General features: G+C 37.7%; 25 protein-coding genes and 2 long non-coding RNA genes across 100 annotated transcripts in view; 9 read left to right on the forward strand and 18 right to left on the reverse strand.

Moving 5' to 3' along the window:
• The first annotated feature begins 1,436 nt into the window (after positions 1 to 1,436).
• LOC307125849 (leukocyte surface antigen CD53) lies at positions 1,437 to 6,835 on the forward strand. Its single transcript, XM_079816024.1, has 8 exons — positions 1,437 to 1,664; positions 2,271 to 2,348; positions 4,459 to 4,647; positions 4,747 to 4,821; positions 4,903 to 5,010; positions 5,550 to 5,645; positions 5,799 to 5,882; positions 6,059 to 6,835. The coding sequence occupies exons 2-8, from the start codon at positions 2,292 to 2,294 to the stop codon at positions 6,125 to 6,127; spliced, it is 678 nt and encodes a 225-aa protein (XP_079672150.1). The 5' UTR covers positions 1,437 to 1,664; positions 2,271 to 2,291; the 3' UTR covers positions 6,128 to 6,835.
• Positions 6,836 to 7,051: 216 nt separating this feature from the next.
• On the reverse strand, positions 7,052 to 19,881 carry araf (A-Raf proto-oncogene, serine/threonine kinase). 2 transcript variants are annotated; one of them, XM_079816022.1, is made up of 16 exons: positions 19,840 to 19,881; positions 16,950 to 17,161; positions 16,667 to 16,770; positions 16,468 to 16,570; positions 15,527 to 15,681; positions 15,345 to 15,443; positions 15,106 to 15,250; positions 14,593 to 14,617; positions 14,285 to 14,412; positions 14,004 to 14,206; positions 13,650 to 13,826; positions 11,918 to 11,964; positions 11,353 to 11,471; positions 11,083 to 11,214; positions 10,185 to 10,319; positions 7,052 to 10,072 (listed from the first exon to the last, which is right to left on the reverse strand). In XM_079816022.1, exons 2-16 carry the CDS (start codon positions 17,055 to 17,057, stop codon positions 9,938 to 9,940), a joined length of 1,815 nt encoding a protein of 604 aa, XP_079672148.1. In that variant the 5' UTR covers positions 17,058 to 17,161; positions 19,840 to 19,881; the 3' UTR covers positions 7,052 to 9,937. The 2 variants fall into 2 exon arrangements, with proteins under 2 accessions (XP_079672148.1, XP_079672149.1); XM_079816023.1 differs by lacking the exons at positions 7,052 to 10,072; positions 10,185 to 10,319 and adding an exon at positions 10,830 to 10,991.
• A 200-nt stretch (positions 19,882 to 20,081) lies between these two features.
• Positions 20,082 to 26,809, reverse strand: imp4 (IMP U3 small nucleolar ribonucleoprotein 4). Its single transcript, XM_079814685.1, has 9 exons — positions 26,735 to 26,809; positions 25,698 to 25,806; positions 25,527 to 25,610; positions 25,315 to 25,424; positions 24,316 to 24,448; positions 23,982 to 24,136; positions 20,835 to 20,929; positions 20,664 to 20,737; positions 20,082 to 20,559 (listed from the first exon to the last, which is right to left on the reverse strand). Exons 1-9 carry the CDS (start codon positions 26,735 to 26,737, stop codon positions 20,447 to 20,449), a joined length of 876 nt encoding a protein of 291 aa, XP_079670811.1. The 5' UTR covers positions 26,738 to 26,809; the 3' UTR covers positions 20,082 to 20,446.
• A 3,772-nt stretch (positions 26,810 to 30,581) lies between these two features.
• On the forward strand, positions 30,582 to 32,673 carry LOC307125911 (uncharacterized protein). Its single transcript, XM_079816144.1, has 6 exons — positions 30,582 to 30,716; positions 31,175 to 31,270; positions 31,360 to 31,650; positions 31,811 to 31,900; positions 32,012 to 32,031; positions 32,258 to 32,673. The coding sequence occupies exons 2-6, from the start codon at positions 31,231 to 31,233 to the stop codon at positions 32,264 to 32,266; spliced, it is 450 nt and encodes a 149-aa protein (XP_079672270.1). The 5' UTR covers positions 30,582 to 30,716; positions 31,175 to 31,230; the 3' UTR covers positions 32,267 to 32,673.
• A 228-nt stretch (positions 32,674 to 32,901) lies between these two features.
• Positions 32,902 to 48,263, reverse strand: rabl6b (RAB, member RAS oncogene family-like 6b). Of its 7 annotated transcripts, none has more exons than XM_079816146.1 (17): positions 48,101 to 48,263; positions 47,189 to 47,623; positions 46,782 to 46,916; positions 45,135 to 45,182; positions 44,465 to 44,494; positions 43,392 to 43,444; positions 43,182 to 43,276; positions 42,935 to 43,075; positions 42,460 to 42,565; positions 41,297 to 41,400; positions 39,691 to 40,073; positions 38,948 to 39,113; positions 38,095 to 38,283; positions 37,281 to 37,596; positions 36,941 to 37,124; positions 34,249 to 34,304; positions 32,902 to 34,166 (listed from the first exon to the last, which is right to left on the reverse strand). In XM_079816146.1, the coding sequence occupies exons 2-17, from the start codon at positions 47,319 to 47,321 to the stop codon at positions 33,975 to 33,977; spliced, it is 2,331 nt and encodes a 776-aa protein (XP_079672272.1). In that variant the 5' UTR covers positions 47,322 to 47,623; positions 48,101 to 48,263; the 3' UTR covers positions 32,902 to 33,974. The 7 variants fall into 7 exon arrangements, with proteins under 7 accessions (XP_079672272.1, XP_079672273.1, XP_079672271.1 ...); XM_079816147.1 differs by having other exon boundaries at positions 43,182 to 43,273; positions 47,189 to 47,626; positions 48,101 to 48,260; XM_079816145.1 differs by having other exon boundaries at positions 47,189 to 47,626; positions 48,101 to 48,255.
• Positions 48,264 to 48,361: 98 nt separating this feature from the next.
• tcn2 (transcobalamin II) lies at positions 48,362 to 56,555 on the reverse strand. Its single transcript, XM_079814805.1, has 10 exons — positions 56,222 to 56,555; positions 55,929 to 55,983; positions 53,549 to 53,732; positions 53,181 to 53,350; positions 51,969 to 52,121; positions 51,431 to 51,603; positions 51,173 to 51,347; positions 49,559 to 49,739; positions 49,315 to 49,433; positions 48,362 to 49,187 (listed from the first exon to the last, which is right to left on the reverse strand). Exons 1-10 carry the CDS (start codon positions 56,222 to 56,224, stop codon positions 49,126 to 49,128), a joined length of 1,275 nt encoding a protein of 424 aa, XP_079670931.1. The 5' UTR covers positions 56,225 to 56,555; the 3' UTR covers positions 48,362 to 49,125.
• Positions 56,308 to 60,382, forward strand: ccdc117 (coiled-coil domain containing 117). 6 transcript variants are annotated; one of them, XM_079814808.1, is made up of 6 exons: positions 56,308 to 56,517; positions 57,244 to 57,463; positions 57,568 to 57,618; positions 57,691 to 57,957; positions 58,120 to 58,266; positions 59,250 to 60,382. In XM_079814808.1, the coding sequence occupies exons 2-6, from the start codon at positions 57,321 to 57,323 to the stop codon at positions 59,497 to 59,499; spliced, it is 858 nt and encodes a 285-aa protein (XP_079670934.1). In that variant the 5' UTR covers positions 56,308 to 56,517; positions 57,244 to 57,320; the 3' UTR covers positions 59,500 to 60,382. The 6 variants fall into 6 exon arrangements, with proteins under 6 accessions (XP_079670934.1, XP_079670937.1, XP_079670932.1 ...); XM_079814811.1 differs by having other exon boundaries at positions 56,400 to 56,517; positions 57,571 to 57,618; XM_079814806.1 differs by lacking the exon at positions 56,308 to 56,517 and adding an exon at positions 56,559 to 56,716.
• A 3-nt stretch (positions 60,383 to 60,385) lies between these two features.
• LOC307125162 (uncharacterized protein) lies at positions 60,386 to 66,654 on the reverse strand. Its single transcript, XM_079814812.1, has 8 exons — positions 65,764 to 66,654; positions 64,616 to 64,848; positions 63,090 to 63,216; positions 62,924 to 63,007; positions 62,550 to 62,761; positions 61,783 to 61,858; positions 61,129 to 61,350; positions 60,386 to 60,896 (listed from the first exon to the last, which is right to left on the reverse strand). The coding sequence occupies exons 2-8, from the start codon at positions 64,663 to 64,665 to the stop codon at positions 60,831 to 60,833; spliced, it is 837 nt and encodes a 278-aa protein (XP_079670938.1). The 5' UTR covers positions 64,666 to 64,848; positions 65,764 to 66,654; the 3' UTR covers positions 60,386 to 60,830.
• An 8,863-nt stretch (positions 66,655 to 75,517) lies between these two features.
• On the forward strand, positions 75,518 to 80,298 carry rnf181 (ring finger protein 181). The gene is made up of 6 exons (XM_079816238.1): positions 75,518 to 75,601; positions 76,351 to 76,448; positions 77,433 to 77,566; positions 77,765 to 77,880; positions 78,531 to 78,605; positions 80,003 to 80,298. The coding sequence occupies exons 2-6, from the start codon at positions 76,363 to 76,365 to the stop codon at positions 80,060 to 80,062; spliced, it is 471 nt and encodes a 156-aa protein (XP_079672364.1). The 5' UTR covers positions 75,518 to 75,601; positions 76,351 to 76,362; the 3' UTR covers positions 80,063 to 80,298.
• Positions 80,299 to 82,423: 2,125 nt separating this feature from the next.
• Positions 82,424 to 94,584, reverse strand: tmem150aa (transmembrane protein 150Aa). Of its 2 annotated transcripts, none has more exons than XM_079816233.1 (8): positions 91,472 to 91,560; positions 89,701 to 89,945; positions 89,507 to 89,554; positions 89,339 to 89,425; positions 89,181 to 89,248; positions 85,983 to 86,110; positions 85,226 to 85,403; positions 82,424 to 83,613 (listed from the first exon to the last, which is right to left on the reverse strand). In XM_079816233.1, exons 2-8 carry the CDS (start codon positions 89,763 to 89,765, stop codon positions 83,315 to 83,317), a joined length of 873 nt encoding a protein of 290 aa, XP_079672359.1. In that variant the 5' UTR covers positions 89,766 to 89,945; positions 91,472 to 91,560; the 3' UTR covers positions 82,424 to 83,314. The 2 variants fall into 2 exon arrangements, with proteins under 2 accessions (XP_079672359.1, XP_079672358.1); XM_079816232.1 differs by lacking the exon at positions 91,472 to 91,560 and adding an exon at positions 94,453 to 94,584 and having other exon boundaries at positions 82,426 to 83,613.
• tango2 (transport and golgi organization 2 homolog) lies at positions 91,767 to 124,005 on the reverse strand. Of its 2 annotated transcripts, none has more exons than XM_079816235.1 (9): positions 123,881 to 124,005; positions 122,947 to 123,073; positions 110,676 to 110,764; positions 108,952 to 109,071; positions 104,952 to 105,066; positions 97,704 to 97,771; positions 97,397 to 97,544; positions 95,060 to 95,164; positions 91,767 to 94,894 (listed from the first exon to the last, which is right to left on the reverse strand). In XM_079816235.1, exons 2-9 carry the CDS (start codon positions 123,000 to 123,002, stop codon positions 94,774 to 94,776), a joined length of 822 nt encoding a protein of 273 aa, XP_079672361.1. In that variant the 5' UTR covers positions 123,003 to 123,073; positions 123,881 to 124,005; the 3' UTR covers positions 91,767 to 94,773. The 2 variants fall into 2 exon arrangements, with proteins under 2 accessions (XP_079672361.1, XP_079672360.1); XM_079816234.1 differs by having other exon boundaries at positions 92,349 to 94,894; positions 97,397 to 97,547.
• An 866-nt stretch (positions 124,006 to 124,871) lies between these two features.
• arvcfb (ARVCF delta catenin family member b) lies at positions 124,872 to 400,168 on the forward strand. 50 transcript variants are annotated; one of them, XM_079813790.1, is made up of 22 exons: positions 125,086 to 125,195; positions 236,868 to 236,980; positions 246,863 to 246,967; positions 248,920 to 249,153; positions 309,245 to 309,403; positions 310,343 to 310,363; positions 315,946 to 316,565; positions 335,827 to 336,329; positions 343,835 to 344,018; positions 351,414 to 351,531; positions 355,176 to 355,347; positions 357,551 to 357,568; positions 359,429 to 359,500; positions 384,360 to 384,487; positions 386,576 to 386,726; positions 387,385 to 387,577; positions 388,506 to 388,617; positions 389,214 to 389,301; positions 390,744 to 390,797; positions 391,409 to 391,500; positions 397,543 to 397,655; positions 399,445 to 400,168. In XM_079813790.1, the coding sequence occupies exons 4-21, from the start codon at positions 248,941 to 248,943 to the stop codon at positions 397,642 to 397,644; spliced, it is 3,000 nt and encodes a 999-aa protein (XP_079669916.1). In that variant the 5' UTR covers positions 125,086 to 125,195; positions 236,868 to 236,980; positions 246,863 to 246,967; positions 248,920 to 248,940; the 3' UTR covers positions 397,645 to 397,655; positions 399,445 to 400,168. The 50 variants fall into 50 exon arrangements, with proteins under 50 accessions (XP_079669951.1, XP_079669938.1, XP_079669918.1 ...); XM_079813812.1 differs by lacking the exon at positions 390,744 to 390,797 and having other exon boundaries at positions 124,881 to 125,195; XM_079813826.1 differs by lacking the exons at positions 246,863 to 246,967; positions 248,920 to 249,153 and adding an exon at positions 313,417 to 313,533.
• A 1,920-nt stretch (positions 400,169 to 402,088) lies between these two features.
• Positions 402,089 to 410,051, reverse strand: naaladl1 (N-acetylated alpha-linked acidic dipeptidase like 1; the record flags this gene model as incomplete). Of its 2 annotated transcripts, XM_079813837.1 has the most annotated exons (20): positions 402,089 to 402,536; positions 402,681 to 402,773; positions 403,381 to 403,468; positions 403,623 to 403,796; positions 403,908 to 403,989; positions 404,076 to 404,169; positions 404,253 to 404,341; positions 404,423 to 404,490; positions 404,576 to 404,639; positions 404,738 to 404,823; positions 405,536 to 405,655; positions 405,820 to 405,905; positions 406,077 to 406,181; positions 406,256 to 406,349; positions 406,619 to 406,808; positions 406,945 to 407,064; positions 408,044 to 408,165; positions 408,334 to 408,506; positions 408,628 to 408,790; positions 409,884 to 410,051. In XM_079813837.1, 18 exons carry the CDS (start codon positions 408,482 to 408,484, stop codon positions 402,359 to 402,361), a joined length of 2,004 nt encoding a protein of 667 aa, XP_079669963.1. In that variant the 3' UTR covers positions 402,089 to 402,358. The 2 variants fall into 2 exon arrangements, with proteins under 2 accessions (XP_079669963.1, XP_079669962.1); XM_079813836.1 differs by lacking the exon at positions 409,884 to 410,051 and having other exon boundaries at positions 408,628 to 408,824.
• erap1b (endoplasmic reticulum aminopeptidase 1b) lies at positions 409,560 to 424,423 on the forward strand. The gene is given in 20 exon segments (XM_079813835.1): positions 409,560 to 409,670; positions 411,379 to 411,893; positions 411,992 to 412,130; positions 412,283 to 412,417; positions 412,535 to 412,652; positions 412,655 to 412,722; positions 412,725 to 412,895; positions 413,016 to 413,129; positions 413,252 to 413,383; positions 413,458 to 413,589; positions 413,789 to 413,872; positions 414,572 to 414,729; positions 415,376 to 415,455; positions 416,482 to 416,665; positions 416,811 to 416,967; positions 418,118 to 418,302; positions 418,411 to 418,572; positions 421,776 to 421,916; positions 421,994 to 422,075; positions 422,171 to 424,423. Coding segments are annotated over 19 exon segments (2,907 nt in total). The 5' UTR covers positions 409,560 to 409,670; positions 411,379 to 411,399; the 3' UTR covers positions 422,342 to 424,423.
• On the reverse strand, positions 424,265 to 430,444 carry gtf2h2 (general transcription factor IIH, polypeptide 2). Its single transcript, XM_079813840.1, has 15 exons — positions 430,171 to 430,444; positions 429,734 to 429,811; positions 429,606 to 429,642; positions 429,429 to 429,515; positions 429,292 to 429,342; positions 429,158 to 429,212; positions 428,966 to 429,071; positions 428,112 to 428,202; positions 427,946 to 428,033; positions 427,752 to 427,859; positions 426,614 to 426,677; positions 425,925 to 426,028; positions 425,737 to 425,839; positions 425,621 to 425,660; positions 424,265 to 424,951 (listed from the first exon to the last, which is right to left on the reverse strand). The coding sequence occupies exons 1-15, from the start codon at positions 430,224 to 430,226 to the stop codon at positions 424,841 to 424,843; spliced, it is 1,179 nt and encodes a 392-aa protein (XP_079669966.1). The 5' UTR covers positions 430,227 to 430,444; the 3' UTR covers positions 424,265 to 424,840.
• A 146-nt stretch (positions 430,445 to 430,590) lies between these two features.
• oclnb (occludin b) lies at positions 430,591 to 451,062 on the reverse strand. 3 transcript variants are annotated; one of them, XM_079815015.1, is made up of 9 exons: positions 450,917 to 451,062; positions 436,096 to 436,174; positions 435,257 to 435,929; positions 434,893 to 435,060; positions 433,658 to 433,764; positions 433,074 to 433,172; positions 432,768 to 432,939; positions 431,634 to 431,675; positions 430,591 to 431,339 (listed from the first exon to the last, which is right to left on the reverse strand). In XM_079815015.1, the coding sequence occupies exons 2-9, from the start codon at positions 436,137 to 436,139 to the stop codon at positions 431,241 to 431,243; spliced, it is 1,404 nt and encodes a 467-aa protein (XP_079671141.1). In that variant the 5' UTR covers positions 436,140 to 436,174; positions 450,917 to 451,062; the 3' UTR covers positions 430,591 to 431,240. The 3 variants fall into 3 exon arrangements, with proteins under 3 accessions (XP_079671141.1, XP_079671143.1, XP_079671142.1); XM_079815017.1 differs by having other exon boundaries at positions 433,074 to 433,169; positions 450,917 to 451,025; XM_079815016.1 differs by lacking the exon at positions 450,917 to 451,062 and adding an exon at positions 439,942 to 440,115 and having other exon boundaries at positions 433,074 to 433,169.
• Positions 444,332 to 446,496, reverse strand: LOC307124924. Its single transcript, XR_013816313.1, has 2 exons — positions 446,390 to 446,496; positions 444,332 to 445,916 (listed from the first exon to the last, which is right to left on the reverse strand). It is a non-coding gene; the product is annotated as an uncharacterized lncRNA (long non-coding RNA).
• Positions 451,063 to 452,431: 1,369 nt separating the features above from the next.
• marveld2b (MARVEL domain containing 2b) lies at positions 452,432 to 456,934 on the reverse strand. Of its 2 annotated transcripts, none has more exons than XM_079813838.1 (8): positions 456,846 to 456,934; positions 456,457 to 456,527; positions 454,879 to 456,071; positions 454,718 to 454,747; positions 454,469 to 454,641; positions 454,100 to 454,271; positions 453,747 to 453,797; positions 452,432 to 453,410 (listed from the first exon to the last, which is right to left on the reverse strand). In XM_079813838.1, the coding sequence occupies exons 3-8, from the start codon at positions 456,043 to 456,045 to the stop codon at positions 453,291 to 453,293; spliced, it is 1,713 nt and encodes a 570-aa protein (XP_079669964.1). In that variant the 5' UTR covers positions 456,046 to 456,071; positions 456,457 to 456,527; positions 456,846 to 456,934; the 3' UTR covers positions 452,432 to 453,290. The 2 variants fall into 2 exon arrangements, with proteins under 2 accessions (XP_079669964.1, XP_079669965.1); XM_079813839.1 differs by having other exon boundaries at positions 452,434 to 453,410; positions 456,832 to 456,861.
• Positions 456,935 to 458,084: 1,150 nt separating this feature from the next.
• Positions 458,085 to 460,848, reverse strand: ak6 (adenylate kinase 6). Its single transcript, XM_079814977.1, has 5 exons — positions 460,066 to 460,848; positions 459,279 to 459,371; positions 459,123 to 459,181; positions 458,769 to 458,914; positions 458,085 to 458,466 (listed from the first exon to the last, which is right to left on the reverse strand). The coding sequence occupies exons 1-5, from the start codon at positions 460,100 to 460,102 to the stop codon at positions 458,277 to 458,279; spliced, it is 525 nt and encodes a 174-aa protein (XP_079671103.1). The 5' UTR covers positions 460,103 to 460,848; the 3' UTR covers positions 458,085 to 458,276.
• rad17 (RAD17 checkpoint clamp loader component) lies at positions 460,310 to 465,223 on the forward strand. The gene is given in 18 exon segments (XM_079814976.1): positions 460,310 to 460,426; positions 460,836 to 460,916; positions 461,093 to 461,341; positions 461,602 to 461,679; positions 461,775 to 461,937; positions 462,137 to 462,273; positions 462,489 to 462,541; positions 462,637 to 462,759; positions 462,879 to 462,948; positions 463,217 to 463,328; positions 463,441 to 463,632; positions 463,737 to 463,822; positions 463,913 to 464,059; positions 464,195 to 464,341; positions 464,451 to 464,571; positions 464,750 to 464,807; positions 464,890 to 464,946; positions 464,948 to 465,223. Coding segments are annotated over 17 exon segments (2,013 nt in total). The 5' UTR covers positions 460,310 to 460,426; positions 460,836 to 460,871; the 3' UTR covers positions 465,123 to 465,223.
• Positions 465,224 to 466,586: 1,363 nt separating this feature from the next.
• On the forward strand, positions 466,587 to 472,821 carry ccdc125 (coiled-coil domain containing 125). Its single transcript, XM_079814978.1, has 12 exons — positions 466,587 to 466,839; positions 467,109 to 467,403; positions 467,803 to 467,861; positions 468,045 to 468,131; positions 469,898 to 469,975; positions 470,080 to 470,165; positions 470,970 to 471,052; positions 471,129 to 471,241; positions 471,322 to 471,429; positions 471,582 to 471,735; positions 472,184 to 472,296; positions 472,507 to 472,821. The coding sequence occupies exons 2-12, from the start codon at positions 467,118 to 467,120 to the stop codon at positions 472,810 to 472,812; spliced, it is 1,473 nt and encodes a 490-aa protein (XP_079671104.1). The 5' UTR covers positions 466,587 to 466,839; positions 467,109 to 467,117; the 3' UTR covers positions 472,813 to 472,821.
• A 415-nt stretch (positions 472,822 to 473,236) lies between these two features.
• fam151b (family with sequence similarity 151 member B) lies at positions 473,237 to 476,978 on the forward strand. Of its 4 annotated transcripts, none has more exons than XM_079816319.1 (6): positions 473,237 to 473,428; positions 473,549 to 473,674; positions 473,793 to 473,952; positions 474,101 to 474,318; positions 474,968 to 475,103; positions 475,691 to 476,978. In XM_079816319.1, exons 1-6 carry the CDS (start codon positions 473,323 to 473,325, stop codon positions 475,839 to 475,841), a joined length of 897 nt encoding a protein of 298 aa, XP_079672445.1. In that variant the 5' UTR covers positions 473,237 to 473,322; the 3' UTR covers positions 475,842 to 476,978. The 4 variants fall into 4 exon arrangements, with proteins under 4 accessions (XP_079672445.1, XP_079672447.1, XP_079672448.1 ...); XM_079816321.1 differs by having other exon boundaries at positions 473,518 to 473,674; positions 475,691 to 476,941; XM_079816322.1 differs by having other exon boundaries at positions 473,518 to 473,674; positions 475,697 to 476,939.
• Positions 476,979 to 477,996: 1,018 nt separating this feature from the next.
• On the reverse strand, positions 477,997 to 480,612 carry ankrd34bb (ankyrin repeat domain 34Bb; the record flags this gene model as incomplete). The annotated part of the gene is made up of 2 exons (XM_079814410.1): positions 477,997 to 479,455; positions 480,410 to 480,612. 2 exons carry the CDS (start codon positions 480,610 to 480,612, stop codon positions 477,997 to 477,999), a joined length of 1,662 nt encoding a protein of 553 aa, XP_079670536.1.
• A 19,432-nt stretch (positions 480,613 to 500,044) lies between these two features.
• On the reverse strand, positions 500,045 to 506,641 carry dhfr (dihydrofolate reductase). The gene is made up of 6 exons (XM_079814232.1): positions 506,428 to 506,641; positions 505,563 to 505,612; positions 505,312 to 505,417; positions 505,087 to 505,213; positions 503,616 to 503,731; positions 500,045 to 500,293 (listed from the first exon to the last, which is right to left on the reverse strand). Exons 1-6 carry the CDS (start codon positions 506,517 to 506,519, stop codon positions 500,212 to 500,214), a joined length of 573 nt encoding a protein of 190 aa, XP_079670358.1. The 5' UTR covers positions 506,520 to 506,641; the 3' UTR covers positions 500,045 to 500,211.
• Positions 506,642 to 506,888: 247 nt separating this feature from the next.
• On the reverse strand, positions 506,889 to 511,035 carry LOC307125117 (uncharacterized protein). 4 transcript variants are annotated; one of them, XM_079814747.1, is made up of 5 exons: positions 510,648 to 511,035; positions 510,148 to 510,391; positions 509,900 to 510,066; positions 507,788 to 508,944; positions 506,889 to 507,676 (listed from the first exon to the last, which is right to left on the reverse strand). In XM_079814747.1, the coding sequence occupies exons 2-5, from the start codon at positions 510,371 to 510,373 to the stop codon at positions 507,286 to 507,288; spliced, it is 1,941 nt and encodes a 646-aa protein (XP_079670873.1). In that variant the 5' UTR covers positions 510,374 to 510,391; positions 510,648 to 511,035; the 3' UTR covers positions 506,889 to 507,285. The 4 variants fall into 4 exon arrangements, with proteins under 4 accessions (XP_079670873.1, XP_079670874.1, XP_079670875.1 ...); XM_079814748.1 differs by having other exon boundaries at positions 510,693 to 511,033; XM_079814749.1 differs by having other exon boundaries at positions 510,817 to 511,031.
• A 549-nt stretch (positions 511,036 to 511,584) lies between these two features.
• Positions 511,585 to 512,131, reverse strand: LOC307125063. Its single transcript, XR_013816328.1, has 3 exons — positions 512,032 to 512,131; positions 511,874 to 511,927; positions 511,585 to 511,788 (listed from the first exon to the last, which is right to left on the reverse strand). It is a non-coding gene; the product is annotated as an uncharacterized lncRNA (long non-coding RNA).
• Positions 512,132 to 524,642: 12,511 nt separating this feature from the next.
• bco2l (beta-carotene 15, 15-dioxygenase 2, like) overlaps positions 524,643 to 525,082 on the reverse strand; it is a gene marked incomplete at its 3' end in the record, with an annotated part of 3,357 nt that continues 2,917 nt past the window's right edge. Inside the window, exon 9 of the mRNA XM_079815275.1 lies at positions 524,643 to 524,686. Within this exon, the coding sequence (XP_079671401.1) occupies positions 524,643 to 524,686 (44 nt within the window). The remainder of the gene's footprint in view (positions 524,687 to 525,082) is intronic.

Raw genomic sequence — 525,082 nt, forward strand, 5'->3', positions numbered from 1 at the left:
GCTTTACATCTTGCCTCACATTCACCCATTCACACACCGACGGCGGTGGCAGCCATGCAAGGCGCCATCCAGCTCGACGAGAGCAGCTGGGGTTAGGTGTCTTGCTCATGGACACCTCGACACTTGGTCAGGTGGAACCGGGGATTGAACCACCAACCTTCCGTTTGTAGACAAATTACATGAACCACTGAGCCACTTCCGTCATGAGGTCATGACCTCTGGTTAGATATCGTATTGCCTTAATTAAGTATGTTCAGATCTATGGGGGCGAAATAATTCTAGAATGACCAAAGTAGGTACGGCCATCTAGAATATTAGTCATTCGCCTCTGTCTAATGACCAAGACTGACAAGTTTGTGATAAAGAAATCGTAATCCGGCTGGTGTGAGACTCGAAGTGTGATCCGGATGAACAGGTAGGCTATAATTTCAACAAAGGGTTAAACAGAATAATCAAATGTGTAGTTAAACTTTATATACAAATGACCAAATAACCAATTGGCATTCTAACCTAAATATGAGGTCATGATAAAATGGAGTGAGATAAAAGTAAATTGGAATTAAATTACTTTGGCCCACTGAAAAGACAGAACGCACAGAAACCTTCTCCCGCTTATCAGAAGCCGTCGTTGGGACGATTGAGCGGGCCTTACAATATGTCTGAGAACGATATTTTTTTAAGGGTTGCCACCTAAACCTGAGAAATTCAAGATTCTGACTACGACAGCCACACACACACAAAAAAAAATGAATGCATCTCATTGAAAACTGTTTTTTTTTTTTTTTTTCATTTCCCCTTCTCCAGTTTCTGTGCATTTATCTGTCCCTGTCTTTTGGTTACCAGTAAAAGAGGAAAACAGTATAAGGTCTGAACATGCAAATGACTCAATGTTGACACATGATGATATAATAATGAGACAATATGTAGAACTTTAAAAATCCCTAAGTGAATTTCCCCAGAGATATATTAAGAATCATTTGTTTTTGTCTTCTCATCAGTGTTTTTAGTGAGAAGACTCACTAAACTGGAGGTGACTGGTAAAACATTTTTAATGAAATAATGTAATAGGGGTTTCAATTTTAATGTAACACATAGACTCCACAAAGCAAAACATTCGGAAAGTTTCCGAAAAAAGTGTAAACACCAACACATGTGCTGGTCCACTGTTTAATCTACAATTGCACCTTTACTATTTGATATCCGTTAATACCCAAATGTTTCAAAATGACAAAAGTTCATGTCATGCTTATTTCTATGGTCCGCATTTGTATTTGTGACATTGTATTAGGTAAAGGGGCATTGTGTGGTTTCAGCATGAAGCATTGAAACATTGTGTGCACAAAAAAAGAACAGGTTCAGTTGTTTCTCATGCTTCTCTTCTCTGCAACAGATGTATTTTGGGTACATGCATATAAGGCATGTGGTATTGTGACCATGAATCATAAACTTTTTTTATATAGCACCTCTTTCTTTCTCTGTGTCATTGGTCTTCAACACCCCTGCACTGTCAGTTAGACACTGCGTCATTTAGAGAGGAAGTAAGACCTGCTGCACTCCCACTGCCAGCGACAGACTTTAAAAACAACACATTCACAAAGGGCACAGAGTCCAATTGTTTTAATTGAGGATTATTCTTTGGAGCATCTCTACCGAGTAAATTAGAGGTAAGAATATGAAATCTATCAAATGTTCTTGGTATTTATTTTCATTCTATATTGTGTAAGTAATACTTATTTTTGTTACTATACTCACATTGCTGCTTATGAGAAATTGAGTCTTTTTAATAATGTCTTTCATAACATAAATATGTTTTCATTATTTTTGAGGGGTTAATTGTATATATGTGTCCAAATATACAGGTAGTGAATTTCTGAATTCTTGTTTACCTAAAAATGGGTTTGAAAGAATAATACTTTTTTTCCCAGTTCATATTTTTCTGTCCTGTCCGTGTGCATCTACATTTATCTGTGTTGTTTTCACTATAGTTTTGAAAATAATTAAACTATAGTTGGTTCGGTGGAGGAAGTTACACAGGAAATGCATCATCGACAGTAAGATTCAATACGGGGCTCCATTTAGTAGTTGCATGTGTTTGATATTCTTCCACTATGTCAGCTCCACCCTAATTCTCGGAACAGGAAATGCATTTTCTGACTTTACTGAGTCAGTGAATTTTATGTTGTGGATGCAGGCAGTTTGGGAAAGAACAAAAGGTCTTCATGTAAGATGATAGTTTAACCTCAGGTCCGGTGTGTTTGATGACCTTGCAGAATTGAGCAACGCAGTGGAAGATGTCGTGCCTGAAGTGCCTGAAGTACACCATGTGTCTGGTGAACTTCATCTTTTTTGTACGTATCTATTTTCAGACTGTCACATCATGATATATCTAATTGCTTTTAACACAAAAAAGTTCATCTCAGGCCATTCGAAACCATGGGTTAACACGTTTCTGGGTTAGGCGTATTTTCCTTGTTTCAAACTTTAGCATACATTAAAAGATGACCTATATACACTTCAAAAACAAGTTACGTGTGGAAAGTGTGGGCTAGACTGAAAAATTCTTGTTGATTTTGAATGCCAAAAAAGAAACAATCTTTTTAACTCAACGTGGTTGGCAGTTTATGACATTTTCACAGTTTTAAATGAAATAGCACAAGATGAAATGGAATGTTAATTCAAAAAAATTGAAACACTAAGAGTTTTTCACTATACTTTTCAGATAGTTAATGTGTTTCAAGTTTCAGACAATTTGCCAAAAATATAATTTACCCAGTCAGTTATACATGATGGCATCCTTAAAAAGTCAAAGGTCAGATGTAGAAAAAAAAGAACTGAAAATAATTTTTGTCTTAAATATATGTAAAACATAAAGTGATTTCTTTTTTTCTAGTTGTGATTTCATAATTAGTCCCATAGAGGGTTAAAATGAAAATAATGTAATTGATTACTCACACCCGTAAGACCTCCGTTCATCTTTCTGAACACAAATTAAGATATTTTTGTTGAAATCCGACGGTGAGGCCTGCATAGCCAGCAATGACATTTCCTCTATCAAGATCCATTAATGTACTAAAATATATTTAAATCAGTTCATGTGAGTACGGTGGTTCAATATTAATATTACAAAGCGACGAGAATATATTTGGTGCGCCAAAAAAAGTAAATAACTTATATAGTGATGGCCGATTTCAAAACACTGCTTCATGAAGCTTCAGAGCGTTATGAATCAGTGTGTTGAATCATTATTCGGATCGCGTGTCAAACCAAACTGCTGAAATCACGTGACTTTGGCGATCCAAACCGCTGATTCGATTCGCTGATTCATAACGCTCGAAGCTTCATGAAGCAGTGTTTTGAAATCGGCCATCACTATAATATAAGTCGTTATTTAGTTTTTTCGGCGCACCAAAAATATTCTCGTCACTTTATAATATTAATATTGAACCACTGTACTCACATGAACTGATTTAAATGTTTTTAGTACATTAATGGAAGGAAATTTCATTGTTGGCTATGCAGGCCTCACCATCAGATTTAAACAAAAATATCTTAAAGGGTTAGTTCACCCAAAAATGAAAATTCTGTCATTAATTACTTACCCTCATGTCGTTGGACACCCGTAAGACCTCTGTTCATCTTCGGAACAAAAATGAAGATATTTTAGTTGAAATCCGATGGCTCAGAAAGGCCTCCATTGGCACAATGCACTGTACACTCTCAAGACCCTTAAAAGGTACTAAAGACGTCGTTACAAAGTCCATCTCACTACAGTGGTTCTAAAATAACTTTATGAAGCGACGAGAATAGTTTTTGTGCGCAAAAAAACCCAGAAATAACGACTTATATAGTGATGACCGATTTCAAAACACTGCATCATGAAGCTTCGAAGCGTTATGAATCAGCGAGTCGATTCAGCGGTTTGGATCGCCAAAGTCACGTGATTTCAGCAGTTTGCCGGTTTGACACGCGATCCGAATCATGATTCGACTCACTGATTCATAACGCTTTGAAGCTTCATGATGCAGTGTTTTGAAATCGGTCATCACTATATAAGTCTTTATTTAGGTTTTTTTTGCGCACAAAAACTATTCTCGTCACTTCATGAAGTTATTGTAGAACCACTGTAGTGAGATGGACTTTGTAACGACGTCTTTAGTACCTTTTAAGGGTCTTGAGAATGAAGCGTGCATTGTGCCAATGGAGGCCTTTCTGAGCCATCGGATTTCAACTAAAATATCTTCATTTGTGTTCCGAAGATGAACGGAGGTCTTATGGGTGTCCAACGACATGAGGGTAAGTAATTACTGACAGAATTTTCATTTTTGGGTGAACTAACCCTTTAATTTGTGTTCCGAAGATGAACGGAGGTCTTACGGGTGTGGAACGGCATGAGGGTGAGTAATAAATTACATTATTGTCATTTTTGGGTGAACTAATCCTTTAACATTATCATTACAGATCTGTGGAGCAGTTATCTTTGGACTAGGCATCCACTTGATGACATCCAGCAGGTTCTCTTCCATACTCCCTAGCCTTCAGGCTATGAACATAGCAAACACTCTTTTCATCATTGGGATCATTATCACCTGCGTCTCCTTCCTGGGCTTTCTCGGAGCCCTAAAAGAAAATCGCTGTCTACTAATATCTGTGAGTCTCATCTATAACTTACACTTGCATACTCTCTGATGTCCATTCAGTTTTACTTTTTACATTCTTTTAATAAAACTCAACATCTGTTTGGTTTAGTTCTTCATACTGTTGTTCATTCTAATGCTGGTCGAACTTTCTGTTGCCTGCGTGCTTCTCGTTTATGAGGCCAAGGTAAGAAAAAGATTTGTAGCTATATGGAAGCAGAGCATATGTGAGGAAAAGATGTTTCAGATTCTGCTTTTTTACTCACAGATTGAGAATTTAATGACTGACGATCTTCAAAAAGGTTTAAGAAACTCCATAGACAACAGAAAAAACGTAACCACACTTGTAGATGACTGGGACACAGTGCAAACGACAGTAAGTGCACATTTACTGTAGATGGATAAAGACTAAACCAAGCATCATCATTACTACTGCTCAGTGTTGGACATGAACTGGACTAACACTAAAACCTCAAAATCATTACTAAATAGAAATGTTAACTGAATTAAAATGTTTATAAAAAACGAATCCCAAAGCACCATTTCTCACTTTTATTTAGTTTAACTTGGTTAAGAAAGTCAAAATTAAATTGATAATATTTCAAAATAAAGAAATAATTTAAAAAAATTACATTTACCAAACTTTCAAATTAAAATGGAAATGACAAAAATACAAACTAATTCAAAATATATAATTAAACTATAACAGTATCTAAATGATACTGAAATGGGGGGAGAAATCATAGACTTACATTAATGGGGGAATAGAAAACACATTTACACGATACTTACACAATAAAATATCACAATATTTTAAAGAACTGTCAGTTTTTTAAAGGCAAACCCCACACATATATTAAACACATACATTTTTTTGTTCATTTTAAATTCCTTTTTCCTCTAATAAATCAACAGTTTCAGTGCTGTGGAATCAATAACTCTTCGGAATGGGGGAAACAAATACCAAAGTCATGCAACACCCCTGGAAATGGAACACACTACTGGCCTAAAGTAATACTGCACTCACATCCATCTCTATATCTGCGATATGTCAAAACAATATTAATGTAACATGGAGATAAACCTGATGTGGAGATGCACATCAACAACCTACACATCTCATTGAGTCTTATAGCAGCATATGTATTGTCTTGTTGCATTTAGGGTTGTTTCAGCAAGCTGAAGGACACGTTTGAAAACAACCTCTTGAACATAGGGATTAGCGTCATTGTTGTCTGCATTATTGAGGTACGAGTTTCCATATTTGCTTTATCATAGTCACCTCAGTGTGGGGATTTTCATTTTAAATGTTGTTTAGCAGCTATTATTTTACAATTGATGCAGATCAGCACTAAAATGTACCATGATAAATATTTAATAAGTATTTTTGTCACTTGACTACACATATCAATCTCTTTTTGTAGGTCTTGGGTATGTGTTTCTCCATGACCCTGTTCTGCCACATAAGTCGATCCGGGTTAGGATACAAATGATCAAAAACATTTCCAGAAATCTTTGACAGTTTGTGCACTGCCCTACAAATGCCCGAAGACAGCCGGTAAAAGACAAGATGGCTCGCAGTTTTTGTACAGATGCTTGTTTTATGGAATGTGCACAACATTCTGTCCTCTTCTAAGAAACTGTGACATAATTATTGCAACTGCATTATTATTATGATTATCTTTTACATCAACAGTTAGTAGAGAAGTTAAACCATAACCCGGTTCTTTAAAAAAGCTCTCAGCAGTATTATTTTTTTCACAGCTTAAATGGAAACTTCTAGGGGGTTTCACCCACTTTTGCATTTGAATGTCAACTCATAATGATGGTGTAAGGGAGATTTTCCATATTGAATCATCTTTAAACAAAGATACAACTGTATATAAGTACTGTTTCTCATTCATCTCATATAACATTAATGTTGAGTTTGTGCTAGTATGTTCTTGTAATTAACTTGTTACTTAGACTATAATTGTTGTTGCATACTGCACAATGCAAAACATTTAATTCTGATCGCTTCCTTTTTAGCAATGACTAAACCACTTGATTTCCCAGAATACACACTGCGTGGAAACCACGCGTGCTCACTCTTGTAATTTATCAATAATATTAGATGTGATGCTGATTTACAGCATAATTTTGTTTATTCTCTTTGTTTGTCTTTAGACCAATGTAGATTAAAATAAAACTGAATGGAAATGCTTTCTCTCCTTTTTGAAACAAAGACAAACTATCATGCTTGTGGTTGATAGAGGAAGTACCACCAATAGCAAATCAACACTTCCTCCTGCAGAACACTATTGCACATTTACAAGAGTTGTAAATATGCTTTTGGTTATGAAATTGCTTATAAAGTTCATTAAATATGAAATGCGTGTTGTCAACGTCAGTTGAAAAAAACTCCATAAAACAAAACATCAGAATTCAATGGTTTTATTTTTAGAACAAAATCCTCTCCACAATATTTAAAACCCAAAAAACTAATAAAAAAAGACTAAGATTTCCTTTACATGTTTTAAAATAATTTTGTTCTTTTTGAACCATCACACAAAAAAATAGAAACAAATACAATTTACTCTTAAAAAAAAGAAAAAAAAGTAACTGTACACAGCAGAACCATTTTTCGCAAACACCCCGTAGACCTCTTCAACTATACACACATTATTGCAGTTCACCTAAAATATGCAAAACTATTTCCTTTAAACAAAAATTGATCTTCTGTTATATTTTCTGTTCTGAAAAATGGTGGCTTGTACGCTAATCTAAGGTTTCACCATTTTGCATTCGTGCCCTTGTGCAAAAGCAGAAACTGGATCTGATACTGATTATCTTATTTTGGGCTTAATGGTGTAAACTATAAAAGTGTTCTTTGAACAACTGAGGTGCTTAGAAAGATCAAGATGGGGGAAATGTATTTGTCCCACATGTGGCAATGCTGCAAATATCCAAAGTTGGTAGAAGTTACCGTTTTAATTATCTAGGACCACTTATAGCATCTCATAAAACGAGTAAGGCTGGAATTTGGTGGGGTTCTAATTCTATTGAGGTTTCCAGGCTGTAGTTTTAAAGCCATATCATTTGTTTATAGCTTTAAATCTATTACAAATTTCAATAGATCTAGCTGTGCATCTAAATCTGTACAAATATAAACCGATAGTCTTGTTTTCTCAACAGTTATGAATAGAGAAGAGCATACATGTATAGTGCCATCTACAAATACTTGATTACTCAATTACCTCCTTTAGTACTGAACAATATTATTACCACTGGTTTCTTAGGAAAAGTCTACACTCGGAGAGTACCACATCATCATTCTACAAGAGGCCAGAAACACACACAACACACCCTGTTTTCTAGATTGTGTTGAGAAATTGTGTATAGCCCGGTTTGTCTGAGACTACAACATATTCATTTCCCATTTCCAATAGTCATTGAGGGGATGTGAAACTATCTTTCATGAGAAAGAAAAAAAGAGATACAGAAACGCTCAATAAATCTTCCATAGGCATCATATTTGGAATGAGTACAGCTCAATGGGGGACCCAGCCCCGTTCAAATATTGCTAGATAAGAACCAAAGCTCTGCCTTTAGTACAAGTGTCAGTTATGAAACAATAAGTTACATATATTAAGACTCCATTAAAAGATGGAAATGTAGATCACATAAGGCCCCATCATTGTAGGTTTCAGTCAGTCCTATTGAAACCAGCTGAATGGGAGGAAAATGAACTTTAATATTGCTATTAAACAGCATGACTGTTTCGAAAAGACATGCTTTTGAGTTTAGTGAATAAAATTAACCAAAAGAAAACAGCATCCACTCATCCCATGCTGCCACAACTTTGATTTGAAAGAAATGCTAACAATGTCTGTTCTTCTTGCTCTTACCGGAGCCCTACGAGAAGAGGGCACTGTGGAAACGAAAGAGCATCCTAAGTTTGATCATCTCACTCAACACTGATCAGCTGGTCAGATTTAGAGTCGATTAACAAGAGGTCAGCAGCGGGCCTGAAGTTAGCAGCCTAATTCAAATTTCAAAAACTGCTCACGGACATCAACTGTATCTCCATTTAAAGCTGCTTTGTGATTGCAAAATAAAGACTGTGTTCACACAGAAACTCAAGAGAAAGTGACTGTATACAAACTGTATCCAACAGCCCAGTCAACAAAGGCATTCGGTTAATAAAGCCGTGTGTGAAGTAAGACTGGGATTAAGTGTCAGTGCTATTTTATGCTTATGGTCATCATGTGCAATTTTAGTTTAGTTTGTGAATGGTTAAGATGCAATGTTTCAAAACAAACAATCATTCATTTATAAATCCAGAAAGCAAATGTACTCATTTCAAAGCAACAGAAGAAAAAGAAAAAAAAAGATCCCTATCCCCAGCATTCCTTTGAGCATACCAACAGGATTAGTTTCTTTTTCTTGAAATGTCCTTATGCTACACAATTTAAAGCTGACCAACATACAGAAGAAGCCCAAAGGTAAAGCCGAATAAAAGATTTTTTTAAATATCACAAATGCACAGCACAATTGTTAAGGTCACAAGTCACATGTACATCCAACCTAATCTGACACCAGAGTTTAAGCAATATTTTCCATGAGATTTCCCATCTGAAAAATAACGGAATTAAAAGATGCCAAACAATTACAATAGGATTATGACCATCAACTGACATGATTGTTATAATAATCTAAAAGCCTGCAAACCGATGTGTGAGCAGAGAGTGTCTGTGACTGATGTAGATGAATGGAGCCATCACAGTGTGCTATCGCTGGGCAATGAAGTTCAAGCAAGGAGAACAGGCAGAAAAAGAAAAAAAAGAAACTCTCCATGCTGGTTTGCCTGTTCTGCGGAAAAAAATTAAATGCTACTTTCATCTCAAAGTAAAAAAAGGTCATGTGTAAGCCACCATAACACATTTTGAAATATACCTCAAAAAAGGAGGTTATATTAAGATTGTGCCGATACATTGCCGATATGATGCTTGGATTTCAAAATCCAATAAGTGTAGTAAGAGAGCACATTTATTTCCTGCTTCAGTTTTACAAAGCAGCTGGTCCAGATAGAATGTGACATTCTCTACAGGCAGCTTTACGGAGGAGCAGCCCGAACCAAAAAAGACAATAACGGGAGCGTGAATAAGTTGATAAACTTGATGTGTGTGTTTGACTATATGTAGGACCAATGAAATAATTAGGGTGCTCTCAGGAATGTGTGGAATAATGCGAGGAACTCAGGATTCCATGCAGGGAATGATGCTGCACGGCATCCGGGAGAAGAGCGAATCATCTCGAGAGTCTCACAGGAAGCGCGTGGTGTGAAGGAAAAGCGGGTTCAGGTCCTCGGCATGTACAGCACGGTGTAGAGAGGGCTCAGAGGCACTCCGCTCGATTTTTGGCAACAGATCCTGGACCTGCTCGATCCCTACCAAGATCTGAGGAACAGCAGGGATGAAACATGAGAGGATGTTGCTTTATTTGACATAACAGTGTTGGAAATATTACACCCACAGTGTGATGGAAAAAAGAGCTCTGGTTTACTCTCACCTGTGGGAAAAGAGGCCGCTCATCCCGTTTGAATTTCAGACAGTCGATGATGAGCCTCTTCATTGATTTAGGGCAGTTACTGTATAATTTACTGAGGTCTGGAGACAAGTACCCACGACCCACCATGAAAATAATCTATTGGAAGAGAAATCAAGCACTGTTTTTCATAGTTTTAAATCACAAAAACTTCTGTGTTCCACAGAAGAAAGTCATTATGAGTAAATTATGACAGAATTGTCATTTTGGGCTAAACAATTTTCAGAAGCTATGTTTCCATCCACCTATGTTTATGCAAATTTTGGGATATTGCATAAAACAAATAAGCGCTGGATGGGAAAGACAAGATGTGGATAAAAAAAACACATTTATCGAATAAATCCCATTTATTTAGAATGCATCCTGATTCTTTTTTTTTTTGTGCACAACAAAAACAAATAATGTGACTGCCTCAACAAATGATGTAATTGGATAACTGGACTAACCAGTGGATCAATTTCATCTCAAATGTTGGTTTGGTCATTCTGAAATGCCCGAGTTAAAGTTTGTCATCAAAATATTCGGGTATATTACCTCCTAGAACTCTCACACGATTACCGCAAGTAACTTACGATGTCTGACAAAAATAGCCACAGCGAATTCCAGCAACTTCCATTTTTATTACAGATATTATGTTTTTCTCTAGAACACATGGGATTGAAACAGTGCTTTTTGTTTTATGCTATATTCCAATTTTGCACATAAATTTCACAACTCTGGATGGAAACTATTTTCTGTCTGAACGGAAGGTTTCTGGGTTGTAAATTCAACCTAAAAAGAACAAATGTATTAACCTCAAATTCTGAAACCATACACAAACTCCTACTACATAACTGCAAAGTGATGGTGCCATATGTCTGACCTGATCGCGGTTGTTAATATTTGAATAAGGCAAAGTCCCAGACATCAGTTCATAGAGCACCACTCCATATCCATATACATCTGACTGGAAGGTGTATGGGTTAGTGTCTTGCATTCTGATCACCTCAGGGGCCTGAAAAACAACAGTTTAACGACAAGCTGTAAAATTTATTTCACAACAATAAATACAGGATTAAACTACTTACTTCAGATAAGCTGCAAGCTACCAGGTATTAAATTAATTTACGATTCTGGATGAGACAATTCTTACCATCCACAGGATGGAGCCACTGGGCTGTTCGACCTGCTGAGAGCCACTCCAGCGAGACTTTACTGTGGCCAGCCCAAAGTCACCGATCTTTACCGTCCAGCCTTCGTGCAGGAAGATATCTGACACATGAGCTCAGGCGTATTATGCAGAACACAGAATGAGTTTTTAATTATTAGGACAAGACAACATCACTAGGGAGAATGCATCAGCATTATTATTCCATTAAATCATCAACCTTAGCCTACATAGAGCTGTTTTACAGTTTTGTTTGGATATTTTTGGCTATATATCATTAAGTACCCACAAGCCTATATTAATTTGAGCAGAAATATGTTAAAACATCCATTAGTAGATATGGGGATATATTGTAACAGTGGGGAGTAAACTCTAATGCCTAAAATAATTTTGGTAAGACAATTCAATTCTTTATTTACAAGTATATCATGACAGACAGCAGCTTGGCAATCTACTAGGACATGACGAAATGCAAAAGCGATGCCATCTACTGGCAGATTTCTCTCACAATACAGGCAAGAACGCTGCTAATACATTATAGAAAGGATACTATTAGATTTCAAGTCCCGATGAATGATATTCTTGGCGTGAAGATAACTGTCAAGGAAAGAAAAGTACCAAATTATGTACAAAATTAGGAGTTCAATTTAACTAATAATTACGTTTCCACACTCCATCTATGCTCTGTAAAGTCAAGCATCACTAATAACAGACAGTACAATCGTATAACAATTGTGGAATTAAGAAGACATTTTAGATGTTTTCCAGTTCAAATAAAAAATAACATCTCACTATTCAGGGTGTATGTAGTGATCATGCTTAACCACACTAGTTAACATTATAATAATGATATATTATCGGTTGGTCTGAGTGTGTGGAGGACCTATAACTATGTCTGTAAGTGAATTATCCCTTTTAAGTAACATATACTATCATTCAAAAGTCTGGGGTTGGTAAGATTTTTATAAAAATGTTTATAAAAGTATCTTATGCTCACCCAGGCTAAATGTATTTTAATCAAAAATACAGTGAAAACAGTCATATTTTGAAATAGTGTTACAATTTAAAGGGGGGGGGGGTGAAATGCTTTTTCATGCATACTGAGCTTTTTACACGGTTAAAGACTTGGATACCCATCCTAAACATGGACAAAGTTTTAAAAAAAAGTTGGACGTTTGATGGAGTATTTCTGTGCCAAAAATACTCCTTCCAGTTTCTCATAAGTTTCGGAGAGTTTTTTTCGAGTATGGGTATATGTGACGTCAGTGGGGCGGAATGTCCTTGTTCGGGCCGTACGGGTTGTCATGGCAAGACAATCATGTTTTTCCGGAGCAGCAACGGAGTTGTGCAAGTGTTTGTTTGTTCCCTGAATTTCAGCGACGATGGTTTATAAACAAGGTACAGTACAACTCCGGATTTGTAGCTCGCCTAATGCTGAAAGATGGAGCAATCCCAGCAATTAAGGTTCACGGACGTGTGTTGGTAGCAGGCGGTGAGTAAAACGGCTTCAAATGTCTATGTGTTGTTAGCTATCGATTCCATTGTTTTTCTATGTAAACATGCATAGCTCAACGCAATAGCTGCGCGCGCTCGTCATTCTTTAACTACGCCCGAACGATACGCCCCCAGCCGCTAGGCTTTTTTCCGCAAAGACTCGGTACAGCGTATCTTTCTTTTATGAATATAATAAAACTTAAGACTTTTCGAGATATGAAAGATGCAATACTACTCTATAGGTACTCAAGATTGACATGAGATTGACTGAAAATGAGTGTTTCACCCCCCAGTGTAATATAAAAAGTCATATAAAATAAATGTTCTATTTCAATATCTATTTTATGTGTTTTTAATATTTCTGTGTTGGCAAAGCTGAATTTTCAGCATCATTACTCCAGTCTTCAGTGTCCCATGATCCTTCAGAAATCATTCTAATATGGTGCTCAAGAAAAAAATATTTTAATTATCAATGTTGAAAACAGTTGTGCTGCTTTATACTTTTGTGGAATCAGGATTCTTTGGTTGAAAGGAACAATATTTCATTTAAAATAAATGCCGTCACATTATAAATATATTTACTGTCACTTTTGATCTATTTAATGCATCCTAGATGAATAAAAGTACTCTCTCATTAAAAAAACCTTACTGACCCCAAACTTTTAAACAGTATTGCACATTAACATTTTATAAAGTCTTTTTTTTATAAACACCATATTGGCACAGCTACATATAGGATAGGGGCTAACCTGTTAATATGGGGAGGAAAAAAAAACTGAAATTCTTACTCCATGCCCTGTGCAGTCTGGCGAGCAACATCGATACGGCGCATGGTGTCAAACTTGGTCTCAGTAACATGCAGGTGGCGGTACAGGCTGCTGCCTTCACACCACTGCGTGATAATGGCAAAATTTGGCTTCGTCATGAAGCCCATGAACAGCAGAATGTTGACGTGGCGTGTTTTTCTGAGGAGCAAGAAATTCTAATTAGTCATATCGAACAGAAAGACGATCTTGATTTTTTGAGCTGAAGATACATTTGTTAGTGAAGCAGAAAATTACAGTACAGTACCATCACTGCTGATTATTAAAGATCACTAACAGGCTTTGATACATTCATATATGATCATACAGATGGCTCACCGTAAAACCTGCATCTCATTTTTAAAGGCCTGGAGCTGCTCCGGTGTGGGCTCTGTCACTTTAAGAATCTTGATAGCCACGTCTCCATGCCACTTGCCTTTATAGACGGTCCCAAAAGACCCTGCTCCAATCCTCTTTAACATGTTCACCTCCCGTGAGTGCACCTCCCAGTAGTAACTGGAGTCTCTGTAACCTCCCCGGTGCTAAAAATCCACCAACAAAAAAACAGATTGCAATGAATCCGAATCATTTGTGTTTCCCATCAAATACAACACACTCACCACTTTCTTTTTATCATCAGATGAGGATTGCTTTCGCTCCTTGGGCTCGGAAGGGGATTTGTGGGGTTTTCTTCCTGGTGACCCTAGGTGGGGTGGGCTAGTGGAAGGCTTGGGAGAGGACTCTTGCCCTGTGGACAACACTACAATATGAGGGCCAGTTCACACATACACAAAAAGGAGTAGATAGATAGATGTAATTTAAATCAGTGATGGACAAAAATGTATGGAGTGTAATGCTTTAAAAAGAAATGTGCTCATGTGACTCTGGGCTGTCAAATGGAAAAAAGAAAGAAAAAAAAACTACTCACCCATTGTGCTGATTTTGAATTGCTCCTGAATGAGAGTGGGGGGGAAAAATGAATAAATACATGCAATGGAGGAGAGATGATAAAGGAGGCATGCAGAACCTCCAAAGTCATATTTTCTGAAGTAAAATTTCTTAATATTTGGTATCTAGCCAAGCTAATACTCTAGTACAGGGGCAGTTCACCCAAAATGCATTTACTCACTCTCTTGTAATTTCAAACCTGCATGACTAACCTTTCTTCCGTACAACACACAAGGAGAAGTGTAGCAGTATCGTCTACACTGCTCTTTCCCATACAAACTATTTTGATGGTGTTTTTTTGCCATTGTTGTGCTTTTTAGTTTGTTCAATTTATTAAGAGCAGTGTGAACATTTGGGTTTGACAGAAGAAAGAACATTGTAGAGTGATGAGGGTGACTTCATTTGTGGATGAACTGTTCCTTTAGAACAAAAAAATGAGGCAACATAAGGAGATGCATGTGGACTTGAGTGAGCCTTCAGTCCGATCTCTAACCTCCATAAGGACAGCAGCGCCAGGCTCCAGCGTGCTAACCATGTGGACGTTGGGGGTTGAGGTGGAGCGATGCCTCTGAAGAGACTGACCATCCTCTCCTCGCATGATCAAATGGAAGCTTGACCCTGAAGACAGCAGTTCCCTTCTAAAAAGGGTAAAACATAATGAGGACATGTCAGTGCTACATTTCCATTGGGGATGAAGGGACACATTTATTTATAGGTGAAGTTAAAAGGTACCCAAGAGAATCTGAAGTTACGGGCATGTCGCTCGATGATATGGAATTGGTGGCCGGATATATCAATATCGGAGGACAGTCTTCTGTATTAGGAACACACCTGACAGCAACAGAACACCAGAGTGACAAAAATGTATGACAAGCTCTCATAAACAATTTAGGACACTTTCACGTGGAACATACCGTTTTGTCATGGTGTCCATGTCCACACATACAGTAGGGACTTTACTGCTGCAGTGCTGGTGAAATTTATACCCACATGTCTGACACCTGAAGCCGTTGAACAAGAACTTGTGGCAGAAGTCACAGTATGCTAACTTAAAGAATGTTTTACGTACCTGTGAAAACAAGATTTACGGGGGATGCTGACTGGCTGATTGGAAGTTTAATGTTCATTTATTTACAACTGTTCAGAAGTTTTGGGTCAGTACATTGTACTTATTTTTTGTTTAATTAATACTTTTATTCAGGTAGGATTCATTTACCAAAAGAACATTAAGCAGCACAACTGTTTTCAACATTGATAATAATAAGAAATGTTTCTTGAACACCAAATCAGCATATTAGAATGATTTCTGAAGGATCATGTGACTGAAGACTGGAGTGGAACAGCTGCAGAAAATTCAGCTTTTCCATCACAGAAATAGAAACATGAAAAACTCTTACCGACCCCAAACTTTTAAACAGTAGTTTACTGTTACTGTGTTCATTGTTAATACATGTTTGTTCATAATACATACAACGTGACGCATATGTATTATACTTTAACATAAATGTTAATCTCAAATGTGAAATTAATTGCTAAATCTAATTCTATTAGAATGTGTCAGAGCTGTGGTTTTATATGGTTTTATGTGGTATGGCATTATAAAGTGTAACGTGCTATCATTTTAATCAAAGCTTCAGTAGTTTGAATTTAAACCAAGAATTGCTGCAAGATCTGTGTCCAAGTAATCTGTATTTGCTCATCATAATCATCCCACATACACTTACCACAGAGATTATTTTATGCATCAATCTCAAATATTTTCCAAGACATGCACAGTACCAAAACCAATTTATAAGGGCCGAAAAATGAGAACCTCGCCCTGCTGACTTTGAGTTTGTTGCGCAAGTACACTTACGAAGTTGTGCATGGTAAGGGGAACATCATCCAGCACTTCTACCAGAAGCTCTTCCCCTACGAGGGGTGTGATGTCAGTGTCCCATTCTGTAAGTCTCTTCCGGCTGGCAAAAGAAGAACAAAGTTAGACAACAACTGAATATAAACTTCAGCAAGGAGAGACATGGTGTCATTTTAAAGCTAATTTCTTAGTCACCTACCCTTCAAGGAGGCGAAAGACAGCACAGCAATCCTGGCTTAGGCCTCTGACTTTCAGGGCTTTATCTAGACTATCATAGACAGTTTGTCCAGACCGAACATTTACCTGAACACATGATCACATTGTGCTATTAACGTATTACCACAAACACACAACCTTTAATTACCAATCTATACACATGACATTTATACATAAGCAGGTCATGTTAGTCATTTCAAATCTTTATGAAGAACAATAAAATGACATTTAAAAAAAAAAACAGACTCCAGTGAATGAACCCTCACCACTGTCCGCTGTTTGTTAGGGAGGTAGACACGGATGGTGCCCCCACCTCGGGGCGTGTCATCCGGGCTGGTTTCCCCCGAGGAGGAACAGGAGGAGGTGTTGGACATGGTGTCTCCAATGGGCAGTGAGGGACTAGCAGCACTGACACTCAGTCAGCCGCGAGAAAGGTTTACACACCAGGGCAAAGCAGGAGAAAGCCCTCATCTGGAGCCTGGGATGGACAACAGTGTGTTAGCGTCATATATATAAATAAAAACCTCCCTTACACCTATGTTGACATAAAAACAAATCAATTGAACAGTTATAGTAATATGAATGATGACAAGAAAATGTATCACTGCAAGTCTTAGCACAGACAGCTGGAAAAAATCCTTTCTGCTATCTTTTGACCAAATTTCTTTAAAATGTTCCTTATGGTTCCAGAACACTAAAGTATATTATATCTTACAAACACACATGGATAGTGAGGGCATGAGTGTGATGAGTTTGGCATATTCAAAGTAATGTAACAAATCAAAATGTTTAATTTGAAATGTATGGTTTTGCTAACATGACTCTTTTTTATCTCTTCGTATAAAAAAGTGGAATTTACAATGATTTTATTAGTGATGTACTAAAATTCCAGCAACAATAGAACACAAAAAAAAAGGCTTTTGGTGGCCAAGTCCCTTTGTCATAAATACTTCCATGCTAAATAGTAGACAAACAACAGTATGTGAGCCGAGTAGTATGTCCGATTTCATTGTATTCATAATAAATTAGGTAAAAAGTACCAGATTGATATACTAGTTCTGGTGAGATTCTGAAGTGCGCATCTAAAGGACACTTCACTATCCCATGAGACCATGGGAGAGGACAGTGAAGTGACGCAACTGATGCCGTAGATCACATGACAATGACAACATGGCGAATGTAGTATATCTGTATTACATTAATTCTACACACATTCAGACTATATAAAACATACTTCAACGGTGGAGCATTACGTTTCAAACCAAATTTTGTACCTACTATAAATTACACAATTTTGTACACTTCACAGTGACGAAAATTATGCTAAAGTAGCAATGTGTCAAATTTGCCTTTGCTGATGCCTTCATAAAAAGTAAATAGAAGTGCAAGCTGAATGCCATGGACATAACATCCAAACAAGCAGGATTCTTATGAAACTACTAAAAGGATTAGTTACTCACGCTGATGTCGCTTCAAACCCTTAAGACTTTCTTTCATCTTCGGAACACAATGAAGATCTTTTTGATGAGATCTGAGCGCCTTTTCTCTGTCCAATTACAGCTACGCAACTGACACTTCAAAACGTTCATAAAGAGATCGTAAAAGTGGTTAAGTACGATGAACAGAAGGAATTTAGGCTTTTATTCACATATAAACATAAATCAATGCACACATCAGTAGTGGTGAACAGAAGCTCAAGCATTTTCGCTTGACAGACGAGAACCAATAAGGTTCATTCTCGTGGACTACGTTTTGACCACTCGTTTTACGATCAGAATGGAGGGACAGAAATAGCTCAGATTTCATCAAAAATATCTTTATTTGTGTTCTGAAGATGAACGAAAGTCTTATGGTTTTGGATGGAACGACATGAGTAATTAATGACAATTTTAATTTTTGGACAGGATAACCTGGTGACAACACACTCTAAACTGGTAGACAATTGATTTTTCCAATGCAAAATTCAGCACAAAAACACTGCAGGCATATCCTTTTGAAATTACATCGAGTAAAGAAACTCGGTCATGTCAGTGGAGCTTAAGTGCCTAATACATTTTTGGACTTGTTTTAACACTGGTCTTTCCATGTAATAAAACCAATCTGAAACAGATGTAGAAGGAAATGCCCCAAATAAAGGAATTCAATGTTGTTTAAACTGCTTTTAACATTTTGGTCTATAATTAAAGACTATCATTTAAGTCTTAAGGCTATCAAACTCTGAAATGAAGCCATTTAATCCAGACACGTAGGAACAAGAAGTACTTCAGACTGAACGTTTATGTTAATTTATGCAGTATACAGTCTTCCCAACCTTAAACCACAAGTATTATGTATAGTGGAAAAATACCACTGCAGTTGTGCGAAACTTGACAAAATACTTCTGTCTTGTGCTGTGTAGTTATACTACAAATACAAATAACAAATACATTTCTTACATCCCCCAGATTCCAGTTTGAATGCAGTTTATACCAGCCAGAAAGCAAATGGCACACACACACACACACACACACACACATTGTTTCATTAACGCCCACAACCTTGAGGCTGCATTAATTACTGAAAAGATTCAATACCACTATCTAAACCATTATAAAGGCAAATTAACAAACAAGTAACACCCCAGCAGTTCATGCTAGTCTGCAGTATAAAGGCAAGAGGTTATAGAGAATGATAAAGATGTTTTACACAAACACCTCCCCTCCTGAAAGTATAACCACAGAAATGTGCATTAGCCTGCTGCAGTGAAGATGAGCTGGCTGGGTTTAGTTAGGAGTGATGTGCCTGATCATTTGCTCAGCTCTCTTACTACAACAGGCCATGCACTTAGTTTGTTCAATTTATCAAGATATTCTTCAGTAGTATGACATACGTATAAAAGCATTTAACCCAATATAGACCCTTAAGTCGTGTCAGGTGCCTTTTAGTGCCGAAAGAGGGAAGGCAGTTTTCATGAGGCGGAAAGGGATTAGACGACTAGCTGCTAGCTAGCTAGTTTTGCTAATGGTGTTTCAAAGTTCAAAAATTACTATTAATCTTAAAATTTCAGACACGGCGCTATGAATTACAGCGACTTACACCTGCGAATAATATTTCTGCAAACGACGCAGCCCGTTAGCACGAGTCCCTTTGCATTTTTGCTCCAGAGTAAATACTCACCTGAGACAGCCATCTTGAATTCTCTCAGTCTCAAGTCGGATCAGCAAAGAATTTCAGGGAAAGCGGAACAGCGAAATCTCGCGCTCTGATTGGTCTAGATCTGTGAATCGCGGCGCTGATTGGTCGTCTATTGTGGTACTTTGTAGCAAGGGAATGAGAAAGTGGCGTGTGCTGTTGGTAACGAATGTAAAGTTTTCCCAGGCATTAAAGAAACCTACATAACTGTTACATACGCTCTCAGTGTATTATTCAAAATGCTTTTATGTTCGTTAAAACCAAAAACTGTTTCAAGCAAACCTTTTAAATTACTCAGTACAAGCCACTTTTAGGGAATAATGAAGATATTAAGGAACAATGAAAGCACAATACAAAGCCTACAAATGTAAAGACCATTTTTAATGTCCAGGTGACTTCGGTACAAAATATTTAATTTGAGGAAGTGTCAACAAGCAGACTGTATTATCATAATATTGAAAGCAATTGCTCTATCCTTTAAATGTCACAATTAAATGGGAAGAAAGACAACTATGTAGGTGGAATTAAAATGAAAATGTCCATGCTGAGCATTGCTGACAGAACAAGCCAGGTTTCTGAAGAGTACATTTGGCTATTCCACACTCAAGAATTTCCTCTTTTTGGCAGTGCGCACGTAAGAGTGGTGTCGCCATTCAACATCTGCGGTATTCTCGTTCTCTAGTGTGCCAAGCTTGATCATGTACACTGAAAGATAAAATACAAGATATGAATGAAGAGCAGAGTCCAAAATTAGTGCCCATTCTGCATTAATATCAATTAATCTAAAACCAAAAAACAGAGTTGCTTACATTTCATTTCAAATCTGGGTCCAACCTCTGACAACTCAACATTCTTATGGTCGGTTTTCTTGTAGGTGTGGTGCCTGCAATATACAAAGTAATTTCAAAGTCATCAAAACTAAACTTCTTAAACTGATTTTGCTCAAAACCTTTACTAAAGCAGTTAGCACCACCACTAACCTGAAAGAGATGAAATCATCTGTATTTGCGAACGTGATAACACGTCTACTATCCTCTTTGGGTACAGGAAACAGATACTTAAGGATGTTGGACACCTACAGAGAAAAACATTTTTTGCTTTAAGTCCATTACTAAACAAAGTAATTATTCAGATCAGTCAGAGATTATAAAGCTTTTCTGATATTTAAATAATCCTCAGTAAAGCATAGTCTCTTTCTCTATATAATTACATATGACAAGACAATGATAATGTTGATTATTTTAAAACAGGAACTTGAGTGTCAAATACTATACACTACTGTTCAAAAGTTGAGGTCGGTAAGATTTTTAATGTAAGACACCAAGTCACCAAAACTGCATTTATTTGATCACAAATACAGCAAAAAAGAAACGTGAAATATTATTACAATTTAAAACGGTTTTATATTTTAAAAGTGCCCTATTATGCTTTTTTACATTTTCAACTTTCGTTAGATGTAATGTTGATGTTTAAGCATGAAAAATGTCTGCAAAATTACAAAGCAAAAAGGATGTGACTCTCTATACCAGTAAGCACTGCTTCTGAACTTCCTGAAATGCCTTGATTATAGGCTGCGTCCGAAAACGCACACTTCCCTATTTTATAGTAGACGAAAAAGTGGCGAAGTAGTACTTTTCAGTCGGCCGAAACTTTACTTTATAAAGTTTTAAATATGGATATTTTTCTTACACAAACGCATCGATTCGCTTCAGAAGGCCTTTATTAAAGGGTTAGTTCACCCAAAAATGAAAAATTCTGTCATTAATTACTTACCCTCATGTCGTTCGACACCCGTAAGACCTCCGTTCATCTTCGGAACAGAAACGAAGATATTTTAGTTGAAATCTGATGGCTCTGGATCTGATGGCTGTACATAGTGATGACGATTTCAAAACAAGGCATCATGAAGCTTCGAAGCGTTATGAATCAGCGAGCCGATTCATGATTCGGATCGCGTGTCAAACCGCCAAACTGCTGAAATTTGGCGATTCAAACCGCTGAATCGACTCGCTGATTCATAACGCTTCGAAGCTTCATGATGCCTTGTTTTGAAATCGTCATCACTATTTAAGTCGTTATTTAGGGTTTTTTTGCGCACAAAAACTATTATCGCCGATTCATAAAGTTATTTTAGAACCACTGTAGTGAGATGGACTTTGTAACGACGTCTTTAGTACCTTTTAAGGGTCTTGAGAGTGAACCGTGCCATTGTGCCAATGGAGGCCTTTCAGAGTCATCAGATTTCAACTAAAATATCTTCATTTCTGTTCCGAAGATGAACGGAGGTCTTACGGGTGTCGAACGACATGAGGGTAAGTAATTAATGACAGAATTTAAATTTTTGGGTGAACTAACCCTTTAACACCCCGGAGCCGCGTGGAGCACGTTATTTGACGGACAGATGCACTTTTTATGGACTTCAAAAACAGAGCCACTATTAATGCAATTCTAATGCTTGGATTAGCCTGGCATTTTGTAATATAACTCTTTTTTTTATTCGTCGAATAGAATTTTATTCGTCTGAAAGAAGAATGTCATATACACCTAGGATGACTTGAGGGTGAGTAAATTATGGGCTAATTTTCATTTTTGGGTGAACTATCCCTTTAATGCTAACGAAAAGCAATAAAAGTTTTTCAGGAAGAGTGTTTTTAGCTTGTTTATTTTCATATAAAAATATGGCATCCAGTTGCTTCAAACAATGGTATAAAGCTCTTCAAAACATCATTCTATGTAAATTGTGATAATCGGAACTAATCATCACAATTACAATTTTAAGGGAATAATCAACAGTTATGTTTTTTGTCATAACCGTGCAGCCCTACTTGCAGTTATGGTGACATTTCTTGCAGGGGTCGACCAATCACAACACATTGGTCCAGCCAACCAATCAGAGCAAATTACGCATTACTTATTTACACTGTTAAAAGAGTTGGATTCTCATGCTAAACAGTGTCAACATTAAAAAAAAATTGTTAGAAGTATGACCCCCCCCCCCCCCGAGTATGGCTCTGTATGATGTCATAAAGGGCGGAATTCCTTGTATGTGCACTTCTCCCGGAAGAAAGCGTGTACACATCAACCGTCGGCAGCACTGTCATTTTGTTTTTAGACCACAAAATCTACAATGTCACTAAAGAACTGTGTTTTTGGTTGTGAGGGAAAGATAACCTTGTTCCGCTTCCCAAAGAATCCAGCGTTAAGAAAACTGGCATTGGATGTTGGATGCTGTTTGTTTTTCCGGAGCAGCAACAGAGTTCTGCAAGTGTGTTTGTTTGCGATGAGTGAAACTGCATAAAATGTCTGTTTTGTAGGCAATCGGCGAGTAAGTGCATATAATGTAAACACGAATGTATAGTGAATCGAAAGTTATCCAGGGATAATGCCATGATGTATTTTGTGTGTGTGTGTCATAGGTGTGTGTGCTTGTGACTCTTTAGCTCCGCCCACTGCACGCCTCCATGAGTTCGGCTGTCTTTGGAAAGTATCAGTACAGCGTATCTGGGTTTTTTTTTTTTATCAGATAAAAATAAAATACTCTTCAGAGTTATGAAGGATGCAGTACTACTCTATACACACTCAAGATTAACATGAGATTGGAAGAAACTGTGTGTGTTATGTAGGTACCCTTTAACATTCAAGCTTGAAAACCTATTTTAGTAGACCCCAAAAACAAAATCAAGACTTTGAAAAGGGAGGACTTTGAAATAGGTCCTCTTTAATACATTTTAAAATTCAGTTTATATCTGTGATGGCAAAGCTGAATTTTCACTCCAGTCTTCAGTGTCACATGATCCTTCAGAAATCATTTTAATATGCTTATTTCCTGCTCAAGAAACATTTCTTATCATTATAAATGTTGAAAATAGTTGTGCTGCTTAATATTTTTGTGGAAACCGTAATACATTTTTTAGAATATAGAATACAGTTTAAAAGAACAGCATTTATTTGAAAAATAAATATTTTTCAAACACTATAAATGTCTTTACTGTCATTTATCAATTGTATGCATATTTACTGAATAAAAGTATTATTATTGTTTAAAACCCCAAACATTTGAATGATAGTGTAGGTGAGAAACTGACTTTATTATTGTTTCTAAGGACATTATTTCCTTTATATCTCACCCTTCGGCCAAGACGTGACGTGAAGTTGTGGAAGATGAGGTGAGGGTAGGCCTCGGACATGGTGCCAATGTCTGGTACATCATGTCTCATTACCACATTATACAATGTGAAGTAGGCTGTCGGCCCAAAAGGAAGGTGACAAACCACCAAACCATCTAAAGAAGAAAGAGACATAAATAAAATAAAAATACCTAGAGTGAAAATTGCCCATTAAACTGGATATGAAAGTAGAGAGACTGGCTTTCACTCTACATCAAATGCTGACACACTTTGGACACACACTCAAATATGCATATCCAAAATAGACACGCATGAAAACTGTAAAAGTTCATACCTGGCTGGCCTCTGGTCTCGTGCACTATGACAAGGTCACTGACATTATTAGCTTTGCACGCATGTACTAATGTTTTAACTTCATGGTTTCCTCTGTTCATACGCTGGGCCCCAGGAAACATCAGCTTCATTTCCTGCAAAACAAAAATGTAAATAAACCACAAACACTGCTCATGGTTGAAGATGAAGACGGTTTCCCTTACGTTACCATGCACATGATGAACATACAAAACATCACATTAGAGTAGACAAAGTAAAACTTCTGCATGGCAACAAGCATTCATAATAGTGCTGGGTAAAAAAATATTGATTTCTCAATTTAAATCAATTCTCATTTTAATGAACAGATATCGATTCTTAAATCCCCAAAATCGATTAGTCATCCTGTTTTCAGTTGATGAATGAACGTAACTTTGTGGAGTCCCTCTCATCCAATAAATCACAATAATCTTTGTGCTTTGTTACTTTTGATAAAATACAAAGTCTCAGATTTCAAATTACGTCCATTTTATTACGAAATTTAAAAGATATATATATACCGTTTTGACACTGTTTAATGTGGTGTGACAGATCAGTAGAGCAGCTCAGCTCAAAAGAGCACATTAACTGATCATCTCCTCCGCTACAATACCAGTTACAACGCGAAATAAACACGAATGAACGTCTGAAGGTATGTTAAAAGATAGAGTACAAAGCACTGAAATCTTTATCTCGTCACGTTATCGATCAGTGTTTCGCGGAAAGACGTCAATAAAACAGCTTGTGAGCTTTAGTCACATTTACCTCAGAAAAACTATTCAGTGTCCATAAACTCATTAGTCAGCTAGAAAAAAATTACTCAAGAGAGGAGCATTTTGATAAATATATGCAGCACATTACATAGCCTGAATTTAATCGAAATTATAATCGAGTCGAAAGCTTGTAAATGGAAATCTAATCGTGAAATTTGTGTCCAGCCCTAATTCATAATGTCAAATGTAAATAATAAGATTTAACAAACTTTGGCAAACATTTTGAGTCTGGAGCTGGGGTCTCTGGATGTTGTGACCATAATTTTGGGGTCTTCCACTCCTGCCCACTTGTACTCATCATCCATATGAGAGCTAACACCTATATAATAAAAAAAAAATTATGTATATGGCAGCAGACAAAAATATATATATGGCAGCAGACAAAACAGCATTCTGATATAAGTGACAGAATAAAACTCACCTTCTCCACCCTCATCATCAAACTCCACAAGTTTCTGTAATTCTAATGCTTCTTTCCGAACTTCAGTGGGTAAAAGACGATTTTCTGCAAAAGATAAGAATAGAACAAATATTACAACCTCCAAATATATCAGATAATTTGACTGAATTGGTTATCTATCTGAAGTCTCACCATCTAAAGCAGATTTCAGCTTCTGTTTTTTCTCTTCAATAGTGCGCAGTCTGTCCTCCTGGGCCTTCCTGTACAGGTACTCCTTTCTCAGTCTCACCTCTCGGCGCAGCTACATCACAAAATACAGTTCAGAAACAATATGAACTGTAGGAAATGCACTGATCAAAAGTTAGGGGTCTGTAAGAGTTATGTTTTTAAAGAAGTCTTATATGTTCACCTAACTGTAATATTGTGAAATTTTACAAATTAAAACTGTAGTTTATATATATATAAAATGTAATTCATTGCTGTGATGGCAAAGCTGAAGTTTTAGCAGCCATTAACCACAGTCTTCAATTTCACATAATCCTTCAGAAATCGTTCTAATATGCTTATTTGCTGCTCAAGAAACATTCATATCAGTGTTGAAAACAGATGTGCTCCTTAATATTTTGTGGAAACTGTGATACAATTTCGAAAAAAATGGAAAGATCAACATTTATTTAAAATAGAAATCTTTTGTAACATTATAAATGTATTTACAGTCACTTTCAATCAATTTAATGCATCCTTGTTGTGAAGTAAAAAAGAAAAGAAAAAAAACTTACAGACCCCCATATTTGACTTGCACAAGAGAAGTAGTTGTAAGCACCGTAATTACTAAGAAATGCCAAGTAATGAACAAACCTTAGAGTCGAAATCAAAGACAGTGTATTTTAATTATTTTAAGACACTCACTCATCATCACAACCTCTTCAGAGAACATTCAATTCACAAAACATTTGGAGAAACTGCTTAAAATACTAACACACTATTGTAGAGTTTTGCAAGTGATTTTTCTATTTTCATACTGGGCGGGTAAATAATCACACTGTTAATGTGTGTTCATCTATCCATCGCACTTCATTATGGAGTTTGATCACACTACAACAACACAGGAAAGAAATGACTAGTTCGATAAACTACTGTTCTTTATATCGCGTTAAAAGATTTACAAGCAAACGTCAAATACGTCTAACAATTTGAGAATATTATATGTACAAATATATTGTACTTACCATTTTGAACAACTACACGTGACAATTCAGCCTTACGGTCTACTACCATCACGACTTCCTGTTGGACAATCCGCACATCCAATCATTGGCACCGAACAAGAGTGACACTGTCTTTCAAAATAAAAGTTCACATATGTGCATCCGGCGGTCAGAGTGCGGCACAGCACGGGGTCTGGGTCTGTAATTAATCGTTAGGAAAAGTAATTTGCTAATAATAAAATATGATTTAATAGAGTATACAATACAGTTCAAATGTTAAAAGAAATGTATACTTTTATTCAGCAAGGATACATCAAATCGTACAAATCGACAATAATTGTAGTAATAATGTTACAAAATATTTATACTTTCTATTCATCAAAGAATCCTTAAAAATCGTATCACTGTTTCCACAAAAATATTATAGGCAGCACAACTGTTTTCAACATTGATAATAAGGAATGTTTCCACAGAAATATTATAGACCCCTAAGACCCAGGAAAACAAAGCCTTTTGAATCTAGTATTTTTTTTATTTACGTCATTACATTGTTTAGTCATTACATTGTTTAGTCATTACATTGTTTAGTCATTACATTACTTTAGAGCATAATAAACAAATGGGAATTATTATTATTATTATTTCTTTGAAAAATTATATTTGTATATAGCTTTGTCCTCATAAGTGGACACTGGGACATGACATGAAATTACATGTAGGCCCTATAGGCAAAAAAAATAAAATAAAAATATCGTTCACCAATCAATTTTCAGGTTTACATTTTTTTTTTAAACAAACTTTGTTTATTAAAGATGATTCTCAACTGTTATTTGTTAAATTATACTTTATGCAATATGTGGGTAAAATGGCAATACATGCGTTTTCCCATTCAATGCAATCTATACACTGTATCTAATTTGCATATATAGTAGACTGTACCTAGTGCATGACACATACTAATGTGTTCTTGGAGCAACATGTAATGAAACAAGAAGTGTAATAATGGTTGGTAACCATACCAAGTGTAGTAATAGTTGGCAACATTTTCATAATAATATCTCATATTTTATAAGAACGTTGATGTGTAATTTCTTTATTCTTTATGTCCCCAAAATGCCTAATAAACATGATTTAAGTCCCGGTGTCCTCTAAACTGAGGAAATCAATGCCCTGTTTTGTAACAGAAAGTCATATTTTGATTAGAAACCCCATAACATTTTCCTCAGATGTTGATTCATGACAAACAATTTGAAAAGTAGTCAGATTTAAATGATAATTACAAAATATTATCATTTTCCATAAGAGTGTGTTCCCTGTAGTTAGTTTCCTTGGTTGGTAATTAGTTCTACACACCTGTTCCATTTTATCTAGATTCTCCCCATGTATTTTGGTTCTGAGTCAGCTAATTTCTCCTGCAATCTCCTGATATTGTGGATTTAATAAAGATTGTGTTTGTGGCCTACTCCTTTAGTTATGTGCATTATAGCCACTTCCGCCGGTTTCACACTGCACGCGTTAGCAGGGCGTAAGCATCGCAGGAGCGGAGCGTATGGAGTGCGGGAGCCGCGCGCACCCTTTGTGCTTTCACACTGGCAGCGTTTGTCGCGCGCAGCTGAACTGCGGCTTGTATATTGCAAATACAGACGAATATCGTCCATTGTCCAGAGGTGGACAGTAACTAAGTACATTTACTTGAGTACTTTACTTAAGTACACTTTTTGAGTATCTGTACTTTCCTTGAGTAGTATTGTTTCTGGAAACTTATGACTTTTACTTCACTACATTTGAAAGACAAATATCGTACTTTTTACTCCACTACATTTTTATCAAGGCCCTCGAAGTAGAAAGTCGTAGCTGCTTTGAAAGTCAGTGGATGATTTGTTTTCTTCTTTAAAACGGGATTTGTTTTTTTTTTGCAGACAGCCTATCAGTAATCACTCTTGTAGGATCACATGAAGTTCAATGATTTCCAAGTATTTTTTGAACACCAATCAATTGATGGCAAAATAGAAGGCGGCAGTTCCCAGACGCAGTGCGCGCAACCATAGTCATACTTAAAAGTTAAAATTCAGAAGAGCAGACGTGGATAAGTCTGAAAAAGTGTGACGACACGAAAGTGCACACAGAAAGCTGCCTCTCAGACGCCAGACCACAAGTACTGAATTTTAGTCTATTGAATCTACTAAAATCTTATTATAGTCAATTAAAACTAGACTAAAACAATTCAGATGCCTAAAATGTTGTAGTCAAAAGACTGACTAAAACGAAATCAAAATTTGCTGTGGTATGAAGTATGGTTGGTCAAATGATTTTTATTGATTTACCCGCCAAGTTGCCATAGCTTTGTGGATACAGCGCTAACGCATAGCTAACGTTCCACAATAATGTTAGTTAGCATGCAAAAACGACATAGTTGGGCTAATAATGTTAACTGAACTCCTTTCAGAAATATGTTTTTACATAATCCTGTCAAATAAACACAATGTAGAAACCTTTCTTTTCTAGTATGATTTTGACTTTGATAAGAGCTTTGTAACTTTTAAACAAGTATTTAAATGAGTTCAAGGTATGCTGGCATGTCAGATGGAGCATGACTGGCTTAAATCATGATGGAACAGTGGATTCATACAACAATGCAACGATAATAAAATAATCGTTTACTTTTACTTTTGATACTTAAGTACTTTTAAAAGCAAGTACTTCTGTACTTTTACTTAAAGGTGAACTGTGTAGGATTTTTGCAGTAAAATATCCAGAAACCACTAGGCCAGTGTTATATATTTTGTTCAGTTGAGTACTTAGAATATCCCAAATGTTTCCAACTATTTGTAAATCGTGAGAAATTGCTATTTTAACCGAGGAACCGGGACGTGTGAGCTATGCGTGTGAGGGAGACGCCTGTCGATTGCGTCATATCTGCGTCACCCTCGGTTTCCGGTTTTATTCAGTGAAACACTTTACTCTCACTGCAGTGTGAACAAGTGTCATAGCAGCCGCCGAGCGACCATCATAACTTCCTTTTCAACACACCCAGATATTTCTAATACGATAAACAGAGTTGCGATACCTCATACTCATGATTGGAAGAGAGGAAGTGGCGATTATGCCATAATAACAGTCCCGCTCTTCAATCGCTCCTGCGGCCTTGCTCAGCTCCACAACACTCGGTCCTGCTCTGCTTCACTACAGTAATATTTATAATCGCATACATGAACATGATTTCTGCCCGAGTCCTATCTGACTCTTTTCCACCGGCTGTGAGGTGAAGACCACATGTCCCAAGATTCTGCGCTCAAACGTGGCGTCATCAAACTACGCCTTTGTTTTGAACAGGCGACCTCTAGACGGAAAAGTTACATAGTGTAGCTTTAAGTAAAAATCTATCTTTACAACTTTCACTTGTAATGGAGTATAATTTAACCAATAGTACTTTTACTTTTACTCAAGTAATGGAGTTGTGTACTTTGTCCACCTCTGCCATTGTCACCTTTCCCGGTGTTCTCCCCCGACCCCTGTCTGTCTCGTGCATTGATTTATGATGGGCAGCATGCTTTCTCCATTATCTAATATATATATATACATGATAAGTACATGATAAAAGTAACCTTTAAAGTTAAGATAAGCCTCTAGTTTTAATCATTTAAACGGACCTTTCAAGTTTGGGCATAAACTTCTGGCAGTGTTGTGTTTTCGTGTATTTTATAAAAAATTTCACAGGGCTGGATGTCATATGGTGATTGTGAAAAACACGGTACACTTCACTACATGTTTTCATGGTGGAATGTGTTATTTTGCATGTTAATCAGGTCAATTTTAATCAAAACAATATACTGTGGCTTTAAATCAGCGTGAGCAGCGCGGCAAAAATAGACTCGGCGCCGAAACGATCTCGGCACTGCTGCTCCTGCTACGCTCTGCCGCGCCGCCTCTGCGTGCAGTGTGAATGCTCTAATCTGTTTATATGGGCGTCGAAAAAAATACGCCCTGCCTACGCCCTGTTAAGGTAAGGTAACGCCTGCAGTCTGAAACCGGCGTGACACTGAAGACTGCTGAAAATTCGGATTTGCAATTGTATTTTAAAACAGTGCAATAGAAAACGGTTTAAATTGTTTTTACTGTATTTTTGATCAAATAAATGCAGCCGGGGTGAGCTTTAGAAGCATAAAATATATGTGTAAACTTTTAAACAGTAGTGTAGCCTACATTTGAAAATAACTGAAAATGGATAGAAACAATGAAGAAGAAACAAACAAAAAAAACATGTTTCATATATAATTAATAAATAGTGCAATACCCCATGTGCTAAAGACAGCAAGTTTACAATAGATTGTGAAACATTTTAAGAAATTGTTCATGAAATTATTCACTTATGACTACTGTCTGTGTTAAGAGAAGTAAAAGACATGTTCCTTCTAAATGTGTTTGTGGCGAGTTATTTCCTGTATGTGTTTCCTCTTCTAGAACCTTTAAAGACCAGTACATCCACAGACTTATACCACAGTCTGTTTTCAGCCATCATGAATCTAATAACAGCATTTCTGCTAATGATCCTAATAGGTAAGGTCAATACACGCAAACTTAGAGTAGCCTAAATTAATACAAACTACCATCTCACAGAGGAAAAACATACATCTTTTTCTCCACAGGACACAGCACATCTGATTATCTACACTCAATCACCTGCCCCTATGAGAATAGGAATATATCTCAGAACAGAAGGGTGTGGTGCAAAAGAGATGTCCAGGATGAAAACTGCTGTACGGGCTTCTCATTCCGGCCAGGCATCAGTGTTTTGGAGGACGGCAATTTACAAGTGCAAGATGATGGAAAGGCCTTCACCGTCTCCGTACAGACACTCGCACAAGGGAATGGAGTCTACTGGTGTGGGTTCATGACTGAAGACAAGGTCATTGTTAAACTGGCCGAGGATTACTTTGGTAAGATGGAAATGCTCTCTATTTCTCTTTAGATGGTTTCCTCAGCACTATGTGTTAAGCAATACTTTCAGCATATTTAAATTTTCTTTATTTGAAATATTTTTAATTCCTAATATTAAACACATCATGCAAAGATAAAGTGTATTAATCTACGTTACAGCTGAATTTAACTTTGTTTGGTCCATTCTCCGCTGGATTTTATTTATTTTGCTTCCTTTGGTGGCCATCTCGACTCACATTTATTTAAACAGTGAGTGCTCACACAATCCACCTTAGTTTATCATCACATTATACTGAAAAACACTTGAGCTTTGAAGAAGTCTAACCTCTTTGTTTACATGTTCGGTTTTGCTGACCATAGGGAAACATGGCGATGCAAAGGTAAGAGCGCACTGTATAAAAATATCCAGCACCTTCAACTTTTAAAAACCTAAAACCTGTTGCTGCCTTAGATTTTTGAATATAATCAAATTAGCTGTACAAGTAAATTATATTAAACTGACTGAACTTAGAAAAGAAAAGTTGAAATTGGTTATTGTAAAAAATATGTTGTCTTGACTTTTTGATTTTAATTAAATATTTTTAACTGAAACCTTTCATTTTGCAGACAACATAAGTAATGAAGTCTGACGCCAAAGAAAGGAGGAATGAGGAAGTCACATTTACTGAAGAATAAAGAAAATATGGTTGAACGTCAGCCAAGCCGTCGGCTGTAAATGTACATTTTCTAGTGTTTTTTAAAAGTTCAAAATAGCAGCATGACTACATTTAACACTCAATATTTAAAATAAAAATAGGTTATAATTGTGTTCTGCTTGTTATGTAAATGAACATACAATGTAATGCTTATAAAAAACATTATTGCTATTGCATTTGTCATTCATGTAAAAGTTAAACTGCTCCGTTTGGAAAATTGTTTTTTTTTTTTTAAATGTGTATGTTTTACTGTTTTTAATAATATGCCAGCACATATGAATGTGTTTTCTTAATATACTGTAAAATAAACAAATGTCATTTGCCACATTGTGTACTAATGTAACCTATAAAGCATCAATAAACAATGTATAACACAATTTTGATGTAAGAATACATATATAATAAACATTGCGGAAGCTAAAGTGTATCTGCGAGTTGACCAAAGTCCGCCGTCTTTGCTAACTTACTTTGATTATTAGTACAAGTAAACAACTTAAAAACAAGTGACAATTACGAAATAGCCACGCTGAAAAAAAAAGGAAAAACTGACCCAGTAACATTGCAAAAATATTTTTGTATTTTTGTATTGAATTCAGTTTTCAAGCAACAGCACAGTTTCATTCAATCATGATTCCATTGAAAATTAGGCAAAAAAACTAAACAAAAAAACCTTAGATGACAAATACATTATAGTTCTTTCTTGTAATTTACCGTCATAAAACAATAAGGTAGAGAAAAAAATGGAGTGCAAAAATTCAAAATGGTATAATTACAGACAAATTAGAAAAAAGTAAAAGTAAAACACAAGTTTGCATAATGACACAGTAGATAGATCTCATTGTTTTATCCAAGCACACTCATTATTGGTCTATTTGAGCTCTTTAAAGTTAAGTGTTGCATTTCACAATAGTTTCCTTTAAGGCATTCCCTGATTTAAAAAGTGTGAGAATAGTCATGTTTGATGTCGTAACTACTCCGCTATCATAATGATCATTTATTGACCAAATTCCTTTCCATTCCTAAAATATTTTTTTCTTGATATATTTTGGGAAAACAAATAATGAAGTACAGTATATTCATTTCAAACACTAAACACACGGCAAAACTACACAAGCCAAGCTCTCAGAACATCTATTGAGCATAAATACCAATTCATCCACATACACAAGGCAACTAATAAAGCAATAAAATAAATGATAAACATACATTGGTTCACATATGTGATGATGAAAATATTGCAACCATATAAAAGCGGGTATGTAAACATTCAGAAAGCACAATGTTATGAGTGAGTGAAAATAGTCCATTTCAATCTGAAAAACAAAGTACAAAGGTCAAATTGCATGCAATTTTGCATGGCTTCTCCACTTATTGCAGTTTGAGCCCAAAGAGTATGAACTACGCCAGCCCTTCCAACCTCTTCAGGCATGGAAGGTGGATTGGGAAGTGTTTGTGGCAAGTGGAAAACCAGCGTTAAACGTTTCTTAACCTGTCAGTAAGATGTGTTGGTCTGCTAAAGAAAGCTTGTTTTGTGGTTTTTGTTGAGAACTCTTTCAAGCTTGTACCAATACCAATGCACAAACATTGCTTTAGCAGAGAGAGAGAGAGAGAGAGAGAGTGTGTGTGTGTTACAGTTCCTCATAGTCGCCTTCCTCTCTTTTTGCCAAGCCGCCTTCTCCGGCCAGAAAAGCTTCAAGATCATCAGGTTTCTTGCTTCGTGACTTTCTCTTTCTCTTCTCTTTTTCGTCTGCTGTCCCAGCGGCCTCATCTCTCTCCTTTTTCTTGTGCTTGTGTTTCTTCTTGCTGCTTTTGTCATCATCCTACGTGAAATACGAAATAGTTATAAAAAAAAAAACAGTATATAATTTCATTTATGAAAGGTTATAATTGAATATAACTCACCTCTTTACTCCTTTTTTTCTTTTTCTTTTTCTCCTTGGAATGTTTGCTTTCTTTTTCTATGAGAATAAAAATAGAAAAACATTTATAGATGGCTGTTCATTTGCATATATTCGCAAATACAGGGAGTGCAGAATTATTAGGCACGTTGATTTTCTGATCATATTTTTTTTCCAGGCACATTTGACCAATTCCAAACCACAGTAATCCTAATAACTACTATTGATTTAGTATTTAATAATGTATAAGTGATATATAATTGTTCATGAAGGCTGGAAATGAAAATCACCTTATATTCAGGTGTGCAGAATTATTAGGCATGTTTTCTTTTACAGATAAATTGAGCCAAAAAAGAGATTTAACTCAGACTGAAAAGTCAAAAAGTATTAAATGCCCATGAGAAGGATGCAATACTAATGCAATACTAGACATTGCAGTTAAGGTATGACCATTGGACAGTGAAATGCTCGTTGGGTCAGCAGGGTCAGACAAAAACAGGTGGTGAAGAAAAGACACCTGTTAAGTGCAAAAGAATTAAGAATTAAGGTGAAGAATTAAGGGTGAAACCATCAGGAACCCTTTAGTCTCCAGCGCCACCATTTTCCAAAGCTGTTCATCTTCCAGAATCTGGCAGTACGTTTTGGGAGTTAATTTTAGTCCATCCTGAAGTCCATTTTGCAGAGATGGACTAAAAATGAACTCCCAAAACGTACTGCCAGATTCTGGAAGATGAATTCTTCAAACAGTGGTACTAGAGGATGTGGTGCTGCTCCTTCAAGAGTCACTCTCAACCTATCTGTCCATAAAGCCTATAAAAAAACCTTCTTCATGTATTTTACAACACTTCAGCTTGTGATTCTTATCTAGTGGGGGTCATTTTTTAGGATTCTTTACCTAACTGAAGTCTCTGAGATCCTGACACCTTGCACTTCTGGAGACTCCAGGTAGGTTGCAGCTCTGGAAAATGGTGGCGCTGGAGACTAAAGGGTTCCTGATGGTTTCACCCTTAATTCTTCACCTTAATTCTTAATTATTTTGCAGTTAACAGGTGTCTTTTCTTCACCACATGTTTTTGTCAGATCCTGCTGACCCAACGAGCATTTCACTGTCCAATGGTCATGCCTTAACTGCAATGTCTAGTATTGCATTAGTATTGCATCCTTCTCATGAGCCTTTAATACTTTTTGACTTTTCAGTCTGAGTTAAATCTCTTTTTTGGCTCAATTTATCTGTAAAAGAAAACATGCCTAATAATTCTGCACACCTGAATATAAGGTGATTTTCATTTCCAGCCTTCATGAACAATTATATATCACTTATACATTATTAAATACTAAATCAATAGTAGTTATTAGGATTACTGTGGTTTGGAATTGGTCAAATGTGCCTGGAAAAAAAATATGATCAGAAAATCAACGTGCCTAATAATTCTGCACTCCCTGTATACACTTTTCAAAAGTTTGGGTTAGGTATTTATTTGATCAACAATACAGTACAAACAGTAATATTGTTAAATATTGTTACAATTTAAAGAGTTTTGTATTTGACTTAAAATATAATTTATTAAAATAATTTATCAGAAATCATTCTAATATGCTGATTTGATGTTCAAGAAACATTTATTCTTCTTCTTATTATTATCACTGTTGAAAGCTGCTGTGCTGCTTAATATTTTTGTGAGAACTGTGATGAATTAAAAAGAAAAATTCAAAAGAATGACATTATAAATTCAAATAAATGGCATTCTTTTGAAAAAAAAAATCCTTTACTGTCACTTTTGAAAAAAAAAAAAAAAAAAGAATTTATTTATTTATTTATTATATATATATATATATATATATATATATATATATATATATATATATATATATATATATATATATATATATATATATATATATATATATATATATATATATATATATATAACAATTATTTATTTAAACACAATGAAAAACATAAGTCATTATTTCATTTGAACAGTTGTTTACATTACACAATTGTTGAAATGAAATTACAAATTTGCTAGGAAAACTGAGATTGACTGATACATGCTGTCTATCGCTATTATAATTTATTTTAGGGGTGTAACAATATATCGTGTCACAATATATCACAATAAAAAAAAATCAACAATATGTATCGTGTGAGAAAAAATTCAAGTTTACAGAGTTTTATTGTCAGTACTACATAACTACTTTATATAATCTTGAATATAATATATAAAAAGTAATGTAATGTATAAAAAATTATAATAAATAATAATAATTATAAAATAATGTATAATAATGCAATGGGGGAATATTTGTGGGTCCTGATAATGCCAAATGTTTTTTGTTACCAGTAAAAAGTGGCCTACACTATTTTAAATATATCTAGCCAGTGACAGAATTCAAACATATTCGTTTAAAATAATTCTGTATTTTCAGCTTCAGAATCATGAATATTTTTATGCTGATGTCATCATTGTCCTGTGCATTTGGTTACCAGCACCAATTTCCACCCCCAATTTATAATTTTAATCAACAGTACATTTTTTGTTAACCTTTTACCATACGTCTTTAAATATCGCAATAATATCGTATCGTGAGTTCAGTATCGTGATATGTATCGAATCGTGACATAAGGGTATCGTTACACCCCTACTTTATATATAAAGTCTGTTTCCTATCACAAAACTATTCCAGTGACTTGCCATCTTGCTCATCGCTGCTGTCTTTGCTTTTGATCGACTTCTCCTCAATTCCCAGGCCAAAGAGGTCACCGTCATTCTTGCTTTTGAAGGAGAGTGCAGTAGGTTTCATGGGCTCAGGGATTTTAGCCGTGTTGATATCCTCATCAGATATATCAGGGATATCATCTCTAGCTGGGAAAGAGTCCTAGAACAAGCAACAGAAGTCTTTTCTGGTTATTCAAACCCTAAATTTGTAAATTATCCAGAAAAGTCACCAAAACATGAACTACAATGCCCATCACCATCATCATCATCATCATCATCATCATCATCATCATCATCATCATCATGATTTCAGTACCTTAATCACTTTCTGTATGACTTCTTCCTCACTCTCAAAGTCAGGGTCATCCATGACAAATGAAAGCATCTGTTTGGCCACAGGCACGTCTGGGTCTGTGTCAGAGGACTCTGCCTGAGCTGATCTCTCTTTATGTTTTATGACCTGTGCTTGAGGGTCAGCCAGGGCTGCTGCGCCCGACGCTGTCTGCAGAAGTTGAGTAGTGTGTACTGGAGTGGGACTGAGAATGGAAGTCTCTATGCTCTGGGTCTGGATCACTGGCTCTTTGTGGATAGGCTTTGGTCTGTCCTCCAGTGTTAATGAATCCAGAGTCACCCTGAATAACCATATTATTGGTAATATTATTAACAACTAACATGAAAACCAGTTGCTTCAGGTAACAAACTTATTGCCCACAACACACCAGCTATTATTTACTAGTTCATCAACATCTCACTTATCAATGTATCTTAAATCTAGTCTATCATTAAAGGCCCGCTCACATCAGTAATGACAATAAACTATAAAGAGAACTATATAAGCAACCACACCAATGTAAAATAATGTTCTGTTTATTATGAGCATGCGTTGCAGTGGTGTCGTCTGCCGCTTCAAATGCTTGAGCTCTTTAAAGCAGGATGGATTCTGATTGGCGGTTTTTATCATTCACCAGCTGGAAAAATATAATTCTGAAAGTGATTCCAATGATATAGATAATGTTTTAATTGTGGTTCCCTATTCTCATAGAAAAGATTATTATCATTTTATAGTTATTGTTATAGTTCTCGTCCTTGGTGTGAACGTGCCTTAATGAAAGGCAGGAATTCAAACTTACAGGTGAGGTTCAGGGTCCAGCTCTTTATCCTGAGTTACAGCAGGTTTTGGACCCTCCTCATCACTGGAGAGAGTGATATCCAAGCCTTTACTGACAATAGAAGCTCTGGGTTCAAGTTCTGCATCATCAGGGTCCAAATCATCCTGGAACTCAGCAACCATGGGGTTCCCTTCTCTTCCTTCCCCATCACTAAAATAAACATGTTACAAGAATGGATGCAAAACTTCAGATTTTTGAACAGACGAAACCACTAGCTCAGTTCATTTACAAGTAAAAGCACACTTCCATGCAAAAGTTTGGGGTCAGTACGTTTTTTTTTGTTAAGAAAATAATTTTATTTAGCAAGGATGCACTAAATTTATCAAAAGTTACAGTAAAGACATTTATAATGTTAGAATAGATTTCAAAAAAGTATGTTCCATTAAATCAAAGCATCCTGAAAAACTGTATCATGGTTTCCCCAAAAATATTAAGTAGAACAAATGTTTTCAGAATTGATAAAAATAAATGTTTCTTGAGCACCAAATCAGTATATTAGAATGATTTCTGAAGGATCATGTGACACTAAAGACTGGAGTAATGGCTGCTGAAAATTCAGCTTTGTCATCACAGAAATTCATTACATTTTTAAGTACATTAAAATAGAAAACAGTTATTTTAAATTCTAATAATATTGTACAATAAAAAAAATTTAATCAAATGAATGCAGCGTTTGTGAGCAAAAACAAAACATTTTAAAAATAGTACAGATACCAAACTTTTGATCAGTAGCGTACATTGATTAAATTAAATACATTTTCTAACAAAATAGCATATCACATCATTTTTTCTTTGTTATTTGCCCTTGGTGTACCTGTCACTATCTGCAGTACCCGCAGCAGAGGGCTGGGTGTTCATAACCGGTCTTGTGTTAGAATGCAGACCGTCTTCCAAGAAGCTTTTGTCTAGTCCCTCGTCTGGCACAAAATCATCCACGCTCTGAACTGTAGGCAGAGTCGCTGCAGATACTGGATCTGGCTCTGTGGAAATCCAAGAAGTGTGAGGTCACATGATCTGGGGCAAAAACATCTTACATTAAAAATATATAAACAGCAGCAATTACAATGAGTTCCAAACAAGAACAATCAATGGTAAATGACAAAAAAAAATTGTGATACATTGATATGCGCTTTACTAAATAACTACTGCTTGATATCCAAGCTCATTTAGGTGGGCTGCAAGAGCTAATAAAACCCTCTCCATAGCTCAGGAATGCACAAGGTCTTGTGATTTTCTATTGATCCACAACACATCCTTATGATCTGCACGAGTCCTAATCCTCTCCATTTTTCACGGCTTTGTGGGTCTCGCTCGAGGAAAGCTCTCTCTGAGAGAGGATGTGTGTGTGTATGTGTGTGTGTGAATGAATTCCTCTCAGCCTTCAAATCCCTTTTGCAGTTCATAGCATTAGGGCAGTTCTTTAACAATGAGTCACTGAGACACTGCACATTTGAAAAGAAAGGCATAAAAGCTGTTTATAGTGCCATTAAAAGCTCAGTGTTTGTGAGTTTTTTCTTATACGATAAACACACGCAGCTAGCTATGCTAAAAACTCACCCTGGGCGACTGCTGAAGGTTCCTGGGCAGGAGAGGAGCCAAAGAGCCTGGAGATGAAGCTGCGTTTCTGGGTTTGAGGAGCAGAGGCAGGAGCCTGAGCTGGAGCAGAGACTGTCGGGCCAGGGTGAGCAGGAGAAGGGGAGGGAGAGGTCACAGACGCTTGGGTTGAGGAGAGAGGGGGAGGAGGGGACGGAGAGGGAGATGGAGACTTCAGGATCTGGGAGGGAATGGGAGGCTGCTGGGGGCTACATGGGCTGGAGCTGCTAGTGGAGCATCCACTCTGAGGAACGACAGGAGACTGCGTGCCTGAGGAAGGACTTTGTCCGTTAGCAGGGCCGGGAGAGTTGTAGCCTTTACTACGAGAGTCTTTCATTTCCAGGAAACTGAAAGTTATAACAGACACCTACTGTATCATAATAGTCAGATGGAACTCACTGCAGTTCACAAACCAATTTTTTTAATGTTTTTGAAGTCTATTATGTTCAGCAAGGCAGCATACAATTTTACAGTTTAAAAAAACTGTTTTCTATTTGAACAGATTTTAAAGGGGTACTTCAGCGCTGGGAAGATGAATGTGTATTTAAACTGGGTCATTTATGTAGTAGAAATGTGAAATTATTTTTTAATTTGGTGCCTTCTAGACTGAGAAAAGACAGAAAATGTATTTGTATTTTTGTCTCATGTGGATGAAAGACAACAACTTCCAGAATGCACTTGCTTCATACTAATACAATCATTTCGTTCAGTTAGAGAATAGACTCTACAATAAAAAACTGAACGTGTCTTTTCAATAAAGTGTGAGTGAGCCGAACGAAAGTCACGGCACAGACGCAGCTGGAGTCAGATTTCATTCATCACGAGAGAAAGAGCTGAGCAGAGCTGAGGTAAGTGCGGGCCGCGGCATTCATTCACAACGCGTGTCCAGTCTGGCGCGTTATCAGATCATGCCTATGGAAGCTTAACTTTCATAGGAATTCACTGAAAAGTTGAAACACTCACTTTGCTCCGCACCGCTCAGTTATGAATGCCGAGCCGAGCGGCCGGGTGCATTTACATTCTGTGAGTGAGATCCCTCCCCTGTGGGCGGGTTAATAACATGCGGAACTAGCTCCTATAGTCTCTAGGCTCTGGCCAAAAAATCCTCAGATGACGCAAAATGATGATATTTGCGTCATCGTAGGATTTTTTCCAGAAATAAAATGCATAATTCTCTCGTCTCAGGGGGATGTGAGGGGGAAAAGTACCATAATTTGAATATACTACCGGGTTTCTACTGATACAAAGCTTAATGCTAATCACTGAAGTAACCCTTTAAAATAGAAAACTAGATTTTAAAATGCAATTTGTTCCGGTGATGGAAAAGCTGAATTTTCAGCATCCATTACTCTAAACTTTAGTGTGACATGATCTTTCAAAAATCCTCCTAATATGCTGATTTGCTGCTCAAGAAACATTTCTTACTATAATCAATGTTGAAAACATTTAAAGGATACTTTGGAATGGTTGTGTAGTTGCTGATATTTAAATCAGAATACTGTTTTGACTGTCCAGTAGATGAAATTAAACTATAGGAAGTTTGTGTGTGTGTGGCGTTTTTAGTTCTTACATATCATAGTTCTGGTCTTCTGTCTCCTGCTGAACTGTTAGCTCCTCTAGCGTGGCATCGATGTCCAGCTGATTGGTCTCGAGCTGTCGTAACAGGGTCTCTCTCTGTGCAAGTTAAAATATAAATGTTTCCTTTACTACGGTTTCATTTAAAGCTGTAACACCTAGTGTAATGGGAAAAGTAACTGTGATAAGGGCAAACATGCAGAGAAAGATTTCTGATCTAATTTCTGCCAGGCACATGACACAGCTTATGTATGCTGCGTTCCAGGCAGGTTTTTGAGCCCACAAGTTACGACTTAAAACCATGACTCACGACTTTCTAGCGTTCCAGGCAAAGTCACGCCAAACTGCCTGAGCGCAAGGAATTGTGCTAGCTAGATGTAAACAAAGCATGGCGGACTGTATGGAGCTTGTGCTCATTTACAAACATTTATATCGCCAAAGGTGCTTACTCCTTGCTTATTTGAGGGAAGCGGAGGAGAAAAAACGGCGCATAAGGCAAGAGAAGCTGTTATACCTTTTATTTTATATTATTCGTGTATGACTTTCATAAAAACCGCATCCGTAGGGGCTGCCATTGTTGTTTCGCGGGCTTAGTGACGTCAAAGCGCGTAACTGTACGAGTTCACGGGTGGAAAGTCACGGGGTTTGACTGCCGTTCCAGTGCACTTTTGTGGATAGAAGGTTGGAAAAACTCTGGTTATGGGTTGCCAGGAACACGGCATTAGCCTAATATTAACTATTACAAATAACCATTACCTTTGTCTGGTAGCTGGTTGCGTTTTTATTTGATTAAACCTTTAGGTAACCTTAGCAGTAACCTTAGGTAACTCCGTCCTTCGGATGAGACGTTAAACCGAGGTCCTGACTCCCAGGATGCCAAATTTGCCCATTGGCCCCTGTCCATCATGGCCTCCTAATCATCCCCATATATATACGATTGGTATCATAACTCTGTCTCCTCTCCACCAATCAGCTGGTGTGTGGTGGGCGTACTAGCGCAATATAGCTGCCGTCGCATCATCCAGGTGGATGCTGCACATTGGTGGTGGTTGAGGGGATTCCCCCCTTCTATGTAAAGCGCTTTGAGTGCCTAGAAAAGCGCTATATAAATGTAACAAATTATAGCAATATTCTAGCCTAGAACATTAACCTGCTTACCTGAAGCTGCAAGAATGGAATGTTGAAAAATCGGTGCAAATATTTCAAACCAAAACCGTTTTTCATGGAAGATTCTGCATAGTGGATGTAAGATGAGCCAAGAGGTCTACAAAATCATGAAGATATCAAACATCAATAAAGCCCACTGAGAATAATACAAGTTATTAAACACTCAAAAAACTCATTAGTGAACAAATTCCATGATTTCCAATCCTAAACACAAACAAATCAATATGAAACAGCATTCACAGCCCATTTTACCTCTATATCACAACTCTCCATGTTATTGGGTAAAAAAAATAAAGTATATGAATGGATTGTAAAAACTAAAGTAGCAAAGATTACTTTGAAAAAAAAAAAGAGCACAGACATTTTGATTTTAAACTGATAAACTGTTTGTAATAAGATCAAGAATGTAAATTAAGACAGTAAAAAGTGTCAATTTACATGTTCATGCTGACTGTAATGATCTAACCTGTTAAGACCAGCGATGAAGTCACGGATGTCATCGGGCAAAATGACTCTGTGTTCTCCCATGTCCCGGTAATTCCCCAACACACACACTGGCACATGAGTGGGTACCTTGGGCAACTCCCGCAGAATGTAATTATAAGTCCTATTGGTGCAAACAAAGCACACGTTTTGCATTCCAAAGCAGAGCTGTGAGTTTTGCATGATGGAGAAGTAGTCTCTGGAGATGCTGATAGTCTTTGTTCACCTACCACTGCTTAGTGATGTCAAACATCAGGACCACACCATTGCAGTTCTTATACACGTCCAAAAACTCAGCATCCAAGGCCAGTTCACTCTCCGTCTGCTAACAGCAAAGAGACATTTCCAGCTAAACATTGAAACTCCCCACTATTAGACGGTGAAGGGCATTTTGAACTGCTATTACACCTGATTTTGATAGAATACTACTATAGATTTACCTCTTGAGGTTCATTTTCCAACTTCAAGTTTTCACCTCTCTTTTTCCCCTTTCCTGTAGAATGTCAGAGGTAGACTATTGTAACTCTGCTGTTCAAAAGTTTGGGGTCAGTAAGTCTTTTTTTTTTTTAAAGAAAAAGTAATACTTTTATTCAGCAAGGTGCATTAAATTGATCTAAAATTACAGTAAAGACATGTATAATGTTACAAAAGATTGCTATTTCAATAAATGCTATTCTTTTGAACTCTAAAAAGAAGAATCTAGAATCAAGTTTTCCACAAAAATATTAAGCAGCATAACTGTTTTCAACATTGATGAAAAGAAATGTTTCTTAAGCACCAAAACGGCATATTAGAATGATTTCTGAAGGATCATGTGACACTGAAGACTGGAGTACCGATGCTGTAAATTCAGCGTTGTCATCAAAGGAATAAATTACATTTCAAAATATATTGAAATAGAAAACAGTTATTTTAATATTACCATTTTTACTGTATTTCTGATCAAATGCAGCCTTGGTGAGCATACAAGACTTCTTTCAAAAACAAATCTTTCCGACCCCTAAATTGTAGTGTAGTAGATCAAATTGAAATATGTCAAATTAGTAAACAACTTCCATTAACGTCAAGAGCATCAAAAACAGATAACAAAATGCGGCTTTTTCCTTTTTCACAAAGGAAGTGACATTAGTGGTATTAGCAAGAATTGGTTTTCTGCGGTATTATTACTGCACACTGCATATCATGGTCGGTTTTTTACCCTTCTAATCAAGAAGTGTATGATAAGGCCCTTTCACACCTACCTTGTTTGGTCCAGATGTAAAGTTATTTAGCGCTCATGCATAATTGCAATGTGAAAGCAAACCAAAATTAATCAAATATATAAAATGTATAAAAACATGACCTTTGGTACGGACCTTGGTGCGGACTTTCAGGTGTGAAAAAGCCCCTAGACTAGAATACATTCTGCCACAATGCAGTCAGTGAAAAGTCAGTTTGCACTTGGATAACAGAACAAACAGATCAAGCACAGGCAAGTCACAGCCTAATGTCTACAATCTATGGAGTTTCTCACCTACACCTTCAGGAAGGGGGATTTTTTGGCCTGGTTGGACAGCAAGTAAGAAAAATACCATTAATATAAATGACTGGGGATGAAGGAGGGCTGGGTGAAATGGCTTCACGTATGACCATCAGAATGAGATGGAGGATGTTAGTTAAACAATGACATGCAGTACCTGTACACTAAACTTTAAAAGGCATAAACAAGAAAATGCTTAACGGTTGAAATACATTACGTGATTTTTAAAATCTCAACAGATTTTCTAAAACTAGTCATTTCACACTTGCAGACTTTGTAAATGGTTACAGAGAAAACCTCCCTCTGAACACAACAAACTCACACAGAAACACGTGCCTCGTTGCTAGAAGGAAGACATAAAAATGAAAACAGTGTGGCTCAAAATATCAAACATGCTTGAAGTTGATATCCTTCAAATGGATGGAATTATATACAGAGTCTATGCCCATCACACTATGTGATTTTCTGTGAAATCTGTGAAATTTGAATGCACAATATCTGCTGGTTAACTAGCTTTGACTCATACAGACTGCGAATCAGGCCCAAACTATAAACTACACTGTAGTGTATTCCAGCCTTATGATAAATATGACAGTAGCATCTACAAAGTCACCTGATCAGAATGCTAAGAGAAATGACTTGAAATAGGCTGATGGCAACTCACCTTTATCCACCACATCCCAAACCTCCACCTTCACCACATCATCAGTAGCTGAGAAGAAATGACAAGCATTTTAATTTGAAACTTCCTTTCATTTATTTTTCGATTAGGGGTGTAACAATACCCTCATGTCACGATACTGAACTTACGATACAATATTATGCTTTACTCCACTACATATGGTAAAGATTTCAATTTTTTTTTTTACTGTTGATCAAAATGCTAAATTTGGTATTACATTGGGGGTGGAAATGAACAGGCTTGGAATTGGTGCTGGTAACCCAATGCACAGGACTATGGTGACACCAGAAGAAAAATATTCATGATTCTGAAGCTGAAAATGCTGAATTAATTTAGAAAAATGTGTTTGCACTCTGTCACTGACTAAATATATTTAAAATAATGTAGGTCACTTTTTACTGGTAACAAAAGACATTCGGTATTATCAGGACCTACAAATATTCCCCCATGGTATTATTATACATTATATTCAACATTATATAGAGCAGTTTAATGTAGTACTGACACTAAAACTCTAAACTTGAATTTTTTCTCACAGTTATTTTCATTTTGGGTGACCTATACACAATACAGATTGTCACTATCAATGATACATATTGTTGCAGTTTTGTATTGTGATATATATTGTGTATATTGTTACACCCCTTTGATTTTACTTTCAATTTTACTTTGACAAATTACTTTAAAAAACTTTTTTATTTGGCTTTCAGGTTCCCAATAACAGAAATCTGTACATAAGCAAAAAATAAATACAATATTTTTTATAAAATATATAATTTTTTATAAAAAATAAATACAATATTTTTTATAAAATAAATATTTTTTTATATCAAATAAATAATTATAAAAATACAGATTATTTGTGGTGCTGAAACCTTGACTAACATTGTAAGATTGCTTCAGGAAAACAATACCACAAAGTGATATAATATACAATTATATATAATAATGTTCTTTTCAGAAAGAACAGGGAATAGAAAGTATGTTTTTTGGCAATGAGCACAGCACTTCAAGTAAAATGTTGGATACAAGTAGAGCCATGCCCGTTATCAAAGAAAGGAGGTCTCACTGTAAATTACCACTAACAGGTTCCACCATGTAAAGTTGAAGTGAAAGCTTTTGACAGACGGATGTACATAAATAGGGAAAACAAACTCTAGAAATCACTAGATATCTAACGTTTAATACAGGTCATTTAAAGCCATCAATCTAATCTACTTATCCACAAGCTGCAAGACTGCATATTTACCTTGAAGTAAATCTATTTTGCATTATTAAGATGCACAAATGGAAAGAAATAAAAATTATTAGATAATTAGTTCATGTCTTTCAAACAAAAGTGCAAAAGCAACTTCTTACACACTTTTAAAAATAAAGGGGGTTTTCGCAGTGATGCCATAGAAGAGCCATTTTTGTTAACCTTAAATAAAACATTTTGAAGAACACTGTTTTTACTATAAAGAAACCCTTTTGCGCAATGGACATTAAAAGTTCTTCATGGAACCATCAATTCCAACTGAGATTTTTTTAAGAGTGTAAGTATAAAGATATCATAAAAATATAAGGTGTAAAAAATATCAAGACAAGATGACAGAAGCTTTGATTTCCAGAAAAAAACATAAAGCTTACTTTTATAACTCCAGTGGATACTAGTGACCTGGATCTCCTGAGTGGGAAGGTACTCTTCCTGGAACTTCTTACCCTGCAGCCGGTGCCACAGGGTGCTTTTTCCTGTGTTTCTATCTCCTCGAATGACAATCTTCACTGAAAGCCCACACATAACATGTTAGAGCTTGTGATAACAACATTATCCCTAGCACACAGCGCCCAGGGGCTCCAGCAACACAGACGTGATTTGTTGTGACATGCTGTATGTGTTACAATTTAGTCCAACAGTATGCGGATACATTGAAAATTTCAATTTTGTTTTTCTCCATTTAAACCTGGAACGTTTTTCAAGCATAGAATCAACAAAACAATCAAAGAAATTCTAATGATTGTCATTAATTATACATTTCAGCAGGCATTTGACTTACTGTTGTACTGAACTCCTTTAGCAAATTTTCTCTGCAGACTCTGGTTCATGGACTGTAGGCCAGCAGGGATGTTCTTGTCCTTTACCTGACCAGCCGGCTCAGAGCCGACAAGCTTCTTTAGAGCAGAGAACATCTTGACCAAACTATGCCTCTAGATGCGTATTATAAATATAAAATATTCTTGTCTCAAACTGGCCTCTATGACGCCCCCAGTTTGTCTGTCTGTGGGTGGACAGTTTTCATGCAATGCTCATAAAGCATTTCTACATTAGTTTGAGAGGTGAATGAGCCCTGCTTTGGCACAGCATAACATCTAAGAATAAATTCAGATCTTCATCTCTGGATCCATTTCCATTGAATGACACGGGTATTGCAGTTCAGCATCACAAGATCCTCATTCAATCAACAGTTGAATCTGATCAGCTTCTGCTGCTGCTACTACAATGTACAGAAACAAAACAACAACAGTGAGCTGAGTTGAATGAAGCTGCAAAGCATTATATCAAGACCTGGATAAAAAGCTTTTTTCATGGATTGATATGTTGCAGTGCAGTGCACTGCAGTAACTCTAATTTGCAGTGAAGCCTTAGTTTGTGTCTCAAAACCTAGTAGCCCGCCTGACTAAACAACATTTTGGGACACCATAAGTGTGTGGAATATGATGTCCAAAAATGCTTTCTAGGTAGGCAGCTCGCTAAGTTAAGACACAACCCGAGACTGCGATTTCTACCACAATAGAAATGACCGTGATGTTTATAAAGGAGTGTAGCAATAAAAAACATTAAACGCAAATTGCATAGAAACTAACGTATTGTAAAGGGCTGTTATGTCCGATTTTTGACAGCTGCCTAGCCTGCTAACGCGGAACTATTTAACAGATTTGTACCAGATTTGTGATGCTCTTGTACTTACAGTGGTATTGTCGTCTATACTAGAGCAACTGAATGATTAGATCCAACTTTCAATATCTTAAATTTCTGACCCACTGTGCAGTGTGATCATTCTATAACCTGTACAGCTTATGAATAATGAAATCATTGAAATGCTGTTCTGTGTTTGTGAAGAACGCTGCGGTAGGGTTAGCTACGGTCACGGTAATTACATTTCAAAATAAAAGTCTCAACATTAGCACGTTAGCTGAGAATTTAGCTAAAAACATGTCATGACTTATTTCACCCAAAAATCATATTTATCTTTTAGAAGAAAAAGAAAAAAACATGCTTTTGTAATAACATTATTTTACCCATTACAGTGTGAAAAAAATTATAAATATATATTTTCAATGATACATTATATAAGTATTTGTCGCTCTGTTTATATTATATTAATCAATCATTCACAAGAAAAAAGAAAATGACAAAACAGGTGTTATAAAACGGTTTTAGATAGTACAAAATGTCCTAGTGGTCTTAGGCTTCTTTTTTTTGATTTGGGGTTAAATGGCAACCATGAGATTCCCACTTTCATTTATTAAATTCATTCTATGAAGCAAATATTATTTTACACAACATTTTTTTAAGTTAAAAAGAAACATTATCAACTACATGCAACCATGTGCTACAATAAACATTTTATCTCCACTGTGTGAGATACGGTCCTCTCAACACCTTAATGCAACCACACATTTTTTAAATAATTGTAATATTTTTTTTAATATTTGTTCACCTAAAATGGTAGCAGCTGCAGATTCATACAAATATATGTTAGATTTCAAAAGATATTTGTGTGTTACATTTCTAAGTAAAATACATACTACATTGATATGTTCTGATTGTTGTTTTCATGACCCTTTAAACATTAAGACAAAGTGAGGCAACAATCAAACAGATATCTGTTTATAACAAGAAAATCAAATCAAATCAAAGACAATCATAACAATAGAATTCATAAACGTATTATGGTTTCTTCCCATTCATCCCTTGCATCCAGCGGTGGACTCAGTACCCAGTGTTCTTAATGGTGATGCTTTGAGCTGAGTCAATCTTATAGTCTTTGATACCTGTGGAGAAAAGCACAGCATTAGAGTTAAATGTTAGTATACAAAAGGGATTGAAATGATAAAACAGTCATTTTTATAGACATGTGCATTGTTACGCCTAATTTTGTGTAAACTATTTGTTTCTCACCCTGCGTCAGAGAGGTGCCACCTGAGGAGATGTGCCAGTATCTACGATCAGTCTGACGTGCTTGTTCTTCATTGACCGCACTGAGGAAGGGTCCCCACAAACTGTCCTCTGTGCTAAAGCTGTGATGCAGAGAGCAAAAGGGTTGTTCGTAAACAAAATCCATAAAAATGAGTAATACGGTAAAAAAGCAAACAAATATTTGCCTAAATTGTTTTGACAATATATTTGAAATAAAGCATCTCACGTGAAACCAGTCTGTTTGCCTTGGAGAAGGTTGAGGGCTTCAAATAGCGAGGAGCCACGGAGCACATTGATGGAAAACACTGATGATGCACCATTTGATTTAATAACCTCCACCTGTAGAGACACTTGCACGTGACTTGGAAGAACTTCCGAAACGGAATCCGCATCAATAGTAAGGGTGTCTAAATCAGGAACATCGGACCAGGAGGGCACGGAAAATAAAAAGGAGAGGGGAAAAAACACAAAAGTTAAATTAAAATGCTGTACTAAAAATATTAAATAGATATTTTGTATAGAATATATAGCATTGAAATATTCTAAAATACTTTGTTTAATATGAAAATGAAACACTAATTTTGTGATAAAAAATGACTTATTTTTGTATATAAATTTAAACTTTATTTTCCTTTTTTCCATAAGTAAAAAAACCCTCTGAAACGTAAGCAAGAGGAGGACAGATGGTCACCAGCCAAGCTAAATAAAGCCAAGCTGCTTGAATTTAGAATTTTTGTTTTGGAGTGGCATAAAGTCGCCCAACAGCAATGTGACTGACCAAGCTGTGATTGGAAATCATGGTTACTCCACCAAATATTGATTCCTGAACTCTTCCTAAGTTAAAACATTAGTATTCGTACACATACAAGATAAATACAATTTAAAATGATAAATAGACTCCATTTTTCCCCTAACTGCAGGCATTTTTGAACCCTTCTCTGAAATAGGTACTTTAACACAGTGTCTGTGGTCATGTAACAGACTGCAAAGGTATTGGTTTTTGGTGCTGGGGGAAATGGAAAAGATCTTTAATATTCCGTTGGATTTTGACCCAGTCTCACTGGTGTTGTGAGTGTTGGGTATACCTAATGGACGCATTGCTTCATCTGCTAATAAGATATTGTATAATATTCTATCCTTTGCTGGCAGAAAAAATATTTTACTTAATTGGATCAATAAAAAAAAAAACCTCCATCTCTTAAAGGTTGGCATAAGATTATTTTTGAGTTGATTCCACTGGAGCGTCTTACCTATGTAATAAAAAACATCCCAGTTTTATAAAGTCTGGACCCCATATCTGGACTATTTGGAAACTCGTCTTTGCCCTATTATATTATGAGGAATACTGTAATTGACAATTGACATTGAACCTTTTTTGTCTTATTCATCTTTTTGAAACGTGTTTTAATCTGCTTTCATTATGGTGTAGTCCTGTTTCATATACAAATCTGAGCTATTTTTGTTCCTTTTTGTTTTGAGTTTTGGTGATGTCTTGTATGAGTATTATAATAAAAATTCAATAAACATAACTATAGAAAAAAACATTAGAATTGGTTTGTTTTCTTTGCATTACTCAAGGTCTAAATGCATGGCATCTTTTTTTGCTTTTTTGACCAGTTGTCATTTTCTGCAAATAAATGCTCTAAATGACAATATTTCTTATTTGAAATTTGAAAGAAATGCTTTGATAAATCAAAAATGTATTTTTTATTTTTTTTTGCAGTGGTCTCTTAATTTTTTCCAGAGGTGTATATATACTGTATATATTTGGAAATATTTGCCTGCAAGCACAATTCTGCCGATTGATACTTCATTGAGCTTGCATGTCTGATGTACATACCATCCTCATTGCGGCATTCTTTGTTCTTCAGATCAAGATAAGATTGTTGGTGCAGGGCAGGCAGGACTTGGGAAGCTGCCATAGGGTTATGGTATGTTCCTTTCTTAACATCTGCCCTTAAAGCGTCCATAGCAGAAGCATATTCCTCCATCTGACTGCCCATAGCCAACAAGGCCTGTGAGACGGAGAACCATGAGAACCTGCCACTCAAAAAAGGCTTTTTTTATTAAGGCAAATATTTCATATCATTATTCTTACCTGCACTGCCAATCCCGTGCTGAACTCATTGCCCATGTGCCCGTCAGCTCTCTTAGAGTCAAGAAGCCTCTTCTTAATGGAGGCAAGAGCCCTGTCCAGCTCCGCAGTATCTTTAACAGCAGTTCCCTCGTTTTTCAGACACTGCAAGGCCATGCCTGCCATCGCATGAGAGTCTGAAGGGTGATTGGAATAGTTAGAGACCTTAGCACATGTGAATATATTTCCTTAAATCTAACCAAAAGGAAAATAAATAATAGTGTCCAATAAATTATGCAGTTTGTTCCATATTTATGCATGACGTTCCAAAGTCAGATGACTTCCTTTCTTCTGTGAAACACAAAGGAAGAGATTCTGACTGTTTTGGAACATAGTTCTACAGGACCCTTTCATGGTATTTTGTATCCTTTTTTGTGTAACACAGAAGAAAGAAAGTCATACAGGTTTGGATTGACATGAGGGTGGGTAAGAATGTTCATTTTTGGGTGAACTATCCCTTTAAATGAACCTTATTAATGACTACTGGGCCAAAAAAACTCACCGACACATAAGGACTCTCCGTGTTTTATCTGTCCATGTTCCACAGCATGGATGAGCTTGTGGCTGACATGTGTGCTGACTCTAACACTGCTCACACATAGAGCCAGAATGCCCAGAGAGTACTGGTAGTAGTTGGTCTTTGGACGGTGACTGACTGCAGAAACGAACTCATGTTAAAATTAGAATTAGAACACAATTACATATGCATTATTGTTCAAAAGTTCGAGGTCAGTAAGATTATTTATACATGTAATTGTCAGTAAAGATCTTAAGACTTATATTTTAAATAAATGCTGTTCTGTTGTTCTTTTTATTCATCAAAAAATCCTGAAAAAAGTATCATGGTTTCTTACAAAAATATTACACAGCACAACTGTTTTCAACTTAGTTCTCAATAAGAAGAAATGCTTTTTCAGCAGCAAATCAGCATATTAAAATTATTTCTGAAGAATCATGTGACACTGAAGGAATAAATTACATTTTAAAATATATTAAAATAGAAAACATTTATTAAAAATTGTAATATTTCACAATATTGCGGTATGTTGTTATTTTAGATCAAATAAATGCAGGCTTGGTGAGCATAAGAGACTTCTTTCAAAAACATAAAAAAAAAAAAACCTTGGAAAGGAGTCTGTCTGCATCCTGCAGTACTACAAATGCCCCTACAAGTAACGCCTACTAAAAAAAAGTAAATTTATTTTTTGTTTTATGTATGAAATGTTGGTATGGCTAACTTATATTGCTTTCAAATCTTATGAAGTATGAAATAACAGCTATTAGTAAAAACTAAATAAAAACTATTTATTTCTACAAAATGGAAATCCTACCCCAACCCTAAACCTTACCCTAAAAATTATTTACTGTAGAGTTTCATAATTAAAATACTTTAAAAACTGAGGAAAAACAAACAGGATGACTTACGTCCTCTGCGGGTCTATGCAAGAGCTGTATGCCTTATCACTAGGAGGCGATAGTCACGCCTAACAAAGCAAAGAAAGCGAAATAGAAGAAGTACTATTGATGACATCAGTGATTCCAGAAGGGAGGGGCTCTGATGGCTTCTCCCTAATTGGCTGTTTTATTGTAGGGGGCATAACTTGTAGTAGGGGTGTGGTTTGTAGTACTGCAGGACGCAGTCGGACACACTTGAAAAAAAATCTTACAGCCCCCAAACTTTTGATGGTAGTGTATCACAAAAAATTGCTCTTACATGCAATGTTCTGTTGCTCTTCCGCCATTTCTTTCTTAAGCTGAGTGAGGACGGGCTCCCTCATCTCATTATGATTGAGATATACGCTCTGCAGATCATGACAGGAAGACTTCAAAGCCAAGATGTACAGGGCAAGACGGCCAACCACCAACTCACCATTTCTGAGAGATCTACAGGCAGATATTTGGAATAGTAATGACGCAATTAGAACAAAAATATGCTGAAATGGAACAATATCATTTTTTTCCACTACTCTCACACAACACTATCACTACACTGACAATCCTTCCTGAAGCAACTTAATATTATTTAGGATTATACACACGAAAATCACAAGTAATCAAAATTTGCGTAAATATGCTCCATACTTCTCAATATCATCATGAAACTCCGTCTTGAGGTGGTTGAGATGTTCGCTCTCTTTAGCTAGGTTGTGGTGTGTTGAGAGCCGCAGGGCGATGTGCACACTGGGATTGGATTGGTTATCTCGTGTTTCCACAGAGCGGAGCAGCTGCTGATTGAGGGACGTGAGAAGAGCCTTGTGATCTGGTGCTGAACAGTGATACAGAGAACATACATAGTAAGACATTAATTAAATGCAGTAATATGCACTGATATCAATGTTCTATAATTATAAAACAACAGACTATGATAAACTTTGACTTAATCACAGTGTCCTCATTCACCACTGTTGCTAATTGAAAGTGCCAGTTAGGTTAGTTAGATTATGTCCACTGCTGTCGCAGCAATATACTGTGTCAGAGTGACATTTTACTCACACAACCCATAAAAATAGCTATGTCTTAGAATTGTTACAGTTACAAAAGAGAGGGCAAAGAACAGAGTAAGATGATTCCAGGTATTCTGAGCAGAGCTTCTGCAAAAAGGACAAACAGAAATCAAATTGGATAGTGCAGTTATAGGTTACTGGAGGACATTATAGGTTGGGTTATTATGGAGAATACTAAATGTTAAAAAAACGGAACCTACACTAACAAAAAACACACACAAAAATACTATTCTTGATGACATATAGCATATAGTAGTCTATAGCATTCTTTAAAAATACCTGATTAGGATATGAATATTGTAATTATTTAGTATATATTAAATTACCATGTAATTACCATCTATGGCCATCATTTGTGCTGTTTTACTGATACAGTAGTTTATGTAAAGGTATTACTGTAGAAATAGGACATGGGTAGGGGTGAATTCAGGGTGATTGGGACACATTTGTCCCAAATGTCCCAATCACCCTGAATTCACCATATTGCGCAATGACGCAATTTCTATTATTACACCATCACATGACTATCACAAGTCAACATTACATTGACAAAAATGTAGAAATAAATAAATTAAAAATATAGCTGCAAGCAGCGATGACAGGCTCCGGTGCCACCGCCACCCTAGTGGGTTTAAGGAAACTGTGCATGGTGGCTAATGCATTTAAAGCAGTTAAATATAAAAGGACCAGGTCAAAGTCTTTGAATAGGCCACGGTGCCACTATGACCACACACCACATCCATGAGATAATTTAAATAAACTGCATGTGACAGTATGTTATGGGTCATTTTCAAGTGATTGTGAATTTATTATTTGATTATAAAATTACATAAACCTATGTTGTTTTATATGTTGTTATTCTAAGTGATAGAAAATGATAAGGCCTAAGAGATTTCTTATCCTGTACTGCAGCAACTGCAGACAGCAATGAATGGGTTCATCCACACCAACCACAATACCCACCACCCAAACAAACACAATATCCACAACATCCACCACAGGAGATTGTGCCTTTTGGAGAGTATTTATATTTCCCTAAATTAAAAATTAATTAATATTTATATGTGCTTGAGAATGAGAGGCATGTCAAAATTAGAGTCATTTTATCCGTAAAATAGGCATACTCAAAATGTTTCAGCTAAAGAAGACTAAACATTGCTATGGTTTGTGAATTTATATTTATAGTGTGGCCCTTTGATGATAAAAAAAGGTTTATGTTGCCCTTATAATGTTAATAAAAAGCAACACACTAAGAATGATGCGTCTCTTAAATGTACAAGCCATTCTTTCTATCAGACAGAAGCGAAATCAGAGCTGGTCTTATTATTGGTGAAAATAATTTGCTTGTACATTCACTGTTTTCTGCACTGTTTCTTAAGGGTCAGTGTCTCTAATAATTCATATATGTAACATGAATGAAAAAAAAAAAAATTAATTCATAACACCTCTAGAGCCACCTCCTTATTTCTGTTTCCTGTCTAATCTCTCTCGTATGCCGTTGGTTCATTAATATTCAATGTATTGTTAGCATACTAAGCAGAAATATAAATTTAAAAAGTACTAGTTCACGATATCTTTGGTCTAAAAAGTTACAAGTAAACTAAAAAACTAGTTATATTTTTCCTTAAGTATAATTAAATGCTACACACTATTGAAATAAGTACTAATATCTTATACATAAGAACTAGTATCTAATTAACAAGTACTAGTATCTTTAAAAGGTACTAGTACCTAAAGAATAAGCACTAGTAATAATTAGTAGTAGTGAAAAGTAGTAGTACCTAATGGAATAGATACTGCCTAGTATCTAAAAAATAGGTTGTTTTTTTTTAGATACTAGGCAGTATCTATTCCCCTAAGCCTAAGGGGATCCAAAGGAGAACAATAGGGCATTCGCCATTTCAGGCAATATAAAGAATTGGAAAAGTAAATCATTAGTCGTACTAAGTCTTACTTACAACACGGTTTTCCAACAGCCAGTGCAAGCAGCCCACTCACAATGATAAGAGTAATCTGAGATTGAAAACAGTACAGACAACCGGTGAAATTTGAATTACCAGAAGTAAGCCATCAGACTGACATTAATCACAAAATGTGACGCTAATCCGCGAAACATATAAAAAATATATTTTGTTAACAGTATACTAATTTATTTTTATTTATTAACTTTTATTGAGTTTTGTGGTTAAGAAGTAGGCTACTGTATCATATTAACGAAAGATTAAATTTCTTTAGTCAAGGTGCTTCTTACCATTTTAAGGCAAAGTAAGGTGTCCTGCTGAATCCAGTTAAAATGAACTAACGTTACTGGGTCTTTTACTAAAATAGTATGACCGTGAGTAGAGGAGGAGTTTCTCCAATTAGTTACTCATCTAACGTTACAGTTTGTAGTTTTGCAACATCTTGTCGACCTGTGCTCTAAATGATCTGCAATCTCAATTTGTTGTCTTGAACTAGTCTAGTTGTCTAGTTCTCACTTCTTTGTTGTTTTTTTAAGTTTTTTTTTATGTGTACCAGCAAGGAAAATTCTTCTCTCTCTTACCAAACGTGAGTTTGTTTACGGTTATTTATGTTCACTTCCGGTTAAAGAACTACAAAACTAATGGACTACAAGTTCCATGCACCCTCGCATACATACTGTTCCAGAAAAGCGTCGTAAATCCAGGTTTTTGCAACTTCTAATGCAAACTGTCTTTAGACATTTTTTCATATTCCAAACATATTCCATTTTGTGAGCGTGTGAAAGGTAAGTGTTTGTGTTCCTAATGAAAGAACTGACGAGGTGTTGTTGTGTATGTTGTGGGGCGTAACGTTAGACCAGAAGATGTTGCAAGCTACAGGCAGCGATCAATTCAAGTTATTCTTACCCAGAATGTCACCACATTTCATGGGAAATTATCTTAGATAATTACAGATAAAACTGAAATAAATGTTTACTAATACAGAATACAAATGACTCGCATTTCAATGGTATGGCCTACGGTGTGAAGGAAAACATAAATGTACTAAGTTAGTGACTAGTTAGCTCACTAACTATGAATTTCTTTTTTTTTTAATTAAAGCAATTCATTATTCGACTTTGACTGGGTTAGCAGTGTACTTTCCATATAAATAGTAATGTGTGTGTGTGTGTGTACACATATAAATATCTTTATGGTAAAGGTAAAAGCTTTGAGTTTACCTACTATACCCATAGACTAGTATAACTCATACCATGTATAGAAGAACATCTGCAGAACCTGTTCTGAAGTTATTCATTTTTCTGTTTTCCAGATTCTTCATCTTCTATCCACTGCTTGACTGCAGTTATTTTATTCTAATGTCTTCAGCTTGTTCTTACCAGGAGGCCGATGCAGAGCACCAGGTCAGGAAGCAGGGAGCTGGAGTTCATGATGTTTTCCCCCCATGCACCCTTCAGTGAAGCTGTTTTTGTCACAATTAGTGGGCCAACCAGAGGCTCACACCATCTGACTGGTGGATCAATGCCAAATACGTAAGTAGCCTATTAATTGTCTTGTTGTGCTGTTATGCAGTCCTTGTTTATGCAATCAAATGAAGACAGCCACTCTTATTATATGTCTGCACGTTTAAACTTAGAAGCTGGGAACGAAGATGCATGAGGAAACAAAGGAGAAGGACAGATGATGAGTGAGTACATTTTTTACAAGTGATACTTGCTATATGTAGTGGTGGATTTTACATGATCTTTTTCCCCTACAGAAGCTGCAGCCCCAAACGGAGAAAACTGATGGGTGCAGGTGAGTATCCAAGTCCTAAACTGAGCCACAGATGGCCTGCGGACTCTACCACCTCTTCCTCTTCATCTGAGACCAGCCTGGTTCAACTGCAGACTGGACCCAGGACAGACGAGATGAGTCTGTCCCTCACTGTCGCACCCTCTCCCTCTCAACTACCCAGAGTACCCACAGAAGGCTCAGGTATGGAGGTAGAGGCCGCTCAGAGGAGACTGCAGGAGATAGAAGAAAGGTGAGACCGAAATAAAGAGGTCATTAGCTTGATTTCACACTGTACATGTGCACGTTGTATCTCTGCTTAAGTCATTGATCAGAAATTAGATGTATGAAGGTTAAAATACTCCATTTAAAGATTGCAGTTTTTATAGGCAGTCTCCCTGATTATGTGTTACAGGATAACTTTGGAAGATGATAGTGATGAAGAAGAGCTGGATGTAGAACCGGCTCAGCGCAGGCCAGTGCTGGTGATGTCCGACAGCTTAAGGGAGGGGCTGCAGCGTGGGATTGATGACATTCTACCCCATATGGTAGCACAATCAGTGTGGGTATATTATTTTCAGGTTTACATGCCTACCCCCCCCCCCCCCCCCCCTCTTTAATTCAAGTCAAGTCACCTTCATTTATATAGCGCTTTTTACAATGAACAGTGTTTCAAAGCAGCTTTACAGTGATAATAGGAAATGAATGGAAGAGAGATTGTTTTGGCTGTACATCAGCTCTAGAAAAAAGTTATTGTCCAGCTAAAGTAAGTATTTGATTGATTCATCAACTCATCCTTTAAATTTTAGTTGATAAAGAAATGTATACATTAGCTTAATTTCAAGCATCTAAGCATAATCCTTTACATTTAGAATATATATACATAGTTCAAAAGTTTGCAGTCATTTATAGTTTTTGTAGGCAAACTAAATTTATCAAAAGTGACCGTAAAGACATTTATAATGTTACAAAAAAACAATTTCAAATAAACGCTGTTTTTGAACGTACTATTAATCAAAGATTTCCAATAATGCATCACAGTTTCTACAAAAAATATTAAGCAGCACAACTGTTTTCAACATTGATGATAATAATAATAATAAATGTTCTGTTTTGCCATCACAGAAATAAATTATATTTTAAAATGTATTAAAATACAAAAAACAGGTATTTCAAAATATTAGTCTTAATGTATTTTTGAGTCTTCTTTCAAAAACAAAATCTTACGACCCCAAACTTTTGAACGGTAGAGTAAATTCAAATAATGATTTAAAAAAAAAAGATGTATAAAGGGTTAATTTTTGGTGTACTGAACACTCCTGAAAAATATCTTTTAAACCATCTAAATAAGACAAGGGACCTGTATTAAGAACAACTGAAACAAGTCAAAGTAGATTATATGATATTGTATGGATCATTTTTGGAAACAAACCCAAGCAGAAATGTTCTCAAACCAGCAGTAGAACATCAGTTTCTACCAACAGCACTGAGCTCATTGTACAGGAATCCAGCGCTTAGCACACTCTTCTTCACTCACCTCTGCAGGGGCCGCTCTTGTATGGAACTGGTGGTATGGCGCCCCCCAGAGGACCCTCTCACCCAGAGGCTGAAGGACTCTTTACAAAGACAGCAGCGCAAGCAGCTGGCAGTGAACAGACAGACTCCCACCCATGTACCATCTACCAGCAACCCCCCATCCCATCCCCAGTTTACAACAACCAATGAGCAGACTTTCAGCCCCCTGTTCAGCAGCCCTGCACTCCTCAACTCTGGAGAGGAAGACATGGAGTTATAAAAGGGAATTCCATGAGTACTTTATCTGACCCTTTGTGTGAAATAAGCTTTGAACTTCATCAGTGCAAATGAGGAATTACCATAAGGGACGGAAGCACTTCACAATGCTCACAAATGAATTTTTCTTGTGCCATGTATTTTGTTTCAACCTGCACTTTTTTTGTAGGTGGGACCATATTTGCACTAGATAAAATGAGAAGTTTCATATGTGAATGTGGTCAGTTTTCTGTTGATAGCTCTGCGCCTTGCACATTCAAACTCATTACTGGTTAACAATGCAAGACTATTTCAGTTTTGTTTTTATGTAGCTAGTATTATTGCAGTGTACTAGTATTCGGTGTACAGATTCAGAGCACTTGATTTGTTATATGTAATATTTTCTTTTTAGCAGACATCCAACTGGTCAAAACTTCTTTTAATTGTTTCTTCATGGTGTCCATTATTGTTTTTTCAAGATGCTGTTTTTATGGAAAGTAATGATTGATGAATTTTATGTAGGGAATTCTAGCTTGAGTGAGATTGCATGTGCTCTTGAACTGGATATACAGAGACAGCAGCTGGTTTAACCTTCTACAAAGACCGAAAAATAATTATTGGGTGAGATGCATGGGTATACATATTTAAATCATATTACCTGGCTCAGTTTATCTAGGTAAAGAACAAATGGCATTTATTAGTCTGGCTGTAATTCTTGAACAACAATGAAATAAGCTGTAAATCCATTTTGCATTTAGTTTAAACATTGGCCTAAATTATTGTTTAAACGTTTAATTTGACCTTTTTGTGATTGTATACATTTTGGCAGATGTCATACAATTCGTAAATATTGACCACATCAGACAAAGGCAGGCTTGGTTTTCAATAAAAATCAGTTTGGCATTATAATTCTCTGCTTGGGACATTTTATTTATGCAGTAAAAACATTCGTACAACATCATGAATTGTCACTGACAATTCAATCAATCACAATAATTAGTTCTATTAAATTCAGATACTGCAAAGTATACAATACACAAGTGCAACAGTTATTTGTAACAGTTGTAAATTCTGTTAGCTACATACTAGATTTATTCATTATTTCATAGCAAACTCAAGCAGAATTCTAAGTCCAAGAATTCTGTTCATTTAATATCAAAGTTCATCCTTTGATCTTTAACACATCTGAATTAAACATTCACCTACAATAAAGTGCTAAGTTCTGTCCATCTAGACCATGAACAGCGCTTATGAGCTCCACAAACGTGGTGCTAAGTTATTTTCTTAAACATGGTTTCCCTGTAAAATCAACTATTTAATGAACAAATTCTAGAATAAGAGAGCTGAAAGTAAATGTTAACTGGAAATGGTCTTTGCTGGTAGGTGCTCCTCTGTCTTATAGCTTTCCTGGGATGGAGCAATCTGTCAAGATAATGAGAAGCTTTTAAGCATGCTTTCGCATTCTTGAAAATGTATTGCACATAATAATAACAGAAATAATGAATTAATCTTAAACAGAACCATAAAAAAATAAAAGACAAAGGCACAGAAAATGTAAGTAAATATATAAATAAAAAATATAATAGTACATGAATGATACTAAAATACAACAGCAAAATACTTTAAACTATGATCATTTGAGATAAGTTGATACCATGTCCAAATAAGAGCCGCCCAAGTCCCTGGGATCCCTGTCCCACTTCACTGGGCTGGGGCATTGTGTCTGTCTCTCTGCTTGAATCTGCCGGATGCGGCTCTGGAGATGCTGCAGCAGTTTATATGAGGTCAGGTCTTGGGTGACTCTGGAGTTATGGAAATCTGTGCCACCCTGAAGACCAGTGGAGGCCAACTGGGATTCGTTGTATTCTCGGCATTGCTGCAGAGAGATGTACTTTCCATGTATTCTACTACAATCATGCTGTGAACATGCAAATGTGACTCCAAGTATGTTTTCGGTGTATATTTAATCAATATAACACAAGGGTGCTGTTGTTCCAAAATATGAGTAATCGTGCTGATATTCATACCAGCAGCCTGATAGCACCATTGCTTTTTAATTATTAAAACTATTAATAAAAATGATTAAAAATAGTTTTTGTTCATTGGGAAAAAAAACTGAAATAAAACAAAATACAAATGTTGGATGAAAAACGTCAATGAAAATGAGAAATGTTGCCGTTGAAAATTACTAAAACCTAAAAATAAAAATAAATGAAAGCTAAACTAATAATAAAAAAAGCTATTTAAAAATATTAATAAAAATACTATAATAGTATACAATTAATACCAAAACAATACTGGCATTTACCCCAGTCAGATGTCTCATCTCATTCTCCAGTCTCTCCAATCTCTTCTGCTGCTCTGCTCTGGGCTTTGGAACCTTCCTGTTTTATACAGTAAAGGTTAAGAAGGATAATCCAACTGGTTATGAATGTTATTTTTGTACGAGTTATGGTAGCCAATAATCTACAGTGGTGTCATTCATTTGTTCATGTATTTATTTAGGCGGTTCTAGCTATAGGCTCAATGAGACATGACTTAAGAAAAAAAACATGTTTTAACATGATTCAAACAAAAATATATATATATGTTTTTTGTTTGAATCCTGACCTATTTATCATTCAACTTACTTTATATGAAAGGTAGTTAACTAACTGCATGTTTGCATGACAATAATGTACTAAAAACTGAAAAAAATTTCCTTCGCATTTTTCACATATAGACAACACCATTGTCAAAACGCTCCACGCGGATACGCGAAAACGCTGTATTATGCATGGCAGGCCAGTAGTTGCCGATATCACTTACAAAGTAATACTGCGCGGCCTACACACTGAACACGTAATACGCATGCGCATGATTTCACCTATTACACAAATTCTTGTTATTGTGGTTTACACAGAGGCGATAACAATATCGTTTTCAAAAACTTGCACTTTGAAAATGTTTTCAAAAGTGTGCATTTCCATGCCCCCAAAATACTGTTGTTGTGTAAATGAATGACCAAAACGCATAAAAATCGTTCCATTTTCAGTGTTGAGTAAATGGCCCCTAAGGACCAAACGTATGACGCACCTCTCCAGTTCTGCGTTAAGCTCCAGCTCAAATTTGTGTGCGAGTCTTGTAGTGGTTTGGTCTTTCCACTGTCCCATGTTGTTCTGCACCTGTCTGAGCTCATCATCTTTAGCCCGCAGCTGCCTGCGCAGATGAACACACAGTCTGTCTGTATCATCATTGTTCATGCGCAGCTGGGCTCGAGATAGGCTGCTCATTTCCTCAATGTGCTCCTTAAGTTTACACACATCAGTGAACAAAACGAGACATAAACCATAAAGATTTTAATACATTTATAGCAATTTACTTATTTGCTCACAGTGTTCATTTTACATTCAGATGCTTTTGCGATTTATAATAAATCGTACATATTGTATGTGCGTGTGTCAGTATACCTGTATGAGTTTCTCTTTTAGAGTAGCCAGTGCTTGTTCTTTTTCCTCCATCAACTGCTCTTTTTGCAGACCTAGTTCTTGCTCCTGAAACACATAAGCAGCGTCTACTCACAGCCCATGAGTTGCTGTGAATTGATGAGTATTTTGTTTGTAACTTTTCTTTTACCTTTTCTCGGCTGAGTTGCAGTGCAGAACGTCTCTGTGAGTTGAGCTCAATAATTAGATCTTTAATAAGCTGTTGTAGGGCCTTTGTGAGGGACTGCAGGGTCTGGAGAGTTTCACTCACTGTAGGACTGAACCGGAACAAATTAAAATATGCATGTTCATAAAATACAATACAGTGTCACTAATAATATAAAATTAAAGGACTGCATATTTGAAATGCTATAAATAAAAAAAATTTTACTCTACACCGATCAGGCATAACATTTAGACCATTATGGTGAAGTGGGTGGGATATATTAGGCAGCAAGTGAACTTTTTGTCCTCAAAGTTGATGTGTTAGAAGCAGGAAAAATTGGCAAGCGTAAGGATTTGAGTGAGTTTGACAAGGGCCAAATTGTGATGGCTAGACGTGGGGTGGGGTGTGGGGTGTTCCCGGTCTGCAGTGGTCAGTATCTATCAAAAGTGGTCCAAGGAAGGAACAGTGGTAAACCGGCGACAGGGTCATGGGCGGCCAAGGCTCATTGATGCTGGTGGGGAGTGAAGGCTGGTCCGTGTGGTCCGATCAAACAGACTAGCTACTGTAGCTCAAATTGCTCAAGAAGTTAATGCTGGCTCTGATAGAAAAGTGTCAGAAAACACAGTGCATCACAGTTTGTTGCGTATGAGACTGCATAGCCGCAGACCAGTCAGGGTGCCCATGCTGGCCCCTGTCCACTGCCGAAATCGCCAACAGTGGGCACGTGAGCATCAGAACTGGACCACGGGGCAATGGAAGAAGGTTGCCTGATTTTCTTTTACATCACGTGGATGGCTGGGTGCGTCACTAACATGGGGAACACATGGCACCAGGATGCACTATGGGCAAAAGGCAAGCCGGCAGTGTGATGCTTTGGGCTATTTTCTACTGGGAAAACTTGGGTCCTGCCATCCATGTGAAGGTTACTTTGACGTGTGCCACCTACCTAAGAATTGCTTCAGACCATGTACACCCTTTCATGGAAACGGTATTCCCTGGTGGCTGTGGCCTCTTTCAGCAGGATAATGCGCACTGCCACAAAGCAAAAATGGTTCAGGAACGGTTTGAGGAGCACAACAACAAGTTGAGGTGTTGACTTGGCCTCCAAATTCCCCAAATCTCAATCCAGTCGAGCATCTGTGGGATGTGCTGAACAAACAAGTCCGATCCAAGGAGCCCCACCTCACAACTTAAAGTTCTTAAAGGAACTGCTGCTAACATCTTGGTGCCAGATACCACAGCACACATTCCGGGGTCTAGTGGAGTCCATGCCTCGACAGGTCAGGGCTGTTTTGGCAGCAAAAGGGGGACCATCACAATATTAGGAAGGTGGTCATAATGCTATGCCTGAAATCAGGATATGGCATAGGCTGGATTTGAAGGTGCATTTCCCAAATCAGGACCAATGCACAATGTGTGGGGCAGAAGTCACATTTTTAACACGTAACATAGCATATAATTGTGTGTGTATGAGCACCACAGGGTACTGTATATATCACAAGTGAGCGCACCTCTCTGACGAGTGCTTGTTTTCAACAGTCAAGCCATTGTGTTTAAGCATCTCCTGCAGGGAAACACACTCAGCGTGTATGTCCTGCGCCCAGCGTCTGCTCTGTTGCTCGTGTCTTGCTGTTCTTCTCTGGTATTTTTGGTCTTTCTCGATGACAGCTGTCCTCAGCTCCTGAAGCTCCCTTTCAGAGCGCTGCAAAGTTTTCTTCAGACATACCGCCTCCTTCTCTGCCTCCTGTAACAAGAAACCAGCAGAAAGTAAAGAGCTGAGGACAGCTTTGATACATTTGCACAAGTTACATATAACTCCAGAATGAAAAAAAACTTGAATTGATATTTTGCTTAAAAAATATTAAGACATATATTTATAACCACAGTGATTTTTGCATTGTGAAATTACTTGCATGGCAAAGCGCCTTGAAAGTAATACTATCTTTCCACAAATTCTCTGCAATTTCTCATTATTGAAATGTGTTTGAATGTTTTTCTTTAGATCGTTTTTGTAATTCCCATCTTATATACAGTCAAACCAAAATGTATTCTGACACCTTCAACATTTCTCACATTATCACAGTTTATTCGCTATAGTTTAGGAAATGGTAATAAAATATGACAATAACTGAAAATATGAGTTAAACTGTGTCAGAACAAATTAATCTTGATAAAGTCAGATAAAACTGATTGAAAGGTATGTAAACAATCAACCAATCAGCTGTCAGCTGTTAAATTTAAGTACACAATTAGATAATACCAATTTAGGTCAACCAATTACCAAGCAATGCTTCATTTTGTTCAGTTTGTGGTGTAAAAGGTCGCATTAGCAATTAAAGAAAAAACACTTAAGCAAAACATAAATTAAGCATAAATTAACTATAGTGTCCTGCACCCACTAGTAAAAATTATATCTGGTGTCTGAATAATGTTTGGTTTGACTGTATATATATATATATATATATATATATATATATATATATATATATATATATATATATATATATATATATATATATATATATATATATATAATATATATCAATATTATTATTATTATATATTTATCCATATGAATCTATTCAAATTTTGCATCCGTTTTCCTTCAGCATTTACTGTAAATGTAAAGAATAAAAAGACGACTTCTGATTCCACTCACTTTCTGAAGCTCAATCAATTTACTTTGTAAGGCCAGTGCGTTCCTTCTCTCTTTCTCCACTTCTGCTCTCCCTCTCTTCACTGCCTCCTCTATTTGCTGCTCCAGAGTCCCACGCTGCTCTTTCAGAGCCTTCTCTTGCTGTTCCTCCCACTTCCTTTCCTCTCGCTTCACAGCCTTTTGAATCTGTTAGTTCAGATGACAAGAGATGCACTGGTTGTTTTGTGAGAACAAGAATTTAAACAGCGGAGAACCACATCAAAGTTAATGCCAAACTTAATTTCCTTGATAAATATTAATCGTAGCGTCAGTTCTGGCAGGTCACATTAGTCAAGCTCGCATCAGCCGACTGTCAGCTGATCACGGCTACCTATAGGAATACGATGTCTATCACAGCATAGATATATAGGCTCCTTCAGTACTATAAGCAGCTATCGCCTTTTCTCTGGAGCTAATTACCCTCTTCCATCCCCAGCTCCTCCTCTCGTCCAGTCAGGATTTGGTATTCTGATTCCCCTGAATTATTTTGTACATTAAATATTGACATATATTGGCTATCTGCAATACATTATGTTGGTTCTGTTCTGTTTACCCTAGGTGGATTATTGCTGCTCTCCCTGCTCTTATCTATGCTAGGCTGCATGAATGCACAGGGAGTTCTCGCCCAGAACAGAACCATACCACCAATCCAAACTGTATGCTAATTGTCAATCATCTTTGACGATAGTCGTCCTGACAGAACTGTCATCAGCTCTTCAGAGCCACTGTAAAACAGGACAACCGGGAGGAAACCTTTTCCTGAGTTTGTCTTCTGAGTTCCTCTGCTTGCCTCCTCATCTTCTCTTCATGCTGCTCTAGAGCCTCTTTTAGCCTCTTTACCTCCTCATCTTTCATCTGAAAGAGAGAGAGGTGAATGTGTATGTAAGACTGAATTGCAGTGTTGTGAGATACAAAGGGCATACGCTATGACGGCTGACCTGGATACAGTTGTGTAAGGAGTCCAAGCTCTGTTTGTGGGTCTGAGCTTGTGCACTGAGAGCAGCTGACGCCTGCTGACGCATCTGGATTCACACATTCCAACCAAACAGATTCAGGATTTCACATTATGTCTGAATAATATGTGATAAGTCTCAGAGTGAGTACATAATCTTACCTTTTGAAGCTCCTCTTTGTGGCTTTTGGTTAACTGTAATGTCACTTGCTCAATTTCTTGCTCCTGAGAAGGAATTGATAATCATATATGTAATCAATAATACTTTACCCTACTGAAAAGACGAGCACATATCGTTCAGACTGCTTTATAGTGACTAGTGATAGTTTGATGCTAGTCTAGCTGGTGAACCAGCATATCCACCACATGTTTCATGAACATAGTCTTTCAGCTTACATCATTTCAGAGTAAATGTATAAATAGCAAATATATTGGATGTTGTCATATGATGTTAGATCGTTCAACACTGATATACACAGGTATTCAAAAGTTTGAAGTCGGTAAGATTTTTTGGTTACACTTTACAATAAGGTTCATTTGTTAACATTAGTTACATGAACTACATTAGTGAACATGAACTAATAATGAACTGCACTTATAAAGCATTTATTTATCTTTGTGAATGTTAATTTCAACATTTACTAATGCATTATTAAAATCTTGTTAACATTAGTTAATGCACTGTGAACTAACATGAACAAACAATGAACAGCTGGATTTTTATGAACTAACGTTAACAAAGATGAACTAATGCTGAACAGAGGTTTTGTGCACGGTTAGTTCATGTTAACTAATGCAACTAATGTTAACTAATACAACCTTATTGTAAAGTGTTACCGATTTTTTAAATGTTTTAAACAAAAATACAGTAAAAAAAAAAGTAATAATGTAATGGCTATTGTAATGTTTTTGTGAAAATTGTGTTTTTTTCCCAGTATTTTTTGATAAATAGAAAGTTCAAAAGAACTGCATTTATTTGAAATAGAAACCTATTGTAACAATGTGAAAGTCTTTACTGTCACTTTTGATCAATATAATGCATTTTACTGACCCCAAACTATTGAATGGTAGTGCTTGAAAATATATGAATATATCTTCCCTACCATATCCTTTTTTGTCCTGTTCTGTATTTCTGTCAGCTTTAAGCTGTGCTCCTCTCTCAGTGAACAGAGCTCCAGAAGAAGGGCTTCCTTCGCTTCTTCGGCCTGCTGCAAAAGCAGCTCCTTCTGGGCAACAATTCGCTCCAGCACTCCAAAGCGCTTCACTTGCTGCTCTAGATCTTCTTGTGTAGACTGCACACATATTATACAGTTACTGAAATTGATAGTGTTTGCAATCTATCTCTGTATCAGATACTGAAAACATGCTTATTGTAGATTAAGAAGAAGAAACAAGAGTGAGAACCTCTTTTATTTGTTCTTTTTCTCTGATCGTATCAACCAGCTGCTCTTCCAGCTCACTGCATTTCTGTTGGAGAGCCCTGCAGTCCTCCTCCCTCTGCTCCAGTTCCTGATTCACCTCATCCAGCCTCTGAACGATACAATGAGAAGGACATTATTGTGTACATATTGAGGGCTGTGTGAATATATTCACAAAATATTTTTTTTTCGAGTATTTAGCTGGCACTATCAAATTAAGCAACGCATTAATGCACTTTTTAGTTGGTCATTATGTTTCTAACAGATTATGCCCACTCATTGTGCTCTTATTTGCACTTGAGCATGAGAGTGTTAAGACAGAGATGTAAAAATATCAGCCCATCTCAAATGTATAAGAAATAAAATATATATAGTCAAATATAGTCAAAATATTTGTTTGAGCTATATCGCTACAGAGGACAAAAGTCTATACCTGGGTCCCATGTGGATAAATATAGAAATAGTGTAGTATATATATATGTGATCTAAAGTACCTCCTGCATAGAGTCTTGCGTGTGTCTAAAACGCCTCTGTTCTGAGAACAGGTCAGATTTGGCATTATCCAGTTGTCGGTCCATCTCCTCCCTTTCCAGAACAGACACACTGTGGCTTACACACTGACAGGGACAAACAAAATTAAAATAGTGCATATGTTATCTGGCTACTGCATGCACATACGTGCATACATACATGTATTTATTTAATTTATTTAAAATCACATTAAATAAAAAAAGAACTATGCAGATGTTTAAGGAAAACCTAACAGGCATTTTATACTAATAGGTATTTTATATACAAGAGCTGATGTGACTTTTTTGTTTCTTAACTAGTGACCTTTTGCTCCTGCAGAACCGTGACCTCCTCCAAACACAAGTTCCTCTGGGCCTGCAGTCTGTGTAACTCATACCTTTAAGATGTACATACAGTGCTTTAAAAAAATAGTTGTTACATATACATTCAAACCAAACTTTATTCAGACACATTCACATTATCACAGTTTATTCTCTATAATTTAGAAAATGGTAATAAAATATGACAAGAACTCAGTGTTAAAGACAGAGTTTAACAGAGTTAAACTGTGTCAGAAAAAATTCATCTTGATAATGTCAGATAACTTTGATAGAAAGGTATGTAATGGATTACAATCAACCAATCAGCTGTCAGCTGTTACATTTCAGTACACAATTAGATAATAGCAATTTAGGTCAACCAATGTCAATTTTACTGGTAGCCCACTGTATGAAGAATTTTTGGGTATAATATGTCACAGTTTACTTTATTTTGCTATCCTTGCTTACATAAATGAACTATAGTGTCCTGCACACACTAGTAAAAAATGATATCTGGTGTCTGAATAATTCTTGGTTTGACTATGTACTATGGAATTTAAAAACAAAAGAGTCAATTAAAGCAAATGGGATTAAGGTGTGAGTAGACCATACGTGATCTTCTGGGCCTGTGCTCTGCTGTCTCTCACACTGAGCTGTAGAGAAATCTGCTCTCTCTTAGCTTGATCAATTTCCTCTCTCAGATTCTCCAGAGTATGAAGTGTAGCCTGAGGAAATAACACCCCTTTTGGTTAATAAATAAGCTAAGTAACATTTGGATAATTATCATAGTAATTATATGGAAAAGAAATCGTATGGATAAGTAAAAGAATTACAGAGTGATCATATAATATGCATACTGTTTTTTGTTGTTGAAGCCCGGTAAGTGACATCCTCAGCTCTTTAAGTTGATCTCCATCTATTCTGCTCTTGTCCCGAGCCCTTTCTGTACTCTGAAAACAAAAAATACTACAAACCTCAGAAGAGTATTACAAATTGTCTCCTTCATAACTATTTGCAAAAATGATGTAAAACATAATTACACATGATAATGGTGCATTTCATTAACTTAACTGATTATTATAGTAGTTGTTTAGAGAATGCACTAAGGTCTCACAATTTGGGAGTCATTCCTTCTGCTCTGGTATGAACTCCTCCTCTTCACCTTCTTGCCAGATGAATGTCTCCTGCTTCTGTAGCAAAGCTTAGACACAGCACCTTCACTGCTCGTCTCCTCAACAGTTCTCTCATCATCAGAGCTACAACACATGGAGTAATAGTGAGAAACAGTCATTTATATTACCTATATAAATAGTATAGTCCAATCAGTAGTAGACAATTAACCCAATAATTTCTCCCAGAGATGTCTGAATTAGAAATATCTCCATAGATATCTATAATAAAGGCTAGATGTCTTGTGCGCGCTGCTGGCCAATGGAGGTCGACGTCTGCACATGGCGGCCATCTTGTCACAGGCAGCTCCCTCACTCGTAACATTGTTTTCATGGGTGCTTGCACTTTTTAAATAACCATAACTTGCTCAATTTTCTACCGATTTTCAAACTGTTTGGTTTGTTATAAACGTCAGAGATGTAGTTATGACAATGCATACTTATGAAAAATTATTCATAATTTGTTCAAGCATCCATAATTATAGCCACGTTAATAACGTTTACAAGAAACCAAACCATTTGTAAATCCGTCAAGATTTCAGTGAGATAAGAGTATTTGTGTTCATGCAGATCATTAGGTACCACAGAGCCCTGCCTGTGACAAGATGGCCGCTGGTGATGACGGTAGAGACTCCGCCATAAGACATCTAGCCTTTATTATAGATATCTATGCATATCTCTATATAAAAACTCCAATTAAAACAAAGATGGCAGTAATGTAGGCTTTTGCCCACAGGTCACTTAAGTTGCATTTCTGAGTGTCATATCATGAAGTAGCATGAATTAAACACCACGTTATCCAAAAAGCTCATCTCGTCTAATTGAACTGCAGTTGTTAAAATGTTGAGAAGTACCTGAAAGACTGAATATTGTTTTGGATGGTTTGTCCTGTACAGAATCCATTTTCTTTGCTCAGATGTAAGGCTATAGTGGCATGCATATGAACAGACAAATCCAGTTATGTTAATATGTTATGGATCAATTACAAATTCAAATATCTAAATAACTTCAAATTTGATTGATTGATAGATTGCATCACTGCGCATCAAAACAATGCGGTTTCACTGTGTAAAATATGAATAAGAGTGAATTCAAATAAAAACACCAGGTTGTAGCTACAAGGAATGTAAAGTAAGATAACATACCATATTTTGGATTATATTCCTGGTCAGAGTTTACTCTGTCAGCATGTTTTGCAAAGTTTGTGACTGTGACATACATACAAAGAAAAAAAGCATTATAGCACCAATAAAACTGCACATGCATTCAAAAAGAACACATGACATTTGACACGCGTAAGTTAATATGGTACCTGCTGTCCTTTTGCTGTGTGAAGACTTCAGGTGCTGTTGAACCTGTTCTGAGCACACTGTGTCTAGATCAGTATCTGTGGTGACCGAATCAAAACTCTGCATGGGCATTCCTGTCAGAGGACAAAAATGGGATATTAAAAGTTTTCTGTTAAAACAACTTCTTATTTAAATGTAGATCACAAGGAAGATATGCAAAAATCTAAAAAGAAATCGCATAGCACAGCTGTACCTGCCAGATGTTTTATTGGTGTTCTGGATGGATGCTGTGTTTGTTTTTTCGATCGTTCTGCAGTGCCACTGCTGTTAATGCGAGCATCTGGGGCTGGAGAAGAAATTAAAACTTATATTTAGCAAGGACACATTAAATTGATCAAACGTGACAGTAAAGACATATTCACTTTCGGCAGTGGACAGGGGTCAGCATGGGCACCATGACTGGTCTGCGGCTATGCAGCCCCATACGCAACAAACTGCGATGCACTGTGCATTCTGACACTTTTCTGTCAGAGCCAGCATTAACTTCTTGAGCAATTTGAGCTACTGTAGCTCTTCTGTTTGATCGGACCACACGGGCCAGCCTTCGCTCCCCACGTGCACCAATGAGCCATGGCCGCCCATGACCCTGTCAACGGTTTACCACTGTTCCTTCCTTGGACCACTTTTGATAGATACTGACCACTGCAGACCGGGAACACCCCACATGAGCTGCAGTTTTGGAGATGCTCTGACCCAGTCGTCTAGCCATCACAATTTGGCCCTTGTCAAACTTGCTCTAATACTCACGCTTGCCCATTTTTTGAGGACAAAATGTTCACTTGCTGCCTAATATATCCCACCCACTAACAGGTGCCGTGATGAAGAGATAATCAGTGTTATTCACTTCACCTTCATAATGTTATGCCTGATCTGTGTATTTTGTATGCATGTTGTGAAGTTGTGCCTGGAGTGTAAAACTAATATACACGTTGCATGTTTCAATTGTATCATTTGTCATGACGCAATGAAACATACTGAATTGTGCATTTTAGCCAAGTGGACATACCAAGCTTGCCCTCATTATTCCCAGACCTAGACTACAATTTAATAAATCACTATGTGGCAAGTATTAGCTATATTATTAGATAATAATAATTTGTTACATTTATACGTATAGCGCTTTTCTGGGTACTCAGAGCGCTTTACATATAGAAAGGGGGAATCTCCTCAACCACCACCAATGTGCAGCATCCACCTGGATGATAGCATTTGATGACAGCCATATTGCGCCAGAACTCCCACCACACACCAGCTTATTGGTGGAGAGGAGACAGAGTGATGAAGCCAATCAGCATATGGGGATTATTAGGAGGCCATGATGGACAGGGGCCAATGGGCAAATTTGCTTTTTCCGAAGGACATCCTGGGATTTTTAATGACCACTGAGTCAGGACCTCGGTTTAACGTCTCATGCGAAGGGCGGTGCTTGTTACAGTATAGTGTCCCCATCACTATACTGGGGTGTTAGGACCCACACAGACCACAGGGTGAGCACTCCCTGCTGGCCTCACTAACACCTCTTCCAGCAGCAACCTAGTTTTCCCAGGAGGTCTCCCCAGATAGAAGGCTCAACCCTGCTTAGCTTCAGTGGGAAACCAGTCTTGGGCTACAGGGTGATATGGCTGCTAGATGTTATTTTGTGGGCTTTAGTGAAAATGGCCAGATGGAAGGAGCTGTCCTCTGCAACCAAGGAGGATATTGTTGAAATGGCTAAATCTGGTCAATCTGGACACTTTAGATATTGCTCATGTGCAGGATGTGAATGGTCACAATGCCCACAGAATATTTCAAAGCACAGTGAGACCACTAGCATGCAGAATGTAAAGTGCTGTGGCTGGTCAAGGAAGACTAGGATGAAAATCACCTGAATGTGAGACCAACTCAAAACAGCTTCAAAAGCCCTGGATGACACCTCCATAAATTGAAGTTATATGTTTCAGTGCTTCATTTCTATCATTATGAGTGTTTACGTCTTCTTGCTTAGTCTGTGTACCTGAGGCTGGCAGGACCAGCATTTCCTCTCTGAAGCGTGTTGAGAAGTCCTCAGTGCAGACGCTGTCCATAGTGAATTCATCCTCCTCGTTTTCTATCCCAGCAACCTCAGCACTTCCCCCAAGAAGCCTCTCCAGCCTCCAACGACACTGCTCTACCCTGGACACTGAGCTCAAGCTGCCATCTCCCTCAGGACGCCACACATCTGGAACTGAGGCTCCAACCTTCATAATCTCCATTGTCTGATGTTCTATTTGGTCATCTTTGCCTCCTGATTTTAACAGGAAATGATAATGATAGATTTTATACTGCTCTCTTTCTTTTTCATATATATTGATATTTGTTTGTATTATTAAGCAGGTATAAAACATTTGTCACTATTTGTTTTCACAACAAAAAGTTTCAATTATATAGTAGTAGCCTGTATAGCAGTCGTAATGTTCATAATTGTGTTACTTTGGACAATGATTAGGGTATGATTTGATTATATATTCAAGTCCACATGGGATAAAAAAACATGTATGGACTACCTGACAGAGTCCAGTCAGGGTTGGATGGTGTTTTATCATTGGTAAGAACAGTGCTTCCCAAGCCTGTGTCTTTACTAACAGACTGACTCCGATCAAGATAGGCTGGAATTTAGAGAGCATTAGGGAAATAAATGCACATAAAAATAATACATAAATAAACAAGATAAATATATAAATATATATATATATATATATATATATATATATATATATATATATATATATATATATATATATATATATATATATATATATATATATATATATATATATATATATATACCTGAGAAAGGAAATTCATATCTCTTGTAGTTTCCACCACGGATTTGGCTTTGGCTGTGGATCTATTGGTGGAACACAAAATCAGGCCTGAATTTTACCAATACTATGACAAAATTAATACACCATGGTTATCAATATTTCATCAAACTATACGTGCTTGACCTGTAGATGACTCAGCTGTGCATCTATGGCGTCCAGTAGTACATCACAGTGGTCATGGGACAATGCCTCAGGTATAACAAGTCCATAAACATCAACCCCCTCATCCACATCTGAGAAGAAAAGAGGTATACAGCATGTTGTACTGCAGTAGATGCAGTGTATAAGCATGAAAGGGAATGCCAACTGTTCTGACCTGCAGAGAGCAGTTCATCAGTGTTTTCTCCAGATCCATCATTTTCCATGGTTGTTCTAAAAAAAGACTTATGCAATCACTTATGCATAAGATGTAAAACTAACATATCTCTTTGGAATCTAGAGCATTTGAGCTGGAATGGAGGCAGACAGTTTAAAGGGGGGAGTTGCTGGTTATGTGGTTGCCTGGGAAACGCAACAGAAAGGGTCCCCAACAAACACTAGGGCCTCTTACATACAAAGAACCTCATAAAGTCTAATAAAGAACCAACTTTTTAACATTTCACACTATCATGCAAAGCTGCTGCATACCTCATATGTGTGTGTTTTTGTGTTTAGTGTGTTTTTTTATTATTTATATTTATGCTAAGAAATAGCTAGGTTGATTTACAGTTGTATTTTAACAGAAAAATCCCAAATCGAAAAAACTTTTGTTGTTCGGGAAGAAAGATTACACACATACTACAATATGCACAATTATCCATAGCTCTCATTGAATTAAGTAATTAAAGTTTTTGGACTTACGTCTACGTATTTCCACTCTAGTTTCCTCTAGACACTGGCCTGTACAACAGAAATTGGTTGACATGAACACATCCATGCGCCGCTGCAGTGGCATGGCAACTACACACACCCACTAACTGCCTGTCGGAAACGAGATTTATTTTTTTGTTTAGTATTTTTTATTTATCAGCTTTATATATGTATTTCGATATTTTTAAAGTAAAAGAATGGACGTATATAATTACCAGACACATAAATAGACGTAATTCGTACATTTTAGCAGCACATAAAATAAAACAGCCTGGGGATTTTTTATCCACAATCTGGCAACCCCAGTCATCTCGCAAATATCGCGATAGAGTTGATATCTTCGCGCTGACAGTGCAGTGAAACAAGTTTCCATTCCTGATGATTACAAAACAGTAGGTCGAAATTAATTTATTATATTTTACCCGTTTAAACGAATAAGGCTATTACATACTTTTTGAGATTCAATGATGTCTTATCAATTAGATTGACTTTGAATTATTATGCTAACCAGCTAGTATTATTGTTATAAAGATGTCAGCAGCTTGTATCTTTAGAAGCACTAACGTTAGGATGTCTGAAATGATTAATGCTGCCTTCATGTGCTATCGGAATTTTCCTACTTCCCACTTCTGAAGTCGTTATTATGAGCTCATCGTATTCAAATTTTGACTTGAGAGGGCGTTCATGTACAATTTTTTAACTAGGAAACTAGTATTTACGGTGATTTCGATAGCACGTGAAGGCAGCATTAATCCAAGCAGTACTTTATGTCCATCCACCTAATATGTGTCTCTTTGTCTGTCAGTCTGAAGAGAGAGAGAGAGGCTATCCTATAATAATTTACCATGGCTGTTCTCGCATAGTAAACAGATTAAATGTAGTAACGTTATACGGTGTTCATTAAAATAATTATCATTACCAGAGATGGGTCAGTGTAACATTGGTTTCAAATATATAAACATTTGTTGTAAGAATAGTTATTCAAATATTCCACTGTCCAGTTCCTGGGCTACTGCTACTGTATATGAGAGTGAACTAGCAACCTCACTGTAAGCCTCACTCTGAAAATCCTGATCATTTAGGTAAGCACCACCCCATCGGTAAATATCATTCAAATGGTCTAACGTTATGTGTTTATCAGGTGAAGTAGAAAATGGCCTCGTATTTCGATGAGCATGACTGTGAGCCCACGAATCCAGAAGAACAGTACCGACAGAACGCCTTGCTGGAGCTTGCCAGGTAACTAGCACGACAGTGCCATCTAGAGGAGCAAAAAAACATCTAAAACATGTTTGGCTAACACGTTTAAACCTTTTACAGTCTATGGTATAAAAATTAGTATATAGACCAATATTTAGCTCGAACGGCTCGCCAATGGCCAATGTTATTGTTGTTTTAACAATTTTAGTAAATTTAAAGCTTTTTTTCGTCAAAGGATCCTGAAACAAATGTATCACAATCAGAGGCGGACAGTAGTGAAGTATTTTTATTCTGCTGAAGTAGCACATTTTTCAAGTGTTTTTCTTTGGAAAACTTTTACTTCACAACATTCCAAAGCATAATATTGTATTAGTATTAATATAATAATTTCATATTGAATATCATTTAATACTTAATTACATAAATAAAGTAGTAAAAATTACATAAATAAAGTAGTAAAAAATTGTACTTTCTTACTTTTACTCAAGTAAACGAAGTAAACGTTTTCCAAATAAAAACACTCATAAAGTACATATACTTGAAAAATGTACTTGAGTAGAAAGTAAAAATACTTCTGTACTGTCCACCTCTGATCACAATTTCCGCAAAAATATTAAGCAGCAACTGTTTTCAACTTTGAAATGTTTATTGAGCACCAAATCAGTACATTTGAATGATTTCTGAAGGATCGTGTGACGCTGAAGACTGGAGTAATGATGCTGAAAATGCAGCTTTGTCATCACAGGAATATATATAAAGAAAACAGTTTTTTTAAGTTGTAATAATATTTCACAATATATGTAGCCTTGGTGTGTAAATGTACCTTCTAAAACTATAAAAAACTTAAAGACCCCAAACTTTTGAACGGTACTGTAGGTAGGTAATGAATGGTGTACCCTTAATTAATAGTATTAGCACTAATAGTAGTTAGTTCGTATTAAACCAACCTTTATAGTTTTTGTCAGCTTTGTAGATGAGAATGTAATGATAGTGCTTACCATTTGAAACACTTTGCGGCTGTAGGTCTCTGATGCAGGGTCTTGACATAGACTCGGGTTCATTTGATTTGTCGGATTGGGACCAACGTCTCCCCCCTCCTGCAGCCAAAGCTGTGGTTCAGAGTCTTCCTGTGGTCATCATCTCCCCTGAACAAGCAGGTAACAGGCTACTCATTCATAATCATGTGCAAACTTCACATTAAAAGAAGACATTATTGCATGAAGGAACATTAGCATTGGCAGTAAAGATAATTGATAATAACTGTAGGTAAATGTTTCCTTGTGTTGTGGCATTGATTGAATTCAAGGGTCTTAAATCCTTGCTGTCATTCTTCAAGCGCTTTCTTCATTTGACAGACAAAGGACTGAAGTGTCCTGTGTGTTTATTGGAGTTTGAGGAGGAGGAGACTGTGAGAGAGATGCCCTGTAAACATCTATTCCACACAGGATGCATCCTGCCTTGGCTCAGTAAGGTACGTTTAGTGGTTCAATCTTCCATATGATCCAGAAGTAAATACACTACTGTTCAAAGGTTTGGGGCCAGAAAGATATACAAGTGACAGTAAAACTCTTACATTGTTACTAAAAACAATCTATCTATATTAATCAAATAATCCTGAAGAAAATGCATCACAGTTTCCTCAAAATATTATGGCTGATGAAATTTCAGCTTTGCCAGGAATTAAAGGGTTTGTTCACCCAAAAATGAAAATTACCCCATGATTTACTCACCCTCAAGCCATCCTAAGTGTATATGACATTCTTCTTTCAGACGAATACAATCGGAGTTATATTAAAAAATGTCCTGGCTACTCCAAGCTTTATAATGGCAGCCAACATTTGAAGCCCAAAGAAGTGCATTCATCCATTATAAACGTACTCCACATGGCTCCGGGGGTTTATAAAGGCCTATTTAAAACTTTATAAAGTAAAATATCTAGATTCCGCCAGACTGCCTTCCATATTCAATTTACGAAAACTTTTAATTGTTACAATATTTCACAATATTACAGTTTTTACTGTACAAATAAATGCAGCCTTGATGAGCATAAGATACTTTTTTCTAAACTTTTGAACCGTAATTTACATGGATAATGTTTAATGTTTCTATATAACATTACAGACCAATTCATGTCCCTTGTGTCGACTTGAACTACCCACTGACAATCCAGACTATGAGGAGTTCAAAAAAGATAAGGTAAGACTGTGCCTTATTTACTGACGGAACCTCGGTTTCCTGAAATGAGGGAACAAGACGTTACGTTCATGCTGTGTTTAGGGTTGGGTACCGAACTCGGTACTTTTAAGGGCACCGACCGAATTACGTCGGTACTACCGAGTACCGATTCACATTAAATCAATCGGTACCAAATTCCGGTACCTGAGAACGCATCTGGTGATATAGACTAGTGTCTGTGAATATTAAACCCGCACAAAGACTATTTAAATACGAATCCTGTGTCCCTGTGCAAATGGATGCCGTAGACGCACGGTTTACCACACACACACACACACACTCTCAGAATCTCGCGTGACGGTCGCATGTTTCCATCTCTGCCGTCTCATATGAGGACATGAACGCACAAACGTCATCTCCGGAGCAACTGAGTCACTTTATGAGCATTTTACCGTTTCGTTTGAGAAAAACTACCGTCATATCATAAACACACAGAAACTCAAAAGGTCTTCACGGCAACCCGTCAAATTAAAAGTTTGGTTTATCTTGACAAATACATCACTGTTGTACAGTAGAATTTAGATACGTCTCAATGTAATAATAATACTAACACAAATGTAATAATAATAAATTATCATAACTTTATTTTTTAAGTAATAAATTACATTTTTTCTCCATGTTTTAATTTGAACCGTATAAAGCTCAGTTGTGCAGCACTTTGTTTGACAAAATAAAAGTTTAAATTAAAAGATTAATTAAATTAACGTATTTTGTCTTCATTTGATTACCAGAAAATACACATCACATAATTTGTGGGAAATCTTTTCATAGAAATTAAATTAAAAAGAAAAAAATAATATGGTTGTTTTTATTAATTAAATTAAGTACCTAGTTGCCTACTATTTACTAGTAAATATTACAGTAAAGAAACATCACAGACAATGGCAAACCGACACCAGGGCAACTATGGCGTAATGTCAATAACACTTGACTTACACAAATGACTTACAGGTTATTTATAGTTAATTTTAACCGAATTTCGGGTACCGGTTACCGGTTAAAACCCCAACCCTAGCTGTGTTACTTATATTCATGTTTTTTTGTGACTGGCTTATTCAGGCGAAAGATGCTGTTCAGCGCCGTGTTATATAGCCATTGGCTTTTGCAAGGCATAATAGTGTGATTCAATCAGGCTTCAGTATTTCTAGAAGAAAGGTGTTTTCCCATAGCGTCATCAGATGATGCAACGTCTCATTCCCTCTTTTCAGGAAACCGAGGTTACGTCAGTAACCGGAGACGTTTTCTGTTTAAAGTCATGCACAGTTATTTCTGTAACTCATTTATTGTGTTTTTCTTTACAATGAATGAACACCTTAAGAATATACCCAAGCATTTAGTGCGTTTGTATGTTTTTAAAGGAACGGAGAAGACAAAGAGAACACAGATTAGAGGATCTACATGGAGCCATGTACACATGACCTCAGCATCTCAAAAACTTGATACAAATACAAATATATGAATTCAACTTTCAGTTTGTTGGAAGTGAGTTTACTGCGCAGGGACCAGGCTTTGAAATCATTTTGTTTGCTTGTACTTAAAGACTATTTTGTTATCCCTTTTAAGGTTGCGTTTGTATGGCTATGCACTGAAAACTGTTTGTATGAAACTCTAATGTAGCCTTATAAATCTGATTTTATTAAATGTTTTAAAGCAATGTTTATATTGTGAATTTGAATTAGTTTGCTCCATGATCTCATATGGATTCATTTTGCTCCCTGAAGAGATTTCTTACTGAATAAAGTGCTGAATAAATCTTTATTGTGCTGATCATAAGCAATGAAGGCCATAGTTAATGACAATGGTCATGACTTTATTAGTGGACTTTTACATTGTCCTCGTTCCAGTCAGTAAATGAAACCCTCCTTATATAATATGGTAGAACTCTACCTCATGGAAAATGTGTAAATTTTAGGTGTTTATGTAAAATGATGTAATGACTCAACCTTGCTGAGACAGACTTGTAATGACTTTACTAATGTCCAAGCAGGAAATTGTCTGAATTCATAAAAAGTCAAATTGTCTTTTCCACATTTTTAAAATAAAAAAATGAGCTTCTCTTAACATTGTGTATTATTAGTAAGTGTGTAGAAGAATTGATCTTTGAATGATCACAGACAGAGGTACAGATACACTTGTTTATTTTCCATCAGATGTTTTGGTAATTATTCAATATAAATCTCTTGTCAAAGAAAATCATTGAAATTATACATACATTTTACTTATTTACATAAGTAATTTATAAAATAAAAATATTGTTTGCATCGTTTCTATTTCAATTTTGGAGTGTGATCCTCAAGTCTCTGTTCTGTTCTCAACAGACGCATTGTGTTGATAAAAAATACTTTGATTACATCATTTAAAGGCATCAGAAAAATAACTTCTATCCAGAGAACAGCTGCAATTCATGAAACATCCAAGAAATAAACATCATCAACCAAAAACACATATTTCAATCATTTTCATGTAAGGAGATTCAGATAGTCCTGTTTTTAAAGTGTGGGATCCTCAATCCTATATATATAAGTGAAGGCTCTTACAAACATTGTCTCACAAGCACAGATACATTGCAAAAGTTGGCAACAAAATTAAATGAAAATATCTAACAATTTTCCCATGTGATTTTAAAGTATTTGTCCAAGTCTAAGAAACAATTCTTACACAACCGTTTGCTCTTAGGTGACCAATAAATGACTAACCTAGTATTCAGATAATATAATATGCTCTATATGCATTGACAAGTATTGCATGTAGTTTATACCAAATGAAAAAGGCAATGAGAAATGACATTAACATCGACTTTAGGTTTATAAGCTCATTTAAACATGCTTTACATTACTCAAGGTTTTATTCCCTTTTATTTTTGTTTAAATTACGTTTGACCCGTTATGTTACTGTACCTCTATATGCAGTTTGGTTTGAGTTGAGTGTATCGTGTAATGACCAAATAATAAATTGTGGAGGTAGCAATGAAAAAAAAAAACATCTTTCAAAATGATATTTAATGGATGGTTTCAGTTGTACAATGCAGCCCTGTGAATCTTCCCTTGCATGCGAAGAGCAAGAAACAATATTTCAAATAGCTCTCCAATAATAGAGGAGTCAACAGAGATAAACATGTATGACGCCTAGAGACCACGTCTAAATTTACAGTCTAATCATTGGCATGAAACGTATCTGTCCCATTGAAGGGCAGCAAACAAACAGAGACAATAAATGGCACATTTCTGTGTGAAATTTAAACGTTAAAGCACAATAAATCACAATACAGACCATTTGACTGACAGTCTGAATTGGAAACATCACACAAATACTACCGTAATGTTAAGGCCACCATAACCACTCGACCCTCAGAAAGTTCAAACATGGTTTCCTAGGTTCCAGCCTAGAGACCAGTCAATTTCATTCATATAAACGCTTCAAAGTGTGATAATATTGCAGTACTGTCATTTTCTCAGTGGCTATGTGTCCTGCTACACAAACACAATGAAAGTTAAAGGAATCAAAAGGCATATTTAGCTAAATAAAATGAATCCTTTGGCAACAGAGATAAACAAAAACTGATGAGCTGATAATGTAAAATATCACTTTTCACACCAGCTTGGTTAGTTATGTTATGGTGAAACGCAAAGCAATCAGGAAAGATATGCAAGCAAATTCACAATGTAAAACGCTGAATGGATGTGGCATTTTGAGTGGTTTTAATGACCCTTGACAGAGAAAAAATAAAGAAATTTTATTTTAAAAATATATATATATATATATAATATATAAAACGTACAGTCAATGCGAATATATTTATTCTACAACTTCTCAGGAAGGCAAGGTTAAAGCTGGTGTCACCTTACATAACTTCCTTCTGCTCGAAATGAAAAACAAAACACACCTCGTCAGAGAATAAACAGGACAAAAGCAACCCAGCATGACAAAACATCTATCTTACCCACTGCATCATTAAAAAGGCCACTATTACAAAAATGGGTGAATATGACTTAATTTAACAAATAAGATTATTTCAAATGCGTTTTTCTACTAATTCCAGAATAACAGGTACTCAAATGGCTATAGTTTGATCCATATCTTAGACATTCACGATTTCAAAAATGATAATACTCTGTTCCTGATAGTCTGCAATCCCAAATAAAAGTGAAAAGAACTTAAAACTACAAGTTCATTCAATGTGTAACGTGCAAATCATCCATTTGCAACAGTAAGGGTGGGCAAACAGTAGCTCTAAGAGAGATAACCCTGAAACATTTGTGCAAACGTGACAGTAAAAATTGACCCCATCACCCAGTTCAAGCAACAGCAAAGTAACATGACGAACCATTGGATCTGTGCTTACAATAACCTTAAAGTGGAGCTAAAATCCCCCTTCTGTCTTTCTCTTTAGAAAAATGCTCATTCTGTCCTTCTCATCCACAAACAACCTAACCGAAGTTTCTCACAAGGCAGAACAGGACAGGGGAAAAAAAAGACAAATCTATCAGACAAAACTCAAATCTGAAATGGTAATATACAACAGTCACGCATGTAAACCCGACAAAACCTGCCTCAATTCAAACTGGATGGTTCCTCGAAATCACTTTAATCTCAGCCCAAGCGTGGTCTTTACAACCGTGGTCTTTAGAGCACCGTCGTGAGGCATCCCATCTGCCAGTATGTGACTGCGTTTAAAGCATTGCGATGTTCTCATGAGTGCAGTTCAGATGAGTGGAGGTGCTGCTTCCTCCTGGAGATTTCAAACCCTTGCTGCTTCCCATGCCGCCTGCTTGGACGTCGTCTCCGATCATGACACCGGGCCCGTGCGAGAGGTTCCTTTGGAGGCCGGCCATCATGGTCTCAGTTGTAACCGTGCCAAACTCGTAGGTGAAAGTCCCATAGAACACGAGGATGATTACAGTAAAGACCCACTCGCAGATGGCCGCCGCATGTTGTAAAACAAAGCTCTCGTGGATGAAGAATATCCCACCTGAGAAGGACCATCAAGGATTCAAACGTTTCAAAAATGGCTGCTTATAATTGTGTGAGCTGAAGGCACAGCTGGTCTTTATGAAATTAACTTTAGTGAGGAAAGCCATGGATTATTTATGAAGAGACTGGTTAATTAGCTGCTCTCATAGTTACATTACCCAGCAACCCTTTAACCCCCACCCCCTTTCCTCCAGTTGGGGAAAAAACATAAATCATTTACGAACACAGCGGCGATAAAGCAGGAAGGCCCCGAGATTCCAGCTGGGCTCATCAGTCTCCATGCCGACATCTACACCGAAGCAATTAGATTACACCTCCACTATAATATCAGTCAGGGGCTTCATGATCATGACCAGAACCTCAGCAGGAAGACAAAACAGATAAAAGCTCAGTACTACTAGGGCTTTCCTTGCCCTGATTGCGCCGCAAACTATTTAAAACATCTGATGCTAAATGGTATAGTTCAAAAAATGGCATCATTTATTCACCCTCATGTATATCTTTCCCATGCAATTACAATGAATGAGAATCTTGCAAACTATAAAAGTATCATAAAAAGTAGTCCTTATAATTTGTAAACCATACAGCAAGTCTTCTGAGCTCTGTGAGTCAAAATTAAAGTCATGATGAAATTATGAGGGGGGGGGGGGGGGGGGGTATGAAAGCAAACTAGCAACTGTAAGAAAGGGGCGGGGTTTAATAAGCAGACGGAATGATTGGAAAAGTCCAGCATACGTGGCAAGAAGTCTGTCATTTCACCTGAAGATCGAATTATGATATTACAAATTACGAGGTGAATTCTTTTGAGTTGTATCTTTTCGATAGATATGCTGATCCAGTTTATAAAACTACACTCATTGTTTCACAGACAAAACGGACTGATCTGTTTCTCAAGTTCAACTCACTGACTTATTATCTGAAAATATTATCAATAAATAACTTCATACATCTGTTCCTCACACAAAGCTATTGTATGACTTTAGAACACTTGGAACATATTGCACAAATCATATAGACCACTTTTATGATAGCTTTATGATGCTTTTGTGTTCTTTTTGAAGCTTAAAGGGATAGTTCACCCAAAAATGAAAGTTGTCATCATTTACCCACCCTCATGTTGTTCCAAACCTTTCCTTCTTTCTTCTGCAGGACAAAAATATGATATTTTGAAGAATGTTGGTACCCAAACAGTTTTGGTTACCATTGACTTGCATTATATGTGATAAAAAATAAAATAAAAAAAACACTGAACCGTTTCTCAAAATATCTTCTTTTATGTTCTACAGAAGAAAGAAAGTCATAGAGATTAAGAATGACATGAGGGTGAGTAAATGATGACAGAATATACACTTTTGGTGAACTATTTGAGCCAACTATCCCCGGCATCCACTCATTGCATGGAATAGGCTAGAGCAACCAGTTCAACTCCTCAGAAGCATGTCAGTCATTCAGGTTTGGAATGACATGAGAATGAAGAAATGACAACAGCCTTCAAATTACACAGGTAATACGGTCTAAATAAACAAGTCAAATAAGCAATCAATGTCAAGACATATTGTGAACACACACTCATTCATCATTTTCCAGTCGCACTCAACAAGGAAGGATACTAAGAACCAGTGTGATGAGAGCACCAGAAGCCAGTGCTACACGCACGTAAGCCATCCAGTAGTCCAGAGAGGTGACAGCCACCCGGTAGGTCAGCAAGCACTGCAAACACACGAACAGAATGCCTGCTGGAAAGGCGGCACCCGCACCCACATAGTGAAGTGTTTTTGCATGGTCCACCTGGCCGAAAAGCAGTACAGCGTTATTCAAATAATAATAAAATCAAAGCATTGCAAGTAAAAGACCAGAAATGAAACTAGAAAACAGACATACTTGTGTGACATCTAACTTGGGGGACAGAAAAACACTGACATACATGTCTTCCTGCAACGAGCAACTTGCCTATTGCACACTCAGCATATGGATGGAAGTGTTGTTAAGGATGAGGGAGAGAAACGCCCTCTAAAATCCATTTTGAAGAATGAGACTGCTGCATGCATGCATGGATCAATACTAATCACTTTGAGAACATCAGCCTCTCTGAATCACTCTGATGCTGATCAATGCATCAGTCTGGTGCACTGAATTTACAGCCCATGAAAAGACAAAAGGTAAAGAGTCAGCCCTTCATATCTTCTCATAAAGCACTAACAGATGTCCAAAAGCATCTTACCATGCTTGGTATGTGAATGGTAACTGGGGCATGACAAAAAGTCATGGTTTAATAATGTCCTACTGTTACTCTGATATGAGATAAATGTGTCGGACAATCAGACAAACCTTCAACAAACAGTGTTTAGGCAGAATTCTGAGACTGACCTGGAAGTTGCCCACCATGACTAGGCCCACAGCATTGGTACATCCAGACACAAGTCCGCTTGTGTTGAGCCAACAATGGTTCCTGTGCTCGATGATCTGAGCGTACCGTAGCATACACACCAACACCACTTCACATAAAAAGAAAACAGAAGCACAAGCAAAGCAATCAGACCACTTCACACTTTTATTTGATTTTTCTTCCATAGCAGTGTTTCCCACACATCGGTTAATTTGTGGCAGTGCGCCACAGAATCAACACCGGCCGCCACATATTGCGCGTCGTTATTCATTAACTTTTTTTAAATCTCACGCCAAACCGCCAAACCTGCTTTTGATATGAAAGCTTTTATAATTGAATACGAAATTCAAACAATAAATAGCGTTTTGGCGCTAATGTTGCATTACAGTTAAAGCCAGAGGCGTTGAAAAATAGAGTTGCGACATGCTCTCATCTCCCGGCGGCGAGTACGTAGTCATAGCGGTCACGTACATATACAACCGTTTTACTATACAGGTATTTGCTATACCTGTATAGTAAAAGATGAAAATTATCTGTAAGTAAAAGTATAGATAATTTATTATTATGTCAACCATATTTACAGGATCAATTTATTATGGAGAGTGATGGAGATGCAACATTGTTAACATTAATGTTAATGTTTTTCTTTAGCCCTCATTGCTTATCAATTTTTCACAAACATTACTCATTCATTGGTGGTCAAATGTGACCATACACCTTAACTATTTTTCAATTAAATAAATATTCTGTATTTTATTTTAATAATATTTATTGAATATTTTGAGGATATCTTTTTGGTACTAAATAAGCCTAATGTTTGTGAAATAATTATGCTATTGTCCATTAATGACCATTTAAAATATTTGTATTTATTTATATTACAATTAGTGTAGTAATTAAGGTTAAAATAGAGAATTCCAATGCAAATAGGCAAATTAGAGTCATTTTGTGGCTGGAAAAATAATCATTTTCATTTGTAAAGCCATGGTTTATCTACTAGGTGCTTGTATGGTATCTAGTCTGGCAGATCATAACTTCTTACTTATTTTTAGGTTTTGCATTTGAATACATATTTAGACATGATCAAACACTAGATTTCTTTAAATGTGAAATTTTAAAGATTAATAACTTACATCCTAATATTTTTAATGATTCTTATATAAGCACACACAAGTGAATATTAATGAATGCAAGCTAATATAATTTAACCCAAGAAATGTTTAAAATAGTGCTAAAAAGACAAACTTATTTTTCCTTATATGTACAGTAGGATATATACATACTAATTGATACTGAATCAAGATCGAAATCGATATGTGTGCCAATCAACCAATCTGGTTCTAATCTTTGGGAAACACTGCATAGTGTAGAGCACTTGTAGAGCATAGTTGTTGTTTTTTTTCCTTTGCTCTGACAATATTTTCAGTATACAGTTTTTATACTATTAGGACATTTAAAATCTCATTGCATTAGAAATATCAAATCAAGTAGTAGCAACTCCGAACAAATGATGCTAGAACTTTTCTGATAGTCCACTACTTTTATTCAGCAATGAATTATTGAAGCAATAAATTGATCAAAAGAAGCCGTATTGCTAATGTTACAAAATAGTTCTATTTAAAATATATGCTGTTCTTTTGAGCTTTCTATTTATCAAAAAAAAAATCCTGAAAAATGTATTATGGTCTCCACAGAAATATTAAGCAGCACAACTGTTTTAAACATTGATATTAATAATAAGAAATGTCCCTTAAACACCAAACCAACATAATATAATGATTTCTTGAGGCTCGTGTTATGACTATAGAAAAGACAACGTGTTGAAGACTGTTTAAATCTACTAAAACAGAAAACAGCCATTTTAAATGATAATAATTTACTGCATTTTTAATCAAATAAACACAGCCTTGTTGAGACTTCTTTCACAACTTTAAAACGGTAGTGTGTGTTAGAACAGGGTATCTGCAGGTTTCACCCAAGTCAAATTTAAGACTTTTTAAGACCTTTTCAAGACTATTATGAATTAAATTTAAGACCTATATCACGCAATTAAAAAAAAAAAGTACAAAAGGAAATGCAGAATTACAAAATTACTTGCAAAGCAAATTAATTTATTCAAATTGAACTAAAGTGAGGAAGTACTAATACACTAGCACTTCCTCACTTCCTCAAAAGTTTGAGAACGGTAAGTTTTTTTAATGTTTTTACATTCTGCTCACCAATGCTGCATTTATGTTATTAAAAATACAAAAAAGCTGTAATATTGTGACAGTTCTGTTGTGACTGTTCTCTATATGAATATATAGTAAAGTGTAATTTATTCCTGTGATCAAATCATCATTACGCCAGTCTTCAGTGACACATGATCCTTCACTAATCATTCTCATATGAGGATCTGATGATCAACACACATTTATGATTATTATCAGTTGAACACAGTGGTGTAAAAAAATTTTTTTTAGGATTATTTGATGGATAGAAAGTTCTAAAGAACAGCATTTATCTGAAATAGAAAGTAAAAAAAAAAAAAAAAATCTGTTTGATGTGTCTTGTACTCTCTCTCTCTCTCTCTCTCTCTCTCTCTCTCTCTCTCTCTCTCTCTGCTTTGTGCTGCTAAATATTTAAAATAAATGTTACTTGATTTGATCTTTTGTTTTATAATACAAAGACATGTATACATTCTGAAGCATGACTTTAGTATCCAAATACTTTTTGGGAACAACTTTATTTATATTATGTTACTTTTTAGCTGTACTTGCCCACACAATTCTTATGGTTTTTAACTTCTATTTATTATAAGGGCTTGATATTTTATGCATTCTGATGTGGTGTGTAAAAGTGTGTAATAACACACCTCTGATTTCATATCACAACAACACAAATATAAGCCGATGACAGCCAACCTTCAACAAGATAAGGACAATCAAACCCCTAATCATATCAATATATCAACACACAACATAATGAATCGACCCCAGAAAACATTCATCAGTGACGATGCAATATTTATCATGTCCCCTCATGCAGGCATCCATCTTTGCGACACCTCTGGCATCGTGACTCAAAAAGCATCGAATGCAAGGTTGCTGAACGCTTCCCATCATGCTTTGTTCCCTGTTATTCGATAAGTTACTGCTGGTGTAGAATGTGTGGAAATATGAGAACAAAAACGGTCTTACCCATAAAAGCTCCCACATTACCAATGAGACTGAACAGACAGCTCTCGGGAGGGTAAGATCCACATTTACTGAATCAAAGGGAAGACAAAGACATTGTCAGGTCACACTGGAAATACACGCAGACTTGAAATAGAGGAAGAGCTCAAAATAAAGACTACCTGATGAGGGGGATGTCTTGAATGGTGCAGCATGTTTTCTGGAAGCCCAGCTTGGCCGTTTCCTCTGTGCAGGTCACATTGTACGACCTTTAAAATAATAGCATTGAAAATCAAATGATGTAAACATCACATTCTCTAAATAAACTGACTGAAATAAGCCCAACTCACCAGTTTTCGACAGGGCAAACATGGTGGTTCATTACAGCCATAGCATATCTGAGGACAGAGCAAAGCATCACTATATTGTTTGCAATTTAAATCTATATATTTGGGAGGTAAAGCTCTGATGTCAACTTTTAGAAACTATTTGATGTAACAAATAATAATGAACAGGTCAAGGGTGACAGCATATTGAAACTCACACTATCCATATCCCAGTGATAGAGAAGGCAGCCAGGCTGACAGGCAGTATGATCCAGGCAGTCATTGGTCTGACGGTGAGGCCAGTCTGTCCCAAGCATGAGGGGGAGGAACACAGTGGGCTGGCGGGGTGAGACAAGGGGGGGAGGACAAGGGGGCACTGACATGCAAGGACACACAGGGAGGGGACATGAGAGGAGGAGAGGGATGCCACGCTGCCCCTTCTTTCTGGCTGCCAAATCCAGGCCTGATCAGTGTTTTGGAAACAAAGGAGGTAAATGGAGGAGAGAGACTTAAGACAGGTTATCGCAAATTCTTTCATTAAAATAAACATTAACAGCCAACTTTAAAAGTCATGACAAAATTCCCAATTCATTTCACTTCTATGACGTGACATTTTGCAGAGCGAGATAGAATATTCAATAAGATACACAAGTAAATGGACAGGTTGACATCAGCCGTAAACAAAAGAACTTTCAAGGTGGAGCAAGTTATTATAATTGTATTAAATATTAACGTGCATTAAATCACATCTTATATTGTGAGTGCAACAGATAATCAAAAATGTGCGGGGCTTGGTTCAATCTGGTTGATTGGATGGATGGCAGATTGGATTGTAAAAAGGTTTAAGCAGACTAAATGATTGGAGAAGTCCAGCATATGTCACCAGAGAGATGTCTGTCGTTTCACTGGAAGATTAGGATGTCAGTTTGATTTAAAATGATGAGGTCAAATTAAAAAAGGAAAAGGAACATGCATGAATTAATCATGTACAATAAGATCGATAGCATGCATTTAGAAAATGGGGTGAATTTTCATTTCATCCTGACTTTTAGAAAGGAAAGAGAAATGATTTTGATGTTATGTTTACTTTAACTAAAGCAGCCAAGCTAATGTTCATGCACCAATTTTAGGGGATTTTAGAGCTTGTTTCCATTGGCAATTTGCCCTTTGATTTTGTAACAAAGAGCACTTCTAGTCCATATAAGTCATATCCTGCAGTCTGGGTGTCTATGCTGCAGTGAACTTCGCTATAAAAACTTAAGCTGTACTGGAATTCTGCACATGACTGCCACATGATGCTATCTGAAAACCTGGCTGGAAAGCAACACCGATAAGTGGCAGACCACTTAAGAGCTGTGGTATGATGACTACAATGCGGTCCAGACAGTCGGCCTACTAGGTTTTCAAGCATAATCAGAAAATCTAAACCTTACTTTAGGATATAGACTACAAGCATCAGCACACAAAAAAAATCTGTTACTGATGTTGACATCAACAACTCGTGCAGGTGAATATCCGGCTGACTTCATGTCACTCATTTGTGTTACCAACTAAAGTATCATTCAGGCGGCCTTCGTTGATCTCACGATATCTTGTAACGTTATACAATCAAACACAGTTTGCATCTCTTCTGGTTCGTTTCTAAATATAATGACCGCCTGTCTCAATTCTCAGGTAGCAATTCCGTGTTCAATAGCAATGAAGCTAACAACGGTTTGTGTATCGAAACCCAGTGCGCTGCCTTCTTAGATAGCATTTTCGTAAACCATTCGAACGCGACAGAGACAGAAAATGCTGTCTTGGTAGGCAGCTCACTCGGTTTTGAGACAGCCGTAGAGTCCAACAAAACCTTGGAACGATTGCTGACGCCAGAGAGGCAAATTCCTTACTGCTTGTAAGTGAGTTCAAGAGATGATACAGAGTCCTCCTGGAAATATTTGTGAGAAAAAAAATGTTTAACAAGCATATAAGACATTCATATTCACATACCTCAAGTCCTGCTACTCCCTGCTTCCAACCTCACTCAACTGTGGTTGTAGCTTTAAGATAAGGCACTGTTGCTAAACCTGTTCCTTGCGCCTCACTGTAATTGTAGTTATTTGTCGATTTGAAATGAATGCGCTACTAGCTGTAGCAAGTTTCAGATGACTACTTTACCCACAATGCCAAAGTACGGCGGCCGAGGGGCTCGAAAGAAACCGCCATAGACTGTATAAAACGGTCAAGACCATAATGGTAATACAGCGACGTTCAAAGGCACAACAGCGTAATGAAGAGGTTCATTAAAAAGACTTGCCTTGATTTTATTTGTTTTATGGTTACATAAAATACATACAATAAAATAATGTAAATTATATTGATATACCCGAATCATTTGAAATTTTGCAGCATTATCCACTTTTTTATTTTTATTTTATAAATACAATTTTAAAATGTATAACATTTTGAAATGCATTATAGGTGGTGATTCTTAGAGAAACCAATAATATAGTGTGTGGGCATAGCTACTGTCCTCTGACTAAAATATTATAGTATCACTATCCCCCAGTTTCACAGACAAGGCTTAAGCTAGTCCTAGACTAAAATGCATTTTTGAGTTGTGTTAACTGAAAGAAACTTGCACTGATGTATCTTAAAATATGTCAGTGCCATTGTTTTGTCTTAAGATACACACCGGAAATGTTTTTTTTAGGGCACATTTATAAAAGTTACTTAAATGTACTAATTGAACTAATGCCTAATCCTAGTTTAGACTAAGTCCTGTTTGTGAAACCGGGCCTACACCTTTTTAATAGCTTTTTTTAATAGCTCATTGGTTGCAATAATAATAAAAACATTAGCACACATTCAGGCAAGAGCAGACTATATATTAAAGGTGGATTGCACATTTTTATTCAGCATTTAAACATTTTAGTCATTGTATGTGTAGTATAATATTTATGTTAGAAACTTATCCAGTTTATTAGTCATATAGGTAATTGGCCAGAATGTGTTTATCGGCATTTAACGTGTTGGTTGATCCATGAATACTGTTTAAAATGAACTAAAATGTGAATTATTGGGTACATTGTCTGGAGTACATGCTATGTTCTATCACAGTGCTGTAGGGTGACAGACATTTTCCTTGTTATTAAAATGATACGTGTAACAGTGATAACATTCACGTCCTTCTTAGCTGTCACGTTGCTGTAAGAATTACCCTTGTCATTCTACTAAGCTGAACTCTGGTATGATGTATTTAATATGTTATATTGAGAATGCAATTATATAAGTCAAGAATAACTCAGCAAATATATTTCAAATATACTATTCCTTAAGATTTTATATTTTCTCTTTTCATATAAAAGTTTTTTTATAGTAACGTGTTATGATTGAATAAAACATTTGCATTTTTGTGTTTTATGTTTGTAATCTCAGTTACGGATTCAATGTTTATTGTGTCTGCCTATATGCAGCAAATCACATTTCTATATGCCCGAAGATATCATTAATATAGCCAAAAGAAAATTAATGATATGTATGACTTGTTCTTCCATTAAATTGTGTAATGGATTTTTATACACCTGATCACTACTGAGTCAGAAGTGCTTTTTTAATTTCTCAAAATTTACATTTCATTACACTCTTTGGAAATGCAGAATGGAAATAGACATTGAGAAGATTAAATCCAACTTATTTAATACCATGACCATGAATGAACTGACTTAACTTTAATGAAAACTGAAAATAGTAAGAATGCACAGGATGAAGGAGTCTGATCTAAAATAATTTATTTGAACATATTTGGGTTGTAAAAGTGTGTGTTCAGTGGCTTTCCTTCTTTGTTCTCATTCAATTATATGTGTTAAGGTAAAGGACATTTTCCTAGTCTAATTCATTCAAGATACCTTTCACTAATGAAATTAATTTGTTGGATTTTAATTTAGGATCAGCTTCGCCTGATTTAAAAAAAAATTTTTTATTTCCCTAGATGGCAGCAGACCACAATCAGTCACACCCCTATATTAGTTGACAGATGCAATAGATAATACAACAGGCTTGTTTTTAAGTTGTCCAGTAATTCACATATCTATTAAGAAACACTGTAAATGCTTTATTCTTGACATACATGAAGACAAGGGAAACTAACATAGGTCACTGCACTGAACAAAATACCTGAGCTCCCACACTTGATTTCAGTTACCTTGGTAGTAGCTAAAATGTTGTTGCTGTCAGTTCAGATAAGATAATTGTATCTAAAAACATATCTGTTTTTCACTGTCGTTAACTGAAAAGATAAAACACGCACAAGCTTAAAATATCAGGGACTAATTTTGAATCATTAATTGTAACTGAATGTTACTCTGTCTAATCTAGGGCCTGTTTCAAGGTAGCATATTATCATATTCAGACATGTGGACGTAACTGTCATTTAAAAGGTGAAATTTCAGGGACACCGCTGTCAACTAAAGATGTGACATCAAATGACATGTTCATTTCAGATTCCTGACAGCTGACATAACGATGGGTTGATATTAGAATTCAGATAACATTATGAAAGCAGCGATGGAGATATAAAACCATACAGACTTCAAACTGTGAACATTACAAAGTTAAATCAAAATTGGTTTAATTTAATATCAAACAAAAAAATTCAATTTGAAAATAATCTATATCTGTTTTAAACTAATGATTGAAAACTAATGACTGTTTAAAGTAAAAAAAAAAAAAGGAAGGAAAAAAATTTGGCCAGTAGCATTCAATGTGTTCCTGAGTGAAATGTATTACAGTGGATCCCTACCGCACCGAATAGCAAGCAAATGTTACATTGTGCAAGATTATGAAGACGATTTATTTTCTTGTGTTCATGATGATTGTGACTGACACAATTATTCTTTGGCAGTAGACATCTTGCTCCTCAAATTCTGTCAACAGCATTTCATGCCAATGATAATATATCTAGAGAGAATCACATGCACTCAAAATCACACCTTATGAGTGGATCCAGATGGAATATGCAGACCTTTGTGCTCTGATCTGAGGGGAAATCTGTGGATGGAGTTAAACATTGTAAACCATATGGAAATCTGTCCGTAGCTTCTGTGTGAGCCTTCTTGTGAGCCATCGATTATTGAGCTAAATTAGAAAGAAAAAAGGGAAAGTGCAATCAATCTTCCTCTCAGAACAGGGCTGTAGTAAAAATTAACCATGTTCATATGGGTCGAAACAATGGTGCTGCATGGCTTGAGCAGATAGTGGCTAGATAAAGGCACAGCGTGAGGGTCTTCTTCCCTTGGCCTGGCATCTGGCCCTCATTCCTGCAGTTTGAAGTGGAAGCTATTTGTGCTCCACTGGGTGATGTCACAGTTTAGCATGGTGCGCTCTGTAAAGCTCACGTTTCCCTCTCGGTCGATGAGGATAACTGTATTGGTCCTGTGATGGATAGACACAAATATGACCCCAGTTAAACATCAAAACTGGAGGGTAAAATAGATCAGGGTGACACTCAACCAGTTCATGCTGCATTTTCTATGGAGAGAGAGAGAGAGAGAGAGAGAGAAAGAGAGAGGGGTGATAATAAGAATAGCATGATGGGACCTTGTGCCATATCCCGGTGAGCGCACACACACTGCAGACAGGGCTCGGAGCATGGCCTTGCTGTAGCCCACACCTTGACTCTCCTGCGTGGGGTCCGGGGTGTTTCTGGAAAAGGTAGAGGTGAGATTCCTTTAATGTACAAAATCATTCTGGTGTTTTGATCAAGATCTGAGTAATTGAAGAATGCATATATATATATATATATATATATATATATATATATATATATATATATATATATATATATATATATATATATATATATATATATATATATATATATATATATATATATATATATATATATATATATAGAGAGAGAGAGAGAGAGAGAGAGAGAGAGAGAGAGAGAGAGAGAGAGAGAGAGAGAGAGAGAGAGAGAGAGAGAGAGAGAGAGAGAGAGACGGGTTTCTTGTATACAAACAATACTGGGTGCGCACGGGTGCAAAACCGCAATGTCGAGTAGTTCCTTGGCGACACATCATGAAGGCAGACTATGACATATATTCCTTTTTAATTCAAAATATTGACAGACTTGTTAACTATATCATGAATTATATGATATATTTCGATTTTCAATGTGGAAGTGAAGGTGTTGTATCATTTAAATACATTTATAATGATCATGTTAGTTGATAGTCTATAACGACGAGCGATGAGTTTCCACCGCTATTCAGAGGATCTGCTGTATTTACATCATGTAAATTCATAAATTTTTCTGAAATGCATAAAAGTAAGTGGCCAGTGAACTGGGAGAAGAATAGAGTAAACTTTGTTTCATACACAATGTGCAGGCTATCTGATATGAATAAAATCAAATTTACACTTGGCACAATGCACTCAGGTAAGTACCGTTCTCCTGGAAACCGCCAAACCCAGACTCGCCTATCGGATTGCCAGACAGAGACATGTGATTATAATTGTCAAATTATAATTGCAAGGATTATTATTGTAGCTTCCATAGACATCAGTGTATGGAACTGGAATTGAACCAATTATAGACTAGCTGTATTTTCTATAGGCTATAGTACTCGATTTTTAATGTCTGAAACCTAAAATAAACAGTATGTGGTTGAAAACACTGAATAGTTGTGATGTATGAAAAGGCAACAATGTCGTCGGTGAGAAAATATCACTGATCAACTGAATGATTTTTGGACTCAACACTAAATACGTGACAGAATAATACACTATAGGCTGTAGTTAGGGCAGTGCAGAAACTTGTGAACGATGCTCTTACAGCTGTGCTGTCATTTTATGTTCCGGGAAAACTAAAGTTATATGGTCAGTGTCGGTCACAGCGTCTTTTAATTGCCATTTTTGACCCGGCAATAATTCATTTACAAATTAAGCACTGTATGTAATGTAGCTACATAAAATATGCATTATAACATAAGGGCCTAATTGTGCCCTTAATGCATCTCTGTGCAGACACTTAATTTTCAATGAGAAGCTCTGAAATATCATTTAACGTCTCAATAATTTTAATAAGTTAAATAAAAGTGTTATTGTGAAACTACACCCTCTCATGTGATATTGCTATACATGTTCTGTACATTTAATATATATATTATAGGACCTCCGGGATCCCAATCTGCCCTATTAATGGCCTGGATTCATAATCTTCATTATTTAGCTAATATATATATATATATATATATATATGCTTTATATATATATCCGTAATAAGTGCTGCTTTCTGCCTCCTAGTTGTGTGCGTATCTCTGTGATGACGTTGTACAGAAACTCGTCTATACATATACACACACACACACACACATTTGTTCAAAAGTTTGGGGCAAACTTACATTTTTCATAAATAACCCTTACTGATGAATAATACATAATTATTATGAATGCAAATAGGTTCATATTGTCTAATGAGATGTCTCTGTTTCATTCTCATAAATGATCTAAAAGGTCATTGCTGATATGGGAAGGCTACCAGCCTGTCTTTGATAAGTGCTAAAATAAAAAGGAAATGCGTATTAAAACAGTGACAAACCACAATGCTTAACATGGACATAAGCCGTGGATTTATCCGATGTTGCATTTTAATATCTAATGTCATTATGATATGCTGTCTGCATTTACATTATAAAACCTGAGGAAATAAAAAAGGTTTCAAAAATCATGCTGCTGGTAACTTCAAAGATTCTATAAAGTAACTATCTCAAAATCTATTTGTTTTATGTCTCAAGTGCTTCTTGAGGATCAAAGAGGATGGATGTTGGTTTGATTGTTTAAGAAAGATAAAAGTAGATGGAAGATAAAGAGAAACGGAAGAAAAAAGCAAAAGAATACTTATTTTCATAATGAAGCAGCATGCACACTTACAGCTCCTCATTATTGAGGATATGGAGCAGTTCCTGAACTAAGCCATCAGAGGGCAGTGTTTTGCTCACTACACTGGTGAACAGCTGTTTGCCATGCTGCAGTTTTCTCCAAGGAGTTTCCAGAAGAGAGTTACTCAACCCATAGATTCCTGCTGAAACAAACACAATCATCCATCGCTTCCTGTGAGTTTTGAGACACCCACCTATCTGGTGCTGAATGAGTGAAAGTGGTCTGTAATGCAGACAGTAGGTGTACCACAGCAAACAGCAGTGCTTTATGCAAGTGCTAACCGAGGGACTGAACAAACCTGCTTTGAGATGAATGGGCTCCGAACTGCCCTTGTTTCCATAGTAACACAATGTGTCTTCATTGACCCTGTATCCAACAACAGTGGAGAAAAAATGTGTTAGTGCTCCCTGCTAAAAGACAATCAAACACATATTTACAGCAACATAATATACTTTATTTCCATGTATTGTTTTATATATATATATATATATGAGGTTATATGACCGACAGACAGACAGACTGGATAGATAGATAGATAGATAGATAGATAGATAGATAGATAGATAGATAGATAGATAGATAGATAGATAGATAGATAGATAGATAGATAGATAGATAGATAGATAGATAGATAGATAGATAGATAGATAGATAGATAGATAGATAGATAGATAGATAGATAGATAGATAGATAGATAGATAGATAGATAGATAGATATTTAGATATTATTGGCCCAGGAGACACAGGAGGATGGCTACGAAAAGAGAAATGGCCAATTTAGGGTTTTCGAAAGACCTTGAGAGGGAAGTATATTTACATCAATAATGCCGGTGGAACAGTTTGGCAGTGATGGCAAACCACGACGAAGAGAAAGACAGACAGAAAGGAAAGGACTTCAGAAGCCTCAGGACTCTGGAGACTAGAGCCTGTTGTATAAGTACTAGGGATAAAATAAGTATGCAGAATATGTATGCAGAATGCTGACTTTCAGTAAAACCACATCTGTTTTAGGAATCTTCAATTGAATGTTTATTAATGGCATTTTGCTGAGCTACTTTACTTTCTTTAGGAGGATTAAGTGCACAGAGGATATGCGATTACAAAATATATTTTCTCTCTGTATTCAGTTTTATTCATCTAATCTACAAAAATGTTTTTATATTATATACTTATAAAGTTAGTTCCAGTCATGGATGCTGATTGGTCAACATTCCAGCAATGCTAAAACACAACATAGTATATTGTACCTTATTGTTTAAATATACATAACTCCCCCATCATGTCATCGGGGTCTATAAAAAAACTAACACAACAAACAAAATAACTTTTAATACTTGCCCTATCTATCTCCACTAATGCATTCATTTCATTGAAAAACTCTAAACACTGGTGCATAACAGCCAAACAGCCTTCAAATGATGTATTAATGCAGCATAATAATTGCTAGAAAACCAACAATCAGCTCAAGTTACAAATAATTTTTGTACTGGAGACTTCGGTAAAGTCAGGACATATGCTGAATATTTTGACAAAATAAACTCAAATAGTGAACTTTTTGTTCAGTTTTAACCACTTTGCCAATGTGATTTTGCTTTGAGAATTGGATCAGACAGATCAAGTATCACACGGCTAAAAAACTTTCGGTCAACTAGTCAGCAGACAAAATTTTTCTGGTTACACACCCATGTTTCAAGAATCTAATTTTAACTACACCCATAACAGTAACATTATCCAACTACACCCATAAATGCCACACATAAAATAACCTCACGTCTTATAATATACAGAAAAAAAGTTTTAAGTTTAAAGATTTATCAGGTCAAATTATATCATGAATTTTTTTTATTTATTATACTTATATTTATTTTAATATTTTTTTCCTTATGTCCAGTTGTTAGAATGTTCGCATAGTGCACAGAAGTCGGCAACTTTCTGCAGAGTCAATAGCTACAGGCCTTCAGATTAGCTCAAGAACAGTGAGTAGAGAGCTTCATGGAATGGGTTTCCATGGCCGAGCAGCTGCATCCAAGCCTTCAATAACCAAGTGCAATGCAAAACTGCGGATGCAGTGGTGTAAAGCACGCCATCACTGAACTCTAGAGCAGTGGAGACGTGTTCTCTGGAGTGAAGAATCACATTTCTCTGTCTGGCAATCCAATAGGCGAGTCTGGGTTTGGCGGTTTCCAGGAGAACGGTACTTGCCTGACTGCATTGTGCCAAGTGTAAAGTTTGGTGGAGGGGGGATTATGGTGAGGGGGGGTTGTTTTTTTAGGGGTTGGGCTTGTTCCCTTAGTTCCAGTCAAAGGAACTCTTAATGCTTCAGCATACCAAGACATTTAGACAATTTCATGCTCCCAACTTTGTGGGAACAGTTTGGGAACAACATGACTGGGCACCAGAGCACAAGACAAGGTCCATAAAGACATGGATGAGCTAGTTTGGTGTGGATGAACTTGACTGGCCTGCACAGAGTCCTGACCTCAACCTGATAGAACAACTTTGGGATGAATTAAGCTAGGCGTACACAGTGCGATTTTTGCTGTCATACAAGCTCGCAGACAATTTTTTTCTCTCTGGAGAAATCGCGTGGACATCGTGGATGCTCATATGTTCGCGGCTCGCAGCATGTGATAGGAATTATGAGACGAGCCGAGCAGGTTACGAGCACCTCCCGACCTCACAATATTTTTTAAACATGTTTAAAAAATTCGGGGAGTCGGCCCGATTTTCACCAGCGTATGGCTGTCCCCTATTGCCAAATCATGCATAACCACGTCACAATGAGATCGATGAGTATTATTAGGCTATAGCTCAACCATACAGAGTGCATAGCATACACACACCGTATACCAGCTGCTTTGATGCGATTATCAAGTTAACTGACTCGTAGCGTGTGCAATATCTCACAACCTCCTGAGTGTCCGAATTCGCACAGTGTACGCCCCCCTTTAGAGCAGAGACTGCTGCGAGCCAGGCCTTCTCGTCCAACATCAGTGCCTGACCTCACAAATGTGCTTCTAGAAGAATGGGCAAAAATTCCCATAAACACACTCCTAAATCTAGTGGAAAGCATTTCCAGAAGAGTTGAAGTTGTTATAGCTGCAAAGGGTGAGCCAACTCCATATTGAACCCTATGGATTAAGAATGGGATGTCATTAAAGTTCATGTGTATGTAAAGGCAGGTGTCCCAATTTTTGTTTGGCAATATAGAGTATATACTCTTTAGTGCAGTAAAAAGTATGACATTATGCTTTAGAATGTAGTAAAGTCAAAATTTTCCAAAGAAAAACACTGATAAAGTACATATACTAAAAAATACTTCACAACTGCCCGCCTCTGATATATGGCTCCAATACAGTTTTTAACAGCTCCATCCTTTAAAGTAGCCTCTGTTTTGATCCTGTCAGAATGTAATTCAGGCTTTGCACAATCCACGCTGAAATGTGCCACTCAAACTGTGAAGTGAAATTGGACTAAAATGATTGGCGGGTATTACATCAGCCACTCTTTCCTAAAGTTGAGATCTTTCAGAAGGATACAGATAGCCAGGAAGAGCACAAAGTTTGGCAGACAGTACCTATTCTGCTTCCTCTGTATCCCTTTTCCTCTACCCTACCGTGATCGAAAAGGCATTGCTGACAAGCAAATGATGCAGGTCATATGTGGATCTGTACAAATGAACTAATCTGCCAGACACCAGAAAGATGCAGAAGTACAGAACGAGCCATTTTTGCAGTTCCGATTTAGTAAATGGTCTTTTCTCACTGGGAAGGACGTTCTGAAATGAACAAAATTAACACTTTAATATCCAAAGATCAAGGAAAATTTGATTCCTCATAATATGAGCACAAAAATCTACACAACCATTCAAAAGTTTGGGGTCTGTAAGATTTTTTAAATAGATTTTATAGATTTAATAAATATACTTTTATTCAGCAGGGATGCATTAAATTGATCAAAAGTGACATTAAATACTTTTACATTGTTACAAAAATAAGATACTTCTTAAAAAAAAAAAAAAAAACCGAATGAACAGTTTATGACCTTTAATTGCCAAAGATCAAAGGAAATTTGATTCCTCATGAGACTTGAAATAATCTATATACTCTATATGTGAAAGCTGTAAGCAACACTCTCTATCAAGTATCAAGTGGAGTTTGAATACCAAACCTGATAAAACAAGCAGGTAAATGTTTCAATGGGCTAAAATATCATATACAACATTAGGCTATTATCAGTGTTGTCAGTCACATCCCTGTAGAGGAACAAACAAAATCTCTTTATTATTTTGGAAATGCCATCTCTATTTACAGAAGACAGCTGTATTGATTTCAGCACAAAATGCCCATTGTCATTTCTCAGAGTTTATCTGGACATGTATCATTTTGTTCTTTGTGGCTGAGGAAAGAAAGGGAGAGTACAATAAGCTACATAATGATCTTGTTTATTAAAAGGGTAAACAAATGAATAACACTCCCCATGGCTATCGCTTTCTTCTCCATTACTGAGTTCGGGATTCGGAGTGGCGTTCCAATGTATTTTCCGTTTATAAATACAGGCTTGAAAAGACAGAGATGAATGGACAAATATTATCCCTCCAGCCCCTCAGATGACAGCACGGACTTAAGTAATACATCACTACATTAGCTGACAGCCTTTCAGCAAGCTAAAGGATGGGGTGATGATGTCTTGCCCCAAGTCTCTATCTCATAGCTAACTGCTATGATTAATGTATCTGGAAAAATTAAAAGAAATAAAGAGGACAGTTCTCCTTAAAGAAGGGTTCCTGCAGGTTTCAGTAAGTCAAATTTAAGACCTTTTTAAGACATTTTAAGACCATAAAGATTGAAATTTAAGACCTATATGACGCATTACCAAAATTATTTAAATCAAAGAAATAAAAAATAAAAAAATCATTTTATTTCAATGAATTCAGTCATTGAAAAAGCATTCATTTAACTTACAGATAAAGCAATGACATTAGTAACCCTCCACAGCCAACAAGGTGCCAAATGCCCAAAACTTTAGGCGCAAAATGAAAATAGGCTAAAACAAACTTGCCCTCACATAGAATAGATTACAAAACAGCATATTAATAGCCTAATAGAGATTGCACAGGCTACTCCAAACTAGGGATGCACGATTTGGGGAAGATATTTAATTGCGATTATTCTGGTTAAAATGCGTTTTTTTGTGTGGTTTTTTTACAAATGAAAAGTGTATGCATATAACATTTTATATATTAATGTTTATATATTAATGAGACTAATAATAATAATTATATTCGATAAATACAAATATTTAACAAAATTAGAAATATTACTATTACAATAACATTTTAATTATTAAAAAATAAAAAAAAGAGTATTTAAGAATAAATATAACAATATAATAATAATACTACTAATAATAACATTTATATTTTACAGAAATCTTATTTTCAAAAAAACTGCTGGGTTACCTGTTAATATGCAGACAGCTTATGACTAAAAATCATTAGAAAGGTCTAAAGATTTATTGTAAAAAAAAAAAAATAAAAAAAAAATCTGTGCTTTTTATCTATGATATCAAATTCTTAAAGTCTATGTATTTAATATGAAATATGAGCCTCTTATGCATCTACTGTGGGGGAAAAACTGTACATTGGAGAAAAACATATGGATTGTCATATACATTTATTTAGAGAGAAGTATTATTTTGCATTTGCTCCCAAGGGAAAGGCTCTCGGCGCATCCTGCTTAAAGGGGGGGTGAAATGCTGTTACATGCATACTGAGCTTTTTACACTGTAAAAGACTTGGATTCCCATGCTAAACATGGACAAAGTTTCCAAAAAAAAAGTTGGACGTTTTAAGGAGTATTTCTGTGCCAAAAATACTCCTCCCGGTTTCTAACAAGTTTTAGACAGTTTTTTTTGTCAAATGGGGCGGAATTTCCTTATACGGGTCCTAAGGGCACTTCTCCCGGAAGGGCGCACGCATCCGTAGACCAGAGCGAGAGAGCGAAAGCAGTATGCCCATCAAAGCGCTTTGCTCGGCTGCGCTGCAGTCACAGGACTTCACGACATCAACAGTGTCACCAAAGATGTGTGTTTGCAAGGCAAGACAACCCTGTACAGCTTCCCAAAGAACCCAGCGTTAATGGGACAGTGGATGGAGTTTGTTTTTCCGGAGCAGCAACGGAGTTGTACAAGTGTTTTGTTTGTTCCCTGAATTTCGGCTGCATTTTATAAACAAGGCCCAGTTCGACGCCGGTCCCAGCGATTAAGGTTTACGGTCGTGACTCGTGTTTTGGAAGCAGGTGGTGAGTAAAACTGCTTCAAATGTCTGTGCGTTGTTAGCTATCGACTCGTTCATTCAAATGCGCTAACTTTACTATTCCATTGTTTTTCTATGTAAACACACTAGTCTGACATGCAAAACCGTTACATACCACAGAGACGTCCTGCTGTAGTCGTCGTTGCTGCTTCTCCTGTTCAATTTCAGCCTCTAGATCTGAATTTGGATCATATATGTATGGCTAAATCTGATTGATCTCCATGGTTTATTTAGGATAAAGTTTTTTTTTTCCACGTTTAAGGATGTCACAACTTTCACACACTCTCAACGCAATTGCTGCCCGCGCTCGTGACTCTTTAGCTCCGCCCACACGATACGCCTCCAACCGCTCGTTTTTTTCTCAGACTCGGTACAGCGTATCTTTCTTTTATAAATATAATAAAACTAAAAGACTTTTCGGAGATATGAAGGATGCAATACTACTCTATAGGTACTCAAGATTTACATGAGATTGAAACTGAGTGTTGCACCCCCCCTTTAATACCGTCCAAGTCCGTCGGATTCCTTTCCATCAACTATGGAGGTGAAGAGTCAATTCCACGCTCATTCACGGCATCATCAAGCTACACCTTTGTTTTGAATAAGATACCTCTAGCGGCGAAACTTACATACTGTGCCTTTAAATGATAATGAGTGATGATAATGATAATGTCACAACTGAAAATATATTAGTAACATCATTAGATAAAAGGTAGGAGTTGATTAAATTGAAGACAAAAGAAAAAAAAACAATCGCAGAGTTCGCTGTTTTAAATACATACTACTATATCCAGCTAAATCTAAATTATTTCAATAACTGTCATTATTTTTTAACTTTAATATGTGGAATCATGAAACCTCATCTTCTTAAATTACCTCAAATTACTATGCTCTGAGAAAGTCATGCTGCTGGAAACACGCCATCTGTTCGGACTATATTCTAAATAGATTTCTTAAGCTTCGGTATATGGAGAGCAGGTGGTGGAACCAGAGCCTGCTGTCCCTTTCAAGGACTCCAGAGATTAGACAGTATCATCACTGTCATGTCATCCTCATAACAAATGATAAAGAAAGTGAGATCTTTAAAGAGAGGCACTTCAGAAAAACCAAACAAACCTTTAGGGAAATCGCTAACAGTAAACAATTTAATATTCAGTCAACATTTTCACCATTTAAGCAAGGGTATGTATATGAAAAGAACCAACCAAGATTTGCCTTCCACTCCTTACCTGAAGTCAGCAGTGAGGAGATTAAAGCCATTATATAAATGAGCTTCTGAAGACACTTTACGAAGGTACCCAAAACTGTCCAGGTTATCCATCAAATAGTTGGACACCAGGGAACCTGAGTAAAAATTATAAATGAAGACAAGCATGATAAATATACAAGCATGGATTGTGAAAGATAAGAAATCAGTTGAGAACTGCTTGTAAAGTTAATTTCATTTTGTGTGCATAAAATGTTTAAGGCAGATTTTGAGAACTAATTACTAAAATTCCTATTCCCTACGTTCACTCTCATCCTCCCGCCTATCCTCTATGGTTTCATCCTCACTTCCTCCGAATCAGTTCTCATCACTAGATACTAACAGTGCTACTGATGCTTTTTGTTACACTCTAACAGCTTGTTTAGACAACTTTTGCCCCCTGTCATCCAGGCCAAACCGCGCCACCCCCTCCGCCCCCTGGCTATCTGATGTTCTCCGCGAGCATCGTTCTAAACACGGATGAGAGGAAGTGGCACAAATCGAAAGATACCACTGACCTTAGTTTGTATCGGTCACTTCACTCTTCCTTCTCTGCAAACGTCTCCAATGCTAAAACAACATTCTACCACCAAAATTAACAATTCTTCTGATTCTAGCACAGTTTTCAAAACCTTTTCCTATCTTCTTTGTCCTCCTCCTCCCCCAACTCTAACAGCTAACGACTCTGCCACATTCGTCATAAATGAAACAACAACTATAACTAACCATCAGCGGCCAATTCTCCACTGCACACACTGACAAAAACATCTTAACAGCAAACATGTCACACCGCTCCCTTTTGCTCACGTTCTGTTGTCTCTCCTTTTTTAAACAGAGCTAACCTCCTGGACAAAAACCAGTCTGGCCATTCAACCGAGAGTTATTGGTTACTCAATCTCTGTAATTGAAGCTCTGAGACTGGAAAGTCGACTGGAAAGCAACTTCCAAATCATCAGCAGTCATCTTGTTGGATCTGTATGTTGCTTTTGACATGGTTAACCACCAGATCCTCATGACAATGGGCATTTCAGGAACCGTACTTCAGTGGTTCAAGTTTTACCTCTCAGGTAGGTCCTTCAGAGTGTCTTGGAGAGGTGAGGTGTCTAAGTCGCAACAACTAGCAACTGGGGTGCCTCAGTGCTCAGTGCTTGGACCACTTCTCTTCTCCTTCTTTAAGACATCTCTAAGATCTGTCATTCAGAAACACGGCTTCTCCTATCACTGCTACGCTGATGACACACAACTCTACCTCTCATTCCAGCCAGATCATCTGACGGTAGCTGCCCGCATCTCAGCCAGCCTGACAGACATTTCAGACTAGATGAAGGACCACCACCTTCAACTCAACCTTGCAAAGACAGAACTATTTGTGATCTCAGCCAACCCAACACTTCATCAAAACTTATCCACTCAGCTAGGTTCGCCATTCATAACTTCTTCCAGGACAGCCAGGAACCTCAGAGTTGTGATTGATGATCAGTTAAACTTTATAGACCACATTGCTAGAACAACCCTGCAGATTTGCCTTATTCTGTACAAAATTAGAAAGATCAGGCCCTTCCTATCGGAGAATGCTACACAGTCGTGGCCTAATGGTTAGAGAGTCGCACTTGTAACCCAAAGGTAGAGGGAGTAAATAACCAGCTCTCTCTTCCACCCTCAATACCATGACTGAGGTGAGACCCTTGAGCAAGGCACCGAACCCCCAACTGCTCCCAGGGAGCCGCAGCAATATGGCTGCCCTCTGCTCTGGGTGTGTGTCTTCATGGTGTGTGTGTGTTCACTACTGTGTGTGTGTGCACTTGGGTTAAACGCAGAGCACAAATTCCAAGTATGGGTCACCATACTTGGCTACACGTCACTTCCCTTTTTTTATTTTAACTCCTTGGCAGTGCTCTCTTGGCAGGCCTTCCTTCCAGCATGCACTGTCAAACTTCTGCAACTGATCCAGAATGCAGCAGCGAGAGTGGTCTTTAACGAGGCGAAGAGAGCGCACGTCTCACACCTCTCTTCATCAATTTGCACTGGTTGCCAATAGCCGCTCGCATCAAATTCAAGGCACTGATGTTTGCTTACAGAACAACTACTGGCTCTACACACCCAAACCTAAACTCACTTCACTACTGCCCTAACTCTGCAAGTGAACGGCACCTTGTGGTGCCATCCCAAAGAGGCACAAATAACTTCCGCAGACCTTTACCTGGACTGTTCCCTGCTGGTGGAATGACCTGCCTAACTCACCTGAGCAGCCGAGTCTTCAGTCACTTTCAAGACACTGCCTACACTTAACCTGTTAATAATACTAACACTTACTATTCTAATCTAATATATTTATTTTCTATTCTATTCATTTTTTTATAAAAAACAAACAAAGAAAAAACCTAACTGGGATTGTCACAGCACTTGCATATTGTTGCCCCATTGTTGATTTAATTGCTTCTATTGTTCTCCTCATTTGTAAGTTGCTTTGGATAAAAGCATCTGTTAAATGATTTAATGTAACATGTAAATTAATACAACTTGTTGAACAACATGTACTGAGCCATATTACTCCAGCTCTTACACACAGCTGTTGTATACAACCATCCAAATAACAGCTGGGTTGTATGCATTATATTTAGTGACATGGCTTGGGAACAGAGGGGTGTGTTTGACATGCTTTTGATGGCAGTCCTAGTGAGGTTTCAGCCTATAAAGAGGCCTTGAAGAAACTAAACAGACATTAGACTGATGACAGTGAGGAGTCTAGTTCAGCTAAGTAGAGATCTGCAGCGAACAGCTGCTTGCATCTCTGGCCTTACAACCCATTTGCATGTGTTTATGTTAACATATCAGCAATAATTAAGAATCACGCAATTTAAGCGACCCTACTTAATATTCAGATTAACTTCTGCAGCAATGTGGGTGATAAGACCTTCCAGTAAGAATGTTAACAAAGTATACAGGTAAAAACTATATCATTAGAATAAGGTTCATCTTGGTTCATTTTAATCTTAACTGATCTGAAGAAACATCTATAAAACATCAAAGTACTCTGGTGGCACGTGTGGATAGAACTTTCTTCTTTTAATTTCTTTTAGTTTCTTTGTACAATATTATAATTATTATTAGTGGTTCTTGCAAAGACGAGTATTGCTCTGTGATAGAAGTTTGTTCTAAACCTTTAATGAATGATACCTTAAATAACACAGTTTTAATTGAGCAGTGAAGTGTGCCATGACTTACATAGAAAGAAGAAACCACTTAGCAATGTCATAACAACTACCACAAATACCCTAATTACCACAAGCTAAAAACAACTGAGAAGGCTTTGGCAATGAATAGCAACACGTTGATAAGATGGACACAATTTGCAGTCCAAGTAATATCTAGAATGTTACAGAGATATTGTAGGACTACTATAGGAAATTGTGATGAGTGTGGCCATTTCTAGCATCGTGTGAGTTTTGCATAGGCAAGCACCACTCGCATTTTCTTGTGAAAAATGTAAAAATCTAGTTACTGTTATTATTTCTTTTGCTGATTTGAAAATCGAATTTATTTTTTATGTGTGGTAGATAGAACCCCTTTAGGCTGTTTTTACTTTCTCAGCACTTCCGTTCTTTGTTTCAGCTTTAAACTTGTATATTCTAAGCAAATAAATGTAACAAATGTTTTGGGAGGTGTGCATGTATAGAGGTGCTGGTTGCAAACTGGATCCTGTCATCATAAGACTCCCTGTTCAGAATGTCATAATGATATATTTTGCAACTTTTTTGAGAGACTTGATCTACTTGAGCTCTTTTTATATAAAAAATATAGAAAAATCATCTCTGGATACCTGCTTATTTGAAGAGAAAGTACATGGATGATGAAGGCTTTTAAAATGTGAATTATCTTACTTTTGAGAGTCATTTTTCAGAGTAATAGATTGTTTAAGTGTTCCTAGTCACTGCTCAGTAATAGCAGTACATTAATACAAATGGGTTAAAGATCTGCACTACCTCTCCCTTGGGCATCTGGATTTTGCCGTGCTTCCAGGTAATTGGTCAGGGCTGCCAGTTTTCCTCGTTTGCTAATTCCTAGCCATGAACCACCTTCCTTCCCCTCTTCCATGTCCAGGCCTAAAGACAGAAAACAAAAAGTCACATTGTTATTAATGTCAAAGTGACATTAAATCTTGTCTGCTTGCTATAATAATAAAGCCAGCAGGAGATCAGATTTAGATGTAACAAACAGCTCTGGAATGTTCAGTGAGAATGACCAAGACTGAAGGTACAGAATAATATTTTTCATCTTGATACTGAAAGAAAACAGAACTTTATAGGCCCAAGCACACTGATCCGTCTGTCTAGAACAGGCTAGTGCTTTGAAAAAAAAAGAGAAATTCTCAGAAATTCAACAGTGCTAGATGGCTATCATGGCTTCATACTAAATTACTCATAAATACCACAGACTGATTCATATTCGGTAACTATTAGCTTCAATTCATAGGACAACAACCTCAAAAGCCTTCTCAAAGGCTCAATCATTGCTCATCCACACCCCACACTTCACCCCTCCAGACAGATAAGGGCTTCTTCCTTAAGAGCAAAATTTACTACTACCACTGTCATAAAAGCACCCATCAATTAAAGGCCATCCAGTTCTGTCTAACCGTAAGATTGAAAGGGGGAACATGGACAGGAAAAAGCTCCATGATCTTCTGCAGCTATAGGGGAATGAATGATTTCTGTTCTGAGATGTATTGTTTTACAGACTGAGGGTCATCAGTCAATTGAACAATTCTTACTCCTTGAGGGTGGTCAGTTGAATCCTGACAATGGACACTTAATCAATGTGACATTAAGAGAGGAAAAGGTAATCATCCATGTTTGATTATGACTGAATTCCATCTACTAAGGCATGATGCAAGAGACTCAAGCAGTGGATGCCAGCAGCTTATCTTCTTTGTTTCTTCAATATTTCTCTCTATACCGAATGCTCTGACATATAACAATCACTCACTGGATGACACAGTTTAAACCAGCATGAAGTCGTTTGAGGAATTGAATTTTGCCATTTTCTGGTGGCATCAAATCTTTGAAATGTAAAACACATAGTAGTATAAAATCTAGATAGCCACAAGTAGAATTTTCTCATATTTTCTGAATTAAATAATAGTTAACCTTTAAATAAGGCTAGACAGTGCAAGATCTGCCTCATGAGTTCAAAAATCTCAAATAAAAACATCTAGATAAACTTGTAAACCACACCAATTGACTAGCTGGTTAGTTGAAAAATAATCAAAGTATTAAAGCTAAAATTAAATAGTAAAAAGATAAACAAGCCAGCAAAGCTATTTAATTATGACAAATACTCCGTGCCCCTAAATGGCACATAAAAAAACTCAAAACAATCTGTGCTTGGTAACGTAACATGCCAAAATTAATTTTCCAGAATAACATGATACATGGACTAAACCACACCAGGCAAACATCTCTCTATGTGAAAAAAGGACTGACTCTAAGCAAGAGACTCTTGAGGAAACTCTTGTTCATCCTAAAATGTAGGAACTCAAACACTTTTCTTAATTAGAGTTCCGTGCAACTTTGTTGGAATTGAAACCAACATCTGAATTCCTCAGTGACACAGCAAAGTCTACAAAGTCTCAAATATTGGTGAGATAAAGCTGGACTTTGGATATGAAATATTTCTCTAATATTTGAATAATAAGAATGATCTTTACCGCTGAGGATCTCACTGTTGCTTCCCCAGAAGTCTGCAGTCTTGGACGGTCTGTTGTAGACCTCATCTCTGTTAGCAGCCAGAATAAGCCTGCATAAAAAAAGATGAAGGTGACATCACATGATCTCTTTCACAGTATCCTCACTATACAATCATACTAATAACATATCATTTCTATAATAAAACAGACCACCTTTAGAATCAACCATATAGTCTCATAAATGTCATGCTGTGCTTTGTAGTGTGCTACTCATGGGTAATGGGCATTGTGTTAACCAATAAAGAGATGATTTTCAGTCAGACCTTCTGTTAGAGGGGGAGAGATGGAGGCTGGCACTGTTGAATGGGCTCAGAGGTCACATGTGCACCTAAATGTGTTTATCTCGTGCTGATCCCAGGAGAGCGCTGACTGCTGTGCCAGCTACACACCTAAGGCCCAGAGAAGGCTCAGCTGCGATGCTGAAAGCTGCTGTGTGTGGCTTTATTGTCCTTGCTCAGCCTCTCTGTAATTAATTTCCAGTGTAATGGAATATTAATTTATATCTTAGCGTATTGATGTCATTTGGGGTCTATGAGATGTCAGGAAGCTGTAAAATGTCAACCACGCATTCTGCATAAAATTAAAAAAAAAAAAAAAATTAAAAGAATATAAAGTAATAAATCAACAGGCAACTAGATGAAAGCACTGAAAGTTTATAGTAAACACTTTTCAGTAGTGGTCGATCGATATTGATTTTTTGATGCCAAATATTTTACAGAGCAGGGTAATATAAAGCCTATGGTAACACTTTCAAGGTTTCATTTAACATTAACTACATCAGTTAACATGAACCAACAATGACAGCATTTATTAATCTTAGTTAATGTTGATTTCAACATTTACTAATACATTATTCAAATTAAAAGTTGTCTTTGTTAATATTATTTAATGGACATGAACTAACAATGAACAGTTGTATTTTTATTAACTAACATTAATACATACTGTAACAAATGCATTGCTCATCATTAATGTTAATTAATGCATTAACTAATGGGATTTAATTTAAAGAAAGTAAATAGCACATGCTGCAATTAAATTAATATTTAATTTACATCATTTGAAAATGGAAAAAAAAAAAAGTACACTTGATAAAACCAGGATGACACAGCTATGCCATAGCGGGCCAACTGGATTGTCAACTGGACTGTCAAACAGATACAGTGTTTTATGACACTAATATTACAGCTCTAATGTAACTATAAATTCATAAACGTTTGCTGGTAAATGATGGCATATGATGCAGAACATATGATGCAACTGTTTGTAGCTTAAACACAATCTTAATGGTCAAGGCCATCACAAATCAAGTTATCCTACTAAATAACATTGTCTTGGTGATAAATCAGCAGAATGTGCAAAGACAATGCTGAATACACTACACAAAGCAAGGCATAAAAATGGAAGAACAAGATCAATGAATGTCAAACTTTCAGCGACTTTTCAAAACTCTCTTAACTCTGACTCTGTTCTGTCAAACTCACCTCATTGATTTATTAACCAAACACAGTTGGTTGAGTGAATGTAAACGGTCAGAACATAGAAAAACAAGAGTAAAAAGATCCATGCATTAAGCCTTGAAGTTAAAATGCTAATTTTTCAGTGTGTACAGAAATGTATTTTTCTGCCTTCTTGGCCATGCTTACAGCCAAGGTAAAACTTGCACTAACTGCTTAACAACAGCAAAGAGAGTCACACGTCCACTGCTCTTCCAGCCTGTGGGACCTGACGGGCTGACAGAGAAGAAAGAAACCAGAGAGACAAAAAGTGATGCAATATCCTGAGGGCTTTGCAGATTGATCTGCAATGGTTGATGCACCCCAGGAATATGTGCTCTGTACTGGAGACAGCTTGCAAAGCAGAAAAACTCCTCTCCATCTGAAAACAACTTACTGGCTTGACAATGTCAATTACGCCAGACCTTGGGCAAGGTTATCACCCTCTTTGTCAGCCCAAATGGAGAGATATTCATTCTCACTGAAACAGAAAAATGGCAAAAAGATGACTGGACAAAAGGAGAGCTGAAAATAAGTCAAGGGTAGATCAAGAGGCAGTTTTGGGAGTGCAGAAGGCAGTGATGTAGACAGACCAGCAAACTCTTTCTGTATGTGACAGATATGGAGAGTGACAAAAATTAGGGTTGTATTGGACGTTCAAATTCCTTCTGGATAAAATCAAGTCTCAACTCCCGTCCTAAATTTTTTTCTCACTAAATATCTTATTTCATTCTGTGTACATTTTCATTCTAATACATTACGATTTTTTTAAATGTTTTTGAAAGAAGTCTCTTTTGCTCACCAAGGCTACATTTATTTGTTCTAATATACAGTAAAAACATTAAAGGGATAGTTCACCCAAAAATGAAAATGTCATCATTTACTCACCCTCAAATTGTTCCAAATATGAAAGAAAGAAAAAAATGCTATGGAAGTCAATGGGGCCCAAATCATCAACTGTTTGGTAACTGACATTCTTCAAAACATTTTATTTTGTGTTCAGCAAAAGAAAGAAATGTATACAACTTGATGGTATATGATGACAGAATTTAAATTTTTGGGTGAAATATTCCTTTAATATTATGACATGCTATTACAACTTAAAACAACTTTTCTATTACACATTTTAAAATGTAATTTCCTTTGATGGTAAAGCAAATTTTTTTAGCATCATTACTCCAGTCTTAAGTGTCACATGATCCTTCAGAAATCATTCTAACAGACCCATTCGTAGCAGACGTCACAGTTACATCACTTGCAGCTGCGCATGCATAGTGGCTGCAGAAAAATAGCGTGGAGGAAAATATTTTTATATGCAAAAAATACAGTCTTCATTAAAGAATTCCTCCGTAAAACACTCTTTGAAGCTAAACGTAGACGTTTATGTTGCAAGTCACAGACGGGACTGATGAAACCTGCAATGATTAGTTTACTATTAAAGCATGGATTTGATGTAAACAGTAAATCTACATAATATTCACATATGCAGTTCATAGGGGACATACATAGCAGTTACAGCATGAAATAATATTGAAACCTATAACATTTTACATAGATAACTTTTAAACATTCTTGATTCTTTTTGTTGCATTTGCGGACTTTATAACTCGCAATTGTATCAATTTTTTTTATTATTTTATTCTGTGGCTTCCACACCCACAGATTGCTACTGCAGAACTGCCATTTTCTGCAACCAGGTAGGCTCCGCCCACAAAAAAAGATCATCGCTGTTTGCAAACACATAACAGGTCTATATGCTGATTTGGTGCCTAAGAAATATTTTTTTTTATTACCAATGCGGAAAACGTTGCTTAATATTTTTGGAAACTATGATGCAAGATTTTTTTCATGAATAGAAAGTTCAAAAACACAGCATTTGTTTAAAATTATTATTTTTTGTTAACAATGTACAAGTCTTTACTGTCACTTTATAAATAATTTGGTAAATTTAAATAAATAATAAATTTTTTTTTTTTTTTAAAACGTTCTGCCTCCAAACTTTTGAAAGGTAGTGTACTGCTCAAATTGTGGAAGTAAAATGGGTTGAGAACAGCAATTAATGCTGATTTTGGCCTTTTAACATTAAAATAACGACACACCACACCTATAAAAGTAAAGTAAAGGTCAAGTATAGTGTATTTCAAACTAATAATTTGATGTCATGAATTGCACTGCACTCACACTTTCCCTTCCTTAATCTTCCTTTACACACACACACACACACACACACACACACACACACACACACACACACACACACACACACACACACACACACACACACACACACACACACACACACACACACACACACACACACACACACACACACACACACACACACACACACACACACACACACACACACATACAGTCCATGTCCTTCTCAAGTTCAGTGTTTGGCCTATATTTCATGTCAGTTTGGAGGCAGCAGTTCATCACGATGATCACATGATCAACAAATAATCACATTTTTAACATCCACGTCATCAAGAAATAAGAAATGTGCACTATGGCACTGCTAAAATATCAAAGGTAGGAGCTTTAGATGATTCGAAACGGAATAAAGCATCTCAGCTGTAGGTTATACCAGGGGTTTTCAGACTGGAGGGTCCTCCAGAAGGTTCTAAGGGGTCCCCAGAAAATTTCAGAGAATAAAAAGACAAAGCAAAAATGGATAAAGTCTACCGAATATTCTAACGGTTTCATTTCTAAATGTTTCTCTCCTTTCTTGCCGTATACATTCCAGAATTGTATACGTTTGCTTTGTATCTTCCTAGTGAGTTTTTCTCACTATAATCCCCTTTATCTTGCTCACTGGGGTTGTAAGGCAGTTTTCTTAACACAGTATGTAAGCTGCTTGCATACATTTATTGTGAAAGTTACTTATACAAATAATTTTTTATTGAAAATATTCTTCTTCGGGTTTATACATCCAACATTAATTGCCAATTTAAGTTGAGAAACAATATGTTGTATTTATAATGTCACACTTACTATTTATCTAACAGTTTAAATGTTTTTTTGTATAAAAATAGATGGATTTTAGGAAGGGGTCCCTCATAAAGGTTCATCATATTTGGGGGTCCTTGGCATCATAAAGTTTGAAAACCCCTGGGTTATACTGTGTCTCTAATAGCTCAATACTAGCAGAAACAAAATTTACAAGTAGTTTTGAGTTTTATCCAAATGATTTCTAGCTTAAATTTGAGACTACGTTGTATTTCAGAGACTTTTAACATCTCTGACAGGTTACATCTGTTTCAAAGATAAAATATTAGAGCTAAGTCGATCCATTTTAGCAATATCAAAGTCATCATGGCCATATATAAGTAAACTGACAGACCTCTGGCCTATTTTCTCACAAAGGGATTTCAGAGCTGCTAGTTGTGAATGCAAGGTCAGAGGTTAACATGATGAAGATTAAATGGTTCCAAAAAGACGCGTTTATTCCCACCGACCGCCATCGATGGGAGGAAGGTTGGTTTTGAACTGTAATGAACTTTGCAATAATTTTACACTTCTTCTGGGTATTGAGGCAGAAACCCTCATTAATCTTAAAAGGCATTTCTGTTTTTAAACTGGACTAATGCAACTGACCTGAATGGGGTGAAGCCCTCCTGTCATAGAGCAAGAGGGCTAATGATAGAGTTTTTTAATGCCAAACAGGGCTCCAGACAGCAACTAAATGGTTGCATTTTGCAACCTTTTTTCCTGCTGGTGCGACTGAATTTGGTTGGAGGTCGCACTGGTGTGACCACCGCGGTGCCCAACTGATAAGAGCTGCCATTTCTGTTACATATGAGAAACATTGGACGGAAAAACGAAACGAAAGCGGAACGGATCCGCGATACTCGTTTGAGCTGTGCGGCGCGGACCGTTTATCAGCTCGGAGCAATAATAGACATCGCAGCGCGATCTCCATCACGCGACACCGTTACTAAACAGCGTTGGGAGATCCAGTGAGAAAGCATTTGAATTCACCACAGTATTAATAACATCGCTACAGCGGGACCTAGTGGGAAGCATTTGGTGCAGAATTCTGTTATAAAGATATCAGATCAAACAGCGCTGACGTGGAGACCAGGAGAAACATTTTGAAACATTCAGGGGTTTCAGTCCACAAATCATAAACATTCACCATGGATTTAATGTAGTAACACCCCATGGTATTGTGGAAGAAATGGTCAAATTACATTTTTACATTATTTATCTCAGGGTTCGTACAACCTTTTTGAGAGTGAAATTCAAGCACTTTTCAAGTGTTTCACACTTTTTACAGCACTTTTAAGCTCTAAATATTATCCAATTTTAATATTATTTTTAGTGTGATGATTTGTAAAACTAAAAGTTTAAAAGGTGCTGGCCACTTTATGGCAAAAAAACAACAACAAAAAAACCCACTATAACCAGTAGGTGGTGGCATAGGAGCACTTATTTGACTTATTCAACATTTCCACTCCTTAAAGCAGGCATAGGCAACTCCAGTCCTCGAGGGCCACTGTCCTGCAGAGTTTAGCTCCAACCCTAATCAAACACACCTGAACCAGCTAATCAGTGTCTCCTGGATCAGTGGTTCCCAACCACGTTCCTGGAGGACCCCCAACAGTGCACATTTTGGATGTGTCCTTTGTCTGACACACCCACATCAGGTCTTGGAGTAGCTACTAATGAGCTGATGACCTGAATCAGGTGTGTTTGATTGAGGAGACATGCAAAATGTGCACTGTTGGGGGTCCTCCAGGAACGTGGTTGGGAACCACTGTCCTGGATTACTAGAAGGCTACAGGCAGGTGAGTTTTATCAGGGTTGGAGCTAAACTCAGCAGGACAGTGGCCCTCGAGGACTGGAGTTGCCCACCCCTGCCTTAAAGGGTTAGTTCACCCAAAAATGAAAATTCTGTCATTAATTACTCACCCTCATGTCGTTGGACACCCGTCAGACCTCCGTTCATATTCGGAACACAAATGAAGATATTTTAGTTGAAAGCTGATGGCTGAGAAAGGCTTCAGACAGGCCTCCATTGGCATTCAGTACATTGACACTTCCAAGATCCATGAAAGGCACTTAAAACGTCGTTACAAAGTCCATCTCACAACAGTGGCTCTACAATAATTTTACGATGCGACGACAATAGTTTTTGTGCGCAAAAAAAAAATCAAAATAACACCTTTATCCAACTTGTTCTCGACTTCCGTGTTTGCCGCCCCGACGCATGCGCGAGAATATGACGCAAATCCGGCGTTCGGACACATGACCCAGAAGCGATTTGTTTACGAGCAGAGGAAGACGCGCGTGTCTAAGCTGTTGGATTCTACATTGATCGTGCTTTAGGTCTCGGCGTAGTGCTCAAAATGGGGCTTAAGTGTGTATTTCATGGATTCCCGAACGCTGGCGCTACGTCATCTTCTCGCGCATGCGTCGTGGAGGCACACACGGAAGTCGAGAACAAGTTGGATAAAGGTGTTATTTAGATTTTTTTTTGCGCACAAAAACTATTGTCGTCGCATCGTAAAATTATTGTAGAGCCACTGTGGTGAGATGGACTTTGTAACAACGTTTTAAGTGCCTTTCATGGATCTTGGAAGTGTCATTGTACTGAATGCCAATGGAGGCCTGTCTGAAGCCTTTCTCAGCCATCAGCTTTCAACTAAAATATCTTCATTTGTGTTCCGAATATGAACGGAGGTCTGACGGGTGTCCAACGACATGAGGGTGAGTAATTAATGACAGAATTTTCATTTTTGGGTGAACTAACCCTTTAACATGGAAAAAAGTAGCAAGTCACAAAGTTTAATGAAAAACTAAAACTTTTCTTCAAATGGTGACTGGATTACACAGAAAACAAGTAAAGAGTGTTCCTTTTAGTTCAGTATGATACTATAGAAGAACAATAGTACATTTAAAGCTACACTGTGTGATATTTTCCCCCATCTAGTGGTGAAAAGGTATATGACCATCCAGAGAATTTTAGTTTCTGTTCCTCTCAATTCTGATTTCGTTTTAACTCCTACGGTGGCCGATTTAGTCCAAGATTAACATGGCTTCCAGTTCGACCTCGTCCACATTCGACACGGTGCCATCGAGTGTTAAAACGCGAAAGGCGAAGCTTGAATTTACGGGTATGTCCCTCTTTGGTTAAGGTACTTTCAAGATGGAGGGGCAACATGGCGACCCGCATTCAAACCCCTTACCCGTATGTATTTTCAATGGCATATTATAAACTTACAAGAATACATTATTACTTGAAAGAAGTAAATATACATTAACGAGCACATATATTTTTGAAAGAACTAAGTGTTTTTAGCTAAGAATAAACTAAAAAAGTTACACAGTGTAGCTTCAATAAGAGTTTACAATTACCATTACAAATTTCCTTATTTCCTTAAATGAGGTTTTTGCACATAATTTTTTCAGCATAAGAATTCAAGCTCAGCACTTCACTGTTAAATTTCCAATAAACAAACATGTACTATTATTAGTAACTGCACTTATTAACTTATTAAACAATGCAAAACAATAGTAATTTTATGATTAAATTAACTTATGATAAATGCTACCATCTGTAGTGGCGCTGGTTCCACTGCTCTCAAATGTTAGTCTGGAGCCCTGTATTATCAAAGTATTTATTAGTAATACAGTGGAAATTAGTAGATTTGGTTAGCATGTTGATTTACGGTGTGCGCCCCTAAATTGTCTGGTTGTGCCCCTAAAATTTTCAGTCCGGGGCCACTGTGCTCCTAGTGAAAAAAGTTAGTCTGGAGCCCTGCCAAATTGTATCCTCTGTTGGTAAAATACCCTCAAGAGGTCAGTGCTAATGATATGACATTACAGTTGTAGCCTACAGTTTGTCAGTGTCAATAAGGTTCCAGTACCACCATCAACATCAAACTTGAAATTAGGGATAGGAATATGTAAAACTACATATTTTCAAATTAAGTAGTGGGTTGCCTGTGCAACCTGATGACCAATTGGTCATGAAAACCCTGCATAATTAATTAGCATGGTTTTGGCATTCTTGGCATTTAAGATGCATTCTTGGGTTCAAAAACACTGAAAGCGCAACAAAACAGACACAATGCAGTGTCTCAATATGCATTTTGGTCTATTAAGATGGATTATAAATTGACATGGCATCTTATAGATGCAGGTGGGACACTCAAAAAACAGTGTGAGATGTAACTTGTTGGCCAAAGATGTAAGGGTGAATGTGTATGGATGTACCAGAGGATGAAATTAAAGACTATCAGGAGAAGGTTTTACCTGCAAAAGAGCACTGTTGCTAAAAGTACTAAAAAGATCAAATAAACTACCATTCAAAAGATTGGGGTCAGTAAGATTTTATCATTTTTTCAAAGAGATTAATACTTTTATTAAGCAAGGATGATTTAAATAGATAAAAGTTAAAGTGAATATAGTTACAGTGCTACAAAAGATTTCTGTTTCAAATAAATGCTGTTCTTTTGAACCTTCTATTCATCAAAAAAAGAAGAAGAAAAAAACTATATTAGAATGATTTCTGAAGGATCATTTGACACTGGAAACTGGAGTAATGGCTGCTCAAAATTCAGCTTTGCCATCACAGGAATAAATTACATTTTAAAATATATATAAAAAAGAATACAGCTGTTTTAAAATGCAAATAACATTATTACAGTTTTTACTGTATTTTTTGATCAAGTAAATGCAGCCTTGTTGAGCATAAGAGACTTCATTCAGAATTTCTTTTTTTAAATCTTACCAACCCCAAACTTTTTCAATGGTAAATGTAAAAGGCTGTAAACACCGCAACGAATATAGCTTAACGGCAGCATTTTTCCGAGACGTTTTTTCGGCACGTATTGAGTGTTCACACCCAAGCGATTTTCACTGGCGATGCGCCGAAAATCGTCCCAGTGTGAACAGGCCTTTAGAATAAAAATCTACATAAATTAGTCAACCTTACTAACCGACTATATTCTAAACTGTTGGACAACTAGTCAATTAGTCAACTTAGACAGAAATTAACATGTTTTTACACAGGAATTTCTTACATAATTAAAAGGTTAATTAATAGGTTAAGGCTTCAATACAAAAAAAAAAATACTGAGATCCTGAGAACCAGGGCCGGCCCTGACCAATTTGCTGCCCTAGGCAAGATTTTACTTGGTGCTCCTTGTATCAAGGTTTAGCACTACATGTTTTCAGTCTAAGTTGCGGAAACACTGGTACTGTTTTAATGCATTGATGTTTTTTTTTTTTATTATTGTTGTTGTTTTATGATGTCCAGTCTACCCAGTCGTTATGTTCATGATATTATTATTATTATTTTTTTTTTTTAAAGGCTGATGATAGTTAAACTTTACAAAAATAGCACCTACGCCACATTACAGCTTAAACACAAATAACAAGTAATTGCATCTAGCATTCATGCACAAACTATTGAGAACTAGCAAAAGTGTTTGTTTTCCAGTAGATGGCAGCAAACTTCCACTAATATGCACATTCATGTTTTCACCATGAATTAAACTGAGAAATTAAATGTGAAATTTACATAAAATGTTGCTATTTTAAATAAACCTGTATATAAATATCATTACTATTTTCGGCAAATACATTTTAAAATGTCCATATGTCCCCTTAAAACTGCACAACTGTAGAGAAAAAACATTAGGCTATTAAAAAAGTGAATTACATGCGTTTAAAAAAACAGATATGATTTTTTTTGGGGACAAAATACACTGTCTGTGGCCACTGGAGAACCCAGAACAGCTGTTTGCACATAGTTTAAGGTAAAACTGGAATGAATTAGCGTACATTAGTATTTTACTACTATGCAATTAAATAAATTGTTCATTCATTACATCACTTTACCTTTGTCTTTACACTGCAAACAATACTCTTCTTATTTAGTAATTTTTTCTTGTGTCCAGTCCAAACATCAAAAAATGATTAAATCAATATGTATTTACTAGTAAAATGACATTAGATAATTTTTTCCTTGTTTTCTGGGGGAAAAAATCAAAATGAAGTCAGTTTTAGCTTAAAACTAGCACAATTATCTGCCAAATGGGGTGAGAAAAATTATCTTATTTCTGTTTGGGACAAAAACAAGAAACAAGATTTCAATCAGAAACAAGATTATTTTTCTCACCCCATTGGCAGATAATTTAGCTTGTTTTAAGCATAAACTCACTTAAGAAAAAATATCTAGTAAATGCACCTTGGTTTAAGAATTTTTAGATATTTAGACTAGAAACAAGACAAAAATACTAAATAAGAAGAGCATTTTTGCAGTGTTTCCCTTATCTTGCCTGCATCAGAGGGCTTCTGTTTTTTATGACACAACAATTCGGCCATCCGTCATAAATTATCAGGCAACTTTCACCGTGTCTACACCTGTAGCGAGCGGCCAAGCACCCTAAAATATGAAAGCAATCCTGTCTACATTAGATGCGGCGAGAGGCGACGCGACACAACAAATTCCCAACGTTAAACTGATCGCGCGTTATATTTCTGACGCACTTCAAGCTCGGCGGGGGAGATTGATGAGGCGGACCGGGAAGATGCGGGGGACTTAGTTAAGTTTTTTTTTGTAATTAAGTTCGCTTTATTTGGTAATATTTCAAATTAATATGAATAAAATAGAATCATACATTTTGGCGCCCCTATGGATGAGTGGCGCCCCTAGCATTTGCCTATTCCGCCTATGCCACGGGCCGGCCCTGCTGAGAACTAATTATTTGAAACTTTAGACAGCCTTAATATTACAAGTGACATTTCTGTTGTATAGGTATAACAATAAACAAAATGATGAAAATCACTGTAAATACCCCCTAGATCCGATGAAGTACCCTAGGGTATGCATACCCCTTTTTGAGAATCTGCTAAGTGGAACCAAGCAAGTTGCTAGGTTACAGAAGGTAAAACAAGCAGAAGTACATTCTATAAACATCTGGTTATTTTCCATGATACGGTTTACACATTTAGCCGATCTTAATTATAGTACATCTCTGTGCTGTTTTGTAAACAAGGTGATGCTACACTAAATCATAGGAACCAACCTTCAAGACACAGCATCATTGATTAGATTGTATGTCCTGGGTTGAGTCATCTGTGACGCTAAACCACTGTGACTGACTCAATATTAGATAATCAAATTACAGCTTGCTGGGCGATAATCCTGATTAGCGTAGCATGTTACAAACTGACAGTATTAACGGAGGTAATCTTTCTGTAGTGAAGGGGAATGAAGACATAGATTACTAGTACATGCAAATTGATACAGTACACACCATTTTACACATCACATAAATTAACATTATTTATGGCAAATGTCATAATAAAAGCTGTTTTTTGTATTATTTATTGTTGAGATCACATGACCAGCTGAATAATACCCCCTCTTTTCCTGGACACTTTTGCCTGTGGAATAAATTTCACATTTCCCTCTGAAAAATGAATCATAGCTCACTGTGAGCTTTTATACAATGTCATGGGTAACTGAAAACGTTTGCTCTGCATGATTCAGCAACCAATGGACGGTGTCAAGTGCACCGTTAAATAAGGGCCAACGATTTTACTTTGGTTTAGATGTATTTGAACACATTATACTATTATCAAAATTTATACAAATCTGTTTTTTTTTTTACCAAATCAAACAACACTGTGTTCCCACACGCATGTGCAAGAACTTTTCATATCCCTATTTGTATTTAATACATATAAAGTAAAGCTTCTGGGAACAGGTGCACTACCTGTAGGCATTTTTGGATGCAGGGCGAGGGTCAAACTTCAAGAAGATGATGCACATGAGGAGGTCACTGATGGCAGGAGTTTTCAATCACAGTGAGGTCAGAGGTCAGAGCTGGGACGTGCTAGGTGCTTGAGGAAGAGATGGAAGAGAGAGTGAGACAATAGATTTTGGACAAGAGACAAAAGCAGTGCTAGTAAGCCAGAGGAAAGCAATCAAAACTGATGGAGGGTATCAATCAAACATTACTCCAGCAACAATTCTCACGTAAATCTTACAAAACCTCAATCTAAAGATAAATCAAATTAAACTGGTATCGATTACACAGACAGTTCAGCTATAAATATAAATAAATAACACTACAAGACATATTGTGCTGAACAGCATATATATATATATATATATATATATATATATATATATATATATATATATATATATATATATATATATATATATATATATATATATATATATAAATTTTTGATGTGAAAGTAACGTTAATCATAATAGTACAACATAGTAGAATCACTGAACACATCTGTCTTATGTACATTGTATACATGAAAACAGTCATAAACAGTCACATCACGAATCGAATCTTCCACTTTCTGATATATTCTGACAGTTTGAGTTTAGAGTAAGTCACAATAAGCGTTTAAAGATATTATTATTAGGTGTATAAATGTATTACGCTAGACAGATAACTTTAAACTGATGTGTTTGTTTGTTCCACAGTGTGCTTTATTCATTGAGAATGATCCAGTAGGTTTAATGTCAGGCTTGTGTCAACTGAAAAAAGCAGATCTGACAGCAGGCTAGCAGTAGCATAACAAGCTTGCTAACTGGTCGGATAACTTGAAGACCGCGAACAATAACGAACAAACATTTGAATTTATTTTCTCTTTAGTTTATAACAGATATGATATGTCACTTACGAATCCATGTGTTGTCAATAATCACAATCATTCATTGTACCGGTAATGTGAAAGCTAACTTTGAGCACAGGCTAATTCTTTACTGTACAAAGGGGTAAACCAACCTCGCTTTGACTGACGTCTGCAGAGAATTTCGCCTGTGATTGGCTGAAACTGGACCTGCAAGCGAGGACTGGACCGCCCACAGCATCACAACTGCTCAGGGATCAGCTTTTATTTGGCCGTTAAAACATAATCCCCCAATAATCACATTTAGAGGTTGAAAGAAGCCCTAACCCTAACTGAACCCAGATCAGAATACTTTTGATTATAGCACTAGTTTTGAATAGTTTCTGGAATTCAGTGAATTCAATTTAGGCCTACTATATTAATTTGTTTATTAAATGTTCACATATTTATTATTCATTTAAATATTTAATATTTATTTAAAAATATTATGTTAAACGTATAAAATGTATATAGGCTACTTGAACAATAATGAACTAAGTTTGCATTGTTTTTGGTCATCGATTTGAATTCCAAAAAGCATTTATCAATATGTGATTAAATATATTCACCAATTAATAGGGACAACTTAAATATTTCCCCCCAAACCATACTGAAATCGAGATTTTATTAGGACATTTCAAATAGTAGGCTACTGATGCTAATGATATTAAAACTGCCTCTTTAGTGTGGTCACGTGGAACACCAAAACTGTCCAGCCCCTCATTGACATTATTGGAAGTTGAAATAAATAAATAAAAGAATAAATATTTTAGATTAGCCTATAGCAATTGACAAATAAATAATTTAAATTAATTAAATTGTGTGGAGATTATGTTTGGCCTATTTATTTATTTATTTTTTACAATATGCGCATTTTATTATTTTTCACTGACATTATTTATTTATATCCATTTATTTATTTTGCTGGTTTGGTTTGCAAAGCACGGATTTGTCTTTTTAAAAACGTTGCAATATAGAGTCTGTATCAGACAGATTTAGCTCTGTACTCAACGCACTTGTAGTAGTGTGCATTGCAAAGCCAGCCTCGGAAGAATCCAATAACACTGACAGGGTTTTTGTTGTCTAGATGGAAAGCACCGTGGCATTTTACACGTCCACTGTTTACATTTACGATGAGACATATCCTTTGAATAAAAACACGGCTTATTCGAAAAAGTAAGCAGTGGGTTTTCTCGCGGAGATGCGTGAAGCTAATCGTGGAATCATCCGCTGATACTGTTGACAAGTTGAACGAGTGTGTGTGTGTGTGTGTGTGCCGCCGCTGCTGCTGCTGTCCCTGCACAACTCACTCACACAGAGGAGACAGGTAAGATTACTCGTTCTTTTGCGCCGCTGTGTTCTTTATCTATGATCATTTAAACTCGACATTTAGAAACTTATTTCACAAACCCAATAGGTTATATGCGTAGCCTACTGCTCAATTCGCGTGTACGCGCATCTCAACTGATCGAGCGATTCGCTGAGGCTATTTACTGTCTATCAATTGAGAGCAGTTGTTCATATCTAATTACAGATAAATTACATAAACGTTTCGTTTTTTGTGCGTTTGTAGATATCTCATTATGAATTCATGGTAGTTTACTTTCAAGCATTTGATGTATCACTTGGCTACAATTGGTATTTGTCTTCGTTGTTTTGAGGCAGCGCGTCATCATGCTTGATAGTAACACGCGCGCTCGTGAAATGCTGTTTAATTTGATCGTGGTCGTTTTTTATTTTGATTATGATGCACGAGTTTATCAGTGTTCTTACAACCAGAGCATCAAATTAAGGGGAATTATTTGTAATTATGTGAACAAATGTATATAAAGTGTTTGTGGTTTGGTCATGAGAAATGCATTTCATGGCTTTGACATCTGTCAGAAAGGGCTCCTGGTGGCAATGCATATGGCGTGATTACAGTTGTAGCAAAGATACTTCTCTACTACAAGAGTTGTTCTGTTTTATAGAGTAGTAACGCTCTTTTATATAAATGCATTAAAATAGCCTAAATTATAAATAACACGGACTTGTCTGGGCAGGTGTTTTCATTGGGATCGCCCTGTCTTGTTGAAATGGCACGTTTAAATAGAACATTTCGCATCTTCTGGATGAATCCCAACAGATCCACATTACTGACATTAGCTACTTTCCCCCCTTACATTTTAAGGAATTTTCGCTTGTGACATTGTAACCCAGGACTGTAACCCTGTTTTTACGTAGACCTAATAATAGGGGTTTTCCACACTTATACTTTAGCCTGCATTAGTAAATAATCATGAGTAGTTAAGCTTCAAAATTTCACTGTACATTTGTAAACAGTAAAAGAACGTTCTTATTTGCATATTCATGAGGTCAGTATTGATTGGACGAACACAGCTTTTGCACGACGTGCGCGCGACCTGTTTTGGGTTTGATAGAAAGTGAAATGTTGACGTTTAGAATCAAACGTTTGGAAGTTTCTGCTACTGTACAAGATGTATGAATTTTAACGAGGTAAGTAATAATTAGTTTATGATTTGGTGGCTAATGTTACACAACTCACTGTAACCGGAATATGTGTATACCGTATTACCGTTGACACTGCAATTCGATGCTAACTCCTCATGGGATTCAAAACCCAGTGTTGAGGCATGTTGTGCACAACAAGAACGATACTATAACTAAAATTGCAACTTTAATGAGTATTAGCATCCACACCAACGAACAACGCCATGTTTATAATAAACGTGCGCGTGTATATTTTGTGTGAACACATTTGCAGCGCGCGCTTTAAACTCACGTGGATTTTGATTGGTTGGCAAATTTGCTGAAAATTGCTGTTATTCCATAGGCCTTTTAAAAGGATTAAATGCATTGTGAAATCAGCTGGAGTGAGATGTGATGTGCATTTGTCTAATGAAATAATATAAGTAACTGGTATTATCAATTATACGGTTATACTTTTATGATCAGTTTTTGTTTAAGGAGATGCTTTCATTTAATAATCAATGTGCAAATCAGACTAGTAGTGGGTGCGTGAGCAAGCCTCATAATTCATTAGCCTATCCCTTCATCCTTAAGTTAGGCTTGATGTGATTATGTATATAACTGTTCAACTTGACTTTCACTTGACTTGCTTGTTTTATTGGCAAGGCTTAGTGTCATATTGATAACATGTTAACACAATTCTGTGCTCTATTTAAGTTTTTATGTTCTTTAAAAACTCTTTTACCCCAGTTGAGATGTGGAGCTTGTTAAATTAGGCAGTGCTGTCATTCATGGCACACTGAGCAGCTTTGATTGTCAGGAGAATTTCAGATCTACGCAAAGAGCTACCCTTTGTTCCATTTTATAATTTAAATAAGTCGTACATGTTTTTGAAAACTTTGTTTTAATGTGATTCAAGGATGGATGGATGCTGTCAAAGTCATTTTGTTGCTTCTTGCATCAGGAGGAGAGACTTTGGTGCGTTTATAGAGATTCATTAAGCAACAAAAACAGTGTTGCAGGCCAGTGGGGAACATATGCTTGTGTTTTTTATTGGTCTTCAGCATTTTGCAGCTCACCGTGCTCAATGTGATGTTGCTTTAGTCAGATGGATGAGAGCTGACAGAGCTGAGCTTGTGTCTGCAAAAAAGGGCTCTCACAGAGAAGACAGGATGAGCCTCGGGGTGTGTTCCCATTGGCTGGTGGTAGCTTCCTGCGAAGTGGACTTCACAGGGTATTCGTCTATCTTAAGATTTCATATGAGTGTATATTCTCAGTCCGAAGAACCGCATAAAGTGTTTGGGGATTAAGTAATCCATACATTATATCACTTTATTGGAAGTGTGTTGGGAATTTTAACTATCAGTCATTTTAGACCTCCAGAAGGACATGAAATTTGGCCAAATGATAAAAAGTTGAAGGTCCAGTATTTTTAATAAGCTTAAATCTACTCTGTTGTGGTTTCTATGCAGTAGTTTAATGGTATAAATTGACTGTCAATGTCAAAAATGGTTGTGCTGCTTACAATATCTATACAATCTATATGAAATAATTGTATATTATTTTTTAATAAATATTAATATTGATGTGTAGTATGTTACAGACTCATATCTATATTTTATTTTGCCCTGGGTGGTCAGTTGCCTTTGGGGTGAAAATTATGAGAGGGATTATGTGAAGGAACTCTTCTAAAGAGTGTTTTTGATCAACTTTTCATATCTCACTTTTAGAATATAGAAATCATTGTGAAGTTTTAGAGTTTGAGCTACTTTGATGGGTAGTCTCTTTAAAGCTCTTTTTTCATGATTGTCTTGGCCTTGACTGTTCTTTGAAACAATAACTATGGAATGTAAGTTCCTCAGTGCCTCCTGCCTGGATCTCATTTCATATGTTAATGAAGTCACTTCATTATGTAAGCTTTTCTTTTACTGAATCTCATTTCAGACCTGGTTCTGCGCTACATTAAGGCTTTGTTCACAGTGTACACAAATCCATTTTGGTTTTCAAATCTGATCTTCAGGTCTAATGGTCCTTACGGTCATTTTAAATGATCTGATTTTTGCTTGTTCAGACAGTGTGGTTTATATCCGTGTGCCTGCATTGGTTGCTATAGTAATGATGTTAGCATCAGCGCTATGCCGAGAGTATGCAAAGGGAAAACAGAAAACTGCTCATGTTCATCATGACATCTCACCACAGTGCCGAACTCACTAGATGCATGAGAGAACATAAACGACGGAGGCATTTTGCAAACTCATGTGTTTACGGTGTCTATAACCACTGACTCGTCCACTCGTCCACTATTCACTACATAGTGAATGTTACACAGTGAGCAAAGAATGAAATCGATGAATGTGATTTCTAATCTGACACTTTTCTTTCTGCTTTTGTTGTATGGCAGCAAAAACGTATCTTCTTAATATTTATTTATATATATATATATATATGCTTATTATTTATGCTTATAAATATGATGCCTCTCTGAATAAATAATAGTGTTGGTTGTAGTCATATTAAACTGTGTTAATGGTTTCTAGCTGTTAATGTTAATCCAAACAGTCAGTACGTTTACATGGACAACAATACTCCGATATTAACCCGATTAAGACAATACTCTGATTAAGAAGCTACCATGTAAACAGCGATTTCTAATGACCTTAATCCGGTTAAAGTCATACTCGAAGTAAACGCAAATCGGCGTGAATGTGGAGTATGCCTATTTTAGTCGCATTATTGGAGAGCATTACAGACATGTACACACCTTAATCTAACTATTAACGTTGTGTAAGAGTTTTCGCCGCATTTTGTGACAGGACACATACACACCAGGCAAGTGCAGAGGGGAGGGCTTTGGGGGATCGAGTCGAGCCTGCCCTGCTCTTTTTTTAAAAGTAATCAAAAGCGACCCTCTAAAAACAATCCAAACAATCACGATTTTGAAAACTTTTTCATCATTAATCAAAGCTATTATTCGAAATGTAGGCTGTCAAGAAGGAGGCAAGAGGGGAAGTGTCTCTTCAAAAAAACTTAGAGACAATATATAATATTACAAAAATAAAAGGACGTAAATATTAAATTATAAATGACATTAAATATCACTATAAAGTAACAGTCCAACAGCGTCACCCGCAGGTAAAGATACAACGGGTTGCCTGAGCCCATTGAATTTTTATAGACCTGTCAAAGTCGCGCTATGATTGGACGTCGGACAGCGGAGCGTGGCATGGGGACGTAATGACGTGCCATTAATCAAGCTATACTCTTTAACATGTAAAACGGGAACATGAATGAAATATTCTAAAAGCAACTCATGTAAACACCTTAATCAGAATATTGTCTTATTCAGAATAAGGTCAATAATTAGATTACTGCTGTCCATGTAAACGTAGTGAGTGATGGAAAATGTGGCAAAATGTAAGCTAATCGTATAACAATTACTTCATTGTTGTACGTACATCGTGATCCGGGTATGATGACAGTGAATAGTTTTGTTGGTTTGTTTGACCACCTTTGAGCGAAACGGCCATAGGATGAAGAAGGGACAGTGAGAGGTTTCCCTGTGAGGGTGAATGACTCTTTATGGCCACACACCTGCTTGATAGCTCTGCTTGTCCCATCTCTCCCAGGCCATTTGGTATGCTGCAAAAATCAACGACTGGGCGATACTGACTCTCCTTGGCACAGTTTGTGGCACCTGCTCTGAATAATCCTTCCTGATAAATAGCCTTTTTTGGTGGCATTTCAGAGCAGAGACTCAATGTTTTGTTTGTCCTAAATATCATTAATCTAGGTTTATCAACTCATAAATCATGTAAAAGAGTTTGTACGCATTTCCAGGGAGCAGGGAATTAGTATGTAGAGCACACATTTCTTTTGTTTGTGCTGCTGTGGGACTGTTTGTTTGATTGAGAAGGTCTAACAAATGTCAGGCCCACTTCAGGTTGAGGAATGGTTCGGGCATAAATTCTGCTTCTTTGTCTTCAAATTGAGAGTTTTCATTGCTCACGCAATGGTCAAAGGTAGGCTGTTTAAAGATTTTATATCATCAGCATGACAATGCATCAGAAAATAAGCCTATAGTTTTCAAGCTTAGTTTTCTGTGAATGCTGTCAGTTCAACTGTGTAGATTTTTTTTTTTATTTGTTTAACAATATTCCTACAAATGTTAACCCCCATCGTGATATTTAGTATCTTAGTACATCAAGTTAATGCTTTATGGGGTTGATGTTTTATCCTAGTATTGTGTCTTAGTAATTCGTTGTAAAATGATTTGTATCCTCTGCTAAAAGGGCATTGGCTTCCTTCAGTCCTCTGCCAAAGTTGGTGTGAAAAAGACTGTCCCATTAGTTTCTTTACATTATTCTTTGTTTTTGTTGCAAATAATGAATTGTTAAAAAGGATGAACAAGTCTTTTTTTTTTTAATATTTGTTGTTTGTTAGGTCTGTGTAGTGCATATAGATATGATGGAGGAATTTTTTGTACATATAAAATTGACATTTTAGGTTATGAGGATTCACCTTACACAGGAATTTTATTATGAATTAGGCCGTTTGTCCACCAAACCTTTTTTTCCCGAGGCTAGAGTATTTTTCCAATTGTTTTCAAAGGGAGCGCTGCGTTTTTAAAACACCAGGAGCGTGACGAGGCGCTGATCACTTGGTGTTTTTTACTGGTCGCCGACAGTTGAAGAATATTCAACTCTGGGTAAAACGCAACGCTCATCCTCACTGTCACTTTTTACTCAGCCGTCCAATCACAGTGGAGGAGGGGCGGGACAAATACAACACAAACCAACTGCCACATTCTGCTTGTACAATGTCAACAGATGATAACAGCAAGCATAATAAATGTAACAAAATCATTTATAACAAGAGCCAGAGCAAATAGCCGACTTTACATTGTTTCTGCATTTTTATATAGAAACTGTACAGAAACAAAAAAAAAAACACATACAATGGACTTTGAGGTTTGTAACTCTGCAGATCTTATAAATGCACAAACAGCTACATAACACACTAAAGAGAAAGGAAAACAAGAAATTGCATCATATGACCCCTTTAAGCTATAAGATAATACAGAGAGATTCTTTAAAAATGCGTCAGGCATTGATATTTGATATTGCAAGTGGCTTCTTTTCTATTCAAAAGAATACTGTTGTGAATAGCATTGTCATTTTAGACTTCCCCAGCTTCACAGTTCTGCTCTTGCACAGCAAAGTCAGCATCCATCTGTCCTCACGTTCTCGTATGAATGATATTGGATAACATTTTAACTCCTGTGTTTGGGCTGCACCCAACTAATCCTCTTTTCCCAATCCCTTCTGCTCTGCACTGTGCTGGGACAAGGGCTTGATTTATGAAAATGTGATCTGGTGGAAATTTCCAGTCATTTCCCAATGCCCTTCTCATTTCCCAACACTTTCTCCCGTCACTTGCTCCACATCCTACTTGGCCGAGGAGACGCTTCCTGTCATACTTGACCCTGTTCCAGTGACACCATCCAAGCAGGCTGGTGGGACATGTCCTGCGGTGGATGTCATGGTGTGTGTGGATTAACCTTGGCTTGATTATGTCCAGGGATAAGAGCTGCTTAATTGTAATCACTGGAACATCCAGGCAGGTTAAACACTGCACTGTGTGCCTCAGGACAGGAAGTAAATAGCTGATGTTATAGTTCACCTGGCTATACCAGAGAGGACACCTGCAGAGTGGCGTATTTGTGCAAGTGCTGATATTTCAGGATAGGTGAAGTTTGGAATGATCTTTTAGTTCATAGGTCTATGCATAGGTTTTAGGTCTACATGATAATGATTAAACTGTTAATTTTGTTCCAAAATTATAATCATTACATTTGTCATTTTTAGAAATTTATTTTTACATTTCATCGGAATTATTGCATTTTCATATCGCACAAATCCAGTGAACATTAACTTGATTAATGTATTATTTTTCATATAAATGAATAAACACTCTTTACATCTCTCACGATAAACCAGTGAAATTCCTAATATTAACTCCAACAATTCCAAATTATTGGAATGTTTTTCTATTAAACCACAACAACAAATACTTTTTGTATAGTCTAGATTCATCCTCAGATTTATGAATCACTGAGGTTTCCTTGCAGAATTAGTTGACTGTGTTAAATGACTGTGTGAAAGAAATCAGACTGGTTGTATTACACTTACATTTGAGCAAAATACAGCAGTAGAGAAGAGAAGATTGCTAAACTCCAATGTACTTGTTTGCCTGTGTTTTCAGAACATCATTGCGTTTTTTTCCAATCTCGGGACATGTGGTCTTCACCTCACAGCCGGTGGAAAACAGTCAGGATAAGACTCGGGCAGAAATCATGTTCATGGATGCGATTATTAACATTACTGTAGTCTGAAGCAGAGCAGGACCGAGTGTTGTGGAGCTGAGCAAGGCCGCAGGAGCGATTGAAGAGCGGGACTGTTATTATGGCATAGTCGCTGGCGGGACTTTTATTATGACACGGTTGCCGGCGGTACGTCCTCTTTTCCAGTCATGAGTTTGAGGTAACGCAACTCTGTTTATCGTATTAGATATATCTGAGTGTGTTGAAAAGGAAGTTATGACTTTCGCTCGGCGGCTGCTATGACACTTGTTCACACTGCAGTGAGAGTAAAGTGTTTCACTGAATAAAACCGGAGACCGAGGGTGACGCAGATATGACGCAATCGACAGGCGACTCCCTCACACGCATAGCTCACACGTCCCGGTTCCTTGGTTAAAATAGCAATTTTCTCACGATTTACAAATAGTTGAAAACATTTGGGACATTCTAAGTACTCAACTGAACAAAATATATAACACTGGCCTAGTGGTTTCTGGATATTTTACTGCAAAAATCCTACATAGTTCACCTTTAAGAGAAAAAGGTTTGTTTGGATGATGTGAACGCAGGGGGAGGGGGCGAGCAATCGAACTCTGGTTCGGACCAGGCAATCGAACCAAGTGTGAAAGCACCATAAAAAGCTTGACTATATATATATAAAAAGCTATATATATATATATATATTTGCCTATGTTGCCTGCAAAACCTTTTATTTCAAGAACAAATGTTTGAACCCTTAAACCAAAGTTTGACGCAGCACCCATCTCTGAGTTGAGATAAATTGTCTTTTTTTTTTAATGATGTTTGTATGCGTTGTCTGTTGGAGGAAGGGCTGTGGGAAAAGAATGTCCTAATGATCCAGACTGCTTTGTTGGAGCATGACCCAGAGCCCCAGTGTGGCATGCCTGATCTCTGCCTTCCTGAAATGGATCTTCTCTGAGCTGAGATGAGTGGAGCCGCTGTCGGTGCTCCCAATGGTGTGCCATTTGTATATCTGGCCAATAATTAGTCAAATCTTGCTTTCGTGTTTTCAAGTTTTATCATTATTTATAGCTGATTTCTCCTCCTCCTTGAGTACCGAATGCATTATGATGTGAGAAATTACTTTTTGGAAAGGTTTGTTTAATTAGCAGTGCCCTGAAAACACTCTGCTCAACACTGCAAAGCCACGCTCCCTCCAACTCACCGCAGACGTGCCAGAATTGCTGGGGATTAGCTAAGACTGCATTTTGAATACATTTCAAACACCAGCTCTCCTAAAGAGGTCATTTCATAATATATTTATTTATTTTGTTAGTCAAGCTTTTTTTTCCACCAAAAACATCATCAATAAGTTTTTCCTTTCTCTTTCCGTCACTTTAAATGATTTTTTCCCCCGCTGCTGTGTCTTTAGGACTTCTTCACCTGTGAAATGAGATATAGTGTTTTGCTGTGCTTACTCATGGTCTGGAGGTTTGCAGTTGGGTCAAATATAGCTGGCGTCACAGGCTTTCTATGCAAAACCTCTGACAGGTTCATGAAATGATCCACACTAAAATGAGCCTAATAAGTCTGAAATGATCAGGGTCCTTGTTTAAATAAATAGACTTTACTGACATGAATATGCATTATATATTTCTACAGCCAGAAATGTGTGGGGGTCCATAACAAGTTGCAGGTTAAGCTTAGAGTGAGATGCACTAATTGACTGGCCAGAGACCCGAATCAGACGATTTTTCACATGTTCGGACCGGACCAGTGACCGGCCAGTAGTGTTGTCAAAAATATTGATATGTATTGATATGGAAATATCTGAAACGATACCAGTACTCCTTTCTACAGTATCTATAAACCGATACCAGCTGCGCCTTCATGCTCTCCTCCCCGACTGACAGCAAGTTGACACGCACCCGCCTCCTCTCATTCACTCCGGTTAAATAGTGTTGTTGTGATGGGTCTGAATTTTGCACAGGATTGCACATAATTCTACTCATTCCCGCAGATTTCACGCTCACATCTGAAACACGTACAGTAATAAAGCCGCCTCTGACATAAAAGTGCAAAAATTAGCTCCTTTTCCCAGCTTATTAATCAGGGGCGCTGCTTGCAATTTTGGGCCCTATGAAAGAAAATGATGTTGGGCCCTCTGTCACCAACCTAGCTATCCCAAATCTTTGTCTGCAATTTAATAATACTGACCAATTAAGCTCCGCTCGCTCAACCCAGAATGCCCCAATTGGCTGATGAAACATTGATTAAAATTAAGATACAATTTATCCAAAACAAAACTTAATGAAGTGGTCAATGAATCATGTCTGATCAACTCCATTCATCTAATGTGTCCTATCTCATGCTGTTCACTTTTCAGAATCGACATAGATAGACAGATCGACAACATAGACATAAAAAACCCACATTATAATATTTAAACATAAATATAAAAATAAATACCTTAATGGCTGCAACAATTATAGCACGTCATGTCGGAGTGGGATATGTAGTTTTACCGGTGAGTGTGAGCAGTTCATGAGTGGAGTGTTTTGCTGGATTTTGCCGGAAATGCGCCATCATTATTGTATATTTGTAAAGGCCTTTGCACACTGAGTCCGAAATTCGCATGCGAAATTTTTGCACGTCAAAAAATAAATTCGACCTCACGTTATGTCAATCACGCTTGCACACTGCCTCCGAAACGTTCGTCCGTCAAAAAAAAAAATCGGAACAGGTTCGATTTTCTGCGTTTTTCGCATCCGTTTTTCCCATCAGTGCTGATGCCCAACCTAGAACTGCTGGCAATGCTGGTGAATGAATCGCCAGTGCTCAGATACCTACATATACAAATATTATTGTATCAAAAATACTACAAATATTATTATATCACAGCTATAATTATAGCACACCAAGTCCCTGTAAACCGTGTGTGTGTGTGTGTGTGTGTGTGTGTGTGTGTGCGTCTCTGTTCAGGATAAATTGATTCATGGAAATTGGTGGTCTTCTTTTTAATATGTGGCTCAAGTATCGCTAGCAAAGCATCAAACGGAGCCACTGACATTCTAAAGTAAACTTTGGATCGGTCTGGATAATCCCGCAGCTCCTTGATAAGGAGGTGGAACTCTCCTTCCTCTCTACGCGATCGCAGGAGTGGATGATGGACCCAATATTTCCTCTTTTTCATTTTTTAAGAGAGAGGACAAAAAAATCATCCTCACTACTTGAAGACGGCATTTTGTGTTGTTTTGCGTTTTTTTCCGTAACGCATTCATTAATACACATTGGACTCAGTGTGCAAGGTCTGTGCGTGACGATTTTTTCGGATCACGAATACGAAAAAACTCATGCGAAAATTTCGGACTCAGTGTGCAAAGGCCTACTCTTTGGTAGATTATACATTTATAATACATTACTACTAGTACTGTTACTACTAATATAAAACCGATCTCTGGGGGCCCCAAAAGTGTGTGGGCCCTTAGAATCGTCCTAACTTTCCCCCCCTTAGCTACGCCCCTGTTATTAATGGTCAAATACACTCAAAAATAATGTCACAATGCCCATCTTGGTGAGTATTAACGTAAACACAGTCGTAAACAGTTCAGGAAGAATGTGTAACAGGAACAGTATTTTGGATCCATCCTTGCGTCAGCCGAATAAATGTGCCACTCTCTATGTTGTAAATGTTATTCAAACTACAAAAAGACAAACAATCACTTTCATTCAGTCTATTTCATTTGTATCTTTATTCTATTGTATTCATTTGCGCTATTGTTAGTAATTTGTTTATTTTTTCTTATTTTAGTACTGTTTACTTGTCTTTTTAAATTCAAATTACCATTTGAAATCAAGCTTGAGCTGTGTGTAAGTTATTGCAACAAAATTACCCCATTGTAAAAAATACATTAAGTTAGCAAATATTTGTAATGGTAATTGCTCAACATTTATATATGAAAAAAAGCTTAAAAGCTTTATCATATAAAGTGATCTCTTTCTCTTCAGAAGAAATTTTTGACTGCCTAGACTTTCAATAAATGGAGAAAAAAAGAAATAATATTAAAAATATCTATTTGAGAGTATATGCAGGGTTTTTTCCCCCTGTGGTATCGAATATCGATACTTTTCCAGGTATCGGATTGAAGTTAGAAATTCCAGTATCATGACAACACCACCGGCCAGTTAGTCACATCTTTACGATTCTGGGCCCGTCCGTTTTGTTGCAATAACATCAGCTGCGCATTCTCGTTCTCATTCTCTTCTCTTCGATGGTGAAGTGATACACACCTGCATCCTCTCATTCGCTCTGGTTTAGTGCTTGTATTGCACATAATTATACTAATTCCTGCAGGTTTCGCAATCACACTAAAAGCACGCACACTACTGATCTATATAAGCGGCTCACACATAAAGCCACCTCTCAAACAGCTTGTGAGTCACAATTACTTAAACGGCCTTACTAAATGCCCTTGGCGAGTATTCAGTTAAACACAGTCAGTTTTGGAACGTAAATAGTTGAGAAAGATAACGCGTGTTGTGTAACAGTGTTTTGGATCCGTGCATAAACTCTGAAAGTGACAGCAGCCTGATATACCTGCTACTGTCTGTCATTTTAAAGGGTTAGTTCATCCCAAAATGAAAATTATCCCATGATTTACTCACCCTAAAGTCCTCCTAAGTGTATATGACATTCTTCTTACAGACAAATAAAATTATATTAAATACTAGTTATAGTTATATTAAAAATGTCCTGGCTCTTCCAAGCTTTATAATGGCAGTTGACTGTTGGGTCATTTTTGAAGTCCATAAAAGTGCATACGTCAAATTAAATTGTCTAGCTTCCGGCGAATCGCCTTCCGTATTCAACTTACAGAACAAATGTAGCGCCTCTCACAGTTCAAAATGCTTATGCTATGTCTGACGAGCGTAACTGGTGTGCAATGTCGTCAGACTTTGGCTTCAGAAGGCCTTTATTAACCCCCCGGAGCTGTGTGGAGCAGTTTTACGATGGACAGATGTACTTTTATGGACTTCAAAAATGACCCAACATTCACTGCCATTGTAAAGCTTGGAAGAGCCAGGACATTTATGATATAAATCCGATTCGTTTAAAAGAAGAATGTCATATACACTTAGGATGACTTTAGGGTGAGTAAATCATGGGATGATTTTCATTTTTGGGTGAACTACTGGAGTTATGATCAGATTCATGCAGCTTTGGCGAGCAGAAAACACTCTTTCAAAAACATTTAAACATTTGAATTATTCCATTGAAATAAATGTCAGGATTTTTGCTTGCTGTTGCTTTTTTCCCCCTTGCATAGTTTTAACTGTAACATCTTATTGAAGCCCCCTTTTAAAAAAAAGTCCATAGTGAAGGACTGAACATTGCCTGTCTCACGTTATATCAGTATATGAGGAAAGTGATTTTTAATGAAAGGATGTTTACCATATCACTCCCCTGTTGGATTTGTGGCTTCCCATTGTATTTCAAGGACATGAAGAGCTCTTGATGGCCATTGAAGTCTTTTAGCAGGAGACAGGATTGCTGAGCTACATGCAGGTTTGCCTGAATGGTCTCATAAAGAAGCTGTCAGATAAATGCTTTTCTGCTAATGCTTAAGACTGGGCAGGAAATAAAAGGAAGCCTCTGTCAGAGGCTGGATGTGGCAGGATGAACTGCCAGCTTTCTTATCACTGTGTCTTTATGCATGTACCGGGTTCCTTGGCAAACTCTGAAGCCTGGTCCAGTGTGTGCTGAGGAGAGGGGGAAATGAAGAACGGTGGACCAGCTGGACATGAATACTAGTGGACGACTGGATTTTGAGGTGTCACATCTGTGATTGTGAATTTCCCACTACAGGACAGTGTGTGCTGACGGAGTAAACCTGGTAAGACTGTCTGGGACAGAGTAGAGATGGGCAGATTAATCTTGAAATATTGGTACTTAAGATAGTGATGTTTCATTAAGAGGTTTCTCAGATGAAAACAGTGATCCTAAGTGTGAATTCTTTTTTAATTATTAAGGAAATCATTTTCATGCACCATGAGTTTGTGATTATTATAATCTTTGAAGTAAAACATTCTTTATTCGCAAATGGCTGAGCAACTATTTCTCCTTCCGCTCATCTGAACACAAACAGAAAAAGCACAAGCCGTTACAGAACTTACGGAGAGAGTGGTGCCTGCCAGAGGTCATGACAGAGAAAAGAAACATTATCTGTCTAAATAGCGACCTAGCTAGGTTTTTTTTTTTTGCTTGGATATACAAGGATTTAATTAACACAGAAAATATATCAGAAAAAACGCTGACTCATGTAAGGAATAATTGACGAATGGCCGTTGAATTATTAGAAAATTAATGCACAGCCGAGGTGGTAATGCGGTCATGACGCAAAGCAGACTTTTTATAGTTTTTGTTTTATAGTGTATAGTGTCAATTATTCTGCTTATACTGCGGTTACCACACCTCAAAACATTGTTCAGATTATTTATTACAAGACATTTGTCAGGTTTTTCCTTTAAAACACTCTTGTGTGCAGGACTAATTTCTTACGCATGTAAACTCAAACAAAAAGGCTTGAGCCATTGATGGCAGACTAAGACCCCGATCAAACAGAACGCGTTTTTGCTGCGAGAGGCGCCTTTTTTTAATAGATTTCTGATGGCAGTGAGTGTTATGCGCGCTGCTTATGCGCCCCGGCGCCTCACGTTTTAACCGCCTGCTGCGCCTCGCGTTTTAACCGCCTGCTGCGTTTTAGAAGGAGCGCTCTGAGCGCCTGAAGTTAAAAAAAAATCAACTCTGAACGGAAAAGCGCCCGACGTCATCGCGTTTTTTTTTCTATTGTCCAATCGAATGAATGGAGAGGCAGGTCTTCCGTTGTGGCGACCGTTACCTTGATTAGACTGACAGGACAGCTGATTCGGGGGTTTCCTAGCAACATAAAAAAAAACCTGCATCGCACTGCTATTTTCTAAATGAAAAAACGTCAACCAAAAAAGGCAGTGCGCTTCACGTTTTCGAACCTGAAAAACGCGTTCTGCATGATCGGGGCCTAATGCAGTTACTAATGCAGTGAGTTAGAGAGAGAGAGCGAGAGAGAGAGAGCGTGAATTACCTCAGTCTGTGTGTCTCTTTCAACAGTGTTCGGCAGCAGCGTCTACTAATATGAAACTGTAAGAACAGCCCTTTCATTACCTCGTTAGTGAGAAGTGTATTATAGCTTTTAAGTTGCTAAACAATTTTACTGATAAAATCGTCAGAGCAGTGCTGACAACACGTTTCTGTGCGAGTGTGTGTCCGTAGTGTATGTGTGTGTGTGAGTTTGAGTGGGAGAGCAGAGAGAGCAGGAGAAAGAGAATGTGTTTTGTACATAATTAAACTTAATTTTGCGGGAAAAACATGGAAATAATTTGTCGTTTCTATCCTATTGATTACTTTATTGTTTACTGTTTGCTTGGTCAGTGTCGCTGTGGGTGTTGGTTCTTTTGCGGTTGTTTGCTGTCAAGACATTTGAAATATCTGAAATCATTTGGCGAAGTGATGTGGAACTGTAATGCGGTCAAGACCTGCCTTGAACTACTTTTGCCGTGCGTTTCCCTGACAACAATTGCACACCTTAGAACGTTCATATTCAATCATTCAACAGCCCTGTAGTATAAAATAATATACATAATCACAATATACACTACTGTTCAAAAGTTTTGAGTCATTAAGATTTTAGTTTTCGAAAGAATTGTCGCTTCTGCTCACCAAGGCTGCACTTTAAAAAAAAAAAATTAATCAGATATTCAGTAAAAGTAATTTAGTGAAATATCAGTACAATTTAAAATGACTTTTCTTTTTATATTTCAAGTTTAATTTATTCCTGTGATGGAATCCATTTTCAGTGTCCAGAAATCATTCTAATATGCTCATTTAATCTTGACCATATTTTACTGATCCCAAACTTTGAACGGTAGTGTAGGTAAGTTAAATGATAAAAAGGCATCCATATTAGAAAAAAGAGTTTCTGAAATGATTGGTCCTTCTTGTCTTAATTTGTCAAATTGTCTTGTTTTCTCGGAACTCAACTATAAATTCTAATTAGTGGTGGAAGTAGATCATAAAGTTGATGATCTGACTGAATTGTGGATGAAATGTGACATTTATGATATCTAAAAGGTTTTTGTGGTATTTGATTTAACTTTAGACTTCAGATGATGTTAAATTAATGTTCTATAATTGTTGTTAAGAAATGGAGAACCAAAAATTATAATTTGCAGGTTTAGATCTATTTAATGTCAATGGCTTTTTATGTTCAGTGAACATAATTATCCATTTTATCCACATAAATCATAAAAAAAACTGTTCATTTTAATACAGGAAATTGGTAGTTTGATATTGGCCTTGATGGTGCTTGATATCAGATTGAAAAGAGAGTTAGTGGTATCGCCCTTCACTAAAAGACAGATGCGCACATAGAACAGTAGAGACTCTGAGAGCGAGTTAGAGAGCTCATCTGTCATGCTGCCACAGGAAATAATTCTTGCATTCTGGGGTTGCGAGACTTTAAGCTTCTGTCAAGCTGACCATGTTCCCAATGTCGGATATTTTAGCCAAATCCTCTCTGGTTCATCTGCATACTGTTTCCCTCCTTTACAGCCAAACCAACTAAAAGTCGTTACTTCACCACTGATGAGATGCAATGTGGCTTTTACTGAGGCATGCTAAATTAGAATGGAAGAATGGGTATATGCGCATGTGTATGCAGGTTCAGACCATGAATCATAATATAGTCTGCCAGAAGCCTTTTAGGTGCACAGAAGCATATATATACAGGACACATCTAGGACATAGTTTATAGTCTTGTAAATGTGTCAGTTATTATGTAAGAACAAATATAAGATCATAAGTATGAGCACAATATCAAAGTGTATGTGAGTCTTATTTTAAAAAGCCTGTCATTATTTACTCTTTTACTCTTCTTCATGTTGTTCCAAAATTGTATGTTATATTTTTTTGTCCATGGGATAACATTTGGAAGAATCTTTCCACAGCTCTTTCATCATTTGCACTCCTTTGAAAAAATAAATAAATATGGGTTTAGAACGAAGTAAAGGTGAGTAAATAATGACCCAATTTTTTATGTTTGGCTGAACTGTTCCTTTAAGACAATTTGGATTGGTTAAGATCAATTCAGCACCATCGTTTGTAGCACGACTTGTGAATCCTGCATCTAGCTTTTGCATTATGTAAAAGTCAGCCCTGTGAACTCATTCTCCTGGCATTATTGAGAGAAATATTGTTTTACGGCCAGGCTAATATCTTCACTTTTCTGCTCTATGTATTCCAAAAGCCAGTAGCCAATTCACAAGTCTTAGGGCAGCATAGCTCAGTTTACTCCCAGAACGGGTAAAGGATTGTTTGGGAAAGCTTCCCAATTAGAAGCTTTCTAACTTAAACGCACAAAGCTGGGTAGAAAAGGGAGGGGAGGCTGAGAGGGAGGGACAATTATCAGAACAGTGAAGCAGTTGGAGCTGGAGAAAAACAAATAAGGACCAATAACAATGAAAGACATTTATAATACGTTTTCTGATTATAGAGAAAGGTATAATAGAGTGCATAAGTGCATCATTTATAGTGCTAATGTTGCCATAACAGCGAGAAGCTTTTTTCTGACTGAAAAAGTCACTGAGTCAGCATACTACAGAAGTTGCTTAGCATGACACCCCAGTGCGTAACTGCCGTGTTTGCTTTTCTAAAGTAACTGAAAATATGCCAGGAAAGCTTTCTTCTAAATGTACTTAATGGGAATGATTTGTCTTACTCTGTGCACGTATGTAAGGTATTTTTGAATCCGGTTGCGAAAGCAGTTGGTTTACATTGCAGTTATTCTTGTTTAATGGATTATTTAAGATCTCTTTCAATTGGATTGAAATGTTTATTGAAATTGAGCATTTTTCCCCCTGATTAAAGAGGCACTTCAGCACTGGGAAGATGAATGTGTATTTAAACTGGGTCATTTATGTAGTAGAAATGTGAAATTATTTTCGAATTAGGTGCCTTCTAGACTGAGAAAAGACAGAAAATGTATTTTTGTCACATGTGGATGAAAGACAACAACTCCCAGAATGCACTTGCTTCGCTGCCCTACGAGGCCACTACCAAAGCCACGGCTATTGGTTATCACTTGCCCACCGCGGCACCGCCCCCAATGTCGTTTTGATATTCATAATAATAAAATCATTTTGTTCAGTTAGAGAACAGACACTACAATTAAAAACTGAACGTGTCTTTTCAATAAAGTGTGAGTGAGCTGAACGAAAGTCACGGCACAGATGCAGCAGGAGTCAGATTTCATTCATCACGAGAGAAAGAGCTGAGCAGAGCTGAGGTAAGCGCGGCTGTCATTCTCGGCGCGTGTCCAGTCTGGCGCGTTATCAGATCACATATGGAAATTTAACTTACAGGAATTCATTAAAAAGTTGAAACACTCACTTTGCTCCGCACCGCTCCGTTATTAATGCCCGAGCCGAGCGGGCGTGCGCATTTACATTCTGTGAGTGAGATCCCTCCCCTGTGGGCGGGTTGAAAACATGCGGAACTAGCTCCTATAGTCTCTAGGCTCTGGCCAAAAAATCCTCAGATTAAGCAAAATGACGATATTTGCGTCATCATAGGATTTTTTCCAGAAATAAAATGCCTAATTCTCTTGTTTCAGGGGGATATGAGGGGGGAAAGTACCATAATTTGAATATACTACCGGGTTTCTACTGATACAAAGCTTAATTCTAAATCACTGAAGTTACCCTTTAAGATGGTTAAGATAATGCTTTTCATTCTTAGCTGTTAATTTAAAAATAAAGAATGGGGGGTCCGGTGGTTCTTTGAGTGTCTGGTCAAGTCTTGAGCTCGAGCCCTCCACCAAGAACAGCAAGCCAAATATATTTATTTCCTTTTCCAAGGCATTATTTTAGCCATCTCAATAGTAGAAATGCTTTCAGTGGATGTCTCTCTCTCTCTCTCTCAAATTATATTTAATAAATATCCACATTCTACTTTCATCTGTTGAATGAAATATTCCATCAGTCATCTTATTTACAGGGTTCCCACGCATCTTGAAAGTTCTTGACTTTCAGACACATGGATTCAAGGCCTGGAAAGTACTTGAAAACAAACATTGGTCCTTGAAAGTGTATGGAAGGATATCGCGGACAATTTTCAAAAGGAATTGCAAATTGTATTTGCAATTGTGTTTTCAATTTGTGGATGCATAAAATGTGACATAATCCAAACGCAATTGCAAATCGCGCATTTCCGTTTGCATTTTCGTTTGCATTTTCGTTTACGCACAACGACTGTCAAATTTCAAATGGAGAAGCAAAGTCTGTTTGCAATTGCATTTCCAATGTCTTACTAGTTATGACCCTGCCATTTTGAAATAGCTATAGAAAATCACCTATTTGCTCTTTCATTTCCTCCGTGTCCTGCCACAACCTGCACAAAACTCAAATGGAATCGCAATCCCCTTTGCACTTGCATTTTCGATGTCTAACACAGTCAACTGTCAATCAGGCTTGAGGGCGGGGTTTATATAGCCTGAAAGAAGTGGTGGAAAACAAAGCACTTTTTCATCATTATTCATTCCCATAAAGAAAATGGGGAATAATAAATTTGTCTATTTTGCAACAACAACAAAAAAGTCATAAAACTACTGTGTAGTTTTTTTGCACTTCAAACAAAGCCAAAAACCTGGAACTAAAATATTTATCACCTGCCAACCAAACAAGCAAGACTGCTCTGGTTGCAAGCAAATTGTCGAGAAGAAATGAAGATTAGGGATGCTTATATTGACCGTTTACCGAAATTTTGACAGATTAATATAGAACTTAAACGGTTTAAAATGAATTTTTTTATTTTTAAGTTTTATTTATTTTATTTTTATTTTTAATTATTTTTATGTTTTATTTTTTGCTGCATGGTTAAAGCAAAATATGCTATATACGGTGTGAAGATCAGATCAATATATAACATATAATCTTTAAAATAGGCCTATCCTTTTATTGAAACTGGTGCAAAGAGACATTTCGAAACATTTCACCTGCAGGTCCTTTCACTTTTGCCGCAGCGACCCTTGTTATAAATAAATGTGTTGTATTTATGATAATCCGCACAGATTTCAGTTGACGAAAATAAATAATAAAAGCGAAATAAGTCACAAGACAACTGAATCCTACTGACAGGATACTGTGCGCGCGCTCCGAGCGCAACACGGACAAGCATATTGTGCCTAAACGGCCAAAGAAACACAGAAATATAGGCTATCAAAATGCAAGTTGAGTATTCACATAAACACAGTAGATGTAGGCTAGGCTAAGCACTGTGTGCGTTCACCACACGAATGTATAACTCGACTTCACAGTGAAAGCCCTGCACAATTAATTCCATATTGCAACTTATTTATTGTTTGATGCATATTTGTTTGTTTTTTAGTTATACTACTGTTGAAATTTTATTGAATTTAAAAAAGTAATAATTTTATATAATTTTTTACTGTGGCTCTTATGGAAAAATTATGTAACCAAAAATGAAATTAAAAATGTATCTTTGGTGCAAAAAGGTTCCCGACCCCTGGCTTAAATGAACAGGTTGAGTAGAAAAAAAACTTTAGTTGGGGGCAGCCTTAGCCTACTTCTCATATCACTTCACATATTTTCAAGCCAGCATGTCACAAAGGGCATTCTGGGTTGAGCGAGCGAATAGACTGCTATTTTTAGGCTATTTGACGAAAAAATGTGTCTGACGGAAAAAAAGATCTTTCTTTAAAGATTAAAACGGATTCAGTTTGTTTTCGTTTTGTCATCTTAATGTAGGCTATTAATTATTTAGGCTAAGTGAGAAATATTTAGTGTTTATTTTATGCTTTTTATATATATTATTTTATTCTGTTTTTGTCAGAAACGCTGCAGGTGCGTGAATATGTGATAATGTGTGAATCCAGGTTCCGTTGTTGAGCTGTTCTGCATGCTGCTGTTTGCACGTTAAATAAACCAGTGAAAAAATTGTTTGTCTTTTTAACGGGTCACAGACACTCGCCAATTGTATTTTATTTAATATTATATTAGGCTATCAGTTAACAGTTAATATTCGGATAATGAGAGGTGGTTTTCGGTCAGGAAAATTCCCTGAATTGAGCAACCCTAATGAAGATACATCGGTAACCCCCACAACTAGCAGCATGTGTATGCCTGAAAATGTTTTAAATGTCAAAATAAAGATACAAATATAGTTAGGCCTAAACTAATATGAATACAAATGAAGGAAAAAAAATAATGTTGAATAAAATGCTATAATGAAGCAGAAAATCAGATCACCCTCCTACCAAACATATGCGATTGAATGTCACTAATGTAATTTTCTTTTCTTTTTTGATTGCTTGGATCTTGAGCACAGACTCATATGGACAACACACCACTCACATCATGTCAAGTTTCTATAGATTCTCTGATTTTAACACATCATGATAATACTGTGTCAGCTATATAATATCAGCAGATATTTGTCTGATACCGAATGCAGTCATGTCAGTTTTCTTATTTGCAGTTTTTTCTGGTTGCCAGGTGAACATACAGGGTTATAACTTGTAAGACATTGGAAATGCAATTGCAAACAGACTTTGCTTTTCCATTTGAAATTTGGCAGTAGTTTTGCGTTCGCGTAAACGAAAATGCAAACGGAAATGCGCGATTTGCAATTGCGTTTAGATTGTCACATTTGATGCGTCCACAAATTGCAATTCCTTTTGAAAATTGTCCTCGATATCCTTCCATACAAGTGCTTGAATTAAGCATGAACTGCATTTTGTTAGTGTAGCATGGTGCTATTACAAAAATTGGCCTTCATGCACTGTAAAAAAAAAAATTAAGTTGGCCAAATTGAATTTCTGTGAATTGATGCAATTTAATTAACAGAAATTCAATTTGGCCAACTGAAAAATTTAGAACATTTTCAATTGGAGACCTGATTTTTTTTTTTACAGTGTGCGCTGCCAAAACCAGAACAAAACAGCATTATGGGAGGAAGCTATTTCAATATATTGCTGTTCCATAAACGCCATTTACTGTCAAAAGCCCTATTCGGATGGTAATTGTTTCTCGTGGGGCCGTAAGATATTTTCATCATTGACAGGGGCTAGTCAGTGATTTTATTGCCGTCCGAATCCAGAATGTCAGTGTTTTTCTCCCACCACCTGCGTAAAAATCCCCGGCCGAATTACCTACTGTTTTTAGACAAACACCAAGGACGTCTGGTAATTTAATTGCCGTCCGAATCCACATCTCTGAGTTTTCAAGATGAAATCACTTCAAAATTCACTGTTTATATCCTTTTTGACCACTGCAGGCCACCGTACGGTTGCGCTTTGCTGTAATTTGGATGCATTTTAAAGATCTAGACTTTCCTTACTGAAATGCTGGCAAGTATTACAAGAGCAACATTTCATCACCGCTCAAAAAATAAAAAGTAGAAAAGCACGTAATCATTTGAAATGGGCCGTTATTACGGCAGCAATTATATATGTTAAAAATAAAATATGTGCAGGTCTTAAAAGTCTTCAAATTGATTGATTGATTGATTGAATCTGGTGTTCATTAAAGACTGGGAACCCTGTGTTTATTGTATACATGATAAAAGAGTGCCTTCCTTTTATCTGCCATGATGAGATGATCTTTTTATTTATATGAGCTCGAACATGTGTGCTGGTAAAATCTGCCACCGCTTTCCTTAGGATCATTTACACAGATCTTATAGGAAGATAATCATTACAAGTGTGTGGTAATCTATATGGCTATCTTTCTTTCCCACTCATGAACGTCATCTTTTGATATTAAATAATCTCTGTCACCAGATGTTTTCTGTATCAGAATCAAAATCAGAATGAGCTTTATTGCCAAGTATGCTTACACAATTTGTCTTGGTGACAGAAGCTTCTAGTGCACGATCCATGATAGCGACAAGACGCAGATAATACAAATAAACACAATATATAAAATGGACATATGTATATAGACAAAAGACATGTATGTACAGATATGTTAAATACAAATGCAAGGTAATGTGAGGCATGTCTGATCCCTTCTTTCCATGGTTCATGGCATTAATTTGTAGACTGCAGCTATGTTTTTTTTTTCTGTCCTATATTCTGCCCCTGTCACCCCATCGGAGATGGTGTCACCGTTTGAATAAACCATGCTGCATAAACAGGGCAAGAGCGTAGCCTTTTGAACAAATATGCATCGAAAGCTCAGAGGAGCCGTCAGATAGGATGGGACTGTAACGGAACTCTCCAAGGCTGTCTGCGGCAGTGGAAAGCATTACACGCATCCCTTCCATATGCCCCTGGAGGAAGTCAACAAGCCTGAGGCTTTTATGAGCATAACCCGTGACATATCGGTGAATAATGTTACGGGGCCCATTCAGGCCAGCTGTGTGGCATACTGTAAGCCAGATGTATTGTAGTGAAGCTCTGATCAAACTACTGCTGTTTCCGTCCACATGTCTGCGCTGCAGAAGATGTGGAAATGACTGGAAGGTCTGACCCCCTCGTGTTCACCTTCACCTCACAGTCTTCTGTGATACAGTTTGTCTCATATGAGAGGGAAAGGTTGATTGGAAGTTTTGTGAAGGGTTGAAGCGATTTTGTGCGTTTAGGCTGTTTTCTCTTCAGCTATTACGGAGACTGCACTTCATATCTGTGGCAGAATAGAGGTAAATAACTTGGAATGGAGAAATTGTGGATAAACTCAGATGTATGAGTCTATTTTGCTGAATTTTAAACTTCAAGCTTAATGTATTTTCTGTGCTTAAGCTGTTAGTCACGTCCTTCCAAATGGTTTTTAAATGTCCCCTCTATTGTAACGCAGTTCAGTCTCATTTCAAAGCTCACAGATGACACAACGGTTCTAAACTTAAATGGTTTTCAGCCAGTTTCAGGCCTCCAATTTTTCCAAGTTTCTCTCAAGCAGTTTTCAAATAAACTTGATGAAGAGAAATTCAGGATTTCCTCAACTAATTTTGTCAGTGTTCTCTTATTTTTATATTCTCTCAATTATCTTTGCTAAAATCTCTGTCGATGACCTTTTGAAAGCCTCCGAGGGTAAGAAAAGAGTTGAATAAAAACTGTCTGGCATGATTTTCATATGAATACACTCTTGTTTGACCTTGTAGGGTGGCATTAATTCAACAGTCTCCCACTGCTGCGCTAATAATCCACTCCCATATGCTGCAAATCCCTCGCAGCTTCCACTACAAACAATTCTCCCAGCAGTCTTTAACGCTCGACTCCCCAGCCTCTGGTCCAGATGTTGCTTTTTAATATTCAGGAAGTGGATCAGAAAATAATTAAACTCTGCGACAAGTGATGCGACCCCAATTACCTCGTTCCGTTGTGGTCGTGACAACATGGGCAAGAAGAAGAGGAAGAACAACTGAGCTTTTGGTTTGAGGAATGAACATTTTTAACCCTTTACCTGTCACCCTTTTTGAGCATTTCGTGAAAATGCACTACCCAAACATAAATGGTTGTAATTCATGAACCCATTGGACTAAAGATTTATGGTTGGTCTCTTTTAAAAGAAGACACTTGGCAGATTATTGCTGAAGTGGAAAAATTATAGAATTAAATTATATAAAAGTTATTGAAATTTAAGTTTATGGTTATAAAAATATAATAAAATAAATATTATTTATTTTATTAAAAAATATATACAAATTAATATAGGTTTCAGCCTAAAAAAGACAGAAAGTCAAAGCCAAAATTCTAACCAAGTTGTGTTCAAAATTTTAGGTCAAAAACTCAAAAAATGAGTTCCCTTTCGAAAGGGAACTCTCGCTGCGTCTAGCTGACGCTATGGGGGGGAACGCCCTCGGCGTGACTGGTGTCTGAAGCTACTATCGAATCACGGCAAAGTCTTTGACCGACGTCAGCCCATGACGTCATCAACGTGCGACCCGGAAGTATAAAAGGGCGCCGTGCCAACACATACACATCTTTCTCGTCTTCAGGGACTGTCTGTTTGAACTGCTATACGAGTTAAGGTAAAACAAATTCAATTATTAATACACACGAGTGTGTATTTACTGCCTGGGATCAAGAGCATGCACAGTCAAGTTCATTTGAAGTTGTTTGTGTGAGTGTGAGCGGTTTTTCAATCTGAGATCGCTCCACTCTAGTCTGGCTTTTTTCCTGAGGGAAGAAAGTTTGGCATCTGGGACTGGATGATGCTGTCCCGCTCAAGCTGAGGCTGAGCGTTGGCATACATCATGGGTTCTCAGATGCAGCTCGCCGATCGTCGCGACGATCTGGCGGCTAACGAGACTAAACAGCAAGTGCTCTTAGGGATGGCTGGTGAGAGTGGTATGAATCCTCTCAGCCACCTTGGCCGTGTATGCTGAGCTGATGAATGTTATGGAACGTGCTACGGGCAGGCTGCTGCTGCCATGTTGGCGCGATAGAGGAGAGATCGCTCGTGGTAGATTGCACGATCGATTTCTCCTTGGCCATAAACCATCAGCTCAGATGAGCCTTCCATTCCTTCTTGATCTTCTTACAGAGATCGAGAGGGCATGGAGGAATCCATATTCTACCCAATGTTCATCAACATCAGCGTTTTAACTTCGCTGATGTCGAGGGGATAGGGGAATATGGATATGTGTTGAGGCTACCGACTGGCGAGGAAAGTTTGCGAACTTTTCTCGCGTTTCGTGGGCATCAACACTGAAGAGCTCAAACTCTGCCTTTCTAAATCACGATGTGCTTTAATGGCAGGGGCATACACGGCAGCGGGTCAGGCTGGTGCTGCTTTTCACACCATGGCGGTGTTTCAGGCGTACCAGGCGGACCTGCTGGAGGATCTCGACCAGGGGGCCGGGCTGTCCCCTGAGGCGGTTGCTGAGCTGCGCCGCACCACAGATCTGTCTCTCCGGGCCACCAAGCAGACTGCTGCTGCTATCGGCCGCTCTATGGCGGCTATGGTGGTTACGGAGAGGCATCTGTGGTTGGGCCTGGCTTATATCGGGGAGAGAGAAAAGGGGTTTTCTCTTCGATTCGCCGGTTTCGCCTACTGAACTTTTCGGCACCTCCGTGTAGGCGGTGGTTGGAAAGTTCAGGGAGGCGAAGGCGCGCTCAGCGGCATTTAAGAATAAAACATGCATACCGCTGAGATCCGCGCCCCCACCCAGGCAGGCGGGACCTGGTCCTTCACGGTCTGAGGACCGTAGGCAGGACCAGAGTGCTAGCGTCTCCTCTCGTGCCCCCCCCTCCTTGGAGGAGCAGGGTACAGAGGAGATGGGATTCCCGCTGGAAAAAGGATGTAAGGGAGGTGATCCAGGACAAACGTTCTCAACGAAGGCGTTGGTGATGGATCACTTCCCTTGAGGGCGATTACATCATAGCCCTCTCCTTTTTCCTTTTTTAATGACTTTTACCCAGGCGCTTCTTACATCAGGCCTGAGGCGGGCCTATGGTGAGTAGAACTATGTTCTGGTGGCCCGCCCGGACTTGCTCAGTGAGAACGCCCCTTTCAGGCATTCAAGGGCGGTAGAACATGGTGGTGAGAACCGCACAATGAGTCTTCGCTCAGCATGCCGCAGGTGAGAGTGGTCATTTTTGTGTGTTATACTAAAAATATGTATTTCTTACAGACCCTAGGTACATGTATATATGAGTTGGGTATTCATCAGAGAGAACTGTCTATTCCCCTGCTTAGTTAGGCTTTAACACAGCACCATTATCTGGGCTATGTTTGTGAGCGTGTGTTGGCTTTCCCTGGTTGGTCAAGATGGCGCCAGATAGGCCACCGCTTACGGTTATCAGAAGATGGGCCTCCTCTCATTTTGAGAGTAGTGTTTAGGCCGCCGCTCTTTTCTTTGAAATGTTTGCGGATTACTAGGCGGTAGCACACTTTTCTGATAGAATGTAGTGTTTGTCTACCGCCTAGGGTTACTATGTGTCTTCGGTTCCCTAAGCCACTGCAGGTTGGATTAGTTTGTCTCTGTTACGACTGAGCGCTACGGCGTCAGTTGGTATGTGGATGAAGGAGGCGCGTTGCTGAGGCACCGTCACCTTTTTTTTTGTTGTACTTAGATCGGAGGCCTCCTCTCATTGAGAGTCGTTGGTTTTAATAGCAGTCAGTTTGTTTGTCTGGCAGTTATTTCTCGTTTTTTGCGAAACTCGTACAGCTTGTAGGCTTCTACAAGCCTCCCTGGAACGGGTCCCCATAGTAATGGGTAGCTATCATGTGTTAGGCCTCAGCAGGCCTCCATGAAAACGAGCCGTAGGGTCTAATATTACTACAACCCACATTTTTCAATATGGCTGTCCCAGTTAGCAGGAAGGATTGCACCGTTCTCAAGAGTAAACGGTGACAGTGGTAGGCCTTATCAGGCCTCTAGTAAGGCAGGTGACAATGCTTAAGCATCAAGGTACTACTAGCCTAGCTGGCTATCAGGTTAAATAGGGGTAATACGCTCTCCTGAAGGTCGGCTGTCAATTGTAGGCCTCAGTAGGCCTCTTGAACAAGGCGCATTATCAGTTGGAAGGCCTCAAACAAGGCCTCACTGGAGGTATGTACCGATGTGCGCATCAGGACAGCTAGCCTGGAGGCTATCAGGTTGTAGGCCTCATCAGGCCTCCCCGAAGGCCCGCTGGTAGGTGTAAGGCCTTACTAGGCCTCCTTGAGGGTGAGCTCTCAGGTTGTGATCACTACCAGAAGCAGGTTGTAGGCCTCATCAGGCCTCCCTGAAAGGCCTGCTGTTAACACTAAGACCTTACTAGGCTTTCCTGAGGGTGAGTTCCCAGATTGTGGTCGCTCTCAGAGGCAGGTTGTAGGCCTCATCAGGCCTCCCTGAAAGCCTGCTGTTAATTCTAGGCCTTAATAGGCCTCCCTGACTCGAACAAGGTAGTAGGCCTCATCAGGCCTCCCTAAGGTGTTCCTGGGGTCCAGTCATCTGAAACAGTTAGCACGCATTGCAAACAGGTAGCAGGCCTCTCCAGGCCTCCCTAAAGGCTGCTTATCAGGTAGTAGGCCTTAATAGGCCTCCCTTGAGGGCGAGTTCCTTAATCAGGATGCTCGAAAAGCCTGCGTAGCTTGACTGTCGAGTCCCAGATGGTGGTCACTCGAACGAGGTAGTAGGCCCCATCAGGCCTCCCTAAGGTGTTCCTGGGACCCAGTCATTTAGCACGTATTGCAATCAGGTAGTAGGCCTCTCCAGGCCTCCCTAAAGGCTGGTTATCAGGTAGTAGGCCTTAATAGGCCTCCCTTGAGGACGGGTTCCTTAAACAGGATGCCCGACTAGCCTGCGTAGCTTGACTGTCAAGTAGTAGGCCTCCATTAGGCCTCCTTGAGAAAACAAGGGTAACCTCAGCAGGCGGTATTGCTGTCAGGTAGTAGGCCTCACTAAGGCCTCCCTGAGGACGGAGTCCCGAGCCTGGATGCTTGGGTTTCCAGCATGGCTTGCGGTTAGGTAGTAGGCCTCTATAGGCCTCCCTGGAATACCCGCTATCAAGTAGTAGGCCCACAGGGCCTCCTTGAAGTTGAAGTTCCTGAGCTAGGCACTTTGATTACCAGTTCTCTGTGAGAACTTGTGGTAGTTGGGCCTATAGCTGGAGGTTACTCGCCAGGCAGGCTCAGCTGCTCCCCTCAATGAGGGTCGTCTATGAGTGCTCAGCCGCCTGAGCCTGGTCAGACGGTCGTAGGCCTCTCATGAGGCCTCCCTGTTAGATCAGTCATTAGGCCCTTTCGGCCTCCCTACTGCTTTGAAACACAAGCACCTGGTAGATCCTTGATTTGAGCAGGCAGACTCCCCTCGATAGCAAGGGTTGAAAAGCACTACGCTGAGTGTTGCTCTCTTGGATAACCCGTCTCTGAGTTCCTGGCTAAGTAAGACTGCCTGTGTTTCAGTCCCTTAGCTTGGACGCCCTTTGGGCACCATCCAGAGGCTCTGTTTTGAACAGACAGGGTTGGCTAAACCGAAGTGTCCATAACACTTAGGGCACCAGGTCAGGCCTCCCTGGTGGCACTCGGGAGAACTTTTTCCCGAGTAGTGACTGGCTGGGGTTCCTTCGGGTCCCCTAGCCACATTCCCTTGAAGGGACCCCTTCATTGGAAGTAGTGGTCCCGGGCCTTGGAGCTGTCTGGATGGAACTCCACGCAGTGCGTTAGGGTTCCGTTTAGTTGTATAGCTTGGGCTATGACCGTAGGGAGTGCTGTCACTGTCAGCCCAGGACCTGAGGGGGAGTCGCTCAGGTTTTTCTATGAATTACTTGAGTTGACAGTTGTCACTGCCAATGGGCAGACACTCCCCTCAGCATGGCGGCGTTGGTATATCGTTCCCCATAGCGTCAGCTAGACGCAGCGAGAGTTCCCTTTCGAAAGGGAACGTCTAAGGTTACGTATGTAACCTCTGTTCCCTGAGAACAGGGAACGAGCGCTGCGTCGCGTTGCCATGCTTCAGGGCCTATCTGCCATACAGTCCCTTCAGACGAGAAGATGTGTATGTGTTGGCACGGCGCCCTTTTATACTTCCGGGTCGCACGTTGATGACGTCATGGGCTGACGTCGGTCAAAGACTTTGCCGTGATTCGATAGTAGCTTCAGACACCAGTCACGCCGAGGGCGTTCCCCCCCATAGCGTCAGCTAGACGCAGCGCTCGTTCCCTGTTCTCAGGGAACAGAGGTTACATACGTAACCTTAGACGTTTTCTGTAAGACTTTTAGCTGCATAACCTCCAAAAATCCACTAGGGGTTAGACACACCATATTGGTGATTCCTAAAGATTGATCTGGCAGATATTCTCTATATATAATATTATTTTCTGAATATTTTTGGCTAAATACTAGAATCAATGTTTATGTTATGAACTTTTAGCATGAAAATCAAAGTTTGAATGATTAAAAGTGTGGTTGTTGACTTTTTGTTACAAAGGTGAAAACTCCTGTAATGATACAGATTTTTTGATGCACACTCTTGTCACTCTTGTCATATATTAATCCATTACTCTTCCAAAATATATATTTTCTGCAAAATCATCAACAAATATGTATTCTTGAGCCTTAGACCTTTCCAATGATATATAGCTTGTCATGACTAGATTAGGATTTAATAGTAATATAGTGAAGTAAATGTTAAATGACAGTTAAGGGGTTAAGGATGTGTGGGAGGAAAAGGGTGAAGAAACTCATTGGTTCTTTCCTGTTTTAATTCTAGCCCTTGTCAGAATGGTGCTAGAAACTAGAGGCATCTAACCCGAAACGAATGAGTATCTGTCAGTCGGCGTGTTTTAGATCTGTGACACTTGATTTCTCAGTCTTGACGTGACATGACATAGCTTGTTACTGCTGCTGCTGCAATATGTGCAATGCTTTCGTGTGCACATCTCAGGGCTGTTGGCTTCAGTACTACTTACTTACTTACTTGCCCTAACCACGTGGGATGCGTCAATATTTGTGTCAAGTTATTTATTTTACTTGTCCTCACGCATCATGTTTTGAGTGTCAAGATATTTCTTTTACCTGTCCTCACTGAAAGCAAAATTCATGGTGAAACTGATGTAACCAATCCAGCTTTGAATTTGGACCAGTGATATGTCACACTCACAAGAGAAACCAAGCATCTGCCAAAATGACAAATTAAAGGGATAATTCATCCAAGAACGAAAATCCTGTACTTACCCCCTTGAAGCAACAAACCTGTATATCTTTCTTAGCTCAAACACAAAATTAGAAGTTTTAGCAGGTGGTTCGAGTTGCACTTTTGAGTACAGTTAAAAGTCGATGTTGACCACAGGCTGTCCAGCTCCACAAAAGAACCATAAAAACATAAAGTAGTCTTACATAGGAACAGGCTAAAATTTAAAGGGTTACTTCAGCGATTCAGTAGAAACCCGGTATATTCAAATTATCCTACTTTCCCCCCTCATGTCCCCCTGAGACAAGAGAATTACGCATTTTATTTCTGGAAAAAATCCTCCAATGATGCAAATATCGTAATTTTGCGTCATCTGAGGATTTTCTTCTTTTCATGGTGGGCTAGTGATAACCAATAGCCGTGGCTTTGGGAGTGGCCTCATTGGGCAGCGAAGCAAGTGCATTCTGCGAGTGGTTGTCTTTCATCCACATGATACAAAAATACATTTTCTGTCTTTTCTCAGCCTTTTCAGGCACCAAATTCAAAAATAATTTCACATTTCTACTACATAAATGACCCAGTTTAAATACACATTCATCTTCCCAGCGCTGAAGTACCCCTTTTGAGGTATTTACTGAAAATCTTGTGGTCACCATTCATTGTATGCAAAAAATCTACTTGGACATTCTGCTATCAATCTCCTTTTGTGTGTTCCATAGAAGAAAGAACAGAAGGGCAAATGACATTGATTCCTTTAAATCGTTTTTACATGGAAAGATATGCATTCAGTTGACGTTGCATTGCACCTAGTTTTTAATGTTGGGAATTGATTTGTTTAGTATAGTCTTCAACAGCAATACCAGCAGCCACTTCTCCAGTCTGCAAATGGCTATTCTCTTCCTTTACTTCCTCTGCACCATCCACACTTCTTCTCTCGCTTCTAAGCTGAGCTTACATGGATGCCCCTGGCATTTGCGACGTGTGCTCCAGCTCCAGCAGATGGTGAAGAGAGGGAGAAGCCGAGAGATTAAAAGGGGGTTTCTTCTGTACTTCCTCTCCTAGTGTTCTTTGATCCTCCACGTTTTTGTGGCATATTTGGGATTCTGCACTTAGATGGGTAGAGATTGATGCCTGCACTTATTCGTATCTCACTGGAGAGGCAGGTATCATCTGTAGCATCTGTTGTTCAGTACTCAGTTTTTTTTTTTTGCTGTTTATTTATTTGTTTATTTTGCTTCTGCCCTTGAAAGCTGTCAATCCACAACACAAGGTGAACATTTCCATAATTTGCCATTTCCATAATTTAGCTATTTTCTTCAATGATTGGAAAGTGTCCAGACCCTGAAGCAGCAAAGCAGTGCTAAACCATGATGTTCCGCCACCATGCTACACCTTTTTTTCTTTTTCCTCTAAACAAAATAAAAAATAAAAAAAATATTATCCACAGTTTATTATTTCAAAACGGTCCACAAAAAAATAAACAATTTTAAGCATCCTTTTCGTTCTCAGCGAAGTTTGACTGCATTTATTTCAGAGGCATTTTGGCTATAGACCACTGATATCAGAAAATCTCCAGCTTATCTTACATTTGCCACCATGGTATCAACATCACAGTCAAATCTAGATTTTACCGTTGAAAGAGACCAGTGAAGCTAACATTTTCAGTTTAACTCACTCAAAGGAAGTCTGCACAGGTTTTTTCAAGTTATATTATCTATCCACACATTATTTCCGAGGGGTAGCGGACCAGCATGGCCTCTGCTCAGTCTTGGTATTAGAGTGCCATGTGAAATGACTGTTCTCTGATGGCTGGTGTCTGGGGAGCCTCTTTTTGCTCTCATTAGAGCCCTGCAATTTATAGCATGGATGGCCCTGAATTTCATGCTTCAAAGTGGAGGAGAGTCTGTGGACGTTCTGTAAATTAGCCTTTATGACAGGGGGGAAACATGGACCTGTTAGTGAAATCTCTCTCATTTACCCTCTCTCTCATATGCTCTAGGCTATCTTCCTCTCCCTTTTATTTGCTTCCCTTCCGTTAACTGTTTTACTGTACTATATTGTGGAAAAAGAAAGACTACTTGATTTATTTAGTAGTGTAGGGAGCTAGGTGCAAATTACATAGTGATTTACACAAGGGTTTATTATTTCATAGGAATTTCATAATTATCTAAAGTCAACGACACATTTTCAGGTGTAAACTGTTAGGGTTTGTCGATTCGGGAAGAAAACGCATACTGATATACACTGAACTGATGCTTTCAGTAAAGATATCTGTGTATTTTGGCGGTAGTTGCTTCAGAAATCCTTGAGTCCTAAAGTGATTTTCTTCTGTTGCATTATGGGTCTTTTGTGTTTGTTCTAAGACACCTCCAGATTGATGATGTGCGTCTGTACCATGTAATTTCAGCCCACCGCTCACCAGATCTGAGGTCTTTTGTAAAGTCCATAAAAAAAATTATAGAATCAGTCTCCGTTATCATAAGTCGAATGTAAAGTTTGATGGTCCATCCGGCACTTTTCGTTAAAGGAAGCCGCCTTGCCTTTTAATTACCCGACATATTTTTCTCCCTGAGAGTTTTAATGGCATCAGAGTGTGTTAAATGGAATTTTCATTTAGACCGTGTTTAATAATAGGCAATCCTTTACAAAGGGTTGAAGCAATGCAAATTCATGAGTATTTGTGTATGCAGTCTGTAGGTTGATTATAAGCATGGAAATTAATGCATCTATGCAGTGCTGATCTTTGGAATAGCTTTAGATCAGAGCTCGTCTGGGCGGCACGGTTTCGACTGCTTAATACCTGTCTCATATCTCATTCTAAATACATTGGACTGCTTAAATTTGCTGTTTTATATAATTCAGTGATGTGTTTTATCATGGAGACACCGGCACCTCATGCATTATTTGGCCTTCAGTCTCGGCAGTAATACAGTATGCATATGCTAATAGGTTTCTATTCAGTGGGTTGTACTGATGTACTGAGGGGATAGAACCCTGAATGTGTGACCTTCTCCTCCTCCTGTGAATAGATGTGATGGATTCATAGTCAGATATAACCGCTCTCTCAAATGCTGAATATTTCAATCTTCTTAGTTCTCCTGAGACTCAGAAAACTGGCAAGACATTGACAGCCACAAAATGTGTGTGGTTGAGGCTGGTATTAAAATCATTCGGAAGAGCATTTCTAATGAGTTAATGGTTGAAATGGAGTAAAACAACATGGTGAGGCAAACCAAGTCAAAACATTAGGTTGCAGTTATAGGTAATGTTAGTAGAAATACAAAATAAAAATCACAAGAAGAATACTTATTTAAACAAAACAAAACATTAAGTACTAAATAATTCCAACTAATGGCATTTTGGAAAGTTGAGAATACTTAAGTTGTTTTCTTTAAGTAGAGTCTAATATGTCAGTTCACATGGTGCTGAAGGTTTGTTGTCTTTTTATCTTTGTTGGTTGAAAATTGAATTTGGCAACATTTGGATGAATAAATCAAAAAAATGAATGAATCAAATTGCTATATGGACTAGTGTGAGATTTATTAAACAGCAGAAAGATTGCTGTTAAGATATGAAGTCTGCTTGTTCTGCATGTCTCTATGTGAATGAGCGCAGCAGTTTCGTCTACTGCACATACTCAAGATTGTAACGCTCCTAGTGTTTTCAGCGTCTTGCTATATGAGGACACTCTACGTGAACTTGACCTTCAGAGATGCTCCAAGAGTCACTTCACCAGCATTTCACCATTTCATTTGATAAAACTATTGTCAAGTACACTCAGAAAGTCAAAGGTCTTCACTAAAGCACGTCAAAATAAATGATAAAATAATGAAATATATTACTATTGCACTGTGTAATGTACTTATCAAATTAATAACAGTAATGGATTTCACTTTTATCATCTGTTTTAATTTAAACAGTAAACCTCTGTTGTGCAGCACCAGAAAGTGAAAGGAATTGTTCAAGATTTGCATAAGATTAATTAAATAAAGAAAGTATAAAAAATTGTATGCATTTATTTAATTGCCACAATTTTAACTAATCAAAACCTAGATAAGTTAAGTAAAATGCGCCTGCATTGTTTTGCATTTTGTGACTTTCAGTCGAATAAAAGACTATTTTTTTTCCAGTCATATTTTGTCATTTGAATATTTCTTAAATTAAGTCAAGTCAAGGTGTCAAGTCAGGTGATGCTAATTAACACTCGCTCCACCGGCCTCGCTCCGATCCCATGGCTCCTGCCCTGCTTACCACAATCCTCATTAACTTATTTAACATTCAATACACATGCATGAAGTGTAAAACAAGAAGGGCATAACCTTATGAAAAAAAGTGAACATTGCAGTTGCAGCGGTTTCTTGCATTTCTTTGCAGTTGGCTTGTCAGTATTGTGGTATTACAATATTGCGGTTATCGTGACAGTACTAGTTGCTTTCCATTTCTTTTGCTGAACCTATTCAATTTCTCTGTCTATATTATAACCACACACACATACATACACATCCTGCAGCCTGATCCCTCTCATCACTTGTTATTATGAATGTAGGGATTCATGAGTATTTATTGCGGGTCACTTAGCTCACCTCTACCTGCAGCTCAGTGTAATTACATGGTGATGTGTAAACTACCTGTTTCTCATTTTTGTTCTAGAGGCAAGTAGTTGTAATGCATGAATAGATTTTTTTATTTTGCAGAAGATGAGAGAATTTAATCTTAATTATAGACCGTCATAAAGATAATGATTTATTTTATCTTTTTAGCTAAAATCAGCTCCTAGGCTTCAAATAAGTTGAGGTTGTGGCAACTGGATGTCTATTTTCTATTTTGTGCTGTCCTCATTGACTGCTGGGAAATGTTTTCATTCTGGTCTCTTCTTTACCTCACAATAAGTGTCCACTGATGCAGAAGAAATCCACTCAATGCCACCCAAAACACCAGAGGGCTGCCGCTTTGGGTATGTGTCTGTAAAACGTATAGCAAATTTGGTTGTGTTTAGTATTGTGGTTGATCGCTTTTAATATATGTTCAATACATCTCAATTTTACGTAATTCTTTTAAAGTTTTTGTTATTGTTGTAAAAACGTGAAGAAAGATCATATAAAATGAAGCCTTCTTTAGCTTTGGTTGTAGTTAAAGGAACTGTATGTAGGATTGTGGCCAAAACTGGTACTGCAATCACTTTCAAATTACTGTAGAACGGTGTATGCCCTCTCCCCCTACCCCCTGACTCGAGGTTGCCAGATAGGCTGCAGGATCCAGCAGGAGCGTAGGCTGCTACAAGGAGCTGCCAATGGCAAGTGATGAGTCCTACACAGCAAGTTTTTTTTTCTTCTTCTGTTAATTATGTTTATGCTTCATGAGAGATGTTTTGTGAAGTTATTATGTATCGCAAAAATGTACTAATGGCGATTAGCCAAATATAATCGTAAATATGAACGCTCGTATGTGACAGTACATTGTTAGAACAGTAAGTTAGCTGTTACTCTAACTTGTAACGGTAGATATCTGTCATTAACGTAAGTACAAGCACAAGCCTGAGTCACTATGTGTCATACAGGTCAACTTGCAGCATGTGTTGTCCACTATATATGCGAAGAACGAATGAGGAATCATTTTTACCGAGGTACTTTAGGCTACCGTCTCAAATACGTTTTCACATTGCCATAATGGGCGTGCTAATGTTGTTTTCCTCAGCGTCTCAGCATAATGACAGAGAAACGGGCTCTGATAATGCATTACTAATGTTAGCAATGACGACTCGCCGTTTTTATTTTCAAACAATTCCTTAAGGTTACCTTTTCAATTCAATGACCCACCTCCTCCATATGCGCTAACCTAACGTTACTTTGCACGAACATGCATAACTTTATTCGACTGTCATGAATATTTGAAATGTCCATTTACATTAAGTACAAGTTAGCCAAACATAGATGAACCTTACCTGTCCAGGAGAAAATTAGCAACGTTGGCGTCTGTCTTCAAATTCTTCTCCGTTTTCAGCCGTCAAAGGCATCTCCTATACAAATCCTTGTTTTATTTCGGACATTGTCGCAATGTTTTTCTGATTCATAACGAGGTCTTTTAGGTTTCGTAAAGTTAGACATTTTTTATCCTGTTTGTAGCTGCAGCTGTGGTAACTAGAGCAGAGCTGGCAACCCGGATGCCAAAACATTACTGACTTCGTGATTGGTAGATAGGTGGAGGGTGGCGCTTCAGGCCAAAACACATGTCAACATCAACATCAGTTGAGGGCTGCAACTTCACTTTTAAATGACAATATCCTGGCCGGACAACTGTTGTCAGTGATACAAGTATTTGAAATGAACATGATTTCGTAATGTCTAGTGACATATTAGGGCCATTTTATGATTAATTGAAATACATTTCTTACATACAGTTCCTTTAATATTTTATTTTTGTTTAACACATTTCGTTTTTTCAGAATAACTAGGTTAGGATTAAACGATAATTGGTGGGACCTCCTGCAGTGCCACCATGGACCCCTGTAGGGGTTATCAACCCCCTGTTGAGCATGCACATGATTACAGTTGGGTAAAATATAGACTTTATTTCTGAGTTTTCAAAGTATACATATGCTTTAATACACTGCTAATATGTAATGTGATTAAAGCACTAAATACATTGGAAACTCAATCGTTATCGGCAACAAACTTTGACCCTGTATAAATTTGTCTCCACTAGCAATTTTTTGGCTTCCATTTGCAAAAAATGCAGCATTTTTGACACGTTCACCACTTGCTTCACATCTCACAATCCCTGTGTAAGCTTGCCCATGTCTTATAGAGAATGAACTGGAAAGGCCTGCTCAGTGGAAATGTATGGTCACTTTTTTTTTATCTAGCAGTCATTAGTCCGGTTACCACATTATCTGAGTGTCCCCACATACATCCTCCTTCCAGATAAGATAATTCAAAGGGCACCCAATTACATCTGGATCCAAGGTTATTCCCTATTAAGATCTCTGCCTCTTTTACCTCGGGATTTTCAGGTTTTGCTCAAATTTCGCACAAGCCTCAGAGGTCATGCAATCTGGAGGGGAAAAGAGGTGATTACAGAAAAATTGACCCTTTGTTCTTTTTTGGACTTGGGGGGCCACAACAGCTCTGGGAAAAGATGGGAGGACGTTGCTCTTTTTGCAACAGAGCACTTTTCATCTTTATCTTCCTTTTTCCCCCTAGTGACAAAAACTGCTATTGAGTTTTATAGTGTCTGATTTGAAGTTTTGCACACTATAAATGCAAGTATGCAATTATTATTTGCGCTTGAGTTGATTTATATTCCATTTGGTCGGTCTGTTTCTTGGATAAGGAACAAGGTTTAGCAAGGCGCATTTGTGTGTATTCTTATCTGGCCACAGTGAAATGGATTTTATGGTACTCAAAGAACCTATGAAGTGTGTGTGACAGGGAGAAATGATACATTAATAAGCCAAGAATTCACCAGACGATCACCTCAGAGACTGTGCAGTAATAAACACATTGTAATGACAAATAAGACCCGAAGAGCAGAATAAGAACTATACCTTACATAAAAAAAATTGTATTGCTGCGTACATATCAAGGTTAAAATAATCATTAAGTTAATGTTCTTTAAATGTATTATTGTTCTCAAGTAACAGATGACCTGCACACTGAAAACAGGTCATATTTATTTATTTATTTATTTATTTTGTGTATGTGCACATGCACACTTCTAATTAGTTAGTTGGAATTTTTCGGATTTCTGGTTTTCTTTTGACCGAAAAAAAAAAAACTAATAACAGAAGTAGACGGCTCACACTCTGCACCGCATGCATATGCCTACACACGACACACATATGGTTAGCGTTATGTAGTTCATCACTGTCCAGTTCATTGCTGGTTCTGTTGCTTTATTTTAAAGGGGCTTTGGATATGGTTATACTAGTCAGGCTGGGAGACCAGATAACCAGTTAAGTCTGGTTTAATTATTATTATTATTTTTGTGCGGAATTATTGCACTGTGCCTCACAAAAAGCTCTTTTTTTTCTGCACTCAGTGCTCATAAATGCCCCACATTGAGATCATTGCAGGAGATTGTTGCAAAGCCCCCATTGATTCTTCTCTTTTCCCATGGCCCTATTGGCCTGTTAACATCCTACCTGTAAACAATAGTTTTTTTTTGATTCGTTGTTTTCAGAACATTACAGCACTCACCATATAAACACAGACCAATTGAAATCAATTCATTCTGTCTTAGCGCCTTTTTATGTAAAAGTGTCCACAAGGTTGTTGATATTTCCCAGAAATGTGTGACCAATTGCCACCACGTTAAGCATGATTGGAATCTATCATTGTTTGATGACATATTGTACTGTTGATTTTAATAAATAGCCAATATCCTGATGTCAAAATGGAAGGGCACAACAATGTGGTACACAAGACTAGTAGAACTGCCTGACACTAGTCACACCGACAGGAAAAAAGGTCACAAAATGTCTCGAGCCCTTTACCTATAATTTATAATTATCATTCCAAATCATCCTTAAAAGTAAATTGCAATTTTCAATATTTAGCAATGACTTATTTTGGCCGTCATAATAGACATTTACAGTATGGATTCGTCAGGGTTTTTTTTAGGGGTTAATTGGATAGTTGTCTGCTCTTTTGAGAATTTTATGATGGGGAGGTTTTGTTTTTGGTCATTTTGCCACTTTATTTGATTGTAATGTAAGAGAGAGGACTATAAATTATTGGGAAAGAAAGAGGAGTGGTATCGGGACATGACCGACTTGAAATAGCTTCTTAATGTCTGAAGAATTTGCACCGCTAAGCCATGGCTCCAGCTATGTTCAATATTTTTGGTCGAGTTTCAATTGCTACTGTTAATGCAAGCCTTGGAACGAATAAGGATGAATAAGATAAAGCCACATGTCAAGTTCATCTAATAAAAATCTCCTTATGTCCACATTTTGACTTTATAGCCTGTGCTCAAGCATGTAGCCTTTTACATAACATTTTAATCAGCTTACGTTTAGCGTTATCACTCCACTCTCACCCTCTCAGCTTTTAGAACCGGCTTCGGCACAGTTATTTAAACAGCTGAGTTTTTAAGAGAATCGTGGCTCTATTTAACAAGAGCATAAATAGCAAGGCTCTATATGTTAATGTCATGCATGCTGTTCCGGTCTTTGAGAGACTGCGGAAGCGGTCTCCATCTCTATGCTTCTTGCTCAGCTCTAATAGGCCACAGGCTCTTAGGTTATCACCACTCTGAAGGCCACAAATTAATACTTGTCATGGAATTGAGATCTGGCTCTTCATAGAGCACTGGACGCTTGTTAAATGCCCATCCACAAGCCTTTAGTTGTTCACAGCAAGTGTGTTAATCATCAAATAGAGCTGCTAAACGCGGACTGAGGATTTATTTTTTCAGTGGTCTGCTTTGGTCTTATAAAACTTCCTAGGTTTTGTCTGGAATTTATATTTGGATGATGGAATATAGAGTATTGGTCAAGAGTTTAATACATTAGACATAACATAAGAATGTCAGACAGTGATGAATCTGACCCTGTCTTAATATACACTGCTGTCAAAGTATCTCAAGCTTAACTTAAGTTACTGTAGCTAGTGTAATTAAACAAATCTGGACTTCTTGATATTCAGGTGGACAGGATAGGATAGAAATATTACTATCCTAGGATAGAGGGATATTATTTCTCATAATTGCAACTTTATATTGCATTGGCCTAATTGTGATACTTTGTATGTACTCACAATTGCAACTTTAATTCTAGTAAAGCAGCCAGGTCTTTATTTCTCACGATTGCACTCATTGGAAAAAAAGTACCTGCATGTGGTAACCTTTCTGAAATATGACATTACGTTGCTTCTTGCACGTTTTACGTTTTCATTGATTTATTATTTTTAAATGTCCAGTGATTGGTGCTAAAAGTGCGTTCAGTTTAATCTGAAAGAGATAAACATGATTCTTTTTATTACATTTGTTGTGGTGTGTATTGTGGCAGTCGGTGAGCTACTGAGCTGGAGTTCAGATGCTACTGAACAGCATATGGAGCTGATTATGTGATGCAAACATCAAAATGTATTAGTTTAGAAATCATTCAAGGATCATACAAGTGTTTTAGGTCATAAACATAGTATTGTGCAAGGAATCATGCGAAAATAATTCAGTATAGTAATTGGTTATCTGCCCCCTGTAATCATTTATGTGAAAAGGAATTGTACGCATAATATATTAAAATAAGCGGTTCGATAGATGAACTATATTGCCAAAAATATTGGGACACGCCTCCAAATCATTGAATTCAGGTGTTCCAATCACTTTCATGGCCACAGGTGTATAAAATCAAGCACCTGGGCATGCAGACGCTTCTACAAACATTTGTGAAAGAATGGGTCGCTCTCAGGAGCTCAGTGAATTCAAGCGTGGTACCGTGTGCAATAATTGTGAATTTCGTGGCCTCACTACAAAATATTCTATGGTCAACTGTTTAGTGGTATTATAACAAAGTGGAAGCAATTAGGAACAACAGCAACTCAGCCACAAAGTGGTAAGCCATATAAAATCACAGAGCGGGGTCAGCGCATGCTGAGGCACACAGTGCGCAGAAGTCGCCAACTTTCTGCAGAGTCGATAGCTACAGACCTCCAAACTTCATGTGACCTTCAGATTAGTTCAAGAACAGTGTGTAGAGCTTCATGGAACGCTCCATGGCCCCTTAGTTGCAGTGAAAGGAACTCTTAATGCTTCAGCATACCAAAACATTTTGGACAATTTCATGCTCTCAACTTTGTGGAAACATTTTGGGAATGACCCTTCCTATTCCAACATGACTGCACACCAGTGCACAAAGCAAGGTCCATAAAGACATGGATGAACGAGTTTGGCGTGGAGGAACTTGACTGGCATGCACAGAGTCCTGACCTCAACCCGATAGAACAACTTTGGGATGAATTAGAGTGGAGACTGTGAGCTAGGCCTTCTCGTCCAACATCAGTGCTTGACCTCACAAATGCGCTTCTAGAAGAATGGTCAAAAAAAAAAAAAAAAAACACTCCTAAACCTTGTGGAAAGACTTCCCAGAAGAGTTCCAACATGAAGAGCGCACCAGCCGTCACTTACATCCTGCCGCTCTCCTTGTTGTGTGTGTGTATATATATATATATATATATATATATATATATATATTAGTCACTGGTAGTTCCTATTGTGTTGGGTTAGACCCTACTCTGAAGTAGGAGCTAATTTAGTCCCCCAACAGGCGTTCTTATAACTAAAATCGTTCCCAGTTACTGCGGTACGAGCACGCCAAAAAACGTGTACTTCCGCCAATAGTTATAGGAACTATGAATATGTTCCTCTGTCACGAAAGCCACTTCTGTTTCACTCACCTCTCTTTGAAATCCTCACTAAATCACTTTCTTATTTCCTAGTATGTTTTGGCCTGCCCAATGTTGTTGAAATACATTCCATGTAATAACAGTGTATTAAAAAGCATTATCATCAGTCAGAGCTGGATTTAAATTCCACCTGGTCCTCTTAAATGTCAACAACGCTTTTGTGGCCTTTTCATCTGCCTAAGTCTTTTTATGCTTATTTTGTGGGCCAAATCTGCTGAGTGTGGAGTTTTTTGAAGTGTTCACCTAACTCCTGTTTTAGACAATGTTCCAAAGTGCAGAAAAACACAGATGCCTTCCTTTTGAAGCCGTGTGCTATGAAGAGAGCTGGTAGGCAGACTGGAACAACAGCCTTGACCAAGCGGACAGGTGGAGTGGCTCGCTGGAGTTTATTTGGATTAAGCATTTGGCACTGCAGTGGAGGCATTTTCATGGTACACAATCATTCATGGAGCTTTAATGTTTTTGTGTGAAGCGCTGAAGGCATGTGGACTGGGTGAGGTTGTAGTTCCCTTCACAAAACAGATACGTTAAGCTATTTCTGTCTCACTGTATTAGGAGGGAACATTTTTAAATAGGCCTTTGTTTTTGCTGTTCTGTTGTTTTTCATTGCAAAGTGTGTTTTCAACTGATACAGGCCACCTTTAAAAAAAATCTTTTTTTTCCATCATTAACACTATAGAATTAAAACATCAATTTAAAACTTTAACAAACATTAGGCTATTACATTCTATAATGCTTAGCAGATCATTAATGTACTAAATGTAAAAATATATTTTTTAAATGTATAGGATATTTATATATAAAAACAACAAAAATGAAAAATACAGTAAAAGTCATATTGTGAAATAATAATTAGTTTTTAAATATGTTCTATTTTAATATATTTTAAAATGAATTCCTGTGATAGCAAAGCAAAATACATTAATATTTTTGTGATTCAGTGATACATTTTTCCAGGATTCTTTGATAAATAGAAAAAATAAACATTTATTTTATAATTTTTTTTACTGTCACTATTGATCATTTGAATGCATCATTAAAAGTGTTAATTTCTTTGAAACAAAATCTTTTGAATGGTAGTGTATATCTGTCTGTGGACCCTCTGCAGGATGGATCATGGATCTCTGTTACAAAGTGAATTCGGTGCTCTGTGGCATTATAATAAACTCGAAATATTATTATAATAAACTTGAAATAAACTTCTAAAATGGTTTAGGCTTCTGTAACACTGTATATCTTTGATTTGTGCATCTTTGACATTTGCATGTTGTTTACCTCCCTAGCTTTTGTAAGGCAGAGACATTCAGCTGAGGAAAGTGAATAAGAGCAAAAAAAGACTGAAGGGCTGAACCCATAAGAGTTTCAAGAGAGAATTTTAGAAATGTGTATTATAGCTTAAAATCTCAAGAGCTATCGTTGTACTTTTGCAAGGCCAACATTTTTTAAGAATCTTTGTATTTTGTGAATTATACTTTTTTTTGTTTCGTAATTGTTCAAAAAAACTAAACCAAAAAACAGCGGCAGCGGAATTAAATAGTTTAAATTTTTGGTTGAAGGGGATGGCTCTCTTTTTGTCTGTTTGCTTTGCCGCCTGGCTGAATGGTTATCTTAGCATGGTGTTTTTTTAGACCTGTCTGCATGCCTTTGGCCTCCTGGATGTTTGTTAGTGATTTTTCTCACCTGTGTGTCCTCTCAGAATCTGTCTGTGACAGGAGGTGCTCTCCACTCAACAGATTTCGAGAGAGAGAAAAGAGAGATAGAGAGGATGAGAGGCCTCGTTTGACTTCCCTCCAAGCGTTGAGAGCTTCCACAGGACCATCCATCACTCAGTCGCTGTGCCAGCAACTGTGTGTCTTCCCTTCCCTCCTTAGCACCTGTTCTATGCTTTCTATAGAGGCATTTCCACAACCACAGTCCAATTTCAAGGATCAGTAGTATTTTGCCTTATATTATTTTATTGTTTTAAAAGCAGCACGAGTTTTGGTTTTTATCACAACATATTTTTATGTGTTATCCATTTTTTCCTAAACACAGAAGTCTCGCCCGACTCATAACAGAATTATCCTTTACATTTCTGGTCTCTGGTGTTTCTAATCAAATTAGCGTATTTTCCGAGCTGATAATATAACAAAAATCCTATGAAAATAGTAAAAAAAAATGACAAGAGAGCTCATATACCTTTTATGGGGAGTATTTTACATGCTTGTTTTGTCTTGTCAGGCTTTGGCATAAAATGCAAGTCATATGGCGCTGTATACGGACATTCTTTTCAGATTTGCTGGTGCTCAAAAACATACTGGAAGTCAACAACAGCACAGCTTAACCCTGCGTTTCTGTTCAGTTAATTCAGTTGCTCTTTTTACCCTATTCTAACAATGGGTTCCTATGAAGACCGGAACAGGACAGCATCCAAACGGAAGTTAGAATCCATCAGGGCAGCGCTCATCATTTGCTCTGGAAAAAGGTGGGAAAGTGCCCCAAAGAAAAAAACAACAACCGAGCTTAAATAGTCAAAAAAAGATAAATAGGTTAAAGATGTGCTCATTATTTTGTTTATGTTGTTTCGGTCAATCATCTTGGACATACTGACATCACTAGTAAATATTTATTTATCAAAATACTATCCTAAAAATAGTCAATCATTATTTGTAGTATAAAGTAATGTACTAAAAAATTATAATGATTTTCCCATTTTGTTTTATTAATGTTTGTGATGTGATGCTGTAATGTTTTAAGACTCACCCGATTTTTTGTAATGACATTTGGTAATTTGATGTTTTGTAATCATTGAAAAACAATGTTTATTTTGCCTCTTAGTAAGCTAGCATCAGTTTGTATTACATTTAATTTTTTATGGTTTATCTTTTAAAAACTTTCATCTACCCATTTGCACTTGCTTTCCTGCCAGACCCCATGTCCTTCTTTGAGGCTGTTTGGTTTCTACTCCTACAGTTCTGTTTCTTCAAAAAGAAGTGGCTGGAAGTGAAGTGGAGCTTTTCAGGAGCTGAGTAATTTTATTGGCAAAAGGCTTGTCAGTGAGCTGATATGCGTTCATAGCTATCGACCTGGTCCCGTGCTGGTGGGACCGGAGCTCCTGGGGCATGCTGGTGTCGTTTCTCCTTACAGGCACTCCAGAGAGGTTTATTTTTAAAGCCCTCCTGACAACCTCTAGCCTGACCAACCTGGGATGGCATGCAAAACATCTGACATACGTGCAGCAGTGGAATTCTCTGACTCAAACACACATGCAGGCGTACATACAACTCACAACTTCAACACACGCTCACTCTTACACTCCTATGTTGCTCTCGTTTTAGCCCTCACTTATTAGCTTATTAGTAAAGAAGCAGAGCTTTACAATTATTGGAGACCCCAAGCCATATCCTCCATAAAGAATACGAGCTGATGCCTTCAGGCAGGAGATATAGGATTCCAAATTGTAAGCTAAATAGGTATACATTTTCCCTAATGAACAAGAAGTGATGAATTGGGGGAGGTAATGCAATGGGCACCATGACATGTTTTAGTGTAATATTTAGTGTATTTCTTACTAATGTTTTTTTTATTTTTTATTTTTATTGTTGTTTGTATGCTTTATCTGCTCTCTTGATTGCCCAAGATAAATTTCTCCTAAGGGAGATAATAAAATGGAAATACTATACTAAATACTAAATACTAGCTCTCCCTTCATTCCCTTTATCTCCCTTCATTTTTCATCCAGTTAAAGACCCTGTGAAATCAGAATTTGGGCTTTTTGGTTGTTAGTTTCAAGTTCAAGTTTCAAATTTATTTCATTTTTATAAATCACACTTAAAAACAGCCACAAGTCTGACCAAAGTGCTGTACAAAACATCTATATACAAAATAGTCCATGTTTATTCCATAGCGTTCTCATAAAAGTTCATCAAATTTACCTTTATAAAAGATGCTAATATCTATAAAAAGATAGAATATCCACTAATATTCTACTCCCTTGGCACTGCTCACATGATCTGGTGTTTTATGCATCTCAGTTTACAGTGAATGCGGTGGAAATATATCTCTACATATTGAGATATCTCTACATGCTGTCAGTTTAACATGCATTTGGGAACGCATTGGGCAACAGCTACACATTTTTTTTCCACAAGCATAATTTTAACTTTTCTGTAGACAGATAACATTTCACTAGATTTGTAATGGGACACATTTGTAAACCTGTTTGCACAAAAAAATGCAGTTTTCCTCAAAAATAAAAGCTTATGGGTAATAAAAGTGAATAAATGAAGAAAAAAGTATTGTATTTTTTCTACTGTAGTGTAAAATAAAATAATTTACTCATTTTCTTCCACATTTATTTTAGTGCAGTTGTATTACAATAGTAATATATTACTATTTTTAAAGGGGTCATGAATTGAGGAATCAGCTTTCCCTTGAGCTTTTGATATATAAAAGATCATGGTAATATAAGAATATCCTGTACGTTTCAGATCTGAAAACTTGTTAGTCAAAGAAAAGCTTTTGTAGATACCAGGCCCAGCAAACAATCGATCTCAGAATGTGAGAGTGTAGTGAAGCACCGCCTCAACAGAAGAAGAACAATGCCTGATTCTTTTGCCCCGCCCACCGACTCGTGCCACTAACATAACAGCTAAGAGCAGCATAGAGCTAAACCGCATCAAATTTCTAAGCAGTAAACATACCACATAAGCTTTTCGGATTCTGATTTTTAAGCATTCGGATTCCAATATTATGGATGAACTTTATTTTTAATGAATATCCAGCTCACGTGGAAGACATTGCATGTATGTTCATTTAACAACGGAGTCGTTTGTAAACAAGAGACTGGATTTGCAGACAGGATGAGATGAGATTACATGAACGAATGAAGCAACACACTAATGTGAGTAAAAATGTTTTTTTTTTTATGTGTGATAGTATTGCATTGTTACAGATCGTTTGATATCTATGGATTATGTGTACGTGTCTAACAGAACATACTTTAGCACGCTGTCACAGGCTGGAGAATACTTTATTTGTGGTGTTCTTGGTTCATTACTGTCTTGATGTGCGTTGTTCACTCTCTTGACTCGATATTTGAAGCGCGTGCGTGTGTGTGTGTGTGTGTGGTTCGCAGTTATATTCATCGATCGGGCGGGCCAAGTAACGTTAATAAAAAAATATATAATTCCAATCAATTGCGGGTGGATGAGAGATTAATCATTGTGTTTGTTTGATAAAGACATTTTTGCCAGCCCTGGCTGTGGGCTGGGCGATTCATTCCGGTTGCCGTTTGCCACACGCTGTCACTGACAGGGGGAGCAGAAGCTCATTAAATATGCAAATCTTATCCAATCCTAGCCGTGGGCGTTTACTTCCAAGTCTTCAGTGCCCAGTCTTGAGAGAGCCTCAAAACCAGGTCAGAAAATAGCCTATTACTTATTCATTATGATGTTTTTGAATGAAAAAACCACGCAAAGGCAATAAGTTGACCTCAGACAACAGTATAAATTTTTTTTAAAAGCCAGTTCATGACCCCTTTAATATAAAAAGAGGTTTGAGTGGGTTGGAGCTTTTAATTTTGAAAAGTGCACCAGGTTGACGCAATTAACTTTAAAAAGTACAAACTTTTGCGTTACAAAAATCATGCCCTCTGACCCCCCCAGAGCGAGATTCACCCACCATAGTCTCAAAAAAATTAGGAAACCCTGTATATTCGTTTGAAATATGTCAGAATGTCAGGAAAAACTGGTCATCAAGCGATTTATTGCGGTCTTTGACACACACACTCACACTCGCAAACAGTCACCCTCTCACTCACTTTAGGCTCCAGGTCTGAGCTGCCAAATGGCTCCTGTCAAGGTGACAGACATTAGTGTGGCAAGCATAGCAGTGTGATAAAGGCTGCTAGTGAGTTCACGTTGCTTCCATGGGTCTGTGCCTGTGCTCCTGCAGTGGTCAGAGTGGCAGTGTATAAATGTCATTAAGAGCCTGTCTCTCAAGGGCTTTCAACCGCATTCCTGTGGTGTCAGCTCCATCCCGTCATTACACACTGTGTGTTGACCCCAGCCAAGCACGGTCATCATGTTGTTTGGCATGATAGCTTGTGATTGTTTGCATATACAGATTTTTTTGTACATAGTTTGCTGATTTTACTAAATATACGTTTTGCAATGATTGACGTATGTGTGAATTCACTCTTTTATAAAGCTTGTCAGTATACGAAAAAAACCCCTTAAAAATCTTGATGTGAAATTTTAATAATCGGTACTTTCTAGATTGTCCTCTTTCACAGACACCTCAGTGACTTATGATGTGCTGTAACTAGGGGTGCACCGATCCGATATTAGGATCGGATATCGGCCGCGATACTGACAAAATAGCTGGATCGGGGATCGGAAAAATTAACAGATCCACAAGCCGATCCAGGTGTTTTTTTCCGTCGCAGCAGAACCTACGTCATTCGTCAGCTTCACGTGTGTCGCATGCTAGAAGCAACATTGAGCGAGCCAGAGAGTCGGCTGTGTGGAGGAGATATTTCACGCTTGCCACGCCAACTAGTTCGTCGCTGTTTCGAGGGTATTACTGCAAAGTCAGGGTCTTTCCTGCATTGACATGTTTTTGACGGCCAAAGCCTAATTTGATGAGTTATTGTGATTTACGAGTGATGTAGAACAGATGCTGCGCTCGTGACTGAGTGACAGAGAGACCGATCTGAGAGCTCCTCCCCCGCGCGCGCTCTCTGGGTCTTCAAAATAATCAGTGTTCGCTCTCATATTTCACATATTAATCCAAATCAAAAGCTCGGAAGACCGAAACCATGTTGCACGTGACACATTCGGACAATTTTGTCCTTGAATTATCACTGGGTGTGAATTGCGCTCAAAAAACATTGACTCTTCTCTGACCAGCTGACATAAAGCATACTTTCAATAAGCGGGAGACAAATTATATCCAGTTATGAAGTGTTTTCTGTGTGTTGACATCTTTCGCGATGTTCTAACAGACGGGATTCGCACACAACGCGTCTGCTAATGTCCGATTCGTGACCTAATGACTCCTTTGAACCGAATCATTTTAACGACTGGCCAGAACAACTGATCTGTCCAACACTGAACTCATGAACTCAGTTTATTAATTTACTCAGAACGCAACTGAAATGAGAACACAAGTGCTTACCCATTTTAGCAAGAGTGGGTAGTAAGAATTATTTTTAATTATCAACAGTATTTCATCTTATTTCTGTTGACAATGTGTAGTAAAATAAATAGGCCTAGCCAATAATTTAATCTGGAGTGAGGTGAAACCAGAACAAAGTTGTTATTAGCTAGCTGAAAATTTTTATTAAATTGCATATGGCAGAAAATTAGACTATTTGTTAATTTGTAATGCTACTTTTTTAATATTGATATGATTATATACCAAAACAATTATCTGTAGTGTAAAAAATGTTTGGTAACTGTCAGATTACTATTGTATGTTTGACCAATACACTGTTTTTTGTTTCCACTGCTACATTTTATTTATTTAAAGAAGTTAGATTACATTCTATTTTAGATTTGAATGCACAATTGTTTTTTAAATAAATAAGAATTCAACACCTTACATACATCTGTTATTTTGTCTTAGTTATGTTTAGTTAGTAAAGTCTGGTGCCTTTAGTCTCTTCAAGGAAGGTATAAGGTGGAAGATATACAGTTTATTATTAATTCAACAATATATCGGATCGGTATCGGGTATCGACAGATACACAAAGCCCAGGCATCGGTATCGGTATCGGGACTGAAAAAGTCGGATCGGTGCACCCCTAGCTGTAACCCACTGAATACGATGTGCTGAGATGATTCTTTAACTTAGCTACAAGCTGCTCATAATTTAGAGTAGTAAGTTCTTAAAGGATTAGTTCACTTCAAAATGAAAATTTCCTGATAATTTATTCACTCCCATCTCATCCAAGATGTTTATGTCTTTCTTTCTTGAGTCGAAAAGAAAATACGTTTGTTGAGGAAAACATTCCAGGATTTTTCTTCACATAATGGTTTTCAGTTGCAACCAAAATGTTGAAGGTCCAAATCAATGCAGTTTCAAAGCGCTTCAGAGGCTCTGCACAATCCCAGACGAGGAATAGGGTCTTATCTAGCGAAACGATTTACAAATTAATATACTTTTTAACCTAAATTGCTCATATTGCGCTGCTCTGCGGCCGCCAGTAATTGCGTTGAGATGTCACACTAGACATAGGCGAAAGTACCGCCCCAACCAAACGTGCGAGGACTAATACAAACGCCCTTTACCAAAAAACACTTCATCTTCAACTTCAAAATCGCCTGATATCGTTGTTTTACCTTTTTTTGTTAAAGGCTGTTTTTATTAGTCTTCGCATGTACGCTTTGTAAATACGGGGGTGGTACTTCCGCCTACGTCTAGTGTGACGTTTTCGACGTGATTGCGCAATCACTGGCGGCCGCAGAGCAGCGTAAGATGAGCAATTTAGGTTCAAAAGTATATGCATTTAAAAAAAATTTTTTGAAAATGACCAATCGATTTGCTAGTTAAGAACATAGACTGTAAAAAAAATATGGACGTAGTGTCCGTGACGTCACCCATAGGATTCTGAAGAGCCGTTTTGAAGTGCAAAGTATGGACGAGCTGGCCATTGCCATTTTGTCAGCGCGTCATCGCGCGTCACTCCCGGATAACAGAAAATGGGCAAAGAGGCGGGACGTGGGTGGAGCTGAGGTAACGCGATGACTAGCAGACAGCAGATAAATGGCTATCCACCTGTCACTCAAAGTGGCCACACCCTTAATTATGCAGGACTTTAAAGCTTTATATAATGTAAACTAATGATTTATAAAAAAAAAACTCACCCCTCACAGTTGTCATGAAGGGCAAAATTAGCCCAAAACCACAATTTGTACCAGGCTGCAAACATGTGTTTTTCTGCTGTAAGGTTGTGCATTTTAACATGGGGCTCAATGAGATTCTGCTCCCTTCTGGAGCCTGTCCCTAGTGGCCAGTCGATAAATTGCAGTTTAAGTCACTTCCATATAGGCTTCAAGAGAAACTGTGGGAGGTTGCTGCTTGGTTAAGACCCTATTCCGCGTCTGGGATTGTGCAGTCTCTGAAGCCCAAAAAACGTAATTTCTTTTCGACTGAAGAAAGAAAGAAACATCTTGGATGAGATGGGGATGAGTAAAATAAAAGGAAATTTTCATTTTGAAGTGAACTTTAAACTACAATTTAGATACTTGAATGAGTGAATCAGTTCTCTTTGAACCGGTTCTTTTATATGAACTGATTCTTTTGGAGTGGTTGATTTTTATCAGAATGGTTGATTAAAAAAACCTTTTAAACATTAACATGGTTAATTATTGCTTGTTCGGATTTAATGCTGCATGTGACATTAAAATAGGGATTATGTGTTTTGTAATGCTACAACACTATTTTTCAGAGAAAAATGGCGTCTGATTGGAAAAACTATACTATTTTGAATATGCCTTAACTTCTGACAAATGTTGTTAGACTGGAATACACTACACAACTTTTTGCTCAGATTTTTTTTGCTTTTTGTTCAGATTTGTAGTCTGGACGAGTCAATGCTAGTTTGAGAAAGTCACAGCCAGTCTGCAGATTTTCAGATGTTGCAATTTCACAGAAAATTACGTGGTATAATAATGAGCACAGTCTCCAATATTTTTTATTTCATTTATTTTATTTTATTTATTTTATTATTGGTATTTTTTTAGCTTCAAGCTATGATTCCATCCAGTAGGAGGATATCAAACATGTATGATATTTTAAGCCGATTTTATACTGCATATTGTTTTCATTTGTTATGCATCTCCTAGCAATGAGGCCCATGTTTCTGTGTGAATTTGTTGTGTTCGGATCGACTTAAAGTCTGGTAATAATGTGTGATCTGCAGTTGTTTAGTGTATGATGCCCAGTTTATTTTTTCTGTAACCTTTTACAAATCGGCAAGTGTATGATGCCTAGGTAGTATGTTAAAAATATGTTCAGATTTTAAGTCATGTAGTGAATTCCAGTCTTTAGTTACTCTCCCAAACTGGCAACCATTTAAAATTCTCAAATCAAGACATTACAGGCATTAACTGTAACAAGCATTACAGACCTTCTCCCCTAATCTTCCTTTCATAGAGAATATTGCTCTAGCAAGGTATCCAGGTACAGTAGGAAGCCCTTTGGTTTTCTGGCCGTGGTATTAATAAATAATCTATGCGTGTAGTCTGTACTCTAATGTGGGATTTTACTCTGCCCTCACACCACGAGGGGAATTTACGGAGCTCTACCACATCTTGGTATGCAAATGAGTCTGGGCTTCTGCCAATTTGTGCTCTATTTTCCTCCCTCTCTTCCTTTCTCTTCCCCTCTCCAAAGAGAGGAGCGCAGCTGACAGCTCTGGCCACTCATCTGTTTAATCATTGGCACTGCATACATGCTGCTGAATAACGATGCTCGCTTCACGTCCGATCGTAACAGTGATTGAGAATTCGCTCTGTATTTGGAAAGAATAATGCTTGACAAATCAACACTACAAGAGAGAATCTCACAGCTGCATGGTGTTATCACACGCATCTTTTGTTTATTGACATGTTTCGAAAGCTGAAGACAGGCACATTTAATAAGCCTGAAGAAGTTTGTTTGATATACTGCTAATGATTAGAACTGAAAGATTGACATGTGTAATTTCTTAACTTCTAATTTTAAAAAGTACGCTTTTAATGTAACCTTTTAAGTACTTTTGTCAGTTCAAGAATAATTTATGCAATTTTATATAATTTATTTGAAAAATTAAAAACGCAGTTTCGTGTTTTAGTATTTTTATTTAGAAAGTAAGTATTAATAGGTAATGCAATACTTTTTAGAGTGAGTAAATAGTACAGTATCTAATTACACTGTTGAAGATGTCATTAGTAGCTAGTAATTATAGCCCCCCTGTAGTCAATAATTTAATTCCTTAAAACTCATCTTTGATCACCAAAATGACAAACTTGTTATTCATGCCTTAAAATAACTTGAATGCAACTCTACACCCTTGCTTCATTTATACACATGAATATGCAAATGATCCCCGCCTCCACCCACTCACTCACAAGCTCAGAGATCCACCCACTCAACTTTACTTTAGTAAATGCTGCACAAAGGCAAGTGGAAATACTGGTTTAATTTAACCATACATGTGTGAACTAGAAACTGATTCAGAAGAGTGAATTATTCAGGCTTGTTTTTACTAGGGATGCAACAATACAGTTAGTCCACGGTTCAATACATAGGTTTTTAACCACGGTGTTCGGTTCGGTTCTGATGGCTTCATTAGTTTTTTGCTATTCTATTCTTAGGCGACAGGAACAGCAAAAGGTTAAGGAGAAAAAAGACTATTTTTTATTGCAATACTCTTTCTTTATTTTACTTAAAAGCATTGAAAAACCTTACTTAAAGGAACACTCCACTTTTTTGGGACTTTAGCTTATTCACTGTATCCCCCAGAGTTAGATAAGTCCATACATACCATTCTCCTCTCCGTACATCCCATAACTCTGTCTGAAGCACCCACCGTTAGCCTAGCTTAGCACAAAGACTGGAGGTATATGGCTCCAGCTAGCCTACTGGTGACAAAATAACACCAACATTTTCATATTTACATGTACAAATAACAAGGTTACATGAGACACAGCTATATTATAAACGGATACACACTGGGGACTATATTCTCAGAAGGCGCAGCACTGCTCTACTTCTGCGGAGGGCGGAGTGATTTGCTCGCAGGACTGGAGACATCTGTTACGTCTGTCAACAAAACCAACGTGACTAGGAAGATAGTAGCGAACCTGACTGTTGATCATGGCTGACTTTGAGGAATTGTCAGAGGATTTTTACTTCGTATCAAACCAAAATCCAGAACCATATAGTTTTGAGCCAGAATACACAGACAAGGAGTTACAAACTTTGGAAGCTGATAGACAAGACGCCGAATTACCTCTGGCGTGTTCGTGACAACACAATACTAACATTACAGGGGATACATGGAGCACGGGAACAACTGCAATACAACTGCAATACAAATATTAAATGACCACCCTATTCATGTAATAGTGTCACTAACGGTACATTATGTATAGCTAATGACACTGTTACAGTAGGCTAGTCATCTAAAAACATAAAGGAAGTACTTAAACAATACATAAAAGCTCTAATCAAAGAATAATTTACACTAATGCCAAGTTCGCTGTTGAGATTTTTTTTAAAAGTTTGTAACATTAGGTGTTTGTCGGATAACGTTAAGTATTCAACGGTTCAATATTATATTGAGAATTTTGGCATCCCTAGTTTTTAAAATCGATATATATACAATAATGTATCAGATTAGCCTTTTGCTTGACTAGGTTATCAAACAGCTAATTATGTGTTGCTAATTTTACACAAACCATGTTTCTGTTCGCCATCTCATTCTGCCTTTTAAAAATCAGTATGATCCTCAGAAACACTTTGAACAAGAACTTCAGTGCAGAAAGGCATAGATCACCATAACATCGTAATATAGGCCTGTGAAGCGGTTCGGAATACTCTTGGTCAGGAAGGAAGAAGGCGGGGTCGGCGTGACTGGGACTTGCAACTTTATTAAACAGTCTTTCTCATAAACAAACATAAATCACGCACGAGGGCGCCTCAATCATCAATGGTTCACTCTTCTCTCTTTTAGTTGATCTCTCTTGTACAGCACAGTCACTCAGGTCTTGTTTGGCAGCTCACGTGGCAAGTCCCAGTCGGTCTCTCTCTCCCCACTCTCTCCCAGCAGCCGCTTATATGCGGTCTCTCCACGCCAATTACTGCAATCAGAGACAGGTGTTCGTCATTTGCACTTGACCTACTTACCGACCGCTCGGCTCCGCCCTCTCTCTCCCGCTACAGACCTCGCGGGACCACGCCCACCCCGCCACATACCCCCACCGCCCGTCTCAGGCCGGGGAGCCATCCGGCCTGCAGCCTCCCCCCCCCCCCCTCCTGGAGAGGAAGTCAGCCACAGCCATCTGAGCACCCGGCCTGTGGACCACCTTGAACTTAAAGGGTTGTAACGCCAGATACCAACGGGTGATCCGCGCGTTGGTATCTTTCATGCGGTGGAGCCACTGCAAGGGGGCGTGATCCGAACAGAGGGTGAACTCCCGCCCGAGGAGGTAATAGCGAAGGGTGAGAACGGCCCACCTGATGGCCAAACACTCCTTCTCTATGGTGCTGTACATCGTCTCTCTCTTAGAGAGCTTGCGACTGATGTACAGCACCGGCCGCTCTTCACCCTCCACCTCCTGGGACAGGACTGCGCCCAACCCCCTGTCCGAGGCGTCAGTCTGTAGGGAAAAAGGGAGAGAAAAGTTAGGAGCTTGTAGGAGCGGTCCACCACACAGAGCAGCCTTTATCTGGGTAAAAGCCTGCTGGCACCGCTCCGTCCACTGAACTGTATCTGGCACCTCCTTTTTAGTTAGATCAGTCAGCGGGCTGGCGAGCTCCGAATAATTAGGCACAAACCTCCTGTAATACCCCGCCAGCCCCAGGAACTGTCTAACCTCCTTTTTGGTCTTGGGTCTCGGACAGGTCGCAACGGCTGCGGTCTTATCAATTTGGGGACGCACCTGCCCATGACCCAAGTGGAAGCCCAGATATCTTACCTCCACCCGCCCAATCGCACACTTCTTTGGGTTGGCCGTGAGCCCCGCCCTTCTCAGCGTCTTCAGGACAGCTCGCAAGTGCTGCATATGACGCTGCCAGTCCGCACTATAGATGATGATATCATCTAGATAGGCAGCGGCATATGCAGCATGCGGCCGGAGAATTCTGTCCATCAGACGCTGGAAGGTCGCAGGAGCCCCGAACAAGCCGAAAGGAAGGGTGATAAATTGGTGTAATCCAAACGGCGTGGTGAAAGCTGTTTTTTCTTTGGATAGAGGAGACAAGGGGATCTGCCAATATCCCTTTGTAAGTCCAGTGTCGAATAAAAACGAGCAGTTCCTAGCCGATCAAGCAATTCGTCAACCCTTGGCATTGGATAAGCATCGAATTTTGACACCGCGTTTACCTTACGGTAGTCCACGCAGAACCGGACCGAGCCGTCAGGTTTAGGGACTAAAACAATCGGGCTCGCCCAGTCACTGTTGGATTCTTCTATTACCCCCATGTCTAGCATAGCTTCTAATTCTGCCTGAACGACTTTTTTCTTGTGTTCAGGTAAGCGATAAGGCCGGCTGCGAACAACCACGCCCGGCTCCGTCTCAACGTGGTGCTGAATGAGGTCGGTCCGGCCGGGTAGGGGCGAGAAGACGTCAGCAAATTCTGCTTGTAAACGACTTACGTCAGTGAGCTGCGAGGGTGAGAGGTGGTCTCCTCCCGAGGCCAGAGCGATAGATTGAGGCTTTTGGACCGCCTCCGGCCCGAGATCCTCCTCCCCGCTCACTACCGTCGCAAGCATCACTGACTCCGCCTCAGACCATTTTTTGAGGAGGTTGAGGTGATAGATTTGACGTGCCCCGTCCCTATCTGACCGCACGACCTCATAGTTGAGCTCGCCAACTCGCCGTGTGACCTCAAAGGGCCCTTGCCACTTCGCGAGTAATTTAGAACTCGACGTAGGGAGTAATACAAGGACTTTATCTCCCGGTGAAAATTGACGCAGTCTAGTGCCTCTGTTGTAGAGCTGTCGTTGTCTGTCCTGAGCCTGCAACAAATTCTCCATTGACAGCCGCCCCAAAGTGTGGAGTTTTGTTCTCAGGTCCAGGACATACTGAATTTCATTTTTACTCGCCGAAGGTCCGTCCTCCCAAGCCTCCCTAAGGACATCCAGCACCCCCCGAGGCTGGCGTCCATAGAGAAGCTCGAAGGGGGAAAACCCCGTGGAGGCTTGCGGGACCTCGCGAACAGCGAACAACAGAGGCTCTAGCCACCTATCCCAATTTTTGGCGTCCTCGTGAACGAACTTACGAATCATGGATTTCAATGTGCGATTAAATCGTTCCACCAGACCATCTGTTTGTGGGTGATAGACGCTGGTGCGAACCGATTTAATGCCCAATAATTCATACAGTTCGCGAATCGTTCGTGACATGAACGCCGTGCCCTGATCGGTGAGAATCTCTTTCGGGATTCCCACCCGGGAGATTAAGGAAAACAGTGCGCTCGCGACACTTTTCGCCGAAATAGTGCGGAGCGGAACTGCCTCCGGGTATCGTGTTGCATAGTCCACCAGAACCAATGCAAAGCGATGCCCACGTGCTGACCGTTCCAATGGCCCGATGAGGTCCATGCCAATTCGTTCGAAGGGGACCTGCATCAACGGGAGCGGGCACAATGGTGCTTTTGGGGTGGCCGGTGGATTCACCAACTGACATTCACGACAAGACGCACACCACCTGCGTACATTCTCGTGAATGCCCGGCCAGAAAAATCGGGCCATTAGACGGTTAAGTGTCGCCGCTGTTCCTAAATGCCCGGCCATAGGATTCGCGTGAGCCGCCTGGAAAAGCATTTCCCGACGGCTTTTAGGCACTAACAACTGGGTTGTATCTTGTTTTGTCTGAGCGTCTTGGGTCACTCGATACAACCTATCTTTTAAAACAGAAAAATAAGGATAAGAGAGCGGCTGGTCAGGATGGAGGAGATGGCCGTCGATGGAACGGACCTGAGTAAACGCATGTTTAAGCGTCTCATCCTGGGACTGCTCCAGGGGAAAATCATCGCGGTCTGTGAGGCTGGGTAGCTCGAGACCGCTCTGTTCCCCTGGAAGAGCACCCAGAGGTCCCGAATCCACCTCTCCCACCTGAGCAACCGTCTCTTTCCTTTTTTTACACTTTCCCCAAGAGGCATCCACACACAAGTGCCCCAATAGTTTATTAAATCCTGGCCAATTAGTACCCAAAATTAGTGGATGCCGGAGGTGCGGGTTAACTGCAACCTCAACACTATGCGTTTTACCCCGAAATTGAATATCCACGGGCAACAACGGATAGTCCACCACTTCCCCGTGCACACACCGTACCTTAACCACGCGGCCGTTAACCAACGCCTTAGGTTGAATCAAGCTTTGATGGATGGAGGTCTGGTTACACCCTGAATCCACCAGAGCTTGATAAGTACCCCCCTTGATACTCACGGGTATCTGGTACAGGCCAGCTTGATCGGGGGCAGCTTGCGGCGCGTCGGGGACCCGGATCAATGTCCCCACCTCCATCACCGGACACCGATCGATAAAATGTCCGGGATCCCCACAACGCCAACAAGCCGGCCCAGACTTCCCCGCCACTCTAGTGGCTTGCAGCGGTTCCCCAAATTGGCGCGGAGAGAGCGCCGACGCGGACGTGGTGGGGAACGGGTCGCTGGTGGCTCCCCCTCCTCTAGCTGATGGTCGTGGTACTGCCGGAACCTCCGCGGGCAGCCCTGTCCTCCACCTCGGTGCTGGCCTGGGCGGAAACCCGCTGCGCGACCTGGGAAGAGGGACAGGCTTGGAGAGAAGAGGGGGGGGAGGAGAAGAGAGAGAGAGAGAGAGAGAAGCCGAAGGAAGGGGCTCGCCGACCCCGTGGCACGCCACCATGTGGTCCTCCGCCAACTGGATGGCCTGGGACAGCGACGTCGGGCGGTGGCACTGGACCCACTGCGCGGTCTTCTGGGGAAGCCGCGCGACGAACTGCTCCAGCACCACACGGTCGATGATTCCCTCGACGTCGCCTCCGCCGGCCATCAGCCACTTGCGGCACGAGTCCCGGAGCTGGTGCGCGAAGGTGAAGGGTCGGCCGGACTCGCCGAGGGTCAGGCTTCGGAAGCGCTGCCGCTGTTGCTCTGGGCTCCGGCCGACCCGCTGCAGGATGGCGCGCTTCAGGTCTTCGTAGTCCAGGAGATTCTGGACTGGCAGTTGGTGTGCGGCTACCTGCGCTTCTCCTGACAACAGCGGCAGGAGCCGCATTGGCCAGTCCGTCCGGGGCCACCCCCGGGACTCGGCGGACCTCTCGAAGAGGTCGATGAACGCCTCCGGATCATCCTCGGGGCCCATCTTCGAGAGGTGGATGGTGGCGGCCGAGTCGGTTGTAGACGGGGGGGTGGCCGGAATCTCCCGGACCATCCAGCTCCGGAACAGCTCGCGGTCTTCATGCTGGGCAAGAATGAGGGCCTCAAAACGTTTGTCCTGCTCGGCCCTCACGGCCAGCAGATCTTCGTGGGTCTGTTGGTGAAGACCAGCGAGCGATGACACCAGGTCCGCAAGCGGCGTCTTTGGCGGGGTCTGCATGGCGGCGGCTCTCTTCTTCCTTCCCGGGTTTCGGCACCAGTGTGAAGCGGTTCGGAATACTCTTGGTCAGGAAGGAAGAAGGCGGGGTCGGCGTGACTGGGACTTGCAACTTTATTAAACAGTCTTTCTCATAAACAAACATAAATCACGCACGAGGGCGCCTCAATCATCAATGGTTCACTCTTCTCTCTTTTAGTTGATCTCTCTTGTACAGCACAGTCACTCAGGTCTTGTTTGGCAGCTCACGTGGCAAGTCCCAGTCGGTCTCTCTCTCCCCACTCTCTCCCAGCAGCCGCTTATATGCGGTCTCTCCACGCCAATTACTGCAATCAGAGACAGGTGTTCGTCATTTGCACTTGACCTACTTACCGACCGCTCGGCTCCGCCCTCTCTCTCCCGCTACAGACCTCGCGGGACCACGCCCACCCCGCCACAAGGCCTAGCCTACATCATATACATATTCACCTGCTATATTGCTGAATGTACCCAGTTTTTCCTTCTCCTGAGACTCCTCTGCTTCGCAGCTTAGTAATGATGATATGCATGAACATACGCATGTTGACGTGTTTGGTTAAAAGGTAGTTTGTGATGTAAGAAACGCCTGCGATTTTCAAACCGCACTTTTTTTTTCACTGCAGTTTTAAGGAGAAAATACTTGATGCGATGAGAATTACTTTTTTCAAAGAGTTCTCCCAGCTTTCATTGTTTGGAAAATACATATACACCATCAGATAAGCAAATTGTTGTGGCTTGCTAGACTTATAGTTGACTTTGCATATTAAACAGAGACAAGAACACATTTTAAGTTAAAAAAAGACTTGGTGGCTGGCTGGATTTTCAGTGGAAGCCATTCAGAGATTGTCCTACATCATCCCAAGATTCCCAACTGAACCACAGCAACCCAAAAAAAGGCCTTTTATTTACTTGTGGAATGCTTCTAATTGCAGTTCCATACTCATTTTTGAATGCGCGCAGTGTACCGAGGACTGTCTGTTAAACTCAGTCTATAACAGAAGGCGTTTCTATTTATTTCTCACCCTGTCTGTCTCTTTTTTTTGTCTTTTTTTGCTGCTGAATGTCGAAGGAATGTGGATCTCACAAAGAGCTGAAAGGGCAAAATAAATAGTGCTGCGGGTAGATCTGGGATGAACACATAGACAATGTTGTGTAGGCTCTTATTGTAAACACATTGATCATAATACTTTACAGTAAGAATGGCCTCATTACTTTGTAGATGCTGGCTAAAATGAAAGTGTGGTGAAGCGTGTACGGGTAACGGTAACTCAGCAAGAGCTGTTGAAGCCTGATGACAGCAATAAAGTGTAATCGATTTTTAGTTCTTTTTCTGTATGTATGCATGTGTTTGTTTTGAACAAGGCAAGATAAGAAGTTAATACTGTATACAAAGATTAACTGGGTTCTTTTTCAAGTTGGTAGAAAAATCTCAGAATTGGGAGCAACATTTATTCCTTCCTGGCATTTCGTTGTTTCACCCATAGGGGTCAGTTTCACTCTCTGTAAGCGAAGCAGGTTTGTCTTTGTTTATCAAGAATGCTGAATGGGCTGACAGTACTCTGGTCAGTGGTCTGTTTCTTTCAGCAGTGCCACAGATCTGATCCCCAAATAAATCAAAGTGTTTCCCTCTTGCTCCTGCTGTATTGTGGGAAGATGGATAGCAGGACCCTAATGATGTTTTACATCAGCTGGAGCTAATGGAGAAGATACTCCATCCATTTATTTTGAGATGTCTCTCTCTCTCTCTCTCTCTCTCTCTCTCTCTCTCTCTCTCTCTCTCTCTCTCTCTATCTCTCTCTCTCTCTCTCTCTCTCTGTGTGATTTGCTTTTCCATTCAAACCAGAGAGAAGGATTATGATCAGAAGTGTTTATATACGCACATTATTTTAATTAAAAGGGTGGTTAATTGCATTTTTAAAAATTATTTTATGTTTCCTGAGGTGCACTTATAATGTTAGTATGATTTTTACATAAAAATTGTCATAATTTAGAAATAAAAGGCCATTTTCTGAGGTGCACTTATAATGTTAGTATGATTTTTACATAAAAATTGTCATAATTTAGAAATAAAAGGCCATTTTCTACCTTGATTTTAGCCCTCTGTTTTTAATGCTCTTGTAGCAACAATGAGTTTCGGGGAATAATTAATTCAAATGGTATAACTATTCATGAGTCTATGAATATGATTTGCTTGTTGTACAGACAATATTACGTATAACGGAACCTTTAATCATTTAAAAGTAACCTTTATCCAAATTGATTTCTTCATCAATTATCAATCTTACAAACCTTAAGAAACATTGATCTGTTTGATCAGGACAGAGACAGAGACAGAGACAGACAGAGACAGCTTTGCAGTCCTTTCGCAAGAGCCCTCAAGAAATTCATATTCCCGTGAACGGGAATAATTCAGACAACCTTTTCCAAGCAGTTTGATTGTGAAATAGAATACTTGCATTACTACGGCTTCTCGTGTAAGTGTCTGAGTTCGAATCGTCAGGGAAGTTCGCTAAGGATTTGCGGGTCCAGGAGAATTTCTTTGAAGTTTAGGAAAGTCGCTCCAGAAGTCTGCCGGTTTCTTTCTCCGTGCGGGGAGGCCTTCTCTCAGGATTGGGAAGACCAGGGTTGGTCTTCCCCTTCATGGCGAAATGCCAAGAGGTCCGTTCCTTGTGGTGGCAAAAATGCAAAGTGTTGATGGTCACTGCTGTTCTTATGGAGGGGATGGCCGACGCCCAAAGAGTTCAACGCTCCAATCTCTTGCGGCTACACGATGACGCCTCGGATCGAATCCTTTGTTTAAGTATGATTTGATTAGAAAAGTCATGAGGGCTGTGAGGTGTTCAGACTTTGGCCTTCCTGCCAGACGACTGATTGAATCATTACTGTTACACTCTTTTGAAAGGGGCGTGTCTGCTGTGAGACTTCATTGTAAATGCCCACTGCTGTGATTGGCTAACATCTTTGCATATGAAATAAGTATTATATTTGGAACACTCTACATTTTTTACTATGTTTTTACTATTACAGCTCTCGAAATTTTACAAATTATTTTTAGATCTACTCCCCTTGAATGAAACGTTGCAGGAACGACACATCAATTACATAAATTAGTCGATTTGTGTGAAATGCGTAGATTCTTCACGCTGTTTATATTCCACAATGGCAGTGTGGGATTTTTTTTTATACAGAGACCAAATAAAATGGTACTCTGCACACACTGTAAAACAGAAATGGCATAGGCATACCACAGCAGCCCAACTTCTATTCAGGAGCATCTAAAGAAAACATCACAGACTTCATTTTAATGTAATGTCTATTTCAGGGGTGGCGAACTCCGGCCCTGGAGAGCGACAGTCCTGCAGAGTTTTGCTTCAACCCTAATCAAACACAGGAAGCTACAGGCAGGTGAGTTTTATCAGGGTTGGAGCTGAACTCTGCAGCACTGAGGCTCTCCAGGACTGGAGTTCACCACCCCATGTCTATTTAAATGTCCGAAACCTAAAATAAACATTATGTGGTTTAAAGACACTGAATAGTAGTGATATATAAAAAGCACTTTATTTACCAGTGACTCACTGAACGTTCTAATTGCACCGGTGTGATCGTACCCATCAAAGGGTAAAAATCAATCGTGTTTTGGGGGTGGAGGGGGGACAAATTGAAACTGAGGTGGCACAAATCAGATCTGAGGGCGCAATGACCCCCTCATGGCACCGGCCCTGGTCAAAAGATCCAGGAAATTTCGATTTTTCAATTCATTTTATTCCTTTAAGGTTTTTTATTATTTTTGAAAGAAGTCTCTTATGCTCAGCAAGGCAAGGCAAAGCTGCCTGTAAAAACTAATATTTTGAAATATTAATACATTTTAAAAGAACTGTTTTCTATTTTAATATATTTCAATTTATTTTATATTTTAATATATTTTTATTTTAATAATTGTAATTTTTTCCTGTGATTGCAAAGCTGAATTTTCAGCAGCTGTTACTCCAGTCTTCAGTGTCACATGATCCTTCAGAAATCATTCTAATGTACTGATTTGGTACTCGGTTATTATTAATTATTATTGGTGCTCAATTATTAATAATGTTTCTCATTATTATCAGTGTCGTTGTTGCTTAATATTTTTGAAAATGTAAAATTTAGAAAAAATAAAATTTTTGAAAATTCAGCTTTGCCATCACAAGAATAAATGACATTTTAAAATATATTAAAATAGAAAACAGTTCATTTAAATTTGTACTGTTTTTACTATATTTAAAAAAAAAATGCAGCCTTGTTGAGAATAAGAGAGCATCTTTCAAAACATAACTATTACAAACTGTGTATGTGTGTTTGTAAGCGAGTTTAGAATGAACGAATGACTGTCCTCTTTATCGGTCAGAGGGTGTATGTGAGTCTGATTGACCGTAATTACCTCATACTGCGCTCTGACACGTACTCCAGCTCATAATAAACAACAGTGTCACATTATTGCCCAACGTCCTCCAGTAATGACTCCAACTGCTGTGCTGGCCTGTTATTCTGCATGTACTTCCATTCACTGGCCGCTTTCAAAATCTCCATAAGATAATTATTGAGTTATCTGCTGCTCCAGCAAATCGGACTTGTCAACTTTTATTAATTGCTACAATATCACAAATTAATGCGCAATTGCCAGCCTTATGAAAGCCGGCAGGAGGAGATTTCTGCAGGCCGATCCAGATATTCAATGGCCTCTAACTTAAAGAGTTGTACTGCACTGCAGATTAATTATGCACAACGAACTGGATAAATGCAAAGTGGGGCAATCGACAGCGCCATTAAGGCCTACTCATTGCGGAGACGCTAAGCAAAGACAGATCTATGAGGCTGCTCTCTCTAATGGCAGGAGAGGAAGAGGAAAGAAACTCTTCAACTTCCTGGGTGTTTACTGCTTCCTCTCATTCTCTCATGTTGCTGGAAGCGGAGGAGGGACATTAAGGCATGATGTTCGTACAGGCACTCTTCCGCTAATCAGAGAACCAGTGTGTTGTGGCTCTAACAAGTGTTTTGAGTCGAAGTTGAAGGGAGAGAACCAGAAATCAAACATAAACAATAAGGAAATGATGTTCCTAGCTTCGTTTTGCTCTGTTTCTTTTCTGACTAGAACTGCTTTTATCAAAGCACGGTGCATTTCCTGCCTGTTTTGCCATCTTTCTCTCTTTGCATCTTCAGCTACCAGTGTTTCCAGACTGTATCTGTCACTGCTGAATAAAAGCAGAACTCATTAGCATTTCTTTCCTTGCTCAACTCTTATTATGTTGCAAGACGCTGTCTCAGGCCTCCACAAATGCAGATTTGACACGGTGCATTGTTTACATTGAGTTAGGAGACATCATTGCCACAGTCCAAATGAAGCTGTTTGGATGCATATCATTCGGGTTTGGATTGTTTTGTGTTAGCTCGCTGAGAGTGTGTGTGGCTGTTGTGGATTGTCTTTTAGGGACGGGTGCAGGATGCTTGTGGGTGGGGATGTCTGATTTCCCATGCTTGAGTTCATACATTACATTTACAAGTTCTACGTATATAATTTGTCAACAGGATTTTTAAACAAAGTATTTTCCCTTGGTGTCAATTGTAAGGTACTGTAAATACACTGCTGTACATAAAGGTGTGGTAAATATTTTCTTTAAAGAAATTCATGTTTTTATTAGGCAACGATGCATCAAATTGATCGAATGTGACAGTAAAGACAAAAAGTATATCTCCAAAAAAATGTACAATTTTTTTTAAACATATGTATTAAAGTTAGGGGTGTAACGGTTCGCGTATTCGTACCGAACGGTTCACGGGATGAGTTCCAAATGGAATCAGTATGCCCTATTTGATCATCCCTATGTGAGCAGGACACGCGTGTGCCGTATGTAGCAGTTTGGAATGCACTTGGCAAAGGGAGTGGCGTAATTTCCTCATTATCTTCAGCTGGGATGTTCCCGTGACAACGCAGCGCCGGCATAAATAAATATACAATTCATATTTTTAAGAGTTATATTACTTTTTATATACAGTATTACAAAGCATATTTTTATAAACATTTTAAAATAAAAAATGTTTATTTTTATTTGCAACAGTTAGGCTAAAAAAAAGAAAATGATGCAGATAAAACTGCGACATCTGCTGCAGTGTTGCCAAGTTCATACATGTCCGCAGGTTGAAGCGACCCCAATTGTGTGATATTTAGCACCGGGAATGCGTATTTCAGCAGGAAACCCTGCCAAAAAGACATATATTTTACCCCCCATAAGAGATTTTTACCAAAAAAACCCCACTGAAATGAGACTGGGCTTGTTTTGGGCTAGTTTTGAGTAGCGATTGGGCGGGTTTTGTTGTGAATATCTGGCAACCCTGATCTGCTGACGGACACTGTGCTGCGTTGTCACCGGAACATCCCAGCTGAAGATAATGAGGAATTTACGCCGCTCCCTTTGCCAAGTGCATTCCAAACTGCTACATACGGTACATGTGTGTCCTGCTCACATAGGGATGATCAAATAGGGAATACTGATTCCATTTGGAACTCACCCCGTGAACCGTTCGGTACGAATACACGAACCGTTACACCCCTAATTAAAGTATTCTAGGGCTGTAATGAAATCGCATTGTTAGCATGCACAATTGCTAAACCAAAGAAAGCACGATTTTTCACCAGCCCCCTCAGTGTACCGTGCAGAACAGAGTGGGTTTACAGCTATTACGTGAAAAAAAGCACAGAAACATATGCCTGCTGATATTTAGGAAACATGCTGAGTTCACATAATTGTTTCTTCGAAAAAATGCTACAGCCAGTTATTATACTTTAAAATGTGCGTTCTGTGTCGGAATTAGAAGGTATACGCAAATACGATATATCACGATAATGAACATGCACAATATTTTTGCGTGCACTTCAAAATACTGTGAATAATTGTTTATTAGGAATTATTCCGATTTTTAGAATGCATTTTAAGAATACTTTACCCATCAACCGTTTAAATGAACAACACATCAAAGAGGAATGCTCTTGATGTAAACAAACCCGTGCATGAGCAGCACATGGCGGAACGAGTGAAGGAGACGCGTTGAATGAAAAGGCGCATTCACACTCTGACAACAGAGGGCGCTGATGGAACAGCAGAAATGCAGCCGTTTCCCCGGTAATCCTTGTAAGCAAAACAGACTCACACTACTAAACAGTATTTAAATATTTCACACAGCCATTCAGATTTCTTTATTCGCTACGGTGCTCATCACATCACCAAATACTTAATACTGAAAGACTTAAGGCTATTCATTTTCAAACTGAAACATTTTTATATTTTAATCTGGACTACATGCCCCAGATATTGTTTGAATATATTCTGATTCTTTATTGTTCAGTCACACACTTTACAATAAGGCTCCATTATTTAACATTAGTTAATTCATTAGTTTACAAACTGACAGTGAAAAATACTTCTAAACCATTTATTAATCTTAGTTAAATGTAAATTTCATAATTAAATAACACATTAAAATCAAAAGTTGCAACTGTATTATTTAATGGACCTGAGCTAACACTAACTAACAGTTGCTTTTTTGAACTAATGTTATCAAAGAAGAATAACTTCTGTAAAAATGTAGCTATTCGCTCTTTGTTAAAGCTACACTGTGTAACTTTTTTTGTCTATTTTTAGCTAAAAACACTTAGTTCTTTCAAAAATATGTGCTCATTAATGTATATTTACTTCTTTCAAGTAATAAAGTATTCTCGTAAGTTTATAATATGCCATTGAAAATACATAAGGTAATGGGATCTAACGGTGGTCGCCATGTTGCCCCTCCATCTTGAAAGTACATTAGCCAAAGAGGGACATACCCGTAAATTCAAGCTTCGCCTTTCGCGTTCAAAATTCCCTCCCTCGCGCATGTGCGCGTCAACTTGTTCAGACTTGTCTGGTGCATGTGCAGAGAGTTTTCATCTCAGCAGCGTCCAGTAACAGAGTTATACGGAGTTTTCCTGGCTTGTTTATTCCTCAAAAGTCTGTTTTTCCTTGTGTGGTATTTCTGTGCGTTAATAACTCCGTAAGTAATAATATTTATTGTCATTGTAGATGTGTTTCAGAGTGTGTCATCGCGTAATTCAGTTGATGTCACCTCAGAAGTATTTTTGTGTCAACATACTATAGCGTAATGCTCACCTATTTGAATAATCATTCAGTTATTTTGTTATCAATAATGTTTATTCGTTTATAGAAAATATTTGCTTGTAATGTATGTTGATGGAAATATGTATCAGGTCTGATCGGCATATTAACAATTGTTATACAGAGCGCACTGCAGTGCTAAAGCTGCACACACTTTGATAACCCGACACCGCTTGTTAGCAGCAGCAGCGGCAGCTCCGCTCCTTTTAATGCAGCTGCATTTAGCGCCTATATATGGTACAATAAGCTCTGGTTCACGGTTACATTATACAAATGTAACTTATAAGTATAGTTATACAGTTCTTAACTGTGTATCTTCTGTCATGTCATTATCATGTATATTTATTTGTTATCTCACAGAAACCACATTTATGTACATATCCACGCAAACCTGTTTATGCCTGAATAAACATTGCTATCATCAAAGTTCACTCTGGATTAGCTGCAGTTCTTTCTAGCCGAATAATTAGGCCAGTTGAGTTCCAACCATCCCACTGCTCACAGAATATCCCACAGGCACCGTGTCGAATGTGGACGAGGTCGAACTGGAAGCCATGTTAATCTTGGACTAAATCGGCCACCGTAGGAGTTGAAACGAAATCGGAATTGAGAGGAACAGAAACTAAAAGTCACTGGATGGCCATATACCTTTTCACCGCTAGATGGGGGAAAATATCACACAGTGTAGCTTTAATGTTAATGCATTAACTAGTGAGACCTTATTGTAAAGTGTTACCTATTGCTCTTTATAATTCTTTTGCACTTTAATCTGTTTGAAATATTTGTTTACTTCATACATTTTTGTGTATTGCTTTATTGTATTTAAATGTTCGGTTCTTTTGCAACATATTTCAATATCGTGATAATACCGTATACTGTGATAAAAGCTTCAGCAATTAATCGCAACATGAAAATTTGATTCCGTCACATGCCTAGTCGAAATGTCTGTTTTTGTTTTGGTCTGTGCGATTTAAAGCATGTTGCCAATTTACCCAATAAATTGCCAATTTTGACAGCACAGCGTGCCAGTTGGCAGAAAACAGTGTATTTCTGCCATGGGAGCCAGCAAACAAACTGGGTCCGAGATCGCAGATTCTACTCGTCCTAAAATCTAAAAATCTCTATGAACCTGAAGCACATTAAAACGCGGATAAATCAACTCATCAACTTACAGTGTGTAAGTCTCATCTCCTTACATTGTCGCTCGCTCGTTCCTGTTGCGTGTCCTGAAACTGGCAACCCACATGAGCGTTGAGTCTAAGGAATAGGGGGCAAGGCGATAAATATTATACAGACAAGTATGTGTGTAAGAAAACAAAAATGCACCACTGTTTAAATATGGAAACACAACTTTTTTTCAACTCTGATGAGAATAAGCTCCAAATCAGCATATTAGACTGATTTCCGAAGGATCATGTGACTGAAGATTGGAGTAATGATGCTGAAAACACAGCTTTGCCATTGTGGTGGAAATTCACCTATAAGATTAAAGTCAGACTCAGGCCACTCAGTAGTAAAATTATCAAACCAAATGTATTTCTGAAAATGGAAATTCAGGGTAGTCTCTCTCTTAAACCAAAACATTCAGTCAAATCATATCAATTTTTCAGCAAACAAAGACTTTCAAAATTGATTGGATAAACAAAAGAGTAAATTATCATAAGGCCTATTACTTCCCTAAATACATATTCCGGTCCAACATCCCGTTATAATCTTCAACATCTCATAATAATCACTAACATCCCATAATACATGTGCCCACCTGATGTGCTAAATATTTTTAATTGGAAACATTTTATCTGACTCCCTAAACTTCTTCCCTGCCTTACTGACCTTGACTGTAGAAAGAGTCATTATTCCCAAGTTGTTCTCACAGAAATTGTAGATTAGGTTTGAAACATCAGAAGGAGAGAGAAACATAAAAAGGCAATATATCTGAATCTTTTGCCAAGTATGTGACAGAAAGAGTGGGCCAGTGCTCAGTAGTTATCTGAGGCCTTATTTTTGAGTGCCTCAGATAACTTACAACATCTCCATGCTTATCAATCAAAATGTATGGCATAACCTCTGTTGGGCAGCGACCAGCTTGAAACCTTCAGTTCATCCCCTTACATTCTTAAACAGTAAAAACTCTTTTGAAACAATTACTCGTCCTCCTTTCCTAACAACATATCTTAATAAGCAATCAAGGTAGAAAACATCTTTTTAATACATGAAATGGTCACATACTCATACACATACTGTATGTCTATATGTTATAAACAAATGACATTTTCTCATGATTAAAGGGGTGGTTCACTATTCTAACGTTAGCTAGCGTGTAATGTTGCTGCTTGAGCATAAACAACATTTGCAAAGTTACAACGTTCAAAGTTTAAAGCAAAGGGAGATATTTGCTTTTAAAGAAATCAGTTTCTAAGAACTACAGCAAACGGCCAGTAGGCGACTACACACATTCCTCCAGGGTTGGTGACATCAACAGGCTCAATATTTACATAAACCCCTCCTCCGAGAATATTAAATAAGGGGGGGTGAGGCCATTTTGTATCGCGCCGCTGTTGTGGTATAGTTAGGCTGGAGTGTTGTTGCCGCGATGCCGAGGAAACGCTGTTATTTTCATCCGGATTGCAGGTCTGGGGCACTTGCTCTGTTCAGCCTTCCTTGGGACGGGGGTGCGTTGCAGAGCGTTTAACATACAGCATGTTGCACGTGTGTTTGAGTCAGCGGGGAATCAGGCACGCGCAGGGCTCCCTGCAGCACATCTAACAGAGGAAAACATCCACTGTCTTCGCGATTTCAATGCCAGATTTGCACAACGTCAGCTGCGTGAAAAAAACACTGCCGGTGCGTGGATGCACGATGCGCGCGCTGCACATTTCACGGAGGACAACACAAACTTCCACAAACTTCGCGAGTTCAATACAGGATATGCACCACGGCTTGTCCTGAAAGCTCGATTTACAAACAGAAGCTGTTTACGGGCCACAACCTGTAAGTCTGATTTATTTTTCATCGATGTGTTTTCCTGTAATAGGTTGTAGCAAGGAAGTAAACAGATGACAACACTGTTCTGCAAACCAGTCTGTTAAATGCTCATTCATACTTAACGTTATCCGACGAACACCTATCGTTACAAACACTAACGTTAAAATCTCAACAGCGAACCTGGCATTAGTGTAAATGATTCTTTGATTAGAGCTTTTATGTATTGTTTATCTACAGGCATGCTAAACATGGTTCTGTGTGTGATTTGGCTAACTTACTAGTTAAAGCCAGTGCTTAGTGTTCGTTTTGGGTTAACGTTAGTTCTTGCGACAGATATTTGGCTATAATCGTTCTAAAAATACAAAAGTTAAAGTGCCATTCAGTAGCGATCATTATAGATCCGCAGTCTTTACTCTTGAGGACTGAACAGGTTCTGCTCAATCATCTTCACTCAAATGTTCTGGGTCTGATTCGGGCTCATATGGTTTTATTGACGCCGTTGTTTCTATGACCAAAGTACAGCCTCCGGTAAAGGTAAGGGGCGTGACGTTTCCGACAAACGTACACTAGGCGGTTAGCGAATCACAACACACTGGGCCAGCGAACCAATCAGAGCCCACTGCGTATTTTTGAGGGACTGGCTTCATACAACCCGGAAAGCATCAGACCGTTTTACAAGGAGGGACAGAGCAGTGTAGAATAAAGGTCAAATATATGACAAATAAGGCAATTTTTTTTAAAACGAAGCATGAACACGTTACAGTGCACCCCACAAACACAATCAAGCCTTCAAAAGAATGTGTTTTACCACCCCTTTAAAATTTAGGATTATGTACGTGAGGATTATGTAAGGAAATCTATGTAACTCATGTAAAATTAACGTAAAAGCAACAGCATTGATTGATTGAATACACATAAGAAAATAATATTTCTCTTGCACATCACAGAAATATGCATTTTAAAATGTATTGAAATAGAAAATTAAATTAAATGACACGTACTACAGCTCATAATAAAACAAGTGTCACATTATTGTTGATTAAATTAAATTAAATAGTATTACATTTGAATAATATTTGAAAAATTTTAATAAAAAGATTTATTTTTTGCTCAAATAAATAGACATAAGAGCATAGGAGCATTTTGAACATAATTATACAACATACAATTTCCCCTCAATTTCATCCATACAGAAATTAATTTTCAACAATAACTTAAAAACAACAGTGCTACCATGGGTCAGCAATTTACTTTGGTAGAAATCATAAATCAGTGTGATTCAACTTCATTAAAAAAACGTAAAAGTACTACGGAAGCAAGATCTACCAATAAGAGAAGTTGCTGTTTCCATGAGTTAGGAATCACATCAAAAGAGTGTGTGAAGACCCACTTCCATAAAACATTGTGAATGACGTAATCCAAGCAGCCTTTTTGTCTTTGCATTTGAATATTTGCAATAAACTTCAAATGATAGTATTTTATACTGCTAGGCAATGACTTTAGTTAAATAATTGATTTGATGTATGTCTTTTACAATTTCTCATGGGATGAGCAGTTCATTCCCTTATAGACAATGTCAACTGCACAGTCTTGTGCCTTTGTCTTTTTCTAGATTTTTAAATACCTTTTTTTTTTTAAATGCAGGAAGAGAAAATGAAAATTGGAAAGGAAAGTTGTGTGAACAAGAATGTTACCATAGCAACAGGAACCTTCTCAAATTCTTTCCTTTAGTATCAGAATGTGGATGATGCACTGATAAAACTTAAAGGGTTAGTTCACCTAGAAATGAAAAATTTTGTCATTAATTGCTCACCTTCATGTCGTTCCAAACCCGTAAGACCTTAGTTCATCTTCGGGAACACAAATAACGTACGGCAAAAGATATTCTCATCCCTTTTTAACATTTAAGGTTGAACCACTGTAGTCACTGTGGACTAAATAATGGACTATTTTAACAATCTCTTTACATCCTTTCTTGGCCTTTAAAGTGTTTGTTGTGTTGCTGTCTATGTGGGGTCAGAAAGCTCTCGGATTTCATCAAAAATATCTCAATTTGTGTTCTGAAGATGAACGAAGGTCTTGCGGGTTTGGAACGACACGAGGGTGAGTAATTAAAGGGGACATATTATGCCCCTTTTCACAAGATGTACTCTGGTGTCCCCAGAATGTGTCTGGGAAGTTTCAGCTCAAAATACATTTATTATAGCTTGTCAAATTTGCCCCAGTTGTGGAGTGCAGCATTACATGTTTGAACCGGAGTTAGACGCAGATGGAGAGACTCAGGAAGAACTTTTAGACTGCACCTGGACGTTTCTGAATGGTTAGTGGATACATTTATGTAACGTTAGTTGTTGTGGAGTTATGTTGTTTTAACTCCTCGACTAGCATGTACCGTAATGTTAATCTATAAATTGTTGTATAGGTGCTTGTGTGTGAACGTAACACGTCCGTCACCCGACTATACAATGCATTAATAAATGTGCGTTTATGAATTACGCAGATGGTGAACGTTTTTGGGATAAAACTAATGAGTCCACATAGCTTTAGTCTCTGTGAATACAGTCAGAGACTATGGTAACTTTAGCCATATTAACCGTACAGCATTCTAGAAAGCTCATTCAGAAAGGAAATGTGCAAACATTCACAAAATATGAAGTGCCATCCTTAGTAGGGAGAAATGTGGAACAGCTTCGTTATGAGAGATTGATAATGAATTATGGGGATTATAAAAAAAAGTATTGGGTAGATTTTTACCATTATAGTCTGGTTGTTTAACACACACTGTGGACACACATCTGTGTTCATGTAAAAGTGAATTTTGCATAATATGTCCTCTTTAATGACAGAATTTTCATTTTTGGGTGAACTAACCCCTTAATAACTGTCATTACTTAGCACTTTATTATGTCAAATGTGTATGCAAAAAAGCCAGTGTTTCGTGACAACTGTAATAGAAAACGTGAGACGTTCCCCAACAGATTGTGCCAAATATGACCAATTGCTTAAAAAAAAAGTGAAAATACCAACCAAAAAATATGATTTGTGCACGTGTCTGTGTGTGTGGGAAGGCCGGTGTTAAACCTTGGCTCATCACAATGTGAACAAACTACTGTTTTGGTTCTCAGTCTGCGCGACAGCCTACAGTATTGTAGTTTATCATCATTTGTTAAATTCAATATTTTTGTTCTATTTGATTTGTGGAGACTCCTTTGTTTACAAGAGATATGGAATGAAGAATAGAAGTGTTGCAGAGGGCTGGGTGAGAGTTCATGTGAGGTAAAGGACCGTGGCTGAGTCTCTTTCCAGTACTCATTAGGCATATCTGACTGTTGAATTCTGCGGTTGTGTCTTCGGTCATGCATCAGCTGGTCTCTGCAGATGCGAGAAACTAAGATCTACCAAAACACACACACACACACACACAAATATCTGGCATCTTTTGAAAAACTTGCACTCTGTTGGAATTTTTATTTCATCCTCCTTCAACCAGAATGCTGGACGTCTGAGGAGAAACATGCCAAATTTGATTATGAGCTGAATTTGAGCGTTACATTCTAAAAGTCTCTCCCAGGTCTCGTCAGTGGATAACGAATGCAAGCTGTTAAAGTCTGATGTTGAAGAGAGTGGAAGATGGAGAGGAAAACAGAAGGATAGAGCAAGTTCGATGTGGATCACTGCCAGAATTAAACAATTAACATTATAATTTGTTTTTGTAATGTTGAAAGGTAATATAATTAACCAGTGAAACTAATCTCTGTTCCCTGCCAGACTGAAACGCTTCTGTAAATGATAATAGCAGTTGGTCCAGTGGGCTCATGGGACGGGATAAATCTGCTCCCCCCTTTGCTCAGAACTGGCATCTATTCAGTCAGTCCTGTGTGTAGAGGGACCCATTGAAATACTTTCTGTAAGCCCATCTGTTTGTGTTTGAAGTTCTCAACACTGTTCTGTGACAAAGCACAAAGCTGCAGTTCTTGCCCTCTCACAGTGACCAGTGCGGTTTCACTGTGTATCACCACACCAGTCAGTCAAGATTAACCCACCTCACCCTTGCCATCAGCTCTGAGCTTTATTTAAACCCTTTAACCCTGCTCTGAGTTCCACACTTTCCTTTTGAGCACAGAAACAGTTCTCCGAACTTTGAACAGACAAAATACTGTTTTTTTTTCTCCTTCTTCAGTCAAGTCAAGTCAAGTCAACTTTATTTATATAGCGCTTTTAACAATGTAGATTGTTTCAAAGCAGCTTTACAGTGTTAAACAGGAAAATAATGCAGCATAATTTTATTCAGCTGTATAGCCATTCTGGAAAAAACGCTGATGTCATCAGTTCATTTCAATTATCATACAGTGACAGTGTGGGCTTTAGATCAATAATTCGATCAGTAATTTAGTTTAAATGGTTAATTTAGTTTATTAATTAGATTTATTTCAATGTTTAGTTGAAAAATTGAGTGTCCCCAACTGAGCACGCCAAGCCAGAGGCAACAGTGGCAAGGAAACCAAAACCCCATTAGGTGACCTAATGGAGAAAAATAAACCTTGGGAGAAACCAGGCTCAGTCGGGGTGCCAGTTCTCCTCTGGCCAATTAACAAACAGCGTATTATTATTATTATTCTGGCAGCTTTACAGCTCAGAGGTCATAATAGATCTGAATATTCGAGGGACCGGGGGCAACATGCTGGAGACGGGTTTATTGAGGATGATGTTGATTAAATAATTATTAAAGTGCAATATTCGAATGATCAGAGGCAACACGCTGGAGACGGGTTTATTGAGGATGACATATCGATTTAAGTATTATTTAATTGTAATATTCGAACAATCTGAGTCAACACGCAGGAGACGGGTTTATTGAGATGCCGTGTCGATGAGGCAGTTTCAGGGGGAGTCTAATCACGGTCTCTGCAGACACTTCGGGGTCCTGTGTTGGTCTTCTCTGGGCGCAGGTCCACCATCTGAACTGGATACGGCACCGATTCCGGCTGACTGCAGTAAACCTCGGGATAAAACAGAGAGACTATCATTAGCGTAGATGCCATTCTTCTGATGATGTCACGAGTACATCAGGTGTTATGGGAAGTATTCCCGGTTCCGGCTGACCTAGTTAATGCAGCCTAACAATCATTTCATTGAAAAAGTGTTTTATGTGTATGCCACAGTAAAGAGATGTGTTTTTAGTCTAGATTTAAACTGACAGAGTGTGTCTGCTTCCCGAACAATGTTAGGAAGACTGTTCCAGAGTTTCGGAGCTAAATAGGAAAAGGATCGACCGCCTGCAGTTGATTTGGATATTCTCGGTATTATCAACTGGCCAGAATTTTGAGACCGCAGTAGACGTGATGGAGTATAATATGTTAAGAGCTCGCTCAAGTATTGGGGAGCTAAACCATTTAGTGCTTTGTAAGTAAGATTTTAAAATGTATGCAATGTTTAATAGGCAGCCAGTGCAGTGTTGACAGAACTGGGCTAATATGGTCATACTTCCTGGTTCTAGTAAGAACTCGAGCTGCTGCGTTTTGGACCAGCTGGAGTTTATTTATTAAGCGAGCAGGGCAACCACCCAGTAGAGCATTACAATAATCTAGCCTTGAGGTCATGAACGCATGAACTAACTGTTCAGCATTTTGCATTGAGAGCATGCGCCGTAATTTAGATATATTTTTAAGATGGTAGAAAGCAGTTTTACAGATGCTAGAAACGTGGCTTTCAAACGAAAGATTGGTATCAAAGAGCACACCCAGGTTCCTCACTGACGACGAGGACTTGACAGAACAGCCATCAAGTGTTAGACAGTATTCTAGGCTACTACTTGTGGAGCTTTTTTGTCCAATAATTAAAAATTAAGTTTTTTCTGAATTGAGTTGCAGGAAATTACCAGTCATCCAATGTTTTATATCAGCTATGCATTCCGTTAATCTTGTGAATTGGTAAGTTTCTTCAGGGCGTGAAGAAATATAGAGTTGAGTATCGTCAGCATAACAATGAAAACTAACGCCATGCTTCCTAATGATATCTCCCAGTGGTAGCATGTACAGGGTGAAGAGTAGCGGTCCTAGCACTGAGCCTTGTGGTACTCCATACTGAACTTGCGATCGGTGTGACATATCTTCATTTACTACTACAAACTGATAACGGTCGCATAGGTATGATTTAAACCATGATAAAGCAATTCCACTAATACCTACATTATTTTCGAGTCTATTCAAAAGAATGTTGTGGTCGATAGTATCAAATGCAGCGCTAAGATCGAGTAACACTAATAGAGAGATACAGCCACGACCGGATGATAAGTAGGGGTGCACCGATCCGACTTTTTCAGTCCCGATACCGATACCGATGCCTGGGCTTTGTGTATCTGTCGATACCCGATACCGATCCGATATATTGTTGAATTAATAATAAACTGTATATCTTCCACCTTATACCTTCCTTGAAGAGACTAAAGGCACCAGACTTTACTAACTAAACATAACTAAGACAAAATAACAGATGTATGTAAGGTGTTGAATTCTTATTTATTTAAAAAACAATTGTGCATTCAAATCTAAAATAGAATGTAATCTAACTTCTTTAAATAAATAAAATGTAGCAGTGGAAACAAAAAACAGTGTATTGGTCAAACATACAATAGTAATCTGACAGTTACCAAACATTTTTTACACTACAGATAATTGTTTTGGTATATAATCATATCAATATTAAAAAAGTAGCATTACAAATTAACAAATAGTCTAATTTTCTGCCATATGCAATTTAATAAAAATTTTCAGCTAGCTAATAACAACTTTGTTCTGGTTTCACCTCACTCCAGATTAAATTATTGGCTAGGCCTATTTATTTTACTACACATTGTCAACAGAAATAAGATGAAATACTGTTGATAATTAAAAATAATTCTTACTACCCACTCTTGCTAAAATGGGTAAGCACTTGTGTTCTCATTTCAGTTGCGTTCTGAGTAAATTAATAAACTGAGTTCATGAGTTCAGTGTTGGACAGATCAGTTGTTCTGGCCAGTCGTTAAAATGATTCGGTTCAAAGGAGTCATTAGGTCACGAATCGGACATTAGCAGACGCGTTGTGTGCGAATCCCGTCTGTTAGAACATCGCGAAAGATGTCAACACACAGAAAACACTTCATAACTGGATATAATTTGTCTCCCGCTTATTGAAAGTATGCTTTATGTCAGCTGGTCAGAGAAGAGTCAATGTTTTTTGAGCGCAATTCACACCCAGTGATAATTCAAGGACAAAATTGTCCGAATGTGTCACGTGCAACATGGTTTCGGTCTTCCGAGCTTTTGATTTGGATTAATATGTGAAATATGAGAGCGAACACTGATTATTTTGAAGACCCAGAGAGCGCGCGCGGGGGAGGAGCTCTCAGATCGGTCTCTCTGTCACTCAGTCACGAGCGCAGCATCTGTTCTACATCACTCGTAAATCACAATAACTCATCAAATTAGGCTTTGGCCGTCAAAAACATGTCAATGCAGGAAAGACCCTGACTTTGCAGTAATACCCTCGAAACAGCGACGAACTAGTTGGCGTGGCAAGCGTGAAATATCTCCTCCACACAGCCGACTCTCTGGCTCGCTCAATGTTGCTTCTAGCATGCGACACACGTGAAGCTGACGAATGACGTAGGTTCTGCTGCGACGGAAAAAAACACCTGGATCGGCTTGTGGATCTGTTAATTTTTCCGATCCCCGATCCAGCTATTTTGTCAGTATCGCGGCCGATATCCGATCCTAATATCGGATCGGTGCACCCCTAATGATAAGAGTAAATAATTTGTAACTCTGATGAGAGCAGTCTCAGTGCTATGATACGGTCTAAATCCTGACTGGAAATCCTCACAGATACCATTTCTTTCTAAAAAGGAACATAATTGTGAAGACACTGCCTTTTCAAGTATTTTTGACAGGAAGGGTAGATTTGAGATTGGTCTATAATTGACTAATTCTGTAGGATCAAGTTGCGGTTTTTTAATAAGTGGTTTAATAATAGCCAACTTAAAAGTTTTCGGTATATATCCTAATGACAAAGATGAATTAATTATATTAAGAAGAGGATCTATGACCTCTGGTAGCATCTCTTTTAATAGCCTAGTCGGTATAGGGTCGAGCATACATGTTGTCGATTTTGATGATTTAACGAGTTTAGCCAATTCTTCTTCTCCTATAGCAGTGAATGAGTGTAATTTTTCCTCAGTGACACTACAATGCTCTGTCTGATGTGATACTGTAGTAGACGGCTGCATGGTTAAAAAATGTTTCCTAATATTATCAATCTTACATGTGAAGAAGTTCATAAAGTCATTACTGCTGTGCTGTTTACAATCATCAGAAGTAGAAGCTTTATTTTTGGTTAATTTAGCCACTGTATCGAATAAATACCTTGGGTTGTGTTTGTTTTCTTCCAAGAGAGTTGAGAAATAAGCAGATCTAGCAGTTTTTACGGCCTTTCTGTATGTGATCATGTGCTCTTTCCACGAATTACGAAATACCTCTAATTTTGTTTTCTTCCAGCTGCGCTCCATTTTTCTGGCTGCTGTTTTAAGGGCCCGGGTGTGCTCGTTGTACCACGGCGTTGGACTATTTTCTTTAATCTTCTTTAAGCGCAGAGGAGCAACTGTGTCTAAAGTACTGGAAAAGAGAGAGTCAATAGTTTCTGTTGCAACATCGAGTTCTTCTATACTATCTGGGATGCTGAGCAGATGATACTGATGAGGAAGATTATTTAAAAAGCAATCTTTAGTAGCGGCAGTGATTGTCCTGTCATTTTTGAAGCGAGGGGGCGGCTTTGAAACCTTAGCTAAATTAAGTATACATGATACTAAGTAATGATCTGAGATGTCATCGCTCTGCTGCAGAATTTCAACGGTATCAACATTTATTCCATGTGACAATATTAGGTCTGAAGTATGATTATGGCGATGAGTGGCTCCTGACACGTGTTGCCTAACTCCAATAGAGTTTAGTGTGTCTTTAAATGCTAAACCCATTACGTCTTTTCCGTTGTCTACATGGATATTAAAATCACCAACAATTAGTACTTTATCTACGGCCAGTACTAACTCTGATAGAAAATCAGCAAATTCTTTGATAAAGTCTGTATTATGCCCTGGTGGCCTGTATACAGTAGCTAACACAAATGTTGAACGGGTTTTATCATGTACACTACATAGCGTTACATAAAGCAAAACTTCGAGGGAATTATATTTGAAACTAGACTTCTGAGTAATACTGAAGATATTATTATATTATTATAAATTACAGCAACCCCTCCCCCTTTATCTTTCAGACGCGGCTCATGTTTATAACAATAATCTTGGGGGGTGGTCTCATTTAAGGTAATGTAGTCGTCAGGTTTTAGCCAGGTTTCTGTCAAACAGAGCACATCTAGATTATTATCTGTAATAATATCATTAACAATAAGCGCTTTTGGGGAAAGGGATCTAATATTCAGCAACTCAAGCTTTATCAATTGTTCATCTGTATTATATCTTTTGTTTATTTGTTGGACATCAATTACATTTTTACTGTTGAATGGTTTTGATGTTTTTTTGTATTTACTAATTCGGGGAACAGACACAGTCTCTATATGATAATATCTAGGTGAAAGAGTCTCTATGTGCTGGGATTTATCTGACTCCGGTAACGTGAGACACTTAGCAGACGGTCGGTTTAGCCAGTTTGTCTGCTTCCTGACCTGGGCCCTAGTGAGTCAAGGTTTAGCTCTGAGACTATGTGCCAAGCACATATTTTGCAGCCATTTAGATTGTCACCTTCACAAAAGCATGTATAAAATCCACGTACAGTTAGGTCACAAGTTGTATTTCCCAGGTTACACACGTCCGTGTTTTACATCAGAGACACTGCTGTGTCTTCCATCTACATGACAGTCTTGTGGGTGTGTCCAGTTCACATTTCACCCCAAAATGAAAGAAAAAATAAAAGGTTGAGAGCAGTTCCAACAGGGTCCCCGCAACATTGTTTTATTTAAAACAACATAAAGTCAGTTGGGGGTCACTTGCGCTGATCCTTTGACTCTTGAGTGGCAAAGTAACGTTAACATGTGAGGTGCTGGTATGCAAGAAAAAGTTTTTAAAAAACCCGCTAAGGATTGAAATATAGAAGTGACGGCCCAGTTCGAACACTGATGGGTGTTGGTGATTCTGCATCGATGCAGTAAGTAAGGAATAATTGACGACGGTCCGTTGAATTATTCGAAAAATAATGCACACCCGAGGTGGTAGCACACCTCAGGTGTGCATTATTTTTCAATAATTCAACGGCCCGGAGTGGCACACCTCAAAACATTGTTCTGATGATGTATTTCAAGACATTTGTCAGGTTTTATCCTTAAAACACTCTTGTGTGCAGGACTAATTTCTTACGCATAATTTCTTAAACCCAAGCCTCCATTGCGAATTCCAAAATGCCATTTTAGAGTTAGTAACGGAGGCTTGAGCCATTGATAGCAGACTAATGGAGTTATTAATGCAGTGAGTTATTAGAGAGAGAGAAAGAGAGAATGTGAATAACCTCAGCCTGTGCGTCTCTTTCGGCAGCAGCTTCTACTAATACGAAACTGTAAGAACAGCGCCTTTATGACCTCACTAGTGAGAAATGTCATACAGCTTTTAAGTTGCTAAACTATTTTACTGATAAAATTGCCATAGCAGTGCTGACAACACGTTTCTGTGCGAGTGTGTGTCCGTAGTGTATGTGTTTGTGTGTGTGTGTGTGTGTTTGAGTGGGACAGAGAGAGCGGGAGAAAGAGGGTATGTGCGTTTCGTACAATTAAACATAATTTTGTGACAAAAAACATGGAAATAATTTGTCGTTTTTATCCTATCGTTTACTATATTTCTTTGCTTGGTCAGTGTCGCTGTGGCTTTTGGTTCTTTTGCAGTTGTATGCTGTGTAGACATTTGAAATATCTGAAATCATTTGGCGAAGTGATATGGAACTGTAACGCAGTCAAGACCTGTCTGGAACTACTTTTGCCGTGCGTTTCCCTGAAAATAACTGCACCCCTTAGAACGTTCGTCTACCAATCAGATTAAAGCATTCAACAACCCCGTAGTATAATAGACCATAATCGATTATAGCCTAATGACGTTTCTTTGACATCATTAATCACATAAGCGCTTCTTGTGCTAGTGGAAAATAGGAGATGGAACACGAAAGCGAGTAAAAACAATTGCACCCACTACTTACATTTACAGCGTGTGTTCAAGTGTGTGTGTGCGCGAGGCTGCATGCATGTGCGTGCGTGCGAGTGTGTGAGTGTTATTGTAACTTAAGTGCACTACACTACTTGACAGTTTCATGTGCTTTTAGTATACGAGTGTTTGTTAGTTCTAAATGGTCCTGTTGTCTGCTGTGTTCAGACTTAAGTTGTGTTTGCTACATTCAGGTACTTTCTTAGAGCAGATCAAATAAATGTAAAATAAATTCATATATCTGACTGCTAGTATTCATTAACAAAAATTATTTGTGATATCGACTCGAAACGTTGACATGACAATCGTAATTGAATTGAATCGTGAGACCAGTGACGATTCACACCCCTACGGATCATGTTACAATGCAAAAAATCTATAATCTTTTAATTATAAGCTAAATATTTCTAAATAATAACATTTCAAATAGGATTATATAATTGAAATATATTATTTTAAATGATTGTTTCCATTTTGGGGTGAAATATATCTGACCGTGTTCTTGTAAGAATCACTCTACTCACCTCCAGTTGGAGGGGTTCATTTCACATGTGGGCCAATGAGGTTTTTGTCTGTCGGCTGGTGTCTGGTCTACACGCATGAACAGCTCCCAGTTGCTTACCAGACTGTAACAATGTTTGCCAGGGCTTCTGCCCCCTCTCTGCTCCATCTCTGTTAGTGGGCTGTCATTTTAACAATACTTGGTTGGACCCTCAGAGCAATTGACTTTAATTGATTGATGCCTCATAAATGTTGAACCCTCCCCCACTTCCTGAATCAGCTCCACCCAGCGGCCCAGATTTCTCAACGTCTTTTTCACCCTCCACATCATTTCTGTTCACATACCCATGTAAGGAAGTGTGGAGGAAGTCTCAGTTCTCCTCAGGCTTAACCTTTGAGCTAAGGAATATGTGTGTGTGTGTGTGTGTGTGTATCAATGCATCCCAGTGGAGAAGAATTCTTCAAGTCTGAATTTTCATTCAGTTTTGTTGCCCAAAAATAACACAAGAGACCACAGACTAGCAGAAGAATGTTGCTCTGTGTGTACGGTGCTTGAAACTTAAGCTTCCTCTCTAAACCTGGCTTCATATTTCTCTTTCTTGGCTTATGAAAACCTCTCATTTGATCTTTGAATAATGCAAAATTGCAAATAACTACATATAACACTAAAACCAAAAGATTTCTTTTTTGCTTTCTCAGCATTTTGGCTAAAATGGTCCGTCCTGGCGTGATCTTTTTCTCATCTCTAAAAATGAAACATAAATTGCATGCATTGAATAAAATTAAATGGCTCTGTTATCAAAATATCACTCTAAATGTTTCAAAAAAGCAGCAATTTTAGACATTTGAGATGGTATTGAGATTATATACAGTATATACAAGTGCCCTACTGTTGACTCGTATCCTTTATAATTCTCGCTGGCATTGCAAATGTCATCACATTTAAACAAAGGTGGCGTATTTATCTTTAACCGCAAATTAGATATTTTTCTGTCCGTGTTGCTTCCCAGAATGCAAGACACTTATTACTCTTCCATTTGACATTGGGGGAGATGTAAAGTCAGGAATTAAATGCTTTGGTCCGTCCAGCTCTAAAATGCTGTTTCTCTTTTAATCTGTACCACTGCAGACAGTGTTTGAGTTTAACAGATGTGCATGAACCACTCTCTGTTCACTTTGCATTACTGATCTGATGACCTGATAAGCTTGTTCGAGGTTAGCAGGACAGCAGAATGTCTGTCCTGTTGACACACATACTGTTGTACAGAGGAGCAGCTAACATGTCATGTCATACACTGCCTGACCTTCCAATATGCAACCCAAACTTAATTCTCACAGACTAACAGATCAACAGGAAGTTGACTCATCTGTTAATTACCCACATTCTACAATCTTTAGCTTGTACTAAATGAAGTATAGAAACTGGGCTAAATGTAATGATACTGTAACTCCGTGAATCCATTTAATCTCTGCAAGTGCAATTCAAATTCCTGTCTGCATGAATGTAACCGTGTCATCTGGCCTTTCTGGCTCTCCCCACTTCACATTTCTAAAAGGATATTTCTTGGGAACGAACACAAGAATTTCATATTAATAAATTAGATTTGTGAGATACTTGTCTGGGTATCCAAAGTACTCTCTCTAATGCGACTCTGATAAACCATTATTATATCTAAGGGATAATGTTAATTATTTTTAAATGTCTCACTTATTAAATTACTTCTTATCAAATAAATAAATAAATAAATAAATAGACATGGATTATTGGTTTGAAATTTGAATTTATTATGTGAGGAATAAAGAGATGACGCAGAGCGAGATTTAAAGCTAGGCTATTGGTTGCTAAGGACTGTGCTCATTTAGATAGTTTAGTGTTGAGGGCTGTATTGGGATCTTGCCGGAACCCATCGCAAATCTTGTGGGAGTGGGCGGTTTTACCTTTGCTGTGGGTGGGAATGGGCGTTCAAAAAATAAAGCGTGGGTGATTTGCCGCGCAACAAGAAAGGAGTCGACAAATAAAGTTCTCGCAGTCGATCAGTAACAGGGCCAAGTGATTAAAGGGATGGTTCGGCCAAAAAAGAAAATTCTGTCATCATTTACTCACCCTCAAGTTGTTCCAAACCTGTATGAGTTTCTTTGTTCTGCTGAACACCAAAGAAGATATTTTGAAGAATGTTTGTAACCAAGCAGAGAGAGGAACCATTGACTACCATATTATTTTTTTCCCTACTATGGTAGTCAATGGTTGCTCTATCTGCTTGGTTACAAACATTCTTCTAAATATCTTCTTTTGTGTTCAGCAGAACAAAGAAACTCATACAGGTTTGGAACAACTTGAGGGTTAGTAAATGATTACAGAATTTTCATTTTTGGTATATGTTAACTAGCTAGGCTACATAAGCACCTGTGGTATCTGTGAGGTTTTTATTTCCCATTTGTTTTATTTGCTTTATATTTAATTATATTTTTAAAAGCGAATTCATTTAAATAAAAACAAATTTGAGTTTAATACAAACATTTTTTTGATTGGTTTAATAAATAGAAACTCCAAAAAATGTGTTATCTGAATCACATTAATTATCTAAGTTGATTTGACAAAAGATAAAAAGTTGGGATAACAAATCATGAAAATAATTTTTTACAGTGCAAAGTTTACCTGGTGTGCGTGTGTGTGTGTGTGTGTGTGTGTGTGTTGTTACACATACTTTTAAATATGTTTTAGGCACAATTTCTGCTAGATGTGAATGTTTGCTGGTCGGATGCAAACATTGTGGGAGCGGGTGGTAATGGTAAAAAATTCAGCAGGAGGAGGATTAAGAAAAAAAGTCTCGCACAGGGCTCTAGTTTAGCGCTCATTATGCGTTTGCACATTGACGTTTTTGACCGCAGCATGCTGAAATGCAATCTGAATTAATTAATCCCAAAAATAATGATGTTTTTATTCTACCTGGATAGTGTGAATGCAGCTGTGTACTGGTCTTCAAACATCCCTTATAATGAGGCCATAAATTATCCACTGGAGTAACATCAAGACGTTATTGTGTTCTGTATCTCACATACACCATTAGTCCAAAACAAATAGATGGTCTGCTCAAGTAATGCAGGATAAATTAAATCCAGAGACATGGGGATATTAATTATGCTGGAATGGTTTTGTGAATACCCAGAGAGTGAATCAGAGTCTTAATCGTTTTATCTGTGTTTTTTTCAGGTATAACAGTGTAAATAAAGGTCCATTGTGGGACATTTTATATTGGTCTTTTTCCACATTTAAAGGTCAAAAGTTTCTCATTATCTTATAAACTTCATGATTTATAAGGGATCCTTAAATACAGTTTTAAAAGCATCAGAGCCGTACCTTATGAAGTTGGGTGAAAGAGTGCTAAGAGTGCGAAAATCTGGAAAGTAGATGTCGAATGTCAAAACAGACATTTATTGGATATTTCTCCCTGTTTTCCTTATAGGAATGAATAACGATGAAAACGGTGCTTTTCCACCACTTGAGGGTGTTGCCTACTTTCCGACTATATCAATAAACCCCGCCCTCTAGACTGATTGACAGTTGACTGTGTTAGACATCGGAAATGCAAGTGCAAAAGGGATTGCGATTCCATTTGAATTTTGTGAGGGTTGTGGCAGGACGTGGAGGAAGTGAAATAGCAAATTTAGTGATTTTTCTATTGCTATTCCAAAATGGCAGTGTCATAACTCGTTAGTCATTGTAAATGCAGTTTCAAACGGACTTTGCGTTTCCATTTGAAATTTGGCAGACAAGTTACTTGCACGGAAAAGAAAATCCAAAAGCAATTGTAAATTATGCATTTGTGTTTCCATTATGTCACAATGTATGTGTGCACAAATTGAAAATGCAATTGCAAATACAATTTTGCAATTCCTTTTGAATATTGTCTGGAATTAGCCTAGAAATCTAGACGCGGGGTAGTCTAGCAACTCTCTGTTGGCGTGCGAGCTGGAAAAACGAAACTCTGGTCAGGCCAATCATATCGTGTATAGAGTCGGTGGGCACGCTTAACATAATGACGGCAGAGTTGCCACGGTTCCGCGTGCTATTTGTAAACAAAGAAGCTGGCGAACAGCGGTCTTTCGAATCGGCTTTGGCCACGACTCTGGAAGACTTGGAGTTAAGCTTTTCTTTGAGAAAAGAACAAAGAACGGCACTGAAGTCATTCTTAAGAAAGGAAGATGTGTTCAGAGTTTTGCCGACCAGATACGGCGAAAGTTTAATCTATCAACTAGCTCCACTTCACCTTATTCGTTGCTCTGGTTGGTTGTAGCGCTATCCCATTGCGTGCAGAGGGAATTTGAAAGACAACCGTTTATCCCGCCCCTCGGATTGAGCCCTGCCAATGGTGAGTTCCCAGACCCAACATCTTGATGTGGGTCTGGCTTGCCAGGCTAGTCTGGAATATCATTCTATATTGTACACCGTAAAGTGTGTAAGTGTGCTATGGAATAATTAAGTCTTTTTATGTTTGTTTTTTTTTTTCCGTTGAAATGTTTAAAGGCTCGTTTAGCTGATCTGCTCCAACATTGTGAAAAATAGGACACATTTGTTTCAATTATGTAAATTTGTAGTTCTGCTATAATGTGTACCATTTTACAAGGTTAATATGATGCACTGTAATTTTAGATACATTTGTCTGTGGTCCTTGACATTGCCCTAGTTCTGAGTTTATGAGATGTAAAGGCCAGAGCGGAATAGTTTGCTTTCAGTAAACAAGTCTTAAATATACTTAAGTACCATAATGGAAAACCATTATAACATGGATGAACTTAATTAAGCCACTTATTCTTTATTTGAAATATGCTTTTGTACTTTAGCTTTTCATTTTGATGAGCATTGATGAATTGCTCTGTTTGGCAAGATGCTTGCTAATTATTTTGGCTTTGGATTTTGGAAATAATATCAGTGTTAACATTCAAACCGAAAACATGTTGTTGTCACTGCCCTTCTAATTTGAGGCTTTACATCTGGTTCTTGTTGATGTATAAGATTTTTTGTTGTTGTTGTAATTTATTAACACTGGAGTCATATTTCTGATATTTCTGTCCGGTCCTAATGTGTTTAGCTTGTCTCGATTTACAGTAGATGTCATTTTTGGGATTTGATGAAGTAGTTATGGAATTAATTTAGGAATCCAAAGTTGAGTTGCAATTAAGAACAACTATGTAAACTGTGGTTTGCAGTTTCATGTGCCAAATTATGTGTTAAGGTTCTTAATGATATCCATATAATGTATGAACCTTCCAAAGATTATTTGGTCTAAGATTGGGTATTTCTTATAAAATCATATTCATCAGGCTATAAAATGTAAAACCGTCTCACTGTATGAGCATGAAAGCAGCATGAAAATATACAGTATATTACAGTGTATATATACAGATAGCAAGCAAAGATCGCTGCCATTATAATCCCTGAAGCTGTCAATTACAATGCGAAGTACACAAAGCTGCACTCTTGTGAAAACTTCTCCAGTCTACGCTGTGCAATGAATATCTTGTTGACATCATGTTTATACTTTGTTGGTTATAATGAAAGGATTTGTGAGCATGCTGAACAAAAAACGGTGTTGAGCAGATTCTAACTCAGTGTTGACAACTATTTTCAAAGGAAAATGGCTAAAGCCTGCCCAAAAAGTTGGCGCCATGCGTCAATTAGCATATTCGTGACATCATCATGTCATACTTGCATTCTGGCAAATTCTGTTTTCTCTCATAATCTGTGTTCACATACTGTATTTTAATATATTACATCTGAATGTCCAATAAAGCTAATAAAGTTTAAAGTTTATTATTGTTTTTGAACTATGTACAGTCTCTAAATCATCTGAATACAGAGAGTTCGGAAATTGATGAACTAAAGCCCTGTGAAAGTGAGTAACATAAGTGAAAAGCACACAAGAAGAACCAAAGTCAAAACAGTCAAACTAAATTCTTTAAATATAAAAAAAAGATGGAGCAACAGGGATTTGCAACACTGTGCACATCATGTGCAGCTCACTTATTCATGTCGATGTCAGCTGCTGTGAGGTTAACGGAATGGGCTGCTGCTGCTCCTCTCAGCAACTCAAAACAGTAGATGCAGAGAGAGGTGTTACTGCAGCGGGAAAGCAAGCTCTCAGGACAGTACTGGCAAAATTTGGAAGGTCCAAAAAGTTGCTATATTTATCGCTAAAGGCCAATTCACACCGCACAGAAAAACCCCAACAAACATGTTTGTTGAGTTTTGTCAGATCAGTGTGTTACTCCTGCGTCTGTTAGCATTGGCCATTGTTTGTTTTCACCCGCCTGAACATATTCAATCAGCGTTTGTCGGTGTCTGTTGGGGTCAGTGTTGGGAGTAACGCGCTACAAAGTAACGTGTTACTGTAATTCCACGACTACTTTTAGCGGTTACGCGTATTTAAATAAAAAAAAATTATAATAATCAAAACGCAATTACAATTACTGAAATTTAAATGAGTTTGTTACTTGCGTTACTCTCTTTTGTGAAAAATGAACACCTGCAGACAAGAAGCTCAAATCTAGGCCCTAGCCCGGCCCGTGTCTGACAGCTTATCAAAATTCTCTTTTTTTTTTCAGTTTTTTTTTTTTATCCTCCCTATTACACATTGTTGCAGCCATTAAAATAGTTCTGTATTTAATGTCAAAGTAGCTATATTTTGTTTTGTTTCTTTATTAAGTTTGTTAAATTCAAGTTTTTATTTTTTAAAGTGACGACCAAGCGGACAGCGGCCAACAGTGAGTTAACCCAACGCTTTAGCCTCTCAAATCAACACTTGACTTGTCTTGCCTATAATAAAATCCATAGATATAAAACACTTCAAGCATCACAATGTTAGTTTAAACGTTTAGTCTATACTATCACGACCACCACCACTGCAGTAAAAAGGCATTTTTGATAGGTTGAGGTAGGCTGATCGTAGGCGCTCGCAAACGAAACGGGCTACACAATCTAAACAAATAAAAAAATAAAAATATGCAGGTTGTCCTACCTTACACCTCTCCGCAAAATGAATATAAATCCGATCTTCAATTCCCGCGCTATATGCACATTAACGGAGTTCACGTCAACGAAAGCAACAGATATGAGCTGCATTTTATTCATCAGCTCATTTCAATATCAAAGACCGCGATATGAGAGAGCGACCTAAGCACTGGTAAGATCATTTAGTCTCATTAGTTTTAACACTAGAACCGCCACGGGGTCAAATTTACCCATGGCTGTTTTTCAAATGGACATAACAGATTTCCAATAAAATATCCAAGTCTCCCAGTCACTTACTTTTACTAAAACTGTGTTATTTACAATCCCCTGCTGTTAAAAATTGTTTAGATAATTTAACCATTAAAATGGAATCCAGAAAAATCAAAATGTAAAACACAGAATTTGGGAAAAATAATAATAAAACAGACTTCATAGGGCCCTACAATGGCAACAAATTTAACCTGTACACTTACCATTTATTAAAATATAGTTCTACGCACATCTGTAATATATAAAGTATATTGTAAGGTCTCTGTTTAAATCTGTTGTAAATGCTGCTGTATTTCCAAGTATGTTTAAAAGGTATCTCCATATAATAGCTTTCACTTTATTTCTCTGTTGTTATGAGAGTATAGCTCTTTTTTTTCCTGGGTTCTTGTTTACTGGAAACTCTTTCGTCTGTTAGTTTGCGGTAAAGGACTACGGCTAACTCTCAGTGGTATGTACTTATTTACTTTGGCGCACTCATTTATTTTCTAATAGGCAGTGTTCTTAAGTCTCAGAGGCACATAGCTGAGATTCTGCCATATACTGCACTTATGAAACGGCAGGGTTTCAGTGGTGCCCATGCTGTTGTGAATATGAATGCATTGGAATGCAGGGCGAGCTGAGGGTTAGAGCAGCATGACTAATTCTGGGATCTCCTGTGAAGTGTGTGGCTGACTGGCTCGGGCTGTCCTTCACGCCTGGATGATGAGACTACATGCCTAGCGTCCTCCCAGCTTGCTGGGCTAGTCCGTAGAAACATGTCAATGAAAAAGCACATAGCTGGCAGTGAAATGCGACCAAGTCAAAAGTAAACATTGCTAGGCTGTTTCATACAGGCACTTAGTTCAAAAGAAAAATCCTGTTGGAGATTAATGAACGTGAGCAAGAAGTGGTTAAAGGGCACTTTCAAGATATGTGGTTTACAGTAAATTCAATTTCTTTCATGTCTACATTGATTTAGCATTGCTTATCAATTTCTGTTCCTCATTTTACTGCTCCGCTCGTTCTCCTCAGTGTCCCTGTCTAGGAAATGATCTGCCTCTATTGTCCTTTACTAACCATGTGCAACAAGAACAACTTCAGTATTTAAAACTGACAGCATAGGAGCTGTAATTAGGAACCGGATGAACAGAGGTGTTTGTTTTCAGGTTTATGGACTATTATCGCTGAACATTTGTCAAAAAAGCCTTGAAGGTGTTTTTAATGAAAATCCATTGTGCTGGTTTCCCAAGCTGTTTTATCAGTCAAAACAGGGCCAATGCACACAGATGAAATATTCAGAAATCCAGAGAGGCATCAGTTCTTATGCCAACCCAAACAACAGAATAATTATGCATTAAATGTGCATAGTTGGTGCGCATGTCCATCTTAATGGCTGTTGTAATAGTTTTATGACTTTCAAAGTGTCTTTTGTACGTACTTCCAATCTGTTATAGCTTTACAATTAACCATTGTGGCTTATGAGCTCCGGACGGTGACTCTGATATATCATATAATGTTCAGAAGGAGAATGCAGAAATGACCTTTCTAATAGTCATTTTCTTCAATCATTAAATCTCTTTAATGTTAACAATGTCCTCTTGTGAAAGTGCTTAACAATGGCACTGCTTCATTAGTGTAAAAGCAGGGAAATGTGGATTTATTAGCGTGTCTGGGTAAAGCAGCTTTGCTTTGTTTCCGATTAACAGGTTTGGAGAAATTCCTGTTGCCTTCTCAGAGTCCAAATGGGCTTTGTTCCAGTATGTTTCATTTTGGTATTGATATGCTAATGTTTTAATTGGCAGGGTGAGACAAAAATAGGATTGCCCTGTAAATACATTAAAATATGAAAATATTTCTGCAGGAAAATTGCTGATTACTTCATAGTGTGTTTTGTAAGTTGGAAGAGCTGTCCTTGGCATCCTTTTTCTACAGTTTTTCAGAGTTCTAGAGCGGTGGTGCCAGGGGGCCGGAACCCACTAGGGGGTCTTACAATTATTTACATTTTGATATTAACATAATAACTTAATAAAAAAAATGCTAGAAAACACTATTAAGATATCCAATATTAAACTGACTCCATAACTGACATTACAACTGATAGAAAGATGGGTCTTCAAATATTGCCATACACAAAAAAAATAAGAACAACTGTTTTAGAGCATTAGTTCAGCTAAATATTTGACATTCGTATTAATATTGTTATTGGTTATACTTTGGGTTAGATACTTACCTGGCAGCTTCAACACTAAGACATCTGTTTTTCTGTATATTTGTCTGCCCCCATCCAAGGTGAACCAAGCCAACAATGAGATCACTGAAGAAATATTTTAGGTCTTAATTCATTTCAGGAATGTGCACAAATCTTGATATTTATTATTCTTGCATAGCAACATTTTGTCTTACTAAGACTATTTTAGCATTTTGCAGTCGCCCTAAGATTTAAAATGTGTCTTTGTGTGTGTGTGTGTGTGTGTGTGTGTGTAGAGGAGAGAGTCTCCTGTTTATTTTAGAACTATGGATTAGTTATTTAGAACTACTTATTTTGGAACTATATGCAAGTGTTTGAGAATGTTAATTGGTATGTCAAGGCTGCTTTGAAGATAACACTGTCCAAACCCACAGCTGGCTTTTTTTTTTTTACGTTATTGGTCTCAATGACACAACCTCCATAAAAAGAAACCACATCATTATGTTCTCAAATCAGAACAATATGAAAGCACAGTGAGATCACAACTATTATTGATACAAAATGATGACACATCAGCGCCACACCTCAGAATCTGGCTCTTATCTTCTGTTTGGAAAGAGACAGCATAATCTTTCTCCAAACAATCGTAAGACTGATGTAAGTGGTTTCAGAGACATTTCCGCTATATATATAAATGTTTCCTCTCTATCAGTCAAACCATGTGGATGCTGTTGAATCATCAGAGTGCTAGCCAACATGCTGGAATTTTGGTAGCTCCTGAATGTGTTGCTAATTTTTTTATACTATATGGTATGCATCACACGCTTAATTCAATATTTCTACATCTATGATCACTACTCGTTTTTCACTGAAGATTCAATTATTTATTTATTTAGTTTTAAATGTGTAGATTTTTTATTTTTAAAAGGATTACTTATATTAAAGTAAATCTTAAATTATTTACTTTAAAATAAGTAATACTTTTAAAAATCAACATTTAAATGATTTTGATGTGAAATAATTTATATATACAGTATATATATATATATTTTTTTTATTAAAATTTTTTTTTTAATTGTTTTACTTAAGAAATATGACTTTTGTGCTTGTCATCATTTCCACACAAAAGTTAGTGACCAAGGAGACAACAGTGTGAGTGAAGAACATGCTTGAGATTAAATATTTCGAAATGATGTGATGCTTCACAAACTTGTGATTCAATTCAGTTCCAATTTCAATTTGATATCGATTAATTGGGGTAGGCTATGTGTCCAATTCAGTGCATGGCAAAAGGAAAAAAATATTTATCTCTGCTGTAAACCATACAGCGAACACCAGTTGGTACATTGCTATAATATTAAAGGTAACTGATTTGTATAGGCTACTTGCATTTAAATTACACACAAGGAAGGTTTATTTTAAATAATAATATTTTATAATGACATTTTGCTTCTACTTGTTTTTTGAAATATAAACATTTAAATGGTGTCATGATAAAAAACATAATAGGTTTATTTAACCATTGATATTGTAAGGATTTTGGTACTGTATCTTTCGACATATCGTCTGATGTTCATTCATGTTTATTTCAAGCTGTAACTAGTAAAGGGGAAGAAGCTAAAAGATTGATTTTGGGGATTTAAAGGGGTGATGAATTGAGAAATCAACTTTCCTTTGAGCCTTTGATATATAAAAGTTCATTGTGATATTAGAATATCCTGTAAGTTTCGGAGATGAAAACTTCCTTGTTAGTCAAAGAAAAGCTTTTATTGAAACCAGGCCCAGAAAATGAGAGATCTAAGAATATGTCGACCATTGACATCATAGAATGCAGAAGCACCGCCTCAAGCCCACCCACCGACTCGTGGAGTTAAACGGGTCGCGCTACCGAGCAATAAACATGCCGGTTCCAGCTCACGTGCGTAAGACATTACGCGTTTGTTCGCTTCATTTCACCGCGGAATCGATTGTAAACAAGATACAGGTCGAGACTGGATTTGCAGACATATTGAGATTAAAACAATGCTGTGCCTTCTATATTGGATCCGACAGGAATGATGCAACACACTTGGGAGTAAAACATGTTTTTTATATGTGTTAGTATTGCATTGTTACAGATCGTTTGATATCTATTGATTACATACCTTAGCACGCTGTCACAGGCTCCTTTATTTGAGGTGTTATTGGTTCAATCGTGATCAGACTCTGACTTGTAACATTATGGGCCAGGGCTCGCAAAGCCCAACGTCCCGGGCTTATGTGTTTTTCAGACGGGCTACCAAAACGTATCACCGGCCTGCCGACGGGCTATCTTGTGAAATAACATTCCTTTCTTGCGCGTGTGTGTGCGTGTGTGTGCGTGTGTGTGCGTGTGTGTGTGTGTGTGTGTGTGTGTACGGTTCGCGGTTATATTCACTGATCGGACCGGCCAAGTAAAACAAAAATAACATTCCAATCAATCGCGGGTGGATGAGAGATGAACCATTGTGTTTGTTTGATAAAGATGTTTTGCGAGGCCTGTGAGCATTTCCCCAGTCGCTTTCAAAACAATCCCCACATGTACTGAGGGGAGCTGAAGCTCTTTAAATATGCAAATCTTATCCAATCCTAGCCGTGGGCGTTTACTTCCATGTCTTCAGTGTGGCACGCCCATCAAAACCGAGCGTGTCTTCAGAGAGCCTCAAAACCAAGGCAGAAAATAGCCTATTACTTATTCATTATGATGTTTTTGAATGTAAAAACCACGCGAACGTCATAAGTTGACCTCAGACAACAGTATAAAAAAAAAAAAAGCCAGTTCATGACCCCTTTAAGAATCAAGAACCAATATTGGTTAATCAAAAGGGGAATAGATTAAAATCTATATTTTTAACCCAGCCCTAATAAAAGGCTAGCTAGTGTTGAAAACCAGCTTCGAGCAATATCAGAATTATATCTCTGAGCTGTAGCCTAAACCTTTGGAAAAGATCAATTTTAACCAAATTAGGCTGGTACATTTTTGGTGTTGAGTTATGGTACTGTAGTTAAATATTGCCCCATTGTAGTGGTGAATAGTTGTGATGTAGTGGTGCCTCATTCATTACTTTTTAAAAGTATCAGACATTCTCTTGGCAGAGACGGGTCACATTCATACCTCTTTCCCCCTTCAATCATTTTGTGAATGGTGTCTGTACAGATAGTAATTTCCCTGTTCACTGGGTTGTTTCTGGGGCTGTAATGCCATCTAGACCCCGTGGAGGACCACCCAGTCTGCAGGAAGAAAGGTGTCTGGGACCCATAGCTCACCACGCACTCATCCCTGACAATTCATTCTTGGCTGTGCCTCTTGTGTTCTGACCTTGACTCTATAGGATTCTTTTTCTGGCAGTTCTCCCCCTCTTTCTCTCTTTCGATCCCTCCTCTTTTCTGTCCTCCCCTCTCAGGAGCTCCATCTGATTGATCTGCCACCTTCAGCACCTTCTCTGTGAAAAGTGGGGTGTGTGAAATGGTGAACATGGAAAATAGTTGAGTGATTATTCTCAAGTTCTTGAGCTGTAGGGCACAGAGAGGAAAATTACACTCTTGGTTATATGAAAAGACCAAATTACAGGATTAAAAACACGTCTAGAGAGTCAGACGTTTTGAAGACTGTGCTATATTTCTTTTTGAATTCTATATGAAGGACATTCCTAGTGCTCAAATTCGTGTTTATTATATACAGTAGTCACGTCAAACTAGGGAATGATTGAGTTTCTCACTTACGTCTTCTCTCTAAATCTCCATCTTGTTCTTTGTTTTTCTGAGGCAATAATGTCATCATCTCTAACCAGAAATCCATAAATTACTTCACAAGGATAAGAGAAGTAGAACATTGGTATTCATTTTCATTGAGAGTTGGCAGCAGCCTTTGGTGATGCATCAACGTTTATTATAGTTTTGTTTAAGTTAATGCAAATGAGTAGGAACACAAGGCAGTGGCTACCAATAGGATTATATTAAAATATATATCACCATTGTGTATGGTAGGGATTCCCAAACTTTATTTTTGTCAGCTGAACTCCATGGGTGCGTCTCAATCAGCTCCCTAGTTCAGTAGTACTGATCAGGGAGTCGACCATTTTAAGGGCGGTCTCAATCGTCAAACATTCGCTCCCTAAAAAGTCCCACAATGCACCGTGAAAACCAGGGTGTGTCGATGCTCACGATGTTCCCCTTAACGGAAGTGCACGTATATGTAACAAGCAAAGTATTTATCATAATGTACTTTAAATAACATTTCAGAAATATATACACTCTGCTGTCGTTCATAAGTGATGTTGTACAATGAGGACGTTGTCACGTCGCCAGTCGTCATCAGTGTCCCAAATGTGGTGAGTCAGTGTCCTTTACTGTCCTTACCAGTGCCTGAATTCGTGAACACATTATACTGATTCACAAGCTGCGGGGCTGATTGAGACGCAGCCCATGTAACAAGTTCTTACTTTAGGTCCCACCTGAAGTTAATATTGCAATCATTTTACAACAAATTTGCCTATTCATGGCTCTCTGATGTCAGTTAATGGTCACATGCCGTAGGTAAAAAAAAAAAAAAAAATCTTATTTGTATCTTTTTAAAGCAGCACTAGGTAGGTTTTGCTCTCGGGGTCCCCCTACAGTTGGGAAACAGTATTGACCTCTACTACTGTCGTAAACTCTGTCATCATCCTACATCAGTATATATGTATATAAATAAATGTCTTCATCCCAGTTAATGTTACAGTGGCATATGTTTCAGCATGTCATATGAATATAATTTCATGGGTTTTATTTTTTTTCAAACGCCAAATGATCGCGATGCTCACGTTTACAAGCCAGCGTCATTATAGTAGCCTAGTCTATTGGTTCCTGTTTTACAGAATCTATATGATACTTCAATTCAATGTTTGAGTGGTAGGTAATAACCATATATTGTCAATATTATAATATCAAGCTACCATAGATTAATCTGCAAATTTGAAAAATCGATTTGCATTATAGTTTGAGGCAAGACAAATAAACAGACATGAATATCACAGACATGTTAGGTATCCTAAAATATGATTTTGTACATCTTATGTATTTACTTGCAAGAATGTAGCCCCTCCTCCTTCAGCTCACGCCAACGAGCAAACGCTGGCCCAATGTTGATCCTCGTCCTGCCTTTAATCCAATCACTTTCTCGTTTCCTCTTTTTGCTTTCCTCCGACAAAACCTTTGCTTTCTTATTTTTCTGTGCTGCTTCGGCCATGACTATAACATTAGGCAAACAAATGATAGTTGGGCTCGCACGTCCGAATTTAAGGAAGTGGTGGTGGAAGTGACGTATATGCCGTAAAGCAGTCTAATTTTGTAGTTCTTTTTGTTCTCGGGTTACTACCCGAAACCCGAAGTTTAAAAGTACGATTAAAAACGATACAGAGCCCCGTCAGGCTATGGCAGACGTGTCATTCAACCTATTTTAAGTCGATGTATCATCACAAGAGTCTTGAAAATATATTATAAAGGTTGAAAAGTTACCTAGTGCTGCTTTAAGTGTTTTACTTTGATTTATTATTTGTTTTAATTTTAAATTCTTTGATGCAAATAATTGGCTTTTCATAAAGTCGCACATCCCTTGAAGTTCCCTAATTTGGGAAATCCTTTTCTATCACCTGCAGGGGGTATTTTGCCAAGTAAGTCATGTTTTGTTGATCCTTGAACAACGTTTCTGTTCAAAACCATAGTCCTAACCCTATCCCTACCCATGCTCCTAAACCTAATTTTACCCATATCTTATCCCTAATATCAGAGGGAAATGATCGATGAAAAACAATGGTGTATTGAAGCCCCTAACTCTTGTTGTAAGCCTAAACTTGACATTAACTGAAAACCTGTCCTTCAAATCTGATTGCCTGTTATTGTTCCAGAATCAACAAGGATGTAATGTGGCCTTCACCTGCTATCGGAAATGTCCTACTTCCCACTTCTAAAAATTTTGACTTGAGAGGGCGTTCAAGACCAATTTTTTAACTAGGAAACTAGTATTAACGATAATACCGATAGCACGTGAAGGCAGCATTAATCCAGGAACATGTTCTACTTGGTAAAATCACGTGACATCAAGTCGAGGTATTGATCACCCTGTTCAGGTTTATTTTGCGAAGATGACCAGCTGACTGTACATTTATCTCCTATCCATTAATATCTTCTCATTTATACTTGTTCAGGGTGTGTAAACAGACTGTATGAGTATTATTTCTCTTTCAGTGTTACCCATGAAGTGTTTACTTAGTTGTGATTTGATATTGTATCATGTGTCTGTGCTCAGTTCCTGTATTGTAGTCATGAAATCCAGGAAACAATGACAATACAGAGCAATCAGGGTTTTGCTGTTTTCAGAGATGGCCCTCCAGGTTTATTATCTCAGGTAGCACATATCATTTCAAAAAGGATAATTAACAAATGTTTTGTAATGTTTGATTTAGCCAGCAGGTTTGTTCCAAACTCAAATAGAAATATCATCATGGTAGGATTTAATTACAACAGTATCTCCACAGGGGATTTGCAGTTGTTATTGTATACACACTTACAGACATAAACATACAGTGCAGTAAACTAGAGCAAGACACTTCCATAATTAACAAATGCAAATTTCTCTCATTCCCACATACTGTGCAGGTAAATGTGTGCATTTCCAGCTGGCATTGCCTGTGTTTGCATTAGACCAAAGAGGCTTTTGAGTATAGACCAGCGCAGAGCATACATTATGGCATTTTGTTTTTGATTTAGTTGGGTTTTGCATTTTAACATTAATTCATTTATTGTGCAAATATTCATTGACGCTCAAGAAAGCAACATACTATATTAAAAACCAATAGGATGTAAACTTTTGAATAGGATGATCAATGTAAACTGTTATTTTGTCTTGCCGGAAATATCTGAAAGGCTTACCGATTAATTCACTGACCTCATGTGCTGCGTCCCAATTCGCCTACTTATACTACGACCTAAAAGTATGTACTCTTTTTGTGAAGAAAAAGTAGCCTAGGCTACATACTTTTGAGTGTGTAGCAGAAGAGTATGCAAGCTTTGGGACATAGGCCTACTACTTTGTCATCTTTAACGGTTGCTTAGTTACGTGCATCCCGTCACTGTTTAAACTGCCCTGTCAATCATTGTCACAGTTAAAATCCTCCACATTCAATTTAATTTCCTACCGTATTGGAGAGAAATGTAGTGGCACATTGATCTGCCATTCACGAGTCTTCAATGCAGAGACTCTCCTCATGGCCAAACGCATCATTACAAAAGTTCACAATGCGGCTGCAGGTGAAATATAATGAGGATAACATTGAATAAATATCTTTTCGTCAGGTTAAAGCCCCTTAATCTAAACCTCTCTACTTAACCGTCGGACTCTCACAAGTCACAACCGTCATATTTGTAGTTTTTTAACGCTTTTTGTCCGCGTTTGTAGTTCTAATCGAATCCTCGTCCAACTCGCAATTGGTTGTGGGCAATATCAGCCGTTAGAGTGTGCGTCGAATAGTAGACCATCCGGGTATCTTTGGAATACTCTTTTCAACGTACTACGATTTGGGACATACTAATTCTATTTTCGAATACTATTTAGGACGGATAGTCTGCGGATTGGGACACAGCAATGGTTCCACACACCTGTTCCTGTTCAATTTGATTACACCTTGTCAGTAGGTACGTTTACATGGAGCACTGTAATCGGTTTAAAAGTCCAATCTGAATGAAAATGCTCCATATAAACACCTCAATCAGAATAAAAATGGCCAAACCGAATGGAATTGTAATCGTTTTGAGAGGGGTGGGATAAACCTTTTCATGAACTGATCAAACGAAAAATTCCACCTGATCCGATTACTTTGAGTGCACGTCTTTCTGTGACGTGATATATAGCGCGCGCGCCTCCACAACTGAAGAGCGGGCGCCGCGCTCACACCAGGCTAAAGTTGACAAGAGAGGAAAGTTAATTTTTCTGAGGTATTCAACTTTTTATTTCGTAACATGTTATGAACATGATGTTGAAATAATGACACAGACATAGCCTTGCTACACCATCTCATCTTGACAGTGTTTGTCCAAGTCTTCAACTGCGCCTTACAGAAGAATTAATTTTTCTGAGGTAATTCTTACACTTTACAACAAATAATGAATAGCTTTTATAAAACTGTATAAGTCCTGGTGGCTGTTGAGAGTTGCCATGGCAAAGGGGAACATTCAAGCTGCTGGAGAGGACGTGTCGACATTTTATTTCTCGTAATATAAAAAAAAAGTTAAACAACTGCTTCAAATTGGTTAAGTAACATTACCCAGTCTACTTTAATTACTTTTGTTAATATTTATACCTTTGTGATTATGGTATCTTTCCTTAATCATCTGAAATATCGATGCGTTTAGTAATGATGCGGAGCACGTCTTGAATGCTTTCATTCTTGTTTCACCGTACATCCTATGTTTTTATTAATAATTTGGGTGCATTATAGTTAATTTTGTGTTTTTCAAAATAAATTAATTGAATTAATTTTGATTCTGCATTCATCATTCACAGCTGTTGAAATAGCCATTGTATAGGACATAAATTAGTTTAAACTACCGCATGTCCGCCCACAGAAAAATAAAAAAATATAAAAATTACCAACACAGAACTATTGATCCACGATACTAATGTTACGAATCTGATGCGGCAGACAAACTGTGTGTGCATGTCACAAAATGATTCTGACTGAAAGTCAGCGTAAACACCAGATCGGTTTAGATAACGTCTCATGTAAACAGTCCAGCGAATCTTTCAATCGGAATGATTTTAATCGGAATGACAAAAAAGTGCGCATGTAAATGTGGCTTTTATTTCAGTTCCCTTGTTCGGTATTGTCAGTTAAACGTGACTGTGTTCATTGTTTCCTCCTCCAATCCTCCGTTTTGTCTACTCTCGTTGTGCGCTCTCAACCAGTGCATGACAGTCAGGGATTTAAAAACAAATATGTAGGCCTAGATGTAAATCAAAACAAACAAAACTAAAACCAAAATTAAACAGTGTATTTCTATCTATTACTTCAACCAATTAGTCCCATTGTGAATTGTAATGACTGTTTGTAATGAGTAATGCTCAGGTTTATCTAATTTTCCAATTAATATTATTAAACATTATAATAACATATATTATTTGTTGTCTCTATTCTACACAGTGTAATGTATAATTCATTGTGTTTGTTGTATTCTTTTTTTATGCTCAAATGGGTGGCGAAATGTCCTCAATTAATGTGTAAAAAACATCCTGATGCTCCAGAATAACCTCTACAAGACATTTAACAAGCAGCTTTTTCATAGGTTATTCTTGCGATTTCTTTTTGAAACTCTGTGCAATCTTTGTAAATAATAGCTACATTTTTTAAATGACCTTGTTCAGAAGTTTGCACACATTTGATTTGTAATACTTTTTGTCAATCCATGACTTTTCCTTTTGTAAAAGTTATTTAAAATAAACAGTTAAACTGCCCACTGTTCTTCAGATTGTTTTTTATTTTTCTAATGTTTTATGACATCTTTAGGATTCCTTTTATATTGTTAAAATTCTAACATTTTGCAGATTCCGCAAGGTCTTTGTAAACGTTTCACCGCAACGGAATATCCTATATTAGTTGATTTCATTGTACCAGGTCTAAGGTTCATATCATGTTTATTCCATTTCCTTATGCTGTAGCTGCCCATCCCCCAGGCCTTTTATCTGAGCGTAACCCCCCCCCCCCCCCCCCGAGACAGCAAAACAAGTGTGCTTGAGTGTGGTATGCACTGACCCAGATAACCACGTCCTACACTGGAGTGCGAATGATACTCTCCATGCCCCCAAAGCGGCTCGGTCAAACCGGGCTCTGAGCTGACACCGAACACATTGCTGAGGCCAATGGAGATAAAAGTACTGACGAGATGTTCTTATAATGGAGTCTGTAACAATGCACTTAGCTTTACTGAAAGCATCTGTGTCCTGCAAATTAGCAAATTAAATGACTCGGAATTGCTGATGGTGAGAATTGAGCTCTAGGTATGCTCATCTATAATGTACATTGCTTGAACTAATGGTATTTATGATTTCATTGAGGCACTTAATTTCTATTTCAATATGAGATGCTTAGCTGGATGAATAGATAAATGAGAGCGATAGAGAGCAATTGATGCTTATGTTTTAAGGCTAAAATATTAATGCCTGTTGGTTCAGTTCGCCTGCTATTTCAGGGTTATCACAAAGAATCACAAGAAATGAATTTAACTTTGTATATTTTTAAGTTGTTTGTATGATAGAAATTGTAATTGGTAACAATCTATTACACATTTTAGGTTATATACCTACTTTTTGATTTCTTCTTTGATTATTAATTACTTTAATTACTTGTATACAGCAACATGAAATGCATTAAACATTACATTAGGCCAGGATTTTCCAAACTGTTTTTTAAGGAACTGCAGGAGATTTTGTAAGTGTATATAAAGCTAATTAATTAAATCATGCAATTAAACATGTACATTTAAAACAGAAGTCATTTTGAAAATAAAATAATGAAAATAACCTAAACAGAAATAAAACACACAGGGCCTGTTTACACCTGGTCACTTCATGCGTTTTTACTGATTGGATAGCTATCCATTTTGCTAAATCTCTTCCATTTACACTTGACCACATACCTGTACGTGTCTCCGCAAAACCAATATAAATCCGATTCCCACGCTATATGAAAATTGCAGAGTTCACGTTAATGAAAGCAACAGATATGAGCTGCGATTTATTTATCATCAGCTAATTTCAAGATCAAAGACCGCAATAGGAGTGAAAGTGACATCAGCACTGGTAAGATCATTTAGTCTCACCCCTTTTAATGAAGGTGATTGTGTGTCGAGCTTCAGGATGCAAAGGCGAACTTTCAGTTTAATTTGTGGCAGTTGGCACGCCGACTTTCTGAAGAGATACTCAGCTACTCCTCTGCGACGGGTCATATCTGTGGCAATGCGTGTTGCAGTAGCGCTGTCATATGTGACTACGGGTTGCTTATAACACGCTCACGAATGTAAATTTACACTGATGCATTTCAGACCACCTCCTGAAGTTTACACATGAAGTGAACGGGTGTAAACAGGCCCAAAAAGAAGTGACCATGTGACCATTAACCAACATCAGAGAACTCTGAACATGCAAATATGCTTTTAAAATTATTGACTTAATTATCAACTTATTAACTTAAAATCTCAGGGGTAAATCAAGTACATATTCAAGTAGGTTCTGCTGACGAAATCCCTACATTTGGGAATCCCTGCATTTCATGTAAATACAAAATGACGATTTTTAATGTGTTTGAAAGACAACTATGTATACAATGGTATAATGTCTATATCTACTGCCTGCTCAGTGGTTGGCTTATTAAATCTGACTTCTTGAGTATCTGATGACGAGTCGGATACGTAAAATGAAGTGTATTATCCCTATCTTTCTCTCCATAAAGACCCTAACAACTTTCTACTATCCCAGACAAAATCCCTCATAGCCATTGCATGAGATAATCCTGATGCAATATTAATGTTCCTTACCTTCATTCTCTTTCAACTTTCCTTTTTCTGAGCTTTTGGCTTCAAAGCCTGTTGTCCCTCATCACAGTCACACAGAGTTGGTGGGGAAATACAGTTTGAAACTCTTGGTATAATTCCAAGGCCAGTGAACATTAATACTTTATCCGCCTAATTTAAGGCTTTGAAAGTGGAGTAGACCCACACTAGCATATTTTGATATAATGGTCTCTGCTAAAGCATTAATGCTCTATAGCTTTGTTATATCAGGTTTTTTCAGACCAGCAGTAGGCTATATATTATTGTTCTCTAAGTTCAGCAAGTATTTCAGTGAAGTCACATTGTTTTCCAGCCGTTCTCATATTTCTAGACCCATTTCTTACCAGCTTAGACCCTATGATATGGTGCAGCATGATGTAATTGTGTCGCAGCTCTCTGCAGATATGGTAAAATGGGTTTTATTAAAGACACCCTTTCTTTTGAAGACTTTTTTTTTTTGAAAGAGGAATTTCATTATTGCACTCTGCTCTTCAACATCTCAGGATAGAAAGGCAGAGCTCAAATAATTGAATGTGAAAGTATCCCTTGAATTGTGTTTGAGCCTCATATGAAGGGTATTTTTAATAAATGAAAAGAGTTTAGGCTTCAGTTGTGAAGATTGGAGAAAAAGGGCCTCAGCACGTTTATTCCTGTCATCTAGAAGCCCATAAACTACACAGCTCAAACTTGCCAGACTGTCTTATGTTGCCTAATTCAGGACATTTTGTAAATAGCCCTTTGAACCGGAAAACTGGTACTCAATGATTTTAGAATTCGATTTTGGAAAAGTCTTTAGTTTAGGTTTAATAATGGCCTTAAGAAGATTTCGAGAACCTTCCAAAATGACAGAAGCAAAGGGTGTAGCATGTAATACATGAGTGAGTATGTTTTCTACTTCACTGCAGTGAACACACATTTAATAGCATTTTCAGATTTTGTTAGTTACATTTGTCTGGATCTAATGTTTTTATGATTTAACAAAATTGAATCAAATTAATCTAATTGAATAAATTCATAATAAACAAACTTTACATTTTTAAGCATGATTTTACTTGATTTATTCATTCAAATTTGTGTTTGCATTTCATGATTTCATCTGCATTATTGTACAGGGTCCTATACCTAGAGCTATACTGTATGAGACCTGAACTAAAGTGTACGTCAAATAGTGTGCACTACAACTAATGTTCTGTAGAATTAAACTGAAATTAAAATGCAGTTAGTACTAGACCTCCATGATATTTAATATGTTAATGCAAGTGCACCTGTAATGTTTAAGTAGGCGAGTAATAACCTCTAGTGGTTAATTCTCATTAGTACCATGACAAAGACCCCTCAGGCTGCTTTTCAAACCTCTTTCCCTTATTGTTCCTTACAACATTTTCCCCTCCTTCTCTCTCTCTCTCTCTCTCTCTCTCTCTCTCTCTCTCTCTCTCTCTCTCTCTCTCTCTCTCTCTCTCTCTCTCTCTCTCTCTCTCTCTCTCTCTCTCTCTCTCTCTCTCTCTCTCTCTCTCTCTCTCTCTCTCTCTCTCTCTCTCTCTCTCTCTCTCTCTCTCTCTCGCTTTTATCACTTTAACAAGGTTCTGAATTGTTCAATTGTTGGTTTTTGATGAGAGAAGAGCAATCCCAGCTTTCTTCTAAAGGTTTTACATAATTGATCAGTACATGGTTTAGGGCGCTGGCCATTTTCTGATCCTTCTATGTTTTATTCAGCCCGGCGGCCTGTGAAAGCTGAAAAGTTCTAACGCCCCATCAGAGGAGTGGATCTTACTTATCCAGACCATGTATAACTATTAGACCTGAATTCACAATTAGTTTCTGTTGGTCTCCATCCATCCATCCGTCCGTCCATCCATTCATCCATCATTTGCTCTTTCGTTTCGTTTGTTTTATATCTATTGTTCTTTCTGTTGTTCTCTTTATCAGTAAAAGGTTGGCATTGCCCACAGATTTGCATGCTCACTCCACAAAAGGGACAATGACATTTTCAGCATTGTAAGGGATGCCTTTGGGCAATATTTTTGAGCCTGTTAGTGCAATTTTATCATTTGAATGCAACTGTGACTCAGTTGGCTCTTAGGACTCATGTGACTTTGTGTCTGCTAATATTTTTTTAAATGTTGTGGCTCCAGAAAGATTCATATTCTGAGATATTGCAGATCTGTGGGCTGCTGATTTTCTTATTCAAAGTTTGTTCCTGAAGGATGCTGTGTCTTGAAGGGCTTATGATGTAAAGTTCTGAAGTGTTTTTTTTTCCATTGCAGATGGGAGCATTATAAAGGTCAGACTGGTCTTGAGTGCTTGCCGCTTACAAATTTAGCCACTTTGGAAGATTATCACAACCCTGAGAGGTCTAATAATGATAGGTAGTCATTTCCAATAGCATTTCTCAATTAGCATCCTGGCCCTGATTGTGGGCAGCAGAGAATGAAAGGGCATTTCAACCCAATGTGTGTTTGGCTTTGCCTCCAATTAGAGCAGCAAGATGACTGGAATACTGTTATGTGGAAAGTGCAAATAGCTTGTTTTTTTCCGACCACTTTAATTCAATGTCATTTCAGACCCTGATGGTGTGAAATAGTATATGAGGTCACAACATCTCACCAGATATGTATTTTTCCTGGAAATGTTTGCCATTTTTAGTGAACAGTGACATGCTTTGCAGAAATGTTTCAGCGCTGAAGACGATGGTGACATTGATGATGATGATGATGGCGATGCGTAATACACGAGAATGAACCTCATTGGTTCTTGAGGTAGCTCAAACGTGCCGCGTAACACACAAGAATGAACCTCATTGGTTCTTGAGGTAGCTCAAACGTGCTGCGTAACACGAGAATGAACCTCATTGGTTCTTGAGAAAGCTCAAACATGCTGCGTAACACGATAATGAACCTCATTGGTTCTTGAGAAAGCTCAAACATGCTGCGTAACACGATAATGAACCTCATTGGTTCTTGAGGAAGCTCAAACGGGCTGCGTAACACGAGAATGAACCTCATTGGTTCTTGTGGAAGCTCAAACGTGCTGCGTAACACAAGAATGAACCTCATTGGTTCTTGTGGAAGCTCAAACATGCTGCGTAACACAAGAATGAACCTCATTGGTTCTTGAGAAAGCTCAAACGTGCTGCGTAACACGAGAAAGAACCTCATTGGTTCTTGAGAAAGCTCAAACGTGCTGCGTAACACGATAATGAACCTCATTGGTTCTTGAGGAAGCTCAAACGTGCCGCGTAACACAATAATTAACCTCATTGGTTCTTGTGGAAGCTCAAACGTGCTGCATAACACAAGAATGAACCTCATTGGTTCTTGAGAAAGCTCAAACGTGCTGCGTAACACGATAATGAACCTCATTGGTTCTTGAGGAAGCTCAAACGTGCCGCGTAACACAATAATTAACCTCATTGGGTCTTGAGAAAGCTCAAACGTGCTGCATAACACAAGAATGAACCTCATTGGTTCTTGAGAAAGCTCAAATGTGCTGTGTAACACAAGAATGAACCTCATTGGTTCTTGCTGAATCTCAAACGTACTGCGTAACACGAGAAAGAACCTCATTGGTTCTTGAGAAAGCTCAAACGTGCTGCGTAACACGATAATGAACCTCATTGGTTCTTGAGGAAGCTCAAACGTGCCGCGTAACACAATAATTAACCTCATTGGTTCTTGTGGAAGCTCAAACGTGCTGCATAACACAAGAATGAACCTCATTGGTTCTTGAGAAAGCTCAAACGTGCTGCGTAACACGATAATGAACCTCATTGGTTCTTGAGGAAGCTCAAACGTGCCGCGTAACACAATAATTAACCTCATTGGTTCTTGTGGAAGCTCAAACGTGCTGCATAACACAAGAATGAACCTCATTGGTTCTTGAGAAAGCTCAAATGTGCTGCGTAACACGATAATGAACCTCATTGGGTCTTGAGAAAGCTCAAACGTGCTGCGTAACACAAGAATGAACCTCATTGGTTCTAGAGAAAGCTCAAATGTGCTGTGTAACACAAGAATGAACCTCATTGGGTCTTGAGAAAGCTCAAATGTGCTGCGTAACACAAGAATGAACCTCATTGGTTCTTGAGAAAGCTCAAATGTGCTGTGTAACACAAGAATGAACCTCATTGGTTCTTGCTGAATCTCAAACGTACTGCGTAACACATGTGAATGAATCTCATTGATTCTCGCATGTCAAGCAAGCATGCTTGAGCTTCCGTCTTCCACAGTTGTTCATTGATGACTGTTTATATGTAAATAAAAGCCTAAAATCTGTTCAACATGTATAAAGCGATCGGGTCCCTTCCGAAAAGTTGGACTAAACAACTAAATTCATATGGAGTGGTTTAGTCAAGTTTTACGATCTCTTTATGAAATTTTTGAAGTGTCAAAGTGGTAGTTGTGTGGACTGTCAATAGAAGGAACAGAAAGCTCTCAGTTTTCATTATAAAATCTTCATTTGAAGATGAACGAAAGTCTTACTGGTTTGGAATGACATAAGGGCAAGGAAATGTTTCATTTTTTGGGTGAACTAACCGTTTAATTATTGGCATAAACTCAAAACCCAAGCTATGTTTTGAACAAAAGTAGCTATTGTTTATAGAGATACAAAACTAGCTATTGTTAAAAAGCCATAAAGATGTCAACAGTAACATTCTGTGTACCCTGAAAATTACTTTGCCTTTTTGTAGTTTTGAAGACTGGAAACAGGCATAAAAGGCAAAGTAATACTGCTAACAATCAATGAGTAATTGTTTTGTTAATAAACATAATTTGCCTTAAATAAATAATCTCTTAGACATCACTGACATGTATTCTAATAAGTTTCCTTCACATTTAGCATGATGGAGTGTGAGAGATACGCGGCTGCTGAAAGTTGACAATTGGATATTTGAAGAGTCTCACCAAGTGTAGAACTGCAAAAAGACAAAGCGACATAAAAGACAGCTTTTGAAGGGTGTGTGAAGGTTGCCAACTGCTATTGAGAGTTTATCATCATTAGAGTGCAGTTTTCTTTGACATTGGATGACAATTAGACTTGATGACTTGAAGCTATGTGTAAAAACGCATTAATAATGGCTATTTTGAATGTTTGACCCATTCAAATCTTTGCTTTTTAATAATTTTCTTTTATAGAGACAATAGCAAGAGGACAGGAATTGCATCAACACATAAAACAGGCTGTATTCAAACCTACATATCCTATGTGAGCACCATAGCTATGCCACAGCTCTAACAACATGACTTTTATAGACAGCCTAGTCTACATTTAACAAGGCATAAGTGTACCCATTTCAAACCTGTTCCCTCTTCTACAGAACTTCTTCAGCTGAGCTTGTTAAGATACATTCTACACTTTCTACAGATGTTTCCGGTCGGTCTGACCTTGCCACCTCAGACTAGAAGAGTTTTTTTTTTGCAGTAGTGATTCAGACTCCCCACAGTATAGAGTCTCTCTCTTTCGCTCCCTCCTCTAATTAAGATGCTCCTGTGGGCATGCTGCCTGCATTACTGTCTAAGCACTCTTCCCTCCCCTCACTCCTCGAAGAGGGAAGCTAGCATACATTGTCTGCTGTTCACACAGGTTATGCCTCAAAGAGAAAAATCGTTTCCTGAGCCAATCTCTTTGAAGACACTGCAATCAATTAGATCTTCCCTAGCAAGACTTCTACAAAAACTATTAGATCTATTACTGGGGGGGGGGGGGTTAGGTGATGGTGATGATGACCTCAATATGGTGATGATGGTTCTAGATATTTACTTGTCCAACACAAGGAATTTAAAGGGTAAAGGCCACTATTTACTCACTCCACTGTTATTCCAACCCTATTTACTATTAACTTCTAAGTGGAACGCTTTGAAGAAACTGTTTAACCCGCAAAACTCATTTCTAACTTGTTTTTAAGAAGTTGAGTGTTCATCTGAGTGATCCAAGACCCAAGGACTTTTGTCACACTTGAACCACGATTACACACACATTTTTTTTTTTTACTGGATTAAGGGAGTTTTATGCTTGAAATTTAAAAAAAGTAACTCATCCTTCCCTATACACCCTTAGGAATGCTTCAGTACACATAGAAAAACCTAAAAATGCTCAAAATTCTAACTAAAAATGCTAAAACTTTATAATGTCTACATGTGTATCTGAATGCATACTGAAGAGAAACTGACGTTAGGACCCAATGGAACAGCTCATTTGCTCCATTATAGAGCTATAAGTCATGAAATATCATGCTATATTATTTTCTTTCCACATGAGTTTGGCGGACATGTAAGATATTTTGAACTCAATTAAAAGGGAAATATTTTGGGTGAACTATAACTTTAATGTTTGTTTTTATTAATATGGAAATATTAAATTATTTTTAATGAAATGATACTCTAAATAAGAAACTAAAATGGCAGTAGGTGGCGGTAATTGATTAAGTCATTGTCAAGTAGGTTAAATGCGTTATATAAATTTAATGCATTATTTTTTTACTGAAACTAAATCATCTAATTAACGCGTTAAATCAACAGCCCTAATTTATTTATTTATTTATTATTGATAAAATCGAGTAATTCAAAGGTAAATAAAATAACAAAAAAATCTCCAAAACAATTGCATTAGAAAAAAATATCAAAATGAAATGAAATAAAATAAGCTTTCTGGACAAAAAAAAAAAAAAAGTATAATTTTAGGGCTTCGGGTCATTTTGACCCACGAGGGAAGGATGTAGTACACAGTAACATTTCATGATTATTGATAATTTCTTGAACATTTCTTGATCGTTTTGAATCGAACATGAAGTTGCAATTCAGGAAGCGATTCATTCAGTAACTCACTTCATTCATTAAATCGCGCCAGCTGATTCAGTTTTTTTTAAGAATTAGCTCATTAGTGTAAAAGTGATTTTTAGCACTGTGGATTCAATAGCAGTCTGGCTGTCCCACATTTTTTTGGATACTTAACAGATGTCTACTTCTCTGTTCCACATAAAAAATAACAACATACTGGTTTGGAACTACATGAGGATGAATGACCGAATTTTCATTTTTTGGTAAAACTATTCCATTAATTAAATATTCTCTGGTTTCTTCTTTACTTTGGCAATGCATTTCTTGCCCTTGAATCATTCAGCTCAGAAATATATTATGTTACATCATCTACTTGCTTGTTCTAATGAGAGAGGACTGTATTCCACAGCTGTTATTAGTTGAAACAACCCCCCCTAAGCTCATTACTTATGGTTTGGCTGCTAGTTTCACTTTTTTTGGGAGAGTGAATGGTATCAAATGGTATGCTGGGTACTTGGAAAAAATATCATGGCATTAACATGTTCATTTCCAAAAAGCCAAAATAGTAACATGGTACTTTTTCTTATTGTTTATATATGATTTAATACATGTATGCCTCAAGATCCATGTACTGTAAAATAAATCTATTTTAGATCATGAGAGTTAAAGCAAGCGTTGTCATTTACATCTTTGTTTATGTTCTTTGACGTGAACTAACTGCAGACATTTTAGCTGCACACTGACATGGATTTAACACAACACACAATTGCACAGAACACTGTAAGCTTAGTTTAGACAGAGAGAAAGAGGGGCCTGATAACAAATGTATTCCGACTTAGCTCACCTTTGATGTCAGTCCCACAAATCCAAGGTGCTTTGAGCACGTCTGTCCTTGAAGTCGAAGCAGAGAAGAGTCCCTTGTGGGAAAGATATTGTAATCCTTAGCAGAATAAGAATAAGAGTGTTGAAGAATTGTTTTGTGGAAAGAGTTTCTGAAATTACCCTTCAGTCTCTGCAGTGCTGCTCAAAGATCATAGGGAATAAGGACGATTTTCTTTATATCCCAAATTTTCACCTTTTAGAAATGGGTTTGCCTGGGTCAGTCTGCCTTTTACGATGCTGATGTTGACATTTACAGTCAAACCAAAAATTATTCATACACCAGATATCATTTTTGATATGTTTTTACTAGTGGGTGCAGTATATAGTTAATTTATGTAAGTGAGGATAGCAAAATAAAGTATACATTTTGACATATTATACCCAAAAATTCTTCATTCAGTGGACTACCAGTACAATTTATATAAATTATTCAGACACTTAGACCTGACCATGTTTTGCTTTTGTTTTTTCTTTAATTACTAATGCAAACTTTTACACCACAGACTGAACAAAATTAAGCATTGCTTGGTAATTGGTTGACCTAAATTGGTATTATCTAATTGTGTCCTTAAAGGTAACAGCTGAGAGCTGATTGGTTGATTGTAATTCGTTACATACCTTTCTATCAAAGTTATCTGACATTATCAAGATGAATTTGTTCTGACAGTTTAACTCATATTTTCAGTTCTTGTCATATTTTATTACCATTTTCTAAACTATAGCGAATAAACTGTGATAATGTGAGAAATGTTGAAGGTGTCTGAATAAATGTTGGACTGTAGATGATTTTGACTCCAGAAATCCAGTTGTTTATGCCTGTGCTTTGCCTGTGTAAACTGAACATGCTGCTGAAGTAGTGCTTTAAGTAGTGATTGAGACACGAAATGATAGGTAAACATTCAATCTTGGGTCACCTGCAAAAGCAGCACTGACGTGTCTTGGCTTACTCACTAAATTCCTTCATGAATAGAGGTTCTGCATTATGCAGATCTTAATTTCTGAAACGCTTATGAGTAAATACAATGATGTGGCGTTACTCTGTAATGAGGAGAAGAGAAACTATTTATAACTCTGAAGTAAACAATCCAAAGCCGTGCATCCCAGCTCTTCACATTCTCAGCTTGAACCCTGAGGGGGGGAGTGTGTGGTTGCACAGACTCACAGTTGTAATATGTAAATAAACCTGCTAATGATGCAGCGTGGATTGGCTCCATCGTATGTGTTTGATGCGTGTGTGTTGTCGTCTCTCTTGCAGCTGCTGTATCAGGCAGAGGTTCTTGGGAGGAGAGCTCCAGTTCCAGTCAGCCCTCTCTAACAGCCTTAACCCCCACGTCCACACAGACACCGACTGCCTGGCCGATATCAAAGGTACCTGTCAAAATGTCTGCTTTTCACTTTCTCCCCTTCATTACTGCACATCATTTCGCCAGTTGCACCACTTTGTCTGTTCCTTCATCATCATACTATATGAAAGGTGATGAAGGGTTTTCTTTAGCAGCTTTAGCCCTATTCGGACGGTAATTGTTTGTCGTGGGGTCGTAAGGTATTTTCATCATTGACAGAGGCTAGTCTGTTATTCTCCCACAACCCGCATGAGAATCCCTGGCCGAATTACCTATTGTTTTTTGACAAACACCAAGGTCGTGTGGTAATTTAATTGCCGTCCGAATCCACATCTCTGAGTTTTCAAGAATATATTACTTCAAAATTCACTGTTTATATCCTTTTTGACCAGTGCAGTGCACCGTGCGTTTGCGCTTCGCTGTAATTTGGATGCATTTTAAAAATACTGGCAAGTATTTACAAGAGCAATATATTTCATAATCGCTAAAAAAATAAAAAGAAGAAAAGCACATAAACATTTAAAATGGGTCGTTATTACTTATATTGTATGTTAAAATAACCAAGCAGCATTAAGTTTACCTCATGTAAATAAGAGGCTGTATTAACTTATTTCGGCTCATTTCCATGTGGAATAAAATTACATCCTTAATTTTGAGATAAAATACAAGATAGAAAACTACTTTAACTATAATGCGCATCTATATATCTTCCTATTTTTAAACAGATTTAAATAATCCAATAATAATTAGGATATTATTTTCCTATTATTAAATTAAATTTGCATTTTTTATTATTATACCAAGCATATGACATTTTATTTACAACATACAATCATGTTAGTGACCGCGTGAGCAGCGCGTTCCCATGTGTGCAGAATCACAAAACTCGCCGCTTCACCGTGAATAAATCGCCATCCGAATCACTGAGGTGGCATGCAAATTTATTTTTACAGACGTCCACGTGAGAAACAATTACTGTCCGAATAGGGCTTTTGACTGCAAAGTAATCATAATAGAGTTAAATGAATCAGTATATAATAATAATACATACAAATATGTTTGATGAAGCCATATCTTAAGGTATGTAAGGGTGGACATTGGTCTTTAAAATGAGGATGTATGTGTATGTTTGGAAAACATTTATTGGTTTCTTTCACTGTACATGTACGCTGATTTTGAATGGGCAGATATGAGCGGGTGTTATCAATTTAATCACTATGACGGGTGAGTGGCAGGATTGCACAGGGGATTGTGGGATTGACAGTGAAGTGTCAAAGTTTGAAAAGCTCAATTTTTTACAAATGACATTCAAAAATGACAGATAGCAGTCAGGCTATATGAGTAACAACCTGTGATGTCTATAATAGTTTCTAAATCTGCTGATTTGCGCTGAATTGCTATATATACTGTATAAGGGGTGTAACAATATATCGTGTCACAATATATAACAATACAAAAATGCAAAAATATGTATTGTGGATAGTGACAATCTTTATTGTTCACCCAGAATAAAAATGACTGTGTGAGGGGGAAAAAACAGTTTACAGAGTTTTAGTGTCCTACATTAAACTGCTATATATAATGTTGAATATAATGTATAATAATGTAGTGGGGGAATATTTGTGGGTCCTGATAACACCAAATGTGCTGTGTTTCCAGTAAAAAGTGGCCTACATTATTTCAAATATATCTAGTCAGTGAGAAAGAGTGCAAGCATATTCATCTAAAATAATTTATGTATTTTCAGCTTCAGAATCATGAATATTTTTTATTCTGGTGTCACCATTGTCCTGTGCATTGGGTTACCAGCACCAAGTCCAACCCTATTTTATATAAATATAAACGTAACTGGTGTGCAATGTCGTCAAATGTAGCGTAAGCATTTTGAACTGCGAGAAGCACAACACTTTTTCCATAAGTTGAATACGGAAGGCGATCTGGTGGAAGCTAGAGAATTTATTTTATAAAGTTTTAAATATAGGTATTTTTCTTACACAAATGCAACGCTTTGCTTCACAAGGCCTTTATTAACCCCTCGGAGCCGTTATATGATGGATGGATGCACTTTTATGGACTTCAAAAACTACAATTCACTGCCGTTATAATGCTTGGAAGAGCCAGGACTTATAATATAACTCTATAATATAATTTATTCGTTTGAAAGAAGAAAGTCATATACACCTAGGATGACTTGAGGGTCAGTAAATCATGGGCTAATTTTCATTTTTGGGTGAACTAACCCTTTAAATTTTTGTTTATTCTTGACAAAATAGACTCAAAGATGTCAAAGATACATAACTTGAAAACGTACTGTTTTCTCAAGTAAACTCCATCTTGATTCAACGATTCTAAGGGTGCTTTCATTCTGGCAGTTTAGTTCAAAACAGGGCACAGTTCACATGAAAAACTGATTAGGCTTGATTCAACTGTTAAAGTTTACTGTATATCAATTTGTATTAAGTCATAAAACACAGAATCCCCCAAAAATTAAATCTAAATCAGAATTTAGGGAAAATAAATTGGATTTCATAGAGCCCTAAATGAAAAGATAGCTACTCTGTGGAGTTTAATTGTGACAAACAAACAAACAAATCTACATGTTTGCATTCATTCTCAAGGTCAAGAAATATGCGGAAAGCATTTCCTTCCCCATTAATGGTAAATAAATATAGTGATGAATAGCGATATCGTATGATATGGAAAAACATATTGTGATTTATTGTGAATATTTCTGGCCATATCGCTCAGCCCTAGTAGGCGTAGTATGAATATTCCAATTCATAGTCAATCTGTTTTGTGTTCTTTGTTCTTATCTTCTTTAAACTTTAACTGTGCCTACTTTGCCATGGAGCTATAGATTCAGAAGCGAGGGTGCGCAGGCCTACTGTTTCGGACTGTATTCCGACACACTAGTCATTTGACATACTTCCTTTTGCATGCTATATAGCAGTTAGCATATAATCATACTCAAGGTCCCTTTATTAAAGAGATAGTTCACCTAAAAATAAAAATTATTACCCTCATGTTGTTCCAAACCTCTGAGACATTTGTTCGTCTTCGAACCACAAGTGAAGATATTATAATGGCACTGTAAATTAGAGTAATTTGAAATAAATCTCTTGCGCACTTAGTCCACAGTGAAGCCTAGAGAACTTCTGTAACAGTCTTTTAATAACGATTTTTCATTTCCTCTCAGAATGCCCCTTTTGACACCCTTTGTGCTTAAAAAGTATATTAGATTACCGAAAAGCACCAGCCCATCATTCATCATAAGTGCCGTGACATATAGTGCAGAACGGCTCAACCTTTGAGGTTTTTAATGTCCCTTTGTTTAAATCTGAGTGATTGAGCGTAATACATCCCTAATTTGGTATCTGACCTCAGGTGGAGAGGTGCAGATGAGTGTTAAAATGGGACCAGGTGCTCCTGAGTGCTTTCTTTGGTCTTCTTTACTCTTAGCAGGAGCTCCTGGTCTAGGATCAGTCTCCCTCTAGCCAATGCTCTGCCCAGCATGCTTTGAACGTGCAGAACTGATCGCTTAACAGCATCACATGGCGATTCTCATTACTCTACGGACCCTGCACACACACAGATGGGCCTCAGGTGGAGCTGGACTGGTTATTTATTTATGTTGGACCTCTTACCCCCCAGAGGAGAAATGAGAGGGTTTATCCTTTTGAAGAGGGGATTGGCTGGGGTTAATGAAATGAGACCATTCTCTAATTTGGGGGGCGTGTCTGTTCCCACCAGTTTACCGTCTAATCGTTGCTTGCTAAGACAGCATAACTCATTCCTTTTTTTTGCTACAGACTGATGATTACATGATAAATGTGCAGCTTCTAAGCATTTTGGACTTATGATGTTTGTTCAGAAATCATCAGGCCAACTCCAAAATTGTGTGGGCGAGGTTTGGATGCTAAAAATCTGGTTCATAATACATGGGCCTTCCTATATACCTTTCTCAGTGTTTTATAAGCTTGTATTGTTTCAGGTTTTTTGGGTTAAGGTGTAGCAGCTCTGTGCACTGTAAACACAATTGTCTTAATGTTTTCTCACCTTCACAGAAGCGAAGTTAATGTTTCCTGTGTTGGCTATGTACCGTAGGTGTTCCCCAACCCCTGATGAATTTGTTGTTGAAGATTTTTCTAGCCGAGGCTTTTAAATGTGCTGCTGCTTCATCTCATCTCTGGAACCACGCAGAAAGCTCCGACTGCGTTTGTAAATTTATTAAACGGCTATTTTTAGCACTGGGGTTTATGCTGCAATGTATTTATCCCTGAGGAAAAACACTGTGCCAGCACAAGCACAGTTCATGTGCTTATTCGTCTCCAGGAATAAAAACCAGTTCGGCCCATTAGTAATTGCTACTAAATTCTATATGTATTGTGTGCTGTTTGTATTATCAAAAAAAATTTTTTGCATAACCTACTACAAATTTGTCAGTTATCAGGCACTTTTAAACCAAAAGTTACTTATTATGTACAGACGTCCAAAAAGTCGATTGTTCACCTAAAAATTAAAATTTTGTCATTATTGACCCTTATGTTAATTCGAACCTTTATGACTTTCTTGCTCCTGAGGAACAAAAAATTAGATTAAATAAATATATATATATTCTGCAATGAATGTAAATCGGTTTCAGATGTTGTTTTGACCCCAGCGTTCTTCAAAGTATCTTTTGTGTTCTGCAGAAGAAAGAAAGTCATACAGGTTTAGAGTGCAGTAAATGACAGAATTTCATATTTTTGTGTACTATCTTTTTAAGTTCAACTGCCTTTTTGGCAAAACGGCACATTCATCTTTGTTAATCTGTTGTACAATCATTAGTTAACTATATTGGATGGCAATATAGTTAACCGGTAACTATATTTCCATCAGTGCAGTAAAGCTCTCTGTTAGGTTAATGCAGCATACTGATGGATATTCTTGTAGGAAATGTTCTTTTTTTCCCTCTCCAGACTAATAGCAAAACCAACTTGAAACCAGACGTGGAATGCTTCACTACTTTGAAATATTTTAAGCATAGTTCAACGGCCGGTGGTCGTGAGAAGTGCAGTGGGCATGTCTGACATGCTTGTCATTCTCCTGCTGTTTTTCAGAGAGGCAGAGACCTATTTCCCATCAGCCTCTGTACTCCCTGAAATAGGGAGTATCGGAGAGGCAGCTTCTGTAATCCTAAAGCAGGGGTTCATCATCATAAACGTCTCATCATCAGATCTCAGTTAATCCCATGATGAGAGCACTGTGCCCTTCTGTGCACTGTGAAGATTTTGATAGCTAGTCTTAAATGAATGTTTGGGCAACATCTGATTTACTTTCTCTGTGTAAATTTTATGATGTTATAGCAATAAAGCAATTAAAAACATATAAATCTTGAGTAGTAAAGTTCTCAAACGGTGTATACATTGTCAAAATTAATTAGCAGTGTTTGCTAAGGCAAGTCACTAATGCTATTGTCGAGAGCTGCATGATTATGGATAAATTGAGAATCACATTTTTTTTGTTTAAAATAGAGATCTCGATTCTTCCACGATTCTGCATAAACAAAATAGCATGTTTACTAAAGTTTCTGACAAAATGTTAATTGGTGCAATATAATTAAAAAATATTTAATTAATTGGTAACACTTTACAATACGGTTTCATTAGCTAACATTAGTTAACTACTTTAGTGAACATGAATTAAGAATGAACAATACTTCTGAAGCATGAATTAATCTAAATTAATGTTAGATCCAACATTTACTAATACTTTATTCAAATCAAAAGTTGTATTTATTAACATTAGTTAATGCACTGTGAACTAACGTGAACAATCGATGAACGACTGTATTTTTATTAACTAACATTAATAAAGATGAATAAATACTGTAACAAATATTTTGTTCATTGCTAGTTCATGTTAGTTTATACATTACAGGGTTTTTCCTGGGTCAAAAATGGTCTTCGGTGGTGGTTGACACACACACACACACACACACACACACACACACACACACACACACACACACACACACACACACCCTACCCACGTGATCTGCAAGTGCAATACTGACAATAAATTTAAAAAATGCTAGTAATTTTGATCATCTTATTTTGATATCTCACATTATGTATGATCTCTTTCATCGATGTTTGTTTCCTTTGTTCCTAATTTTTTACACTATTTACAGATAATTGTTTTGGTATATAATCATATCAATATTAAAAAGTAGCATTAAAAATGAACAAATAGCTTAATTTTCTGCCAAATACAATTTAATAAAATTATCAGCTTGCTAACAACAACTTTGTTCTGGTTTCACCTCACTCCAGTCTAAATTATTTTAGGCTATTTATTTTACTTCACATTGTCAACAGAAACAAGCTGAAATACTGTGGATAATTAAAAATAATTCTTACTATCCAGTATTCACTCTTGCTAAATGGGGAAAGCACACTTGTGTTCTCATTTCAGATGTGTTCTGAGTAAATTATTAAACTGATTCGTTAGTTCAGTGTTGGACAGATCCGTTCTTTTAACCAGTCATTCAAATGATTCGGTTAAAATTAGTTATTAGGTCGCGAATCGGACATTAGCAGGCGCGTTGTGTGCGAATCCCGTCTGTTAGAACATTGCGAAAGATATCAACACACAGAAAACACTTCATAACTGGATATGATTTGTTTCCCGTTTATTGAAAGTATTCTTAATGTCAGCTGGTCAGAGAAGAGTCAACGTTTTGTTGAGCGCAATTCACACCCAGCGGTAATTCCAGGAAAAAATTGTCCGAATGTGCTACGTGCAACATGGATTCGGTCTTCCGACCTTTTGATTTGGTTTAATATGTGAAATATGAGAGAGCTAACACAGTGATTATTTTGAAGACCCAGAGAGTGCACGTGGGGGATCGGAGCTCTCTGATGGTTCTCTCTGTCACTAAGTTATATGCGCCCTGTCACAAGCGCAGGAGTCATCTATTCTATAAATCACAATAACTCCTCAAATAGGCTTTGGCGGGACAAAAATTGTTTTGGCGGCCGCCAAAAAATGTTCAGTGCAGGAAAGACCCTCCATTAACTAATGTAAACTAATGAAAACTTATTGTAAACTGTTACCAATTCATTTGAATAAATTACTTTCTTTTAAAAAAAAGGGTTGAATGAATAATTCAATGACTCATAAAGACTTTACTTGGTTTTTGAGCAAATCTCTTGAATGAAAGATTCAATGACAAATACATTTTTAACAGTCATTTGTCAACAGTCACTGATGTAACAATGTAATTGATCTTTAATCTTTATTTGAAGCATGAAGGTTTGAAGGGGATTTACTTTATTTTGCTACTGTAGAGTAGACATCAGCGTTTCGGTCTGTAAATAATCCTCTACCTTTTGTGCTACAAACATGAATGATACGAACACTGATTGTTAAAGGTCCCATGGCATGGCATTTTTCTATTATTTTATAATGTTTCCTGAGCTGTACTTATATTGTTAGTATGACTTTTACATCATAAAATGTCATAATTTAGAAATAAAAGGCATTTTTTCTATACTGCTGTTTGCCCTGTGGCTGAATGCCCTGCTTCAAGAGGCGTGTCTGCTGTGAGACTTCAGTAAAAACACCCACTGTTGTGATTGGCTGACATCTTTGCATTTTATATGAGCGGAGGGGGCGTGGTTTATCGAGGCACGAGCAGGCACGAGTCTGCCAGGGAGACGGATGGACCTGAGTTCACTTCACATCAGTTCTCAGCATGTCTGAACTGTTTTAGTTACAGCATATACTTTAGGTTATTAGTCTATTTCTAGTCGGAGGGACTGTCACTCATGTCAGAAAGTTAGTAACTTTAGTAAATTATGGATCAGCGCTGACTGGAGACGCGAACCGTTTAGAACGATTCAGTCCGATTTGGTGAACTGATTCGGTTCACTAAAAAGAACTGGTTCAAAAGAAAGATCGTTCGCGAACCGGACATCACTAATGTATCAGAGACTGAGCTCAGCGATTGCTAACAAAGTTATTTATAGTAACTACTGAGTTATGAGAGCGCTGTCAGTCAGCGCGAGTTTATTGTGTTTGTATCTGAGAGTTCTGAATAAACAGTCACACCGAGTCCGTCTCTTCATCATTATTCTACCAACTTTGTAACACATGCAAAGTACCATTACAGCTGTCGAGATGAACGAGTTAAAAGTAAGTGTTGATAATAGCATTATTTTTAAAATAAAATAAAAGCGTCAGTGACGCGCGTTGAGTACACAGCGCAAACAAAGACACAACAGCAGTAATCGGATGTAATCCAGTTTATTGTGGGGCTAGGCTGGCTAGCCCGGATATGCTCAAGCTTACCCCCCTTCTGCTTAATCTCACGCCGCGTTTGGTGCCTCCGCTGTGGGCCAGATGCAGTACTGTGGGTCGGGGATGTTGAAGGCCGAGCTTCGGCGTGTGTGAGGTTTATCTCTGCTGATGTTGAGCAGAAACTCATGACTGTATGCACATTTTAGAACCGATAGACGCGACGAGGACGTACAAAAACACTGACTCACAAGATATAAAACACGAAAACACCGTTCTGTCTGGAGAGAGAGAAGCCGCATTGTGTGCACGAATAATAAATAATTAGCTACACATCAGAAATCACTGATCACAGATCAGAAGGAACTGAAAAAAGACTTCTGTTTTCATTTGTACATCCAAACACTGAGAAACTGCCAGCGTTCACTCGTTCACAAGCAATGATGCAATGATCTCTCGACGAGCGTTTGCATGGGCGTGCCAGATTCTCTGGGCGGAGGAAAGGGAGGAACCGTGCCTGCTTGGACGTCAAACCAGGAGACTTCAGGATTGGCTAGTCTGGCCTGTCATTTTCTCAAAGGCAGAGAAAGACAGCCACAACTCGGTTTTACACCGATCAACATTTCTATCCACTTGGGGACAATATTCAGGCTAGGGGAACTCATATTAATGTTGAAAAACCTCATAAAATGAAAATTTCATGCCATGGGACCTTTAAGTAGGGGTGTATTGCTTTTCTATATTATACTGAAAATTTAATTGGGCAGACAGATGGATGGATGGATGGCGTGATAGATGGAAAGATTGTTGTTACTAGATGAAATTCAGTAGACCAGTCTGGCAGAACATTTCATTTCCCAAAATAGGCTAAAAGTTATCCGTTGATCAGATCGTACCGTTTACATCTCAGATATTGGAAGTTTATCTGTATTCACCTTGTCCCCCCATTTTTATTGACTTGAATTTTTCTTATGATAAGCTATCACATTTTTATGAACGTGTCTTATCTAGCAGATACATGTAATCAGTGGCAGGAGCAACAACAGAGGCAGATCAGCTCACTCCCTTTGCTAGACCTCGAGTGGTCGCTCTTTATACCCAGAACAAGACTGTAGTACAATGCCTTGCCGTTAGAGCTGTGTCAGAACGGCGCTTAAGATAAATAAATGATCAGCCAGAAACAAACATCAAAGCCTGTGTGTGTACTGTGCTGCGCTTCAAAGGGAATAGGACCTTCACACCCACTGTTCTATAGAGAAAAGCGTGTTTGTGTTACTGTGTGTGTCCATTTGTGGTTTTGGTTTAATGGAAAATGAAAAACACCAACTGAATAATGCTTTTAGTAACTATTAATATGCACCAGTCCTTTTTTCCAGCCTATACTCCGCCTGAGCCCCTTTGTCTCCATACACCTGTCCCCTGACAGCCCAATCCAATCTACTTTGCTCAAAGTCAGCAAGTGAGGTTTCAATAGTACAATTTATCATTCTCTAGCATCTTCTCATTCATTTCTTTATCTTCATCCTCTTTAAATCCCCAGCAACCGAAGCAGAACTCTGTCTCTTATGTTTATAATGTCAGCGTGTTATCTAACCTGTGATTTCTTCTGTCTTTATTTCCTCTGCAGCCAGCTCTCGCTCTCTCTTTGCTCGCCGCTGGGCACATCTCCTCCCGTCTGTCCTTATAGGGGGATGTCTGTCCTCTAACTGCCTCTCTCTCAACTAACTGCTAGGTGTGTATGCAGGTGAACTTTGTGTGAACCATGCCTCGACCCTTGTTTTTGTTTTTTATTCTCTCTGTGATGCTTCCATTATCTTCATTTTGTCACCTTTGACTATGGGAGAGAAGTCTGACCTATTGTGCATAGCATGAATGATGTTATCCTGGTGATTCAGAGTCTGGCATGCCTATTTGTATTGTGTCGACGTGTGGTTGAATTTTGTCTGGAACTATTTGTATGTTTTGTGGCATATGATTGTTGTTACATGCAGAAATTCAGAATCACCCTTCCCATAAAGGATTTTCTGCTCTAAGTACAGTGCCCCCCTCATGTGCAGGATGTGGAGTTACATAGTCGGTATTAAAGGGATAGTTAAGCCAAAAATCTATATTTTGATTTTTTTTATTTGCATACTATCATTCCAAATAAGTATGATTTTTCTTATGTGGAATGCAAAAAAGAGATCAGAAAATGTTCACTTCAGTAAAAAATGGTTTTACTACAGTAAAAGTGGATGGGACCCAGGGGCTGTCAAAAATGCACCATAAAGGTAGTCCATATGGAGTCATTGTGTGCTATATTCTGTCTTCTGGGGTCATTGTATGGGGAATGTAGGCAGCACTTGGGGTTGGCTTCCGGATTTAAGCACAGAATAGTAAAGCTTTTTAGATATTTAGTGACTTGCCTTGCAAACACTATTAATTAATTTTGACATTTTATACACCTTTTGAGAACTTAAAAAAAAAATGTGTTAGTAAATCAAAACAATGTTTTCATGTCAATTTTTTTGTCACAATCAAAATCTTTGAGTGCTGCAATCTTCTCTAAGATTAGATGTATTGTTCCACATAAAAATGTAGTTTATCTTGTAATTTAAACTATTACAAAACTACGCTTACACACGTTTCCACTGCAGGAACTTTCCCCAGGAACTAGGGACTTTTGCTACTCGTGTGTTTAGGAACTTTCGGTGGTGGGACTTGGGCGCTGAACATGCTGTTTGGTTGAGTTCATGCAGCATTTTGATTGGTTGACTCCACGCAGCATTTTATTTCAGCCAGCATTTTTAAAAGTCTTTTGCGGTCCATGCAGTAGGAGTGGTTTGCCATTCGAATCAACAATGGAGTTAAAAAAATACGAACGATGGACCGACGACGAGGTTCAGGCTTTATTAAGCTTATACGCGGAGGACGAAATCCAGTGGGAGCTGGAAAGTCGCTTGCAGTTCTACGCCACCAGACTAATTTGCCTAATCTTCACGGGACTTTAGACCGCGATGGAAACGCACACAGTAACAGGTCTGGGGCAAAAAAGTTCGGTAATTTCGATGGAAACGCAACTAAATTGCCCATTGCAAAGCATTTGTCCTTCATGTTAGTATGTCATAAATAGAACGAGGCATCAGTTTACTGGATGCTCTGCATCCAATCGCGTCCGGTGTAGTCCGGTGTTATAGTAAAACCTAAAGGGACAAAACCTATTGTGTTTTTCCTGTCTTTTTTATTTATTTATTTTTAAATTAGTAAACTTTTGACTTGACTCGTCGGAGGCTGAGATAGTCAGTACAACCTTTTAGATCCCTAGATCTATTTAAAAATAATACCTTGCAGATTTTACTGTCTAGAATCCTCTAATATTTTGTAATAATAAAAAAGGGCTCCACATGCATCCACAGAAGTCTAGGCTAAACCCTGAATATCTTCTGATCCTAGAACTGTCCCTGAAACTGTTGAAAGACAGTTGTGGTCACCATTTGCTTTCAATATATGGAAAAGATACATTCTGCTGTAAATAACTCCTTTTTATGTTCCACAAAAGAAAGAAAGAAAAGTGTGTGTGTGTAAATGATAACTTTAAAATTAAAAGTTATTAAGTTAAAAATGTTGCTGAATTATCCCTTTCAATGGTTGTTTCTTTTGTCCTGGGTCCTTCTCTCTCCCCTACTTACCCTGCCCTGTAATCAGCATATAATTTTGGGTGCTGCTATGGAAGAATATGACGTGCCGTCAGCCGCCAGTATCCTGGCATCAGTCAAAGAGCAAGAGGCGCGCTTCGAGCGTCTGACCAGGGCCCTTGAAGAGGAACGCCGCAATGTCTCCTTGCAGCTGGAACGTGGCAGTCTGCCCTCTGATCGACTGGTGGGCGGCACCACAGGCGTGAGCAACCAACCGCTGGCCTGGCAACAGATGGTCATGCAGGTAAACCATTCCAGCTTGGCCAGTCATGCGTCAGTCTATGTGAATGAACAAAGGAGCCACCAAACTCCCTTCACGCTGGTGCTTCATATCCATTGTTTTCAAAAAATCCGTCCACCTGTATCTCATTCAGCTTGAGCTGTGTTTGACTGTGTGGAGTTATTGCTCTGGATGTGTTGTCCTGCAGTGACTCATCATCTATTTCCAGGATGAGTTGTTTTTACACTCATCTGTCTTCCCATCTCTTTCCACCATGTGCTTTCTCATATTATCTCATAGACGGTTTGCTTTGGGTCCTTTATGGTGCTGAGGCAAATGTGTGTCTAAGGCAGTGATGTTACAAGGATGCCATTCTGAGGAAAACTAAAGTCAATATGAGAGGAAATAAATGTTGAATGTAATTACCAAGAAAAACACAACACTACCATCACAATACAAAATTGTTCACTCAAGTAGAAGTAGTGGGCAGTTACAAAATAGAGTTAAGAGTCTCAGGTTAAAATTGTATTTATTTATTTAATTATTTAGAGGAAATTGGATTACAATCTATAAACACATCTATGAGGCCTTTTGGTGGGACACTGCCCATTTGTAGCTGCCCTACACTTGTATCTTTTTGAATCATTTTCACACTTCTTTCTTAGCTTTCACATTGTTGTTCTGAACTGTTACTTTTGCCTTTTAATCCATTCATTTGAGTACCACTGGACTGCAAAATATATCTAATCAATAGAAGTTCACCACTAGATTGCATCCAGATTTTATTTATTTCATTTTAAATTTATTTAATATTTTATTTTATTATTTTATTTTTCATTACACAATTTGGTGAGATTCCTGTGCAATTCCACTAATCAAACAATTTAGCACGAGTCTGTGTGGGTTGCTGGTGAGAAATAAGGCTTCTTTGTTTAGCGATCAGTAGTGGAAAATGTCAGGGTAGTAGAGTCATACTCTACACGTCTTTGCAATGGCAACAGTTTATTTCATCCTTGTGTCACCATTATGTCATCTTTCAATGGTGAAATATTTTGACTTCTAACTAGCTGTTTTTCACTACATTTACCAATGAACTTTTTTTGTGTTGTAAAACCAGTTAAAGAAAAGTTTGATTCTCACTGAAAAAAGCCATATATATTAACACTGCTTAGACTCTGATTGTCTGCCTCTTCCTGTGTTAATTTTGACAGCAAATTTTGATTTAGTTTTAGTCATAGTCTTTTGACTAAAATGCCATTTAGTCATATTTTAGTCACCTGAATTGTTTTTAGTTTTAGACTAAATATCATAAGATTTAAGTCGACTAAATCTACAGTAGATTTAGTCGACTAAAATCTAATGAGTTTAGTTAAAATGTAATACATTAAGAATTTAAGCATTACACAACCGACTGTCACTTGAACTGACATAATTTTGTTTTTGACATTAAAAATACACAAAAGAGAGCTCAATTCACTTTTTTTTTTTTTTTTTTTTTTAAAACATCTATATAGTTTTTATAACTTTGTATTTCTGTTTTAGTTTGTAGGCCATATCAGGTTAAGCTAAAGCTTCAAATAAGTTTTTTAAATGTTTTATTTTATTTCAGTTAACATTTATTTAATTTCAAGTAATTACGTTTTTTTTTATGGTTTTAGTTAACTATTATAACCCTGGTACTTTATTGAATATGTGTCAAATACTGGTCTTTCCTCCTGACTATGAATTCAATGGGAATTAAATTAAATATAGTTTATTGTGTAAGCAAAAACGAATATATAATGCGTGACTTTTAATTATAAACAAGCTCGAAATACACATTGACTCTTATTTTGAAATGTCTGTGCCTTACTATTGCAGTTGCAGGCTGCTCATTCAAGTTCAGGAGATAAAATATGCATTGTTACAACCGTCTAAAACATATTACTATATAAACATCGTAAAGTAAACATTGTCATTATTCATCAGCATTAGTTCATAAACAATTGCCTGGCATAAATGTACGCTCTTCATTGATTGTGAACCGCTCTGAAGCGCTGTATTGGGGATGCGGGATGGGGCTACGTCTACTACCCACGTTCAAATCAAATGTGCGCATCTGTTACACAAGACATCAGTTCTGACTGGATCTCTTCCCTAATCGACCCTCCCTAACACTTTTTTGTCTCGTTTTTATTTGTTGACGAAAATGACAGTAGGTTTTCGTCATAGTTTTTGTCATCCAACACTAGTTTTTATATAGTTATCGTCTCGTGAAAAAAGGTTGTTGACGAAAATTATGACGAAAATTATTCGTCAACGAAATTAACACTGGCCTCTTCCGTTATATGTTTAGCCTGTGTGCTGCCCTCACCTGCCCAAAACGCTGTGTGTTTTACTCCTCTCTGCCTAACATGACAGCTTGAAAATTAGCTTGCCCTTTAACGTGTCGGTTACTGTCACAAGGCCTTGAATGCCACAGGATCAGTTTGTGGGAACTGACTGGTATCTTCTGTCTAGACATCTATCTTTATATCCTGTGTTGCTTCCTTTCTCACGGAGAATTATGCTAAAAGATCACACACCGCACAGTGATTAGGATCAAAAGCTGGTGGGTTATGTAGCACATGCCATTACCGGAGGTGATGTGTTGATGTAGTTGGTGTTTCTAGCTACTGTGGGCCAGTGTATCTTAGCTCAGCATGCTGACCTCCTAGCAGTGTCATAACCGTGTTTTGATGAGGTTGAATAATTCATGTTTATTTGTGTAGCTGAATTATTGGGGCAGTGACTTTACAGTTAGCTGAACATTAACATTACAGTGCATTGCAAAATGAGCGTAACACATTTAACAACAAATGTAAGACTTTTAATTTTAATTAATATAAATGTATAAATATATAATATTATATAATATAATAATAATTTTTTTATCTAATTAATTACACGATCTGGCGCACACTACATTTGGCTGAGAAATTACAACAAAAAGATTAAATGAAAAGGTGGAGGCCATTGAGTCATTGGTTCACCCGTGAATTCGTTCAAAAACTAAGCACTGCTGTGTTGCTTGTATGCACAACCTAAGGATAAATTACCTTTTATTATAGTTAATTTTTTCTTGTTGACAAAAACAGACAATATTGTGTCTAAAATATAACATCAATATCACACTTTCACTTGTGCTATTCAGGACAAAAAAAAGCGCTTGTGTGATATTGCACTCATTGCTCGTGTGATATTGCATATGATACGATATGATGCGTATGATAAATATGAGACAAACTCATACAGGGGCATTTTTGCCCCAATAGCTTGAAATTTAGGGGCATATAACCGCATTCTATTGGCTTCATCATGCAGTGAGTTGTTGCCCTCCATCATGTTCGTCACCAGTCAACTGTATAAAATGACAGTTGACCTATTTAGTTGGAGACCGGGCGGGTGTTAAATGCGTTATAATTTTAAGTCCCCCCCCCCCTAATAAAATACGCAAATAAATAAATAAATAAAGCCCTAATAAATACGCAAAAAATACAAATATTTATTTTAAGGTTGATATATTCAGATGTTTTCTTACAGCAGTCCTCTCATGATTTCAGGGTATTCTTCATAATGATGTCTTGATCTTCAGGGCACACTCATGGCTTTAACTCATGTTTCATGTGATTGGCTGACTTCCGTGTGCACATGCTCCAGAATTTATAGTTAATGTTGTGAGACCAGGGATCTAAACTGTGTTGGATTTGTATAGTTTTTCAACTTGAAACTGGTTTATCTGGCAAATCTCAATATTTCATCATTTGAAAATGGCTCATGTGCATGCATTTTCTTGGAATGCTGTATGAATAATTGGCACCGTTACAGCTGTTGTGGTGCAGCAGGTGCACCTCATTCATTTTGTGTCTTGTACACATTAATGCTGTATTGGGAGGTGGATCAAGTATTAATAGATGTAATTCCCAAAGCAAGAAAGGACTCCCCTCATTCACTGCTTTATCTTGGGTCTGTTTACTGGGGGGAGGTATTGATTTATTTTGTTTTTGAGCCTTTGTTATTCTACACAAGGGCTGAAAGGTCACAGAGTGACAGAGACACACAATAGGACTCCGTCAATGGCAGACCTTGTCTCTTTTACCGCAACTCTGACACCGTAGACAGCTTTTCTTTAAAGTAACCTCAACTGTCCCACATGTAAGTAATGTTCAGGGGTCATGACCTGAGGCAGTACGAGGAGCATCGCAGCTACTACTTCCTGGAATCTAGAACATAATTTAAAATTCAGGAAGCGTGCCTGGAGGAGTGAACTGAAGCTTGGTTCCTGTGTCTGAACTTTGCTAACTCTGTCAAAATTTTGGGAGTCTGAAAGGCCTGTGGAGAGCTTTGGAAGAACAGTTGCTGCTTTGATCAATGCTGTCTGTGATAAGACACACAGAGATTGTACGATACACAGCTCAGGTTCCTCAGTCTTACCGTCCATGTCCACTGGTGTGGAGTGAGAGGAGCTCAGCCAACGTTTTCAGTTTGTTCTGTAAAAGTCGAGAAAAGAGAAATGAAAAATTCCAGGCGCCATTTTTAAAGTATCTTTATATCCGTATATGTTTTACTTTATGTTAAATTGTAAGGTGCACCACACAATGGAAACAAGATCCAACACAACAGAAAAGCCACAACACAATGGAAACAAGCCACAACACAATGGAATAGGCACAATGGAAACAAGTTACAACACAACGGAAATGCTTGCATTCTCGGCTTCTATAGAGGGTGCGTTAAAGCTATGATCTAACGAAATCCAAATTTTGGAGTAGGGTACCCTTTTTTCTTTTTTTTTTACCATTAGCCAAGTCATTTATATCAGGGGTTTTCAAACTTTATGATGCCAAGGACCCCCAAATATGATGAACCTTTATGAGGGACCCCTTCCTAAAATCCATCTATTTTTAAGTACAAAAAACATTTAAACTGTTAGATAAATAGTAAGGGTGACATTATAAATACAACATATTGTTTCCCAACTTAAATTGGCTATTAAGGTTGGATGTATAAACCTGAAGAAAAAAATAAATTTTAAATTAAAAGTAATTTGTATAAGCAACTTTCACAATAAATGCATGTAAGCAGCTTATGTACTTTGTTAAGAATACCGCCTTACAACCCCAGTGAGCGAGATAAAAGGATTATAGTGAGAAAAACTCACTAGGAAGATTCTGTAATGTATACGGCAAGAAAGGAGAGAAACATTTAGAAATGAAACCGTTAGAATATTCGGTAGACTTTATCCATTTTTGTTTTGTCTTTTTATTCTCTGAAATTTTCTGGGGACCCCTTAGAACCTTCTGGAGGACCCCTGGGGGCCCCCGGACCCCAGTTTGAAAACCCCTGATTTTTTTAGCTATGGAAATGTAAAGTGTCTTTCAAAAAGACTGGTGCAGTAAAAGCTGTTTAAAATTAGGAATATTGTTAAACCATAACCGCTTGTACGAAGCCCAAATTTGAGTTTTAAAACATCATTTACATGGCTGCGAGAAACGGTATTGTGGAATTAAATAAACAGTAATAATATGTGCAAAGTTAAAGGGTTCATAAAAAATATATTGGTACAGTAAAAACTATTCAAAATTAAAGTTTCGTTAGTCCATTACCACTAGTATAGAGCTTATGCTTGTTAGCTTTAATGCACCTTTATAGAAACGGCACCATGAAATGGGCTGAATGTGCAAAAGAATGATAATGTATTGCCCCATAGAAACTTCATAAGAATATATTGGAAATCAAAATTTGGATTTTGTTAGATCATTAGACCCTAAATCCCTCGCCTCATTCAACTCTAACAGCGCTTAATTAAAAAAGACGAAACGCCACATTTATTAAAGACGAGCTCCACATGTCAATAAGTAGCAAATTTCTGTTGTGTTGTTTTTTATTTTTTTGTGTTGTGCACTACTGGGCCACTGTAAAATTGTTTATTATTATTATTTATTATTTTAAAAGTAATTCAAATTATTGAATCACTTTATCCCAGTATGTTTTTTAAATTATTTTATTTTCCCCACAGTTACATGTACTGTATATAAAATACTCTACCGTTCTTTCTTTCTTTCTTTCTTTCTTTCTTTCTTTCTTTCTTTCTTTCTTTCTTTCTTTCTTTCTTTCTTTCTTTCTTTCTTTCTTTCTTTCTAATTTGTTACAAAAAATTCAATTTCAAATAATTGAAGTTCTTTTTAACTTTCTATAAAATATCTGAAGGATCATGTGACACTGAAGACTGGATTAATGGCTGCTGAAAATTCAGCTAAATTACATTTTAAAATACAATTTTAAATAAATATTTTATATTGTTTATATTATATATATTTGAGTTAAATAAAGGCAATCTTAGTGAGCTTACTGACCCCAAACTTTTGAACATTAGTACATATGATGCCTTTACCTTATACTGAAAACAGTGATAGACTATACTATACTGGCTGTACATTTTACAGGCACACCCCCAAAGCAGCCTATCTTGAGGGTTTTGGGTAGATTTCCTCCATGCCTGTAGACACGTATAGGGTCGTAGGGTAGCCACAAAACACAAGGAAGCTCACTACGGGAAAAAGCCTGGGAGGCCCACAGTCTTGTAAATCACCTGCTTAACAATGACTTTCTCACCCTCCTCCCACACACACAATCTCCCATGCCACCTCGCTTCCAGTGCCATTAGGAAGAGTCAAACCTCTTGTAAAACTGTAATTAAAGCAGCAGTGAACCTGCCTACATTGCTTATTTTCTCTCTCGCACCTCTCATAGCTCTCTTCTCTGCTTTCATACATATATAGTGATACATTTTTTTTCTACTGAACATCTTTTCCTTTTAGATTCCAGAAGTTTTCCTTGTACTAAAAATATGGAGCTGGCAGAGAATGTGTTGTGACAATGTGGAAAGTTTGAAAGTGTGAGAAACACAACTTTTCTGCACATATATAAATCCAAATTGTTTGCAATTATTAGTGATTGAGATGTTTTTTGTTTTTTTGTTGTGCCTAAATGTATTTTACACCAATAATACAATGTCAGTAAAAGTGTGCCATTTTATCTGAAATAGGGAAGGTAATGTTGAAGTTTGCATTCATTGAAAGCATTTTATGCATCAATGGTTTGACTTAAAATGCAGGTTTTGTTGTGTAAGAGACCATGTCATTTGGCATGTGGTAGTCACTGGTATCCTTTAAATGTTCCTCACAAAGCTGCTTGGAAGAAGTTACCTGCTGTTAGATTACAATTTATTTTCAATAAGAGGTGCGGACGGAATAGAGAGTAAGTGCAGTCCAGTGAAACTGCTGCGGATGAATGATGAGAAGTGGAGCGTGAAGCTCTAGGCAGTTGTCTGTAAAACCTCTCCAGTATGTTGTATATCAGGATCCGCCTCTTGTGTTATGGCTATATTTCTTTCATGATACGTTAAAATTGTAATCCTGTGTGTAATCCACATTTTTGATATGTCTGCACTGCAGGTGTTAGAAAGGTGAACCTGCTCACATGTTTCCTAATGCTGGCACACTGAAGGACAGGAGCTCTCACTGAGGATTGGGAATAGCTGCATTGTTTGTATTCAGAGCAGCTGCAGGTGCCCACAGCTATTCATATTCTACAGAGGGCTGTTCGGACCGCTCTCATCCCCATTCCACAATCCATCAAATGATTAATCCTCTAAAAGCCCTAAAATACATGGAGAACTAGCTTTTTTTCTTTTCACAATGTTGCTTAATCTTTTTTTCTCACTTTCTGAGTGTAAAAAATAAGGTTGTGTCCAGCTTTTCCTATGTTGTAATCCAAGGGCTGCATGGGTGATGTGTTTAAAGGGGTGGTAAACCACGATTTCACTATTCTAACTTTAGCTAGCGTGTATGTTGCTGCTTGAGCATAAACAACATCTGCAAAGTTACAACGTTCAAAGTTTAAAGCAAAGGGAGATATTTGCTTTTAAAGAAATCCATTTCTAAGAACTACAGCAAACGGCCAGTAGGCGACTACACACATTCCTCCAGGGTTGGTGACATCACCAGGCTCAATATTTACATAAACCCCTCCTCCGAGAATATTAAAAAGGGGGGGCGGGGGCGCCATTTTGTATCGCGGTGCTGTTGTGGTATAGTTAGGCTGGAGTGTTGTTGCCGCGATGCCGAGGAAACGCTGTTATATTCATCCGAATTGCAGGTCTGGGGTACTTGCTTTGTTCAGCCTTCATAGGGACAGGGGTGCGTTGCAGAGCGTTTAACATACAACATGTTATATGCACGTGTGTATGAGACAGAAGGGAACAGGCGCGTGCGGGGCTCCCGCAGCACATCTCACGGAGGAAAACTTCCACCATCTTCGGGAGTTCAATGCCGGATTTGCACAACAGCAGCTGCGTGAGACAAACGCGGCCAGTGTGTGAATGCACGACGCGCGCGGGGCTCCCTCCCGCAGCACATTTCACGGAGGAAAACTTCCACAATGTTCGCGAGTTCAATACAGGATATGCACAACGGCTTGTCCTGAAAGCTGGATTTACAAACAGAAGCTGTTTACGGGCCACAACCTGTAAGTCTGATTTATTTTTCATCGATGTGTTTTCCTGTAATAGGTTGTACATTGTTGCAAGGAAGTAAACAGATAACAACACTGTTCTGCAAACCAGTCTGTTAAATGCTCATTCATACTTAACGTTATCCGACGAACACCTAACGTTACAAACACTAACGTTAAAATCTCAACAGCGAACTTGGAATTAGTGTAAATGATTCTTTGATTAGAGCTTTTATGTGTTGTTTATCTACAGGCTTGCTAAACATGGTTCTGTGTGTGATTTGGCTAACTTACTAGTAAAGCCAGTGCTTAGTGTTTTGGGTTAATAGTTCTTGCGACAGATATTTGGCTATAATCGTTCTAAAAATACAAAAGTAACAGTGCCATTCAGTAGCGATCATTATAGATCCGCAGTCTTTACTCTTGAGGACTGAACAGGTTCTGCTCGATCATCTTCACTAAAATGTTCTGGGTCTGATTCGGGCTCAGATTGGTGTGGTTTTATTGACGCCATCGTTTCTAATACTGACCAAAGCACAGCCTCCGGTAAAGGTAAGGGGCGTGACGTTTCCGACAAACGTGCACTGCGGTTAGCGAATCACAACACACTGGGCCAGCTAACCAATCAGAGCCCATCGCGTATTTTTGAGGGACTGGCTTCATACAACCCGGAAAGCATCAGACCGTTTTACAAGGAGGGACAGAGCAGTGTAGAATAAAGGTCAAATATATGAAAAATAATGATTTTTTTTTTTAAACGAAGCATGAACACATGTTACAGTGCACCCCACAAACACAGTCAAGCCTTCAAAAGAATGTGTTTTACCACCCCTTTAATGTTTATCTCAATAGTTGTATTTGTATAATAGCTTAAAAGGATGACATATATAATAATAATAAATAGTATTATGTATTATATTTGATTTTTTGAAAAACATGGTGTGTATATTACTAGATTTTTACATAGTAGACAATGCCAGTTTGGTGATTTTATATGAATAGTGTAGAGTTTTCAAAAGTTTGGGGTTTTTCAAAAGTTGAAAGAAATTAATATTTTTTTCCCAGTAAAGATACATTAAATTGATTAAATGTGACTGTAAAAACTTTCACATAGTCACAAAAAAACAATAACATTTCAAATAAACGTTTTTTTTTTTTTACTTTCATCAAAGAATCATGAAAAAGATCATAGTTATTATGCAGCAGAACTTCAAAATTGATTGTTAGAATAATGTTTTTGGAACCCCATTTGCCTAGTTGAGAAATAGTTTGACTGATTTGTTTAGAGAGAAAAAAAAAAGAATAATTGGTGTCAAGGCATCACGACTCCTATAATCACAAACTGGCCAAATAAATAGTACAATACCCCCCCCCCCCCCCCCCCCCCCATCTGAGGGTTGTCCCCCCTTAATAATATAGTGATATATACTTAAAATAATTGTATAAGTATAAAACAATAAAAGTGTAAACAGGGCAAAAAAATGCGTTTTAAGTTTAAAAAAATTTTGTCCCCCCTCTCTTGCCGCACAGTGGTTTGGTCCATCACGCACCTCACCTACACACACACACACACACACACACACACACACACACACACACATACACACACACACACACACACATACACACACACACACACACACATACACACACACACACACACACACACACACATGTTTGTTTTTGTGAAATGTGAGGACATTCCATAGACGTAATGGTTTTTATACCGTACAAACCGTATTTTCTATCCCCTTACACTGCCCCTGCCCCTAAACCTAGCCCTCACAGGAGACTGTGCAGTTCACTTTCTGTGAAAAAAAACTTGTTCTGCGTGATTTATAAGCATTTTGAAAAGTGAGGACATGGGTAACGTCCTCATATTTCACCCTCTTTTTGTAATACCTATGTCATACCTATGTCATTATACACATTTGTGTCCTGATATTTCACAAAAACATGCCCACACATACACACACATACACACACACACACACACACACACACACACACACACACACACACACACACACACACACACACACACACACACACACACACACACACACACACACACACACACACACACACACACACACACACACACACACACACACACACACACCCAGTCCAGTGGTAGAGAACAAAGTTCTTCAGTAGTTGTGGAACTCTAGTAAATAGTCTGTCAATATTTTGTTAGTCTGTCTATTTTATTCACTTTAAAAGTGATTTTATTTCTCTTTAATACAGACGATGCTGAGTTATTAATAAATTAGCAATGACAAAAAATGATGATACATATTTTTCCATAAGTTCGATATTTTAGTGATTATTGTTTGGTAGCTTGTTGTAAGTCACCCACTACAACTAACGTGGCGATAAGCCTATGTTTGAACTGACATTAGGATAATGGAGATTTACTGCTGTGTTGGGTTTTGCTCAATGCTATGTGGAAGAAGCATGATCATTTCATAATTATATTACCGCGTGGTGAACCTATGATAACTCATGTTTAAACAACTATTGCTTTGTGTTGTTGGCCAGAGAAAATGACAGAGAAAAGAAAAACGGATAAGATCATTTTTCAGAAAAATGCCACATATCCCAATTACAATTTTGGCTGTAATATTTGTGTCACCTTCAAAAATAGCTTGAGATTGTTTACTGTCCCCCCCAACTGTTAGATGAAATTTACGTCCATGATACAGTGTTTCCCACAGGATTTTGGTGAAACTGTGGTGGGTGGACCTCGGTCCCTCTTGGGGGTCTGGGGGCATGCCCCCCTTCAGAAACTTTTGTGCATTTCAATGTTAAATTCGTCAATCTGGTGGACTTTGAGAGTTCAAAATGCAGAGCTTCAACCCATATTCAGTGTGCAATTTGAACAAAGAAAAAAGTCTGAACTTTAAAGATGACTCAACCCTCTTTTAGTTGTGTATAGTTGTCTCAGTCTACAGTATACTACATAACAGTAATAATAATAATAATAATAATAATATATATATATATATATATATATATATATATATATATATATATATATATATATATATATATATATATATATATATATATATATATATATATATATATATATATATATATAATATTAATCCTATGACAGTAATAGCCATATATTGTAAAACAAATGCAATGAAAAATGAATGAAACTTTCATACTTTTTTTTTTTACTTTTATACTTGAAAGAGGTAAACACATGAGCTTTTTTTGGACGGAAACTACATTCAACCTTTTATTTTGGCGGAAAACGCGTCTCATTACAAATCTAGCAAAATGCGGTAATTGTCAACTATGCAGATGTAAAAAATAATGCGTAACTGGTGCCTGCTATGATGGAGTTCACTGCATTAATTTAATATGAACTGAGACGCAAATAAGTCCTTCCCTAATCAATTCTGAATACTATTAGTAGTCTTCTAGTTGTCTATAATGTGAACTATTTAACTGACTCAACCGCCACTGAATGTGGTTGAAGGTCTCCTGGTTATATCGTATTCTTAACCGTACCAGCAGGATTGACTTTGAAGCCACTTAAAGGACCAACTGCTGCTCACTCAGTGGATCCTGAACTCATGTGTTTAAAATAAGAATCTCTTGCTTTATGAGACCCCTGAGTCACTCCAGGAATGTGACCCCTTTACTTGGCATGTTCATATATAACCAAACAAGTCTGTGTGCTTGACCCTCTTATTGGGAGTCTAAATTGAAACCACTTGAAGTGTGTAAAATGCACTCTTACTTGAAAGAGTTGTTTGGATGCTTCAAGACACTGACTTTTAATGGTAGTTGCCTTGAAGTGGTTTAGCATCACAGATTAATAATGAATGCGCCACACATATGTTGATGGGTAACGATTGAAGATATAGCTGATGATTACTTGTACGTTTCTACAAAGATGGGTTGATTTAACAACTTACCCCAATATATACAGCAAGCAATGTTTTTTTTATTTTTTTTTATTTATTAAATTTAAACAAAGCAAATAGCATTGGTATTATTACTTCACGTTCTCTTAAAGGATTCAAATTGTCATCACCCTGTGTGGCAGGTAACAATAAGAACAGCTAAATTACATTGTTTTATTGTCCTGTTGTTTTCCCCTTATTATATAATGTGTAATATTTTTGTCTGGTCTCTGCTGGCTTTATTGACTTTGTATGTGTAGAGAGAGACTCGTTTCTGCTCTTTATATTTATCCAGAGATTGGTGTGTCTGGACTGTCATTCGCTTACCTTATTACCAGGGCCCTAGTCTATTTACACGTTGTGTCATAACAAGACTTTATGCGAGCAGAGGACTGTATAATGAGCTTCGAGTAAGTGAACGTTTGGAGAGCAGCTACAGAATGAGAATGTTAGACACAGTAGGACAGCTCAGACTAAAAGCAGAAGTGTAGAGTTGATATTTAATGTTCGGATGGGAAGCTTGTAAAAGATGAAAATCACCACAAAATTAAATATTTTGTATAGTAATAGATTAATTGTATAGAGTAATAGATCACCCCAAAATGTTGTCATTATTTACTCACCCTCATGTTGCTTGAATAAATGGTGGTAAACATGATTTGGGCGGCATACTCCAAGTATAAGTCATACAACAGCTTTGCATGAGGAACAAGCCACATTTAAGTTGTTATTCACTGATCTTGAACTAATCTTGAACTTGAAAACTGAGTCAGATTCATGAACAATTCATTCACACCTGTTGTGAACTAGATCAATCGATTCATTGAAAAGATCCAACTCAACAGATTGATTCTTTATGGGTCTGACATTGCTGCATATAATAATATGAAGACACAATATGCAGATTATTAATGAGTTTTTTGGATTGGATTCATAAAACTTGGAATATTGCAAATATTTGAATATTTACTTTTTTTGTTATTCCTGTGGTGCTTTTTGACATTTTGGAGTTTAACAACTCCTGTCCTCATTCACTTTCATTATATTGAATGGCCAGGATAACTGATTGTATGTTCCACAGACAAAAAAAATAAAGAGAAACAACACAAGGGTGAGTAAATAATGATTGATTTTTATTAATTTTTTTGTGTTGGCTTGGGCGGTATATCGAGTTTGTACGATATATTGATATAGATTTTTTTAGAAACGATATGGAATGAGGTAATACCATTTATTTTGATTTGTTTTTATTTTCATTTTTAGTTTAGTGAATTTAAAAACAAAATCATTATTTTTGTTTTTAGATTGAAATGTTACAAATGTTAGAATGTAATTGAACCCCCTTTTTGCACATAATATATTGCATAGCCTAAATTACATTCACTATATTTGTTTTCATAGACTCCAATATCAACATTGTTTGTAGGACATCATTGGGCAAAAATATATATTCTTTTTAATAAATACAGATTTAAAAAAAAAATCCAAATAGAAAACGTTGATAATACATACCGTATAATCGCCATTTAGCCAAAAAAAATACAGAGATATGATTTTTTTGGCCGTATCGCCCAGCCCCATTTTGGTGAAATGATTCCTTCAGTACTATACATTTTATGCTGTATATTTCCTTTTAAGTTCTGATTTCTTCATATTCTCAGGATCTCATTTACCAGAACTATGTTGTTGATCAGCATCTCTGTGATGGAGAAACCCAAGACTCACATTTTTGTATTTGATCATGCATATCAAGAGAAACAACATTGTATGTTTATTTCCCAGTCTGCAGTCCCACTTTTTTTTTTAAATCGTAATCAGCGCTCGTTTAAGGAGGTTATGCATTTAAAATGCATTCTTTGCTGAGTCGCCACCTTTGAAAACTTCTAATGATGAAATTCATTACATTCCAAATTTGAGAGTGCTGCAAACCTAAGTAAACATCATACATCCTCTGGAGCAAAAGCCTTTTCAAATATTCAGTGCTCATAAATATATTTATGAGAATAGAACAGTCCTGTACATTGCATATCTTGCTTATCCTTTCTTGTTCTTTTCATTATGTTTGGTTTTCTCTTTTTGTCTTTCTCTCCGCAGTAGTCCATGTTAACCTTTCCTGGCATCTGTTCCATTGCACAACCTCCTCAAGCCTGAATCCACTAAAACGCTCTGATTACGTTCAGTTTATTTATTTATCAACACTTTTTCTGTTGACATGTTTATATGGTTCAGCAACCACAGGGCGTTCTGCAGCCTGTTTGGTGTCAGACTCTGTAGTAGAAAAAGGAGCGAATTCATTCAGGCCGACTGCAAACAGATTCAGGCTGTTACTGCTAGATAAGACATGATGCTCTTCAGTGTGGGGGTGTGTTTGTGATGACTGTTGTCTGGAGTTTGAGAAGATTTTGTTTTTAAGTACAAGAGCTCGAGTTGCATTTACAATACCTCAGCCTCTGAGGTGGAATATCTTCATTTTATAGCTTTGACACGTTATTGATGCGCTTCAACTCAGGGTTTGTCTGGAATTGCTCTCAAATGTGGACTTTCTTGGTCAAATAAGTTAGGCGCGCAGGCTTGTAAATAGAACAATTAGCTGTATAGTTTCTTTGTGTATAGTAAATCTGTGTTAGGGCAGGTGTACACAGTGGGTACTCCCAGTCTTCAGTGTGACATGATCCTTCAGATATCATTCTGATATGCTGATTTGCTGCTCAAGAAACATTTCTCATTATTATCAATGTTAAAAACAGTTGTGCTGCATAATATTTTTGTGGAAACTGTGAATTCCTTTTTTTTTTTTTTTGATTCTTTGCATAGAAAGTTCAAATGTTGCAATAGAAATGTATGTAAAAATCTTAATTTCTTTAAATAAAACAAACTTACTGACCCCAAACTTTTAAATAGTATGAAATTAATAAATTGGTCATGCACTATTTAATTTGAACCCCAGTGTGGGTTAGTGAAGCATGCATCAAGTTGATTCTGAACTTTTTTAACTCCACGAGTGCACCAATGTACAACCAATAAAAAAAAGCTGTCCCACATCCGGCTCACAACCTAAAATGAGTTTGACACCCTGGGTGTAAAGTGCCCATCCCTGAACTCTCCCTCCCTCCGGCTTTGTGCTAAAGCCATTCATAGATTTGGATTAAAATTCTTTCTCACTATCAGTCACTGAATGCTGTCTGAAATCATTCTGCAACCTCTTTCCCTTCTCATATTTAGCAGGCTGGAAGGACAAAAGGACAAAAGCAGAGAGAGAAAAGAACAGGCAGAGAGAGAGAGAGAGAGAGAGAGAGAGAGCGCGAGAGAGAGAGAGAGCGAGAGAGAGAGAGCGTATGGGTAAAAAAAAGAAGAGGAAAATAACAAAGTTTTGTGAAGCGTTGCCCCCCTCTCAGGGCTCATGCTCTTTTGGCATGATGGCTGGGTGGAGTCTTTTCTCTCTCTCTCTCTCTCTCTCTCTCTCTCTCTCTCTCTCTCTCTCTCTCTATCTCTTTCTCTTTCTCTCTCTCTCTCTCTCTCTCTCTCATTCCACTCCAGCTGCGTCTGTCTCTCAGCCCCCTCCCCCTCCAATCCGTCTGACCCTTGTCTGCATAGATGCTTGGCGAGGAGAGGGAGAGAACGAGAGTACAAAACTCTTCGCTGTGAACAGGGCAACTGCCTTCTGGGAAGATTCTATTCACTCAAACGCGCACACACACCCCCTTTACCCTGTCCTCTACGCTCGTCCACCCCCCTCTCTCTTAGTCTAGCCCCAGAGGGTTTTGTTCCTGCTCTGGGTAACTTTTTTCCCCCTCTTCCACTTCTCCGTGTGTGAGCTGTTTTGTTTTGGTTCTCTTCAGCTGGATTCCTGAATTTATTGAAGGATTCGTTGGACTGTCTAAAGCATCTCTCCTCATTTTGAAATCATTATTCGCCCCAGCGTTTTGCAGCATCCTCGCTCACCGACGGTGGAGGCGGGTTTCTTCTGTCCATGAGAGGATTACGAGCATGTGTTAGAAAGAGCGTGTGTGAGAGAAGGAGAGAGAGAAAGGGGAACACGCAAGAAGACGAGTGAGACGGAGTATATTCGTGCATGTGACCGTGGGGAAAGGATGGCTCTGTGGCTCTGAGCTGTCTCAGCTCTCACAGGACGTACTCGCATAATAAGGAACGAAAGACTGACTGACTGACAGACAAACTCCACTCACAAGAGAATATTGTTCTCGTTGGGTTTCTCCCAGAGGCTTAACCAAACAGGATTTCCGTGATGCCGGCTGAAGTGAAGCAGGTCAGTTTGGGGATTCACTCGCTCTCATCCTTCTCTTTCTCTACTGTTTGCTTTCGGCTCCTTGAGTGTGTTTGTTTTTTAAATTGCTTATGTACATTATCTTCCATTTTTCTGCTATTTAATGGTCAGGTTTTTGTTCTGGATGTGAAGTTTTTTCTAATCTCGCTTTGCTAAATAATATCAACACGTCGTATCTTGAATACTGTTGTGGTCACATGCAACGAACTGTCAACATTCAGTATGTCTATTCTTTATTCGCCTTTAATTCAGATTAAGTTGTGTGCAAAGAAGTATGTCTGTCAGTAACACTCCTGTAATGTCAAGAAGCATGAGGATAAATCTAACTATTAGGCTGAGGTAAACAGGAGGATTCCTACAGGATCTGAAAGAGAGAAAATAGTCAGATAGACGTTGGACACAGCAAATATGTGCTTGAAGTTCATAAAAAGAAGCTAGGATAGAAGATTTAGTGCTTTGCTTCCTCTGCTCCCTCCCTTCCTCCCCAGCACCGGACTCATCAGAGGTCACCAACTATTTGTTTTCTTTGTTTTGGAGCTACCACATTGCCTGGCAAAGCCGCGAGGAGATTAAAGGAATGTGCTTTTTATCGGCATGCAGGGATTTTCTAAAGACGTGTTCCCAAAAGAGTGCTGTGTCATCCCATACCGTAAAAATGTGTCAGGTTGGACAGTTAGGACACGTAAATAACAAAGAGGGACAGGCTTTGAAAGAAACAAGCAGTCTTTGTGCTCATTTGTGTTCTGAGCTAATGAATATTTTGGAAGACATTCTTACGACCTTCCGTTTGGCACTGTTAATCCGTACGCGGCTGTCTCGTGGAGGATTGCTGCGAGATAACTGGCACAGGAGAGGCAGCTGTATTTTTCGACATGCTAAACAAAACAAAGTCTGAAGGCGCCGAATTTGTAGTGTCTGCGTCCGTGAACCCCTACCTCCACAGGACGGACATTCCTGCCATTCTTTGGGGTGCGCCGCACGCTGTATCTAACCTTTGCTAACCTCAGAGCATTCCTTAAGACTAGCACCTGCTTTGGTAAGGTCAGACGTGTCACACGAGGGCATGGAGATCAAGGGGCTCTGCTTTCTGCTGGAGTGTCTGACATGGTTGATGTTGTTGTCTGTCATCTTGGTTGCTGGATAAAGCCTGTAAGTGTGAAGACATAAGTTCACTAAATAGTTACGCCACCTTTTTTGCGTTTAGTGTTTCAGCACAAATCAATGCCTGTCTTATTTAGAAACCACTCACGACCACAGATTGACCTCTTGGCACAACACACAATTTTCAGAGTTGCAAGAACGTTGTAGTAGATATTTTAACATTTTGAATCATTGTTTGTGATTTTTGAAATATTAGAAACCCTAGTGTGTGACAATTTAACCTGTTTGTGTCCGAAGAATTGTTGCATGCTCAAAGTCTACTGTGACCACTAACTTCAGGCTTTTTCTCTGCTTTAGTTTTTTTTCTTAAATTGAATTCTTTTTTTCTAACCTTTTAAGTTATGTGAACAGATAATTTTTTTACAGACTGTAATCGCTTTTCCTTTGATTGTCATAGTAACCACACAAACTTCTGTTGATTCGCCATGTGGACGTTTCACCATTGATTGTTTTTCATTAGGGCAGTATTTAAATCTAAATACATATAGCGCAAAACAGAATATGTGGTGTGTATAATGTCAAATTTGTTCTTTTTCTTTTTGTCCTTACAATGAATGTCAGTAGGGTTCAGTGGTGTTTTGTACTAGAGCCCTGCGCGGGACTGTTTTCTTCATCACGCTCCCGCCCGCACCCGCCGAATTTCTGACCATTACCGCCCGCTCCCGCAACGTATGTGTTACACTCCCGCCCGCTCCCGCAATATGTATGTCCACTCCCGCCCGCACCCGCAAAACTCTGAGAATTTATTCCCGCACAATAATAGAGATGCATTGATTTTGTGTCTTTTCCCGTCCCGCAGGGAAAAAAAACACGTATTTGTATTGATATTATTAAAGAGATTCATGGGGTTGTTTGTTTCGTTTCCCTGGCCTGCATGTAAAAAAAAAAAAAAAGACAAATACATTCAAATATAATTTCGTTTTTATCAAAAACTTTGCACATAAAAAATAGACTGCTTTGCAAAACAGAAAACAGAAAAACAGATTGAGAAACAAAAAACAGATCCCAAATTCGTTGGTCAGTTCCGACATACGTCGAACGTGACTGACTGAAAGGAAACCTGAGAAAACATGCTTCAACAGAACGTAATGTGAACACAAAATAGCAAACGGACATTTAGAAACAATCAATTTCCACTCACTAAACTTCTATGTATTGTTTGTCAAAAACACCAAACAACTTGACCTGCAGGGAGTGCTGAGCGTTTTTGGTGAGGTATGATCAAGTAGCTATGTATTTGCCAGCTGCGCAATATGTGGATACATATAACGTTATACCGCATGATTTTGCCTACCAAAACAATTGAGAAACTTCTCCAAATGTCAGACTTTCCTTGCTTAGCTTTTGTGCTGTAAATACCTCGTTTGAGGTTCTTTTCTACATCATCTATTGACATCTTCTCCATCATGTCGTTAGGCAACCTCCCTATCCCGCAGATTCCCGCTGTGTTTTTTTTAGCCGCCCATTCCCGCCCGCAGCAAAATTCAAACCGCCCGCTCCCGCGAGATTTGCGTTGGGTCCCGCGGGACCCGGCGGGACTCAATCCCAATGCAGCCCTCTATTTTGTACCCCATTGGCTTTCATTATTTAAAACATTTTTTTGGAGAAGTTGTTTTGAGAGAAGTTATTTATGGCCAAATAATATTTTTGTACTATTTATTGCATTTACTGTTTTACAGTCCCTTTAGGCCAGCAGCTCAAAGCTTGTGGAGGTCCTTCGTCTTTGATTCATGATGTAATTCATCTTGAGTGTGAAACCTGAATCTCTATAAATTAAATGCATTCATGTTAACATGCGTTACAGACACAAGACCATGAGTAGGAACTGCCTGCAATGTCTTTCCCTAACCAACATGCATTGCGGCCATGTTACAGTGACTCCCAATCCAACGAAGCTTACCGTCCTCAACCCTCAATTACTGTGGGGTGAATCAGCCTGCCCGAGTCTGAGTTAAATATAAACGCCTGATACTTAAGCAAAGGGAGGCAGTGCCATTACTGCAAAAGAGATTTAGCCTAATCAAAACTGAACCAGCCATCTATAGACAGAAAAATAATTTCTGTTTCAAAAAAACATTTACATTTCATTTAGTCTGAGTCTATTGACTTCGACCGCAATTGTACGGAGTTTGCTTATCCCTGGTGAGTGCTTATTTTAAGTTTTGCTGGTATTTCCAGAAGTTATTTGACTCTTTTATGGGAAACAAAAATGGGTTTTCAGACTTTAGTGAACTGTTTTAACCTCCATTAGTCTGTGGTTCTTTCTATTCCTCTTCATTCACCTTCCTGTCAGGCCTCTCTTTTGTAAAGCCTTGGCCATTCACTGTACCATGGCATGGATCAGTATTTGAAGACATATAGAGCAGAAGAAGCTGATTGTGACTGTGAGTGGTGCGGTAAATGTCATTGACCCAAAAGAGCTCTGGGTAATTGTGCTGGTGCTCATCCAGACTGTCAGGTTTGTAGTGCAGGGGTGGAGCAGGAGAGCATGCTAAAGAGGCTCCAGATGTCTCACTGCAACTGTGCTGCCCAAATCAGGCCATTTCAGAATCTCTGGCATGACGGAACAACGATGTGCTCCACCTCTCGAGGTGGAGTGGGTGCCAGGGTTTTGGATGAGGCGATGGCTTTAAGATAACAGCCGGGCCCTAAACACTCATCTCAGCTAAGTATCTGATGCCCTTCTGATGCCAAACTGGTGGTTGATTTTGGATTAGCAGCCTAAGCCACACTTGTGGTGGTTCATGGGTACCTGTGTAATGCTGGACGTGCCGAGATTGCTTGGCATGCTATCAGGACGTCCATCACATTGCGCTGTCCAGTAACCCATTTGGCATGCTTACTGCGTGCCCGATATAGACCTGCCTGCGTTTTCTCATGCAATGCAGAGCAGCACCAGCTGACCCTTCCATAACTCCCCTGTCAAACTGCCTCTGCTTCTTAGCTGCCCACTCAGTCTTATTCAGCCAGACACCCTCTCAGATGGATGTCTGTCCTCACACTCAGTAAGCTGTTTCCAAAAGTGCAAACGGAGAAGATTGTGTTAATGAGCTGAAAATTTGTTAGCATGAAGTGTTTAGCCTCTATACCCCTCTATGGGCCTATAATATTATTATATAATCATTCTTTTATCTTTCATAAAGCGTTGTACAATTGTGTATTCATTGTTAGACCAAAGGATTGCATTGTTTAAGAGTGATTTTGGCAAATCACTGTAGGGCAAAGTAAGTCAAATAGTGTTTTTTACTGATTATTAATTTAGCTGACAGATTTGTATATGAAGATAGTGACAAAAATAAGGATTTTGAAAAAATGTATGTTGGAGATCAGATTAATCCAGTAAATATATATATATATATATATATATATATATATATATATATATATATATATATATATATATATATATATATATATATATATATATATATATATATATATATATATATATATATATATATATATATATATATATATATATATATATATATATATATATAAATATTTTATAAGAACAGTAACATTTCCCTATCTTTTATATATATATTTTAATGGATATGTATTATTATACATATATACTGTATACAGACCTAGTAGTAACTTTTTATCAATATATTATAAATGGGGCTATTTATTTATTTATTTCACCCTTTTTCGCACACAATGTCTGCATTGCTATGATACATTAAATATTATTTTCTTTAGTATATTAGCCTGTAAGAAGTCTAACTTTATCTCTGCTAAACCATCGCATGGGAACCCAGACCTCTCTGTCCCACACAGGGACACCATCATGCCTTTCCCATGCCTGTTTACTCAGCCCCAGTGTCCTGTTTGTTTGCTAATGTTTCTTTTCCTCTAGCTTGTTAGGTGGACCATCCTTCTGTAGTTTAGATTGGAATGATAGCCCCACAACAATCCTGTCAGTAAACATAGAGGGCAGAAGGGGAGACGCTCAGGAACCGGAGACTGTGTTTGTGTATGTGTGCGTGTCCTTGAGGATAACAGGTGACGACACAGGATTAGCGGGAATAGCCCTAGACTGCCCGCACATAACTTGGGTTCTCCTATATCCAGCTCTAGCGTATCCCTCTATCTCAGCACTGAGCGAACGACTGTTAAATAAATGAGCGGGAATAGCCCTAGACTGCCCGCACATTACTTGGGTTCTCCTATATCCAGCTCTAGCGTATCCCTCTATCTCAGCACTGAGCGAACGACTGTTAAATAAATGATCAGGATTGTTTGTGTGCATGTAACAAAGAGAATAAGACTGGGATGTGTGGCCAAGGTCAAATAGTGCATATGTAAAAGTGCATGTGCAAAGCAGTTTTTGTGTATGTTTTTCTTTTCTTTAGAATAACGGCTGCCATTGGCTGATGGCCAACCAGTGAGGCCATAGGAAAGAGGGAAAGGTGCATATGTGACACTTTTGTAGGGTCTGCCATGGCAACAGGACTGGATGAAGAGCCCTCTGCCCCTGGATCTCATGATTAATGACATTGGCCTGCTGGATGCTGGCGGACAGCATTGTACCACTGTGTGTTTGCTTTTGTTTCATTAGTTCACTGAGAAAACGGCAGTTTTTCCGGCCCGTCAACTGAAATACGCACACGCATAATACAGTTCAGCCTGGCTTGGATGGTCATGGCAGCTCTGGAGAGAGCGGATGAAGAGTTATCCACTGGGGAAAGTGATAGTGACGTTAACGCTGGAATAGTTTTTTGTGTTTTCAGCTGTGTAGAAATATTTTTACAACACGAATGCTGTTCAGAAAAGATATGCTGTATGTAAACGGCTTACTGAATGTGCTTTCCTGAGAAATCCTCTCATACACTCTGAAGCAGTTGTAACTGCCTCGGATTGATAGACTAACTGTGCTTGTCGTCCTTTAGGAGACATTATCCTGCTGTTGACTGCAAGGATCGATTAAGAGCTTCAATGCAAGTTCAGTGCTCCCCCTCTCCCCCCTTACTTTTCCATTACTTCCTATAGTTCACACTTGTCCTTGTTAAAGTCTTCAGGCTACTTTGATGGTTATGTATAGACTGTTTTGCACCCCCCTGATAAGGTAAGAGGTCCCGAGGGGGGAGGTCATGTCCCTTAAACTCCGCCTCTGTCCTCCTTCCTTATGGCATCTGCAGTATTGTGCTTTACTTTCTGGTCTGTTACATTTGCAGCTTTCTTTAAGAGGCTTATGTAACAACGCTCTCAAATGGAAAGGTTGGGTTCGAGTAAAGCACTTGGTAAATATCTTTTCTTATCTATTGTTCCAGGACCAGCTTCAGCTTCAGCCTTGCTCAGTTCTGTTCTTTTTTTATGAGAAATGAAACGGCGAAGATGGTCTCCACTCAGTGAAAAAGTGGCTTGCTGGTTCTCCATCGTGCCATCTGTCTGTGATGGTCCTGAGGGATTAATGATGTCTTCTGACAGCTCTTTAGCGTGTGCTAGTCGCCACATACAGACGTGCCAGATTAGCGCTAACAGTTTGGGGAGGGGTGGCCATTTCCTGGATGTTTTTCTGTTTGTTCTGGAGTCTCATGCACTACAACATCTTATCAGGATGGATTTAGATTAATTCAAAATGTGTACTGTTCATTTGCATTCTCGTTAGCAAAAATACACAAACAGCTCATTTAGAGAAAGAAAAAATACTTTGTTTCATTTTTTTATTGATGTACTGTATATTATTAATTTTAAGTAATTAATTTATTTTAGTTTGGTTAAATGTTTTTTTTGTATTATATTATATATTATATTAATTATATTACATTAAATACATTTTATATGTAGTTAAGGTATATTTAGGTTTGTGACAGTTAATTTGTCATTAGTTAATTATGCTGACAGGTTAACGAAATTGTGTGTAAGAAACCTGAATATAAAAGGGAAAACTTCAGGGATCATAGTGATTTACTGCATTGTTAAACAGTCCAGAGAGTTTCAGAGAAGTTTTTCTACAATTCACTGAAACAATAGAGCACACGGGTTTAACAATAGTGCAGTCCAGATTGGCAGGGGGAAGCTGTCATATGCTGTTAGCTGCATTTGCTCAGCATTGTTACTCATGCCATCCATTTCTGCTGGTAGATGTATGAACTGTTTGCTCTCACTGGGGTTCTGAAGGAACAATAGTGCAAGGCACAGCGTTGACGCAAGGTTGTTTAATGAACCTTGACTAGATACGCACCTCCGAACGATGTTGCCGGGCTAACTGCCGTTTTCTTATTTGTTCGTTCAGCAGGCCTTTTCATTAGACATTTCATTACTGTTGCTCATTGTTAATCTAAATATTAAACTTGAGCTTGGGTTGTGCTTTGGACATGACGATATCTCAAACTGTGTAGCCTGTTGATATGCGTGCCATTATTTAGCTATGCAAATGATAAAATGGGCCAAAAAATAGACATAGCTATCAGTGATGCGCGGGTCAATGTATAAACAACCCGCACCCGACCGACGTTTTCAACTAACCCGCCCGCAACTCGGACCGCAAAAAAAAAAGAAGAAAATATTGTACCCGACCCGCTTCCTGACCCGCATTTTTTAAAAGTAGTAAATGCTCATCGTAGCTCATTGGGCCATTGAGAAAATGTTTCAGGCCCTGGCGTGGTGCGCTCAGAGGTGCAGCAGCGAGAGCAGGCAGTTCTTGAGGCGGCCCATCATTTTCCATTTCAGCTCCAGATGCATATTATTGATGAACGCGATGTTTATGTTTCGACCCGGCTTGAAGAATTCATCAGCCCACATTTGGAAAACATTTGGAAAAGTGTGAAAGCCCTTAGGAGCGCAAACTGTTATTTTTCTGAATGCTGTATGATATAGCCTAGTGTTATGTAATACAGGCTTGATTTATTCATTTATTTCGTTTAATTTTCTTAACAATTAAGATGCTGCATGTGTTTATCCAGTCTAATCGAAGTGTGCGTCTCTCCCCCGACTTTCCCAACAAAAATCCCGCCCCCTCTCAGAAAATACATAAAACTGACTTTAAATGCGTTTAAAAGTAGCCTATTAAAATGGTACAATGGCATTGCTCAGTTCAACGTTTTGGGAAATCGGGCATTTTGTCCCGCGTCAGCATTTATTCAAAAGTTAATAACGCTCAACATTCAAAAGGTAAATAAGGATTTATTGACGATCCGACCGACCGTGACCCGAATATCATTAAAAATATTTTTGGATGACTCGTAACCGCGGGTAACCGCGGGTGGCCGCGGGCACCCGCTCATTTTGGATCAACCCGCGCATCACTGATAGCTATATAAAGACTTGAGATCAGCAAGTGACCACCTATCAATGCCTAATAACTCCTTAGGTGTCTTTAGCATAGGCAAGCATCATAAATATACTACTGTTGCATTCTTTTCTTTTCTCTCATCCCTTCTGCATTTGATTTCTTGTGTTTTAATGGGCTCTTAAGTGCAACATCATGCTTTGCTCTTGAAAAAATGAGGAATGAAAACTTTAATTTCTGCTTCCAGCCATGGATGAAGTTTCACACGTTGAGATGAAACTGAGGACAAATCTTGAGATGAAAGAAAATCAGTGCCATGTATAATAACAAGCATTCTTTCACCAGGACCGAGAGACCCTTCCACCTCACCGTATGAGGTTCGAATTTCTCAACTTGATTGTTTAGGACCTTCAAATGACATTATAGCCCCTTTTGATCGCAGGGAGGTATGTTTTATTTTTCTCTCAGCCCATTGTTTGTGGTAACCCACAGCAAGGCAAGCCAATCCTATCCATTCGCTTGGCTGTTCAAAATTAAAGGTTCAGAATGTGCTTTGTATGTGCGTCTAGAGTTTATGGGGTTGGAGAAGGGCTCGAGTAAGGATTTAGTGTGGATTTGTCGAGCACAGAGTTCAAGAGGCAAACAGCAATATTTTTCTTCAAAATGCAGCATGCGCAAGATCCAGGCCATGCTGAAGTTCTCAGAGTTGAGTTCACAGACCTTCAGTTTCTCTCCGTCACGCTGTAGCACAGAAAGATTTAATCCAGTAAGAACGCTCTCAGCTACTTCCTTTACATCTGCTCTCCCTGCTTTAAAAGAGAGAGGGATAGGTGAGCCATATTGGTTTGCGTTACCAAAGTCTGAAAAAGTATAATCCATTCTTCTTCTACACCTCCTGCCTCAACATATTAAACCCACTGTTCCGTAAGAGGCTGTTTGGATCTAATTGAGGCCATAAACTCTGATAACGGTGGTGCAGAGGGACAGCGTGAAGGACCTCTTGTGCATGTCGTGCCCTGCGTCAGTCTCTCTTGGCTTGGTGCTGTGAGTCACAAGAGGTGCCCATCTATGTTCTTACATCAGTCAAAAACACAGCAGGCTATGTACAATTTGAAATAATTGTTTGAAATATATTTAAAATGTAATTTATTCCTGTGATGGCAAAGCTAAATTTCCAGCATCATTCCTTCAGTCGTTGATCCTTCCGAAACCATTCTAATATGCTGGTGCTCAAGAAACGTTTATTATTATTATCAATGTTGAAAACAGTTGTCCTGCATATTATTTTTGTGGAAATCATGACAATTTGTTTCAGGATTCTTTGATTAATAGAACATTGTTTTTTTGAAATGGAAAACTTTTGTAATATTATATAGGCTATGTTGTAGTGTGTTGTGTTTCAAAGCTGTAATCAAAGTATAGAAAATGGAACATCCCTTGAATAGTGTCTGTTCTTGCATGGCTTTTTCATCATACTTTCTTTGGTCTGCTCAGTCCACTTCTGTGACAAAAGAGCACACTCAGGTACATACTATATTATTGATTCAAAAAGTAGAAATGCATTTTCAAGTATCTCTTGTTTGGAGATGCGTATTAACAGACAGTATTCTTGTGTATTCATCACCGATACATAAAGGACATATCATTCCTTTGATTAGGCTAAAGAGAGAGGAACCTCTTTGGATCAGCCAGAATAAATGTAAAGCTAATGAGAATGAATAATGCATGCAGTTGAAGAGGGCAGAGTAATGTGCGTACACCTCTACTGAGGTACAGACAGTCCCAGCAGGCTTATGCTTTCCCACTGGAGGTCTGTGCTAAATGATTACTGCAGTCAGAAAGTGTCTTCTGATTGGTCCACCGTTCTTGGGTGCTTGGGAGATTTGCATTGCATTCTAATCTGAGGTTAATGGCTATGTTTTGGTATAATTATATTGACCCACGTGACGGAACTTTGTCTAACAAATGCATTAATCTGTAATGAATATGGCACTATATTTGTGTTCATTTAGTTAGCATGATAATTGTACTCACAAGATCTATCAGTGTTGTAAATCACACACTGAAGCTTGATTATCATTTTTAATGAGATGTTGTTCGTTCAAATACAATGAGGATTACTGTCTTTTGATTGGCCACAAGTAATATAGTGTTTGATATTCCTGACATTTTGGGTTACCATCTTTGCTATGGTGCTTGTCACTATTTACTTCCTTCTTTTACATTGTGTCAGTTGTGTGTTGTGTAGCATAGTGGTTAATGACCTGGACTGGTTATAGTCGATGACCTTTCACCACGAGCAAAAGCACAAAGCTAAAGTTCCTCCAATGGGGATGACCCTGTAATAAGTGTACTGCAGTGTTCATATTAATTAATCTGTTCTTTTTAATACAGGGATCCCCAAACTTTTTTGTCTGCTGAACCCTTTGACAAAACATTTTCTTAAAGTACTTCCTACAAGTTAATGTTTCAACAATTTAGCAACACATTTGCATGTTCACTGGAAAAAGTTGGGCTAACTCAAAATGTTTGAGGTTATCAGTTGCATATTTTTTTTTAGTTATGACCTTCCAATTTTAAGTAAGCAGAACTATCAAGTTTTGAGTTTTTAGTACTCATGCATGTTAGTTGCTCATACCTTGAAGTATTGAGTTAGCTAACTCATACATTTTGGTAGCAATTAACATAAAAAAAAGGTAATTAACTAAATATTTAGAGTACTTGCAAACCAAATGAGTCATTTACTTCACTGTAAACCCTAAATGATTTTTCTTTTAAGTTAAGAAATATTTTGCTGGCTATAATAAACTAATTCAGAAAACATGTTAACAATAGCATGCTAACATGTTAACAATAGCATGGTATAGCACTTACTGAATGAGCACTTCTAGATTAGCATGACAAAACATGAATCACTACTAAATCTCCCTTACCATTAATCTTGCACACACATACACACACACATTATATAACACTTAATTTGAGCATTTACTCTCCCTTTTAAGTGCCATGGGCAAAGCATGCTGGGAAATAAAAAAAAATCCCAGCCCAGTTTCAGTTAAACTTAAATTAGTCTAAATGAAAGGAAATTAGTTCATACAATTCAAAACAACAAAACAGTTCTGTTTACTTTAAGTTTACTTCGGTTTGCTGCAAACTCAAAAGAAAGTTCTAAATACACATAATAGTTAATTTAACTGAACTAATTTGTTTAATTTAAGTTTGTCCTACTCAAAGCAATTAAGCATTTTGAGCATTAGGTTACAGTGCACAGAGTTTATATATATATATATATATATATATATATATATATATATATATATATATATATATATATATATATATATATATATATATATATATATATATATAAATATATATATTTTTTTTTTTTTTTTTTTTTTTTTTTTTTATTTATTTAATGAATGATTAGCTTTTCATTAACTTACAAACCCCCTACAGTTTTCTCACAAACCCTATTTGGGAAACCATGTTTTAATAAATCAAACAAAAAGACAGAACAAATTCTTTGCTGAATGATCTCTGTATCATTATAGAACCATTTTGTGCACTTAACTTTGGTCAAGCTTCATTACTGACTGGTTGTTATAGTAGAGTTAGACACATTTGCAATTGGTAAATAATAAAGTATTTTTATTTTCAATTAAAATATTTAAACTGTGCATTCAATCTTTAAATGTTACCAAAACCCAAAACGTTTTCCATCCTCAATATTCATTTCATTAATATAAAATGAGTGTTTTAATATAAAACACTCATAATCTGTAGATGTGTATGCCATGCTAAACCTGTGTGTGTGTGTGTGTGCGTGTGTGCGTGTGCGTGATAACACTGTTTAGGATAACATGCAATCTCCCCTTCTAAGGTTTTAGCTTGAGACTATTTTTAGCATCTATGGTAAGCATATTGAAGTTGGCGATGATATTCAGTTTTCAGTTTAAGTTTTCAGAGTAATTTATCCACCCTGTTTTTTAGTTTCTCATCATGTTTCATTGAGATGAAGTGAACAGAATCCGGCAGAGACATTAATGATATGGCTTCTAGAGGTGTGAGGGGTTTATATTTTTCTAAACGATTGATTATTCAGCTATTAACACATGACACATTTTTATTTTCTTGGCAAATGCGGAATGCCCTTAGCTATCGAAGCAAACATGAAACACTTTTCCACCTGAGTTGCTTTTTATTATTGCACGTTAATGATTTAGAAAATACCCATTTTAGGATGTCGTCAGGATGTCGAATGTGGAATGCTAAGAGACGTAGAATGAGGTTTCAATTGATTTTCCTTTGTGAGTTGTGTTATACTATATGCTGTAGTGTGGAAGAGCCCATGGTGGAGTCATGAATGAAGAATCCTGTTTCTGAAGTAGATGAGAGCTATTCATAGTGAAATCCTGTGGGGTGTTTTCCACTGTCTGTTGTGCTAGACATTTGAGGCGATTAAAATTCACTCATCTGAAAAACAGATAAAGGCTGCTCACTATTCTCTTCTCCACTTGTCTGTCAGAGCTTATGGCTAAGATAAGGAGTTACATTTGATTTCAGCATCGCTGCCAAACTTGGGAGTGTTGAAATGATCCAGACAGGTTCATTGATGCAAGGAATTTCCAGCAGCATCCCTCAAACAGATCACACAGGTCAGGATAGTTCTCCAGCGAAAGATCCCTTTCATGCTTTCTGAGCCTTGAAGGTTAATCCAGACCCCATAACCATTTTATTCAATGGTTTGATGAATGAACTTTCTGTGTTGATTTATTCCTTGAAAAGGGAAGTTGGGCAGGGCAATTTGAAGGGTTTAGCCTTAAAAAATAGGCAATAGCCTTAAGTTTACTTTACAACAGAACAACTATTTGCTACTTGCTATTGGTATAGTTGATGTGAGGATGTAGCAATTCACTCAACTCAAGATGCAATACTATTTACGATACTAATTTCACGATATGATTTTCTTCACGACTCTCAATTTTTTTCAAGACAAATTTTAAAATGAAATATTATATTGTCCTTTTATTTTTCAGACAAAATTCTGCATATTTAAATATATTTATATATAAAATGTATTATGCATTTTAATATTATATTTTATGTAAAATAATAACTGAAATTGACATTTTTAAACAAATCCTCAAAAAGTCCCTTCAATGAGATCTTCCAATGATGTTTTCTTGGGAGAAGGTTGTTTCAGCTTCTTCGCCCTCATCCTGCACTGAGGAATAGTAGAAATAAGACTAGGCCAAATTTAAGTACAACAGTGACAGGGGTTTCACATTGCTATAAAGGCAAGATTTTGATTATAATTTGTATCATTACACTTGCAAGAGTTAGAAAAACAGAACACATTTAGATAAATATGCCATAATGATCAACTAATTATTGGGAAAAAAATCCATGTATAGAGAAAGAGATAGTAAAATAAATTCAACACCTTCGTTCTCCTTCAGTCTGTGGAATACATCCTCGCGCTGGTCTTTTTCTTGATGAGGAAGAGCCTGGAATCCATTTACTACGGAAGGAAACAGCCTTGTATCTTTAGAGTCATCGTAAACTACACGCTTGCCGTCGCCATGCTTCTGTTTGACGGTGCATGCACACAGGTGCGCTTACGCTCAATTCCATTTGAATGAACTAAAAACATTCACTGATTTCACTCTTCTTCGCGCCAGTATGCATACACAGTCTGTAACGCTATAGCTACAACTTGCGAGGTCACAGTATATGATTTCAGCGTCCCTGCTGTTTAAAACGTGGATCGCGATTCGTTTAACTGCATTACATCCCTAATGTGAGGTTATATTAAGAGGGATACTTTTTTATTATATGTATTTTATTTTAATAAATATAACATGAGAAGAAGGGTTTAACGATTCCAGAAAATGTTATTTATGTTAAGATTTTAAATTGTAATTGGTTATTGATTACGATAAACTGCAATCCATTTTATTATCTTATTTTATTTATTTTTTTACTTTTATTATTATTATTATTTTTATTTGTTATCCACTGGAAGACTGTGGACAATCTGTGCCATTAGCTATATCTTAGTTGTGGCAGCCATTGAAGTTTGACTATAGTTTGGATCTGAAGCGAAAGAAAGATTAAGGAAGTTAACCCTTTTGAGAGATGAGATGTGAGCCATATAATATAGGACCTGACTGAGTAATGATATTTCCGTACAGGAATGCCTCAGAATAGATCTTCGGGCACATGTATGCTTGGCCTTTAAAAAAAAAGTTTACTTCACAACCCAGCAAAACAATGATTTGCTACTTGCTACCTACTTATAATATTTATTAATATTCTTTTTATTTTTTAATTAAGCTAAAGAAAGATTAAAGAACCTTGTTTAGAGACCTGGGTCATTTTAATATAGGAACTGACAGAGGAACTAATGATATTCCTGTACCCGGAATGCTTCAGAATAGATCTTAATTCTTATGTGTTCCCAGGTTTTATTTTAATGCACCTTCTTTATGCAAACTAATCAGTCCTAGAGCACAAGGTAACTACCTGTTTCCTAGTTTAATCCATTTATGTGCCATTGATGTATATGTTTAACTGAAAATAGACAGTATTTCCTTTATCTCCTGGAGACAGGTACTCCAGTCTCTTGGCATGGCATTTCAAGCCCTTTCAGACCAAAGAGAGGCAGGCACCTTGTAGCCATATGGAGCAGGAATGCCACTGAAGAGCCTCTTTATCTTCTCAACATGGATTGAATTTGAGGGCCTTGTTTTCAGACACAAAATAGCAGTCCAGTGTGGCTTTCTGCATAGCTGTTGATGCTGAGCTTTTGGCTGGCGCTGCACATCGGGCTTCTTCAGTAAAAGAAGGCAGGGCGAAGGGAAGAGAGTGGAAAAATCGGTTCTGGCTGTCCTCAACCAATAAGATGAGTGCGTATAGATATTCCCCCCTTGCTTTGAGTGGGATTTAGACCAGCTACTCTATTGAGTTGCCTTTACAGAAGTGATTTGAGCGCTGCCAATAGTTCAAAGCCGCCTTTATCCTTGGCTAAACAGACCTTTCCAGGCCTAATAGCATTTTCCTAGCTTGTTTTTAGCATTTGCCAACATTTTTTATGTTGTGACAGCTCATTCAGCGCCTAATGCTTTGCTGTCAATGCAGTTATATTCCAGGGTTGCTGTTTTCCTGTGTTCATGTTCTTTATTGCAATTCTTTGATTATTATTTAACAGCCTTTTATCACCGTGCTTTTAGTGAATGTTTTTTTCTTTGTTTTTGTTTTTTTTGACTATTGCTTCTAGGATCTTTCATTGCATGCTCGATCAGTCATCTTTCCATTTTCCCTCCATTTAAGCCCTGTTAGAGAGAAGGCTCTCTGAGAGAACCTTGACAGAATATTGGATTTACTCAATATGATACCAATATGAAGTCTTTCTGTTTTTATTGCACTGTGTAGTTCTAGTTTCATCTTACAAAGCTCACCGATATTGTTTTTTGTTCTGCTAGAACAAACTTTGGCAGATCTCATTGGCACATGTTGTATGCCTGCCGACTGCAGATGGCCAAGGGTTATGAAAGTTCCATGATCCATCTATATCATAACAAAGCACTGTTTTCTTTTGCCTATATAATTTCAGACCATGATCTAAGTGAGTCCGAAATTTTATGCCATTGGATTTTGGCTGTGCTTCATGTCCGTGACCATCCCACTGAGTTGCCTGAAGTTTTTGGGAACATTCCAAGAATTAAGGCTCCTTCAGTAAACATTTACACCCCTGTCACTCTTAAATACAGCTGCTGTGGTTGGACAAACATATTAGAAGTGTATCTCAGTCTCATTTTAGAGCCATGAAGATTGATGTACTTCAACCTCTGGCTTGAGCTATTTCCTTAGTGTCCCAGCCAACAATATGCTGTATATGAAATGTTCATCATGTTGGAAGAGTTCAGGTAAGCTGCAGATCTACTGAGAATTTAGTAGATTCTCCGACTGATAAACGTATTAGTGTCTGAGGGGCTAGAAAAACAAAGGCAGTCTTGTGTGCTCTATCCGATCTCATTTAGCCATATTAGTGTATGCTTGCCAACCAGCTAACTGCACGCAATCCACATACTTTATCATTTAAAGAATTTACTTAAGGACACAGTGTGAGATCATTTTGTCAAATAATAATACAAATATATTATTTTTAAAAATATATTTTTTTCTGCTCTAATATATTTAAAATATATATATATATATATATATATATTTTCCTAAGTTTAACATGCAAATACATCTACATTTAATGGCAACCAGTTTGAAATAACTTAATTCTGTGAACTGATGTGGCATCTTATCGCAGAATTATTTTAGTTTATAGTATTCTATACAGTGATAAAGGCTGTCAATTGACATCGCATTATAAATATACATTATCCTTATGAAAATACCTGAGATGGCTTGAAGAACACAAATATAAACCATATACTGTCACAATGGTGTGTTAATTCCATGTCTTTATTGGTTGGGGATTGGTTGGGGATTGGTTGGGGGGGGGTTGGAGATTGGCACAACTATCGTGATTCAGTATCAATTTGTATGTATATAGCCTACTATACATATAAGGAAAAATAAGTTTGTCTTTTTAGCACTATTTTAAACGTTTCTTGGTTTAAATTATATTAGCTTGCATCCATTAATATTCACTTGTGTTTGCTTATATAAGTATCATTAAAAATATTAGGATGCACTTTATTAACTTTTTAAAATTTCACATTTAAAGAAGTCTAGTGTTTGATCATGTCTAAATATTTATTCAAATGCAAAACCTAAAAATAAGTAAGAAGTTATGATCTGCAATACTTTTTTGAGCAAGACTAGATACATGTATATTCATTAAAGAGCCATACAAGCACCTAGTAGGTAAACCATGGCTTTACAAATGAAAATTATTATTTTACCAGCCACAAAATGACTAATTTGCCTCTTTGCATTGACATTCTCTATTTTAACATTGATTACTACACTAATTGCAATATAAATAATACAACATATTTTAAGTGGTCATTAATGGACCATTTAATTATTGCACAAATAGTAGGTCTATTTAGTAAAAGATATCCTCAAAATATTCAATAAATATTACTAAACTAAAATATAGATCCTTTATTTAATTGAAAAATACTTAAGGTGTATGGTCACATTTGACCACCAATGAGTATGAGTGTGACCAATTAGTAAGCAATGAGGGCTAAATACAAGAAAAACATTAACATTAATGCTAACAATTTTGCATCTCCATCACTCTCCATAATAAAATGATCCTGTAAATATGGTTGCCGTAATAATAAATTACTGCAAATACCTGTATAGTAAAATTGTTGTGTATCAGCTTTAGCCATTCAGATACATTGACAGAGCGCTGGTTTGTTTAGAAGCTCCGTGAACCACGTGACTGCGCGCGCCGCCGGGAGATGAGAGCATGTCGCAACTCTGTTTTTCAACCCCTCTGGCTTTAACTGTTATGCCACATTAGCGCCAAAACGTTATTTATTGTTTGAATTTCGTACTCAATTTTAAAAGCTTAGACTTTCATATCGAAAGCGGGATTGGCGTGAGATTTTAAAAAGTTAATGAATAACGACGCGCAATATATAGGGGCCGGTGTTGATTTTGTGGTGCACAGCCACAAATTAGTTTATGTGTGGGAAACACTGATAATGAATAAGTAATAGGCTATTTTCTACCCTGGTTTTGAGCCTAGCTCCTGGAACGTTCGGTTTTAATGGGCGTGCCGCATTGAAGACTTAAATGTAAACGCCCACTGCTATGATTGGATTACAGTTTTGATATTATAATGAGCTTCGACTACCTTACACATGAGGAATTGTTTTGAAAACTTCCAATGTGGATATAACCGCAAACCGTGCATAACTAATACAGCACCCACAAGCCAAGTACTACGTGCATCAGCAAAACTTCACCTCAGACAAATCAGCATTTTCAAAACTTCCGTGATTGTATTTTGTATTTCTTGAAATCGCAGCACAATAAACCAACAAAACCTCAAATACAAAGGATACTCCAGCCTGTGACAGCGTAGTAAGTTATATTTAGTTAGACACGTACATAATCAGTAGATATCAAACATAACAATGCAATACTATCACATAAAAAAATATTTTACTCACATAATTGTGTTGCATCATTCCTGTCAGATCCAGGAATTAGATTAGGGTTGTCGCAATATACCGGTATTGATATTGATATTAAAATGAACAGTATACATATGATAGTATGACACGTAAATAATCCAGCGCCAGTATCTGGTTGACATCCCAACGTACAGTAATGCTGGTTGCCACCTGTCATAAAACACATACACATTCATACACATTATAGTTTTTTTAATCTCATCCTGTCTGCAAATTAAATTTAAGGATTTCCTGGAATGTCTTAAATTTTATTACTCATATGAGTATCACTTGTGGACTTTCTGCACGAGGGTGCCCTCTGGTGTTGAGTTTGAATGAAACATGAGTGTGAGTTTAGCGTTCCATTATGCTCACATCGCCCAATTAGAAAAAAATCTGCTCTCAAAAGATATTTTACTTAAGTAAACATATGATAATTCATATGCTTTTATCCATATGAGCACACTTTTGGACTAAAAGCCCAGAGGGAGATAAATATAATAAAACACAAAAAAGCTTCAACAGTTAACCAGTTTAACTTTTTATGCGGCAGTAGCAGCTGCGCGCTGAGACTTCTTGTGTTTTATGACAGATGGCAACCAGCGTTACTGTACGTTGGGATGTCAACCAGATACTGGCGCTGGATTATTTACGTGTCATACTTTCATATGTATACCGTTCGTTCATTTTAATATCAATATCAATACCCCGGTATATTGCGACAACCCTAATTAACACAATAACGATATTTGTTTTTTAAACATCACGATTATTGTCAATACCGACACTGTAGAGCAGATGTTAATGGCTAGTATGGCAGTGCTTCTTAACACAAGCCTGCAAACTTTCAGGACAAAAATGGTGATGTCCATAACATTGGGACATTTTATCGCAGTTGACTGCGTTTTATTAAACAAGTCTAGTTGAGGCATCCATCAGATATTTTAAACAACCAACAAGGACTTGAAATGCTTAGTAACTGAGTGCAGAGAGTACGTTTGAGTTATGCTCTGGTGGATCTCCAGATGAACGCAAATCATTTCTCAATCTTCATGAGTAAACTAAACCCGTCATGATTATAGCTCTTACATTATATGATGTGGCAGACGACTAGTTGTCCAGTGCAGTTCCGTTCATTCAGCACGGGTTTGTCAAGAATGCGGTTGTGAGTCTTGAAAATGTGCAGGTGTCAGTTTGGTTATAGAATGGGGTTGTCAAGTTCATAGAAAGAAAAATGCTGTATGCATGCAACTTTATTAAGCGGCACTGTCATACTAGCCATTAGCATCTGCTCTAGTTTTGTTTTGTGTGAAACATGACAGGGGACTGGGGATAAACATAAACTGTGCGTAATAGACATAATCCATTATGGCGATGCTCTGTTCTAAAAAAATGTTTGTAAAAAAAGTAATGATAGAATTAACAAGTTAAGATAGGTTTGAGTAGTTGTTGTATGCAGCTAGTTTTTACTGCTACTTTTCTAAACAAAATGACTTAATGTTTGCCTGGTGGACGATAAAATAAGTGAAAAAATCATGTGGGCTTGCATCACAGGATTGATAGTGGACTCGCTTTACTTAGACCTGTAAGTAACAGCCTAGCAACACCACAGAACACCTTATCAACCACATAGCAACACACTAAAAACAACTCCGAACAACCTAGAAAATGCAGAATGGCACCCTTGCATTGTAGTGGCAGTTTCTGTATGGACGAGCACCACTCTTTGTTGTGACTCGTAAAACTCAAGTTATTTTTTATAATTTTTTTTGGTGCTTTTAGCTGCACAGAATTGACATGCTTCACCTTTAATAAGTGCTACTCAGATCTGCCAGCCCAACCTTAACCTGTGTTCCCCAAGCACTTCACTGCTTCTGTGTTGCTATGGTGCTGGTACTATGACAGATAGGTGTTTTTTATGGGTGCTAGAGTTTGTGGAGAGTCTTGGATTTCAAAGTGTCTTAGGTGTACAGATGGACAGATGTTTGGAGAACACTGGTGCAGATTAATTCACAGTCTGGCCAACTGTGCCACTCAGGACGTAACATCAACATAATCATGTCAGTGTCAATGCAATGAGAGGGGACAGACAGGACGCACCCCACATGTCGCTGTCTGTCTCATAGCAGGTGGACATTTATGAGAAATCAAATTAGTTTGGTGGAGTTCACCACCCACAATCCCTTCACATATGGTGCACATATAAACACCGGCAGATACGTCTCGTGTGACTTAACTACCCGACATGGCCCCATGTCAAGTGTTAGACATGATGCAGCTCTTCTCTATTACCTCCTCGTCCTGTCACGTCTGTGCTGACATATAGATTTTATGTTTGTGAGTTCACATTCAGTGTCCTGAAGGGAATAAAAAAATCAACAGGAAATGAGCTTGTACGGTGGAAGACGAACCCTTTGCACTTCCCGCTGTTGAAGTTTCTTTGATTGAGGCTGCATTACTATAAGACATGGTAAGAAACGCTGAGTGAGATTGTTTTGCAGTCCTGTGCATCTCAAAACTAGTCTGCAGGGTTATAGGAACCTTCTCTGATTTGACCTCTCTAGTCCTTCGTTTATATTATCCTTTCTTTTTTCTTTTTTCTTTTTAGTGTATAATTCTGTATGTGCCCCTAACAGACAAAAGTTTTAGAGAAGGTCAGAATTGTGTTGGCTGTACATTTCAAAGAAAATTAGAGAGGAGAGGACCTCAGACCTGATTTGCACATAGATTGGATTGGCGGCTTTAATTTGGACTCCAGTCCAGGTTAAAGCAATAGTTCAGCCAAAAATGAAAAAAAGTCTTTCATCATTTACTCATCCTCATGTAATTTCAAAGCTATATGATCTTCCAGATCATTTTTTGAATCTTTTATTTTAGGGTTTTAATACAATGACAACAATATAAAAGGCCACACTTATTGTATTTTTTATATTATATTATATTTTATGAATTATTATTATTATTATCAATATAGTTTATATTTACAATTATTTAATTTTAAAAAGCATGTAGTTATGATATAAAATAATGTCTTTATAATATCACACTTACTGTTTTTCACATGGCAAAAAGTATATAATTTTTAAAAATAATTATTAGATAATTCATACACTACTATTCAAACGTTTGGGGTCAGTAAGAAACAAAATTATTTTATTCAGAAAAATGCTCAAAAGTGTATTAAATTGATCAGTGACAGTAACATCTTATACATTGTTACAAAAATCTCCTTTAAAGGTCCTGTTCTTCGTGATCCCATTTTTCAAACTTTAGTTCGTGTGTAATGTTGCTGTTAGAGCATATATAATACCTGTAAAATTATAAAGCTCAAAGTTCAATGCCAAGCGAGATATTTTATTTAACAGTTCCCTTTCAAAGCCTACAGCGAACGGCCAGTTTGGACTACATCCCTGTACATCCTGCTTTAATGACGTCATAGAACAGTTTGTCGACTAACCTCCGCCCACAAGAATACGTGAAAAAGGGGGCGTGGTCTTGTTGCTCCCTCTTGGAGAAGAGGAAGTGTTGCGTTCGGTTCGGTTCGGTTGCGTTTGTCGCCATGTCGTTCAGACGCTGTTATTTTCATCCCGGAGTCAAATAACCTTTGTTTGGCCTTCAGGGGCTGTAGTTTGAGCGCGTTCATCTCCCCGTTATGGTAAGAGGCGTGACCTTTCCGGGCAATGTGCGCTATGCTGCTGTCGAATCACAACACGGGAACCGCTGGCACAATCAGAACTCGTTACGTATTTCTGAAGGAGGGACTTCATAGAACAGGGAAATCTTTCAAGCCGTTTTGAGGACAGTGAAAACAGCAGTATACAGATAAGTAAATTGTGTGAAAAATACTGTGTTTTTTTACACATGAAACATGAACACATTTTATATTGCACACTGTAAACACAATCAAAGCTTCAAAAAAACACGAAAAACGGGACCTTTAAATAAATACCAGCCTTTTGAACTTTCTATTCATCAAATAATTCTAAAAAAAATGTGTTTCCACAAAAATAATTTGCTGCTCAGCAATTTTCAACATGGATAATAATAAGGCGTTTCACACCAAATCAGCATATTAGAATGATTTCCAAAGGACCATCACAGGATTAAATGACATTTTAAAATACAACCCCAAATAAAATAAAAAAGAAGTGATTTCTAAAAATACTTTGACTTGTATTTCATTGCAGACAATATGAACACAAAATATTTCATGTTTTGTCTGGTCAACTTCATGTCATTTGTAAAAATGCATCCTTTCCTGTCATTCAGACCTGCAACACATTTAAAAAAAAGTTGGGACAGTAGCAATTTAGGGCTAGTAATGAGGTAAAAGGGTTAAATAATGATGTGATTTGAAACAGGTGATGTCAACGGGTGATTGTAATTATGATTTGGTACAAAAGCAGCATCCAAGAAAGGTCTAATCCTTTAGGAGCAAAGATGGGCCGAGGATCGCCAGTTTGCCAACAAATACGTGAGAAAATTATTGAAATGTTTAAAAACAATGTTCCTCAAAGAAAGAAAGGAAGAGATTTGGATATTTCACATTCAACAGTGCATAACATAATTAAAAGATTCAAGGAATCTGGAGGAATTTCAGTGCGTAAAGGACAAGGGCGCAAGCCTAAGCTGAACAACCGTGATCTCCGATCCCTCAGGCGGCACTGCATCAAGAATCGTCATTCATCTATAAGCGATATCACCACATGGGCTCAGGACTACTTTGGCAAACCTTTGTCAAGAACCACAATACGTAGTTACATTCACAAATGCCAGTTAAAACTGTACTGTGCCAAAAGGAAGCCCTATGTTAACAGTGTCCAGAAGCGCCGTCGACTTCTCTGGGCTCGGAGGCATCTGGGTTGGACCAACACACTGGAAACGTGTACTGTGGTCAGATGAATCAGTATTTGAGGTATTTTTTGGGAGGAATGGACACCGTGTGCTCCGGACCAAAGAAGAAAAGGATCATCCAGACTGTTACCAGCAACAAGTCCAAAAGCCAGGGTCTGTCATGGTATTGGGTTGTGTCAGTGCCCTTGGCAAAGGTAACTTGCACTTCTGTGAAGGCACCATTAATGCTGAAAAGTACATAGAGATTTTGGAGCATAATATCTTTTCCAGGGACGTCCATGCATATTTCAACAAGACAATGCAAAACCACATTCTGCACACATTACAAAGTCCTGGCTGCGGAGGAAGAGGGTACGGGTACTTGACTGGCCGGCCTGCAGTCCCGACCTGTCTCCAATAGAGAATGTGTGGCGCATTTTGAAGCGCAAAATGCGACAACAAAGACCCCGTACTGTTGCCCACCTTAAGACTTGTTTGCAGGAAGAATGGGACAAAATTACACCTGAAACACTTCCTCACTTGGTGTCTTCAGTCCCTAAACGTCTTTTAAGTGTTGTGAAAAGGAATGGCAACATTACAAAGTGGTAAATGCTTTACTGTCCCAACTTTTTTTTTAAATGTGTTGCAGGTCTGAAAGACAGGAAAGGATGCATATTTACAAATGACATGAAGTTGACCAGACAAAACATGAAATATTTTGTGTTCATAATGTCTGCAATAAAATACAAGTCAAAGTAAATTTAGAAATCACTTCTTTTTTTTTTTCGTTTTCCATACTGACCTTTTTCTAATTTGGGGTTGTATATCAAAATATATTTAGTCCCTCACTTTTACTTCGTTCAGTCAGGACAGTGTGGGACGGTGATGTAGCAGTCCTTTAGTTCTGCCAAAACGTGTTGCAGGTCTGCCAGCCTGCCCTTACCTCATTCACTATTTAAAAAAGACATGTCAGACAGATAAATTACTAATGATTAAACTCTCTAGCCACCTTCCTGAATTAGTCATCACATTTCAGAATGAACGTAGATGTGCAATTCTAGCAGTACTTCATCAAAGCTGTTCAAATGTTTGTTGTGACTATCCTATAGTGAGTCATTTTGTTTATAATTTACACTCTCATTACGCTGAGATTAACTGACTTCCTCTTCAGCAGGGGTGGAGCTGAATTCCAGGCAGTTAGGACAGAAAGCCTTGAATGCTCCTTAGCATTTCCTTCCTGGACTGATTCAATGCTCCTTGTTTTTCTGTGTTTACACCAAAACTCCAGCAACAGCACTGTGTTTTACTCTACCGTTCAAAAGTTTGAGATTTTTTTCTCTCTTATGCTCACCATAGGACTGCATGTTTTAATAATATTGTATAATAATACTATTACAATTTAAAATAATTATCTATTTATCTTTTTAATCCTGTGATGAATATTACTGAATTTCCAGCACCATTACTCCCACGTTAAATGATCCTTCAGAAATCATTCTAATTTGATTTGATTTGGTGCTCAAAAAAATTTGTTTTATTATCAATGTTGAAAACAGTTGTGCTGGATGCTTAATATTTTTGTGGAAACTGTGATAAATATTTTTCAGGATTCTTTGATGAATAGAAAGTTAGAAATTTCAAAAGAACAGCATTGATTATGAAATAGAAAAGCCTTTACTATCACCTTTCTTTAATGTGTAATTGCTGAATAAAAGTATTGATTTAGAAGAAAAATATCTTACTGAACCCAAACTTATGAATTAATCATATTTCAGACTGTTTTGGTTTGGTGGTGATGACATTTCAGTAATAATTGATTCTTAAAGGTCCCATGACATGGATTTTTATTTTATGTTTCCTGAGGTGTACTTATATTGTTAGTATAATTTTTACATCATAAAATGTCATAATTTAGAAATAAAGGCATTTGAAGGGGCGTGTCTGCTGTGAGACTTCATTCTAAACGCCCACTGTTGTGATTGGCTGACATCTTTGCATTTGAAATGCATATTACACGTGGAACCCCTCTCGAATGCTTTTACTACGTTTTTTTTTTTTACTATTACAGCTGTCGAGATTAATGAATCGTGAAAGTGTTGATAAGAGCATTATATTTAGTTCCCTTTCGAGAGTACACTCGTATAGCAAATGTGTTATACATTTGTTTATATGCAACGATCTATTCCCATCACTTGAAAGGTTGCAGTGATGACAGACAGTCTGTTTATCGCGTGAATGCCGTGATCTCATCAATGCAGCGCTATTTCTCTCACAAAATGCTTTCACCACAACTAACAGCAAACACAATATCGATATGAATACAGTAAGAGCTTTGTTGTGCGGCATAACAGCGTCATTCATTATAACCGGAGTTTGGGCAAGTGTGCAGATACACTCGCGATGTGTGATTGACAGCTCCGAACATTGTAAAGAGTGTTCTTTGATCGCTCTCTGTAGTTAAATAACAGATTTGTTTCATGCTACTAAGAGAAACAAGGGGAAGTTGATCGTTTAGTCACTGACTTGATTCACTGATGCATAAACAGTATTAAACGTCTGTGTGAACTTGAATAATTAGCTACACATCAGAAATCACTGATCACAGATCAGGCATTAATGAACACTGTTACTCACTGTTTGTGGCGGTGCTGTCGAATCCATATCGTAATAGTCTGTTTGTAAAGCCTGTACTGACATTGCGAATGTAAAAAATAAACTGAATCCATTTCTCAAAATTCTCTGTGTGGGCAAAGCAGATAAAGGGGAGGTAACCTTTCCCCGTACACTCTGGCTCTTGGGCATAATCATATGGGAACCACTTTTGGTGCTATATAGCACCATATCTTAACATGTTCTGTATATGGTAGCGGTGCTATATATCACCTCAGCCAAAGAACCGCTGAAGAACCACTGAAGCACCAAGATTGGTGCTATACAGCACTTACAGAGGTTGCCGTAAGATTACGAGCCAAGAACCACTTTAAGTGCCATATAGCACCATTTTTTTAGAGTGTATGACGACATATAGGGAAGATTCCAGATTGGCCCATCTGAGCTTTCATTTTCTCAAAGGCAGAGCAGGACACACATTGCTTGGTTTACACCTATCGTCATTTCTAGCCAACTGGGGACCATAGACAGGCTCATATTAATGTTTTAAAAAAACTCATGAAGTGAAATTTTCACGTCATGGGACCTTTTAAATGCTACGTCTTCGAAAGCTAGGATTTGGTCATTAAAAAAAGGAGAATCAGATGTTGGATGTTTTCATGTTACTTGGCTGATGAATGGAGAGGTGTTGAAGTGAAACTAAATGGTTTTGGCAGCTGTATGGTTGCGCTGTTTGGGTCACACTTCCAGGAATCCAGCTGTAATCAGATGGAGCATGCTGGATATCTCTGGACATGACACAAACATGGATGCACGCAGATACACTAACAAAAACAAGCCATTTCTCTCAGTACTGCCTCTTCCTTCCTGCATTAATGAGGGTTTGATATCCGGCTGGCTGTGGGCAGCTGTGATATCTCCTGGAGATCTACTTTTTCATCTACTAGAGCATCAGATAATGACTATTCTGATCCTAAAAATAATTCAAATCAGCTCAAGTTGCCCACACAAGATTAGCAAAAGTGTTTACATTTTTGCATTTTCTGAATGCTGTGATGTTCTATGCAGAACATAGTGTTCTTCACACATACAGCATGTTATGTCTTGTCACACAATTCAATTATAAAACTGTAAAAATAAGAAATGTTATTATATATTAACATTATTATATTGTATATTGAATTGTTTTCTCGTCTATCCGTAGGTTTTTATTTTCATACTTTTAAACACTACATGACTTGGATCATAGGAGAAGTTTCTGAGTTCCATGAGATATTTAGAGATTGCACTACTATACCAGCATAACTGGTCTCACCTCAGCTTCTTTTATAGATTTGTTTTTGTTTTTACAGAGATGATTGTTGCCTCGGGAGTCTCTTTGGTACATCCCCAGCTTGTTCTGTAACTTCTGTGAGCTGCGGCTAAAATTATAATTTATGATGAAACTAGATTCAATGATACTTTCATAAAGAGCATGTTTTACAGGTCACGGTTTGTGCGGTACTTGTCAGAGACTCGTTTATTGTTATAAAAGCAAGTCACGCACAATAATGCCCTTTGTTTTTCGTAATGAAAGAGCAGTCTTTCTCCATAGTGGAGTAGGGGGAATGAATTAGCTACGCTTGAGCTATTGGTTTATTATCCACAAGCTCTTTTGTTGTGTGCCATTAATCTATGATTAGAAATCTAAACAGGCAATTAGGAGGCAATATTCCAGAAATCAAAATCCAATCTGCCGCTAATCAAACACACCTTCGTAGTGGGCTGCTGAAATTGAATGGCAGTGGGCTGGAATACATTAGAACTAATGATGCCCCAGTATCACTCTCTTTCTGTTTTATTCTCTTTTTCTCTCTGTGTATCTCTGCAAAATTTGTCCCATTGCTTTTTGCTTGTCTTCTCACGTTTTGTCTCTTTGATGGACACTACATAACTCACTCTGTTTGCTACATGTAATACACACTACATGCATAAGTTTGTAGACATGGAGAGAATTTAGAAGACCTTTTAAAAGATGCACAGAGGGGAAAAAGCCTTGTTCTTACAATCAGTATTTTTCATCTTGTCATAATCCTATTTTCATGAGTAAAAAATTACAAATAGATAAGCAAATAGATACGTAAATATATTTACAGTGTATATATATACAGTGTATATATATAGCCTGGATGCCAGCCGAGCTTAGCCCCTTCCACAACATTTGAGGTCGGGTAGTTTGGTCGGTCTGTACTTGATCCGTTGTGGATGCTCGAACCAGAGCTGTTCGGACCAATCAAATTGTCAGGGCGGGCTTTATACGATGATGGACAGATGATTAACAGTAACACAATCATCCACGTCACCAAAGAGTGCTTGAGTTGAATTTGTTTACTAAAAGGAGAACTTGTTCGTATATGCATTCACCTTCATTATTTCTCTCAAAAATGATGATCGTGTTGTAAAGTACTCTGTGTATCCGTAAATTCTTTTTACAACACCGGCAAAGATCTTCTTCTATTTCCTCCAGCGTGCGTGCAGATGAGTTCTGTTGACAACTATGCGTTGCTCAACATACGTCACTTACTCCGTTGCTCTGATTGGTTGTAAGTCTATCCAATTGAGTGCATAGGCATTTTCTTTCCTGGTTCGGTTGAAACACGCCCCATAATCACAGCCCAATGGAGCAGTATCACACTCATATTCTGACTATAATCTGAGTATGACAACGTCAGGCTAATATATATATGGTTGTGTGTATATAAATATTCAAATACACTTTTTTCAAGGGCTCGTTAGATTTATCAAAAGTGAAAGACATTTATAAATAAATGCTTTCTATTATCAAAGAATCCTGAAAAAATGCATCACGTTTTCCACGTTTCCAAGTATTAAGCAGCACAACCGTTTTCAACATTGATAATAAGTCATGTTTATTGAGCATCAAATCAGCATAGTAGATTGATTTCTGAAGGATCATGTGACACTGAAGTAATGGCTGCTAAAAATTCAGCTTTACTATCACAGGATTAAATTACATTTTAAAAAATATATTCGAAAAGTGTATTTTTAAGTAACTTTAGCCATGGTGATTTAAATATTTATTAATATATTTCTATATTACAGTTTCTCCAAAGAGTATATTTCAGAGAAAGAGCAAGATACTTTGAATTTAAGGCATTTATATTCATAAATGTATTAAATGTAATCAGTGTTTAATAAACGCATTCATTAGTATGCCAAAAGATACCTAAATATACAATCATAATATACAAGCAACAATACAATAGCTGATGCTGTGGAGCCTTTCTCCTCCGCTGCCTCCAAAGCCCCAAGGATCAGATCCAGTTTCTTCATGTAGCCTGTGCTTTTAGGGCTCATATGGATCCTGAGAGAATATTGCTTACAGATGGGCCTTTCACATGAGGTATGAATAGCCACACCGTCTCAGAGGCACATACAGGACCGGCTGGGTTTCTAATGGATCATCCGACCACTCCTCAATTTCACAGGGCCGTCTCCGTGACGCCGTAACGTGCAGATGGTTGATCAAGCTCACAGACGTTGTTCCTGAACGCTTCAGCCGTGCACTGCATGCATACACGGAACAGCACTGCAATGCATTAGTCAATGGGCCATGAAATGCCAGTCGCTTTTAGCATTTGTGAAGTATAGTTCAGGTGCTGAGAGGCTCTTGACGGACGTAAGTAATGTTTTTGCTTCGAGATGGATGACTACAACACCAGTTCACAATGGCTATCCGTTATAAATCTATGTATGTGACGCATACGGCTTCATAAATATAGAACCGTGAGGAATATAACCACCTTAAACAGTTTGAGGCAGAGCAGGATAGATTGCATTGAGCCCAGAGCTCTGTGTGTACGACGTCTCTCATGCACTGCGCCTTCGGTCACTGGATATAATACACAGCCTTTATCTCACGGCACAATATAAGTCGCGCTGTAAAACAACAAGGGTTTCCATGACAGCAGGTCCTTCCTTTTCCTGAAGCATGTGTTAGAGAGGTAGCTCGCTCACTGGTGTGACTTTGTGAACGCTTGCTCACACACACAAGCAATCATAAAGTCTATCGCTGATTTAATCACTTCTGAGTGGCTTCGCAAGATAAGGATGTGATAGACAGAAAGTGAGAATGGAGCAATCACTCATCCTAGGCTGTTAAAATGTCCATGACGCCCACTGCCGCTATCCAGCCCTCTGTGTGACTGTATTTCAGTGTTGTGCTTCTGAGGTAGGCTGGTCCCCAGGCATGATATTTGATCTGTTAACAGCTGGACCTTCAGTGGCAGAAGCAGCAAACAGGACAGCGGGAGCCAGAGCAGTGACAGGGGGAAGTCAAACACATGTCTTTCCTGCCCTGCCCATGGCCGCAGCCCGGAGACCCTGCATGAACCGATCTCTTGGCAAAGGTTCCCAGCGCCTCTCCCTGGAGAGACCACATTGCTGACTCGAAGCCAGAAAACAGTATTTGTAGTGTGTGCCTTTGTTGTTGTACGTCCATATGGGCCTTTGCCCTCCAAAACCCCAATAGCAATAGCCTGAAGTTGCTTCACCCATTTCATCCAGTGCTACTGTGCATTACTCCCTGTTTTTCACATCCTCTAGTAAAACAAACAACTCCCACATGCAAGATATGATCCCACTTCAATTGCAAAGTGATTCTGTAGGTTGAAAGTTGAATAAGCTATCAACCTAACTCATAATTAATTAATTTTGTTTGTTTGTAAATTATTTTATTTTATTTTATAGTCCCAGATAAAAACTAAAAAAAACTAATTGTGAACAGAATTTTGTTGTGGTAATTTCCAGAAATTTGCACACCAAAAAATTGCAATTTTTTTGTATAATTAGGACACCACCTTTACTGTATTATGTTGTTTATTTTGGACTATATTCTGATACATTTGAACTTTTAAAACAACCTATGGACTTGGAAAGGGGGGTGTTGGTTTTGGTGCACACTGCACAGCCTTGCCCAGTCTTTACAAATTAGTAATGTAATAATAATATATTTTCAAAATTGTTAGGCTATTAGATTGCTAGTTGAGCTAGTCTAACGGTGTACTATCTAGCTTTAATTACATGATTACTTTGGGTGGGCAATATGAGCACAATCTTCTAAGCAAAACTAATGCCTAACATAAGTAAAAAGCTCTCAATAATTAGGCTATTTAAAGGATTAGTTCACTTTAAAATGAAAATTAGTCCATCATTTACTAAACCTCAAGCCATAGGTGCCATTTTGAACTGCGAGAGGCGATATACTAGCCTGGCGTGGTCATACTCAATTCTAGTCAGAATTTGAGTCTGGTACCGCTCCATTGAGCTTTGATTATGGGGCGTGTTTCAACCGAGCCAGGAAAGACCTCAATTGGATAGACCCACAACCAATCAGAGCAACGGAGCGACGCGTAACGTTAGTTGTCAAATGTCAACAGAACTCAACTGCACTGTGTTGCCAAGTCCGTGTTTTTCTCCATGTCCGCGGGTTGAAGCGACCCCAATTATGTGATTATATAAACCCAGGAATGCGAATTTTAGCAGGCAACCTTGCCAAAATAACATATTTTGCCAACCAAACGCCATTTTTTTCCGGAGAACACCCCGGAAAGTTATTGTTTTGGGCTATAGTTTTGAGTAGCAATTGTGCGCGACATTGCAAAAACACTTGGAAACCCTGTATGCACGCACGCTGGATTAAGTAACGTTACAAGAAAAAGATGAGTGTAAACGATCTTTGCCAGTAATAAAATAATTTAAGGATACACAGAGTACTTACCAACACGATCATCGTTTCTGAGAGAAATAGTGAAGGTGAATGCATATACGAACAAGTTCTCCGTTTAGGATAAGAGCAAATTCAACCCAAGAGCCTTCGATGACGTGGATGATTACGTTACTGTTTATCATCTGTCCATCATCGTCTAAAGCCCGCCCTGACAATTTCATTGGTCCGAACAGTTTCTGTTCGGGCATAATTACTCCTCTATGGAGCGAGTCCAGACCGAATTGCCCGAGCAAAAAAAATTGTGGGCGGGGCTAAATTCGGCTGGCATCCAGGCTAGCGATATACTTTCTTCGCAAGTTGAATTTGGTAGGCGGTCTGGTGGAAGCTACATATTTTACTTTATAACATTTTAAATATGGTAATTTTTCCTACAAAAACACATCGATTTGTTTCAGAAGGCCTTTATTAACCCCGCGGAGCCGTGTGGAGTATGTTTATGATGGATAGATGCACTTTTTTGAGCTTCAAACTCATTGGCCCTGTTCACTGCCATTATAAAGCTTGGAAACATCTGGGGTCTCATTTATAAAACTTTCCGTAGATTGCATCCTAAAAGTGTACGTACGCACAAAAGCCAGAACCTGCGCAAAAATCCCTTTATAAATCACAGTCAGCAGAAGATTGTGCGTACGTGAATCTCCACCCTGTCTCCTCCCCGAAATCACCATATATGGAGCTTACAACGCCTATGCATAACCTCATCTGCATATAATTTCCATGCATATTCCCATCCACGTGACACCATGTTTAACACTGGTACAACACATTAAAAAATATTAGATACGGACTATAAATGCCATTTGTGCCTTACACAATACATTGCTGAAAATCATCCAATATCCTTTTTACATTTTAGAATAAATATATCCTATCAAAATATCCATAAAAACTAAATTTTATAAAATACTTTATAAAATACTCAGATAATGTTTTTAGAATAGAGTTGATTCATTCATTTCCACAGGCCAAATGTTAGGCTATTTTAATTCAAATCAAATCAAATGCATGCAGATAATGTGAACATATCTTTTAGGATGTGTTATTTTTAATGGAAACAGGCCTATTTATTGCAGTGTAAATACAATTGTCTGACTTGGCGCATCACTGACAAAAGTATTTTAAAAAGGAAACGTGTGCATCTTACCGTTTTCTTCAAGTTGTATCCTTCAAATACAGTGGTAGCTATTTTCTCATAATTTTGTGAAGTCAAAAGTCACGAAATCAAAACCTCCGTGCAGTTGCGGTTGTACAGTAAAGCTATTATCATTGGACCTATTCAAACCGGACAATGGACCGTTCGACCACCGAATCCTGCAGTGTCTGTAATATTGAAGTAAATGTGCATCACTGATCATCGTTCTTGCTAAAAAATATTTGGTCATAACATGAGATCTGTGAGATTGCTGTCATTAAAACAGCGTGTCACAGGAAAAGTTATCAAAAGTAGCACGTACACATGTCTATCTAAATTCTTATCATTTTTGTTTAACTTCTGAGTAATGTGTATATATTATATTTCATATTTCAGTGCATATCGCCATCAATGTAAATGTATCTGTATCCTTATGAATATAATGCTTTACAACTTTAATTAAATGAGGGATAATTAAATTATATATATATATATATATATATATATATATATATATATATATATATATATATATATATATATATATATATATATATATATATATATATATATATATATATATATATATATATTTGTGAGTCTTCTTTTTTTTAATTGCGATTATTTCGTGGTGAAATGGCGAATTATGTTAGCTTGGCTCCACCCCCCTATGTACTTCTGCTCAATTTTCATTTTCCTTCAGTACTCCGTCTGGGATTGCGGTATATTCTTTGGTTTTCTCCGGTCAAATTTTAACCGGTCCAATTAATGAACGGAGGGAGTGGCTGAGAACGATGACATTGATGTCGTGCGCTAGTTTGAGATGACATACGTTACGACCAAACGTTTGCGATTGGTTTTGGCAGATCCAGAGTGGCTCTGGGCATATCCAATAGTTTTAAACTTCAACAGAGTACCTGCCTTCAAGGAAGTTAACGCTTGTCAATGGAGAGTGGCCAGACTCTCTGTACAAATGAAATGTACGAGAGTCTGGTAGGACCAGGCTAGAATTATGTAGGACCACAAGAAAATGTGACATTTTGTTAATTTAGCGTTGTATTCAGTGATTGCGGAATCGCAGATTTTTTTTTTTTTAAGTCATGTTACATCATGTTATATTACAGAAACTATAAATGGTCAAATCATACATTTGTCTTTGTTTAGTTTTTTTAGTTAGTATTCAGGCTAATAAATTTACACTAGCTTTGCATAACACTATTTGATAAGATTAGCTTACCAACTTATTATCCTGCTATCTTAGCATACGTTGACTGATTAGCCTGCTAACTTGAAGTGCTGTTTTGATTATCCGTTTTGACCTAAATTCTACATATTTATTTATTTGTTTGTTTGTTTGTTTGTTTATTCATTATAATAACATTAATCAATAGCATTTGTAATAAATGTTTTGTTTTAACATTTTATTTTATTTACAACCGATTCGCCTGACACCGTAGCATACCATTATTATTATCTGTTAACTAATTATTAACTAATTAGTAGTTATGATGTTGATTATTTTTTGGGGGGGGGGGTTTCAACAGGTTTCACTAATTTGTAAACTCCTGTTTTTTTATTGTACAATCAGAAGGTTTTTTTTTCTTTCTTTCTTTTTTTGACAGCCTTTTTTTTCTTCTTACTGTGTTTACCTAGTTTTATAGGACAACAGGAGTGATATATGCTCTGGCTGTGTTGTCAGGGTTGCATTCCAGAAAGGGAGCACTGACCGTAAGCTGAATTATATGAGTGAAAGTGTGAGAGTGCGGGCAACTGTGTGCTTTTTCAAGCCCCGCTGTAAAGCCACGCCATGCCAGAAATCTTTCAGAAGGGTGTAACTTGGATACGTGACTAATTCTTTCCAGATGTTCAAAATTACCGTCGGAAAAATATTTTTCATCGAGCAAGACTGGTGGGGGGTTAATGGAATCACATAGATCATGTATTTTTATTAATTATGCAAACAAAGCTTGAAAACTTGTGCCAGACGAAAAGTTGTGCTTCACTGAGTAAATACTTTTTTTATTTTATATTTTTTCAGAGAGAGAGAGAGAGAGAGAGAGAGAGAGAGAGAGAGAGAGAGAGAGAGAGAGAGAGAGGTGTTCCTTTGAGGTCTGTTGAGATTTGCCATTTTCGTTTTTTTTTTTTTAGACCTGGGAATCTGGAACAAAAGAACAAAAGGGGTGACCAAGGGTGCCAGGGGAGAAAGATAATGGCTTCTCAAAACTGTTGTTAGAGAAATGGATGCGGCCAATGAGTGAGGAATGTCTAAAATGAGGCCCCCGTGTTTGTAGACGATGAGAGGATGGCGATTTGGCACTGGATCACTCAGGAGGACAAAGAGATTAGCAGAGCCATTACAGCCAGCTAGCCTCTATTCCTCGCCTTTTCTCTTTCATCCCTCGTCCTTCCATCCCTTTTTTAGTTAAGCTTATCTGCTAGTCGTTGCCTCTAAATGCATTTGACCATCCGTTATCCCCTCCCTTCCCCTCTTCCCGCATCATGCCACCCCATTGGGACGTATCTGTCCGTTGGTTTGGGCCTTTGGCTTGTGAGTCAGACTGGAGTCTTCAGCTTCTTTCTCGTCACTGATTGTGTCCCCTCCATCCAATTACCCTCCATCCATTTTACTTCCACTCAACCTCCCCAGGCAGTCATACGGAGGAGATCTGTGTGCCCTCTTCTCAGTTATTTGTTTTTTAAATTGTCTGATTTATTTGCTCAATTTTCCACAAGTACAGCGCAGTGAAATGAAAGCTAATTCCCGCTCGCTGTCACATTCCGGCATGGCGGGTGTGACTCGGTCATGAAGATGGATGCGGGAAAAGAAGCAAGTTGATGGGAAACTCTTATGACCCAAGGTTATACAAACGCTCTTGGCAAATGGATTAATTGTGTAAGATCTTGCCGATGATTGCTGCTGTGAGGTCTGACTGAAATCCTGTTAGCCAGAGGACGATGCATTACTGACGGCGAGGCTACAGCCCAGGTGATGCATGGCAACTGTAATGAACAAAGTGGAGGTGCGCAAACTAATCTTCTCTGTATCTTGCAGACCTTCTCTGGAGTGATATTAAGCTAGTTGATGGTGTTTTGTTCACTCTGCAAACGGTTATGAACCTATTAATCGGACGCAAATGAATCTAAAGAAAATCGGAGACATTTTTCATTCAGAGTAGTGGTGGAATGAAATGCTAGCTTGCTACTCACTGGATACTGCACAGTATACATTGTAGCTTACATTTACATTTTACATTTATGCAGTTGGCAGACGCTTTTATCCAAAGCGACTTACAGTGCCCTTATTACAGGGGCAATCCCCCTGGAGCAACGTGGAGTAAAGTGCCTTCCTCAAGGACACACTGGTGGTGACCGCTGGGATTGAACCAGCAACCTTCTGATTATCAGTTCAGTGGTTTAACCCACTGGACCACCATCTCCGCAACCTAGCTATACAACCTGCTGTTTTTTTTAAATAGTTGGTTAAACAGTAGTAAAATAGGAAAGATTAATTGGAGACCGATTAATCTACAAAACACAACTTTTGCCCTAATATTTCTCCCGATTTGCAGCCTTGATGCATCAACAGTGCCGAAAGTCAAATCAAATCTGCAGATTTTGGGCAGTCATAGTTGACAGGAGCATTATTATCAACAATCAGAAAAAAATGGCAGTCCTCACAGTCTGTGAAAAAGGTCCATTATTATGGTTCTTTCATTTTAATGGAAATGAAAAAAATGTATGAATTGCATTGTGGGGTTATTCCGCACTGTAAAATCTGTTGCATAGTCCACATTTTTGCAAATGTTGTATGCTATTTGGGTTTTACTTATAGTAAGTATGACATTATGAATTCCACTCTTTATAATATATCCAGATTGTGTCAAAGGTGGAAAAAGAAAAAGAAAAAAAACACACTTAGAGCAAAATTAGAAAGGCTTTAGATGGTTGCTTGTGTTTGAGGTGTGAAATGTGGAGAGCACAAATGTTGCTCTCTCAGCTTTACAGACGGGTGGCCTTTTTATCTAGCGTGGATCCAGGTACAGGCCTGATAGCAAAGTATCTCCGCTACTCAGAAGCTTTTTAATTGCCAATCGTTTTTCTCATTTGCCTATCTGCTCTATTTGCTCCGGCTCATCTTATCTGCTCCAGCTCGGTCTCAATTTGCCATTGTGGAAGACTGATGTTTATCTCACACACCTCACCGTCGCTCCTTGCAGGGAAAAAGGATGAAATTAAAACCCTGGTATTTCTTTTGCGTAAGAAACCATGCTGTGCAATTACCAAACCCTTAATTATGTGCAGATTCAACACAAGAGGTTTTGAAACATGATATAACACAGGAAAAGGCCTTTGCGTTTCTAATGTACAGAAACTATGGGTGAACTGGGGTCTTATTTTTTTTCTCTTACTTAGCAAAAGTCCTTAAGTTTCCTTAACAAAGTCCATGTTGCTAAGGAACACATGACTCTCCCACAGCTTTGAATCTGTTCTTAATGCTCAGAGACTTGTGTGTTAAAGCGTTTACTGCATGTATAAGTTAGAAAGAAATGTAAAGAAGCCTTTGGTTAATGTATTTAGACATGCCCCAAATGTTTATAATTATTGTCAGTCTGTCTTTTTCTGGAAGAAAGGAATCGTGGGTGTTCCTTTCATTCTAAAATTAGAACGCCTTAAAAAGGGGCTCATTTTCTGAAGCCCGTAGGGTTACCCAGAAACTCCCCTCTCAATTCTATGAGACGTGCTATGCAAGCACACTCACATAAGCACCCGAACGCGATGCTGGGTTCAGGAGTTCACCTGTGTGAAAGTTGTCATAAAGGCAAAGCTGCTATCTGTGGCAGCAGATTTCCCCCATGTGACGCGGATCATCCGTGATAAAGACACCACTGTATGATGCACAGGTTGGTGGCAAAATCCTCAGCATGCCTTTGGGCTATATCTCTGTCCGGCTGACTGAGGAGACTTTTTTTTTTGTTGCACAAAAATGAGCTCATGAGTGCTGTAGGGGTTTTTATGGGTTTATGCCCCATCATTTTAAGGTAATTTTCACCGGGAAAACAAACTTCATGGATGACTGGTGAACATGAAACTGTTTTGCTTCCTGTGTGTATCCTGAAAGGTATTGATGTCATGGTCATGTGTTTATTTTTATACTGTAAATAAACTAGATCTGGCTCCGGCTCTCCCACAGATCTCATTTTGCTTCTGTATATTTCTCTAAGGTGAATTCAAGCATGGTACCGTGATAGGTTGCCATCTGTGCAATAAGTCCTCTTGTGAAATTTCCTCAATACTAAATATTTCACTGTCAACTGTTAGTGGTATTATAACAAAGTGGAAGCAATTGGGAACAAACAGCAACTCAGCCACAAAGTGGTAGGCCACGTAAAATCACAGAAGGGGTCAGCGTATGCTGAGGTGCACAGTGCGCAGAAGTCACCAACTTTCTGCAGAGTCAATGGCTACAGAACTCCAAACTTCGTGTGGCCTTCAGATTAGCTCAAGAACCGTGTGTAGAAAATTTTATGGAATGGGTTTCTATGGCCGAGCTGCTGCATCCAAGCCTTTCATAAAGTCCAATGCAAAGCACTGGATGCAGTGGTAGAGCAGACTCTAGAGCAGTGGAGACGTGTTCTCTGGAGTGACGAATCACATTTCTCTGTCTGGCAATCCAATAGATGAGTCTGGGTTTGGCGGTTTCCAAGAGAACAGTACATGCCTGACTGCGTTGTGTAAAGTGTAAAATTTGGTGGAGGGGGGATTATGGTGTGGGGTTGTTTTTCAGGGGTTGGGCTTGGCCCCTTAGTTCCAGTGAAAGGAACTCTTAATGATTCAGCATACCAAGACACTTTGGACAATTTCATGCTCCCAGCTTTGTGGTAACAGTTTGGGGATGGCCCCTTCGTGTTCCAACATGACTGCGCACCAGTACACAAAGCAAGGTCCATAAAAACATGGATGAGTGAGTTTGGTGTGGAGGAACTTGACAGGCCTGAACAGAGTCCTGACCACAACCCGACAGAACACCTTTGGGATGAATTAGAGCAGAGACTTAGAGCAGGCCTTCTCGTCCAACATCAGTGCCTGACCTCACAAATGCGCTTCTAGAAGAATGGTCAAAAATTCCCATAAACACACTCCTAAACCTTGTGGAAAGCCTTCCCAGAAGAGTTGAAGCTGTTATAGCTGCAAAGAGTGAGCCAACACCATATTGAACCCTACGGATTAAGAATTGTTAGTTTGGATGCAATAGAGAAGTAATGTACTTACCTTAAACATCTTTTCACTCCTATTTGCATTAAACACGGTTCTTCTAAGCTTCTGAACTCTGTAGCTCCTACAAAGTGATTGTTGGCCTCTCTGAAGCTGCTCCCAAGGGTAATCCTCCTCCTTCGAGCAGAGAGTTTTATGGGACGATCTTTGACAGTGTCTAGGTGCTTTGATTGTAGCCTTTGTTTCATAATAATTCAACCAATTATGTCCCCAGAGATATTATTTCATAGATATTATTTGTTTGTACTTTTTAGATGTTTATCTTCAACAACATTGTAATTTATTTTAGTCTTCACAGCTTTTCACAGCTGCCCTTCAGCATGAAAATGATTCCTTTAATGGATTTTAAAAAATCTAGTACATTTCAATTTTAATGATTTACAAATAATGGAGAGTTACAATAAGTTTTTAAAATAATTAAGAATTTATAAGTGAAAAAATATATGAACTGAGAACTAAATTTCAATATAGATTTTGTTATTCCATACAAAGAAAGCTTTAGCGCTATATATTTAATATTCATACAATAAATGGCCATGAGGTGCAACCAACATACACTCACCTAAAGGATTATTAGGAACACCATACTAATACTGTGTTTGACCCCCTTTCGCCTTCAGAACTGCCTTAATTCTACGTGGCATTGATGCTGAAAGTATTCTTTAGAAATGTTGGCCCATATTTATAGGATAGCATCTTGCAGTTTATGGAGATTTGTGGGATGCACATCAAGGGCACGAAGCTCCCGTTCCACCACATCCCAAAGATGCTCTATTGGGTGGAGATCTGGTGACTGTGGGGGCCATATACAGTGAACTCATTGTGATGTTCAAGAAACCAATTTGAAATGATTCGAGCTTTGTGACGCATTATCCTACTGGAAGTAGCCATCAGAGGATGGGTACATGGTGGTCATAAAGGGATGGACATGGTCAGAAACAATGCTCAGGTAGGCCGTGGCATTTAAACGATGCCCAATTGGCACTAAGGGGCCTAAAGTGTGCCAAGAAAACATCCCCCACACCATTACACCACCAACACCAGCCTGCACAGTGGTAACAAGGCATGATGGATCCATGTTCTCATTCTGTTTACGCCAAATTCTGACTCTACCATCTGAATGTCTCAACAGAAATCGAGACTCATCAGACCAGGCTACATTTTTCCAGTCTTCAACTGTCCAATTTTGGTGAGCTTGTGCAAATTGTAGCCTCTTTTTCCAATTTGTAGTGGAGATGAGTGGTACCCGGTGGGGTCTTCTGCTGTTGAAGCCCATCCGCCTCAAGGTTGTGCGTGTTGTGGCTTCACAAATGCTTTGCTGCATACCTTGGTTGTAATGAGTGGTTATTTCAGTCAAAGTTGCTCTTCTATCAGCTTGAATCAGTCGGCCCATTCTCCTCTGACCTCTAGCATCAACAAGGCATTTTCGCCCACAGGACTGCCGCATACTGGATGTTTTTTCCTTTTCACACCATTCTTTGTAAACCCTAGAAATGGTTGTGCGTCAAAATCCCAGTAACTGAGCAGATTGTGAAATACTCAGACCGGCTTGCTGGCACCAACAACCATGCCACGCTCAAAATTGCTTAAATCACCTTTCTTTCCCATTCTGACATTCAGTTTGGAGTTCAGGAGATTGTCTTGACCAGGACCACACCCCTAAATGCATTGAAGCAACTTCCATGTGATTGGTTGATTAGATAATTACATTAATGAGAAATTGAATAGGTGTTCCTAATAATCCTTTAGGTGAGTGTATATGAAGAACCAAGACCCATTCAGTTATTATTAGCATAATGCCATTTAGAAACAGACACATTTAGTGTCCATTTCTCATGTTATGCCATGATTCCCATTTAAACATTCATGTTGAAAAGAGGCATATTTATCTGTGCTTTCACATGGGTGCTAATAGGCTCTTTAAAAGTCTCTCATTACTTTCTTATATTGAATTCTGCTCAAGCTTGCTTCTTGGCTGTCAGAAAGTTAATCAAAGCTTTGTTTCTGTGTGGTACGCCTGCATAATCCATGTGGCACTCAGCTATTAGGAGTGAGGCGCTTCAGATAAGATGTTTTTATCCTCATCAATCATCGGTTTCAATCAATTCACTTATACTGACACTTCTGTCTTAGGCCAATTAATGGAACAATTAAAACTAAATTACTCCAAAAGGAAGAAAAAGTTTCTTTTGACTTCAGATTCTCTTAGAAGAATGCAGTTCTGAGGTTGGACAGGCAGCCGCTCGAACTGCCAACGCAGAGAAATGATACTGACACATGAAAGGCTAGAAGTCAATGATTAGCGAGACGGGCTACGGATCAATTTGGCCTGCCGCAGACTTTGAAGCCTTCCGCTATGCTAATCAATGAAAAACTGCCTGCTCGTTAATGCCTTCAAAGATGGATGGAAAACAAATGGCTACCTCTGGCATCATCCCTCATCAGCCCTCCTGTGCTGCTGCCAACACACAGACACACACACACACACACACACACACACACACACACACACTGTTGTCTGGTTTACTATATTTGTGGGGACTTTCTATAGATGTAATGCTTTTTATACTGCGCAAACTAAACTAAACCTACCCATCACACTCAACTTTCTGAATTTTTAACCTTTTCAAAAAAACTAATTCTGTATGATTTATAAGCTTGTTTCCTTGTGGGTTTCGTCAATTTAGGTCCCCGCGGTGACACGATTCCCTATGAGTCAGTGTGCATTCGAGTTGAAGTCCCCACTGGGATAGAAAAACACGTGCACACGCGCGCACACACACACACACACACACACACACACACACACACACACACACACACACACACACACACACACACACACACACACACACACACACACACACACACACACACACACACACACACACACACACACACACACACACACACACACACACACACACACACACACACACACACACACACACACACACACACACACACACACACACACACACACACACACACACACACACACACACACACACACACACACACACACACACACACACACACACACACACACACACACACACACACACACACACACACACACACACACACACACACACACACACACACACACACACAGAGACAGAGTTCTCCCCAGACTGATTGTACCCTACATTTTTGCTGTTGTTTCTCTCTGTAATTTGTAGTGTTTTTACAGTTGCGTCAACCACCTTTGCTTCATATTTTCATTTACAAGTACTATAGCTTCAGGAATTTTGATTGTTTGTTGTTTATTTACCCTCTTGTCTGATAACACAAGGTCTCAGGGGGATTCTGTTTCTTCTTTCTCAAGCATTTTTTTCTTTTATGGTTGTACCATGAACACTCCGTTGTTTTCAATATAATTCTGTTTTTGCTGCAGGGTATATTTGATAGAATATACAGTACATGTTGTGCACACATACACAACTGTCTGACAGTGAAGACTTTTACATAAAGAGTTCTATTTGTATTACAAAAGATTTTGGTAACAAGTTGTGCATTGTATGGACTCATTAATAATTGTAACCACAGTTATAATACATTATAATACACTTTTAGATAGTTTAATGCATTAAAACACAACAAACAACCAATTTCAGATGTAACAAGGAATCTTATCATAATGCATTTTAACTTTGGTTATAATTACTTATGAAAATATATAATGCATTATCCCATACATTATGAATACCTTTATAATGCATTATACATATAGACTATAAGTAACGTGTTACCAAGATTTCTATTTCAAAATAAATGTTGTTCTTTTGAACCTTTGAAGAAATCAGCATCAGAATGATTTTCGAAGGATCATGTGACGCTGAAGACTGGCGTAATAATGCTGAAAATTCAGCTTTGCCATCACAGGAATAAATTACATTTTAAAATATGTTAACATAGGAAACAGTATTGATCCTTTATTGATAAGTTTCTATAAGTTTAATTAAATTCAACTTTGTTGCTTTCGTTTTGAGACGGACATCACTGAAAAGTTTGGTTTAGGGTTAAATTTAGTGAATGAGTCATATTTGCTTTCGTATCACCAAAATGTAAATATTCCCTCATCCATTATTTAAAGCTGTAAAAAGGTTTTCTTGAATGCCCAGCTAATCTCACACCAGTGACCTTTGACCTTGAACCACTGCCCTCTGCTTGTCCCACAGGAACAGAGCCCCAGTAACCAGACATCACTGGCCATGATGCAAGAGCCCCAGGAGGTTGTGGAGGAGACTGTAACTATAGAGGAAGATCCCGGAACACCCACCTCTCGTGTTTCTGTGGTTACCTCAGAGGATGGAACTACACGCCGTACAGAGACAAAGGTATTCCTGCTTACAACTGCCACATTTTTAAAAATGTTAGAAATATATTTTACATATTATGCTATTATTAGCTATGCAAATGCTCATGTATGCTTACTGCATCTTACAGTATATTTACGTTTATTTACAGCAACTTACATTTATATTATATTTACATCACTTCAAGGCAAAAATCTCCCTCTAAGAACTGTTTTATATTTAACTAAAGACTTAAGAAGTAGTCTTATTTAATCTCAGAAATTACTGTATATATTCATGCAATGTGGAATTATAGCAAGAAATAACTGTCAGTATTTTGTATAAATAGTGTTAATTTAGTATTACTTATATACTATTATAGTGTTTGTTAATAATTAGATTTTCATTAAAATTTTAGTTCGTTTTAGTAATTTGTTTTTGTTGATTTTATTATTTAATATATTTTTTATATTTCTATTTAGTTTAAGATTATTTTTCTTCAGTTTGAGTCATTTTATTACTTCAATTCAACTTAATTTCAGATAGTTGACAATGCAACATTTCATGTTTTTCATCTAACTATAAACATTTTATTTTATTCCAGCTTTATTTCAATTAACAAGTTTTAGTTAAAAATAACAACAGTGGTATGAACCTTTTGTCCAGATTAGTGGGAGATATTGATGTGGTTTACAGTAGCCAATGGGTTTAGCCAATCAGCTCTTTCACCCAGTCAGCTCTTAAAAGGGATTAACAGACTAGTGCTTCTTTACCAGTAACACAGCTCAGAACTGTTTTGAACCTGAGAGAGTATTTTGCTTTATAGGCTAAGCTGGAAAGTTGAAGGCATTCAGGAAACTTAGAGAAACTTAGTACACAGTATTAGCAATAGCTCTATTTAGATCCATCAATTTGTGTTGTACTTTTGTAAGCCACGCAATCTTGATTCCCACTTTACTTTTGTTTTGTTGTTTGAAAAAGGACAATGTGACTAATATGAAGGTGAGTTAAAATCTCTCTCTCACATAAGCTTTCTCACACACGCCTCTTGTCAGTCACCATTATTTGTGCCCATTGAAGCTCAGCAATGCACAGCGCTGGTGTGAAATCACTGCATAAAGCTTCGATTGGCAGAGCGGTCACCTCTTAACGCCCTTTACTGCTACAGACCTGCTCGTAGGTTTACATACCCCTTGCAGATTCTGCTAAATGTTTATCTTTTTTAAAAATGTTTAGGGATCATGCTTTTTTTTTTTTTGATTAAATACTGCCCTAATGAAGCTGTGGTTACGGCAAACTGAATGTGTAAAGTTAGTAACTTGAGAAGAAAGCCATTTTGCCATATTGTTAGGTGCAGTATGTCAAAATGTAAACATGCCGGTTGGCATTCCCTATTGTTGCTGCTTCTCGTTGCTATAGTAAATGTTGCTTTTTGTGTATGGAAAACATGTGATCTAAACAGATATGTCCTTTAATTTGGTTAAGGAACATATAAACATTGCATTCAATTGGGGGGGGGGGGGGGGGGGGGGGCAGTAATGTTGAGATGCGGTTTGCCACATGGAACAATTGAGGGACTCATACATGATATTAAGAACCAAGAGTATGTAAACTTTTAAACAAGATTTGTCATTTTAGTCCTTATTTGTGACCCTGGACCACAAAACCAGTTTATACATCTTCTGAAAGCTGAATTAATAATGCTTAACCACAATACTTAACCTTTTTTGTTAGAATAGGACAATATTTGGCCGAGATGCAACTATTTGAAAATCTGGAATCTATGGGTGCAAAAAAATCTAAATATTGAGAAAATTGCCTTTAAAGTTGTCTAAATGAAGTTCTTAGCAATGCATATTACTAATAATAAAACATTTTTTATATATTCACGGTAGGACATTTACAAAATATCTTCATGGAACATTATCTTTACTTAATATCCTAATGAATTTTGGCATAAAAGAAAAATCGATCATTTTGACCCATACAATGTATTGTTGGCTATTGCCCCAAATATACCCGTGCGTCATGACTGGTTTTGTGGTCCAGAGTCACATTTGGTTTTATACTTAAAAATCGACATGAAATGCATTGCATTGATTTTGTTGTGACTGGTTTATCCATGTATGTTTAATTTTTTTATTTAATTTTCTTTAATCAAAATGTCATAACCACCATGCTTAAACTGCTTAAACCCCATTCAATTATTTAAATCAATCAATTGCAAGTTCGCATTCAGATCTGCCTCCTTCCAATCAATAACGGATGGAACCGAGTTTTCGCCCTACATTTGTTTTCTTTTTCGATTATCCATTTCAGTCATATATACGTCACAATATGGAAGAAAATATCTGCCACTACCTCTGTTTACTTCACATTAAATATTGGCTTCGTCACTTCTTCAGGGCAGTACAAATTAAAGAACAAAACTTTTGCTCTCTCTTACTTTTTAAAAATGCTAAACATATTACTCATTCTGCAAAGGGCTTGTATGCTTAAGAGAAAAGGATTATGTAAAGTGTAAAACCCATTTCACATATCAAAAATAAACAGCTATATGCATGCACATGCATTAACCAATGTGCACATAGAAACAGCTCTGTTCTTCAGTGTAACACAACTGACAGTTGATACATAGTGGAAGGAAGTAAAGGGAAAGAATGATCTTACTGCTGCACTGTTTCTCACCATTAGACCACTCACACACCGCCAGACTTATGAAACACACAAAGGAATAACATCACAGTGTGTGTGGTGCATGTGTGCACAGATGTGTGGGTCCTTCTGTCACGTGTTAGTGTGTTTCAGCTGATATGGGGGTTGTGGAGACGAGCTTATAGTCACATAAATACATCAACTCCAGCTGAAGAGCTCTGGGTGTAGAATAAATAAAGGGTTCTGGGTTCGGGGATAAAATCTACGCGTTCATGGATACACCCTGGATGTGTTTGAAACTAACGTTCACAGTCAGCATAAATGTAAGAAATTGGCACATGACATCTTATGTAATGTGCCTGAACAAATTCAGGTGATCTTTAAAGATACCCAAGGAAATACTGCGACAAATTTCTTAGTAGAAATTAGTAATGCGCCGACAGATCGGTATCGGCTGATAATCGGATTCTATGACTCGATCGGTAGTCACTAAATTTGGCCAATCTCACAAACCGATCACAACGTAAAAGACCGCAAAAAGTTGCAGCTAATGCGCATGTAAACAGTAAACAGGCTTTTACGGCACTCTCTGCTTTGTAACTTTGCAAAACATTAGTATTCTCAGGTATGGTAGGTATGACGATGTGTCGAGACCAATCGGTTTTACAGCTGGAGTGCGCCATTGGTGTGAAAATGAACTTTGCAGGATTGTTTTAGAATAGGGAAATTATTTTATTCATGTTGTTAGGGTTTCTATAACTGTATAAATATGGTTATCAACATATAATGATAATGATTAAAGGAGTAGATTACAGAAACATTACAATCTGATTAATTGAAATTGTATCTAATAAAATGTATAGCCAAAACATAATTTATAAAGAATAAGAAAAATATTATTAAAGAAAGAATATTGACTATTAAATAAATATTATAAATGGATGTAATATTATTGAGCATTCCTTTAGCTCCTTTAAAAAAAAAACTGTTTACATGTAGAAGCCTATAAAATAATGTGCTTCTCTCGTAGGTGTCTTTCTCTGCTTCTGTGTTTTCTCCTCTTGGAAATTGTCCAGCTAGAGGAAAATTCTATTAAATGCTGAAATTACTCTTTTGTGAAGGACAAAATGAGACTATAAAAATATTTAGTCTCAAAGGCATTCTCATGTTTTCTTGTTTAGCCAGACAATTCATATCAAAATGAATTCTCTGGCCCAGTTTGTGTTTTGGACTATTCTGGACTATTAACAAGGCTTCATGGGAAAAGTCCTACTTTTTTTAAAAACAGGCTTTCATTTAACTTTTTTTGTTTTCCTTTCACTCTCACAAGGCTTAACATTTCCATTATAACTTATATACATTTCTGATTAATGCCTCCTGAACTGACACTTTCACTGTAGGTGACAAAAGTGGTTAAAACCATCACACGACGAACCTTCCAGCCAGTGATCCTGACCCAGTCCAAACCATCTATTCCCGTTCCTCCATCTACACCAACACCATCTGAAACAAAACCAGTAAAGAGTGCTTCTGGTTGACATGTCTCTGCCTCCCGTCTTTCATCTCACTAACTGTGTCTGTAACTCACAGCTGGTGTGGCAGTGGTCTATAAAACTAAATACCAGGGAGATCATAAAACCCTTATAGAACTGTAAAATCTGGCCATGACGCCTGCATGCTCCTTTTAACAGGCAAACATTAGTAAACACAGCCATCACTGTAGATGGACACCTTTCATTAGAGGCAACGGTAGCCTTGGTGGTTAAGCTTAGTCTAAAAATAAGCCTCAGTGTCCTTCTACCTTAAATATTTTAAACTTTCCCATGTTTCAGATTCAATTTCAATAACCTTTTTAAAGTCAACAGGAAATGCTGCTTGCAATTCATTTTATATACATTTTATATAAATTATATTAAATTGTATATGAATTCAATATTGTATTTATTTGTTTATTCATATATATTATATATATGTATTTACAGTCATTTTTTTATGCGTGTCCAGTAAAAAGGCATGATTTCCTATGAACACTAATAAGTATGATATTTTAATAAGCAAGAAAAAAAAAATTCAGGAGAAGAACAAGTAGTTATATTTAATATTTAATGATATATATATTTGGAGCATTGGGCGACAGATTCATTCACAATAATTTTGATATGTTGACTTTAAAAGAGAGGCTTGTTAAAAAAAAAAGCCCTTTTGATTTTTCTTTAAAAACTGTAGCTAATGATGCACAACATGTATGGTGTGTCATCTTGAACAGAATAAGAAGAACACTTTCTTTAATGCTCAAAAATCATTGTTTAAACATGTTTTTTGCATCTCACAACCATACGTTGGTGTCTGTTTTAACATACTATGTTAACCTCACGTGTGTGTGTTAAGGGGTGTTCACACTGACAGAGATTTGTAGAGACAGCACGTCTCAAAGTGATCCATTTGAGTTGCCTATTTGGGACGGCATGAGCAACAGAGACAATTGCCGATGCAACAGAGTAGTAACACTGGCAACAACAAGTAGGAGTGCAGGCAGTCAGTCTCACACCTGCATATGTAATTGACCTTATGAATACAGTTGGATACTGCAATCGAGTGTAAATGCTTGCAAACACTACAGGAGATTTCAGACAACTTCCCCCAATTAAATTGACATAAGGGTGATTGCTGCATTTATCTTATTTATCTGTTTGTCAAAATGAAAAGCAGACCCCAAAATTGCTGCGTACCCCATTGTTAAAACCTATACTGAAGTGTGTAAAGGTAGAGGGTTACAGACCTCTATAGACATAGACACATCCCTTGAGATATTACACACTGACAACTGGCCATGTGGCTTGTGAGGGCTCTCACACAAATTCAAGCAGTCATGGTTCATTTTCAATGACGATTAATTTTGATCAAGCTCATTAATTTCCAAGATGAATTTACAGCCATGGACAAAATAGCCAATTAATTGCTCTGCAGAATTCACTGAGCAGCAAATTGGTTTCTGTATCAGCATTGAACCTTCAGGAGCAGCAGCACTCCATCCTCTTGACAGGCAGACATTTTGTAGAATAAGGGACTGGATTAACACTCAGAGGGGAAGTCGAGTCATAAAGACATCAAAGCTCAGTGATAGACACAGAGAACTATAGCATCATTTAGGTCCCATGTAGTCTTGTGGCAGTTCTTATGTTGATTGATTTAGTTTTGTCATATAACTACACTGCTCTCTCTTAGTAACCTATGTGGTAATGGTTTCCTTTGTAAGGTTCCTCAAGGGGTGTGTTTATAAGTAAGTCCCTCGTTTAGGAAAAATGTTTATCATATATACATACATTACTTATCCCAAACTTTTCAAGGGTAATGTATCTAATTGTATGTATTTATAACTGGAGAGGACTTTTGAGAGGAAAGCTTTTGAAACATTTTCTATAGCGAGACATAGCCTATTTGTTTAAGTAGTAAATATAGATGGCTGCTCCTAGAAAACTTAACTGATAGAAAAGTTTTCTTTATTATGAGAAACTTTTGTAACAACTGCTGAGAAGTTTGTTGAAATGTGTCCTTGTATTTTCAGTTCCAGCTGTTTCATTGCTGATGAACACAAAGCATTTTAAGGGACTGGCAAAGATCTTCAGTCATTTTACTGCTACTCAGCCAGCTCACAGTGTGACACCCACTTCCCTGCTGATGTTAGACCACTAAGTCAGTGTGCTGCATTTCACTCATAAATGGCTGTGGTTGTTTTGGCTGCTATGATTTGAGCAATCTGACATAATGGCTGCATTTTGAATGGCCCTAATTTCACATATATGTCCTGCATAAGGCATATAAGACAGGGAATGGCTCACTCTAAATCTGCAAAAAAAAAAAGCACAAACCTTTACTTCAATTATTATGACTTGAGCTTCTGATTTTGTTGCGTTTTTGCATCATCTTAGGTCACTAAAATGGTCAAGACAGTGACAACACGGACGGTTCGACAGGTGCCAATGGGTCCCGACGGCCTTCCTCTTCCAGAGGGCTCATCTCCACTGGGGAGCTACACCGACTCCATTGATCGGCGCTACATGAAGAACGGCGAGCGTTTCATCACACCCCAGGCCACTTCCACCCTCACACGCTCTTACAACAATTACAGCGACTCCTATAATGACACTCCAGACAGTCAGTTTCGCCATTACGCCCTTCACGATGGATACGGAGACATGCCCGACAACTACGGAAGTCTCTCGCGCGGAGTCAACTACAGGCCCTATCGGCCGTACATGCCCACTGGTGGATACCGGCCGGAGAACAGCTACACTCTCCCCATCCGCAAGGACGACTATGGCCATGTGGCACAGCCTCAAGTCCCTATGGGAAGTAGCACCGTGGATCTCAATCGTTCTCAGCCTGAGCGTTTCCAACCGGAACCCTACGGCCTGGAAGATGACCGCCGCAGTCTCGGCCCAGACGACGAAGAGCCGTACGACCTAGAGCCTGATTATTCTACAGCTAACCGCCGCACGCTGCCCAGACGCACCATTCGAGAGCCGCTGCACAATGGCCCCCGCGTGAGGTAAGAATCATGCAGTTGATTTGGTTTGTTTGCTTGCTTGTGCTGCGGTGGGTTAGCCCTGCCTTTTTTGAGGATTGTGAGCAGCTTTGATGTGATTGCCTATTGAAGGAATTCAAATGTTTTTTTTCACATAATGGAAGGCTATTGCTAAGGAGAGGTATATTTCAATGGCAAGATATCAAGGAGCACTGATAAATGCCATTATTTTATAATGTACATAAAGAAAGTCTAAAATATGATATCTATAATTATAATTATTGATTAATTATGAGACAAAATCATCAAAATACTTATCCCTATTAAGTACTGTCTAATACTGAATGGAAATATAGAAAAAGTATTATATTATATCATATATTATATTAATTATATTTTATTATTAGCGCTGTCAAAATGAATGCTTTAATGCATGCGATTCATTTTTTTTATTTTAACGTGTTCAAAATATTTAACACAATTAATGCAGCATCTGTTTTTTTCTGTCATCCTTTTGCTGTGCTACAGTATATAATCAAGCTATAATTCATTCAAGTGTTAGTAAACTATTAAAGTGTGACGCAAAAAATGTACTGGCGAAGCGTCTCTTTGTGAACAACACCCGAAACGTGCATACAGAATGCCGCTTCAGACAGCACGGTAGTGCCGCATTGAGTTCTCTTTCACGCTTGAACAGGCAAACATACAAAATTGTGCCAAAATTCCTGTTTTGTCGAGTATCCACGTAAGCACTTAAATGAGAAGTGTTAAATGAATGCAAAGAGTTAATTAGAAAATAGGATGTATGTCAGATCCGGGTCATGTGCATCAGGTCTTAAAGTGACAGCAGCCTAATAAACCTACTGCTGTATGTGATGGTTAAACAAAGAACAAAAGACAAAGAGAAAATCACTCACTGCTCTTGACTGAATAATGTTTTCAGCTTTAATACGGATTAATCTATAATTAATTTATAATTTATGCAGTGAAGATTGTAAAATGTTTGATAACTTTATTCAATTTCTGTACATATCCTACCTATTAGACTTACCTCACATTTTTAAAGCACTGTTTACAAGGTTATATGGTTCCCAAACAATGAAAACAATAACTATTTTTGTGCATTTTAGCAGGGCAGATAAAAATCTGAATCATCCCGCGATTAATCACGATTAATTACAGAAAAATGTGCCATTAATTTGTTCATTGACAGCACTATTAATTTAATATATTATTAGTATTATTATATTATATTATATTATATTATATTATATATTATATTATATTATATTATATTATATTATATTATATTATATTATATTATATTATATTATATTATATTATATTATATTATATTATATTATATTATATTATATTAATTATATTATAGTATTGTTCTATACATTTATTAAAGTATTATAAAATAGTAAACATAACATTTACATTTAAAGTTTTATTATAACTGAAAAATGTCATGATAAGTGGCACGAGACACTGACAGTGTTTGTGCCTAACTGGTACAGTGAGATACTGGATGGATGGTTGAAACTGAGTGTTGAAACTATAGATTGCATACAATTCTTGATTGTTTTGCTAGCAGATTTTCCTAATGGTTGATCAACAAGTTTTTTCCTATCTTCTGAGAGATAAAAAGGAAAGGAAAGATGTTGTTATCTTAACCATTTTCCCTTGTCGTACTCCTCCAGTCAATATCAGCGCAGTCCTCCTTATGAGGAGCAGTAACAGTTTTGACATGGAGCATGTGTTGCAGGATCACAGTTTCTTTTTAATTAGGGTGCACAGACACACACACACACACACAGTAGGCAATCACTGTCACAAACCGCATACACAACTTTTTTTGGCCACTTCCTGTTTTTCTCTCCATTATGTATTTGTGTACATCCAGAAATATAGTATAATTAGCAGTGATGTCACCCCTCTTACTCCAAAGTCTTGCATTTTGCATCCATCATTTGCATTCACATAATAACAGATGCTGACAAAAATCTCGCTAATGAATGTGTAAAACGAATATGTTAATTAGAGCTTTATAATTGCACGTTTCCAAACTGCAAACAGTAAACAGCCAAAATTGCGACATTTAGCAAATAAATGTTTGCCAATGCCATGTTTCCATGGATTAGACAGTTACTGTGCATTTAATTTGTTACACCGACTCGAGGTCTCTTCTTTATCTCTCTTTCTCTATCTCGGTGGAGCTGTTGTTGTCAGGGTGATTAATAGTCTCTGGTGAGCACTGCCAGACAAAGGGGGCGTCTTGTCTCCAGCCATATCTCTAATGGTTCATCTCTCCATGGCTGATCCTCCCTGCACCTGCCACCAGTGCCACAGCAGAGCAACCATAGGTCGTCATGCAGAAATCTCCCTGGAGCCCACCAGGAACCGCTTCCTCTATGTGTCAAGCTGAAATGACATCAGTTTTTATTGGCAGAAAGGGAAAAACATCCCATCTTTTATCTAGAAGTTTGATCATGAGACTGAAAAAATTAATTGGTAAAAAGTACTAAATAGAACCATGTAGAGTGGAATAGAGTCTTATAGAGTTTAGTTTTTAAAAAACAGTGTGTTGGCATGGCTTTTTCTGATGCGGATGGAATACCATACTCAAAAATGTTATCGGTGTAGTCTGATTCACGGAAAAAAATATATCTTGCGAGACAATAATATTTTTGTGAATCAAAGACATGCTGCACAATCAGTACGATTCCCGAACAAATGATTCTGATAAGTCGGTTCTTTTTAGAAATTCAAACACATACAGTGCAAGTTCAATTCCTGATTGTAGTTCAATTCCCTTACAAATTATTCAAATGAGTGGGTTTCTAGTAAATCAAATAGCGCAACCAATGTAGTCCAATTCCCAAATTAATTATCATAATGAGTCAGTTCTTTATAGTGAATCAAACTCAAAGCGAAACCAGTGTAGTTTGATTCCCATATACAAATGACTCTGAGGGCGCTGTCACACCTACCTTGTTTGGTCCGAATTTTCTGACTTTTCAGTTTGGTCCGAATCAAAATTACAGGTGTGAAACCTCCCCCATACCACGGTCCAGACCAAACAGACGAAATTTGGTCCGACGAAAAGATGTGGTCTCGGTCCGGATCAAACTGAACAAAGGTTTGGTTCGTTTCTAGTGTGAAAGCATTTTCTGTATGGTTCGTACTTTCAGACCATTTACAGGAAGTTCCTGTTTTTTTTTTAAATATTATGTTATTTTTAAATTTCATCTAGGCTACATTGATTATGAAAAGTGAAAAGATGCGCAATCTGTCAGAAGACAGAAGGTCAGAAATGATTTTGAAAGAAATTTTGTATGATTTTGCTTAGAAAGCCTTTCTTTAATGTGAATTTAGTTTTGTATAAATTGTATCTTAATTTTAATCAACGTTTCATCCGATAATTGCCTGAATTTAATAAATAAGAAGCAAATAGTCTATAGCAGACAATAATTGCAGGATCGATCACATGCTTTGCACATGAACTGGAGTCAAATAAACCAGGCTACTTGTCTCACAAACATGAGAAATATGTTTATATAAAGCTTGAAATGTCCACTTTTAAACGTAACAAAAATAAAATAGTCAAGCAATGCGCACTGTTCAATAGTGGCAACGATATGCGTCCGTTCATTCATTCTTGTCAAAGACGCTGACGTCAGACGCACGTCCGTTTACAAACCAATCAATGTCCAGATGCAGCCCACATAGATGATGACGAGTGGATGCAACTGTGTCATGTAAAGTTCTTTAGTGCGCTCGCATAATTGCAATGTGAAACCAAACCAAAACTAACCGAATGTATAAAATGTATCAAAACATGAACTTCGGTTCGGACTTTGGTGCGGACTTTCAGGTGTGAAAACGCCCTGAGTTGTTGTTGTTGTTTTTATTTTGTGTGTGTGTAATGAATCAAACTCATACAACTTAACTGTTTAACTGCTTAAAGGGTTAGTTCACCCAAAAATTAAAATTCTGTCATTAATTTCTCACCCTCATGTCGTTCCAAACCCATGAGACCTTTGTTCATCTTTGGAACACAAATTAAGATATTTTTTATGAAATCTGAGAGCTCTCTGACTCCATAGGTAGCAATGTCTTTGCAACTTTCAAGGTTCAGAAAGGTAGTAAAGAGATTGTTAAAATAGTCCATTTGACTGCAGTGGCTTAACCTTAATCTTATGAAGCGATGAGAATACTTTTTGTGCGAAAAACAAACAAACAAAAATAACGACTTTATTCAACAATACCTTCTCTTTAACGTCATTCTCCTATGCTGTTGACGCAGTAAATACAGCACAGAACTTCCTAGTTCCAGAACACCGGCTTACCATTGGCCGGAAAGTATCTAATTATTTGTTGGTGCATGGAATTACATTTCCTTTTTTTTCAAAATGTTAATTCCTTAAAAATACTGAAAGAATCATTAATGGAACTGTTAAACATCATATACATTGACCATTCCCCCACTCTTTGTGACAATAGATATAAACTAGAGTTCTTTTTTTAAGTTAAATTTGACCCCCAGTGTAAATATAAAAAAATTGTATTGGTGTATTTCAATTCAACATGAAGCTTAAACAGTAATTGATTAATACACTATAGTGTTTTTGGAAATGGCAACGTGGTATTTTGGGACATTATTTTAGGACATTATTTTGGGGTATTATTTTTTAAATACTGTGCTTTACAGTATAACAGCAAAAGCAACTTTTTTATTGTGATTTTAAAGTTTATTTATAAAGGATTTCATCAGATGGAGATTTTGTCAAATAAAGTGAAAGATTTTAGTTGGTTTTGTTTTCTCACTTGTTGTAGGAACAGCCTAGTGAATCCACAAATAGCTATTAATCCACAAAAAATTGCTCATTATAATGAGTGAATGATTATTCAAATGAGTGATATCTCTGTACTGTGAGACTCCTGGAATAATATGAGACTCTTACAAATATGCTAATATTTTCCTCTCTTTCGATTCATTGGCATAGGCATTTATCCAAAAAAATCTAAAAATAAATAATTCAGAGAAAGGACATGATGGGAGAACAAAATGGATGTAGTAATGGGCACATAACTATGTGTTTTTTTCTGGCAACAAACAAACAGACTCACATTTTTGGAGCATGAAGAACATTTGGCTCATTGTTGAGGCATAGAAGCTCCTGTAATAACTTCAGAGCATCACATCTAGTAGAAGACCATCATGTGTAGTCAAAGTGCTTTCACGTGTTATCAATACACTCGTACATACAATGGCGGCAATTTAAATGCAAATCTTGACATTCCCATCTCCCAGTCCACAGGGTTTAGCATGCATCTGAACTATTTAAATAATTTCAATTGGCAAAGCCCTCAAATTGTGTCTGTATGTGTGTGTGAGAGAGAGAGAAGGAAAGAGATGAAACTACCTGGATTATGGCAGTATGAAACTACCTGTATTATGGCAATGTTAATGATGAATCATTTTGAGCCCTCTCATTGTCTCACAGTGATCTTTTCTTCTGGTCATATCCAATTTTCAATCTGCACCTGACACCATTGCAGCATATTTTTAATGAATTCTGGCAGAAGCTTTTTGGCTGAAATTAATTATTTTCTCACCATGATGTTCCAAACCCATAGTGGTGCAGCAAAGCAGCTGGTTTTTATTTTGGATACAAAATATGTTGCTCCTCCATTTTATTTCCAGTTACTTCCACTGCTTTTATGTTGCGACAGAACTTCGGTTACCCTCTATTTTCGTATAAGTTGTAGTAATACCATTTAGTGTACGCTGACCCAATCTTTTCAATCTTAAAGGGGCTATATGTAGAATTCAGAAACCCTTGTTATTAGCGACACCGGTGGCCTTTAAGTGAACTGCAGCAAGCAACTTATTGTTCATGCTCGCACTTGTGCATACACTCCATAGTGACAAACTAAAATGCACATAACATACAAGAGTCTGAACGTGATTCAAGGCTCTGATATACTCACAGTAAACTTCTTGTTCGTTCTTCACTTAGAAGTAAAAAGTAAAAAGAAGTTGGAAATACCTTTGCAGTGATGTATAACGAACATCCTGACGTCGACCACACTGCTGAGAGCAAAGTTCAGAAGAATATGTAAATATGTGCTGTGTACTTTCCTTTCAATAACAAAGTAAACGCGCAACAAAAATTACAACGTGAGAAAACAGCAGTTAAGAAAGCATCTGTATATACCGACGTGGAAATGTTTGCACCAACTCTGCAATTCAGTGGCATCATGTTGATAGATGAGGTAATTAAAATTACACTATTATGATTATAAATTATATTTGAGATGTTAAGCTCCGTTTCCACTCAAATTACCCAGAACAACTTTTTTCCCAGGAACTATTTTTCTCCCAGACAGTTCCCCCTGTTGCTGTCTGTGTTTCCATCGCGATCTAAAGTACCGTGAAGATTAGTCCGCTACCTCTTGAGCAGGGATTTTTTCAGAGGGAAATCTTTGCCCGGAACTTCATTTAGACCCTGGTCCCTGCTGTCTAAACACATGAGTACCACCCCAAAGTCCCTAGTTCCTGGAGAAAGTTCCTGCGGTGAAAACGTGGCTTTAGTTTGAATTAATCCCTTTTCTTTGCATGACACATTGACATTACAGTACAGAATGGCCTAATAATTTAAAAAAATTGGTATGCTTGGGTCTCTACAATTACAGTACATTTTTAGTAGCCATGGCTGCTAATCTTAAAAATAAAAAAAAAAGATGCTAATAGCATGAATGCTTTGTGTGAGGGACAGAATGACATTTATCACAGTTATAATTCACTAACAATCTTTCTCTCCGGATAGCTGTTAACTCCGAAAATTTCTGCAAATAGATATTGAATGACACATTGACATTACAGTACAGAATGGCCTTTTACCACGATCCTGAGCATTGATTTCATTCGTGTCATTGAACAGACGAGAGGCTTTTGGGAGCGCGTATAAACGTCACATACTTTTGATTTTCCTGACAAAACGTCCCAAGTTATTACATGACAATTTGTACATATAGCCCCTTTAAGCTTAGCTTTGTGTGAAAAGGATCTTATAAGGACAAATAAGATGCTGCTGCTGAGTTATTTTTAGCCCAGTGCTTAGCTTTACTGGTGGATGTGAGAAATGTCTCAGGCCCAGTCAAACAGCTCTCTGCTGTTTCTAGAATGCCTTGGAACAGTTAAAGACTTCAGGATAAGTTTTATGCTGGGTGTGAATAACAAGATGAGATGTCTCCCAGCCTCAAAAAAAGATAGCAGTATAGGTTGAAAGAGACACTGCCAGTAACTCGCTCTGTAAATTGTATTATGTACTTGGTCATACACACCACCAAACATGAGTCATGCTGGCTAAGCCTGTGTGCCCTTTCAATATTAGTTGTTCTGGTTAATTATTTGCATCACCATGAGTCTTGGTTGGAAGAGCATTGAACTGTTTAACTCAAGTAGAAATAATGTATCCTGAGTGCCAGCCGTTTTAAAGTTGGTTTGCTCCCAATAGGTCTCGCACTGGTCATCATTCAGACATTACGTCAGTTAATGATTATTTCATCATTCTGAAACTGGATGGCACTTGGATGGCTTTTCCAAAGCAATAAAGTGCTTCCAAATTTACCACGTGGTCAGTAACCACTCTCTTAATTTGCATGAAATCTGTCCATATGTTACAATAATAAAACAAATGGTGATGGTAATGAATACTGACCAGGGCTGGACATTGTAGCAGATGTTGCAAACTGATACTAAATTGAGAATTATGTCAAAATCCAGCAAGTCATTTCACTCAGTGGCCACCTTGGAGATGCAATTTCTCCCAACTTTTCCACACGTGGCTTGTCACCTTCTTACACTGTCTTTGATTATAATTGGCTAAACACATTATTGGCATAATTGGTGTTAGAGGAAAATTTATAGAAATGCATAACTATATTCTCTAAATATAACTCGTTAACTTAATACAAATAAGGAAAACATTTCCACACAATTGATTTAAGCATTTTCAAAAACCAACTATTTATTTCCATCGTGTTGTACAATACTTCCCTATTTTAAAAAATCCCATTAGATGCAATGAAAGTGTAAAACACAAATACATTTGATTATGGCCTTGGCCAATAAAAAATATTTCTGTAATCTCAATGCAAATTAATTTGTAACAAAAAAAAGTTTGTAGTTATGGGAAGAAGGAGGTGGGAACCGGCGAACGTTCAACAAACTCAATAAATAACTAAACAAACCGAAAGTAAAAAAGCGGTCTCCTCAAGGATGACTGCCGCATACACATAATAAAACGTAAACAAAACACAACATAAAGTCCAGGCCTGGTCCTCTCTCGTCCTTCAGTGTCGTCGCTCCTCCTTTTATGCTTCCGAGCTCCTCCGTGAGAGGATTCGAGACCGGTGTGTTGCGCAGGTGACGCTCGCGCCGCTCTCTCACGGCTCTCGCCCGCCCTGCTTGTTTTAGAATTATGTAGAATTATGTAATCTTCCATTTTTCCAATACAAATGTATTGCAAGCAGCCATTATTCCAGTCTTCAGTGCCACATGATCCTTCAGAAATCATTCGAATATGCTGATTTGACACTAATTTTTTAAACAGTTTTGCTGCTTAATATTTTTGTGGAAACTGTTTTTTTCCCCCGTTTTTTTTTCTCACAATTCTTCGATAATTATAATGTACAAAGAACAGCATTTCTTTTATTTGTATAGCATTACTTTTGATGATTTAATGTATCCTTACTGAGTTTAATTTCTTTCAAAAAAGTTACAGATGCTACTATAATTGTCTCTTGGAGGAGATACCTCGTCTGACAATGAGAAATGTTTTACACCTGCCTTGTCATTCTCATTGCGTTCCTTTATTGTGCTTAAATCTCTCTTTCCTCTGGGAGGAATCAGGTGACGTGTTCCTCATGTACCATAATGGAGTTAATGTCCCATTTCATGGCCATATCATCTCTTTAAGATGTATGTATGAACTGTTAATTTAAAGCTCTGCCATGTAACAGCTTGCTGAGATTTCCTCACTCTCTAATGTGCCCCTAAATCACCTCCAAAGTTGCAGCACATAATTAACATAAAACTCTCATTAAAAGTGCATCCCGTACAAGCGCCAACATTCTCAGCTGTGGCCCGTTTTGTCGAGTCACACATCAAAGACTTTGTTCACACTGTGCGTAAATTTGTTTTTCAAACCCGGTGTTTAGCACTGACTTTCTGCACTGTCATTTTCTAAGTGATGAAATCTGATTAATTTGTTCATATATATATATATATATATATATATATATATATATATATATATATATATATATATATATATATATATATATATATATATATATATATATATATGAATATACACTCACCTAAAGGATTATTAGGAACACCATACTAATACTGTGTTTGACCCCCTTTCACCTTCAGAACTGCCTTAATTCTACGTGGCATTGATTCAACAAGGTGCTGAAAGCATTCTTTAGAAATGTTGGCCCATATTGATAGGATAGCTTCTTGCAGTTGATGGAGATTTGTGGGATGCACATCCAGGGCACGAAGCTCCCGTTCCACCACATCTCAAAGATGCTCTATTGGGTGGAGATCTGGTGACTGTGGGGGCCATTTTAGTACAGTGAACTCATTGTCATGTTCAAGAAACCAATTTGAAATGATTCGAGCTTTGTGACATGGTGCATTATCCTGCTGGAAGTAGCCATCAGAGGATGGGTACATGGTGGTCATAAAGTGATGGACATGGTCAGAAACAATGCTCGGGTAGGCCGTGGCATTTAAACGATGCCCAATTGGCACTAAGGGGCATAAAGTGTGCCAAGAAAACATCCCCCACACCATTACACCACCACCACCAGCCTGCACAGTGGTAACAAGGCATGATGAATCCATGTTCTCATTCTGTTTATGCCAAATTCTGATTCTATCATCTGAATGTCTCAACAGAAATCGAGACTCATCAGACCAGGCAAAATTTTTCCAGTCTTCAACTGTCCAATTTTGGTGAGCTTGTGCAAATTGTAGCCTCTTTTTCCTATTTGTAGTGGAGATGAGTGGTACCCGGTGGGGTCTTCTGCTGTTGTAGCCCATCCGCCTCAAGGTTGTGCGTGTTGTGGCTTCACAAATGCTTTGCTGCATACCTCGGTTGTAACGAGTGGTTATTTAGGTCAAAGTTGCTCTTCTATCAGCTTGAATCAGTCGGCCCATTCTCCTCTGACCTCTAGCATCAACAAGGCATTTTCGCCCACAGGACTGCCGCATACTGGAGGTTTTTCCCTTTTCACACCATTCTTTGTAAACCCTAGAAATGGAGAAATGGTTGTGCGTGAAAATCCCGGTAACTGAGCAGATTGTGAAATACTCAGACCGGCCCGTCTGGCACCAACAACCATGCCATGCTCAAAATTGCTTAAATCACCTTTCTTTCTCATTCTGACATTCAGTTTGGAGTTCAGGAGATTGTCTTGACCAGGACCACACCCCTAAATGCATTGAAGCAACTGCCATGTGATTGGTTGATTAGATAATTGCCTTAATGAGAAATTGAACAGGTGTTCCTAATGATCCTTTCGGTGAGTGTATATCATATATATATGAATTTGCAATGTGCTGTTCAGACTGTAAACAAAGCCAAAGATTAAGATCTAACAAACATTTCCTCTATGAATTCATGAATAATGACAGATTATAGTGGTGTCTCTGTATTTGCACATATTGTCCCTAGTGCTTTGATTTTCTGGTGCACCTTGTTTTTTCCCACCTAGAGTGAAATGAGAACAGGAAATAAGCTAGAAATGGAGAGCGAAAAAGTGATGGTGAGTAAGTGTCACAGGGGTTTAATATTTCTATGCCAATTTAGGGGTAGCACCACAGGGACATTTCTGTTTTGGTCACACTGATAATGAAGCATGCTGAGACTCCTATCTGAGATTGATGTAAGCTCCCTGATGTGTACAGCACAGCCCCAGACATGTTATTTCCAACTTCTGCTCTGTAGAGGACAAGAACTGTTGGAGTATAATATCATGGCTCGTGTGAGCCTGCCTGCCGTCTGAACACAGCTGCAGAATAGGAAGAATGTTTATGTTCATAAAAGTTATTATACATTTATACTAGGGATGCAACAATACAGTTAGTCCACGGTTCAATTCATACCTCTGTTTTTAACCATGGTTTTCGGTTCGGTTCGGTTCTGATGGCTTGTCACATCAGTTTTTTGCTATTCTATTCTTAGGCGACAGGAACATCAAGAGGTTAAGGAGAAAAAAGTCTATTTTTTATTGCAAAACTCTTTCTTTATTTTACTTTAAAGAATTGAAAACCCTTACTTAAACTTAAAACTTTACTTTAAAAAAAAAACCCTTGTACACATTCCTAGTTTATTGTAAAATATAAAATAAATATATATAAAGATTTACACTGGCAGTTCCGAGCAGTACAGCAGCATTTAAGTATGAAATTGAATGAATAAATGTAAAAATAAAACACTACATAGACTTCACTATAAAATATACATTAATTCTTATTAAAGCTACTGTATTAGTTTTTCAATCAAGAGCAGTTAGTGATTTTCTCTTTGTCTTTTGTTGTTGTATTAACATTACAGGGATAGTTCATTCAAAAATGAAAATTCTGTCATCGAGAAATGAATACAGGTTTGGAACAATATTAGAGTGAGTAAATAATGACATAATTTTAGTGGTGAACTATCCCTTTAAGGACAGCGTTTTCACTACTTCACTGCTGTCAATTTAAGACCTCTGTGCATCTAATATACAGACACACGCTATTTGACTTTCACTTTAGTCATAACCGACTGTGTTTATGTTAACCTGGTGTGTATTTGACAGTATTAGCGTAGTAAGACGTCTACTTAGTTCAGTAATCACGTGTTTGACAGGCGTTTAGTGCGCACGCTCGGAAAAGCGCATGTTAAAACCGCGCACGCGAATGAGCCGGCAAGGCTTTAAAATGCATGCAAATAATGAACTTTCTTGATTGTGAATATCTATAGTGTTCCGTGAGTATAACTATACCACTAACATGTGATGTGAATGTATGTCGCGTTGTTCAGTATTGGGATGGAGGCAAATGATAGAATTTGTAGAAAAATTCACAATTCATAAGTGTGTATTGAACCGTGAATGCCGTACCGAACGGTTCAATATTATATTGAGAATTGTGGCATCCCTAATTTATACATATAATAGTGATGAAATAGGTGTAGGTTATTTTTGCATCGGTTTGTACTTCATTCATTATTTGAATTTGTTGGATGTGTAACAGGTTATTGACTACGCAGTAGCACTAATTATATCTTTATCACAGCACCTGTTAGTGGGTGGGATATATTAGGCAGCAAGTGAACATTTTGTCCTCAGAGTTGATGTGTTAGAAGCAGGAAAAATGGGCAAGCGTAAGGACTAACTGACAAGGGCCAAATTGTGATGGCTAGACGACTAGGTTAGAGTTTCTCTTAAACTGCAGCTCTTGTGGGGTGTTCCCGGTCTGCAGTGGTCAGTATCTACCAAAAGTGGTCCAGGGAAGAAACAGTGGTGAACCGGCGACAGGGTCATGGGCGGCCAAGGCTCATTGATGCAGGTGGGGAGCAAAGGCTGGCTTGTGTGGTCCGATCAAACAGACGAGCTACTGTAGCTCAACTAGCTCAAGAAGTTAATGCTATAAGTAATATATACAGTGAGGAAAATAAGTATTTGAACACCTTGCTATTTTGCAAGTTCTCCCTCTTAGAAATCATGGAGGGGTCTGAAATTGTCATCGTAGGTGCATGTCCACTGTGAGAGACATAATCAAAAAAAAAAATCCAGAAATCACAATGTATGATTTTTTAACTATTTATTTGAATGATACAGCTGCAAATAAGTATTTGAACACCTGTCTATCAGCTAGAATTCTGACCCTCAAAGACCTGTTAGTCTGCCTTTAAAATGTCCACCTCCACTCCATTTATTATCCTAAATTAGATGCACCTGTTTGAGGTCGTTAGCTGCATAAAGACACCTGTCCACCCCATACAATCAGTAAGAATCCATGGCCAAGACCAAAGAGCTGTCCAAAGACACTAGAGACAAAATTGTACACCTCCACAAGGCTGGAAAGGGCTACAGGGAAATTGCCAAGCAGCTTGGTGAAAAAAGGTCCACTGTTGGAGAAGCTAAACATGACTGTCAGTCTCCCTCGGACTGGGGCTCCATGCAAGATCTCACCTCGTGGGGTCTCAATGATCCTAAGAAAGGTGAGAAATCAGCCCAGAACTACACTGGAGGAGCTGGTCAATGGCCTGAAAAGAGCTGGGACCACCGTTCCCAAGGTTACTTTTGGTAATACACTAAGACGTCATGGTTTGAAATCATGCATGGCACGGAAGGTTCCCCTGCTTAAACCAGCACATGTCCAGGCCCGTCTGAAGTTTGCCAATGACCATTTGGATGATCCAGAGGAGTCATGGGAGAAAGTCATGTGGTCAGATGAGACCAAAATAGAACTTTTTGGTCATAATTCCACTAAACGTGTTTGGAGGAAGAAGAATGATAAGTACCATCCCAAGAACACCATCCCTACTGTGAAGCATGGGGGTGGTAGCATCATACTTTGGGGGTGTTTTTCTGCACATGGGACAGAGTGACTGCACTGTATTAAGGAGAGGATGACCGGGGCCATGTATTGCGAGATTTTGGGGAATAACCTCCTTCCCTCAGTTAGAGCATTGTCATGTTGGAAGACCCAGCCTCGACCCATTTTCAATGACCCGAAGCACACAGCCAGGATAACCACAGCCAGGCTCTGTAAGAAGCATATCAAGGTTCTGGCGTGGCCTAGCCAGTCTCCAGACCTAAACCCAATAGAGAATCTTTGGAGGGAGCTCAAACTCCGTGTTTGTCAGCAACAGGCCAGAAACCTGAGTGATCTAGAGAAGATCTGTGTGGAGGAGTGGGCCAAAATCCCTCCTGCAGTGTGTGCAAACCTGGTGAAAAACTACAGGAAACGTTTGACCTCTGTAATTACAAACAAAGGCTACTGTACCAAATATTAACATTGATTTTCTCAGGTGTTGATGAATCTAGATTAAAATGGCTCATTTGAATTCTGCCGAAGGCATTCAGAATATGTGTGCTCGTAAGTGATCGTTTGTCTTTTTGTAATTTGAATAATAAATAATTTCTGTCCCTTTAAGACCTGACGCACGCATGGATCCCAAACACTGTTCCTGTGAGCTGGTTATGACTATGTTTACGTTAAAACTCACAAAGATGGGCATTGAGACATTTTTGAGTGTATTTGACCATTAATAAGCTGGAAAAAGGAGCTCATTTTTGCACTTGTATGTCAAAGGCAGCTTTATTACGGTATGTGTGTGTGCGCTTCCGATGCGTGCGCGAAATCTGCGGGAGTTATGCTGCGTTCCAGGCAGGTTTTTGAGCCTGTAAGTTACGACTTCAAACCACGACTCACGACTTTGTAGCATTCCAGGCAAAGTCACGCCAAACTGCCTGAGCAGTAGCTAGATGTAAACAAAGAATGGCGAACCTTACGGGGATTATGCTCATTTACAATAATTTCTATCGCCAAAGGTGCTTACACCATGCTTATTTGAGGGAAACGGGGGAGAAAAAATGGCGCATAAGACAAGAGAAGCTGTTATACCTTTTATTTTACATTATTTGTATATTTGGAAATGTATTTGGTATTCATTTATTCTTGCACTCCATGGCCTGAAAACTAGCTAACACTGGAAAAGCTGCTGATAATGCATAACATTTGCGGATAAATAACGTTAGAGCAATACCTTATATTTGGTTTTTAATGTACGACTTTCATAAACACCGCATCCACAGGGGCTGCCATTGTTGCTTCGCGGGCTATGTGACGTCAGATCTCGTAACTGGGAGTACATCGATCTAGTACGAGTTCACGGGTGGGAAGTCACTGGTTTGACTGCTGTTCCAGTGCACTTTCACGGGTAGAAGGTTGGAAAAACACGGGTTACAGGTTGCCTGGAACGCGGCATTAGTAGAATTAAAGTTATGTGCAACCCCGCGTGAAATTGACCGGTCACACCAATACCAACACGCTGTCATGAGGAAAAATCCAGTTCGCCATGTTCAGAGGGTTAAACCGGACTGAATGAGAGGAGGCGGGTGCGTGTCAACTCGAAAGTCATCATAGCTTGCGTAGTATAGACCCAGCTCCCAACCCAACTTTGAGAATAGATTAACGGCGATATTTTTTTTTATCGCCTGATAAGAATCTCATGTTAACATGAGACTCTTATCAGGCGATAAAAAAAAATATCGCCGTTAATCTATTCTCAAAGTTGTTATATGTATATATATATATATATATATATATATATATATATATATATATATATATATATATATATATATATATATATATATATATATATATATATATATATATATATATATATATATATATATATATATATATATATATATATATATATATAATATACATTTCACCGTATATAACTTTTAAAGTATATAACTTTACCGTATATTCATTTTACCACAGTTTCTCTTTAGAAGTTAAAATCAGCCATTTGAGGTTTGTGTGATGCCTCAGAGAAATGCAAATCTCTCGCTGCCAGCTGTGGAGCAGCGGGTCAGTGTTTTGCAAATGTGATGTTTCAACCCCACATGCAGCACATTTTGGTCAGTTTCAGCTCAGTTTAATGAAGTGATAGAACAGCTAATTTCCAGGGTGCCTGAAGTACCAGGAAATGTTCCCACTGAGCATTTGTTTGCAAACAATATTTTTAATCTATAGTTCTCTACAGTTGGCTAAATGGTTGTTCCATGTTGCGTTATATCATTTTTTCCTTTCCACGTTGGGCTTTTAAGTCTTATTTTCTAGTAGCAAATTTACACTTTCAAAGACAGCACAGAAGCAGCATAAACAGAAGTTGTGTCCTTCAGATAGTAAAAACGTGAACTGAATTTTAAAATTTGTATTCTACTGTAATTTTTTTTAACCATTATAGGTGTCATTTTACAAAGAGTTTTCCAGAAATGCACACTGATTATTTCATTTCCTATCCCAACACATTGATTGCTTGCTTATGTCTAACGAGGAGGCTCTCAGAAAATAACATAGCTAGGACTCTTACAGTGGGAGCGCTACTGTACTGCACTGTCCTGTTATCAGATTATTCATTGTAGGAAAGCCATTCGTCGTTCCCTATCCATCTGTCTCTCTTTCTCTTTCTCTCTTTGCTTCCAGTCTGTTCTATATTTGCTCTGGGCTCTGCAGGCTCTCTGTTTTCCCTCATGCTGTATCCCATCCATCATTAATTAAAGAAAGACAGAACATCACTGTGTCCTGACAGACACAATTAACAAGAAAATAGCAGGTGTTTTTTCTTATTGACGAGCAGTGTTGGGGGTAACGCATTACAAGTAACTTGAGTTACGTAATAATATTACTTTTTCCAAGTAACTAGTAAAGTAACGCATTACTTTTCAAATTTACAACAAAATATCTGAGTTACTTTTTCAAAAAAGTAACGCAAGTTACTTTTTCACATTAGTTTGACTGACAGCTCTCCTGCCCCCATGTTGAGAAAAATAAGTGCAGAGGCGTTGTGTGTAAACATGATGGTTATTGTAGTTCTAGTCTAAATGTGAGCACTTATTTATCTCACTTGCACAATAAAGATTCTGTACTCCTCAAAATGAATAAAATCAGTCAAATGCAAAATCAGAGTACTATGCAAACCTCCAATAATTAAATGTTAAATAAAACAACTATTTTTATGCATAATCTACCTTTATATTTAATTTACCAATGTCTTGCTGCTGACCTTTGATGATGAAAATTACTAGATTTTTTGTTTTTATTGGTAAAACTTGTTTCTCCTGCATCCTATTCAACCATTATCCAGAATGGCAGCACAGCAAAGCTGCGCCCTCTACTGTTCATGCGTGAATTTGAATTTTTACCTCAGCCTGGGGCTTATTATTTAAATTTTGGTATGAAGAGGTCTTTACCGTTGCACAAAAATATAACTTTTTTGTTTTAAAAACAAAACAAAAACAAGCCCAGCCCAGGTGAGAAAAAGTAACGCAAAAGTAACGTAACGCATTACTTTTCTTAAAAAGTAACTAAGTAACTCAATTAGTTACTTTTTAAGGGAGTAACGCAATATTGCAATACTTTTCAAAGTAACTTTCCCCAACACTGTTGACGAGTGCTTTGGATTCTTTGACACCATAGTAAATAACTGAAACAATCACTTTTTTTCTCTGTCTCTGTCTTACTCCTTCATATTTGGCTCTCATCTTATTGTTTCTTTGAGACGGGTCCTTTTTTAGACCATAATGCTTTTTTAGATTCCAAAATTCCAAAACTCAACCGCATTAGAATCTCCCATTTGGCAAATTAAATTCTACACAAGTTGTGAGAATAACACAATTTATCTTGAAAGCAAAGATTTAAAGGGGTGGTAAAACACATTGTTTTGAAGGCTTGATTGTGTTTGTGGGGTGCACTGTAACATGTGTTAATGCTTCGTTTTTAAAAAAAAAATCATTATTTTTCATATATTTGACATTTATTCTACACTGCTCTGTCCCTCCTTGTAAAACGGTCTGATGCTTTCCGGGTTGTATGAAGCCAGTCCCTCAAAAATACGCGATGGGCTGAGATTGGTTAGCTGGCCCAGTGTGTTGTGATTCGCTAACCCTGATTTCCTCCGTGAAATGTGCTGCGGGAGGGAGCCCCGCGCGCGTCGTGCATTCACACACTGGCTGTCTTATGCAGCTGACGTTGTGCAAATCCGGTGTTGAACTCGCGAACATTGTGAAAGTTTTCCTCCGTGAGATGTGCAGCGGGAGCCCCGCAAGTGCCTGTTCCCTTCTGTCTCAAACACACGTGCATATAACATGCTGTATGTTAAACGCTCTGCAACGCACCCCTGTCCATATGAAGGCTGAACAAAGCAAGTACCCCAGACCTGCAATCCGGATGAATATAACAGCGTTTCCTCTGCATCGCGGCAACAACACTCCAGCCTAACTATACCTCAACAGCGCCACGATACAAAATGGCCTCACCCCCCCTTTTAATATTCTCGGAGGAGGGGTTTATGTAAATATTGAGCCTGGTGATGTCACCAACCCTGGAGGAATGTCTGTAGTCGCCTACTGGCCGTTTGCTGTAGTTCTTAGAAACTGATTTCTTTAAAAGCAAATATCTCCCTTTGCTTTAAACTTTGAACGTTGTAACTTTGCAGATGTTGTTTATGCTAAAGCAGCAACATTACACGCTAGCTTAAGTTAGAATAGTGAAATCGTGGTTTACCACCCCTTTAAAAAATTTGCAAAAGAGGGACATACCCGTAAATTCAAGCTTCGCCTTTTGCATTTTAACACTCGATGGCACCGTTTCGAATGTTGACGAGGTCGAACTGGAAGCCATGTTAATCTTGGACTAAATCGGCCACCGTAGGAGTTAAAAACGAAATCGGAATTGAGAAGAACATAAACTAAAATTCACTGGATGGTCATATACCTTTTCACCGCTAGATGGGGGAAAATATCACACAGTGTAGCTTTAAATTGATCAAATGTGACAGTAAAGACAGAACATATTTTTTCCCAAAAATTATTAAACAGCACAACTGTTTTCACAATATTACTGTTTTTATTTTATTTTTAGTTAACTAAATGCAGCCTTGCTGAGCATAAGATAGTTTTCATTACAAAAATTCTACATACAAAACATGACATATCTCAAATATAACAAAAACTAAAGAAACAAATGCATGTTTGTCATAGGAAAAACGTTTTCACTTGTTTCTTCAGAGGTCTGGATCACACAAAACATGTTTTTGCAATTAAAAACGCAAGATGCAGCAGATCAATGGAATGAACAAAATGCAAGGTCTAGAGACACTTAAAAAAAGATTTATCTTCTTTTAACTTGAGCGCCGTGTTTTTAGAATGCTGTCATGCGCAAGATGCTGCAAAAGATGCGAGTGTGAGAGCAATAATTAAAGATGTCCATCTAGTGCATTTACATGGAAAAACAATGGAAAAGTAGTGCAGTGGAATGCAAAACACATTTCTGTGAAAAAAGCCCCTTACAGTATACTATATAACTTAACATTCAGAGGTTTTTTTTCTTTTCTATGTCTGGTGTTAATCCCATTGGTTGACTGATAAATCTCTTTAAATTCTCTCTCGTTCTCTTAATTTGTCACAGAGGCTACGAGGACCCCATAGAGGCTGAATTAATCGACGAAAGACACCCCTACATCCATGGCATGTACCCAGCACCTCTTGCCCAGCCCGAGAGGGGCAGCATGGCCAGTCTTGACCGCATGGGGGGCCGTCGCTCCCCCTCGATTGACAGCATCCGCAAAGATCCGCGCTGGAGAGACCCCGACTTGCCTGAGGTCATCGCCATGCTAGGTCACCCCATCGATCCGGTTAAGTCCAACGCCGCCGCCTACCTGCAGCATCTCTGCTATGAGAACGACAAGATAAAGAAGGATGTCAGGCAGCTGAAGGGGATCCCAGTGCTGGTGGGCTTGCTGGACCACCCTAAAGCTGAAGTTCATCGCAAAGCCTGCGGAGCTCTGAGAAACATCTCCTACGGCAAGGACCACGATAACAAGGTAGCCATCAAGAGCTGTGATGGGATTCCCGCTCTCATCCGTCTGCTGAGGAAAACCAATGACATGGAAGTTCGGGAACTCATCACAGGTATGATATGATCTCCAGCTGCACCATTATTACATGCTGGAATTTAACACTGTGGATGTAAAAACAAGCTTTTTAAAGTAGGTTGAGTCTAGGTAAGAGTCTTTTGGTTTTATAAATAAGACATAACTGAAGAAAGTATAAAGTAGTAGTTCAAGAAGTGTAAAGGCCTATTCTCACCAAGAATGTTAACTATAAAGATCTATAAAGATATTAGCGTCCACACCAGCGGACGATATCGTTCTGTTTATTCTAAATGCATGCTTGTCTGTCACTTTAAAGGCTCGAGTTAGTTTCAGCAGGATGGATTCTGATTGGCTGTTAGTGTCTCTATCATTCATTGGCTGGATAAAATCATTCTGAAAGTGATTCCAATGATATTGTTTCTCTGTGCCGTTATCGTTATAGCTGTGATGTGAACTCTGCTATTCTTTATTATTGTGAATGATTTTTAGAACTGTATCTTTATTATTATCATTCTTGGTGTGAACGGGCCTTAAGACATATATGTCTGGTGAAATAATAGTTTTTGTTTAGTTATTTGAACTGACCAAGACCAAGTATTTTGTGCAAACTTAGTTACTTACATTAACTATTAAAGATAGCTGCATTTATCTGATCAAAAATACAGTAAAAACTGTCATATTGTGAAATATTATTAGAATTTAAACTATTTTAATGTAATTGTAATTTATTCCTGTGATGGCTGAATTTTCAGCATCATACTCCAAATTCAAGATTCTTTGATTAATGGAAAGTTCAAAAGAACCACGTTTATTTTAAATAATTTCTTTGTGACGATGTAAAAGTTTCTGTCAGTTTTGATAATTTAACCACTATAATCTGTCACTTTTGACCAAAATTTGTGAGGGATATGTTTATGGTCGAAATTCAATTCCAGATAAATCAGGCTGTGTGACTGCCTGACCAATAAAAGTAATATTCAGGCCAATGACAAAAATAACCTTCCGTCTTTTTAGCTTGTTCGTCCTAAATGTTCTATGATTCATTCATTTGTATTTTTCTAATTTCATCTATTCATGCTTTGCAAATATCTTTCAAATACTAGCCACAGGCCTCTCGCAACATTTTCATGTTTAAATACCAGATGAGTCCAGGCGGATGTTGACCGAATCCAGGTCAGTATTTCAACAGGACTGCAGAGCAGGGTCTTGACCTGCTAAATGTCACTGTAAAAACACACTGAGGTTTATGTGTATCCTCCTGGGACCTTAATAACTCGACCTGATCTCCACGACCTGAAATACATTTACTATAGCATGGAGAACGCAAAAGAGGTTCGGCTTCAGACCGAACACACAAAGCATAGGGGCCAAAGACGCATGTTTGCATGCATACACAATAAATTTTATCACTGAAACAGGGGATTCATGCCACTCTCAGACAGTGAGGGATTTACACAATTTTAAGAATTTTGTTTTTTATATATATATCATTCAAAAGTTTAGAATATGCACGATTTTTCATGTTTTTGAAAAGTCTCTGCTCACCAAGGCTGCATTTATTAGAAAAAAAAGAAATACTAATATTGTGAAATATTAGTTTTAATATATTTTAAAATGTGATGGCAAAACGGATTTTTCAGAAATTTCTTATTTATATTAATGTTGAAAACAGTTGTGCTGCTTATTATTTTTGTGGTAAGCTTGATAATTTTTTGGGGGATTCTTTGATGAATAGAAAGTTAAAAAAAACAGGATTTATTTGAAATAGAAATCTTTCGTACCATTGTCTCTACTGTCACCTTGAATCAATCGAATGCATCCTTGCTGAATATTCATTTCTCGAAGAAAAAAAAAAGAAAAAGTTTTTGACTACTTTTAAACAGTAGTGTATATGCTTTAAAAAAAAAGTGCAGATCTTTCCTCTACAAGGGTTTGTGAATCTACTGAAAGAGAAAGTCTTTCTCACAAAGACATTGACTGATGGTTCTCCCGACCAGACATTCAGTGTGAAAGTGACGTATAACGGCTCTGCAGCCTCCCTGATTAACTTTACAGCACAATGTTGCTTTCAGTCTTAGTTAAAAATAGCTTCTCTTCTACAGGATGGAGGGAATATAGTGTGTCAGTTCCAAACCGAGCCCTGGACAGCCTTATGGTTTATCTGCAAGGCCCCTATGAAAACACTGCTCTCACAATGGTCTTTCACCAGCCTGGAAAATCTGGAATGTTTTTCTACAATTAAAAATAATTGCAGGACTTTAAAAATAGGTTCACTGTGTGCTCTTGAATCCCATGGTATGTACCCCTGTATTGTCAGCAGCACTATTTGCTCCCTCATCCAAGAACCTTATTGTGTGAATATTGCTAGTACTTTTCTACCCTGTGTGGCTTTCTTTTTTTTTTTCTTTTTTTTTTTCTACTGCAGAAGTATCTGCTTAGAATTTTTCATTTCCTTTTCCACTTTTCAGCATTTTTTTTTAATTAAACTGTCCGTTTTAATTTGCTGACCCTGTGTCAAATGTTCTTCATGTACTTTGAATATTTAGCAGTTCATATTAGTATTTTTATATTAAGGTGGTCAAGACTGATACAACTTCAAAGCACCATCATTTCCTTTTCAGAGCTCTCCATCTTAAATGTTAAAAGTCTTTTGAACTAATTTATCATTTAGTTGCAACAGACCAGCTACACAGTATGTGTATACCAGTAGCTGTGAACCTCTGCTTCCTTGTCTGCGTTCTGCATCTTTGTATCTGCCATAACTCTCCATCTTGCTCTAATTCTCTTTTTCTTTTCTCTCTGTTTTGCTCTGATCGCAGGCAAAAAATCAGTCTCTTGCAGAAACAGATTTGAAGCGTAGCTCCTCATTCCATAATTCAGCTTAATTTTCTGCTAGTTGCATCATTACGCCAGTAGGTGACAAAAAGTGACTGCCTTAATAAGTGAATCAGCAAATCATTCTCATCCTCTTTGTTCAAAACGATGATTTATTCAGATAATACACAAGTGACTTTCTCACAAATTTGTCACTTTATAGAACGTGAACAGGTTGTGTGATGCGTTCTTATCCTCATGTTCAATACTGTTTGTGTACTCAAAGGTCTATTTGAATCACCTAGTGATCAATGTTCCCTCTAATTTATTTTCTCGCTGAGCAAAACTTTTCTCTATTGGGCGGACATTTGGTCACCTGAGCAAAAACATTCATTTATACCAGACCTGTACAGCATACGCAAACACACGCAAAAAGTGGTTTCATCTTGCAGTTATAACTTTTAACTTTAAGCTGCTGTTCATAACTTTTTGCGCTCTAGCGGTTAATAAACAGAACTGCATGCGTCTTGCGGAAGAACATTGCAGCCGGAGCTACTTCTCTCTGTTTATGTCTACGGCAAGTCACGCAGGGACTGTGCTCCTCCGCAGCGGTTCCTACCAGACCGGTCTGAAATAGTCCCAATATAAACACTTATTATAAGTGTATCATAATGATTCGGGGTAAGACAAAAACACGATTTGGAAAATTGATTAATGTTGTACATTCTCTTCATATAATTTTTGTAAATCTTGAACACAAAAAAAGTTACGGACAGCAGCTTTAATGTGCCATTTCTATTTTATTTAACCCTTGATGTAACGTAGTGATATATTAAATCATTTCTTTTACAGCAGTTAATTCAGAATTCACTAAATTAAGCACATTTTAATTTGACAGATTTTTTTTTTTACAATGCTGTATTCTTTACCAAGAAATACTTACTTAAAAATCTCCACCAAAACAGTTACATTCTTTATAATAATATAATATGAAAAAAAAATTAAGCAGTTACACTGAGATTGTTTTCATTGGCGAAAGGCAGCATTAAACCATCAAACTTATGTTTGTTTATTGCTTATGAATTTCCAAGATTTTCTATATCAGATTTTATTTTATTTTTTTACTTTTTAATGGCAAGGATCCCTAAACAATCCCCTTGTGCGATCAATTCTTTATTAGGCTTACAATAAAATATAATTATAACAGCCTATAATATAATATACAAACTAATTGAAGTATTTAAACTGATATATTATACATATAGCCTATATAAAAAACTGAAGTAATTAAATAGATTTAATAGCTAAATATGTTCAAGGGGACATGTGAACTCTTATCTAAACATCCCTGAAACCCAAACCACACACACATCTATTTAAACTGACGTGTGTTACTGAGGTGTTTTGAGTTTGCACGCTACACTTGTTGTGGGTAAATGTGACTGTAGATGTCTGTTTTGTTACCGTGCTGTGTCCATCATCAGTTATTTCCACCACTTAATCAAGCCACTCTTCTTTAAAATATGATAACGTTCTATTCATGTCTTTGCGTTTCTCGTTGCCTCTCATATTGAGATTTGGACCGCGAACACGACTCACTGCTGCTCACACTCGACACAATTCTCTCAATGAAACCTGTAAACCACATTCACCTGTTCTAACACTATAGTGATACTAACTCTATAGCGGTTTAACAGAGCACTGCAATTATTTCTCATTTAAACTACGATCAAATGGATTTCTTCCCTCATTTCGCGTCTGCCGTCTGCGCTGCGTGCATTCTTTCTGCACGGTCGCGGCATCACAAGTGCGCGAGCGCGCACGCGCGCAGCTTAGAGGGAACATTGCTAGTGATGTATTTTATAGGAAATGTAAGGACATTAGAAAAAGGCCACCAAACGTAGCTTACAAAATTACATTTGTTCAGAAATTCCAGTAGTCCAGAGTATGGTGGCATTTCTGAGATGATTACCTCGTTTACCCTTCTTCCTGTTTCTTTCCCTCTGACTCGGCTGTCCAATCAGTGTATGATGAATGGCAGGGGGCAGGATGGGACTGTAATAGCCCTAAGTGAATGGCCTGTTAGAACAGCATGTCTGCTGCTCCCAGGAAATTGAATTAGCTGGGAGGCTCCAATGACAAGCAGGAAGGAGTAAACTCAATCAGGCTGCACCTCTTGCAAGGTTCAGTTTCCCTCATGTGGGTTTCATTGGCTCCTTTTGTATTAGATTTGTGGGACATCCAGGAACCTGCAAAAGATGCCAGGGGAACCAAACAGATACAACACCAGATTGCATAGTTTTCTGTGATCTTGCATCAATATACACAGATGAGCCAAAACATTATGACCTAAGATGCTGTTGGTCCTCCACGTGCTGCCGAAAAAGGGCTGACCCGCCGAGGCATGGACTCTACAAGACCCCTGAAGGTGTCCTGATGTTTCTGGAACCAAGACGTTAGCAACAGATCTTTCAAGTATTGTAGGCTGTGAGGTTGAGCCACTGTGGATCGAACCTATTGGTCCAGCACATCCCACAGATGCTCAATTGGATTGAGATCTGGGGAATTTGGAGGCCAGGGCAACACCTTGAACTCTTCGTCATGTGCCTCAATCCATTAGTGAACAATGTGTGCAGTGTGGCAGGGTGCATTATCCTGGTGAAAGAGGCCACTTTCTCCAGGGAACATCATGAAGGGGTGTACCTTTTCTGCAACAATGTTAAGGCAGTAGCGTGTGTCAAATTTACGTCCACATTAATGGCTGAACCCAGGGTTTCTAAACAGAACATTTTCCATATCACACTCCCTCCACCGGCTTGTCGTCATCCCACAGTGCATCCTGGCACCATCATTTCCCCAAGTAAACGGTGTACACGTACACACCTGTCCATGTGATGTAAAATGGGACTCATCGGACCAGGCGACCTTCTTCCACGGTTCCAAGTTGTTGTCGCTTTCGACTGTGGACAGGGGTCATCATAGGCACTCTGATTGCTCTGTGGCTATGCAGCCCCATACGCAGCAGATGGCGATACTCTGTTTGTTGCGACATATTCCTCCCATAACTATCATTACAATTTTGTGTGGCTTGTGCCTCAGTAGACCTTGTGTTGGCTCAGACCAGACGGGATAGCCTTAATTTCCTTGTGCATCGATGAGCCTTGGGCGCCCAACACCCTGTCGCTGGTGTTGTTTATCCTTTGGAAAACTGTTAGTAAATTCTCACCACTGCTGCCTGGGAGCAACCCACAAGCCTTGCCATAACACTGCCCATTTCTCCTGCAATCCAACACGTTGATTACGAGAACAGATTTTTTTTGCTTGCCATCTAATACAGTACCTAGACTTTAACTTGTGACCTTGATATCCGCTTCACCTGTGACTGGTCATACTGTTTTGGCTCATCAGTGCATGCATGTCCCTCTTTTGTAGTCAGTCTAGGAGATTAAAATTTCAAATTAATGTTATTCATTAATATTTAATATAAATATCTATAAAATTTTACTTTTTGTTAATCAGTGTAGTTGGTAATTGGTAAATTCAAGGTTTTAAATGTATTTTAAAATGTAATTTATTCTTATTCCTGTAAGTAATTTCTTAGAAGTAATTTATGTCTCCAAAATTTTGTACAGTAATATGTGTACATGATTGTAATCAATGCATTTAAAGGCCTTTGACTGCTCTAACTTGCTCCAGTTGTCTGCAATGAAGTGAAGTTAATCAGCATGTGCTATGTATAGACCTCGACATCTCCTCTGACTACAAGCCTATCTGACACAATAACACGTGCACGAGCGCATGAGCTGGCTGGTAATGATCCATTCTCCTTAATGTGCCACTTTACCAAGTAGACATTCCCAGGTACAGCAAGGGCAATGTGTACGGCATCTGTTATCTCGGCCTTAACCAGGGCCTAATGGCTATTCAGTGCCTAAGAGGTGATAGCAATGGAGCCTCTTTGCAGATGGCAGTTCAAATTTGGTTATTATTAGAGGGTAAATAGATTTATTTTGGGGGCTAAAAGAACCTGAGTCCTCATTACACAGAGCTATGACATGTTTATAGACCTCTTGTCTCCTGTTGTAGTTTTTGACCGCAGAAATGGATCTGGAAGTAATGGCAGAGCGAGAAGAACATGGAGTGATGATGTGTATGAAGGGCAGGAAAAATAGATTCAGAGTTGTATCAGGATGTACATTTGTGTGAGTTCGTAGTCAGCTATGTAAACATTTGCTATTTCTGTTTTTAGCGAAAATGCCCTCCGGTCCAGAGACTTCATTTTTACTAACCCAAGAGAAGACAGTTTATTTATCCACTCTACATTTCCAAGGGTTGCAGTAGTTGAATGGTGCTTGCCAAGTAAATAAAACAAAGGCTAGTCTTAACTGTAGGCATATATACAGTACGTCTGCTGGCTTATAGAACAAGCTTCTCTGTTTTATTGTCTAGAAAATAACAGCCTGGCCCCTTCACATTGTTTACTCTGAACTATTTTTTCTCAAACTTTGCTTTTCCTTTCCATTTTTTTCCTTTCCAATCCTTCTTACTTCTATAATGGAGCTTCCTGTCAAGAAATTCAGAATCAATGCTTTTGTAATGCGTGGTACATGTCAACAAATCTAGCAGTGCCACTTTTTGTTTGTAGCTCTTGTGTCATGTTAAGAAATGTAACAGATTTTCTCTTTTTCTGTTTCTTTTCCTCTCTCCTCGTCTCATTGCACCTGTTAGGAACACTTTGGAACTTGTCCTCCTATGAGCCTCTGAAGATGGTGATAATTAACCATGGGCTTCAGACGATGACTAATGAGGTCATCATCCCTCATTCGGGCTGGGAACACGAGCCAAACGAGGACTCAAAGCCACGGGATGCAGAGTGGACCACTGTCTTCAAGAACACATCTGGATGTCTTAGGTACACTGGTCTGATTGACAGCATCTTCACCATCCTCCTCAGCTGAACAATGTCAATGAATCCTTTTATTAGTCTTTGGGTTTTTGCAAGTTTCTGCAAAAGCCTTTGCCCCATGTAGTCTATACTAATTGATTGCTAAAAGGTTTCACATGAACAAAAGGTATTTGTGTATATTAAGGTCTGTCTCTCTCTCTCTGCGCTCTGTAGAGTATTTTAGTATTATTTATATACTAATATAGTATTTATTTATTAATTTAGAATTTATTTTTCATTTTAGTTAGTTTGTAACACTTTACAATAAGGTTTCATTTGGTAATATTAATTAACTACATTAGTTAACAAACAATGAACAATACTTCTATAGCATTTATATATATATTAGTTCATGTTAATCTCAGCATTTACTAATTTGTAATATCAAAAGTTGTATAATAAATGCTATGCAAATATTTTGTTCATTGTTAGTTCATGTTAGTTAATGAATTAACTAATGTTAACAAATGAGACCTCAGTTGTACCTTTATTTTTATTTCAGGGTTATGGTTTCATTTCAGTTAGATGCCAAGGCAACATTTCTTATTTTAGGGGGTTTTTTTAAGTTACATTTTTACATCTAATATTTATATTTTATTTTATTTCAGATTCATTTAATTCTACAGAAATGTTGAATTTTTTAATAGCTTTTTTAATAGCTTGCGTTTTAGTTAACATCAACAACACTGTCTAACTCATTGTCGGACGGACATTACTAGTGCTGGGCTCGTTACTCAAATAATTTAATTTATTACTCATTACTCGTGACTCCTTTCAAAAGTAATATTATTACTTTTTTTATTGCTCCCTGTCAACAGTAATCAACTACTCATTATTTTACTTTTCCAATAGACCCCACAAAATTGGTAATTGTTCATTTTGCATTTCTTTAGACAGAATCATAATTTCTATTCATTTCCCACTGAATTATATTATATGGCATATTGAGCATATTAGTGGCTTCTAGAACTTTGTCTCTGTGTTTTCACTTCCGCGATTGCTGTTATGACTCATAACATAAATCACTGCACATCTGTCTTTCATATTATATGTTCATAACCCGCCCTGTCTCCTCCAATGACGAAGTTCCACTTCCGTTTTCTAATAAACATACGATTACGACAATGTGATTTGGGCTATTTTTATAAGAATAAAGGATGTTTACATGAGACATAACTTCTGATCGCAATCAGAAGTTATTACAAACCCTCAATGGTGGGTTACAGTGAGTTTTGAGTATAAGCATAGTATTAATCTCTTGAATGTGTGGCTTGATGCTAATTGTAGCTATAATTCACCTGTTACCCAGATTCGATTATATTTCATGATGTATGTTGTCAAAAGAGTTCACATAAGGTGGAGAATGGGCAAGACATATAATGCCAGAGTAAAATAATGCAACAACTTACATTTGACAGTAACATTCTTGTCATCTTTTCTCCCAATAAAATCAAAGTAATGTCTTATTTACTTAAAGGTGCAGTGTGTGAATTTTAGCGGCAGCTAGCGGTGAGGTTGTGAATTGCAATCACCCTACAGGGGCCGACACAGGACGGAAATGTCGTCGTCGGAGAGAGCAGAGAGTAGTTAGCGCTCTGTAGAGTAGTTTGAAACAATACGGCGCAAAATGACAATTTCACTGTAAGGGGATCCACGGTGTATGTAGATAGAAATGGCTCATTCTAATAAAAACATAACGGTACATTATGTAAGGTCTTTATTCTCCACTGAAAACATTATGTATATTATATTGCATTTCTGTCAATAGATCCTCATAAATACTTATAATTCATTACACTACTGGTTACTGAGGAAAGTCATGTTATTACTGTAACCAGTTACTGCCCAACACTGACTATTAGATATGGCTCTTGTGCACTAGGGGTAAAAGAGCCTATCTAAAGCTTTGAGAAGATGATCATTTTTACCCATGGGAACCATAGTTAAAATGAGTTATATAGAGAGACAACCGATATAAAATATAAAACTGATATAAAACAAAAGTGGGAATAGACAATTTTGTAGAGATTTAACTTATTTGTCAATGAAAAAAAAATATAGAAACATCTCCACTTAATAACTAAAGGCAAAAATCAATAGTCTGTCTGTTCTATATTTAACCATTATTGCTATTATGTTATGAACTCTCTGTAGACACTGATCCTCTCCTCTGAGGGTCATTCTAGCAGCTCAGCTTTTGATTAAGATATCCAGTCTCTAAAGAGCTTTATATCTCCATGGTTACCATGTATCCGACACAATTAATGGAGTTCTTTTTTTCTTGCACCCACTTCTGTCTCTAAAAGGCAATCGTATTAGAATTGCTGTATTAGAAGTTGTTTTTTCTTTTTATCTGAAAAGGATGTCTTTTTTCATTCAGTATGGTCTTTGCATGCCTCAGCAATTGTAATTTTGAATATTTCGCTTAAACTGTAATGCCTTGACCATCACTAGCTATGTTTCCATCACCCTGCTTTTATGCACATATTGAAATCTCGCATCAGAAACGAGTGTCGAAAAAGAATCCCTTAATTTGCCAAAAAGTTTGAGGTGGTTTTTGACTTGAAACGCATTTTGCCAAATCAATTCTGACCTAGCGAACATTTAAACCCACGTGACTAATCGTCTGTTTCAACTGAACAACTTGATGGAAACGCACCTAATTCGCATTTGTTTTTTGGGGGGTTTTTTGCGGACTTTCAAAAAAGATTTGCTTCATCTTTGGATGGAAATCAAGCTACTGACCTGTCAAAACAGCCCGTTGATTGACATAAATTGAACAGAATGAGCACGACTCATTAGATCATATTACCTTCCTCCACTGATGTGATCTTGGGCTTAAACAATGTGATATAGTGCCATGATAGTGCCTACAGTGATCCTTCTTTTCTAGGATTCACATATTATCAGAATCAGAATTTTCTGCACTCTTGACATTGTGGCATTAAATCAGTTTACTGTTGCCTTGTTGGACCGATCTAGACTTCCATGGCAATGGCGGATAAGCCTCAACACACAGGTCTGATTGTCTAAATCAGCTTGCTAGCGGCAGAAGCAGGTCAGTGTAGTTCAGTTTCATGACCTCAAGTGCTCTCTTTAAATCCTTAATCTTGTGATTGCATGAGTAGTTGTGAATCTGGTTGCCCTTGATTATAAAGGATATCATCTAAAATGTGCACGGTGAGGGGTTGATGTGATCTATTGTTATGTGATGCATTTGGTGAATAAGAGAAGAGCTATGATTAAGATATGATTATATTCATATCTGTTCCCACACTGTTGATTCAGGGGTCTTTTAGAAGCAGGATTTGGATGCTATAAAACTCGTTGTGGAAATTGTGTGTGGTAAATTTCACCACTGAATACATGTTGTATTCGCCCCATCTTTTTTCTTTAATTCCTCCCTCTCTTCTCTTAGTTGAGCTGTGTCCTGTGTCATGTGTGAGCTCAGCACTGAAGCTCCGGAGGGACGGGGCTGTGTTTTCACCCTCTCTTTTTTTCCTCTCTAGCAGCCAGGCCTCTAATCTCCTGCTGCTACTGCTGGTTGTGCTGCAACCTGCTGGGCTAAGTCCAACTTCTGCATGCTTCTCTGTTCTATGTTGTGACTCTACCTCCCTGCCTTCATCCGCTCTTCTTAGTCTCTCAGTCTGTTCCTTTTCTTTTCAAGTATATAATTTCATAAAACATTGCAGATAGGCAAAATAAAAAAAATTAATATAGATAGGAAGCATGGACATACGTATTTATTTATATATCCATTGCTTATTGAGTTTATGTTGATGTCAACTCCTATTGTCCCTTGAATAGAAAAAAAAGTAAAAAAAGTAGCATTTTAATATTATATTAATAATATTATGCTATTACTATCAGTGATGCCTAATCTGACAACTTTTTTCCAGTAACGAGTAATCTAACACGTTACTATTTCCAAACCAGTAATCAGATTAAAGTAATTTATCCAAGTCACTGTGAGTTACTATTTTTGTAATTTTTCTTAGTAAAAATATATATTTTTGCTTTCGTCTTGCGTCTCGGGGAGAGTATTTATGTTAAGTGAAGTCAAGAAAGACTGTCTTTATAAAATTTTGTATTAAAACATGTTTTTTTTTTCAGGAAATATTTTTTAATTTCAATTTAAAATGTCAGGAGACATGTCATTTTTGAACGTTACTGTTAAAAATGCACTTCCAATAAAGTGAGTGTTGGCAAAAATGGTTGTCATTTTTATGTTGAGGCGGCAGGGGTATTGTCGGCAACTGCTGAATGTAACTAATAAAGTAACTTGTAATCTAACTTAATCAAGTAATCTGTAAAGTAACTAAGTTACTTTTTAAAGGAGTAATCAGTAATCAGATTACTTTTTCAAAGAAACTGTGGCAACACTGATTACTATTATGACTACTACTTAAATACTGTTTTCTGTTTTAATATATGTAATATATTTATTTTAATATATAATTTATTCCTGTGATGCAAAGCTGAATTTTCAGCATCATTACTCCAGTCTTTAGTGTCACATGATCCTTCAGAAATCATTCTAATATACTGATTTGCTTCTCAATAAACATTTCTTATTATGTCAATGTTGAAAACAGTTATGCTGCTTAATATTTTTGTGGAAACTGTAAACATTTTTGTAGGATTCTTTGATGAATATAAAGTTCAAAGAACAGAAGTTAGTTGAAAAAGATATATTTTGTAACATTATAATTGCCTTTTCTGTCACTTTTGATCAATTTAATGTGAATTAATGCTGAGTAAAATTATAAAATTATTTTTTATAACTAATTTATTAAAAATCAGTATTACTAAAGGGATAGTTCACCCAAAAATGAAAATTGTCATTTAATTACCCTCATGTCGTTCCAAACCTGCAAGAGTTTAGTTCATCTTCAGAACACAAATAAAGATCTTTTTGATGAAATCCCTCCATTGACAGCTAGAAGCTCAAACGTGCTGCGTAACACAAGAATGAACCTCAGTGGTTCTTACTGAGGCTCAAACGTGCTACGTAACACACGAAAAAGAACCATATATGGTTATATATATATGTATATATATATATATATATATATATATATATATATATATATATATATATATATATATATATATATATATATATATATATATATATATATATATATATATATATATATATATATATATATATATATATATATATATATATATATATATATATATATATATATATATATATATATATATATATATATTGGTCGACCTTTTTCTTTCTCTTCCTTTTTAAGACGAGAAACATCCAGGAATATGTATTGAAAGTAAAATTTCTTATTTCTTGCTTTCTTTTCTCTCTTTTACTCTTTCTCAGCCTCCTTATCTCTTTTTAGCTGGTTCTCATTTGCCAAGGCTCTTCCTGGCTATTGCCCTGTGACAGGTCAATCAATATTATCAGGTTAACCAGTTCCTCAGCGGGTCTAAAGTATGTTATAGGGAGAGGTGGTAGTTCAGCCATCATGTGTTTCCACATGCCACCTTTCAGCAGGTCACTAGCACACATCATCACAGACATGCGGTTGTGCACAACGCCACTCCATCCTCATCCTGTCTTTTTAGCCTCAGCTCAGCCTGTATCCATGGAAACTGTATCCTGTGACATCTGTTGCCTAGTAAGCTGCTTGGAGGCAGAGTTTTGTTTCCTGTCTCTCACTGGCAGAGGAAAAGCACCCTTTATTTATTTCTTTGTCCAAAGTAATACATTTGTAATTCCTGATTAGTGCGTCCAGTTTAAAGTTGAGATGTTTGGAGGTCTTTTTGAGCAAAGTCTTAACACAGAGCAGAGACAAGGGTAGAAGTGTTTATCAGTGAGATATTCATTTTATTTCACAAGATTTTGACAATATTTCCAGGATATATTCTCTCGCATCAGTCACTGAATCATGTTATTGTATTATACATATTGCGGGCTGACAATTTAATTAAGATTATTTATTTATTTCAAAATTTAAAACACACACTCTCACAATTGTGCCCCCTGACCTGTACATACATTTATAATATGTCCTTTCCTGTCATCTGGCATCTATGTATGTGTTGTTGTTGTTGTTATTGTTTTGTTTATTCCGATTTATCTTCCACAATATTATGTCTTGGATTCTCAAACTGTGATTTAGGTACAAGTAATTGTAGACAGTATTTGATATTGTGCTGACTCTCCTTTGGGCATTAGGGAGGAAAAAGACAGGTAGCTGTAAAAATGCAATCCATCTCTCTTATATCTGGACTGCAGCCACAACAGATGTACAGCTGGAAAATGTTACATTCCATATGGGTGTTATACTGCAAATGGGTTTATATTTCTTATGCTGGAAAGGGACCCATTTGTTTGGCAGGGTGCTAGTTTAATTTATGTCTTCTCCAGTTGTCATTTAATAGTGATGACTCTGGAGTGAGGCTTTTTTATGTGTAGGATTTTAGCTTGGCAATCTAGTTATAAAAATCTACAGCTTGAACAGCTGGTAGGAAAGGAATTTCAGGGTAAAGAATAAGGAACCCAGATGGCTCCCTGTGCCTGCTCAGGCTGTGGACACATTGGAGGTTCTTTTCATTTTTCTTATATCATGCAAACCTTGTAACTATTTTAATGTAATCTGTCCTCCATCAGGACACTGGTCAGTTTTGAATGTCTGAGATCATTAATGATGGGTAACTGAAAGTACCTCAGCAGAACGATGCTTTAATGTGGGTTTAATTGGATTGGATGACTGTATATCATTTATCATACACCAAAAAAATGACCACAATAAAAATAATCACATAAAAATTAGTGCACACAGAGAGGCACGTTTCAGATAGCATGCAAACAACGAATGGATTCCTCTTTCACAACTCCACGCGCTTGAATGGACAAATACACAGAAAATTGTCAGAATACCAATCTCTGCAAGTATTCTCGCAAACACAGTCAGATACATCTTAAAAAAAACTTAAAAAGTTGAGATAGAAATTGGATGTGTATCATTCTATTGGATCCGTGCATTTGGTTTTAAAGAGACAGCAGCAGGTAAAAATAAATAAATAATTGCTGTTCGAAAAATGATCCAATCCGTGAATCAATACGTTTTGTGATCCGTTGAGCCACTTCAAAAGATCTTTTTCCCCTTTAATTCCTTAACGTCTTTTTACCATGCAGTTGCTTGTATGTACTTTTACAAGAGCAGTTTGACTAAAGTTTAACTACTTCAATTATGATTAGTTTGTAGCTTGGCAACTACAGTTTCAAAGTACAGTAGCTTCCTCAACAAAAACTTCTAATGTGTCAGCATATGATGTATAATTAGTAAAAATGCATGCACTTAATCATGCTTTTGCTATTTTCTGTAGGAATGTGAGCTCAGACGGTGCAGAGGCGCGCAGACGGTTGAGAGAGTGTGAAGGGCTGGTAGATGCCTTGCTGCATGCACTGCAGTCTGCTGTGGGAAAGAAGGACATGGACAACAAGGTGAGTGTCTTTAGCAGAAGCTGGAGCCTGGATCCATCTTTGTTTAAACATACCATTTCTGCCCTAAATGAACGTGTGTACAAAAATCATATATGTATATACAGTATGAAGACTTCAGGGAACATATAAACAGTTTATAAAGAGGTGTCAGCTGGTCATTATCCCAAAATAAACCCCAAAAAGTGATCAGTTGCCGGATACATAAACTGCTTAGACTAGTCTTAAAATTTAATGTGATCTCAAGAGTATTCACAGAGTGTATTACGTAAAGTGTGGTTTTATATTTACTTACATTTTCATACACACTGAAACTTACAATATTAACAGTACTAAAACGTAAATTATTTATTTATGAACAACTTTTATATGTACCAATGTGTACTAATGCTTATTATTCAATATTAAAATTGTGGCATAAATATTTAGATTTTATTGTATTCAATCAATGACATTATGTTTTCAGTCGCATTTATTCAACACGGTTTACTCATCCACTTTATATGAAATTATATCATTTCGCTCCGGTTCGTGACTTCACAATGTTAAACAAGACTACACTTTAAACCCTTGAAATGAATAGCATTTCTATAAACGCTTAACCACTGTTTATCATGTAATATTTATTTTGTTTGCCGTGGAACACAAAAGGCATTTTCTCAGTATAGTTATGCTGTGACCAAAAATAGAACCATAACATACAGCAAAAATGCTGCATAAATTCACAAACGTAATCAATTTTATTTGTACGTTGTAATCCACATATTTAGAATCCATATGTTTGCAAGAACAGATGCAAATTCAAGACTTTATTTGTTGATCTTCATCTCCATTCTCAACTCCAAATCCCGCACTCATTGTAAATTCAAAATTGCCGCCCAAGAAAGCTTTACAATAGAGCCCCACTCCCGCTGAATGTATGACCAGGACCGCCCGCTCCCGCAACCCATGTGTTCCACTCCGCCCGCAATCTTTGTGTCCACTCCCGCGGACTTTATCTCACAGCTTGTGAAAAATGTACACATATGATATTCGTTCAAGTTAACATCCAGAATAACAGATTTTAAACATGATTGCGTTTAAATAAGATGAAGTAACCAATGCTAAACCAAAGCACCACACATGACAAAAACATTGTAGCCTATTTTTTTTATTAGCATAATAAAACATTAACCGTTAAAATAAAACCACAACTAGCGGCACCTCAGTTTTTAGGCTACTGCATACACACTCACCAAACGAGTAACTTGGAAATAACTAACCCTGACCTAGCACAGAGAACTTTGAAAATAGGCTATATAATTAAAAAAAAATTATAAGAATGAAATTATATTAAATTATAATATATAAAATTATATAGAATGCTTCAAAAAAACCTCAGAGATTTCACAATATTGTTTGCTTAACAGGCTATTGCAAAAAAGAAAATGAATAATACTAAAAAAAATAAAAAGAACGTAGACTACTTAACAAACAAATTAATTTGATCACTGGGCCTTGCTTTGATTACTCCATATTACTATGAAGGAAAAGTATATTGCTGACTGACTGCTGTGCCAGTCTCGTGCATCCTTCTTCCAAGATCCGCCCACACACACTGAATGTCCTCTCTGACGGTGCACCAGATGCTTTTGTCAAGTAAACAGCCACTCTAATTTTCTTCTCAACCTCTTGTGTTGACTCCATTTCTACTACACGCCAAATCCCACCGTTCCCCGCGGGTCTCCCGCAAAATTTTCTACCCGCCCATTCCCCCCCGGAGCAAAGGTAAAACCGCCCGCTGCCGGGAGATTTGCGTTGGGTCCCGCAGGAGCCCAAACCCAATGCAGCCCTCTACTTTACAACACATTTTACGGCAGTGATATCAAACGTTCGTTGGCTCTCACCTGCTTTGTCATAGATTGTGCACAAAGTAGATCGGGATAAGATTCTCAGCAATTAATAACTTAAATTCTGCTCTGTAGCCTACCTCATACAAAAATATGACATACTGCCATAGAGAACTGTGACTGCAGTCATCATCAAATTTTAGCGTGTTGTTAGGGTTTGGGGTAATGTTAAGGGATCTACAATTTGACTATAAAATGGTTAAAGGGCAGTTACACAAATTATGATATAAAAGATTAGTAAATATTTATAGTATTGTGTATGTATGTGTATATATATATATATATATATATATATATATATATATATATATATATATATATATATATATATATATATATATATATATATATATATATATATATATATATATATATATATGTATATATATATGTATATATATATATGTATATATATATGTATATATATATATATATGTATATATATATGTATATATATATATGTATATATATATGTATATATATATATGTATATATATATGTATATATATATATGTATATATATATGTATATATATATATGTGTATATATATATATATATATATATATATATATATGTATATATATATATATATATGTATATATATATATATATATTTATAGTAAATAATCGTTTCTTTAGCTTTAGTTTACATTAAAAATGTTGTCAGAATGTCCATGTTGTATGTTTCAGCGTCTATCCAAACGTTAAAAAAATGGACGTTTTGCGCCTGAAAATGTTATGTGTTGATACCTACGTATTAACAATGAGACCAGGCTGTACAATTTTGACCAGGTTTCACAGACAGGGTTTAGATTAAGCCTTAGTTCAATTAGGACATTTAAGTAGTTTTTATAAACATGCCTTGGAATTTTTTTTAATAACTGGTGTGAATCTTGAGACAAATCAGTGACACTGACATATTTTAAGATATGTCCGTTCAAGTTGCTTTCAGTTAAAACAGCTCAAAAAACATGCATTTTAGACTGGGACTAGGCTTAAGGCCTTGTCTGTGAAACAGGATTTAGTCATCTTTTTTTATTTTTTTCAAGACGTGCCATAATTTTTAGTTCGTTTAGTTTAGTTTTTACTAAAGTCGGTTACTTAAAAAAGTAGATTGGTCTAATTTGAAACTGAAAAGTAAGACTGATTAGCCCTAACTAATTGCTAGTTGGTCAGACTAGTTCTTAAGAGACAGTCTTAACTTAGCGGCTTTGTTTATGCCACTGGCCCCAGGATCATAATTTAAAACTGAGGGATCTTGTATCATCTTGAAAGGGTTGATTTTGTGATGACTGCCTGGCTCTACATTATCCCACTTGTTACTCGGCCACTTCTGAAATAAATAAATAAATAAATGGACACAAAATATTGTAAATAGTTGATGAGGCATGAAACCAGTACAGCTACTGTATGTTGGCAATCACTCGCTATACAAAAATGTCACAAACTATACAAAAATGTTTGAGCATAGAATGCTGTGATTTACCTATTATTATTATTATAATACAATTATTATTATTAAAATGTTTATTTAGTCTTTATTAAGACAAATGGTCACATTTATATTATACTTTAATATTTTATATTATATATTTTTAGATATCTTTTATATTATAATATATGTGTGCGTGCGTGCGTGCGTGTGTATATATATATGACTGTCTGTATTGTCGATTTTTAAACGCCTGTATAAAATAAAAGGTATTTTCCCCTCCTATATTTCATTCTTTCAAAAATTTTCTCTTGCTGTCTTTTAGTCTGTGGAGAATTGTGTTTGCATCATGAGGAACCTGTCTTACCACGTGCACAAGGAGGTTCCAGGGGCTGAGAAGTTCCAGGACCCCTCGACTCTTCAGGGCCCTGGCTCTGCTGGCACTCAGAGGAAGAAGAAAGATGACGCAGGCTGCTTCGGAGGAAAGAAGGCCAAAGGTCATTATTGAATTCTTCTTCATCTCATCTATGTGCTTTACACTTCTAAAACAGTATTGAGCACCCTTATATCATTGAGTCTTGATCATCAACAGCCGGATTCTTCCATCAGCAGCAGGTTCATGGAGGGCAGTATGATCCTAGCATTTACACAACATCATAAATCCCAGTGCAAGCAGATAATAGGAAGCTAAATGATGCTTGAGTCTATTTGTTTGGCCTATGATCTTTTGTGGCTTATGATTCATTACTGGAGTGTGTCTGGAGTATCGATGTTGAATCAATATTCATCTTTAAATAGATGTGGGTGTAGGTTCAGTGCTTGTGGTGCTACACTGTCTGAGTTGAATCAATTCTTTGAAGCGCTTTGCTTTTAAACTGCTGAGTATTGTCCAGGTACTCATTCTTTATACAATGCCAAAAGAGCGGATTCATTTCCAGGTTCCAGCTGGTTTCAAGAATCTTTTTTTTTATCATCAATTTTTGTATTATTTGTCCAGATTTTTGTTCTCTCTCAAATGAACTGATGAGAGACCTATTGAATCTGAATTAGTGAATTGATTCTCTAACAGATCTATAAGGGAACTCATTAAACAACCCAAAGGAGCAAAAAAGCTATGATGACAACATTGATGTCATACTGTGCCATCATGGACCTTTTTAAATGAGGTTTGTTTATCTGTCAGTGGCCCTGGAGATGTACTTTGAAGATGCAAGTGACCTATATTTGCACCAGATAATGCCCTTAACAAGCATTAAGGAATGTTTTCCCAGCAAGCTATTTGGAAAGATCCATGGTCCCAGCATAATTTAGTCTTGTTCACAAAACACAAAGTTTAGGTTGCCATGTTGGCTGTAGTAAAACGTTGTTTGTACGGGAAGAAGGAGGCGGGAACCGGCGAACAATCAAAACATTTAATCAAAATAAAATGGCGGCGGCAGCCCCTCACGGTCGACTGCCGCCTACATACAAACAAACACAAAATGAAAATAAAAAGCTGCAGCCCCTCACGGACGACTGCAGCGAACACATAACAAAACATAAATAAAATACAACATAAAATCCAGGCCTGGTCCTCTCTCGTCCCTCACTGTCGTCACTCCTCCTTTATACTCCCTCACTCCTCCGCAAGGGCCGAGATCGCTGCGGCTCGCAGCTGGCGCTCATCCTCTCTGATGAGCGCCGCCTCGTCCCGCCCTCACGGTCCCTCGGCCTCGCTGCTCGCCACATTGGCTTACCGCAAATGAAGCAGAAAGTGTTATTTCAGCACCACTATCATGTTAGAAATGTAGAAAATTGGTTTGCGCTGTATTTATTTCTTAATTCTTAAAATGTGTTAATGTCATATAGGCTAGATTTACACTGGCATTCAAAAATTTGGGGTCAGTAATTTTTTTTAAAGAAATACATTTTATATAGCAAGGATGCATTCATTGATCAAAAGTTATTGTAAATACATATATACGAGGATACATATACTTGTTATATATAAATACCTTATACATTCATTAAAAATAGAGGTGGGCGGATTTATGAGGTTTGACTGACAGTTTACAAGGTTTAGTCGCAAAACCCACAAATAGATGTGAAGGGTGACCAGTAGTAATGATTTTACTGTATTTTTAATTTACAAATGCAGTCTTGCCTAGCATGTGTTGTAAAAAATCGTACTGACCCCAAACTTTTGAACGGTAGCTCTTTATGTTTTCATTTAGCAGTAATGATCCTCAGCACTCAGAGAGCCGATAGACGTTCTTAAGTCTAAGCTATTAAAGATTCTATTGAAACAGTTCTTCATACAGTTCTGATTATGCAAATGCACACTATAGTAACCCAGCCTCAACTCTGAGAATGCAGTGCACTCTCTGTTACATTATGAATTGTTCTGACACATTGCAGAACACAATGGCGCATAGAATCTGTATATATACTAACTTTCTTGTAACCTTTTAGTGAATTTGCTCTAAAGAGCGGTGCAAACTGATGAACTCTTTTTCACTTGAGAGAACTAATGGAACTGACTCTCTCCTAAACTTTCTATAAACTCTTTTTTTTTTTAAACTCTCCTCTTTCCTATGCACTTTTAAGTGGTTCACAAATAAGTTCTGTCTGCTTTAATACACACACTCTCTGAATCTCCTCTTTTCTTCCCCTGCCTCCTTTTTTTCTTATTGCTGCTGTTCCTACGTTGGCTAACTTTAGAGGAATGGTTTAATCAAGGTGAGTGTCTCTTTCTGCTTTTCCTCTGTCTGTCTGTCTGTCTGTTTCTCTCAGCATTCACATAATACCTCCCTATACCTTTATCATAATAACATTTTCATCACCGCCCCTTTTACACTCTTTCAACTTTCATTCTTAAACGCCAGTGTTCCTCTCTTCAAGGAAATGTCAAACCTGTGCCAATTTGGCCAGTTCAAAGTCCCTTTCAACAGCATAAATGTCTCCGTGTCTCTTGTTATCTGTTAACGAGGCCTGGCTTTTTCATTCTGTCTTCTTGTCTATTGCTTTAAAGGGAGAGTTCACCCAAAAAATGTCATCATTTACTCACCCTCATGTTAATCTAAACCTATATGATTATAATTTTTTTTGTTACATACAGCACAAAAGGAGATATTAGACAGAATGTTCACATAGCTTTTTCCATACATTGAAATCCAATGTTGACTGTCAAGGCAAGACTCATACAGTAAAAGTGTCAAAAAAGTGCCATAGTACGCTCCATGTGAAATGCATCTGCATTACATTGTGTTTGCACTGTTAGCTATGATGAAAGCGTTCATTAGTGTGCAGAAATTGAAATGCGATAACAAAATGCATTCCTGCGCTCAACAATTCTGTGTTCGGCTGCAATGCTCATTACTGCAACCTTTCATGCCACAATCCAAATAATGCCATAGATCTGAATATAATGCTATAATCAAATCTTTTCACGATTAGTTAACCTTGAGAGCTGTAATAGTAAAAAACGTGCTAAAGGTTTTTGAGGGAGTTAAACATGTAATATTTAGCTGTTTCATATGCAAAGATGTTAGCCAATCACAGCAGTGGGTGTTTACACTGAAGTCTCACAGCAGACACACCCTTTCAAACAGAGCATTCAAATCAGAGGTCTAAAATCAGAGTAGGAAAAATGCCTTTTATTTCTAAATTATGACAATTTTTTATGTAAAAATCATACTAACATAATAAGTGTACACTAGGAAACATTATACAATAATAAAATAATGCAGTTCATGACCCCTTTAAAAGATTTTAGCTTTTTTTAAATCATCCAGTATCTTATGCAGTATTGCTTCTCATGTAAATGTATCTTGTTTTAAGGATTTTTAAAGGAAAACCAATTAAAAGATTAATGAAGTAATAATGTAATTTATTAATTCACTTAATAACTAGGCCCTAATTCAGATATTCAACATTCATTAAAAATTGTCCCCTGCATATTTACATTTGGTGCATCGTGATTGGGTTACAAGACGCACTGCACATTTGCCTTTTATACCAATTCACCAAATTTGAATATGTGCATATTTAATTTGTACAAATAAGATGTTAAGTGCTTCAGTGGTAGAGAAACTTTTCGCTGAAAAATGGCTTTGGTTTTGGTCTTTTCCTGTAATATTGTGGCTTTAGAGCACTTGCTATATAGTGTGTGAGACGTGAATTATTTTTAAGATGCTTTTTGTCATTTTTGGAGCATGTCAAATATGTTTGGAACAATATGAGGGTGAGTAAATAAAGGCAGAACATTCATCTGTACATGTAGATTAACCACATTCTCTGTGTGTGATAGTGTTCATTACTTCACTCTGTTATGGATAGCCGTCCTCCATTACGAAGGCTCTGCATTTTTAATGGGGGGTTCCACTCTTGGGAGCTGGTGTCAAGAGTCTGTCTCTTCATATCTGTGTAGTAGCTAGATTTATGTGTGGCACGTCTGTGACTGTGTATGTTTCTGAGACTTGGGTCTACTTGACATTTTCATACCAGTAAATTCCGTCCCTCATAGAGTGACACTTACAACTGCTCTCTCGGTCTCGTTCTCTCACGCTCTCTCACTCTGCCTTCCCCTTCTTCACTTAGGGAGGAAAAACGGAGAGCATGACAAAAACTATGACACGTTGGACCTACCCAAGCGCACAGAACCCACTAAAGGTACGTCTTTCTTTGACACCACCGAATTATTACATCTTTAAGCTGTCAGTCTTCTGAAAAAGGGACAGGAAAAGACCCGACTCTTTGGTCTCTCTCAAAAAGAGAGAAATCTAGTCATGGAAGGTGGCAGGTGAATTGCTTTGAGGAAGTCAATTTCAGTAAGATACAATCTAAAAATAGCACAAACTGTATGGACAACATGCTGTTAGACTGCCGAGGGTTGTTCTACACAGAATTGTGAGAAATGAAGCTCTTTCCTAAAACCTAGTTAGCTGCCTACTGAGGCAGTATTCTAAGGCATCACAGACACACTACTGTGAAATCTGTTTTAAAAGTTGTGCATCTTAATGATAACTTGTTTTAACAAATATACTGTAAAAGCAATCCCAGAATGCATCATGACAAGCTCAGTGATGAAACAAATCTAAGATGGCAAACGAGATGAGAGAAATGCACTACCATTCAAAAGTGACAGTAAAGACATTTACAATGTTACAAAAGATTTCTATTTCAAATAAATGCTGTTCTTTTGAACTTTCTATATGAATTACCATTAAAAGAATAAACTTTTTTATTTTTAGCATTGTGCCATTATAGATTTCAAAATGCCACCCGATGGAGTTTTGGTTCCTTGCCACTGTCGCCTTTGGCTTGCTCAGTTGGGGACACTACATTTTCAACTAAATATCCAAATAAATCTAATTAGTAAACTAAATTAACTATATAAACTCAATTACTGATCTGACCACACTGTCACCGTATGATAATTGAAATGAGCTGATGACATCACTGTTTTCTCCAGAGCGGCTGTACAGCCGAATCATATTCTGTTGCATTATTTTCCTGTTTAACACTATGAAGCTGCTTTGAAACAATCTGCATTGTAAAAAGTGCTATATAAATAAAGTTGACTTGACTTGACTATAGCATCAGAGACATTTTAGAATTTCTGTCAAGCATTAATTTGACGAGTTATTATGTAATTTGTTGATGTTTATGTGTTATTTCTTTAATGTTTGTTTAATATTAGTTTAATGAAGCCTTTGGTGCTGACATGGCATTAAAGAACTATAAATTACGAAAACAACATATATTGTGCTAGAGCTGCTGCGGATTCACTTATAAGGTTCCAAGACTGGTAGGATGCTGCCTTTGCTGGCAGTATAGGCAGTGAGCTTACTAGGTTTTAAAGCAGAGCTTTTGTCTGCACAAAGTGCATTGAGTGCACATCAGCATACTGAGATCCTCTGGGGATCCCAGGTATCAGGTAACAATACTCTTCTGCATCTGCCTTTTATCATTATGACAAACACAGCCATTATTCTCAGTGGCAGATTGCTAAATAGACGATGTATTTTAGTGCGACTGATATCCCTGACCAAGTTCATCCAGGTAGAATGAGGCTGGTTTACCCCCAGAAACACGCCAGATTGAAACCGTTCTGGTTTAAACCATCTGTGTGTGAGAGAGATATTCAGACCTTTAGCTTGTAATTGTCTGCAAATTAATCACAAGGGATGCAGGTTAAGAGAGAATTTAGACAAGATGTGTTGCAATGCAGTCGAACAGAACAGGGGTCTCGAGACTAGACTTCCTGTCTTAAAAACCCCGAAAAACAGCAGTCTGTGTGGCAATGGCCGAAGATATCCGTCTGTATTTACACCCCCTCAACAGTCATTAGGGAGCCACTCAATACCTCTTTCCTTCTGACAGACTGATCTAGGATCATTTTACCTTTGAGCTCCACTTAGTGGGAGAGGGACATTTTTTATTGAGGCTCATTTTTTATGTATTACTATAGATGAGCCACAAAGAGGGATGAAAAAATGTACCATTTTTAGATGACCTGATTTTTTTCTATGAGTATGTGGGGGAGATATTTTCATGTGAAGACATTCCATTAAAGAAGAGAAATAATGTTTACTGATCTCCCACTCATGAGAGGACCATCATTTGTGTATTGTATCGGGTTATAAAAGAGAAAGATGAGGGTGAATGAATAAAAAGAAATAATGTGAAATCAAATGTAGTCATCAAGCTTTAGTAGAGAGGTCCTTATGTGTTTGTTGGTGGAATGTTTTGTTTGCCAGAGGAAGAACAATAGCTCATGGGCAGACCCACAAGAAATCTGCAGAGTTTGCCACATTTTGCTGCAGAGATTTTTTGGTCTTGCTTTAATTCATGAGTTGTATATCAGAGTTGGGCCCCATTTTATATTAGGTGGCCTTAAATACTTACATCAAAAAATAAGTACAATGTACTTTTTGTGTTCATATTGTATTGCAAAACCCGTTTTCCTGATATTGAGGTGGGATACGGGTAAAGTTAGTGACAGGTGTGGCGGCATGGGTAAGTTAAAGGGTAGGGTTAGGTGTAAGGGAAGGGTCAGCAGTGTAAGTTCAAATGTAATTACAGAAATAAATTACAGATGTAATTACATGCAGGTGTTTTTAAAAATGTAAGTATAATGTAAAAACGTGTACACAATAAGTGCATTGTATCAAATGCTTAATTAAAAATGTTAGTACAAGTTAAGGCCACCTAATATAAAGTGGGTCCCAGATTTGTAACTGAGAAATGGAAAATAAAACTAAAAGTCTAAAACTATGTTTCAGACACTTTGGGTCTGTAAGGTTTTGCTTTAAATTGATCAATAGTGACAGTAAAGAATAATTGACAACGGGCCATTGAATTATTAGAAAAAATAATGCACACCCAAAATGGTAATGCGTGAAGCAGAGTGGCTGTTACTAGAGGTCTGCTACCTCAAAGGTTCCGGTCGGGTTTGGGTTTGTAGCTAAAGAAAAAATATATACAAACACACACATACATGCACTGTATATAGATTTGCGAATGTGCTCCTGCTCTCACGCGCTCTTTCGGTCACAACACGGCAGCAGCGAGATAACTTCAGTGCAGCTGGACTAACGTTTAATCAGAGAACGGCGCTGAAACCATCAACTGTCGACGTCAATGTCTTCCTTCATAACTCGTACTGTATAATATATTTGTGCAAATAGTTGTGCAATACTTTCCTCAAACTCTCTTTTGAAGTTCGACGTTTGTTAACCAAGAGGTATTTATGTTATGGCCGCTGTGCTTTGATGAAACTGCGTTTTGCTTTCATATATTTGATTGACTGCTGCATGCAATCCTGAAAAAAAGTTATTTGTTGTAAGAAACCGATTTTGGGTTTGGGTCAGGTTCAGTTTTACTTTTTAACCAGTTACCAGACCTCAAGACATTAAGATGTTTTATTTAGTGCTGGGAATCGATTAAAAAAATTAACTAATTAATCACATTTTTTTCTGTAATTAATCGCGATTAATTGCAAGTTTTTAATATTTTTAGTTTTTAATATTTTGATATTGTAATAATTTCAGTTACTCTCCAAATTAATGTAGAAACAATTTAAAGACAGTATATTTTAAATATGTGTTGTAATGGCATCTTTTTATGAATGAAGGCCAGTATCACTGATACTAATGTACTCTATGAAACATTAATGACGTTACATTACAGTATAACTGAAAGCTCCCAATTTCAACATTTATTAGGCTTTAAAAAAACAACTTTTAATTTAAGTGAACTTAAAACAATCTTTACATAAACCCATTATAATAAATGTAATTTTTACCTGTGGCCTTCCCTGTTAGACATATACAGAAATTTAATAGTTATCAAACACCTTTCTTAACTGCATAAATAATAAATGAAATATAGATTAATCATCATTAAAGCTACAATTTTTTCTGTTCCCGTTGTTCTTTGATGAACATTAATGACAGGCATCATCAGTGCTACTGTCACTTTCAGAACGGCCGCTGACGAACATGACGCGGATCTCACGCGCTGTCCCGCGCATCTCATTTCCTCACAACTCTTTAAGTTCATTTAAGACGTTATTTAACTAATTTAAGACTCCTAATATGAGAATACTCAAAATTCTCTGTGTTGTTGTTATTGTTTGTTCAAGAGCAAAAGAGAACTCGATGTGAGCAGGAGATTGACGCGAGTCTGTCTGTGCGTTGTGTGTGTGTGTGTGTGTGTGTGTGTGTGTGTGTGTGTGTGTGTGTGTGTGTGTGTGTGTGTGTGTGTGTGTGTGTGTGTGTGTCTCTCGATTAGCTGACATGAGACGCAGCCACACAGACAGGACATTGACATATAGCGCGTTCTCTTGTGTCTTGTCGCGCTTGGAAGCATTTACATGAATAGGAGCGTGATCATGTAACGCTAGGCAAAAATGGATATAAAAATGGACGCTGCGTTATTTGCGTTAAATATTATTAATGCGTTAAGCTGAAAAAATGAATCGCCCGCGTTAACGCGTTAATTTGCCCAGCCCTAGTTTTATTTCAAGAGATTTATAAGGTTTTTGTCCTTAAAATTGTGTTGTGACTTGAGACTTATCTCAGCCTCAGTTGCTGGTTCCAAAATGTCATATTAGAGCTAGTAACGGAGGCTTGAGCCACTGATATGCAGACTAATGCAGTTATTAGAGAGAGAGATTAAGCATGTGAATTACCTGTGCAGCTCTCAACTGTGTTTGGCAGCAGCATCTCTACTAATAATGAAGCTGTAAGTTTAACTGCTTCAAGAACAGCGACGTTACTGCATCGCTACTGAGAAATATCATGTAGCTTTTCAGTTGCGAAACTATTTTACTGATAAAGTGCACGTGACGTTTCTGTGCATGTTAATGTTTTCGTCTGTGAGTCTGTATTCTATGTGTGTGCGCGTTTGTATGAGAGAGAGTGTGCTTTCCATAGATAATCAAACATATTTTGTAGGGAAAACATGGAAATATTTTGTCATTTGTATCCTATTGTTTGTTATATCTACTGAATTTGCTTGTTCAATGTCTTTGTGGATTTCACAATATTATGGTAGTGTACGCTACACATTTTTAGGTTTAAAACATTTTAGTACATCTTGACTCCATAGGTGTTGCAATCCTGCGGAAATCTGCAATTCTCTGTGGACACCGATTCTGTGAGAGCCTGCTCAAAGGTTTGTGTGTCCGTGTTAGAATGTGCTGACTATTGCAGAACTCAACAAAGCCATGTTTGTTTTTCAGTGTGAGTCTAGTGGTGTGTGTGTGTTTTCACTTTTCTCACACAGCTTTGAGGCTAGTCGACCTTCCAGAGACACACAGTCATGTGTTAGTTTGTAAATATTTCAAGGGGCCTTGTTTTCGCAGAACGTTTGTGATTGAGTGTTTCACAAAGTAAATAATAGATGCAGGTCAGGAGATTCAAGGATCAATTTCAGTTCAAAGTCAATAGCATCTTCAAGTCTCACTTCAAATAGCCTCTATCCCATAAAATGCAAAATGGGGATTATTCTAGATTACAATTAATTTTGGTGGTTTATCAATGTAAGCTGATTTTACCTTTTTTAGCAAGTCAAGCAAGCATACGAACTTTAGAAAATATATTTTGTTCTCTTTTGTGCCACAAGTTTTACCTTAAGTAAAGTATAGTTCAGATGATACATAAATGAAAAACACCCACTACTCATCCACTTCATGCAGTTTTTGAAGCGTTAATAATGTCCTTTCATCACACCTATTATATTCTGTAAAAATCATTCTGAAACAGAATTTATTTATAGGCATCTGAGTGCACTGGGCTTTGTGTTATGCTGCGTTCACACCAAATGCAGATAGAGCGTCAGGAGCGAGTGATTTCAATGTTAAGTCAATGGAAAGGCGCGTTGACGCGCGTCTGGAGGTCCCGCGGCGCGATAGACACGAATTTAGCGTTGACGCGCTATGCGCGAGTGGTGCTTTTTGTGCATTCACATGTTTGAAGCAAATTCGCGTCTGAAGCCCGAGTTGAAAAATCTGAACTTTGGCGTCAATTCGCACCGCGTTAACCAATCAGGAGCCTGCTTGCTGCTGTCACGTGGTAAAGTGACATGATGAGAAACCCTGCATAATTTAAAAATACTACTATTGTGTCACAAAATGTAGTTTTAAGACTTTTTCAGGTGAGAATGTAGTTGTTTAAAGCTCAAATCTGTGGTTTATTTATAAAGAGAGTGCCTATTTAAAAAAAATTATCTTGTGTTTGTGGAGATGTGCGATCCAGGCGATCACCGGGCGCTCAGCGCTCATAAACCCCGGCGAGAGCAGCCTTTCCTCGGCTAGTCCTTCTGACGTTTGCCGCTGGCTGTGATGCCCTGTAGTGGTTCGTCTTGTGTGGATCTAACGGGCGATTTTTGGTGTCATGAATCTATAATTTGCTGTCTGACAAATCATTTTGACTGAGGGCAAAGAGAAGTTTCATAACTTTACTTTTTAAGGATATTTAAATATACGTGCAGTGAAGATAATATAGGAGTTGCCTGGACCACATTTGTGTGACTATTAATGTTTAATATATATTTTTAATGAAAATGAAAAGAGGCAGAGTGGTGTTTTATGACATATTTCTCCTGGAGCGCCTTGAACGTGCGTCTATTTCGCTTCAAATGGTCAATTTATACACGTGTCCAATTCACCGTGGACGCACGAATCGATTCAAAATGTTCACGCCTGTTCACAACTAGACGCGATTTTGACACTCTATTCGCGTTTGGTTTGAACGCAGCATTAGACATAAGATATAAACCTCACTTGTTTGAACTGGAAAAAGTAATGAATACACAAGGATTCACATTTTTCCATGAAAATACAATTGGGGTTGAGAAAAGGCAGGAGATCAGATGAATAGTAAGTCTGATGTGATGTCAGATGGAGATTAATATGCAATAAAAAGAACAGGGTACAGTTTACTCTGCATTGGGATTACATCTATTCTGAGCCTCTCTCTCTCCGTATGATGTATCCATACATCATAACCCTGTGCTTGAGAGGCTGCTGTGACAGTTTAGAGTATTTGGTCGCTTATAGCTAATCCTAAAACACACAGCCATTGTTTATTCACTGAGCATCTTTGTTGCGTTTTATGCCTCAAGCATTTGGATTCAGAGAGGACCTGTTGGAAAACTACACGCCATTAAGAAATAAAGGCTTCGTTCTTACCATATGGGAAAAGAGACGGGAGAGAACTAATTAAGGATTCTGAGGGAGATGAGACTGACAACGAGGGCACAATGGGTCTTTTCCAAAACACTGTGAGCTCACTACCTACTGTCTAGTGTCTACATAGGCAGCTGACTTCTGAGGCTGTATCCTAATAGTGTTGGAACCTGTTAAAATGTGTTATTATTATATTGTTTATTAGATATAATATAATACATTTTGTATTGTTTTTATAAAATGTTTTGAATTTTTATAAATTATTAACTTTTTTTTTTCAACAAGCTTGTTGCAATGATTTGAGTCATTTCAGTAGGAATGCATGACATCAGGAATTTCGCATGAGCCCGAAAGATTCCCATGCAGATTTCACAACAGGTTCAAGTTGGTCACATGGATTCATTACATTGACCAACAGAAAGCTGCTTGATTTGAAAGTGACTCCTGTATGAGCTGTGCTTCATACATCACTACACTATTGAAAGTAGACACACTGTAATCAAAAATATTGTTGGTTTAACTTAAAGTAAGTTACCTGGTTGCCTTAAAAATTTTAGTTCATTGAAATAAAAAAGTTGAGTTAATACAATGAAGGAGATTGGTTTAATAAATAGAAACTCTAAATATTATGTTATCTGAACCACAGTAATTATCTAAGTTGATTTTGACAAAAGATAAAAAGTTGTTATAACAATTCATGAAAATGCATGTCCAGTATGAGTGTGCCTATGATCCTTTTAAAGCAGTTCACTAAATTTTGGAGCAGAGTTAATGAGTGCATGTTCTGTTGTGTTAACTGAAATGGCATTTACTATGCCAGAGGTCACAGAAGGTGACTAATATGTCTATTGTGAAGGTGACTTTTAATACGGCTATTGTTTCTTAGCTCTTAATTTGAACAATGCAATGAAGCCATTGCTGTATTTCAAAAAACCACCTTAATGGAGTCTTGTGAGAGATGAAGACACTATGAATTAATTACTTGTCATTTTCCCCTTTCTCTGGCTTATTCCGTTTTTAGCCCTCTGATTCTCATAACATGGTAACATCAGGTGGAGGGAATGATGATAAATCGTGTTTACTGCGTTCTGCTGTGGTTCCTCCTGCCCCTGAGCAGCACGCTTTACACAGTCTCCAACTTGTTTGTAGATGAAACCTCTAAAATGAAAACCTAAGCTCTATTCCAAACACTATTGAGCTGAATTGCGGTCTTCTATTTAGGTAGCTATGCAAAGGCAGTTTTGGGAGAAGCTCACATGAAGCGCAAGGGTGACATGACTTACAATTGATTACAAATATTTTTGATGTTAGCATTTTGCAAAGGTAATGACTATAATTATCGTAAATACACTGGACAAACAAAAATTGAGTAAAATAGTCAAATTTGAGTTATAATAAAGTAGATGCTTTATAGATGCATGAATGAAAGCATATTTACACCTTCAATGGATTTTGTTTTCATGTTCATAATCATGTACACTGTAAAAAAATATTTTTAGAGGTTGTACATCAAAAAAAGATTATTTGATTACGTTTTACAAGAAAATACTATTTCAGTTTTTCTAACTCAGAATTGCATGATTAATTCAATGTGTTGCTTGCCGCTTCTTTATAATTAGGGGCCAAGCACCGAAGGTGCAAAGGCACCTATTGAAACAGTTAGACTTATTATTATTATTCCGCCATTGAAGTCTATGGCAGCCCATAGAACTGTTTGCGGGAAAGTTATGGAATTTGGCACACAGATAGAGGACTGGCCCAACATTAACCACACCAATTTTGGAGTCTCTAAAAACTATCCCTCTAGCGCCACCACCTGTCCAAAGTTTCACTCATGTTTATGCTAATAACTTCTGAACCCTTATGGCTAGAAACAAATTGATTCCTTGGCTCAAACCGAGTCGTTTGCATCTTCTGACGTCATTTTCCGTCATGAAAATGTTCCCGCCTTTTTGAATTTTCAGGAAAAACCTACTTTTTCTAACTCCTCCTAGGCCGTTGCTCTGATTTTCACAAAAATTTAACCAGATCTTCAGACCATGCTGACAAAAATGTATGGAATTCAAGTTGATTCGTCAATTTTTTTTCGATAAACACGCGAGCAAATTTTACGTAGCTGTTGCGAAAATACACTTAAGGCTATATCTCCGCAACGTTTTATCGTATTCAAACCTGCATGACCTGAGTCAACGTACAGTGTTTCGGCACAGCGCCACCTACACAAAATTGCTATTTTTGCTTATAACTTCTGAACCGTTTGTCCAAAAATCATAAAAGTCTCGTTAGATTCGGGACGTCATGCCGAGTTGACTGATATCCAATTTTACCATATCGGCCATTTTGGCTGTAGGCCATTTTGAATTATGTGCTAAAATGCTGTATTTTATGAACACATGAACGGATTTTTATGAAACTCGGTATGGGTCATCAGCACAATGTCCTGAAGGAGCCTGAGAAGTTTCGAAACAGCGCCACCTAGTGGAGAGTTTTGTCCCCAAATTCTTATAACTCTGGGTGTGGTTGACTTATTTTCATGCAAGTAACTTTTTTTGTCTCCTGAATCCTTGCCGAGTCCTACGATATCAGACTTGCCAGGTTTTGGCGTATGGTCTGTGCAGCGTGGTAATTTGGCGCTTTTAAAATGTTAGCTGATATCTTCGAAACCGCTAGTCCGATTGAGACGAAACCAGCGTCAGAAGTTCGGAAACATAGGTCGATAGCAACATGTCAATGCCCAAATGTCAAAATATTGATAGTAAGGGGTAGTCAAATCCAATCAAAGTCAGGTGTCAGTAATTTTTTACGCGTTTTTTTCATATAAATGTCTATAACTCCAAAACGAAATTAGATATTTTCACTAAAATTGACACACATGTGTATGGGCTCACTCCGAGGACACATACAAAAAATGGTAGGATTGTGCTTCTTGGTGGCGCTATAATAGAACAAAACATGAAATTCCCATAGACTACAATGCATTTTCAGCCTTTTTGCCTAAAATCATCTTAAAATATGTTTAATTGCTCATTGCTGCCGTTTATCTGACACTCCCAGCCATTTTGGCATGTCTTGTCTTCTTATTTGCGCTTGGCCCCGGTATTGCTGCTTGTAGCTATATTTATTTGTGAAATTCACTAGCATTTTTCTGAGAAAAAAATTGTTTAAAAATAAATCATACACCAAATTGTTTAAATGAAAATGTTCCACCTGCATGCTTTCCATAGGACTAAAGACTTGAAATGCACTGTTTCAGCATTTAGCACCTGAATTGTTAAAAGTTGCTTAGTGCCAACTCAGCAGCTTCTAATAAATTCATGCTTTGTGTATTTGCCTGTTGATTAGACTGTAATACCTTTTAGAGCTCCCAGTTCTAAGACTTTTTAATTATAGAGATTAATCTTTTATTTCTTTGTAGACTCACAGCATACCAGTGGTTTCTTGTACATTTACATTTGATTAGTTCTCCCAAGGTTATGCAACACATACAGGCAACACGCTTCCTTAGTCTTCTCCTGAAGAGACATGTGTGCCTTTCATTGCATTGCTCCCTATCTCATTTAATTTGTCTCTGTTGCCTGTTGACAGCTCACCCGGTGTAGAGATTTACGTGTTCTTCAAACAGAGCTGAGCGCCACAGACCGCTCACTTATGAACAGAATCTTCCCCTCATGCCTGGCGGCTGTGTTGTTGAACCCTCCATTGAATTTAGAGAGCTTCTTAACAACAGGAACACCATTCTTAATTGGGATGTTTTACAGCAATCTACACTTGAGAAATCCATTTGTGTTATCCGTTCAAGTCCTCCATTAGGAAACTGTCTCTGCTGGGATTAGATATTCTGCTCTAAAACTGAAGCTGCCATATTTTTCACTGATGTTTTGTTAATGAACTCCAGCTCTCTACCGATGTCCCTGTTTATCAGAGCTGTGCATTTCACATTTATGCTGACATGCTTCATCTGGCCCTCGTTCTGTCAACACTGTCTTTCTCCCACATGCTGTGAGACGCCTCTGTAACTTTGAAATAAAACATTTTCCCTGACTTTTGCACTGCGGAAATACATTTTCTCATATCAGTATGACATATGTACTGATAACACAGTATTTCAGTCTTATTTTCCTGTAAAATATCTAAACGTCCTTTGTTTATTCATCTTTTTTATTTATCTTTTTTCTTATAAATTGCAACCTGTGTTGGCAATAAGCAATAAGATTTATTTTCACAGTATATATCTTGAAATAATTAAATATTTTATTCTCTTTATTTAATAATTGTATTATTCTTACCCCATTGGTTAGCATAAACTACATTCATTTGAGTAAAATGTATGCTTATAACAAGATTATTCTCTAAAAAACGAATCTTAATATGCAGTTTTGCTTGTCAAATAAATGTATCCCTTTTAAGGAAATGTTGATATGTTATTTGAAAACGAAATACTTTTTAGTATTAAGTATTATAGTATTCAGTATAATTTTTTGCAGTGTAAGGACCAGATTTACTAACCGCTTGCGTCATTGCAAACCCTCTTTTGGTGTTAAAAAACTACTGTCAGGATTTACTAAATTCATGCAGAGAAAAATTAGCGCTGAAAAGGCATGGACAGGGTTATTTTTGCGGCTGACCTTATTGCATATGCATTTTTTGGAGTTCCCATTTCAGACAAAATTTATGGGAGTATTTACAGGAATAATGCAAGGTGGTTTACTAAGGTTTGTGCTCGTCAATTTACGGGTATTTGCGCCATTATTTACAGCCCCGAAAAGCATGTCTTAAACCAGACGCTAATTTGCGCTGCTCTTGGTAGAATGAGTTGGTCATTATGGAAATTATCTGGCTGTGTCTGTGTTCTTTAATTTGTGCGTCAGCAGTAGATCGCGCACAGAACTTTCCACTCCCGTCTGTGCGTTTTTGGAATTGCGCTATCACGCCAATTTGCCCTGTTTAGTACATCTGGCCCTAAGTCTCAAATCTGAAAACTTGACTTTGGATTGGAATGGATTAAGTTAGTTTGAAAGCATTTGGATTGAAAAGGGACAAGTTGAATGCCTCATTATGGAGGAATGTCAGTGTAGCGTCAAGCTTCCATCCAGTATCTTCCTCCACCAATGTGGAATGTAGCAGCTAGATAATGTCTCAAACAGTTCTGTGTTAAAAATCACATACTCTTGATATGACACAAAGATGACTGCAGCTGCTCATCATCATAGCTGGAGACACACACTGAAATGCTTTCTTTAGTACTCATTAGGTGGTCTAATGTAGTTTAACAGTTACCCAGTTCTTCTCAAAGATAAAATATACACATATAGTGTATACAGTGTTCCTGGCAGCTTGCCTTTCATGTTCTGAGTTTGGGGTGATGAAAAAAATCTGAATTTTCTGGGTGTACGCCGGAGATGCCACCCATGGAGGTGCCAGTCTGTGAAAGAAAACTGGCAGTGGCATCCTGTCGCTTGCCAATCATTATCCCACCCGCTGATGACAATATTGATTCTATTGTCCCACAGCTCATAATCAACAAAAGACCAGCAGCTTTAATGTGGCATGGTGCTGAGAGGTGCGTACGAGATGCATGGAGAGATTGAGTATCAGTATGTTCTCAAAGCTTTTCTGGGCAGAAATGCTGATCTTTGAACTCTGTATTTGAATATGTAATTTGTGTATATGCAGGTTTGCGTCATTTGTATTACAGTGATGAGGAGGAAAGCAGATACAGTGGTTGCTTTGATTTTAAATTCAAAATTAAAATTTGATAATTGGAGGAACCTATGACCAAAAGGGGCATGGTGCCATTCCCTGTGTTGATGAAAGCTATTATCTTTGTGGCTGTGTTTACACTGGATTTGTTGTACACAACAGACTTTTTTGCGCATCCGTTCTGAGCCAATTCCAAATATGTTTTTAAATCAGATACATATCCGATATCTGGACATCCGACCAACGTCTCAACACATATATCCGATTCCCCTTTGAATTCCAAGCCACAACAAGGCAGGGGTGATACGTTTGCCGACAAGGAGAGCTTTTTAATGTTGTATTATGAAGCAGATGTGCCTGTATGCGCTCCTTCCCATCTTTTTTATTGAGGTGGAGACTTTATAAAGAAAATGATTTGCATGCGCACAGAAATATTCAGGAGCTTGTTTTCAAACTCTGTCCTGTGGGTTTTATAAATAAAACAGCTTCACTACTGAAAGCTACATTACTTTGATAACTTTGCTATAATTAAACCAACAAGCTTCACTATTAGGCTACTCACTCGCTCTCTCTCTCTCTTGTCAATTCATTCAAATTCATAAAAAAATTTAGGGGATTCATTAAAAAATGTAGCGGGGCACAACGCTTTTTTTGACTTTCTCAGTTTGTGTAAATCCACTTGTGGTTCAGATGATTTATTTTCCCCTGCATTAATTTCACACTTGTCTAGTACAATTATGTAGTTTTGTTTCATTAATACAGTGCATACTTTATTCTTGATTTACCCCGAAAGAAGTGAAATGTGACAACATTCCCCATAGGTGGGGTACATTGTAACATGTGAGGGGCACATTGTAACATGACCATATGACAGCTTAAATATTTTGTCAATAAAATACAATTATTAACTTTTTTTCAAATGAAATAATGGCATTTTTTAATAATTAAGAATAAACACATTTTTGAGTTTGACAACAAACACACCTCAAAACACAGCTATACAGCATAAAAAAATATAATAATTAAGCATTTCTGAACATTTACTCTCAGTCTTTATTCACCTTTTTCTCATGGTTTCTCAATAGAATTCATTAAAGTATAGAATTTAATAGCGTAGTTCTAGTTCTGGCTTGGCTTGCTCAGTTGGGGACACTACATTTTTCAACTGAATATCCAAATAAATCTAATTATTAAACTAAATTAACCATATAAAATTAATTACTGATTTAATTACTGTTCTAATGCCCACATTGTCACTGTATGATAATTGAATATGAGCTGATGACATCACCCTTTTCTCCAGAACGGCTATACGGCTGAATAAAATTCTGTTGCATTATTTTCCTGTGTAACACTGTGAAGCTGCTTTGAAACAATCTGCATTGTTAAAAGCGCTATATAAATAAAGTTGACTTGACTTGACTAATATACCCCTTTTCCACCAAGGCAGTGCTGGTGCTGGTGCTGTTTCGGAGCCAGAGCCTAGTTTCAAATCGGTTCTTTGTCTTTCCACACCCAAAGCACCAGCTCTAAACCAAGAAAAGTGGTTCTTAAAGGGTAACTTCAGTGATTTATCATTAAGCTTTGTATCAGTAGAAACCCCGTAGCATATTTAAAATAATATCAGATTTGTCTTATTTTAAATCAACACAAAAAAACCAGAGATGAAAAATTTACTTAATTAAGAAATGTACTTTTGCTATAAATAAATGTTCAGTGATATCTCATTTTGACGCAATTGTTTCGCTAAATAATGTTGATATGGCAACTAGTAAATACACTAAATTTTGTCATCCTGGCATGTGTGGAAAGTGTTAAACCATGCGTGTTACAACTAACCCCACGTTAGGTTGTGCCCTGCCCCCGCGCTCCCCTAATCTTACTTTATTTCACTTCAGAATTCTAGACGAGCCATAGATAAAATAACAAACAAAAGTTACCACTATTTTCCTGTCTCTATTCGTTCGGTCAGATTTTGCCATGACAGCTGTTATCGCGTCCATGCTGGCAAATATTCATGGCCACTCGACATAAAGTATATAAATAAATTTAATAGCACGGCTATTCAGAACCAGAGGGTCTATAATTGTCTACCAGAGGGTCTTTTCTTTTTTTAACTTGTGATTTGGACAGTTGTGAAAACAATTTAAATTTCTACCAATAAATAAGCACTATAGTAATGAAATATGTTCTTATGAATATCTAAAGCTTACTTGAATTTGGTCACAGAGCCTTTAAAGTCTATAAAATTTAAACTAACAAAACGTTTTGGTGCATTTCAAAGGAATTTAATGTTTTCGAAAGAAGTCTCTCATGCTCACAAAGGCTGCATTTATTAATCCTTGCTGAATTCAATTTCTTTAAACAAAACTTTTGAGGGATGAAATAGCACTAGGCTGAATTCAGAACAGCATACTAGCATACTACTCTTACTATTTCTGCCATATAACATGTAAATAAAAGTACATGTTTTTGTATGTTAGAATGCTGTTCTGAATTCAGCCCTAGTTTGATGGTAGCAGAAGCAGGGAACAATTGGGTTCAGGTGCACCTGATCAAGCTCTTCCAGCAGTGTTGTCACATCCCACTTTTTGGCCACTGGACTTGAGTCAGCGATGCAGAGTCAATTATGGTTTGAGTGAAGGCAGTGACGTGATCCCAGATCAGCCTAATATCTTGAAGAAGCCTGCAAATTGCACTTGCCAGAAGGCCACGGACAGCTTAATGATGGATGTAATAGATGATATGCATCATTATGCATATGTTATTGTTTGCGAAAACAAATCCGGCAGACAGCGTCTAATGGGTACGTGAGTTGTCCAGGTATAATGCATGTGAAAATGAGCCAGCCATTGTCCACTGTAAAACCTCATCAGTAAATGATTTGTTTGGGCTTGTTTTTCAATGTCTATTATTTACTAAATCCTATTAATAATAGTTATGTTTATTAGTATTGCTCTTCAATTATTGTACTCTATAGTCTGGCTGAGTAGATGAGGGCTTGTGCATAATATTGCCCAGCATCTGTACGTGATGCAGAAAACCATTCTTCACTGGCCTAATGGCTTAGGCAATAATTACAGTGCTGAATTCAACTACCGGGAGGGAATAGAGTGAGATTTACCCTCCCATCGGGGCCTTTGTGTGCTGCTTTTCAGCCAGAAGAGGATGTTTCTGTTTCTCAGATGCTTTACACACACACACACACACACACACATACTTGAATGCAATTAGACACAGATTACTAGGCAAACCGTCAGTGGCGTCTACACAAAGAGCTGCCAGCCTTTATTGTTTCCTGTTTTGCAAACATGCCATTTTATAAATGAACTTTTTAAAGTGAAAACTACTGTCATTTGCAAAATGCAGGAGCGAGAAGAGGAAGACAGCGCGTGTCTGAGGACTGGGCTTTGTTCCTGAGATTATAATTTGTGGCACACACTGGCCAGGTTTTTTTTCGTGCCAGTGAAGAATGAGGCGTCAGAGGACTTGTGGATGCGAGATGAAGAGCCAGGGAAAAAAGAAAAGATGTGGAGCATGTGAGAGAGAGAGAAACGGAGAGAGTGTGATTATTTATCATATGCTAGAGCATGGGATGGCAGGAAGGTGGGTCGTGAAGAATGGGATATGACATCAAGGCTGCAAAGGGACATCCTTCTCCAGGCAAAGCAGATCAGACACATCATCCGCTAGCGACATCCCAGCAATGACTCAAACAAGCCTAACAAAGACACTATGCAGCTAGAAAGAGAGAGAGAGTGAAAGCCAGAAAGTCTAAGAGAGACAGATAAACATATGAAGGTTGGTGGGGGAGGATTGCAAACAAGAAATTGGAATTTGCCTTGGAATTTGCAAGACTGCCACTGTTGCGTACACACAATTTAAACTGTTGCTCTGTTCCAAAGGTTAGCAAGCTGCCTACAGAGTCAGCATTTTAAGGCATCATTGGCACGCTTCCAATGCTGTTCCAAAAGTAAGCAACTTGATTATGCTGCCTCCTAAGATAGCTCTTTTTTTTCGAATTCTAAGGCAGCATAATACATGTATGTATCCTTCACAACAAAGTAATCCCAGAGTGCAGACATCCAAGTCATCTAAGATGGTGGAAAAGAGAAGAAATTATAAATAAATGTGATTTATAAATATGATTAAAGTTTAGCACCACACAGTATTTTTGATTAAATACTAATATTTATACTTACACTTTTTTTATATTCCATTCAATTATATTATAAACAAACAGTTTTTATGTATTTCTCAATCCTGAAAATGTGAAAATAGGTCAGTGTAATTAAAATTATTTATTTTACACAATACATTTGTGATATATTTTTAGTGTGGTAAGTCATTAGTTTAGCAGCATGCTAATGTCTGTCAAACTATTGACATCGATTGCAAGCCAAGTTTTGTTGCATAAGGAATTTCACGTGTGTGGTCCTGGTAAACCTTACGTTATGGGTTGTCTGTGGGCATGGCTCCTCAGCACGCAAGAATCTAATGTTTTGAGGTGTATGTGTGGGTTGTCTATCAACGCACCAGTTTTAAGCGATGATTGTTGTTTGAATTTTCTGGATTACAAACCACCATCAAAATTACAAGTTTAATTACATTCCAACCACAAACGATCTTCCACCTGCCGCATCCACACACTCATGATATAGCCTGGACTCCTTTATACAGACGTGACGTAATGACGCAAAGACAAATGGCAGAAGCTCGTATTTCCAGCCGAAAGCTACTAGTACTTCTCAAAATGTACGTGTGTGTGTGTGTGTGTGTGTGTGTGTGTGTGTGTGTGTGTGTGTGTGTGTGTGTGTGTGTGTGTGTGTGTGTGTGTGTGTGTGTGTGTGTGTGTGTGTGTGTGTGTGTGTGTGTGTGTGTGTGTGTGTGTGTGTGTGTGTGTGTGTGTGTGTGTGTGTGTGTGTGTGTGTGTGTGTGTGTGTGTGTGTGTGTGTGTGTGTGTGTGTGTGTGTGTGTGTGTGTGGCGCCATTCACAGCATCAAAAACTGATGCCATCCTGAGAATTCATAGCAGATTGTTCAAACAACGCTTAATTTTTGTCTTGTACCAATGAAACTCAGTGTTTATTTTAGTTCTGTGCGTATTGGCTGTCAGATGAAATAGAAGATTGAAGAACAATATTCTCAGTGGAAAAAAAACTGTGTATTTTCACAAAAACACAATCTACATCAGCCATGTGCTTTTAGCCTGTAGGCATCTCTCTTTCACTGATTTGACATCAGTATGTATAATGCCTCTGTCCTATTTAATCTGTTAGTTTTATTCGCTTTGTATTCACCGAGCAATTTGTACTTTTGTGATGCTAAGCATTTGAATTAATAGTGTCATTATCATGTGGTGCGTTCATAGCACCGGTGCTGTACCTCACAGCGTATCTCATGTTAAGTGCTTTTGCTGTGCGTTCTGCATGCCTTCTCTTTCTCCCTTCATTCTCAATGCATTGCACGAGCTGCCACTTGTGTCTGTGTCAAAGTTGAATGATCCAGAGCTCAAGGTGAACCCCGAAACAGTTTTTTAATGGTAAGATGGCTCTCACGATGTAACCTGTAAAATTCTGTTTTATTGTCCGTAGACAAGTTTTTTTCGAAGAAGGCTTTGGCACAGCTTGGTACGGCTCACTTTTGGACGCTGCGGTACAGCTTGGAATGGTTTGCTTAAATAGTACCACCTCGGTTGAGCTTCCAAGCGTGCCATACCGATACTAAAATGTGACGTGTAAACACTGCAGATCACTGATTGGTCAGGGAGAACCGTCACTAACAGCTACCACTACCGTCACTACCACTACCATTCCTGCTGGAAAAGCAAGCCGAGCCATGCCGAACCGTGTCGTACCAGGCAGTGAAAAAGTGAAGTGAGCTGAGCCTCTCAATTTAGCAACAACTGCCCATCTAGCGCTCCTTATATGTACCACAAAGGAGACTTGATTTTCAGTAGAGTTTAAGTAATTTAACTTTTAATAAGCATAAAAATACACATGCACACAAAAATTGGGTGAAATTTATTTTAAAAAATAATTTAAAAGTTTGGGGTAGCCATTTTTTCATGCTTTTATTCAGCTAGAATGCATTAATCAAAAGTGAAAATATTAAATTTTAAAAAAATGCGGTTCTATTTCAGTTCTATTCTATTTCCCTTTTAAAGGATCTTGGAGTAATCACTGTTAAATTTCAGCTTTGCTATCACAGGAATTATATTAAAAAAGAACAGTTACTTTAAATTGTAATAATAATGTTTTTACTGTTTAATCTAATAAATGCAGTCTTGGTTAGACTCAAAAATATATAAAATCTACCCCACACTTTTAAACAATAGTGTATAGTCTGCAATTCTCTTGTCTTGGATGAGGGTATTTTCCCCACAGTTTTACCATTGCTCACCTGTGTAGGATACATGGGAAGCTGCCTTATCTGACCAAAATGAGGCTTTTGAAGGCAGCATAATGTTACAGCTCAACTTTTCAAACAGCTTTCACATCCAAAGTGCACCTCTGATGCCTTAATATGCTATCTAGGTAGACAGCTTAGTAGGTTTTGGATCAGAGCTAAATGAAGCAATGCTTGTCTCTCTTCTTGTTTACTCTTGTTTCTCTCTCTCTCTCTTTCTCTCTCTCTCTCTCTCTCTCTCTCTCTCTCTCTCTCTCTCTCTCTCTCTCTCTCTGTCTCTCTCTCTCTCTCTCTCTCTCTCTCTCTCTCTTTGTTTTTTTTAAAGGGGACTTATTATGGCCCTTTTTAAAAGATGTACAATTAGTCTCTGATGTCCCCAGAGTGTGTATGTGATATAGCATGTTAAAACTGACATTTTTTGGGGGTGTAAAAGTGAATTTTGCATAATAGGTCCCCTTTAAAGTTTATTAATGAATAGATTTGCTAGTGTAGACGGTTGGTTGCCTGGGTGATTGAAGCGATGGCTGTTTTGAAGTGCTGGTGTGCGATCTCCTCTGCCTACTTCAGCTCTATTGTTGAATTTTATTCACATAGCAGCTTATTTCAATGTCTCATCCTACCCTATTCAGTCACACACCTCTACCCTGGGCTATCCAACTTGTATTGTTTGAAGAAGAGGCAGGGTTAATTATGGACTTTATCTGACCTCTAGATCTTTCGTAATTCAATAATGCAATTCAATTTCCTCTTGCTCGCACCAATATCTCAATGAATCTCTCAGAATCAGTTTAGCAGCTGAGCTGCCTTTATTTTGGTCCATGGAAGATTGATCAAGGTTTTGACAAATTCAAGCACATTAGTTGACCACTGGAAAATATGAGATTAAGGATATCTTGATTCTCGATATTCTAGAAGATTCTCATGCCAGTGTCTACTCTATCACCATCCCCGGATATAAACATGGATTACTATAATGACGTTCAACCATTCTCTCCAAAATGCAATTTTTTAACCAAGTCTTTAATAGCCACTCAAAACATTTCACAGCTGTTAAAAATCTATTCTTGGCAAGCTTTGTGCCTCAAATAAACATTGAGTTTAAAGGCCCATCGAGTTTAAAACCCATAGGAACCTAGAGAAATAATGTGAAGTGCATTATTGCTGTCCATACTGAAGCAAGTCAGCCCTGGTAAGGATAGTATCTTCTAGTTCAACACTGAAATCTCAACATTGTTTACATAAAAAAGTAATTCAATCTGGGTTTAAAGGATGAAGTTGAAGGATGGGGTGAAGGTAGTGGATGAATAGAGAGGGAAAATCTCATAATGAAGGCGGTTTGAAGACTGACACTCCACATAATACAAGTCATTGAGGACAAGCAAAGCAAAAAGACCTCCTCGGGTGAGTAGTGACAAGCTGGTCTCAGCAGCAGGTCTGGTCTGGGATGTCACGGTGAGATTTGGCCAGCCAGAGAACAGAGGAGAGAGGGAGAAGACACTTTTAGGAATGAACCAAACATTTTAAGAGCTGGCCAAAGGCTCTCAATCTATAAAGAAGCATTTCCAGAGGAAATCAAATATTAGACAGGCTTGTCCATTCTGTTTCAGTGGCCTGCGGAGGGATGTGAGGTTCAGAATGAAAAAGAAAAGAAAGGTGCTTTGTTGGTGCATCCTATTCCCTGCAGACTACCCTACTTCCTGTCTCCACAGGCAGCCCGAATGAGCATGGATGCTGTGATGTTGACTGTAAGCCATTACCACCTTCCTTTTGGTGCTGTCTGTTGGCATTTGAGTTTCCTACCACTTTGTTGATTCAACTTACAAGCATCACATAAAGCCTAAGTGTGGATTGGTAGACTGTCATTCAGGCTTGCCTGCAGTTGAATGGACTCATTTTCCCCATGGAGATGCCTCAGGGGAGAGTCCGTTCTTTCTTTCTCATAATCTGCATTCATGAATTCAAGTAAATACTTGAATGTCCAGTATACCTCTTTTATGTCCACTCTAAGGTTATTAATGTATACATTTTTTTATTAATGTTTCATCCTTCCATTTTCCAAATTGCTTATCCTCTTTAGGGTCACGGGTTAGGGTTGTTTCTTGGTGTCACGCACTAATTTTAATTGACCTACTAAAAGAGAGTCCCATTGCAAAAGCAAGAGTGTGTCTCTCTGAATCATGATCATGATCCCTTCCCTCTTTCCCTTGGGATTGGCAATTACATTCATATACGTTATAAAGCACCAGGGTGACGTGGATGTTTCTTTTATCAATTTGTGAAGTGTTTATTTTATGTGTACAGTGGCTTGGACGTTTATGTGTATGACAGCTCATTGAATGTATTCAACATTACAGCACGTTTCTCGTTTTGTTCAAAGAAGCAGACGTTGGATCCTGACAAGAATCAGAGCTGAGATGTTTTGTCCCCTGCTGTTTTGATCTCTCTCTCTCTCTCTGAAGGAGGAACATTTTTGGCAACTAATCCCTAATCACAGCTTAAAATGTGCTGTTTCGTAACTACTACTCAGAGGCAAATCCGGCCTCCAAGAACTGTGCGAGGAGGAGAATGTGGACAGGCTCCCGGATATCAAAGGGCTGTCATGGATATGACATGAACTTTGCGGTAGGGTTTAACACAGACGCCAGTCATACATGGGGAACAATCTCCATTTGCAGTGATAAATCTGTCAAGACATTTCCCCACAAGACAAAAGCTGATTTAATTAGCTGATTTTGTGTTTATTGACTTGTTTGAGTTAAAGCTAAACTAGCAGGCAATCATCTTTCCACAATATGAAGCATTTAGGTTTTTCAATGTTAACTCAATTTTGACAGGGAGTTTAGGGAATGCTATTGTTGTCAGAGAGAGTCTGAATGACTGTGACTTATGACTTTCCACTTAGCTCTGTGTAAAAAGGCATAATACTGAACACATGCCTTAGCTAATCCGTACATACTCACTCTCTGAGGCTTCTCTGATGTCTTTTTGCATAGTAGCACGCTCAAGAGGAATTTTAAAGCAGTTGGGAGGAGAAAGACTTAAAATAGCCTTAAATGGTAATTGGGGTTGTGAATGTGTGGAAACTACGAAAAAAGCTGAGGACCGTTCTTTTGCTCAAACCATCAGTCAGACAGAAATAAAAATGTATAGTGAGCAGCCCACATCCTGCAGGCCACTCTTCCCTCTCTAAATTATAGGTGTTAGGTGCACATTTAGAAAGTGCAGATGGGCCAGGCAGTCACACACCAGCAAACATGCATTAGTATGTCAGCTCTTCCATCTTTTTCTGCTCTCCACCACAGTGCAAACTCGTTTCTGACATGTTACCGAATTACACCATGTTGCAGTTTTGCTGCCTTTGTATGAATATCATTATTCTGGTTTCTTTGAACTTCTCCAGACTCCTCGATCTTGACGTGGCAGTGAAAGTGAAGACGGCCTGTTGAACCACCACACATCTGTCATGCTCAGCTTTGGTGTAATGCTTGGCCAGGCTAAGTCATGAAGAGAGTTCATATGCACTTTATGACTAGTATTACACCAAGACTGTGCATGATAGATGTGCGGTGGCTGCACAGTTTTGAATATTTGAACTGAATGGTTATCCTCAGACCCAGATAGGAACTCATAGAACTCAAATATTGAAACTTTCAGTGTGTATTAATTAATATTAGAGGGATAGTTCACTCCAAAATTAAAATTGTAATTTTTTTTTCACCCTTATGATGTTCCAAACCTGTATGACTAAATTTCTTCTCTGGAACACAAAAGAAGATACTTTGTAAGATCATGTCTCAATGTTTGTCCATACACACCTTAAAACGTCTTAAATCAGAGCAGAAAGTCTTATTCGTAAAGTTGTGGCATTAAATGTTGCACGCATTGCAAAAATGTACATCTTCCTCTGTATTTTTGTCCTATTTTCCAATACAAATATCTAAACATCTTTGAATCAAGACACATTTACTTGAGATGCAAATGTAAAATTATGTCTTTAAAAATGTTTACAAAATTAAGTGATTTAGTTTGATTTAAACAAGAACAAATATCTGTCAATGAGTTATGAAAACTTCCCTTTGAAGTAGATTTTTCTGAGCCCATTGGCAGATATCTGTTCTTGTTTTAAGCATAAACTCACTTAATTCTGATCTATTTCACAGAAAACCAGACTTCATATTTTATGCCATTTTGTGTACCCAGTAAATGCATGTTGATTTAAGAATCTTTAGTCCTTTTAACTGGAAAACAAGACAAAAAAATACTGAGGAAGAACATCCAATTTTTGCAGTGTTAATTTGAATTAATTAAAAAGTAATGGATATCTGTTAGAAGTTGTTTTCTCAAACTCTGATGTGTTGTTAATACAAACCATTGACCTGGTCTCACAGACAAGGCTACGATTAAGCCAGGAGTAGGCCTTAGTTCAATTAGGACATTTACGTAGCCATGTCTGTGAAACTGGGAAATTGTGCTTCTTCCTAGACATTTACATTTAGAGAACATATTGACATATTACTTTTTATTTACTTGAGCTTAAAAGGGTCTTTAATTTAATTTAAAGTCTTAAATTTACCTTCATAAAACTTGCAGAAACCCTTTAAATTATGAAAATCTAAATGATGATTTTCATTTTTGGATTCAAATTTTAGAGTCTTTAAGAAGTATAAGCCCAGATCTTTTTATATGAAGAAAGGGTCTTTATCACAAAGTGTACATACATGATTGTAGGATGAATAGAATAGAATAGATCTCTTCAGATATCTTTTGTTGTTGACATCATTGGCAGTTTATCCCCTCAAACAGTATTATAGTTCAAATTCCTCTGTCACTGTGTAGAAGTGTCAAATTAGGTAGATGTGTGACATGGACAGGTTGTGTGGCATGACCTCATTCTCAATAAAATAATAAGTCAATAGATTTGTTGTGGATATTTTTGTTTATTTTGTACAGTAAACAATTGGGGTTCTATTTTGAGTCACCACTTGGCATGTCCAATGTAAAATCTGGTCCTGAAGCAAAACCACTGGAATATACAAGAGGAAGAACTTTCTCTTATTCTCTGTGTATGTTTGTGTTTAGTTAGATGAGTAAATCTTGTATTGCAGTTCTCAGAGGTGTGGTTTATGAAAAGAAGTGTACAGGAACACACATACACACGAACGGTCACATCCCGGGAGTAGCATACAGTGATTCGTAGGCCCACCTGCATCATTTGGAAATTTAAACATGAGGAACCTAATTATCCACTCCCTACTATCACTGCGGATTTCTCTTACCTAACTGGGTATTCTCAAAAATGTGTTGGATGAACTGACCCTGAATCAGCAAGAAGGAGCTTCTTCTTTTGATTTTCTGACCTCAAGTCATGTTTAATGAAAGACTGCTTGATTACAATGGCTTAGATTGGGGTGCTGCTATCAAGAAGCCAAGCGTCCATCAGGCTATTGGCTTTTTTAGGCAGTTTGTCTATTGAACTGCTCAATGTATCTGTGAAAGTGGAGTGTCTTTGATTTTCTGTCTCTATTTATTTGTCATGATAATCATGCATTTGTCCTACCCTGTTATTTTGTCCACTTATTATTTTGCCAGGTACATCACAACACTGGGAGAAGGAAATGTAATACATTTTTACCACCCCATAGCTAATCTATGTGTGTGTCTATGTTCAACTGTGTTTACCAGAGTTGCATATGCTATTCTGTTTTGTGTCTGTCGTGTACGTGTGCAGGTTTTGAGTTACTGTATCAGCCGGAGGTGGTCCGACTCTACCTGTCTCTGCTGACAGAAAGCCAGAACTATAACACGCTAGAAGCAGCGGCCGGGGCTCTACAGAACCTCAGCGCTGGACAGTGGACAGTGAGTGTCTTCTCATAATCTTGCTGGACATAACACATTTCAAAATACTGATTCTTATTTAGAGCCATTAAAAAATTGCTTTTGTGATATTCGGTTTTATTAGAGATTATGGATAGTGTATTCTAATGCTTATAAAGAGTGAAAAATAATAATAAAAGATAGAAATAAAAAATACAACAAAAGAATCAGAGCTGTTGTCATGGTGACATCATGCATCTCATCTGTGCATGTGAGTCTTTTGAGAACCTTTGAAAATATAATTTATTTATTCTGTTTAAATATACCTTTTTGTGGTGTACGCTGCAGTTTGGGGTCGGTAAGAATTTTTTTATGTATTTGAAAGAAGTCTCTTTGCACCTAGACTGCATTTATTTAATTTAGAAAAAAGTAATTTGATTAAATATTATGTTTTTTTGTGGTAAAATATTTAAAAATGTAATTTATTCATGTGATAGCTAAGCTGAATTTTCAGCAGCCATTACTTTAGTCTTCAGTGTCACATGATCATTCAGAAATCATTCTAATGCTGATTTGGTGCTCAATAAACATTCATTATTATTATTATCAATCTTGAAATCAGTCATGCTGCTTAAAGGGATAGTTGACCCTAAAACGAAAATGAAGTTATCATTTACTCAGCCTGCTGCTGTTCTATTGCAGTATGCCGTACTTTCTTTTTTTTGAACCACAAAAGGACAAATTTTTCGTCCTTATAATGGCAGTGAACAGTGACCAGCATCAAGCTTTTTAAAAAGACGCAAAAGTATCATAGATTGATCTAATGCAACATGTGTTGTACAGTATATTTCAAGTGTACTGCGGGTATACGATATACGAAAAAAACTAACTGAGATTTAATGTATTAATAAATGAAAATCCTGACCGTTGGTCTTCCATGCTCGATTGCACGTTCGTGAGAGACATTAGTATTGCAGTTCCTTTAATATTTGAAACCATGACTTTTTTTCATGGTTCTTTGATGAATAGAAAGTTCAAAAGGGTAACACTTATTTGAAATCTACATTTTTTTATAACAATATAGAAGTCTTTACTCTCGCTTTTGATCAATTTAAGGCATCCTTGCTGAAAAGTATTGATTTATTTAAAATGAAGTCTTACTCACCCCAAACTTTTGAATGATTTTCAAGAATTTATTTCAGTTTATTTCTGATTTATTACTATCCTGCTGAAATCTGAAATTGCCTCGATTTTCTCTGTTGTTTTCTCCAGTCTTCTGCAAATCCATAAACCTTCATTTGGGATGTTTTGTTTCTGTCTGCTTGAAATTAACCTTGAACACATTTCCTAATCAATACCTAATTACATGTATGACGTGTCTGTACCACAGTGTCATGTGTGGAGCTCTGTTGTCTCTTGTGGCAGAAGTCAAGAGGAAATGCCCCTAATAAACACGTCCCCTTACACCTAATGCAAGAGTAGATCCCATTAAACTGCACTGCCCTGACCCTGCTTCCTTCTCCAATTTGGACCTGAAGTGCCGCCATGCATAAGCTCACAGCTTTTCTGTGTGGTTACACCGCTTCAGACCTGCCTCATCTCTATGCCTGGTGACACACGCATGCTTGTGAACCCAGAGTCCCAAGCATATCACAAACCCCTGCTGTAGGGAGACAGACCTGTCATGTCTGTCGTCTATAAGAGGATTTGAGAGCTTTTATTTATTAATTTATTATTTTCCCTACTTTTCTTACATGTGTTTCTAGGCTCACTACCATCTCCTAGTGGCCATGGTGGGGTTTTGCAACAACTTAATTACTATCTCAGGGGCACTGTTTGAGAAATAGAGATTTCTTGTGTCACATAAAGGTTTTGTGATTCATGGGGTTGGAGTGAAAAATGCACACAAGTCTAGCAGGGACAAATGGCTATTTACTGGATTGCAGTTTCCCAGAATAGAGGAGTTTTTCTTGTGCACACATACTCAAACAGGCATATTCCATGTAATGAAAGATTTGCAGAGCTGCTTGTCTGGGTGAGCATAAGTTGACCTGACTTAATGAAATGAGTGCAGCGGAATGTCTGAACCGCTGGCTTCATACAGTATGTATGATCCTCTCATTTCTACAGTGGTCAAACTATATCCGGGCGACAGTGCGTAAGGAGAAGGGGCTGCCAATCCTCGTGGAGCTCTTGCGCTCGGACTCAGACAAGGTGGTGCGAGCTGTGGCCATCGCTCTGAGGAACCTGTCCATCGACCGCCGCAACAAAGACCTTATAGGCAAGAGCAGCATTTCATTTCCAACATATATTTATTATATTTATATAATACTTGCCATCAGATTTTTTTCTAGTTGTACTTTAGAAAAAAACTATTTTAAATAATTTACACTTCAGTCATATCAGTAGTTTTATTTTATATGGAGCCAGTGCCTTCGTGGGTTTGGCATGTTTAGATCACATGACCAGCTTAATAGTAATTTTTCAGCTTAATTTTAAATAACTGTTTATTTTTAAATGTAATTTATTACTGTGATGGCAAAGCCGAATTTTCAGCATCATTACTCCAGTCTTTAGTGTCACATGATCCTTCAGAAATCATTCTAATGTACTGATTCGGTGCTCAAGAAACATTTCTTATTATCAATGTTGAAGACAGTTTAATATTTTTGTAGAAACCATGATACTTTTTTTAAGGATTCTTTGATAAAGAGAAATTTCAAAAGAACCGCATATATGTAAAAGTTTTTACTGTTGCTTTTGATCATTTTAATGCATCTTTGTGGAATAAAAGTATTCATTTCTTTAAAAAAAAAAAAATCTTACTGTCCCCAAACTTTTGAATCATTAGTGTAGCTTGAAAATGAATCATGGCTGACTGGTAAACAACAACATTGGTCAAACAAAAATCTATCATTCTTTTGTACTGTCATCCTCAGGGAGTTATGCCATGAGGGACTTGGTCAGTAACTTGCCCAGCGGACAGCAGCGGCCAGCCAAGAACCTGGAGGAGGACACAGTGGTGGCCATCCTCAACACCATCCATGAAATCATCACTGACAGCTCTGAGAACGCCCGCTCTCTCATTACTGCTCAAGCAATCGACAAACTTGTGTCCATCAACAGGACCAGGTAAGAAGTGAATGGAGCACAGATCAAGTTTTGACGATGACACAGTATGATTTCTTTTTTATCACATTTCTATTCAAACTCAATTCTGATTTCTGCTTGCTATTTTATGAAACTAGAATATAAAATGTTACGAAGAACCTTTAACATTTTGATCTCTCTTTTCACTTTTTAGACCTAATTTGCATGGTACATAATTTAAACATGCTTTCTGTGTTGTAATTATATATCAAGCCAACTATCTACAGTACATCCTCTTCAGCCAATTATGACTTCTTAAGGCTCCCTTAGTGCAGTATGTACACCAACAACAGGTTTTTGATCTGTGCAAACATCTTCCATTAGTTTGGGTCCTCCTCAACTCACAAAGAAAAATAGCAACAAGAGTTGCTGCTCTTTGAAGTGTCTTATTTTTATCACCACACATGTCATCTTTAATATATGCGTGTTAAAAACTGAATATTAAGTGGTGTAGTGCTGTAGATATCAAAAGAGAACTCCGGAGAGTAAGCCATATGTTAAACAAACCTCCTCCCTCCTTTCCACATGCGACCTCATTTAAAACTTCACATCATTTATACTGTTTCTGCCTGAGCATGATTTGACCCAAAACTAAATATTGATTGTGAGAGATTAACTTTTTAAAGAGTACATGTTTGACTGGAGAGTGGCTACACGGCCTCTCTCCTTCTCTTTCTGACGCACATGGAGATGCGTCTTTGAAGTCGGAGGCTCCTGGTAATTAAGTGAGGATCACAGGAAAAGCTAATGAAGTGAAAAGAGAGAAATCTGTGGCCACAGGGGTTGGAGATTGGTGCTGTAGTGACTCCACGATGCTGGGAGGGGAATAGATGACTTTGAATTAGAGTGTTATTCCACTGGGCTCTGCATTTCTCATAACTCTCTTTTCATGCATGTTTACCCATTGCAGCCAGTCAGCAAGGGAGACCAAAGCTGCGTCCCATGTACTACAGACAGTTTGGAGCTATAAGGATCTGAGAAACGCCCTGACCAAGGATGGCTGGAATAAAACACACTTCCAGGTAGAGCGGAGCAAAGACACACACAAACACTCAGATTTCTCACTTATTCTAATACTAAATGGTTAAGTTTTAAAGGGTAAATGTAATGAAGAAATGTCCGTTTCACGTTTCAATCCAAAATCGAAAGAAAAAAACAATAAGAAATGAACAATAAAATGTTTTAAAATTATATTAAAGATTACATAAATAATTGTTATACTTATAAAAATATGCTAATGTGCCATTATGCATACTTCATATATATATTGTATTTTACGAAAGTACTTTATTCTATTATATAAATGCACTGATTTAAATGACTCGTATATTTGTCACATTTTTGTTTTGTTTTTCGCATGAGAATTTGAGATAAAATGTGCTTTAGTTTTGTGCTAATTGCCAGGAAAATTATTTCAAAATGCAAAAAAAATTTATGGTTCTAATAGATTTATTTTTCTTAATGGACAACACAGTTTTCTTAAAGAAGTTAAATATGAACATTACATTTCTTGACAGTTTCTGCGAGATTCACTCAGAAAGTTCTATCGTAACTATCCTTTGAATTCCTTATTCTTTTTCCTATATTTCTGAAACATTCTTCTCTGGATCCTTCTCAGCCGATAGCAACTGGCACCCCCAAAGGATCCAAGAGCTGCAAGCCTGGCTATGACGACACTACACTTCCCTTGATGGAGAAGAATCAAGGTTAGCGTAAAAACCCAAACAGAGACTTTACACACTATGGATAACAGCAAATCTGGGTGTTCAGGGGAGTTCTAGAGGTTCAGGTGCACCTGAGCGAGCATACCTTCTGAACTCTTTTTGTGTTTTAACATGTGGCAGAATGCTTGATCTTTCACCCTCACTGCTTAGCTGGTGTGTGCAGCTGCCGCATCTCTTGTGCTTTAATCGGTCATTTGAGCAGTTCATATGATATAGAATGATTCATGAGGATCGGACTGCAGATTAATGGGCCTCAGTATCGGAGCTCATTATTCATTCACTCTCAAGTAAAATTATGGTAAATTACTGAGCACTATCCGTCTACCCGAGCACATCTCATTGAGAGAGGAGTTAGCATGACAGCTTTATCTTTTTTTTCTGATTTTATTACTGCTTTTAGCATGGATGCTCATGACAGTGATACATTTGATCACATCCATCAGTCCCACACCTTTCCCTGCTTGCCTTAATGTGGAGAGTTGAGCACAAAAGTGACCGCACATCTTTTCAGCAGCCTTTGTTTCAGCAGTATTTTTCTCATTCGTTTTCTCCATAACTGAAAAAAGTTATGGAGCCTGCGAAAGCCAGCCAGCTCTGAGACAAACTACTCATCCATGAACCTTTACAAATGATGTCATCAAATCAGCAACAGCAATAAATTATGAAACTGTTAACTTAAAATAATTGATAGTGAGTATAACATACAGTACTTTAGAAGTGTATTACTGAAATATACTCAAAATATACACAACCATTAAAACAATTAGGGTCAGGAAGATGTTTTTGAAAGGTGTCTTATGCTCACCAAAGCTGCATGTATTTGATTAAAAATACAGTAAAAACTAATATTATGAAATATTATTGCAAATTAAAATAACGTTTCTATTATAATATCTTTTAATATGTCATGTATTTCTCTGATGGCAAAGCTTCAGTCACATGATCCTTCAGAAATCATTTAATATGCTGATTTGGTGCTCAGGAAACATTTATTATTGTGCTGCTTAATATTTATTGTGGAATTTCATCCCAAAATAAATCTTACTGACCCCATTTTTTTAACGGTAGTGTATACATATATACAAGTTCACTACAAGTGCAAAGTGAATCATTTGATTGTCATTTCTACGCTTGATGGGAGTGAGCAGTCTGTTGAGTCATATTGCCGCCATTTTCACTTCCTGTGTCTCCTCTGATTATTGGCTCTATTCAGAATCGTGTGTAGTGAAGTATTTTACCGAGAATTATATAATTCAAGTATATTTTCGACATTAAGACTTGTAAATCAGTTTCTCAATAATGCAAATTAATGAGATTTCACTCTATAAACCTTGAAAGCTAAAGAATTTATGCTTAAATTGATATTCTAAAAGTGAGCATGATGTTAGTGCCGTGAAAAATCCAGCCTTTAAAATGCTTTGCAGGCAACAGAGGGTGTAGCGGTGGGGATATGATACCTATGGACGAACTCGGTCCAGGTAAGACAAAATCGGCATGCCCTCAAAAACAAACCCTAAAGACTAATGTGGTTTTGTGAGAATTCAAAACCATAGTCCCTTTTAATTTGCGATTCGCTTGAAAAGAAATTAAATTCTAACTGCATTTTCTTTCATTCCAATGCTGTCTGCAAAACCCCTCTTTTAATAAGATGTTTTTAGAGTTGTCGTTTTTGGTGTGTTTGGGCCAATGGAAATTTGAACAGAAGCACTATTGCTTGTTCTCTACGGAGTACCACCTCTTCATTATGGTGCTGTCTCTCTGATCTTCTCTACTAAAGCAGCATCCTCTCCAAGCCTGACTGACAATAATTGGACAGAGGCTGAAGATGGGGTGCTGCTTGAGTGGCTGGAAGGAAATGAAGAAATACACACAGCCTGCATGCACACAAACACATACACAAACCCGCACCGTAAACACACAAATCACGCGCTCAGCTGCGAGCATGAGAACATCTGTGAACGCAGCACGTACGGGATGCTCCCAGCTGAAGGTTGAGGGATCTGTCGCTGCTTGTTTGAAGAGCCATGCTGAGGGTGCTGACACACCGATCATGATAACAGAGCTTCTCTGCTTTTTTCCCTCTCATTAGATGGCTATTCGACAATTGACCAGCGAGACAAAGACTCCAAGTACAGAAGCAGCGATGGCTCGTCGGATCTGCAGGAGCGGGAGCCGTTAAAGGTCAGAGCAGAAGTGTCAGAAGTGAGACACGTTTCTACATCTGTTTAATCTGAGAAGGCACTCTGTGTGACAGTGCTGTCTGTGGTAGTGTGATAATAACGCCTCTGTCTCTTTAGTTGCTTCAGGCACCAACATTGCAATTTTTCAAAGGAAAGAGAAATTATATATTAACAGTGAATTGGTGTCGGAGCCATGGTGCAGCTGTTAACTAGACAGCATCATAGCAGTGTTTCCAGATCTGTAGAACATTAAGCCATCTGGTCTGAGGGAAAATAAGCAATTTGGTTCACCAAAACAAGCCAAAATGGTTTTCATGCATTGAAACTGTGCTGCATACTGTAGGTGACCTGATGAAAAAACAAGCACAAAAGTCACTTATAATAAGTGGGTATGGCAACACTGGTGTTAAGGCATCATAGACATCCCCAGTACAATGGTAGTTGAAGACAACAGGCAGAAATATTATGCAAAATACCAGACCACAGCCAAGAGAAATGTTGATTATACTTTTTATTCAGAACTAAAACAAATCTCTTCTTTCTTTTTTTTTTACACACCGGGGTATAAAAGTCTGAGACCACATTGATATCCTGAGTTCACCCGAAAATGACAATGATCCTATAATTTACTCACCCTCAAGCAATCCTAGGTGTATATGAGTTATATAAAAAATACCCTGGCTCTTCCAAGCTTTAAAATGAAAGTGAATGGTACCATTTTTTTAAGCCCAAAAAAGTGCATCCATCAATCATAAAAGTAATCCATACGGATCCAGGTGGTTAACAGAAGAAAGTCATATACACCTAAGATGGCTTGAGGGTGAGTAAATTATGGGATCATTTTAATTTTGGGGTGAACTATCCCATTAAGCTTGAATCAATTAATTTCATGAAAAATTGTAAACATATTTGTTTAAGACTTTACTATAAGGTTTCATTAGTTAACATTAGTTAACTACATTCATTAACATGTACTAATAGTGAACTGCACTTATACAGCATTTATTGATCTTTGTTAATGTTAATTTCAACATTTACAAATACATTGGAATCAAAAGTTGTATTTGTTTACATTATTTAATGCACTGTGAACTTACATGAACAAACAATGAACAGTTGTATTATTATTAACTAACATTAACAAAGACAAATACAGTAAGAAATGTATTGCTAATGGTTAGTTTATGTTAGTTAAAACATTAATGTTAACCAATGAAAACTTATTGTAAGGTGTTAACATATCTATTAACATTTGAAACACTATATGTGTGCTAGGTCACTAATTAAATAAGTATGTTTGTGACATTGATCATGTGACTCATTGGTGTGTGTGTATATATATATATATATATATATATATATATATATATATATATATATATATATATATATATATATATATATATATATATATATATATATATATATATATATATATATATATATATATATATATATATATATATATATATATATAATATATATGTGTGTACTGTGTATAATTATTATGTACAGTGGGGCAAAAAAGTATTTAGTCAGCCACCAATTGTGCAAGTTCTCCCACTTAAAAAGATGAGAGAGGCCTGTAATTTTCATCATAGGTACACTTCAAATATGAGAGACAGAATGAGAAAAAAAAATATTTTTAAAGAATTTATTTGCAAATTATGGTGGAAAATAAGTATTTGGTCAACAACAAAAGTTCATCTCAATACTTTGTTATTTACTCTTTGTTGGCAATGACAGAGGTCAAACATTTTCTGTAAGTCTCCACAAGGTTTTTACACACTGTTGCTGGTAGTTTGGCCCATTCCTCCAGGCAGATCTCCTCTAGAGCAGTGATGTTTTGGGGCTGTCGCTGGGAAACACGGATTTTCAACTACCTCCATAGATTTTCTATGGGGTTGAGATCTGGAGACTGGCTAGGCCACTCCAGGACCTTGAAATGCTTCTTACGAAGCCACTCCTTCGTTGCCCGGGCGGTGTGTTTGGGATCATTGTCATGCTGAAAGATCCAGCCACGTTTCATCTTCAATGCCCTTGCTGATGGAAGGAGGTTTTTACTCAAAATCTCACGATACATGGCCCCATTCAGTCTTTCCTTTACACGGATCAGTCGCCCTGGTGCCTTTGTAGAAAAACAGCCCCAAAGCATGATGTTTCCACCCCCATGCTTCACAGTAGGTATGGTGTTCTTTGGATGCAACTCAGTATTCTTTCTCCTCCAAACACGAGAAGCTGAGTTTTTACCAAAAAGTTCTATTTTGGTTTCATCTGACCATATGATATTCTCCCAATCCTCTTCTGGATCATCCAAAATGCTCTCTAGCAAACTTCAGATGGGCCCGGACATGTACTGGCTTAAGCAGGGGGACACGTCTGGCACTGCAGGATTTGAGTCCCTGGCGGCGTAGTGTATTACTGATGGTAGCCTTTGTTACTTTGGTCCCAGCTCTCTGCAGGTCATTCACTATGTCCCCCTGTGTGGTTCTGGGATTTTTGCTCACCGTTCTTGTGATCATTTTGACCCCACGGGGTGAGATCTTACGTGGAGCCCCAGATCGAGGGAGATTATCAGTGGTCTTGTATGTCTTCCATTTTCTAATAATTGCTCCCACAGTTGATTTCTTCACACCAAGCTGCTTACCTATTGCAGATTCAGTCTTCCCAGCCTTGTGCAGGTCTACAATTTTGTTTCCGGTGTCCTTTGACAGCTCTTTGGTCTTGGCCATAGTGGAGTTTGGAGTTCGACTGTTTGAGGTTGTGGACAGGTGACTTTTATTCTGATAACAAGTTCAAACAGGAGCCATTAAAGGAACACTCCACTTTTTTTGAAAATAGGCTCATTTTACAAGTCCCCTAGAGTTAAATAGTTGAGTTTTTACCGTTTTTGAATCCATTCAGCCGATCTTTGTATCTGGCGGTAGCACTTTTAGCATAGCTTAGCATACATCATTGATTCGAATCAGTCCATAAGCATCTCATTCAAAAAATGACCAAAGACACTTTCAATATATTTCCTATTTAAAACTTGACTCTTCTACACTTACATTGTGTGCTAAAACCAACTGAAAATGAAAAGTTGTGATTTTCTACACCTATGGCTAGGAACTACGTTCTCATTCCTGCGTAATAGTCGCGGATCTTCGCGGCCGTACCATGGCTGCAACGGTGCAATGATTCGTTGGTATTCTGTGAAACATGGTGGTAGTATACACCTTCGACTTACTATCACAGCCCTTTACAACACACAGAACCATGGCTAATCACACAGGTAAATCCACAACACAATTTGTCGGCTGCAAGCCTGAAACTTTCTCTGCAACTACACGAAGCCGGTCACATTGAAAGTTACCTAGCTGGGGGCTACTTTCAGGCGCTGTGTTCCATCATTGCGCTGCTGCAGCCATGGTACTGCCGCGAAGATCCGCGACTATTTCGCAGGAATGAGAAAGTAGTTCCTAGCCATATAGGTGTAGAAAATCGCAACTTTTCATTTTCAGTTGGTCTTAGCACACAATGTAACTGTAGAAGAGTCAAGTTTTAAATAGGAAAAATATTGAAAGTGTCTTTGGTCATTTTTGAAATGAGATGCTAATGGACTGATTAGAATCAATGATGTATGCTAAGCTATGCTAAAAGTGCTACCGCCAGATACAAAGATCGGCTGAATGGATTCAAAAACGGTAAAACTCAACTATTTAACTCTAGGGGACTTGTAAAATGAGCATATTTTCAAAAAAAGTGGAGTGTTCCTTTAATACAGGTAACAAGTTGAGGACAGAGGAGCCTCTTAAAGAAGAAGTTACAGGTCCGTGAGAACCAGAAATCTTGCTTTTTTGTAGGTGTCCAAATACTTATTTTCCACCACAATTTGCAAATAAATTATTTAAAAATCAGACAATGTGATTTTCTGGATTTCTTTTTCTCATTCTGTCTCTCATAGTTGAAGTGTACCTATGGTGAAAATTACAGGCCTCTCTCATCTTTTTAAGTGGGAGAACTTGCTCAATTGGTGGCTGACTAAATAATTTTTTGCCCCACTGTATATATAAATACACACTCATTCATGTAGGGCAGGGCGGGGCACAACCTAACGCTTTTTGACTTTCTCAGTTTGTGTAAATACACTTGGGGTTCAGAGTATTTATTTTTCCCCACATTAATTGCACACATGTCTAGTACAATTATGTGGTTTTGTTTCATTAAAACAGTGTATACATTTTTCTTGATTTATCCCGAAAGAATGGAAGTGAAATGTGACAACATGCCCCTTAGGTGGGGTACATTGTAACATGTGGTGGGGCACATTGTAACATGACCAAATGACAGCTTAAAATGTTACCTGATATAATCAAAAAAATATACCAGACAAACTAAAATATTTTGTCAACAAAATACAATTATTACTTTTTAAAATAAAAGAATGGCATTTTTTAATCATTAAAAATATACTAATTTTTGAGTTTGACAAATACATCGCTAAATACAGCTATAAAGCATAGCTAAAAACATAATAATAATTAATAATTTCTGAACATTAACTCTGTCATTATTCACCCTTTTTTCATGGTTTCTCAAAAGAATTCATAAAAGTATAGAATATAATAGCGTACTTCTAATAGGGGCTCATTGTAACGCAGTGTTACAACTCACCCCATGTGCACAACTGGGATTTAAACCGCTGCTCGTGTCTTCTGCTGGTTAGATCAGCATTAAAGAATTTTCTCAATTGTTAAATAACAGATATAAGATTAAAATAATATCAGATTTGTCTTATTTTAAATAAACACAAAAAACAGATGAAAAATAAACTTAAGTAGGAAATTTACCTTTGCTATGGTTAAATACATGTTCAGTAATATCTTTCATAGATTGTTTAATTTTGGTGCTATTTTTTCTCTAAATAATGTTGGTGTGGCAACCAGTAAATACACTAAGTTTCGTCATTCTGGCATGTGTGGAAAGGGTTAAAACATGCGTGTTACAACTAACGCCGCGTTAGGTTGTGCCCCGCGCTCCCCTATATGTTTAAGAAATATTTGCATGTAAATACTATACATATTTTATATATAAATATAACACATTTTCATACATGAATGAGTGTGTATGAAACAATATATATGAAAATCACATAACTACATTTCCTCTAGTGGTCTCAGACATTTGGATTACACTGCCCAGATGTTTATATTTGAGATAGTAAACTTGATTTCCCCTCATACAGTCTGCTGTTAGCCCCATGTCGTGCTTAAATAGATAATTAAACTTCAGCTTTGTGATACTTCAGTCATCAATGTAGAGATGATTAAGAAACTGTCTGGTGCTGCTATATCCCCCTCTGACTGGCATCTGTACGAGAGGTTGACTTGCATATCAAGTGCCTCTGCAACAGTAGATTGAGTTCTCTTACTCCCTCTTGACTTTATATGGAGTCATCTCATATTATGAGTGTTATCACAGCCCAGCGTGAGAGTGATTTGCTTTACTGTGTGTCTGCGTTTGAAAGAGGCCTCATTGTGCTCATAGATGAGTGTGTTCATGGACACACTGCATTATTGACGACTACATTTCTGCACCATCTGTAGACCGTCCCCGCATTGTGACAGGGCTTTGTATCTCAACAGCTGCCTGCCATATTTCTTTGTTAGGCTTTCCAAACGCTTTAATAGATGTCATGGCAAATTCTGATTTATTTTGCTGTGATTGTCAGAATTCTGTCAGATTCTTTTTTATTGTCGGAATATTGGGCAGACAGTAAGGAGTTATTTTCCTACTAATACAATGAAGTTTCTCCCTCTAGGGGTCCTTGTTGGCACAACATGCTTTTATACCTAAATATCATGTTGACCAAAGTTTTGTTGTTTGCGGAATGGTTCTTTATTCAGTTCTGCATGCTTTCTCTAAAATGACCTTTCCCTTCTATAATTTCTAACTGTTTATTTTCCTCTTGAGCTTCCCCGTTGCAAGGACTAACTCTGCCTTTCTCTGTGTGTTAAAACTGTTGGTTTTGCTGACTTGAACCCCTCTCCCACTGCTGCAGAATGACACAAATAGGAAACACTATATCAGGAGCAACAGGCCGACTGTCAGTCTGGTGGATGCTTGTGATGCTAAACCTCAGCCTGTTGACTCCTGGGTCTAAATGCATGCATGGTAGGTCTTGTGTTTGATTTGGATGTTTTTTTATGAGTGGTTCTGTTCTCGTTCATTCTGTTTATGAAATAACACCCACCCTTTATCATTTGCTCTGTCTAACCCAGAGGAGTGCATTGACTGACGAGTGCATGCTCAGATTTTCTCTGCGTGACACTACCATTATCATGAAGATTGTGAGTGATTCAGAATAGATGACACTGCTTAAAAGCATTCTGGAGAAAATAGGACCTTAAACAGTTTTTAATTTTATTTTTAAGAAGTGGAGCGTGAAAAGTGTCTATTTCATGTGCACTACCATGAAGTTTGGGGTCGTTAAGATTTAGTTTTTTTCCTTTTTTTTCAAACAAATGACAAAGAAAGGAAAAACTAATTTCAAAGAACGGACCAGGAACAACTGTACATACTTATCAAACGTACTTTAGCTGGACAATAAACATTTTCTAGAGCTGAGGTACAGCCAAAACAATCTCTCTTCCATTCATTACTGTAAAGCTGCTTTGAAACAATCTATATTGTGAAAAGCGCTAGATAAATGAAGGTGACGACTTGACCTACATAATCTTATGTACATATGTATACCCCAGCATACACACGTATAGACACACAGTGGTCACCAGGTGCAACATATATTACATTCATTAGTATTTGTTCCGGTCATATTCTGCAGTACAAAGTTACGTTAAGATTGTTGAAAATGCTTTTTAAAGAAGGCTGCATTTATTTATTCAAAAATACAATACAAATTGTAATATTGTAGAATATTTAAAATAAAAAATATATTTTAATATATCTTAAAATGTAATTTTTTATTGTGATGGCCAAGCTGAATTTTCAGCAGCCATTACTCAGCCAGTCTTCAGTGTCACGTGATCATTCAGAAATCATTATAATATGCTGATTTGGTGCTCAAAAAAACATTTTTTATTATTATTATCAATGTTGAAAACAGTTGTGCTGCTTAATATTTTTGGAGGATTCTTTGATAATTAGAAAGTTCAAAAGAACAGTATTTCTTTGAAATAGAATATATATATATATATATATATATATATATATATATATATATATATATATATATATATATATATATATATATATATATATATATATATATATATATATATATATATATATATATATATATATATATATATATATATATATAATAACATTATAAAGGTCTTTACTGTCAATTTTGCTGAATAAACTGACCCCAAACTTTTAATTTGTAGTGTATTTTAATTTGTTTCCTGTGGAAAGCGGACTTCATTGACCAAAATACACTGCGTCGTACGTGTACTCATGGGCAGTGCTGCCTTCTCTGGGTTAGCATCACCATCACCATAAACACGTCTGTTTATTTTCACTCTCATGCTTGGCAAATATCTACTCATCATTCACGCATTCTTCATCCCATACTGCATCTGTTTAGCAGAAAACCATTATCAGTTCAATCCTTGCCTTTGAAACATGTAGAATTCGATCATGTCTAGAGGATCTTTTTAGTTTGTCATTAATATCATATTTGCTTTTGTAACTTTGGCTACATGGTTTAGATCTGGTAAGTTATGTAGAGAAAACATGTCCTTAGTTTCACTTTCAACATTCTAAAAATCATCCCTCAATCAACATGCTTACTTTCATTTTGCAAATATTATGAATGTCTAATGTAATCAGGTATTTGTTGTGTGACCATAATAGAAATATCTCTCATTAGAATACACATTTTCATTTAGTCTGATGATGTCATCTGATATCTGTGGCTGTCCTGCCCTCTCCGCTGCAGGCTTAGCTCGCGACAGCGCCTACATCTTACCACACAAGGATTTCACGAGTCACCACTGCCATTAACCGCAGAGCTCACCGTGATGTGGACTCATCTGAAGACTTTTGCCTAAAAGAGCGAGAGATACAAACTTTCATTCAACAGCCAGTATTTTGAGATTTCTCAACAAGTGAAAAGGGGGGAAAAAAACTGTTAAAAAAAGAAGAAAGAAAAAAAAAACCACTTCTCATATGTACATTCCCACTGGACGTAGTGTACCCAGAACTGAGGATTTGCTGGAATGATGGATGGATTGAGTGTACAGGAAGTGCTGTCATGGACGTGGACGTGTATGGGAAAGAATTGGATTGAGGGGAAAGAGGAAATGAGAAAAACTATTTTTATGTCAAAACAAAAAATCAAATTTTGCCTATATTTTTTTCGTTGTATGTTTCTGCCTGATTACTGTTTGCTTTGTGGATTTGTTTTCCTCAGAAGTGCAGTGAATTGTGACAACACATGTTTGTTTGCTTTCATTTTGTAGAGTTTTAATGAAAGTTTTGTTAAAATAGTCAAGGACACTTGTGAAGGAGGAAAAGGAAAGGGTTTTTTTTTTGTCGTTGTTATTGTTGTTGTTGTCCATTACAACAGTGTGGGGACACATACAATGTCCGGGGGATCTATATTGAAATGCACGCTTTGCGATTTCTGTGTGCTGGCTTCATAAAGCAACTTTAAAGACATATTATCACTGTGTTTGTTTCTTCTCACTGAGAACACTGACATCTGCTCATAGCGGAGCTGAAGGGAGGAGAGCTGCTGCGCTTTCAGTCGGTTTGGTCTGCTGATCCTGTATTCCCCTTGACATGTCGAGCTGCAGAGGCATGCTGGGTAACACTGGCACTTGCCAGCTTTTGCTTTGGTTTATTTAATGAGGGGTAATGAGGAAATCAAATCTATTTGTTAATATGTAGATTGTGGTATGAGGGATAGTAGGAGGATTCACTTGCTCCTGTTGTCATAAAAGTAGATTTTAAAAGCTTTTTATATTTTTGTTGTTTTATAAATGTATATTAGGTTACAAAAAAATCACAATCTTCTTTATAACATTGATAGATGTGAATCCATAACAGTTTGTTCAGAGCACATTCAGTATCCCGTACATAAAGCATGGCCATGTTTGTATAAAAATTAATAATAATATAATAAAAAGATCATTGCTTTAGTTTAATGTTTATCAAAAGCCTGTCATTCGTTGTCTATTTATATTTAATTTTTTTTACATCTTGCTTTGTTAAATGGAGGTTAAATTTGTTTTCAGTGTTCTTTTTTTTTCAATTGGAAAACATGTTTAAAAGGATCTGATCGGTCGACAGAATTCAAATGTTCGTCAGAAAAGACAAGGAATTACAGAAGAGGAATCAGGGATAGACACTACCTTTCATTTCAGCTCTTATGCAAGCCAAAATACTTTTGAGTATAACAAAAAAGCATGACAAAAATAATGTTGTTTTCATTCGTTTGGTTTTATGTATTTTGGATATTACAATCTGGACACTCAGATTGAAAAAAAAGCAAGTGCTGTTAATGTCCCACCTGTCAATGTAAAGAAATCATGTGTTATAATTTTACTCATAAACACATAAAAAAGGACTAAAACCAAAATACAAAGTAAGACGACAAATTTTGTTTCCATGTAATGCGAGGCAAGCAACACGTGTCACGTGTCATGTGTATAACTCTCTATAGCAAGGATTTTTTCATAGTGTTTTAACAGAGACTCCTAATAACAAAATAACTGTGTAATAATTCTCACTTTTGAAGATGAAATGTTGTGTACATTCACATCGAGATCTTTAGCCTTGTGTAGGTTCATTATTAATATGTGACTGTCTGTTCCTGACTGCCTTTTTGCAGAATACAACCAAAGGATTTTGGTACCATGTAGTACGAGAGGTTCCCGGAGTGTGAATTTGCATCAGATTGTATATTTCTAGAAAAAAAAACGGATGTTGAAATGGATTTAAGAGAAAACTACTATTGTAGATATCATTAATTCTGAGCATCAAAATTCAGTATGTGTACAACTTGGTAGCAAATGTGTTTGTAACGATCATGTGCCTTAACCTTTTTCCATGTTAGATGAAAAAGATAAGTGTGTTTTATATGTTTTATTGGTCCCTGACTGCTCTCTCTCTCCCTCTCTCTCTCTCTTTCTATCTCTGTCTCTTTTACATAAAAACACACCCCTCCTCCCTCTGGCTCCTCCCACATTCACTCACTCTGTGTTCTCAATGTAGTCTAGACTGGTGGTGGGTTTTGCCTTGTATTACATTGTATTATAAACTTTTAAAAGATAGAGACATTAAAAGGGTTTGATTATATAGTTGTTAATGCTTTCCTAGCACTCGAGAACAATGCCACAGTGACCGAATGTATTGTTAATTTTACTAATACCCAGAAGAGAGAATTGCTCTTGTTAAAGAAAAATCCAGGTTTGTAGAGTATCACTTTGGTGTGTTTTCAATAAATCATGCCTGAAAAGAGTGCGTTCTGTGTGCTTTTTCCCCCCTCCTAATCTAATTTCATTTTCTCTGTTATTTTGTTGTTTTTGCCTCCAAAAATGTTTGTGTTCCACAGAAGAAAGTAAGTCATACAGTTTTTTGGTGAACTATCCCTTTAATACACAAAGAACTTTCGATCTTCATTTCATGTTTTTACTACAAACCACTTGTTTCAGTGAACTAGGAATCTACTGGGAGTGGCAGTTCAGAGTTCTCCTATATTTGTACATGATTTAAAGCCTGATACTCCCTTGTTTGTACACCCTCTGACGGGAAATATTCATTTCAAATGTCTAGGAATTTCACTTGGCAAAAACAGTCAAATAGTTCTCCCTTTCTCAAGAAGTTTCCTTTGTTCAGTTCAGCATGCATTAAATCACGTCATCCAGTGTGTGTGCAGCTCCTGCGATGGCCTGTGTGACAATGGATAAGTGTTTATGAGCCTGATTCCAGTCTTCCTTCAGGTCAGTGCTCTCAGCCTTCTCCACTGCATCTGCCAGGCCTGGAAAGGTGGGCACACTCGATGACCTTGACGCCCATATCACATGCCTGTGTGATGCCAGAGAGCGTTAGAAGTGATTGCGAACAGGTGTGACATCAGCGTGAACAAATGGAGGGTGGTCAGTGGGATGCTAATTATTATTCATAAGGGACTGGTCATTAGCAGGATGTTTAAATAATGCTGCTTCATACCTGAAACCATATTGTTCTGGGAATGCCAACGGGTCAAGGAAAGCCCTGTCCAGCAGCATGAGCTGGTCATTAATTCTGCGCGCCTTCAGAGGCCTGTTGTGAAGACATGTAATATTTATGCTGTTGTGTACTCTTGACACCAGAGCAGGTGACTTTAACTCTATAAAGTCTATTGTATTAGAAATGCAAATTGATAGGGTTCCTAAATGATCACCATGAGCAAAAAAAATCTGAAAAACATGTATACAATCTAGTACATGCTTTCTGTTGTCTGATTGATAGTTTATACTTTCTTAGCAAGTAAAGGCCTTTTAAAACGTCCCCCCTCAGGTTGTGTGTGCATGTATTTTTGCAGTGAAATCTTTTCTGATTTTTATAAAGTTAAAGTAAGAATAACTTTTATATTTTAGTAATATTTCAATAGGAACACTTGACTGAAGCAACTTAGGTTTACTTGATTATCCAGGAATCATTTTTTAGGAAAATCATGTTAAAAATGTGAGTATACATATGATTGATAAATGTTTATTTTGTACATGTCTCAATCATCATTGTGTTGCATTGGATTGTATGTGTTGCCCCCCACAATAAATACATGTATTGTTATAAATGTTATATATATATTGATTGCCTAAAGGTTCAATAAACTGTTCCGTATTTACTATGATTTCATATGTAAGGCTTTCCAGGGTTAACTTACGTTTCTTTTGCAAGATCTGAATCCCTGATCATATGATCCAGTTTGGTGGCTGTCTCACGGAATAACTGCACGGCTTTCTTCAAGGATTCTGGGATGAGAAAAAGTGCTCATTGCCACTTTGACACTTGCATACTTCCATTGCTCTCACCTTGTATTAACTTTTAGGTTGACAAAATTCAATCACGGTTTGGAAAAAGGAAGCATTTGCCTCGTCCAAAGCAGTTCAAATCAAATTAGCTCACCCATAGAGATTCCTTTAGCCACTAGTTTTTCCTCAAAGGCTGTAACCGCCCGACCGAGGTACTGCTCCAGACTTTCTGCATAGTCACTGCAGTTAAAAGGCAACAGAAGACTGTCAGCCAATCGCACCAGCACATTCCCTGCTGTCCTGGCTACTGCCTGGTGACTTGTGAAACCTTCATAATGGAAAGTCATTTGAAATTAAAATAGACTGATAGTAGGCTATTAAAAGAGGGTTCATAGTAAATATATATTGTCTCAATTGAGAACCTTAGTATTCATTTCACCTGGGTCAATGAACTTAGATGCGTAGTCAAAGGTGTCATAAGCAGTGTGGTAGGCTGGGTAGATGCGCGCTCTTGTTTTGCTCTGCAAAGTGATCAAGGATGTGTTGTTTTTATTAATCAATTTGTTTTAATGCCAAGTGGTTGATTGCATTAGCGCTGACCACATACCCGGTCGTAATAATAGGAAATGTCCATAGAAGTTACTCCAAGGTAGTGCATAAAAGCAGCGTAATCACTTCCTGCTCCTGTCAAGAAGCCCACACTGCAAATACAATTAACAAGTTTGAGAATTAATACATTACCTTGAGAACCATGAGGTAATATTGTGGAATAATAAGAGCATACTTTGGTATAACCCCATAATTTGGACTGGTTCTGTTGTAATATTGTATCCAGTTCTCATAGACTGATTTGGTTGTTCCAGGTGCATTTACCTGAAAGCACAGACTCATAAAAGTCTTATGAAGGACATGAAAGTCACACTTCAGGTTATAGATATAAGGCTTGCTTCTCACCTGTTTGGAGGCTGTGAAAAGCACACTCTGTGCTGCTGGAGAAGCAGAAGCCCTGAGAGTGGCATTAGCTGTGGTGGACATGAAGCATTTCAGTGGAACACGGGATGAAATGAATAATGAAAATATTGAAAGAGGAAAAACATCAACTTGTACCAAACACTGAGATGTCCACGTTGATGTACGCCACAGTGCGTTCACTCAGCTTACTGAAGTACTCCTGAGAATGGACCATGCTTTCAAAACCAAAACGGTAAAATCTTTCATGTTCTACATCGAATTTTTTTAGTAATGCTACCGATGTGTTTATTAACAAACCTCTGTGTATTCTGCAGATCCAATAAGGCCAAATTCTTCAGCTCCCCAACTGCCAAAGATAATGGACCGCCGAGGTCGCCATTTCCCTTTGAGGTATAGAGAATAACTAACCCAAGAATTTGATGAATCACAAGATATGCACTATCCCCCGGTTTCACAGACAAGGCTTAAGCTAGTCCCAACTAAAATGCATATTTGAGCTGTTTTAACTGAAAGCAACTTGCACTGACAAATCTTAAAATATGTCAGTGCCATTGTTTTGTTTTAATATGCACACCAGTAATGTTTTTTCTAAGGCATATTTTAAAAAGCTACTTAAATGTCCTAATTGAACTAAGGCTTAATCCTGTCTGTGAAACCGGTACTATATGTTATATTTTTCCTCTTTATTTACCGTTGCTTTCATTAAACCTCTAGACCACCTTGTCTCATAGCAAAGTACACTCTAAAAAAAAATTCTTCACCGGTTCTTTGACTAAGGTGCTATATAGCACCTCTGAAGAGCCGCTGAAGAACCACTGAAGCACCAAAATTGGTGCTATATAGCACTTAAAAAGGTTTGATTACGAGCCAAGAACCATTTTTTGTGCCATATAGAACCTTTTTTTTTTTAGAGTGTACTTCATTTGAGTCACTACAACCAGCCCTACACTGTCAAAAGTATTGTTGGTTTAACTTAAAGTAACTTACCTGGTTGCCTTACATTTTTTCTGTTCATTGAAATTAAAAATGGTGTTATCTGAAACAGTCACATTTGATGGCAAATTCAGTTGTTGTCTGGGTGTCATTAGGCCTCACCTTCCTTCACCATCTTCCCCAGCACTCTGGTGATCTCTAGCATCACTGCTGTGCCGCTGCTGGGGTCGATGGCTCCGTGCACCCAGCTGTCCCTGTGGTTCCCATAGATCACATACCTGTCTGAACAACACGCATACAAAAATACAGTTTGCAGACACAATTTATTACTTCACAAATACAGTGCCTTAAATAACAAAATGCTTCACCAAGGGTCAAAATAAGGGACTGTGTATATTAGGACAACAGGTATTTTGTTCTTGTCAACACTGACAAATAGGACTTACCTGGCTCCACACTGCCTCGGATTACTCCCATAACATTTGCTGAATATTCCAGCCTCTCCGTGTTATAAATGTCCAAGTGTACAGTGCTGACAGACAAAACAAAACATTATTTTCATTCTATCCTTCTGTAACGCTTTAGTTTACGGAGTTTATTGAGGCAAATTCATAGTTAATAGTGAGAATTGGACCCTAAAATAAAGTGTGGCATATCCTTCCAGCACACTTGTGCAAGATGTATATTGTGCAGAAATATTTACCTGTTGTTTAAGGGAGATGTGGTTTTGAACCCTGGCACACCAAGTTTGTATGTACAGTTAAGTGAGCCTTGCCATTCATTAGGGGCATCGTCCCCATCAAGCTCGCTGTCACAGATAATTCAGACAGAATTTAGAAGGAATCATTCTAAAAAGAAATAAAAGGTATGTGTAACACTTACCAGATTAATCTTTCTGCATCCTCAAACCCTATTGGCTGTGCTGGAATTGGGGGGATACCTGTTATGTCTTCTTTTGGTCTTCTGTATGTATCATCTACAAATGAAACCATGTACGGTTACACTTTATTTTAAGGTGTCATTGTTACAGTGTAATTATATATTTAAGCACTGGGTAATAATTCATTACTAAATGTACTTACTACAGGGTTTGGGTATAGGATTCGGGTTTGGTTAAGGGTTAGTTGCATGTAATTATGCATAATTTACTGTCATTACTATGGTAAGTACATGTAACAAATGTAACACGGACACTGTAAAATGTTGTTGTTTATGTATCATGCGTTTTCATGTTAAACCGGTTACCTTTTGCAGCTAGGTAAGGTGTTAACAAGTCGCCGAAGTCAATGTTGTATGAGCCTCGCTCTACGCCAGAGGGTGGCAGATACCAGGAGTGAGGGTAGGTTTCACTTTCTGACACCAGGCCATCGTTAATGTCATACGGATCAGTATAGACCAGCACCCCAACAATTCCAAACTTGGCTGCATTTATAGCCTGTTATATTCATGTCACAGGAGAGTAAACATGTTTTTATGCATTGAAGTCTTCTAAACTGATACCTAATGCTGAATTTCCATTTCTTGATAAATGTCCTGAATGTCTTTGCTCGATTTAGCTAGTGTAGTCTCACTTTTTTCGACCTCCCTTCTCCTCCGTATCTGGTGATGGCGATGGTTCCCCTCAGATCCAGTGTTCTGTTCAACAGCTCGAAGTCACTCATTTTACCTTGGTTTGCATAGACAAGTTTTCCCTGCATATAAAAAAGATGAGTCGAGACCATATCACAATTTGATTCAGACATAAATTTCACTTCCATAATACACAATTGCACAATCATATCAGCTTTTGATAAAGTTAGTGATAGCAAGATATGCTTACAATAAACTCTTGTGTAAAATGTCAATATTGTGGAACAGTGTAAGAAAAAATAAATAGCTATCAGTAGAATGACTTTACGACAGTGACATGTGGTGTGCGATAGCCCCAAAGGTCATTACACACGAAGAATCATTGTCTTCTCTTGCTCAGGTGTGTCATAAGTTATGGCTGTCATTATGTCATAAGATAATAGGCTTTATGTCATGATAACATCTCCATCAGAAGAGGAGTTTAAAAAAAAAAATGGAAAAACTGATTAGAGACTGGGAAAAATATGAATTGAAAATAAAAAAGTAATATAATAATTTATACATCCCACTGCCTTTCAAAAGTCTGCAACATTTATAATGTTTTTGAAATAAGTCTCTTATTCTTACCAAGACTGCGCTTATTTGATCAAAAATAATAATATTGTGAAATATTATTACAGTTTAAAATGTAATTTATTCCTGCGATACAAGTGACACAAGATCCTTCATAAATCATTCTAATATGATGAGTTGGTGCTCAAGAAACATTTCTTATTATCAATGTTGAAAACTGTTTAATATTTTTGTGGTAACATAATTTTTTTTTCTTTTAATAGAAAGATCAAAAGAACAGCATTTATTTGACATTATAAATGGTCACGTTTGATCAATTTCATGTGTCCTTGCTGAACAAAAGTATTAATTTATTTTTTTAAAAGTTCTTACACTACCGTTCAAAAGTGTATACTGTATACTACTGCTTTATGAATTAAATGGATGGATAATGTCAATGTCAGTAAACTACAAACAGTGTTTATTAAAAGAATAATACGAAAGCATTTATGAACTATGAAGTATATTAAGGCGGTGAAGGCTGCACACCTTGACATTTCCTGCAGGGGAATATGCTGCGTACGGCTGGACCACCTCTGGGTCCTCCTGTTCTGGGCTGTACGCTTTCTCTTTCTCTCTTGCCGTAAACAGGATTGTGTTTTCTGGATCAACTAAATAAAATAGTGTTTTCCATTCTTAAATTCCCTATACATCATTTAACATTTTTGGATAATATATGATTTTGATCACATTCATTGTGTTAAAGCAAATCAGAAAAATGTCACAAACTAGAAGCTGTTGTTGTTATTGTCGATGACGTGTTGAATATGCTGTCTTACCAACAGAGACTTTGTTGGGGTTTGTTTTGTTAGGGAATGACAGATAAACCTTGTAGTCCTCTCTCCAGGCACTGTCCAAGCCTGTTTTGGGGTCCCGCCATCTCTTCAGCATAAACTCTACAGTTGCTTCATCTCCAGGGGTGGTGGCCATGTGGGGAACCTTAGTCAGCTCCCTTTGGATAAAGAAGACACAAGTAAATTCTCAAATCAGCTGAAACAAACAACTGCACACAGATTGATGTTTTAGAAAGTTTTAGAATCTCATACTCGTGTGCTTCAGAATAAATACATCACCTGAGGTTCTCTTTAATTTCATTGGTGTCCAGTTCTGCAAGAAATTTCTCAATGATACTTTCATCCACATCACGATATGCATCCCGAACCCACTCTGGCACCGAACTGCCCTTGTCAATGGCGAAGTGTCCCAGCAGAATCCCTATAGTAAAAACCACTGCTCCTGCGAGGAGACCCAACAACACCTCCTTAAGCATTATGTTTGTATGTCAGAGCCCTAAATGCACCTTCTGAATGGCCAACCAGCCGTATCCTCCTCTAATAAAGCCTGCGGCGAGAGTGGTGGGATAGTGGGTGTGAAGTAACTGTTATGATCATAGTGTCAAGATCACGGATGAAATTATGTGTGTCCTTTCAACTGGACCATAAAGTTTACTCATTAATGTTTTTTTGTGAAATGTTATGTTGGACTTTATCTCCTGGCACAACTGTAAAACTACATGTTCTAGTCATACATCTATAAATGCACACTAAGTTTATAAGCATCGGCAGTCACTTTATGACCACCACCACAAAAAGTCATATTCTCCACATTACTGAAACAAATGTAAGAACTTTGTATGGTGCTGGTCTAATTGTGTTGTTTTTCCAGTGTATGCTAAATGTACACAGACTATGCACAAATGACATGACAACTACCGACATGAAATGACTAATCTAAATCTGATACTTTGGTTTGTTTGTTTCAAAATCTGAGTATTTAATATAATCTTTTGCAAGTTCAGTTTCACTGAGTGGGGAACTGAGGGAGAGGATCTGGCAACATGTGCCTGCATGGTTACACTTTGTAACTTAACATATAGGCTACTGGTTGTATTGTTTTTTTGTGTTACCTTAAATGGTCCTCTTAAATATTACTGTTACTCAGTTAGTGCAGCGCCTTTAATTAAAAAAAAAAAAAAAAAAAAAAACGCTTCCCATGATGCAAATGTTGAAGAATTATTTTCACTTTCACATTCATTGATTCGATGTGCTTAGCTAAACCAGCTTGATTCTTTTTTTTAGCAGGATCGAGGATCTGAACTGAAAAGTATTTCGTAATCGTAAGTATTATGTGATATAAAGATCTACTTGAACTGTATCTCGTATCACGTGACAATATCGTGCTTATGGCGTTGGGTTATGTGTGCACGCGCTATGTCGTATCAGTTTGCATCGTACAATGTGCTGTGCAAAGAAGCCCATTCTATCCTCTCATCTAATGAAGAATATAATTACATATACAGCGAATTTTTAAAAAATATTATTTCCCATACCAGCTGCTAAATGAGTAATGCATTCGCCGTGTACGTTCTTTTGAGTCGGATCTTTTCAAGAAATCGGTTGAATTGGTTCACAAAACAACAATTCAGTAACTGAACCGAAAACCGTCTCTTTCAGACGTGTTAAAAATGCTGAGCTGATATTAGAGCATTACTAACAGGAAATACTTGACTGCAGGACATGAACATTTTTAACCCGGAAGAAGAAAAATAGCGCAGATTCCAAATGTTCCCCTATAACGTTACAATTCAAACGAACAGGTGCTAATATTGTCTTTTATGATCTAAAATGTCAGAAAATTTTGTTTAGTGTTTCATAACCCTTTAACACATACGAAAGCGTTGATTTGAACAAACAGTCCTACTAAAACTTACAAAAAAATTAACTTTTGTAAATTGTTACAAGCGTCTGCAACTAACAGAAATTTGACGTGTGAAATTACAATAAACACCCTGCTGCCTTCACGTGCTATCGGAATTATCGTAAATACCAGTTTCCTAGGTAAAAATTGCACATGAACGCCCTCTGATGTCGTGTTTACCACTGGGAAGTTCGGAAATAATTTTGATACCCCAATTTCCGAGATGGGCGTGTCATAAACTTTAAACGTGGTGGCGAGCAGAACTAGACTGCTGTGGCAGGTGTGGTTTTATTGTTTTTTTCCCAAAACAGCTAGGTCGTCTTGTCTTGACATTAATGTAGTACATATTTACATGTAAGAGTAATCATATGAAGCGTATTGTATGTTTGGTACACAGCAAAAATAGCCTGCATTTGACTGAAATTACAGAAAGCGGACTATCTGGAATGTTTATATGGTTGTCGGTGCATGGGAGACTACATGATGTTGGTTTTAATAAGATTTTCCCAATAAATTGGTAAGAATAACCTGGTTTCCACCATGATTCCTGTTCACTCCGACAACAAAGCACTTGAATGCAACAAGCTCGTAATCACGACTTCAGAAGTGGGAATTGTCAAATTTCCGATAGCACGTGAAGGCAGCATAACACCCTGCAAAAGTGCCAACGTATGGCTTTTTTGGAATTATTTTTTTCATTAAACTCTTATTCATACAATGCAAAAGTGAAAAACCATAAGCCAAAAGAAAGAGCCAGGGATTCAAGGGGGTCCAAACATTACATAATATTTGAATTCAGAGAGAGAGACAGACAATTAATAAATATATAAATGAGGAAATGTCGATCAAACAGACCACATAAACATAACAATTATCCCCACAGAACATAGAATAATCATATTGGGATGTTTTAGAGAGAGTGCATGGCATGATTACGTCATGACGCAAGTGAACTGTTCAAAAGAACCGATTCACGGATTTGAGACTTCTCAGGCGGTACAGTGTCAATAAATTACTTTTAAATGGTTTCTGTTGAGAAAACAGAAATCACTCTTTTTGTTGAGCTCATGGGCTTATTTTGTATTATCAGAGTTTTTACAATACGTTTTTTCCTTTACCTTTTACAGAATTTCCAAGTAGTACTAGACATGAGTCGCTTTGCTCTGCTTGTGAATCTCCTAGCCCTACCCATCATTCACATTTGGGCTGCAGTCACTCAAGAGCCCACTTCATTCCCCACATCAAGCAATGGAGAACCATTCCCATGGAACAAAATGAGACTTCCAGACACAGTATCTCCCCTTCATTACCATCTCCTTATCCACCCCAACCTCACAAGTTTAGACTTTTCTGGATTGGTACAGATCCAAATCGAGGTGCATCAAGACACCAAATCTATAATCCTGCACAGCAAGGATCTTCATATCTCCAATGCAAGGTTGCTAAGTTCAGATATGACTCGGCTTCAGCCCTTGCAGGTCCTAGAATACCCATACTTCCAGCAGATTGCACTTATATCTGATAATGCACTGCTGAGGAGAAGCCATGTATATTCAGTTGAACTTGAGTTTGCTGCCAACCTCTCGGAGAGCTTTCATGGATTTTACAAAAGCACATACCGCACCACCAAGGGAGACGTCAGGTGAGAAACCTTATCAAACGCTCAAGATTTTTAGTCAGTATGTCTTCAAGTGTATTTTATGGGAAATAATAATGTTATCGTGTCATTCACATTCTCAGGGTTGTGGCTTCCACGCAGTTTGAGCCTACTAGTGCCCGAGCAGCCTTTCCCTGTTTTGATGAACCTGCCTTCAAAGCAAACTTTACAGTGCAGATTCGCAGAGAAGCAAAGCATATTGCCCTCTCAAACATGCCTAAGGTGCTGTAATATCTATAGAACCTCTGTTGATCAATCCTTCTGTATTCTGTCTAAAACCTGAATAAATCATACTGCGACATTAACTATTAATCTGCCATGGGGAGACTCTGATTCTTCTCTTAAGCATTCTCTTTTTGTTTTCTCTACTCCAGCTGAGAACATTAGAGCTGCCAGGTGGCCTGTTTGAGGACCAGTTTGATGTGAGTGTAAAGATGAGCACATACCTGGTGGCCTTCATTGTCTCCGACTTTCTCTCTATCAGCAAGACCAGTCAGCATGGAGTCCAGGTTAGAAGATGATCCACCTGTTAATGATAAAGTCCTGATGTACTGTAGGATCCCACCTTCATCTTTTATCACTTTTGTGATCCTGCTAATAGCATTTATTTGATGTGAATTATTTAGATTTCAGTGTATGCTGTGCCAGAGAAGATCGACCAAGCAGAGTTTGCTCTGGACGCTGCAGTGAAGCTGCTTGACTTCTATGATGACTACTTCGACATTCCTTACCCTCTACCCAAACAGGGTCAGCTGCAATTTTTTGTCTACTGCTTAGCTTAACATGCAAATACAGATTTCTAGGTTCAACATTTAATTAATTTTCTCCGTAGATCTTGCTGCTATCCCAGACTTCCAGTCTGGAGCGATGGAGAATTGGGGTCTCACCACCTACCGGGAATCAGGCCTTCTTTTCGACCCCCACAAGTCTTCTGCTTCTGATAAACTGGGGATCACAATGATCATCGCTCATGAACTGGCCCATCAGGTGGATTTATAACATTAATTCACTTTTTTGTGTGTGTAATGGGGGGTATTATAGTAATGATTCTATCAAGTGACCTGTTGCTGTGGTTAATCAGTGAATGGTTCGTTCTGTTCTTGTCAGTGGTTTGGTAACCTGGTGACCATGCAGTGGTGGAATGATCTGTGGCTGAATGAAGGTTTTGCCAAGTTCATGGAGTTTGTGTCTGTTAACATCACCAATCCTGAACTGCAAGTTGTAAGTTGTTATTAAAATGGTGGCCCTTGCTGAAGGACTGTTCCCTTTTTATTTCCAAGTATTCAGTAAGAGTTGGTGAAAGATATGTGCTAAAATGAACCCCAATCATCTTTGTGCAACAGGAGGATTATTTCCTGGGGAAGTGTTTTGAGGCCATGGAAGTGGACTCCTTAAGCTCCTCTCACCCTGTGTCCACGCCGGTGGAGAACCCTGCTCAGATACAGGAAATGTTTGATGATGTTTCCTATGACAAGGTGCATTATGAAACCAATGAAAATTGTTTTTCAAGCTTTTTAAACGCATGTTACAGTTGGGAATGTCATTTCAGGGGGCCTGTATTCTGAACATGCTGAGAGAGTTTCTGACCCCAGAGGACTTTAAATTGGGGATTGTGAGATACCTGAAACGCTACAGTTACCAAAACACAGTCAATAGTAACTTGTGGGAAAGTCTGACCAATGTGAGTACAAGCTGCACGCGTAATGCAAATGCATACATCCCTGCAGTAAACAGTGTGAGCTTATTCATTAGGTGCGGTCACATTTACTGCTGTTCAGCAAATTTTCACAAAAGATTTCTCCAATGAGGTTTCACGTATAGTTCAAAATGTCTTACAATGTGTTCTGAGAGTTAACAGGTTTTCAATGTCTCTGTTATAGGTTTGTGACTCTGATGGTCTGGACGAGGGCAGACTGAAGGGTGGTGAGTCTTGTCGGCGCTCAGTCTCACACTCTGGAGCTTCGGTGAGTTAAAGCCACAATATGTATTTTTTCGCCTCTAGATGTCGCTTATTCAAAACAAATGCGTAGCTTGATAACGCCTTGATTTCGCAGCGCTTTTATTATCGTATTATGCCTTTATTTCGCTTTTTCCGGTCATGCGTATGTTTTATCATATTAGATACATTTGAGTGTGTTGAAAGTTATGTTATAATGCTATCACCAGACCAAGCTCAATTTAAGATTGAACATTGGTCTGGGGAGTCTGCTATGTATTTTCTACTGCATAAGAGGCGTGATAAACAAGCATAAATTAAAGGACTCTGTACGCAATTGGATAGTCCTTTAACCAATCAGACCACAAGAGGCGTGATCAACGGGCAACGACCCATCGCTTCTCTACCCGTCACCGTGTTAAATCCGCCAATAGCGCCCCAGGTGGATAAGCCAGTCTGTGATTGGTTCCCGCAAAAGTGTAACAGAAGCAGTAGAGATGAATGTAAAGGTTTCCAGACTGAGTTGCAGGGCGAAATCAAATCGCCTGCAGATCAGGCTGGATTTACCCAGTCTAACTCTGTGTACTACAGTAAGCTAGATCGATATTAGGCATGGTAAAACGTGGTAAAATTATGCGTTTAACTGTTTACATCATTAATCTAAGAACTGTTATACACTGTTTTTAACTGGTGTTGTGATGTATTTCTGTGATATTGTATCTCTTAGAAATGGCACTCTGAGGATGAGCTGGATGTTAAGGCTATGATGGAGACATGGACATTGCAGGAGGGCTTTCCACTCATTACAGTGGAGGTCAAAGGTCGAGAAGTAAGACTAAGTCAAGAGCGTTACCTCAAGAGTGACGACCTCTCACAAACATCCAGGTTATTATTGTCAAGCATCTACATTGTTTTTTCTTCATTTTCAAGCCTGTTTAAACTGACAGAGATGTTAATTTTAGGTTTTATTTAGGGTTTATATTTTTAAAAATGTGATCTTTAAAATAAGATGTCATTCTCTTCTGACAAGCAAGCTGATAAAACACCGGGACATCAGTGAATAATACATCATATCATGTACAAGATGAATGATTATCAATGCATAAATCCAAGTCACTCAGAATGTTGACAATTTTTGACAGTTTTCCACACATCATTTTTTAAAATGATATCCTTGTATGTGGGCAGAGATAAATCATTTACAAAGTGAAGTCGCTCACAGTAACACGACTGTCTCTGTTAGGAAGGATATTTGACAACAGTATCTCACAGGAGACACAATGAATCTGTACTAATTTGCATAAAGTTAAATTTTTCTCAACTTGGATACGGCCACATTGCATCAACATTGGCCACTGTCACTTGCGTTACCACAAATCGTGAACTCCCATTGAAAATTAATAACTTATTTTTGCTTTGTCACAGGAAGTCAGGTTATTTTCTCCTAATTGTCTTGTCTGTTTTTTGTTTTTTTTACACTTGATTGTAAGTTTGGCTTAATCTTCTGTTCCTGATGTTTTGCTGGTTACAGCTTCCTGTGGCACGTTCCATTGACTTACATTACCAGTGGCTCAACAACAGTGCACCGCTTCCTGCTTAAGACCAAAACAGGTATTTGTTTGAATGCCATTTGACAATATTATTAATTTTGTGCTAATATGATTTAGTAATATTATATAATATATTGTATTATTTTTTAAGTTTAAAGGGGTCATGAACTGCGTTGTTTTATTGTTTTATGATGTTTCCTGGGGTGCACTTATAATGTTAGAATGCTTTTTACATCAAAAATTGTCATAATTTATAAATAAAAGGCATTTTTCCTACACTCATTTTGGTGAAACAACGCATGTTGACGTTTAGTCACTGGTTTGATTTACTGACACACAGACAAAGGACATCTGACTACATGAATCATTACATTTCAAATCAGGCATTAGAATGAACACAGTTACTTACATGTTGCATTACTGTCGAGCCCAGGCACTGAACAATATTTTGTAATCCTCAACGGCATGTTTATTGCTCGGTAGCGCAATCCGTTTAGCTCCACGAGTCGGTGGGCGGGGCTATAGAAGCAGGCGTACATATTTATCTGTTGAGGCGGCGTTTCAGCATACAATGACGTCAAGGGTCGACATATTCTGAGATCAAGCATTTTCTGGGCCTGGTGTCAATAAAAGCTTTTCTTTGACTAACAAGGAAGTTTTCAGTTCCGAAACTGAACTTTTATATATCAAAGGCTCAAGGGAAAGTTGATTTCTCAATTCATCACCCCTTTAAAATGTCATGCTTGGAGGGAAAATGACTTCACGTCTCAAAACAACGCAAGCACTGAAGTATATGTGTGACAGATTAGCATTAAACACTACACTCTTACAAATAAAGGTTCTTTATTGGCATCTATGGTTCAACGAAGAACCTTAAACGTTCATGTAACCTTTCCTTTGCACAAAAGGTTCTTTAAAGTGGAAAAAAGTTTTAAAAGTTTTCCACACCAAGATAAATAAATGGTTCTTCACTGAAAGGTTCTTTTGTGAATCCAGAATGTGTTTTTAATGGGATCACTGTGAGAAAAAAACCTTTCTGAACCTTTAGCGCTGAATTCTGACAGATCTGTTGTATATGTCATCATAGACGTGCTGTATCTGCCGGAGGAGGTGAACTGGATCAAGTTTAATGTGGACATGAGTGGATATTACATCGTGCACTATGAGGGCTCTGGCTGGGATGACCTCATCAGGCTGCTCAAACACAATCACACGGCGCTCAGCAGCAACGACCGGGCCAGCCTCATCAACAACGCCTTCCAGCTGGTCAGGTCAGTCCCCGGTCACCTGCATGTGTGTTCTTATTGGTCACTGGGAAGAAAATGTATCAAGAGTATCAAAAGTACTGTAGATCAGACAATAAAAGTGTGGCCTTGTTGATTTAAAACATTCCTCCCTCCTTGTGTTTTTGGACAGTGTTGGTAAACTTCCTCTGGATAAGGCTTTAGACCTGACTCTGTATCTAAGCAAAGAAACTGAGATTATGCCAGTCACGCAGGGCTTCAGTGAGCTTGTGCCTCTGTACAAACTGATGGAGAAAAGGGACATGGTGGAGCTGGAAAACCAAATGAAGGTCAGTGAGCTGAGCGGTCATTTATATTTGATCTTCTAGCTTGTGGATTAATTCATTCATGATTAAGGCTTGAAGTCAGCTTCATTTCATGCGAGCAATTCTGAGCATCAGTTATAATTCATTTGACGTTTCATGCTTCACATACCGGTAATTAAAGGGATAGTTCACCCAAAAATGTAAATTCTGTCATCATTTACTCACAGTCAAGTTGTTCCAAACCTGTATGTATTTCTTTCTTCTGCTGAACACAAAATAAGATATTTTAAAGAATATGGGTAATAAAAACAGTTGATAGGCCTCAGTATGGAAAAAAAATACTATGGAAGTCAATGGGGTCCAGTAACTGTTTTGTTACTGACATTCTTTAAAATATCTTCTTTTGTGTTCAGCAGAAGAAAGAAATTCATACATCTTTGGAACAACTTGAGGCTGAGTAAATGATGGCAGAATTATAATTTATCCCTTTTTATAGGATGTCATTTAGTACAATCTCAGTGCGGTCAAATCAGAAGTTTAGGACTTTGTAAAAAATAAGTCTGCATTTATTTGATGAAAAAAAAACAAAGCTGAATTTTCAGCATCATTTCTCCATGTCTTCGGTGTCGCATGATCCTCTAGAAATTATTCTAATATGCTGATTTGGTGCTGAATAAACATTTCTTATTATTATCAATGTTGAAAACGGTAATGCATTTTTCTTTGATGAATAGAAATAGTGTTTATTTGAAATAGAAATATTTTATGTCTGTCAATTTGAATCTATTTAATGCTTCTTTGCTGAATAAAAGTATTCATTTCTTTTGAACTTTTGAACGATGGTGTACATTATAAAATCTGTTAAAGACTAGATTCCCAGGTTCATGGGTAATCTGGAGAAATTGTGATTTCAGGCCTAAAATAGTTCTGAAAGTTAAAAAACAAATGATGGGAAAAAGTATTGGATAGTCTGTAATAAATATAATTTTTTTTTGTGTTATGCTAATCTGTAAAATGTTTAAATTGCTTGAAATTGTATGTGCAAATCCATGTTTTGTTTTTTAACTCTGTTCATCAGGGTTATGTAAAGCACTTTAAATGACCACTTGTGTATGAAATGCCATGCTGTACATGTGTAAGTGTAACAGATGTTGATTCTCTCTCTGTGGTCCAGGGCTACATACTGCAGCTGTTCAGGAAGCTCATAGACCAGCAGTCGTGGACTGATGATGGCTCTGTGTCTCAGAGGATGCTGCGGAGCTACCTCCTCCTGTTCGGCTGTGTGCGGGGTCATCCACCCTGTGTCAGCACCGCCACCCGGCTCTTCAACAATTGGAGGGACTCAGATGGGAATATGAGGTCAGAGGCCATCTTTGTCTTTCCCTTCTGAAAATGATTTTTAAACACTGAACACTTTTGCCATTAAGAAAATAAAGACTTTTTTTTGTCCGCCCGTCCGTCCACTAGTCTTCCCAATGACGTTACAATGGCTGTGTTTTCTGTTGGCGCCCGGACTGAGGATGGCTGGGAGTTCCTGTTTGAAAAGTACAAGGAGTCCATGTACGTCTCGATCAAGAGCAGGATCAAGATGGCCCTCACGACCAGCCCTCTTGATCACAAGTTAAAATGGTAAGGCATTTATATATACACATCAGCTTAAGTGAGTACAAATCTCTCAAGTCAAGTCAAGTCAACTTTATTTATATAGCGCTTTTAACAATGTAGATTGTTTCAAAGCAGCTTTACAGTGTTAAACAGGAAAATAATGCAGCATAATTTTATTCAGCTGTATAGCCATTCTGGAAAAATTTCAAGTATCATACAGTGACAGTGTGGGCTTTAGATCAATAATTTGATCAGTAATTTAGTTTAAATGGTTAATTTAGTTTATTATTTAGATGTATTTCGATGTTTAGTTGAAAAATTTAGTGTCCCCAACTGAGCACGCCAAGCCAGAGGCAACAGTGGCAAGGAAACCAAAACCCCATTAGGTGACCTAATGGAGAAAAATAAACCTTGGGAGAAACCAGGCTCAGTTGGGGTGCCAGTTCTCCTCTGGCCAATTAACAAACAGCGTATTATTATTATTATTCTGGCAGTTTTACAGCTCGGAGGTCATAATAGATCAGAATATTCGAGGGACCGGGGGCAACATGCTGGAGACGGGTTTATTGAGGATGATGTTGATTAAATAATTATTAAAGTGCAATATTCGAATGATCGGAGGCAACACGCAGGAGACGGGTTTATTGAGATGCCGTGTCGATGAGGCAGTTTCAGGGGGAGTCTAATCACGGTCTCCCAGACACTTCGGGGTCCTGTGTTGGTCTTCTCTGGGCGCAGGTCCACCATCTGATCTGGATACGGCCCGGATCCAGCTGACTGCAGTAAACCTCGGGATAAAACAGAGAGACTAACATTAGCGTAGATGCCATTCTTCTGATGATGTAACGAGTACATCAGGTGTTATGGGAAGTGTTCCCGGTTCCGGCTGACCTAGTTAATGCAGCCTAACAATCATTTCATTGAAAAAGTGTTTTATGTGTATGCCACAGTAAAGAGATGTGTTTTTAGTCTAGATTTAAACTGACAGAGTGTGTCTGCTTCCCGAACAATGTTAGGAAGACTGTTCCAGAGTTTAGGTGCTAAATAGGAAAACGATCGACCGCCTGCAGTTGATTTGGATATTCTCGGTATGATCAACTGGCCAGAATTTTGAGACCGCAGTAGACGTGATGGAGTATAATATGTTAAGAGCTCGCTCAAGTATTGGGGAGCTAAACCATTTAGTGCTTTGTAAGTAATAAGTAAGATTTTAAAATTTATGCGATGTTTAATAGGCAGCCAGTGCAGTGTTGACAGAACTGGGCTAATATGGTCATACTTCCTGGTTCTAGTAAGAACTCGAGCTGCTGCGTTTTGGACCAGCTGGAGTTTATTTATTAAGCGAGCAGGGCAACCACCCAGTAGAGCATTACAATAATCTAACCTTGAGGTCATGAACGCATGAACTAACTGTTCAGCATTTTGCATTGAGAGCATGTGCCGTAATTTAGATATATTTTTAAGATGGTAGAAAGCAGTTTTACAGATGCTAGAAACGTGGCTTTCAAACGAAAGATTGGTATCAAAGAGCACACCCAGGTTCCTCACTGACGACGAGGACTTGACAGAACAGCCATCAAGTGTTAGACAGTATTCTAGGTTACTACTTGTGGAGCTTTTTTGTCCAATAATTAAAAATTCAGTTTTTTCTGAATTGAGTTGCAGGAAATTACCAGTCATCCAATGTTTTATATCAGCTATGCATTCCGTTAATCTTGTGAATTGGTAAGTTTCTTTAGGGCGTGAAGAAATATAGAGCTGAGTATCGTCAGCATAACAATGAAAACTAACGCCATGCTTCCTAATGATATCTCCCAGTGGTAGCATGTACAGGGTGAAGAGTAGCGGTCCTAGCACTGAGCCTTGCGGTACTCCATACTGAACTTGCGATCGGTGTGACATATCTTCATTTACTACTACAAACTGATAACGGTCGCATAGGTATGATTTAAACCATGATAATGCAATTCCACTAATACCTACATAATTTTCGAGTCTATTCAAAAGAATGTTGTGGTCGATAGTATCAAATGCAGCGCTAAGATCGAGTAACACTAATAGAGAGATACAGCCACGATCGGATGATAAGAGCAAATCATTTGTAACTCTGACGAGAGCAGTCTCAGTGCTATGATACGGTCTAAATCCTGACTGGAAATCCTCACAGATACCATTTCTTTCTAAAAAGGAACATAATTGTGAAGACACTGCCTTTTCAAGTATTTTTGACAGAAAGGGTAGATTTGAGATTGGTCTATAATTGACTAAATCTGTAGGATCAAGTTGCGGTTTTTTAATAAGTGGTTTAATAATTGCCAACTTAAAAGTTTTCGGTACATATCCTAATGACAAAGATGAATTAATGATATTAAGAAGAGGATCTATGACCTCTGGTAGCATCTCTTTTAATAGCCTAGTTGGTATAGGGTCGAGCATACATGTTGTCGATTTTGATGATTTAACGAGTTTAGCCAATTCTTCTTCTCCTATAGCAGTGAATGAGTGTAATTTTTCCTCAGTGACACTACAATGCTCTGTCTGATGTGATGCTGTATTAGACGGCTGCATGGTTAAAAAATGTTTCCTAATATTATCAATCTTACATGTGAAGAAGTTCATAAAGTCATTACTGCTGTGCTGTTTACAATCATCAGAAGTTGAAGCTTTATTTTTGGTTAATTTAGCCACTGTATCGAATAAATACCTTGGGTTGTGTTTGTTTTCTTCCAAGAGAGTTGAGAAATAAGCAGATCTAGCAGTTTTTACAGCCTTTCTGTATGTGATCATGTGCTCTTTCCACGAATTACGAAATACCTCTAATTTTGTTTTCTTCCAGCTGCGCTCCATTTTTCTGGCTGCTGTTTTAAGGGCCCGGGTGTGCTCGTTGTACCACGGCGTTGGACTATTTTCTTTAATCTTCTTTAAGCGCAGAGGAGCAACTGTGTCTAAAGTACTGCAAAAGAGAGAGTCAATAGTTTCTGTTGCAACATCGAGTTCTTCTATACTATCTGGGATGCTGAGCAGATGATACTGATGAGGGAGATTATTTAAAAAGCAATCTTTAGTAGCGGCAGTGATTGTCCTGCCATTTTTAAAGCGAGGGGGCGGCTTTGCAACCTTAGCTAAATTAAGTATACATGATACTAAGTAATGATCTGAGATGTCATCGCTCTGCTGCAGAATTTCAACGGTATCAATCTCTAATGTCATCTTTTTGTATCTGTCAGGATGATGGAGCAGAGTCTGGTGGGAGAGGTGATAAAGACTCAGGATCTGCCATATGTTGTAACCTCAGTCAGTAAAAATCCTAAGGCCTACAAACACGCATGGGGCTTTTTACAATCTAACTGGGACTCCCTGATTAAGAAGTGAGATTCTGCTTTAATCAGACACACAGTAGTGGTGTATTGTGAGCCCTTTCCTAACTTCAAACATTTCTTTATAGGTTTGATCTTGGCTCACACTCCATGGCACACATGGTAGTCGGAGTGACCAACCAGTATTCCACCAGAGAAATGCTTGCTGAGGTAGGTGTTATTGTTTATTGACTAGTAATTAGGAGCTTTCATCAACTTTGTGATCAGAAAACTATTACATAGAGCGTGTTTCTCTACTCTGTCAGGTTCGTGGTTTCTTCAGTTCCTTGCGGGCTGAGACTGGAGCAGAGCTGAGATGTATTCAGCAGGCCCTGGAGAACATAGAAGAGAACATTCGCTGGATGGACAAGAACCTTCCACTACTGAAGGCTTGGCTGCACAGACAATATGACCAGCACAAAAACTCAGAGCTGTGAGGCACTTGTACTGTAAATGTCTCGAGTTATAGGTGTATACATTTTTTATTATGATGTAAGAATTTTGACTTTGGTGTGCTAAAGTGTGTGATTCTCAATTTGCAAATACAGAGTGAATATTTTGGAATAGCTGTACCGTTTCTTATAAAGGTACAATTTAACATTTTCATCTGTCCCCAACCTGTAGTATTGAAATTAAAAGTGTATGGATTGGATTACCTTTAATATCTTTTATTTCGTCATTAATACAGTTTTGTCCTTGCAATGAGCTGTTTTAACTTGTGAAAGCATAACTTTAGGTCTAGCTCTTCACATTTATATACCAGCAGCAATCATTCAGTTTGCAAAAATAAGCCATGCAAGTCAGTGCTGTTTTATTTAATTTTTGTTTGCTTTTTTTAACTTTTGCCATTAAGAAGATAAAGAAAACTTTGACATTACATTTTTTCAAGCCTTACATTTTTAAAATACCACCACAGATCACCAAAAGTGCATTTCTGCATGTTTTCAATTGTGTTTGTTAGTACAGTACACAAAACCACAAACTATCCCTTTCACAACAGTGTTTCATCTATATAAACATTTAATTCACAGTAACCGCCTTTCATAATGCCATTACTATCAAACTTTTCATTCAGTTTAATACATTTTTTCTGTTATTTAATCCAACTGGTCTGAAGGGTTAATCAATTAAAGGTGCAGTGTGTGATATTTTTTTAGCGGCATCTTGCGGTGAGGTTGTGAATTGCCCAACGTTCACCCCTCCCTTTCGGAACACATAGAGAAGCTACTGGGACCGACACAGGACAAAAATATCATCGTCGGAGAGAGCAGAGAGTGACTAGCGCTATGTAGAGAAGTTTGTCCGGGCTACTGTAGAAACATGACGGCGCAAAAGGATGACTTCACTGTAAGGGGACCCGCGGTGTATGTAGATAGAAATGGCTCATTCATTCTATTGTAATAAAAACATAACGATTCTTGATACTCCACTGAAAACATTTCATATTGCATTTCCGTTCAGGCTGGTCTTTTTTTTTTCTCGTTTTGTGAAGAGTGAAATTACAAGGTAATAAAAATAAACAATAAAAAAAACTGCATCGAAGAAAAACGGGCAAGGTTGAGACATGCAGCAAAACAAAGGAAGCGGGCCCTTGAAATTCTGGTGGCTAAACGTCAGAAGATATAGGGTTTAACTTACAAGGTGGTGTACAAAGTATCCCATATTGATGCATTTGTAACCAGTGGGATCTTCAGTTTCAAGTTTTGGGCGTTAATAAAGAAGCTAAGATGATTTCCAACATACATTTTATCTGGATGTTGTCATCTTGTTTTGTTTTTTTATGTATTCAGCTCCCACATCTATTGAATCCTTTTTTGTTTTATAAAGGGTAGTTTTGCCCTACATAAAACAAAAGATTGTTTTAACCTCTTACCTGTTAGAATTAGTTTTCTGGCAGATGCAAAGATACTTAAGTGTCTAGAAATAAGCATGAAAAGTAAATGTATAAAATATAGATAAAAAAAAGTGTCCTGACCTTGGAGAATGTTCTCTGTCCACGCAATGTTTTTTACCCCTCACCCGGCAGATGCAACTAATTTTAACATTTACATTACAGTATGCAATGTGATACTGTAAACATTACTACGGTAGAGACGGCCGCATTACTGTAACTCACCCTTATAAAAGGTTAACAAGATTCAGACATGGAACAGTGAGAACATTTACTGTATTGGCATTTGGCAGCATGCTCTGTTCTTGCGCAAAACCTCATGAATGTGTCATACTTCATCACACCTTTTGATTTTGAATGAACTGATTGATAAAAGTACTAAATTGAAAGATCATACTGTTGTGTTTCAGTGATTAAACCAAATGTACTCGTTACATATTACAATAATCTTGTTTTAAAACAATGATTATGTGGACTGAAAATGTGTATAACTGTAATGAAAGCATGGTATTAGTTTTTGAAAGAAAGACTAGCTGTTACAAATGTGATTAATTTTTGTACTAAGAGTTTTGAAAATGTACACCTTACTTGAGAAAATAGTACCAAAGTGAATAAAACACAGTAAATGAAAAGTTTTAATTTGTTTAAACAGATCTGGACTAGCACAGGTTTGCTCATATACAAGCAAGTACATTAGCATGGCATGTAATGCACAAAATAAAGAAACGGCTTTCCTGTTATCTATTACAACTCAGAAAATAGGGCACTGGAAAACAGCACAAAAATGTTTTTCTCAGTTGTTTCATTTGGTCCAGTGAGACTCTTTTCCCCATAGGGGGCGCCCCCACATCCAGCTTGAGCACAACTATGATGCATGTAAACAGAAAACCAAAGTAACATGATGCCAAAGAACTGACCATTGTTGGCTTTCTTTGCCTTAACCCTCAAAAACTGAGAATCTAAATCGGTGGCTGATGACTTCCTCTTTTTTCTTCTTCTCCATTTTCTCAAGTTCACAGATGTCTTGTAGTCTGGCCATCTTGTATCAGGACGTCCCGTCAGTCTGCATGCAGCCAGGACAGCAGTGCAGTGTGTCATGTATGAAGAGATCACACTCCACACAGAACACTTTTTTACATGCTAGACAAGTAAACACCTGCAAGGAGGAAAAAACAATCAAGTGGAATGTTATTTTAAACATCAAACCTATTAACCCCCGGTTTCACAGACGAGGCTTAAAGTCCTCATGAAATCTTATTTACTTAGCACACATTACAGGTCTTAGGGTGAACAATTAATCCGTGCAAGTTAATACACAGAAAAAAAATTGTTTGCCGTGGTAATCTTTAATCAAAATCTGAAAGGTAACTTCCGGTCTGGAATGGCGTTCCATTTCCGATGACGGCAGTTTGACGGCTTGGGTTTGAATATCCTTAAGCACTCACCTCCAACTGTTAGTCTGCTATAAGCGCGAGATGGAGAGGAGGAGCGCTGAAGTAAAACCCTGCCCTCTATTCAATATTCTGTTTCACTTGGAAATACGTCACAGCACTGAAATAAAATCAGTTTCAACATCCGGTTCACTGGGACTTTAAGCTAGTCCCAGACTAAAATGCGTGTTTGAGATTACCTGAAAGCAACTTGCACTAATAAATCTTAAAATATGTAAGTGCCATTGTTTTGTCTCAAGATGCACACCAGTAATGTTTTTTTTTCTATGGCACATTTATAAAAGCTACTTAAATGTCCTAAATTAACTAAGGCTTAATCTGTGAAACCAGGCCTTTAGGTTCACATACAAAAGATCTGAAATGGAAAAACCTACACTTTTGTCTTTCAACTCTCCTTGGCAAGCTTCACAGAACCTGAAAAGACACAGATGAACACTATGAAATAGGCTGAAACGAGACAGTCCGATCACAAAGTGAGTGCAGAGCGCACCTCTCTCCCTTATACTCCTCCAGTGGGGTCTCCTGGAAGGCCTCCAGGGGGAAGAGGTGGTGGAAGGAACGGGCCAAGTGAGGAGCGGAAACTAAAGTCAGACCTGCACCAGAGAGAAGACTGAATACATCGATGCTCTCTGAAGATTACTGTAAAGACTGAAGAACAGGGACATGCTGAGGACTCACCACACACTTTACACTCCACTGGCAGCTCTGTGTATTTAGCTCTGCACTGTGGGCAGTAGTAGCCGCCGAGAGAGAGTACTGGCTCACCAGTGCTGTCTAGGTGCCTAAAATATTACAAAATAAATTAGATGTAAAATTATAATTATTATACATACAATCTGTAAATCTACATACATACACAACCACTCTATTTCAAATAAATGTTGTTCTTTTGAACTTTCTATTTATCAACAAATCCTGAAAATGTTGTATCATGGTTTCCAAAAATATATATATATATAAAAATAAGCAGCACAACTGTTTGTAGAAATGTTTCTTGAGCACCAAATCAGCATATTATTATGATTTCTGAAGGATCATGTGACACTGAAGACTGGAGTAATGATGCTGAAAATTCAGCTTTGCCATCACAGGGAAAAAAAAAACATTTTAAACTGTACTGAAATAGAAAATACTTATTTTGAATTGTAATATTCCTGTTCTCGCTGTATTTTTGATGAGGTAAATGCAGATTTGGTGAGCATGAGAGAAAAACATTAAAACAATCTTACCACCCCAGTACTGTATATACTATAAATTAGATTTAATATTACACTGTGGTAAAACAAATTTAACATATAAGAAACAGATCCTTTAAAATGGTAAAAGATGTGTTAGAGAACATGATCATCTTTTTAATCTGTACTCACGACATGCTGAACGAGGGTTTGGCATCTTGATCAGACATGGAGGCTATGACATGCTGGGGGAAACCTAAGCAAATTATTATGTGCATTAAAGATATCGTAGAAGAATACACATTATATATTGTAGCTTACACATAAATAATTTCCCAGAAATTAATCAGGACTAATTCCGGACTGCTTTACATTAAAGACTTACAGTGAAGACTTTAAAATAAACAAGATAAAATGACAAATTTCAGCAAAACAATCACAAAATTCTACACATTTATTAAAGAGTTAGTTCCCCCAAAAATGAAAATTCTTTCATGAATTACTGACCCTCATATCGTTCCAAACTAGTAAGACCTTCGTTCATCTTCGGAAAACACAAATTAAAATATTTTTTTATGAAATCCGAGAGCTCTCTGACCTCTCCATAAACTATTTAAGCTATTTAATGAACAATTTCAAGGTCCAGAAAAGTAAGAAAGTCATCGTTAAAATCGTCCATGTGACTACAGTGGTTAAACCTTAATGTTATGAAGCGACGGGAATACTTTTTGTGCGCAAAAAGCTAACAAAAATAACGACTTTATTCAACAATTTCTTCACGTCAGTCAGCATCACACGCATGCGTAGTGCTCACATGAACAGCATCGGCCAATGGTAAGTAAGCCTGCGTGCTGGCGTAGCTCTGATGTAACTTGGAAGCGCTGCACTGTATTTACTATTTCAACAGCAAAGGAGACTGACACAGACGTGAAGACATATTTGAATAAGATCGTTATTTTTCTTTTTGCGACCAAAATGTATTCTCATCGCTTCATAAAATTAAGGTTGAATTTTTATTCATATTGAATATTTTAACAAAATATGAAAAAAAAACCCTGAAAGCGTTAATTACATTGCTGTTTATGGAGGGGTCAGAGAGCTCTCGGATTTAATTAAAAATACCTTCATTTGTGTTCCCGAAGATGAAAGAAGGTTTTACGGGTTTGGAACGACATGAGGGTGAGTAATTAATGACAACATTTTCATTTTTGGATGAACTAACCCTTAAAATACTTTGGCTAATTTGATTCAGCTACCAGCAACAAGATTGTTATAGTTTCAACTCAGCGTAACGCAGCATGTTTAAATCGTTTAAAATGACAGTGATTACCCATGCGAATGAGGGAGCACTCGGAGGAGGAGCTGGCAGGAGGCGGCTTCACCTGCTGCATCAGCAACTCTTTAAAATGACTCTCATCCAGTATCACATTGTATGTTCCTGTTGGGCCAATTAAAAGTAAATAAATAAATAAAACACTAGACAAGTGAAAAACTGTAACTGTATATGAAAGTAGGACTACCAACCTCCAGTTTCTTTTGTGAGAATGGTACATACTCGAACCTCTGCTGACAGGCCGATCACAGACACTCTGATTTTCAAACCATTCAGAGTCTGTTGATATATTAAAACACATTCAACAAAACGTACAAACCATTACAGTACGCAGCCATTAAAGTCATTCTAACTCACTTTGATAAGCTCATAGATGTTGGCTGGGTCACAGGTAGTGAGACTGCTGAAAAGAACCAGGATCTCTTTGCTTGTATGAGCAGGCATGTGTCTGCATAAAAATAGAGATAAGAGTTATTTCTGTAGATGATGAAGACAATGTGTTTGTACAACTTTCAAGCATACAGCTGTGGGTACAAATCCAGTACTACAACTAAACTGCACACAATACATATATTGTAAAAAAAAAGGTGGATGGAAATGCCAGGATGAGCATAAATTCTAAAAATGTTCATAAAAAAACGAATGTTCTCAATTGAGGCAGATCTTTTTCTTATCCAAAAAGAAGACATGAGCATAAACTACAATGGAAACGGAATAAAATTACTGAATAAATCAACAAAAAAAGTCACGTGACTTTGCCTCAACAGTGGATGAGATCAAAGGTCATTCTTGAAATGCCTGAGTCTATCATCAAAATGATTAGACTTTTGTTCATAAATGTTTTATGTGATTTTTCAATTTCAAAGTTAAAGGTACACTATGCACAAAAAGTATCAAATTTATATAAGGGGCGAGTACATCATGAATCCATCTTCCAAACCGTTTTTTTTTTTTGTCTTATCCTGAATCACTATGGTACGCCAATAATAAGGGTTTATACTAGACTATTTTAGACCGGGTGGGATGACAACTGCCACAGAGTAGCCCAGTACCGGGTGCCTCATCAGCTCCGGCTACAATGTTCTTCCACAAAATGCATGCGGTTTTGTTTATCAACTGCTGGAGTGCCAAAAGTTACATAGTGTACCTTTAAATTCACAACTTTGGAAGGAAACAGTTAACACAGAACTCCCCTCTAACATGTGCCTTACTTCAGAGTCTGCATAGCCATGTTGAGAGAGTTGTAAAGGGACGGTTCCCCGACACATGTGGAGTCCACAGCTTTCTTCAGAGCTGCTATATGCTTCTTAGGGTTCCCTAGCAAGAGTAAAATAATGTGAAGTGATGATAATAAAGAGCACTTCGCAAAACTTGCAAACATAATACTGTAATGATGTATCAACCTGCAAGATCAGTGAGCTTCTCCGCCCTCTTGTTCTTGGTGGAAATGATCCCTATCTGGGACGATACAGCACAGTTAACAGAAGCTGCACACTCTGTAAACACTCACAGACAGATGCAGAGTCAAGTGCATTACCTGACTGATTGGATTCTGGTCAAAGTATTCCTCCACAAAATATTCCATCAGCTGAAGAATGCAAAAGTAATAATAATGTTATAATAATAGTATAATGTTAGCCTTCCATACTCCACTGTAGATGCAGTGCTACTAACCTTCAGTGTAGACGTAAGCCTGTTGGGTTTCAGGTCTTGATCTTCCATTGATCTAGACGAGTCAATGATCACAAAGAGGTGCCGCATCTGGGTATGGAGGAATTTTATGTGGTTTTATGTGGTTTAGAGTTGTTGGTCAGTAAACAAAAAATGGAGGGACAGTAAATTGCAGCTTACCATCCCAAGCCGAACTTGTCCATGACTCTCAAACACTCTGCAATGTGATAGACAGACTGCAAGTGAGTATCAAACCAAGATACAATCAGCTCAAACTGATGTTTATATTCTGCATTTGAGTGCTGCACCTTTTCCTCTTTGCCTGGAAAAGAATGTCCTCCACAGTAGCTTTGAGAGATCCAGACTCATCCTCCTTCAGCACCTCCCTGACAGACACACGTCATCTGGTCATTACAGTATATGTGCTCTCATGTACTTTAATAAATACCAGTGTGTGACAGTCTTGTGATGCCCTTAAGGATTTTAAGCCATAGTTTCAGAGAAAATACCAGTTGCTAAATTAAATTTAATGTGAGATCTTTAAAAGTTGTAAGAAGCTTTAGGAACATTTATGTTATTTTTAAATAACATTTGTAAGTATTATAGATGACAGTATAAGTAATGTTTTATGTTATTAATAAAAACGTTTCTGGTGGCAATTTGAGTAAACATTGTATTTTCAATATATATATATATATAATTTGAATTAAAGCACGCATAAAGCACAACTTTCAACTTCTCTCACCATGTTCGTTCGTATCCTCCTTCCCAGCGTTTCGTTCTCTCTGGTTCTTCATCCATGATGTAGAATTTTTCAGACTGTCAGCTTTCTTTGAGGGGAAACTTGTCAGAACGATTCTTCTGAAACTCTTACGTTATATAGATTTTCGAATTGAACAGCAGAGCAAAATGTCTATAAACTGGACTTGTTTTTATTAACGACATATGTTCTCTGCTCAGTGAACAATAAAAACAACTTTCGTGCAACACTTGTACGTCGATTTGTTATGTCCCCCTGTACAACATGCGAACAGTAGTTCCGTGTTGTGGGAGGTCCTACGTGTTCCACATGTAGATCCATAAAAACGTAGGATTGATTGTTATTATAAGCTTTTAGTTGCCCCCTTTAATTAATTTAATAAGCTGAAATGAATACAAGACATTTTGAAATTGAATAGCTTTATTTTCATATGTACACAAATACAAGCAAAAATGTACTCAAGGCTGCATTCAACATCATTGCCTGCTACATTAAAATCGCTCAATTATCTATAGATTTGATATAGTCTGAAAGAGGCTAATTATATTGTAATTTAATTGACATGCATTCTCTAGGTGTGTACTTACTGTAATAAAAAACAACAATACAGAATATCGCTAGTCTGGTGACAGATTAATCTATAAATTTAAACAAAAAAAGAAAAGAAAATCTAATAAAACATCATTATAACAAACAACATGTATTAAAATGTTTTTGCTTGGAGATCCCTAAAACTTCAACAAAAAGTGGTCACAGTCTTGCTCATATTTAAGATACACTAACCTTGGTTTGACTAAAATTACTACAGCAAAAGATAAAAGGTTAAGAGACAACATAATCTAGCTTTAATAAAAATAATAAAATACTTCATAGATACCACAATATTTTGATCAAGTTTAGTTTGGCTAAAAAACAAAAACCTATATACAACAGCAGCCATAAATGTTCTTGATAATAATACAGTGATGCAGATTTTTAATACAGAAACTCAGATAAAGTCCCAAAACAAAACCATGTGAAATTATGTGCCTCGTTGAATTTCCAGTGCCAGGTTTTTATTGTCTGTGGTCATAGTCGCTGACCCTTCTTTTGATGAGGGAGAGTTTACTCTTTAGCTGTCTACACCTTTTCTTTTTCATCTGATAATCATGTGACTGTGAGAAATGAAAACAGGGCAGCATTTAGATTTAAACATATACACATACAGTATCATAATTATTGTTTATAACGAAGTTGCAGATAGTGATTATTTTAACAGCTGTGACAAATCATGCAATTATTCTATATATATATATATATATATATATATATATATATATATATATATATATATATATATATATATATATATATATATATATATATATATATATATATATATATATATATATATATATATATATTCTAATCTGAAATGTTATGAAAGATATAATACCAAAAGATTTTACCTTCTTCAAACTTTTGAGCCTGTTGTATTGATCCATGGCATCCTTTTTTTAGGGAATAAAAGCAGGAGTAATATATATTTATGGACATATTTGAATAAAAATAATATCAGAATACAGATCATTTTCAATATAAGTTTTTTTTGTTGTTTTTAAAGGTGGACGAGATACTGTGAAAAATAGAGAGTAAAGGATTAGTTCACTTCAGAATAAAAAAATTTCCTGATAATTTATTCACCACCCTGTCTTCCAAGATGTTCATGCCTTTCTTTCTTCGAAAATAAATTAAGTTTGAGGAAAACATTCCAGGATTTTTCTCCATATAGTGGACTTCAACAGCAACCAACAGGTTGAAGGTCCAAATTGCCGTTTCAATGCAGCTTCAAAGGGCTCTACACGATCCCAGACGAGGAATAAGGGTCTTATCTAGCAAAACGATCGGTCATTTTCTAAAAAAATATTAAAATGTATATACTTTTTAATCACAAATTCTCATCTTGCATTGCTCTGCGCCACGCATTACGTAGGAAAGGTCACACACAGTGTTGGGTAAGTTACTCTAAAAAAGTAATTAGTTACTACTAGTTACAAATTAGAACTTCAAAAGTGTAATTAGATTACTGTACACTTTTACATGTGAACTGTAATTAAATTACACCAAAAATAAGAGTAATCCCTTTACTTTTTCAAGGGAAAAGTAACTAATTACTTGGTAACTAGTTACACTCAACACGTAGGTGGAAGTACCAACCCAGTGCCCAAAAACTCCATCTTATTTTCTCCTTCAACTTCAAAACCATCCGACATCCTTGTTTTACCTTTTTTTGTTGTTGTAAAGGGCATTTGATTTAGTCTTTGCACATTCGCTTTAACACTGGGTCAGTACTTCCTGGAATGTTTTCCTCAAAACAATTATTTTCGACTGAAGAAAGAAAGACATGAACTTCTTGGATGACATGGGTAAAGAGTAAATTATCAGGACATTTTCATTCTGAAGTGAACTAATCCTTTAAGTGACATTATCTACTATAAGACTTGCCACTCATATCCTTAAGCATCTGAATTATTGTGCCAAAATCTGCATATTAAGAGTCAAAAGAAAGAAAGAGAACTGTTTTCACTTTATAGATTACACACCAGGAACTGTGGGCTGCCGTCCTGCAATCTGTCCAGCTCTCGATCTGCATCTGCCAAGCCCTGATTAATATCATCTAGCTCGGCTTGAAGACGCTTATACTCCATGTGATCTCTGTCAAACTCTCTCTTGTACTCAAGCCTCTCCTGCTCATTAATGATGGGAGGATACTCACTGAGAGCGTGACAGCATTGAATAGAGGTAAAATGTGTCAAGAGTGATACTGATTAGTCACAAATGCGTAGTATTTATTTATTTTTTTTAAACATGCTCCAAATCTACCATATATAACTTAAAGATTCTCTCACGTTTCATCTGTATCCAGCTCATCTCCAGACTCTCCAGCATCATAGTCTCTTAGTTTGCCCTTTAGTCCACTCAAAGAGCTTGTCAAGTCAGAACCACTACTAGGAAAAAAAACATGTTTTAATAAAAATATAATATCAATAGAACTTTTGATTGCAACAAACAGAGTAAACATAGTTCTCATAACAATATGTTCAGCCATTCACAGTGGTGAAACTGGTTATTCGTGTTCACAACAAAACAAAACCCACCGGGTGCCATTCATACAGGGACAAGATTTCCTGGATTCCTTTGCTCTTGTGACAGACCAAAACTGACCTAGGCAAATCATTGTCTGTGTTCACTTCGCTTATTAACAGAGATGGTTGTTTGTGTACATTTTATTTGCTACCATTAAATTGCATACATTCGCATAAAGATATTGTCATTATAACCATCAACCACTATTAATAATTGATATCTACTGTTTGTAATCAATCATATTCTAAAACGTTCAAGCCCTATAAAGACCAAAAAAATTGATTGAACAAAGTATACAGAGAGACGATAAGTAATGTATTTTCTGCTCTTCACTGAGAGAACCTACCTTGGAAGGTAAATTGGTTTCTGGCTGTAAACCATTGGCTGCGCAACACCGATTTGGTCATTGGGGGCATTGACAAAAGCCTCTGGATCTCCAGACACATTATTTACCTGAAGAAAAACAAGGAAAGTCATAGAGAGTTCATATCTGGACATTTTTAAAGAAACTTTACTGTAGGCAATAACCCAGTACAATAATATTTGCCATCTTAAAATGTTTTCACCCATAATTTGGTAGTCTGTAACTCATTTAAGTGTTGCTGTATGCCTTTTACTTCAGCTTCTCTGTTTCCCCAATGCAGTCAGCCTTCTTTTTGTATGGTAAACAGTCTGGACAAACATTAAAGGCAGGCAGAACCGGTTCCACCACTTCCACAAATACCATCATGACATAAAGGATGAAACTACCACTGCTTACATGATGAATTGTGTAAGAACAAAGCCAATTGAGTGACCTAATACTAGAACTTGGGTCTCTCTTTTTTTTATGGTCCAACAATTGCCACCTAGCAATTCTTAGACATTTAAGTCACTGTTAAGTGTTCCATGCATTTCATCATGACATTTTGGATCAATCACCCTTTCCATCAAGTGAAAGTGCATAAGAGGACACACCCAGAAACTAGACATAAAAAACCTCTTTGTGGAAATCTTCCTCTGAAACTTCTCTTCTTGGAAGTGTCTTTAAGGGATAGTTCACCCAAAAATTAAAATTCTGTCATCATTTACTCACCCTCAAGTGGTTCTAAACCTGTATGAGTTTCTTTTCATGCTGAACACAAAATAAGATATTTTGAAGAATGTTCGTAACCAAGCAGAGAGAGCAACCATTGACTACCATAGTGGGGGAAAAATACTATGGTATTCAATGGTTGCTCTATCTGCTTTGTTACAAAAAAAATTCAAAATACCTTCTTGAGAAGGTAAACTCATACAGGTTTGGAACAACTTGAGGGTGAGTAAATGATGACAGAATTTTGATTTTTGGGTGAACTATCTCTTTAATAGCAATACTTTAATCTAGACCAACTATTCTCCTAAAATGGTGGAGCAATTATAGAGACCACAAACAAGACAACATGCATCAAGAAGCATTCTGGGCTATATATAGTACAACCCATATACTACAAAAAGTATTACATTTCATGACCTTGTGGTTATACTGAATGATTAAAAACACAAACTAAAATGAGCAGGAAACATCTTTCGCTGACAGAATTTGCTAGAGAAAATTCTTACCCATTCCCCAATGCCTTGAGAGGTGAGGCCATCGGTGATGGTCTTCACATCATACCACAGAACGCGTTCCCTGCCGTATCTCCTCATCTGCCCTCGGGTCTTCACCGCAAACACAAGTAGGATGATCAACCCAACCACCACCAGAAACCCAAGAACAACGGCAATAACCTTGTAGAGAAGAGAAAGAAATAACACTTTAAATAGCACCAAAAAAACAATGTGGCAGATATATTCTATATTTACATAACAAAAAAAGCTGAATCTCAACTTGCATTTCTGCACAATAGAAAGGTATTAAGTTGCGTCTAATAATAACCGACCTGAAATGAGCAAATACTAGATTATGAAGACTGCCTATGCTCACCTCTTCAGGCTCCATTACACAGTAGTGGTATAAATATTGATTGAGGAAGATCCCAGATGCCTGATCTTGGTTTTGGTATTGTGCACACAGCTGCAATATCTGATTATACATCATGGATCCAGAGGTCTGAGAAGTGGGGTTAACAGCGACCAGGTACACGATGGTGGCGATGAGCATGAGTAAAGCCAGGATGGCACAAATAATGATGGAGGCCAGATAGAATGAAGGAGACTGTGCAGTGTTCTGCCTCGACACCACCAGGATGAAGATGATGAGCACAGTGATAAAGGTGATTGCTGCAATCGCGATGATGAAACCCTTGCCTGATTTCGGATCCATGTACGTGCCTCCTCCATAGCCTCCAAGACCCCCACCATAACCTCCGACACCCCCACCATAACCTCCTCCATATCCACCGCTGTACCCTCCACCGTACCCTCCACTGACAGAGCCCATCCCAAGACCGCCAAGCCCCATGTTGTCTGCGTCATAGTCCCATGCCAACGTGGCGGCCACGCAGGCAAACACAGCCACACACATAATGATGATGATGATGCACAAAATCTTCATCACACCTGGGGGTGATGTCCAGCGGTAAAAGTGAAGCATTTCATCAGGGTGGTAAGAAGTTGTGCGACGGGAAGTTCTGTGGGTTCTGTGGGTTCTGTGGTGACTGAAAAAAACAAACGAAACAACATGGATAAGTAAAATTAAACAATTAACTGATTGTTTAAAAAAAAAATAATACAGATCATAATACCATCAGTGTGGAGTCATTGAAGAAAACTTGTCTCTACTGAAAACTGATGATTACAAACTTTCTCTAAAATGCAACTTACTGTCTGCCGCCGTATTGGGGAGGGTGACTTGATTTTTTCGGCATGATGTTAGCTTCCTGGACAAACTTCACAGGTGGATCTGAGTAAGATCGAAGCCAACAGAAGAAAGCAAAGTAAATTAACCCAAGTGTAACAGGTCAATACAATTGATACTAGTCACTGATTACTATAACATATTCAAGACTATATCCACACAAGTCACTGAAACCAAAGCATCATTTTATGACTCATTGCTGGCACATGATGACAAAACTCAAAGGAAAGATTTGAAGGAAAGCATGGGCCATTAAAAAGACAAGCTCAGGCTTTGTGTAATTTTATAAATATTTACAAGACATAGCCTAGCCTACAAGAATCAGGTTCAGACTATGTTTTGCTGTAAATCTGGCAGTCCACAGAAAAATGACTATCCCAAAGGTTTTCCAGTCATGTTTGTATCTTTGGAAAAAACATTGTGTTTGTTGACTTTGGTTATGATATCGACACACGTAGCACTGTTTATGCAGCTCACTCTGTTTGCATGTTTGGTCAGACTTATCATCCTGGTTGTGAGCTTGCTTTAAACTGTGACTTGAAAGAAGTGTCACATTGTGGTTGTAATCACAACGCAGGAGAATCCAAACAAACACCTCATTATTAATCCACAAAGATTTCCACAGCCGATCACAGAAGAAAAAACTAACACAACCACATGAAATAAAGACAATACCAGACAATGAACTGAGGTAACTAAGGGCTTAAATACACAGGGAGGCATAATGATTGACAGGTGAATGTAATTACCAACCAAGGGAACAAACTAGGGACTAATAAGGACTGAATTGAACCACCAGAAGCAAATACAAGGGAACAAAAAGACAACTAAACTAAACATAATCCTGGCAGCATCTGAGGCCTTAACCATGAAGTCGGTTTAGGTGGATAGCCAGGTATGTTTCAGTTTAGTTTGCGCCAACCCTGGGTTTTAGTGTTCATCGCCACATTAACTTAGGCTCCATGGCTAACCAGATTATGTTCTAGTAAGAGATCTCTCACACCGAAATTGGACCAATTGGCAGTAAACAAAATGACATCGCTGATGCAATAAAGTCACTCCCCCATTTACTCTTGCTCCCAACTGAAGGTCACTACATAGTAAAAGATTTTTAAATACAAAATTGTCTGACTTTTAGCGATGCTTATTTATTATATTTTTTTAATATTATTTACATCATTATTATACCTCTAATCCATTACAAATGAGCAATTTTAGTTTATTATGAACATAATTATATAACGATAATATGTAATATAAATACGATTTGGAATCAGTTGATAAAGCTTTACATGTGACTACATGTGAGCTTGCATGTCTGAGTCTCTGTACACCTAAGTGAATCACCGTTTCAAGGCATGTGACTTGAGAGAAGAGTCACACTGTTCACTACTGATGGCACGCTCTCATGTGCATGTGCTCCATGAACTCAGGATCAAATCCTGAGTTGACAGAGAAAGTTGATGATCAGCATCACAGTACCAACAAAGCCTGACTGAACTGGTTTGGTTTTGTCAACTTGAAACTAATCCTGTAACCCTGAGTCTGTTCAGCTGCCATCATTGTACAAGCCCCTGGTTTCAAGAGATGAAGTTTTACACATAGTTCCACATGTGAAAAGGGAATAGTGTCTCTTAACCTCTTAACTGTCACCCCCCTTTTTGAGAATACACATGAAAATGCACTATCCAAACTTAAAGGGCTGTAATTCAAGAAAGCTTTGGAATATACACCAAAGTTTGGTCTTGTTTTAAAGAAAACACTCTGCAGATTATTGCTGAAGTAAAAGCAATTTTTTATAATTTTTTATTTCATATAAAATATATATTTTACAAAAAAAATGTGACTCTAAAATTACTATAAAATCAAAGCCATATGTCCAACCAAGTTGTGTTCCAAATTTGAAGTTGATATCACAAAAATTAAAGTCCCCATGTGATTTTGTTTAGGCGCTATACCAAAAATAGCCACCGGGTGTCATTCAAATTCCAGTGATTGTTTTTTTTAATGCATTTTCTTGTAAATTTCTGTCCAATTATCACTTCCATCAAAAACAGTCACCAAATATGGAACCTTGAGACTCAGACCTTTCCGACAATATGCGTTTTGTAAAGATTGGAAAAGATTTTAATTACAAAGTAGTTTAAATAATTGTTGTAATATGAAACATGACACCGCCCACTAAGGGAGGAGCCCGCTCAGTGGCGGTTCTAGACCACGGTAACTAGGGGGGCCAGGCAGGGGCCACTTGTGCTTTTAGTGGGCACACATTTATCTTAACCAGTAGTTAAATAGGTAGTTCACCTAAAAATGAAAATTCTATCACCATTTACTCCAAATATGACTTTCTTATGTTGAACACAATATTAACCTATTTGTTTTATTAAACTGTTGTATAAGATCAGTATCGCATTTGCACTCATGTTATTCTGGGTAGAAAAACAGAACTCGTGTGATATTGCACTCGTTACTCATGTTATAGCCCAGCAAACATTGGTCCGACGGCAACGTCGTGTCCCTGGCCAAAAATAGTCGCGGTAGGACGGCATAAATCGGTAAAAGTATGTAACACAGAACATTTCTTAAAAATGCACTCAGATACATTTGTACATGTCTACAGTTCTCTCCGGTTGCATGTATAATAGTTACTTTGACTTTTAGCTACGTGTAGTTCAATATATACCTGTTGTGAATCCGTCGTGAGAGGACGTCACTATGGTGACGTCTTTTACACGTGCATTTATAGTCCATCATGACCCTCTATGAAATCATTGTGAAATATGCAGAAGCTGCTTACACCTTGCATGGTTAATACTGCAATAATTAATTTAAGTGCCCCAAGTAGTTTTTAAGAGGTTGTGAATAGACGTCCACTGACGTCCTTTACACGTCTAGTCAAGGTTGTGTGAATAGACGTCCACTGACGTCCCGTACACGTCCAGTCAAGACCCATAAAAAAAACCTTTATGAAATACAAGATTTAGCCTATATTTAATTTACTTTTAATATAGGCTAAAATAGATTTAAAATCACAAAGTGCTCTGTGTGGTTAAGTGATTGTGAATGTGAACCCACTGCATTTGAGTCATTATTTCAACCCGTTTTATGTATTTGTTGTTATTATTTTTATGGAATGTATGCATATACATATGTAAAACAGTAATATATCCTATCACCATTAAGTCTGACTTGAACTGTGCTGCCAAGATGTAGTAACAAAAGATATTAATTAATCTAGCGATATTTCAAAATCTAGCGATATTTCAAAATCCCGCGATATTATAGATTATCTCGCGAGATAGCGTCCATGCGGTAGTTCTCCCGTTCCTTTCTACAACCACGAGGAGAAGAGGACTTGAGGAGAGAGTTTGATATATTATTAAAAATCTACTGTTGGGTAAGTACATTTTGTAGTATTTGATAAATTTACTTGAGTTTTACTTGTTTAACATGAAGGAACCGAAAGAAATGATGCCCACGTTGTCAACAGAGAATTACTTGAGTTTTGGCTAGAATTAGCTAGTAGGCTAAACGTTACTTTCAACTTAAATTATACAGTACAAGTTATTACTGTAACCTATTAATGTAGCCTTTTGAGAGTTTCTTTCAGAAAGTAATGCTTCCATCCCCCAATAACACCCATTTAGAGCAGAACATCTTTTATAGAGTAAAATAAAATGTAATGCATGTTGATTACATTTTTCTAATGTTTAACTCATTATTCATTCATCTTGTTCCATGTTTTTTTTTTTTTATTGAGCTGTGAGATCATTTTTTTCAATACATTTTGAAAATAAGTGCATGTCATTTACCTCAAATTTTTCCTGTTATTTTAAAAATAAATATATTCTCTTCCCTCAGATGCTGTGAATAGGTGGACTCTGATTGAGATTGATGCAGCAATGGCAGAACACCTGAATCCCTCTCCAGGAAGAGCTGTTGGTGATGGAACAAAAAATTACAAACAATTTTTAAACTTTAATGTGTTTAAGGGATAGTTCTCCCAAAAATGAAAATTGTCGTCATTTACTCACCCTCGTGTTTCAAACCTGTATACCTTTCTATGTTCTGCTGAACATAAAGATGTTTAAAGGGTTAGTTCACCCAAAAATGAAAATTCTGTCATTAATGACTTACCCTCATGTCGTTCGACACCCGTCAGACCTCCGTTCATCTTCAGAACACAAATGAAGATATTTTAGTTGAAATCTGATGGCTCTGAAAGGCCTCAATTGGCACAATGGCACTTTACACTCTCAAGACCCTTAAAAGGTACTAAAGACGTCGTTACAAAGTCCATCTCACTACAGTGGTTCTAAAATAACTTTATGGAGTGACGAGAATAGTTTTTGTGCGCAAAAAAACCCTAAATAACGACTTGCATAGTGATGACGATTTCAAAACAAGGCATCATGAAGCTTCGAAGCGTTATGAATCAGCGAGTCGATTCAGCAGTTTGAATCGCCAAATTTCAGCAGTTTGACGGTTTGACACGCGATCCGAATCATGATTCGAGTCACTGATTCATAACGCTTCAAAGCTTCATGAGGCCGTGTTTTGAAATCGTCATCACTATGTAAGTCGTTATTTGGGGTTTTTTTGCGCACAAAAACTATTCTCGCCGATTCATAAAGTTATTGTAGAACCACTGTAGTGAGATGGACTTTGTAACGACGTCTTTAGTACCTTTTAAGGGTCTTGAGAGGGTAAAGTGCCATTGTGCCAGTGGAGGCCTTTCAGAGCCATCAGATTTCAACTAAAATATCTTCATTTGTGTTCCGAAGATGAACGGAGGTCTGACGGGTGTCGAACGACATGAGGGTAAGTCATTAATGACAGAATTTTCATTTTTGGGTGAACTAACCCTTTAACCCTTGTTTAACCCTCTTCATTTGGGAATTACACTCAGGGTCTACACCCCAGGCAACAAAATGTAATTTTGTTACAAAATTGTAATTTTACTGTTTATTAATGTTTTTACTCAACATCTGTGCAGTTTTTGGAGAATTTATAATAATTGTTAAATTTATATAAATAAATTAAAACACAAAATCAGTTTATGTAAAATTCACTTTATAAAAGACCCAAATTTCTAACTTTCATTCGTGGGGATAACATGGATAATTTGACATTGTTTAGTGTAAGATTTTTGCCCATCCTTTGGAATATACTGTTTTATAATAATACAAAAAAAAAAGACTTTTACCAGTAAATGGCTGCAAAGCTCCACTATTTGCTTACTATTTGACTGACTGAAAGACATTTTTCACAAGTATTTTTCAGTTGGATTCATATCTAAATGTTATGAAATCACAATTATAACAATTAAAATTAATTAATTTTGTCAAAGTTTAGTATTTTTTTTGTACTGATTTTTTTTTTGCAATATTACATTATGATTAGAATCAAACCAGAGTCTTTAGAATTTATCATTTTATTTCAAACATCTGATTTTCTTATAATTCTACAAATTGAATGTACACTTCAGTTACTAACTGTAACAGAACAAAAATTAACAGAAATTAAGTTATATTACATATTGAGTAAAAAATACACAACATGAACATCAAAATGCTATGAACTGAACAGCAATAACAAATTGAACAAATATTCCTGTATGTGTGTTTGAGCATGATCATTTTGCATTGTGGATGTTTTATGCATTGTTGGAAGTGTGCCACTTCATTTCTGTATGCGTGTTCTGTGTTTTTGAGGATGAATTTTGTCCATTTTCTAAGCGGCCTGAGTGTGACTTTTTTTGTCACACGAACATAAAAACAGATATCAATCCAATTAATTGTTTTTATTTGTAGATTTAGAGTGTGTTGACAACCGTACAAAGTCTCATGCCATTTGCACAAAGGGAACATTTTCTTTTTATTTGAGCAAACGTCCCTTGGGGTCAGAAAAGACCCTAGAAGAATGTTTGTAACCAAGCAGTTCTCACCTCCCATTAACTACCATAATCATTTTTCCCTACAATGGTAGTTAATGGGAGGCGAGACCTGCTTGGTTACAAAACTTTTTTTAAAACAATCTTTGTGTTCAGCAGAACATAGAAATGTGGAATTCATAGTTTTGAAACTTGAGGGTGAGTAAATTAATTTTAATTTTTGGGTGAACTATCCCTTTATATAATGATAATTCAGTATTTCGTAATTGTTATTTTAGTTTGGTTAATGGATGTTAAACATTAATGAAAGAAAATCTGTGGCTGTTCAAAAACAATAAAATGTTTTGCTAAATCAGAACATGCTTCTTTTTGCTTGTGTCCACAAATGTGTTCTTGTTTGTGATGTACACGTGATTAAAACGTTTCATGGACGTTCAGGTCTGACTGGACCGATTTTGAACCTTTTTAGAACCTGTGAAAATGTGTAAACCAAGACATAATTGATTGCATTTCACGATGTTACACAATGGGTGTGTGATTATTTTATATGCAGGCTTATATATACACACTTAAATTATGCAGCAACACATTTAAACATCCAGAAGACGACACATTTAAACATCCAGAAGACGACACCTTTAAACGTCCAGAAGACGACGCATTTAGACGTCCAGGGACGCGCAGAAAAGACGTGGTATTCACGGCCAGATGACGTCGAAGACGTCCGTTCAACTTTCATTTTGGAACTATTTTTCAACCATGACGGGACGTGTCAGAGGGACGTCTTTTCAACGGTCATTAAACGTCATTATGTTTGCTGGGTTCGCTCAAATAGTTGTAAAACGCTGGCTATAATGGTTGCTACGCACTTGATTACAGATAAAATAAGCTCTCTTTATACACGTTGTGTTGTGTGTAACTTCACCCATACGCAGCAGTGATACTGTAGATTAATTTTACTGACTTGACGACTTTGAATTCCATTCAGTCATTTCGTTTATTTAAACATACTGGTAGTTAAAATATATTTTTTCAATGGCTAATTTCTCCGAACACATCCACATATGTAATCTTTAATCATACTCCGAATTAGGAAGATGCAGCAAAAGATAAATTATGACCAACGCAATGCAAAAAAACGTTCATGTGCGACTGTGACAGAGACGTGTTTCACCACAGAGATAGGCATACCCGAGTCTTGTTCACATATAGCGAGAAATAATATTATTTTATCCAATTGTCCAGTGTTGCTTATAGAGTAGGCTAGGCCTATTAGATGTTTGTTTTTATGCTTATGCTAACTTTGCGAAGAGTCCGCTAACAGAGAGCAGATATAGGCTACAAAACATGTAAAATAAATTGTTTCGTTTTACTTTTATAAATTGAGCGCGACGATATTACAGATACATTACTTTTCAAATAAATAAATGAACTTGAAATTATTTTACTTCACGTGTAGAGACTGCAGAGTGATACAGTACATGGCCAAATAAAAAAGACTTTCAATAATCCGGAAAACAAGTTAAAGGGTTAGTTCCCCCAAAAATAAAATAAAAAACCTTATGTAACTCACCCTCATGTTGTTCCAAAAATATTAGTTAGAATGTCGTTAACCAAACCATTTCAGTGCTTCTTAGTTAGAATATCCATAAAATTCAAGATTTGCGGCAAAAATGCCCCTGTTTGAGTTTTAGGGCACGTTTGTTGTGGTCCGCGTCAGAGCGCGTTCTACACCGCGAATACATCGCAGGCACCCAATCGCTCGTATCCAAGGTAAATCATCAACACTATCATCCCTTACAAGTGTTTTATTGAACTAAATACATCATCATCTGATAAAATGCATGTGCAGGTTACTTTTCTTGCGCACCCGAGTCCTTGTTCCCAGCAAACATTATGACGTTTAATGACCGTTGAAAAGACGTCCCTCCGACACGTCCCGTCATGGTTGAAAAATAGTTCCAAAATGAAAGTTGAACGGACGTCTTCGACGTCATCTGGCCGTGAATACCACGTCTTTTCTGCGCGCCCCTGGACGTCTAAATGCGTCGTCTTCTGGATGTTTAAATGTGTCGTCTTCTGGATGTTTAAATGTGTTGCTGCATAATTTAAGTGTGTATATAAAATAATCACACACCCATTGTGTAACATCGTAAAATGCAATCAATTATGTCTTGGTTTTCACATTTTGACAGGTTCTAAAAAGGTTCAAAATCGGTCCAGTCAGACCTGAACGTCCATGAAACGTTTTAATCACGTGTACATCACAAACAAGAACACATTTGTGGACATAAGCAAAAAGAAGCATGTTCTGATTTAGCAAAACATTTTATTTTTTTGAACAGCCACAGATTTTCTTCTTTCATTAATGTTTAACATCCATTAACCAAACTAAAATAACAATTACAAAATACTGAATTATCATTATATAAAGGGATAGTTCACCCAAAAATTAAAATTAATTTACTCACCCTCACGTTTCAAACCTATACATTCCACATTTCTATGTTCTGCTGAACACAAAGATGTTTTAAAATTCTTTTGTAACCAAGCAGGTCTCGCCTCCCATTAACTACCATTGTAGGGAAAAATGATTATGGTAGTTAATGGGAGGTGAGAACTACTTGGTTACAAACATTCTTCAAGGGTCTTTTCTGACCCCAATGGACGTTTGCTCAAATAAAAAGTTCCCTTTGTGCAAATGGCATGAGACTTTGTACGGTTGTCAACACTCTCTAAATCTACAAATAAAAACAATTAATTGGATTGATATCTGTTTTTATGTTCGTGTGACAAAAAAAAGTCACACTCAGGCTGCTTAGAACAAATTTCATCCTCAAAAACAACAGAACATGCATACAGAAATGAAGTGGCACACTTCCAACAATGCATAAAACATCCACAATGCAAAATGATCATGCTCAAACACACACATACAGGAATATTTGTTCAATTTGTTATTGCTGTTCAGTTCATAGCATTTTGATGTTCATGTTGTGTATTGTTTACTCAATATGTAATAACTTAATTTCTGTAAATTTTTGTTCTGTTACAGTTAGTAACTGAAGTGTACATTCAATTTGTAGAATTATAAGAAAATCAGATGTTTGAAATAAAATGATAAATTCTAAAGACTCTGGTTTGATTCTAATCATAATGTAACATTGAAAAAAAATTCAGTACAAAAAAAATACTAAACTTTGACTAAATTAATTAATTTTAATTGTTATAATTGTGATTTCATAACATTTAGATATGAATCCAACTGTAAGATACTTGTGAAAAATGTCTTTCAGTCAGTCACATAGTAAGCAAATAGTGGAGCTTTGCAGCCATTTACTGGTAAAAGTCTTTTTTTTATTATTATTATTATAAAACTGTATTTTCCAAAGGATGGGCAAAAATCTTACACTAAACAATGTCAAATTATCCATGTTATCCCCACGAATGAAAGTTAGAATTTTGGGTCTTTTATAAAGTGAATTTTACATAAACTGATTTTGTGTTTTAATTTATTTATATAAATTTAACAATTATTATAAATTCTCCAAAAACTGCACAGATGTTGAGTAAAAACATTAATAAACATAGTTTATAAAATTACATTTTGTTGCCTGGGGTCTGTGGTGTCCCTCTTAATTCCCAAATTAAGAGGGTTAAACAAGGGTTAGACATCTTTTTGTTCAGCAGAACATAGAAAGGTATACAGGTTTGAAACACGAGGGTGAGTAAATGACAACAATTTTCATTTTTGGGGGAACTATCCCTTAAACACATTAAAGTAGTTATTTTGTTTGTAATTTTTTGTAACCATCACCAACAGCTCTTCCTGGAGAGTGATTCAGGTGTTCTGCTATTGCTGCATCAATCTCAGAGTCCACCTATTCACAGCATCTGAGGGAAGAGAATATATTTATTTTTAAAATAATAGGAAAAATTTGAGGTAAATGACATGCACTTATTTTCAAAATGTATTGCAAAAATGATCTCACAGCTCAATAAAAAATAAATAAAAACATGCAACAAGATGAATGAATCATGAGTTAAACATAAGAAAAATGTAATCAACATGCATTACATTTTATTTTACTCTATAAAAGATGTTCTGCTCTAAATGGGTGTTAGTGGGGGATGGAAGCATTACTTTCTGAAAGAAACTCTCAAAAGGCTACATTAATAGGTTACAGTAATAACTTGTGCTGTATAATTAAACGTGTTTAAGTTGAAAGTAACGTTTAGCCTACTAGCTAATTAGCCAAAACTCAAGTAATTCTCTGTTGACAACGTGGGCCTCATTTCTTTCGGTTCCTTCATGTTAAACAAGTAAAACTCAAGTAAATTTATCAAATACTACAAAATGTACTTACCCAACAGTAGATTTTTAATAATATATCAAACTCTCTCCGCAAGTCCTCTTCTCCTCGTGGTTGTAATGTAGACAGGAACTGGAGAACGGAACGCTATCTCGCGAGATAATCTATAATATCGCGGGATTTTGAAATATCGCTAGATTTATTAATATCTTTTGTTACTACATCTTGGCAGCACAGTTCAAGTCAGACTTAATGGTTATAGGATATATTACTGTTTTACATATGCATAGGCTACATTCCATAAAAATAATAACAACGAATACATAAAACGGGTTGAAATAATGACTAAAATGCAGTGGGTTCACAATCACTTAACCACACAGAGCACTTTGTGATTTTAAATATATTTAGCCTATATTCAAAATAAATTAAATATAGGCTAAATCTTGTATTTCATAAAGGTTTTTTTTATGGGTCTTGACTGGACGTGTACGGGACGTCAGTGGACGTCTATTCACAACCTCTTAAAAACTACTTGGGGCACTTAAATTAATTATTGCAGTATTAACCATGCAAGGTGTAAGCAGCTTCTGCATATTTCACAATGATTTCATAGAGGGTCATCATGGACTATAAATGCACGTGTAAAAGACGTCACCATAGTGACGTCCTCTTACGACGGATTCACAACAGGGTATATATTGAACTACACATAGCTAAAAGTCAAAGTAACTATTATACATGCAACCGGAGAGAACTGTAGACAGGTACAAATGTATCTGAGTGCATTTTTAAGAATGTTCTGTGTTACATACTTTTACCGATTTATGCCGTCCTACCGCGACTATTTTTGGCCAGGGACACGACGTTGCCGTCGGACCAATGTTTGCTGGGAATGCAGACTGAGTGACAAATCATTCCCAGACTACTTGCGCCACAGCGTGCAGCCTCCTCGTTTCTTCTCTGCATTGGTTATTGGTTATGACACAATAAAGTACTCTTTTAATCACATACCGCCACAGCAAAAACTGCACATTGCAACCAGTTTCTGAAAATTGATTGGGGCGATATGATTCCAAATTTGGGGGGGCCAAGCATGTTGACACGGGGCACTGGCCCCCCTGGCCTCCCCCCTAGAACCGCCACTGAGCCCGCTAGAATAATTTAGAGTACCAAAATTTCCATGGTAACACAATGTCCGATTTCAAAACGTTTTTCACAGGATGAATTTTGAGATTGTAAGCTTTCAAATGATACCTGATTTATGATAATTACTTAAATATATGATACGAAAAAAAGGCAATAAAAAAAGAGCACCAGGCGTTCCACCTGTGGGACGGTGACAGTTAAGGTTAAAAGCTTAATCGCAGATATATTTTCACTCTCACGTGTATACCTACGCAGTCCAAAGAACAAATTAATACAAAATTATGAATGTTAAAAATGACCCCTTTACATCAACTCTTTTTTTGATGTAAAATTTGAGGTATGAACTTGTTTAAATTACTATAGACTTGAGAATATTGCAACTTTGCAATGTAGAAATTAGGTTATAATATATTTCAGTGAACTACTGTACGAGTTTCTTTGTTTTTAGTACTGTGTGCATTTTGTAAAATTTGTCAAAAAACAGCATATCTGACAGATGTGTTAAAGATCTTCACTGTCTCTGTTGAGAGAAATAACACTGGTTGAGTAACAAAATGTGTTGTCCTTCTGACAGATGGAGGTAAGAACTAACAGGTTGTGTTGTTTTTAACACATTAGTTTTATAAGTATACAATTCAAAACCCAGACCTAGATCTAAATTGAGATTATTGAAATTTTTCTCACATCTTTAATTATAATAAAAAAATAATTAATAAATAAATATATAATAAATACATATATAAATATACCGATCATGCATAACATTATGAACACCTTCCTAATATTGTGTTGGTCCCCCTTTTGCTGCCAAAACAGCCCTGACCCATCGGGGCATGGACTCCACTAGACCCCTAAAGGTGTGCTCTGGTATCTGGCACAGATAGCAGCAGATCCTGTATGTTGTGAGGTGGGGCCTGCTTGAATCTGACTTGTTTGTTCATCACAATCCACAGATGCTCGATTGGATTGAGATCTGGGGAATTTGGAGGTCAAGTCAACACCTCAAACTCGTTGTTGTGCTCCTCAAACCATTCCTGAATCATTTTTGCTTTGTGGCAGGGCGCATTATCCTGCTGAAAGAGGCCACAGCCATCAGGGAATACCGTTTCCATGAAAGGGTGTACATGTACATGGTCTGCAACAACGCTTAGGTAGGTGGTACGTATCAAAGAAACACACATGGATGGCAGGACCCGCTGTGGACAGGGGTCAGCATGGGCACCCTGACTGGTCTGCATCTATGCAGCTCCATACGCAACAAACTGCGATGCACTGTGTATTCTGACACCTTCTATCAGAACCATTTAACTTCTTGAGTAATTTGAGCTACAGTAGCTCGTCTGTTTGATAGGAACACACGGGCCAGCCTTCACTCCCCACGTGCATCAATGTATAGCTAACCAGAGACAAAAAGTTAAACTTTTCAATATTCTTCTGGACCCACAAATATTGCACAAAATGGGACAACTTTTGCCACAATTGTGAGAGAAAAAATGTTTTTAGAGTTGCTAGTCAGTGTTTTATGAATTTATGTTTGTTTCCAATTATATTTAATGTGCGGATAATTCCACTGTAGCGACCCCTAACAGGAGAAGCCAAAAAGAGATAGGTGTTTCCAATTATATTAGCTGGTTTAAATTAAAATGTCCAACTGTTTCAAATTAGAATTACATCACCCCCTGAATCACCATGATGTTGCCAATTAAGACATATTTTGTTGATCCTGGAACAATATTCCTGTCCGAAAATTTCTAACCCTACCCCTAAACCTAACCCTACCCATAACTTATGCCTAAAACCAGAGGGTAATTACTGATGTAGAAGCACCTAACCCTAGTGGTAAACCTAAACTTGATATAAACTGTAAATGTGTCCCTTAAATCTGATTGGTTGATTGGAATATTGTTCAAGGATCAACAAAGATGTTGATCCAGGAACATGTTGTACTTGGTGAAATCACGTTCACCTCACACCCTGATAGTGTAGGTCAGCTGGATATTCCTGTATTTTGAATGAGTATGTAGGCCTATGAGTAAGTAGCAGATTTCTAAAACGCTTAAAGGGTTAGTTCACCCAAAAATGAAATTTCTTCCATTAATGACTCAATGACCCAATGTTGTTCCACACCCGTAAGACCTCCGTTCATCCTCGGAACACAGTTTAAGATATTTTAGATTTAGTCCGAGGGCTTTCAGTCCTTTGAATGTAAGTGTATGCACACTTTGCTGTCCACGACCACGAGAAAGGTAATGAAAACATCATCAAAGTAGTCCATAAGTGACATCATTTGGTAAGACTCTTTTGAAGCGTCAACAATACATTTTGGTCCAAAAATAACAAAAACTAAGACTTTATTAAGCATTGTCTTCTCTTCCGGTTTTGTTTGAATCCGCGTTCACGACGCCCAAGTGACGCTGTTGATGTAAGACGCTGTGACGTGTTATCTGGTGCGACAGAGCTTCATTTGTAGTCTGAGGGAGACAGACGCTGTAAACAAGCTGTTCTACATTGTTTGTATTGCTATTTTTTTTTTTTAATGGTGCGTAAGTGTGCATGTCCCGGATGCCCTAATCGCCAAAAAAGAACACGACAACGTAAGACTGTGACTGACGTCACTGACGTCACTGTGGCGTCGTGAACGCGGATTCAAACAAAACCGGAAGAGAAGACAATGCTTAATAAAGTCTTATTTTTTTGTTATTTTTGGACCAAAATGTATTGTCGACGCTTCAAAAGAGTCTAACTAACCAAATTATGTCACATATGGACTACTTTGATGATGTTTTCATTACCTTTCTGGACGTGGACAGCAAAGTGTGCATACACTTACATTCAAAGGACTGAAAGCCCTAAATCTAAAATATCTTAAACTGTGTTCCAAGGATGAACGGAGGTCTTGGGTGTGGAACAACATTGGGGTGAGTCATTAATGCAAGAAATTTCATTTTTGGGTGAACTAACCCTTTAAATTTGTATAAAAGAAATATGAGAATATTATTATATTAACGTTTGAGATCTAGTGAATAAAAAAATATTCAGTTACCGACTCAGAAAAGTTTGTTAAAGCACTTCCTTTAGCCTTACTGCAATTAGATTTAAGTCCAGATTCTAAAAAAGATCCAGTATTCTAATATTTTTAGAATTAGGACACCTAGTTTTGTAACCAATAACAAAAAAATATATGTTTCAAGAGGAATCCATGCTTGCCAAAGAAAACAAATAACATGATAGACGTCGCTGTAGCGTACACTTACATTTCTTAAAATTAGTAGCCTACCGCTCATCACAATTGTGCGTATCAGTTAAACACATTTAACAAAACTACAAAAGGCAAAGTCAACTGGGGCTTTTTTTAACGAAAAAAAAGAAGAAAAAAAGAAGAAGAAGTAGAAAATAGTCAATAGAATTAAGCGTATCGAGGAAACAACTCACCTTTTTTCTTTCGAAAGCAGTCAACGATGGAAAATATTTTTGTAATTCTTCCTCGCTCTTTACAGACGGAGTATTTCTCTGAGAGCGCTCAGCCTCCTTCAGGAAACGCGCGCGCTGCCTGTTGGGAGTTTAATTGACCTGCAGTCTCTCTCACAACAACACATCACTGAAACCACAGGTGTACACCCCGCCCTGAACGCGTGACAGATGCGAGACGACCCAGGTTCATTTGCATTTTCACAACCTACAGGATAGGTTTATTTTATTTAACATAACTAGTAGTTTAGACAAAAAACACATGGGATATCGGTCTCTAACGCTTTAGGACATTAGTTTTCAAACTGTGGTCAGAGGACCACCAGGGGGCCACAAGGAAGTACTAAGGGGTTCGTGGATATATATATATATTTTTTATTTTTTTCACAATATAAATTGGGTCTTTTATACCAGAAACTATATATGTATTTAGTGCAATTGATCCGATTTGGGGATCCGTAGCAGATATAGGCTATATAAAACACTAAAGTCTACCACATTTGTAGAATGGAATTTAAATAATAAAATGCTTGAAATGTAAAAATCATAGCATTCAGGGAGTTCCTGCACCGATTTGAAAATAAATCTTGCCTAAATCATAAACCTGTAAATCGGGGACTAATGCACTCCAGTCATCTTTAATTATAAATAATTAAATTAGAATATTGCTAATTGTCTGAGTCTCTTATTGCTCAACATGTGGCTCAAAAGTGTAATGTAATATGGTTTCAATTACCATAAAAACATCATAGCTGCATTTTTACACATAATTATTCTAGATCATTGGATTATTACACACCATTCAGTATTTATGAGGTATAAGGTGTGCACAAAAAAGGTATATGAGCACCTTTTCTTCCTGGAGTCCACGGCAGCGTGTAATTTAATCCCTTTAGAGCCGTCAAGCCAAGCGTTGATTCCTTTACTGCAGTTCAACTCAGATCAACTCATTCACAACGCTCTGAGCCATGTTGTCTACCGTGCTCAGACACATGAGAGGTGTTATGCAGTGTTGGGTGTATCTAGATATTAGTAACTGTAATTTAATCACTTTTCCCTTGAAAAAGTAAAGTAAGGGATTACTCTTATTTTTTTCTGTAATTTAATTATTTACTTCTGAAGTATATCGAACTAAATACTGTGTATGGACTGAATAACAATTATAATTATATATAATACAATAGTGGAATTAACATCAAAATTTAAAGTCTAACTTTAAAATGCATGTTTTTATGTATACTTCTCACATTTGTAATACTTTTACCAGTTAATAAGAATCATTTATGTAGTTTTATATTATTTATTTGAATCAAATAAAAGAGCCGTTTCATGTTGAATCATTTAACTAGTCGAGGTTGATATAGGTTTAGAAAGTAATTAGTAATAAGCAATTAAATACTTTTTGGAGAGAGTAATTTGTACAATAATAAGTAACTTACCCAACCACTTGTTCATTATTTTGTCAATAAACAAACCTTTGCCATTGCAATGTGGAGACAGGCATTTATTTTGATCTACTTTCACAATCAATTTAAAAATGCTGTAATTTGAAGGTAAACTGACACGTACAATAATAAAAAAAGTACATAAAACACAAATTACTGTATAAAATACACAAAAGTGAAACTATTAATTAAACCAAAAAACTATGAATATACCAAGCAATCCAGAATCATTACAGAGATATTCATATTTCAACAAATACACTCTAAAAAAAAAAAAAGGTTCTATATTGCACCAAAAATGGTTCTTGGCTCGTAATCATAGGGGAACCTTTTTTAGTGCTATATAGCACCAATTTTGGTGCTTCAGTGGTTCTTCAGCGGTTCTTCACCGGTTCTTTGACTAAGGTGCTATATAGCACCTCTGAAGAACCGCTGAAGAACCACTGAAGCACCAAAATTGGTGCTATATAGCACTAAAAAAGGTTCCCCTATGATTACGCGCCTTTTTTTTAGAGTGTACCACTTTAAGGGCTATTTACATTATATTCTCCACTTAACTGCAGGAAGCTCAAAATTCCAGTGATTTCCTAGTTCTAGTATATACATATACACACACACGACTGGAATTTAAATGTTGCTCCACATGACATGTCAGTAACTTTCATTCGATGGATTTATGTAACTGTTCCCTGCTGTGGTAGACGTCCTTCATTACACTCCTTTGCTCTATTGATTTCAATATGAAATTATTTCAATACCAACCTAGACCAAACCAAATACTCTGTTAATTCCTGAAGATATAGTCATGGACACTTTTCTGCCAGTCACTTCTTTTCTGGGAACCTTTGTGAAGTTCATGATAAACTTATATTGAAAGTACATTGGAGTTCTGTCTAGCTGTAACCATCATTCCAGTCCATGACTTTGTCATACTCCTGAATTTTCTGCTTTATGTGAGCAAGTTTGTTCTTCAGATATTCACATCTCTCTCTTTTCTCTAGGTACGTCGGATCCTGAAACAGAAACAGGGAAAGCAATATTTGCAGAGCACTCTCACACAGACAGGAAGTATGTAAACATGTCAATAGCTCCATTTACGTCTTCCTAACATTTCCAGTTTTTCAGCTGTGGAACTCAAACAGTTGATACCATGTCATTCTTTTGCAATGACTAAAGAATGTACAAAGGCAACAGGCAGATAATGAAGGGCTTAAAATGGGTCAAAGCAGCTTGTAGAACATTGGTCATAATTAACCTTCTTTGGGAAAAGGAAAATACCTACGATGTATTCTGTTTATCATTTTAAAACAGAGAGAAGTAGAACATATAAAAAATTTAATAATACTTACAGCCTTTTTTCTCTTATACTCTTGAATTATGCCATTGATTCTATCTTGCTCCTATGGGAGGAAAACAAAGTTTAATTTCTAAAATATCTTTTCAAATCAACATCAAATTATTTTGGGTTATATAGAATGTATAAAATAATTGTCTTTGGCTACTGTGATCAGTCACCGGTTTTTCATAATTTTTAAATCATCTTTGTGCATTCACTAATTAATTTCAATTGCCATGTGGTACAACGACTGCATTTTTAAACGTACAAATATTCCATGTATTTACTCAATTAATATGAGCTCATAAAAACTGTGTGTATAATAATTGTGAAAGTTTGCAGAATGCTGTTTAAACCATTGGCTACCATTTGGCTGGAAGGCTGTTGCGGTAGATTCCTCATCAGATTATCCATTTCATCAAACTTCTGCGTTAAGACCTGAACCTCAGCATGAAGCTCTTTATACTCTGCATACTGATCAGTAAACACAGCCTTGTATCGCTCCCTCTCCTCGTCAGAGCGGATTGTGGGATATTTCCTGTAAGGATAAAAAAAGACAGAACATATCAGATATAGTCATTACAAAAGGGGTGATGGATAAAAAGAAAAGCATAAGGCAACAATTACTAAATACGTGTGCTAGTTTCCGAACATCAAAATAATTTGCAGTTAATATATTGCAATAAAATGTCTTAAATTAAATATTACTTAGGATAAGTATTCTTTGAAACTCACGCCACATAGTCTGCAATGACCACAGGTTTGGGGATGTGGCCAGCAGGGATATGGCCCCTTAATATCTCTGGTTCCATCATAACTGGAGGGACTAATGCGCCATCAAATGACTCTGGATTGGCCATTACTGGAGCAGTTCGGATGGGCACAGAGACACTTGAGCCAGCCTCAATCTGAGATTACAAACGGCAGATTACAACAACAGTTTCAAAATCTGAAATTGTTCTTCTTAAAAATTCAACTGCTCACCATATGGAGCGGTAGCGCTGCTGATTTCATCTAAATACAAATAAGAAAAGCAAGCAAATTACACTTTATTAGTTTGAGGTCCATTTACTGCAATTACTGAATATTTCACTTGATTTTTATTTATTCATTTTATCTCAAAGAACAAATGATCTGAACTTTACATCTTGTCCCAGTCTTTCTCTGCGCATCCTTGCAGCTTCATGTCTCCAAAGCTTTAAACACACGCCTGCTCCCACAAAATACAGCAGCATGTTGAAGAAGAGGAATATGATGGCAGCGTTCTGCCCAGCCTCTGTTCGGCAAAACCCCGCATTGGGCCCAGCGTTGAAGTGTGGATAATAGCAGAGACCTCCACGGACTGTGTCTCGCACATACACAATTGCACCTGTCATGTAGAACAATCCTAATGCCAAGTTTATCACACACTCCGTGATTGGCCACCAGCTGGAGTCAAGTAGAATAGTACGATAATACATGGTCACTCCTAACACTACTAGAATTACAGTCACTATCCAGGCCACTCCAGCCACCACGATGACAAAAGGAGTCAATGGTCCCGAGTAGGAAATCCCAGTTCCTCCTCCATACATCCCACCCACTGATGTTCCTCCATACACTCCCCCCATCTGATGCATCGAATAACCAAACATATTAAACCACTCATTATCCTTGTGCACGTAAGCACAGACGCAAGCAAAAACAGCAGCCCCCAAAAGCAACTCCACGCATCCTAAAATGCGCAAAAGTCCGGCCCAGGACTTCATGTACGCGTATCTCTGATTGTAGTCCTCCACCTTCTCACTATAAGTCATAGCCGTCTGCAAAGAGCGTCCAGAAACCGATTCCAGTGGCTCCCCTAATAACATCGCCTGCTCCTTCCTTGAATTGTAGCTGCCTCCAGACCCTCCATAAGGGTCTAGGTAAGAGCTGGGGGCTGTAGGTGATGGTGGAGGGGAGCACGGGACGCCTTCGGAAGTGGTGTTCACATCAGGTGGTGGTGGAGGAAAGTTCCATTTCTTGCTGCCTTGGTTGCCACTGGCTCTGAAGAAATTCTTCACAGAGTCAGGAATAAAGCGTCGGATGGGTTTGATGTCCATGGCATCATCCACCTGGTCTTCAACATCACTCGGGTAGAACTCTGGGCCAACAGGGGAGTTTTCGGGGAGTGGAGGCGGTGGCAAACTGTCATAGCTTGATGCTGCCACTTCACCACCAAGAGGATAAGGAACTTGTTGACCCCATGGCATTGAGCCGATGGGAACCTGATCATAGTGAGGCATATCTCTGACCCGATCAAAGCGGGACGCTGACCCGTTTCCAGCAGACATGTGGGTGATCCTAACAGCTGAGTGAACTGAGGGTCAGAAAGTTAATTAACATATATTATAATACCAAGAGTCACATGCTGGCATAATCTTTTACAAACATAAAAGTAAGGATTCACTGATATTAAATTTCTGGCTAACACTAAGCAGCTAATATAATATATGTTTTATAACCGATAAATCATTATATAACAGTGAAAATGAATTAATAAGAAATAAAGACATTTATAACACCAAAATTCTAATCAATAATTTAAATAGTTTAAAAAGACGATGTAGGCATTACAAAGTTATGATCTATTCTACAGTATGAAAAAGGCACAAATATATCCTTAATCTCTACATGAAGACTAAAAAAAAAACATTGCCCTGGCTACAACAAAACCCTGAAATCAATGATTGTCTTACTCTTACCTCGGTACAGTAGTTACATTGCCTCACGGGGTGAATTTAAAACCGCGTTTTTTCCTCCCTCACAAAGCTCCCTGGATTAAAGATAGACAATGTTACACACTGGCGAACAATTAAATTGCAAAAATTACTTTATGGTGACGATAGGACATCTGCTGACATTATCTTAGAGCGGTTTGAAACCTGCCGGTCAACAAGAACAGGTAAGAAATGAAACGGAACGAACGTACAGGATACACCTCAGCTCTAAAGTAATCCAAAATAAGCATAAGGAAATACACTATTTCGTACTGCGAGTGAATATAATTGTCTACATTAAATATATGAAACTATAGGCTACATATCTTTGCCTAAGATACATATTTAAAAAAAACAAACCATCAGTCTCATACCCGGTATCGATACTTCACCTGTCTTCCGCCAGTGGTGCTGCAGGTGAAGAGGGATCGATCACGTGACTCGTCCAGCCCAAATGTGTGATGTCATGACAGAAACCAGTTTGACAAGTAACCATTGGATGAAACAATCTATTATGTTCTATCGCTCTCTCTCTCTCTCTCTCAAACACACACACACACACACACACAAAGTTGATCTATCGACACTTTGTGTTTGTTTTTGTTTTTTCAGGATGGCTTGTGTGTGTATTGTGTGTATGCACAAATTTAAGGGTCATTTGTGACAACGATTATTCACTCTACGCATGAAAAAGTAGGAATTCATAAAGAACAAAACAGCTTTGTTTATTAGTAAATAGTTTATTTTGCAATTAACTAAAACATCTTGCTAAACATGCTGTAGTCGATTAGGCGAAACACAACAGCCCAATTTGATTTTAGACCTTTGCATTCCTTGTGAAATTCAAATTACTCATTGTTCACTATTCACTGAATTTCGTGAGACTGCCTTACTCTAATTAAAATATAATTGGTAACATTTTTGCAGCCATTTCATTTTTTACAATCTACCAATACAATCAATGAAAACGAACTTGAAACATTAAAACTTTCAGCCATCTATTGCAACCACACTGGACTGAAGCAAAAGAATTTTGGACAAAATGCTCACTTGTTGCCTTATATATCCCACCCCCTAACAGGTGACGTGATGAAGAAATAATCAGTGTTATTCACTTCACCTGTCAGTGTATCATGCATGCATTTTATATATATATATATATATATATATATATATATATATATATATATATATATATATATATATATATATATATATATATATATATATATATACACACACACACACGCTACTTTTAAATGACTGATTAAACTTAATAAAATTGACTCCATTATGAGTGACTTGCTCCTGCTGTAAACAACACTTATCTAGATTCCTTTCTCAGTTTTATAAAAAAAAAAATCCAAAATTAATATAATTATATTAAGTATAAACTAATTATGTACTTATGAACCTCATGATCATCTTTTGGGGAGAAACTACCCATGCAATTTAGCATTGTTTTTGTGATTTAGATTTAATCCTACCAATTACCAACAGATGTAAAATGTTGCTGGTATTTGGTGGAAGTTAAACAATAATAGACCATTTATCAAAGAATTTTAATTCATCTTTGATAATTTAGCAAAGAATACCAAGACACATAAAACGACCCAGTATAAAATATTTATTTCTTTCATTCATTTTGTAACTGTTTAACTTATTTCAAATAGAGTAATTATTAACAGCCTCACACACAATAGAACTATACTCTGTCTAGGTCCACCAATAACTATGAAATGTGATGTCTGTCTAACTTTGACATTAACTCAAAATTGCTTGAGCTTTTCACATAATGTCCCATGTCAATTGTTGTCTTTCATCCATTGTTCAATCCACTGAACAATTTGTTCCAGATTCCTCTCCAGGTCCTCAGGAGTATTACTGGGGAGCTGGTGGACTATCTCCTCCTTGTAAGCTTCCATAGCTTCCTCGTAGATAGTCTGGAAAATCTCACACTGCACATTGTCCTGGAGCTTCTTTCCTATGTACCCTCTGAATATGAAAGATATGAAGTTAAATCACTGCAACAGGAAGTATAAAGCCACACAGTATTTAACAGATTTCTCAGCTGTACATTAGGCTCTTAATCACAAAGACCTGAATATGCTATATGGGTGATTCTTCAATTAGGAGAACATTTCTGCCCTCTAGGATGATTCAAAATGCTTTTACTCATTTATAGTGATAAAATGTTTGTTTTTTTCCTTGCGTTAAACATTTCAAGTAATCAAAAGTGCCCCAAATTAAAGTATTACATGTTATAAATGTTATTATTAACCGTTTTAAACACAAACCTGCTTTCAAGACGATTGTAGAGATTGGTATTGTCTGTGCGGAGGACAAAAACAATGTGAAACCAGCGTTCAGGAAAGAAATCACAGCCATGGTAATCAATTATGACACCTCCGTCTCCCATTTTGTCCTCCAGTTCATCCACAACCTAGAACATTAAATTGTCTTTACATTGGTATACAGCATGTTGGATTTGGTTTCAATAACAGCTGAATACCTTATCTCTATTAAATAAAACTCTATCAAATGCATCTTGTTTGAGATTGAGTGCAAAACAATTCTGTGAATATAAATCATCACAAATAAAGGGGGAATATTGAAAACATGCCAATTAGATCCATTACAATAGTACATACCCTGTCTTCATCCAATATAGGGCACTGGTATTCTTCGTCAAATCCATCGAACAACTGACCTGAAGAGATAACAAAAATTTTAAACTAGCAAAAATAAAATCCAGTTTGTAAATATGAAAGACTTTATAAATTTGACTGCAATGAACAGCAACTTACCGTCCTGTGCCAAATCACCAACATTGACATAGGTTAGTCCTGTTCTCTGAGCCAACTCTTTGCCTAGAGTGGTCTTTCCTACCCCAGGGGTTCCTGTCAATTCATGAGGAAACATGTCAGTGTTTAACATTATATTATTAATTCCCTAATTATGGTATGTGCTAGGTATGTAACAACACCCTCATGTCACGATTCGATACATATCAATATAAAATATTATTGCAATACTCCAAGTCATATGGTAAAAGGTAAACAAAATGTACTGTTGATTAAAATGCTAACTTGGGTATTACATTGGGGGTGAAAATAAATAGGCTTGGACTTGGTGCTGGTAACCCAATTCACAGGACAATAGTGACACCAGAATAAAAATATTCATGATTCTGAAGCTGAAATACAGAATTATTCTGGACCCACAAATATTCCACAACTGAATTATTATACATTATAAATAGTAGTTTAATGTAGTACTGACAATAAAACTCTCACACAGTAATTTTCACTTTGGGAGAACAATACACATTACACCATATATATTGTCACTAACCACGATACATATTGTTGCATTTTTTATTGCGATATGACACGATATATTGTTCCAGCCCTTTAATATTAATGCTTTAGACCTTTTTTTTTTATACCTACTAAATAAATACATCTCCAAACTACATTTGAATGACATGGAAAACACATCATCAGCATAACACACAACTTGCATTCACACTTTCGTTTATTTAAAACATACTTATATACTTGTATAATTACCAAAAGGAATGTTAAGACAGACCTGTGAGAAGAATGTTTGGTCTCTTCATGATTCTCATTGCAAGGTATCACACGTGGGAAAATGTAATTTATAGCACAAGTTGTTTTTCACAAATAGCAACCGGATACTCAGTAACAGTAAACAATCAAAAACATGTGATATTCAGTTAATGCGTTTGTCATATCTTGTTATGTAGCTAGCATCAACATAAAAACGTGTTCAAAATTTTGGAACGTAGTTGATGACGCAATCAGCATGCGCCAGCGGAGGGGCGGTTCGCAACAGCTTTAAAGGGATAGTTAGCGCGATGTTACTTGTTACTTGCAACAGCAAATAATCGGCATTGTTATTCTACAAAAAAGGCTCTGTAGAAATGACCAGGGTGAGTTTGAACTTTACTGCCTAAACACTGTTTTAGCTGCGATTCTGTTGATTTAGTCCGATAACTTGACAATAACTGCTAGCATTCGTTATGACAAGCTAACTTAACGGTCAGAAGGGAACTTTCTGAACTTGACTAGTAAATTTAGCCAAAATGCCCAACAAAGCTTTCATTAAATATGAGATTAGTAGTTTGAGATTGTCTCAACCTGTTTGATAATAAAGCTAACACTGGTCTATTTGAATAGTGTTTTCTCTTTGCTCCACTTGAGTTTATAACGTTACCTATACATAGATGAAAGTCAACATTTACGACGGTCCTCCTCTCAGTTAACCCCACAGAGATAAATCACATCAATTTGCAGTTTTAAATTTTTTGTGTGAATTATTTGGTTTTCATCCCAGCGCAGTTTTGCATGGAATAACTGAATGGGACGTCAGAGTTGATGATGTCAAAGCTGTCTCTGGGAGGAAAGCAGTCCTCTGGAAAAGTATGTGACGTCTGTGAAAGTACTTGATATCTTGGTTCTTAATATCATAAAACACTGATTGTTTCTAAATCATTTGTTCTTCAGCTTTGAATCTGCACACTGAGAATGGCTGTAGATGCGGTACATCTACTGAGACTGTGTGTATTATATGTGTTCTGCTATTATTTCCTGTTAAGATAAACCACTGGGTTGAACCATCATTTGGTGAACTTTTCGGAGGAGTGAATAGGACACTGAAAAAGGGGCCACTTTCAGGGGAAAGCAAACCTACCAAGTGGCCATCAACTGGGGACCAAACCGAGAAAAAAACGCGGAAGAGGAAAGTAGATCCTCATGTGTCCAACAACCAGAGCAGTGTGTCAAGTGAAGCATATAAACCAGACCAGGATGAGCCCTGGGTGGATCTGCATACGCCCCAATCACAGGTAAAGAAATTGTGCATCTCAGGGGTGCTCAGTACAGCTTTTGGACATCTACCTTCCTGCAATCCCTTTCTAAAACACCTAACTGTGTGTTTGAAGTAAAGCGAAACTTAATATAACTAGTGCAGGTGTGTTTCACGTTTACACTCTGCAGCATATTTGATTTTTGAAAATAATACATGTTTATCTGCTACTTAACCATTTCATATTGTTTTTGTTGTCTCAATCTTCAAGCATTAAAATTACTTCTTTCTCTCTGATAGGCCGAATTGGCAGTCCACAAAAAGAAAGTCGAAGAAGTTGAAAGCTGGTTGAGAGTTAATTTGGACAAATCAAAAAAGGTCTGACATTTATGTTGTGTGATGTATGTTTTAATCATCTGGATGTTTTTTCATTGTTGGTGTTTTATGTTGTATTTGTGGTTATGTCTCCACAGGGTGGCGCCATTCTGTTGCTCACTGGCCCCTCAGGATGTGGGAAGACCGCTACTGTTCGAGTTCTTGCCAAGGATTTGGGTTTTCAGATCCAAGAATGGTCAAATCCCTCCACCACCTCTCAGTACAAAATGGAAGATTTGTTCACACAAAGCTTTGATCCAGGTAAGGAGTCTTTTCTTCTTACTAGTAGTGGCTAGCTGTATGTAGCGAAACCATACATCAGGTCTAGTGAATGGGAATTATTCAGCAACCCTATTTTTAACACATACCAGAATCATATATAGATAATGTTATATCTCACTCTCTGTATTTTAAGAAATGTTTTTGCTAGCTTGTTTATGTGACCTTTTTATTCCAACAGATTCAAGGTTTAACCGTTTCCATGGCAGCTCACAAACAGGGCTGTTCCAAGAGTTCCTGCTAAGAGCCAACAAATACAACCGTCTACAAATGAGCGGAGAGAAACTCACTGCAGACAGGAAAATAATTCTTATAGAGGTGCTGCACAGATGTTGATGTTGAATATCTAGCTTTGTTTGTTTGTGCACATAAAATGTAGACATAAAGCTAAAACACCTTTTAGAAAATAGAAAGCACTTAGCAAGTAAAAACAACAAATTTTACTTTCACAAGAATGATTAAATGAGCAAAAATAGAAATCAATTTTAGAAGCTGAATGACAATTTCTCATTGTTTTTTTTGTTTTTTTTTAGGAATTCCCAAACCAGTTCTATAGGCAACCAGGGTGCTTGCACAATGTACTCAGGTGGGCACTAGTACTATATTTTGAAGTACTTTGAATGGCAAGATGTCACTGGTGAATTGTATGCAATTTTCCTTGCTTTTTGCTTGCTCTTTCAGGCAATTTATTAAGACTGGCCGGTGTCCACTGGTCCTGATTGTGTCCGATAGCCTCAGCGGGGACAAGAACGCCAGACTTCTCTTTAAAGATGTTATGCAAGAACTTGAAATTCACAACATTAGGTATGAATTCAACCAATTTAATTTTTCACACTGAACCTTCAATAAGACTTAAAATATTAAATATGCAAAAGTATCTTGCCCTGGGGGTGTCTGTTTGGTTAATTATTTTTCTATTTCAGTTTTAATCCTGTGGCCCCCACCAGTATGATGAAGGTCCTAAGCCGTATTGTGACCATTGAGGTGGGAAAGGTAGGTTGTGTGGTTTGTTTATCTATCTATCTATCTATCTATCTATCTATCTATCTATCTATCTATCTATCTATCTATCTATCTATCTATCTATCTATCTATCTATCTATCTATCTATCTATCTATCTATCTATCTATCTATCTATCTATCTATCTATCTATCTATCATATATAGATCTATAATATATAGTGTATATATCTGCTGAGCAGATATTTATGACTCTGAGATCCCCAGTTGATCTCTCAGCACTCTAAACGGTCTTTGCAGAGTTCAGGCAGGATCTCTGTTCCTGATAAAACTGCTCTAGATCTTCTCTGCTCAGGAAGCTCAGGCGATATTCGCAGTGCCATCAACAGTTTGCAGTTTTCTTCCTTTACTGGTGAGAAAAGCTTCACTGAACAATACCTTTTATATAGTATATTTTTATGGTATTAGAATTATAAAATATAGTTTTTTTTTTAAATTATGCAATCATTCATTTCAATTCTCAGACAATTGTCTGGAGAGGAGACTTTGGGCTTCTAAGAAAGGCAAGTCCTCTTCAGCAAAACCTGGTGTAAGGGCGAAGGGGAGGAGCAAGTCTTCAAAATCGACAGACATGCAAGATGAAAGCCCAGCTATTGGAGGGAAAGATGCTTCACTCTTCCTTTTCAGAGCTTTAGGGAAAATCCTCTACTGCAAACGTTCGTCCTTTTCACTCCCTTTTTTTTTTAAACATCATGCATTAAATGATGAAATGCATGTAAATTCATTCATATTTATACAAATGGATTGGATGTGATTTTAGGTGAAAGCTATGATGACTCTCAAGCACCCAAGCTGCCTCCACATTTAACAGATCATCAGAGAGACAAATTGCTTGTTGATCCAGAAGTAAATATGAATATTGTGTTACACTTTATTTAAAAAAAATGAATTGCTTTAATTTTCTAACAATCTTCTGATTTATAATATTTTCCTCAGCTTGTCATTGAGCGTTCTCATATGTCAGGTGAATTCTTCAACCTTTACCTACATCAGAACTACCCTGACTTCTTTTCGGATGTGGAGGATATAGCACAGGCCAGCGAGTACCTCTCTGATGCCGACTTCCTGTCAGCAGAGTGGAGCGTGAGTGCAAATGCTGTCGGACTTCCATAACAACACGCATAGGGAGATGTCGAGTTACTCTGATTGTTCTGCAGATTAAATCCCTGAGGACTTTTACAACAACTTTTAGTTGTTCTGGTGTTCCTCTTTTCACAGTCAAGGTCAACTATGTTGGCATACGGCTCATCGGTGGCCACCAGAGGTCTTATGCACTCAAATTCTTCTCGAGCAAAAGCCAACTGCCAGTCCACTACCGGTTTCAGGCCTCTTCATAAACCACATTGGCTTCACATAAATAAGACGGTATATTTCTTTGTTGCATTTACATTATACAGCATTTTAAAGAATTGTTGAAATGTATTTTATATATATATTTATTTATTTATATATTTTAACTTTCATTTTGTGATAGTATCGAGAGAATTACCTGACCGCACAGTCGCTCTTCTTAAATTTCTGCCTTACCCCTGTGAGCCTCCTGACAGAGCTGGTGCCTTACCTGGCAAAGCTCACCAACCCAATGAGAAATCAAGGTGAATCAGACTGCATACCATAATCTTTAAAGTTATAAATGTTTACTATTTCCTGCCTCCTACACATGCATGCAAATTGTGGGGTATTTCTCCTCATACTTAATTCAGCTTTTGTTTTTGTTTTGTTTTTTGGTTCTATAAGTGATTTTAATATATTTTTTCATCTTTGTCATGTCAGCTCAAATAGCCTTTATCCAGAATGTTGGCCATCTTTCTCAAAAGAAGGTTCCTGGAAGGTGAGATACACAAAACTACATATATTATATTAACAAGCTATAAATATTATAGAAATGGTTTAATAAATGACTTTATTTGTAGGTTGAGACTTGAAGCACTTGGTGACAAAGACCCAGGTGTTTTAGATGCTGACAGCGACTGCTGCTCAGTCCCTTGAACCAGTTACTACACCAGGAAATGCCACAACTGAGTCCAACTTGCCAAATAGTCAGGATCCTCCCGGAGAACTTTCTGCCAGCCAGCCCCAGCCCACAAGCACTGAAGCCCTTTTGGATGAGGAAGACCTCTTAATTGAAGAATATGACAGTGATTGACTGATCACGTGTCATGGACTTATTTAATATCACTTGCTGCCCTGATGCAATTGTTGAACGTTTAGATCGTAGGTTTTTGTTTTTGTTTTTATTATGGTAATTATTTGTAGATATTTATGTGCTTCAACACAGCTGTTGAGAATTGTTCATATGTTCATACTTGTTGAAATGTACTTGTTCTGTACATTGTTTCAGCATGGGTTTTTTCTGAGGATATCAGTGAAAGTATCTCTAAAAAAATAAAACGGAGACAATTTACAGCCATAATTAAAGTTTTATTTTCACGGTCTTACAATTCTCTGGGACTGAGAAGTAAGCAATCTATACTTCAGTAAAGGAGGTGAATATAATAAATCAATGATTGCGAGTTTGATGGATGTTTTTGTTATTTATTTATTTGTTCGGAAAATCTGAATCCATATTAGTTACTGTAGAGCAGGGGTCTGTGAAGATTGAAGATTATATATTTGTAATTATATATGTTTCAAATATTTTGATATAAATGTGATTAACCTCATTTTATTTTGTGTGTGTGTGTGTGTGTGTGTGTGTGTGTGTGTGTGTGTGTGTGTGTGTGTGTGTGTGTGTGTGTGTGTGTGTGTGTGTGTGTGTGTGTGTGTGTGTGTGTGTGTGTGTGTGTGTGTGTGTGTGTGTGTGTGTGTGTGTGTGTGTGTGTGTGTGTGTGTGTGTGTGTGTGTGTGTGTGTGTGTGTGTGTGTGTGTGTGTGTGTGTGTGTGTGTGTGTGTGTGTGTGTGTGTGTGTGTGTGTGTGTGTGTGTGTGTGTGTGTGTGTGTGTGTGTGTGTGTGTGTGTGTGTGTGTGTGTGTGTGTGTGTGTGTGTGTGTGTGTGTGTGTGTGTGTGTGTGTGTGTGTGTGTGTGTGTGTGTGTGTGTGTGTGTGTGTGTGTGTGTGTGTGTGTGTGTGTGTGTGTGTGTGTGTGTGTGTGTGTGTGTGTGTGTGTGTGTGTGTGTGTGTGTGTGTGTGTGTGTGTGTGTGTGTGTGTGTGTGTGTGTGTGTGTGTGTGTGTGTGTGTGTGTGTGTGTGTGTGTGTGTGTGTGTGTGTGTGTGTGTGTGTGTGTGTGTGTGTGTGTGTGTGTGTGTGTGTGTGTGTGTGTGTGTGTGTGTGTGTGTGTGTGTGTGTGTGTGTGTGTGTGTGTGTGTGTGTGTGTGTGTGTGTGTGTGTGTGTGTGTGTGTGTGTGTGTGTGTGTGTGTGTGTGTGTGTGTGTGTGTGTGTGTGTGTGTGTGTGTGTGTGTGTGTGTGTGTGTGTGTGTGTGTGTGTGTGTGTGTGTGTGTGTGTGTGTGTGTGTGTGTGTGTGTGTGTGTGTGTGTGTGTGTGTGTGTGTGTGTGTGTGTGTGTGTGTGTGTGTGTGTGTGTGTGTGTGTGTGTGTGTGTGTGTGTGTGTGTGTGTGTGTGTGTGTGTGTGTGTGTGTGTGTGTGTGTGTGTGTGTGTGTGTGTGTGTGTGTGTGTGTGTGTGTGTGTGTGTGTGTGTGTGTGTGTGTGTGTGTGTGTTCATATCAGTGTTTTATCAGTCCTGTGACTGTTGAGCTTTAACATTTCGCGTATGTGCTTTTGTAATAAAGCACCTGTCGGTCGTCCACGCCCCTTTTATGAAGTTTCACTTGGTCAAAGTAAGCGGAAAGACTGAAGTGGAATTTCGCCGTTGTTCTTGTCGGCGAAATACAAAAACATCTCCTCACGTACCGTTTTCGCAAAGGTTTGTAACGGTTATATATTCTAATGACTAACCTTATTCTAACCTCTACTCTCAAGCAACGCTAAAAGTTTCGTTTTACGTTAACCAGTAGCCAGTAAGTTCAGAGCTCGATATAACATTTCCATGTCTGCTGTCTATCACACATTATTCAAATAGATTTAACCTTTAATGCATTTAAATATACGTAATAGTCAACATGCTTGATATACTTTTTGTATATCACTCTCACTGTCTTGTGCACTCACTCTTTTTTTCCCCTTCTTCAATAGTTTGTTGTGATGCAGGATGAGGGTTCATGTCCTCAATGCCTCACTGAGGATGACATGACAGAGGGGGATCTGGGTGATGGGATGGGGGCCAGATCCAGAGGACATCATGACCATCTCCCACAAATGAAGAGCAGGGGGAGGTTTCTGGACTTCTTGTCCCAGTCATGGCCAATTAAAGGGGGCAGCGAGAGAAGTAATGGACCCTTCTCTTGGACATCATGCAGAGCTATGTATGCTGTTTTTAGGGAAGAACTGGAAGCTGAACGAGTTGCACAGCGGGAGAAAAGACAGTCGGGTTAGTTTTAAGTCATTTAAACCTGTCAAACCTCTTTGGTTCTGGACACAGAGCAGACTAATCTATACTTTATAAACCACATTACAGTTATATTTAAAAGCTATTTTAAAGAGGATAACTTCCTGGTAATGTACTCTAAACACTGCAGGCGTTATTATGTGCATGCTCTGTTGATTTGAGGTGTTTGGTGAAGTTAACACCTGCTATTTCTTATCAGGGAGTTGACTTTCTGTACTCCCTTGAGCCATTCTTTACTTAAACAAATATTCAACAACAATAGTCATTTGAGAACCACACTACTACCAGGATATGATGTGTTGGCAATCCTAGAAAACCATGTGCCGACAAGCAAAAAACAAAAGGATTTTATTTTCTAAGTGTAACTACATTCTGTTGTAGAAAGCTCTTCTGAGGACACAAGTGAAGAGCTGCAGAGAAGACTACAGGAGGTCACAGAGGTAAACTCACAGATTTGCACTAATGAATGTAATAAAAGAACAAACAAAATAATTTGCCTTGTCTCACACAGTAGAGTTACAGAAAAGTGGCACCTTAATGCGTTTTTTAATGGAGTAAAGAAAAAAAATTATGTTTACATATGAACATATCTCAGGTGTATGCAAATCTTCTCTCTATATCAGGAAGTGGAGCTGTTACGCACTGAACTGGAGGTCACTCATCGCCACCTGGAGGGGAAACATGAGGCTCTTAGGATCTTGCAAGGCCAGGTATTTAAAAATATTATAACAATTAATATCATTATTAACTTAAAGGTCCCATGGCATGGATTTTTTATTTTATTTTTATAATGTATTCTGAGGTGCACTTATATTGTTAGTATGATTTTTACATCATAAAATGTCATAATTTAGAAATAAAAGGCATTTTTTCTATACTGATGTTTGCCCTCTTGCTGAATGCCCTGTTTCAAGGGGCGTGTCTGCTGTGAGACTTCAGTAAAAACGCCCACTGTTGTGATTGGCTGACATCTTTGCATTTGAAATGAGTGGAGGGGGCGTGGTTTAACGAGGTCTATGAGGCACGTCAGAGACGGATGTCACTTCTCATCAGTTCTCTCAGCACGCATCAGTTCAGTGAACTGTTGTAGTTACTAGCATATACTTCAGGTTATTAGTCTATTTCTAGTCGAAGGGACTGTCACTCATGTCAGAAAGTTAATAACTTTAGTAAATGATGGATCAGCACTGATTCGAGACGCGAACCGTTTAGAACGATTCAGTCCGATTTGGTGAACTGGTTCGACCGGTTCACTAAAAAGAACCGGTTCAAAAGAACGATTCGTTCGCGAACCGGACATCAATGGACCAGAGATGGAGCGATTGCTAACAAAATTATATATTGTAACTACTGAGTTGTGAGAGCCCTGTCAGTGCAAGTTTATTTTGTTTATATCTGAGAGTTCTGAATAAACACGAGTCTCAGTCACGCCGAGTCCGCCTTCCTCCTTATTCTACCAACTTTGTAACACATGTAATGTACCATTACAGCTTTCGAGATGAACGAGTTATGAGTAAGTGTTGATTATAGCATTATTTTTAGATATTTTCCTATCATATGATAAGCGTCAGTGTACTCAGTGTTGCGCTGTGTACTCAAAAGCATTGAGTACACAGCGCAAACAAAGACAACAGCGCAGTAATCGAATGTAATCCAGTTTAGTGTGGGGATAGCTGGCTAGCCTAGCCCGGATCCGCTCACGCTTACCCCCCTTCTGCTTAATCTTGCGCTGTGCATGGTGCCTCCGCTGTGGGCGAGATGCAGTACTGAGGGTCGGTGATGTTGAAGGCCAACCGGCCAGTGCAGCCCGAGCTTCGGCGTGCGTGAGGTTTATCTCTAAAGATGAGGCTCTGCCGATGTTGAGCTGAAACTCACAACTGTATGCACATTTTAGAACAGATAGACGCGACGAGGACGTACAAAAACACTGACTCACAAGATAGAAAACACGAAAACTACGTTCTGTCGGGAGAGAGAGAAGCCGCAGCATGTGCACGAATAATAAAGTTCTGTGTGAACTTGAATAATTAGCTACAGATCAGAAATCACTGATCACAGATCAGAAGGAACTGAAAAAAGACTTCTGTTTTCATTTGTACATCCAAACACTGAGAAACTGCCAGCATTCACTCGTTCACAAGCCATGATCTCTCGAGGACAAACAGATATGGCGCTCGCATGGGTGAGCCAAATTCTCTGGGCGGAGGAAAGGGAGGTAACCGTTCCTGTTATGACGTCATAACAGGAAAATTCAAGATCAGGTCGTCTGAGCTGTCATTTTCTCAAAGGCAGAGAAAGACAGCCAGAACTCGGTTTACACAGATCAAAAATTCTAGCCACTTGGGGGCAATATTCAGGCTAGGGGAACTCCTATTAATGTTGAAAAACCTCATAAAATGAAAATTTCATGCCATGGGACCTTTTAAAGTTACATTTATTAGTAATTTATGACGTGTGCTATATTTTGTCCTTGAAGGCAATCTTGGACAAAGCAACTTGTCATACTAAAATATTGCTTCAGAAGAGTGAAGAGAGGACCAAGACCCTAGAAAAGGTGTCCTACTCATACAACAACTACATCTTTTTAAAAAGTAATTTTTTAATCCAAGCATATTCCTGAAAATAGGGTCTCATTCCTGTGAAATTGTCTCCACACAGGAGGTTAATGCACTGCAGTGGGAGATCACCTTCAACAAGGTGCAGTTCAAGAATGTGGAAAACTCATGGAGTTTAAAGTATGAGAGGTATACCCATGCAAAAAGTCATCATGAAATTAAAATTCCCTCTATTTTGTAAATGCATGTTATAGATGTTATGAACAATTCATCCATGCAGGTTTAATTTTTTTGACCTTGTAAAGTCTCATCAAAATGTCATAACTGGGCCTTCCGACTTTTTTCTTTCCCCTGCAAGCTTATGTCCTGTCCATCTGTCTCTATACCCAGCAAGCAATTTTGAGTTTAAAAGACGTCTAATAGCCACCCAAACACAGCCCTGACGTCTAGGCTAAAACAAAGCAAAATTTGGGCTGTCAGTGGAAAATTTAATAGACTTCTAACAATAGCCCAAGAATAGACTAGTCATCGAAATGAAACCAAACACCTCGTAATCACTGTAGACTTTGCTTACATGATGGAATACCATACATCTCACACGTTATTTTGGCAAAAACGGCATTTAACCAAATTCAAGGTTATTTTTGCTAGAAGTGGGTTACTCATAGCCTCACTATATCGGGTCTATAGTTAACCGAGATGGTGAAATGACAGCTATTGCTTGATGGGTACTTTTGAAGGCACCTCAAAATTCAATCAACAACTAATAAATAGAACCAAGTCCCCAATAATCTGTAATCGCGTCACAATACAGCAGAAAAGACTTGGCAATACTTATTTCATTGCGACTTTATAGTCAATGTGAAATGCCACCTGCAACTTTATTTTAATCAAAAACATGATTCCTTTTTAATAATGTATGCAATAAGACTTTGGAAATGCATTAAGGAACTAAAAAAATGTCCACATCTCACTGATTCATGTAAATGTCAGGGTGTTGGCAGAAAATGAAGCCCTAAACAAAGCACTAGAGCAGAGAATGAAAGAGCATCAGGAGCAAAGGACAGAGAATGCATGTAAGTCATCATATTTCATACTTTTCTTTGATTACCGGTTTGTTCCCAGTGCATATGTATGTGTTTTATGTCTTAGCTCTGAGCCAAAAATGTTTGGAGCTCCTGTCCATGCTTAGTACTAAGGAAAGAAGGGACTTCCAGAGGACTCAGCCTTCATGCAGCCTGAGAACAGACGGTTCAGCTCTGGAGGTAATGTTGGCGAATTGTAGTCTGTGTTAAATAGCTCTGTTCTGTGGTAGACAGTTCTGTCCTCTTATCTTGTTGTTAAGTTGGCGGTGTATGGGGCATGCCAGTGTAACTCTAGTGGGGGCGAGCCATGCTCTTGTGCTAGAAGTGCTGCTGCAAGTCGCAAACAGGTTCTCCAGCTCAAGCAAGAGGTACTCGTCTTGTATTTTTGGCGATACTTCTGTTCCATTACCTTGTAAATTAACCCTCCTATTCAGCAAAACATGTATTAAAACCATTACAGCGCAAGCTTTGCTCATTTGTCTTTGAGGGTCTTGTAACACAATGCATTTGTCTGCATTAGCTGGAGCAGCAACAGAAGAGGAAGGAGGAGGCTTACGTCATGATGGATGCTTTCCGTATCGCCTTTGAACAACAGCTTAGGAGAGTTGGTGAGAATGTGCTCCGACAGGCTGAGACCGACAGACACCAGCCGCATTACCAAAGGCATGAGAGGGGTAAAGGGCTGCACAGTTTTATAGCTAAAACCTGAGGAAAATCATGCAGTGTAACGTATTTCACCTTCATTAAAATGTCCACAGAAATCTTACCTAAGATTTAGTTTCAGTAAAATGTCAAATCAACTATAAAATCTTACAACGATGGTATAGTAAAGCATGCTTTTTTTGGGTCAAGTCAGGACCCAGTGTTATTTTAGTATTATAGATATAGGCCATAGCTTAGCTTAAGCGTTTTTTTTATATTAAATATTACTATTCATTTAAATATTTTTTATTTCAGGTTTGGTTTTAGTTTTTCTTTTCTTTCTTTTTTTTAAAAAAATAAAATAAATATAGTTTTAGTTAATGAAAATAACCCTAAATGCTAGGGATCATTACTGCAGTGTCATGTGGCACAATGCTGTAATTTTATTTCCAGTAAAAAAAAATTTTTTTTTTTTTAAAGGGAAGCCAGGGTCTCTCAGTGTAGGTGAAAGACTGAAAAGAATTCTACCCACAACAAGCGAAGAAAAGATAACAGCCAATTCAAATGAAACACTGCATATGCTGCTTGACCTGGTCAGTATACATATACAGTATACTCTATACTCTCTCTCTCTCTCTCTCTCTCTCTCTCTCTCTCTCTCTCTCTCTCTCTCTCTCTCTCTCTCTCTCTCTCTCTATATATATATATATATATATATATATATATATATATATATATATATATATATATGCCCTCACATGACATTTTGAGTTTACTACTTTTTGATTGTCTTCCCTCTTCAGTTAAATGACAAAGAGGAGGCCTTGGCACATCAGAGGAAGGTGAGCTACATGTTGGCACGAAACACTGAAGACTTGGAAAAACGTCTCCAGATGCAGCTAGACGAGCTGCAACTCTCACACAAAGACAGTAAAACAGAAACAGAGGCTTCTGAGGAGAGTGAATGGAGCAGAGGAGACTGTAGATGCTCTGTTGACAGCCGGGGATCACAACATCTCACCACCTCTGACAGCCCTACAGCTGATAATGAGCAGACCTCCAAATCCACTGAAATGAGAGAAACTAAACCTGACAATAAAGATGTTTAAAAGAATGAGAAAAGTTTCATGTTGTATTTTTTCAAAAGTAAAAATACCTGCATTATCCTCATATTATGTATATCAGACAACCCAGAATAACCTACGATAGCAAAACAAAAACTACCCACAATTCTAACCACAACCTTGAAAAAAGAAAATTAAAACGCTTTCAACAATATTTTGCCAAAAGTATGTTAAAATAATATATTTACATTCTTTCTCTATATTAATTTTTGTTGTTGTTGTTGCTAGATTTGACAATAAAATTGCATGTATTTAAAACTTAACTTCATTATTATTATTTAATAATAATTGATAATAATACTATCCAAATCTTTGACTGGTACTGTACTACATTTCGACGTAGAAAAACGTAAAGTGAAAGCGTGGTATGCTGAGGACTGAATAATAACTACATATCCCATAATGCTTCATGCTACGGGTTTCCGTGATGTTTAAAAGTAGCTGTCGTAATGTAATGCATATCTTATGTTCGCAAAAAATTATTTATAACAATACATGGGTTTAGTTAGACATAAATGCTACCGTTTTATATTGTGTGCTACAGTTATCGTATCTTTGGTCGTTTGCTACCTCAAATTACAGACACTGTCTAACTCCAAAGGTAAGAAAGCTAACTTGCTAGCTGTCTAATCTGATAATGTCATTACATTGGTCCAAATAATAATACAAAAATCTGTGTAAATTCACTAGGGCTAAACATGGTTATGTTGTAAACTCGTAGGATCAATGAGTGAACACACACTGGAATATTTCCTCAACAAGGGGACGATACAAAGAAAAGATGTTGCTGATATTGAGTGGTATCATGCAGCAAACAGCAAGAGCAAACTCATAGAGGCTCTTCGAGGTGAGTATACAAAGTATGAAGAAACATTTACTTTGCGCCTGCATTACTATACCCTATGACCACGTCATGATCGAGTTTGAGAATTAATGAGTGTTATGTTATCTCTCTTCCCGTTGAGGTTCTGCACAGATGATTGAAGCAGATGTTCTTCTCAGGGGTCAAGACCCAAAAGAACCCATTATGGCTCACCCGCCTGACAATGACAGTGATATTACTCTGCAGGACTGGCTTAAAGAAGTTGTGAAATCAGGCAAAGGAATAAAATTGGACTTCAAAAGGTGATTTTTTTAAATTGTGTTTTTATTCTTAGATTTAAATCATGCTTATTTTGACAGTTGTTGTAGTACTTGTTTAGATTGATTTCGCCCATACTGCCCTTCCTGCTTATGAATGAGTGGCAGATCAACTGGTCATTTTGATTCACAGTCTCGCAGCTGTATCCCAATCCATGATTTTACTTGAAGAGGTCAGAGATCAGCTGCAGGGACCCGTGTGGATCAATGCTGATGTTCTTCCTGGCCCTGGTGGCAAAGCCACCCCATTGGACCCTCATATTTTTCTACAGGAAGTGGCTCGAAGATCAGAAAATGATGTTCTCTCTTTGGGTTGGACCACTGGATGGGATGTAAACATAGACAATCATGGTAAGAAGATTGTTATTTCACTAAGGTGAAAAGCACTTAAGTTTTGTTTTAGTGACAATCAGAAGTGTGTGCTATATATAGGTAGAGTATATACTCTACCTTTCAAAAGTCTGGGGTCAGTACGATGTTTTCTTTTTGAAAGAAAGTAAGACTTATATTCAGAAATCATGCATTAAATTGATCAAAAGTGAGAGTAAAAGCATTATTTAATGTATCAAATATTTAAATGCTGTTCTTTTGAACTTTGTATTCATCAAAGCCTGAAAAAATGCCTGAAATCATTTTTAATTGTAATAATGTTTCACAATATAGCTGTTTTTCTTAACTGTATTTTTGATCAAATAAACACAGCTTTGGTGTGCAAAAGAGACTTCTTTCAAAAACATGAAACTTCTGAACAATAGTGCATATATTTATATACACTAGCATTCTGCTATGTAGTGTTGTCATGCTTAGAATCTATTTCGTCTATTGTTGTATTTAAAAAAATATATATATATATTTATATATATACACTGTGTGTATATATATATATATATATGTGTGTGTGTGTGCTATATATTGCTTTGACTTCCTTAATTTTTTTATTATTATTATTATTATTCAGACTTTGATTAGTATTTGCTTTCTGTGTTGTTCTGGGAAATAGGCTATAGCTGGGAGATGGTTCATCAGATGGAAGAATTATGCAGATCCCTAAAGCAACCAGTCACATTTCCAGTCCGTGCAGCTCTCATTCCTCTGTCCTTCCCACAGTTCCAGTGGCTTTTAGAACGTTCAGACCGGTGAGAAATTAATCAGTCTATTTAAATGTATGTCCAGATTTACTATTATAGAGGCTATTAAGCCACACATCTGTGTGAAGGAGCCTTTTTATTACCTCGGAGATTGATTTATATTATATAAGCAAGGACACAATGAAGTTCATCCTAATGCTTTGTAATTTCTTGCTGAATAATTTGGTTCTGGCTCGTCTATTACACTTGTTTGTGACTGGAATAGCAACTCGTTGCTTTATCTGAAGGACGGTGTTGAGGTATTACAGGATGTGAAGGGAAGGTTTAAGCCTCCTCTAAAGAGATAGTGCTCTTCACCTGTCTTCTCCCTCTCTTAAGTTAGATTTTGAGGGTGATTCCACAAGTTCATTTTTTCAGTCACTCTTCAGTCACGTCTTTATTCATACTGTGAAAAAGCATAGTTTCTTATGTGGAAAAAAAAACAAGTTTCTTAAAAGGACAATGTTAATTGTGCTTTGGATTATTTGACACTTTCCTATTAAGATGCCAAATTAAAAGCACCATTCCTACATTTTATTTGTGCTTTGCCTTAATGAGATTCTGTTGAACATCTTCTTGTCTTCTCTCTCTTTAAGGTACAGCCTGACTGTATGGACAGGCAAGGATGATGTTCTTAATGTGGAAGAGCTGTTGCCCTACAGGCAAAACTTCAGCAAAACCAGGATCTACTATGATCTGTTAGAATCACAAATCAAACATTTTAAAGGACTACCTGGCTACTCCTAAAAAAGCAATTCAACTTATTGACATTAGTTATGTTTCCATCCACCTTTTTATGCTCATTTGGGGAAATTGCATTAAATGTAAAAAAGTGCATAAAAATGTATGCGCCCAATTGAGGCATATACATTTTTTTTATCTGATAAAAAGACGAGCATAAACTACGATGGAAACACATTTACAGAATAAATCCCTCGATGCGCAACAAAAAACTCATGTGACATTGCCTCAATAGTGGATGTGATTGGATATCTGGACTAACCAGTGGACCAAATTCACCGCACAGCATCTCAAATTGGTCATTCTGAAATGCCTGAGCCAAAGTCTGTCATCAGAATGATTTGGTTTGATTGCGTTCCCAAACACCAGGCATCACAAAGCAAGATAACGCTCTTAGACACTATTTACAATGTAGCAAAAAGAGCCCCAGTGGCTTCCCCAATTGCAGCAACTTCCATTTGTTACAGATATTCTTCAACAATTTACCAGGAAGTGACAGTCTGGAAACTGCTTTATTCGCAGATGTTTTATGCAATATTCCAGTTTTGCACACAAGTTAAAAATGCAACTTTGGATGGAAACATTTGCGAAGTATAACAGCTAAACACAATATACATGTACTGTAACTCGTAAAGAAATGTAAATATACACTATGTACTGAAGTTTTAGGCTTTAAACTCTGAATTGTATTGGTTGTCATGCTTAAACAATTAATGTACAACGGGAAAGAAAAATACTATATTTTTGTAATCTACATTTGCATTTTGTAACATTTTGTATATTTGCATTTTGTCATTACAAATTAATAATAAAAGTATGGGGGGAAAATGCTTATCCTTAGAAAGATTTTTTAAATGTTTTTGAAAAAAGTCTCTAATACTCACCAAGGGTGAATTTATTTGGTCAAAGATACAGTAAAAACAGTACTATTGTGAAATATTATTACAGTGTAAAATAACCTTTTTCTATTTTAATATATAGCTACATTTTCTGCCACCATTACTCCAGTCTTCAGTGTCACATGATCCTTAAAAAATCCAGCATTCTTTGATGAATAGAAGTTCAAAAGTACAGCATTTATTTAAAAAATAAATCGGTAACCATGTAAAAGTCTTTACTGTCTCTTTTGATCAAATTTTGATTAAAAAAGTAAAAACAAATATTTTTTATATAAATATATATATATATATATATATATATATATATATATATATATATATATATATATATATATATTTTACTGCAATAATAAATTAAACAGAAACAATGTAACAGATAACAACACTTTTGCTTTCTTGCATAAATCATTGTTATACACTACTGTTCAAAAGTTTGGGGTCGGTAATATATATATATATTTTTATATAGTTCTCAACATGTCCAATGATACTGCATGTTTTTATAAAATGCTTAAAGGGATAGTTCACCCTGAAATGAAAATAAAACCATCTTTTACTCACCCTGCTGTTGTTCTAATGCCCTCTGTCCTTCTATCTTTTTCGGACCTCAAAAGCAGCATTTCTTTAAATAGTCCTGCACGCACTCCTTCCTATAATGGCAGTGAATAGCGACCAGGCTAAAACATTACAAAAATTAAACAAAAGTATCACACAATGATACAGTTAGACGCGCGCCATATATGGAAAGCGTTCAGGAGGAATACTATAAGGCTTTGCGAGAAAGAAACTGTATTATTCAGTCAAAATACTGAGCTTGGCCATTACTTTGTGCACATTCCCATATATATATATATATATATATATATATATACTGTATATATACGCAAGAAACTGAAAGAATTGTTTTATGCAGCATTTATTTAGTCAATGGATAAATACAAGTCACAATATAGTATCTGTTGTAAATACAAAGACATTGCAGGCATAAATCAGGTTTAAAGAGTCAGCAGTACATTAAAAAGCAGCAAACATTTCAGTATTCTGATTCAGTGCACTAATGAGTGAGAGTACAAAGAACAGCAGTAAAGTGCAGTAAAGTTTAAAATGGTCAAAGCAAACATATTACTACTGTCCAGTCTGGAAAGTGCATTTTAGGGGGTGGTTTATGTTTATTATGATTCATATTTAAAATGAATTCTGTTCAGATTTCAGACTTTGACAAGTGAAATTTCTATATTTACCACAACTTTCCTCTGTGATATTTACTGACCAAAGATTTCCTCAAAATTGACCAGCTGCTTGATCTGCTCAGTTTGCATGGAATGTCGTCTTAACAGACTCTTCTTGTTCTTGAGATCTCTGGGATGGTTCGGGGCACAGGGGACAAAATGCCTCGATCCAGGAACAATGGGTGTAGTTCCTGCCACAGGCTTGCTTCCACTGTTGAGGCTAACACTGGTATTGACTTTGATGTCTGGAATGGGTGCATGCGGATTAAGAGGTGGCAGATAACCAGGGCGGGTTTGTGAGATATGGTCTAGGAGTAGGGCTCCGGATCCCCTCCGCTCCAGCATCGCCGGGCTCCTCCTCTGAACGAGACTTTCCAGAGACTCTCTGGATCCAGAGAGAGTGGAGGAGCGGCTGGTAACAAGCTTGCGTTTCTCCATCCCCCTAGTTCCTCCTCCTCCTCCTCCAGTCTTCCTGAGGTCTTCAGAGGGTTGGCTGCCAAATTGAGGCAACTGAGAGTCAGAACTGTAGTGGTCCAATCCGAAGTTGCGGCGACGAAACACATTGCGCAGGCTTGATACAGCCAGGTTGGGAAGACAGTCTGGGTCCCAGTCCATAGGAGCAGTGTCTGAGATGGATGCCTGCTTGAGGTTCTGATGTGAGGAGGAGTGAGGTAGCAACTCACCATCGTAGGACATTTTTCTACTAAGCCATTTCTGTTCTTTTGTTAATTCTTTTTCACCATCAGATGTTGTCTCAAAGGCTTTAAGCAGATTAGTAGAGTCTTTGACGTCAATGCTTTGGTGCCGAGCTACCATAGCTCTCAGTGGTGGTCGGCAACCATTGTACCCAAATGAGAGCTCCTCTTCGGGGGTGATATCTAGAAGCTCTTCAGTCAAGGATGAGGACTTGCTTTGCTGTAGGAGCAGAGATGGAGGGATCTTCAGCCAGGGCTCTGAGTGAAGCCTCTGTAGATGAGGCAGCTTCACGACACTAGCTGCTTGCAGAGGGCTTGAATCTTGAGTCGGTGATCCTGGTTTGGATGAGGGAAGTGTTGGAGTGGATCCCAGGGTCTCAGATTGGTTATTGGTGGGTGTTGAGATATGCGGGGTAAAAAGTGTAATTTCAGAGGGGTACATGTATGACGCAGAGGCACAGTGCAACCGGTCCTCAAGATTTGGAGGTGGTGGTACGTTCAGATACTGCTTGGTCATTTGTCTTCCAGAGGGTAGTTTGTCTGTTGTAATGATGATGACTTCTTTGCCCTTGGCCTTGCAGGCGTCCAGTAGTACTCTCAGTGCATCCTCGTCTCCAGCGTTAACTGCATAGACCAGAGCAGAGGAACTATTGTGGTCCTCTAAACTAGGGTCAGCTCCACTGGAGAGCAGAAGCGACAGCACCTCTTCGCCCGCCCGCTCTATGCAGGCATGCATTAGGGCTGTCTTACCAGACTTATCCTGAATGTTGGGGTCTGCTCCATTTTCAAGAAGATACCTGTTGAGAAGATTGATTCATTAGAGTGAGCTCAGAGGAAAGGATCAATGCCATATCAGAGTGTCCATGATAAAAAAAAAAAAAAATCTTGTAAATACACATCTTATCCAAAAACGTTTGTTACACGACCATTCCTAAATGTAGGATCAGGAAGATGTTTTTGAAGTCTCTAATGTTCACAAAACTAGATTTATTTCAAAAATAGCCATATTGTGAAATGTTATTAGAATTCAGAACTGTTTTCTATTTTAATATAGTTTTAAAATGTAATTTATTCATGTGATGGCAAAACTATCAGCAGCCATTACTCCTGTTTTCAGGGTCACATGATCATTCAGAAATCATTCTAATACATGATTTAGTGCTTAAGAAACAATGTAGAAAACAGCTGATACTTCATATTTTTTGTGGAAACCATGATTAATTTTTTCAGGATTCTTTGATGAATAGAGAAAGAATAAAAAAAAACTATTTATTTGAAAAATAAATCTTCAGTAACATTGTAAATGTCTTTACTGTCACTTGACATTTTTAATGTGTCCTTGCTGAATAAAAGGTATTATTTAAAAAAAATGCCAAACTTTTGAAAGTTATTTTTAAAGATAAAACTTTCTTTTTTTTTTATATAATTTTTGGGGAGTCATTATATGATCTTGCATTATAAAATGGTCACAGTTTCTGATGGTTTAAGAGACTTATTGACCGTGACACAATGAGGGTCTGTGGAGAAGCAGTTTTGTTACAATATTTTTTTCAGTACTTCAAGTATTTCAGCTTTTTTTTAACTTAATGCCCCCTCCCAAAATATCTAAATGAAATTCATTTCAGAAATTAAAAATATGCATACAAGTCACTATGTATGAATTGCATTTTTACCATCCTTTTTACCATCCAACAACAACAATAATTTTCAATGCACAATCAGCTAGTGTAATCAACTTACAGGATACCCACCTGATGATCTTTGGTTTTGGCACACTTTGAACATCAGCATGGTGACTTTTGCAGGCCACCATCAGTGGAGTTTCTCCCCTCTCATTGCTCTCATTAATGTAAGCCCCTCCTTCCAGCAGCAGGCGTGTCAACCTCAGGCGGCACAGATATACTGCTTTCAGCAAAGAGTTTCCACCCGTGCGCACCTCTGTTGAGTCCTCCATGATTATGTGGTGTGACCGTTGAGCGGCTAATGTCACGTGGGTTCAGTGGATCATAGGAGCTGATTTCTTTATTGGCTTCTGTCAAGGAAGAGAAGGAGAGCATACTTTATCAGAAGCAGAGTTTTTCAAGGTTTTCACTTAAGTGTCTCCTTTTAATCCAATTAATTGGCATCAAAGCAAACCTGATGTCTCTTTGACATTGAGATGTTCTCTCCCTCTTCACGTCAGAAGAATATGCTAGAAAGGTTTCCTGCTCTAATGTGTCTCTTGCCATTCACCGGATAGACACTAATATGAAGCTGTTTTTATGATGACTATGTAGGTGGCATGTCTAGGTGGTACTTGACAAGAAGAATTAGAAAACTGAATTAGTATTCTTTTAATTTTTGCAGACTATTTTTGTTCCCAACATGCATTTATGCAACATATATTCTGTGTTTAATACAAGTTAAGCTCAATCGACAGCGCTTTTGGAATCATGTTGATAAACCGAAAATGTTTAAGTGAATGTGGCCAACATAATGACAACTTAAAGGTCCCATGGCATGGCATTTTTCTATTATTTTATAATGTTTCCTGAGGTGTACTTATATTGTTAGTATGACTTTTACATCATAAAATGTCATAATTTAGAAATAAAAGGCATTTTTTCTATACTGCTGTTTGCCATGTGGCTGAATGCCCTGCTTCAAGAGGCGTGTCTGCTGTGAGACTTCAGTAAAAACGCCCACTGTTGTGATTGGCTGACATCTTTGCATTTTAAATGAGCGGAGGGGGCGTGGTTTGACGAGGTCTACGAGGCACGAGCAGGCACGAGCTGCTGCCAGAGAGACGGATGGACTGGAGTTCACTTCACATCAGTTCTCAGCATGTCTGAACTGTTGTAGTTACAGCATATACTTCAGGTTATTAGTCTATTTCTAGTCGGAGGGACTGTCACTCATGTCAGAAAGTTAGTAACTTTAGTAAATTATGGATCAGCGCTGACTGGAGACGCGAACCCTTTAGAACGATTCAGTCCGATTTGGTGAACTGGTTCGGTTCACTAAAAAGAACCGATTCAAAAGAATGATTCGTTCGCGAACCGGACATCACGGAGACGGAGCGATTGCTAACAAAGTTATTTATAGTAACTACTGAGTTATGAGAGCGCTGTCAGTCAGCGCGAGTTTATTGTGTTTGTATTTGAGAGTTCTGAATAAACACGAGTCCCAGTCACGCCGAGTCCGTCTTCATCATTATTACCAACTTTGTAACACATGCAAAGTACCATTACAGCTGTCGAGATTAACGAGTTAAAAGTAAGTGTTGATAATAGCATTATTTTTAAAATAAAATAAAAGCGTCAGTGACGCGCGTTGAGTACACAGCGCAAACAAAGACACAACAGCAGTAATCGAATGCAATCCAGTTTATTGTGGGAATAGCTGGCTAGCCCGGATATGCTCACGCTTACCCCCCTTCTGCTTAATCTCACGCCGCGTTTGGTGCCTCCGCTGTGGGCCAGATGCAGTACTGGGGGTCGGGGATGTTGAAGGCCGAGTCAGTGCAGCCCGAGCTTCGGCGTGTGTGAAGTTTATCTCTAAAGATCTGACTCTGCCGATGTTGAGCAGAAACTCCCGACTGTATGCACATTTTAGAACCGATAGACGCGACGAGGACGTACAAAAACACTTACTCACAATATAGAAAACAGCGTTCTGTCTGGAGAGAGAAGCCGCTGCGTGTGCAGGAATAATAAATAATTAGCTACACATCAGAAATCACTGATCACAGATCAGAAGGAACTGAAAAAAGACTTCTGTTTTCATTTGTACATCCAAACACTGAGAAACTGCCAGCGTTCACTCGTTCACAAGTAATGATCTCTATTCTCTCGAGCGCTTGCATGGGCGTGCCAGATTCTCTGGGCAGAGGAAAGGGAGGAAACCGTTCCTGCTTGGACGTCAAACCAGGAGACTTCAGGATTGGCTCGTCTGGCCTGTCATTTTCTCAAAGGCAGAGAAAGACAGCCAGAACTCGGGTTTACACCGATCAACATTTCTATCCACTTGGGGACAATATTCAGGCTAGGGGAACTCATATTAATGTTGAAAAACCTCATAAAATTATCATTTAATGCCATGGGACCTTTAACACGTAAAACACTAAAATTAAAACACCTTTACAGTTCAAACAATGCACATTATAATACAGAAGTTTAGTTTTAACAGAAGAATATGTTTTATAAAAATTATATTTTCTGCTTTTAAATCTTGTAAAAACCTGCCCCATTTACTTCTATTGTGTGCATTGCTGTAACCTTAATTTTTGTTTTTTTTTAAAAGAAAAGGTCAGAGATGATTTGAAATTATTATGCTGTCGATTATGCTTAATTTCTACAGTACTTTCATGTACTTTTAATATAGCATGTGTGGTATAAGTGACATCTTAAAGTAGTGGATAGTTCAAAATGAAAATTTACTAATTTACTCACCCTCAAGTTGTTCCAAACCTGTATAAATTTCTCTGCGGCTGAATACAAAATATATTTAGAAGAATATGGGAAACCAAACAGTTTATGGACCCCATTGACTTCCATAGTATGGAGAAAAAATGTATATGCTATGGAAGTCAATTGGACCCATACACGGTTTGGTTACCAACATTCTTCAAAATATCTTCTTCTGTGTTCAGCAGAATAAAGAAACTCATACAGAGGGTGAGTACATGTTGACAGAATTGTCATTTTTGGGGGAACTATACCTTTAAGCATGTTAGCCTGCACCAGACATGCACAGTGTCTTATAAGAGCTGTGTTTTTGTCAGTATGTTGAAATTCAATAGCTTGAGGCCATCTGTATTTGCCTCATAGAATGAAGACATTCCTTTATACAGTCTATTGTGCATGTGGCCTTGTTCTCTCAACTCAGAGTGCAGTTGCAGTGCACTCTTTATTTAACAAACAGCGAGCGCGAGACTGCCTCAGTCAGGTTTCTAAATGTGATTTCACTGGACTTGAGGTAAGACGAGTAAGGAAATTACTCTTTTTGTGTCCTCCAACAAAAAAAAAGGATGACAACCTCGGCTGATGCTCTCAGTTTAGCTTTTCTTAGCAGTGAAGGCTGCATGTGACATTGCTAGTTTAGAGAATGCGTCAGCACCGTGGTTAAACGTTTTCTTAAATAAAAAACAAAACACGTGCAGATTATAATACCTTTATACCTAGGGTGACCAAACATCCTGTTTTCCCAGGACATGTCCTGTTTTCAAGTCCTGTGCTGGCCCTAATATAATTTTATATCCATACAGAGGGGGCATACTTTAAATGTATTGAAATGAATAAGGAATCTTCGAGTATCATTTGAGTATCTCATTTCCGGGCCGAGTGTCCTTGTTTTCGGTAATCAAAATATGCTCACTCTATTATACCTAACTTTGATATTAGCCTTAATTATGTCTACCTTTCCTGAACAAGAGCCTCCTCATATCTTTCTTTCTCCACGTGTCATGTTTTTTATGCTAATAAACCACTTTGTCCTGACAGTTTGGCAGTTGACAGGCTAAAGTCCTGATTGGTCTGGTACAAGCACACTGCCTGATGCCTGCAGGACATCTCGGTTCAAGCTGCTAATTCCTAGAGCTCCCTGGGCTGGCATTTAAAACCACAGCTTTGTGTGCCATTCCCCTAGTCTTCAATCGCCCTTGGGAACAGAGAGAATTTTTAATGACAGGCCTCTCTCCCTCTGTCGCTGCCTCGTGTTAAAAAGCATGGAGCAAATGAGGCCCAAAACAGATGAGGGTGCTGATTGTTGTTGCAGCAGCAGCGCTGAAGTGGAGCACCAAACAGACCACTCCACGCACCTGTATGCATCTGCGATTCATGCCAGATCACGCAATACTTAATTATCCTCACAAATGGTGGGCTGAATTTGTCCCTCTCAAAACACCTGCAGGGAAAATAAAAAACGCACTCTCTGCGACATCAACCGATAAGTGAATAAGAATAGTTTTTTGTGTGTCTTGATTAATGAGGGTAATGAAAGCTTCCTCGCTATGCTTTCGAGGTTTGCCAGGATCAGGAGAATAAATGATGAGCTTCCTTCGCTAACATTAACATTACCAATAGGATAAATTAATATGCTAAACAGTGAAAGCAGCAAACAGCAGTTCATTTACTTTGCTTTATTTTAGTTCATTTGGAAAATAATTATTAGCATGATGTATTTAAAGCTGATTTATTTGTATTTAATACAATTTCTACTGTGATATAAAATATTATATTTCATTTTAAACAATCGTTTGTACTTAACACGTGAACTACAGTTAACTTATACATTTTTTATGTTTAATCATTCTATATTAAAAAATAAATTTTGTTTTAATTAAACGTTAATTAAATCCTCCATATATATGTAAAATAACATTTTTAAAAGTCCTTTGTTTCAGAAAATCATCTGTATTATCATCTGAAGATGCTATTTCGTGTGAACTATTTTTACTCTTATTTTTATAGAACAGATCCAAGGTCAACACTAACAAAAAAGCTCTATCCACTCACATCATACATTAGGTCTAGCACAGCCTTGCATCAAAAAAGTAAGACCAACAGCATCACAAATCTACAACAAAAAAAAAAGTCTGCAAGAAATGCTTTATATTACCTTAACACATAAAATGTCATTATGACAGCATAAAAGGGTAAAGTTTTGTATTTTATATTTAAAAATTATGCTTATTTGTAAAGGAGATGAAATTAGGTCCTTACCCTCTTATAAACCAGTCGCTGCTCTAGATTTCCAATAGCTTGTTCCTGTGGCATGTCATCTTTGTAAATAGATGAGTAATCCAGGGGTGAGACTAAAGCTGGAGCTTGAAGTGGGAGATGAACATGTGGAGATGTGCACTCACTGAAGGTGAATGAAGAAGTGGCACAGATAGAGGAGAGAGAAAGAGAACAAATGCCTGTGCTCAAGCTACCAAGCTCACCACAGACCAAGTCCCTGTGTATCAGGAGGACAGTCAAGCTTAAAAAAGCAAGGTGACGCCAGTCCATGCACATCCAGCGTCAGTAAGTCATCGCTCCATTATTCTCACATTGCGAAGGAGTTATTGAACTCATATGCAGAGGTTGTGCGCAGACCCTCATTTGTTCCTCACTCTGATGTCAACATGATTATATGATGATGGCACCTATTGTGCAGTTACATCATTATGACACAACTCGCCTTTGAGGCAGCAGTTTAGCTCCTGAGGGACGGGCAGGGAGTGTATTGATCCGTTTGAGTGATGCAGTCAGTCACTATTTATAAAACTGCAATGATGGCACTGAAGGGCCAATAATAAGACAATAATACGACTCCTAATGGATAGTAATAGATAGAAAGTTTAATTTGATAGCAAATTAAAGAAATAAACAGAAAAATGGCAAGTCTTAAACAGCCCCCCATTGCTTTCCTTTACCTTTTAATCTAAAATGGCAACTCACTTGCATAAGCTAATGAAGTGCAAACCCTTCTCAAATCTCTAGATAATGTTTGTACCCTGAAAATAAATCCAAGTGCTACTTAAGGTGTATGTGCTGGGTGGGTAATTGGAATTCCAGTCAGGTTTATTTCAGCCTGGCCATAAACAGTCATAGTACATTAGGCTGAAATATCAAAAACAATCAGCTTAAAAAGGTTGTGCCTGATTGCAGCATTTGGCTTTTTAAAATAGGGGTCACAAAGGAGTTTGTGTGGGTGAGACTGAAAACGTTAGTATTGTGACCCTTCTCTGAACTATAGGACAACCTTTGTCAATCAGCCAGTCCGAGGATGAAACACAACATGCATATTCATGAAGCAGTCAGATCTTTAGCCTGGCTTAACAGCAGCCACTTCAGTTGCTATTGGATATGGAGATGAGCAGGTTGTCTTTTGCAGTTGGCAAGATGAAGAATAATTAAGTGGATAGCAGATGTGAAAAAAGACAATTTATTACTAACAAATTTAGGTATACTGTTTTCTGAATATCTGAAATGATAACCCAAGAACAAAACCTGATTCGGATAAAAGGTGGCCAATCTTCACTGATTTTACATTCCATCAGAGTGTGAGGTTGAGTTAGCAGAACAATAGCACAACTGTACATAAAATATTGCACTTAACCCGGATAGTATCCAAAAAACATAAAACCACAGCTACCCTACTGCAGAATTACATGTGCACCTCGACTCTCCTGTTTCAACCAAAACTGTTCGTCAGGAGCTCCACAGGGTCAATATTCACGGTCAAGCTGCTATAGCCAAGCCTTTGGTCACTTGTGCCAATGGCAAATGTTGGTTTCATTGGTGCCAACAGTGCAAATCTAGGGCTGTGGACAATGTAAAACATGTATTGTTCTCTGATGAGTCCACCATCACTGTCCACATCCGTGCGAGTTACGGTGTGGAGAAGCCACAAAGAGGCTTAACACCTGGACCGTTGCTGCCCAGAGTGAAGTAAGGGGGTGGATCAGTGATGGTTTGGGCTGCATTCCCTACTATGCTTGATCGGCAACAGTGCCAAGGACTACCAAACCATTCTGGAGGACCATGTGCACCTAATGTTCAAACATTGTACCCTGAAGGTTGGGCCATGTATCAGCATGATAATGCACCAATACACACAGCAAGACTTGTGACAGAATGGTTTGATAAACATGAACGTGAAGTTGAACATTTCCCATGGCCTGTGCAGTCACCAGATCTAAATATTTAGGAGGAACAAGTCAGAAAATATTTTCCTCCACCAGCATCACAGTGACCTGGCCACTGTTCTGGAAGTGGAATGACTCAAAATCCCTCTGGCCACCTCTTCATCACCACGGCGTGACGAAGGCTGTCCCAATTTTAAGGCTCCTTTAAATGCAGCCTCAAAATGCACCCTTCGTTCTGCAGGAAATGTAGGATACAACATAGACCCTCTGCGGCCTTGCATACCCCACAATTCATTGCGTGCCATTGACAACAGGATTTTTTGAGAAATTGTCGGGTTTAAAATGTAAAAGTATTGGGTTCTTCTTACTTGAATGATCTAATTGTAAAAATAATAATATATATAATAAAATAAAATAATATTTAAAGCGGTTCAAATGTTGACTTATTACCAAGATCAGTGTTGGGTAGGTGTTGGGTAAGTTCTCTAAAAAAGCAAAGAATTACTAGTTACTAATTACATCTTCAAGATTAGATTACTGTACAAATGACGCTCTCCAAAAAGTATTTAGGCAAGGCAAGGCAAGGCAAGTTTATTTGTATAGCACATTTCATACACAGTGGCAATTCAAAGTGCTTTACACAGAAATGAAATAAAAATATTACAGTTATAATAGGAATTAAAAGAAATAAAAAATAAAGAAAACATTGAAAGATAAAAATAAAGAGTATAATTAAAAATAAAAATAAGAACAGGGTTAAATTTAAGCATATAAATTAAAATGCAAGCAGTTCGGACAAAGCACGTACAGTGGCACAGTGCTCATTCTGTAAATGCACAGCTTTTTAATTACTTAATTACTATTTAATTACTTAATACTAATTATTACTTTATAAATCCTATATCAACCTCAACTAGTTAAGTGATTCAACACTTTTAATTCATTCAACATGAAACGGCTCTTTTAATTAATTCAAATAAATAATATAAAACAACATAAATTATTCTTATTAACTGAACAAAGTATTACAAATGTGAGGATACATAAAAACATGCATTTTAAAGTTAGACTTTAAATTTAGATGTTAATTCCACTATTGTATTATATATAATTGTTCTTCAGTCCATACACAGTATTTAGTTCAATTTAATTCAGAAGTAAATAATTAAATTATAGAAAAGATGCAATTATATAGTTTATACTCTTTATGTACATAAATGGACCAAGGTGACATTTTTTAGACAGGTTATGAACCCTGTTTTGTTTTTAGGCAGTTGAATATAACTTTTATAACTAAAAGTCCAGTACAAACATTACTGCCGTTCGTCAATGGCAGCTGTCAGTTGCTAGGTGACAAGAACAGTTCCTGTACGCTAGACATCCCATTTAACAACATTCAGTCCAACCTTCGAAGGCGTGGCCTTTGAAGTCAGAGTTCTTTGAAGGATACAGCATTTGAATTGGGACATAGCCCTTGCAGGGTTTCTGCAGATTTCATCAAGTCAAATTTAAGACTTTTTAAGACCATTATGAATAAAATTTAAGATCTATATCACGCAATAAAAGAACATTTATTAAAAAAAAAAAAAAAAAAATATATATATATATATATATATATATATATATATATATATATATATATATATACATTTACATTTACATTTAGTCATTGAGATACTCAAATGATACTCGAAGATTCCTTATTCATTTCAATACATTTAAAATATGCCCCCTCTGTATGGATATAAAATTATATTAGGGCCAGCACAGGACTTGAAAACAGGACATGTCCTGGGAAAACAGGATGTTTGGTCACCCTAGGTATAAAGGTATTATAATCTGCACGTGTTTTGTTTTTTATTTAAGAAAACGTCTTTTATCCAAAGCGACTTACAAATGAGAGCAAAAGAAGCAACTAGAACAGTCAAGGGCAACAGTATGCAAGTGCTGTAACAAATCTCAGTTAATCTAGCTCAGAACACAGGACAGTTTTTTTTTTTTTTTTTTTTTTAATAAATTGGACAGACAGAAAATGAATAGAATGATAAGTGCTATTCTTGATTGGTCAGGTGCTGCTGGAAGAGATGTGTCTTTAGGTGTTTTTTGAAAATGGTTACCGACTCGGCCGCACGAATTGAGATAGGCAGGTCATTCCACCAGGTGGGAACAGCCCAGGAAAAGCTCCGTGAGAGCGATTTCATGCCTCTCTGGTATGGCACCACAAGGCGTCGTTCACTAGCAGAACGTAAGTTCCTGGAGGGTGTGTAAGTCTGAACAAGTGAGTTTAGGTATATTGGTGCAGAGCCAGTGGTTGCTTTGAAGGCGAGCACCAGTGCCTTGAATTTGATGCGAGCAGCTATTGGCAGCCAGTGCAGACTGATGAAGAGAGGTGTGACGTGCGCTCTCTTCGGCTCATTAAAGACCAACCTCGCCGCTGCATTCTGGATCAGTTGCAAGGGTTTGATAGTGCATGCCGGAAGGCCCGCTAGAAGAGCATTACAGTAGTCCAGTCTGGAGAGAACAAGAGCTTGGACCAGTAGTTGTGTGGCATGCTCTGATAGGAAGGGTCTAATCTTCCTAATGTTGTATAGTGCAAATCTACAGGATCGGGTTGTTGCAGTAATGTGGTCAGTGAATTTTAGTTGATCATCAATCACAACTCCAAGGTTCCTGGCTGTCCTGGACGGAGTTATGGTTGATGAACCTAGCTGAATGGAGAGATGGTGGTGAAGTGCTGGGTTGTCAGAGACAACAAGAAGTTCTGTCTTTGCAAGGTTAAGTTGAAGGTGATGTTCCTTCATCCAGGCTGAGATGTCTGTTAGGCAGGCAGCGATACGAACACCAACCGATGGATCATCTGGTTGAAATGAGAAGTAGAGTTGAGTGTCGTCGGCATAGCAGTGATAGGAAAAGCCATGTCTCTGAATGAACGATCCCAGTGATGACATATATTATATATATATATATATAATTTTTTTATATAGATCAAAATGACTGATTTTGTGGTGGTAAATGTTCCTGCTTAGAGTAGGAAATATGATCAAAGTCTTACAAGTAAAACCACAAAAATAAGCAATTATTTAATACAAGTTCTCAAGTAAGTAATCAATTAAACAGTCAGTAATAAAATAAGAACTTATAAACAAATTACAATACTGCCCTACACAGGTAAAATGCCTTGATTTCCGTTATTTTGCCTTAGTTTTACTGTCCATTCAAGTTTGCTGTGTTTAAATTACGGTGTAGCCTGTGTTATACATCCGTCACTGAAGCACTTCTGACACACATGATACCTGAATAAAAGTGTAGGTAAAACAAATAGTTGAGTGGTTGTTTTTACTAATAGCGTTTAAGGATGGTTGAGGTGGCTTTGAGACGCAGACATCAAGGTCAAGGTAAAAAATTGTGTAACACAAAAGATGCATTTTAGACTAACAAATTAGATAGATCGCATTCTACTTTGTTTAGCTAGCTAGCAGCCTATAGCATAAATATTCTAGTCAGCTATCCAATGAATAGGCTACCAAACTGCTCCATATAAAAAAAGCAATAGACCCTTTTCACATTTCCGGGTTTCTCAGAGCGGAAGTCGTCATTCACCCTTTCATAGGTTCTCTCGACACTGCGAACCGTCGCTATGGGAACCGTTCTCGGTGACCAATGTCTGAAGCCCTTATACCATCACGCCAATTTATTGGCTAGTGACGCTTAGCGCCGCCTTAGAATATACGTCATGTATGCTTATATGCGCGCGCTAGGCGTTATCTCCTCAGATTTCATTCTTTCAGGAAGCTGATTTTCTGTTGCCCGTTGGAAAGCTTCTTGTGTGTTCTTAGCTACCTTTTTTAGAGCAGTTATCATTCATCTAAGCCGACACGATGAGCTACAGAAGATGCATCGATCCAAAATGCGGCAGCTTCATCGCAGGAGAGGACACTCATGACAGGTGTGTGCTATGTTTAGGCATTAAGCATGCTCAGGCCGCGCTTAACGGCATATCTGACTGTCAACACTGCGATAGCCTACACTTGAAAGTGCTACGCTCGAGGCTTGCGGCCTTTTCTAGAGGCCTTCCGTCTAATCCCCGCCTCTCCGTTTCTGCGGCTGCCGAGGCACCGCATGAGATGGACGCTTAGGATGACATGGGTGAGTCGGAGCTCATGGAGAGTGAGCATTCAGATTATCATCCCTTTCTCTCTCTCTCCCCCGGTCGCGTCCGTGCCCTCCAAAGCCGCGAAGGCGTCGACCCGGTTCTATTCATCCATGACGAAATGCGGCCCACCCCAGAAGCTCGTGACACGATTTCTTTTGGTTGTGATATGTTCGACGACGATGTGTTATCTACGGCGGCCTCTGACTCAGAAGGGCTCGTGGGCAAATTGTGCAGTTCTCTCCCCCCGAGCGGACAGGAGAAATGCGCTTCCCCGGCGTACGGCGAGCTATTGGAAGTAGTCACCCGCGCTGTAGATAAACTTGGGCTGGAATGGGAGAACGAGCCTTCCGAGTCGCGCGCCAACCCAGCCCCGTAGGCCTCTCCCCTTCTTCCAAGACCTCCACCACGAGGTTTCTAAATCCTGGAAGCAACCATTTTTGGCGCGCATCACCAATCCCACGGCCGCGGATTTCGCGACCATTTCTAAAATGGTGGATCATGGCTACGCGGCGATGCCTGCCGTCGAGGAGACTCTCGCGGCCCATCTAGCGCCCACGTCAGCTCCTTCTTGGAAGTCCCGCCCACTGCTGCCTTCCAAACTGTGCAGGATTACTTCATCCTTAGTAGGGAAATCCTACATGGCAGCTGGGCAAGCAGCAGCCACCCTTCATTCTATCGCTATGCTTCAAGCCTGTCAAGCGGACCTACTAAAAGAACTGGATGAAGGAGAAGGTTTGACCCCTGAGGCTGTTAAAGAGCTCAGGCGAGCGACTGACTTGGCGCTGAGAGCTACCAAGCATACAGCGCGCGCAGTAGGCAGGTCCATGGCGGGAATGGTGTCAGTTGAGCGCCATCTTTGGCTTAATCTCACTGACATCAAAGAAAGAGAGAAGTCCTTCTTACTGGATGCCCCCATTTCCAATGACGGTTTATTTGGGGAATCTGTAACTACGGTGGTCGAAAAATTTAGAGCGGAAAAGCAATAGTCCACCGTGTTTTGCCAACTCATCCCGTGCAGATCCAGTGAATTTGAGCGACAACCGCTTCCAGTTCGTTCACGCTCATCCTCCTTTCAGTGCCCCCGCGAGGTCCAGCGAAATGAACCTGTGCCTATGGATCCCCCCTGCAGAGACTGGGGTCCTAGGACCCGCACACCGAATCGCCACTGTCAACGTAGGCGAATTGACCTGACTTCGACGGCCAAGGCCCCTCGTTCTTAGGCTCCTAAGAGTAGTTCCTGAAACACTCGCTCGTCCTCGGAGGCCAGGCACTACATTGGAGAGTTTGGACGAACCGCGCAAGCGTATGGTAAATGGACTGCATTTATATAGCGCTTTTAACAGACCTACGGCCATCCAAAGCGTTTTACATTTGCCTCACATACACTCATTCACACACATATAGGTCGGGCCTCATCAACGAGCATCATACCAGATACTCTGCACGCTCCAGCCTTCGGAGTTCAGGAAAAAGCCTTAGGGTCACACACGTGTGGCCCGTTTATGACAGCGTTAAAACCCCTCAGTGCCGGGATGGGGGGTCAGCCCGAACAGGCAGTGGGACAACTTCCTGTACTAGACATCTTTGCCACTCATGTGCTTCTGAGCTCTATACAGTCAGACCACTCTGTGTTAGAGAATGTTCCAGATACTCATGTACTTCCTGTTTCTGTAGACGCCAGAGGTTCTCTACTATCAGAAGTCGCACTGGTGCTCACTTTTCATCAGGCACCAAAAGCAGAATGGTTAAAGCCTATCAGATTACTGGGCCGCGTGGCAACGCCTGCCCAAGATCTCACAATGGGTGTTACGTATTATTCACCATGGCTACACCATCCAGTTCCGCAAGGGCCCACCCCTTTCCAGCGGTGTTCTTCCCACGACGGTGTGACCTTGGGAAGCTCCGGCCTTGAGACAAGAGATCGTATCTTTGCTAGAGAAGGGTGCTATAGAAGAGATTCCACCCTCCCAGGCAGAGGCAGGTTTTTACAGCCGTTATTTTGTGGTGCCCAAAAAGGATGGTGGACTACGTCCGATTCTAGACTTGCGTCACTTAAATCTTGCACTCAGAGAGTGATCAAATTCAGGATGCTGACGCTGAAGTCAATTCTGTCTCAGGTTCGAACTGGAGATTGGTTCGTAACTATCGATCTAAAGGATATTTTCACATCCAGATTGTCAAGAGACACAGGAGGTTCCTCAGGTTTGCTTTCGAAGGCAAAGCTTACCAATACCGTGTCCTTCCATTCGGAATAGCCTTGGCACCCCGAACATTCACAAATTACCTGGACGATTGGCTGATTTTTGCCCAGTCCCAGGAATTAGCAGTAGCTCATTGAGATTTGACTCTTTGCCATTTGAAGAACCTAGGTTTACGCTTAAACCATCAAAAGAGTGTCTTAATTCCCAGCCAGCAGACTTCTTTTCTGGGTGTGGATCTGAATTCTGGCGTGATGCGGGCACGGTTGTCTCCTGCACGCGTGCAGTCACTACAAGGTTGTCTGAGCCAGTTCAGGACAGGCCGTCTGATCCACGTTGGTCTTTGTCTCAGACTGATGGGCCTTATGGCAGCAGCGTCCCATGTAGTTCAGATGGGCCTGCTCCACATGAGGCCGTTTCAGTGGTGGATGAAGAACCTAGGTGTCTCCCCCCATTGCCACCCCCTTCGCAAAATCCTGGTCACACGCAGAGGTTATACTCTGCGTCTGTGGATGAAGCTCCGGCTGCTCCACAAGGGAGTTCAGCTAGGGACATGCTGTCGTCGGAAGACGATTACAACGGACTATCCCTTACAGGCTGGGGGGCGGTCTATCAGGGTCACCCAATTTTCGGGGTCTGGAGCGAAGTGCATCGTGGGTGGCACATAAATTGTTTGGATTTGCTAGCAGTGTTTCTAGCACTCAAACAGTTTTTGCCTCATTTGAAGGGGTGTCATGTGTTAGTCAGGACAGACAACATGACAGTAATATCATACCTCAATCGTCAAGGAGGTTTACGCTCTCTTCCCCTGTACAGGCTGGCGAAGCGTGTGCTTCGGGCACAGACCAAATTCCGATCAGTCAGAGCAGTCCACATTCCGGGTCGCTTGAACCTCGGAGCAGACTTGCTCTCGAGACAAGGCTTGGATTCCAGGGCATGGAGGTTGCATTCTCAGGTGGTGGACCTAATATGGCAGAGGTTTGGTCGAGCGGAGGTAGACGTGTTTGCATCGAGCACAACTACACATTGCCAGCTGTGGTTCTCCCTGTCACCACCGTCCCCTCTGGGGATAGATGCTCTGGCCCATACATGGCCCAAGACCAGTCTATTTGCTTTTCCTCCAATTCGCCTGCTACCAGCTGCTCAGAGTGCGACAAGGTGATGACTTTGTTGCTGGTGGCTCCTCATTGGCCCACTCAGATCTGGTTCTCAGACCTGGTCAGTCTCTGCTAGTTGGCCCTCCGTGGGAGGTTCCCCTCAGACCAGACCTACTGACTCAAGCTCAGGGAATGATCCGGCACCCTCGCCCGGATTTGTGGAAGTTGTGGGTATGGCCCTTGAGCGGAGCACGTTAAGACATTCTGGCCTCTCTGATGAGATTGCTAATACTATTCTTAACTCTAGAGCCCCCTCCCCGAGGCGTCTTTATACCTTTAAGTGGAAGCTTTTCACCTCTTGGTGTACATTACGTCATCTGGACCCAGTTAATTGCCCTATTGGTTCAATACTGGAGTTTTTACAGAGTTTTTCAACAGGGGTGGCCCCAGCCCGTCTGAAAGTTTATGCGGCAGCTATATCTGCTGAGCATGTACTGATAGATGGTGCTTCAGTTGGACGTCACCCTCTAGTCTCTCGTTTTCTGCAAGGGACGAGACGGCTTAGGCCCTTCCGCCCTGCACGAATTCCTTCATGGGATCTCTCTGTCCTTCTGGAGGGACTAATAAGTGATCTGTTTGAGCCTTTGGAACTGGTGGCAGAAAAGTTTCCGACCCTTAAAACCGTTCTTTTAATGGCACTGTCCTCTCTAAAGAGAATAGGGGACCTGCAGGCCATGTCGATTAGTCCTTCGTGTATGGACTTTGTCCCAGGGTTGGTTAGAGTCGTGTTGCGACCAAGGCCAGGTTATGTTCCGAAGGTCACTTCAACTCCTTTTCGGTTCCAGCAGATAGTTTTGGAGGTTTTTCCCCTCCTGGTACAGAGACGGGGAATGAGGCACAGACTCCAGGTCTTTGCCCTGTGAGGGCATTAAAGATCTACGTTGACCGTACAGCCCAGTGGCGTAGATCAGAGCAGTTGTTTGTATGCTTTGGCGGTAAAAACAAAGGAGCAGCCGTCACCAAGCAGAGAATGTCTCGCTGGGTAGTTGAGGCTATTTCAGCGGCCTACGAGGCGCGTGGGCTCACTTCGCCTCTAGGGGTACACGCTCATTCAACCAGAGGAACGCCGTCTTCTCAGGCTCTCTTTAAAGGCTCTTCTTTGGAAGATATTTGTGTTGCGGCAGGATGGTCCTCTCCAAACACCTTCGTCAAGTTCTATAGCCTGGACGTGAAGATGGCTCCTGGCTCCCAGGTTTTATCTGCTTGAGCGGACGCTTTCCACGGTCTTCCAGTTACTCTCAGGTATGTGAAGGCGTTATGATATTATCGTTCCCATAGTGACGGTTCACAGTGTCGAGAGAACCTATGAAAGGGAACGTCTCGGTTACGTATGTAACCTTGGTTCCCTGAGTACTCCAGGCCACTCCATTCTTCGAGTAGTAGCGTCCTTCGTCATTAATCTGAGGAGATGACGCCTAGCGCACGCATATAAGCATACATGACGTATATTCTAAGGCGCCGCTAATCGTCATTAGCCAATAAATTGCCGTGATGGTATAAGGGCTTCAGACATTGGTCACCGAGAACGGTTCCCATAGCGATGGTTTGCAGTGATACTCAGGGAACCAAGGTTACATACATAACCGAGACGTTAAATATTATAGCGGTGAATGACAACATTATCCGTCTGCAATACCGGAGGCTGCACTTTCAGGACTGCATTTCTAGGACCCTATTTTTTTGTGTGACAGCGCCACCTACCGAATCGGAGAACCGCAATCCCAGGAACGCATTTCCAGGACCCTAGTTTTGGAGATCCGAAACAAGTGCCACCAAGGCAGTATTTTAACCCTTTTTTTTAAAAGAGGTTTTTAAAAGTTTATTACACCCAAATACTGCTTTCTTTATTGCAATTAAATCTGGTTTCTAGGAATGTTGAGTAATTATTGGGTCCAAGTTGCATAATTTAATAACTCATCAAGTAAAATAAACAAGGAATGGTATAGCCTTTTCAGTCAATCACATTTTCAAGTACAGAGAAAAATACACAAGGATGACTCTGGGGGTAGATTTAAGATTGTGTACATTTGATCAAATAATATATTGCAACAGTTGAATTTGAACACACACAAAAACAAATTTGTTCATGACGTGAACCACATAGGAAGAACTTCATGGACAACATCTTCACTGACTCCTAAGAGAGAGAAAGATAGAGAAGTTAATGAAATAAGGAACATTGAGTTGAACTTGTTCAACTCTCTAATTTTTAATTTCAAATTTTAATTTTTCAAATCTTAGTCACCACAGAGCACACACATTATATACAATACAAAATTATTTCAATCTTCATACCAAATAATGTTCATATTACTGTTATTGCATACTGTTCAAAGATTTGGGTGAACAGGTTCTTGAAACATTCATGTTACTAAAGCGCATCTGAACCGAGAATAAAAAAATAATAGAGAAAGATGCAAGAAATCTGAATAGAAATAACATGTTATTTCTACTATAATATGACTTTTCCTGTCCTTTAAATATTTAAAGCACACATTGTTATGTATGCAGCAGCACTACCTACCAACTGGATGCTCTCCCTTCTTTTCAACAAGTTCATTTTATATAAATAAATAGACATTAATTAGGGCTAAGTCTAGGACTTGACCAATTAATTCATCTTTTGTCATACTTCTGCCTGCCCTGAGCTGTGTCCTTGAAAGCACTTCATATAGAGTACAGTACACAATACATGACACAATCTAACACGTGGTATTTTAACAGTCAATTATTATGATGGCCTCTGTTATGCCTGACTATAAAAACGTCATGTCTCAATCAACATTATAAAACCATGCCAAAAAGAAGAGACGTACTCATAACATGTCATGTATTTATGTGGTAACGTTAATCAGGCTGACTGTGAGCACGTGACAGCTAAAACATTACGATTATTTTAACTTACTTAAAATGAAGAAAAAAGCAACGAGTAACTAACAAGCTTTCACAACGAACATACAGTTGTCTTAAGACACAATTGTGCTGTCACTAAGTCAACACAAGCTTTCATGCAAGTTTAGTTAAACGAACGTGCTAACAATTCATTTACAACACTATCTATTATACGTATGATAGCTGCTATGCATTCAAGACTATTTAGCAAATCACGATCCCATCGGCTACGTTAACTTTCTAATTAAATGCGTCACGATTGTTTTTAATGTTAAAATAAAAACTGATTCACATGTGATACTCACACTCTGATCTTCATCCATCTTTGCTGGTCCTCTAATTCGCTAGGTGGCGTTGTCAATAAAAACCTAGGGTCCTAGAAATGCGGTCCTAGGACTGCGTTCCTGATAATGCAGCCTCCGGTTGTGCAGGCAGATGCTACTCGTGAATGAGAGTATACATTAAATATTTTTTTGTGTGCCCATTTGCTCAAATAGCAAAAGAAAAAGTCCACAATAGTGATTTCACAACTTTCAAAAAGAGGGAACAAATAGAGTAGGATTGATGACGGCAGTCAAAAGAGAGAAATATCACTCCCATAAACCCTCACAGCAGCGGTAACTTGTTTGTTTGTAATTTGATGCAAAAGTAATAAAATACAAAAGTATTAGTGTAATAAATGTACATACTTTTTTAAAAATGAAATTACAAAAAAACGTTGCAGGATTTACGATATTGATGACCGTTAAAACGCGTCATCACGATCTGTGAAAAGGGTCTATTGTAAATCATCCAAAATAAATGCCATGGTCACTAGATTTTATACAGGTGTTACTATAATGATTTTGTAAATGGTGATCATCAACCAAATATTGATAATTTGGAAGTTACTGCCATTTGCCTTGGTGACATTTTGCAGACAATACAAAGGCAGAGTACAGTAACTTCAAAATAGGGGTCAAGTTCGAGCTAACTAGATCATTTTCATTACTAAAATATCTAATTGCCAGATTTCCAGTGTCCTACCTATAATAATTTGCCTAGGCAACTTAAATCTTTAAAGTAATTTTTCTCAGTTCCCCACACTAGCGAGTTACGGTCTTTTGCCTTTGTAGGGCAGAATAGGACAAATAAATAAAACAAAGTTATAAATACAAACAGTGCTTTAAGTTTAAGTACTGTTCCCCGTTGTTGTTGTTGTTTGATTAACATGAATGACACAGACATGAGCGGGTATATGCTATACTAGATTGCTTTCACTTTAAGACCTAATGAGCAGATTCAACACTGACACACGTCTCCCAATCTTGTTCACTCAAGACATAACCACCAATATGGATATAGGCATAATTATATGTGTACTTGAACGTTCAAGGGCAATAAGCTTCTACAACACCCCGAAATAAAAAACACACGCACACACACACACATTCTAAAGCGCTGTGGGAGCATTTCGCATTATAGGTAGCGTTACATGGACATAGGAAAATTAAGACTAGGGATGGGCATTTTTCAAAACTATTGTAGCCTATTCGAATATTTGGGCTCATAAAACAACAAAACATTTTTTATTTAAATGACGTTTTTTGCGAAAATGAGAAAGACGTTTCTTTTTTATTCATCAAGTTGTCTTCACCATTTCTGATATCGTTTTCTTTCAGTTAAAATATTAAACAATATACACATGTGCAGAATCGGTATAGTTATCACGTTTATATTGTTTATGCAATTCCAAACATCGCGAGGCAGAAGACAACATTATGTGATCAAATACAATCAACTTAACATGCAATATAACTGCAATTTTTAGTGGGATTTATCATGGACTCACTGCATTTACGGCCAGCAAAGCAAAATTATAATAGTATTTTTATTTTTCGAATATTAATTACAGTTCGAATATTCGTGCACACCCCTAATTAAGACCTGTTTAAGATTATTTGAGACTTAGAACTCAATACATAAGCGAATTTAAGACTTTATAAGGCCTAACATTTTGATTTTGAAATTTTAGACCTTTTAAGACCCCGCGGAAACCCTGCCTTGACCAACTTGTTCAGGTTTGTTTGGTTGGAACTAAACTCTGCATGGCAGTGGTCCTACAGGACCGGGTTTGAGGAACCCTGCCATACACCATACTAATAATCTATTGTGGTCTAAAACCAGGTGTTTCAGTTACATTGTCCAACTCCATATAAATCATTAGGAAAAGGCCACAAATCAGCAGAGACCTAGCAGTTGTTGACATGTTGAACTATGAATCTGGCTGACTTTACCCCTTTACCCACCCTCTTTCTTCCCATGATTTTCTGTCTACTTTCCACTTTGTACTGTATATGAAATTGCAGACAACAATTGAAACAACAACAAAAAATAATGTAAGTAACATATCTTTTAATTGAGATTTGTAAATAATAAGGAAAGTAGACACAGAGATATGAAGTGATGATGGGGGTCAGGAAATGACTCACGCCTAATTTAAATAAAAACTGCATCACGCAACATGTCAGAGCCCACGTCCACTAATTAAAAGATCATCTTCTTAGTGGTTGGTGCTCTCATAGACTTCAAACACATACTGAAGACCATTCTCCTCCTGTAAACCGGCAGGCACACCCAGGAATCTGACCAGAAGGAAACAAGAAAGAGAAACAGAAGTAGGAATAAGACATTACCACCTTGTTATGTCAGGACTGATTTTACAAGCATGTATTGCAAATAAGAACTTCAGGAAAGAAAACCTTTAATATAAAACATAATACAGACACAACATGCACAACATAGCCTTTCAGACAGACAGATTCTAACTTGTACTTTCATAAATACACCACTTTCATCCACTTGGATGGTATAGATTCTTGTTAACTTCCAATTAACTGCTAGAAATTATCAAATCAATTTGAGAACTCAAATAACAAAATCCATGTTGCTCTTTGTCAGATGAAGCGACAACAATTAACATCCTGTGTGGATTTAACTTCTCTTTAAATGCTTACGGTGAGCCTGAGAAATGTGACATTTGGTGCGGTCCACCTTTGATGCTAGATGCCATTTTTACATAACAAGAGAGCCTTTTCTCATTGATGAACTCTCTTCACTATTCTCTTTGGATACACAATACAGCATATTTCTGTTCCAGTGCCAATAAATCCATTAACTTTATTTAAGGATAGGATCAGACAAATACCCCTAAACATATGTATAAAAAGGTTGTACTTTATAAATGAAAGTGTTTCAAACAGTGCAGTTTTAGCCTTAGAAAATTGCCTTTTGAAGTTTAACTAATGGAATTTTAATATCGCCCCTAAAAATCATATCCTCCTGGGACCCACGAATAGACTTTTGTCCACTGTAGTGGACATTATATTTTAGGGAATTTCTCTGAAATCATACATGTCACAGTGGATGTCCTGTAAAGAGCACATTCGGGGCTTTGCAGAGATACCAAATGTTTGGAGGTTTCACCAGGACAACAACTTCTTCTTGGTCATTAAAAACGATTTACATTAATGTTAAGCACTCTTATGGAAATATGATAATTTTTTTCATCATAATTTAAATCAGATACATTTTCAAATTGTTTGTTATAAATCAACATCTCAGGAAAATGTTATGGGGTTTCTAATCAAAATATGACTTTCTGTTACAAAACAGGGCATTGATTTCATACATGTCTGTCCACTGTAGTGGACACCAGGACTTAAATCATGTTTATCAGGCATTTTGGAGACATAAGTGAATAGGGAAAGAAATTACATATCAATATTCATATGAAATATTAGATATTATGAAAATGATGCCAATTATTACTCCCATTATTACACTTATTGTTTCATTGCATGTTGCACCAAGAACACATTAATATGCAAATTAGTGTCAGTGGCGGCTGGTCAATAGAGGGCGCTGGGGCGCCGCCCCCATCAAAATTCCAGAAATATACATGTATACAAAAATGATATAAAAATTAAATAAAAATAAAATTGTTTACTCATACGATGTGCCGGCTGTTAGTAAGAGTTTGATCGGTTTACTATTTTATATGTTCTTCAATATGTTTCATGCGGTTTCATGCGCGAGGGACGCCGGACAAATGGATGTCTATGGAGTCCAAAAATCTACGGGCAGCATTTGACCTGAAGCTGGTCTCTGAATTGGTTTCTTAAAGATCCTCCTCCGGATGCAGGTCGCTGCGTCCCTGGCGAATCAGAATTGGATCGTGTCATTTTATCCAATCTGATTGGTTCTCGTCACCTGTCATTCAACTTTCCGTTCTTGGCAACTAAAGCGAAAGTGCGTGGGCGACACAATCACTCCGACTCCGCCAAAACCTTGTTAGGAATGGATGATCACTTTCGTAGAGATGGCAGCAGTTAAACCAAATTCTTTCACAAGGCGTTCGCTGGAAGAAAAAAAAGGATAAAGGATCCCGGACCAACGCGATTTACAAATCCAGCAGCAGGCCAGTGACAGAGGATGAAGCTGCACTCGGAGCTTCACGTGCTTGTTATGAGAAACGTAGGTGGCTGGCTGGATGTGTTGTTAGCAATGCCCTTTATTGCTTTCCCTGTCTTTTATTTCAAAGTTTCGGTACTGAAGTTTTGTGGACAACAACGGGGGTAAGAGACCTCAAATATCTAACTGAACAATGCAAACGTCATGACACTACTTTGATGACTGACTTTGATCAGAGAGTCATTGAGAAATTTGCTGGCCAGAAAGAAAGGAGAGCAAAATTTATGTTCAAGTAGTCAACATGCTAGTCTATTGTTGCTGTTTTCTTTAGTTTTTCCTTTCCTCATTCAATTATATGTGGGAAATGAATGTGTAATGAATGTGAATGTTTTCTCTTTAATGCTTGAATTTAGTCAACATGCATCTTGATACTTTTATTTTTTAAACAACCGAGTCCTGGTGTCAACTACAGAGGACATATCATAACATATGAATAAAATGTAATTTTTCAAAAAAGTTTTTTTTCCCCATTTGTTTCTTATGCTCTAAACAATGTAATGACATGAAAAAATACTAAATTCAAAACACTTTTTTTTCTGGGTCCCAGGAGGATATTATGACAAATTGTTTGCAACAGTGCTCGAGGTGGTAAAAAAGTGCCAGTACTCCCGCGTTCTGAAATGCCATGCGCAAGAAAAAAGCGCCATACTCTTAAAAGCTATACAAAAGTTTGGGGTCAGTATGATTTTTTGAAATGTTGAAAAAAGTATTTTATGTTTACCAAGGCAGCATTTATTTGCTCAAAAATACAGTTAAAGTAATATTGTGAAATATTATTACAATTTAAAATATCTGTTTTCTATTATAAATTATATGTTTTAAAATGTAATTTATTCCTGTGATTGGAAAGCTGAATTTTCAGCATCTTTAATCCAGTCTTCAGTGGCGCATGATCCTTCAGAAATCATTCTAATATGCTTATTTGGTGTTCAAGAAACATTTAAAATTATTATTAATGTTGAAAACAGTTCTGCTGCTTTATTAATTTAGTAGTAACTGTGATAATTTACTTTTTTCAGGATTCTTTGATTAATAGAAAGGTTAAAAGAAAGGCATTATAATTCATTATAAATCATTATAAATGTCTTTACCGTGACTTTTTATTAATTTAATGCATCCTTGCTGAATAAAAGTATTAATTTCTATTGATTAAAAAACAACAACAGCCTTACTGACCCCAAACTCTTGAATGGTTGTGTTCGGCATATTTTTTTCTTGCCTGCTGTCCTTGACATCACAGCATAACAGAACAATTGCTAATTAAACTTCAAAGCAGCTCTAGAGCAATTAGTCACATGACATTTATGGCTTAGGTGATTGGCTCCAAAAATGTTTGAGCTAAGCAACTGCCTTTGTGATGAACTGCAATGCTAACCTCTCTCCATGTATCATAGACCTCAATGTAAGCATTCAAAAAAATGTGTAAGCACTCACTCAGGCAGGAGCTTGTACTTGTCCATGTTAATATCGGGTATAAATGTGTCACAGTCAAACTGCTTGAGGACCCGTGTTACAAAAAGACGCCTGGGACCAGAGCGCTCCATCACCTCCTAAAGAACACAGCACAACATTCACAAGCAGTGTATTATGATTACATTCTACAAGATATTAACAGAATGAGGAGGAAGGAGTATGAAGGAAGGGAGTCTTTTGTACATTTTGCCTTGAGGCAGTTTCCATAACAACTGATTATACAGAGACCTGGACTACGCTGAGCTATTACTGAGATATAACGTTGTATAGGTGGGTGTATAAAGTATATTGTTGCACGCATACAGTACAACTGGTGAAACAGCTAATTTTACCCTCAAATTAGGAAATATATTACTTTACAAAACAAATAAAAATACATTTCATTAAATGAGAGGAAATCGGTTGCATGATGGGAAAAGTGAAGGCAGACCTAAATTTTAAAACCTAGATTAAAAAAAGAATAATATTTTAATGTATGTAGAAAGGAAGAAATCAATGTAGAATGTGCATACAAACACATAGAACTGATCAAAAGCCATACAATTCTATAACTATACTCTACATTAAAAAATATTGCAGTACTTGCAGATGAATTCCATTATACTTCCATGTTTATACATAGGTTTACCATGTTCATTAGTAAAATGGTAACAAGACCATTGTAAAACTACTGTGCAAATACAGGAGTCAGTAGCTATGTTTCCATCTAAAGTTGCAAATTTAACTTAAGCGCAAAATTGAAATGTTGCATAAAACATTAGCGAACAAAAGAGTGTTTCCATCCCATGTGTTCAAGAGAACAAAATTGTCACTTTCTGGGAAATTGGTGCAAAATATCTGTAATAAAAATGGAAGTTGCTGCAATCAGGGAAGCCACTGTGGCTCTTTTTTCATAACCAATAAAATGATGAAACGCAATCATGTCATGCGATCTGATGCCTGGTGTTTGGGAACGCAATCATGTGAGACGCTTCTGGGAGGGAATTAAACCAAATCAATCCGATGGCAGACTTTGGCTCAGGCATTTCAGAATAACCAAACCAACATTTGAGATGCTGTGCGATGAAATTGTTCTGCTGGTTGGACCAGTTATCCAGTCACATCCACTGTTGAGGCAAATCATATGGTTTTTTTTGCTGCGCATCGAGGGATTTATTTCATAAATGTGTTTCCATTGTAGGTTATGCACTTCTTATCAGATAAAAAAAATGAATCTGCCTCAACTGATTGCATGCGTTTTTATGTAAATTTTTTGAATTTATGTGCATATTTTTTTTATGCGATATCCCAAAATGTGCATAAAAATAGGTGGATGGAAACATAACTAATGACTGTTGTAAAGGATTTGATGCATATTGAGCTTATGTTTATACTTTTATTACAATTTTCGATGTTTCTCAATAGAGATGCTGACTTATATCATTTTACCAACCTTGTACAGAGCGCTGCCGCCAATTATCCAAACCTGGTCCACTTGTTTTTCGAGCTCAGAGCTGTCTAACAGTTGGAGAGCTGAACTCAAGTCTGAAGCAAGGTAGTGAGCTCCCTCTGGGGCTGTCCTGTGCAGTGAGTGATAGAAAATAGGAAACATTTAAAAACGTATGTGTGGCATAACGGTCTACTGTAAGGTGAAATAAAGTGCAAGCATTTAGATTACTTGAGCTCTCTGCTGAGAACTACGTTGATTCTGTTCTTTAGGGGTCTGTTTTGTGCAGGAATAGAGAACCATGTCTTTCTGCCCATGATGACCACATTTTTTTTACCTGTCAAATGACACACAGAGTGAATGCAAAAGACAACAATACAGAGTTTTGGTTAAAGATTTGACTCATTTCAGCACAAACAAATCAATTATGACACACAAAAAAGAATGTTATAGGCATGACAAATATGACAGCATATTATTACCCTCAACTGAAGGGGTCATGGTCATCTTCTGAAAGTGCTTGAATTCATTACTAAAAATATAAGAAAGAAGAATCAAAGCTAATGGTTGGGGTATATTTTGAGGCTCTTGCTTTGTGTTAAAGTGATAGTTTACCCAAAAATGAAAATTTAAACATTCTTCAAAATATCTTCTTTAATGTTCAACCGAAGAAAGAAACTTGAGAGTGAGTAAATGATGACAATTCTGACTGGGGTGAACTATCCCTTTAAAAGCTAGGAATAAATCAGGTATTTAATTGATGGTAGCCATTGTATTTTTTTTTTTACTATGGAAGTCAATACAGTCAACGGTTTGTTTACCAACATTCTTCAAAATATCTTATTTTATGTTCAACAGAAGAAAGAAACTCATACAGGTTTGGAACAACTTGAGAGTCAGTAAATGACAATTTTCATTTTGGGGTAACGTAAACTATCCCTTTAAGGTTAGGACTAATGCTGCCTTCACGTGCCATTTGATAATTCCCATTTCTGAAGTCGAGATTACGAGCTCATCCCATTAAAATTTCGAAAGTGGAGTGCGTTCATGTGCAATTTTTACCTAGGAAACTCGTATTTACGATAATTCCGAGAGCACGTGAAAGCAGCATAAGTCAGGTGTTTTTTTCTGCAGGACAAAGGTCAAACTCTAACTAAAGAACTGTGAAATCATAAAATGTTCTATCCAGCTAATATTCTTGCTTCTGCCATTATGTCTTAATGATTTTGTATTCATTATCATTGTATTTATTTCTGAAAATTCATTCATAAAACTGTAACACACACATACATCATTCAATATACCAGAACATGAGTTAGCAACAAAAACGAGCTGCTTCTCGCTCACCTTAGTCTTATTGGATGCCATGGTAGATTTCCATTTTTCCCTATTCCCATATCTGGACAAACTGCTACAATACAGCTGAGTATTCGAGACATAACTGTCCTGAATGTAAATAACAAATCAAACTTCAGCTAGTAACGTCTTGTTTTCTCCCGCCAGCGAATTTACGATTGAGTACGTACTACGTACTACGTACTACGTAGAACGCTTTGCTCATAAATATGAACGACGTTACGTGACGCTCGTAAACTGATTTGCTGTAGGTCTACGTTGGCGCTAGTAAATTGTCCAATGAACTTATTCTATTATTGTGACGGCGTCGCTCTTCCTGCCACATGCGTGTTGAAAAGTAGCCCATTGAAGAAAGGTTGCAAAGACTGAAAGGTGCGCTTATGTACACCCTTTATTCCAATTTTAAGATACAATTATCAGTGAATAAATATATAAACACAACACAAATGAATAGAGTATACGATTTTATTGGCACACGTTATTTTTTGCGAAATAAAATTTTAATGCATTTTATTACACATTTCCCAGCCACATTAACAGATTGTGATATAAGAACAGAAACATTTTATAAGTATTTCCTTGTTCTTATCCTAGCATAAAAACAAAAGTATTAAAATATAACAAAGTGCATGGCATAGATGGCAAGTCGATAAATCTAATTATAAAAATATAACAGTGCATGGTAATTTTTTTTAATGGAATTTGTAATTGATGTTCATTATGTATATGTATTACTAAATTAAATGCATATTATATTCATACATATATTTCCTAGAATATCTGTTTTATAGAATAATCACACACTGAGAGTACAACTATTTTTCTATCTCAGCTTGACCTTTTCCCAGCTCATGTCCATGTTACTTGTAGTGTATGGCGCCTCCTTTTGGCTTTGTATTGTAACTTTGTGATATTGCTCAAAGTCATTGCCCAGCAGCCATTCAAATCCAAATGGGACAAGCGCCTACAAGTGTTTACAATATGTACTACAGTCTCCATAGTGATATCTGAACGGTTCAGACTAACAGATCTAAGGCAGTGCAGTGGGGAACTGTCTAGGGCCCCAACGGGTTTGGCCGGATGGTTCAGGACAAGTCTAAATACAGGGTCCAGTCGACACGGAACAGCAATTAGCGAGAGCTTCTGAAGGACTGAAGCACCCCTAAGCAGTGCCCACAGGACTCCCTTAAGAGACCTCCAACACAATGTGGGCTTCATTTGTCGTTCATCCAATGAAAAACTGTTGGGGAAAAAAGAACACTGAATGGAAAGCAGTTTATAGCACATTTGATTTCAATGGGAAAAGAGCATCAGCATGAAGTTTAGCAAGAAATGACAACATTTGGCTTACTTTAGTGTTAAGGAGCAGAGGTGTGGAAGGCATGGCAGATTAGAAAGAAGGCCTTCGTCTTCACCCTCCTCCTCAGCATCATCATCTCCATCCAAATTAGTGCTGGGTGGGTCTAAATGAACAGTGAGAGAGGTGAGTCTGGGACAGGCATGGATGAGCTCCAGAAGAGGAGTATGACCATCAGCTCTGATCCCTTCCAAGGTGAGCGAGAGCAGGTGTGAGCCTGAGGCTCTCAGGGCTGGAACCAAATCAGACATAAGACCAGAAAACTGTAGAGAAAGACAGTGTAGCTGTCCCGAAAACCTACTAAGTCCTCTGGCTAACATTGTTGCCTGTTCGAAGTTGTCAGCACTATGACGAGCATTACTCTGGAGACAGTCCAATGACAGGACACGCAGGTCAGGGCAGATCTTTCCTACAGCCTCCAAAGTATCCAGAGACAGTCCGTGTACATCCTTGAGAGATGTTGTCACACTATCCCTTCCATTACAATCCCTACATCTACCTCCATCATTTCCATAACCCTCTCCTGAAGTCCCTGTCCATTCATTTATCTCTGCAGTATCACTAGCATCATTGTGTCTCTCTAATGATAACCATTCATCTATTTTTCCTTCCAAAGTAAAACTCTCGTCTCCATCTGCACTCAGTAAACTGCTGTCTTTCAAGTGCTCTACCTGTGTCCGCTTCGCCCACATGTCTTTAAGATGTGGCAAACCTTCTCGACTAGTGAACTCCTCTGTCACCTCAAACTGTCTGTTCTGTATGAGAACACAAGCCTGCCCCAGTCCCTCCACTGCCAACCTCTGAAGACCGGGCAAGCTAAGTAGGAGGAATGCAACTGCAGCTACTGCAACGCTCTCATTTTCTGCTAAACCGATATCTAAAGCAAGCAGACTGTTCAAGGTGTTTGCATTCTTGACAAGGGGTTCTTGGTAAGCCAGAGGCAGTAGGCCTGCAGGGGTGAGGTGAAGGCATCGTGACACATCTAGGTGTTTCAGCTTGGGGCATTGGCGGCAAACCACCGATATCACTCTCTGATCACATAGAGTTCCAGCCAAGTAGAGGGAACGGAGACGACATTGGTTGCCCAGGAGCTCACACAGCACTGCTGCAGATATATTCTGTGCACCACTAAGATCCAGAGACTGAAGATTCTGTGCAAGACAGAGACAAGTGAGTGAGTGCATGTATTGACAGGCAAGACAATTTGTTTGCATGTTATTAGTGTTACATTCCCCAAACATTCTGGTTCGGGTAAATAAGGGTTTGTTCTATTTTATTATGTTATTTACAATATATACTCTGCCATTCAAAAGATTGGGGTCAGTAAGGAAGCATTAAATTAATCAAAAGTGACAGTAATCAAATAAATGTTATTCTTTAAAAAATTTCTATTCATTAATAAATCCAGAAATGCATCCCGATTTCTACAAAAATAATAAGCATCACAACTATTTTCAGTATCAGTATAGTTTTATGTAACTGTGCCTATCTTAATGGCAAAAACTGAATTACAAAAATACAAGAGTTGCATACAATAAAAATAATTGCAAACAGAAAAAATACAGCAACTAATTTTATATAACATTTATATAAAAGTTTTTTACATAATATAATTTAATATTAACATGATAAAACATTCTAAAACCTTCGTTTCATTAAGTGAACTTACATTCCAATAAAATATCTGCTTTGTCACATTTGAAGTTGAAAAACATCCCACTGACATTATAGATTGTTCGGCATTCAGTGATTAAGTTATTTTAATATTTGCAAACTGAATTTTTTTTCTTCCTTACACATATTTAACCAATTAGGAATGGCTTCCACAGTACAATGACTGATATATTTTGTGCAACCGACTGAAAACAAGATATGCAACAACAGCAGTACATTATTTGCCAAAGCTTACCTAAAACTTAAAACACTATTCTATTGCTGCTTTGCAGGCATTGCTATTCATTCACAGATGGAAATTCAGATCTAACTGGCGTATCTGGTATTTGCTGTATGATCAAGGTAACTTTAAATTAAGTTCACTGAAGTCTTACAAGCAGTTTGTGCAAACTGTGTGCAAATATGAAATATACAAAAGTTAGAATGTTTAACCTGGCAGCGTATCTGGATAAGAGAGCAGAGGTTGGCATTGACAAGACTGCATGCAGATGCCAGGGACAGACAGCTTAGCTGCGGGAGGAGAAGGAGGTGCAGGGCCGCACGTGTCAACAAATTACGCGAGGACAGGATGCACAACAGCTCTTCCAACAACTCGCAAGCTGAAAGAAAAACAGATCAAATAAATCCCTTGATAAACACTGGCACATATCTACGCATGTACAAGTTTTAGCAATACTCACGTAATGAGCTGAAAGGACCCATTACGTATCTGAAGAAATACTGGTCCATGTATTTTTGGGCATAATCTTTCACCCACATCTCCTTCATGTTCTCGGCTAGGCTTTGAAGACAAAGGCCAATCAGTGTGGAAGGATTTTCCTCATCCTCAGCCCATTCATTCTTACATTTTTTCTTCTTCTGACCGTCCCTATCCGGTGTGGGCTCGAGTTGCCGGAACAAAGGCATATTTGACCCTGACAGTTACTGACATAGATAAAGACAATAAATGCATTTATCATGACATGAAGCATGGCCTTACGGACCCACACATCACCTGTTAAGATCTGTGCTCAAGGTGCAGTTCTTTTTAAATGAGTTTCACACTCATAAGAGAAAACCTATTTTAAAATATACAATCGACCAAAATACAAACTAAGTAAATAGTTAAAACAGCAGGTGATCATAAACTGAAAAAAGTGTTAAAGAATAGTAAATTAAGTTTACAAAAAAAAGGTCTTACCAACAGTTTAAAGATCTGTTTTGTGATCCTTTGCAAAGACATTACCTTAATTTTCAGTCTAAACACAAGTCCATAAGTTTGAATGGTCCATACAGGATTTTATTGAGGCTGTAAAAACGAGAAATCGTTGACAATGTAGTCACTTACGAATGAACTAACGTTACTGTACCTTATGTCAACACGACAGACCTTTGCCCTAAACGTCTAAATACTTTCCTTGCTCCAGCAACAACGTGTATTTTTTTACAGGTTTTGTGTATTTTACAATTGTGTATAAGCAAAGAGTTGTCTGAGTTGTTTGCAGAAGGTAAAAAATATATTTCCCCTATCCCCGTCGAGTGATGAAAAATACAGTTGACTTGAAATCATCAAATCAGTGCTTCCGTGTAACACGAACGCCACCTAGTGATTTGGAGATCAATTGTGTCGCACTAGTCGTTTAACAAAATATACCAAAAAAGTAGAAGATAAGGAAGCTATTTGGATCATGCTATATTTTCTCTTCAGTGTTCAGCGATGTCACTGTGGAAATCTCAGGACCATAAAAAAAAGGCAAATCATTGAATTTGGTCCAAATACAATGATACAATGTCCTACCCCTTACAAAAAAATCCTGCAGGAAATCCTGAAGGAAAAATCCTGCAGGACCTGCACAATGCATTCCTGCAGGATCCCACAGGATTTTCGTGATCATTTTCCTGTGGGACTTTTGTAGAAATCCTACAAGAATCCTACTGGACTCCTACAAGAATCCTACTGGACTCCTGCAAGAATCCTACTGGACTCCTGCAAGAATCCTACTGGACTCCTGCAAGAATCCTACTGGACTCCTGCAAGAATCCTACTGGACTCCTACAAGAATCTTATAAGAATCCTGCAGGGCTCCTATACAGGAATAACACATGATTCTTACAGGACACCCAAAGAATAGTTAATCTGCTATCCCAAAATAGATAACCATATAAGAAAAAAAAACAAACCATATCGGAAATCGAATATATTGCATTATTTATTAAAAAAAAATTTCACAAAAAGGCTCAGAAATAGCAAGATATAAACAATAACAAAACAAAGGCAAAGGACCAATAAAAACACTGCTGACAGTAGGCCTACTCCAAGAACACTGCACAAACGTTGTATTCTGTAGAAAGAGAGAACATGTTACAATATAGTCTAAGCCAGTTAACTGAACAAACAAAGCTAAGTTGGTGAATTTGTGTGCTCACTTTTATTCACATGTTGTAGTGTGTGTACCCTCCGTAACGTGCCTCTTCTCTTGCCTATGAGTAATATAACATACTAATGTAAATCATACATCACAAACTTAAAAGTTATCTATGTACTGTAAAAAAACTATTATGATATATACTGTGAAAATATGTACCTTAATAGCATTTTGTGTTCGTCGTTAAGCTTCTCCCGGAATGAAGCCCTTAGAAACTTACGTGGAGTATCTGGGAACCGACCCTGTACAGTGTCTGAAATAATAAATTAATATATATATATATATATATATATATATATATATATATATATATATATATATATATATATATATATATATATATATATATATATATATATATATATATATATAGAGAGAGAGAGAGAGAGAGAGAGAGATATATATATATATATATATATATATATATATATATATATATATATATATATATATATATAGAGAGAGAGAGAGAGAGAGAGATATATATATATTGAGATAAATATAGAGATATATATATATATATATATTGGGAAAAGAGATACTCAGGCATCAGGATTATTAAAATACATTTTAAATTTGTTTTAATAAATATAGATGCCACTCTTACCTAAAATAAGTTCCACTTTAACTCGATCCAAGAGTGGCTTGGGTTGTGTTCCTTTGTTGGCATTGCCAGGTTTGCCTGATAGGCCATGTGTGGCCAGTGTGCTCCTCCCAAAAACAGCCACTGCTAAATCTTTTATCATGGCTGACCATGAAGTCCCTCCTCTCCCACATGCCTGGAATGTCTCTTTTGTGATATTCAATTTTCTGTGGATTTCAACCTGTGCAATATATGTCAAACAAATGGCAAAAAACTCGCAACACATATTCATGTTCATTTGAAAACATGAGAGTGTGTAAATAATGATTTTTTTCTTTATGAACTATTCCTATGATATCTAAAAATGAAGGTTCTTACATGAAGATGCGATTGATTAGCTGGATGAGGAGCATTTTTAGGAGATGTAGCTGGTAGACAGGTTGGTGCAACAGGTCTGGTTATATTGTTTTTTGGCATCAACTCCTCAAATCTGTTAATAATATCTAAATTTGGAACAACAATGACAACAAAAAGTTCACATGACATCTGTAATCGACACCAAAAGGAAGTGTTTTTAATTTTTATAAGAGAAACGTGTAACTACCTTTTTGCAGTTTAAAGTTCAGTGCCTTTAACTCCAGATTTTCAGTTTTCAAGGCCTTGACCTCTCTTCTAAGGTCATCCAGTTCGCTTTTTTCTTTGGCTTTCTCTTCTATTTTTTTGAACAAGAGTATGTCTGCATGTGGTTCTTCAACCTAAAAAAAAGATCAAAGCTTGATGCATTATAAAGCACATATTAATGCCTTAATCTACATGATCATATTATGCATCCCTTAATCAAACCCAATACCTTAACAACTACCTTACTAACTATTAATAAGCAGTACATTTTTGGAGTTTATTACAGTTTTTCTTAGTTAATTTGGTATATTTCTCGAATCATCTTCGATTTGCAAAACAGTAAGTGCATTTCTCAAAACAATTCATAGAAATAGCAAAACACCAGGATTACCTGCAAAAGCCAGTCTCTTGCTTTAAATCCTTAGTTAATCTCTCAAAAGTAAATATCTGTGTCAATGAACATGTCAGTGCCATCAGAATGACAAGTTCTTGTGTCATTGTGAACAGATAACACAGTCAAATTGCTTAGTCATGTTGTCAATGTAACTGTGTACTCTGGAGGGAGGTTCTGATGTAAACTATGGCTAAAGTTTTGATGACAATAATTTTAAATTATAGGTTACACCTTAGTGTTATGTGGGAGTTTGATTGCAAGAGACTGGACATTTACACTTTTACTGTTTGTACTGTAATTTGTTGACAGACCATGTCATTGCGATACAGAAACGAAAAGACAGCACTGCATATAGCACAAAGAAAAAAATTAAAAATAAATATGCTTGACATATTATGACAATTATTTGTTCAATTATTTTGCATGTAGACTTATGCTATGAACTAATGCCTAAATGTTGTGGGGGGTGAGACTATTCAACAGAGACCCATTATAATACATTTTGATCAACATGACATAAGCAACTGATAATGTAGGAAACCGCAGAGAATTGTACATAATCATTTGCATGGATATACCAAAGCATTTGCAACTTCAAAGTCTAATTTTTTCAAAGAAATGAGAAACTGCTTTTTGATGAGAAACTGCTTTTTTGATGTGCACAAGTGACACAATGATGTGAAGATTGAACAGGTAGTTTTGAGAATTTCAATTCTGATCTGAGAAATGTACCAAAGCGACTGAGAAAAACTGTAAAGGAAGTCGTAGTTAATAGTGACAAATGGGCCCTAAACTAAAGTGTATATATAACGTATCAGGAAGAAAGATTTTACTCTTCTACGTCTCTTCTGTGGACTTGGTGATGGGCTGTTTTCTGGACTAAATATTTCTTTTCTTTTAATTGTTCTTTTTTCAGGTAGTTTGCCCTCCACTTTTTGCTTTCTCTCCGACTCCATTTGTTGAAGACGTTTCAGCAGCTTGTCCTTATTTTCTAAACAGGAATAAAAAAAACATTTTTCTTGCCTTAATAAAATGCATAATGGAATTCATAGAAATATAAAAATAATTACATTCTGCAATGTTAACTGTTTACCACTCAGCTTCAAAAGAATTGCTGGAGAGCTTTCATCTTCATATTTGACATCAACGACATCTCCCTCATGAATTACTTTTTGAAGTATGTCCTTCCTCTTTACAATATCAAGTGAAGCATCAATCTCTGTCCATTCAATTAAAGCCCACATTTTGTACTATAAAGAAACAATCTTTTAGATTACTTAACGAAGACAGAACAATAGACAGACAGACAGACAGACAGATAGATAGATAGATAGATAGATAGATAGATAGATAGATAGATAGATAGATAGATAGATAGATAGATAGATAGATAGATAGATAGATAGATAGATAGATAGATAGATAGAACAATAGACAGACAGACAGATAGATAGATAGATAGATAGATAGATAGATAGATAGATAGATAGATAGATAGATAGATAGATAGATAGATAGATAGATAGATAGATAGATAGATAGATAGATAGATAGATAGATAGATAGATAGATAGATAGATAGATAGATAGATAGATAGAACAATAGACAGACAGACAGATAGATAGATAGATAGATAGATAGATAGATAGATAGATAGATAGATAGATAGATAGATAGATAGATAGATAGATAGATAGATAGATAGATAGATAGATAGATAGATAGATAGATAGATAGATAGATAGATAGATAGATAGATAGATGTAAACAGACAGTCGACAAAATTGTTTTATATAGATAGCAAGTAACGTTACCCAGCATGTAACATGTTAAAAATAAATATATTTAAAAAATAAGCTGTGTTTCTTATTGATGCTCACTATTACAATATACAACATATACATATGATATAATATAACATTTAAACAGTTTTCTACATTTTAAATGAGGGAAAAACATTCACTCACCTACTTCAGCGGTCGATCGACGGTCAACGGTTTCAGCGCGTGCACGTCTAGACAGCGCGTGCGACAAAATAACGGACACTTATCCCAGCGCTGCTACAAAGCAACGGAACGGACCCGTTTCCCTGTAAGTATCCTTTTCATAACTGCTCTAATAATAATCTATATTTCAGCAACCTAGCCAAAAAACGTTATTTATGACATTAGTCATGTTATGGATCATTATAGGTAACTTGTTTAAACCCCTATGCGTTGCTGATTCTAGAGACAGCAACGTTACAATGCGATTTTTTTTTTTTAAGTAAGGCCTAATGTCACTTAATTTATTTATTTTTTACTCGACAGTTGTAGTTTTGGGGTTTTTTATTTTTTGTAAATGTATTTACCTCAATTTGTTATATATATATATATATATATATATATATATATATATATATATATATATATATATATATATATATATATATATATATATATATATTATTTTTATTTATTTATTTTTTTTTTTTTGTGTAAATGTCTATGATGTAAAATTTTAAAGAAATTAGAAAAAAAATCTTTTTCTCAGTTCCATATGATAACATGAAAACATTTTTGTTTGTTTTGTTTACTGGACTATTTACTGCCATCAACTGGAAAGTAAACACTTTTAACATATTTAATAATTTGATGAATAAGAATTCCATTGTTAAACAGAATTGTATATCATTTCATTTGTGAAAGAAGCTACATAAAAGCTGTTATTTGTTACTTGCAGTCAGTGACAATGGAGTACAAGTTGTACCTACAAAAACATACATCAGTTCCAACCGCTACTAAGAGAAGATGGAGTGGTCATGTTAAAGGTATGTTAAAATGAAAAGGTTGTTCTTTTATATAAGTTAAAGGCATTAACCTCTATTTGACGCTGTCTGTTTTGCTTTAAGATTTTAGGAAAAAAACCTACAAAACATGGCTGCAACACCCAGAGTGTCAAGTAAGTAAAAGTCATGCACATATGACATACCATTATATGATGCTACATTACATTCATCCTGTTAGTGTCACTACAGTAACACATTTATTTTATTTTATATATATATATATATATATATATATATATATATATATATATATATATATATATATATATATATATATATATATATATATATATATATATATATATATATGAGCAAAAGATTCATCTGTGCATTTACTTTTTATTGTTCTGAATAAGGATGACAATTCTGAAGAGGAGATTAGTTACCCATGCAACTTTAACCCACCACCACATCATACCGTGGTAGGACACTAATGTAACTGTCCCTCATGTTTAAACATAACCTGGGCTATCTTTGTATTATTGTTGTTTATGGTTCTGATTGCTAACAGATGGATGACAGATCTGACACTGAAGAGGAGAAAAATTACCCATGCAGATTCAACACATCACCACACCATACCGTGGTAGGACACTGCTAGTTAAATATTTTCTCATGTTTTACCATATGGGATATCTTTTGACTATAGTTGTTCATGGTTATATGATTGTAAGGATGATGAATTGGAGAGTGCAGCGGAGAACTGGGACCAGCACAGCACAAATGACCCAGCCACAGATCATTCCATGGTAAGAAAACTACATGTTGAACACTATTATCTGGATTAATATTGAGGAATTAAGATACATTGGGACTTTGGGAGCTATTTATTTCTGCTTGTACAGAATACAAATTAGACACATCTGTCCGTCTGTGTGTTTAGGATGAAGAATCTGGCAGTGAGGACTATGAACTACAAAACTGTCCTATGACTCCACCACAAGACCCCATAGTAAGATTGCACACCATAAGTATTTGCAATTCTTATGCAGTTTGTTAGCAGTGACAAGATTTTTCTTTCATGTCATTTTCTTAATCTTTGCTCTTTTGCATATCTAGGACACTACATGTGACAGCGAAATGAGCAACAATGTAGAAAATGTGCCAAATTTGCTTTTGGTAAGATACATAGTAATAATGATTTGTTATTTAGATAGTGAATTGATTTCAAATGGGCCATTAGTTCATTATAACTCACATACTCTTAAGTATTTATGATACTATATCATTGTATGCCAATTATTGTTTTGATTTAAGCATTTAAAATAAATCCTTTTATTTTCCACAATTCGTGTAGATGGATGCTGCAGCAGGTGGTGATGCACAAGATTACAGTGGAGAGAACCCAAACCCAGTAAAAGAGAAGATCTACCCCAGTGCTAAGATTAGTCATGAAGAATCCCTTTTATCAATTTTATGTTATGCTCTTAGGCACACCACAACAAAATCTGCCCTTAGTGATTTATTAGACCTAATTAATTTACATTGTCCAGAAGGAACTAATGGAGTACCCAGTAGTCTATATAAATTTCTTAAAACATTTGATTGCAACTCTTTTGAAATGATGTACATCTGCCCCAAATGTCATCATTACTTTGGTAATGAGATCCCAGCTTGTTGTGCTTCATGTGGTTCTGAACCTGGGGATATGAACTCACTTATTAAATCAGGTGACATTTTTCTGAAAGTATCAATCAGAAAACAATTGGAAGAAAAGATGTTAGATTCGGTATTTAGAGCAGCGTTGGATTACAAATGGACAAGGGGCAAAAGCAGTCCAGACAGTGTCCAAGATATTTTTGATGGTGCCATGTATAAATCTGTCGATCCCCTGAATGATCCAGACCAGTTGAACCTTTCACTTACTTGGAATGTTGATGGTATCCCCATTTTTAAATCATCTCCTTTCCACATTTGGCCAATCCAAATCATAATCAATGAACTACCCCCAGATATGAGAAGCAGGCATGTGCTGCTGGCTGGTTTGTGGTTTGGTCCTTCTAAGCCCAAAATGAATTCTTTTATGCAACCATTTGTTGATGAGTGCATTCAGCTAGAGAAGGAAGGTCTAACAGTAATGCACAGCGGACAAAATGTTCGTGTGTTTAATCTTGTCTGTGTGTGCGACTCAGTTGCTCGCTGCTCTGTCCAAAATATTAAACAATTCAATGGGGAACATGGATGTAACTGGTGTTATAAGAAGGGAGAAGTTGTTGCCAAGGGAAATGGTTTCACTAGGATATATAGTTCACAAAGTGGAGATTCAAACACACGCACGCACAACCAGCATCTTGATGATGTGAGAACAGCAGTTAAAACAGGCACATGTGCTCGAGGAGTCAAAGGGCCATCACCTTTAATGCTTTTAACATTTTTTAATATCATACTAGGATTTTCTTTTGATTACATGCATGGGATTTTACTGGGTGTATGTCGGCAATTGACAACACTATGGTTTGATACAAAGTACCATGGAGAGAGCTGGTATATTGGAAGAGTAATCATGGCCATTGACAAACGGCTACTTGAAATCAAGCCACCAGTTAATATTACAAGACCTCCCCGATCTATAAAGATTCGTAAGTTCTGGAAGGCCTCAGAATACAGGAATTTTCTTTTGTTTTATAGTCTTCCATGCCTGAGTGGCATTTTACCACGCCAGTTCCTTGAACACTTACTGTTACTTGTACAAGGAACTTATTGTCTGTTAAAAGATAATATTTCTTCACATGACATCGATGCAGCTGAATATCTGCTGAAAACTTTTGTGAGCCGTTTTGAGAAATTGTATGGCAAATGTCATGTCAGTTTCAATGTGCACATTTTAGAGCATGCTGCACAATCTGTGAGAAACTGGGGTCCACTATGGTGCCAGAGTGCTTTTATTTTTGAAAGTCACAATGGCAACTTGCAAAAGCTCTTCCATGGCACACAGGCAGTTCCAGAGCAAATTCTCAATGCGTTTCTTCTTTTTCAAAGTGTTCCAAGACTTTTGACAAGCGTTTACAGCAATAGTATTAATCGACTAAGCAAGGACTTTGTTGAGCGGATGTTACATGGGTACAAACTTGCCAAAAACTGCGCAATTAAAACAAATGTAATCTTCCTGGGTTCACCAGTTGTAAGATCACCAACACCCAGAGAGGCATATCTTCTCAGCGAACATGGCATTAATGTTCATCAGTGTGCATTTTATGCAAGGGCTATAATTAATGGAAACAGATTTCACTCAAAAACAAGCACAACACTATCTAGAAGAATTAACCACGCAGTTCTTACAGAAAACGGGGCGGTGGCACTGGTGAGGTCATTTGTTGATGTGGGGCTTGACACAGGCTACACCTTTATCGATCCAGTTAGCACTGCCAAATTTAGCATGGTTAAAGACAGACAAACAGGGACTACTGTCTCAGGGATAGTTAAGGAGAGCTGTATTTCTAGTGATGTCAAATTAATTAAGTGCACTGAAATCAAAACAACTTGTGTTTACTTGAAAAATGTGTACGGAGTAGGCCTACTTAATTTACTTTGCATTCAACCTAACAAATGGGAAGTTGACTGAATAGTCATGTACTATATGTATAGTAATGTACTGTATGGTACAGTAATTTGTACATATCTGTCATATACATACATTTATTTTTAGCAAGTGTTTAATAGAGACTTTTGGTTACTGTATAACTATGTTTGAGGCCACACTTATTCGTAAATTAGTACAATGTCTATTCAGTATGTAGAAAAGTTTATAGGCCAGCTGATTTATTTTGAGTTGTGAGGGCATCAATTGTCATTGTTGATTGGACAGTTTAATCTTCAATGCATTTTTTGAGAAAGTTTGCACTGTGCACTAGATTATTGGCATGATTGTATTGTACGACGTACAGTAAAGTAAGTTATTAATTTTGCAATATGCTGTTTTCTTAAATGTTGATACAAATTAATAGAAATGTTATATGTGGTATTGTTTTGAAATGAATGTGGGAAGAATTCTACAAAACAGTTAACTGTTATGCTCCTTTTACAATAACTGCTTATACAGTATGTATAGCTAGTAAGTTATTGAAGGTATGCAATAAATGTTGGAAATCCTTAAGTGTGTGAATTAATATTTTAATGCGGCAATTAAGTATGTGTATTCAATCAATCAATCAATCAATCAATCAATCAATCAATCAATCAATCAATCAATCAATCAATCAATCAATCAATCAATCAATCAATCAATCAATCAATCAATCAATCAATCAATCAACCAACCAATCAATCAATCAATCAATCAGTATATATTTTACTGCAGCTAGGGCTCTTAAAATGTAGGACGTTGTGCAGTCCTGCAGGACATGTCAGTGGACAAACCTACAGGATTCCTACAGGTATATAAAACATCCTGACATGTCCTGCAGGACTGCATAATGTCCTGCAGGAATGTAGGGGTCCTGCAGGACAGAATGCAATTCTGCAGGACATGTCAGTGGACAAACCTACAGGATTCCTACAGGTAAATAAAAATTCCTGCAGGAATCATACATTCCTGCAGGACATTATGCAATCCTACAGGACAGTATGTGGACAATCCTACATGACTCCTGCAGGAATTTACCCTGTCCTTTAGGATTTTCATTCTGTCTTGCAGGATTCCTGCATGGTCCCTGCACAGTCCTTCAGGATTCCTGCTGGATATTTTTGTAAGGGACCTGTCAGCATGTATGAATACCCCCGGAGTGTGAGGTCTTAAAGTGACAGTTGTCTAATATAGGGGAGAGTGGGGAGAGTTGTGCCAGTTTTTACTCAAAGTGACTTTAAAGTGAGGCCATGACAGTATGTCTTCAACTTAAGAATGTAAATATATTTTAGGATGTGGTGCATCCCTGAGAACAATAACTTTGGATCTGAAATAAATCGTTTAAACAACGGAATAAAATGTATCTTTATAAACAAAACTGAAACCAGTGCTAGCTAAATTAAACAAATGGCAGGTGAGTCAAACACTGATGAGGCATGCCCATCTCCTCACTTGTCCAGATTATCCTCTGTGGGTATGTAGATCTAGGGGGTCTGGATCTGGCCTTACTACTTACACTTGTCAATGCTGCAGGGGAATATAAACTTCTGCTCTCTTCTGGCTGTACCCAGGCCCGGATTAAGAACATGTAGGGCCCTGGGGCTATGACAAACCCAAGGGCCCCCATAGTAGCTGATCTTAGTGCCACAACGTTTTCTACCACAGAAATAATTAGTATTTTTCAAAAACGAAATCTTCAAAGCACAGAGATACAATGAGTATATACTGTCTGAATTTTCCATTTTAATATTCAAAAGGCCTTATATATAAATATTCCAGGCTGCAACACATTAACAGCATAAATGCATTAACTCCAGATATGAGGTCAAAGCAAACCGGTTTCCAGAAAAAGCAACAACTTTTGAGTATATACAACTGCCTTAAGGAGTTTTAAGACCTGTGAGGTCCCAAATAAGAGGTATTTTGGGGGGTTTGGGGGGCATGGTCCCCCAAGAAAATTTTGATTTCTCTGATCTTTATATGTGCATTTTAAGATGTTTGAAGGCTAAAATGTAATAATAAATAGCTTTCAAAACCATGTTAGTGGGCAGTAGATTATCTGTCATATACCCATAGTTGCCAAGTCTGCGTATAACAAGCGACTTTGGGCTTCTTTCTATGGCAGGTCGTGTAAAAAAAAATCACGTGTTGCAGTTTTTTGGGCTTATTTTAAAAAATGTGGTTGCTTGTTAGGAAAATATGACAAGCAACTTCGTTTCTTTACATTTATGGTCGCTGTTTTGTCCAAAACATTGACTGACACTGTCTTCTCACAGCTAATAGCCAATCAGTGCAATGATACAAGTGCTGTAGTAATTTGACCTCACATCCCGCCTCCTTCTCCCCCTCATTGAAGAAAAAGTGCATTCAACGTGCAGGCATGTGACGTTATAAATTCACGTAATGATAGTTAGTAGACGTAAATAGACGTATACATTTCCACAAACAATGCCACCAGCAGAGATGCACAGAGATGGAGAGGAAACAGGGAGGACAGGCACCTCATTTAATTTTTAAAATATTTGTATAACATATTTATCATTACAGGCTATAATAAAAATAAAACAAGTATACTAACAGTAGGTATGGTTCCAAATTATTTTATTATAAATATGTGGCTATATTGCAGCACTCCCTTAGTGCTTGCATGCATCCCAATGTGCATACTATCCATCCTGAATAGCATGTGACATTAGTAATTTTCAATACTATTTAGGGCAGATAGTATATGCACATTGAGATGCAGGGCTTGTCTTTTTCACGGTTTGCAGTGCGTGTTCACTACTCTGCTCCTATGTGTGCACTAACTCCGACTAAATTGGCCTTCATGTCACTTTTCCCATCTCCAAACCTCTTCTGTTCACAGCTGATCGGAGGATATTTTGTGCCCTTTATTGCAATTTGATGATTTTTGTAAAATCACATCTGTTTTCAAACTCAGAGAGGTTTCAGTTTAATATGTTGCAGGCTCATTTATTGATAAAAAATAATTGATAATAAATGATATTGATGATAATAAATAATATAATAATATTGGGCTTGTTTTTGAAGCTGTGGTTGCTTATTTGTCTTGCCTGCACTGGTCATACCTGCTCTCTCCTCATTTCATCACTCTCTCATTCTCATTTCCATTACTCTTTCTTTTTCTCTCAGTCTCCTTCTCTTGCCCTCTCTCTTCCCCTCCTAAAGCTGAGCTCTGGCTGATAGTCTTTTCCTTGTTTAACATTTCTATCCTAAAACAGCTGTCAAATATGAAATGTTTAGCTATACTTAGCCTACATCTCACACCGTTTACTGAAGCGTCGCGTGACTCCCGCAGCAGCTTCTGTGTACATAAAGCACTCTATTGGTGGTCAATTATTTCACAACATTTATTAGCTATATAGCCTACTGCTCGGAAAAATACAAAGGTCCGGACCTCGGAGACCTCATAGCTAGGGTTGCCACCTTCAGTGTGGCAAAATAAGGGACACCCATTCACGACCCAACCTCAACCAAAAAAAAACCCATTGCAGCATAAAGGACAGAAATAAAGATTACGTCAAAAAATGATTGACAACTTGACAGCTCAATAATAAACCATAAGAAAACATGAGATCAAACTTGCAGCAGAACACATTTTATATTATTTTACATTATTATTTTATTTATTTGATGATGTCCAAACCTGTCCGAGGTTCTTTGTTCTGCAGAACACATAAGAAGATATTTTGAAGAAAGTTTGTAACCAGGCTGCTTTGGGGGCACCATTGACTTCTCCCTGTGTGTTCAACATAACAAAGAAATGTATACATGTTTGTAATAACTTGAGGGTGAGTAAATGACAGAATTTTCATTTTTGGGTGAACTGTCCCTTTAAGCAGTCATTCCGAACCAGTAATCACTTTTTTTATTTAAAAAAATTCAATTATTTTTTATTTTATCAATTTACTTAAATTATGACTATATTATCATGTAATTATTTGTCCCATTTTTATCTAAATATTTTTTTAAATGTCAAACTTTATATGACAGGATTATTTATTATGTATGATTAATATAGCTTAGCTTAATTATAAATTAATAATAACAATTATTAAGCTAAAATCTATTAATTAACCTGTCTAAAAAAATAATTATTCTGTCTGCCAAGCTCTGATAATGTATGGAATATTATATTAATATATTATCCATTAAAAAACTATAGGCCTATACCTTTAGAAGCACGGATGTGTGTGTCACCGCTGCTTCTAGTCAGACAGTCTGAGCAACTGAAATGCTTCTCATAAAGTGTGCAGTTCATCACGAGTTACTGGACAGACCCATTGATACCTTTTTGATATTCAGCTCTAGGCCTATATCTGGAGATCCTCTTGCGTTCAATCGTTGGACGCGACGCAAGCTCGACATGTTTTTAAAAAACCGCGCAAGTTTACAGGCACACGCCACAGCGCATGTTCTCGAGACTCCGCCGCTATGGCAACAAAGCCGCTAAAACGCAACCACGCACAAATGAGCTCCTGTACTAGGCTACTTATTGTGAAATTGATTTCTTTATATTTGCTATCAGTATTCTCCACACTGCAAAATCCGTATGTGTTTATTGAACTATGTATGGACCTGTGAAAAATACGGGACAAATCGCGTCCCGTATTGGTTTGATACGGGACGCGTCATTTTGCTTGTAAATACGGGACGATTCCGTATTTTACGGGACGGGTGGCAACCCTACTCATAGCTGGCTACGGCCATCGTGTAGACAGCCTATATTTACCTCAACACTTCAGACATGGTCGGAGCTTTTCAGTCTGGTTCAGCCAGTTTCACCAGAGAGCCTTTACTGTAGGCTACACATGATGTTGAGTTTGTATCAAATTCAACTGCCTGGTGCTCGTTATGACTTCAAAAGAGCGGCGAAAGCGCCAAATGAGTTCGTCAGCGCTGTGCGTGAGACGACCCAGCTGTTCTCGCGCTGCGACTGCTGGATGCGCACACGGTTTATTCAGCGCCGTTTCTTCACCTGGCTTTTGATTTTCCCATGCACTCGCAGCACTCCAGTAGCCTAAATAATATAACAGCGCTTAATATGTGGGGGCGTGGTGTGGTTTGGCGAGCGGCCCAAAAGGAAAACTTTAGGTGCTCCCGATCGATTGTCAATCATTTCCTCGGCCAATCACGGGCCCCTTCCGTGCTCGGGCCCTGGGGCTTCAGCCCCACCTAGCCCTTATGTTAATCCGGCCCTG

The sequence above is a fragment of the Gobio gobio genome (assembly GCF_949357685.1).
Source record: "Gobio gobio genome assembly, chromosome: 4".
In the NCBI taxonomy this organism is placed as follows: Eukaryota; Metazoa; Chordata; class Actinopteri; order Cypriniformes; family Gobionidae; genus Gobio; species Gobio gobio.

Excerpts from the sequence above, each read along its gene's own strand:
- LOC307125162 (XM_079814812.1), bottom strand. The coding sequence starts at position 64,665 with ATGCTTAAACACAATGGCTTGACTGTTGAAAACAAGCACTCGTCAGAG. Across the intron at positions 62,762-62,923 it reads TAAAAGAGAAACTCATACAG|GAGCACATTGAGGAAATGAG; the intron begins GTATACTGACAC and ends TGTAAACTTAAG. Across the intron at positions 60,897-61,128 it reads GCGGCTCTTATTTGGACATG|ATTGCTCCATCCCAGGAAAG; the intron begins GTATCAACTTAT and ends TTATCTTGACAG.
- tmem150aa (XM_079816232.1), bottom strand. The coding sequence starts at position 94,530 with ATGTTTAACTCCATCCACAGATTTCCCCTCAGATCAGAGCACAAAGGT. Across the intron at positions 89,426-89,506 it reads GTTTGCCCTGTCGAAAACTG|GTCGTACAATGTGACCTGCA; the intron begins GTGAGTTGGGCT and ends ATTATTTTAAAG. Across the intron at positions 89,249-89,338 it reads CAAGACATCCCCCTCATCAG|TAAATGTGGATCTTACCCTC; the intron begins GTAGTCTTTATT and ends CCTTTGATTCAG.
- ccdc125 (XM_079814978.1), top strand. The coding sequence starts at position 467,118 with ATGCAGGATGAGGGTTCATGTCCTCAATGCCTCACTGAGGATGACATG. Across the intron at positions 468,132-469,897 it reads TTAGGATCTTGCAAGGCCAG|GCAATCTTGGACAAAGCAAC; the intron begins GTATTTAAAAAT and ends TTGTCCTTGAAG. Across the intron at positions 471,430-471,581 it reads TTCTCCAGCTCAAGCAAGAG|CTGGAGCAGCAACAGAAGAG; the intron begins GTACTCGTCTTG and ends TGTCTGCATTAG.
- LOC307125849 (XM_079816024.1), top strand. The coding sequence starts at position 2,292 with ATGTCGTGCCTGAAGTGCCTGAAGTACACCATGTGTCTGGTGAACTTC. Across the intron at positions 4,648-4,746 it reads ATCGCTGTCTACTAATATCT|TTCTTCATACTGTTGTTCAT; the intron begins GTGAGTCTCATC and ends TGTTTGGTTTAG. Across the intron at positions 4,822-4,902 it reads TTCTCGTTTATGAGGCCAAG|ATTGAGAATTTAATGACTGA; the intron begins GTAAGAAAAAGA and ends TTTTACTCACAG.
- ccdc117 (XM_079814808.1), top strand. The coding sequence starts at position 57,321 with ATGCAGAGCACCAGGTCAGGAAGCAGGGAGCTGGAGTTCATGATGTTT. Across the intron at positions 57,958-58,119 it reads CTGCAGGAGATAGAAGAAAG|GATAACTTTGGAAGATGATA; the intron begins GTGAGACCGAAA and ends TATGTGTTACAG. Across the intron at positions 58,267-59,249 it reads CATATGGTAGCACAATCAGT|GGGCCGCTCTTGTATGGAAC; the intron begins GTGGGTATATTA and ends TCACCTCTGCAG.
- tango2 (XM_079816234.1), bottom strand. The coding sequence starts at position 123,002 with ATGTGCATCATCTTCTTGAAGTTTGACCCTCGCCCTGCATCCAAAAAT. Across the intron at positions 109,072-110,675 it reads CAACAGTGAGATCCTCAGCG|GCCTGGACATGGAAGAGGGG; the intron begins GTAAAGATCATT and ends TTCTGTCTTTAG. Across the intron at positions 95,165-97,396 it reads ATCCTCAATAATGAGGAGCT|AAACACCCCGGACCCCACGC; the intron begins GTAAGTGTGCAT and ends TACCTTTTCCAG.
- gtf2h2 (XM_079813840.1), bottom strand. The coding sequence starts at position 430,226 with ATGGATGAAGAACCAGAGAGAACGAAACGCTGGGAAGGAGGATACGAA. Across the intron at positions 428,203-428,965 it reads ATGGCTATGCAGACTCTGAA|ACACATGCCTGCTCATACAA; the intron begins GTAAGGCACATG and ends ATTTTTATGCAG. Across the intron at positions 428,034-428,111 it reads ACATCTATGAGCTTATCAAA|ACTCTGAATGGTTTGAAAAT; the intron begins GTGAGTTAGAAT and ends ATATATCAACAG.
- imp4 (XM_079814685.1), bottom strand. Across the intron at positions 24,449-25,314 it reads GACTCAAAATGTTTGCCAAA|GAAATGAAGCTGATGTTTCC; the intron begins GTTTGTTAAATC and ends TTTGTTTTGCAG. Across the intron at positions 24,137-24,315 it reads CGAGACCAGAGGCCAGCCAG|ATGGTTTGGTGGTTTGTCAC; the intron begins GTATGAACTTTT and ends TTTCTTCTTTAG.
- fam151b (XM_079816319.1), top strand. The coding sequence starts at position 473,323 with ATGGGTTTAGTTAGACATAAATGCTACCGTTTTATATTGTGTGCTACA. Across the intron at positions 473,429-473,548 it reads GACACTGTCTAACTCCAAAG|GATCAATGAGTGAACACACA; the intron begins GTAAGAAAGCTA and ends GTAAACTCGTAG. Across the intron at positions 473,675-473,792 it reads ACTCATAGAGGCTCTTCGAG|GTTCTGCACAGATGATTGAA; the intron begins GTGAGTATACAA and ends CTTCCCGTTGAG.
- dhfr (XM_079814232.1), bottom strand. The coding sequence starts at position 506,519 with ATGTCTCGAATACTCAGCTGTATTGTAGCAGTTTGTCCAGATATGGGA. Across the intron at positions 505,418-505,562 it reads CATGACCCCTTCAGTTGAGG|GTAAAAAAAATGTGGTCATC; the intron begins GTAATAATATGC and ends GTCATTTGACAG. Across the intron at positions 505,214-505,311 it reads GTTCTCAGCAGAGAGCTCAA|GACAGCCCCAGAGGGAGCTC; the intron begins GTAATCTAAATG and ends CTCACTGCACAG.
- ak6 (XM_079814977.1), bottom strand. The coding sequence starts at position 460,102 with ATGAGAATCATGAAGAGACCAAACATTCTTCTCACAG. Across the intron at positions 459,372-460,065 it reads ACCAAACATTCTTCTCACAG|GAACCCCTGGGGTAGGAAAG; the intron begins GTCTGTCTTAAC and ends ATGAATTGACAG. Across the intron at positions 458,467-458,768 it reads TACAATCGTCTTGAAAGCAG|AGGGTACATAGGAAAGAAGC; the intron begins GTTTGTGTTTAA and ends TTTCATATTCAG.
- rabl6b (XM_079816146.1), bottom strand. The coding sequence starts at position 47,321 with ATGTTCTCTGCTCTAAAGAAGCTTGTCGGCTCTGAGCCGGCTGGTCAG. Across the intron at positions 43,076-43,181 it reads TTTGACATCACTAAGCAGTG|GACTTATAATTACATTCTGC; the intron begins GTAGGTGAACAA and ends TTGCACCAATAG. Across the intron at positions 41,401-42,459 it reads TTCCATTCTTGCAGCTTCAG|AGAGAGACCCTGTTACGACA; the intron begins GTAAGCAGGTTA and ends TAACTTGCACAG.
- arvcfb (XM_079813779.1), top strand. The coding sequence starts at position 248,941 with ATGGAAGAATATGACGTGCCGTCAGCCGCCAGTATCCTGGCATCAGTC. Across the intron at positions 316,566-335,826 it reads CACAATGGCCCCCGCGTGAG|AGGCTACGAGGACCCCATAG; the intron begins GTAAGAATCATG and ends AATTTGTCACAG. Across the intron at positions 387,578-388,505 it reads GTGTCCATCAACAGGACCAG|CCAGTCAGCAAGGGAGACCA; the intron begins GTAAGAAGTGAA and ends TACCCATTGCAG.
- oclnb (XM_079815015.1), bottom strand. The coding sequence starts at position 436,139 with ATGCCGAAAAAATCAAGTCACCCTCCCCAATACGGCGGCAGACA. Across the intron at positions 435,061-435,256 it reads GTGTAATGGAGCCTGAAGAG|GTTATTGCCGTTGTTCTTGG; the intron begins GTGAGCATAGGC and ends CTTCTCTACAAG. Across the intron at positions 433,765-434,892 it reads CTCAAGGCATTGGGGAATGG|GTAAATAATGTGTCTGGAGA; the intron begins GTAAGAATTTTC and ends GTTTTTCTTCAG.
- LOC307125911 (XM_079816144.1), top strand. The coding sequence starts at position 31,231 with ATGAATCTAATAACAGCATTTCTGCTAATGATCCTAATAG. Across the intron at positions 31,271-31,359 it reads TCTGCTAATGATCCTAATAG|GACACAGCACATCTGATTAT; the intron begins GTAAGGTCAATA and ends TTTTCTCCACAG. Across the intron at positions 31,651-31,810 it reads ACTGGCCGAGGATTACTTTG|CTGAATTTAACTTTGTTTGG; the intron begins GTAAGATGGAAA and ends TCTACGTTACAG.
- LOC307125117 (XM_079814747.1), bottom strand. The coding sequence starts at position 510,373 with ATGCCTTTGTTCCGGCAACTCGAGCCCACACCGGATAGGGACGGTCAG. Across the intron at positions 508,945-509,899 it reads TTATCCAGATACGCTGCCAG|AATCTTCAGTCTCTGGATCT; the intron begins GTTAAACATTCT and ends TGTCTTGCACAG. Across the intron at positions 507,677-507,787 it reads CTCTGCTCCTTAACACTAAA|TTTTTCATTGGATGAACGAC; the intron begins GTAAGCCAAATG and ends TTTCCCCAACAG.
- marveld2b (XM_079813838.1), bottom strand. The coding sequence starts at position 456,045 with ATGTCTGCTGGAAACGGGTCAGCGTCCCGCTTTGATCGGGTCAGAGAT. Across the intron at positions 454,748-454,878 it reads GAGAAAGACTGGGACAAGAT|ATGAAATCAGCAGCGCTACC; the intron begins GTAAAGTTCAGA and ends ATTTGTATTTAG. Across the intron at positions 454,272-454,468 it reads GTCATTGCAGACTATGTGGC|GAAATATCCCACAATCCGCT; the intron begins GTGAGTTTCAAA and ends TTATCCTTACAG.
- araf (XM_079816022.1), bottom strand. The coding sequence starts at position 17,057 with ATGTCCAACACCTCCTCCTGTTCCTCCTCGGGGGAAACCAGCCCGGAT. Across the intron at positions 16,571-16,666 it reads GTCTTTCGCCTCCTTGAAGG|CCGGAAGAGACTTACAGAAT; the intron begins GTAGGTGACTAA and ends TTCTTTTGCCAG. Across the intron at positions 14,618-15,105 it reads GCGCTGCTGTCCTTATGGAG|GAGCAATTCAAAATCAGCAC; the intron begins GTTAGAGATCGG and ends ACTCTCATTCAG.
- tcn2 (XM_079814805.1), bottom strand. Across the intron at positions 53,351-53,548 it reads TTTCATGATGATATTGAGAA|ATCTCTCAGAAATGGTGAGT; the intron begins GTATGGAGCATA and ends ATCTGCCTGTAG. Across the intron at positions 52,122-53,180 it reads AGAGCAACAGAACATTGCAT|TCAGTCACCGTCCAAAGACC; the intron begins GTAAGAGCAATT and ends TCGTTTCTGCAG.
- rnf181 (XM_079816238.1), top strand. The coding sequence starts at position 76,363 with ATGGCCTCGTATTTCGATGAGCATGACTGTGAGCCCACGAATCCAGAA. Across the intron at positions 76,449-77,432 it reads GCCTTGCTGGAGCTTGCCAG|GTCTCTGATGCAGGGTCTTG; the intron begins GTAACTAGCACG and ends TTGCGGCTGTAG. Across the intron at positions 78,606-80,002 it reads AGGAGTTCAAAAAAGATAAG|GAACGGAGAAGACAAAGAGA; the intron begins GTAAGACTGTGC and ends ATGTTTTTAAAG.